We start from the raw sequence: 429,200 nt of genomic DNA, 5'->3' as shown, positions 1-429,200 counted from the left end.
ATGTGTCAAAAAGAAAGATACGAAACTGAGTGGATACATTTTTTTCTGCCAAAATTTAAAAATACTAGTTTTATGTTGAAAGCACTTTTTCACACATGTGCAGCTCTTTTTAGCAATGACTTGTAGGCATGGCTCAGAAGTACCCAAAAAACAAACTGCCAGGATCCAGAAATTCCTTGTCACGTTTCATTGCGAGCTTTGTATAAAGCTCTCTGGGATCAGTTACTGGATTAATTGTTCCAACAAACCTAAGATGTGATATCACCAAATTCAGCTTTTGACAGACAGGATAAGATGGATGTTGTGTAAAGAAGAAATGTAATTCACATATATTTGAATACACTTATGAAATAACTTCAATTTATGCCTTGAATGGCATAGATACTGAAACTCTCATCTTACCTCTTTCCCCTCCTCCCACCCATTGCAAAAAGGAAAACAAAAGCCAGGATGAGTATTAACTATGATTATTCACTATATTTAAAACCTCTACAACTTGGCAAGAACGTGTGCTAAACTGTGGTTCAGTAAAAAGTTAATGGGACGCCTGGGTGTACTTTACTAAGGAAATAAACGTCCTGAGTGCAGCAGTAAGCTATCTGAAAGATTTTGCTGAGGTTTATTATCCTGCCTTGTATTTTGAAATGAACCACAAAGTTCAGTGTGAAATCAATCCTGAGGCATGGCATAATTTATCTCGTGCACATTGCTAATCTCTGCTTGTCCACAGGCTTAGTTCCTGACTTTTCCAACATTTCTGCAGTGCCTGAAACTCTAGATGATGATGAGATGAATATGCGGCATTTTATTTATTAGAGAAAACTTGGCTGAATAGACCGGATTCCTGCAGTTGGACTGTAATACACAGCTGGATAATTGGAAAACTTTCAAAGATCCATTGGGTTGTTTTCATACAGAGTTCTGGTGTCAGATAGATGGTGTGTGTGTCTGTGTGTGTGTGCGCGCGCATGTGTGTGTGTGTTGAGCAGCCACTGCAGAAAATCAAAATAAATGAGACATATTAATTAGTACAAGAGGACACAAAATCCAAGAAGGCAGTGTCCCATCTACTTCAAAATACTTGATCAAAATGGGTCAGAATAGTTGGATAATTATCTATTAATGGCATAACCATCCTATTTTGAAAAGATGAAAATAAATCTTGGAAAGAGCAACATTACCAACTCTAATTTCCTGTTTCTGTCCCCTCTGCCCCAAGTCTGACTATTTTCACAAACAGTTAGGTAAAGCTCTAAGGCTACACTTAATTATATTTATTGCAGGTTGAATGTTATTCCTATTTTATATACTACAACTCAAAACTGTCTGGACATTACAATATTATTACCCTGCCCTCCCCCCTTTTTAAATAAAGACATTTAGGCTTTTTTTTTTTTTTTTAACCTGAGTGCTTAAAATAAGTTCACATTTGCTGTTTGAGATACATAGAGTCTCAAACCCTAGCACGTACATTTAGGACTAAGCTACAAATGTCGGAAGCCACAGATTTAGGAAAACGTAATAAGCAGCTCTCCAGGTCTTTTTGGAGGTAAATACAAACCATATACCTATAAAAGTGCACTCTCCCTTCAAGGGTAGGACCAGCACTTTGCTTTGGGAAGTAGCAAAGCCATCTGGAAATTTCACGGCCTCTCTGTGTATGCAAGGCCACCTAAGGGCATGTGTGGGGACAGTGACTTTGGTAGGTGCTGGCCATGCTGGGAACACACTTCCTAGAAAGAGAGTGTGTGGTGGTACCCCCTGGGGTCATCCAGGCTGTTTAGGAAGAAGTGCAAGCTTCAGGATCCACTCCCTGCTCCCCTCACCATTCAGGGCCACTGAGGTGTCCCCTTGTGCATGAAATCACAGCCTGGGAGTTTACAGAAATCAACACATCCCAAAAAACTGCTGAGAGGGTTTCTCTGGTGATATCAGCAGGTTTGGGACGCTGTAAGAAGGTTCTTCCCTCTAACTCATCCCAACCTCTCCCAAATAAATAAATCCCAGGACAGGGAAAACAGCTGCATCAGCAGTTGTGCACTGCTGGACAGCCAGCCCAGTCAGAAGCATGTTCTCAGTCAGCAGTTTAAGACACAATGTGCATGGCTGAGACCTGGCAGAAAGATGCCCGGGGCTCATTTCAGAAAGGAACCCTGCCCAGTTCCTAGGTCAGCAATCATGGTGCATGAAACATGGAAACAACCTGTCCCAGAATTTCCTCTCTGAGACATTTAGCCTGGAACCTTGGTTTCTCAAGATTTCACAGCAAATGTGTAAAAAAAAAAAAAATCAGGCTTTGGATCAAATGTCTTTGCTTAAGACTAAGACTAAAACTAATCAAGACCAGTATGACAGAATATTTAACATAAAAGCATCTGATGCTTTGTAAGCACCAATCCACATTATGGTAATACCCTGTCCATGTCTATCGTGTGTTTATAAAAAGCACCAGTATAGGAGTAAAACACTTTTAGACGTAAACACTCAAGGCAAAGCTAAGTTCCTAGTATTTTCCCACCACCTGGGAAGAGATTTTTAAAAATAAATTTGGAACTGTGAATTACCAGCTATTTTTCTTCTGATTCCTATAAAACAATTATATTGCGGTTCAGGTGGAAACTTGGTTTGTTTGCTTCTCTTGGTCTACTTTTAGATCCTGGTAATGATTTTCGTTTGTTTGGCTGCACCTCACGGTATGCAGAATCTTAGTTCCCCAACCAGGGATGGAACCCCCAGCCCCAGCAGTAGAAGCATGGAGTCTTAACCACTGGACTGCCAGGGAAGTCCCCTGATAATGATTTCTTGAGAGTCATGCAGAATATGGCTTATTATGTATTACTGTCTTTCTTTCTTAAGGAATCACCTTGGGGAAGTCTTAATTTTCACAACTGAAATCTACTAAAATCAGACAGGAGGGTGACTTGAGCCCTGCTGGACATCACTGTCAACTCTGGAATGCTCTTCCTGTTATGTCCAGCTGAAAGAATTCCTAACACATTGTCGCACGTATTCTACAGAATGACAGGCCTAGAGTCCCTTCAAGATTCAGAAGGGACCCATGGTTTGTCACTTCATACCTGCAATCTGCCAGCCACTGACCAGATTCCCAGAGGCGTCAACCGAGAGACAGAAAACATTCCGTGACACCATCTTTTCACCTTCCCTGTGTCCTCCTCACTCCAGGGAGAAAGCAAAGAGGAAACTGCTCAAGGAAAGATACAGAACAGAGAAGTTTATTTTACACTATCCGTCCAAGAAAACAATCTCCATAAAACCAGTGCAAAATGTGTAACAGAATCCGTAAGTGTGTCTCAGCTCCGAAAGCCCGAAGTGGTGATTCCCTCTCCCGCTCCTCCGGCAAGCGGGTGCCCCTCAGCCAAGGCCGGCCTCGGTGGGCACCAGCGACAGAAACATTCAACCCATTCGTAGCAGGTTATTTTTACAGTTCATACCAGAGTGTGTACAGGGGAAGGGGAAAACCATACCGAATGAATAGGTGATCAGTGCTTAAAGTAAATACATGGGGCAGCACGGGGCGAGAATCCACAGTTTCAATAAATACAAGTGAACAAGCATGGGTGGGTCTCAACTCGGTGGAGTTGTCTGCGGAGTAATTCAGCATCGGACAGAACCTAGCAGAGCTGCTGAGCAGCCATTGGCAACAACATCCACAGTAACACGCCCTTGAGTGAGTCTGCGTCCAACACATTCTGCGTTTCCAAGGTGTCAGTTCTGTTCCTCCTTCCTGTGTCTCCTCCCCACCCCCCGGGGAAGGGAGCGGGGCGCTGGGGCAGCTGGGCGTGGCGGCTGGGAGGAGACGCTGGCCCTCGAGCCAGCAGTCAGGGTCCAGTGTACTCAGTACGAGGGGCGGTGTCTGTGCAAAGTGCGCTTCTCCACTTCCCGAGAAACCAGTGTCTGCAACTCCTGCCTCCAGGTCACACTCCCTGCCCCCCCCAAACACCAAACCAAGAGCAGTCTCAGAGTCTCAGGCGGGAGGCACCTGCGGTGCCGGCTGCCTGGTGCTCAGGATGGAGAGGTTAACCGGGGCAGGTAGGCTTCAACTATTGCTTGAGAGGCTAGAAAGAACTGGGGAGAGAGTGATGGTCAGAATGGGCAGGCGGGCAGCTGTCTTCTTCCTAGAAAACCCAGGGCCTCAGGGCAGGCCCCCGGGTGTGCCGAGAAGGAGTTTGTCCAGGGGCCTCTCCAGCCGCTCCTCCGATGGGCGCTAGATCCACACAAGCTCCAACGCACCTGGGACTCGACCCCAGAGGACGCAGCTGGGACACCCAGTGGATCAGTGAGGATCCAGAGCCCGGTGAGAGAAGATGCGAGGAAAAAAGTCTCCATCTCTGGAAGGAAAAGAAGAAAAGGGGGGAGCCCCCAAAACCAAACAACCCCCAGACGCAGGAACCTAGAAATCAGCCCCCAAAATAAGGAAAATCCCAAACGCTCCCTGTCACGCGTGGACCCTCTCCTCTCTTTTCTCCACTGTCTCGGCTCATACATTAGGCCGGTCTTCCATCCAATAACTTAAAAAAGGAGGAGGGATATATGCTAAGTTTGCCTGGCTCAGGCCAGTTAGCAGCCAGTTTTTCTAGAATCTCAGTCATTGTTCAAAAATCGGGCTTGAAAATCCACGCGGAGGTCGGGAGTCTTCACGTGGAGGAGGGCAGAGCCGGAGTGGGGTTGGGGGTCCGGGATTGGCGGCTCCGGAGGCGGTGGAGGGTAGAGGGGGTAGGGGCAGGGCCCGGGAAGAGTCAGGGGGGTGGGAAGCGGAGGCCTGCGGGCAGCGCAGAGGCGGACTCGGGCGCCCGCTTGTATTGCACAGAAGGAGGGGCCGAGCTGGGCGCGGCCGCGGGTCAGTGGTCCCCGCACATGGGCAGGTTCACAAAGGTGAACACGTTGAACTCCGTCATGATGGAGAAGCACAGGAACACGCCGTATAGGAAAAGGCACCCGCACCCCAGCTTCCTGTCCAGCTGCCACTTGTTCAGGTGGACGCCAAACACCTGCGAGGCACAGAGCAGGGTCAGAGGGCGTGGGGACCCGCCTGGGATACGAAGCCCCTCCTCCACCGCGTCCCAGACCCCGCATGCGCACCGGGTTTCCCTCCTCTGACGACTCCCTCTGTGTTCCTCTCGTGGCTCCGTCCCCAGCATCCTGAGCTCTGACTGCCTGGGGCACCGGGGACTCACACTTCGGCCTCTCTCTTCCACCTACGCTCACTCCCTGGGGGGTCTCATCCGACTTCTTGGCTCTAAACCCCTTCTACGTCCTGGTGTCTCCAGCGTGGGCTTCCTCCTGAACCAGCTGTTCTGACATCACCCCTGGGATGTCAGTTTGGCACTGAAAACTTCAGATATTGGAACTTGCTTCTTCTCCCAGACCTACTTCGTTTCAGTCCTTCAACAGCCCTCCAGGGCAGAGGGGCAGTGGTGAGACCCTGTCCCAGGAATGCCCGGCCACAGCATCCGGAGATGCAGTGCACCTGCAAGCCAGCAGGCACTGGGAGGTCAGACACAAGGTCCCTACAGGCCTCACTTAGTCTGTATAATGGGGCTGATACCAGTGACTACCTATTGGAGTGTGGTGAGCTCCAGATGGGGAAATTCCCGCAGTAAGCACCTGTGTGACGGTTACAAGCATAATAATCCTAAGTCATACCAACCTGAAGAACCTCCTAAAAAGAATGAATAGATGGGTTTTCACTATTGTGTAAGGCAGTATTTGGTTTGGTAAAACCTTGGCGTTGGAGTTGCATGCTGGTCCTGGAAATGACCTCTCCTGCCCTTGTGAATTCCCATTCTCTACATATGTATGTTCTCATGACAGGTGTAATTCAACAAATAGTTCCTCAACAATTCAGGAAAAAACACATTGCATTTCCTACTGTGAAAATTCAGTAGCATACATGTATGTAATCAGACGCTTAGGGCAGGTGGGTCAGTCCACATGGTGGTGTGAACTTGCTCCCACCAAAGGTGTCAACTGAGTTGGAATAGTACATTATGCAAGTGGATGGATGGTCAAGGCAGTGCAGAGGCATCAAAGTGCACTCACTGTCCAGCAAGTGTGTCCTCAGCCTTTGAGTGTTGGTCACATCCATGGATTTATGGAGATGTTTAGGAACCTGGAATAGTCAATTAATTGGAATATAACCTTCTGTAGCCTCATCTTGCAGAAAAAGTGGGATTCTCCCTATTGCTTTGGATAAATGTTTGTGTTTGACTTGAGACAGGCTGTGCTTCTGAGAGGAGGCTGGCACCTTTCAGAAAGGGAGCTTTCTCATGGGTTGCCAGGATCCACTTGTGGAGGATACAGCCACAGGACGGGACAACCTTGAGGCTGACTGTCCCTATCCACTGGGAGGCCAAGCCCATCTGGTGTCCAAACAGACTCTGTAGCCAGAGAACCCAAGGGGATGGGGGGAGAGGTGGGGACTGGAGAGCAGAGAGTGCCGCAGACCCACCGTGACGAAGACGGAGGCCAGGAGCAAGCCCACGGAGTAGATCAGCCCCCTGCTGTTCAGCCGGATCTGTGAGAGAGGATGACACAGACTTAGGCTCCCGAACATCTGCCAAGTTCGAGGCGGTAAATTCTACTGAGGCCAAGACTCTCCTCCAGGATGGAGGGCAAATGGCAGCTTTGCAGTGGGAATGGCGCTTTCCTTGACACCCAGGGGGCACCCTGGCCTGGTCCACCCTCAACCCCATCCCTGCCCCCTCCAGCAGCGGCATTTGCTGACTGCCCTGTGGCCACTTGAATTCTCCATCCGCATGGCCTGATTCTTATTTACTGGGGGACTTGACTTCCAGGGAGCTTCCGATTTCCTGACACACAACTTTTAGGGTAAATTTAATAACGTGGGTCATGAGAGCAATATTTTGAAAAATATGACTAAACTTTTTAATCTCTTTTGCATCCAAATGTCTGTGACCTTCACCTGAACTTGATGGGAAGTGGTGAGTGAGGGTTGCTATTTTGAAAAGGCAAAGAAGAGTTAACATTCAATTTCTGATATTTTGTTTGTTTTCCACAGTAACACAGTGGGGTTAACAGGCAAACTTTGAAGATTAAAAAAAATACAAACAACAATTTCTGGAATTCTTAGGAGCCCTGTCCAGTGCAACTTCCCATGAGGCACACATAGTCTCAGTTCCCTGATCAGAACCTGTGCCTTCAGCAGTAGAAGCGCAGAGTCTTAACCACTGGGTCACGAGGGAAGTTCAAGGGCAGTAAGTCTTAACCCCGTAAAAAACTAGTTTCTTGGGGTCTTGCTAAGCCAGACAATCTCACCAACCATTCTCACCTCTGGATAAGGCTTGGAGCCTCAACTGTGCAGTGTGGACCTAAACCAGCATCCCCTGCTCCTGCCTCACAGATGCGAGGCCCAGGAAGTGCAAAGGCAGGCGGTCCCTATGGCAATGCCCTTCTGAGAGCAGGCAACGCACTCGGATTGTTCAGCCTTGACATTTAACGTTGTTTTTATTTCTTGCCTTCGAAACTATGAATTTTCATCCTCAAATTCCCTCTCGGCAGTTGCTGGAGAGGAAACAGGAGGCTGGCTGGTTCCTGAGTCAATAGGAATTTAGGCTCCATGGATGTGTCTTTTAGTGCAAATGCACACAGAGACTGCATCACCCCCAATTTCCTGCATCCATGTGGCTCATAAAACAGCCCCCTGAATCCCATACCATTTGTTTAAGGACCTGAACCTCCAGCCTCAAAGACTCTGACTTCCCCCACATTGCAGTTTAAAATCTCTGTATGTTTTGAGGTCAGCTCCACCCGACCAGCAAATTCTTTTAGGAAAAACAAGAAGCCCCTGGATTTTCATTAATTGGTTTATAACTCGGAACACATGTGGTTGTCACTTTGCATTCTCTAACTTGAGTGGTTTGAACACTTGCTTAGGCTTGGGTTCCAAATGGATACATCCAGCTGGGACTTTACGCTATGTAACATCACAGGGTGGGGGGCTTTCCTTGAACAGTGACATGAGGTCAGAAAAGTGAATGAGCCGACCGAAGAGAAGCACTGGAACACAGCTTTCTCCCCAGAGTGCGTGACCACACACGGGCTGCCCTGAGGTCTCCCGGCAGCTCCTCGAGGTGTCCTGAGCTGCCTGTAAAGGTGAGACAGCTGAGGCTCCAGGAAGTAGCCCTTAGCCCCAGTAAGACTCAGCTCACAGTGTGAGTGTGAGTGTGAGTGTGTGAGTGTGTGTGTGTGTTGCGGTGTGTGGTTTCCCCACCTATCCAAGCAATTCTGCGACACCAGCTGGGTGTCCTTCATCTGACACTACCTATCTGGAGGCACCGTCAGGTCCCACAGGCTAGGGCTCAGCCCTGCAAGGCTGTCTCCCCCACCCCTACTGGAGATGCAGGTGCAAGTCCAGGCTGTCGCCTGTGCTTCTGATGAGCAGGTCATAGATCTGAGGTTCACACAGAGGTTCCAGAAAGGAACCCCCTCCTCGGGGTCAGCTGGTTTGATGGGAGGGCTCACAGAGTTCAGAGAAACCCTTTCCTTACTACATCACTGGGTTGGTTATTAAAACATGATGTGACTCAGATGGATGAGACGTGCAGGGTGAGGTGAGGGGAAAGGCTCAGGGTTCTGGGCCTCTCGGGGCCCACTCTCCCTGCATCTCCACGTGTTCCCAGAAGTTCTCTAAACCCCATTGTTTGGGGGCTTTTACGCAGGCCTCGTTACAGAGGCACAACTGATTAAATCTATAGCTGCTGCTGACTGAGGGACTTCCAGCCCCTCTCTCTGCCCCAGAGTTCACAGTACTGGGAAGCAAAGTTCCAGCCCTCAAACTACAGGGTTGGCTCTCCTGCCAACCAGCTCCATCCTTAGGTGCTATCCTAAAGTCACTTCATTCACATAAAAAGATAATTCTGAGGCTTTTAGGAGCTCTGTGCTAGAAAAAAAGACCAAACATAAGTTTCTTACTACAAATCGCAGTATTACACAAGGCCATGGAGCTGGTAAGGGGTCACGTCTGCACTTAGAGTCAGGCTTCAGCCTGAAAATTCTAGACTCTCTGATGCACCCTGCAGGGCACAGGAGAAAAGCCAGGGCTTTCTTCACCTGCTAACTCTCTAGGCTTGCAAATGGGCCCCTCTTACCCTCTTGGTGGGACCACCTGACTTCCTGGAGCCCATGCTGGCATCTGTGGTCTGTGTCTGTGGCTCCTCCTCGAGCCTTGGAAGAGCCACCACCCACCTCTCTGGTCACACCTGCCCACCCCCTACTGGGTCACCCCCCCACACACCTGGAATAAAGTCCTCACCACATCCTCATCTGCAGAATAGAGTGGTTTCGGGAGGGATCTAAAACTTTGATGGTGAGACTGAATCTACTTCAGGCCTTGGTGACCCAGGAGAGACCCTGCTGCTAAGTAGCTTCGGTCGTGTCCGACTCTGCGTGACCCCATTGACAGCAGCCCACCAGGCTCCCCCATCCCTGGGATTCTCCAGGCAAGAACACTGGAGTGGGTTGCCATTTCCTTCTCCAATGCATGAAAGTGAAAAGTGAAAGTGAGTCGCTCAGTCGTGTCCAACTCAGCGACGCCATGGACTACAGCCCACCAGGCTCCTCCGTCCATGGGGTTTTCCAGGCAAGAGTACTGGAGTGGGGTGCCATTGCCTTCTCTGAGGAAAGACCCTACCTCCCCCCAAATATCACCTCATTTTTACTAAAATCTAAAGAGCAAGATTCACCTGAAGGGAATTGGGTGGTGTCATTGCAGCCCCTAGGGCCTTGTTAGAACAGCCTTGAGAAGAATCATTCATTGCGAAGCCCCCAGACGATCCCCAGTTACCCCACTGGGTCTGTGGGAACAGCCTGTGGCCAGGCCCTGGCAATGGCTTCTGCATTTTCCTGGTGTCCATGGTGTCAGTATTCCTGCCAAGGTCAAGTGCAAGCTGCCCACGTGGCCTCACTGAGAGTGGAGTGGGGAAGGGCTCTGTGCAGCCGTCCCGGGGTTGGGGCAGGGTTTGCAGAAAAAGAAAAACTGGCCTGGCAACTGGAACAGAAACTGCATACCAGAAGATCGACTCAAGAACGTTCACCCTCGAGAACATTCTTCCTCGAGAAGGAAGACGTGGTAGCATTGAGAACCAACTGGTAGGTTCTGGGTGCACTGGCTGAGTCGGACACAGCTTTGCTCTCAGAGGGTGAGGGAAGATGACACCCCACCCCCACTGCAGAGGCAGTGGACATGGCTGGGTGGCTTCTCGGAGGAGGTGACAGCTGGAGGACAGCTGGCATTAGAAGGAGGACCTTGGGAAGAGCCTTCCTCCATGTGGCCAGTCTTTCTGGAAACATTCTCCTCATCCTTGCCCTTTCTGGCTGACCACCCCCCCAGCCTCCTTCCCTGAATGGTTTTCTCACTATCTGACATCAGGGTATGGTCCTGGTTCTCTTCTCTGTTTGCCCTTACTCCCTGTAGGAGCTTTAGGCTTAACAACCCATAGCAACACTCTTGACTGTCAGAGGTCTTGCTTCTGAATTGATCTCACTGTCTGCCTGATGTCTCCACCAGGATGACCCTCAGATACATCACACCTCATCTGGTTCTAGGCACAACCCTGAATCCTGTCGCTTAAATATGCACTCCCACCCTGGCTCCCCTGGGGGCTCTCTCCCCCAGGTCACATATTCTGTTTTTCCTTCAAATGCTTCATAGCTGGTCTGGCTGCCCTCTGTCTTATCTGGCTCCACGATGGTGTAATCACTCACCTATAGCCAGACGTCCTGGAATGCGAAGTCAACTGGGCCTTAGGAAGCATCACTATGAAGAAAGCTAGTGGGGGTGATGGAATTCCAGTTGAGCTATTTCAAATCCTAAATGATGATGTTGTGAAAGTGCTACACTCAATATGCCAGCAAATTTGGAAAACTCAGCAGTAGCCACAGGACTGGAAAAGGTCAGTTTTCATTCCAATCCCAAAGAAAGGCAATGCCAAAGAATGTTCAAACTACCGCACGATTGCACTCATCTTGCATTCTAGCCAAGTAATGCCCAAAATTCTCCAAGCCAGGCTTCAACAGTACGTGAACTGTGAACTTCCAGATGTTCAAGCTGGATTTAGAAAAGGCAGAGGAACCAGAGATCAAATTGCCAACATCCTCTGGATCATCAAAAAGCAAGAGAGTTCCAGAAGAACATCTATTTTCACTTTATTGACTATGCCAAAGCTTTTGACTATGTGGATCACAACAAACTGTAGAAAATTCTGAAAGAGATGGGAATACCAGACCACCTGACCTGTTTTTTGAGAAATCCGTATGCAGGTCAAGAAGCAACAGTTAGAACTGGACATGGAACAACAGACTGGTTCCAAACTAGGAAAGTAGTACATCAAGGCTGTATATTGTCACCCTGTTTATTTAGCTTCTATGCAGAGTACATCATGAGAAATGCTGGACTGGATGAAGCACAAGCTGGAATCAAGATTACCAGGAAAAATATCAATAACCTCACATATGCAGACAACACCACCCTTATGACAGAAAGTGAAGAAGAACTAAAGAGCCTCTTGACAGAGTTCCAGGCAGAGGAACTGTCCTTGGGTCCTTCAGCACCTGGAACATTCTCATATCTTGGGTCTGTTCCTTTGCTTAGAAAAAGCCTCTCACCTTCACCTGCTTTGCTTCTGATAATCTCAGTTTCTCAGGGTAAGGGTCATTTCCTCACACGCATCCAGGTGCCCTGGCCCCTGCACACACAGCCACATGCTGCCCTGAATGCTGCATGGCCAGCTCTCGGGAGCGCAGGGTCACACTGTGCAGTCACGCCCTCCCAGAGGCGGGGGCTCCAGGAGCACAGGACAGTGTCTGTCTGGCTCACTGAGGCGGCCCCAGCGACGGTACCAGCTCAGCACAGAGAAGGCAGTCAATTCGTGTCTGAGTAGAAGAGTGACCTGGACAGAGGGGTGGGGGGAGAACGCTTCCAATCACTTCTTTTTACCTCCATGGATTCTGGGATAAGGTGGACTCTTGCTTGGAGAGAGAGAAAGACAAGACTCCCTTGCTGCCCCTGTTCGCTGCTTCTTAGGTTTCTTTTATGTCTCTAAGCCCCAGCTCAGAAATCTAGATTTTGCCGTAGCTACCTGGAGCCTGCCCAGTGACTTTCTTAGTTTGGTGGGAGCAGGTGGGAGAGACTTATCACCGAAATGGAATAAGAAGTACTCATTTTCCAAACCGACTTTTAGAAATAGCTATTACTGGGGGCACTTAGGTAGCTAGCTGGCTTCTGAGCAAGACACAAGTACTCAGAAATGTCAAAATCTGTGCAACTGCCTTCCTTCCTTGCTGTCAGATGCCTGGACCTAATACTTTGCATAAAACAGCTGTCTCAGTGGTAATTATCCAGTAATCATGACCTGGAAATCCATCTAGGCGAGATGGAAAAATGGCTTCAGAACCGTAGCAGCTCACTTGCGAGGGTGGGGAGGCCATTAAATCCACACAGGCTGCTGAGTACTGATATCAGAGAGACAGAAAGATGTCATGAGGTCACTGAAATGCTAACAGGTGGAGGCCCCTGACTGTCCTTTCAGAAGGAACACTCTCTCCTGGAAAAAGCTGGAGGCGGAGAGGAGGGAAGACTAAACATTCAAGACCAATAAGCCTCTAAATTTGCTTTTCCATGAGCCTGAAATTAGCTCCAAGCAACTTCTGCATCTTGGCCTGAAGTCACACATGCCCCTACAGTGTGGCTGGGTGTGGGGGGCTGGCCCAGAGGGCCCGATGGAAGCTGTGGAGGGACCAGGGCGTAGACAGATGGGTCACCTTCACGGAAGGATCCAGAGTGGTTCCTCTGACATGCAGATGGAAACTGCGGTACTCACCTCTTACTGCGGCCGCGGGCAGTGGCTGTTTGAGCTGCACCAATGCCTGTGGGATTTTACTCCTAACTTTTTCTGGATGTCTGAGAATCACCACCATGAATGTACATTATTTAACTGGGCTGAAATACAGCAACGCTCTCAGGAGCTACTGATGTATGAGGAATGCTCATCCCTACAATTGAGGAAATAAAATGTATTCTCTATTTAAACAAGGTAAATGTCCTGCTGCATGGACGGCAAATGCCAAGGGGACAAGCTCTCATGCTCAGGCTCCAGCAGTAGGGAAACAGTGTGGGTAAATGACTGTCAGACAAAGTCGGTCTTCACTTGTTCCAGCCACGTGTCAAGTGCTTGAATGTCTCATGGGACTAGTGGCTGACTGTATTCCACATTCCATGGCTGGAACATTTCCATCATTGCAGAAAGTTCAACTGGGCAGGCTCTGCTCCAGAGTTTTCCCTGATTAGAATTCTCTAGTTAAAGTTTCTCTAATTTTCTATGACTTGGAAGAAAAGCTATGACAAACCTAGAGAGCGTATTAAAAAGCAGAGACATCTTTGCTGACAAAGGTCCATCTAGTCAAAGCTATGGTTTCTCCAGTAGTCACGTACGGATGTGAGAGCTGGACCATAAAGAAGGCTGAGCACTTAAGAACTGATGCTTTTGAGCCATGATGTTGAAGAAGACTCTTGACAGTCCCTTGGACTGCAAGGAGATCAAACCTGTCAATCCTAAAAGAAATCAACCCTGAGTATTTATTGGAAGGACTGATGCTGAAACTCTGGCCACCTGATGTGAAGAGCCAACTCACTGGAAAAGACCCTGATGCTGGGAAAGATTGAAGACGGGAGGAGAAGGGGACGACAGAGAACGAGATGGTTGGATGGCATCACTGACTTAAAGGGCATAAGTTTGAGCTAGCTCCGGGAGATGGTGAAGGACGGGGAAGCCTAGAGTGCTCTAGTCCATGGGGTCGTGAAGAGTCAGACATGAACAACAACAACAAATTTTCTATGAAGATCATAAGTTACTTTTATAATCAGAAAAAAGGACTAAAAAAAGGAAAGTTTAATTTGTGGACTGTTGGAAAAATCCAGGAGATTATTTTGGGAATGGCAAAACAGAATCAAGGTGATTTGTATTGAAAGGAACTAGCGAGGCTTAAATGGAAAATACTGTTCTCAGTGGAAGTACAGAAAAGGATGTGTTACCCAGAAGGGAGGCGGTCCACACGTGACCCAGGAAAAGGCGCTCAGAGGCTGGATGAGAGGGAGTGGAGGGGCAGCTTGGGATGGCAGAGAGACAGACCCTACAATAGCAGGGCACTTGTGGACCGTGGCTGCTCTATAGCCCCAGTAAGAGGTTATCCAGCAGGTCCCTCCTGTCTGGACTGCACTCTCAACCTGGCACCCCGGACCGCAGGACTAATTCATGTCTCCTCCCCTTCCTGGGTAGCCAGCTCCATAAATGACTTGGAGCCCCCTTACATGTAGGTGGGAATGTGTGATTTATGGGAAAGAATATGAAAAAGAAAATGCATATAGATGTATAATTGAATCACTTTACTGTACATCAGAAACTAACACTACACTGTAAATCAACTATAGTCCAATAAAATAAATTTTTACAAAACCAATATGGGGAAAGATGAAAAAAAATCAACTCACACACAAAAAACCCACTACCTTCTAATGGGAGAATTGGGTAAAGGGCATAAAGAGATAATTATTTGAAGGAAGAATCTAAAAGGCCAATACATGTGAAAAAGAATGTTTAGTCTCTCTGGTAATTAAAGTAAGATTGACTAAAACATAGTTAAAAAAAAAAACTCATGCTGCTGAATCTCAAAAAACCCATCAAAAATGTCATTATGTAAATCTATGTATCTCATCAGTTTGAATGTCATCATTTTTGATTAACTAAGAGCACCCACAGGGTCTGCCCTGCATGACATCTAGGCCACATGCCCCCAGGCTTACTCTGCCCCACTTACATGGGGCCCCTTCCTGTTCTCCAACAGGCTGAGTGCATGTCTGCCTCAGGGCCTTTGCACAGCTGTTCCTTTTGCCTAGAATGGTTTTGCTCTGCCCTGCCCCAGTTTCTCCATGATTGCCTCTTCTCTAGTTATTCAGACTTCAACTCACAGTCACCTCTTATAAGGAGGTTTCCCAGAACCCCCTCTGTCCCATCTCCCAATTTCATAGACAGCAGAGAAGAGATCTTAGCTCCTTAGGACACATAATGCTTCCTTCCAATGTCTTGTGCTTATCTTAACTCTCCGGTGAAATCTTCCTGCCAACAGGTAGATTCACATGAACCAAACATGTATGGCCTTTCTCACCATGTGTTTAGAAATTTCAATGGACACACTCTCCCTCCTTGAAACAGGTGCAAGGGAAGCAACTTGGAAACAACCACCATCTTATAAAAGAGCCACGATCTTTCCTTTGGAAAACACACTTATCTACAACACATACAGACAGACTAAAGCATGCTCAATGATATGTTCAGAGAAGCACCAACACTGGGTTGGGTATGAATACTGCAGAGGCGTCATCCTTTTTTCCCTCCCTGATACAGACAGAAACCTCTAACTGCAGTTTCTCCCTCCATCTCTGGACAGTGGCTGGGACAGGAGTGCCCCTCAGCAGAGGGGGATCACTTTGGCAGGCTGGGAAAGAGCACTGACATCTAGCTGGAACTCCCAAGTCCCCATCTGCAAATCCACCTGGAGTCAGAGTTGGCTTGGTCTTGAGAAAGAGCGTGGGGCCGTCACTGCAGAGTGTGATGGTCACCAGATTCCTGGCAGAGACAGCGTCGTGTACTTTGTATCCTTCCCTTCAGGAATAAAATATTTTGCATGCAAAACAAATCCTCAGAGCAAGGGTTGGCGAATTAGGGCCTGTGGGCCAAACCTGGCCCCTCTGCTGTTTTTGCAGAGTCCATGAGTGAAGAAGGGTTTTTTTACATTTTTTCATTGGTTGAAAAGTTTTGAAAAGAATCATAATGTGTCACCACATGTGAAAGTCATATGAAATTCAAATTTCAGTTTCTATACATAAAGTCGGACTGAAACAGCCACGTTTATTGACCCGCCATCACCTGTTGCTGCCTTCAGGCCAACACAGCAGAGCTGATGACGACTGTGATGGAGACCACCTAGGCCACGGGGCCTAAAGTATTTACCATCTGACCCTTTCCTGAAGCTTGTAACAGCTCCGTCTGCTCTCGAGTCCTGAATGTCCCCACGTGGGCCTGACCTTGAGAAGACTTGGCCAGGAGAATTTGTTTCCTCTCAATGCAAGTGTTTCCACACCTCCTCTGCCCTGAGACATAGTCCCAGTGGCTGAGGTCACCAGGGAGAAAATTCCACTTACATAGGATCCGTAATCCACAGCCAGGGTCTGCAGTGCCCAGGGGAGACCGAGCCCGATGAGGATGTCAAAAACATTGCTCCCGATGGAGTTGGACACGGCCATGTCCCCCATGCCTGTAAGGACAAGAGGTCACTGGAGTGAGGAAGGTGGTCCCTGGGGGGTGCCCCGGCCCTTGAAGACTCTCTCCAGCCCCTGGCCTGACAGCCAGAGACCTGGTGGGCAGGTGGGCCAGCCCAGGTACTCGGGTCGGTCCCGGACCATCCATGACTGTAGGATGATTCCGATTATAAAATAGTCATTGAATGTGTATTTTCAATAAATAGAATGAAATACACATGCTATTGAACTGCTGAGCTTTATTTCAGATATGATCATTGGTTAAATGTAATGCAAAAAACTAAATCTGGTTGCAAGAATTCTGAACTATTCTGTGGAAAGGAATAAACTCAACAGCCTACAAAGGGCTCATGAGTTCACCAACCTGCACAGTTCAGTGTCATTATCCATCTGCTCCATATCCATATCTTCTTCTAAATAACTGAGCAACATTAAGGAAAATAATGTAACCAGTAGAATTTTGTGAGGACCAGTGGAGGACACTTTGCCAAGGTGGGGAGCTATACACTGTTTGCTGAAAACCAATCTCCTCCTGCACAAATCAGGTTCATAAATGAGAGTAGGTGCTGAGGGGCCATCTAGGGGGCTTCCACCCAGGGGTGGGTAGACTGTAATCTTGGTTTTGAGGGTGGAAGGGTCTGTCACACACTGAAGAGTAACGTCTGGCACTTAGGCTATGAGGTCCATCCTCTCTAAGCTCAGTTTCCTCATCCATGAAATGGGTATATGACTGTCTCTAATTCATAGAATTGTTAAATTAAGTAAGATCATGTGTCCAAATTGCTCTGTTCAGTGTGGGGCTATCATCAGCAGATGTCAGCCATCACTGTATTTCTTACTATTTTTAATAACAGAAACAATACAACCCCGGAGGGGACGACGAAAGGGTATATAGTATACCTATATAGGTATATAGTATACCTAGTATATAGAAAGGGTCTCTGCCTTGCTCGAGGGTGGATCTTCTGGCTTGTTTCCCTGTTATTCTGATGCCAGCAAGCCTTCTGACCAGCCTGGCACTGAGGCGGCCAGCGCTCCTGCACAGCTGGGACGCGGTGCCCTGGTAACTGCCAGGCAAGCTCCCCCTACCCCCTAAGTAGGGAGGCCTGGCTTCCCTTCCCAGCCCTCCCCACGTGGGCCCCACCTTGTCTGGCCACAATGAGGCTGGCCATGCAGTCGGGCACGCTGGTTCCAGCTGCCAGGAAGGTGATCCCCATGATGACGTCAGGAATCCCCAGCGTGTAGCCGATGATCGTGACCTGGGAGCGGGGTGGGGGTGTGGGGAAGGGAGGCAGGAAAAGACGGTGAGCGGAGGGCTGATGCCAGCCCCGCCGGCCCGTCGACCCTGTCACCAAAGCTGAATAATCTGCAATCTGGGCGGTCTAGGGGCAGCGTCTGCGTTCCGTGTCAAAGACAGAGGGCCAGGAATGTCTCAGGGAACAGAGAGGTGGAGTTACAGAGCCCATGCTTTCCAACCAAAGACTGGCCTTTTTTACACGTTCCTTTGGGTGAGGCAGGTGGCTTGAGAGAGGAGAAACAGAGTTGCTGGAAAAAGGCAACAGTGGGACAATTTTTGAACTCGGGATGTTCCTGGGGACCCAGAATGGATGGCTGCCATGCTGTGCTAGGAAATCCACTGTCCAAGTCTCAGGTCGGCTGCATGACGAGACTTTACGAGAGTTGGGAGGGGGCTGAATAACACCACCTAGTCCAGTAAGAAAAGCTGCCCGCTGCCGATTCCTTCCCTCCCTTCCTGGCAGCTTGGGAACATCATCTGCCTTCATCACCCTCTGCTCCACGGTGGCTTACATCTGCCTAGAAGTCAGGCACTTTTAGTGTAACTTACTTAACTCTCACTACAACCCCAGGGTATACCTACTGGTGTCATCTCCATTCTCCGAGTGGCCCTGGGGCATCCCCTGCCCAGAGAGCAGGCACGTGGGCATGGGCAGCACCTCTGTGTACACAGGGGGAGGGGTTAAGTCAGCCCAGAGGCAGTGCTTCTATTCTGTAAATGAGCTCATTCTGGCTCCCAGTTTTCAGATGGGCAAACTGGGAGGACAGCAGTGGGTGGGACGGAGTGACCAGGGGTGGGTGGCACAAGTGAGTGAGTGGAAAGAGACTCCGGGTGCCCTGGCCTCAGGAGAGGACAACATGCAGGAGCTAAACGTTAGGTCATCGTGGGATGCATCCTCCCTCACATTCTATAAAACTGCAAGAAATGCAGACAGCATGTGGCCAGTACCCACTCCTGCCAGCTCCTCCAGGATCCTTGCATGGGAGTCTGGCCTCACTTCCTCCCCTCCAAAGGTTTGGGGGACATTATTTAAATCTGCTAGGATGCCTGGCTTGGTCTCTTTCAAGCAGAGGCTGTGTGTCTCATTTCCTCCCAGTGCTGGACTGGATTTGCGGTGGCCTCGGGTTCTCCGCCTTCTGTGCTCCAGGGAGGAAAGGGAGACACAGAAACACAGCAGCTGCTTGGGGCTGCTCTGGAGCCTTTTGTGCAATGGAGCTGCAAGCATCCTGCTCACCCGTGTTCTTCTGTTCTCACTCTTCGTGGGGTCCCTGCACGAATTGTTTTGGCTCCATGGGGCTCGAGCTGGGAAGAGGACCCTGTCCCCGCTGTGCCTGAGGTTACCATGGTTACAGCTGAGGCTACCGTGCTGGGAAGCGATTCTCCAGGTGTCTGTACCAGATCTCGAGGGTTTCTCCTGGTCTCCCCTTATTTCCGGTCCTTTCCCAGGGCTTCTCCGAACCTCCCCCAGAGTGGAAGGAGGCTAACAGAAAGAGGGTGAGCCTAAGATCTGTCAGCTACTTTGCATGTTAGTGGACTTCAGAGAAAAACCACTGGACACCTGGCGGTCAGGGATACCAATGCTATCCCCCAAAGTTGGCACCCAATGAAAAGGTCAAATAAAAACAGTGATGGACACAGCGTGAGGGAGAGACCCCTGCCTATGCGATTTGGATTGAAGAATAATATGTCTGTGATGTTGAAGGCAGGGGATAATTATGAGTCAGCTGTGTCAGGTTTACGCATTTGTTATTACCTCCAAAATAATCTTTTCAGAGCGTTTTTTAGCTCTTGAGTTTAATTCTCCAGCATCTATATTTCATCTCTAGCCGATGCTCAAGCACAATGAGATGTACGTATGTCATGGTTTTTAATTTCTTCCCAGCTCCAATTATAGCGAATTAGGGCCACTCCCCAGTTAAAAACAAGCATCGTGCACGGGCAGTGAGTGCACTCTGGGTTTCCTAGGACGGCTTTAGGGCAGAAACGCTTTTGAGCGAAGGCCCCTCAATCACTGCCAACTCTTGAATCATTGTTTCAGCTTCAGAAGGGACCCTTGAGCATTCACTTGGTTCAGTGACTTCATTTTCTGGTTGAAGAAACTGAGCTGAGATGGGGAGTGACTATGATGGATGGAGGGTCACTTCTTGTGCCTCCCACCTTGCCTCCATGCTGGCTGCCTGTGACCCTGCAGGTCTTCCCACCAGAGCAGGTCGGGTGTATGTCCCCAACTCCACAGACACTTGGCAGATGGAGGCTGGGTGGAAATCTCAAGCCAAGGCCCCAGAAGGCCCCCATATTTGCCTTTGCCCTCCTGCATTCCAGTGACCCACTGTGAAAAGACATTCCCCAGGTAGCCACTGGTCCAGAAAAAATGGGCAAACACAAAGCAGACACAAGCCCACCTGCTGCCTGAGCCAAAGGCACCCACACTGGAGCTGAAGACAGGCTGCTTAGCTGGTGCCCGGTGAGACCAGTCACCCACAGTCTACCTGCCGACACATGAGCAGGAGGATAAGTTCTGATTCTAAGCCACGGAATCTAGGGCTGGTTGTTACACAGTGTATGGCAGCAACAGCTGACTGATAGAGTTACTGGGCTAAAACCTCTGCCCTGGCTCCCCTCTGGTTGAGTTTCTCTCTGAAGGGACCCAGCACCCTGGGGTCCTGGACTCACCATCCACACCATCATGTAGGAGAAGGCTGCGATCCACAGTGTGGACGAAGCGAAGGTCACCATAAACCACTTTTCCCAGCGGGGCTTGTTGCAGTTGGGGACGGTGAAGTACAAGACGAAGCTCAGGGGCCAGGTGAATGCCCACTTCACTGTTTCCAGTTTGCCAGCTGGGAAAACAACAAAGGCAAAACAAACAAACAAACAAACAAATCAGTGAGGCGCGTTTTCCCGCTCCATCCTCAGCGTGAGTGTCCCCAGACATTAAGCCTGACTGTGGTGCTCCTTACCACAAAGACTCGAGTGCCTCTCCACCAACAAGACCAAGAGGAATAGAAAGTGCCCACCTGCTGGTAGGCCTCAAAATGACAGGATGCCTTATGACCCAGCAATCCCACTTCTGGGCATACACACCGAGGAAACCAGAATTGAAAGAGACACATGTACCCCAATGTTCATCGCAGCACTGTTTATAATAGCCAGGACATGGAAACAACCTAGATGTCCATCAGCAGATGAATGGATAAGAAAGCTGTGGTACATATACACAATGGAGTATTACTCAGCTGTTAAAAAGAATTCATTTGAATCAGTTCTGATGAGATGGATGAAACTGGAGCCGATTATACAGAGTGAAGTAAGCCAGAAAGAAAAACACCAATACAGTATACTAACACATATATATGGAATTTAGGAAGATGTCAATGACGACCCTGTATGCAAGACAGGGAAAGAGACACAGATGTGTATAACGGACTTTTGGACTCAGAGGGAGAGGGAGAGGGTGGGATGATTTGGGAGAATGACATTCTAACATGTATACTATCATGTGAATTGAATCGCCAGTCTATGTCTGACGCAGGATGCAGCATGCTTGGGGCTGGTGCATGGGGATGACCCAGAAAGATGTTATGGGGAGGGAGGTGGGAGGGGGGTTCATGTTTGGGAATGCATGTAAGAATTAAAGATTTTAAAATTTAAAAACTAAAAATAAAAAAAAATAAAATTAAATTAAATTTAAAAAAAAAAATGACAGGATGCTTCGCTTCTGAGTAATACGGAGCTAGGGGGTGTGGGGGGATGGTTTGGCAAATGGAGCCAGGTGGAAAAGGATGCGGAGGATTCTCAGGATATAAGTGGGGTGTGGGGAAAAGTGTGGGGTCCGGGTGAGGCAGGGGAGGGGCAGTAAAGACCACCAGCCCCCTCTCAGTCCTCCCCATGGACAGGCAGCTACATCTTCCCGGAGTCTAAGGGGGTCAGCAGACACAGAGCTACCTAGTGGAATTTCTCAACATTGTCCTTCAACTTGCGGAAATTTTGATGGATGATCTGAAAGCTCTCAAGGTTGCCAAAGCATTGCTTGAGTGTTTATATGCCAAGCTGCTATGGATTTGCAAATTCATAATTGCTTCCTGGCTCTATCTGCCTGCTGCTATGGACAAGATGATGGATCTGTTAGTGATGACCTGTCCTACCATCTCAGCTGCTGAGTGCCAGAGACAATGGTGCCTGTTTTACCACGAGTTCTTGTAGCCTCAGATTCGAAAAACCCATTAGCTCTCCTTTGGCCATGACTACCACCCTGCTTAGTGACTGAACAACAACAACAAACCATCCTGCATTAAGCGCTAACTCAGCTCTGAAAAGAAGTATCGACCAAGAGCTGCAGAAAGGTCTCTGCATCCTTTCTGGACAACTTCCCACCCCCTACCACCCCAGAGGAGTTCTTTCTGTTCTCCAGCTTCAAATAAATAAAATCATACAGTATTTTGTTTGTTTGTTTCTACCTTCTTTTATTCAACATAATGCTTTCTGAGTTTCATCCATGGATTGGTAATTCATTCCTAATTGCTATGTAGTGTTCCAGCCTGTGAATACACTGCAGTGTGACTGCATTCTCCTGTGTCTGGGATTTGGGCTGTTGCCAGTTTTCAGGTATTACAACTAAAGAGGCTGTACGCTTTTCTGTGTGAATCTTTCTGTTGGGCATGTTTTCATTTCTCTTGGGCAAAGACCCAGGAGTAGAAATGCTGAGTCACAGGGTGGGTGTTTTTTTAACTTTATGAGAAACTGCTGAACTGTTTTCTCAAAGGACTGTTCCAATTTGTATTCCCACCAGAGTTGAGGTATTTTTAAAATTACATTGTGAAAAGTGATGACTAAAATGTTTAACACAATTTATGTTATAATTGTATACTAGCATCCAGCACTTACTTCATACATCTTTCGCCAGTCTCCGAATATTTTCTTAAAACTGCGGTTAAGTTACATGACACCACTTTTGACTCTTGGCCTCCCTAGACTGTAAGGTGGTCTCTAGAGGGGGGCGGGGCTTTCTTATCAGTCCCCATTCTTTCTGTTCTGTCTGAATCAAGTGCCTCCGTTCTTTAAACTCCCTGAGCCTCAGTTTCCTCACCTGTGGAAGGTCCACGGGGTCACAAAGAGTCAGACACAAGTGAGGCGACTTAGTACTCCCACATACAGACACACAGACACATACAGCATGCGTGTGTGCTGTGCTCAGGCACTTCAGTTGTGTCTGACTCTTTGCCACCCTAAGGACTGTAGCCCGCCAGGCTCCTCTTGTAGGTGGAATTCTCCAGGCAAGAATACTGGAGTGGGTAAGCCATTCCTTTCTCCAGGGAATCTTCCTGACCCAGGGATCGAACCTGGGTCTCCGGCATTGCAGGAGGATTCTTTACCATCTGAGCCACTGGGTAAGCCCATTATATAATATACAGCATATTAAATATATATAAACATTTGTGTATTAATATGCAACATGTCAGGCCTTCCCAGGTGGCTCAGTGGTAAAGAATCTGCCTGCTGATGCAGGCGATGTGGGTTTGATTCCTGGGTCTAGAAGATCTCCTGAGGAGGGAATGGCAACCCTCTCCAGTATTCCTGTCTGGAGAGTCCCATGGACAGAGAAGCCTGGTGGGCTATAGTTCATGGGTATATGAAAAGAGTTGAAGATGACTCAGGATGCACACACAGATGCAGCATATTAAGTATATACAGTATATAGAAAGCATGTTAGATGCGTGCATCACATCAATCATACATGTGCACATGCTATATATGTGCACACACACCTATATTCATGTACACACATATATGCATGCATGTCCTATACTCCTCTATTTGTATACCCCCACACAATTACGTACTTGTAATGATACGCACTCCAGTCAAGCCTTAGTGGCAGAAACATGCAAATACAGGTCCCTGCAAGATTCCCGTGGGAGGGAAACAGATCTTTACCCAGTGGCCAAAGTATCTTGGCCTGAGGGGACTCTCGAGTGCCCTCTGCTGGCCTGAGGGCCTCTGCTCGCTCACCGCTGCGAGGAGGCAGCCCTGCCCAGGGGAGGCCCTGGCTAGACACTCAGCCCCCAGTCCCAGCCTTGAATGGTGTTTCTCAGCAGCTGGTGGAGCAGAACAGGGGCCCACACTCCGGCAAGCCCATCCTCACTCCAGAGGCAGAGCCAGGCGCTGACCTTGCTCCCTGGCGTGGCAGAGGAACCCTGAAGATGGCTGGGGGACCCCAGGCCTCAAGCCCATGCCACCCAGCAGTGGCCCACGGACCAGCAGCATCGGCATCACCTGGAGCCCCACCTGGATCACCCAAGTCAGAGCCCACCCTTGGTCAAGGATGCCCACATGAGAGGGGCTGGTGAGGAGGACTCAGGATCCCACTGACTGTCTCAGCAGCTCAGGGCCCTGGGGTGAAGCCGAGACCCCCAGAGGTGGCAGGACCACACAGAGCATCCATTCTCCTTGTGAGCCTGTGCTTCCAAAGGATGGAGGGTGCCTGACATGGGTGCTTGAGCCCACACCTGCAGCCATGCCTCCTAACGCGTGGGGAGACCCTATGGCCTCCACATGTGCACCCTAATCCTGGGGTGAGGGTGGGGAGCAGGAGTTCAGGATAGCCCGAAACTTCACACATAGGCCTGGCATATACTGCGTCCAGGTGAGAAATAGGGAGCTCATGTCCCAAAGGGGCCCTTCTGTCCCGCTGAGTGATGTGGTCTGTGTGCTCTCACACCTGTGTCTCTGATGTCTTCCTGGAGGAGTGTGTGTGGGATCCTGGGCCCCGGGGTCAACACAGCACCCAGCCACTTACAAACTCTTTCATCAGGGACGACGTCAGCTAAGTGAGAGTTCTTGGAGCAAGGGTACAGTGCCGACGGTGAGCTCTGCAAACAAGGGCTGGGGAGGGGGTGGAATTCCAGATACAGCCCCCAAGGTCTGTGCCCTGATTTTCAGAGCCCGTGCGGAGGATGAACCACCATCCCTAACTGCGCTACACTGTGAAGCACAGCTGACCTCCAGATAGGCAGGTCATCACCAGAGCCCTTGGAAGAAGAGGAGGAGGCTAGAGCCATGAGCAGAGTGGGGAGGACCAGACAACACACACTGTTCGTTTGAAACGAGACGCCATGGGACGAAGAAGACGGGAGCCGAAGGGCAGGGTAGGGAGCAGCCCCAGCTGATAGCCACGAGGAACCACCAGGAACCACCCCACCAGGAACCCAAGTGTGCCGGGGCTGCTGGGAAGGACCACAGCCCCGGCCCCCTCATCACTGCCCCGTGAGCCTTGGAACCCCCAGCCAGGCAGTGCCAGACTTCTGACCCCTAGAACCTGAGCTAGCCAATGAGTCTAAGCTGCAAGGCTTGTGCTCATTTGTTACAAAGCAAGGGAAAATGAGCACGTGGCCTTATGAGGGAAAAGTGGGGGACCAGTCATTCCATCCTTAACATGGTTTTGTCCTGGTCGATAGGAAGGTTGCCAAGAAATGTCACCAAATGTGGCAAAATGGATACAAAGCCAGGATACATTTTTACTAACAAGCCATGATTTAACTTTGGGTGATTTGGGGTCTGGGAATCTGGGTGGTATTTTCTAGTTACTTTCAGTTGGCAGTTGACCAGGTTGAGATCTCAGGAGCCTTTTAGGGACCCTGTCGTACCCTGAGCTTTACTAGCTGGATGCAAAAAAGGGCCCCAAAGGACACTGCATCGAGAGGAACACTCGACTGTGATGCTGCACCCATGTCTCCTTGCTAAATGGCCTTTCAAGTGGAGCCAGCACTTCCTCCTCAGAGCTGACAGCCCCCACTACGTTCCAGCGTCGCAGAGAAGACACACAGGCTAATTAAGCTTCACATAGTTGACAGGGAGCACAAACTGGACAGCGAACACTTTCTTGAAACAGAAACTTCTGGAAGGTCTGGCAGACAGGCAGAACTCTGTGGGTTTGGTCCACCCGTTCCACTAGTGGTGGGGCTGCTGGCTCAGCTGAGTCTCTACTGGAGGCAGCAGTCAGTGGACAAGGACACTGCCCTTGCGGCCGGGGTCCTGAGAGCTTACCAGCCTCTGCATGCACCCTGACCCGTCAAGAAACGGGGAGGCCCCTGGCCCAGCCCTGAGGGGTGATTCGGAAGCTCTCTGCCCTGGTCTGCATCGCCTGTGGTGCCCACCCTGGAGACAGCAGGTCCTGGGACCTGGGCCCCCAAGGGCTGCCTCATCAGGACAGTGCCCCCACCAACCGCGATGGGGTGGGTAAAGGTGGGAAACCCCACCGCACAGCATCAAGCCGCCTGGCCGGCAGGGTCACAAACTTTCCTCTTTGGCACCACAGGGTCCTGAGGAACCACTGACAGGGAGCCTTCCTCCTCCAAAGGCTTGCATTTCAACCAGGCCTGAAGGTCACCATCTTGGGCATCGGATCCACTGTGAAAGAATCTTACCCACTGTAAAGTTTAACACAATATAAATATTGCTATGGCCATACAGACAGTCCTTGAATTTGGTATCAGAAAGGTCACACGGTCAAGGGCATCAAGTCAGTGGCTTCAAAACAGCCCCGGACCGCAGCCCGCCCAGCTTGCCCAGCCCCAGCAGGGGCTCTTACACGGGGGGTCAAAGGGCGTGTATGGCCCCTCCTCGTCCTCCTCGTCCTCCTCCTCCTCGTCGTTCTCATTATTCTCGTTGTCCTCATTCTCGTTCTCTGTCTCGTCACCGGCCTCCGCGACGACCTCGTCCCTCCGTGTCCCGCTCATGCCTCTGTCCGGGGCACTGCTGGGCCCCGTCCCGTTCTCCACCGTGTGCTTAATCGGGATCTTGATGGCCACCTCGGATTCTCCATTGGCATAAGCCCTGCTGTTTATCAGCCTCTGTCTCTGGAGAAGGAAAGGCGCGTTCTAACACAGGATCCGCCCCCTGCCCCGCCCCCAGAGGAGCAGATCCTCTCACCCAGGACCCCCGCTGTCAGGATCTTCCCAGGCTGCCGACAAGGAGGTGCTTCCAGAAGCTCTGCAGACAGGTTCTAAGGGACTTCTTAAAGTAACAACCAACTCTGATAAACTTTCTGGGAAGAATGATCACGCTTTCGTGACCCACTGGAACTTACAAATCCCTTTAGAGGAGAGTCCCCATGTCTCAAATGGGCTCTGCTTTTCTACCAGGGTTTGACTGTCTGCGCACTGGGTTGCTAATGCTCCTCTCCAGATGGTAGCAATTCCCTGGTCCATATGTGAGAAAGCCATAACATGTATTGGGATTAGGATCGACAAGGCTGCCATTCCAGAGAAAGGCATCCCTGGGAAAATTTGGGTCAGAGACTCTGCAGTACCCTAAACTAAGGCAACCTTAACTTAACAACTACTTTCCTGCAAGGTCACATCCGGGGGCTTTATTCAGAGGGAAGATAATGAGACGAAGGTAGGCAGAAGGGACAGAAGAGTCTATCTATACAGCTGGGAGCTGGACTACATCTCTGGACATGTGGTGGGAAGGGCAAGGACAAGGATGCATAGCTGAGAAGGAACATTGGGAAACAGCCGAGAGACATTATTGTGTGAAACACTGAGGCAGGTGCTTTTACCTGCAGACTAGGGAATGTCCTCCCTGCCCAGTTCCCCACCCCGGCCGTGGCAGATGGACTTGTTTTCCCAGATACCTCATTGATTAGCATGCGACTGGCCATGGAGAGTCGGGTTTTTGGGGGGAAGTGGCTGGTGATCATGATTCGAAGACCAGCCTCAGAGAAAGAAAGCTGATGTGGGTAGGCTGACAGCAGCTCGTCTACCATGATCACTGATGCTTTGCGGTGGAAATTGGCTAGGAAAATTAAAAACATAAAATAAAGATAGCGTTGAGGCTAGGAGTAGGAAAGAGATATTCATTCATCTTCCTTCCCTTCCTTATCTTTCTTGCTCCCTCCCTTTCTTTCTTCCCTCCTTTTCTTCTTTCTATCCATCCATCCACCAACCCACAGACCCACCCATCCACTCATCCATCCATCCACCCACCCACCCGTCTGTCCAGGAAGAGTTGTGACTAAAATTTGAAGAAGAGTCAAAATCTGCTTTCCATGGGCTTATCCCTACTTCCTTTGAAATGACTTGAAACAGTTTGAGTCCTTCTCTGACGTAGTAAGAATGAGTGATAACATAAGAGAATTTTCCTTTCTCCTCAAAGGATTCTTTTCCTGCCACTAATATCTGGGGCATAGGAAAGACCCCAATTGTCTTTAGTAAACCTTTATGCCCTTTTCAAATGTCAAGAGTGTTCATGCTGCTGCTGCTGCTGCTAAGTCGCTTCAGTCGTGTCCGACTCTGTGTGACTCCATAGACGGCAGCCCGCCAGGCTCCTCCATCCATGGGATTCTCCAGGCAAGAACACTGGAGTGGGTTGCCATGTCCTTCTCCAATGCATGAAAGTGAAAAGTGAAAGGGAAGTAGCTCAGTCGTGTCCAACTCTAAGCGACCTCATGGACTGCAGCCCATCAGGCTCCTCCATCCATGGGATTTTCCAGGCAAGAGCACTGGAGTGGGGTGCCATTGCCTTCTCCGAGAGTGTTCATAGTGCGCTGTTAAAAGCTGCAGGGTTGATGCTAGTCCAAGCAGAGGGCACGGTGGGGGATGCAGGGCTGACTGGGGTCGGGGGGCACGGGCAGCTGGCCAGCTTATAGAGGCTCAAGTCCAGAGAGTGCTTAGGGATAATCCTCTGAAATGATCTGCTAGCAGGCCTGAAGAATACTTCCTCCATGGCCCAAGCTCTTCTGTGTGGATATTGCAATGAGAGGACGCAGCTCATGGGTCACAGCCTCACTCCTGTTCTCCAGGCCACTAAACCATGAAATGATCTCTGGAAACACTGCCTAATAGTAGGTAGCTCTCTTTGGTTCTCTAAGAGTATTCCTTTTATTGTTATAAACTGCCCTGCAGAGAAGAAACAAAATGAAATCCTTATGTGGGATAGCGCTGAATACTCAAAAGTCTTTCATTAAACATGGGTATAATTAGTGAGAAATTAGTATAGTATAATTAGTGAGAAAACTACATCAAATAATTGATTTTCAAATTCTAATAATTACCCACAGATTTCAAACTGAGATATGTACTTGGAAATAACCTATAGATTTTTCTTTTTCTTTTTTTTCCTTCCCTGAAAAGGAAGGAAATGGGACTGAGAAGAAATAAACCCACACATTTCAATAGGAAAGTTAAAAAAAAAGTTAAATGAAAAATGAAACACATTCTAGGCAAAAGTAAATGATAATTTTCCATGTTCCTCTAAGAAAGAATATTATTAAGAGTATTGTATTATTTCTCTTTGAATAGCAACTGCTTACTAAGCATCTACTGAATATCAGAATTTGGGGGAATGATTGAGTGACTGACGCTTTCACACTTTTAGGGCTTCCCTGGTGCCTCAGACAGTAAAGAATCTGCCTGCAGTGCAGGAGACCCAGGTTTGATCTCTGGGTCAAGAAGATGCCCTGGAGGAGGGCATGGCAACTCACTCCAGTATCCTTGCCCAGAGAATTTCATGGACAGAGGAGGCTGGCGGGCTACAGTCCATGGGGTCACAAAGAGTCAGACACGACTGAGTGACTAACACTTTCACTTTCTTTTCTATGTTACTTTGCAGGTGGGAAACTGAGCTAATATAGCCTGAAAGTGAATTCAGATATAAATATACACGAATAACAACTATCATTAATGGAGTATTTTATATACTTTATCTCCTTAATTTGTTACACAAATTATCTTCATTTTACAGAAGAGAAAATTGAGGCTCAGAGAGGTTAAGTAACTTGCTCCAAGGTCACACAGCCAGAATGGGAGGCAGTCAGCACCTTGACGCCCCTGGCGTCTCCTTTACCATCCTCTGTTATCATACCATTCTCTGTTACCAACCTCAGCACGTTTGGTCTAAGAACTTCCACCAGCTTCCAGAGGCTGCTCATCACCGGGATCAGCCTGTTCCCAGATGCAGCCAATAGGAGGGAGTGGGGCAGTGCTCCCCAGTGTAGGCACGCCCTGTGGGGGCTGGTGGCACCTGCTGCAGCCCTGCAGTGGGGGCATGGCCCCAGGGTTACCTCTCTTGAGTAGCACCACGGTTGCGTCGCAGTTGCCGCTGTCGTCCATTTCGGCGTTGTTGGCCAAGCCGTTGACCATGTTTCCGGCCCCCTTGGTCCTCCTTTCGAAGCACTGGTGTATGCAGGCGTTGTATCTGGACACCGCCGGGAGTAGAAAGAGCCCATCAGTACAGCAGTTCCTCCCTCCTGGGCTCCTGGCTCCCCAAAGCTCCCTCAGCCAGGACACGGGTGAGGGACCTGGTGCCTCAGGTTAATATGGTTACTATTTTATCATCCTGTTTTCCCCAGAATATTCAGCCCATTTCTCCAACTTGATATATGGTAAGTGAAAATAAAACCAACTTCAGACAGATCAATAGGGACACACTGCTTTCTCTGCAGTCTTTCATGCCAGTGGGGGAGCTCCGGGATTGAGTTCCCTTACTCATGGTTTATGTATGGATGTAAGAGTTGGTCCATAAAGAAAGTTGATCACTGAAGAATTGATGCTTTTGAACTGTGGTGTTTGGGAAGACACTTGAGAGTCCCTTGGACAGAAAAGAGATCCAACCAGTCCATCCTAAAGCAAATCAGTCCTGAATATTCATTGGAAGGACTGATGCTGAAGCTGAAGCTCCTACTTTGACCACCTGATGTGAAGAGCCGACTCATTGGAAAAGACCCTGATGCTGGAAAAGATTGAAGGTGGGAAGAGAAGGGAATGACAGAGGATGAGATGGTTGGATGGTATCACCGACTCAATGGACATGAGTTTGAGCAAGCCCTGGGAGATGGAGATGGACAGGAAAGCCTGGCGTCCTGCAGTCTATGGGGTCACAGAGTCAGACATGACTGAACTACTGAACAACAACTCGTGGTCTATGCATGGAAGGGCTGTCATGAGACTCAGAGGGATGAGCAAAGACTCCCTCCTCTGGGCCATGTCCCCAGGGCCTTTGCTGTCAGGGCCATGCTGGGTGGAGGAAGGTCAAGGTGTCACGTCTGTCTGTGCCACTAGCATCACAGTCCATGTGCACAGGTGGGCTGGCTGTCAAAGTCTCTGTCTGCCTTTGGTTTCCTGAAGTCACAAGCTGGGATCCTGGGAAAGTCTGTCACTGTTGTGCTGTAATTCCAGGTCTGTGGGGCTCTTGGCTTTACGACAAAATTCTGGGCTATGTTTCTTCAGAGTGACTAAGGGAAAGAATCAAAACACTGTGAGTTTCTCCTATGTGTGTTGGAAGGAAGGCTGCTTAGCCAAGTTCCTGGGATGCTCTGGCAGGTACTGTCCTGGCCCCTTTATCATTGGTATTAGAAGACTCCCATGGAGGAATCCTAGGAAACTCAGAGGCAAAGACAGTCTCCAGGGCACTGTGGCCCCCGCTGCTTTTTCCACTAAGAGACTTAAAGGTCTTGATGGCTCACTGACCATGGGACAACCCACTGAGGGGTCCCACCAGCTTGGTCTCTGGCCTCCCACAGAATGGCACCCAAGCATTAGACTCTAAATCCAGCTCACGTGCCACTCAAGCTGTGTTCCCCCGCCTCTTCTTCATCCCTTTTGCTGCTACGGACATGAGGCCCCTTGGGGCTCCCTTCCCACTGCATCTTGTGTCTGGTTTTAGTGCAGCTCTGGGTGGTGGGCCTGCCATGGAGATACAGGTGGGGGATCCTCTACGGCTGGGCCCCTTCCTCTTCACCCTGGGAGCCTGTGGTGCTTCCTACAGGCCTGAGGGAGAAGAGAAAGCTAGTTTAGAGGGACAGAGGCAGCCATGGAAAGGGCAGTAGGCAGGCCCACTCTCAGGGTTTATAATCTCAGGGCTTGCAAGGAATAGAATGAGAACATGACTATTCTGCAATGTGATGAAATGATGGAGCCAGATATTGAGGATCAGCAGCTGCCAAGATAACAGAGAGATCCAGGCGTCTGTTGGTGTGACTCTCCACCACTCTGGACACAGTCTAACCTGAATGGGATCAATGACTGACAGGGAGGGGACACAGGGGCTGGAGGAACAGGTCACACTACCCCGCAGATGTAATCAACAACGTCCAAATTGTGGGAAACTCTGCAGAGCCATCAATCAGATTTCATTCAAGAATAAATTGCAAGGGAAAAAAAAGAGGGGGAATTTATAAACTCAAAGAGATCTAGAATATGGAGCGACCAAAAGTGATGAGTGGAATTTATTTGGATTCTGCTTTTTAAACTGTTCATGACATTTATGAGACCGAAGGAACTGTAAAAAATGATATTTATGAGGCTGTTGAGAATTTGAACATTGGATACTGAATCATATTAAAGAATTAGCATTCATTTTAGGTATGATCATGATAGTGTGGCTGGGTTAAAAATGAGTCTTTTTAGAGGCAAGTACTGACGTTTGGGTAGATGAATTGGTATGATGTCCGGGACTTTACGGGGCTTCCCAGGTGGTGCTAGTGGTAAAGAACCTGCCTACCAATGCAGGAGACATAAGAGATGTGGGTTCAATCCCTGGGTTGGGAAGGTCCCCTGGAGGAGGGCCTGGCAATCCACTCTAGCATTCCTGCCTGGAGAACCCATGCACAGAGGAGCCTGGCGGGCTACCGTGCATAAGGTCATGAAGAGTTTGACACGACTGAAGGGACTTAGCAGGCAAGCTGGGGATTCAGATCATGCGGAGGGAGTGACGCAGCTGGCAGTGTGGGTTCGAGTCAATAGTGGGGGGACTCGGGAGCACACGGGGTGCGCCATGCTATCCTGCTGACTGCGCTGCAGGCCAGCGCTCCTCGTGGCAGGGTCTCCTCACCCTCCTGGAGGAGCTCCTGGGAGAGGCACTGTTTCTGTCATCCTGACTTGGAATCCACTTTTCCCCCCAGAAATACTGACTCTCCAAGGGGCTTGCTTTAAAAGCTCACTGTGTGTTGTGTACTTACTTGGATTTGGATAACAGGACACTAATACTATGCATTGCATCATCGTGAGCACTTCCGTGGAACTGGATATCAGTTAATTAAGTTAACTATTCTATCACAGCCCATTCTTACTAACAGCCTTTCAGGTAGGAAGCATCATTCCTTCTGTTCCTAGTAGCAAAAACTGAGATTCAAAATGCCGGAACCACCTGGCTCAGTTCTGCAGGCAGGGCTGCAAGGGAGGCGCTTGATCGTAACGACAAGCCCACACTACCTCATCTGGGGACCAAATCCCAGTGAAATGACCCAGAAGGACAGAAATCAATCCTCGCCAAGGTCAGGTATGCTTCAGGCTCCCTTAAGGTTTCTACCTGTTGGGCCAAACCAGAATTGCTTTTTGACCTTCAGACAGAATGTTTAAAAGTCATTTTCAAGCCATCCATCCAGGAGGCAGCTGACAGTTCTAATACAGGATGTTTTCAACGGCTGCTGCTGTTTTATATTTTTAATTGAATGTTTTAAATTTTGTGCTTGCACCCCGAAGCTACTTTATTGTGAAGCATGCAATTTTATAAATCAGATTTTATAAAACCCAATGATTAAAGCCTCTGATTACTGAGGGGGATGGCAAAAGAGCAGAGATTTCAATTTAGAACTTGGGACCAGAATTTATGCAGAAAATTTCACGAGCTCAGTGGCTGCCTTTCCCCACTTTATTTGTATACTGCTGGTCTGAACAGCTGGGAAGTTGGTAATGCTGACACATCAGCAGAAACACACCTCATTAGCTTTCACATTGGACTTGGCTTGGGGTGGGGAAATTGTTCAGTGTGTTTTCTTCATGTCCACATGCCCTGCCTGCAACTCATAGATGTTACGATGGCTCAGTTGAGGGGTGTGGTGGTTATGGAGTGCATGCTAGCAAAATTCTTCAATCTTCCTTCTTTTTAGATAAAAAGAACTTTCTGAAGGCCTCTTTATTCTGTACAGCCCTTAGTGAATTCAGTATGGGACATGCTTTCATCTAAATTCAGATTTTAAAACCCAAGATCCATGTTCGGCTTATAGCAGACACTCAGTCAGTTCTTCTGGAATAATTGATGAATCCACCTTTTCAAAGAGGGAGATGAGAGCTCTTGACTCACTGGGATCTCAAAGCATCAAATGTTAAAAAAAAATGTGAAAGAAGACGTGTATTGTTGAGGCTTCCTGACGGTGGCATGGAGTCCCTGATAGTTTTGCTTTTTGAGAGAAAGAGAAATAAATTGGCTACTCCTGTCTTTAAAGGCATTTCTTTGGAGTCTAGAAACTATGGCAAGCCTTTGGGCCAACTCGGCTTTTTTATGGGAGCTGATGTACTGGGGTGTGTGATTTGTGGGAAAAGCACCTGGTTTTGTCACCTCACTGTGATGTCAGTTACCATCAAGGCAATTCCACATCAGGATAACTTTGGGTGAGGTTCTAGTCTCGAAATAGTCTTGTTCAGTCACAAGATCCAGATGCTGGGTCCATGCTGAACATAGACAGTTCCTGAGGTGAAAACTGGGCATCATATTGGGTGGAATGGTGGCAGATGGCTCACAGCCTACCCCGACCATTGGTCAAGCCAGCTCCAGCCTTCACTATTCCTGTGACATTGGCCAACGGCCACACTGATTTCTCCTGACAGGGTTCTCAGCCACCAGAATTAATTTTTGTTGGGCCTCAACAGCAAAGAAAACTTGACGTGTCAGAGGCAGACTGCTGCTGGATGCATCCACATCAGCGATTCCTGGCAGCAGTCAGACAAAAGGAACTTTTGCTGACAAAGGTCCGTCTAGTCAAAATTATGATTTTCCCAGTAGTCATGTATGATGTGAGAGTTGGACTATAAAGAAAGCTGAGCACCGAAGAACTGATGCTTTTGAATTGTGGTGTTGGAGGAAAGTCTTGAGAGTCCCTTGGACTGCAAGGAGATCCAACCAGTCAATCCTAAAGGAAATCAGTCCTGAATATTCATTGGAAGGACTGATGCTGAAGCTGAAACTCCATTACTCTGGCCACCTGATTCAAAGAACTGACTCATTCGAAAAGACCCTGATGCTGGGAAAGATTGAAGGCAGGAGGAGAAGGAGACGATAGAGGATGGGATGGTTGGATGGCATAACCAACTAGATGGACATGAGTTTGAGCAAGCTCTGGGAGTTGGTGATGGACAGGGAGGCCTGGTGCACTGCAGTCCCTGGGGTTGCAGAGAGTAGGACACGACTGAGCGACTGAACTGAACTGGCAGTGGTCTTCTGTCCTCCCCCTAGAGGGAGCGGTCACTCCTGCAGTCACATGCGCTGGGGGAGAGGATGGACTAATTCAAAGCAAATGCAGTTGCTTCCGTGGGGCAGGTGCCTGCAGCACAGAGTATCTCTGCAGTGTTTACAAACTCCTCATCTCAACAGTCCTTGTCAAAAAAGAAGACCCAGCAGGTTTCTGACCACAGTGCTTACATCTTACATTAGAGCATGGGAAGCATCAGCAATGTCACTCCTGATACAGGTGGTAATCTGCCCAGACTCCACAGGGAAAAAGAATGTATGATCTGGCGGTCTAAAACATGTCCACAGGTAACTGACCCTCCTCTCTTGGAAAGGCAAGGAGTGAAGACCAGACTGACTCTTTTCTAATGAATAGAACATGGCAGAAGGGACTTGTGAGGCTGGATCATAGAAGGTGTTGCTGGGTCCTTCCTGCCCTCTCTTGAATCACCTGCTCCATGGGAAGCCAGCTCCCGGGTATGGGGACACTGGAACAGTCCTAAGGAGAAGCCTATATGGGAAGTTTTGCCACCTTTCTTATTATGAAAGTGAACAAAGAAACAGCCAAAAACCAGGCTGCCAGGTCCTGAAGAGGGGCCAGGGCAATGCCCCTCTGTCCACCTCATCACATAACGTTGAGTGCAGGAAAGAGTTTGGGGAGAGAAACTGAGAAGGATCTTACTTACTTCATGATGACAATGTAGATGAGATACATCAGCACGAGGACCAAAGACTCCCACCTGTGGACGAGCCAAGAATGGGTAGTTAACGGAAGCCACCAAGACACACGTGCCACACCCCAGACTCCCTTAAACGCCCATGTGATGCGAACAACTAAACCTGCCAAGCACGGTAAGGATGAGGTAGGCATGAAAGCACACACAGTTCCTGATCTGTACACATGTCCTAGGCAGCACCCGGCTCTCGAGGACTTCTTCCTTCCTCCACTTAACAGGAGAACGCTTCCTCTTCTCTTTTATTTGCTCACTCCAAAGAGTGCTTTGAACTCAGCAAGACTTCTGTCATATTGCTGAATATAAGACTCCATGTATTAAGTCTGACCACAGCTTAATCATTCACTAAAATAATTCAGATACAAACGGCAACCTGGAGGAATTGACAGGAGCAACCAAGGGACTGTTATCTACATTGGAGTAAGGCTTGTTAGATACAGTAGATACAGTGGGAGATGGAGACAGAGAAGGAGAGACGGGAGGGAGGGAGAAGACAGACAGACAGACACACCCGGGTCAGGGAAGGTGCTGTCAGAAAAGATAAGAATGAATAAGTGGGAGAACGGTCAAGGGAAAAATAATGAAACCTCTGGGATGTACCTTGAACTTTTGGTATTTTGGACGCTTCCTCTAGTTTATTTTAGTATCTTCCAGTTAGAAAACAAGGAACCTGATTTCTAGGTTCCTCTTCAGGTATAGAATTTAACTAGTTAATTGGGAGCATCATTTTTGCTTTAAGAAAAGGTTCATGAGGGATGGTCTATGGAGAAATTTCAGGTTATGGCTTTCCTATCCTTTTCCAAGTTCCATGTCTAGAAACTGATCCAGGAGAAATACGTGGGCGAACACGAAAAGGATGCACACAGGCTCCGGCCGCAGTGCTGTTCTATAAGGATGCAGTGTTGGAAAGAAGCAGACAGTCAGCCGACGAGGAGATGGGCTGTGAGTTACGATGAGTCAGGCCTCGCCGTGGGCCACCACCCATGGGGCAAGAATGATTCTGCACATACCGTATGAGGCTATTATAGACACAGTGCTGGTGATGCTACCGAAAGAAGTCGGGGGTCCAAACCACCTAAAGTCTCCTGAAAGAGGCCAATGACTGACACAGACTTGCCAGGAACCTGCTCTCACTTCCTCCTACGCGGTTTTCACGAGCAAGGCCAGGGAGATGAGAGGGGGCTCCTTCTAAGACCAACAGATGGGAAACCACCTGTGAATCTCCTTGCTTCAGGTTTTCTGCACAAACGCAGCAGAAAGATTTCTGAGGTCAACTGCAATCATAACTCGTTGTCCTTATGGCAGCATGGTTAGCAAAGAGCAGCAACACTGAGCAACGCTTAGGCACCTGCTGTTTGCCGAGAGAGTGCTGGTTGTGTTAACCGTGCCATGAGTTCAGGTGGCAATGCTTCTGCAAGCTTTCTTGTGCTGCACTGAATCTCCAAGGACATGTGGGAACAATATCACCATTGCATATGGTAACCAGGTCCAGGTGGATCCCACGAGGAGGTTCTCCCTGGCCTCTGAGCTGAGATTCTCCCAGGTATCTTGATCCCCTTCAGCCCATTGATCACTGTTATTCAAAGACTTCCTTCCTGTTTCTTACGGGTCAGTATACAGACCATGTGTCTTAGAGCAAGCTCTCCCAGCTGTCTCCCCCTCGCCCTCTTGGGCAGAGGAGAGAGAGCGGCAGAATACCTTAATACCCTGAAGAGCGTGTAACATTTATGGTCAATGTGATATGTCCCCCGACACCTTTAATTCTGAAATCACAGTGACAACCTAGGATGCAGAGGTGTCGCTCCTGCAAAGGGCTAGCACTCATTTTGCTGAAAATGAAGACAGCTGGGCTTTGTACATCTCTATTTTTACTTAAAAATGATAAACCTATTATTATTATTCACATATTCTTTTCCATATGGTTTACTACAGGATACTGAATATACTAGTTCCCTGTGCTGTATAGTAGGAACCTATTACTTTTTTGCTACCTCATTCTTAGCTTTAAATAATACCATGCAAGTCGCCTACCTGCAGCATCACAACTGTCTGAGACGTTGTCTCAGAAAAAGTAGCTGTATTTTCACATCACTCTACTTCCACAGATCAAATATTTGAAAAAAGGAACAAGAATGTACAACGCAATTTCTGTTTCCATTATAAACACAGCTGACATGCTCAGAACTCATCTTAAAAAAGGCAATTTGGACATTGACCCAAATGCAAATGTTCCCACATATTTAATTTGGGCAATATTTTTAATCTATCAGGAAATCACTGATTTTTCAGAACTCCAAGTTTATCTTGAATGTTAGGCAGAACTTTAATAGGTTAAAGGTCGTGGAAGTGCCTCCACCTCTGGCTCCTGTGATATATATGGTATTCGGAATATGGCAATGTGGTCTGAATAATTGGAAAAGTTCATCAAATCTTGTCCATGGCCTTGCCCATGGCTGACTGCAGAAAAGGACAGTTAAATTAGACACCATCTAATCTGGATGAAAGATCTGTCTCCAAAGGAAGTGCACTAGCCCAGTCCAAGGGAAATGGCCTCTGCTCCGTTAAAGCCGGTTTGTTTGTTGAGATGGACGCAGGGTTCCCAAGAAGAGCTAGCCGTTCCAAGCTGCCCTGACATTTCCCTTTCTTTCCTAAACCCTGACTCTGGTCTTTAAGATACTATCTCTGCAACACAGCAAGGGGAACTTGGAAGGGGAAGAGAGGTACTTACCAGGAAACTTGTTCGTCATAAATGAACTGTGAAAAAGAAGATTAAAAAAAAGAGAAGATTAGACACACATTTATATGCACACACATGCCTTACCACTGCACGTTATCTGCCCTTGGGGCTGGCTGTTGGGAACCAGGGCTGGTTTGGAGTCTGAAGCGTCTGTGGGCACTCCCCTCTCTGCTGGTTGAGTCCCTGGTCAGTGTCAGCGGAGGGAGGTCTGCTGGCAGACTGGGGTGGGCCTGGTTCCGAGAACAGGGCATCAGCCCATTTTCTGTCTGAGGGTGGAGTGAGAGGGAAGCCCAACCTTGTTATTTGTAGAATTTTGGATCTGGAAGGCAAGGCAGAGCTTGGTGGGGGTGTCCAAACATTAGCCACTCGTGGGCCGCCTGGAAGCTGTCTGCATATCTCTGTGCCTTGTACAGTGCCTTCAAGCTCTTATGTAAGCACTTGGGTGTCTAGGGACTCAGTATTTTCCAATCAGTCAACCTAGTCTTTCATTTCCTCAAAAGAACGTATTTTCAAAGAAAATTTTGCATCACAACTGGAAGTGGAGAATCAACACCATGTGTAGAGAGAGGATAAAAATGCATGCAGTGAGGGCGGTGAAGACCCTGGGTGGATGGTTAGCTGCCCACGCCCTGGGCCATGGGCCTGCCGTATGTGAAGGGAGCTTATCAGGGTCAGAGGCAGTGGAGAACACACAGGGCCGCGCAGAAGACCTCCTTCATCAGTTAGGACCCAAAGGAAATACACAACAGGACTGAATTTATTCAAGCCCTGGTCCATATATTAATAACATCTAAAATCGCTTCTCATTTTGGGGGGGAAAGTGGTCTAAGCTTGGCTCATTGATTTACACAGGGAACGGGGCTACAGAGAACATGCATTGTTTCCTGAGATTGCTCACTTAGCTAGAGAGTTGGTCCTAGAACCCAGCCCTGGCTCTTAATTTCTTCCATGGCACCCTATTTGCCCAGATGGCATGGTGTTGAAACCAAATGAATACCCTCCGTTTCATTCCAGCAGGAAGCTTTCTTTGCCTACACTCAGGACATGACTGATTTGGGCTCGAGCATCTCTGAGTGGCTTTCCAGCGGGCGGGGGCCCACTGGAGTCTCTGAGGCAGAAGCATCCAGTACAGAGGGTGATCATGGCACTGAGATGGTTAACTTGGCTAACACTGGCATCATGTAGTCGCTGGCGATGATAACCACCACCAGTTGTGAGAGACACAGACAACTTCAAAGCCTAGCAGGTAGAGCTCAAAGGCTCATGAGAGGACCTCCCTCCAGTCACCCCGAAGGAGTAGAGAGAAGGATGAGGAGAAAGCGGCCACCTTTCTTGGTAACTCACTGTTCCCAACAAGACACTGAAAAAGACATTGATTCCATCAGGTTTTGTCCTTTTGTCATCTGTCATTATTGCATCCAACAGGCTGGTGTTTGGATGAAGATGTCAAACCAGGACAGGAAAAAAGAAGTCAAGGAAACTGCCCTATGACCCAGGTTGGATGGTACAGAATCCATTCCAGTCGCTTTTATGTAATCATTAGCTTTCAAAAAATCCAAGAAATCGTGGAACGGAACCTGTGATTGAAGTTGGAAAATGTTTTCTATTAATTGAAGTTAATTCAATATCAGTCTTGGGCAACAGGATAGAGCAATCAATTTGTAGCTACTTAAGAGAGCACAAGATACTGATAAAGAGTTGATTAGATGACCAATTTTAATGTGTGTCTCTGGGGAGGGCAGCCGACACTCCGTAATATGAAAGCAGCTCTAAGGAAGCCTTATTTTGTGACATATGACAGATGGGGGTAGGGCTCTATATGTTTTTTAGCTATTATCCTAATGATCATAGCAGTCAGAAAAACCAGAATGGCTTACTATCTTAATGATCATAGCAGTGAAAAAAACCAGAATGGGCTTAACTGTGCAAAGGAATCCAAAGTGAGAGCAGAATTTACAGGGAACACAATGTCAGAGAAATAGTGGGGCGCCCCACCCTTGGAGGCAAATGGTGTGGAGGGAGAGAGAAGCAGAAATTTCCAGACCACAGAGGCAATGGTGCTGCTGCCTGACCCTAAGAGCCCCAAGGACTAAGCCACCCTGTGGCCCACTTGAGAACACGGTCTGGGTTTGATCCCCCTTCCTCAAAAGGATTGGGTGGAAACACCAGGGGCCTCCAAAAAGAACAATACAATGGCTATAAGGGGCTAGCAATCAGGCCTTTGAGAGCATCTGAATGGAAAGAGGCTTGTTTGTGGAGAGGAAGACCTGCCTGTGGAGTCTGGCGGTGCCTGGAGGAGGTGGGTTGACTGATGGTCGCCCACACAGGACATCTGCCCTGTTCACAGAAAGGTCCTTCAAGGCAGCACATCTCCAGGGCATCCCAAGGGAGCATGGAGCCAGCCTGTCTCAAAACTTCCAATGCCGAGGACAGTGTTTCTCACTGGGTGCTGCTGATGGCTGGACGGAGTGGATTTCTTATTCCTTAAAGATTTTTTTCATTTAATTCTTCTAAGACAAGTGTTGCATATCCCTCTGTATTTTCATGTCCTCTGTGAGTAAAGCTGAAACTCCAGTACTTTGGCCGCCTCATGCGAAGAGTTGACTCACTGGAAAAGACTGATGCTGCGAGGGATTGGGGCCAGGAGAAGGGGACAATAGAGGATGAGATGGCTGGATGGCATCATCGACTCGATGGACGTGAGTTTGAGTGAACTCCGGGAGTTGGTGATGGACAGGGAGGCCTGGCGTGCTGCAGTTCATGGGGTCGCAAAGAGTCGGACAAGACTGAGCGACTTAAATAAACTAAACTGAACTGTGTTTAAAAGACTTCCCCAAATCTGAATTCACTCTCCTCTTCTGAAATGAGAAACGCGCCCCCAGTTCCAGCCGGCTCCCACTAGGTGGCGCTCAAGGTCCAGCCCCGCGCCTGGCCGCGCGGCCCCGGAGGGGGAGGATGTGATGAAGGAGAACCATTCCCCTTCTGGGCTCCCGGACATCTTCTGGGCAGAGGGCAAGCGCCTCTGGACAGATAGCCTTCCGCGGACGCCTGTGGCCAGCCCACCTCGGTCACGTTCGGGAGGCAGCTCCTATCCTGGGGCTCTGGAATGCTGACGGGCGGGTCCCTCATTTACACTCGCATGCGATCACTGGCCCTACCAGGGTAAGGATGGAGCTGACCTGGAGCTGACCTGCCCTTTTTTCCTGGATGTTGCAGCGGAGTCTTCAGGAAGCAGTGACAATTTATTTTCTTGGGCTCCAAAATTACTGCCAACGGTGACTTGCAGCCATGAAGTTAAAAGACTTACTCCTTGGACGAAAAGCTGTGACCAACCTAGACAGCGTATTGAAAAGCAGAGGCATCACTTTGCCAACAAAGGTCCATATGGTCAAAGCTATAATTTTGCTAGTAATCACGTAGGGATGTGAGAGCTGGACAGTAAGGAAGCCTGAGCGCTGAAGAACTGAAGCTTTCAAATTGTTGTGCTGAGGAAGACTCTCGAGAGTCCCTTGGACTGCATGGAGATCAAACCAGTCAACTCTAAAGGAAATCAACTGAATAGTCATTGGAAGGACCGAGGCTGAAGTTGAAGCTCCAATATTTAGGTCACCTGATGTGGAGAGCCAACTCACTGGGAAAGACCCTGATGCTGGAGAAGATTGAAAGCCAAAGGAAAAGGGAGTAGAAGATGAGATGGTTAGACGGCAACACTGACTCAGTGGACATGAATCTGAGCAAGTTCCAGGAGATAGTGAAAGACAGGCTGGTGTGCTGCAGTCCATGGGATCACGTAGAATCCGACATGACTTAGCAACTGAACAACCACCACTTGGGGAAGTAGCTTTCTGTTCTCTGCCGGTTGTCTGAAACCAGGCCCACAATATCCCCTGTAACACATGTGGCCCCGGATTTGCTGCACAGCTGGTCCTGCCCTTTGACCCACACGTGGTTCCTCCAGATCGACCTCAGGCTTTGCCCTAGGCTTTCCAGGTGTTCCAGGGACCAGCTAAACGGGAATCCACAGGAGTAAATCTGAAAAAAAAACCCACTTTTCCTCCAGGCCTCTGGGAAATAGATGGGCTACCATGGAAACCAGCTTTTCAGTGTTGGCGTGTGGTCTAGAATTCTTCCCAGAGACAGGCTTCCATCAGACAGGCGACTCCCTGGATGACAGAGCATCCCAGAGACTCGAGATGGAACACCAGGGAATGGACTACCAGGGGTTGCAGGCCAGTGGGCTGGAGAGAGAGGCTGGGCTAGCCCCGCACTGTGCGGCGGCCTCGGGTTGGCTGGTTATAGGCGGTAACCATGGCTGGGTGGCTGCCTTGCTGAAGCTGAGACCTTGTAGCTGGAATCGTAATCACTGGCACCATCAGAATTTTAAGCAGTGAAAGTAAAAGGAGAAAATCAACACCATCATTCTCTTTCAAGAGCCTGAAACCTTGAACATCCTCCCTGCTGGGAAGGGAAACTGCTCCCTGCAGATTCTCCCTCCTCAGCTACAGGTGCCCTCAGGAGATGTGCCATCTTGGAGGCCTGCCTTCCCAGGCTCTGGGGCCACGGGTGTGGGTGGGTGGCTTAGCTGAGGCCACGGCGATTCCCTCTAAGAGGAGTCAGATGGGAAACACTGGAAAACAGCCGTGAGGCACGAATATGGTTTCCACTTGAAGAGTAAACAGGAATTCCCACGTGAGGATCTCCAGCGGGCTGACCTGGTGGTGCGGGGGCTAAGGGAGGGTGGCGGGGACAGCTGGCGTAAAGGCAGGGCTTGAGCTGAGCCTGGGCAGGGATTAGGGGGACAGGGGGCCTCGCGGCTTGTTTGTTTGGACGTCCTCCACACCCTTCCCCGTGACAGTCTTCTGGCTGCACAGTCATCCCCGCTTTGCTGGGCCCTGAAGTGGAACCGTGAGCATGAGGGTCTCAGGGTCCCCACACTGGAGCGAGCGGAAGGGGATCGGTGGGGACAGGCCACGGAGGCCAGGGGCCAGAGGACCGTCATCCCTGTGGGTGCCTGGTGTTCCTCCTCTCATGGAAGGGAGAGAGATGATTTCTGGACCACTGAAGATGAGCCATCTTAATGAAAGACTCCCAGGAGAGGGAGGCTGACGTTCAGTCTCCGGGTAAAGAGGTGTTTCGGGCGCTTCTGTAGAGGCAGATGCATGTTAGGTGCAGTAAAATCAGACTCTATGAGGCAGGTTTTGTTGGATGAAAAGCCCGAATTCTTTGCTGGGCTGATATAGTTGTGCATCTTCTTTTCTTGCTCTGGGAGACCTGAGTGAGGGGCAGCTACCTCACCTCGGGGAAATCCTTGGATTTCCAGAGCCTCGGTGTTACCGTCTGTAAAATGGGACTCCTACCACAGCAGCTTGAGAGGTCATGAGCGTTGAACTAGGGAACTTTCATCATCAGGCCCAGTGCTGTACTCAGTCCTGTGGAGTATGGAGCCTGTGCTTGTTAAAAGGGTGAGAATGTGGGTATACTTCCCATGGAAGGGTTTGCTCTCTACATCCATGCTATCCAGATGACAGGCGCTAGCCACACGTGGCCACATGCATTGAAATTAATGAAATAAGGTTCCATGGTCTCACTAGCTGGCTCTCAAGAGCTCAATGGGAAAAGAATGTGAAAAAGACTAGATACATGTATGTGTATAACTGAATCACCTTGCTGTACACCTGAAACTGACACGGCACTGTAAATCAGCTACACCCCAGCATAAAAGGAAAATGAAAAAAAAAGACCCCAAAGGCTCACCTGCCTCGTGGCTGCCGTATGGGACAGTGCCCTCTAGGCTGTGGCTGGGTCAGCTCACCTGTCTCTCTTTGTCCCCATGGAATCTCCTTCAGAGTTGGGGCCTGCATTGAGTCGGGGGGAGCATTCCCTCAGATAAGCTCTTTCTGCTCTGCCAGCACTCAGATTGCCCCTGGGGGCCCCCAACTGCCAATGGCCCATCTGGCCCTTCTCCAGGAGGGCAGCACCCCCCAGGCTGGATTTGGGAACCTCAATAAGTTATCTGGAGCCTGTCTCATGGGGCTCACCACATTCCCCAGCTACCTCCACCATAGCCAAGCTTCCCTTCTCCTGATGCTCAAAATCCCTGATCTTGAAGCAGAGATGAAGGGTAAAAATAAAGCATTCCTTTTAGGGCAGCTGTTAGACTGATGATGAAATGAATCATTTGCATTTATGTAAATTACATGATTATGTAAATTACAGTAACATTTCAATAAAGGAAACTATCTGGCCTGCTGGGATTTGGAGAAAGCAGACAAGGAGGCCAGAACTCCCACAGTCAGTTGGGGGTGGGTCCTTGGTGTGAGAGAGAGGCAGCCAGAGGGACTGTGAGGGTCTGCGGACTATCCTTCAGGTGGACGGGCATGTCGTCAGGTATGGGACAGCAGCCAGGACTCTCTCAGGACCTCAGCGGTGACATCTCTCTTGCAGAGAGAGACCCAAGTCATGGGGCGAGCCTCCTGGGCCACATCCGGCTTCTCCAGGGCCGATGCGTCCCTGACAAGTGTCCCCAGGACTAAAGGGGGCACCTGACGGGGCAGGAGAAGGCCACTGAGTGACTCACGCTATATGCTTCAGAGGAGGCGGGCTTGAACATCAGCAGCATAGAAACAAACTAGAAAACAGCAGAGAGCAAAGGCTCGGTGCATCCCAGACACAGAACGGAGACCCTTGTCTCTAAGCTAACTGTTTGAAGCTCTGCTGGCATCAGGACTTCCCTGCTGTGTTTTTGCTTTTGGGCCCGGCCTCTGCATCAACCTCCAGGCCAGCTGTCAAGCAGTCCAGTCCACCCTATCAGCTCTCCCTGGCCCAGGGGCCCTAAGTCTGTCAGAGAAGTCGACTTTCCCAGTGCTTCAGATCCCCAGCCCTTATGGATCGTCCTCAGGGCTGCTCTGCCTGAGCAAGTGTATTTAGAAGCAGCATCTGGTCCCTCTTTGTTGGGACTTGCCCTCCAGGTGAACGAGCTCTTCGTTGTGGCACCTTGGAGGCCCATCTTCTGAACATTTCAGAACCATAAGAAGGGGAGAGAGTAAAAAGAACAAACCCAAAGAGTTTAATTATTTGGCTGGTTGCTAATTCTTTCTGGGTAGGAGGAGAGCTTCTAAGTACAGGACTTTTCAGTGCCCATTGCACGGTCCAATGGAAAAGCTTTGTGTAATGCAAGGAACCCCCACCCCTGCCAAAAAAAAAAAAAAAAAAAAGTGACCGTGTTACCATGACACTAGGGGAAACATAGAAGGAGGAGACTAGGAAACCTTGACAGAAAGATACAGAGTGTGGAGCAGAAGCCTGGGGCTGGCGCATGGAAGGGGTCTGGGGACACTGAGAAACCTCCTTTGCCAAGTGCTGCTCTTCGGGTATTAGATTGTTTTGCTCCTCACACTGTTTTAAAGTCTCACGTGAAAAGATCTCCAACAACAAACAGCTGTCAAAATCCAGACCACCAAGATGCCACGATGCCTCCCTTTTCCAGCTCTCCAAGTGTGTTTGGAGAGGACACCTGCCCCGCAGCAGGTGAACGTCTGAGGAAATAGTATCCGACTGTCTCTGAGACTGAGTTTCTGCACGTGCAGTGGGCGCTGCTGGCATCAGAATCATGATGGAAGATTCTGGTTGAACTGAACTTTCCTGGGTCCAATCCCAGGCCCTACCGGATTAAAAACCTCTGGGTTGCATGTTTCCAGGAGGCACGCGGGGCATGTCAGTGCTGCTGAATTTGGAGAGACACCATTTAAGTCAAAAGAACCAGGATCAAACCCCAGGACTCAGATGTTCTCTTTTCCATACCTCCTAACAGTGGAGAAACGTAATTTTTCTCAAGATCATAGAAATCTAGGCTCGACGTCGGCTCGGTAAATACCCAGTCCAGCCTCTCGGTCACAGCACAGAATCACTTGCTATTGACTGGCACCATAGGAGGGAACACAGAGTCGCCAGCGCCCCATGCCCAGCTGGCTCAGCTCTGATTCATCCACAGTAGGTGACTGCTTTGCTCAAAGACCCTGCTCGCGTGAGTCACCCAAAGCCCAAGGAAGCAAAATTGCCTCACTTCTTCACAAGTCGTTAGCGACGATATATTTGTTCTGTCTCAAACACGTCCAGATACACTTAACAGAAGACAAGTTATTTCACACACAGTTCCGGGAGGCGTCTATGTGAAAACAGAGTGAAGCTGAGTCCGCAAGTCTTCTGACAGGTGTGGACATCACAGAGTCCTTGCTCCGGGGGTGGGGTGGGTCTTGGGCTTCACTGCTCTGTCTCATTACCTTGTCTCTAGTGGGGGTGGGTGGGCATCTCTCTAGAATTCAACAAAGTGGAGAACTGCTTTCATTACCACCACCCCCCAATACATCTCTTGAAAAAAATGACTTTCACAAATCATCCTAAAATACCTTGACAGCAGAAGAGCTGAGCACATGCAATCTATACCAGGTGGGACACTGCAGGACAGAGCTCCTGCAAAGCACGTTTCAGCAGTCTGGGTTGGGTGAACGGAGGCCTCTAGATCCGGGGTGATTGAGCCTCTTCCACGGGTACAAGAACACAGAGCTCATGGGTGTCCTCAAGTCTGCTGACTGGGAATTATACAGATGGAGTCTGTGTTCATCCCAGTGCGGGTGTCTGAGCCCTGCTCCTCCTTGGGGCTGGTCTCCACTCTCCTGATCACCTGTCACCCTTGGAATGTGGGGGCTGTGGTTGTAAACCAAGATCTTTGTTGTAGGATTTGCTATTGACTGAAGTACCCACGTGATTCCTTGGGCAAAATCTTGGATTAAATGTCACTTTTGACTTATTTGCATGTGTGTATGTGTTGGTCACTAGTTGTGTCCAACTTTGTGACCCCATGGACTGTAGTCTGCCAGTCTCCTCTGTCCGTGGAATTATCCAGGCAAGAACACTGGAGTGGGTTGCCATTCCCTTCTCCAGGGGATCTTCCTGACACAAGGATTGAACCCCGGTCTCCTGCATTGCAGGTAGCTTCTTTACCGTCTGAGCCACCAGGGAAGCCCTTATTTGCATAGAGATTTACAATGAAATACTATACAGGTAAAGTGCTTTGTAAACAGGTAAGTAAATCCTTGAGAGGATTTATTCCTGTCCGGTAGGTGTGAAAACTAAGACCTGGAGAGACTGATTCCTCTAAGGTCAGGAGAGCGAGAGAGAGAAGGACTGGGAGTCAGATCTCCCACCCTCATCAGCGTTCTTTCTGCTTTGCCGCCCTTCTATTCCTGGATGGCTCAGCCTGGGTTTGTCCCCACAGGGGACCTGGAGCCACTGCTCATTAAACAAAGGACTGGCATTTGCAGGTGTTCTTTGCAGAGACAGCGTCTGCATGGCTCTGAGGACTGATGGCGGTGGTGAGTAGGGGTGGCTGACAGTGATGCTACTTGCTACATCACTCTGCAATGAGCTCTGTCAGTTCAGGCCAGAGATGCAAAGAGCCTCAAGCAAGAGGGGCTGCAGGGGGCACACTGCGGATATCTTCACAAAGTGAAAATCCACAGGACAATGAAGCCAATGCCTATGGTGGGAACCGGGGGAAGATCTGTTTAACATCCTTCCCAGGCTAGGTGGCTAGGATGGGAGTAGGGGGCTGGAATACAGGAGGAGGTCCAGCCTTGGGGAACTCATTCTATGTGTAGAGACACTTGGACCTGGGACAGGAAGGTGTCCAGTAGAGACACCCACCACTAAGGACACAGTGTGGGGTGTCCCCATGAAGGCGGGAATGGCCACAGGGAGTGTGGGACAGGAAGGATGAGGAAGGGAGGTCTACACTCGGGGACACTGAAGTGAGTTACAGCAGAGCCCATGAGGAAGGTGAGAGCAAAGGGTCCTGAGAATCCCAGGAAAGCATCAGGGGACGCTCATGGAGCCAGGTGAGCAGAGCCACCTCCTGTTCTGAGCACCGGAACCACTGGGCTGGGTTCTGGGTGACCAGAGCAGCTGCCTCTATGCACCTGTTCCACCTGGAGGAGTCCCAAGTTGCCCCGAGCTGAGAAGGGTGATCTGGAGAGAAGAGGTGAGGTACCCGGCACACACTTACCACGATGAGCGCGACCACGGACAGCGTGTAGTAAATGGAGTCCCTCAGCAGGCACCAGGAGGAGAGAGCCACGACCTGGGGGGAAGGGGCGGCAGGTGAGAAACAGGACATGGACCATTCGAGGGACACAGCCCGGCTCCGGCGTTACAGCCAGTGATGACCCGGACACAACTCAGCGCTTCTCTCTCTGCCCTAGGCCCAGCCCATTGCCAGTCGGCAGGAATTCACTGAAGGTCTTCAGGCGCAGTAGTCCGGTCTCCCGAAAATCAGGTGCCAGGATGGGTTTGAACCTGCCAGGACTTCGTTATAGGGAGATGCCCAGGAGAGAAGACAGGGAGGGAACTGGGGAAGGGGGAGGGCTGCCCAGCTGTTACTCCGATCTGGCCTCCAAAGGAGAGGCAAGGCTGGGTTAGACAGACTATCTGAGGAAGGTTCTGTAAAACCAGGTTGAGGTCTCCCAGGAATCTGCCAGCCTCGGTATCCTTGATCCCAAGGAGAGGGGAGGAGCCTCCTGACTTGCTGTCCCTGCCAGCACTCTGCCCAGAGCTGGGCATGCCCTTCTGAAGGCCCCCAGCCTCTTCTCTCATCTCTGTGATATGCCTGGCCTTGTTGACACTTGACCTCTGGCTTAATCAGAATTTTTAAAAGATTGATTTGCCTATTGATGTGGAGAAAATGCTATCTTAGAGGTGGTGGCTCTGCTGAGACCAGTGGACACTTTGCTGGAGGCTAAGCAGCCTTGGCCTCCTGTGTGTGGACTTCCTGCAGGTGAAGGAGACCCCTGGCGCCGAAGGAGGGGAGGGGACGGGTAGGGCATTGTGGGTGGAGGGGCCCTGTTCTGGAGGAGAGTGCTCTCCCCTGGGTAAGTTCTTCAGAATCTTTCATGGAGGGAAACCTGGTATTTTCCCTGTGTTTTGCAAAGCAGGTCCATTTTTGCAGACTCTTTGCAAAAGGAGCCCGGGAGAGTCCTAGGTCAGAGGTGCCTCCTAGGCTGTCATTCTCAATCCCTCCCACCTCCCCAGGAAAGTGTCAGCCACCCCATGGCCACAGGACTCACTTAGCTGCCTTTGCCCTTGCCTCATAAGCGGAAAAGGACGAAGCCAATGCTACTCTGAGCTATGATAACAACAGGGAGCAAAGACAATTTGAAAAGGGATTCCAGGAACACCACCTTTGGTGTCTCTTCCTTCCTGGACGACTCGGTCCAACTGTAAAGAAAAGATCAGGGCAAAGCCAAACCAGAGAAGGTATTCTGGATTCAAATAACATGAAAGATATGGCTTAAATAGAACTAAAAATGAATAACGAGGGCAGCCTCTTTCTGTTAACACACTCTTCCACCACTGTAGGGACACTGAGTATTTTCTGTGCTAATTTTGCCTTGCTTGGTTTGGTATTTGCAGATCCAAGTTACAGATGAAGGGCTTGTCAAGAAAAGGACTTGTGCCACAAGAATCACTTTAGAACAGAGAGTCCTCTCCAGCCTTTTATCATCTCTCCTTGGACTGTTTCCTCTGAGAGCTTGTGGCCACCACTCACCATCTACGGAAGAGGACAAATTGGACTAGATTGTTCACGTTCCATCAGGTCATAAAAGGTGGTGAATATTTTAAAATTTATTATAATTAAGCAAATGGACTTAGAATGCGTGGCAAGTATCAACTCTGAATTTTCTTAAAAATCCCTTGGATTTCTAGTTAAAGATAGGTGGACTGAACATCCCAGTACCACTGCTGTTTCTTATTATACTATAATAGGGTTACAGCAAAGGGATTTTTTTTTTAAACAAGACATAAACCTAGGAGAGAAAGAGACTAGAAGAATTGATCAGAGCAACAAAATTTTGGAGGCTGGAAAGCAGAACAATTGAACAATCAAAGTCTTTCAGCTGGCAGTGGGCCAAGCTCTAGAAGTGGTGGTAAAGGTAGCCTGAAAACGGGATGACTGCAAGACTGTTGCAGAAATTTAATCCCACCTAATACTATTACAACAGTGTTAATCAATTATCCTTCCATATAAAATAAAAAAAGTTTTTTAAATAATTTAACTGCAAACTTCTTCCCTCACTTCAAATAGACCAGTGACTGTATATCCCCGACCTTATCTGAGACAGGAGACCTGGCATTTACAGAAGAGAAGTTTCAGAAACAGAAGAGAGGAAATGATTGAATAAATAATTAAAGAAAAGCTCTCAGATGTTAAGGACTTCCATTTTTCTGACACAAAGGACAAAAAGATGCACACCAAGGCACGTCATTGTGAGTATTCTGAATACTGGAACCATGCAAGAGTCCTAGAAGTCACTGGAGAGAGAGAAACAGGATGATATACGAAGAATAACATTTTATTTCTCAGCCAGAGAGCTGAGAGCTAGAAGACAATGGAGGAGTGACTTTGAAATTAGAAAGGAAAATGATTTCAACCTGGAATTCTACACCTGACCAAACTGCTCATTAAGTGTGAGAGGAGAATAAAAATAAAAGTTCAGTTATCTCAAAAAATTGACTTCCCACGTATCCTTTTCCAAAAAGCTGCTAGAAGATTGCTCCACTAAAATCAGGGAGTAAAGCACTTGTTGCATAGAATGTTGGCAAAATAAATCCTCACATCAAACAAGAAAAATCTATTGTAATAAGGAAAGATCTCCAGAATGGTGGTGAAAGAAGATTCTAGAGAGATGGTAAGAGGCGATTCTAAAAGAAACTTTTGCAGCTGGTCAGAAGACACAGCAGAAATGACACCAGGAGGACAAAATCAATGGGATATCTTACGGTTCTGGACCCACAGGAAGGAGACTGGACAGCGCCGGGGACAGAGCCCTGCTGCCTAGAACAATAGCAACAGAGACAGCCATACACCACGGGGAAAGCGCAGAGTGGCTGGGGACAGAGCCCTGCGGCCTAGAACAACAGCAACAGAGACAGCCATACACCACAGGGAAAGCGCAGAGTGGTGCAGGGAAGGAAGACGAATCGTTGCCTGGTATTGGCTGAGCTATGAACAGTCGTCACACAGTCATAATAAACGCAGTGCAGACTGCTGTCTAAGTAAATTAATGGTGTACGTGTTTGGTGAGGATGGAGGGCTGGGCATTTGGAGTGAGCAGGGCTGAGCGCCGAAGAATTGATGCTTTTGAACTGTGGTGTTGGAGAAGACTCTTGAGAGTCCCTTGGACTGCAAGGAGATCCAACCAGTCCATTCTAAAGGAGATCAGCCCTGGGATTTCTTTGGAAGGAATGATGCTAAAGCTGAAACTCCAGTACTTTGGCCACCTCATGCGAAGAGTTGACTCATTGGAAAAGACTCTGATGCTGGGAGGGATTGGGGGCAGAAGGAAAAGGGGATGACAGAGGATGAGATGGCTGGATGGCATCACAGACTTGATGGACGTGAGTCTGAGTGAACTCCGGGAGTTGGTGATGGACAGGGAGGCCTGGTGTGCTGCGATTCATGGGGTCGCAAAGAGGCGGACACGACTGAGCGACTGAACTGAACTGAACTGAACTGAGGGCTGAAAAAGACCTTAACCCTCCTCCACCACACTGTAAAGCCTTGGAGAAACTGAAAGGTCGAGTCACTGCTCTAGAAGCACCTGATCTGGAGACACGGAGTGAGGATCAGGAACAACCAAACCAGCAGAAAGCAGTTGCCTCTGAAGGGTGGCAGGTTGGCACTGGTGGGATAGGAGGAAGCCACCTGGAACTGGTTGCCTCTTTAAGCTCTGTGTGTATAACTTTAATGAAAATAAAAACTAAAATAAAAGTGAGAAAGTGTAATGCAAGTTATCCATTTAGATTTACTGCTCTAAGAAACACACACCCCATTAGGTCTAAATGTCAGATTTGCCTGGATACTGATCTACTGTATCTCTTTATAAATAGAAGAGTTTTTAATGTATAGACCATCTCCACGTTTCAGCTCTAGATTCAAAGCCTACAATTACCAAAACCAATTAAAAATTTTTTATTTATTAAATTAAAAAAATGAAATATAGTTGATTTACAATGTTTCAGGTATACAGTGAAGTGATTCAGTTATATATATATACACACATATATATTTTTTTTCAGATTCTTTTTCATTACAGGTTATTACAAGATATTGAATGTAGTTCCCTGTGCTACACAGTAGGTCCTTGTTACCTGTGTCATACAAATAGTGTGTATATGTTAATCTCAAATTCCTAATTTATCCCTCCCCCATCCCCTTTCCCCTTTGGTAACCGCAAGTTTGTTTCCTATGTCTGCGAGTCTGTTTTGGCAAAACCAATTTTATTTCTATAGAAGCAATGAACTGGAGGACAAGAAAGAAGTCAAACCAGAGAAGAATGATTCCCCACAGTCTCGAGGGCATTAAAGCAGCCTTGATTCTGCAGCATCTACAGTGCAAGCTGTGATCATGACCTGGTGTCCCCTACTTTCTTCTTCTGTGACCACTACTCACCACAATAAGAAAGACTTATCTGACACCTCCTGCAAACAAGAGGGCCCGGAAGGTTTATTTCATTCAGTCCTACAGCAACCAATAAGGTGGGCACTGCCACCCTCACTGGCTGGCAGTGTGGGCATGGCCAAGTTGAAGTCTTGAACACACTGGTACAGCTAGCAGTGGGATGAGGGCTGGGATCTGAACCTTAAAGCTTGGATCTCATGGGCCTGACCCCACACACTATGCTACTGCAAGTAAACAGAGGCAGGGTGGAAGCAGACACCCATCTGTGACATCCCCCGTGGAGGCCTTCTTTTCTCCATGACCTCAAGCCATTGGGCAGGGGCATTTGGTGACAGACCAAAAAGCAGTGATCACAGCTTCCCAGGTGGCTCAGATGGTAAAGAATCTGCCCATAGTGCGGGATACCTGGCTTCAATCCCTGGTCAGGAAGATCCCCTAGAGGAAGAAATGGCTACCCACTCCAGTATTCTTGCCTGCAGAATCCCATGGACAGAGAGGAGCCTGGTTGGCTTACAGTTCATAGAGGTGCAAAGAGTTGGACACGAATGAGCAATTAAAACACTTTCACACACTCACAGCTCAATATAAAAATACCATGCTTTAAAGACAGCCCGAGCAAGAAATCAAGGCAGAAGGAGTGACCCAGGGAACTGCAGACAGGGCTATGGGCGTGCTATGGACGTATCCCAGGAGGGAAAGAGGAAACTCGAAAACTATTCCACTTAGGTAGTTTCTGTTTCCCTTCTTCTTCTTTTTGTTTTAATACCAACACAGCTCATTGTTTGGTGATGGAAGTGTTAGCTTTTCCACAGACATAGATACACTGATGTTTGGGTCCAAGCCACTCTCTCCGCTTCTCGGCGGAGGGCCTTTTGTCTCTAGACAGAAGCCAGCACCATCTGACTTAGATCCCGAATGCACCCGTGGGCACAGAGGGATCTGTCAGCACCCTTGCTTCAACATGGGAGGCTCTTTGGCAACTGCCGGCAGACAGCATCTTCCGAACACTCTGCAGAGTGAACACGGGTCCCCAGAGAAAGTCAGCAGTAAGTGACGCTGCCCTTGACCTCATTAATCAATAATACAGACAGCGAGAACTGTAAGAGGTCATCACTGGCAGACTCCTCTGTAAATTAAAGCCAGAGGCTCTGTCCTTCCCCTTTCGCTCTAGGAATCCCTCCCAGCTGGAATTGCATCTTGATATTTCTCTTCTATTTCTGGAGTGCATTTCGCACTTCTTCTATTGAATATGCAGCTTCAGTTTCCTTCTTATAATTTCATTTAATTTCAGAGTGGCATGAGGCGAAAAGAAAAACACACACACACACACTTCTAAAACAGAGGAAAACACCTCCTCCTGTATTCAAATACTGAGTGATCATTTGGAATTCTGACTCCTGCTAGGGAGTTAAAATTAATTGTTTATGATAGAACTATATATTTTCTGTGCATGGATTTGTATTGTAAATCTCTCTATATCTATTGGCATATATGGTAATACATGCACATCATACATGTGGATAGATGGCATATATAATACAATTTAATATTTTTTCCTTGATGGAAAATGGGATTTGACATTGTGGACACATTTTAAAAAGAATGAATATCCTCAACTCATGAACACTTTGCCTTTTTTAAAAACCCGTTTAAGCAGGCAGAACACCATAACAGTTATATGGCATAAACATAACACTGCTATCATTTCAGAGAAATGTTGTTATTTCACACAAATTTCATGGAAAAGGGATTTGAAAATCATAACATGAGTCTTGTTCCAAGCTTTTGAGCTGACACAGTTCCCACAGCCAATTCTTATTTCAGGCAAGACAGCCAGGAGATTTGGAGGAAGGCTGGGGTTCTAGGGTGTCCCTCACATGGTCTGAGGGCATCCGATGGTGCTGGAGGTCAGAGCAGGTGAGGGGCAGGACTTGACACTACTGTCTGTTCATTATTCAAGTACACGTTCAAAATGCTTCAGTCCTGGGAAAAGTCACCTAAATACAAATGGCTCCTGCTTTCTGGAAATTTTCTACTAAGAATGGACAGTCAGAGTCAGGCCATATAAAAAGACAATAATAAACTGCAAAATAAGACTATGAATGTCCTCTTACTACTCTTTGCAAACAGGAACAGAAAGTGAATTCATATGTAAAATTTTACATTTTCCCTAAGAAAAACCACTCTGAGTTCTAGTTTCATGTAAGGAAAACAAATGACAAGTGAAGAAGCTGCTATTGGAGACATATTTAAATAAAGATCAGGCCACGTTGGGACCATGCAGGCATACAGCAGTCTCCTGACGACTCTGCATTGACCGAACCGAACAACCACCAGGGACGCTGTAACGATCTGAACTTCCCAATCGTTTAGAACATTAGGTGCAGGAGCTCTTATGTTGGATGTAAATGCGGCCTGCTAGGCCTTCAGAACTTGGTAGCTCAGAGTGTTCTCGCATACATCAGCATTCTCAGGGAGACAGCCACCCTAAGGAAGGACTGTGCGGGTGTGTGCTCCTGGGAACAGGCGTGGGGCCTGTGCTCACTGCCAGGCATTGTTGCGCCAGCACTAGGGACTATATGAGTTTGCCTATAAAAGAAGGGCATTTAGGGTAATTTCAAGTCATCAGATGTGTTTTCTTAGATTCACCCAGAATCAGAGTCCAGGGCAAGATTTGAGTGCATATACTTTATTTGGGAAGTGATTCTACGAAACACTGTTGGGGAAAGTGAGGCAGGTAATGAAAAGATAAAGACATAGCAGCAAGTGACTGGGGCGAAATCCTGGTGGGGCGCTATCCTGGGGGCAGGTGCTATCCTGGTGGGGCATGATCCTGGTGGGGTGCTCTGAGGGGCCCTGGAGAGCAAGCCTCTTCCCTATCTCCTCCAAGGGGAGAGTGAGCTGGGGTATTTATCCATCTACTTCCACCAGTCACTGCTTGAGGGCTGCAACCAGAATGTTCATGCCCTGGCCAAGAAGAGCCCTCAGATAGAAGAATGCAGGCTCTGGCATGGGGAAGTCAGGCCAGTGGGAACTCAAAAGGTGAGGATGAGGGGTCATGGGAGGGGACACCTACAGTGTCTGCTTTAACCCTAACCATGGATTTACACAATGATCCAATAATCCGAGTTAGCATTCACACACACACACACTTGTAAGCTCAAAAACACAACCCATTGTCTATACACATCACAGCTTTTTTATCCATTCATCTGCCAGTTGACACTTAGGTTGCTTCCATGTCCTGGCTGTTGTAGATATTGTTGCAGGGAACATAGCGGTGCATGTGTCTTTTCAGATTATAGTTTTCTCTAGATACACATGCAGGAGTGAAGTATCACACGATATTGCTTATATGTGGAATCTAAAAATGCAACACAAATGAACTGACTGGCAAGGCAGACCTAGATCCACAGACATGAAAAACAGATTTAGGGTAACCAAAGGGGAAAGAGGAGGGAGGGATAAATTAGGATTTTTGGATTAACAGATATGTTAATATATATAAAACAGATAGCCAACAAGGACCCACTGTATAGCACAGGGGACTAAGGTCAATATTTTCTAACAACCTACAAGGGGAAAAAAATTCTGAAAAAGAATAAATAGGTCCATAGGAACCACCACAGTGAGAAGCTTGCGCACCACAGCCAAGAGAAAGCCCTTGCAGCAATGAAGACCCAGCACAGCCAAAAATAAATAAATAGTATAATTTTTAGAAAAGGTGCTGGGAAACCACCCTTTTGTACAGTGAAGAACCAGGCCAGAAAATTCCTGCTCTCTTCCAAGTTTTTCCTACTTGATCTATTGAAAAGACAGTATAAAGAACTCTAAAGCACAGTGAATTTATTTATTTTTAAATTTATATCATTTGTGTTCGGAGACAGGTACACATCAGAGGCAAGTATTTCCTCATTTTATCAATTATGAAGCCTAAAAGGACAATGTCTGGGCTTGAGTGATCATTTTACTCTCTTGATCTGTAACGCATCCCCATGGGACTGGGGTCTCCAAAGTGCAGTGGGGCTTCTCTGCATTTGAAGTGTTGATGGCTGCTGCTGCTGCTAAGTCACTTCAGTCGTGTCTGACTCTGTGTGACCCCATAGACGGCAGCCTTACCAGGGTCCTCCACCCATAGGATTTTCCAGGCAAGAGTACTGGAGTGGGTTGCCGTTGCCTGCTCTGGAAGTGTTGATGGAAAACGAAGTTAATATGTATCATGTGAGTTCAGAAATAAGACAGCTAAGATCATGGATGGGTTTCCCTGGTGGCTCAGCTGGTAAAGAATCCACCTGCAATGTGGGAGACCTGGGTTTGATCCCTGGGTTGGGAAGATTCCCTGAAGAGGGGGAAGCTACCCACTCCAGTATTCTGGCCTGGAGGGATTGCCAAGAGTCAGACACGACTGAGCGACTTTCACTTCACTTCAAGACCATGTATTTGCGCTGAAGCTTCTGGAAGTAAGAAGCTGGCTATAGCACACGATTGCGTTATTAGCCATTAGTGTTCCCATTACATGATGCTCTCCATGCTGACAGAAACAGTAGTGGAAGCACGGTGGGGAAGATGTCCTAGTTCCCTCTGGTCTCTCTGAAAATTAAAATGCTGAAGCCAAAGAGGATGGAAAAACAGGAGGGCCGGCTCCTTTCCAGTCCGCAGGCTTGGGTATGGACTTAGAAGGGTCTATTTCACATCTGGAAGGAGCCACACGTCTCTGCATCATCAAGTTACAGAGGAGTGGAAATGTGTACAGCGTACTTCAAAGCGAAGATGTCTACCCCCTGCTTGACACAGAATGGGACTTGCATCATCTCAGGAACTAACCTGACTTGTGACATCTCCAAAGGGAAGGTGGGTGGCCGCCCCCCGTGGGCGCGCCAGGTTGGAAAGGAAGCACTTGCCCCTCTGGGTGTGGAAACGGTCACATTCTGATCTCGGGGGTGTGCAGTGACATTTTCGTACTAACAAATACTGGCTGCTAGTCTGTGTGGCTCATGCAGCCCCCGTCGATGCATCAGGCAACGTATTTTAAGTAACTTCTGTGACTCACGGTGGAGAGAACAGGTGACGCCCATGAATCAATCCTGCAGCCACGGCAGACTGAACCTAGGAACCGTTCTTTAATGGATGCTTGGCAGATCGTTTCCCCTGTATTAAAGATCTTGAGGATGAAAACACGGTAACACCAAAATATACCCAGCCTTGATTTGCATTTAGCAGTGAAGCAGAGGCTGTGGCAGCCAGTCACACCTGCCAGCCGACAAGGCCCCTTCCCCAAAGAGCTGGCAGCTTCTAGCCAAATCGAGGGGAGAGATTATCTAAGTATCTGTGTTAATTTCACTTTGCGGATGACCACGTAAAGGGGGAATACTTAGTGCCTTAGCGGTTCAGAGGCTCAGGTGTGGAATCAAAGTGCAGCGTGGAAGGTACAACAGTAAGGATGTGGTGTTATCTGGTTTGAAGAAAGTTGAGACGTGGGGAGGGAAGGGCGTGGGGGTCTCGCCCCTCCACCTGTGCCTCCTCTCCATCTCCTACTCAGCCCACCCCCTGGTCCGCAGGCCTGAGCGCAGTCTCCCAGTCTCCCAGCCTCATCCTCCACGTGTGGTGCGGGAACAGGGGCCTGTGCTCCTCCAACGTTCAATTCTCCACCTGGAACAATCATTTTTACCTGCATCAGTCCCTCAGCAGCGTGTTAAGGATCCGCACAAAAACCTCGGAGGCACTAAGATTTTGGGGTGAGAGGAACATTGTGCGTGGAGGCATCAGGAACACAATGGCTTTACCTGGAGCACCCTGTCTCACTCTCAGGAAAGAAAACACCCCTCTGAAGATCTGGGGCCTTCAGGGACCCGATAGTAAGTGTTTCCCGGGAGGTCATGGCCTGAGATGCAGCCCCTTCCTTAATAGCCAACGTTTAAAAATTGGTTCTTATGGGCCAGACACCGCACACCGCACTTCACTTGCCTTTTCCTTTCCAATCGTTTACTCATCCCATTTTACAAATGAGTCAACTGAGGCTACATAACCTACCCAAGGTTCATAGTTTGAAAGTGACCGAGCCGTATTTTGACCAGGTCTGAATTCAAGAGCCCACATGGTCACAGCTTTGCCAAGGTTACTCAACTTAGCTGATCCTAAGAGTGACCTGAATCTGACAATGGATTCCCAAGCCCATGTCAGACTTTATCTTTTTTCTTTTTTTGCACTACACAGCTTAGGGGATGTTAGTTCTCCAACCAGGGATAGAACCCGGGTCCTAGCAATGGGGGCCCTAACCACTGAACCACCAGGAAGCTCCCTTCTTTTTTTTTGCACCCCAGACCTTTCGAATCAGAGCTGCACACTGGAATCTCTTGGAAGCTTTAGGAAACACTGATGCCTAGGTTCCACCCCCAGAGATGCTGAGTTAGTGGATTCAGGCTCTGGCTGGGCCGTTGGGATTTCTCAAAGCTTCCCAGGTGATTCCTAACATCTGGCAGGGGTTGAGACCACTGGCCCAGCCTGCAACCACCTGTTAGTCTGAGGTATGTCCAGATAATCAGAAATGAGAAACTATCAGCCATCCCCTGTCCCCTACAATGCAGAAGGAAACCCTGCCAGTATGTAAGAGATTTTGAGAAACAACAACAGATTTTATGTATTCCTTATGACCATTTCAGAGCCCCACACTAGCAGTGTTGGCATCCACAACTCTGCTTATAAAGTAGTTCTGTTTTAACAGCTCTTTTAGATTTATAATAAAAACTTGCTTTGAGAGTCACATCAGCATAAAACAAGAAGTGTGCAATTGCTGGGTCTCACTTTTGGCTAGAAAGACTCAAAGGTGAGGGCTGGAATCCTCGGAAGCTTTGTTCAGTGGTGTGGCTGGTGGCTGATGCAGGCTGTCAGCTGGGTTCCCAGCTGGGGCTACGGGCCTAACCTACAAACAGCCTCATCTGTGTCGTGTGTGTCAAGGCTTTGTTCCTTTTTATTGTTGATCATTATTCCCATTGTTTATCCGTTTATCTGCTGAGGGGTGTTTGGGATGTTTTGAGGTCTGGTGACCAAAGCTGCTCTGACCACTTTGGCATGTCTTTTGATCCAGATGAGGATCTGGGAGGGCTGATGCGGTCATCACTTCCGGCATTCTGAAAGAGCTGACATGGAAGCTGATTAAGAGGGCTGGGCCTGTGTTATCTGCATCCACACTGAAAAGCCCTTCGTTTCCTCCTTAGAGGGACAAGGGTCTCCCCAGCAGAATTCTGGTGCAGCCCAGCAGCTGGGATCTGTCAAAGCAAGACTCACTTTCTCCCTTTTCCTACAAACGACACGACTCTAGGTCTCAGGAGTCAGAGGGCACAAGCCAACCAAAGCAAAAGCGGTCTATAGAGACTTCCCTGTGGTCCAGTGACTGAGACTCAGTGCTCCCAATGCAGGGGGCCTGGATTTGATCCCTGGTCAGGGACCTAGAGCCTGCATGCTGCAACGAAGATCCCATTTGCCACAACTAAGACCAAATAAATAAATTAATAATAAACTAAACTAAATAAATAAATGTTAAATTAAAAAACAGTGGTCTATGAAAACCAAAGCCAGTCAGCACTGCTGCGCTGAAGAAGGTGAGTCAGGCATACTTGATAATGAGCATTTCAAAGAGATAAGCAGCCTCCTTGTGCAGCATATAAATTCCACCCATGGGGAGAAAACAACAGGCATTGCTTTCGACTGGCAATGTCTCAGCACTTAGGCCTGGCCACGAGTGTAAAAGATAACCACTGACTGGGGAAATCCAAAGGAAATGGAAAGCACACGGAGCATTTGTTCCTCTTCTAAACATATGAACTATTTCATGGCAGATATAGAAAGGGGTAGGAGGGAGTATTGGCTAACTTCCTCAAAAAAGAAGGGCAGCGGCAGCGGCCTTTTATCAAATATTTACATGTGCCAGGCACCAAACGAATGACTTTTCTCTACAGGCTTTAGTTCATTTCATTCCTGCACAGGGTGGATGCTAGGGGCTTGATTATGTCCCTTTCAGATTCATATTTTTGGTAGCCCTAACTCCCAGGACCTTAGGACCTGGGGCCTTTAAAGAGGTGATTCTGTTAAAAAGAGGTTCCTACGGGTGGGCTGCCATCTATGGAGTCGCACAGAGTCAGACACAACTGAAGCGACTTAGCAGCAGCAGCAGCAGCAGCAGCATGGTGGGCTCTAAGGCACATTGACTAGAGTCTTATAAGAAGAGGAAGTGAAAGTCGCTTAGTCGTGTCCGACTCTTTTCGACCCTGTGAACTTTAGCCCGCCAGATTCCTCTGTCCATGGGATTCTCCAGGCAAGAATACTGGAGTGGGTTGCCATTTCCTTCTCCGGGGGATCTTCCCAACCTGACCCAAGGATCGAACTCCTGGGTCTCCTGCATTGCAGGCAGATACTTTACTGTCTGAGCCACCTGGAAGTGGTATCATCTGGACCCAAATTATACAGAGGGAGGAGGGCCACATGAAGACACAGGAGGAAAACAGCTACCACACGAGAAGAGAGACCTCAGAATAGACAAATCCTGCCAACACCTGCATCTCAGACTTCAGATTTCTGTCGTCCAAGCCCTCTAGTGAGTGATGCTCTGTCAAGACAGCCCCGGCTGGCTCATGCAGGGCTACGTAATGTCTCCATTTTACAGATGTGAGAAACTGAGGATCACGGCCGCCTGCTAACCTTGGGGCCCAGCAGTGGAGTCAGCTGACCGTTTCCAAAGCCCAGGCTTGCAAGCATTATAGAAAAGACTGTTTTTGCCTCAAGTGAAAAAATAAGAGGAAAGGCGGGTCCCTACCTTGTGGAGCTTACAGCTCACCGTGAAGACAAACTCCTGTGTGGCAGGCAGAGAATCAGAGCGAGTCGCAGATGTGCTGACAGAAACAAGGGGCTGGGGTGGCACAAAGAAGGGGCCCTGAGCCAAGGGATGCCGGTGCCTCCAGAAGCCAAACAAGATGAATCGGATTCTCTTCTGTAGCTTCCAGAAGAAACACAGCCCTACTGATGCTCTAGCTTTAGACTTCTGACCTCCAGGACTCTCAGAAAATCAACTTGTGCTGTTTGAAGCCATAAGTTTGTGGAGTTTTTGACAGTGTTGGTAGGAAATGAGTACACCTGTCCTAGTGTGAACCTCAATGACAACCTTGACGTTCCAGGTGCCCAGAGGGGCTGAAAGTCAACCGATTCCATACCCAGCAAGGTTCAAATCAGAGTGCAGTTCAAATTCTTTTCCTGACATATAAACATTCTGCTTTCCTTAGGTCAGTGGCGCCCCACAGCCCTATATCCAAGGCAGTGCCTGCAGAGTGGGTGTCTAATGAACCTGTCTCATCTTCTGTCTCCCCCAACAATCCTGGGCAGAGGTCATGGTCAGTCCCATTTTACAGAGAGGCAAACAGAGGCTAGAACAGCAGAGGGACTTCCCGAGGTCCACAGCTGGAGGTGGCAGACTCAGGTCCATATTTGACAGAGTCTGAATCCCATATTGCTTGCATTTTTTTTACACTCTGTTTTTGGGGTAATATACATGATATAAGACTTACTATCTTCACCATTTTTAAGTGTACAGTTCAGTGACATTAGTGAATAATGTGGTCATTAGTAGGATGTTAGTATCGTCATTTGAAGGCTACAAACAATAATTTTGAAACACGGGGCACATTCTTTGGAAATGGCACTTAAAATGATTACTTAGTGTTTGGTTCCACTTGGGTACCTCAAATCTTTAACACTTTGAATCCTAGCTGTTAAACAAATGAATGGAAGTAGTGAAGTTTGTAAATGAATAGACTCTTTATCAATTTAAAGTTATTGAAATGGTAAAAAAAAAAATGTTTTTGTGCAACCCTCACCACCATCCATCTTCAGAACCTTTTTCATCTCTTCAAACTTAATCTCTGTATCCATTAAACATTAACTCCTCATTCCCTCCCCCAGCTCCTGGCAACCACCCTTCCACCTTCTCTGCGTGAATCTGACCACTCCGGATACTTGAGATAAGTGGGATCATACAAGGTCTATCCCTTTGTGTCCGGCTTATTTCACTGAGCACAAAGTCCTCCAGGCTCAGCCACGTTCACACTTTTAACTCTTGCATGAGTTCCTGTAGATGCGCAGAGAAGTCCCAACATGGCTGAGGGTGGGGGCTGTGTGGGTCATCTCAGCACCCACAGTCCAGATTTACAGAAACTCGGCACATATTTCTGGTCCTCAAGAATGCTGTACCACTGAATTCTGAGACCAAAGTGTGGTCACACAGTCCCTGCACTGCCCACAGAGAGGCTTCCTAATTATAACAGAATGAAAGATAATTGCAAAATCCTTCTTTAAGCCCATAATTCCAACCTACCCTCCCTCTTCACAAATCCCACTAACGTGAAAGTACTCAGCATGAGGTTTCTACCACATTTATTTTCTCTGCTCTCCCTGATTATCAAGACGGGGCAGAAGGACAGGCAAGAGGCCTTAGGACTCTATAAAATTGAAAATGTAATTTAGAAAGAGAACAGTTGCTGTATCTTGGCTTATCCAAAACATTCTTGCTGTGAATCTTTCCATTTGGTTACTTTATTCCTCAGCTATAGAATTTCTATTTGATTCTTTTTAATAGTTTATCTCTCTTTGTTGATATATTCCTTTTGTTCATACCGTGTTTACTGGATTTCATCTAGCTATCTGTTTTCTCTCTCAGTCCACTCAGCATCTTCGTGAGAGTTATTTGGAATCTTCCATCAGACAGTCCATAGGTCTCCCTTTCTTTAGGGTCATATTCTGGAGGTTTATTTTAGTTCTATGATGTGTCCATGTTTCCATGTTTCTTTGTATGCCTTTCAATCTTCTGTTGAGATTTGGGCATCTGAAGAAAATAGACACTTTTCTCAGGCTTTATAGATTGTTCTTATACTGGGGATCAGTTCAGTTCAGTTTAGTCGCTCAGTCGTGTCCGACTCTTTGCGATCCCATGAATCGCCAGGCCTCCCTGTCCATCACCAACTCCCAGAGTTCACACAGGTTTGCCTTCATCGAGTCAGTGATGCCATCCAGCCATCTCATCCTCTGTCATCCCCTTCTCCTCCTGCCCCCAATCCCTCCCAGCATCAAAGTCTTTTCCAATGAGTCAACTCTTCGCATGAGGTGGTCAAAGTACTGGAGTTTCAGCTTTAGCATCATTCCTTCCAAAGAAATCCCAGGGCTGATCTCCTTTAGAATGGACTGGTTTGATCTCCTTGCAGTCCAAGGGACTCTCAAGAGTCTTCTCCAACACCACAGTTCAAAAGCATCAATTCTTCGGCGCTCAGCCTTCTTCACAGTCCAACTCTCACATCCATACGTGACCACTGGAAAAACCATAGCCTTGACTAGACGGACCTTTGTTGGCAAAGTAATATCTCTGCTTTTGAATATGCTATCTAGGTTGGTCATAACTTTTCTTCCAAGGAGTCAGCGTCTTTTAATTTCATGGCTGCAGTCACCATCTGCAGTGATTTTGGAGCCCCCCCAAAATAAAGTCTGACACTGGTTCCACTGTTTCCCCATCTATTTCCCATGGAGTGATGGGACTGGATGCCATGATCTTAATTTTCTGAATGTTGAGCTTTAAGCCAACTTTTTCACTCTCCTCTTTCACTTCATCAAGAGGCTTTTTAGTTCTTCTTCACTTTCTGCCATAAGGGTGGTGTCATCGGCATATCTGAGGTTATTGATATTTCTCCCGGCAATCTTGATTCCAGCTTGTGTTTCTTCCAGTCCAGCGTTTCTCATGATGTACTCTGTGTATAAGTTAAATAAGCAGGGTGACAATATACAGCCTTGATGTACTCCTTTTCCTATTTGGAACCAGTCTGTTGTTCCATGTCCAGTTCTAACTGTTGCTTCCTGGCCTCCATACAGATTTTTCAAGAGGCAGGTCAGGTGGTCTGGTATTCCCATCTCTTTCAGAATTTTCCACAGTTTATTGTGATCCACACAGTCAAAGGCTTTGGCATAGCCAAGAAAGCAGAAATAGATGTTTTTCTGGAACTCTCTTGCTTTTTCCATGATCCAGCGGATAATCGTGTCCAATTAGCCCAGTTAGAGAGTCTATAGATTTCTCAAACCTTTCCTGGGGTCAGTTCTTTAAGGCTCCTATGTGTAATAATTTCCCGACTGAGGAAATGCACTGTTTCTACTCATGAGTGCCCCTTTGTGTCTGTTTGTGATACTGCTGGCTCAGAGCGCCAGCTCTGGCAAGTCGAGGGGAGTAGGGGTTCACTTTCCTTCTCAGTGGCCCCCAGGCACCCAAGGTTGCTACTGGTTTCCCTGCTAATGATCAGGGTCAGGCAAGACAGAAACTGATCCCCTGGGCAGCACGCTGGACATGCGTTCCACCTTTCTCTTCCCTCCAGAGGGAGAAGCAGCCAGACGGGCGAGTTTTCTCCTGATTAGGTTGCACTCTGCTGGGAGGGGACGGAGCATGGCAGGTTAAGTGCGATGGACTTTCCCACTTGCCCCAGGGCACCTCTTTTGGCACTGCAACTCACCTAGGGTGCTGTGACCTTTCAACTGGTTTTTGAAGTTCTCACACAGGCAGTGTATGGTCCATACATCTGGTCCGTATTATTGTTGTCAAATCGGTGTCTCCGTGGGGCAAGGAGTGCCTGGGGCTTCTATTGCAGCAACTTGCTACTGTTATTCTGATGGTCTCTCTCTACTCATCGGTCATATGAACATGTTTGCAGCTATTTCCTGAAGGTATCTGTTCAACTTGGCAGCTGATGAAAATTTCCTTTAAAGTTACTTCACATTTGCTTCTACCTGTGTGAATCCATGTCTCCTTATGAAATCCTGTCACTTATCATTACCCAGTGTTTACACTTGTTCAGAGAATGTGACGGTTAAATACCTCACAAATCCCTCAACTGAACATTCTTCCCACTTGAAGGTACCCTGGGGTTCCATTCACTGCTAACTTAGTGGAACAATTAATATAATATGGGCCAGGAACGATTTAGTCTTCTCATCCTTGCATCTTACAATGCGTCATTCCTTTATCTATTTTTAAGGAAATTTACTTGGCTCTGCTGGGTCTTAGTTGTGGCACGTGGGATCCTCAGTTGTGGCATGTAGGACGGACCCAGCTCCGTTACCAGCACAAACAACTTTTTGGGCAACCCAACTCATTATTTCCTTTGGAATCAGAACCCAGGAGTATAAGACCAAAAAATAATCACTTCCTCTTGATATAAGTTGCCCTGGTACCCTAAAGATAGATTTGGTTCTGTTCAATTAAACATCCATTTTTGGGTCACTTGCTATAAACCAAGTACGAAAGTGGATGGTTTTAAGAAAAATACTGCAATTTCTGACTTAATCTATGTATAACTTATGTCACAGCTTTGCCATCAGGAAAAGTGATGTAAATAATATTCTTGCTCTTCTTTACTCACTTCCTAGAACTTAGGAAAGGTGCTTCACTGTTCTGAGTTTCAGTTTCCTCAGCAGAAACTCCTTAACAACCCTCCTCTTTAAGGTCATGAGGATAAACAGGGTAACATCAAGTCTTACTGCAGTGTTTGGATGTAGTTGGTACTCAAGAAACATGAACTTACCTTTCATTCTGAATTTTGATGAATTTTTATTGCACTAAGGGGCTTCCCAGGTGGTGCTAGTGGTATAGAACCCACCTACCAATGCAGGAGACGCAAGAGCTGCAGGTTCAATCCCTGGGTGAGAAGGATCCCCTGGAGGAGGAAATGGTAACCCACACCAGTATTCTTGCCTGGAAAATTCCATGGACAGAGGAGCCTGGAGGGCTACAGTCCGTGGGGTCACAAAGAGTCAGACATGACTAAGTGATTAAGCACAAGGGACTAAGTTGAAATATTTTATAAATCCAAGCAATATTAAAAACAATAACTGTTACTGAAACAAATTCACCAACAGCCTACAAAGCTACGGTAGACCAAAGTGATGGAAAGTGGACAAACTTTCCCTACAGTAACTATCCCCACAGATAAACGAGAAGAAAAACAGAATTCAACAAATATGGAGAAAGGGCAATCCGAAAGAAATTTGAACCAGATGAAGATATTTAAAAAATGTGAAGTAGGAGAGCGTTGTATTAAAACTCTCAGTGGGATGAAATGGAAAACTGGGACTCCATGGAAAAGATATATATTTTAAGGAGTTACTATTTGTATTCACTTGTGGCCAACTGTTCTTGAACAAATACACTCCTGTGGGAAGAAAGGATACAATATATGTTTGTAGTCACTTTGCCTCCTAGAAAAAATGAAAGTGTAATAACTTGTGGTTTAGTGTTATGGTTACAGCTGCTGTTGACAGCTGTTATGAGCAGCTGCAACTCTATCCCTTAGAAAAAACCTGACAGGTGGTACTGGCTAGGGCTGGACTTTCACAGAGATGGTCTTGGATCAGACCCAGAGAACTGTTGCTGGTGAGATGTTGGCTTAATAATGACTAGCTGCTATTATAGTATATTATACAATGTCAAATGCTTTTGGATTTTTGCTTTTGTCTCACCAAGTAAGACAGGGCATGCAGTGATGCCCCCACTGGACAGGGAGAAACTGAGGAAACAGACACGTCCTCCTCTGAATTCTACTCACACTTGTACTTTTAGTTCCTCAACTTGACTATATATGGTAGATTTTAGGTGGGGACCAAGCCTTACATTTTAATTTCCCATCATGATATATATATATTTTGGGTCTATCTGGTAAACTGCAAACATGACGACCCAAGATCATAAAGTTCTTTCCATCAAGACGTGCAATCTATTCCCTCCTCCATCCCCAATCTGGGCTGACTTGTTTTGGGCCATTGGATGCAGCAGAAGTTCTGGGGCACCAGCTCCTAACCTAGGTGTCTAGAGACCTCGAGCTTAGCTCTCAGTGGGAGCCCTTCCACCAGCACGTGAGCCAGCCTGCTGAAGAATATGAGATGCAGCCTTCCCAGCCCGAGACACTAAACAAACCTAGCCAAGAACAGCCCAGACCAGAAGGATCATCTCGCTGAGCTCTAATTGCTGACCCACAGAATTATGAGCCTTGTACAGTGGTTGTTGTTTCAAGCCACTAACTTTTTGTATAGTTTGTAACACAGCCATCGAGAATAGATACTTCCAGAACTCACCCACTTGAATCAGGATTCAACCTAACAATGACCCTTACTAACCTAACTCAGGATTCAGTGAGTTATGTGCTCACTTCCTCTTTCCAAAATCTGGATGGTCTAGCACCATGTCTCAGACTGAATTATTGGCCCTGATTCTTCACTCTGGACCTACACTCTATTTCACATACCTTTGTAGTTCTTCCTATGAACTTTCTAAGTCCTTTGGACACTGGAATGAGAGCAGAAAGTGGTGGTTCACCAGTTCTGAGCTTAGAATTCTGGCATATTTTCTTACCCTATCAGTTGCACTTCTGCCATCACTGTGAGAATACCTTCCCTTGAGTAGCTGCTGCTCCTGTCTCAATCTTGGCCCCGGAATGAACAGATATATAAGAAATAAATGCCTATTATTGCATACAATTGAGGTTTATGGACTGCTTATTACACAGCAATAGCTGACTCCAACACATAGCTTCACTTTGACAGAGCAAACATATTTGAATTTCCTTCTCAGATAAGTGAGGCAGCATTCGAGGCTTGGATTCCAGGATTCCGGGCCTATGGCCTGCACAGTAATCACTGAGTGAGTTTAGAAAAATGGCTCTTCAGCAGCTAAGACAAGATCAAACTGCAGAGTCCTATCAAAGCATCAGAGAGAGAAGAGGGGTGGAAAGGCAGGTGCCAGTTAAAGAAGCCTCAAAACAAGAGGTGGCGGTGTCTAGCCAAGGAAGGTAAATTCCTTTATGGTTATTGAGGGAATGAAGGGGGAAGGGATGGTTAGGGAGTCTGGGGTGGACATGTACACATGGCTGTATTTAACATGGATAGCCAACAAGGACCTGCTTAACAGCACAGGGAACTCTGCTCATTGTTATGTGGCAGCCTGGATGGGAGGGGAGTTTGGGGGAGAATAGATACATGTCTATGTATGGCTGAGGCCCTTTGCAGTCCACCTGAAACTATCACAACATTGTTAATCGGCTACACTCCAATATAACATGAAAAGTTTAAAAAATTTTCCTTAAAAAACCAAGTAAGTTCTTAAAGAAAATTAATAGGATATGAGACCCAAAATAGATTTATTGAGGCCTTGACTCTTTTGAGGGAGGTCTCTGTCCTGCCTCCTGACAAGAGAAGGAGTTGTTGGGTTAGTTCAGAAAAAGGGCCTTTTGGGAGGTTGGGATTAGCAGATGCAAACTATTACACACAGGATGGACAAATAAAGAAGTCCTACTGTAAAGCACAGGGGACTATATTCAGTATCTTGTGATAAACCATAACGGAAAAGACTATAAAAAAATGTATATGTGTGTAAACTGAGTCACTTCGTTGTACAACAGAAATTAGCACAGCATTGTAACTCAACTATATTTCAATTAAAAAAAAACTAGAAAAGGGGGGCTTTTATAGAGAATTATGTAAACTCTTCCCTGGTGGCTCAGCTGTTAAAGAATCTGCCTGCAATGGGTGAAACCTGGATTCAATCCCTGGGTTGGGAAGATCCCCTGGAGGAGGGCATGGCAACCCCACTCCAGTATTCTTGCCTGGAGAATTCCATGGACAGAGGAGCCTAGTGCGCTACAGTCCATGGGGTCACAAAGAGTTGGACATGACTGAGCGACTGTCACTTCACATGTAAACTCTAGCTCCCTTTCTTTCTCTAGAGACACAGGAATGTGACAGGCCAACAGGGGTTAGCACCTGGTAGGTAGCACAGCCTTCTGGGCTGAATCAGGTGTGGCCTCTCTCCTTAGGCACAGACTTGCTCTTCCCCAGATGTCTGGATCACATTCAAACAGGCCCATTTTCCATCTAGCACTGGCTATGGAGACAGTGTGTGTGCTTAAGGCCTAGAGCAGCTGTGCAATAGAAACAGTCTAGAATCTTTGCTGTCTGGCATGGTAACTGCTATCCACGTGTCATTAGTGAGCACTGGAAATCTAACTGGTGTGGCTGAGGAACTGAATTTTAAATGTAAATTAAGTTAAATTTTAAATGGGAAAGTGAACAAATGCTAGAAATGTTAGTTGCTCAGTCGTGTCCAACTCTTTGCAACCCCATGTAGCCCACCAGACTACTCTGCTCATGGGATTCTTCAGGCAAGAATACTCAAGTGGGTAGCCATTCCCTTCTCCAAGGGATCTTCCCAATCCAGGGATCGAACCTGGGGCTCCTGCATTGCAGGCAGATTCTTTACTGTCTGAGCCACCAGGGGCTAGTGGCTATTTTCCTTGACAGCACAATTCTAGACGGCAGTGTGACGACCAACTCCAGGGCATCATGAACATTTAATAGATATTACTTGTTAACTATGGGAGCTTATTGAGAGGCCTCATTTCTCAGGGAAGGAGTGAATGAATTACTCATTCCATCTGCTCTGCCCAAATAAAACAGAAGATCCGGTAATATGCTGGCAGGTGGCGTCTTGTCCGCTTTCCCCCATCAATGTGCTGGGTTGGTTGGGCGGGGGGAGGTGTTCCCAGTGACATCCGACAACAGCTGGGGTAGACCTGCAGCTGCCTGCCCCTCAGGCGCACCCCAGACTGTGGTAAGGCTTTAAAGTCAGACAGCTAATGTTCTAGCGATGTCCGTTCTTATTCTTCCCGTCTCTTTCTCTCAAGAATGCCTAATCTCACCATCTACAGGGTCTCCCAATACAGAGCACTGCAGAACTTGCTGGTTTTAAAGAGCTTTGAACTTGAGATGCTGAAATACAATCGTTATCTTGTCGGGCTTTCTCCCCAAAGGGGACTGTCAGCACACAGACTGCTAAGACTCCTCAATTCATCTTTTCTTTTATCCCCAAAGGAAAGGAATCACCATTTCATCTTATTTCTAACATTCTGGAAGCTACCCTGATGATAAAAAGATCTGCTTCAGGAATCCGGGTGACTTTGCAGGATTATAGCCTAGATGAGCTGGGAGACCCTCGGGCAAGGCAGATTTTGGTGGAACTCCCAGTTACTGAGTTGAAGTTGGGGATCATGGAGTAAACCAGGGGGAAAAGGTAGGCTAGTTCCTCTGAAAATGCAAAGGAGGGTCTTTTTTTTGGCGAGGAGGGGGCATGGCTTTGTGACCTCTTAGTGGGTCCTAAGTGATTTTTTTTCTCCCTGCAGAAAAAAGTGTCCTAAACCCACAGATATTCCATGCCTTCGGTCTCTTCCTTCTTGATCAACCTTCCAATCAGAGTTAAGATTTTCCCTTGCTATCATTTAATTTGTATCCATAATTTAGTATTCACAAGTTACGACGAGAATTGGTTTTTTAAGACCATCGACTGTCATTGAACAATAAACACAAGTTCCTTCAGCCAGTTTTCAATAAACTCAACACGGTACAAACATGAACAGCTTATAGACTTCTTATGATAGATCTATACCCCAGTGCTCCAAGGGATGGGCTGCAGGCGGGAAAAACACCCCACAAAGCCCGCTCAAAATGGTTGGATTGGAGGTAAGTTGGGGCTCCAGTGTTATCAGCCGTTAACAAGTTACTCCAAAACATGGGGGCATAAACCAGCCATTCCTAGGCTCACAGACCCCAAGAGTCCATAGTGCCTGCTCATCTTCATTCTAGTCAGCATTGGTTGGGGTGACTTATGGATCGGGGACTGGAATCATATGAAATAAGATTGCTTATTCTCCTATCTGCCTCCTGGGGTGGACACATCCCAACAGCTGGGGCAGAGAGTCTAGGGGACCACGGACATCCCTCTCCATCCTTGGATCATCTTTCCTGCGTGATGTTCCAGGGTAGCTGGTTCTTCCACAGTAGCTCAGGACTCCAAAGGTCCATGTCCCGAGAAGCAGAGACAGAGCTAAGGGGTGGGGGGAGCCCTACCACCTTTGTGGACCCAGTCTGGGGGCACGCAGTGTCCTCTCCACCCCACGTGTTTGCTGGAAGGGAAGCCCTAGTGAGCCCACAGTCAAGGAGACAACCAGACTCTATTTGTTGATGGCAGGAAAGTTAAAGGATGTGTGGCCACGGGTTGAGCCGCTGCAGGTGGGCAGGAGTGGGTGGTGTGGGGAGGTATGTGGTGCCACAAAGAAGAGCTGGGCAGTGGCTGGGAGCCCTGGCCTGCCCCGGGTTTCCACCCTACCATGGCTTTACACTTTGGTTTGGGGGAACTGGAACTACTGAGCACTCTTAAATAGTAAAAGCAACTGACTACAGACCCTTTATGAATCTGAGGAAGGAGTCAGGCATGGTCCGTCCCAAAGAATCATGAAAGTGAGAAGGCTGTGCATTTAAAATTCGCTCTACTTCCCTTGGGAGTAACAATTTCCAGCACTCTTCAAATTCACACTTATTTCATGAAGTATTAACTCAGTTGATCCTCACAAAGACTCTGTGAGGCTGGCATGATTACTGTGCCCATTTTTCAGATGAAAAGCAGAAGTACAAGAAGCATAAAAGTTACTTGCTGAAGATCACTTAATTAGTATATGATTGTTATGAGCTGAATTCTGTCCCCCCAATTTATGTGTTTTTGCTTTAACCCCCAGGACCTCAGAATGTGACTGTGTTTGGAGATGGGGCCCTTAGGAGGTGATGAAGGTAAAATGAGGTCAGATAGATGGGCCCTAATCCTGATGTCTGTATAAGAAGAGATTAGCACACAGACATGCACAAAGTGGGGACTGTGTGAAGACTCAGGAGACAGCCACCTGCCAGCTGAGGAGGAGGCCTTGAAGAAACCGGCTCTGAGACACCTTGATCTTTGACTTCCAATCTCCAGAACTGTGAGAAAATCACTTTCAGTTGTCTAAGACCCCCAGCCTGTAGGACCGTGTTGTGGGGGCCCTAGCAAATGAATGCAGTGGTGACACTGGAGTCTGGGCCCAGGTAGCCCATTCCTGGGGCTGGAAAGTGGGAAAGCATCCCCAGGGGACCTCCCCCAGTGACCCTCTTCCCAGTTCCCTCCCTGCACTGCCGCCCCTCCCCCTGCCGCCCCCTGCCAGCGAGACCCCAGGACAATGCGTTTTAAGACAGGCTGGGCCTCCTCCCCTGAACACTTCCAGGAGGATGCCCGGTGCAGATGCTAGAAGAAGAAGCCAATTCCAAGTGAGGAAGTAAAAGAAAGACAAAAAAAAAAAAAAAAAAGACCAGAAAGGAGATCATTTAAACTAGGACGACAGGAGATTTAAAGCTCCCTGGGATCTGGCTTGGAAGTTGGAGATCAAAAAGAAAAATCCCATGGCCCTCAGAGCTTCCCTGCCTTCATTACCCCACGGTTATGTAACCTGCAGCCTCAGCTGAACCAGGTTCGGAGTTCTCACTAGGGCATCACCACTCTTTTCATTAAATCTCTCTTTTTACAACATTGCTATGACACAGGCAGCAAGTGTCCGGGGCCAGCAGTGGGGCTGAGAGTAGGTGGGCATGTGGGTGGTTCAGGAGCTACATGGCTTGCACACCTCCCCCAGGACAAGCCACCATGACTTGCCCACCACCCCCAGGACAGCCCCTAGCTCTGACCTCCGAGGGGACCCTCGAACTGCCCTCCACCATGAGGCTTGGTTAGACTAGCATGGTTTCCACCCCTATTTGCCCTCCCCAATCTGACTGGAACAAATGTAATGGATGGTATCCATGGTGAGAAGAACAGACCTCAGGGCTGAAGCCAGCCCCACTGGACATCTTGGAGTCCCGAGGTTTTGAGACTGGAGGCTGCTTATACTCCTCACTGGCTAGTGGTGAGGGCGGCAGGAAGAAGGACCTGAACATTTGGCTGCCACTCTCCCAGGGGCTTCTGTGGGAACTCAGAAGTGCCCAGGGCGGTGGGTAGCCCAGAGGTACAGCACAGAGCAAGCCCAGCAGGTGCACTCTGCAATCAATCTAGAGGCCCATGGCTCATCAGCACGTGGAGTCTGGACCAAGAGGCACAAAGGATCAGCTGTAGAGGAGTCTTGTGACATCAGCTTCATTTGGAGCTTTGTCCCCTTTAGACTAAACTCTGCAGGCTGGGACCACATCCGCCTGACCTGAGAGCTATCCACAGTAGTGACGGGTGGGTCACATTCCCCACAGTCAGGCCTGTGAGGACATGGGCTCCACCTGCATGGCCCGTCCAAGCAGGCACTTGATAATTGTTGGATGCATGAAAGAGCAGTGATTGGTCCATAGTTCTCCCACCGGTGGGAGGTCTGAAGCACCTGCAGAGGTGGTTTGCTCTCTCCTTCCCCTCTTTCCTTGAAGATGCCCTGGAGGGAGTTCTAAGCTACAGAAGCAGCGCCTGAGACAGAGCCAGGTTTGGGCCCTTGGCTGAAGCCATCTTCAGGAGGATGGTGATGTGGAGGGGTGCTGGCATCCTTATAGATGTAGCTCAGTGCTGAATGATCAAAACACCTCAACGGCTCCTAGGCCTTTCAATATCCTCCAAACAATCAGACACTTCCTGGAACCCATTTTCTTAGGGTGACTTGAACATAGAAGCTTCCTTCCTAGCTCAAATACCTGCTGTTCAGGTGGTCCCAGCATCAGTGGGCATATCTAGGTCAGCCATCTCAGAATGGACCCTGGGCCTGAAAACTGCAGAGACACAGAACTTGCTAGAGTGTTTCCAAGAACTCACCTCATGCTGTCCCCTGACTGGGTGCATGTGGATGCTCACAGGTCCTGGGTGGCTCTGTCCAGAGGACTGGAAGGACCTGCTGCCCAGCTCCAGGGGTGAGGTGACCTCCAGCTGGCAGTTCCCCAGGCTGATCTGCCTCAGCTGCAGACAGCAGCCTTGCCCAAGGTCATGGCCTTCTTGGGTGGCCTTATCCACTAACTGAGAGATGCAGTGTTATACAAAGTGGGCCATATTATTTTCAGAACTCTCTGCCAGGTCGGCTGAGGCTTTGGAGAGTCTGCTTTGCAGCCTGACTTTCATCTCCCTCCCCCTTCCCTTCACAGGTATTGGTCACTAAAAACATCTTGTTCCCAGAACTCTGTTTTGGTGGGTGTCTTCTTGCAAAAAACCCAGCTGGTGACAGCGTGTCATTAATTCATTTAAAATGTCTAGACTCTCCCTGATTTGATCTCTCCCTGATAGATTAAAAAAAAAAAATGAGACAAAACCCAAACATAAACCAAACTACAGCAAACAATAATAATAGCAGCTGGAAAAGGAATTAAACCCCTTGGTGGGAAAGATCCTCTATCCCATAGAGCTCTGTTCAAAGATGAAGCTAAAGACCACATAATCTGTGAGATTAAAGCTTAAAAGATTATGGTTTAAAAAGGGGATTATGGCTTGGATGAGGAGCAAACACAAATTCACTAATGAAAACATATACACACAAACACTCCCCCCGCCGCCCCTCGCCCCAGCAAATTTCAATTTGGGTTGTTGGATGCTAACTCAGGAGATCATTTGATCTTCCTTGAACACTCCTAGGGATTCAGCCTCATTCTTCATTATCGGTGTCAGGGTTCTTAGCAGAGAGATCCAAGTTAAGGATTCATCTGTGTCAACAGAAGCCAGGTCACAGGCAGCTGCAGAGTTGGAGGCAGTTTAGTCAGAATCCACACAGCAGCCCAAGGGGCCTCAGAGCCACAGACCGCACTTTCCTGATTCGACAATGTGAGCTGGTCCTTGGTTAACAAGAGCCTGCGTGCATCACACGCAGGATGGGACCCAGGGGCAGAGGACGACATTGTGCTCCCGGAGCCCACAGCCAGGCTGGGCGACCCAGAGGAGCACAAGCGAAGTGCAAAGGGGAGGGCTTCCTTGGTGACTCTGCCTGTCAATGCAGGAGACATGGGTTCAGTCCCTGGGCAGGGAGATCCCAGACGCCACTGAGCAACTGGGTCTGGGGGCCACAACCACTGAGCTGGTGCTCTGGGGCCTGGGAACTGCCACTGCTGAGCCCACGTGCCCTAGAGCCTGTGCTCCACAACAAGAGAGGCCAGTACAACGAGAAGTCTGCGTGATACAACTGGAGAGTAGCTCCTGCTTGCCATGCCTAGAGAAAAGTCTGTGCAGCAACGAAGACGCAGCACAGCCAAGAAATAAAAGGCACGTGAATAAAACTATTTAAAAAAAAGAAGTGCAAAGGGGAAGAAAAGCAGAATGGAATCCAGAGCGAGGTTCTGGGGTGAAGCCCAACGTCCGGTGAAGGAGAGTCAACGGGTCCTTGGCACGAAGGGACCGCTGCTCAGAGAGGAAGGGCTTGAGCTGGGCCCTGCAGGAAGGGAATTTAGACCAAAGATACTACTGCCTGACCAAGAGCATAGAAAGAGGTCTTGAATATTTACTGGTATCATTCTAAGTGCTTTACACATGTTCATTCCTGTAACTGTCACAGTGACCTCCCAAGTAAAAACTAGAACCCATTTCACAGACAAGGGAACTGAGGCACATATAACTTAAGTAATGTGTTCAATGTCATACAGGTAGCAAATGGTGGAGATGGGATTCATTCCCAACGGTGTGACTCTAACTTCTCTTAATTATACTTTTAATCTTACGGTTTTCAAGATGCCACTCTCACCAACCCCTACACTTCTGCAGGGACATTGAAGAATAGAAAAGGCAAACAGATGCTTGTTCAATCTGATGGCAAACACCACAGAGCTCATTACTGTTACCACTTCCACTAGTTGCCACAAATACAGAGACCCCTACACTAAATGCTTTTTGATCTCAAAGTTCTTTTTCAGAGCAAGAAGATTTTCCCATTATTTAAAAGCATATACCCAGAGAAAACCATAATTCAACAAGACCCATGCACCCCAGTGTTCACTGCACCACTATTTATAATAGCCAGGACATGGAAAGTGAAAGCGAAGTCGCTCGGTCGTCTCCGACTCTTTGCGACCCAGTGGACTATAGCCCACCATGCTCCTCTGTCCATGGGATTTTCCAGGCAAGAATACTGAAGTGGGTTGCCATTTCCTTCTCCAGAGGATCTTCCCAACCCAGGGATTGAACCCAGGTCTCCCGCATTGTAAGCAAGATGCTTTACCATCTGAGCCACCAGGGAAGCATCCCAGATGTCCTTTGACAAAGGAATGGATAAAGAAGATGTGGTAATATATACACTGGGATATTGAGAGTGAAAGTGAAAGTTGCTCAGTCATGTTCGACTCTTTGCAACCCCATGGACTATACAGTCCATGGAATTCTCCAGGCCAGAATTCTGGAATGGGTAGCCTTTCTCTTCTCCAGGGGATCTTCCCAACCCAGGGATTGAACCCAGGTCTCCCGCACTGCAGGTGGATTCTTTACCAGCTGAGCCACCAGGGAAGCCCAAGAATACTGGAGTGTGTAGCTTATCCCTTCTCCAGTGGATCTTCCTGATCCAGGAATCAAACTGGGGACTCCATCCTGCACTGCAGGTGGATTCTTTATCAACTGAGCTATCAGGAACTCAGCCATAAAATGGGGAAAAATTGTGCCATTTGCAAGAGATGTGGATGGACTTAGAGATGTAAGTCCATACAGAGGGAAGTAAGTCAGAAAGAGAAAAACAAATATCGTATATTAAGGCATGTATGTGGAATCTAGAAAACGACACAGATGAACCCATTTGCAAAGCAGAAATAGAGACACAGACATAGAGAATAAATGTACGGATACCAAGCAGGTGATGGGATGAATAGGGAGACTGACATATGCGCATTACTGTGTATAAAATACATGGCTTCCCTCAGCTCATTTGGTAAAGAATCCGCCTGCAATGCAGGAGACCCTGGTTAGACTCATGGGTTGGGAAGATCCTCTGGAGAAGGGATAGGCTACCCACTCCAGTATTCTGGCCTGGAGAATTCCATGGACTGTTCAGTCCATGGGGTCACAGAGTTGGACAAAACTGAGGGACTTTCACCTTCCACTTTCATGTATAAAATAGATAACTAATGAGAACCTACTGGTAATTACTCAGTGCTCTATGGCTACCTAAATGGGAAAGAAATCCAAAAGAGAGGGGCTATAATGTGTATGTATGGTTGACTCACTTTGCTGTATAACAGAACATAACACAACATTGCAAAGAAACTATACTCCAACAAAATTTGTTAAAATAAAATCAAGGAAAAAGAATCCCATCTTTGGAAATCTGTACTTTGGGGTTAGGAAAAATATTTAAAAAAAGAGAGAATAAACACGGGGAGAGCTGGCAGAGAAAAAAAGACGCTTACATGTAAACTAGTTCAAGTGAGTTGCAGAAGTTAAAAAAGTGGGGTTTTTTTCGGTCTTAAAAAATAAAATCTGTGGACCTAATGTTTCCCTAAAAACGGATGTTCTAAGAGCAATCCCACCCTGCTTGCTGTAATGAATGGGACTGGAATCAAGCGCTGCTTGTCCCTTAGTGTGATTCCCCCATAACGTGGAGGAAGGGCAGCAGACCACAGTGCACTCCCACCTTCATGTTCTCCTAAGTCACAGAGAGAGTCTGGGGGAACATTTGAGGGTTTCATCAAATCTTCCGAGGCTCTGTATGTGCAGAGCCTGACCAGAGCCAAGGAAGATCATTTGATCTTCCTTGAACACTCCTAGGGATTCAGCCTCATTCTTCATTATCGGTGTCAGGGTTCTTAGCAGAGAGATCCAAGTCAAGGATTCATCTGTGTCAACAGAAGCCAGGTCACAGGCAGCTGCAGAGTTGGAGGCAGTTTAGTCAGAATCCACACGGCAGTCTCCTTTACTCTCTGAATCACTCTTTCGGAAGGATTATAGAGCCCGTGTCATCATCCTTGTCTCACTTTCTCCCTCCACAGGGAGACCTTCATTTATTTTAGCGACTTTGTGAGTGAGGTGTGAGCAATCCTCCAACACGTCAGCTTCATGAATCCTGCATTTTGGGGGGATGTCAGAACACCCAACAAATCCCCATAAAGTGGACACAGAGGCTGAGGTAATGGGGTGGGAAAGGATGCTATTGTTGAGTATGGAAAGGCGCATGGGAGGGGCAGTTTTTTCCAGTGCTTGGCTCATTAGTGAATATTGTGTGTTTGGGCAACTTGCTTCCTCGTGCAAACTGCTCACAGCAGGGACTTGGTTAATGAACACCAGAGGAGACCAGTGAGGACCCCTGGCTCTGCTGTACACGGTACTCTCTCTCTGTGCCGTTAAAGAAAGCATATCCTCACTCTTCTTTCCTGAAGCCTACTTGCGACATGGTGATTCTACAGAGATAATGAAAGCACACCAGAAACATGCAGCAAGTGTTGCTGACTAGCAAAAATAAGTCACTGACTTAGTTATGCTTCTTCGTAGAACTGTGTACTGACAGGAGTCGCAGACACCAAAGAACTGACTTTAACTCATGTCAGAAAAACACATTGGGATCTTGAAAACTGTACCATTCATTTGGCAACTAATCATTGACCAACCTGTAACTTCACGTTGTTTGTTGCCTTAACTTGTATTTAGATCTCATATTGCTAATTAATACTCACTTCTTTATGTATTTTCTCGACACCCTTACCCCCACACCACCATCACCAAAGAAGCTTATACCAGAAGAATCAGCTTGGACAGACAGGCTTAGGAGTCTATTAGAGATAATCACTGGCAGACATGAATAATAAAACTGAAAAGATTGCTATGGGAGTTTGAAGAAGAGATTATCAACCTGGTGAAACCATGGAAGGCTTCCTGCAGGAGGTGACATTTAATACATACTTGTAGAATAAAAATGACTATGCTTTCAAAATTGGGAGATGGTGTGGAGTGAACAGAGATAAGGAAGGGCATTCCAGCCAGGAGGAAGAGCACATGTGTAAGCACTTGAATGAGGTAAAGCCCGGCACAATGAGTGGCTGGTTCAGTTCTGCTGTAAGTGTGGTATGAGTGAAAGCCAGCCAGAAACGGGAAATGACCACGGAAGGTGGGCCTTGCAGGCAAGAGACAAGATCAAGGGAGGTTCAGGAAGTTTAATCAGTGTGAAAATGGATTTGAGGAAAAGAGGAAAAAGTCAGAGGGGAGAGGCCTCTGGTGGTCCAGGTATCCAAGAGTGGAGGTCTGCACTAGATTGGTATCAATGGAGTTACAAAGGAAAGGACAGATACAAGTACTCCTGCGATGGAAGACTCAATCAGATTGGACAATGGGCTGGACATGGAGGGTCTCCTGTGAGGCTGAGGCTTAAACTGTGGGTGTCAGAAACCAAGGAATGCACTCAGCGTACTTTGGGCGACACTGGTCTGCCTTCAGACTAGGACTTGAACTGGAACTTAACTAACAGCTCTCAAAGGGTTCTCAGGTGTTTGAACTTGGAGTATCCTATGCCATCAGCTCTCCTGGGGCCTCCAGCTTGCTGACTTGCCCTGTAGCTTCTGGGACTTGTCAGCCTCCATAACAGTGTGAGCTAATTTCTCAAGGCAAATCTCATCTATATATACAACTATGTATATATATATATGATTATATATAATCACACATATATGACAATATGATTTTACATATATAGTATGTATGATATATATATATACACACATCTGTTCTCTAAAGAAACCAGACTAATAGTCAATAGGCAGAGTTTAGTTCAAGGTTTAGACTTTGAACTGGAGGCTGTCCCCTGGGACCTGGGTTGGAATGGTCTGGCAGCCCATTTGCAAACTAAATCTTGAGGACTCGAGAACAGCCCGGGCCAGGGATGGAGAGTGTGGTGCCTGGCAGAGGAGGCTGAAGTCGAGATCAGATGAGTCTGTCCCATATCGGGTGGGGGAGATGGGACTATGGGCAGCTCAGCTGGGGAGGGATGTCCCCACTGAGGGGATCCAAGAGGAAGAAGGCATTTTGCGAAGCAGGGCAGAAGAGGATGCCAAGTAGGAAAAGCTCAGTGCATTTGCACCCCGAAGTTTGAGGAGCTTGAAGAATCGGTCCCAGCGGGGTCGTGGGGGCAGGGAACAGGCCAAGCCTCATGATGTAGGTTCTCAGAGAGTATCTCTGCGCTGACTCAGCTTTCTGGTGGCTTCCTTGAAGATAACTATCTGGACAAGGCGACACATCCCTCTCTCCTTCAGATGTATGCATCTCTTCATTCACTTGTGAAGGGCCCTGAGGGGCGGCAGTGGGACAGGACCGACAGGTGGACTGAGTATAAAGCCCAGCTTGGCGACACACTGCCCACATGTGCCGTGGAATGGCCGAAGTGGGCTGGGCTGGAAGCACTGCAGGGAGGTTCTGTTCATGGTGGGACAGTCACTAGCATGTATGTGGACGAGTCACTCCACTCCCGCCCCAGCATCAGTCCACCCGCCCACCCTGGTCATTTTCCTGTGGCTCGTGACCTCCCTGGCTTTCTTCCTCTACACCCTCAGTCCTACATCCTTTGATCTCCCTCCCACAAGTGAGGGATCTCCCTCCCACAAGTGAGGGATGCACATATGTCTTCTATTTATATTCATGGACAGAGAGAAGGTTAGTTAGCATACTTCCTTGGGCTCTAAAGATTGATTCAGCAAAATCCAATGAATACTATTTGCCCAGCAGTCGTTCAGATTTAAATTCAATGAGAGGTCTTGAAACTTTATTGGAGCTTGAAATCCCCTACAGTAAATGTGTGTTCTGCATTTCAGCACCAAATAATTTTTAAACACTGAGCTATAGAATAAAAAATAAAATCAATACCAACTGCTATTACTTCTGTGGGCAATGCCTGAACCAATCTCCGCCAGAATCACCCTTGCTATAAGAAGCTCAGCTGAACAATATAAGCCACCCTCCCCCATGCTGGAGCCCTAAGCCCTTAGCAGGCTGTAAATAGGAGAAGTCAAGTCCACCCACATGGGTGGGCAACATGTTTATGGGGAACCCAGGTGGGCAGTCACTTTCCCCTGCCCCACTCCAGGTTAGCATGTGGTTACAGGCATGACGCCACGGGGCTGCTTTATCTCAGGAAGCTGCCTAATTTGGCCAACTTTCCTTTGCTGCATTGCTCACCAGGGCCAAATAGCATACTGGGTGGGTGGGTGGGGCATTATAAGGCCTCACCTAAGGGTGATTCCAGGGTTTAGAAAAGACTACTCCTAGTCGAGGGGTGCGAGCTGAGTGTCAGAACTGGCTTCAGAAAGTGGGCACAGCTGTTCAGAACCAAGAGGGCTGGGGAAGGGCAGCCTCTTCCTTCAAGTCCTACCAAACTTCTAGCTGCTGCTTCCAGCCTCCACTGGATGGAGGAGCTGGAAAAAAAGCAGCCCCATAGGTAGAATGTCTGTTTTCCTTTCAAAGCTATTAAATTGCATTCATTTTCCTTTGGTTTGGCAAGTTCAACAGACTGATTTGTAGGGGAAATGGAAGCTTTAAACAACTTGGTGGTTTGTCTTTTGCTGGGAAGATGCTAAAAGATCAAGTCACTAAACAGAGGCTCCGCAGGTAGATGTCAGAAAGCCCCTGCTGTAAAGAATGTCTCCTCCAAAGAAGATAGCACATGTTACACCTCTGGATGAGCAGATCTGCTGATGATGGGAATGGCAGCCTGCGGGGCTGAACCTTCATCTTTTAACGGCAGTGAATATTAATTGCTGCAAATCCCAGGAATTAGATGGCAGAGGTTTCTGAAACTCATATATTGCGATGAAATTCTATCAGCAAGGGTACATTTTATAGAAAGAGAGAGAGGGAGGGAAGCAAGGATGGATGGAAGGGGAAGAGAATAGACCTGTTTGTGGAGAAAGCTTAGTAGAAGTCCTAATTGGAAATAGAGTATTTAAGCTGTGGACTTCAGTGATTTTAAAAAATTATGAGAGAAAAGAACTAGAAATGAGCAGGGTGAAAAGTCTTTGAACATCAGCTAGCTGTGGCTGAACTGTGTGAGCACAGTTCAGGCAAATAATTCACACAAATTGTGACACTGCCCCCTTGCCTCTCTTTGCTCATTCCACACCGTCTCCAGCCTCCCCAAGCCGAGGACCACTGCAGGACTGAGATGAGGGCAGTGTGGTCTGTTGCTTTTTCCTGATACCGTTCTTCTGTCAAAAGTCAGATGCCACAGGCAGCTATGTAGAGAGGTGAGAGCCTGGACTTGTCTGTGAAATGGATGGGGCATGATTCTCTGCTGGAATTTGCTGGTAATTTTGCTGGAAATCCCTGATACTTCTGAGCCTGCTTTGTCACCTGTCAAATTTGGAGTAACTTTTACTATATTAGCAACTGTGTTTAGCAACTTAACACAGTAAACATTATCTCACAGGGTTTCTGAGGGTTTGGAATTTGGAAGTGGCTCAGCTGTGTTGCTCTGGCTCAGGGTCTTACTAAATAGGGGCCACAGTCCATGTGATGACTTACAGGAGTCGGAGGAGCTGTGCCTACAGCAGCTCGGTCACATGGCAGGTGACCATGTGGACAATGCTTGTTCAGTGTGGGAGGGAGACAGAAAGGCCTGAATACCAGGACCCTGGGGTCAACGGGATGCTATGTTCGGGGCTGGCTATCACATTTGTCAAATATCTTCATTTTCCAAATGGTTCTAAATGTTATTACAAGGAATAAATAAGAAAATGCATGGCAGTGCCTTCTTCTCAGTAAAGCCTGCCCCCTTGCACTAGGATTTGGTGCAATTCTAGTATGGCAGACACTCAGTTTAGCATCATGGACAGAGTCCCAGAAGTAGAGGAAGCATGGCTTTACTAGAAATCTGACAAATTACAACTCAGAAGAGGTGGTTACTTAACTGTGGAGGGTGGTCCGACAAAGTGGCTGCTCTACAGACAGTCTCAGCTTCAAATATTCCGATCTATCGTTCACAATAAACCATCTTACTGTTCAACTCAACTCCCATGTTTCCACACTCAAAGTGGACTTCCCAATTTAACTCTTGGACCTGGAAATACCATAAACCTTGGTCAGACCAAGTGCTCCAAAGTGGGTGAAGGCAGGAGGGACGACTATCCCGGAGTAGGGGAGGCAGATACTCAAGTGAGGACAGCTGATCCAGATGCCAACAGGGAAGAGGGGAATGCTGAGAATATGAAGGGAAAAGGCCGAGATTGGCAACGAGACAATGAGGCTAAGGTTAAAGGATCCACCCCCTCTCAGGAATGGAACAGAGGCCGAGGGGAAGGGAGGGACACTGAATGGAAGTCACAGGGAGGTGGGAGGCAGGATAACAGGGCGGAGTACAATTCCTCAGGACCAGCAACCAGGGGTTTTGAGCCAGTCCCCCACTGCACTCAGGCTGCGGTGGAGACTCATACCTAGACGATGTTACAGATGTCTGCACGAGGCATCTAACACCTGGAGAGATCGCAGGTAGCACCCGGCTTTCCGACTCCTTTCCACCCACTGTGATGTCTCCCTAGGGAAAACGCCCCCAAATATTTCCCTAGAACATGGTCCTGTTTGGAATCAAACCCCTCACCAGGCCTCAGGAGCCCATTCCAGATCTGCCTCCACCCCTGGGCTCTCTCTCCAGCAGGTCCCTTCACCGGCATTCTGCCTGGAATGTTCTGGATCTTCACATGGCTCCTCCCTCATACCGGTCAGGTTTCAGCTTCACTGCAGCCCCTTGCTCCCTGCTGGTCACTGACGATACCCCATTTTACTATCATCAAACTACTTCTGTCTGAAATTACCTTGCTGACTTACTGGGTCCTTATTTATCATTGGTCTTCCTTCCACTAGACATAGTCAACAGGAGAACTCAGGGGGCCTGTTTGTCAACATCACCTCCCTGAGCAACGGAACTATCACTTAGGATGTTTGCACTAATGGAGCAAATCTCTAGCCTACAAGGTGCCGCCGGGGCTTGTAGAAGCCTCTGCTGCCCTTTATAGGATAGTGCTTAGGCTCTTAATCATGTCTGACTCCTCACGATCCTGTGGACTGTAGCTGGCCAGGCTCCTCTGTCCATGGGGATTCTCTAGGCAAGAATACTGGAGTGGGTTGCCATGCCCTTCTCCAGGGGATCTTCCCGACCCAGGCATTGAACCCAGATCTCCCACACTGTAGCTGTCTTTACTGTCTGAGCCACCAAGGAAGCCCTTAGAGGATTCCCTGGAACCCTCTGGAAATCCACTGAAAATCCCTACACGGACCTAGCAGGATATGGCCCAGGGCAAACCCAGAAATGACAGAGGTGAAGACTGAATGTTTCTCTGCACCGGCTTTGTGAACACGGCAGGGATACAAGCTGTAGCCAGCACCCAGGAAGTCACAGCAGTTTTTTCGGACTGTACGCCTACATGGCTCCAAGGCTGGCCAGCACACTTGGTTGTGAAATGAACAAGCAACTTAATGAGTCATTAAAAAAAAGACTGTAAGGGAAAACATGTACCCAAACCCTGCAAGCTCCAGGAAACTTCTTCCTTCTGATGGTAAAAGGATTTCCTGTGTTCAAATACTGGCTAAGTGGTTTGACAAGAGCCAGCCAGCTGAGCGGACAGGTGTTCAGGCCCCTAAAGGACTTGGTCACAGATATGAAGTCATTTTGGACTATTTATGGAGTCTGTTGATCCCATCTCTGATGGAGCTTGCTTGATAATGTGAGCACTGAAACCCTGCAAACTACCTCAGAAATATCTACAAAATGGACCCCACTTCCATACTGTTCTTTTCTTTGGAAACAGGGAGACATCAGGGACACTGAAGCTGGAAAACTGCAAAATCTGCACGCACCATCATCCAGGCTCTGCAGTTGGGGACAGTCCATGGGTAGATGCTGTGCTGTGGCCAGGGGTCTGCAGACCAAAACCCACAGAGTTTCAGCCCCAGCCCTAAACCAGGGCCAGGGACGCGCTTATTCCCAAGGACCTTTTCCTTCTAAATCCCATTTGGGGTCTGTTGAGGTGGAGCTGGCAGGGTCTGGAGACTGCAGCCTGGGGCAAGCAGAGGCAAGTGGATCACTGCTGGGGTAAAAGCTGCAGTTCCTGCCCCCACTCTGGTCCCAGCTTTGCGGGAAAAACATGACTTGAGAGGTCATGCAAGCAAAACCAAGTCAGCCAAAGATTCCGGGATGGAAAGCGAACACTTCACCCAGGACACGCCTCAGCTTTGCTTCCCTTATGTGAATGAGAACTCATCTGGTGGTCCCCTCAATCTTTCCTTCTTGTCCCTGAAACAGAGTCAGCTCCTTTAAAAAAAGAGACTAGAGAACAAGAGCAGAGGGGCTGACAAAGTCCTCAGGGACAGTGCTGCCGACATGGGACAGTGGAAGGGAATCCCTCCCCTCTTGGTGTCAGGGAAGCACACGGGGCCATGCTGTGCTGATTTTAGGAACGGAGGATAGAAAGAGCCTTAGGATCCATTTAGTTCCCCACCACATCCCAGAATACTCCATAATCAGGGCACATATATACAGAGTTCAGAGAAGGGCCTCAGTTTCCAAAAGGAAACATCCTTGTGGTTCTCACTTGGAGATGACGCCCCAGGTCACCCATCTCAGCATTCTCTATAACTGGTTCTAAAACAAGAGTTTCCAAGGATGCCCTGGACCTGCCCTGTACATTTAGACCAGAGAGAAGAGCTGTCTGACAATCCAGGACAGCTTCTTCTTCCAACTGTGAGACAAGTTCTACAACCCTCCAGGGAGGGCGGGGGCCTCTGCATGGCTTTGCTCCACTGGTTTATAGAGGACGCAAATTCTACAAATCTGGCTGGTTCTGATTCCCACTCTGCTATTCCTAGATGTGTGGTCCGGGGCAAATTTCTCCACCTCCCTCTCTGGGCTCTGTTTTCTCATCTGTAAAATGAACAAAAACAACACCCACACCGTGGGTTTGATATAAGGATTAAAAACAAGTTACATATAATTTTGTATTAACTTAGTTGAGATCCCAATGTGTATTAGCTATTAATACATAAGCTGTTTTTAATTAAAAATGAAAAATAGTAAAATAAAAAGGGAGCAGAATAAAGTTGTGTACTGTTAAAAAAACAAAAAGGGGGGAAAAAAGCAAAGAGGCCATGGGGATTCTGGGACATATGTTTTTAGAAGCTGCACGTTGCAGGGGCCACAGGTAGAGCAAGATGGGGGAGAAATAAGGTTTACTGTACGCTGACCATGATGAAATCCAGGACTCTGATGTTATCTGACAGCTGAGCCAGTCAGTGCTTGAGTCTCCCAGCCTCTGGCTACCACATTGAGTAACCTGTTCTAACTTTCCACACCCCAATGGCAGCCATAGCTTGATCTTGGAAGAAGAATCACAAACAAATAAAGCCCATGAGGCTGTTTTCTTTCTCATTTCCTAGGGAATGGCACTCACATATACACACTTCAGGGTAGGATGAGCTCTCCTTGTTGCCATGGAGACAGCATCCCCTTGGTTGAGTCAAGGGCGTGAGAGCCCCAGGCCCACCGCTGTTCCATCTTACTCCCTTGTCAAAGCCAGGCCTTCAGAACATGAGCTCCCCTGTTGCCCCAGATGGTCCATGCACTATCTGGAAAGGTTAATGACAACTGCTTCTTGCTTTTAGAGATTCAGGTTCAGGAGGGAATAAATTCTAACTTCACATAAATAATTGGAGATGGGCCAGAATAAACAAGAATAGACTAGAAACGTAATTTTATTATATAAAAAAAAAGCCCCCAAACCAAAAGAGCAAAATTTACCCTGGTCACCTACCCAGCTTCTCCGAGTCCCTATTGCCTGATGAATCTGAAGGCTCATATGGCTTGTCAGGAACTCAGAGATCCTGGACATCCCCATGACCTGCAGCCTAGTATGAGCTGATAAAACAACCCGGCTTCATCTGGACCGAGGGTGAGCAGAGGGAAGGGGTGAGGGAAGCAGATGATAGAGAATGCAGTGGGTCAGGCCACACAGAGTCACATGCCATGGATTTCAGCGGTTTTGTTCTGGCTTCACCATATGCAAAATCACCACTTCTGGAGGTCTGTGCCGCTCCTCGGTGCCAGCTGTAAATTCACAGGGGCTGGCTGGCACAAGGTGGGCAGTGCTGTCCAGGACTCAGGCACATCCCTGTGTCTGGGAGCCTAGAAGGAGCTAATGAGGGTTTTCCCCACAAGTGACACCAACAGGAGTGGGAGCTCCACGTGCAAGAGCTGGGGGGCTGCTCACTGAGGCTGAGCAGGTGTTCCAAGACAGAAGCCTGCAGGCCAAGTGCCTGGTGAGTAACAGACAGCCACCCACACTTTCAATGAAAAAGCCCCTCACAATGTGTCTCAGTGACCCTACCAAGTTTCTGGATCTGACACTCCGTGGGAGACTTCAGAATGTGTTTGATAACGAGCTGACTGTTCTCTGAACACTCACTCTCCAAATTTCTCACGACCGAATTGTTCTCATTTGTAGGCAGGACTCATGCACATCACTCAGGACAAAAATCCCAGACTCTTCCCTGAGTGATCTCATTTGATGCCCACCCCCCTCCCCACCGCCATTTTCAATTTACCAGCAAATCCTCTTGATGTCACCTCCAAAAATATTCTAAATAGAACAACCACATCTTCTTATATTTAGTGCCCAGAATTCAGCTCTCGCCTCATCACTGGTTTCCCCACCACCATCTTGTCACCATCAGGTTCCTTTCTCCAAGGAGTCATCAGAGCAAACTTTGCCAGAGGATAAATCAGATGTTACTCTAGAGCTTAGAGCCCTCCCATAGCTTCCCACAGCACCCAATCCCCACCACGACCCGTCCCCACCAAGCTCTCTCCCATCTACACCCCTCCCCCCTCCACACTAGGCTTCCCAGTTGGCCTTTGCTCTGACCCTCAACAATGCCACGCTTGTTCCTGTCTGAACACCCAACTACTCCTTCCCTGGGGTTCCCTTCCCAGGTCTCCATACAGCGCTGCCTTGTCATTTGGGGTTCTTTTGTGACACTTTCCCAGACCACTTCCCTAGAGCTGCTCTCCTCCTCCCCTACAGGCCCCCCGTCCCATTGCTCACGGCATTTCCTTCAAGGGCTCATCTTTGCGCTACAGTCTGACCATTTATTGGCTTCCATGCTCCTTGCCTATGTCCCCCTGCTGGTCTGTGAGCTCTAGCAGTGCCAGGACCTTTCCCACCCTGTTCGTCTCTGTGTGTCTTGTGAATGGACATGAAAGGCAGTGAGTGGAGACCCTCAGAACACCAATAATTTTGTTTCAAGACTGTGTCTCAAGTTCTGTCCAGAGTCCCCACCATCTCAATCCAGCTTGTCATTGGGGCACCCGGTGGCAGGTGGTGACATATGTCCACTCATCGTCTAATGCCCCAGGCACTGGCCAGATAGTTCCTGGGCATGTTTGTGTCAGGCTATGGGGCCTTGTGATCGCTATCTCTGATCCATACATCAACCCTCCCCTTCTCTGTGTCAAGGCTCACTTAGTAAATGCATCAAAGATTGACTGAGCGCCAACCACATGTGGGCAGTCCTCTGGGTGCTGTGGACACAGCGGGAACCAGGCGGAAGGAGGCTGGGCTCTCAGGGACTCACAGCCTGGCACCACTATGGTTTCCCGGTGGAAAGAGCTCCCCTCATTTCTGCAGTGTCTTCACACACATCGTCACCTTCGGGATGAGGGGGGCTGGTCACCGCACACGCCTCTTCCTGCTGCCCTTGGCTCTGTTCTTTCCTTGCGCTAGCCTGTGGGATTAGCCCACCCAACTTTTACAGCATCCCAAAGGCAACAGCTGTCTATCTGCTTGGCTGGTGTGTTTCCTCTGCTCACAGAGGAACTCAAATGTCTGAAACAGTGCCTGCAACCAGAGTCTTACAAAAAAAAAATTTTTTTTTTAAAGTTTTATTTGGTGCCATTTTCTTTATAGAGTGGGATTTAGTAGTGTTTTCTCACTCCATTAAACTATCAACGCTTGCAGAGGGACCTTCCCTGGAAATGCTTTATAAATCAATATCTCTTTTTCCCACACTCTCTACAATCCTTACTTTGTTTTTCTTTTCTACAGCATTGGCCACCCCTGGACACACATGCTCTCACCTTGTTCACTGTCAGACAGTCTTGAACCCTCTCTCCTTCAGTCCGTCCATCCATCTGTCCATCTATCTGCTGATTTCATTTCTGTTGGATAATCAATACTCCAACAGATAATGGCCTGCTCCGACTCCATCCTTTCTTCACTGGTGTCTCTCTAGTGCCTACCACACTGCCTGGTACGTAGCAGATACTCAGAAATATTTGCTGAATCGATGAATGGACTTACTGCCCAAAGAGGGAATATAGTAAACATTTCCCCCAGAACCCGATCCACGGACTACTACCACAGGTTTGAATTCACAGATGACGATATGAAGAAACAAACACCTCGAGCTTACATTTTTTTGTGCAAAGACAGGCTTGTGGTTCTAGATCTCCTCAGGCAATGGGGGCTGGCTACGGCTCCCACCACGAACACTTTAACCACATTTGCTCAAACCAGAAGCATGAAGTCTGATCAGTTCAGTCATAGCCCCTGCAGCGCTCTGTGCGTGTGGGGTGACAGGAGGGCAGGCGGGGTGCTCGGGGGACACGGGGCTGCGGGAATAGACACAGCGGCCTTCCTGGCACTCTGCATGCACACGGTCACCACGGTCACGGTCACGTTCTGGACTTCTTCACCTCCCCACTCCTTCACATCTCCTATGTGCGGGCTCTGCTCACGGGCTAAGGGCTTGTGTGCTGGCAAGTGGGTCTCGGTGCCCAGACTGAGGGGGCCTGGGGCCACTCGGCAGTTTCAGGAGGCTCAGGAGTGGATGTGAGGGACTCAAGATGCCAGATCCCCCAGAAGGGCGGAAGTTTAGCAGATGCTACTTATGCTAATTTGGGGTGAGGAGGAATTCCCTGATCTTTCCCTTTTTACTGGATCACACCCTCTGCTTCCTTGCAAGGCAGGTTTTGTGGGAATGCAGAGGCACTGAGCTGTGAATGGGAGCACAGCTGTGGTGTGGAGGGAGCTTAACGCACCAGGCCTCTGAGCTAGGCTTGAGGGGGAACCTCCCATTGCTGGGCTTTCAGGAGCCCTGCAGCCCTAAACTCCTCATAACTTAAGGGCTCTGTGACTGACAGGTTACTTGGTCTCTCAGAGCCTCGGTTTCCTCTTTTGTAAAAACACTGTCCTCTTCAGAGGGTTCTTGTGAGGATCAGAGGGGTTTCAAGCATGAGAGTAGCGCCAGGCACAGGCTAACAGCTAAGGATGCTTGTTTAAAGAGAAACGATAAAGCAGGCATCTGCCAGCCAGAGGGCTTCTGTCCCTACTGCACTCACCCATCAACCCGGTTCAGCTGCTTGTGGTGGGGGGGCCTGGCTGGACAATAGGCAGCACAGGGGCCGTGGAATCCATTTGGGCGTGATCCCGACCAGAAAGACACGTGTGTCCAAAGATGGACCTTCTACTTGGGGTGGCTCTGGGATGGCTGTAAGGTTCTGGGCTCCTTGTACATCGAAAGGGAAGTGACCTTGCCTTTTTCTCCCACAGGATGAAAGGTCTCCAAGGACCTCTCCTACAAACTCAAATGCATCCAACACAAATGCCACAGTCACTTTAAAGCATTTGTAACGGCCCTAGTCTTTACTGATGTGAAGATAAAATAAACTGGACAGAATGTCTCAGAAGGATGGTCGAGCATCATGGTACACAGACCGCTGGACTTTAGAGTAAGAGGGGGAAAACCACACTTAAAATGGCAAATCTTAAAAAAGGGGATACATATGAACTTATTTACAAAACTGAAGTAGAGCCATGATGTAGAAAACAAACCAAGGGATGAGGGGTGGGGGAAGATTAAATAGGAGATTAGAAGTGACATATACATATAATAAATAACTAATAATAAGCTGCCTTACAGCACAGAGAGCTCTACCCAATATTCTATACTGGCCAAGATGGGGAAAAGAATCTAGAAAAGAGAGTGGATATATGTATGTGTATAACTGATTCACTTTGTTGTATACCTGAAACTAATATAACACTGTAAATCAACTATATTCCAATAATTTTTTTTTAATGGGCAAAGATTTGAACAGACTCTTGCCAAACAAGATGCATGCTTGGCAAGGAAGAAACACATGAAAAGATACTCAGCATCATGACTTATCAGGGAAATGCAAGTTAAAACCATAGTGAGGTGCCATGCATGCTCACTAGAATGACTTAAAGTAAAACAGAACAACAGTCTGAAAGTACCAAGTGCTAGAGAAGATGCAGAGTGGCTGGAATACACATCTTGCTGGTGGGAATACAAAAGGGTTTCAGCCACTTTGAAAGTCTGTTGGTGGTTTCTTGTAAACATACTCACCTTATGACCCAGCAATCTCACTCCTGCCTTATCTACCCCAAAGAAATGACATCAGTGTCCACACAAGGACCTGTAATGCATCTGTATACGTTTGTTTGCGTCACACCAGCCGTGGGACCCTGCACAGGCTTTGTTCTGTAGTCAATTATCTGCTTTCTATGGTGACCAGGGACCAATGGTTACGTCCTGGAGTGGAATGGATCATAGTCTTTATCTCTGGGGAGAAGGAGGAAAGCGTGGTTGGTTTCTGATTAATCTAAACCAACTGAGTAATTCTAGTTCCTGGTTCAGGGATGGTCAGGTGACCTGAGTCCAATCAGATTTTTGTTTGATGATGCCATGAGGATGAAGGGTGGGGAGATACTCTCCTTCTGTGAAATGTGTATATGAGGCCTGAAACGGCTACAGCCCCCAAGAAAAATCGTTATGTGGAAGAGAACAAAAGAGATTAGTGATAAGAGAATCACAGAAAATGGGGCTGGAGGCTTGATCAAACCATGCCTGATGTCTGTTTTCTTCTCTATTTTTTAGACATTAATAAATTCTCATCCTCTAAGAGACCAAATTAGAGCTGGGGCTTTCTGTTACCTGAAACCAAAAACCTCTTACCTAATCTAGATGTGGATTCTGATCTCCAGGGATCATTTCAAGGATGCAGAACAATCCAGGAACAAGTGCTGTGAGCCAAAGCTCAAGTGGGAACAGAGAGCTGGGATGAGGATGCAGAGGCCACTGAGGCAGAGCAGCAGAGAGCTGCGTGGGTGACCTTAAAGGAGCCTGGGCCAGGAGCAACAGGGTCTATCAGGGGAAGATCAGGTGTGGGGCTCTGTTGGGGCCTGGCCTTGTAGGGGGATGGAGAGGACAACCAAAGAAAAGATACCAGGGAACATAAGGGAGACAGCCTTGAGCAGACAGATAGTCATAGGACAGGAGCATCCAGAGGGGACCACTTATGCTCCCTGGACCAACTGCCCAAGGCGGGCTGCTTCTTGCCCAAGGTCAAGCTTGGTCCAAGGACTGAGCGGAGCTGAGCCTGCAGATGGGGCTCAAGCAGGTACAGCTGCTCCTCATCCCCTGCTCTGGATGAGGGCAGGGGATCTGCTTTCAACAAGATCTTCCTAAGGCAGGTGGCCTGCAGATGACCCTGGGAGAAACTCTCTTCTACTTGAATGTGGTGGAATATCCAGGGACCACACCAGCTGGACCTGACTCGGCCTTGGTCTACTCCTGCATCACAAATTCTCCCATTACAGCATCCTGCCTCCTGGGCAGGGCCACCACCTGCACTTGGCCCCTCCTGGTTTCTCCATGGATCACTCCTTCTATTCCTTGAGTTTCCCCCCCACCCACCCCAACTCTAACAGGGGATGGCAGGCCTACAGTCCCTAATCTTAGGTTTGGCAACTATTGGTGTGAGATCTTCAGCCTTGCCTGTCCTCAGTTCCCAGCCTCTTGGGAAGACTGGATGCTTCTCTGAACAGGAATTTGATAGGTGGTGTGTTGCTGGGTTTTGTCTGGGGAACAGTAAGCCAAAAACCAAGGTGCACAGGTAACTGAGGTGGCCTGTAGACCTCTCACTGTATTTATCAGCCTGAATTCCCTGTCTGTTTGGGGGAACTGTAAACCCAGCAGTGGACGACGTCCTTTGATTACGAGAGCAGCTTCTAGCTGAGCCCTGGTTGGGCTGAGCACTTCCATCACCCAGCTTGGGTCACCACCATGGTGCTGACACGTCCAGTCCTTGCTTTGCTTTGTTCCATTTCCTGCGTGCCTGAGTGCTAAGTCACTTTAGTTGTGTCCGACTCTTTGCCACACTATGGACCGTGGCAGGCCAGGCCCCTCTGTCTATGGGAGTCTCCAGGCAAAAATACTGGAGTGGGTTGCCACGCCTTCCCCGGGGATCTTCCCGACCCAGAGATTGAACCAGCATCTCTTTCATCTCCTGCATTGGCAGGTGGGTTCTTACCACTAGCGCCACCTAGGAAGCCCCTGTTTCATCTCCTACACTCAACATTTCTAAGGAACACCCACGAGCTAAGGGATAATTATAAGAACTCAATGATAACATCTGGAATTTTTAAGTCCTAAGTTCCCCATGTAAACAGAGAGTGGATTTGACAGTCCGCACATGTGACTCAAATCCAGGCTGAACTACTTACGGTTGCCCCCTGCCTCCAGCTACTCAGTCCTCTGTGAATGAGGATGACACTATCTTAAAAGCCAGGAGATGCATTTCTACAAATACCTATAACTATCTAGTGCGGTGCCTGCACTTTGGTGCAGCTAAGTAAGTCCCCTACATACAAACAAGTTCCATTATGAGAGTGCACTCCTGAGTCACTTTTGTTCATAAGTCCAACAAAGTTAGCCTGGGCACCCAACAAGTAATGACTGTTACTACTTGGCAGTACCAGTGACATCACCCCTGCTTTGACACTTGCTTCTGGACATGCTGAGCTTGAAATAAAGATATGGTACTACTGTGCTCTGTACAGTGCTGTCCAGTAAAGTACAACCACGTGTTGAGGGTGCACTCACATGACACTGTACACCAGACACGTGAACTAACTTATGTGATTGTACATGCAAAGGCACATTCACATCTTTAAAAGTTCACAACTTGTGTGCTTATACGTAAGGGACTTACTGTAAATGGCAACTTAAAAAACATATGTGTGTATCCATATATATACATAAAACATCTATCTGGTTTTTCTTATTCTTTCCATTTCTCTGCTGAAATTACTCACCCTCATTTATTCTTCCCACCTTTCCCTATTTAAGAGAGATGGTTTAAATGGTTTTCTTCTAATCCTTGTATCTGGATCATCTGTGGTTTACTTCTGTGGTCTTTCCTGGGTTATGAGTTCTGTTCCTACCTCTTCACGGGTCCTGTAACTTACTGCTTGCTCCTGGAAATTATGTACAGAAGAGTGAGAGCTGAGCAATAATCCTGGTTCTTTTCCCTCTGGGAATCTTCAGTTCTTCTCTCTCCTGTTGGCACAGGGAGGACGTGATCATTCAGAGGTCAGCCTGGCTTCGTCCGACCAGGGCTGAGTGGCAGCCCACTTTGGCTCAGCACGATCCCATCCAGCTTCCCAAGGAAGGACCAGTTTCCCAGTTCTTATCAGGATCTGATCTGGCATTCCAAATTCCCAGTTCCCTTCGCGTCCGTCCATTTCGGGTCTCAGGAGAGTGTGGGAGACGGGGCAGAGGGAATGATTTCCTTCTATTTATCGACCCTGCCTTCATTTCCACTTTTCTCAGCAAATCTGGGGTGAGGGCATCAAATCATTACTGTCCCGGATGGTCTTTCAGACGCCAGTGGATGATGTTAGGCTCACTTGTCCAGTGAACTTCTGGATCCTGCTGCTCCCCCACGTCCAGACCCACCAGGGCTTACAGCTCACGTGGGATGGGCTCCTCTCTCTGGAAATCTGTCCATCAAGCCCTTCTGGTCTCTACTGTCCCTTGACATCCCTGTATATGATTTTTACATTATCCAGATTTCTCCTTGCGCTTCTAGGGAGCTCAGGCCTTCTGCATCCCAAGTGGAAGTAAAGACTGCCTAGAATGGCAGCTGTTGTTATGAACACAAAGGACATTCCCTGCAAGCAGGCTGTCCTGGCCCTGAGCTCCTAGGAGGCAGCCTGGCACTGAGGCTGGTGTCTCCTCCCTGTGAGCTGGAGGGGAGACGTATGCGTTGGCTTATGTTTGAAGGCTGTTTTGAGTGTGTAGCCATGCTTTGTGGACCCCACTCATATCTACCTACCTTTTACCATTTCAGGTCCTTCCAACAGCCAGCCTCCTAAGTCTACTTGCTTAGGGGTTTTCTCTGGACCCCAAAGTCCACCCTGCCTGTGCTCAGTAAATTGGAATGTCATGGAATTAATGTCCCTCAAAGGCAATACTTAAGCAATGACGGGGAAGGCTGGTGGATAAATCCCCCGCTCCTGCCCCTTGGGTGCAAAAACCTGAAGGCTGTGTTCTATGCTATCTTCCCGGCCCCCAAAAGCAGCCATCCCAGCTGCCCACGCCAGGGACTTGCTGGGGACACACAGCCCTTGGCTGCTTTTACCTCCCTGTTTTATTCCCCCACTGCCTGGCTGGCCTGTCCTGGGATCACCTTTTATTTTTTTTTTAAGTTTAAAAAAAAAAATGTGAACAGTTCTTAAAGTTTTTATTGAATTTGTTATAATATTGTTTCTGTTTTCTGTTTTGGCTTTTTGGCCACAAGGCATGTGGGATTCTAGCTCCCTGACCAGGGATCAAACCCTCAGCTCCTGCACTGGAGCACTTAACCACTGAACCGCCAGGGAAGTCTCTGAGATCAACTTTTAGATAAACTACTTGAATTTTAAATTGCTGTTTAGATTCCCCTGGGGAAACCCAATCGCAGGCAGGCAGGTCTTGATTCAGAGATCCCTGGGTGCTGTCTGGGGCCGGCACAGGGAAAGTGTTCACAGAAGGAAGGCAAACCCAGCCACTAGGAGGTGGGCCTCACCAGAGGATATCAGGTACATTTCTAGGATGCCAGGAGAGGAATGAGGGGCTCCTCTGCCAGCCTGTAATAACCGGAATATGAGAGTTCTGCATCTGGGATGCAGTTAGACTGTTTACTGCCTGCCTATGCTTATGTCTTGAAAGCTTAGCATAACTCTGAATGGGAGATTTAAATTCATAAGTATGTTGTTTTGCAAAACTGGCAGCAGTTCTTTCAATATAATACGAAAGATACATTACCGTGTTGTCTCCAGATCTCAGTGTTCTGTCTTCGTTATTATGTTTTGCTCTTAAATAAAGAAAATCTTTAGGACCACAGTCCTGTACATGTCTTGTGAGAATTCCAAGAACCTTTCCATAAGCTACTTTCCAAGAAGCAATTTCTTTCTAGTCCCATAAAACTCCCCAAAGCACCTTAGGCGAACTCCAAGGTGCTGGGTATGTTCGCAAATTGCCAATGTAGCTAGCAGACATTCAATTACATCGAATTCATCAAAACCCTAATTGAGACAGGAACTCAAGCCTTATGGCTGAATCACTTTAATTTCAGATAGGGAGCAGACTCAGTCACTAACAGCCTTTCACGCCAGGACACCATTAGAGAGGCCCACGGGCGCTCACTGGTAATTCTCCCCGCAAATGCAAGTGTGGAGCAACGTAAATGACGCTGCCAAGTGAGCCCCATGACTGGATTGATGAATCAGCTCAATTCCCAAAGTCTGTCCTGTGCTGCCACACCCCTCGGTCCCAGCTCCACTGCCCAGGAGGGCTTCTTGGTAGATAGGGCAGCACCTGTGTCTCACCAAAGTTGGTTTTCCTCCCAGAGATCAGAAGGCGCAGGGACCAGGACCAGTCCTCTGAGGTCTTTCTACTGACACCTCCTCATCTCTTTTTTTTTTTGGCTGTGTCGGGTCTTAGATGTAGCACAAGGGATCAGCACTATGTCACGCAGGATGCTTTGCTGCGGTGCATGGACTCTCGAGTTGCAACACACTGGCGTAGTTGCTCTACAGCGTGTGGGATCTTAGCTTCCCAACTAGGGGTCGAACCCTCACTCCCTGCATCAGAAGGCAGATTCTTAACCACTGGCTCAACAGGGAATTCCCAACACCTCATCTTGCTTATCATTTTCTCCCCAACCTTCCCATTCCTCCCCACTGGCATCCCGTGGCTGTTCAACTATTTTTTTTTTTAACTTTTTTAATTGGAAGATAATTGCTTTACAAAGTTGTGGTGGTTTCTGCCATACATCAGCATGAATCAGCCATAAGTCTATATATGTCTGTCCCTCTTGAGCCTGTCTCCCACTCCCATCCCTCTAGGTTGTCACAGACTACTGTCTTGAGTTCCCTGCGTCATACAGCAACTTCCCATTAGCTATCTATTTTACATATGGTCATGCATATATTTAGGCTCAGCTGGTAAAGAATCCACCTGCAATGCAGGAGACCCCTGTTTGATTCCTGGGTCAGGAAGATCTCCTAGAGAAGGGCATGGCAACCCACTCCAGTATTCTTGCTTGGAGAATCCCTATGAATAAGAGGAGCCTGGTGGGCTACAGTCCATGGGGTCGCAAAGAGTCGGACACGACTGAGCGACTAAGCACACAGCACGTGTTTCAGTGCCACTCTCTCAATTCGTCCCACCCTTTCCTTCCCCTGCTGGGTCCACAAGTCTGTTCTTTATGTTGAGTCTCTATTGCTAGCTACCCTGCAAGTGAATTTATCAGCACCATTTTTCTAGATTCCGTATGTAAATGTTAATATACGATATTTTTTTTTCTCTTTCTGACTTACTTCACTCTGTATAACAGGCTCTAGGTTCATCCACCTCACTAGAACTGACTCAAATTCATTCCCTTTTATGGCTGAGTAATAGTCCATCATACCACATCTTTCTCCAAGCACCTGTCAATGGACATCTAGATTGCTTCCATGTCCTGGCTATTATAAATAGTGCTGCAATGAACATTGGGGTAGATGTGTCTTTTAAAATTGTGGTTTTCTCAGGGTATAAGCCCAGAAGTGGTATTGCTGGATCATATGGTAGCTCTACTTCTAGTTTTAAAAGAAATCTCCATGGGCTTCCCTACTGTTTCAGCAGTAAGGAATCCACCTGCAATGCAGCAGATGGGGGCTGGATCTCTGGGTTGAGAAGATCCCCTGGAGAAGGCAACGGCAACTCCAGGATTCCACTCCAGTATTCTTGCATGGGAAATCCCATGGATAGAGGAACCTGGTAGGCTATATATAGTCCACGGGGTCACAAATGAGTTGGACATGACTTAGCAACTAAACAACAACATACTGTTCTCCATGGTAGCTGTATCAACTTACGTTCCCACTAACTGTGCAAGGGGGTTCCCTTCTCTCCACATCCTCTCCAGCATTGTTTGTAGATTTTTGATGATGGCCATTCTGTTCCACTGTATTGTTAATAAGTTCTGGCAAGAGGTAGGTCAAATTATTGCAGTGACTGAGGGTGGAATCTGGAGACAGTGACCCCAGGGAACCTTTTTCTTCTCAGAGCTGATAATGGTGCCTGATGGTACTAGTGTGTACCACGTGGACCAAGCACTGCTGAACAAGCTCTGTTTCATCCTTACAGTGATGCTAAGAGGTAGATGTCCTTGTACCCATTCTACAGAATGAGAACACTGAAGGCTAGAGAGGTGACATAACTTCTCCAAGGCTCCATGGCCAGCAAATGGCAGAGCCAGGATTCACATCTAGGCGTATCTGATCCCCAGGCTCATGTTCTTTCCAAAACATCATTTCTTCTCCCTCTGCAAAGACTTCCGGGATTCTACGAAGGTCTGAAAAAGAGAGCTGGGTAGCCTTGGAACTCTCCAAGTGGGCACAGGACAAGGAGAGTCAGGAGGGAGGTCAGCCCCAGAATCAACACCCGGCTCCTCTAACACCATTGTGGTTGGTGCTTCTCCCCCGATCATGTGAGAGGAGTTTGGCAAGGCCCTTCCAGGGGGGCGAAGTGACTGATCCCAGCACTTGCTAAAGTTCAGGAAGCAATTTGTCTTTTCAGCAGGTGTTCTAACCAAGCCAGTGATTAACCGCATTGCTAATAAATTATGAAACACAAGTGCATTCAGCCCACCTCCTATGTAATTAGTTGTGTGGCATTTACTCGGCACTTTTCAGCCATGTGTTTCATTTCTTTACATTATTTCTCCCCCTTTGGGCTTGACTTTGCATCAAGCTTCAGGTACAAATGACTAATGAACTGGTGACAACACTAATACCGGCCGAGCTAACACTCCTACTGCTAACAGTGACGATGCTAATTAAGAGAGTGCTGACAGCCACGGGCTCTGTGACTATTCATCTCTGGGAGGCAATGAGAGGGCAGCCAGCATAGGTGGGGGCCAGGGAAGTACAAACGGCCCCAAAGGTAAAGATGGACACTCACTTTTTGGGGGTACTAACTACATTTACAAGAGATCTAAAAAATGCCATATCGTGGGTCCATAAAATCTAAGACGAGATAATGGACTGAAAGGATTAAGAAAGAAAACATTCAGTCTAGCAAGTCAGGTGTAACTTGATCACCACATATGGACCCAGCTGTCCAGCAGCCCCTTCTGGGGGTAAGCATCCAGCTGTGGGCTCTGGAGCCGACCCCTGATGGGATCAAGGTGTCCCTCTGCCTATACCTCAGAAGCAACCAACCAACCAGGTGACCCAAACAAACCACTCAGCACGAAAATGATGGGAATGAAAAGCAGGCAGTAAGGGGGGCAGTGGTGCCAGGGAGCAGCCGGCCTTTGTCACTCTGGGGTCCTCATGAGAGTCGGTGGTGCTGGGTGCCCCCGGCCGGGGTCTGGCAAAAGATGTGGGAGAAGGTTTGTAGAAACTTCCTTAGCCCTGCAAACCAACCAGCCATTTCCAGCAGAACCTGCTTCCTTCCCCCATAGTGAGGGGGCTGGTGGGGTCCCCGGGTTCCTCGGTACTGCAAGTGGGAGACACTCACAGGCTACTGGCAGTCGCTTTTCCTAGAAGATATGGAGTCCTGGCTGTTTGGGCAGAGAGCTCAGAACTGTGTTTCTGAATAATCTTTCTATGAAAGAAACTAGGGCATCAGAGCCAGCCGGGAGGGGGGTTGGCTACAAACCCCCAGCTGCCACTGCAAGGCTGTGGATGCCCAGCAGCCTCACATGGTGGTGACATCAATGTCTTCTCCAGATTTTCCAAGACAGACACCAGATGCACACGGGCCCCATGACACCTTCTGGCAGTGGAATAGTCTCTATGGATAAAATGCAGGCATGCAAAGCCTCTCATGACCCCCAAAGTGAGCTCAAATGGACACAGAAGTCAAATGTTTGATCCTTATAGAAAGAGAGAGAATGCTCCCCAAACTGTGACAAGTGAAGAAAAACAATCTGTCATCTCCTCTCCCTCCACCCCATTAACTCCATTTCCACTCCTAAGGATGGTTTACATCATTCCAGTTCAGATCAGTAACACGGCAAAATGAGGGTGACACCCTCAGATCTGCAGGCTGGTTACCTACTCAAGTGGCTCTTGAATTCCATGATCCATCGGCCCAGAGGCCAAATCACACTGCCTGGGTTTCCAGTCCTGGCTGGGCCAGCTTCTCGGGGCATGAGACCTCATGCCACCCGACCCAAGACGACTGGCCCTTGGGTGTGCTCAGGGGAGACAGGCCACTGCCTTACCTCCACAAGGCCACCATGCCACGTTTTGCGAGTCTCACCTGCCCCGCGAAGAGCCCACAGACGCCGATGATGCACAGAATGTTGAACACAGCGGAGCCCACGATGGTCCCCACGCCCACGTCGCCCTTGGTGATGAAGACTCCTGAAACACAGCCTGAGGTTAGCTGGCTGCTGCGGTGGGCTGCCTCCAAAGGGGGTGCAGGGCGGTGGGGGGGATTTTTATGTATGTATTCATTTTCTATCGGAGCACAGTTGCTTTACAATGCTGCGTTGGTTTCTGCTGTACTACCAAGTGAGTCAGCCATATGTATACATATATCCCCTCCCTCTTGAGTCTCCCGCCCTGCCCCCATCCCAGCCCGCTAGTTCATCACAGAGTATCAAACCCAGCTCCCTCTGCTATACTGCAGCTTCCCACTAGCTGTCTGTTTTACACGGTCAAATATGTAGACATGTCAATGCTACTGTCTCAATTCATCCCAGCCTCCCCTCCTCCCACCACCCCGTGGACACACCTCTGTTCTTGACATTTGCATCTCTATTTCTGCCCTGCAGATATCTTCAGCAGTGTCGTTTTTCTAGATTCCATGTATATGTGGGGGAGTTTTTTTAAGTGTTAGTCAGACTGTTCTCAGGATCTACAGGAAACAGCCGAGGGTTGGAGAGAATTTTCCAATCTCTATTGGAGCCTCTGTCCACAGGACCATTGGAACTAGGTCTGGGACCCATTCATGCAAAGCAAAAACACCACTTTAATAAGATGAAAACAGCCACTCCAGCGGGTGGGGGAGGCTGGTGCTCTGCCCCTCAGGGTCTCAGGGCTCCGGTTTCCAGAGCCCTCGTTCTTCAGGGAGGACAGAGCTGAGATGTTCCTCGGGGTGGCACCTACCTATGACCGACGTGAACAGCTCCGGGGCCGAACTGCCCGCCGCCATGAATGTGGCTCCTGCCACATCCTCGCTGAGGTGCAGGCGCTGCAGGGGAGCACAAGTGTAGGTGAGCCGGGTTTCTCCTGGAACAGCGGTGACTGTGACTCCCCAGGTCCCAGCTCAGTCCCTCCTCAGCTTCCCCTTCTCCCCAACTGGCCCACACCTCCTCTCTGGGCAGTATCAGGGAGGCAGCTACATGTTCCCTCCAAGTAAAGGCTCTGACAAGATCTAGGGATCCCAAGCCAGATGCCCCGGGGGCTGCAGAGATAATGAGGGGACGGGAGTGGTCTTGCAAGGCAGGGTGGGCCTTCACCTCCTTTTTAAAATCTCAGTTCCCTCTATGTTGCCATATATTCCTATTTATAGAGATGCCCAAATCCACATTTTTATGTAAAAGATTTTGACTTTTTTTTCATTATCTTGCTGATGTTCTTGGGCTAAATTAGGCTCATGGAAACCAGTTTTTGAGCCCTGAGTCTGGGAGTTTGGGGCTGGGGAGGATCACCCATCCTCAATGCAGCCTTGAAGCCTGGGGTAGAGGGAATGGGGGTCAGTGAGAATGAGTAGAAAGAGATGGTGAGCCCACCAAGATGATCCACACAACAAGCTCTCCAGGTTACCTTGCTTGCTGACCCAAAAGGTGATTTGCAAGAAGACATGTGAACTGAGGTTGGGTGGTATGGGGAGGTGGTGTGGGGAGCCTTTCTGTATTCACTCCTGGCCCAGAAAGGAAGCTGCCGGCTGTCAGTAAATAGGCGGCTCCCTTGGGCATCCCAGCTTAAGGGACCCTGGTCCCTCTTCCAGTAGCACCACAGCTGCACTTCCCCGCTCAGCCATTGAGGGGCAGCACGGCCTCGGTGACAGCCCCTGGCTCCACTGACCCATCTGAAGTTGCTGCGGACCCTGCTGAACATTTTGACCTGGAAACCTGGGTTTCCTGGATCTTGACTGAACAGTTAACTTTCCAGGTGGTTCTGAGAAGACCCTAAGATGGAGGTGCAGCTGTCTGAAGGTGAAAGGTGTGGCTGTGAGGGTGGCCGGGCATCATCCCGTCTCCCTGGGCAGGTACCCCAGCAGTGCTCAGGGTCCATGGCTGGTTTGCCCAGGCTCGCCAGAAGCTGTGAGCCTCACTCTGCTGTGTCCGCTCCAGCTTGGGCTCCCGCTGGGGCGTTAGCTATGGAGTCCACCCCCAGGCTCATGCAGGTCCTGTTCCTCTCTCTGCTTCATTCATCACATTGCTTCTTCCTCCTGGACCTCCCCTCCTCTTTCACCCCTCATTCATGTCAGCTCTGGTTGCATCTCACTGGGTCCTGGCATCACCAGCTGGGGGGCACGTCCTGCCTTGGGACCCTTTTCATCTATTAGAACAGTCGTCAAAAGCTTTCCAGCTTCCTCCTGAGAAACTCCTATGTCTGGGCCGGGCATCCTCAGGGCTCCCCACACGCTGAGTCTTGTCCCTGGGTCTCCCAGCTCAGTTCTCCTGCTTGGACTCTCAGCTTACATATCTGTCCTTCTAAGACACTGCCACTGAGACTGCTGCTCCTGTCCTGCCCCTGCACAAGCCCTTCCCTGATATCAAGGTGAGTCAATTCTGTTCCCCTCTGTTCTGTTCCCCTCTGTTCTTCTGCTCCCCTCTTCTCTGCACCTCCAGCTCCAGCACTTCACCTGTCCCCGGGTCTCACTCTGGAGCTGCTCTGAGCCCCAGGCCCAGGATCACACCACATTTCACCTTGATTCCTCCCCAAAGGCTGTGCTCACAGGTGCCATGTGTGTCCCCAGTGGAGGAGAACACATTCTGACAATTGCATGTACATTTCCAGCGCCAGGTCTTAACTTGGCTACTAAACAATGTGTGATTAGAGAGTGGTTGGCTTTGTATGAGGAGTAAACTGCTCCTGGTGGATTTTAGAGACCACAGATGACCCTGATTACTGGTACTTTGGTGCCTCTTCCTCTTCTCCACCAGGTGACCCTGTTCTCAGGTTAAATTGCTTTGGACAAAAGGCCTCCACACTGGCTAGCCATCCATCTCAGAAACCAGCTCTCTCACTTCCCTTCTCCCACCTCCACTGTACAGAGGAACCCACTCCCGGGGTCTCTCTAGGGTTGCTGTGGGATGATTCTCTTTCAAGTACACAAAACTGACTGACTTCGGGAGGTGGAAGAAACTGCCTAAGCTAGTAGTTCTCAAGTGTGGCTTCCAGATCAGCATATCACCTGGGAACTTATTGGAAATGTAACTTCTGTTCCCCACTGTCCCTCAAGACCCAGTGACTCAGACATGGCAGGAGGGACAGTCCAGACTGAGGGCAACATGAAGGAACAGGAGTTCTGGACAGATAGGAGGTGCACCTGGGAGAGAGACTTTCTGAAAATGGGATTCTGAATTAAAAATAAAACAGAAAGCTTCCAGATAAAATTACATTTCAAATCAGAAAAAGAAATGAAAGAAGCAAGAGAATTGAAAGAGTTCTGGATATGCTAAATATTGTCAGATGAAAGGGATGTAATCGGCCCTGGCGTCCCCAGGGCTGACTTCGAAGAGACCCTTTCCTGGTCTCTGCAACCAGTTCTTTCATTGTCTTGCTTTTTGGGGCCCTGCTGGCAGTATTTCTGCACATGCACAGAGAGGAAGGATGGTGGAGGTGTGGCTGAAGACTTCTCACTCTTCGAGGACCCCACGAATCATGAGGGAGGGTTATGGCGGCAGAATGAAAGGGAAGGGAGGAAGGTGGAGGAAGGAGGAAGGAAGAGTGAGACTTAAAAGAAAAAGAAAGTGGGAACAGAACACAAACTGCATTTTGAGTTATGCCAAATGGTGCAGGGAGAGCTGGCCGGAAGGGTTCAAGCCCAGCTATGGATCGGCATGGGCTCCTCTGGTAGCTCAGTTAATAAAGAATCCGCCTGCAATGCAGGAGATCCCAGTTTGATCCCTGGGTCGGGAAGATCCCCTGGAAAAGGGATAGGCTACCCACTCTGGTATTTTTGGGCTTCCCTGGTGGCTCAAATGGTAAAGAATCTGCCTGCAATGCGGGATATCTGGGTTTGATCCCTGGGTTGGGAAGATCCCCTGGAAAAGGGAAGGGCTACCCACTCCAGTATTCTTGCCTGGAGAATCCCCATGGACAGAGGAGCCTGGCGGGCAACAATCATGGGGTCTCAAAGAGTTGGACACTACTGAGCGACTAAGCACTACCCAGCACGGCGTGGGTGGGCACACCGAAACTCTAAGCAGACCAGCGAGTTTCTGGGCTACCACTGCCCACGGCTCTGAAGCACGCTGGTGCCTGGCCTTCCCACCCAGCAGCACGCAGGGCTCCTCAGGACCTCAGTGGAGGAAGCTGGAACAGTTCCAGTGCTCAAACATGTACCTCACAGATCTTTTCCAAGGAGGGGACGAAGAAGTCATCACACACAATGGCCAGCGCGTAGAACATGTACATGGCCTGGAAGAGAGGAGAGAAGGGGTTAAAGTCAGAGTCAGGGCAGAGCCCCTGGGGTGAGGGTCAGGCCACCCTCTGCTTCAAGAACATCCTGTCTTCATTAATTCAGCAGCTTATACTATACACCAAGTCTTTGCAATGCCTGTCACCTATCACACGCTCACCTTGTCCACCTCCTAGATCCCCAAGTGTGCCACGGATGCTGCCCCAGGGCCTTTGTACTTGCTGTTCCCACTGCCCAGAACACGTTCCCTCCAGATCACCTTGCCTCAGCCCTCCATGTACTTAGGGCCTCTGGGTTAATGTCAATCTAAGCAAAAGGCCCTCCCCGTCCCCCATATTCTGCTTTGTTTTTCTTGATCTATTTTATGTACAACAGGCTAAAAGCCCCAGTGCCTCTTACAAGTCCATAAATTCTCTCTCCAAGACCATGTTCCAATATTATGTACTGATCTTCCTCGAGGTAAGAAGCTTCATCTAATGCACAGCAGTGCCAACACTTGGATTACGACCAGAAATGAGCAGATTTGCCAGGCTCTCTGTGCTTGCAAGGGTGAAGCCTACTGAAAACCAAGTTAGTCTCATGCCAGAGGCAGCGTGAGGTAGGACACCCACCCACAGATACTCTGTGACAAGGCTCCTCTGGACACCTAGGGGCCTGCTAGGCCATGGTCTTCTTTCCAGCTCAGAGCACCTCCTGCCACTTTGCTTACAAGAAACTCTCTTCCAACTCTTTGCTATGTTACCCACTAGAAGTCAAATTCCCACTGGGAAAAATAAACAAAACAGAACTAGATATTGATGGGGTGCTGTGTGTGTTGGGGGGCAGGGGGATGAACGAACTCTGTACCTTCTGTTCAATTATGCTGTGAACCGAAAACTGCTCTCAAAGGTCTACCATTGATAATAATAAATAAAACAACAGTATAAAGGAACAAAACAAATGTACAAAGTCAAACTTGAAGATTCAAAGGACCTACTGAAAGTGGTGACATGGATGATTCTATCAATACACTGGTCCAAACACTTTAGAGAACGAGGCATTTGGGGATTAATTTGACCATTCCTATATTTCCAAAGGATAATATAATATCATTATTTACGATGATAACAATACCACCACCGTTAATAATATTTGCCCTTCTTTGTCGGGCCAGGAATTAAGGCATGTGCTGGCGGTCTCAGTTCTCCTAACTCACATGGGAGGCGGGGGGTTACTGACCCATCTCCCAGACACCACAGAGGACATCTTAACTTTTCCAAGGATCCTCTCCAAGCCTGCACACAGGGCCATTGTCACCCCACGCAGAGGTCGCTTTTGATTTCTGCCCCATCTCTGCTTCCTGTTTCAGCTCACTTACTAATGACTGCCTTCGCCAGCCACACAGAGCGGGGGACAGTTTCAGAGTCCTAGTCAGCCACTTTTGGCGGCTGCCAGTCAGAGCCACTGATGTCCTTATTTATTTATATTTGAAAAGGTTTATTTTAATTGAGTGTTCCCATAAATATACCATTTATACACAAGAATAAACATGATCAGCATGAACATGAGTAAACCCTTGCTACCTCTGTATTTGGAGTGAATCCCTCTTTTCCTCTATAAATGAATGGACCATAAACAGTGTTGGGGGAAAAAAATCTTTAAGCATATATCCTTTTGCATTTCTAGGATAAGCTTCCAGATGGGGAGTTGTTGGATAATGGTCTTTAATGTTATTATATTTACAAGGTGCACCACTAAATACAAGACAGATTAGAAGTCTCAAAAAGGGCTGAGCCAGCCCAATACCCTGGGACTGCCCACGGGGAGCCTAGGCCAGTGGAAACTGCGGCTCAGCTACAGGAACCAAGGCAGGTGAATGCGGGTCATGCTCTAAAGACGATGAGTGAAGATGTCTGGGGGAGGGGGTCGTCTATGTGAGCTGCAGCTCCAGGATCAGACCACAAGGGCTTTTCTTCCCTGGAATGCATCAGGATATCTCTACTCAGACACCGACCCACGCGCTGCCAGGGACCATGGGTCATGTTTCAGGTTTATGTATCAGGAGAAGGGAGGCAGCTATGTCCTTCACATGTTCCTCACTATCCTGTTCCAGGTTTGCCCAGAATGAGGGCCAGGTTTGCCTGGAGTGAATAGGTTCCAAGACAGGAGCGCTCAAATAGTAGCTGGTGTCGCCTTCTGAAGCCGTCCAGGGAAGTGGCCAAGGAGCATGCCTGGCACAGCGACTGCTGGAAGAGGCAGTCCGCAGCCTTGGAAGGAGCCCAGGATGGGGTCAAGGACCTCGCACCCAGTCCTGGACTTGACACTTCCAAGCTGTGTGACCTTGAGAGACTATCCTTAGCTCGCTAGCCTTCAGCACGGACCCCACCATGCTCTCTAGTTAGCTTCTGTGGCTGCTGGAGAGGAGCAAATGGAAAAGAAAAAAAGCCAAGACATATCCCAGTCATCCCTGCTGTCTCAGCTGAGACTGATCAAGCTCAACCCAGTTCTGCTAAACCCCAAACACCCACAAGCTAAATAAATGTTTATTGTTGTATGCTGTTGAGGTTTTCAGGCCATTTGTTATGCAGCACTATTGTGGCAACAGCTTAACAGCTACAGCCAAAGTGATGAAAAGAGCCATAGTGAAAACAATAATAATAAGAAGTAACTTCCAAGAAGTTTAAACTTTCCTGTTGTCCTGAATGACAATATAGTCAGCTTTTCTAGCCTCCCTGGAACTAGCCATGACCACTCACACAATTTTGGGCAATGGGATAACAGACAGATTCAAGTAAAATCACCCTTTTTTCTTGCCTTGAACTCAGATGTGATGTCTAGAATGCTAGCAGCCATTATGTGACCATGAGACAATAAATATGACAATATATACCAACATGCTAAGGGTACCAGAGCCCTAAAGAATGCTATTCACCAGCTGATCTAATGCCAGAAACCACCTGCTTCTGTACTTCTTAGTAGGTGATGAAATGAATCTCCTATTTGCCCCAATCCCCATTAGTTGGGATTTCTGTACTTGCAGCCATGTGCCTCCCTAACAGATACAAGGCATTAAAGATTCATTCTGCTGCGTGTGGGTGAAGGAGGTCAAAGAAGGCTTAACAGAGAAAGTGGCTAATGAACTAGGATTTTGAAAGATAAATTGTATTTAATCAGGCAATTAAAAAAGTTGATTGGGGCTGATAAACTAGAGCACCCTGGTAAAAATAGTTAAACTGCAAAATATCTAAGGTAACAGGAAGTCATCATGGCTGGGGCTTTATGGCTCTAGATGAAATGTTGATACACATAAGGACTTCCGAGTCGTTGAGGGCAAATGTATCCCACCAGCATGACATTAGCCCCGCTGTTTTATGTGGTGTCTACAGTCAGCGGTTTTCACAGGCCATTCCTTTTACTGCATTATCTGTACTCATGTTTCTCTGTCTTTAATTTCAGCGAAGGTGGTGCTGGAGAAGCAATTTCTAGAGAAGACTGTTGAAATCTGGCTTTGGTAGAAATCGTTCTAAATCTCCCAGGGAATATGATCAGAATAAACAACAACAAAAAGGTCTTCCTTTTTTCCGTCTCTTTTTCATGGTTTCAAGTGGTCATATACGATTAAACTTGGAAAAAAGTTTTTTCTTTAAAAACCATTCTCCCCCTTGAAAAGTTTGGTGCCTGGTGGCCCCATGATGCTATGGCAGGACCGACTCACACACCCACTCTCAGGCTCTGCTACCATTGTAGATATCATTCTGCTGAACAGCTCACTGGCCTGGTGATTAGAGAGAGACACAATCTCAGTCAGCCTTGGATTCTGACAAGAGGATCTGAGCTTGGGGAGCTCGCTGCAGGGAAGAGGAACACGGCAGATGGGTAGGGGTGCCCCCTGGTCCTACCATGTTCATCAGGCTTTAGGGAACTCTGCTGCCTTTCTGTGGGCTTCCGGGTGGCACGAGTGGTAACGACCCTGCCAGACAATGCAGGAGACAGAAGAGATGTGGGTTCAATCCCTGGGTCTGAAAGATCCCCTGGAGAAGGGCGTGGAAACCCACTCTATTATTCTTGCCTGGAGAATCCCATGGGCAGAGGAGCCTGGTGGGTTAGAGTCCATGGGATCGCAAAGAGTTAGACACGACTGAAGTGACTTTGCGTGCATGTGCGTGCACACACACACACACACACACACACACACACACACACACTGCCTTTCAGTAGTCAGAATTTGCCTCAGTCTGCTTGAAGACCCGATCAGTGGAAGTTGGGGCATCAATCCCTGCTCCCTCACTCCTTGAGAGGATCCCTCCACTTCATCCTCCTGGGTTCCCACAGCTGAATCAAGCTTCAGGAGCCTGTACTGTCATAAGCTCCATTGCTCACCTTTTAGCAGCAATCTCTCCTTCCCCCATCTCACTTCCTACACCCCTAGCAACACTTCCTTCCTTCACAAGTGACCACTGAGTTCTAAACATTGTCTTAAGGTCAGCTTTCAGGAGACTCCCAAGTTAAAGTAAAAGGGAAGTGGGTTAAGGAAGACTGTGACAGGAACTAAACGCAGTACTGAAACCAAGCTGCACCACCAAATGCAGAATGTTCGTAAGGGAAACTGTGCAAGGGGGAGAGGAGGGATGTATGTGATCTATCTGTACTTCCTGCTCATTTTTTTCTGTAAACCTAAAACTATTCTAAATAAATAAATGCATTTTTGGAGGAGTTTGGGATTAGCATATATATATACTACAAATAAACAAAAGGGCCTACTATATAGCATAAGGAACTATATTCCACATCTTTTAATAACCTATAATGGAAAAGAATCCAAAAAACGTGTGTGGATGTATACACACATAACTGAATCACTTTGCTGTATACCCCAAAGTAACATAACATTGTAAGTTAATTATACTTCAGTTTTTTAAATAGCTAAAAAAAATAAACAAAATATTGTATAGAAAAAAAAAGTAATCAAGGTAGACCACTCTCCGAAACAACTGTCTCCCTAAAGTCGAGTGGGGACAGTAGCTAAGTGTCTGGCAACGAGCTTTTCTTGTTGTAACGTAAGTGCCTGACATTAGGCTTTTGATCTCCATGCCATCCATTCCAAAGGCACCTGTCTCAATAAACACATAGCCAGCTACACAACTAGATGAGGAGACAGGCTGCCTCACCCAGGAAGTTCCCCTCTCAGAAATCCTGAGTGACCCAAATAAGTGACCAGTGGACTGACTCCGATTTTCCCTACCTGCACCCTAAATTCCTGCTCTTAGGTTTTAAATTTGCCAATAAAGAGTGAACCAGAGAAACCCTAGACAGCCTACACTTTCCCTCAACAAAGGCAGGACCCCAGCTCTATTCCCCTCTCTCTCTCCCCACCCTGGCCACCCATGACCTCACCGTGTGGCCCTGGATGTACCCCCCAGGATCTGGGAGTAAGAAACTTTTTCCTTTCAAAGTTCCCTAGTTGCTGTTTCTGGGGTGTGTCCTGCCATCGTGATAGAACCAGGAGGGCCAGTCCAGCCTCAGCACTGGCTGCTGCTCAGGAGATGCCCATGGGAGCGCGCCAGCAGCCTGACCCAGGTGAGCGCACTCCCAGCCAGAGCATTGTTCTCAAAGGCCGACAGCAACATCGCTCTGGAACGTTCTCCTCACCCCACCCCGAGTCCTTCTGTAGTCGGCATCGGAAGGTCGTTGGAACCACCGCCAACTGAAAAGGATTCTGTCACAGGGACTCAAACGCTAAAGGAGGTTGAGTATATGTTTATATTCCTGCTCACCAGCATAAACCTTGTCATTGTGTTACTTGATGCCTCTCACGACGACCAGATAAAGCCCACGGCTGACGGTGTTCTCGGAGGTCAGCATGCTGGGGGTCACTGTCTCAGAGCTGTGGGAGTGAGATCTGCCTTCTCTTCCTTTTTCTCTCGCCTCTTTCTTCCCAACCCCAACGGCTCTCGTACGGGGTCCACTCCGAGAATGGTTCCTGAGTCCCTGAGGACCTCATTTACTTCACTTGGTTGTCAGTTTCTCAAGGAAGTGGGGCTGGTAATTGCCATCTCCCCATAATATCCACTAAAGGCATGTTCTGGGGACAGGTTTCTGTAGCTGGGCTGATGTGTGCGTGGGCCTTACAGGGGCTCCCTGATGGGGGCAGGCACACACATGCTCCACTGACCCTCACAATCATGGCTGCAGGACGGGGTGCTGGTTTAATCCAGCCTCCTCGCAGTGCGGACCAAGTTCATTAACCTGGTTCAGGTCAGCCAGCTAGTGGGTGGCAGTGGCAGGATTTAAGCCCAGGGAACTATCTCCCTACTACATGCCTCTCATCACCACACCACGGCACCTCTCTCTCTTTATACATATATAGACAGAGATAGATAGATAGATAGATACACAGATTTAAAGATTGGAGAAGGAAATAGCAACCCACTCCAGGATTCTTGCCTGGAAAATTCCATGGGCAGAGAAACCTGGTGAGTGACAGTTCATGGGGTTACAAAAAGTCATACACGATTGACCACACATGCACAGATATAAAGATATAGATATACACTAGAAAGAGATATCTATATTATATAAAATGTGCGTGTATATATATATAATCCCCTGGAGAAGAGCATGGCAACCCACTCCAGGATTCTTGCCTGGAGAATCCCATGGACAGAGGAGCTGGGCAGGCTACTGTCCACAGGGTTGCAGAGTCAGACACGACTGAAGTGATTTAGCACACAAGTACATATATACATATATTATACATCTCCCCATATTTTTTGACTTTTAAAAACTTCATTTTTTTATTGTGTTAAATACACACAACACAAGATTTACCATTTTACCCATGTTTAAGTGTACAGCTTCATGGCATGAGGTATCACACAGCTGTACCACCATCACCTCCAGATCCTTTTCATCTTTCCAAACTGAAACTGTCTCCACTAAACACTAACTCCCCATTCCCTCTCTTCCCAGCCCCTGGCGATCACCTTTCTATTTTCCGTGTCTATGAATGTGACACCTCTACTAGAGACCTCATATAAGGGGAATCCTACAGTATTTGTCCCTATGTGACTGTCTTATTTCACTCAGCATACTGTCTCCACAGTTCATACATGCTGCAGCAAGGGTAAGAATGCCTCACCTTTTCAAGGCTGAGTAATATTCTACTGTAAGGATATGCCACATTCTCTTTAATCATTCATCTGTCACTGGACATTTGGGTTGCTTCCATCTTTCATCTGTAGTCAATAACTTTGCTATGAACATTGATATACAAATGTCTGAGTTCCTTCTTGCAGTTCTTTGGAGGTAGATACCCAGAAGTGGAATCACCAGATCATATGGTAATTCTGTGTTTCATTTTCTGGGGACCTGCCATACCGCTCTCCATAGGGGCTGCACCATTTTACATTCCTTCCAACAGTTTACGAGCCCCAGTTTCTCCATATCTTCACCAACACTTGTTATTTTCTGTTTTTATTTGTTTTTTTTTTTTTTTTTTTTGATAGTAGCTGTCTTAACAGGTGTGAGATAATGTGATCAAGGCACAGTTTGGGGTTTTGTTAATGAGTTCATTTCTGAAGAAGTAGTTACCAACCCCCCCTCCCCGCCCCACCCCCATCAAAACCCTGCAGTCAGGATAGGAGACAAGTGTGACAGAAATAGGAGGCAAGTGTGTTCCTGGGCCCCTGGCAATCCTCTACCGAAGTGTGTGCAAACACTCCAGGAAGCCCATTCATTCTTTCTAAAGGGAGAGTCTCCTTTGTAGAAATAAGAATGAAAACTCCCTTCCATTGTCGTGGGCTTCCTTCCCTTTGAGGGTATTGCCCTGCAGGAGTCTTCACTGGACTTACACAGAACAGAACAGAGATCAGGGCTGAGGGAAGGAGGACGGTCAAGGCAGGATGGGAACAGAGGGTGGTGGCAGCAGGTTTGGGTATGCCTGTCAGAAGCTGCTCCTTGGTGCCAGGGCCTCGACTACCCACAGGGGATGAGGCAGGCTCTGTGGCTCCCTGAACAGTGGATGCCCATCTGAAGTGGGCAGCCCTAACCAGTGTTGCATGAGAATATGTGCTTAGCAAGGCCAGAGCTTCTGGTCTCCCAAGAGAGAAGCTGCGAGTCTGGACTGTTGGGTAGCATCTCTTGATGCTGAGTACGGACTGTGGATGCCTTGCTGCCCCTACTCTCTGCCTTGCGGATTCTGCCGCCTGCACCCAGGTCTCCTGGCTGCTGTGTGAATGAGCCTCGCAAGCTCTGCCTCAGGGCTTTTGCACTGGTTATTCTCTATGCCAGTTCCACTTTCTCCCCAGCCATCTACCTGGCTTTGTGCCTCACTTCTTTCAGCTTTTGCTCAAACCTCACCTTCATGGAGCCTCCTTCTCCTGCACTTCTCCTCCTCCTGTTTCTGACCCTGTTCCATTTCCCCTTTTTTCCATTACCAGGATTACCTTCTAGCATACCAAATAATTCTTATCATGATGCTTATTTTATTGTATGTCTCCTTCCTTAGAATGTAAACTCCACACAGACAGGGGCCTTTGCCTAACTCATCCTTTGATGTATCCCTAGTATGTGCTCAATAAATAATTCCTAGATAAATGATTGAATTAAACAAGTGTAAAGCACTCAACCAGCCACACAGAACCTGCCAATTGTAAGCATTATAAATTCAGTTTGGGTCCAACTTTCCAATTCTTTGATCAGGAAAATGGTACACCATCATGTCTGCTGAACATGTAAGCAGAGCATTTGGTATTACAGGTAAACAGAGAGCTCTTCACTGGATTTTCTGTGAACTTTAAGGAAAGACACGGGACCTAGGTTTCAGGGAGTGAGGGGGAGGGTGTAGTAAGACCATCTGGAGGAGCTGATGCTTATATCATGTCTGAGAAGATGAACAGGTATTAGCCAATTAAAGAAATCAGGACAGAGTTGACTAGGCAACAGAACAGTATGAATAAAAACATGAATTCATAAATTAACATGGTTTGTGCGGAAAACTACACTATGGCTGGAGTGCAGATTATAAGTGAGCTAGTAGAGACAGACGAGGCTACAGAAACAAGTTAAGGTTAGTTGGGGGAGTTCTTATACTCTAGACTTAGAGATTTGTGCTCACAGGTGCAGACCATCTATGATGATCAGGAATCATTGTTGACTTTACTGGGAAAACCTTATCATGATGGTGATGATGAAAGTGGTTTTGATGGTGTGATGATGGTTGTAATAATGCTGGTGCTGATGGTGCTGACAGTGATTGCATGATGATGGGGACAGTGATGAAGATGAAGATGGTGATGATGGTTGGTGGTGATGGTGAAGATGGTGGTGATGGTGATGGTGAGAAAGATAATGATGGTGATGATGATGACAGGTAACATTTTTTGAATACTGACCATGAGCACCCGATCACTGAGCATACTGGCCATATGACTAAGCATAGAAATGCTTTACAACTTAATCCTTTCATTAGCCCATGAGATACTATTGTTATCCCCACTTTTCAGACAAGGAAATTGAGGCAGACAGAATATAAGTCCTAAGTCACAGCACCAGTACAAAACAGAAATTGGACTCCAATCCCATTTGAATGATTACAGCCCAGGCCGGTCATGGTTCTAACCTTACTTTCAGCAGCAAGAGAAGAGATATGGTCTGAATGCTCAGGATGCCCACTGGCTTGAGGGTTTCTCAAGACCTCTCGTCTTTCCTTGAATGATTTCTTCCCTTTCTGCCTTTCCTCTTCTTCTCCATGATACTCCCCCTCTCCCATTGCCACTAAACCCATGTGACCTACTCTGGGAACTCTGAAAACCCCATGTGAGATGGTCTGGCAGCAGGTTTGTTAGCTAGCACTGGCCTCTCCTTCAGGCTCATTGAGAAAGTGACAATGATTTCTACCTTGAGGATATATTGTAAATAATAGAGAATTTAACTTTTCTGGGGGACTTTGAAATTCCAGCATACACTCAACTATCTGGAAGAGGATGGAACTCTTCAAGGTTGGTGAGAAACCTGCCTCTTGCCTTAAAATTTTTATTAGCAACTGGAGCTGAGTCTTTCTAAGGCAAGCCAGAGTGAAGTAGGAATTTCCATGCCAGATTCAGAGCTAAGCTTATTAAACAACATGGAGCCTTTGAAAGATGCCAGTCTGGTTAAAGTTATCAAGACATTTATATTCTTGCCTTTCTGTAGGTTTCTTGTTATTCTCTGTCCAAACAGTCTTGGGAGCTGGTGGGCACCGCAGCTGCCAGTGGACGGCGGCCCAACCCTGGGCGGGTAACCCAAACTTCCAAAAACAGAGCTGGCCTGAGACGTGGGCACTTCAGGCAGGCTCATCATCTGGCGCCTCTTCAAACTCATGCTCTTTAAATATTTATTCAACATTTATATACTGGAGGATGGAGGCGAAAACTCATCCTCTATTAATTAAAAAGTGTATATAGAAATTAAGCCTCTTACTAATGCATTTCCAGCAATGCAGGCATAGTCGATATTCTGAAAAATAGACTGCAGAATCTCCCCCATTTTTCTGTAATTGTTATCCTCTTTCATGTTTCTTCTGCAAAAGGAATTACTCTTAAGTAAGCAACTTCTTGTTGGTGAATTCAAAGTTTGAATATCTAATATTTAGGTAGTGAAACACTTTATGCACTATTCATTCTAATTTTAAAATTTCAACTGGTGACATTATTCACAATAGTCAAGACACAGAAACAACCTAAATGTCCATCAACAGATGACTGGATAAAGATGTGGTATGTGTGTATATATATATATATATATATATAATTTTATATATACATGTTATATATTATATACATATAACAATGGAATTTACTAAGCCATAAAAAGAATGAAATAATGACATTTGCAACAACATAGGTATCATCTAGAAATGATCATACTAAGCAAAGTAAGTCAGAAAGAGAAAGACAGACACCATATGGTATCACGTATATGTGGAATCTAAAATACGATACAAATGAACCTATGTACAAAACAGAAACAGACTCACAGACACAGACAACAGACTTGTGGTTGCCAAGGCAGAGGTAGGAAAGGAGTGGGAGCTCGGGATTAGCAGAGACAAAGTTATTTATAGGATGGATAAACAACAAGGTCCTATTGTACATCTCAGGGAACTATATTCAATATCCTGTGATAAACCATAGTGGAAAAGAATATGAAAAATAATGTGTGTATATATATATGTATAACTGAATCACTTTGCTATACAGCAGAGGCTAACACAACATTGTAAATCAACTACACTTGACTAAAAACAAAAATTCAGCTGGTGGGATGATGTGAGCCCTTATAAAGTACGTGTGATAGAAATCAGCTGACAGTAGCAAAAAGCAGGAGGATCTGTGTTATTCCTACTGTAGGTGGCTGTTTGCTTCAGGTGAAGGGGATCAATTTGTTTGTCTTCAGTTGTGTTGTGCAGAAATGTGAGTAAAGAGGCACCATCTTTTCTTGTTTCTCTAAAAATTTTTTTTTTTAATTTTGTATTGGGGTCTAGCTGATTAACAATGTGATAGTTTTAGGTGAACAGTGAAGGGACTCAGCCATACACATGCATGTATCCTTTCTCCTTTCTCATTTCTTATGCAATGTTTTGTGCTCCTGGGTGGTCAGTGACCTGAGAAGGTGCTCAGATGGCCACACCACCATCTAGCTTTGGGTACCCAGTTAAAAGGCACGGTCTTGTGCCAGGTTGAAACTACTTCCTTGACTGCATGCCTTTACTGTGTCCTCTTATCAGAACTGACCCAGGATCATTTTCTCCTGGAGTGGAAGAAGCTTTCCCATTCATGGTGGAGGGCGACACAGGTCATCCTGCTTGTGACTGGTGTAAAGGGTCAACAGGCTGGATGGCTGTGGGGAGCAGTCCAGCCTGGGGCTGTGTGTTTAAGTTTTAAACCAACAGGCTTGTGTGGGGCTTAAACTCTCACCTTCATTTTATTGCTTAAGATCTAGTGCAGTTAATGAACCCAGACCAGAGCTTTGTATTATAGTACTTCCAACTTCACACTTCAATGACAATCCACTAAAATCACTCCCAGATGAGTACTATGGACTTTTAACTAGGAGGTTCAAAACCTCTCTTGCCAGACAATTAGCTTAGCTGGGCACAGAAGGTCCCTCCCCTGGGCTGACACTCGGGGTATTCCAAGGAATCCTTTGTACCCAGACAACAGCGTGAATGACTGCTGGTCTTAGGTGTCCATTCTATTCACATTGTGTGCCCTTAGAAAGCAACAGGGCTCAAGACAGAGATGCTCTCAGACGTTCTCCTAAACATCTTTCTGTTGCTGGAGGGACAATGCTTCTGATAACGAGAGGGGACCGACTTCTGCTGCAGTCTGTAGGTGATGACACCCACGTGAGGAACTGGGGCTTTAAGGCAGAAGCTAAAATTTAATCATGCTTACACTCACCTCCCCCAGGGCTCAGAAAAAGCAAGATGCAGAGCTGCAACTAAAAACCCACGAGATTGTCTAAAGGCATAAGGGTAAAGCACAGTGAAGCATGTTCATGCATGCTAAGTCGCATCAGTTGTGTCCGACTCTGTGACCCTACAGACTGTAGCCCATCAGGCTCCTCTATCCAGGGGATTCTCCAGGCAAGAATACTGGAGTGGGTTGCCACATCCTCCTCCAGGAGATCCTCCCGACCCAGGGATCGAATCTGTCTCTTACATCTAACCTGCATTGGTAGGTGGGTTCTTTATCACTAGCACCACCTGGGAAGCCCACAATGAAGTACAAGAGAGATGATTTCCTGGAGATTATAAAGAAACTGGAGAACAGCGGCATCTTTGAGTTACTTCAGTTCTTTCCTGGGACCAATAAAGCAGGAATGGAAGAAATCTGCCTGGCTGGTTACTCCTGTGAAAGTGTTAGTTGCTCATTTGTGTCTGACTCTTTGTGACCCCATGGACAGTGGCCTGCCAGGCTCCTCTGTTCATGGAATTCTCCAGGCAAGAGTACTGAAGTGGGTTGTGATTTCCTTCTCCAGGGGATCTTCCCAACCCAGGGACTGAACCCACATCTCCTACACTGCAGACAGATTCTTTACTAGCTAAGCCATAAGGGGAGCCCCCGTTATTCCTGCTCTCCCTGTCAATGTAAAGAAGTTGGTGGAGGCAGTGATGAACCATGGTTATGAAGCAGGAATCGATCGATTTATTGTTGCTTAGTTGCTAAGTTGTGTCTGACTCTTTGTGACCCCACAGACTGCAGCATGCCAGGCTTCCCTGTACTTCACTATCTCCTGAAGTTTGCTCAAACTCATGTCCATTGAGTTGGTGATGCCATCCAACCATCTCATCCTCCGTCGCCCTCTTCTCTTCTTGTCCTCAATCATTTCCAATATCAGGGTCTTTTCCAATGAGTTGGCTCTTCACATCAGGTAGCCAAAGTACTGGAGCTTCAACGTCAGTCCTTAAATGAATATTCAGGGTTGATTTCCTTTAGGATTGACTGATTTGATCTCCTTGCAGTCCAAGGGACTCTCAAGAGTCTTTGCCAGCACCACAATTCAAAACCATCAATTCTTCGGCACTCAGCCTTCTTTGTGGTCCAACTTTCACAACTGTACATGACTACTGGAAAAACAATCGCTTTGACTATATGGATGTCTCTGCTTTTTAATATGCTGTCTACATTCATCATAGCTTTTCTTTCAAGGAGCAAGCATCTCTTAATTTTGTGGCTGAACTCACCATTTGCAGTGATTTTTATTGGAGCCCAAGAAAATAAAATCTGTCACTGTTTCTAATTTTTCCCCATCTATTTGCCATAAAGTGATGGGACCAGATGCCATAATCTTAGTTTTCTGAACATTGAGTTTTAAGTCAGCTTTTTCACTCTCCTCTGTTACCCTCATCAAGAGGCTCTTTTAGTTTCTCTTCTTTCTCTGGCATTAAGAGTGGCATCATCTATATTTCTGAGGTTGTTGATATTTTCCCCAGCATTCTTGATTCCAGCTTGGGATTCATACCCTGTCCTTTTACATGATATACTCTGCATATAAGTTAAATAAGCAGGGCAACAATATACAGCATTGATATACTCCTTGCCCAATTTTGAACCAGTCTGTTGTTCCATGTCTGGTTCAAACTGTTGCTTCTTGACCTGCATATAGGTTTCTCAGGAGGCAGGTAAAGTGGTCTGGTATTTCCATCTCTTTAAGAATTTGCCACAGTTTGTTGTGATCCACACAGTCAAAGCCTTTAGCGTAGTCAATGAAGCAGGAGATGTTTTTTTTGAATTCCCTTGCTTTTTCTATGATCGGTTGGTCCATATCTCAGTAGTGTGACCTGAGGTGAGCATTTCAACTGCACTGAGGTTTCAGTTTTCCTTGTTTGTAAAATGGGGATAACAGTATCTACCTCAAGTGGTTGTTTTGAAACTAGATCATGTAGAATTCTTAGCACCACAGCTGGAATGCTGCAAGTGTTCAATAAATGCTGAATAATAGTACTGGGTCATTATTATTTCAATCACCTTGTTAGAAAGAACTGAACTGAAATGGACTCAAAGAATCATTCCTATTTTTCTTCTTTACACAGACATAAGGCAAGATGAGCAGGCATCTTCCTCTCTCCAACTGCATCTGGGGGCCACTCAACTGGAACCAGGCACTCAAAAATGGTTTCTTTTTCCTTCCTTGTCTCATAAGAGCTGATGGCCACCCAGGGAGACCCAACCCAAGTTTCACATTCCAACAAACACAGGATTTAGGACTCCCCAGTGGTCAACGGGGAAGGCCAACACAATGGTAAAATCCAACCAACCCCTGGATCCAATGTTAATTACAACTGAAAAGCAGATGGTATCTAAATCTAGGCCCATCTGTTCCCTGTCTGTGGGAAGTTTCCCCAGCGGAGAAGACAGAGCCACAGCCAACTTCCTCTTGCCCCAAGGAAGATGGGACTTTTGCATTTAAGAAAACATCTTCTTGTTTGTCATGATAAGATTGTCTCTGATCTACAAAACCACAGAAAATTTAGGTCAGACACCCAACCAGGCAAAGTCAGTGGGACAACCTCAGGAATGTAGACAGCTACTCAAGCTCAAGCTCTCACCACAAGTGAAGCAGTTTGGAGATAAGAAAATATTTGAATCCGACTTGTGCCTTGGTTTATAAAATGGCCCCTACACTCCATATAGAATTCCAGTTTTGAAGTAGCCTAGATGAGAGAATTATTTGATTGGATTCTATTACTCACATGCTTTTAAACTGTGGTGTTATAGAAGACTCTTGAGAGTCCTTTGGACTGCAAGGAAATCAAACCAGTCCATCCTACGGGAAATCAGTCCTAAATATTGATTGGAAGGACTGATGCTGAAGCTGAAAATCCAATAATTTGGCTACTTGATATGAAGAACTGACTCACTGAAAAAGGACCTGAAAGACTGAAGGCAGGAGGAGAAGGGGATGACAGAGGATGAGATGGTTGGGTGGCATAACCAACTTGATAAACATGAATTTGAGCAAGCTCCAGGAGTTAGTGATGGACAGGGAAGCCTGCCGTGCTTCAGTCCATGGGTCTCAAAGAGTTGGACATGACTGAGTGACTGAATTAAACTATTACTCATACTTACATCATCTGTCTTTTTTTATTGGAATATAATTGTTCTACAAGGTTAGTTTCTACTGTACAATGAAGTGAATCAGCCATATGTATACAAATATCTCTTCCTTCCTGAGCCTCCCTTCCACCCACTCCCCCATTCCAGCTCTCTAGGTCATCATGAGTACCAAGCTGAGCACCCTCTGCTATGCAGCTGCTTCCCACTAGCTATCTGTTTTATACAGGGTGGTGTGTACAGGTCAATTCTATGATCTCAATTCCTTCCCTCACTGTGTCCACAAGTCTGTTCTCTGTGTCTGTGTCTCTGTTCCTGTGCTGCAAATAAGTCATCAGTACCATCTTTCTAGATTCCATATAAATGTGTTAATATGTGATATTTGTTTTATTTGAATTATTTGGTTGGTTTTTATTGAATAATAAAAACTCAATATTCAGCACTGACTAATACTCAACATTGAGTAATACAAGTCATACTTGCATTACCTGTCATTTAAACAACCAACAAAGAGGTAAATTCCCATTTTCCATTCTTTAAAGAAAACAAAATCTACTAATTGAAGAAGAATAAACATCAAGGCTCTCTTGGGGAATGCCAGTGCCCCTGGGTCTGGTCAGGTGGGGACACTGAATCCACAGATATGAACTGATAAAGAAAGCATTACCTTACAGACATTGAAAGCACCTCTTCTCTACCGCATTTTATCAGCCAGTTTGCACCAAACAAGGTGCCTTGACTATGAAAAAAGGACTGTAATGGTTGTTTACTATTGCTAATAAAGTGTCTAAAGAAGCTCGTGGTGCATGGAGTAGATGCTGTGGATGCCCCTTGGACAGCTTAAGAAACTGGCAATTTCCTTCCCAGGATGGCTTCCCACCTCACCTGGGGCTGGTGCCTCCACGCATTTCTGCCTAAGGCCTCCTGCTGTGCTGGAAAGCTACCCTCAGCCCATGGGCAGAGCTGCCTGATGGTGCTCAGGATAACATGGGGTCAACTACCAACAAAAGGGGACGGGGTAGGAGTCAGTGCACTACACCCAACCTGCTCAGTCCCAACTGGACAATCTTGAGTCGTGTCTACATCCCCCCTTGAGAGCCACAGTGGGGTTCAATTCAGTTGCTCAGTTGTGTCTGACTCTTTGCAATCCCATGGATTGCACCACGCCAGGCCTCCCTGTCCATCACCAACTCCCAGAGTTTACTCAAGCTTATGTCCATCGAGTCGTTGATGCCATCCAACCATCTTATCCTGTCGTCCCCTTCTCCTCCTGCCTTCAATCTTTCCCAGCATCAGGCTCTTTTCAAATAAGTCAGTTCTTCGCATCAGTTGCCCAAAGTATTGGAGTTTCAGCTTCAGCATCAGTCCTTCCAATGAATATACAGGACTGATCTCCTTGAGGATAGACTGCTTGGATCTCCTTGCAGTCCAAGGGACTCTCAAGAGTCTTCTCCAACACCACAGTTCAAAAGCATCAATTCTTCGGCACTTAGCTTTCTTTATAGTCCAACTCTTACATCCATACATGACTACTGAAAAAACCATAGCCTTAACTAGATGGACCTTTGTTGGCAAAGTAATGTCTCTGCTTTTTAATGTGCTATCTAGGTTGGTCACAACTTTTCTTCCAAGGAGAAAGAGTCTCTTAATTTCACGGCTGCAGTCAGCATCTACAGTGATTTTGGAGCCCCCCCAAAATAAAGTCTGTCACTGTTTCCCTATCTATTTGCCATGAAATGATGCGACCAGATGTCACAATCTTAGTTTTTGGAATGTTGAGCTTTAAGCCAACTTTTTCACTCTCCTCTTTCACTTTCATCAAGAGACTCTTTAGTTCTTCTTTGCTTTCTGCCATGAGGGTGGTATCACCTGCATATCTGAGATTATTGATATTTTTCCCAGTGGGCAGTGGGGTTGAGCCCAGCTATTCATGGAATTAACAGCTCTTTATTACCGCCTTGGTTGGCTCCCCTCCTTCCTTGTCTTGTCTCCCTGACTACCTATCTCCTGCTTCTTGGACTTCACTTCAAATACATGTCCTGTGGCCGGTGGTATGCCGGAGTAGCCCCGAGTCAGCTCATAGGACCAGTTATTAAGCTTTGAAGAATGTTCTAAGTCCACAGATGTATTGGTAGCTTAGAATTAGTCATGGTGTAGACAGTTACAGCATGGAAATGAGCAAATGCTAAAAATCACAGCTTTTCCCCTCAGGAGAACCAGTTGTTAAATATTTACCAGCACACCACCGTCTTTAGCCTAGTCCTTGCTTCTGGGTTTGTTTTGGGAGCACCGAAACTAAGTGTGAGTAGCAGGTGTCCCACTGAACCAACCCTTGAGCATCATGGGAACAAAAGAATCAAATTTGCCATGATTATTACAATCATTCCTTCACTGGCCAAATGAATGATTCCTCATGAACTTAACTAGAGGAATAGGATTTGCTTCTAAATTAAGAGTTCAGGAAGGAGGTAGAGAAATTGAAAGGGAAAAAGCAAAACAAAACCAGGAGCTACTACCACTTGAAATTCATCCCAGAGGAAAATATAGAAGAAAATCTTCATGACTCTGGGTTACACAAAAATTTATTAGATAGAAACACTAAAATTTTAAGGAAAACCAGGAAAGAAGAATAAGGATAAAATGGACAACATCAAAATTAAAAACAAAACAAACCTTTGCTCTTTAAAGATACTGTTAAGAAAATGAAGAGGAAGGCCATAGACTGGGGGAGAAGTTGCAATATATATGCAACTATATATATATGTGAGCAATGTATGTGGGCTTCCCTTGTGGCTCAGCTGGTAAAGAATCCTCCTGCAATGCAGGAGACATGGGTTTGCTCCCTAGGTTGGGAAGATCCCCTGGAGAAGGGAAAGGCTACTCACTCCAGTATTCTGGCCTGGAGAATTCCACAGACTGTATAATCCATGGGGTCGCAAAAGTCAAACATACATATATGTATATACAAAACTTGTATTCAACAAAAATAAAGAACACTTACAACTCAAAAAGTCTGACACTGTTTCCACTGTATCCCCATCTATTTCCCATGAAGTGATAGGACCAGATGCCATGATCTTCATTTTCTGAATGTTGAGCTTTAAGCCAACTTTTTCACACTCCTCTTTCACTTTCATCAAGAGGCTTTTAGTTCCTCTTCACTTTCTGCCATAAGGGTGGTGTTAGGAAAATGCAAGTAAAAAAGCACAATGAGATACCTCTACACATGCATTAGAATGGCTGAAATTAAAAAGACCAGCAGTATTGAGTGTTGGTGAGAAGGTGGAGGTACTAGAACATTCATCACTGGTAGGAATGAACACACTTTCCAACAAGTGTGTTGGAAAAATATTACAAAGTTGAACATACACTTGCAAACCACCCCCAGGTATTTACCCAAGAGAAGTGAGACCATCTGTAGAAACTAACTCTTGTACACAGATGTTCATAGCATCATAACAACCCCAATCTGGAAACAACTAGATGTGGTTGGATAAAAAACAGTGGTACAGCTGTACAAATGGATTCTGTTATTTTAGTTGCTAAGTTGTGTCCAACTCTTTTGTAAGCCCATGGCCTGTAGCCCACCAGGCTCCTCTGTCCATGGGATTTCCCAGGCAAGAATACCGGGTGGGTTGCCATTTCCTTCTCCAGGGGATCTTCCTGACCCTGGGATTGAACCCATGTCACCTACACTGGCAGGCAGGTTCTTTACCACTGAGCCACAAGGGAAGCCCACAAATGAATTGTATTTGGTAATAAAATGGGATAAACTCCCTGCCTGTACAACCCAAACACATGACTACATGGATGGATTGTGAAAGCATTATGCTAAGTGATGAAGTTTATATTGCCAGTAGTAAGATCACTGTCCAACCTGCCCCCCATGTGACATGCTGAAAAGAGTATCAGGTCACTTCAGTATTTCAGCTGAACAGGTATGACCTAACAAAATAATAAGAAAACTGAACACAAAGCAAAGCGGCCTGGACTCTTTAAAATTAGGAGGATCATGAAAAATAAAGATTAAGGATTTGTCATGGATTGTAAGCAATTACAGAGACATACAGTTAAAAGCAATGTGGGGTCCTAGGTTGGACCAGAAAAAAAAAAAAAAACTGGTAAAATTTGAATAAGTTCTCTAGTCAGTTAATAGTACCATAGTAATCTGGTCCCATCACTTCATGGGAAATACATGGAGAAACAGTGGAACCAGTGTCAGACTTTATTTTTGGGGGGCTCCAAAATCACTGCAGATGGTGACTGCAGCCATGAAATTAAAAGACGCTTACTCCTTGGAAGAAAAGTTATGACCAACCTAGATAGCATATTGAAAAGCAGAGACATTACTTTGCCAACAAAGGTCCGTCTAGTCAAGGCTATGGTTTTTCCTGTGGTCATGTATGGATGTGAGAGTTGGACTGTGAAGAAATCTGAGCACTGAAGAACTGATGCTTTTGAACAGTGGTGCTGAAGACTCTTGAGAGTCCCTTGGACTGCAAGGAGATCCAACCAGTCCATTCTGAAGGAGATCAACCCTGGGATTTCTTTGGAGGGAATGATGCTGAAGCTGAAACTCCCGTACTTTGGCCACCTCATGCGAAGAGTTGACTCATTGGAAAAGACTGATGCTGGGAGGGACTGGGGGGCAGGAGGAGGAGGGGACAACAGAGGATGAGATGGCTGGATGGCATCACGGACTCGATGGACGTGAGTCTGAGTGAACTCCGGGAGTTGGTGACAGACAGGGAGGCCTGGCGTGCTGCGATTCATGGGGTCGCAAAGAGTCGGACACGAGTGAGTGACTGAACTGAACTGAATGTTAGTTATTTAGTTTTGATAACTCTATTACAGTTATAGGAGATGTTACCATCAGGAGAAGCTTGGGGAAATGTATGTGGAGAATTTCTGTGTTATGGTGGCAGCTCTTTCTGTAAGTCTAAAATTACTTTTGCGGAGTTCCCTGGTGGCTCAGTGGTGAAGAATCCACCTGCCAGTGCAGGGGACACGGGTTCAACCCCTGGTCAGGGAAGATCCCACATGCCTTGGGGCAACTAAACACAGCTATGGAGCCTAAGTTCCCTAGAGTCCATGCTGCCCAACAAGAGAAGCCACCACAATGAGAAGCCCGTGGACCACAACTCGCTGCAGCTAGAGAAAGCCACATACACAGCAGCGGGGACCCAGTACAACCCAAAATAAATAGACTAATTACAGATTATTTTTAAATAGGTTTTGTAAAATGGCAATTTTTAGCATGCAAATCATATCTCAATAAAGGTGATTTTAAAAATAAGCAGTTCCAAGCGAAGGGACTCAGCCATGTGTATACTTGTATCCATTCTCTCCCAAATCCCCCTCCCATCCAGACTGGCACATAACATTGAACAGAGTTCCCTAAGCTATAAAATAGGTCCTTGTTGGTTAAAGACAGTAAAATGCTAAGAATAAAATTAATCTAAGCTAAATAAAAACTGTATATGCAGCCAGATTTCAATTAAGCAACTATACAGGCATAGGAAATGATACTGCCTGAAAATTTATTTCAGAAGATTATACATCTACCTCTAAACTAAACAATATGTTATGGCAAATCCGGGCTTCCCTGATAGTTCAGTTGGTAAAGAATCCGCCTGCATTGTGGGAGACGCTGGTTCAATTCCTGGGTCGGGAAGATCTGCTGGAGAAGGGAACAGCTACCCAATCCAGAATTCTGGCCTGGAGAATTCCATGGACTGTATAGTCCATGGGGTCGCAAAAGAGTCGGACACGACTGAGTGACTTACTTCACTTCACATAGCAAATCTATAGAGAAGAGTGAGGGAAAGATTTAAAATTAAGAAGGAGAGCGGACAACTTGAGGGGCAGTGGAAGTGGCATAGAAGAATGGAGCACACCTGGGGGAAATGGCAGTGGTCATCTTCTATTTCTTAAGTTGGATGCTGGTTTTTAGATATTTGTTTATTATGTTCCATGGTTTACATAGATGCTTTATACGGCCTTCTAAATGTATCAAATTATTAAAAATAAAAAAACATAAAAGTAAAAATTTGTGCAAAAAAAAAATATATATATATATAAAGAGGTTCCAATGTAACTCAGAAAATCTGTTGTTACTTCAAGGGGCCTGAAATGAGGACACAGTGAGCACAGGAATCTGCATCCTCACGTTTTCCCCACCATCCCTGACCTTATGTCATGCTTCAATCAAGCATGACCTGTTTTCCCTTGTTTTATATACATGTCTGAATACCTACATACATGCATACCTAGAGATATACACATTTATTTTTCTTATGCCTTCATTCAAAAGGGAGCAGGTTACTATTAAAAACTGCTAAACTTTTTCAATAATAGGATTATATTTTGAAACATTCAAGTCTAGCTTTTTTAAAGAAGAAACTCATCTTTAAGAAAAATGGAAGTAGGCAGATGGTTTTAGAGATGGGTGCCAAGTGTGATGTGTGATCCCAACAGCTGGACACAGAGATGAGCTGGTAGATGTTGAGCGACTGGCACTCTGGATGCGGGGGAAGCCCTGATATGAAGCATTTGCTGATATCTGTGGTGTCAATACCGCCATCATGGCCAATGTTAGGCCACTGCCATGATGGCAAAGTTGGGAAAAGACGGGCGTGCACAGTTGGCTACTGTGAGCCAGGTAGAGCCATCGCCAGCACACCCATGGGGCAGGTGTGGCTGGGGAAGGGGGTGGGGCTCTGTGTATGGGTGCTTGGGAGGGAGGCCCTCACATGTGTTTGGAGGTGGAAGGGTCCTCTTTATCTGGCTGATAAAAGCCATAGACAAGTCATGTTGTCTCCATCACAGCAGAGCTAAGGTGTGGAGAGAAAACATTTGCCCTCATAAGCATGTGAGCTGCACAATTAGGAATCACCCAGGGACCCGAGCCCCAAGAGGATGCTGTGCTAGAGAAGAGCGTTTTGCCTGCAGACCCTAAAGGGCGGGGCTCTGGACAAGACCAGAGGCCTGCGCATCTCATTGGCAGGATGTAAGAACCAGTCAGACTGTGGAGAAGGCCCTACATCTCAGGCCACCAGGAATGAAAGGAAGATTTTTTTTTTTTAATGGATTTGGAGAAGTATGGGGAATGTCCACACTTAGTGTTTTCTAGTTGACTCTTTTTCTGTGATTTTGGGTTTTGAGGTCAGTAAGGATGTAGCACAGGCCTATCTGCGCCTTAAGAGAGAGAATGCTCCACAGAGGAAGAATGACATGAACCTGACCACTCAGGAGTCTTGCAGAAAAGCATCCCAATGGTGGTCAGCCTTTCCTTGACTTGGGATGATAAAACATCAAGGTGGTATATTTGCCATACAGAGGGGAGGGGTCCTTGAAAGCTCAGGACGATTCACAATGTCCTCTGGTCATTTATAGAATGACTTCTGGGGCCTTCTTCTCCCCTTAAAATAAGAGACTTGTCTGAGGAGGTCCTTTGGTGCATGAATGAGCTTCATTTTATAAATGAGAAACTGAGTTCTACTGAAGAGGGCATGGTTGTTTCTGGAGGGGACAGACCAAGTCACGGGTACGGCTGCACTAGAAGCAGCTTTCACGAACTCTTTCCAGACCAGAGGTTTTCGGAACATGCCTGCAGTAATCTGGTGACCATCTACTGTCCTAAGTTAGGAAGCCATCCATTTCCCTTTCCTCTCATTGAGACTAATGGAAGAAGGCATACTGACTGTTCTTGAACTGTGAATTCAACAGGCTGGACCTGGATGAGGGACTTTTCCATCAGTGTTCCTTAGCTTCAGTTTCCTTTAGTAAAGAAGTGTCCAGTCACCAGCAGCTGCCTTGAAATAATTCAGTTTTGCTGCAGACGAGTCCCTCCAGGATTGTGGGATGTTCTCTGAGAGTTGATGTCTCTTGTTTACAAGCAACCAGGACTCAGGCTTCTCTCCCTGGAAATCTTTGAGCTGAACAATAAGCATGGGTTCTGCCGTCCTTTTCAGGGATGCTAACATCTATCTGGGGGCACAGTAACACTCTAGGTTGCCAGTGCTTCTATTAATGTTCAGTCATGTCCAACTCTTTGCGACCCGATGGACTATAGCCTGCCATGCTCCTCTGTCCATGGGATTCTCCAGGCAAGAATCCTGGAGCGGGTTGCCATTTCCTTCTCCAGGGGATCTTTCCAACCCAGGGATCAAACCTGGGTCTTCTGCATTGCAGGCGGATTCTTTGCTCTCTGAGCCACCAGGGAAGCCCAAGGTTGCCAAGGTTGTGTCTAACTCAAAGCAGTTTTCCAAAGGTGCAAAGCATTAGAAAACCACACTTTACCTAACAGAAGCAAAAGTATCTGCTTCATCCAAGTATGTGAGAGATTAGCCTTTAGCAGCACTGGACAGGGCCCTTCTGAACTCTCCACTGACTCTCAGGACCCTTTCTCTGTTGCCACCCCCTGCTCCTTCCAAACCAGGTGGATGGCTTTGTCATCATCAGTTCAGTTCAGTTCAGTCGCTCAGTTGTGTCTGACTCTTTGTGACCCCATGGACTGCAGCACGCCAGGCCTCCCCGTCCATTGCCAACTCCTAGAGTTTACTCAAACTCATGTCCATTGAGTTGGTGATTCCATCCAACCATCTCATCCTCGTCCCCTTCTCTTCCTGCCCTCAGTCTTTCCCAGGATCAGGGTCTTTTCCAAGGAGTCAGTTCTTTGCATCAGGTGGCCAAAGTCTTTGTCATCATGGGCTTGCCCAAGTCTTTTCTCACCTCCATTTTGTTTCTGCACTGGACTTTGCACTCCTCTCTTCACTTGCCCAATTCACTGCAAACCAGGACATGAGGAAAACACATGCAGAATTTGCCAACCTTTATCTCAGCTCCGCCTCGCTGCTCCCGGATCCTCTGATGTGTTACTCTGGGTGAGGGAAAGGAGGGGAGGAGAGGAAGCCCTTGCTGCACATACAGTGTCCCTCAAGAAGCTCTGCAGGGTTTCCCACTCAGGTGTAACAACTCCAGGAAACAGACACCATCAGCCAGCACCTGTTACAGGTGAGGATACTGAGGCTACCCGAGATGATGTAACTTGCCCAACCACCCCCACCAGGAAGCTCACCCGAAGCCCAGTGTGACTGCTACCCCAGGATATGCTTTCCCTTCCGCCCTCCTCTGTCTCCCTAAAGGCTGCTACAAGTGCATCTGGAGTAGGGTTTGCAAAGAGACATATATGTGAGCCACATATACAATTTATAAGATTTTTCTACTTTTTGAAGTAGTGTTTTTAGTTCAAAAAAAGTAAAATATGATATTGCTTATATGTGGAATCTTAAAAAATGGTACAAATGAACCTATTTATGAAACAGTCACAGATGTAGAAAACAACCTTATGGCTGCTGGGGAGACATGGGGGAGGGGTAAATCAGGAGCTTGAGATTAACACACACACGCTGTTACACACTGGCTTGCTTGGTGGCTCAGTGGCAAATGGTCTGCTTGCCCATATTCAGTCCTTGGGTCAGGAAGATCCCCTGGAGAAGGAAATGGCAACCCACTCCAACAACAACAACAACAACAACTACTACTACTACATATATAATAGAAAACAAACAAGGACCTACTGTATATTCTGTAATGGCCTACCCAGGGATCGAACCCAGGTCTCCCACATTGCAGGCAGATGCTTTAACCTCTGAGCCACCAGGGAAGCTCTATATGGGAACAGAATCTAAAAAAGAGAGGATGTGTGTATGTGCATAACTGGTTCAGTTTGCTTCACACCTGAAACTAACACAACACTGTAAACCATCGCCACTCCAGTAAAAATAAACTTCAAAAAACAAAAAGAAACTGGTAAAATTTTTTTAAAAACACTGAATATATCCACATGACAATTACACAATTCTATCACATGCAACCAACATTAACCTATTAAGGTGATATTCATACGTTCGTTTTCCACACTAGGACTTTGTGATCTGGTGTGTGCCACACAACAGCACACCTCAGTTGGGACTCAGGACTTTTCACGGGCTCTGGAGACACCCGTGGCTGGTGGCTGCCATGATGGGCAGGCGCAGACAATGCCCCATTTTCCATCTCTGGGTTATTTTTTCTTCAGTCACAGCGTTGTCATTGGACCCATTCCTCTGCCTTTGAGAGCAACACCTTGGATTCACTTTCTGCCTTTTCTGAATCCTTTTTCTCGCTTCTCCACACTCTGCCTCCTAGAGGCACTGCCGGCTGTTCTTAGGTGGCCCACCCACCTGCACAAGCTCCCTACAATGTCACCCAAAGGTGCACCAGCCCCTCTGGCTCTCTGAATGTGCCCTCTTTTCTATACCCCAGTGTTCTATAGTTCCATGGTGTATGCTCCTGAAAGCATCCCAAAGCAGACCTGTCCCCTCAGCACACACCCTCTCCCTCCCACCACCGGTCCTGAGTGTCGTCTTCACGTTCACAGGATCACTGAAAAGGCTTGGGACGGCCATCCACAGCTGGCTGATGTGAATGGCATCACTGCTCATAAATGGCTTCAGCTGCGTTACTTTTACACACCCGTCAGTCATTCCATTATTAAATATTTACTGAGTGCCCACAATGTCAGAGACACGTTCTGAGGGTCTGAGGAAGAAGTAAGGATTATTCCCATCTGGACTCTGGCCTTTTGAAGTTTACACAGCTGTGCTTTAGAGAGGCCGTCCTGCCCTGTGTGGAGTGAGCGCTCACATTTTCTGACTGAGTGCGTCCCTCTCACCGTAAGAGTCACTTCAGTCTCTTGCGATGCAGTTAGTCACCTTATGGTATCTGTAATCTGCCTACATTTTCCCCACTGCCTCCACCCATCATACACAGGTGTGCACACACAGGTACACACACGTGCACATAGGCAGGGGATAGGCTGCCTGTTTCCTGTAAATTGCACACGATTTGGCAGAATAACTCTCTGGATATTAAGAGGAAAGGAAAGAAGGAAGGGAGGGAGAGAGAGAGAGGAAGAGACAAGCCAGACTGGGGCCTCTGCAAGCTCCAAGAATTTCACCTTTCGGCGCTTGTCCACCATGCAGACATGACAAAGCCCTGCTGAGTATGGATTCGTGGACTTTGGTAAGTATGTCCCCTTCTTTCCTTCAGTGATGCAAGATGACACAGGTGTAGGCTGTCACCCAATCTTGTCTGTTCTTGTTCACAGACAGTGACACCCATGGTAGTCAGGGAGGGAAACTCCCCAACAGTGAGACCTGTGAACCGACGAGAGTGGAAGCAGCTAAGAAAATCCAAACATGGGATTTTACGAGGAGGCAGAAGGAAGAAAACAAGCTCTTTTGAAATGTTCAACCTGCAAGTCAGAAGTGAATGGAATCAGCTGAAATCAAATGTCATTTCATAATACAATTATATTGGGCCCCTTTGCTGGTGCCCAGAGATCCAGCAGTTAAGGAATGAATCCTGTTGAGGCACAAAATAATGGAGAGAAGTGTCACAACTGGGGGGAAATAGGAAGACACAGTGTCTTCCTAAACTTCTAAGGAGACGGCCACGGAAGGGGCAGCTACACTCTAAAGACCTAGATAGAATGGTGCTGGAATGATGAAAACTTCTGTAGGCTGTATTGGATGGTCTCCCCCTAAATTGAGAGGCAGGTGTCTAGACAGCAACACGACAGGGATGAATTTTACTTTGCAGACACCAAAGCTGTCTGCAGGGACCTGGGGATGTGGCAGGAGAGCTGTTCGTATCTGCTTTCTCCTCTGCTAAAGGGAGAGACTTAAAGGAATCTTTCTATTCCTGGCTGAAGCCTGAGTCGCAATTTTGTATCTTATGGGAAGAGGACTGTACCCAGATTGTACTAACAATGAGACACCCAAAGAGAAAAAAGAAGTTTTTCTAAAGATAAATCTCTAAGGAAATGGAAATCTTTAGGTGAGAGGTAACTAAACTGAAAGTTGTTTCTGAGTCAGTAAAAGAGCAAGCAATGAGGAGGTGAGTAGCTTCTGACACAGTCAGCAAAATCGTTTTTTGAGTTTTGGTTTTATTTTTTATGTTTCGGCTTTTGAAATTTGGATATATTTTGAGCCCCAAGAGGGGATCAGGCAGCTGAGGTCAGGCTGTTTGGGCCTCTAGGGAGTGAAGGGAAGGAAGAAAAAGGTAATTAAAGGGCCTCTTGAAAGTGATTCTGGGATTCATTAGGAGAAAAGTTGAGAGTGTGTCCCAAGGGTGGGTGATCAGCAGGAGAATGGCCTTCTGTTGGACTCCTTTGGTGCCCAGAAGCCAAAGGAGCAAAGTATTCCCAGGCAAAAGTCACTTGTCCCTCCAATACAGGGCAATGTGTCTCTGGAGGTCTCCAGAGGGGGCTGGGAGGGTGCAGAGCGTGAAGAAAAACAAGAGGCTCATGGCAAGTTATGGCAACTCCACCAAGGAATTCAGCTTTCTACACCCATCCCAAGGGCAGGGGAAGATCACATGGATGTGTAATGGGGTAAAAGGGAGTGATCATTAATTAAAACTTAATACCACTTCTGTCTGAATTTTTGGAGAATTCACTATATATGTGGACAATCTTCTCAACACCTTGACTCTCTATTTCTTGAATTCTTCCTGTCCTCATATACTCACCTCTGGAGTCATACCACTGTAGACCCTGTCATTATTAATACCTACTGTCCCTTCCCCAACCTCAAATCTATCCCTTCCACCCTGATGACTTCCTCCGCCTCCCCAGAGTATTCCTCTAACATCTTGACTCCAACAAGCCTTTTCCTAAATAGAGCCTGCATCTTGAAGTCACGAGAACCAAAGAGAAGCTTTGCCAGCCAGAAAGATGGGAGGGTCTTGGCACATTAATGACACTGCAAAGGCACAGTGCTAGACATTGAACTGACTCCTCTGAAGTTCCTCCCTTGAGAAAAATAGGCACCTATGAGTTTAAGCCACTCTTCATTGAATTTCCTATTCCGTGCAACTGGACACAAACTCCAAGGATGCAGAACCCACTAGATCCCTGAATCCTGTTTTCCTCCTGTTTCTTCCTTACTCTCATCTGCTCTCAGACCTCACTGCCAACCGGTTCAAATGTACCTACCACGCTCACATTTACCCTCTGTTTGCTCTGAATTACTGCCTCTTTTAAGGTTTTCAGTCTAGTTCCTTAACTACTCATGACTTTCAAGGCACTTGCTTTCTTAACCAGACTTAGCGGTTACCATGCTCCACAGATACACGTCTATCAGACAAAGAGAGAAGGCTCGGGTGACATCTTGCGCAAAGACCCAATTTCATTTTGACATCATGCTGCTAGTCTTTAACTTAAGTTCAAAATAAAAGGTAGAAATCCATTTTCTACTTTTCTTGTCCCCACAGACATGTGTATATGTGTGCATACACACAACATACCAAGTCCCAAGCTTCTCTAATTGTGATTTTGTGGCTACACATAAATCAAAAATATAGAATTCTTTCAATTTCCAGTTGGATGAATTCAGGTAAGTCTTTGAAAATGACAGCCAGCCCCACCCTCTCACTGGGTCTCCCTTTTCCTCGTTCTTTTTTGAGATTTGTTGAACCTTACAGGATACAACAGAAATTAGCTCAATGATAACATGGGTGTTATTTTGGGTTCTCAAATGGCATATTCATAAAAGAAATGCTTTTCCTCTAAAATTCATTTTAGCTCTTGCTTTTTTAAAGAACCAGAAAGAAATATGTAAAATAGAAAAGTTAAGAGTGGGAAAAGAGGAAACTGCTGTTAATTCTTTAGTTGCATCTAGTATAGCATTGTGAAAGTAACTTTCAGAAATTTGTCTGGACCAGATTGAGTAAATGCTGTTTTGGCAATTCCAAGCCTTTATTTTTATTTCTCCCAAAGTTTTTCCTAATACAGAGGACTGATAATGATTAGGTATGAATCAAACATTAGCTTTTTTTCAAGAAAATATTGAGAAATTTTATTTTCTAATTACTGTCACAATGAAAAAAGGAATCACCTTGGGAGGTGATCTCTTTTTCTCAAGTTTTCTGTCTTTTAAAGTATATTTTGAATTTAGATGATGAGCATCAGATCCTTCAGAAAAAGTCCAGTCATTCAATTCTCTATCATTCGGGAGTATGATTTTCAAACTATCAAAGGCTTTTGAGGTGAAATCCAGTATTAATAAATCAGTGAAATTAAGTTAGGAGTAATATGCAAGTTGATGCTTTTAAAAATGGTGTCTGTATTTTGGTCAGAACTGAGATATTGGCTCTATCATGTCAACTTTATATTGTCCTTGGAGGACAATATCCTTCATTTGAATGGATTCATTCTGTAGTGTTTCCCTAAAAATCAGCTGTGGCAGAGGAATTTCTAACGATCCACCAAAAACGGGTGCTCTCCCAACAAGGCTGTAAAGATGCCACTGGGAAGTGGTACCCAGCTAAAGACAGCATGTCCCAGTGGCTCTTGTGGTTAGGTGCAATCATGTGACTGAGTTCCAGCCAATCAAATGTAAGCAGGCAGAAGTGATGGGCACCACTCAGGCCTTTCGTATCAAGCTCCTCCACGTCTGACCCATTCTGCTGGCTGCTTTCATGGTCAGGAAGACACTGGAGCCCACACGTAGAGGACAGCCTATGTGGGTCAATGCCCTTGACTGACTCTGGAAATGGGCTAGCCTCACTCCAGAAAATGTTGTGTGAGGAAGAATCCTCCCTTGTTCTGCTTGTGTCATGATGCATTTAGGGGTCTGTGGCAGACAGAATTCTAATGGCCCTATGGTGTACATATATTTTCTCAGTTATTCAAACATGATATAGTTCCTGCTAAAGACAGGATTTGCAAGTATAATTATGGTATCTAAGCAGGGCACTTTCAGATAGGGAGATTATTCTTTGTGGGTCTATCCTAGGCAGGTGAGCTCTTCCTGGTGAAAGATATTTGAGGAATGAGAGGCACCTGAGGGATATTCTCCACTGACAGCTTGTGAGATGCTGAGAAGAGAACCTAGCCAGGGTGTGCCTGGATATCTGACCTACAAATGGCGGGAAAATAAGTACGTGCTGTCTTAAGCTTCCAGGTCTGTGGCCACTTATTACACAGCAATCGGAAACAACACAGGATCTGTTTGTCACTGTAATTAACCTCCCCTAACTGCCACACTGGCCTATTTACTTTACATGTAGACTCCATGGAATATCTCATTGTTAAATGCTTAGAAAATTAGCGATAAAGAGAACTTCTAATTAATGACACAGATTTTCCAAGGCCATTGCTCATAGTGTCAGAGTATGTGTAAACAAACATCTTACATTGTAGGCCAAGCCTTCTCATTTGTGACAAGCATGCTCCTTGAAAGCAGAGGGGCCATTCTAAATATGCGACACCAGGGAAGGACAAACTCAGCACGGCAGAATAGATACAGCCCGATTCGCACTGAGAGGGGCCAGATGTCAGCCTGGCTTATAAGCCAACGACTTTCATGCTAGAGCCACATTCTTCCACATACTGGACTTGAACTTATCTGCAGGGTGACTGAGAAATCACACAAATTCAGAGGAGAACAGAATGCAGTCAGAAAAATTCTAATATGCCTAAAATTGGCTGGGCATTTTTACTGATCTAGTTGTGGGGGGGGGGAATCCTTGACTGTTCCACAGTTCCCAATACTTATTTTGCTAAGCTCTGCAACGATCACTGCAAATAAGTCCTGATTTCTGGGCTGTGCCCAAAGGAGATCTCTCTAATTAGAGAGAGGACAGAGCTACAACCAGGGTGGCAGCTTATTAGAAATCATGAATCTCCTCTTGCCCTGGCTCTGGGACACCATAAAAGGAACTGCAGTTTCAGCATCTGCCTCTGAGCTCAGGGCAAAAGGAGGGTGGGAGAGGGAGTTGACTTTGGCCTGGTCACTTACCCAGCTGTGCTGAACAAGCACATCTCTGGGCTGGAAGAAGGTGGGGAGGGAATATGACTGCAGCCATGCCACTGTAGTCACCTGTGAGATTCTAGTTCATCTCATTTTATTTTGATCATTTGCAAAATAGCTTTATTGAGGTATAATTTACATACCATAAAATTCACCTATTGTAACTGTACAGTTTGATGATTTTCAGCAAATTTTATGCAACTGTACAACCATCACCACGGTCCAGTTTTAGGATACTTCTACCATCCCCAAAGTTCCCCCATGTCCATTTGTAGCCAATCCTTACTTCTACCCCCAATCTGCAGGCAACCAGCAGTCTGCTTTCTGTATCTTCAGTTTGACTTTGCTACAAATTTCACATAACAGATCACAAAGCCTCTAGCCCTTTGTACTAGGCTTCTTTTGCTCAGCTTAATGCCTGTGGGGCATCCGTGAGGTGTCAGACTCAGAGCTAGGCTCTGGGATAGAGTGATAAGTGAAACCAACATGGTCCCTACTTTCATGGAGAACTGAGACCAGCAGGGAGAGAGCTGTTAATCAAACAATCCCACAAATAGATGTATAATTACACACTCTGACCACTGCTATCAGAGGAAAGATACAGAGTACTCTTAGCTCACACAGACAGGAGATGTGGTCTGCTCCGTGAGACTCAAAGGAGGCTACAGAGAGGAGGTGATCATTTAGCTGGGATCTTAGGGATGCACAGTAGTTAACCTTCCAGAGAGGGAGAACAGACAGGCATCTGAGGAAGGAAGGCGGTTAGAGCTGTGGGAGCACATGCTGAGGGGCAGCAGACAGTGGATAAGGAAGAGCCGGAGGGATGCTGGCCTCAGCCTGAGCCCAGGGAGGACCTGGGAGTGTGAACAGCACCAGAGAGCTGTCCCGTCCAGAGGCGAGAATCCGTGGGCAGCACTGATACAAGCGGAAAGTAGGTAGCACTGGGTACCACTTGCTCCTCACCCTAAAATGTGCATACAAGTCTCCAGAAGATCTTGCTAAACTGTAGATTCCAATCAGTAGCCTTGGAGAGGGCCCAGAGATTCTACATCCTATCCACCACCCAGGTGACCCATACTGGTGGTCCATGGACCACACTTCTAGTAGCCAGGACCAAGAAGGCCAGGTAGTGGATTTAGCAAGGGCGACGTTACCAGGTTTCCAGGCTCAGCAATTACAGGAAGTATAGCTCCAATTTCAGACCCAGGAGAGTCTGCAAAGAGGCCAGGTTTGGGAGGCAAGGCAAGGATTTATTCCTGTGTTAAGACAGCCTAAGAGTGCTCCTAACTATGCCCCAGATAATTAGAGAACCTCTGACTAGAGGAGACCTTCAAAATCACTAGCCCACGGGACTTCCCTGGGGGTCCAGTGGCTAAGACTCTGTGCTCCCAATGCTGGGGGTTGGTGTTCAATCCCTGGTCAGGGAACTAGATCCTACATGCCACAGCTGAAAAAACAAATCCCTGAATGTCACACCAAAGATCCCACATGCTGCAACTAAGACCCGGTCCCACCAAATAAATAAATGAATATTTTTTTTAAAAAAGTCACTAGTCCACTATTCCTGAAAATGAAGGGAAACCATGCCTCCAAGTCTTGGTATTTCCTGCTTTGTTGCAGGTGGGGGTGGGATCAGGATGGAGGATGAAGACTGATGGGCTAGAGGGAACAGGGCTTTGGCTCTTCCAGCCAACTTCTGGAAAGCAGCTCTGTTTTCTACACTGAGATCTGGTTTACAATCTATTTCTAAAAAAACCCCAAAAGACAGGGAAGGAATGACAGGATCTGGTATCGTGTGGCATTGAGAGACGGTGGCCTGATTTCTGGCCATCACAGAAGAGTCCTCTCAGCTCTGATCATTATTGGCTCCAGATTCTTGCACAAGCTCAGGAGTTAGGGTGGGTGTGGTTGTGGATTTCCCACCAGCCACAAAATGCTCCTCAGCAGCCACATCCTAGGGAAGGGCTTGGGAAAAAGACTCGGACCAGCACCTTGTCTGGAGGATTTAAGGAATGGGGTTTACGTCTAAGGAAATGGAGGCAACCTACAAATCAATCAATTTGTATCAGTAAAAGGGAAAATGGAACATAAACTGTTCTTTGTTTTCCCGAAACCTGAAAAGGTACAAGCCTCCAAACTTCACTTCATCCCTGTTCCCTGGACAAGCTTCAGGATGTCCCCAAGTGGGGGCAGGTGGCCTCAGGATACTTGGGGGATTGGGGGAGAGGTGGTTAAACAGAAGGACTCAGACTCTGAACATCCAGTCTCATCTCTGAGGAACCCAGTAGTAAACAGAAGGACTCAGACTCTGAACATCCAGTCTCATCTCTGAGGAACCCAGTAGTAACATCACTCCATTCCCAGGAAGGCCCAGCTGACCTAGATGTTTGATTTTTTTCAACTCCACATGGCAGCGAGAGTCAGAAAACAGAAGCCCTTTTATCTGGTCTTAATTAAACACAATATGCACAGAGGGGAGCCACTCTGAACAAGGGTGGAAGCGAGGCCAGCTGACTGCAGAGGGAGGATCCCTGATGCAGGAGCTCCCATGTGACTGTCACCCATATGGAGGCTGCGAGCTGGGAGTTCTTTCCTCCCAGGGTTTACACTTGTCCCCCTTCCTGTCTGAGCTACTCATCAGCTCAGACTTGCTCCCAGGGTTCACTAACTGTACGCAGCAGCAGGCTGTCTTTCCACCTGCATCATAAGCATACTGAATGAATAGCACTTCTCCTCTTCCCCATATTATTTCCTAGGTCCCCGTCATCACCCTGAGTCTAACAAGTGAGCTGTCTGGTTCTGGACCCTCACATGACCCCGCTCCTGCCAGGTCTTGTGTTAATGGTGACCACTCTCACACAGCCTTATTCTTCCTTAATCCTTGGACCCAGTGCCAGGAGGAAGCGGCATCCTTCCTTCCTGCTTCGATCCCTTTGCCTGTTCTTAGTCTCCTACACAGAGGTTGATCTGAGGTCAGAGCTCAAGTTACTAGAGGGCAGGTTGCTTCACTCAGAATGACCTGTGAGTGTGCCTTCTCCCTCCCTTTCTGCCCAACGTGGGTATCACATCCATCCTGGAGATTGTGCTACCTGGGCTGGCGGGTGTATTTCCGCCAAATTGCCACAGTTTGGTGCATGGTGTCAGATGCTCACTGAGTTCTTCACTTTGCTATTGTCCCGTGTGAGGTGATGCCCCTAGAAAGAGTTGGTGTGGTGACTGACCACACCAACATCACCTCCCCCTGGAGAATCTGGGATAAGAATGATGTCGCTCGGGCAGACTTTCCCTCACATATCTATGCACAAGCACTGAATTTCAGGTGTGCTTTTTTTTTTTTTTTCTTTCTTTCAATCTACCTGGTGACACTCTTGCTGCACCCTGCCTATCTGGCTGGAAAGTCAGAATAAAGACGGGAAATGAGAAACATCCATTCTCCATGTAGTTCTAGCCTCCGCTCTCTGAAGGAAGTTGGTGTGGTCTCATCTGGCTGGGTTTCTATGGGGCCAGGTGTGCACTGGCCAGCTCTCAGGGCTGCTTGGGGGAGGAGCCCTGGATGTCACCACTGTCCTCTGGAATCATTTTCTCAGCCTGTGACTGGTCCTTTCTGACAACTTCAGATGTGGTAGATGAGGTGCTTACTGGGGAGTTTTGATTTTGAAAAGTGGTCCAAACTCTTTGCAGGCAAAATACAGGAACCCAGAGGATGGCTAGGCTATGTAATAACACAAGGACTTTGACTTTCTAGAGGGACCTGTGCACCCCTAACTCTTGCCTGACAAGGAAGGGCTCTGAAAACATGTGGGATAAGGACAGTGACAGGAATGAATGTGTGGGCTCCAGGACACTGTTTCGCAGCTCAGATCAGTGAACACATTCTGGAATCTACGTAAAGGCAAACCATGCCATTCACACTGGGAACTGCACCCGAGGCAGCACCTGGATTCTGAAGCTCAGAGTGTTGTTATCCTCTTTGCAGAGATACTACCCTTAGGTGACCAGCTGTCCCTGGAAACCTAGCTTATTTCTCAGTGTAGCCAATATTTGCGAGTTGTGGCCACCTACAAAGTGTGGGGCCGAGCTCTTCTCAGAACACAGGATCCAGTGCTTCCTCTATGGCCTCTGAAGACTTCCCATCCCACCCTGGGATCCCTCCCTGGGGCCCCTGCCAGAGCCTCCTGGTCACTCCCCTGTCACTTGGCATCCCCAGCACCAGTATCTGCCTAGCATGGAACAGGACCTTGATACACACTTGCAGAATGAACACTGTGGGCAAGGTCCTCCAGAGGACAGCCCAGGATCACCAGCTGTCCCAATACTTTCTAGGACCCAGAACTTCAAAAAAGAGTCCCCTTTCTCTGCAAAAACCAACCCATATCCAGGTTTCCCTTGCCTTGCCATGCCTACCCTCTACTTCAGGGCTAGTGACAACTGCTTGAGAATTAGACACCCCTGGGACCACATCTCCCTTACCATCTCACTAGATGTATGACCTTGAAGATGTGACTTCACACAATAGAGCTTTGATTTTTAACTTATAAAACGGGGAGAGGAAGATGTACCCACATGGCTTATTTGGAGAATAAACAAAATCCTGATAATGGTTATAAATATCCCATTTACTGAGACTTAGGGTGTCTCAGGCATGTGTCTTCAGTTCAGTCGCTCAGTTGTGTCTGACTCTTTGTGACCCCATGAATCGCAGCACGCCAGGTCTCCCTGTCCATCACCAACTCCCGGAGTTCACTCAAACTCATGTCCAACGAGTTGATGGTGCTATCCAGCCATCTCATCCTTTGTCATTCCCTTCTCCTCCTGCCCTCAATCCCTCCCAGCATCAGAGTCTTTTCCAATGAGTCAACTCTTTGCCTGAGGTGGCCAAAGTATTGGAGTTTCAACTTTAGCATCAGTCCTTCCAAAGAATACCAGGACTGATCTCCTTAAGAATGGACTGGTTGGATCTCCTTGCAGTCCAAGGGGCTCTCAAGAGTCTTCTCCAACACCACAGTTCAAAAGCATCAATTCTTCGGCGCTCAGCCTTCTTCACAGTCCAACTCTCACATCCATACACGACTACTGGAAAAACTATAGCTTTGACTAGACGGACCTTTGTTGGCAAAGTAATGTCTCTGCTTTTCAATATGCTATCTAGGTTGGTCATAACTTTCCTTCCAAGGAGTAAGTGTCTTTTAATTTCATGGCCGCAGTCACCATCTGCAGTGATTTTGGAGCCCCCCAAAATAATGTCTGACACTGCTTCCACTGTTTCCCTATCTATTTCCCATGAAGTGATGGGACCGGATGCCATGATCTTAGTTTTCTGAATGTTGAGCTTTAAGCCAACTTTTTCACTCTCCACTTTCACTTTCATCAAGAGGCTTTTAGTTCCTCTTCACTTTATGCCATAAGGGTGGTGTCATCGGCATATCTGAGGTTATTGACATTTCTCCCAGCAATCTTGATTCCAGCTTGTGCTTCTTCCAGCCCAGCATTTCTCATGATGTACTCTGCACATAAGTTAAATAAGCAGGGTGACAATATACAGCCTTGACGTACTCCTTTTCCTATTTGGAATCAGTCTATTGTTCCATGTCCAGTTCTAACTGTTGCTTCCTGACCTGCATACAGATTTCTCAAGAGGCAGGTCAGGTGGTCTGGGATTCCCATCTCTTTCAGAATTTTCCACAGTTTATTGTGATCCACACAGTCAAAGGCTTTGGCATAGTCAAGAAAGCAGAAATAGATGTTTTTCTGGAACTCTCTTGCTTTTTCCATGATCCAGTGGATGTTGGCAATTTGATCTCTGGTTCCTCTGCCTTTTCTAAAACCAGCTTGAACATCTGGAAGTTCATGGTTCATGTATTGCTGAAGCCTGGCTTGGAGAATTTTGAGCATTACTTTACTAGCATGTGCGATGAGTGCAGTTGTGCATTAGTTTGAGCATTCTTTTGCATTGCCTTCCTTTGGGATTGGAATGAAAATTGACCTTTTCCAGTCCTGTGGCCACTGCTGAGTTTTCCAAATTTGCTAGCATATTGAGTGCAGCACTTTCATAGCATCATCTTTCAGGATTTGAAAGAGCTTAACTGGAATTCCATCACCTCCACTAGCTTTGTTCGTAGAGATGCTTCCTAAGGGCCACTTGACTTCACATTCCAGGATGTCTGGGTCTAGGTGAGTGATCACACCATTGTGATTATCTAGGTCGTGAAGCTCTTTTTTGTACAGTTCTTCTGTGTATTCTTGCCACCTCTTCTTAATATCTTCTGCTTCTGCTGGGTGCATACCATTTCTGTCCTTTATTGAGCCCATCTTTGCAGGAAATGTTCCCTTGGTTTCTCTAAGTTTCTTGAAGAGACCTCTAGTCTTTCCCATTCTGTTCTTTTCCTCTATGTGTCTTACATACATGCTTTGCTTCTTGTTTTTAAAACTTCTTAATTCACTTTTTTGGCTGTGCGCGGTCTTCGTTGCTCTGTGGGCTTGTCTCTAGGTGCAGCGAGTGGGGGCTGCTCTCTAGTTGCAGTGCATGGGCTTCTCGTTGCAGTGGCTTCTCTTGTTGTGGACCACGGGCTCTAGGTGCACGGGGGCTTCAGTAGCTGCACTCCTGGGCCCTGGAGCACAGGCTTAGGAGTTGTGGCGCATGGGCTGAGTTGCTCCACGGCCTGTGGGATCCTCCCAGACCAGGGATCGAACTCGTGTCTCCTGCATTGGCAGGTGGATTCTTTACCACTGAGCCACCAGGGAAGCCCTCATTTGATTCTTTAAGGCCATGTGGCAAGTGTCATTGTTTAACAGATGAGACTGCAGGACATTAGTACTCTAATGGGTCATTCTGTGACTAGGAAGCGCTCTGGCTTGGACCTTCACTCTCGCTCCACAGACCTTGGCTGAGATACCAGATCAACTGCCCAACTGCTGCCGAGGGTTCATGGCTCTTCTCCCCCACACGTCTGTGGCCTCAGGTGCCTTTCACTTCCTCCCCTCCTATCCCCCATTCCCCATTAATCAACAGCCATCCCTTGGGTGGAGTGAGAAGTGGAGAGATGGGGTCAGTGTTGAGAGGCAATGCCCTTCAACATTCTTTCCTCCTCCCTTCTCCCTCAGGCACAGCCTGAGACAGGGCTCAATTCTCTAAACACGGTAGTGCTAGAGATGTACACCACCCCACAGCTACATCCCGAGACTTTTCTATCACTCTTATTTTGGGATGCTGCCCTGTTTCTGGTGACTATCCTACCATAAATGTGGATAGAAACAGAAGTGGGCCCCCAAACTCAGACTTTCTCCCAATGCTAATGTTCATCTTGCAGTCACATGAAACAGCCACCACGAGATAGCAGAGAAAATCCCATCTTTGCAGCTTCAAAACCAAAACAGGGCAGATTTCCCCTGGAAGCACGGGTCCTGACTTCCAGTCAGTTTACCTGAAGCAGGAAAACCTGCCCTTTAGTTTGCATTCTCAGTAAGAGGAAAACAGGAAGGTTAGTCTGCAAAAACATGCGTGTGTACTAAGTTGCTTCTGTCGCGACCTGTTCTTTGAGACCTCATGGACTGTAGCCCGCCAGGTTCCTCTGTCCATGGGGATTCTCCAGGCAAGAATACTGGATTGGGTTACTGTGCCTCCTCCAGGGGATCTTCCCAACCCAGGGATCAAACCTGCATCTCTTAGGTATCTTGCACTGGCAGGCGGGTTCTTTACCACTAGCGCCACCTGGGAAGCCCTGCAAAAACATGACTAGCCCTTTATTCTGATCACCTGATTCTGAGTAATAAGTGATTACACATTTACATATATTCAGTACCTGATAAACACATAGACGCACCATCTGCCAGCTTCACATATTCCAGGGTTTCTATACAGGTGGGAGTGCAATTTCACCTGGGCCTCAGCATTCATTACCCAGCTCAGGCGTATCTGCTCTGGGTGTTGCCTCTCAGCACTGACTCTGTCTCTCCCCTTCTGACACCCCCATCCAGCCCAGCTATAGGTCCTCCAAATCGGCTGGTTGACTTGATAATGTTTTGCCAGGTGGGAACCCTTGGAATCTCATTGGGAGTTGTCATTGGTTTGGATCCCACAGGCTTGCTTGCTAAAGTCCCAACTGGTAAGCACATCCCCCACCCCTTTTATTTTAAAGATGTCAAATTTTCTTATATTTCAGGTAAGCTTTTCATATTTTAATGGGGACATTCTGGAAACAATGACTGAGTTCCTTAGAAATGACTTTGGTGACGAATGAGATCATGCATCCTAAGACTGATTCTGAGATGCCAGGGGTCTGTGATTCCAGCAAATGGGGAAGGGGGTAGATTCCTGCCTCCTTGGATTCCCCCTCCATATCCTCTTCCTTCAGGATATCCTAACCAGGGATAGCACAAAGTAAACAGTGATACTTGTGAACGAACATTTTTACATTGACTTAGGAAGGAAGCTGGAAAGAAAGGAAGGAAGGAAGGAAGGAAGGAGATGTCTGGGTGGATAAGGAGCCCCATTCCCGAGAGCACAAAACGTGTGTGGATCGAGCAGGATCAGGGTGGCCTGCGCACTGTCTAGAGACATCTCCCAGGGCACTGCCACCGTCATCATTAGTATTACAGTTAAATCTTTCACACGTCATTCTTCTCTGTCTGAAAAGTTTCCATCATGGGTTTAGCCTAAAAGGAAGGTTTAAGCAAAATATCTTCATTCTAAAGGGAGACTAAAAGTAAAAAAAGGCTTTTAAATCAGAATACATGAGCTGAATGTATGAGGTTTGTTAAACTAGCCAGCTTTCAAGTCTTCACCAGTCCACATTCTCACTGTGTGTGGTTTTTCAGGGTAATCCTATAAGAAGCGGGAGAGGGGCATGGGAGAGTACTAAATTATCTGTAATTTTTAATTACTTCAATGTTTATACATTTCAATACATGTAAAGTGACATTGCTATTGAAACAGCTTTCCTCTTTATTAACACCTGTCATTGATCTTTGTGACTGACAGGTGAGTTAGGACTACACTGAAGGAAAGGAAGATTGGAGATGTTCAGCTTTTTCCTCTCGGCTTCCTTTCCCATTTCTGAAAATAATTTTGGAAATAAAGCAAATCAAATGCAAATGCTTCCCCATTCCTATGGCACAGAATGTCAGGAAATCCGCTTCGCCAGTCTTTGTGCAATATTAACCGCCCACACATAACACATGGGATGTTTATTCCTCACTCTGGCACCGGTTTCCTCCCTTCCATACTGTTTGGAATGTACAAATGTGGAGGAGTTGGTGTTGCCGGCCTCTGAGAACCTTCTGGTTTCACACTTCTGTAAAGGAACAGCTTTTGTGTTTTCAAGGCAGATTAAAGAATCAATTTGCATTTTAAATGGGCACTGTGGAAGAGAGAATTGTGTGGAGGGATTCAGGTGGTTTCTGGGTGGTGCAGGTTGCTGGGAGCAGCAAGTCCCCCATGCCCCTCCTCCTGGCAGGAGGGCCCGCCACTTAGAAGGCAGGTTGTGGAGTCTGGTTCGAATTCTGAACGTGTTCCCTGAGTGACCTTGGATGGGCTACCTGTCCTCCCTGAGCCTTAGTTTCTTCATCTGTAAAATGGAGCAGATTATAGCAAGTAGGTACCTGGTGTTTACTTGTGTCTGTGTTATGAGTACAGATGTCTGTCAACTACCAGAATGGAAAGATCAGTTCAGGGTCCGTACCCACACTGTGACCCTAACAGCTGTGCCCTTGGCAACTTGAAGTCCCGGAGGAAAAGTGTGAGTGGCAGGCTCAGCAAGCTCTTGGGCTGTTGGTATGAAGAGCACACTACCCGCCGGAGCTCCAGTGTGGGCTTCCACCCCAGGCTGCTGCCCGGGGCTGCAGAGGGCAGCCTCTATGCTCAGGCTGCTATCTCACCAGTGACTCAGGGATTCTGATTTATGTTTTCTTTGTTATTGGAATGGACATGTTTTAACTGAACAGCTTGGTCAGTTTTGACACCAGAATGTACTTATGGCGTCAGTAGAGAACTTGACCAGTACCTCACAAGCCCCCTCAGAGTCACTGAAGCCTAAGATGAACCATTATCCTGACTTGTATCTGTTTTTGTACTTTAATAGAAGTAGAATCAACCAGTCCACACTCTGTGTGTCAGACTCAGGACCCTGTGTGTGAGGGTCAGCCACCCTGTTGCGCATAGCTGTAGAGCGCTGTAGGTCATTACCCTGGCTGCAAAGTCTTCCACTGTGTGACGTGAGTGCCATGTACTTTTTCCTTGCGCTACGGATGGGGCTTTGGCTATTACAAATGGTGCTTCCATGGACATTCTAGTACTTCTGTTTTGTACATAATATACATTTCTGTTGATACTTAGAAGTGGGATTGCTGGGTCACAGAGCAACTCCACATTGCTGTTCAGCTTCTACTACCAAAAAGTTTTACAAAGTGATTGCATTAATGTATAATTCCACCAACAGCAGATGGGAGTTCCAGTTACTCCACATCTTTGGTAACACTTGGGATTTCCAGTCTTTCATTTTAGCCAGGCTGTACCTCTCTGAGTTACATCTGGAAGGATGCCCTGGCAAGAAGCTTCTTTAGGAACTATCTGCAGGGTCTGCTCTCTTTCTGAATAAAGTCTCTATTCCTTGCCCCAACAACTCATCTTGGTATATTAGCATGTTGTGCATATGAGCTTGGTAACCACCGTTAGTCACTGTCACTCAGTTGTGTCCGACTCTTTGCAACCCCATGGACTGTAGCCTACCAGGCTCCTCTGTCCATGAGATTTACCAGTCAAGAATACTGGAATGGGTTGCCATTTTCTTCTCCAGGGGAGCTTCCTGACCCAGGGATTGAACCCAGGTGTCCTGTATAGGTAGATGCTTTACCATCTGAGCTACCAGGGAAGCCCTCTGGTAACCATAGTCCGCATGAAGATACTGTTGACTTTCCACGTTCCACTGATGGAAAGGACCATGTACCCAGACAGTCCCAAATGCATTCATGTTTGGCTCTTGAAGGGGTCTTGGTACTAGCACAGGAGTATAGGTATCTTTACCATTCAGGAAATCCAAAGTGCTTGAAAGAAAATGCTGGTGTCACCTGGTCCTCTTCTGTCCGCCCCTGCTCCCTGCCTCCTCTTGAGAATGGCTGGCATCGTCTCTCTCTTAACAGCCAACACTCACTGAAGACTTGGTGAAGCCGTGGATGGGCAGTGTTTTATATACATTTTCCATCATCCTCACGATGTAGGTAATATCATTTTCTTGTCTTCAAGGAGGAAAAACTCACCTCAGGAAGGCCATGTAACAAGTACACAGCCGTGCCACAGGCCTGGGGGGAGGTGGAATTCCAGCACAGGCCTCCTGCTGCCCACCCACCAGGTGCTGTGCAGTCCTGCCCCCCTACAACTGACACAAGATGTGTCCTGAAATCAGAGACCTCGCTGCACTGAAGTGGGGGGTCCACACTACTCTGCTGCAGTACAGGAGCGTGATGTTGATAGCCCAGCCTTCAGTGGTCATGTCCCATCAAGTCACCACCAACACCAAAGTAGTGAGAACCAACCCCTTCCTCCTGGAGGAAAAGAGGGTCAGGTTCCTGGGGGGCTCAGGGCACAACATTTTCATCAAAGGATCAACCCAGAATCTTGTTTTATGTGCGTTTCTCTTTAAAAACACCTTCCTTAACACATACCCTTGAGTTGTTAGCATTGAACTCATGGCCAACACCGGTGTCTCTTGTGCCTGAATGAAACTCATCTAACACATGTATTAATATTTTCTCCATCAGGCACATCCCAGCCTTCGTGCATAGGAACCCTAGACCGCACTTCAGCATTGTGCTCAGAGGCGAATGTAAACAGCAACCTCATCCTCATCCCCTCCCCAAAGCACAAAAATTCAGAGCGCGTCACACAATGTGGGCTGAATGGGATGCTTGTTGACAGTTGCCTCAGTCAACCTCAGCTGAGAACATGCACGTGCAAATATTGCTTTGGGGGCTGCAAATAAATTTTAGCAAGTAGGCGAATCTGCAAATGCAGCATTTGTGAATAATGAGATCAACTGTGTATTTGTTGGTTGACTGATCTAGGGTAAGAATCTTCTTTATTAAGTGCTATGTGCTTGAGCAAACAGTGGTCTCAAGTAAAGCACTGAACTAAGCAGAGTGATGGCCATGCCTTCACACTGCTGCACATCACCAAGAGAAAACTTTCTTCCAAAATCCGCAGAGATCGCTAGGAACAGCTGTGCAGAGTCTGCACTGCACAATCCTTTCAGCTGAGGGGAGGCAGCCTACTTTGGGCTGCTCCATCTAGGAAGGGGCACCATTTTGTCATTTATCCAGAAGTACCATGTGTACCAGTGGTGGCCTCTCAAAGTGCTTTCTGAATGATTTTCTACAAACTTCCCTGGAAACCTATGAGGTCAGCAGGGACAGGTAGCCACGTGCTTGCTTTCCTGTTGGCAATCAAGTGATTTGTCCTAGGATATTCTAAGAGTCACTCTTCCAATGCATGTTGTCCTTTCAAAGCTGACAAACCAAGGGGTCCTCTGGGCAGTGCCCACCAGTGTAGTGCTTCCTGTAGCCAATGGGATGGACCAGTGGAGGGCCAAGTCTGCCTGCCACCTGCCAGCTCAACTATTTGCTCCATTTGGGGATTCACTATTGATGCTGCCATGCCTTCAACATGACTGGAGAAGCATAGGGCAGTGACAGCAAATGGCTGAGGCCAGCACATGATAAAGTCTCTAGCTGATCAATTTCCATTCAGGCCTAGGATGACATAAAGATCTGCCCACAGGTGACCAAAGCCCAGTATTTCCCACAGAGCTCGGTCATTTCTACACAGGCCTACAGATTCTGAGCAACTTGTCTAATAGGACATGGACAAAGCTGAACCCCAAACCCCAAGTGGCCCCCCTATTCCGCCTGCCTGGTGATTGCTGCTCCCTCCTCCCATGACACCAGCATCCCTGCTGACATCCTACTGCTGCCTGCACAGACACCATGGAGATGCATCCACCCCAGGCCTCCTCCTCTTTCTGCCATCCCTTCTCAGAGTTGTGCAGCTCATGTTAACCACGCCCCCTTGCAGAGATGCTCCTGAAACACCTCTGGGTGTGCCCCACCCCATTTTGCTGCAGCAACATAAAGAACTGAACTTTGTCCTGGAGTGACTACGGGAGCATTTCCGGTTGTCTCTGATTGGTGTGCTCTCACGCCTGAGAATCTTATTTTATTGGTAGAGAAAAGTTGAGACTCGCCTTTTGTGGGGTCACGAAGAAGTGGATTCTAGGGTGGTTTTGGTCTTGTATAATCTCAATTAGCTGGCCCTCCATGTCCTGACACCCCAAACAAACATGCCATCTAGGTCCAAAACCCTTTTTCTTTGTTCCACACACACAGATTCAACAAGAATGCCAGCCTTGTTCTCCCAATCAAATCACCCCTCCAAAGACCCTCCTGCCTAGAAATGTGGAGCCTCCACTTTCTGGAGCTTGTTTCTCCTTGGCTGAGGATCCAAGGGAGCTGCTTGGTGAATTGTCTTTACCAACAGGATATGGCAGAGGTGATACCATGCCAATGGGGAGCTTAGGGCAGCTTCTGATTACCTCATGGGACATTTCTAGCTGCCATGTGAAGAAACCTAGGCTAGTTCCCTGGAGGATGACACAACATGTGACCCCAGCTGATAGCCAGTCGTCTGCCCAAAGACAGGCACCTGGCTGCTGACAACTGATGAGAGACACACAGGGAAGCCTAGCCAAGACTGGAAGAACCACCTGGGTAAGCCCTGCCCAAATTGTTGACCCGCAGAACCATAGCTAAATAAGTGGTTGCTTATATAAGCTACTAAAACGGAGGTTCCTCTGTTACACAGCAGAAGCTTACTGATGCAATATCTTTCCTTTAGAGCTAACATCATTAATGGGCCCTGACAGTGGTTAGTCATCATTACTCAAAGTAAGACTTTAGCAAACTGTAAAGTAGCACTGCAGACGGTGACTGCAACCATGAAATTAAAAGACGCTGACTCCTTGGAAGGAAAGTTATGACCAACCTAGATAGTATATTCAAAAGCAGAGACATTACTTTGCCGACTAAGGTCCGTCTAGTCAAGGCTATGGTTTTTCCTGTGGTCATGTATGGATGTGAGAGTTGGACTGTGAAGATGGCTGAGCGCCGAAGAATTGATGCGTTTGAACTGTGGTGTTGGAGAAGACTCTTGAGAGTCCCTTGGACTGCAAGGAGATCCAACCAGTCCATTCTGAAGGAGATCAGCCCTGGGATTTCTTTGGAAGGAATGATGCTAAAGCTGAAACTCCAGTACTTTGGCCACCTGATGCGAAGAGTTGACTCATTGGAAAAGACTCTGATGCTGGGAGGGATTGGGGGCAGGAGAAGAAGGGGACGACAGAGGATGAGATGGCTGGATGGCATCACAGACTTGATGGACGTGAGTCTGAGTGAACTCTGGGAGATGGTGATGGACAGGGAGGCCTGGTGTGCTGCGATTCATGGGGTCGCAAAGAGTCGGACACGACTGAGCGACTGAACTGAACTGACTGAAAGTACTTGTGAAAGGAGAATTCTGTGATCAGCTTTGAAAACCATGCTATATTACACTTCCCATATGGAGATTCATGGCCCAAATTTGCATATTTAAAGTTTGTGAGAAACCCTGCACTTAGCACATAGTCAGACAGTAACTTAGCATTTCTGTTCCCGATCAATAAAGGAGCCTTGATTTCCAACCTGAAGACCACAGATCCTCTGAGAAGCCCAAATGATTGTACTGGGGTCAGGTGTCAACCTGGAGATGGTGGCAGGTGGTCGCAACACCTCTCCAATGGCAACCAGGTATTCCCATGCTATCGAATAGATGGAGGTGTCTCTGCTCTTGGCTCCTGATCACCTGGAGGCTTCCTTGCACCTGCTGAGGCTGCGGGATGGGCCACCAAGAGGGCACATGAAGCAGCTTCCAGAAAGAACTGAAACAAGACAAGGGCTGCCTCCAGAAGGTGGATGAGCTGCCTGGAAGTCGTTGCCAAAATCCTCTATTTACAGAAAATGGCACTTTGTAAATACCAAGCTGTGCTATTTACGTAGTTGTTTCTCATCAATATATGTGGGAATTCTGTAATTTTCACGAGTTCTCTTCAAAGGCTTCCGGAATTGCAGACAAATGAGGGTCACAGATAGAGCCAGCTGAGCCCTGCAAACCCTATGCCCCCGGCTCCTGCTCTTTCACGTGGCTTGGCTGCTGGTGAAAGAGCAAAGGGCAGGGCAGGGCCAGGCCAGAGCCATGACCAGGGTCTGGCCAGATGGCCCCTCTCCCTGGGGCATGGACTGGGGAGTAATGTGGGCAGAACCCAGGCACTCAGGGATCTAGACATGGAGGGATGTGAAGCCAGTCCAGCAATGACCAGCCCATCCTGGTTCTGGACACAAGGCTGGTGACACTGCCCTGCAGCATGGCCACAGTCCCTGAGTCCACCCTACAACCCCTGGGTCTTCTGGCAGCTTAAGGACTGGGAGGTTTCTAGAGCTGTGCCCAGAAAAAAGGCTTTGGAAACTATCAAACACTGTGCCTACTGACCATGCCTGGAGTCACTTCCAAAGTCATCATTCACATCGTTGGAAGGAGACTTCCCTCTCCATCACCTCCCAACTCAGGAGCCCTGCACCTGGGTCCAACCCCAGCTGTCAATCCTGCACTCTGTGCCCTGAGCAAGTTGCCTGATTTCTCTGTGCCTCAGTTTCCTCACCTGCGAAAAGAGGAAGTAATCCCTGCATCCTAGGTGTTATGTCATGGAGCCCTCTCAGAGACTTAGTGACCCATCTGCAAAGTGGGAGCAAGATTGGCTCCAGCAGGAGAAACTGATGAACATGCAGCTCTGAGCGTCTCGTCCTTCATTTCTGTGCGATGTTCCCAGTGCGAGTCTTTTATTTGTCAGCCCCCTGGGAGGGGAGGACCACCTCCCATCCTGCACTGCTGCTGCTGTTGCTGCTAAGTCGCTTCAGTCGTGTCCGACTCTGTGTGACCCCACAGACGGCAGCCCACCAGGCTCCCCCATCCCTGGGATTCTCCAGTCAAGAACACTGGAGTGGGTTGCCATTTCCTTCTCCAATGCATGAAAGTGAAAAGTGAAAGTGAAGTTGCTTAGTCGTGTCGGACTCTTAGCGACCCCATGGACTGCAGCCTATCAGGCTCCTCCATCCATGGGATTTTCCAGGCAAGAGTGGGGTGCCACTGCCTTCTCTACCCATCCTGCACTGCTCACTGACAAATCTCTCCATCAACATGTCTTCATTTGACTGAAGCTGAGGTAATTATGCAACACTGGTCTAAACATGGTGTTAGCAATTTGCTTCTTTAGGCTGTTTGCTCTGCCAAACCTCAGTTTGTTCATTTATCTAAAATGGGAGGATTAAGGTGGAAGGTGAGAGGGAGACGCTGGCATGCTCCTTCCACTGTGGGAGACCCACAGCCAATGTCCGTCCCTCACTGCCAGCCTTTACCTTCATGGCCTGGAGTGGACCAGCTGGACGCCCTGTTTGTGCAGCACGTGTGCACACAAGCCCTGGTGCTCTCTGCCACTCTCCCTTGTCAGCATCTTAATGGGAGAGAAGAAATTCCTATCTACTTGGTTGGTTGCTTTTCTGAGCTTCTGGGAGATTCCTGATGTACTTGGACCAGTGCCGGGTAGACTGGTGGCTGAAAAAATGACACAAGGTATCCCCTGTTAACCTGTGACTGATCTTCAGCTGAGCAATGAACACTGGGGGACCTTTCTGCTTGGCTCCCATCATGATATCCTGGACTCGTGCATAAGTGATGGACTACAGTGCACAGACCACTGGCAAACTGAGGGTGGAGTTGTCTAGCATCTGGCCCTTTGCCATGAGTATTATTTGGGGGCAGTGGTGGCTCTTGACTCTCTGCAGGAGTCCTGTTCCACATATGGAGCAGCTGCCCACTTTTGTTCTGCCCATACTGGTCATGTGACTTGATCTAACCCCAGGGGCCATGGAAATGAGCCTGTATTCTTGTGATATGAAGGCACAGAGCCTGGGAGAGTGCCTGTCTGTACCCAAGCCCAGAGCTCAAGCTCCCAAGCCCAACCTGCTGAGTTTCACTTAGGCAATATCGATACTCCTGTGTGTTTCCAGGCAGCACAGGCTCGTCATAAGGGGCTGAGTCCCAGGAAATCAGTGTCACGGCTGACCAGAGATGGGAGTCCTTTTGTCTTTTACTGCACCAATTGTGGCTCTTGGAATTGGACTAGCCCTTGAGAATTTTTTTTCACTTATAGCTGAAGAGGCCAAAATCTGAGAAAGGCTAGTGACTTTCTCAAGGTCGTAGAGCTGGACAGTGGTAGCCCTGGGACAGACTGGCCCGCCACCACTGAGTCACCCTGCAATCAACACAGTAGTGACGTCACCAACCACACTCTCCTTTGGTGAATGGCGCCATCGCCCATTTACCCCAAAGACAAACAGAGAGAGACCCTCTGCACTCCATTGGTTTGAAGACATTCAAAGCAGCACAGCTTTCCTGCCAGTGTTCAAAGACTCTGTCTCGTTATTAGAAAGATCACAATGGGAAACATTCCAGTCTCTGCCACATCTCACAGTGCAGGACACCCCTTCCCCTCCCTTCCCATGCTGCATCTCCGTGCCAACACCATCACTAAACCACACAGAGACGAATACACTCACAGGAGAGCTTTTCCCTTCCTATCAGTTTTTATTTTTCTAAAAAAGACAAGGACCAGCTAATTTTATAAGGGATGACACAGTAAATCATCTCGTTAGTCATCCTGCGTTCTTTCCAGTTTGAACAGACTCCTCTCTGAACTGACTTGTCTATTTACTATAGCAAGGGAGACAAGAAGATTCACTTTTTGCCATTTTTGGTATAGAAAAATCTGGTTCCTCTGCCAGCAAAGAGTAGAGCAAAACGTTCAGGCGGTGGCTAGTTATGGAGTATTCACACGTGAGAACCGAGGCATGTGTAAAAACTGCACAGGGCAGCAGGCTAGACGGTTGATGTGGAATCAGAGGAAGGGGTGCACCCAGGCACCCCAGGTGGGATGAGCTTGAAATGACTGCGGAACACGAGGAAGGTCTGTGGGGTGGGAGTGTGCTGGGGGTGGGGAGAGTAGGACATGGATGTGGAAAGGTGGGCAGACCCAGAACATGCAGTCCAATCCCCACATATATCATTAAAGGACTGCCTGGACCACTGTGTGGGACGTGGACATGAAGAGGGATCCTGGTCCAGGGGAGGGTGATGGCAGCCAGACAATAGCCATGCCAGTGAGGATGGAGAGGAGATGGGGATGAAGACACAGGTTGGAGATGGAAAAGCCAGGATGAGCTGATGGCGGTGGGGTAGGAGGGAAAGAAATCAAGGCTGATTTCTAAGATTCCAGCCTGAGCAATTCAGTGGATGTGTTTCTGAGATGGCCAATCTAAGGGGCAAGAGGGTTTGTTGTCTTTTAAAAACCCATGGCTCCATTTCAGACCATATTCCAACTCCATATCAATCTACACTGCCTCTTCAATGGAGTGCTGAGTTGCCAAGGGAGAAATTAAACACACTCACTCTCTCTCTCACACACACACTCCTTTATCCAGAATCCCACTTTAAGTAATTGTGCCTAAGATGGTAAAATGTCTTTCCTATTGCCTTTTAAAAGAGGGTTACGGGATCCATAGATAAGCATCCATGTGTGCCCTCAGATGGATGTGCACATGAGCCTTGGGATAAATTGCCCTCTGGGACTCGCGCTCTGCAGAGGAGAGTAATAGGTTTTGCCTCAAGCCAACCCTGTAAAACAGAAAAGCAATGAAGTCAGGTGAAGCTGGGCCTGTGTCCAGGAGAGGATGAGAGGGCCAGCACAAGCCAAAGCTGCTGGTCCCATCACAGTTTCAGATACTGAAAACTACTCTGCTAACTGCACTCATCCCTCTAGTTCACAGCGCTGAGGAAAAGACAGCTTTAACAAGTTCAAGAGGAGAAAAAGTAGATCCTCAGGTTCCTACCTTTGTATGTAAAATGAGACCCATCAAAGCACTAATAACATAGCAGACAAGACAGACTCCATGTTTACCTTTGGAATCCACCCCTGGGCCAGGAGAGGGCCTTGTATTCTGAGAATGCATTACGAGAGTCCATGAAGAGCATCCCCAGCCACGGGCCAAGGATGAGGCCACAGGGGGACCTAACTTGCATTCTTGCTCTGTCATTTCCAGGCAAAAGAGCCTTTCATCAAGAAATCTATTTGCAAACAGCTCCTAGTATTCTTGGGAGTAAGATGAAGCAAGCCTTAGGAAACAAGACTTTCAGAGACGGTGTCACAGGTGTCCCAGGAGTGGAGGACACACCTGTTGGATTAGGAGTTGGGTGGGTGGGTGCCATCTTGGTCCCTGGGCTGACAGTGAGAGGCAAGTTCAAAGGCTGACAGTTTACTCCAAATATCCCCTAAACCAGCTCCTTGGGATCTGGTTCTAAATTCCCCAATGAAAGAGGGGCCACTTATTGAAAGGGCAAGTTATCTTTGGGGTTCCTTAAGATTCCTTAAGTGTAAGAACAAGAGAGGACTAGCAATGGGAACAGTTCTGGAAACACTTCAGGAGCCTCTGAAGAGGGTGAGAAGCTCTTGGGATCTCAGGGAAGCAGGGATGGGGGGAGACGTGGCAGAAGAATCCTGGCTCCTTCCTCACTGTGGCACCCCAGGTTGAATGGGCTTAGCCAAAGCTATACCCCACACCCACCTCTGCCCACTCCTTAACTGAGAACACATTTGGGTGGTTTTTGTACTCAGGCACCAGCTCCAGCTGCTGATATAACATCTCAGCAGGCAGAGGCCAATGCTTCAGGGAAAGAACACTGTGATTGTCACCAATGACGTGTTTGTTCAGATGCTACATGTTGGAGCACATGTTCAGGAAGGACTCTGAGTCTTTGTGAAATTGGGAAACAGACACAGCTCTGTAGGGGCTACAGACATGGCTCCCTGGGGCTCTGCAAAGCCCAAGCTACCTAGCAGCATCAGCAGCATGGAGACAAGGCATGTAACTGGAGTCAGTGGTTTCAGAGGAAAGATACTGTAAAACTGTAGTCTGTATAGAATATTGTTCACATTGGGACTGTTGGCAATGTCATCTCAGAGGAACACATAAATTAAGTTTGCCTTGTAGGTAACAAAATAAAGAAAAATAAAATAGAGTGGGGACGAGTGGACCAATAATAATAAATTACTATCAATAAGGACAAACTATTGATAGATAAATAAGATGAAGAGAAGCATACAGTAGGCTGCAGGTGTCCGGTCCTGATAGGTAAATATTTGGTATCTAAGCACTGTGCCTGCTCTCTCCCATCACCAGTTGGGGCTCCTCATTCGATCAAAGGTAACACTGTCTGCTCCAAGCTCATTCTCTAAGCTTCTCTCTATTGCACTAGGTTCAGGATGTGAACCAAAGAGACAGTAGATGAACACACGTAGCATCTGCCCAGAGGGGCTGGATTCTCATAATTCTGCATCTTCTACAGCCGCATGGGTTTTAGAGAACAGATGTGCATAATAATAATGGTTGTTGTTTACTCAGTCTGTGTGCAAACTGTTTGGTGATCCCATGGACCATAGTCTGCCAGGCTCCTCTGTCCCTGGGATTCTCCAGGCAAGAATACTGGAGTGGGTTGCCATTTCCACCTCTGAGGATTTTCCTGACTCAGGGATCAAACCTGCGGCTGCTGCATTGGCAGGCGGATTCTTCACTGCTGAGCCATGAGGGAACTCCAATAATAATGGTTCAGTTCAGTTCAGTCGCTCAGTCGTGTCCGACTTTGCGACCCCATGAATCGCAGCACGCCAGGCCTCCCTGTCCATCACCAACTCCCGGAGTTCACTCAGATTCATGTCCATCGAGTCAGTGATGCCATCCAGCCATCTCATTCTCTGCTGTTCCCTTCTCCTCCTGCCCCCAATCCCTCCCAGCATCAGAGTCTTTTCCAATGAGTCAACTCTTCGCATGAGGTGGCCAAAGTACTGGAGTTTCAGCTTTAGCATCATTCCTTCCAAAGAAATCCCAGGGCTGATCTCCTTCAGAATGGACTGGTTGGATCTCCTTGCAGTCCAAGGGGCTCTCAAGAGTCTTCTCCAAAACCACAGTTCAAACGCATCAATTCTTCGGTGCTCAGCCTTCTTCACAGTCCAACTCTCACATCCATACATGACTACTGGAAAAACCATAGCCTTGACTAGACGGACCTTAGTCGGCAAAGTAATGTCTCTGCTTTTGAATATACTATCTAGGTTGATCATAACTTTCCTTCCAAGGAGTAAGTGTCTTTTAATTTCATAGCTGCAATCACCATCTGCAGTGATTTTGGAGCCCCCCAAAATAAAGTCTGACACTGTTTCCACTGTTTCCCCTTCTATTTCCCATGAAGTGATGGGACCAGATGCCATGATCTTCGTTTTCTGAACGCCTTTGCCCTAGAAGCAGAACTAGATTCCAGGATTCTAGTGCAAGTCTTTTAGCTGGGAGGGAGGAGTCTCAGAAAGTGACCCCTCCCCACCATCCAGAAAAGAGCAGGAAGATAGATCGGGGAGGAATGAGCTGCTGATCCACGTGTGTTATCTGTAAGATGCTGGACAAGCACATGCTGGGGCACCTGGGGGAGACAGGGCTGAATGTGTTTCCATGCGCACATCTGAGACATAAGGGAACCAAGGTATTTATCCATCAACCCCTCTCTGACTGAGGGCTACTTCTGGCTGCCCTGCATTCTGGTAGAATGGGGTCTGGGGATCAGCAAAAGCCTGGAGTTATGGGAGCTGGGAACTGGGGTTCAGGCAGGCACACCAAGCTATAAATACTAAGTGGGTACAGAGGGGCCTTATCCCAGCAGCGCCAGATACTCTACCAAGAGCTCTGCCCACATGCCTTCATATGTTCCTGATAGCAGCCAGATTCACCTCCAGTGACTGACGGGGAAGCTGAAGCTGAGGCGAAGCAGATCGCCCATGGCTGTGCGCCTAATCAGTGGAAAAGCCAGGACCAACACTCAGGTGGGTTTCATTCAAAAGGTACGCTCTAAACCACCGCCAGGCTTTATATCCAGCTTGAGGTCCTGGGGAAGCAACCACTGGCCAATCTGTGTGCAGCCAGTGAGGCCTGATGGTCAGACTCTGGCTGTCTGAACTGGGTCTCACGCAAGGAGAGGAGTGAGTAACTTAAGATCTTTCAAAACATAATTTACCCTCTTTGTGCTAATCCTCTCTGGACACCAGTTTTAGCTTTGTGTTGACACTGACAAATTAAGGACATGCTCAGCACTTTTGCAAAAGTAAACAGGAAATTCCACAAGCTCTTCTAATCATTTTTCTCTTCCAGGGTGAAATCCCTTAACTAAACACGTCTGCCTGGCCAGAAAGTTGTTGCCAGGACCTTGCTGACCAGATCCTGTGGGTCCCCTTATACACTGAAACCCCTGTGGCAGCTCCTCTCTAAGGACCCTGGCCTTGGAGCTATAGAAAGGGCTCTGGGCCCCCGTGTCCTGGTGTTCATGAGGATGGGGCCGGCTCCCAGTGGGTCTGACTCTGGTCCTTTGTGGTGGGCTAAGCACAGGTGAGCCACCCTTAGAGAGATGTAGGGTGGGGAGAAGGTGAGGACCAAAACACCTAACATTTCTTGAGCATCTACTATGCACTCCCTACTTTATAGATGTGGAAAATAGAGGCCAGGAGTTCTGGGACTTGTTCCAAAGCCCCTAGCACTTTGCTGATACACAAGCTCTCCTGTTCCTTATCTGGGTATCCTTTTCTCTCATCAAACATCTCATCTTGCAACATAGGTTTATTGTCTAGCTCAGGGGACTATAGTCAATATCTTATAATAACCTATGGAAAATAATTTGAAAAATAATATATGTGTATATGCAAAACTGGATCACCTTACTGTGCACCTGAAATATTGTAAGTCAACTATACTTCAATAAAAATATATATTAACAAAGAAGAAGTCTATACATAACTGCCCCCACCCCAACCAAAAAATCCCATCTTGGACGCCTGGTGGCCTATAAGTGCCTTCTATGCATCCCATGTGTGTGAGTTGCTAAACCCAGGCCATCGCTCAGATGCCAGGGTAAAGGAGTAGCGCCTCTTTCCTGGAGACCTTTTTTTCCTGACCACATCTGCTTTGTGATTTTGAGTTGACAATGCAAGCAAAAGGAGGGATGATGGTCAATTAGAATCTCTAGGTCTTCTAGGGGAACCCCTTGCCATGCATGCATGCTCAGTTGCTCAGTTGTGTCCAACTCTTTGCAACCCTATATGGACTGTTCCTCTGCCTACGCAATTTTCTAGGCAGGAATACTAGAGTGGGTTTCCATTTCCTCCTGAGGCTACTTAATTTATATTCATGAAAATAAAATAAAATTTAAAATCAGACTAACCTCTCAGTTAGACTAACCAAGTTTCAAGGGCTCAGTAGCTCACATGGCCAGCAGCTCCCTTACTGGGCAGAGCAGAGAGGGGACAACTTCATCAGCATTAGGTTTGATGAGATAGCACAGTTCTACAGACTTAGTGTTCAGTCTCAGAGCAAAAAAGGAAAGGAATGACCTTGGAGAGACAAAAATCACCCCCAGGGCTGAGGTGGAGCTTTGATGTACAAAGCTGCCTCTCCAAGTAGGGGTGGGGGCAAGAAGGGCCCCTTCTACATCCTACTGGCACCCTGGCCCCTCCAACCACTGAGAACTGGCTTGTGCATCAATTAGTTTATCCTTTGGCTCTTAACAAAAGCACTCTGAGCCCCAGGGCGGGGAGAGGATCCAAGGACACCATTCCTTAAGATATTATAATTAAACAGATGACTGGAAGCTGCCAAGGCTCCAGGGAAAAGATATCCACCCGGTAAGGCTCTTCCAGAGCTCCTCCCCCAGGACTGAAAGGGGACTTTAGCTCGAAGGAGGCAAGGAGAAGAGGGGAGTGCTCCCCACCTGGGATGGGCTCTCCCCGTTCTTCAGGAACACGTCAAAATTAGCCTTCACCCTGCTCCACGTGGAGGGTGGTGAAGTTGGAGTTGGAATTCAGGCTGCAACTTCCTTTGAGATCTGTCCGCCCTCCTGTGCTTCAATCACCCTGACTAAGGAAGACCTGACTGAGGGTATCCTGATCAACATTAGAACATTAGAACAGACGGTGAAGCAAGTTCTCAGACAAGTGTGTTTTCCTGGGGATATTCACTGTTGATAGAAATTTGCAGATGATTGATTTCCACTCTACCAGGAGCTTCCCAGGTGGCTCAGTGGGTAAAGAACCTGCCTGCAATGCAGGAGATACAGGTTCAATTCCTGGGTTGGATAAATCTCCTGGAGGCGGGCACAGCAATCCACTCCAGTATTCTTGCGGAGACAAGAATCCCATGGACAGAGGAACCTGGTAGGCTACAGTCACAGTCATGCATGACTCAGCGCAGCACAGCACAGCACAAGGAACCCCTGGGTAAAGAAAGTAGGAAGGGATCTTTGTCTAGTGGAATCGCAGGCCTGAAGGTTTCTGACAGCCTCAAACCCCGGAAGAACCAAGGAAAATTAAAGTCACAGTGCGGGGAAAGTTTAACCAGAAATGGCTGCTTGATTTCCACAAAGCTCACAAAAAGGAGGGAAGTATATAAAAAAAAAGAGAGAGAGAGAGAGAAAGGCAAGCTTGGACAGGGAAGATTAAAGTGTAGTTTCAGGAAGTCAGAGCCTCTGTGACCCCGGGCCAAAGGCAAGGGCTGTGCGGAAAGCCTCCCATGAAAAGCAAACTCACAATGCCTGTGTGCGACGGGGTGTGTGAGCTTAGCTGTGAAGCTTAATCAGGTTTCTAGACACGTGCTAAAAGGCCTGGGTGTTCTGGTGGAGATCCCAAATCACTGCCAGCTGGTCCCTGGGGTCCTTTCTCTGGGGCGGCCTGCGTGACAGGACACAGCTCTGGGACCCTCCCGAAGAGGGCCTGCCAACCCTCACTGGAGGAGGCCAGATGACATAAACACCCATTTACGATGCCCTGAGGGGTGTCCTGAGGGGTATCCTGAGGGGTGTCCATCAGGGTACCTGGGACCCCAGCCGTATGGCCCTGAGCCGTCCTCTGCCCTTCCTGGACCTCTGTGCCCTGGCAGGGGAGAAGAGTGCTCTGAGTTGCCTCTGGCTGTGCCTGACCCTATTCCCCAGGCAAGGAGGGACCACTTTCAAGCCAGTGCCTGAGTCACCTCCTGGGGCCTCCCACCCTTCAGACCATAGTTTCTACTCTCTCTAGATCCTGAATTCCAGGGTCTACATCTTCCATCACAGGTTTCTGCTTCCTACCTGGAATTCCCTTCCCTCTTCTCCTTTGGAAAACGCCTGCCCACTCTTCAAACTCACTCCACTATGGGAGCCTTCATTTCACTCCTCCTGCCCTGGGGGGGACCATGGCCGCACTAACATGTAGCGGGAGCCATCCAGGGGGGATCTGCCTCCAATACAGCGGGCTCCTGCAGAACAATACAGTGAGCTGTGACCAGACTGCTAGAAGGGTCCAGCCCAGTGCCACCATCCTGATGGGGCTCAGAGATGCTTCCTAGAGAGCTCTGAGAGTAGGACTCTATATGTAGCTCCTACAGCTCTGACTCATGCATTTAATTGTTTCCCACTGGCGACGGGGATGGCTCAGGATAGCCCTGGCAGCCTTTCCTACACCCAACGATATGATCTGACAGTTCTTGAGCTCCAGGTGTGCTGGGTGCCAGTGATGTGCCAGACACTACACGAGGGTTTCCTGTGAGGCTCATGTGACCCTGCAGCATGGGGGTGGGGTGGGTTATATTTCTGAGGGTGGACAATATAAACTTGTTCCCTGACTCTGAGGAGGCCACCAGCAGGCCCAGCCTGACTAGAGGCAGCAGAGGGGCTCCTCCTCCCCCGAGCCTGGGACCCCTGCCCTGCATCACCTGCCTGCATGTGGATCCCCCAGGCAGCAGGTTGGGCTTCTCCACTGGGGTCTCCTCCCTCTGAGAGGCAGGTTGGGGAGGAAGCCTGAGTGGGCCTTGGCCGCAGACATGGGCTGTTTGGGTGGAGAATTCTGGAATTCCAGGTGCTGGAGCATGGTCTTCAAGGGGTGAACACTGACTTTGGCCCCTAGACTCCTTGTCCTGTGGTTTCCACAATACGCCCAGGGCAGGGCAGGCTGTGGGATAAGACACCAGTAATGACAAAGTGTGAGGCTGCAGGTTTATATCCACTCCTCTAGGCAAGGGGGTGGGGGGAGAAGGCAATGGCAACCCACTCCAGTACTCTTGCCTGGAAAATCCCATGGACGGAGGAGCCTGGCGGGCTGCAGTCCATGGGGTCACTAGGAGTCGGACACGACTGAGCGACTTCACTTTCACTTTTCACTTTCATGCATTGGAGAAGGAAATGGCAACCCACTCCAGTGTTCTTGCCTGGAGAATCCTACGGACGGGGGAGCCTGGTGGGCTGTTGTCTATGGGGTCGCACAGAGTTGAACATGACTGAAGTGACTTAGCAGCAGCAGGCAAGGGGGGAAAAGAGTACCTTTAAGCAAAGGCTGGAATTATCCTGCTTTGGCTACTTAGCTTTCATGCCTGCCTGGGAACTCACTGCCTCAGATGGCAGAGGCCTTACAGGACCCTTGGCTCACGAAGGACAAGGCAACGCACCCTCCTCTGGCTTCAGCTGGGTTCAGAGGATCCCGGGGTGGTGGTGGTGAGAGGAGTGGAGGAGGGCAGAAGGGCCCTGCCTTTGGCTGCAACAACACCCCTTGGGAGACGGAAGCTTGTGCTGTTTGGGCTGAGAGTGGAAACCTCATCTCAACTCTCAAGGCATCAGGGCGCCAAGGTGGCCGGGAGTCCCGGGTCTGATGCAATACCTGGGTCTTCTCAGCCTAGCAACAGGGAAGGCTCCCTGGTGCTGGAGTGGCAGCTGGCATCCATAGTAACTCTTCTGTGCCCGTGACTCTCCTGACAGGCAGGAGGCCTGCAGAGGCTGTTTTATCATTTGGGGCCCCTCGAGCCTTTTTTAAAGTGGATGGTTTAGAGGGGTTGGGGTAAGTGGGGAAAGACTTGTAGAGTTGACGGCTTTCATCAGGAAAGGAGTCATGCTTAGGCAGCTTATGGGGCCAGAGGGTAAATATATTGCCAGAAGTCGTTCACAAAGCAAGGACAGCTGAACTGGGCTCTACCCCACACCTGGTCTGACTCCAGAGCCCGCAGTGTGGATGGAAAAATAAGGTCTCTGTCCCCTCCCCTGAGTTACAGTGGGCTTGTGACTGCAATAGAGGCTGGCAGAAATGACTCGTGTGGCTTCAGAGGCTGTGCCATTCAGGCCATGGGCTTCCTCCTTTTCACTGCAACCCTCCCTCTGCAAGCCCTGGGCTGCCACCTGGAGCCATGCTGGAGGGGCCACACAGTTGGCAGTCCCAGCGGGGCTAGTCCTCCGGGCACTGCAGCCCAGACACCAGACACGGGAGTAGATGAGCCTTCTTCAAGGGGTCCTCCAGCAGCAGTGGCTCCAGTCCCAGCCATCAGCGTCACCACCAGCCATCCAAATCTCCCATCCTGGGCCCTGGATCCTGGGGTGCAGCACCCACCTCTGGTGCCCTTTCTGAACTATTGATCCCTGGAACTGATAAGCGACAGGATGTAGTTATCTGATATGTCACCCAATTCAGAGAATGTTTCACAGCAATAAATAACCAGAATGGAATCAAGAGCACCCAGGCGGAGCCCGTGCCATGGAGACGGGAAAGAGCACTGATGTGTCTAGTTGAGAATGTGCCCGGAGTCTTACCAGTTCTGCAGCTACTTCTTCAAGACAGCGTCACCCCTGCACCCGCTCCCCCCCGTGCCCCACCAATTCTCTGGATGGGGACAAGGAAAATCAAAAGCCTTCCTTCCATCCACTGGGCCTGTGGATGAAGTGCTAGGCTAGGGGTGGAGATTAAGAGCCAGAATACATTTTCATGGACCACTTACTATGTGTCAGACACTGCCCCACCACATGACAGGAAGAGGTCTCAGAGGAATCCACATGCAAAACTACATCCCTATTCTCATCCCAGCTGTGCAAAAAACTACATCGCTGTGGGAGAGGTGATGAGCAATAAACAAAGAACTAGATACTATTATGTCACAGGGTACTCAGCGCTGCAGAGAAAAGTAAAGCCATGTGAAGACAGGCAGTTTACAGAGGCAGGTTGGGGAAGGACGGACTCCCAAGGAAGGTGGCATTTCATCAGAGAGAATCTCCACTCTGACCCCAGAGCCCACGCCCTGTGCATGGGTATCGGGGAAAGAAAACGTCCATGTAGCCCCTAGCGTTGGAGAAGGCAATGGCAACTCACTTCAGTACTCTTGCCTGGAAAATCCCATGGATGGAGGAGCCTGGTAGGCTGCAGTCCATGGGGTCGCTAGGAGTCGGACACAACTGAGCAACTTCACTTTCACTTTTCACTTTCATCCACTGGAGAAGGAAATGGCAACCCACTCCAGTGCTATTGCCTGGAGAATCCCAGGGACAGGGGAGCCTGGTGGGCTGCCGTTCATGGGGTCACACAGAGTTGGTCACGATTGAAGCAACTTAGTAGCAGCAGCAGCAGCAGCCCCTAGCGTACACACCTGTGGCCTCTTAAAGACAGTACCTTTGGATACACACTACCATATATAAGACAAACGAGAAGAATCGGCTGTAAAGCACAAGGAACTATACTTGATATCTTGTAATAACAACCTAGAAGGGAAGAGGACCTGAAAAAGAATATATATGTACACGCACACACACACATATTATTGAATCACTTTTCTGTACACCCAAAACATTGTACATCAACTATGCTTCAATAAAACACACCTTTTAAAAAGCATGTTTGTTGATCACCTGTTTGGGGCTCACAGACCCCACAGCAGGTGTGTGAACAGGAGGGGAAACCTTTCTGCTCCCTCACCCCCCAACCCCCCACTTCCAGGCCCTCCCTCGGGCCCTGCGGCAGGGCCATCAGCAGGGTACTTACACAAAGCACGTGAAGGACCACCGCCCCCTGTCTTCGGTCCTCGTTGGTGAAGATGTCATTGGGGAACTCGTGCAGGGCTGCGGGATGGAGAGAGAAGAGCAGCTCAATACACACAGGTGACAACATTTCAGAACAGGAAGCCTTCAGAGCACTGCCTTCCTCAGTCTACTATGAACTTGGATGAGGAAAAATGACATTTGTAAGTTCAAAGTTCACAGATCTCTAAGTGGGAACTTGGTGATTCCTCCTGATAAGAATAGAGGCAACAAATCTCAGCTGTGTTAGAAACACGCAGGGCTGTGACCCCAGCGGACATGCTCAGGACGCACGGTCCTACAATCTGCCTGGCTCCCGCTCACCCCCTTCAACATGGGGGCGGCGTGGAGTTCGCCACCTGTGACCAAGGTTCATGAGGACACCTGGGAACCACTACTGTGCAGGTCTGTGTTCTAACACCCTGACAACTTCATTCCAGCGCATCAGTTTCCTTCTGCAGCATCACACGTCCTTGCAAATACTGAAACGTTTCCCAAGCAGAGGCCTGCAGGCTTCAAGGATTACCCGGGGGTCTGTGGCACATGCAGGGTTAAGTCCTTTCTCTGAACTGTCTGTCTGGCCCTCTTTTCCTTGTCGTGCTCCTGCCCTGCCTGGGGGCCCCCTAGCCTCTTATACTCCCTCCTCCTGCCTCCTACTTATATACCACATTGCCCTCTGCTTCCCAGGAAGTCCAGTGCAGGGCAGAACACATAAGAAATGTTCCTTTCTGCCCACTTTCCAAACCCAGGACACGGGGGGCTGCCGTGCGGAGCCCTGCAGGGCAGGCCTGTCCCTCAACCCTCTGGCCCAGGCTTCCCAGCACTGTCTGCTTCCCACTGGCGGCACTTGAATCTGGCCGAAGTGGCACCCCACTCGATGGTTCTGAAGACAACAGGCATCGCCCATGGCTGCCCCGCTCCTTCCTGATGGGCCCTGGGGTTGTGCTGGCCGCGGTGGGCAGCGGCAGAGGCTCTGACAGCTGGGCATGTGCACAGGTTTGGGCAGAATCCACAGCAGCATAGCAGTGGCCTCTGCTCCGGGCCAGATGGCACCCACCCTCCCCGTGCTTGACACCCACTATGCCTCCAACCCTCCCAGAAGGCTGTTGCTTCTGGACTGTAGGGGAGGAACCCAGCGGCAGCAGGACTGGACGGTGTGCTGGCGCAACCACAGTGAGGGCCATGCACCCGGAAGAGCAGCCACGACGCCCTCACGCCTGCGACCTCTCGGCTCCTGGCACTGCTTGCCCATCTTAGTTCACCTGGTGACCTCTTCCTTCCAGGCGGCTTCTTCCTAGTGGGGACTTGATCCAATCTAAATTCAGCCCCCACACACCAGAGGAGCAATCTGTGCAGCTGCCGTGGGGCTTTTCAGTGCTGGGCAGTGCAGGGGTAAATGTGACCAATCCATTGCCCACCTTCCCCCAGAGGTGGAGAGGGGCCGGTATGCAGGTTACTGTATCCATCAGGACAGCCTTGGGAAACTGAAGCCAGGGTCTGCCTTGTGATGGGCATCATGTAAAACTGCCATGCGTGGGGACCACTTACCATCAACGAGGAGGAGAAGGGATGTGAGGGGCATCCTGGCACTGATACATGGAAGTCAGCCACTGCCTTCCCTCCTACCCCTCCTGTTGAGGGCAGCAGATGGAGGGAAGGAAGGCCGTGGGGCAGGCAGCCCTACCAGTCTGCAAGATGCCCACACCGTGCCTGCTCTGTCATCCTTGCCTCTCTACCAGAGCCCCCAAGAATGGTTTGATCAAGGGCACCATGTCAGTAAGTGATACATTTTTATGTTTTGAATCGAGGCATTTTGAAGGACTGTTGCTAATGCTGAAGTTTCAATACCTTGGTCACCTGAGGCAAACAGTCCACTCATTGGAAAAGATCCTGATGCTGGGAAAGACTGAAGGCAAAAGGAGAGGGGGGTGGCAGAGGATGAGATGGTTAGATAGCATCACCAACTCAATGCACATGAATTTAAGCAAACTCCAGGAGATAGTGGAGGACAGAGGAGCCTGATGTGTTGCAGTCCATGGGATCACAAGATCGGACATGACTTAGTGACTGAACAACAACAATTTTTATTTTAAATGTCCTGGGTGCTCAACAGTGAGTTCAGGAGTGGAATGACCAGGATCAGATGGATGTTCTGGGCTTTGAGTTTGGAAGGGGAGGGTCTCAGCAGAGATCTGGATTCCCAATCAACCCTGGGACCTGGCTGGGGCTCTTGGATAGGCCTAGGCTGAGAGCTGTGCCCTTGGATGGGGAAGGACCCACAGAGCCCAGTGCTGGCTCTGGATGGGCAGAGTGAGTGCTGTCCAAAATGCTGGCCCAGGAGGTGTTGGGGGGCGGGGGGTTGGGGTAAGAGGGTAGGGCTTGGGACCAGGACACTCTCCTTCAGGCTCCTCCTTCCTCAATGCTCAGGGGAGTGGGGGAGCTTGGTGGTGTCCCCTTCTTGATCTGTCTTCCTGGCCTGGTGTCTTACTCATTACCAGCTGGAAACTCCCAGTCCTTGGTCAAGGGTGCCTCCTGCTGTCAGAACCCATGACTGGCTAGAAGAAAATCAATGAAATTTGCCATGAGATGATCCTGTAACCCAAATGCCAGTCTATGTGCCTGACACGCAGTGAGGCCAAATGATACGGAAATGCTGGAGATCAGAGCAGAGAAAAATTTTCTGCAGGGCCTAGCAAGGCTGAAGCGAGGCTCATGCCTTAAAACCCCCAAACTTCCTGAAAGCTCTCAGCAAAGCCCTTTTCTAGGAAAGGGGAGGGAGAGGCATGGTTGTTGTTGCAAACTTCCTGGTGTCAAGCCCTTTATTCCTGAGGTCAGGTCATGGTCAGGGAATGACATGCTTGTCAATTTCCACCAAACATGTGATTCTCTCTTCTGACAAGAAAGGGTAGGTCCCAAGGCACAACTTCCACCCTCCGAGGTCTAGGGCCTGGTTAAGAAGAGGCAGAGCTCAGTTGTTGGCTCCCTCAGGGCCAAGTCTCCAGACCCTGTCTAGCTGTCACAGCTGAGGGAGCCAGACCCCCAGGACCCAACTGGCCCTCAGGCTCCTCAGGCTGCCTAGACAACAGGGACTGGGTCTGGCAGGACACAGTCCTAGCCTGGCGCCTGGGCACCCCCAGCTTACCTGCTGGCCCAAACCTGGGTGAGCTGAGGACCCTGGGAGGAGGCCAGGATCTACCTCTTATCTCACTCTTCACCTGATGACCACCACTCTGCTGACTGTCAGCTGAAATGCCCATGATTGGTGGCTCATTGACAGCTGGTTGCCTGTTCGTGGGACCCAATGCAGTGCTGACCAATGGCCGAGTGGGACCACTAATGGTCACTCACTGACAATTGGTCACTTGGGGGTGGGGCCCATGGCGGCACCAACCAATGGCTGAGGACCACTAACAGTCACTCACTGACAATTGGTCACTTGGGAGCGGGGCCCACGGCGGCACCAACCACTGGCTGAGAAGGACCACTAATGGTCACTCACTGACAGTTGGTCACTTTGGGGGGGGCCCACTGCAGTGTCGACCAATAGTTGAGCAGGACCACTGCTGCTGCTGCTGCTGCTAAGTCACTTCAGTCGTGTCCGACTCTGTGCGACCCCATAGATGGCAGCTCACCAGGCTCCCCCACCCCTGGGATTCTCCAGGCAAGAACACTGGAGTGGGTTGCCATTTCCTTCTCCAATGCACGAAAGTGAAAAGTAAAAGTGAAGTTGCTCAGTCGTGTCCGACTCTTTGCGACCCCATGGACTGCAGCCCACCAGGCTCCTCCATCCATGGGATTTTCCAGACAAGAGTACTGGAGTGGGGTGCTATCGCCTTCTCCGGAGCAGGACCACTAACAGTCCTGAAAAACCATTGCCTGCTAATGCGGTGTAGAGTGTAATGGCATACAGCAAAGGCCTGGCTCTATCACTATCCCACTGCAGAAGCACAGGGCTGTGAGCAGAGTGGCTGGCTCTGCCAGACCTCCTCCCCGAGCTAGAGGTAACTGGGCAGTGGCTGAGACAAAGGGTGGGTGTGACCAGTCGTGAGGGTTGGAAGGCAGAGGACAGTCAGTTAAATGCTTTCCAATTGCTTCCAGAACGACAACATTCTTACTTGGTGGTTCCCAGTCATGTGGAAAGAATGGCTAGGTAAGAATTCCCCAGGAAGCCTCACCTGATGTGGGTCTCACTTTATGACAGCTCTTCTGAAAACATGTACTGGGCTGATGATGGAATTATTACGATGATTTCAGAGAGCTAATTAATACATGACTTGCAAAGAACATTGTAATCATTTTCAATTCCATCGTGTTGCAAGCTTGTGTGACTCACTGGCAAAGACCAGTACCTGACAACCCTAGCCACAGGGGACGTGACTCAGGAGCAGCCCCATCACTAGAGACCCGACTGGGGCAGCAGCTTCTTTGGGGGTAAGCCCCCAAAGCTCATCACTTATCTCATCAGTAACCCTTTCCACCCCATATGCACCCCACACAGTGCCTGCCAGTACAAAGTCATTTCATGAAGTGTTGCTTTGTCCTGGTTCTAAAGCAGTTTGATGTGATGGTGTTTAATCTCCTTAAGGCAAGGGTCAGCTTAGGCCGAGGAAAGGGCCCCCAGTCAGGTGTCTGGAGATGTGGGGTTCGTCCCCAGGCCTCTCGTGGTGTGGCTTTTGCCAACGTGTCACTTCATCTCTCTAGGCCTGAATCTGCCTGCTGGCCCATATGAAAAATGGCTGTGGTTTCTTGTCACTGCTCCCTCCAGTCCACGCAGAGTAGGGTCAGTGCATACGGCAGGTGCCTAATAAGTGTCAACAGGATGAAGACCTCTGAGGGCAGGAGATGGGGTCCCTGACTGCAGATAGCATGAGCTGGCCTTGCCCAGCTGGACCAGTGGTTCAAGAGCTGGTGGTGGTGGTTGAGTTAGCTTCTCTGAGGCTGAACAATCCCCGATGCGAGGCCAGCACAGACTCTGGGCCACAAACTCAGCCCCAACAGTGCTTTCGGAAGGGCCATATCTGCCTCTGAGAGAAGCGTACGGAGACAGAGTGGCCCAATGGCTCTACCCGGTGCTTCTCGGCCTCGGCTTCCTTAACATTTTCCTGTGGCCGTTGGTTAGGCTTTGATTATGAGCCCACCATGGGAAATGAGGCCTGGGTTCAGGGCCCACCTCTGTGACTCATGGGTTTTCTTTTCCCCTCTCTGAGCCCACCTCCTCCATTGGTGAAAAGGTGTGTGGATGCCATCCGTGTAGAGTTGCTGGGAAGCGTGCAGTGTGTGAAACACCTCTGCCACGCCATACTTCCTGGGTACCTATCGCTGTTCCTGTTCATTTTAACAGCGATAGGATGCTGGCCCAGCAGGAGGCTGAGGACACATTCCTCACGACGTTGGTGTTAAAACACACCGATCACCAACTCCTGCCTGCCTTGCCTAGGTGTCTATTTCTCCAGAACGGTATTTGGTCTGAAGGAGCCGGATGAGTGCCTGAGCCTCTGATAAGTGCTTCCTGTGTACAGGCTGTTGGGAGCCCGAGGTCCTTGTGTCATGAAGGCAACAGCTATACATCCAGCTGAAGTTTTCCCCAAATACCTTCAAAATCCTCAAAGTCTTTCTGCTCCTCTCCTTCTCCCCATAATTTTCTTTCCGATACATCTTGCCAGCCTGGGGCAGGCAGCCGGCAGAGGCAAGCAGTGCTGTTCCCATGGAAACCACAGAGCCTGGAGGGAGCGGATTCCCCTTACCAAGGCAACGGCAATCAGCGGCCCGCTTCTCTCTCCTGGCTGCTTTCCTGGGCCTGAGTTTGATGAGTCTAAACGGAAGTCTGAAGGGGATGGAGAGCCTTTTTTTTTTTTTTTTTGTAAATGCAACAGGGACTTTCATAGCATCTTTAGCCATACTAATTGCATACTGATCAAATGAAGCGGCTCAAGATGAAAATCAACACACCTAAAAAGGCCCAGCTCCTCTGAAAATACCTGAGTGAAAGGAATCTGGGCCTCTGTGACCAACACCACCCTGCTCTCCTCCAGGTGTTTTTTTTTTTTTTTTAATGATGAAATACTTAGAGCATCTTGATTGCTTGGCCCCTTGGGGACTGCACCAAGAACTGAGGTCCTGACACTGCCCAGCTCCTCTCTGTAGCAATGGGTGACTTCAAGCTTCTGTTTTAGACATTCTGATATATCTTGCTGCTCCCTGGGCCCCTGGCAGACACCCTGGGAAGACAAGTCTGCCAGGTGTGGTGACAGCCCCCGCAGAGCCCTCCTGATGCTCTGTTGGTGGTCTGTTATGCTGTGCTGACATGTAACTTTCCAATAAACTGCAGTCATGCCTTGGCCTAAATAACCCTATGAGCTCCTGGGTGTCAGGACCTCTCTCAGGGCAGCACCCACCAGGCCCAGGGCCACAAAAGAGAATGACACCAAGTGAATGGAATCAGACAGCCTTTCTCCTAGGACATAGCTTCCGTATGCACCCTGGACAGAATTATTAGCTGACAAAATGACACTGGGAGGCACAATTCAATTAAACACCCAACAACTGAATTGCAACCTGAGTGGTCTTTTAGGCTGTGGACAAATAACCCATTCTTTCCATTCCAAGACCTGGAAGGAGCACAGGTCTAAGCCTCCTGTGTGGTTAGGTGGAGCAACGCAGATGCTTTGGTTAATGAAATGTGAACAGAACGACAGGACGTCAGTTTCCCTGGGTCAACCTCCATAGCCAGGGTCTGACTCATTTTGTGCGCTCTTGGCTACATGTCAGGAATGAATCTTTCATCAACCAGGGTCCCTGAGTCAGATATTAGAATCCCATCCCCCTGAGGTACACATTTGGTAGCCTGAGTAATAAACAGCACTTGTAGTCTCCTTAGCCACTGAGATCTGGGGCTGTTTGTTACCCAACATATCCAAGCCCACTCTGAGCAATGTAATAGCAAATGTGTCTTTGGCATCCCTATGGCATTTTGCACACGAGGTTCTGCCTTGAGACAATCTTTCATTTCTCCTGTCTTCTCCACTAGACTGTGTGAGGTAGGAAAGGTGGGAGGAAATTTGTTCTTCTGTGCATCCCCCGTGCACAGCTAAGTGCCTGCAGAAGAGTAGTTGCTTCGTGAGTATTTGCTGATCAGATGAACACGTGTCATCACTGAAGTCCCCTGAACAAGATTATCTGTGAAAGAATCTATGAAAGTGGATGTATTCACAACTTGAGACGTTTCAGGCATTCCAGACTCAGTGAGGTTGAGCAGGACACGGGGATGCAACAGGGAGCGTGTTGACCACAGGCAGGTGCAGGCTGCTGTGAAGTCATCATTCGAACTTGCTCCTCAGTCTAAGGACTGTCAGTAACACGGGAAAACTTATTAACAAATCAAAACCATGCAATGAAATACATACTTACTTAGCTCTTACCATGCTCTCAGTACCTTACTCAGCCCCAGTCCTAGAAACATGAAGGATACACAGTCCTGACCATTGAGGAGTTAATAAAAGGTTAGGCTGGGAGCAAGGGAACCCTCAACTCTAAAGTCACACCAATAACATGTATCCCAAATTGAAGCAGAAAAGTAATCTTTATGGAGTACTGTAAAGATGTATTTACCACTTTTTCATTGCTTCTATGGAGTAGGAATCATTATCTTCAACTTACAGAGGAGGAAACTGAGACTCAAAGAAATTAAGTAACCAGCCCACAGTCACACCATGTTCTTGGAGGAGCCATCATAATTGGGGTCTGACTTTCTAGCATATTGATGTCTCTGCAATAGAAAAAGCAGAGTGAATGGAATCAGATAGACTTTCTCCTAGGATATAGCTTCTGTATGCACCCAAAACAGAATTATTAGCTGAAAAATGACACTGGGAGGCACAATTCAATTAAATACCCAACAACTGAATTTCAACCTGAGTGGCTGGAATTGTTTTTTTTTTTTTTTTTTTTGTCCCTTTCCTTGACTTTTTGGGGGCACAAGTCCCTCCTTTCAAAAACCAGAAGCAAAGTTCCAGACTCAAATGGGTTGACATGTGTGTGGAAACAAGACTGTGAAGAGCGCCTCTGTGAAGGAGAATGTAACAGGGGTCGTGGTAACCAGGAACCTCAGTCCAGGGTTCCTCCAACTATTACTACAAAGGTATCACCAATCAAATTCACTGACAAATGTCATTTCAGCCAAATGTCTATGTGGTGACGTATGCTCATCAGGCAGCCAGGGTTTTCTAAGAACCTGAATACCTAGATTTGAAGACCTTCTTCACCACTCATGAGTTCTGTGGCCTTGCACAAAATTCCTGAGACTTCTCCAGTCTTAATTTCTTCATGTGCAAAATAAGGGCATGAAAACAACACCAGTTCATGTGATTAGGAGGATTAACTGTGATGATACCTATGAAATACCAAGTACCTACAATCAGGTAAGTAATTATCAAAGGGTAACTCCTTTGATTAAAATAATGAGGAAGGAGAATACGGACAGGAGGTATTTCCCGAGGCACCCATGTCCACCTTCCTAGAGTCCCATCATGTTCATGCTGGGCAACCCCATCTCTTTTGCATCTCTTTGCGGGAGGGCTTTCTCCAAGGCTGACCATGGGTGCTCTGCCTTGATACTGCAGGCTGGAGAAGCTGGAGAATTTCTATGACTCTTGGCCCCGAGAAGGCCAGGAGAAGCCCTCCACCAAAGTCTGATGGGAGGTTGGGTGTATTAGTATCCCAACTCCCTCCCCACACAGGTGGGGTCACAGGGCACATTCTGTGCTGTTTGCTGCTATTCTCAGCGGGACTAAGCTCCAGCTTCTCAGAGTGACAGCTGGCTTCGTAACCTTCCTTTGATTGATTGCCTTTCCTTCCTTGTCTCACTTCCCAACTCCCCTGCCTAAATCATCTCCAAAATAAACTTGTACTTGAGCTTGCCTCAAGGCCTACTTCTGGCAAATCCATATTTATACAGAGGGAACTAGGAATTCTGCAGTCTTGTACCCTCCACTTCAACAAATGCTAGTCTTTCCAGGAGAGAATTCATCCATATTAAGGTGAATTTCCCTCCAATCAGGGCCTCATTCCCATGCATTTATAGAGAAGTGATGCACCCTGCCCTGTCAACAGCAGCACAGAACCGCCTCCCTCCTGAACGCAGGCTGAGAGACCGTCTTTGCCCCCTTGTTTGTGGTGCAGAGGTTCATCCAGCACCCAAGACAAGCTCCTTGATTTCCACTCCAGGGCTCTTTTTTCTCATGTCCATATTGGCAGAAGATTTTAAACAACCATCCCACAAGCTTTCCTCCTGGAAGGGAACAGACATTCTTTGCAACTGAAGAACCCCAGTCATTAGTTACATAGAATTTTGGCCTGGCAGGGCCCTGAAATGTAATTCGATGAACTAGAAACATATTTCTTTATCAATAATAAAAAGCTGAGGCACCCACGCTGCTCATGTATCTGAGCCAGCAGCTACTGTAGAAAAATACAGTGATCCCATGAACAATGCTGTGCTCTCAGGCCACAGCCATGGCCGCAGAGAGTAGGAGGCTGCTTTGCAGAGGCAATAGCCAGCCACTTGTGTTTGCTGCTCCTGCGGGATCATCATGGCTGTGTCAGTAATGAATTCTTATTAAAGGAAATGCAATATTTATGGTAAATAGGTCTGCAGTGCTCAGAACTTTATGGTCTCCTTGGACTGCTCTGTTCCTCAAAATGTCCCTTGGTGCCAAAGGCAGAGACAGGAGGTTTGGATGGATGAACAGGAGTCTGACCCAGGTAGTGCATCCCTCGTGTTCTCACTGTCTGCTTATTGATCCAGAGAAATGCAGACCGACAAGCTGACGTGTGCAGAAACCCGCTGCATAGCTCCTCAAGACAACACATGAGGGTTGGAAAGAATGCGCACTGCTTCTCAGCACCCTGGGAGAGGATGAGGCTCTTTGAAAAACTTTCTTACGAAAAATGTAATTAAATAGTTCTTTCTGAATGTCGCAATTCCCTACAGGAATCTATGTCGAACACATTCACTCTTTCAGCATTTATTCTACTGAAGATGAAGTGTGCACGCCAAATGACTGGTAGTTTCAAAATCGGCGATTTTTTAAAACGTTAACTCATCACATTTCAGAGCTAGAAGCAACCTTTAGGGTTCTGTTGATCTACAGATGGAAAGGTAGTTAGCATAAGGATTTGATGAGAAACGCTACTGAAGTTCTCCTCTGCTTCCCCTTTTAAAATCTGCTTTCTTTTTTCTCCATGATCACCAGTTTCAGGGACAGAAAGTAGAGGTCATTTCGTATGTTCATCAGTTGATTGGTACTGACTGACTGCTAGGCTGCATCATCTTGGATGGGGTTCATTGTGGTGAAGCATCGTGATCCACTAACGATGGCTCTGCCATGGCTACGGGAAAGGAAGTGGGGGCATGTGTGCTTATTTCCCTGCACTGAGCTCTGATGACAAAATCCTAAAAATAAAGCGAACTGTCCCCTCTTACTCCTGGCGATAGTGATTACTGTAATTTCTTCTGGTCTTCACCTACTTTAGAGTGTAATCCACTGAAAAGCTGGACCGAGATTAAAAGTGCTTCAGTGACCAGCTATATCTCAATTAAAAACATATTCAGAACTCAAATCGTAAAAAAAAAAAAAAAGTGTTTCAATATGATCCCCCAAAGATGCCAAATATATTCAAGCAGATGTATTGGGTAGCTACACATTTATAAATATTAGCTTGAAATCTAGTCTGTAGTAATGAAATAAATATCTAAGAAAACTCACAACTAGTTGTAGGAAGAGATGTAAATAAACAGAAAGTTTATTGTAAATAAACTTTCAATAAACTTTGTGTGTATTGTAAATAAACTTACAGAAAGTTTTCTGTAAATAAACAGAAAAGTTTGTTTTGCCAAATAAACTATTTGGCAAAACACAATTTAGTATTTGGCAATCTCTGACCACTCCTTGAGGGAAACATGGAGAAATGTTACCTGGAGGAAACCATTTTCCCTTTGTGATACCATACATTAGCTATCTTTTGAAAAAGCCCCAACGAACTTTTTGGCCAACCCAATACAAACTGATGACAAGAAAGATATCTTAAGAAAGCCACTATGCTGTCTTGTACTTAGCAAAGCAAAACTGGTCACAGTTTGGAGCAGACAGATCAAAGCAAGGGCATCTAGAAGCTACTTGAGGTATGTTTAATAATTTTTGGTTGTATATCCACTGTACTGGTGGCTCAGATGGTAGTGTCTGTCTAAAATGCAAGAGACCTGGGTTCAATCCCTGGGTTGGGAAGATTCCCTGGAGAAGGAAATGGCAACCCACTCCAGTACTCTTGCCTTGAAAATCTCATGGACGGAGGAGCTTGGTGCAGGCTACTGTCCATGGGGGTCACAAAGAGTCGGGCATGACTTCACTTTCACTTTCATGGATGGTGCACTGAAGGGACTCTGGATTCTGTGGTCTTCCTTTGATGACTGTTGTGTTTTGTTGGAGCAGGAAGTTAGATTATTGGTGCTATCTGATGCTGGTTTTAAGTTTTTTCTAATAAAGGCCATTTTTATTATATTCTTAGTATTGGGATATGGTCCTAATAGGTTTCAATGGGAAGTCTGAGCTGTTTAATAAATTTCTTTAACTTTAGAGACTGGAACTGAAAACTCGTCTCCCCAGTGCTGGTAGCTGCTGAAATGTCTACTTAGCAGTTCTAGCCTTTCAGCTGCTGTTGCCCCAGGAACTGCCTGGAATCCCACACACCCAAAGCATGCACAATTTTGGGGTCAGTCAAGAATTTGGGGGGAATTTATATGCATGTTTTGCACTCTCCCTCTGAATTTCTCCTTTCTGGGGTATCCCCCAAATTCCAGCTACTCTGGGAGCGCCTCACACTAATCTCTGATGGATTGCCCCAGTAAGATCACTGCTCTTGCTCTGCTAGAGCTCTATCCCCATGCACTGTGCATCATGGGAACTTGCTCTGGGAAAAGCCAATGGGTGTTGCCCTCACACAATATAGTTTCCTTCTTTCAAACCTCATATACTCTCTATTCTCTGCTTGCTTTATTTATTTACTTTCTGGAGCCTTTAAACAATTGTTTTTCTTTATTCTATTTAGAGTCTATAACCGTTCCTACAGGAGCATTAATCCAATTTAAGCTACTCTACCATGATGGGAAGTCTAAAGTCCAGAATATATCCTAGATCATAACCTGCCACAGAAAAATGTCCAGTAAACTAAATGCACGTGAATGTTTCCCCAAACTTGCTACTAGTTATACTAAATCCTCCATGGAACTACTGTAGTCCAAAATAACTGTGTGGTCCACTAAATAACACCCTGGGGAAAGTGAAGGTGACTAGATGGGCAGGCAAGTTATGATGGAAGGGCCAGGAGGCAACCTAGTTTCATACTAATTCATATGGATAAACTAAGGATTGGACAGAGAGAAATCAGTACAGTGTAAGATTCCAGGAAGAGACGTGGCAGCCTTGCAAAGCCCTCAACTATAAATATTTCAGGGTCAAGGCAATCCAAAGACACATCTGTGGCAGTTCTGATGTCTCTGACAGGTGATGCCCGAAGGCTCAGAGGCAGGAAAGTGTGTTAGGAGGCAGAGTGCCATCAGAAACCAGTTAAAGCCGATGAAGTGGAATCACATCCTGCTCTCCTTTGGAGCCTAGAGGTCCTCTTACATGTTCCCCAGGATGTCAGATTTTGACATTCCACATGAATTTGGCAGATTGAAATTCACAGCAATACAAGGTAGGGGTTTAGTAAAGGCTTTTCAAGTTCAGACAAATCTATGAAGCTTCAGAAACAAGAAAGAAAAGTATGCAGCAAACAAGCTTGACTAAATCTGGCCATTACCTAAAGAACATGAAGGTAATCACATCTATAATGTTTTTAAAAAGGAAGTAAGGGAAAATTCTGCTCATTTCCTGAATTAGTTGAGACCAAGCTCATAATACGACAACTGGTGTTCACAGTGAGGAGGGAACAGTTTCACTTTGCTCTGGTGTCATAACTCCCTCACATCCCTGTGATAAGTTAGTGGCCACTGGGCCCCCTTAGAATCCAGGATTTCTGCGTCATTTCTGGCTAGCTTATGTCTTTCTGTGTGCTGATATTTCATTGCAGGGTTGGTTGGAGTTGAAAACACAGTCGAAGAAATCAACATAATTATTTTGGGACAAAAAGATGCAGAGGCAGTGGCATAAACTTTGTGATGTAATAAACTTGATCATGATGTCATCAAGACCAGAGGCAAACGGATACATCTGCTGTCATAAGGAAGGAAAAATCTTGATCCCATGTGAAGCAAAGGCTAATCCAAGACAATGAGCATCCTCTTGCCACTCCCACCATCTGAGGACTGGATTAGCCCAGACTTAAGGATGTGGACCTGCAGCTCACTGGGCACGCTGGACAGACGAATGAGTTGTGATAACTTTGTTGACTTCAAAGAATGGAAAAGAAATTCATATTACTTCCTCTGATCTCTTCTCATGTAAACACTGAATGGGGGGGGGCATTTCATGCAGATCTATGGACAAAACCTATTAAAATAATTTTTTAAAGAAGTGATCCTTTTAGTGTTCAAGATATGTATTTCTTTTGGGGGGGGGGAGGTGGCTGGGAAGAGGTAAAATTATTATTCTGGGAGTGACTCCAATGTTTACATTTTCTAGCATAGCTCAAATAAATATGACCAGACTGTCAAACTTACTGCATGAAGATCTCTGATCTCCCAGGTAACAATAAGGTGAGCAGATAGGCAAAGCTACTTTTTCCTCTGAAGATGGAAATGACAAACTTCTTCCAGATCCTGGACCAAGAAAACAAGGTCCGGCCTAATCATGAGCTAATCTAAGAGGCCAGCGATCAGATCCCTACAGGGGGGAGGGCTAGTGCGAGCTGCACTATCTAGGACACAGAAGCAAACCAAGGGGCTTGTTCTCAGTGATTTTAAGCAGATGGTTCTCTCCAAGGATACAAGGTTCCTTTAAGAATGATTCAAAGACCAAGAAGACTCTGATTTCTTTACAATCACAAATGTATCCTATAATGCTAGCAGGCTTCTCAGAGACACAGACGTGCACACAAACGTTCCCTATCCACTGCATGGCGTAGTTGTCACGCCCATCGCACTGGCTTAAATCTGGCAGAGGATAACTAGGGCACAGACTACATAGCCTTGTCCTCCTGGAGTTTGCAGTCAAGTTGGGGAAGCCAGATTTAAGTGTATACGCAAATTGGAGGCCGATAGAAGGCTATATCCCCAAACATACATGTAGGTATATATGTGCACACACATGTGCATGTGTATACGTGTGTATTACACATATCAACTACTGAATAACTATGCCCAAAGGCAGTGGTTGGCCCAAGACAACCAGAACAGCTTATGCTTACAGCTCACGACTCTGGCCTCAGGAAGGTGGTCCTCACTTTACCACTCACATGACTTCAGTGACCCAGTGACTGGGGCTGGAAACAGGAAGCTCCCTCCCTCACTGCCTTTCTGGCACCTGTGCTGGGGCAGCTCAGACACCCCGGTCTGACACTTCTGGGGCTCCTGGACCCCTCTTTCTTCCTTGAGGTCTCTTCAGCCACGTGAGGACTTCTCACATGGCTTTGGAGCTACAAAGGCACATGTTTCAAGACAGACACCCAGGAGAATGCCCATAAAGTACGGCCCTTTATGATGGATCCTGGGAAGTCACGAAGAGCCTTTCTACCACTGCCTGTCAGTCAAAGGCCTGACTGCCCTCCTGGCGGGGTAGCGGGGGCGGGGGATGGGGGTACTGTGGACTCTTTGTCTAGACTTTTGGTAGGGGTGGGGGAGGGACTCTATTCTGGAAGCACATGTGATCCTGGAGTTATTACCAGGCCATTTCAGAAGATGAACACAGGCACTGTTTCCTCTGTCTGAAATGAAGTGCTTAGTCGCTCAGTTGTGTCTGACTCTTTGTGACCCCGTGGACTGTAGCCTGCCAGGCTCCTCTGTCCATGGAGATTCTCCAGGTAAGAATATTGGAGTGGGTTGCTATGCTCTCTTCCAGGGGATTTCTTCCCAACCCAGGGATCGACCCCAGGTCTCCCGCATTGCAGGAGGATTCTTTACCATCTGAGCCATCAGGGAAGCCCTGTCTGAAATGATAACTTTATAGCTATATTTACAATGTATCCATTAATATGGATCAGAGTAGGTGGTATTTAGAGTCAGGAACCGAAGCCCCCATGTAAGCCAGAGCAGCAGGTAAGGGCCACATGTGGTGAGTCAGTCCTGAGTGGAGCCTTGAAGAAGGGCAAGCTGTGGAGGAGGCCCTCCCAGGTGCGGAGGAAGTGGTAACCAAGGTGTGGAGTGGGGAGGACCATAGCTTCTAGGTTCTAATGAGGTGCGGACTCTTCCATCTGTTTCTCGTTGAACAGAAGACAAGTTCTCCAGCGGAAACAGTGAGAGCTACTCATGCACGACACAGTCGTTGCTTTCCTTCTGTGACCTTCCCTAATCCTCGCAGCTACCCAGACAGCTCTACAGAGAGGGAGACTGAGACCAAGTTCACAAAGCGCATGTGCCCTTGGGGCAGACCCTCTAAGGGGGCACCCTTTCTTCGCCACAGTAGCCTCTTCGGAACCCAGGAGTCGGGGCTCAGCTCGCATTTCCCCAAGCTCACAGAGATCAAGCACACACTCATGCGAACCCTCGCTTTGTTTTTCCCAACAGAAAATACTTCACCCAGAATCTACAAGAGCCTGTGGAATTGCATTGAATTTCATGGTACATTAGAACCCAGAATAGGACCCAAGACGAAAACTGGCCAGGTTTCCTGATTAGCTGTTTACTAAGCCTCAGGCTAGAGAAACAGAACTCTGGACTGTGTTGAGTCTGGGATTCTGCTCCACCGCGTGCCTTGTGGTGAATAGCTTTCTGCATCCAGGGCTTCCTATTCAAATGGAACAATTTTCTAGCCCCTTCTACCCCAAAAGGAGCTGGCTCGGCATTCTCACCTTATGTAAGTGCTGTGAATGTCTACCTGCATCTTAGCATTTGTCGTTGGTGGAGAACAAGCTAGGAGTCAAACCCAGATCCTCCCAGGACCTGAGCTCCATCCTGATGGGAAGCGTGTTGGCACTTTTTGCAGGATCTACATCCCAGGGTGCTGTTTTATCCTTTACACATTTCTGGGCAAGAGATGCTGGCGCCCCAATATCTCTTTTGGTGTGTTGGGACCCACAAGAGCAAGGTGCAAAGAGTTGGTATCAGGACTCCGGAAAGACGCCAACTTACAGCAAGGTTTGCCATGGGGGAAGCATTGTCCTGGTGCTACTTCTGCTCCTGAGAACTCCTCTGAAAGTCTCTGGGAGGGGCCTGAACCAGCCCTGCCTGTGCTCCGCTCACCTTACCTCAGATCCCCTTTCTTACGCCGACCCCCTAGGGTGTTCGCGCTCCCTGAGAGTCCCCTAAGCTAAAGTCTCTGTCTGGCACTGCCCTCTCACATTCCCTGGTCCCAGCAGTTTTCCAGGGAGCCCTTTCCAAATCGCTCTCACATGCACGCTCCTGCCAGGCTCTGCTTCTGGGAAGCCAGGCTAACCCAGGAACCGCACGAGCGCTGCTTCTCCCACAAACATCCCCTTGATCATCCCGAAGGAATCCTGCACTCAATCGCCACGGGAGTGGGATCCAGATCACGTGAGCACAGGCTGGGGGTGGGGGTGGGGCTGCTGACTTGTTCCCACGCCCTGGGGTGTGTGCGTGGCAGTCCTATGAAGGGACAGGATCCCAAAGGGGCCACACGCCTTGCCTGTCAGCCCATCCATTCCAAATCAGCCTGTTTATGCTCTGTGATGAGCATTTCTTCCGTCAAGACTCCAGCTTGCCCATGGGTCCTTGAAGGTGGGCTGGCTGGGGTTTAGGATGGGACTATGCTGGGGTAGAACTGCTTTGAGACGTGGTCAGGAAGGAGTGGAGCAGCCACGGAAACAGCTGCCCGTGGCTAAAGTTTCCAGGGCTAGTGCCAGCGGATGGAGCCAGGAGCATCCCAGGGGCATGTCTGACTTGTCTGAGCCATGAGGAGGCAGTGGGATCATCTTCTCACTGTGTTTTCACTGGTCTTAAACATGTTCCAGACATTTCTATGTTCTCCTATCACATTGTTTAAAATATATATATTTTCACCAGGAAGCTCAGATCTAAGTAGCCAAACAGAATAGGATTTCTGGTTATGTCTTGGTCCACTGGAAGCAAGAATAGGCTCAGGTGACAACAGAACACCCAGCCCAAATCTGGATATCAGAACCTCATGGTGTGAAAGGAAATGGCATCTTGGGTTTGGGAATGGAAATAGTTGTGATTTTGGGTGACCATTTCAAACAACAGAAAGGCAAGTGCTAGAAACAGCCCAAATACACTCACACTCTATAGTATCAATAAATAGATGTTGGTCAGGGGCAGGACCAGGCATATACAAGGGAGAAAAGTCTTGAAAACATCTTTCACACAAAAGGTATGGACCACACACATCTTGGCCAGCCTTACCTCTCCTGGGGGAAACTACGCGGTGCTATAAAATGAATGAAATCAGCTCCTTTTATGCCCTCGTGTTTAACAAGCCTGGATGAATAGCTAGCTGAGTACTTACGTCAGGGGCTGGCAGCCCTGGGTCTAAGGCTGTAATATTTGACCAGCTACATTCTCTTATGTATCCACCTGTTGCCTCATCCCTTTTCAAAACACATCTAAAACCTGTTAAGATACGAAAGAAAAGGAAACCTCTCACAGACAGATGCCCGGTGCTTTCTTTTCAAGGTGACAAGAACTTGCAGTTTTGTTATAACCAGTCCCAGGTGAAGTCAAGAAGGACAACAGGGAACATCTTTGTAGTAGACACTGTTGCTGGCAACTTAGATCCCCTTCTGTGGGCTGGGGCCCCACCTCTTGCTGCCATGAATGTTGTCTGTTGAGTGCATCCTTCTCCTTGAGAATAGCCCTTCTCCTGAGAAGTGACCGATGCACAACACTTCACCTGAAATGCCTGGAAGATTAAGTGCTTACTTCCAGAGCAGGGTGTGGTCAACCCCTGCCTCAAGGTGGGACAACTTTTCAGGGCCATGCATGCTCTCTGGTCCCTGCAGGATCAGGCTGAGGCTGGCTTGCAGCTGAGAATACAGTTTGGCTCACTCATCCTGCTGAGCCTGTTTCCCTCCCCTCTGTGTGAGAACTGTCCATCAATAAATCACTGTCTCAGGGACCCAACCCAAGATAGCCCCTTGAGATGCCTTTTGCTCTCAACTTGCCGAGGGAATGAGGCCTGTCACTGAAACATAAAATCCATATCCTGGGGAGAGGTGAGAGGGCCTGCGTGCTCAGGAATGAATCAGAGCAGGCTGCGCCTCTTTAGATCCCTTCAAATCACCACAGCTCAGAGCTGGACCAGTGGTTCTGCCCCTGTTCCGAGTGAAGCCCTGGGCCTGAGAACAGCTGCAGTCCAAGCTGAATGCCCTGGAAGTGGGCTGACAGCTGGGGAGACAGATTTGGATTTGGCACCAGAAACAATCCTCTTCCTCCCCACCTCCCCAACATCCTTGGAATAATTATAACTGGGTAGGATTTCCTTCCCCCAAATCTCCCTTTGAAGTCTGAAGAGGGATGCTGGGGGAGATTTTATATTTTAATATGGAACTTATTCCCTAAATGTTTCCATCACTTGGAAGATAACAAGTTTGGACAAACCCAGCATCCCTGCTGTGATGGCCCAAAGATCAATATGCGCAACACTTTTCTTGGTCATTTTCCAACTCTGGTCCTCCTGGAGTCTTTGTCTTGCGACCACAGGAGCACTTCTCTATCAGAGGGAGACCCTGTTCTCCTTCGTGGTAAGGATGAAAAATGTCTAGAGAGTTCTAATCGCGTGACTGACCTGGGGAGGAGGGGCTATGGATGGGTCAGTCCAGGGTCTAAACGCTCAGGTAATGCAGGCAGCATCTCTACTGCTTCCATGGAGGCCTGTAGGCTCAGGGATGTGGACTGATGCCCCTCTAGAGGCAGGGCAGCAACCACAGACCCTCCTTCCCTCCACACAGATCTACACCCTGGGGAGGCCACTGGGTCCCGCCTGGAAGAAGCATGAGCTATTTTAACTTGGAATGCAGTAAGCAAGGCCAAGAAAGCCACAGCCAAGAGATACAGTGCAAGACAAGCACGCCCAAGAGAGTATTTTTCCCAACAAATCAGGTCTTTTCTGAGGCCCCAACGAGGCAGGCAGCACTGTGGTCTGCAGGCAGCTCATCCTGGAGAATCAGCTGCATGTCAGTGTGTGGGGGTGGGGAGGTCTGGACCATCTTGGGGGATGAGCAGGGAGTGGGCAGGACAAGTGCACTCTTGACTCTGGACCCCCAACCCTATATCCTGACCCTTGATCCTGACTCCAGACCCTGACCCTGATTCCTGAATCTGACTCCTGACCCCCCATCATCCTCATATTCTAACTGGTCCTATTTTCCTAAGAAACTCCTACATCCTCCACCCCGTCACATTCCACAAGCACTTTGCATTTCCACTATTTTGCTCTGTGATCCTCAACCTGGTGCTAAGAGCACAGAAAATACTCAGTAAATACTGGTTCCAGTAGAGGCATGACTATTATATAGAATGGTTTAGTACTCGGTTTATTCATCAGATAAAAATTCTGGAGTGTCCACTCTGTCCCAGGCACTGTAAATAAACAGAAAGTGCTCACCCTATTTGCTGCAACGAAAGACCCAGTGCAGTCAAAGAAAAGAAAGAAAGAAAAGTGGAAAGGAAATAATTACTCATGAAGTATGGAGCCAAATAAGATAAATAAAGAAAAAAGGGTGAAGGAAATAATTCCCCATGAAGTATGTGGGCATGACAAACAAGTGACTAGGTGATGCAGGCAACTAAAGTGTGGTCACCTTGGCCTCAAGATTAAAAGATCAAAGGTGCACAGTGAGTGGAGTGTGATGGCAGCACTGACCTCTCAGCTTCATCAGCTCTCAGATGGGAAAGATGAGCAACCACAGACCTCTCACGTATGCATCAGGTATGGTGGGCTGGCCCCTTGTCCCAGGCCATGCACACACTCTGGCAGGTGAATGGAACTGGCACCATTGCACAGATGCGGAGGTTTGACTCAGAAAGACAATACCTTGCTCAAGGCCACACAACTGCTCACAGTCAGGGTCAGACCTAAACGCGGTATCCTTTGACCCCAGAGTCCACGCTTTTAACCACAGTGTTGTCCTGATCACCATGGAGCAAGCCTCTGGCCCCGAGGTTAAGAAAGACATGTATGAGTCTGTCAAGGTCAGAAGGTTCCAGTTTTCTCTCATCTTAGTGGACACTTTCAGACCTGGTACATGGTGGACAACAAGTGCGGACCTGCCCTAACCCCTTTGTTTATGGGTACTTAACCTCCCAGTTTAATAATAGCTCTAATTGCATTAATCACTGAGTCACTATTGTCTTTTGGCAAATGTCCAGGTCAGGCTTTTTTATTGGTTTAAATATGCTCTCCTTATCAGTGTTACATGGCAGCCTGGATGAGAGGGAAATTTGGGGGAGAATAGATACATGTGTACAGATGGGTGAGTCCCTTTGTGGTCCACCTGAAACGATCACAACATTCTTAATCAACTATACGCCAATACAAAATAAAAAGTTTAAAAAATATGCTGCCTTTGGAGCTTTTTAAAGGTTGTTAATTTTATAAAGGATAACATGGAGGCACCCAGACATCTCTCTCCCCAGAAAACTAGGTGGATTAGCTACAAAGAAAAGCTAGAGGGACCCTTGTGCTCCAACCCGCCTCTCTCTTGGGCTTAGTGGCTGGAGGAGGATGCAGTGAGAGTCAGGAGGCATCTCCATCTGCTAGCTTTCTCAGGAGTCTGAAAAGACTTTCTTCTGTGGGGAGTCAGCCAGGAGCCCCTCTCTCAATTTCCAAAGGGCCATGGTCTGTGCATTAAAGAGCTGCTACCCCGGGCCACCTCATTACTGTCCTCAGGGGCAGATGGCAGAAACATGGCCCTTGTGCTTAAGAGGACAGCTTGTGTAAACTGGCAACAGTTCATATGGCCAATGTTGAGCAGGAAGCATGGTTTCTGGGATCCCTTTAGAAGGGACCTTTGGAAGTTTACAGATTTAGAGATAGACAAGCAGTTCAGGATCGCATGCAAGCAGTTGATAAGAAATTTCTCTATTCTCAAAGCTAGCTTTTATCTCCTTCTACCCAAAACCTTCAAGATCTAGTGTTGGATTCAGAAAGAAAATAGGGCAAGACTTGATTCCGTTATTCAGTATAGTCAAGGAAATGGCGAACTGTGGAGGGAGCCACCGTCAGGATACTAGCGTGCAGGCTGTCAATTAAGAAGACCACGTGCCATAAAATACTCCCAGCACTGACATTTTTTTTGCACATAATTTGATTTTTCTTCCAAGTTCAAAAGACAGTTCAGGACTCACACTCCCTAAGGGCCACTATTAAGCTCAACGGCAGTTAAAACTTCACAGATAGGCATGTGGTGTCTCTAAATAGTGATTTCTTGGAATACCCTACTTTTTAAATCTTTTCTTCCAAAGGCCCTTGAGTTCATTTGAAAAAATTAATTAGGAAAAAAGATCCATAAAGAGCAAAATATGTAAATGTTTATAATAATATCTCCCAAACTTCAGGGCTTTAGTAAATGTTAATTATGAACTGAGAACAAAGGATGTGACCCTTGTTGAAAATATTATTCTGGTGTCTGCTTAAATTTTCTGGAGTCATGGCTGCATTATCCTGCCATCATAATTAAAATGAAATAAAATGAAACACTTGCCATTAAAACTTATGATCTTAAGGCAGGATTCTGAAATATGAAAACCCATATACACTGAGGGAAAAGAAATATAAACCTCATGGAGCCAACAGGTCTTCCCTGATGGTTCAGCAGGTAAAGAATCATCCTGCAGTGCAGGAGACACGGGAGACGCAGGTTCAATCCCAGGGTCAGGAAGATCCCCTGGAGGAGGAACATGGCAACCCACTGCGGTATTCTTGCCTGGCAAATCCCATGGACAGAGGAGCCTGACGGGCTACAGTTCAAAGGGTCACAAAGAGTCAGACACAACTGAGTGACTAAGCACAGCACACATGGAGCCAATTCAATCATATCGAGAGGGGTCCTGTGTTTGGATTGTTCCCATTAAACAGTAACTCCCCAGAATCTGGCACCCACTGTTCTACCATCTGTCTTTCTGAATTTAACAACTGTGGGTACCACATACAAATGCAACTGTACAGAATTTGCTTTTTGTATTTAGCTTATTTCACCCACGATGAAATGTCGCAGAAGATCATCCATGTTGTGGCATGTCTTAGAACTTCCTGCCTTTTAAAACACCTGGATAAGATTCCATTGTATGTACACTCCACATTCTGTTTCTTCATTCATCTGCTGGTGGACATGTTCTTGCACCTCTTGGCTACTGTGAATAATGCTGCGGTGGACAGAGGTCTCTTTGAGACCCTACTTTCAATTCCTTTGGGTGTATACCCAGAAGTGGAATTGCTGGATCATATGGTAATTCCATTTTTAATTCTTTCAGTATGTCTTGATGCCATTTTATTTTCTGTTGACCCCTAAGCCCCACCCAGGATCTCTGTTCCAAGAAGCCTCTTCTCCATCCTCAAGCCCATCCTGGAAGGTGTCTTCAGCTCCCTCCACTTCCTGTGAGGTGCTGAAACTTTGCCTCCAAGAATAAAGCCAGAACCAGCGCTGCAGACCCCAGCTGGCTCCACACTTGCAAAAAGCTGAGCCATGAGCAGAGGCAACAACTCCCAACGCCCCCGACACAAAGACCCCATCTGCTCAGGCCTCAGGGCGCCTGGCCCAGCCTCCCTGCCACGTAGACCCTCTGGTTTCTCCCCTGTGCTCACAGAGGCAATAACTCATGACCACACCAAGGAAGCAGGTCTTTGGGGGCCATTCAGAGGCAGGTCTTTGGGGGCATTTGGAACATCCTTGAACCTCAGAGGCAAGAAAAACAGCTGGTGCAGCTGATATAATTGCCGTCTATCCTTCAGATCTCACCAAATATTCCAAATCCTAAATTTAGGTTTGGTTAAAATGCACACACACACAACTGCTCCACAACCCTGCAAGCCACTGAAATGAGAGAGCTAAATTCTGTGTCTAGCATCCCAGGCTGGCTGCCTCTAGAATTTCTTTTCCATGTATTTCAATGGCAAAGAACTCTTTTTCTTTTGGTTCTTCTTCCCACTGCCTTGGAAGCCAAACTCAGACAAAAATCTGCCAAAGAGCTACTGCTTGTGAACCATCAACCTCTCCTGCCTAGGCAGGAGAATTACTGATGACAGAGGGCAGGTGTTTTCTGGAGGCTTTGGATCAATGGATCAGATCTGAGCTGCTCACTGGCTCTGAGCTGCCTGGCCTCAGCAGTCATTAATCACAAGTAAACAAGCTAATCATAAGCAGGTAATTCATTGCTGCAGAGCCTTGACGGCTGCAGTGGAGACAGGAGGAGTGCTGACACGTGAGCTCTGACAGAAGGCCATGCCTCAGAGCGGGAAAGACCAGGGCAACTCCAACCCCTTGGCCCATTCCCACAACCCAGAACACTCCCTGTCTGTTGGGCTGGTCTTCACCATGGATGTGAACCCTGCAGTTCGATTCAGTGCACACAGTGGCAAAGGCTTATTGACTGAGCCACACACTTCGGGTGTCCTCAGACTCTGCCCATAGGTCCCTTCTGAAATCTCTGTGGTCCCACCAAGTTGATGGCCAGAGGAAACATCTCAGCAGGAGGCTGCTCACTCTTCAGAACATTTCAGCAACAGATGGGTTTTGTCCTCGCAGAAGCAAGAACACTTTCCAAATGCGAAAGAAGGGAGACTGTCCCGGGCTTGCTCCCTGCATTCATTCATTCACTCACTCATTCATTCATTCACTCACTCATTCATTCCTTCACTTGCTTAGGTAATATAAGTTGAGCACCTATTACTTGCCGGCTGTTTGATAAGCACTAGAATACAAGGAGATCCCTGCCTAGTGACTGATCATTTAATTTCACCAAGGAATATAAGGTTTCAACTGGAATGAGCATGAGGAAGACGCTCCCTGGGGCTTGAGGAGCCAGGCGAGGAGGTCCATGACTCCCCCGCCTACAGAGGGAAGAAGAGGAGCAGGGGTGAGGTGGAGGGGAACAGAGGGAAACCTGTCCAGAATGAAGTGGAGCTGGGAGGCAGGGAGACCAACGTGGTGTTTATGTGACTGGAGGAGAGTAAGGCTGGAGTGGGGAGAAGTAGGGGAGCGAGAGGTGAGGCAGAGGGGGCAATGCCAGCCTGGGGGAGCCAGGCAGCCCAGGCAGCCTAGGTGGGAAGTGCTGCTTTTGGTGCATTACTTATTTATAAAAATATTCATTTTATTTATTTATTAATATTTAGCTGTGCCGGGTTTTACACAGCCAAATAAATATTTAGGTGCAGCATGTGAGATCAAACCCAGGCCCCCAGCATTGGGAGCAAGGAGTCTTAGCCTCTGAACCACCAGAGAAGTCCCATGTGCATTTTGTAGAAGGGGGAGCTTGATTAGATTTCATCTGCAGGAGGATCACACTGGCCATAAGGTAGGGGGAGTGTGGGAGGGTGGAAACCACGTGGGCCAGAGCACAGCCCAGGGGAGAAGAAGAAGGCATCCTCCAAGGAGGTGTGGCCATCAGTGTGCAGTGGGGAGCTGGTGTGGGTGTTCGGGAGAGGCCAGTCTATGAAGACATCTGGGTTTCTGCCTCCAGCAGCAGGGAGGTGGTTAATTGGGGCACGCAGGATGGGGAGGTAAGAGGGGCATTGGGTCTGGAGGGTGGCCAAGGGGTCAGTTTGGACATGTGGATTGAGGACCCCATGGCTCTCCAGAAGGAGGTGTCAGCTGGGTCTAGAGTTCAAAGGAGAACCCCAAGGGCAGAGGTCAAGTAGGGGAGCCCCTCAAACTCACTGATGAGAAGAGGTCATGTGGGAAGGTCACCCAGTGACCTGGCCTGACTTTTCTGACTCTCCAGGGAACCTCCTCTCCCCTCCGGCCACCCCCATGCAGGCTTACTCTGTCCTCCGTCTCAGAGCCATGCTGGGCTCTCATCCCGCATCCTCTTTATGGACCAGTAGGACTGCCCCTTCCCCAAGCATCCAACTGAAACATTCGAGTCCTCCTGAATTTTCCTGACACTTGACTCCAGGCTCCAGACCTGGATCCCTGAGACCCTTCCCTCCACCCCATTAGACTCTTCTCACCCTGGTCGGCTGAATTTCCAGTAAGGCCTGAAGCCAGGCCTCTCAGATTCTCACTCTGCCTCTGGCTGGACAGTTCTGGGCCTCAGTGTTCTCATGTGAAATTGTGGCCGCCTCCTCTTGGCACTCCTAGAGCTGTGGACAGCTTGGCACAGAGGCACGTCAAGTCCTAAATCTACTGTCTGACACACAGTAATTGCTCTATCAATATCCATCATTATTTTTTAAACTTTTCTTTCAACCCATTTTGTGCACACTGATGGCCAAGATGTAGCAACACAGCATCTCCTCTTGACAGCACTGCCTCCAATATCAATTCCTTCCCCTGGACTCCAGCTGCTCGTGTGCAGGGACAGCCTCTTATCTGTATTTGCCTCCCCAACTTCCCCAACAACGCCCTGAACGTGCTCGTAAGTGGCCTTCCCTCTGATGCACGTGTAGCGATGAGACATCAGACAAGTCCAGGCAGCTTGTCAGCAGGAGGCAAGACAAGCATTTATAACGCTCCTGCCAAGAACACCGAGGACTTTCAGGCTTGTTATTAAACAGGAATCAATATGCATTTATTGAATCCTACTGGGTTTTTCTTACATAACTTAACTCAGTTTTGTTGTTTCGAAGGCTTCCAAGGCTCCGTTGTCAGGAAAGATGGGTCTCCCAGGACCCAAATATTCCTGAGCCACAAACTCAGCTCTCAGACTGTGCCCTTTGTCCCAAGGAACTCACCTAAGTCTACTGTCCCCTTGGGACTCCTCCCTTCTCCAAGATCAGCACACAGAGTCTTCCCCCTGCTGAGTGTGAAGGTGAGGAATACAGGGTCTATAGAAGGGTCTGGATTCCTCTGAGAGTGGGATCTCAGGAGCTAAGTGGGCTAGTTCTCTGACAAAGGCACAGAAGCAAGCCATGAGTGAAGGACCCCACCTCCCATCCGCTAGGCCACCTCTGGGGAAAGTCCCTAGTTAGTTACTGCAAGGGCACTTAAATGTCGTGCCATTTTTTGAAAACGCAGGTGGCTGTGAGTCCAATGGTGTAAGTATGGTGCTTAGGACCAAAGTTGCTAAGGTGTGTAAGGAAAGAAAGAAAGAAAGTGAAGTCACTCAGTTGTGTCCGACTCTTTGCGACCCTGTGGACTGTAGCCCACCAGGCTCCTCTGCCCATGGGATTCTCCAGGCAAGAATACTAGAATGGGTTGCCATTTCCTTCTCCAGGAGATCTTCCCGACCCAGGGATCGAACCCAGGTCTCCCGCATTGCAGGCAGCCACTTTAACCTCTGAGCCACCAGGGAAGCCCCAAGGTGTGTAAAAGTGGGAAGCAAAAATGAACAGAATAAAACACAGCTTTTGATAAATATTCATTTCATAGAATCAACAAGGATGAGAGACCCCCAGCCTCCAGGCCCAGAGAGATGAAGCACCTTCTTAGCTCACTTGTCTGAAGGACAGACAGCCAAACCCTCGAGTCTCCTAGTTGTTATTCAGTCACTAAGTTATATCCGACTCTTTGCGACCCCATGGAATGCAGCACGCCAGGCTTTCCCTGTCCTCTATCTCCCCAAGTTTGTTCAAACTCACCTCCACTGAGTCAGTGAGGCCAACCAATTCCAAATTATACAGATCACACTGTTTTGAACAAATTTCATGTTAAAACAAGCAACAAAAGACCAGTGTAATGACACCACCATCTGTGGCTAAGACGTCTGTGTGCTTTCTTAGCCAGACCCCTGAGAAGTGCTTTCTATCTATTTCCCAGGCTTCACAACCACTTTATCAGATACGTGCATCAGATACATCAGCTGCCATCACTGTTTCACCGAGGGAAGCATTGTACCGCATAGACTTTGGGCAGCCAGCCCCAGTCCACTCAGAAACACGAATGGCACCAAAGCCCCAGGCTGAGTCTTCCTTCAAGGTCCTCAAAATCTGAGTGAGCCAGCTCTGTCACCTGAACACTCATGGTCCTCATGTGAGGGGCAGAGTCCCTCCAGCCCAGGGCTTTCTCCCATCCTACAGGTGGAACAGTGGAGGAGCTCCAAAGAGATGAGATGGATGTCTCCGGGAGCAACCCTAACCACTGAGGGATGGGAGCTGGAGATTAAGATTCCCAGCCTCCTCCTCCTCCACTGTGTCCCAGAGCTCCCCTGCAGGACATACAGACCCCCATCTGCCCACAAAAGCTACCTGCTCATTAATACGCTTGGTACTAGCTTCCTTCCCTCCTCTTTCCCTCCCCACTGGCGCCCCGATGCCTCTTGGTATCACCTCCTATGTAAACCTCTTATTTGCATCTTTGCTCAGGGTTGGCTCCTTGGGGAGCAAGGCTAAGACAGCAAGAGGGAAGGGCAGAGCCATCCTCTCTCCATGTCTGTGAGGATGGGGAGCTTCAGAGAGACGTCAGGAAGCCAGTCAGGAGGTGGTGGCTCCCCCCACAAACTCAGAAGAGGCGTGATAACAGAGCCAAGAAGAGCTGTGTGCACAGTGGATAAAGCAGGAGACTTGGGCAATAAGTAATTAACCTGTGGACCTGACCGTGGTCAGTGGTTCATGACGACAGAGCTGAAACCAATCAGAGGTTGGCCAGAAAGGAAACCACGGGTGCCTATGTTAGCTCCAGAAGACTCAAAGGACCAGGGCAGTGACCCCAGGACTCTGATCTTTGCACACAGGGGTAGTCAGTCAGCGAACCTGGCTTAGGTGTGTCAGAGGCCTTGGTGAATTCTGCAGCCTCCCAGGAACCCACACACACAGAGTGGCCACGTGGAGGAAACAAGAAGTTCTGCTGACTGTGCCTGGGCTATGCCCTCTTCTCGAAAGTGACTTGGCGCTGGCAACCAACTCCATCCAGTCCCCATTCAGCCCAGGTGCTGATGGTGCCAGGCCCTGGGCTGTGTTTTATGACAGAGATGAACTTGAGACAGCTCTTATCCTGCAAGTGCTTATGGTTTTGGTTCTTTGTCCTGTAAGATGAATTGCCTGCCAAGCCTGACCTTCATCTCACTGAGCATTAAAGCTCTTTGTGGACGGCGCACCACAGTGGCCCAGGGTCCAGACTCCTGCTGGTGGAAATACACCCCCTGCCCCCAGGGGGTGCTGAGAAACACTGCTGGTGCCCTGGAGTGCAGTCACACTTGGGGTGCACTGTAGCTTTCTGAGCTTGACTTTTCAAACCAAATGGATCAATGGTTGTGATCCTGACACTCCCCTTTTAAAAATCTTTGAGATTCAAGTTCAGGAAAGCTCTCCTCAGTGAAGAAGAGGGTGTAACTGAACCCCATGGATTTTCTCCATGGCAAATGTAAGGAAGAAAAAAAAATGACATAAAGGAAGTCAAGAAGAGCAGTAGCAGTCCATTTCATCAGCAGATTTACAGACCTGAGTCAGGTCAGAAGACCACTTCTGAAATCAAAATAGGATCCTAAAGATGCATCTGTTGTCACGGAAAATCAATAAGGCCCCAAGCGGGCACTTCATCTTTCCCTGGGGTGTCGGGGAGGGGTGTGTCATTTACCATTTGCAGCAAGGCTGGGAGGAGACCAGGGCTGCCAGGCAAGGTCACTCCCTGGCTCCTGACTCCAGGCAATCTCGATTCAGATTACTAAATGAAATGCCTGCTAATAATCTAGATGACAAATAGCAATAAATGAGTATGACTGACAACTTCTCACTGACACCATGGGTGGGATTCCTGAAGGCTGTCCAAGGGCAGGAATGGATGTCCAGAGACCTGGGCCTTCTATTCCTCTGTAGGGTTTTCTATTTCCCTCTGGAGGAGGAGGCTACTTCCCTTGTGAAAATGACAGTCACATTATTTCATCCCCTTCCAATACCTTCCCAGGCAATATTAGTCATGTAATCCCTTCTGGTCTCAAATCTAAAGGGTTTAATACAGAGAGCATACAGAGTTTCTACTGTATTCACGTGCCAGGCTGGCAAACGGGAGAAACTGTCAGAGACACTAATTGAGCCACTTGCTTTGACAGGGGAGTACTTATATTGGGTCTTTAAGCAGGTGGTACCCCCCCTGACACGGGAGGCCAGGGAGAGCTGGTGACCCCTGGCCAGAAAACTCCCCTTCCAAGAACTAGGATAACTGTGATCCTTAACTTCAGGCTAAGCACTGTTCTTTTTCCAAAGAGTTCTTTCACACACATATATACTGTGGAAGAGAAATTCTATAACTCAAAATTACCTCCAGGTAGCAAATTAATCTGCAATTAAAATCCCTCTTTTTGGTGGACTTAGCTTGCTTTCAGCTAAAATTGGCAATCTGTTCCCTGCAGGTCTCTCTAGCTACAAACACCTGCCTCTTTCTCCTGCCTTCATTATTTCTATAAATAGCAGCAGCCCCTATATAGGCTCCAAGATCTGAAATCATGTATCCTCCGGACACCAGACCCAGCTCATGTCCAGGGGCTTCCAAATCAAAACGTTTGTTTCCTCCAACCATCAGCTCTCCTCCAGTGCATAACCATCGGGGGCAGGCCCCTTGGAGGTCCACGCGATTGGGTGTTGGTGACAAGCATGTTTCTCAGCTCGAATCCTTCATTTTGCAATCTCTTCTGCTCACTTCTTCTCCCGTGGTGACCCTCTTCCCGCTCAACTGCCAACTGACTGGGGACCACAGTACTTACAGTGATGGTCTGCACACTGCAGTCCAAGCGCCTGCAGATGCCCTGTGGCTCATCCACAGGAAGGGAGTCCTTACCTTACAAGGTTATTTGTGCCTAACTCATAGCTCCTCAGAATCCCATATGTGCCCAGAGGAGTTAGGCTTCCCAGGTGGCACTAGAGGTGAAGAATCTGCCTGCCAATGCAGGAGATGCAAGAAACGTGGGCTCGAACCCTGGGTCCAGAAGATTCCCTGCACAAGGGTATGGCAACCCACTCCAGTATTCCCACCTGGAGAATCCTATGGACAGAGGAGCCTGGTGGGCTACAGTCTATGGGGTCGCATAGAGTCAGACACGACTGAAACAACTTAGTACACACACATGCCCAGAGGCGTCACGACAGGGACACAGATAGAGAAAAGGAGGATTAAGAAGCAAGCGCTGCTGTCAGCCCTCCTCCAGAGACCCCTGCAGAATTCTCTGTGTTTTGGGAGAGACCCTTCGAGGCTTCCATAATTACAGATGATGACATCCCAAGTCTGCCTCGACAAAAGCCACAAGCTCTCGGCCGCAATTCCCCCCTTCTTTGAAGCAACCACCTCTAAGCGCTCACCTAGCTCTCTCCAACAACACTATGTAATTTTACATATTCTGGATACTAGTCCTTTATCAGACCTGTGTTTGGCAAAGATTTTCTCCCAGTCTGGGGCTTATCTTTTTATTCTCTGAATAGTAGCTTTCACCAAGTTAGTAATTCACCAAGTTAAAATTTCCATTTTAAAAAAATTGTAGCTGATATACAACGCTGTGTTAGTTTCAGGTGTACAGCACAGTGAGTCAGTTATTTATTTACCTACATACGTTCCCTTTTAGACTCCTTTCCCAGAAAACCCAACTTACATTTTTATTTTCTGCACAATATGGATTGCATTTTTGGAACTGCATCTAAAAAGTTACTGTCAAACCCAAGGCCATGTAGATTTTTCTCCCACGTTACATTCTAAGAGCTCCAGATTTTATGTTCAGGCCTCTATTTTATAACTAAGTCAGTGATTCAGTGTTAGTCGCTTAGTTGTGTCCAACTCTTGTTGACCCCATGGGCTGTAGCTCACCAGGCTCCTCCGTCCATTGGATTTCCCAGGCAAAAGTACTGGAGTGGTTTGCCATTTCGTTCTCCAGAGTATCTTTCTGACACAGGGATCGAACCTGGGTCTCCTGCACTGGAGGTGGATTCTTCATTGCCTGAGCCACCAGGGAAGCCCCATTTTATAACTAAAGTCATTTGCTATGTAGCCAGGATTGCCTTTAGCTCTCCTTTAGATCAGGTCCAGGGTTTGCATCTGAGGTAAGCTCAGACGTATCATGACTTAATCAACAACGCCTTGGGTGTATAGCAAGGGCTCATCAACATGGACCTCCGAGAGCATTCATATATCCAGCTGCTAGGTTGGCGGGAAAGAAGCTGGCAGGGCATTGGCTCACACACCCTCATCAGCAAGTGGACTGCTGGGGTCTAACAGAGCAGGGAGAGAGGAAGGCGGGCCCCTGTGTGCTCAGGGGTGAAGCTAACTGCAGCAGGGCGAGAGGAGGGAGGGCGCGGAGGCATGCTCAGGGGTAAAGCTAACTGGAGTCTTTCCAAGTAATTTGCCAACATGCTCTGTTAAAAATCCTTCCCTTCTGCCGTGGTCAAGGCTGTTTCCTCTGTTAGAGATTAGGCTCACGTCCTAATGTCAGTTTCAGGCTATCTCCTGGGTACCACTCATCTGGTTCAATGCTGTGGCTTTAATAAAATGTAAACTACATTTCCATACAGAGTAGGGAAAAAATGTTCCTTCATTGCTCTTTTCCAAAATATGTTCAGGGCTTCAGGTAAATCCCAACCTAAATCTTTTGGATTTTTCAATTAAATTGGAAAGATGATTTAAAAATAAGCTTTCATCTTCTCCCAAGAACACATATTTATGAAAATAATTTAGTATCTATTTAGATACAAGTTGACATTTTCCTTATAGAGGTTGTGCACTGTTAAAGTCAATCCTAGATGTTACATTGCTACTTTTTGGTTGGTATTATCTAAATAAAAGATTTGATGCATCTTCTAACTGGTCACTATCAATATTTAAGGGAGCTGCTGATATCTGCATATCTATCTTGTATCTGACCATTTAAAGCTTTATTACTAATTTTAAGAGATTACCAATAGATTTATATTATTTTTTGGTATAAAGTTATATTATCCATAGACAACATTCATCTTTCTATTGAGAAGAGCCATCTAGCAGCGCCTTTGAAGCAAATGTGTTAAATAAACATGATCATGGTGGCCATCTTTATCACAGATATGATTCTTATGGGCCATGTGTGTTTTCTGGGCTTCCCAGGTGGCGCTAATGATAAGGAATCCGCCTGCCAAAGCAGGAGACAGGAGAGATGCAGCTTCAATCCCTGGGTCTTGAAGATCTCCTGGAGGAGGAAATAAATGGCAACCAACCCCAGTATTCTTGCCTGAGAAATCCCATGGGCAGAGGAGCCTGGTGGGCCACAGTCCAAAGGGTTGCAAAGAGTCAGACACGCCTGAATTGACTTAGTATAGCATGGTGTGTTTTCTGGTTACCTCCACTGATATATGTTGGTTGGTACACCTCCACGGATGTATGGTTGGAATCAGTCTTTTTGATAGGGGGCATATCCTTCCCTTTAATATTAATTTTTTTTTCATATAATGTGATTACCCCCCAACCCGTGGAGACCCATCTCTACAAAATAGGACACTAAGAGATATTCTAGTGTAGTAGTGTTAGTTGCCTGGTTGTATCCATCTTTGCGACCCCATTGACTGTAGCCTGCCAGGCTTCTCTGTCCATGGGATTCTCCAGGCAATAATACTGGAGTGGGTTGCCATTTCCTCCTCCAGGGGATCTTCCTGAGCCAGGGATCAAATCTGGGTCTCCTGCACTGCAAGCAGATTCTTTACCATCTGAGCTACAAGGAAGCCTAAGAGAGATATATTCTACTATTAATCAATCTTCGCATCACTAAGTTCAGATCCTACTGGCTCATGAAAGAAACTTCTTTTGATGTCCTGACAAATCTAGTTAAGTGTTTCCTTTGGCAGTTCTGGATTCTTAATTTTCTTTCAGAGTGCTCTCAGTCTAAACTCTGGGTTATTCTGAAGTTCTAAGCCACTGGGGATAAACACCGCCCTCCACTGCTCCCTCAGAGAAGGCAATGGCAACCCACTCCAATACTCCTGCCTGGAAAATCCCATAGACAGAGGAGTCTCATAGGCTCCAGTCCACGGGGTTGCCAGGAGTCAGACACAACTGAGTGACTTCACTTTCACTTTTCACTTTCACTTTTCACTTTCATGCATTGGAGAAGGAAATGGCAACCCACTTCAGTATTCTTGCCTGGAGAATCCCAGGGATGGGGGAACCTGGTGGGCTGCCGTCTATGGGGTCTCACAGAGTCAGACACGACTGAAGCGATTTAGTAGCAGCAGCAGTAGCAGCCACTGCTCCCTGGCTCTTCCGTCCAGGGGCAGTGGGAGGGTCCTGCACGGACTTGGGGGCAGGCATCGCCTCGCGGTTCTTCACTTCAGCTCGGTGCCCTGGAGCCCATGTGGGGAACTTCAGAAGCAGCTGACACCAAAACCATCCCAACTTCGGGAGAAAGGCTGGACCGTGGCTGACAGGCTTTATGAAGCAGGCTCCTGGGCCCGAGCTCAGTGAAACAAGGAGAAAATTTCCTCAGACAGTTTAATTAAGTTGAGTGACTTTCACTGTCCCGGAAAATAAACTCAACCTTTTTCTCTATTAGCAAAAATGACAACTCAGCACCCAGGCAGATTGCCGAATTAATAAAAATTCATTAAAAAAGCCCATCTTTTAATTAGAAGTCTCTGCAGACTTAAGGACTGATCTGCCTAGAGAGAACAGGGAGAAATTCTTGATGCCAAGGTCTCTGCCAGCCCATTGCCCATCCCTCCTACACTGCCCAGGGCTCCTTCCCCGGGCTCCTCACATCACCTGTATCTGCAAAGCAGCTCCCAGGCCCTTGGTGGAAGCAGGACAGCTCCCCTGGGGGAGGGTCTTGTGTGGGCTGCACAGATCCTACTATTGACAGAAGGTCGTCAGTAAGAACAGGGAGAGCTGGTTCAGATCTTGATTTCCCAGAGGCCTAGCAGCCTGGCCGAGGGTGAGTGACTCACCAGGTGACCCTGGAGACGGATTAATGCCAAAGCCTATGGATGGCACAGGTCAGTGCAGGATGAAAGGAGAAAAGCCCACATGAAGGGCTGAGGCCAGTTCCAGGTAGTGCCCACGGGAGGCCCACTGTTGCTGGTGTGATGACGAGTGCCAGTGCTGCTCAGTTATTATTATTATTATTATTCCTCCCTGGCAGATGTGGGGTGGACCATGTGCTAGGAACCTAGACCTCTGACCTTTGCCAATTGCATACATGCTCAGCTTCAGTTCTCTTTCTTTTATAAGGTAAATGAATAATATTTATCTAGCTTGTTGTACAGAGTTTTAAGGAACACATGTTTTAAAATCCTGTAGACTAAGAAAAGTAAAGAAAGAAATTATCTTATGAATTGTCAAACAAAATTCACGGAGAAAAAAACAGGGCCTCTACAACTATACTGAGACTGAAACACTCATATGCCTATGAATAGCATTCATTTATACTAACCCTGTGAAGATGCATCGTTTTGCTCATGATGTTTTTACAGAAAGCCCTGCTTCTGCGGTACCCAGAGAGGTGCAGAAATATTACCTGCAGGCGATGCAGGGACACACCTGGACAGGTGGAGATAGGCTGTCTGACCACACGGGGCATTCATGGAGTTGTGAGGTGAGAACTCATACTCTCAAACCGGCCCCACTGCGGGGAGCTTGAGAAACTTATACCCACACCAGGAGCAGCCAACGTGTTCATCACAAAGTGTTCTGTTCTCTCAGTGAGTTTCCATCAGAACAATGTTGCAGATCGACCATCAGAAATCTGTTGCAGACTGACTCTTGGCAAGTCCACATCCCACCTCTCTTCCCAAGGCAAGGACAATGCCTCCAGCAGGTAAAGGTATGTGACGCTGATTAATACTCACTTTACACATGCCTCTGGAATGCCTTGTTGGATCCACATACATGACCACACATGTGTTTATGATGTACAGGACATGGGGCCCTATAGCGGGTGACAGAGTCTATTACCTTCTAAGTAATAAACATACTGAAGAATCTCCTGAAAGCTCCATCTCCATAGAAAAAGCACATGTGGACGAGTGCGAAGCTTCTATAAGCTGCCTAAACTCTCCCCCACTATGCATCCTTCCAAGGATTCATGGACCCCAAATGAAGAACTGTTGCTGTAAACAAGAGAGTATTTTAAGAAACGGTAAGCTAAATATTTGCAAAATTGAATCTTTTTAAAACCCTGAGATTACTGGGTATTTAAAGAACTACAAGCCAAATTCCTTTGTAACTCAACAATCTCTGTTATGCAGAGATTTGAGGACTATCATATATATATACACACACATTATATATGTATATGTCTATAGAATATATATATGGGCTTCTCTAGTAGCTCAGACAGTAAAGCATCTGCTTGCATGGCAGGAGACCGAGGTTCAATCCCAGGATTGGAAAGATCCCCTGGAGTACGGAATGGCTACCCACTCCAGTATTCTCGCCTAGAGAATTCCATGGACAAAGGAGCCTGGTGGGCTATGGTCCAGGGGGTCACAAAAAGTTGGACACGACTGAGCAATTAACACTATCAATGCTATAGTATATATATAAAATATGTACATGTAATATATGTGTGGGTGTATATATATACACACACACACACACACACACACACACACACACACACACACACACACACAGATGGATGCACTGCAAGGCATGCAGGGTCTTAGCTCCCCGACCAGGGATCGAACCCTCATCCCCTGCAGTGGAAGTGCAGAGTCTTAATCACTGGACTGCCAGAGAATTTCCTATTTTTATATTTTAAATTCTCAAATATGGCTCTATTTTTAAAGGAACAGTTTGAAATTTTTGGATTAGGTTCACAAACTGTCTGCATCCATTTTTTTTTTTAATTAATAATTTGAAAAAAAGAGGCTGTTGATGGGTAGTGCTGTCAAAGGAAACTTTTTGACCTTTCCTGCTCTTACTTCTGCATCCCTTCCCTAGCCCCTTCCACCCAGTGATGGGCTGGGGCTCTTAATCCACATGTTACACACTCAGAAAATTCCCCTTGACCTTGGCCATTGTGAGAAGATCTACACCAAGGAAATCAGCAAAGGCTACCAATCATGAAGGGGGGCTTTTGCTTCCTGGAGCCAGTTTACCAGGCAACTCCTGTCTCACTCCCCAGTTATATACATACAGCCAACACCTAGAATGTTCATGGAGGTCACACCTGGCTTTCTGGCTTCCACATCAAAACCAGAAATGCATTAGTAATACAATTCAAGGAAGAAAGTGCCAAATTTGATCTTAATGGCATATTAATTAAGGATGAAGTCTGAAAGCAATTTCTGCGAATGTTTCAGGACCAGATTCATGGAGGGACTGAAAGAGTCGTTTAAAGATGGGGCAACAATCGGGATCAGCCAGCAGCGAGGGCCTCCTGACCACGCTGTGCACCCCAGCACTGTCCACCAGAACGCCACAGCATGTCAGCATGGAGGCTCCGCTCTTACTCTGCTTCTCCCACTGCTTCTTTAAAGACGCCTTGACCCAGAAACCTCACAACAGGCACAGAATCCCTGAAGCGCCCTCCAAGCCCTTGACATTTGCTGCGCTGGGTCCCCGCTCCTTCCCAGATGCTGTCCTGGGAAATCACAGCATCTCCTCGCTTCCTCCCACTGAATTCCCCTTCTTGAATCCTCCTCAAGGAGATGTTTACCCCATTCAAGTGGCAAAACTGCAGCCTGGGGTTAAAGCTAACCCTCCACCTGCTCTGACCCACACCTGAGCAACTGACATGGATGGAGAGAAATGACACACCTGGGCTTAGAAGGGCTTTTCCCAAACAGGCCACTAGAACCCAAAGAGGCACCTGGGGAGCGGGTGATCTGACTACATTTTCTATGTGATTTTCTCCCTGCTCTTTGGAGTGATGGCTTCACACTCTCTTCTTTCCTCTCAAATGCATCCTCTCCAACAGCTCATCACTCTGCCTTATGTTCAGAAAAATTAGGAGCAATCAGGCTCTCATCTTCTTCTGCCAGAGTCCAGAAGCTCCCTGTACCCACACCCATATCCTCTTTCTCTTGTTGTTAAAGGGCAGCATCCCTGCAGCTTTAGAAGGAGGTCAAGGGTGCCTGTTCTGGGTTACTTCCCCTCCTGGACTGTCCACGACTTTACCTCCTGGTCTCCCCTCTGCTCCTGAAACACAAGTCTCCCTTTCCTCTCCATCATTTCAATCAACAAACAAATAGTTTCCAGAGTCCTCCCTTCAAATATATGTCGTCTTAAAAACAAAGCCTTCCCCAGTTCAACATGCTATGGGCTGCTGCCCCATTTCTGTGGTCCTTTTTCAAAGAAAAACTTGCAAAATGGTAAATTCAACTTCTTCACCTTAATCTTCGGAGAAGGCAATGGCACCACTCCAATACTTTTGCCTGGAAAATCCCATGGACAGAGGAGCCTGGTGGGCTGCAGTCCATGGGGTTACTAGGAGTCGGACACGACTGAGCGACTTCACTTTCACTTTTCACTTTCATGCATTGGAGAAGGAAATGGCAACCCACTCCAGTGTTCTTGCCTGGAGAATCCCAGGGACGGGGAAGCCTGGTGGGCTGCCGTCTATGGGGTCTCACAGAGTCGGACACGACTGAAGCGACTTAGCAGCAGCAGCACCTTAATCTTGGACTCAGCTACTCTTTGATCATTTAACACACTCCCCACCCTCCAAACTCTCTTGAAAATGACTTGCACCCAGGTTGCTATAGACTCCATGCTGCCCGATGTTTCAGTGAGGGCTTCTCCAACCTTGTTTCCTTGGTGACCATCCTCCTGACCTCTCTTGTGTTTGAGGATGCTGTGATCTTTTCTCCTTCTTTCTTACTGGCCACTCCGTCTTGGCCTCCTTCACTGGTACCTGTCTCCTGGATCCAGATGGTGAAGGACCGGAGGGCTCCAGCTCCAACGTCCATCTGGGTCAACTCATGGCTCTAAATGCCATCTGTAAGCTATGTTTCCAAAATGCATATCTCTAGACATGCCGGAACTCCAGGCACATGTGTACTTAGGTGACATTCAGACTTAGATCAGTTAGATGAAGGCACATTCGACATTTCCCCCCAAATTTGCCCCTTCTATGCACACTTCCTTGCCTGGGGAAAGATTATAACAATCCCCCCATTTGTTGACCCACATGTTCAGCAGTTTTCTTTGCTTCTTTTCCTTCTCCTCTCCCATCCAAACCCTCAGCAAGCCCTCTCCACCATACATTCACGTACATTACAAGTCTGCCCCTTCTCTCTACCCTGACCACCTTCACCGTCATTTTCCTGAACCACTGCAATGACCTCTCTCGGTGTCTTGGCTTTCACTTGTGTCCCCCTTGTAATCCATCTCCCCCGCCACCCTCCTCTGGCAACCAGAGTGGTCTTTCAAAACACAAATCAGGTCATGTCACTTCTGGGCTTAAAACATTTCACACCACCCTGCTTATTACTTTCACAGCAATGACCACAGCCTGTAATGAGCTGATTATTCGTTTCCTTATCCGCTTTCTGTCTCCTGTCACTAGAATATAAGCTCAGGGCTCAGGGGTCCTGTCTTACCCACCACGGTACCCAGCAAGAGGCCAGACACATAGTGGATAGTCACTCTCATATATTTTGGATAAATTAATAAAACTTTTTTTGAAAGGGAGTTCTTTTTATCTAATCTCGAGTCCAGGACAGCTTCTTGTGGTCAGCAGAATCTCTGTGCATTAGGAAGGCGAGGTGTGCTTTAAATAGGCCCCAATCCTGGCAGAAGACAGGGCACTCAGAGAACTCCATCCCTGCAGGACGTTTTATCGCCCTCAGACACTGAAAGCCCCTAAATATAGGCCAGCCATGAAAGATTCATGAGCTCCTGCTGCAACGGGTCAGAGCCATGGAAATCAGAGACTTCCATCGTGGTGGACACTGTGACATTCATTCCTAATCAGCAAAGGCACATACTTTATTACCTTTTGAGGGAAGAAGGACCAGGGTGATATTCCAGAAGCACAAGAGGCTTCCCTCTGGAACAAGGATTATACTTTGCTCTTGGATGCAAACACACAGCACCCACGGGCCACTTCCACTGCATGGTGGCTGCTAAAAGGGGTGGCCCCGGCTGGACTCCCTTTCCCATGTCACTGCAGGCATCTTAGCTGCTCACTGTCCTCTTTTCTTAGGTGCATATAACTTAATCCCCATGTCAGGAGTCTGCAGCATCTTTCTTGAGGCAATGAGCCTTTCTGGTCAAAAGGACTATTGGAGGAGTAGCAGCAGGGGATAGGTCTGAAACGATGCCAGCATTTGACATTTATAATAATTCTGATTTATCATTTGGGATCCTACATTCAAGAAAAGTTAAACTTCTGTATATGGTGAAAACATGGTATACTTTCTCTAATGCATAGGATGAAGACTTTTATTTAAGGTTTACCAACCTACTTCTAAATAGACCCAGGGCAGCTTAAAGTGAAACGAAATACAAAACTAGATGGCTAGGGGAACACAGAAGAGGCCACCAAAAGCTGAGTGCCCCAGCCTGAGGACCCAGCATACGTTCCCCTGCAGCTCCAAAGGTATGCGTTCTTGGGCTGCATCTACACAGTCTGGTTTAACTGGCCCACGGTGGAGTCTGGGCCTCAGTGGGTTATTTTTAAAGTTCTCTGGTGAGTCTAATGTGCTTTCAGTGGTGGACAGGCCCACCCAATAGAAGCATGGTTAGAGCCTATGACATCCCAGAGATAAACCGCTCAACATGACAGGGCAGTGACTTCGTGTGGCTGTTTTAAGACATCAACAACAAAAGAGAAACAGGCTGTGCCACGCCAATTTCATTTTCTGCTGGAGGAGACTGCAAGTTGGCCTGCAGATATAACATTTCCCACCTTCCTGGAAGACCCCAGAATCGAGCATGAGTTAACCACTTGGATAGAATCAGTAATATCATAGGCACACAATCAGCTCTGGCTTTGATGGGATGTGTCTTAACTAAAGACACATGCCATTGCTCGCATCAAACAAACATGCATTCTAGCAAACCATGTGAGTAAGCATCTTATATTTCTGGGAAAAAGGAATATGACCAAGTCCCTTATGGGAAAATGTGTTCTAAGTGGGAAGTTTCTGTTGGACGACTGGACACTGTGGATGCTTCCAGATTGTCAGTGAGCCTGGGCGTCCACAGCCCTCACAGCTCCACCCTCCCTTTGCTCTCATAAAGGAATCCTGGAAGAAAGGCTACAAGAGCATTAACCACATTTGATTCAAGAAATATGCCTTCCAAAGTGCTCTTTCTTGTATGTGCTCCAGGCCTGTCCAGTACAGCAGCCACAGGCCAACTGTGGCTAACTAAACTTAAAAAAGTTAAATTTCAGCAACATTGAAACTCCAGGACTTCCTTGACTGCTCAGTGGGTAAAGGAGATGCAGTTTCAATCCCTAAGTCAGGAAGATCCTCTGGGAGAGGGAATGGCAACCCACTACAGTATTCTTGCCTGGGAAATTGCAAGGACAGAGGAACCTGGTGGGCTACAGTCCACAGGGTTGCAAAGAGTCGGACACAATGAAGGGATCAAACAACAACAACATTGAGACTCCAGGCCCTCAGCTACACCAGCCATGCTTCAAGTGCTCAACAGCCTGGGTGGCAGGAATCACCGAGTTGGACAGGGCTTGTGCAAGGGATTTCCATCCCACAGAAAGTTCGATGGGGTGATGCTGCTCTGGACTTAACAGGTCCCTGGCCAAAGTCCCTGCAGAAATATTGATTGGGGGCTGAAGAAGTGAAAGAAGATCAGATGTCTAAGCAGCATCGACAATCTCCTTGGGTAAAGAGGGAATCATGGTGTGTTCAGGGGCCTTGGTTTCTGAATCTGTATAATGGGCATGCTCTCGCCTTTCTTCTCTCAGCTTTAATACACATAAAGCTTGTCCAAAAGGGAGACGACTCCTGAGAAACATACTGTGTACACAGAATATGCTGTTATTGTTCAGTGAAACAATTTTAAGCACTAACAAACAACCTCCAGAAACCAGGCCCAGGAGGAAAGATGACAGGGAGCCAATGAGTGAGGAGGGGTCTTTGTCTGGTTTGGGATCAGACAGGTCTCTGCAGGGTCCTTCCTTTCCCAACTGACCTCATCCCTTCCTTTGAGCACACACTCGATGGGCCACACCCACACACACTCTGACTGTCTGTGCACGTATGTGCATGCATGTGTGGGTATGTGTGCAGATGTACGTACACGTGTGCACACATGTGCGTGAACTCAGGGCCTCAGGAGCCAGTGGTCAGAGGAGGGCAGGGAGGGCTGTCACAGTCATGTCACAGGCCCGCTCTGAGAGGACAGGACAGGAGAGTCCACTTCCACCAGCAGGGTGGTCACAAGGCCAGCAGTCCTGATGGCCTGGGGATGAAGGACCTTCCACTGCAGTGGCGGTTTTTCACAGGTTCCCCGCGGCTGTAAGAAGGTCAACAGAAGGCCATTCATGCCCCAGGGAACTAGGAGACAGTGCGCTGTTTCCTTCTCAGCAGCTCAGCGTCCAGGCCTGTGGATGTGTAGTGTGAAGGGCCCTCTTTATCGTGAGGCTGGAAAAGTGGGTGGGAAAGCACCAGGGCACCCCCCACCTCCACCTGGGGTGGCCCTCAGCAACCCTGGGAGAGCCTGGTGGGTGACAAGTGCAGCTTCCTCCCAGGACCCCCACCCAGCTAGAAGGAGCCCCCCACCTCCCTTCTCCATGCCCTGATGAGCTCTCATCCCATCTCTAGGCCACCTCTGCCAGACGGACCTTCTCCTGGACTTCTCAGTCCACACAGGTGGCAGAGGAGAGGGGTCCATCTGCTCGGTCCAGCTTCCTGGCTAGGCGCCCAGTGCTGTAAGAAAGGAGTCCTGCCCTCACGTCCCTGCTGAGCCCACCTTGGTGCCCACCATCTGTAATGACCCCTTCTGCATCCCTCTCCTGTCACCACCTCTAATTCATGCTCTGCATTTGCCAGGGAAACTGTATCAGAACAAATTATGGAAAAGATGGGAAGAAACTCTCCTGTGTCTTGACATTTGCTGATGGAAAAAGATGACGATGAAGGATAAATGCTTTCGTGGAGGGATTCTCCACACAAACAGGTACACATACGTCTGCGACGTTATTTCATCGCCACTGAAGTCTTCAATGGTGGAGGGACTTTGTGGGGCATCCTCACCCTGGCAAAGAGGGGAACCAGCCCTCCTGTATACAAACTCATGCAGGAAACAACCGGCATGATCAGACCCAGCAAATACACTTCAGGAATCTGGTGTCAGGAAAGGCAGATGTACAAGGATGCAGCGGTGTTTACAATGTAGAGAAACTGGACATCAACTAAGTGCTTCATGAAAGAAGCCCAGGAGAATAAACACAGCGCATCCCTGTAGGGCAATGGCATGCAGTTATTAAACGCCATGTAATACTTTATGTTGACCAGTTACAGTGTTCATAATGTGGCTAACTGAATGAAGACCCTTACACGGCCACCACTGGAGAGCTGGAGGGTGGTCCCCTGGGGAGGATGTCCCAATGGTCTCACCATTTAGGATATCATTAATTCCTCTGATTAACGACAGAATTCCCTAACCAGAATACTTCCTCTGTTCACTGATATTTTCTTTCTTCAAGGCGACTGCAAGAGGCAGTTGCTTAAACATCAACAAGAACCAAGCTTTTCAGGAAGATGGACACTGAGAACAGGCTTGGCCTGAAAATTTTTCCAAACATACTTCAGAGGATGCGTGGAGTGCTTAGAAGGAGTCTGGACACCGGGAGAGGAAACCCAAACTAAAGCCGTCGGGAGGCAGGTTCCTGGGTGAGAAGCTTGGGAGGAGTAATCAGCAACTTGAACCTGCATGACAGACAGTGATGGGCCCCCAGGTAACCAGGCAGCATCCCTGGGGTGGGCAAGGCCATGTTGCGGTAATACACAACCCTCTCCTTCACAGGTGCCCAGCGTGGGGCAGCAGGGGGCTGAGCCCCGGGAATCACTAAGAGAGGCTTGGTTTCCCTGGGACCCCTATGGGCACCCCCTTGGGGCAGGAGGACATGAGGAACCACCTTCAGCTCTTACAGCTTCTGCATGGGACAGCACACTTCGCTTCTGCAGTGTTTCATTGGCAGAAAACTCTTTGTGTGCCCACGCCCGGCTTCAAGGGCCTGGGATGTGACAGGTAGCAGGGCTGGGACTCTGATGAGCAGTAACAAGACGGCAGAGACATGGGCAGGAGCAGGGGCTGTGCAGCCACCTGTCATAGACACAGGCAATCAGCAGGGGTGGGGTGGGGGTACAAGGGAGAGAATCACCAACGTCAAGTACATCCTTGGGGGAGGTGCAAAGAAAGAGGAGTGTTGAGGAAGACGGCCCGGATGTCAGGGTTGGGGAGGTGAAGCCACAAGGATCCAGTTAGAATGCCTCCTTCTCCACTAGGTCACTTGAGTGAGGGAGAACAAGTCACAGAATGTGCGGGGCACTGGCGCTCAGGATGAAGGCAGCCTGAACTTGCCCCCCAGGAAGGGCACGCTACCCTGGATGCGCCTGGATAACTCTGAGGGGAGCGTGTCCCTACATCAGGCGCCCTGGATGCTCCTCAAAGACCCCAGCCCTGGCCCCACCCCTTCCACACCCCCGTTCCCAGCAGCCTGGCCCTGCACTGCTGGTCCAGGGACCAGCAGCACCCAGGAGCTTGTTACAAATGCAGACCTTCAGCTCCACTCCAGACCTACAGCGTCATCATCTGCATGTTAACAGGATGCCGGGTGATTCATATGCACAATATTTAAGTTTGAGACCTGGCAGGGCCTAGGAACAACATAGAAACTGGCATTTGCCATCTCTCAGCCTTGCTGATGCTGGGGCGGGGGTGGGGGATGGGCTGATATTAAGGAGGAAGACACTCCATGGGTGTCCAAGATCTCTCTCAGCCACCCAAAGATCACAAATCCACACTCAGCTCCAGAGAGACAGCATACTAATTCTATTAAAATATAGAGTTGTTGACCATTTATTAAATATTTCACAAAGCTCACACATTGCATTTGGATGAAAGAACCACTGCTCTCCAAGGTTCCATCTAGTACTCACAAGTCTGTTTAATTTTGCAGGATGTCAATACAGTCCGTGCCATAAAAATCAATCCATGTTTACAAAATGCCTCTAACACATCCAGAATTTAAGGTAATAACGTGTCAGGCACATGCCTGAGCATCCACTCCTGGCGGGACTGAAAGATGTGAAGAGTGGTGATGAGCAGGTTGCTAATACAAGGAGGTCTTGTAAGAAACCTAGGTTGACTCCATGGTTTTATTCAATGAGTCTTAGATGTGACAATTTTAGAGGATGTGTTGACTGGGAAGAAGATGTTGCTAAGTATAGCAAGACTGGCCGGGATGCTCATGGTTATGCTCAGTATCTTTTCAAATATATCTCGATGTATACACTTTCCATTAAAAGCAACTCAACTCAATAAGCCATGCCGATGACCCAATTCAAGTCAAGTGAGACTGATCCATCACCCACCACGCTTGCAGTCTTCTATAGGCAGGTGCTGGAGCCCAAGTCTTCCAAAGTCTATGGACACTCCAAGGACCACCTTCCCCCTGACCCCACCTGCCCAGGTCCATGCTGCAGGAGAGAAGTGAGTTCTGAGTGAGTCTGATAACACTACTATTTTACCACTCCAATGGGCCAAGGCAAGCGTGTCAACTAGTCCTAAGTTCTCAAGTACCTATAGACAACAATTCTTCAATCCATCGAGGTAAGTGACTTGACCAAGTCCATCTGGTTAAAAACTCAGCCAATTTTACCCCACTGTCTCTGAGATACAGACAGACACACGCAGAGACGTGCATGTGTATATCTATGTGTTTGTATTTGTGTCCGTGAAATGTGTGTACAAGTGTGTGCATGTGTGTGAGACAGGCTGGAAAACACTCTTTGCAGGACACAGGACACATGAACCCAGAACCCGTCCAGACCTATGACCCACTGCAGCTCCCACCCTGCCATGCCGACCCAGGTGTGCAGAAGTCACGTGGAAAAGGTGCTTATGTAACTGCGGAGCGCATACAAGCTGGACCTTCTGGAGGGCGAGTCTGGGAACAGATCCCTCGCTGCCCCCCAGATGCTCTGGGATTCCCCTGGGGGCGCCTGATCCTGAGACTCTACCACCTCTGAGCCTCATAGCTGGAGCTGCCACTTTTGATTACCACGGGCTGGAGGTAATTAATTCCTGGAGAAGCCATGTGGGCCTCTGCAGGGGCTGTTCTGTGTGCTCACCCAGCTGACTCCTTCCAGATGGGACCCAGGGCGGCTGGAGGGACAGCCCAGAGAGCGTCTGTCCTTAGAGGGAGCCTGCTTTGGAGTGTTGGTCCCGTGATGGGTGACCCATGGCTGCAGGGCCCCACGCGACTGCCTGGCCTCACCAGGTGGCCCAGGAAGCCAGGGCAGGGCGCCCGAAAGCTCCGCTTTTTATAGCACCTCTCTAAGTGCCCAGGCGTGAGCATTGCAGGGGTGAAAAGCAGGGCTGACTTTTTCCTTGGTGTTCTTCTATCCCATCGAGGAAATCATCTAATTAAATACACATTTTCTCAAATGCAATCGAATCAAGCATTTTCATTTTGAGTTAAAAAAAAAAAAGGTAGGCCATAAATAACTTTTATTTCAGTCTGAGTGTGTATTGTGAAAAACAATGCTGCTTGAAAATGCCCCAGTTTAATGCCTTCATCTGAAAGTTCAAGCGCAAGGTGGTAAACTGGTGTGCCCTCAGGTCACCCAGCAAATGAAGCCTCAGAGGCCGGTCCTCCCATGCAGCATTTCTCCACCACGACCAGAGACTCTGCTCGTAAAATGTGAGGCTCCAGGAAGATCTGGGATCCTGCCACCAGGGTTTCCCTTTACATCCCAAGCCACATGTCGGTAAGTACTGCATTATTCATTTTCTCTTGAGTTCAGACGTTTTTCTGGATGCCCTTTGCAGTGTTTCTTTTTATAGCATCAGAGAGCTCGCGGAGGAGCCATATCTGGCACATGCCTCCCCTTATATTAATCCCAAGAGAAAGCTCGGGATCTAATATTTAAGCTTCCAAGACATTAACAGGGGGCTCTGCCCAGATTTGCAGTTTCATCTCTTGTCTCTGCAGACACAGTGCCCCACCGCCCCCCCCCAACCCCGAGTGAATACTGGGAAGTGCTTTATGCCCAGGTCAAAGGCCTCCTGATGGCTGAGGTCACTACCCACAGCCCCCTCTCTCGCCCCTGCTAGCCTGCCTTGCCTGAAGACTGGGGTTTGGGATTCCTGGGGATGACAGGATTTCTGAGCCACTGTGAGCTGCAGACTGGCAGTTAGTGAGAGAAATGTCACTGAAATGCCGGCCATTCTCAAGACAAAGTGGCAGGATGTGAAAAAGGGGACGGATGCTTGCCTGGAGAAGAAATGAACATGTGCTTTCTCTTCCCATGGGCCCTCCTCCCAAGGCTTCCCAATGGTGAGGCCCCAAAGAGCAGCACTTCACCAGATCTTTTTTCATGGGTCTTTCTTTGAAGATTAACAAAAGCTTTATGAATCCAGATGGGGAAGAAGAGAAGAGCACAGGATTCATGGGAGAGATGGCACTGTCAGTGGCAGAGAGAACCTGTGATGTGGGGTGTACCTACTTAGCCTTCCCCAGGACACTATAAACCAAGAGCTCACTCATTTGTGTAAAACTGTCTAATACAGAGTGTTGGACTTTGCATATAGTAGGTGCCTGATAAATGTCACGTGGAACTGATTCTGTATTATGGAGACACTGGTCATTTCAGTCTCCCAACCAAGTAGTTTGAATTATTCAGCTTCTTCTGTCCTCATTTGGGTTCCCCCAGTAGTGGACCCCAAGATAAGTATTTTATCTGCAGGGAGCATTAAAGGAGTGGGTGAGTGAGGCCGGGCAGGAAGCCAGTCTAGGGGGCGTCATGAACTTGTTACCTCAGTGGGCAGTTGGGAGTCAGTCCCACTAAGGAGGCTCTGAGAGATGGGGCTGAATGGCCTTGGACCAGTTCCACAAAGAGTCAGGGGGCTGGTGTTACCTCCTAATCCCATACATCATTGGCTGAAGACTGCTCCTGGGACATTAGCTCCAGGCATTTTCAGCTTGCTCTGTGATCAGGCTAAGCACATGGCCGTGGTTGGGAAAAGAATCTGATAGTTAATCAGTCCACCCATGACCCAACCCTGTACCATGTTCTATGAAGAGAAAGAAAACCTAGAGAATCAGGGAGTAGCTGACATCTCTGGCTACCTGTCCCACACCCAGCTCTCCCTCCCTCCTCCTCCTCCTGTCTGGATCCCAATTTTGCTCCAGTGATGAGTTCTCTTCACAAGCAGGGATTCAGGAACCAACAGTGGTGGTTCCATTCTATTTGCAAATCCCTGGTCCAAGAATGGGTGTGAGATGTGAGGGAGGAGTCTTCAAGGGGGCACTGAGAGCCTACCTCACTGACATTGAGACACACAGCAGCGGGGGCAGGGAAGGAAGAAGAGCAAGAAGTCTGAGAGCGATGCTACCATGCACCCTCTGTTCCCAATGACACACATCCTCAGCCACATCTGATCACAGCAACATGAATAAAACCAGGGGACACAGCCCTCTACAGCAACTACTCCTAAGCCCCTGTTCCCCACCCAGCACTCATATAGCTGGTTTTAGGAACAGACTTTGCATGTTTCTGGATTAAATTTCATCTCCTCCATCTCCAGGATGGGGAGACAGTCTCAAACCTTGGTTCTCCCTAACACTTTGTGGTTATGACTACCATCCTTGGGTCTCTTGCAAATGTGATAATCAGGCCTTTGATGTCTTCAGTGAAATTCTTTATGACCTGACATTTCTCATTCACTATCATCTATAAAAATGATGAACTTCTGAGGTTAAGAGGGCCATGAAAGAGAACCCTTCTCCCACCCAAGGTCATTAATCACAGTTTTGAAGCAGTCTTGTCAACCAGCTGCTAACATACTAGCTGTACCCCATCCCTGCCCAGTTATCTGTCTAGCCTCCAATGAAATCATAACAGATTCGGCAAATCTCGTGTTGAAATCAAGACTCCATCTAACTACTTCATAGCTTCGAATTACTGGCCTGGAAAGCCTATCACAAAACAGGAAATAAACAACAAGTGCAAAAGATGTCTTCAATGAACCTTACATCCATCACCGGTCAGGGTGTTATGGGTTGGAGACACACAACACAGACCTATCTCCCCTCAATGGCCTGACAACAACTGGCTCCTTAAATTGTCGGGAAATGAGAAGGGCCAGTTGCCCAGCCTTTCCCCAAACCTTGGGTCCCATAAATACTGTATTCAGTTACATCAGATCTGTCTCAGTCCCTGGCTTTGAGCATACCTCCTAACCCTCAGCATCTCCACCTTTTGAACTATGAAATGGTCATGTCACCAAGCTGGCCAGATTTCTGCAAGGAATATTCACTAAAATGTGGAGATAGCAGCTTGTAAAATAGAAAATGGCTCTGTCCGTGGTGTTGGTGATCTTTTGCCCAAATGCTTGCAATAAATGAAGTCTTTCGGTCTGTTTTTAGTCTTTTTTTTTTTTTTGTAGGCAGCCTGAGAACACTCTCAGTCCCTGAAAGCCCTCTCCTGGGTATCTGTTTCGGGTGCCCTCATTGTTCTATCAGTGGATGCAAGTCACGGGGAGGGGGAGCAGGCTCAGGAGATGGGTGAGTGCCAACCAGCGTTCTGTATAAGGAAGGGAGGGGCCGGGCACATGGTGGAGGCAGCACAGGAGACGGGGGCGTGGGAAGCAGACGCCATGGAGATGCTCAGTCAGAACCTGGACAGTCTCCTAAGGCGAGAGAAATAAAAACAATAATAAACAAGTGGGACCTAATCAAACTTATAAGCTTCTGCACAGCAAAGGACACAATAAACAAAACGAAAAGACAACCTACAGAATGGGAAGAAGTATTTGCAAACAATGTGACCGACAGCGGCTTAATTTTCAAAATATGCAAACAGCTCATACAACTCAACAACAACAACAACAACAAAAACAACCCAATAAAAAAATGGGCAGAAGACCTAAAGAGACATTTCTCCAAACGAAAAAAAATACAAATGGCCAACAGGCACATGAAAAGATGCTCAACATAGCTAATCATTAGGGAAATACAAATCAGAAGTATAATGAGATATCACCTCACACAAGTCAGAATGGCCATCATCAAAAAGTCTACAAATAACAAATGCTGGAAAGGCAGTGGAGAGAAGGGAATCTTGTTGGTGGGAATGCAAGTTGTTGCAGCCACTATAGAGAACAGTACAGAGGTGCCTTGGAAAACTAAAAATAGAATTACCATATGATAGAGAAATCCCACTTCAGGGCATATATCTGTTCAAAACTGTAATTCAGAAAGATACACCTACCTCTATGTTCATAGCAGCACTATTCACAATAACTAAAGCATGGAGACAAGCTAAACGTCCATCGACTGATGAACAGGTAAAGATGTGGTACACACACACAATGTGTCTGGTACACACAATACAATGGAACACTGCTCAGCCATAAAAAGAATGAACTAATGCCATTTGAAGCAACGTGCGTGCAACTAGACATTATCATACTAAGTGAAGTCAGAAAGCAAATATCGTATAATAGCATTTATACACGGAATCTAAACTATGGCACAAATGAACTTATCTACAAAACAGAAACAGAGTCTCAGGCATAAAGAACAGACTTGTGGTGGCCAAAGGGGTGGGAGGCGGGGGCAGATAAATTGGGAGTTTGGGATTAGCGGATGCAAGCTACTATATTGCTTCCTAGGTGGAGCTAGTGGTAAAGAATCCAGCTGCCAACACAAGAGACGCAAGAGACAAGGGTTTGATCCCTGTGTTGGGAAGATCCCCTGGAGCAGGAAATGGCAACTCGCTCCTGTATCCTTGCCTGGAAAATTCCACGGACAGAGGAATCTGGCAGGCTACAGTCCATGGGGCCGCAGAGTCAGACATGACTAAGCTCACATAAGCTTTTATTATATATACAGGAAACCACAATGGAAAAAGAACACAGAAGAGAGTGTATCTATGCATAACTGAATCGCTTTGTTGTATAGCAGTAATTAACACAACATTGTAAATCGACTATGCTGTGCTTACTTGCTCAGTTATATCTGACTCATTGTGACCCCATGGACTGCAGCCCACCAGGCTCCTCTGTCCATGGAGATTCTCCAGGTAAGAATACTGGAGTGGGTTGCCTTGGAGTGGAAGATCCCCTCCAAGGGATCTTCCTAAACCAGGGATCAAAACCAGGTCTCCTGCATTGCAGGCAGATTCTTTACCGTCTGAGCCACCAGGGAAGCCCAAGAATACTGGAGTGGGTAGCCTATCCCTTCTTTAGGGGAACTTTCCAACCCAGGAATTGAACTGGGGCCTCCTGCATTGCAGGCAGATTCTTTACCAGGTGATCTACCAGGGAAGCCTGAAATAAACTAAAGTTCAGTGAAAAAACAAACAAACCTCAGCACTCACCACTACTGTCCCCAGGCTCCTCCCCTCCAATGTAAACCACCCCAACCACTTCTCATGTCTCCTTGGAATCTTGGCAACTTTTGGTCTGAGACCAGAAGCCAAGGCCCTCCAGAACTTGGTCAGGCTCCTGAAGGACTCTGGTGGTTGACAGTGGGCTCTTGTGTCCATCCAGGCACTCTTCTTTCCAAAGGGCGGGATCAGGGTTGAAATTAAACAGATCCCTCACTACCCCTGAAAGATGCTCTGTTGAAGGGTGGAGCCTAACGCTGCCAGCAGGAGGGGCAGCTGTGGTCCTCTGGGCATCTGTCAGCCAAGCACCTCAGGCATCCCCAGTGAGCATCCCAGATGATGCCATCAGTCTCCACATCCTTCCTCCCTAATAATCTTCTCCCACCACCCCCCTCTCCCTCGATACACACACACACACACACACACACACACACACACACACACACACACCCCTCAGGCCCCCACATTAGCCACCTGCTTTCCAGTTTTTAAAGCTTTGCCGCTGATGAGGGCTGACAACAGAAGACACAATTAGGACAGAAATTCTTCTGGGAGCCTGATGGCCCGATAGTAGGTCTTTGATAAACCGTTAACTCCGCCCTCGGAAAATTCTAACCTTGTTCTTTAAAAAGTACGCCATCTCTTCCCCTCGGTGTCTCAAATGTTGGTCTGCAGCTGAAACAGAGCAACCGTACTTGCAGGATAAGCCCCCAGGCACCTTATCTTTCACCCACAATGCCTCCCCAGCGTGGAGCTGGGCTCCTCTGAATCATGTCCTGGTGTTGGGATGAGATGTGGTCTGGGCTCCTGAAAATAGCCACCAAGACAATCCTGTCTTGTAGCGTGGGGACAAACAGAGGCACGTCAGGAAGAGCAGATAAGGCTCTGGGTAAATGTTTCCTTCTTTCCCTTTGTTGGGGCTGGAAGCCCATTCGATCATGCTGAGGAAGAAAAAGGAATTATCGGCAAAGTTTGATGTCCCTCTGCTAGCTTGAGATCTGAGGGTCCGGCGGTATGTTGTCCCCTCTGGAGATGGGGAAGAGAGACCAGCACCAGAAAGGGATGGCATAATTAAGCAAATAGTGGAAAGCTATTTATCGACAGCTGAGCACGTAACCTCCTGATGACCTTAAGAACCTCCGGGCCCCGTGTCCACTTGCAGCCATCACTCAAAATGTCTTTACTGCAGGCTAGCCTTTCATGTGCTCTTACAAAAGCAGGGGATTAGCTTGAGTGACAAAACTCTTGGGTTTGCACAAGAGACCTCTCCACTGAGCCCCACAGCTGAGTTATCAGCAATGCAGGGGACCAAGAGCCGGCTGTGCTCAGAGGGCTAAAGAGACCCAGTAAGACTAATGACTTATGCCCATTGATAAGATGACCTGCTGGGGCCGGGCACAGTTATAGGAAGCACCCCAGAGACATGACATCGAGTAAGATCAGGGTGGGCCATGCACAGCTGTGTAGGATGTGAGGTACACAAGTGGCTGAAGAGGCCGCTGGGTGCCCTTGCTAAGCTAAGCTGGAGGAAGTGGTATTTTAAAATATATTTTCTTATCCCTTTAATATTTTTTGGTAAATGTCATTGAAGTATTATATACACATAAGAAAAGTGCATAAATTGAATATTCCAGGTTTGCTGAATTTTCACAAATTGAACATACCCAGGTCATTGGCATCCAGGTCAAAAAACAGAACACTAGCAGGACCCCAGAAGTCCCTCTCCAAAGGGCACCTTTAAAAAATGTGAACCAAGGTGCCCCTGTTCCCTAAGACTGCATTTCACAAAGCTGTGACCAGCCTAAGGGGCACCTTTTCCAAGTCTGCACAAAAGTCTTCTACAGGCCAGTGGCGTTCCAAGAAAAGTGGCCGCTACCTTCAAGACATTGCCACACACTCAGGGGGCAGGCAGGTACCAAGATGACAACGTGGGATGCAGGCCAAGGCCAGTGATGCTGCACGGGGGAGGGGCTGGTGGAGGACTCTCCAGGAGCTATCTCTGTGACAGACAACTTCCGGGAGCACAGTGCCCGGTTTGAATGTCACGGAGCCTCCTCTGCTCCCTCCTGTCTCACCCTCCCAGCCCCTACTCCTACTTCCTGCCATCACTCAACCCCAACCCAGTGACTACTCAAGCCCTTGCCTCCACTCTGCTGCCCCAGGGGGTCCTGAAAGGGCAAGGTCTCTGAATACACCCACTTCAGGGCTGTGTGCACAGGGGCTGCTGAGGGACCACCCCCAGCTGCACTTCCTCTGCTCAGGGTGTGAGGTTCCCCTCTCCCTATTTAAGAGAAAGAGGAGAAATGACCTCTGCTCTCCCTCTGGTACTAATACCTCATGGAGCGTTTACTAGGTGCAGGGACCACGCTAATTTGCTTTGCAGGTTTATCTCGCTGAATCCTGGACCACGTCCTGTGAGACTGGTTCAAGTTCACCCACACAGCACTGAGGCTTCAGGATGATGTGCTGCCAAGTAGTGGGGCCCAGAGTTGACCTGAAGGTCAAGTCCAACCTTACATCCCTGCCCGTGACAAGGGGGAGCCTCATCCAATTAACCACTGGCACCATTTTGGGGATACAACATGGATGTGGAGAACCATCCAAGGCTTCTTTTAGGGAGAAAGGACAGATGGTCACTTGTCTGATGCCATGGTTTCAGGGTTCAGGGAAGCTGTGTGCAACCCACAATGCCCTGAGGTAAGGCAGGACTAGGGTCAGCTATGTAAGCATCTTCTCTGAAACCCAAGATTTTGTTTTCACATCAGAAAATGTGGATTATAAAGGCAATGTTGCATTTATTACTGAGGTTAAAAGATTGTACAAAGTAAGCATCAGTGACTTGTGCTGAACAAGCACTCATATACGGCAGACGCCAGGACCACCATGGTGACTTGGTGATGCTAAGATATGGTCAGAGCACCGCGTCTGCCATTGTGCTGAGCTGGGATCGTGGGTTTGGAGACTAGGTCCAGCCATCCTGGCCTGGGCAGGACTGGTGGAGACCCAGGATCCTGACTTTTGAAAGGATGGAGTGGCTGCCACTGTGGGCCTCCCCTTGGACTCAGAACCAGCTATGGTGGCCGAAGCTGGACACAATAGCTCCTGGGTCCTCACTGTATAAAAAGTGCCTACTGAATACTGCCTCAGACCTTGCATATGTGAGGATTAATCTTCTATGGTGTTAAGCTGCTGGAATCTGGGGTCTTATCCAGGCAGCAGCTGGAGCTACCCTACATAATTCAACAAGGTGCTTTCTGCACATCTTTCCAGTGTTACAGGATCCACGAGGTGGGTTTGAATGCTCTCAGTGCCCTCATCTGAGTCACTAGGGCCCCACTGTAAACTTCCAGGCTTGGCCTGGCAGAGCCACTTAAAGGCAACGGTGGCCTGAGCTGGTGGCAGATGCTGGCAGTAGGCCCTGAGCCCCGTGGGTGCACATACGGGTTTTTGCATACAGGATCTATGGTCCACGCATTTGCCCATCCACAGGTGCAGTAAACAGGACCCCACAGAAAACCACTAAATCCAGAGAGTTCTATGGGTGTGTCCAAAGCCCAACAGCCAGCTGGTGACAAAACTGAAGTCGGTGAGAAGTTCCCCACCAGAGGCATTCTGGTAGAATGAGTCAAGGTCACTTGAAGGGCACTCTCCCTTTCTGTCCTTCGATGCTGAAAGGGCTCATTCAAGTCACCTAGATGCAGAGAATAAAGGTAACTCCTTCCTTCCCAGAGTGATTCCCTAAAGCCACAAGCCTCAAAGAAAACACTGAAGACTCGGCCCTTGGCAACAGGCTCTGGCCAGCAACCAAGTCCAAGACCTGCCCAGAGGCAGAACTTAGACCCGAATTCCCATCTTCTTCCTCACTGCTAGGAAACAGGAACATGGTAATTATACCACCACCTAATGAGAGACCTGGGTCTCCAGAGTTTGACACTTTTTTATGTGTAAATATTAGCCTTCCCACTGAAGCAGCTGACTTTCAATCTCCTGTGCTTTCCAACGTTTAATTAAAAGGCTCCAGCACTCTCTGCAGCTGCCTCCACAAGTTGGCTCAGAATAAGTTTTCTTTGCCATCACAGCCTTTTCCTTCCAGAATTTTCTCCAGGGTCACTGAGCCACACTCTCTGAGGAAGCGGCTTGAGTCCTGGACTGGTGAGTCAGGGCTAGTGCTGAAGCCCGGCCAGCCTCACTTTCCACCTCTGGACAATGGGTTAAAGGTCACAGAGCTTCCCCCAGGGTTCTTACAAGGACACGATGAGATCCCAGGAGCTCACACACAGCATTTGCTCTCCCCCCCCTCTTTTTTACATAATTGGACAGCAGTCAGTCAGTCAGTCCTGCCTGACTCTTTGCGACCCCATGGTTTGTGGCACACCAGGCTTCCTGGTCCTTCACTATCTCCCGGGGTTTGCTCAAACTCAAATTTAGTGAGTCCATGAGGCCATCCAAGCATCTCATCCTCTGTCACTCCTGTCTCCTCATGCCCTCCATCTTCCCCAGCATCAGGGGCTTTTCCAAAATATTGGAGCTTCTTGAAATTGCACTCACTAAATGAGGACAATAAATGCCCTTTTTTAATTATTAATCAGAATACTTTTGTGGTTTTTTGGTGTAGAAACATAAAAAGGATATGAAAAACAAAATGAACTTATTTATAAAACAGAAATAGAGTCACAGATATAGAAAACAAACTTACGCTTACCAAGGGGATAGAAGCGGGGAGGGATAAATTGAGAGATTGGAATTGACATATACACACTTCCCTGGTAGCTCAGCTGGTATAGAATCCGCCTGCAATCTAGGAGATCCTGTTTCAATTCCTGGATTGGGAAGATTCCCCTGGAAAAGGGATAGGCTACCCACTCCAAGTATTCTTGCACTTCCCTGGTGGCTCAGATGGTAAAGAATCTGCCTGTAATGTGGAAGACCTGGGTTTGATCCCTGGGTTGGGAAGATCCCCTGGAGGAGGGCATGGGTTCATGGCAACCCACCCCAGTATTCTTGCCTGGAGAATCCCCATGGACAGAGGAGCCTGATGGGCTGCAGTCCATAGGGTTGCAAAGAGTTGGATGCAACTGAGCAACTAACCACAGCACACACACTTCTATAGATAACTAATCACAATCTACTGTATAGCACAGGGAACTCTACTCAGTACTCTGTAATGGCCTATATGGGAAAAGAATCTTAAAAGAGTGGACATATGTATATGTTTGGGCTTCCCTCATAGCTCAGTCAGGAAGTCATCTGCCTGCAGTGCAGGAGACCTGGGTTCAATCCCTGGGTTGGGGAGATCCCCTGGAGAAGGAAATGGCAACCCACTCCAGTATTCTTGCCTGGAGAATCCCATGGACAGAGGAGCCTGGAGGGCTGCAGTCCACGGGGCCGCAATGAGTCAGACACGACTTAGCAACCAAAACCGCCACCACCGTGTATATGTTTAACCGATTCACTCCGCTGTACAGAAGAAACTAACACAATGTTGTGAATCAACTATACTCCAATAAAAATTAGTTTTAAAAATAAAACAAAAAATGCAGTGAACAGTAAAAACAAAAAACACATAGAAGAAACAAGTCTACACCCTGGCAGGGCTTTTACAAACTGACCCTCCTGTTGCGGACAGGTGGTGTTGGTGGGCCTATGCTACAGAGGAGGAAGTTACAGTTCTGGAAAGGTGAGGAAGTGGCCCACACATGCCCAGCTGGGACGTGGCTCAGCCAGGATTTACATCTCGACTCACATGGCATGAAAGCCTGTTCTCTCTCCACAACAGACTGTCCCCAGTTCTCCAGGTGAGAATCTCTAGGGGATCTTCCTAACCCAGGAATTGAACAGGGGTCTCCTGCATTGCAGGCAGATTCTTTACCAGCTGAGCTAGCAGGGAAGTCATCCCAAATAGAGAAGGACAGCAATTCTGGGGTCGTTTTGACAGAATCCAACACCAGGGTAATTGGATCAGTTGATCAAAAAGTACCTGTTGAAAGATGTGCTGAGGACCCCAGAGAGAGTGGCAAAACAAAGCAAAGAGGACTGTTAGCTGTGGCCAAGAGGACTCTGGGTGATCATGCAGCTTCTGAAACAAAAATGAAACCCCTGGAAGCTGCCCGCCATTGGGAGGAGTTCCTCCTCTCCACGTGCGCATCACTGTTTCCGATTCCCTGCATACAGGACTCTCTAATTAGGCATGAGATGAGCGTTAGCTTTTTCTAAGAAAAGAGGGAAAAGGTGGGTTCTTAGCTGTAAGACTGTGAAATCCCTTCATTCTGTAATTAGCCAGGAACAAATAAGCACCAGGAAGCAGCTGTGTAGCCCCCCGTGAAAGGCATGCAGAAGGGGAGGGGGGGCACAGAGCCCCACGGTAGGAACCATGGACAGCCGCCTTCCCTTGCCTAAAGAAACGGCAAGTTCTCCCAAAAAAGGTCATTCATCCCAAGGCCAGCAGTATAGGCTGGAGCTCTACAACCCTCTCCATCTCATGCAGTGATTGAAATGTTATTCCTGCGGTGTAAATCTTCCTGGGCTGAATCCATCTGCAAAACGTTTCTCATTTCCCCCATGGGAAACTGGAGCTCAACGCTGTCCCCTTTCTCTCTCAAAGCTGGCGGAGCGCCTCCCTGACCCCCAAGCCTCTCGACTGCACGACCAGCAGGGGATGACGAACACCAGGTTTGCCGACATCCATGGGAGAATAAAGTTCTGTGACTTCTGGGTTTTAATGTCTGTGAACATTTCCCTTATATGGGGGGTTTCTGGGAACAGAAACGTAGCTCTAAATCCTCACTCCTCTCATTTGATAAACCACTGGAATTTCAGCTTGGAGATGGGCATGAAGCAGGTCTTTTATTTTTTAAAGTTTCATGGGCTCCATCTAGGGCTTTGCTGGCCCAGGAGGGAGGGTCTCTCTCAGGAGTCAGCCCATTCCTAGAGCAAACACATGGGCAATAAATAGTAAACATGAGCACACTTTTCAAAACAATCAATCTAGAGCCCTCACGCCAACCTTCTCCTTTGTGGAGCTCTCACCTTCCAGGCCACTCTCCACCTGCCCTTCTGGAAGCCAGGGCCAGGTACCTGTACCCCAGGTAACTGTACAACCAGGACGGTCACTGTACCCCAGAGCCTGCTGAAACTCACCAAACTAGCCAAGCCTGAGGCTGCCCACTCTGCCTCTCCTGATCCTTTCCAAGGAGATCACAATAAAGGCTTTGTCCTCAGACTGTCCCCCCGACCCCCACTCCACTCTCTTACCCCTGACCCACTGTGGTACCACTTCATGTGATATGACACACCCCCTTCTCTGGGAAGCTGTGTGGAACAAACCGTGTTTTCACATTGCTCCTCTCCTGATCGGCTGGCTTTATCATAACTCAAATTTTCTTATTTTTAAAAGATTTTTATGTGGACTATTTTTTTAAACTCTTTATTGAGTTTGTTACAATATTGCTCCTTTTTAAAATATTTTGGTTTTTTTTTTCTTTTTTTAGCCACAAGGCATATAGGATCATAGTTCCTGACCAGGGATCAAACCTGCACTCCCCTGCATTGGAAGGCAAAGTCTCAAACACTGTACCACCAGGGAAGTCCCTCAAATTTTCTATAAAACACCTTCTAGTTGAACACAAGTCTCTACTAAGTCACTCTCACCACACTCCACATCCACCTCCCACAAGACGGCAGAAAACTTGAGTGGCTTCATCTCTATCATGCTTTTCAAAGAGAAAAGCCAACAGTTATGATGGAAAAAAGTCTAGGTTCGATACAAGATACAGGACGCTTCGGGCTGGTGCACTGGGATGACCCAGAGAGATGATATGGGGAGAGAGGTGGGGGGGTGGTTCAGGATTGGGAACTCATGTACACCTGTGGTGAATTCATGCCAGTGTATGGCAAAACCAATACAGTATTGTAAAGTAAAATAAAAAATAAATAAATTTTTTAAAAAAGAAAAAAAAAGAATCCAAGACATGCAGATGCAAGTTTAATACTCTGAATATTGGAGAAAATTTACCTAAAGTGACCTACCTTTGTGACTGCCTGATTCAAAGGCAAAGCCTTAGTGCATTCCCTGTGGAAAATTCATTAAAACCACTGCAGAGGCACGATTTCTGAGGATCTCATTAGTTTGTGTAAGAATGCTCTGGGATTTGACCCAGTTTCCACTCCCAAAGTCTGAAACTAAAATATAAGCATTTTCTACATAAGGATTTGGTCATGTGTCATTAATCTCCTAATAAAATTGGGGGTGATATTGTCCCACTCAAAACTTAAACTATCTCTAGATGAGACACCACAGAGAAAGCCCACATGCCATTACAACCTGCATTGGGGGACTTCTGATTAAAATCCTGAGATTCTTGCACTGGATAAAATGTACATGTGTTCTAAGTCGCTTCACTCAGGTCTGACTCTTTGCAACCCCATGGACTGTAGCCTGCCAGGCTCCTCTGTCCATGGGATTCTCCAGGCAAGAGTACTGGAGTGGGTTGCCATCCTCCAGGGGATCTTTCTGATCCAGGGATCGAACCTGCATCTCTCATGTCTCCTTCATTGGCAGGTGGGTTCTTCACCACTAGTGCCACCTGGGAAGCCCACTAGATAAAATATCCACATCTTAACTGAAGCTACCTGAAGGACAGAGCTATAGTTCTAAGGTTAGTTAAGATACAGAAGATTACAACTGCCACCAATCAAAGAAAGTTCATTGAAAGCTTGAAACATCCTCAGGCATTTATACCTCTTGGAATTGACAGCACGAAATCCATGTGTTAAGATGCTCTTGTGAACACAGGTTCAGTAATGCATCTGGCTACTGAGAGCTGGCAAACCATTCCCTCTATTAGCGGAAGCTGCACAGCTGAGTGGGTCTCAGCAGTAACATTACACACTCTTTGGCTGGTCAGATGAGAGACCCTGCTCCTGATCAAAGACTTCCTTCCTCTTTGGTCGCTAACATTTTTCCTTCACTTATGAACACCCTGGAGCTTGATATATGCATGCAGTGGTATGCATGTTTCAGCTTGCATTCAGTTCCACTGGTATGCATTCAGACTTCAGACTTCAGCTTGAAATTCTCCATGGGTCTTCACCTCTACCTGAATAACTGTGGGCAGCAGAGAAAACTCAATGGGCAACTGAAAGATGGTCGTAGAAGAGCAACCAAGGACTAAAAAGCATTAGGCACTGTCTAGTCTTCTGTGATTGATGAGTGCTTCTTTTAACTCTGAAATTTTCCAGTGTTTATCAGGATGATCTTCAAGATGACATACAAGCCTGTCTGATTTCCTGAACATGAAGTCAGGTGACTGCAGCTCTTCTCACACTGCCTGCTTTGGGGGTTGGAGCTGGCTAAGTGCTGTTTATATGGGTGTCTCTGCGGCCTCAATGGGAAGACCTTGGTCTCTGGTCACCCATGGATGCATTTTGCTGACCCCAGCCCAATCGGGGAGCACTCAGGTCGTCAATGCGGGGAGCACTCAGGTCGTCAATGCGGGGAGCACTCAGGTCGTCCGGGAAGAGAAGGGCTCTTCCCTTGGACAGCCATTCCACTGATCTGAAACTGACGGGATTCAAACCTGACTTTTAAAGACTCTAAAACAAAATGATTCTACAACCTTGTGCCATGTTTAAAGCTCCACTCACCATCCAGAAAGTCTTCCATCCCTCCAAGCCCACCATCCCCTGACTCAGTTTATAATATTAGTGCTTCTCGGTACTGGGAATAGGGGGGTATGTTGCCTGGTTGGCCATGCAGAGAGTTCCCCCAATTCAGACAGAGAAAGTATCTTGTTAGCAAATGATTATTTGACTTACTTTATCATTTTGTCATTTTTTGAAACTCTTGAATTGTTGATTTCTGTTTGCAGTCAGTAGGAAAGAGAGCCAGGCCGGTGCTTCTGCCTTGGGGCTCAGTTTCCATCAACTTCTGTTTGCTCTTGGGCTGCACACCCATCTGGCCACTAACCACGGGGTGGCCAGATCCACGGTCATATTGGCGGGGTCACCAAGGCAGACCCATCTCTGTGAGGACTAGGATGCCCTTGAGAGGCAGCCGTGGCTCTGTGACTCCCTGACAGCCCTGAGGACCCTCTCTCATGGCCTTCCTGGAGGAGGCTCCCAAAGCCTTCCTGCCCTCCCTCCTTCTCATCACCTTCCTGCCTCCCAAGTTCTCCTTCTTATAGGCTTTGCCCTAACAAAGTCCCTGTAGGCTTCCTCCCTCCTTGGCGGCCCCCCACGATGACCCTGGTATGCCCCACGGGAGCTGAGCCAGGGCAAAAGGCTTTACCAGACTCGTGTCCACACCAGTCTTTCTGCCAGCTGACCAGCCAGTGAAACCTTCACAGGTGGATAGAGGCTATTTTGCCCTGACTGCAAAGCCCACTGGGGCTCCCCATATCCCAGCAGAGGTCCTGACCAGGTGGGGTCCTGAGGGCAGGACCTTGTGGAGATCCCACCTCTGGGTCAGGGTCAGAGACAAGGGCAGAGGCCAAGACTCAAAACAGGAAGGACGGGGCAGGGTATGACCACACGTGTGTATGCACGTGTGTGTGTCTTGCACGGGTGTGCCTGTGTAAGTTTGTGCCTGTGCACGTGTGCAAGCCTGTGTATGTGTGGTCATGGGCTGGGGCCTCTCAAGGGAGCAGGGCCGCTTACCGTGGATCAGCTGCATTTTTCTGCACTATTTTCCCCATTAACATGCTCCCCTAAGGCTGCGGAAACCCTACAGTCCAGGTTCTGCTTTTAATTTCTACACGGATCAACTGCGAGAGGGGCCTCTCCTGCCTTCCTTCCCGCCTCCTTCCCACATCCCTCCCACCCTTCTTCCAGCTCCGTCTCTTCTTCCTCCTTGTCTCCCTGTTCCCTTCCTTCTGGTTTCTCTCTATGGGCATTGGGTCCCCCTGCTTGGTTGGAGATGGCACTTTCTGGGTGGTGACCCTCTTTAAAAGTTCAGTCCCCTCTGCTCTCATCTTCTGCCCTCTCTTTGATGAGTCCAGAAATCCTCACAACACCTTTGCTGATTCCCTAGAAAACTGCCCCAGAGTTGAGAACCCCAGGATCCAGGTCCAGGAATGGGCTTCACCCCAGAAAGAGTCTAACTGAAACTTAGAGCAAAGAATACAGCAGGGGGTGGGGGGAAGGAAGAGACCAAGCAGAGCCCCTCCCTGGGCCTCAGACCCCAGGGCTTCCCCGGGGATGCCTTCCTGCAGCCGGGTTGCACTGTCTTCCTCCCTCCATCTATTTAATCATAGGACCAGGCTGCTTTCTCGAAGGGCCAGAGCTGCCACAGCTCTGGATTAAAAATGAGATGGACTGTGAGGACATTCTCACTGCTTCAGGGTGACTGGACTTCAGATCAGATGACAAGGTTGTCATCAGCACACAGGAGATGCCTTTTATGGGTCAGTGGGAAATAATAAAGACAGAGTGACCGCAGGGCTGTACTCCTGTGAGGACAGATTTATGAGCCTCTATGAGGCACCGTCTGTAGGTTGTGATGCACCGGTCCAAGGCACTATTTAGTTATCAGATCAGAAGTGCTCCGAAGACGGTGCTCACTGAAACTCACTGTCCAGTAAAGGGGGCAGCGTATTAAAATGACAAAATAAATTCAAGTTCAATTTTTGACTTCCGCCTGAATGTGTCTCCATCCCAGACTGAATCAGACTTGAGAAATAATGGTAACTCCTGGATATGGGGAAGGATTGAGTAGTAGAGATGCTGTGTGTATTACTTTTGCATTTGTTTACATGGCACTCCCTACATTTGAAAGATAGAAAGTGTTAGTTTCTTAGTCGTGTCCAACTCTTTATGACCCCATGGACTGTAGCCTACCAGGCTCTTCTGTCCATGGGATTCTCCAGGCAAGAACACTGGAGTGGGTTGCCACTCCCTTCTCCAGGGGATCTTCCTGACCTAGGGATCAAACCTGGGTCTCCTGCATTGCAGGCAGATTCTTTACTGTCTAAGCCACAAGGGAAGCGCCTACATTTATTTCCTAGATTTTTCACTGTAAAAATGAGACAGGCAGCGTTATCTTGCAATCCTGCTTGAATAGCCCTGAACCAAGAGGCTGACTCTCTTCTGTAAGTCACTACGTTAAACCACTGGAAACTGGCATTTCCGTGTATTAAAAGGAGTCACATGTCAGCAGCTTCCCAAGGGTCAGCCTTACAGCCTAGCCCCTGGATTTTTTTCTGGATGATTCTAGACATAAAGGTGAGAACAGCCAGGGACAGTAGAGCTGTCTGATTTCGTCCACGCTGCTCATACCTCTTCCTGCACTGGGTAACCTGCAGAGAAGTGAGGCACTGGCTTCTGGAAATTACAGCCCTCTGGTGGGGGGGAACCCTATTTCAGATTTTTCAAAACAGCATTATATTTCCTTTTAAAATTCTTTGGGGGTAGAAGGCAGTAAGGTTCTAGTGCTTCCCAGGGGGCACTAGTGGTAAAGAACCTGTCTGCCAATGCAGGAGACATAAGAGATGAGGGTTCAGTCCCTGGGTTGGGAAGACCCCCTGGAGGAGGACACAGCAACCCACTCCAGTATTCTTGCCTGGAGAACCCCTTGGACAGAGGAACCTGGTGGACTACAGTCCATACGGTCACAAAGAGTTGGACACGACTGCAGCGACTTAGCACACATGCACACAGAGAGGGGGTAAAAGAAGCACTGGGGGGGGGGAGGGGAAACTCGAGGATAGAAAGGAAACATCTCACACTTATGGTGGATGAGAAAAATCACAATTGGGAAACCGTACCTCGGCTATCATATGTGTAAAATAGCCCTGAAGTGCATGCGGATAAGGGTATTTTGCATTTGTAGCTGGATCACTCGGGTTATACTTTTCCATGCCATCACCCGGGAGAGGCAGGTAACTGAGCTCCATTCACAGATATGAACTCAGAAGTCATGCTCTTCCCTTCTGCCTCCCAAAGACAGACTGAGGGCTGCCCGTACCACCCCCATCCCCTCAAAGGAGAGAACCGATACCCGTGATAAACCTGAAGCTCATATTTGGTCAGTTGTACTGGAGGCTTGATCACTTCTAGGAACAGAAACGCCTGTAGGCAAGATCAGAGGCAGCACTCCACCATCCAGACATGAAATCTCCTTCCCATCCTCGCTCTTGGTGAGAATCCCTCAGCCCTCATGTTGCAGGAAGCCCAGTCAGGCACGGATTTCTGAGAAGTCTCTCAGAGCCTCAGGACTCCTCTTCAACACAGAGTATTAACACGACAGAGAATGGGCGACTGTGTCCAAGTCAACCAGCAAACACAAAGCAGAGTGCCTGGGTTGTTCAGGGGTGAAGGGAGACGTCAAGAGCTGGCAGCCAACCCTGAGGACAGGGAATGGGAACCACAACCCTCACAACCAGGCCAGGAGAGAGAATTTTCTGTCAATTCCACCGAGTTATGAAGAAATGACCGAGTCATGTGCACTAGGCAGGGTGAGGAGGCAAGAAAGACTTAACAAAGTCTGCACTGGAGTCAGCGGAAACCCAGATAAATGACCGACCAACGGGCAGTCATTGAATCGGTACTAAAGGAAGTTTTCAATTATTTGAGTCACTCAGATATGAGGAGCACAGCAGAGCGGATCTTTGACGTGTTCCTGCAGATACGCTAGCTGACGTGTGAGGAGGGCAGAGTTGTTGATCAGCTTCTAAAATGGGATTACGTCCACTGTTATTTAAGGTGCTCATCAATACACAGGGCTCCATCTTTAGTCAAACATGAACCACTCTGGATGTGAAGACGCATTTCCTGATGGAAGCCAGGGGCTCCATCCAGGGAGCACATCCCGGAAATGGTCTACATCCACCACCTTGCAGGGCTCCTAGCCTCCGGCAAACACTTTACCGCCCTCGGGTCGGCCCAGGACAGGCCAGTCAGGGGACAAGGGAGGTCTCTGGCGGACAGCAGCACCACAGGGACCACCCATGAGGGCCTCAGCCAGCAGCTCGTTTCATAACCAGAGTGGGTATTGTCCTGCCCCCAGGAGGGCGATGAACATCACGTGTGGTCTGGGAAACATCAAGTCCCTTCATTTTTTGGCAGCAGTTGGTTACATTTTTGGGTTTCCCTGGTAGCTCAGCTGATAAAGAATCTCACATGCAATGTGGGAGATCCTGGTTCGATTCCTGGGTCAGGAGGATCCCCTGGAGAAGGGATAGGCTACTTACTCCAGTATTCTTGGGCTTCCCTGGTGGCTCAAATGGTAAAGAATATGCCTGCAATCTGGGAGACCTGGGTTCAATCCCTGGGTTGGGAAGATCCCCTGGAAGAGGGCATGGCAACTCACCCTAGTATTCTTGCCTAGAGAATCCCATGGACAGAGGAGCCTGGCGGGCAATAGTCCATGGGGTCGCAGAGAGTCAGGACACGACTGAGCAAAAAGGACACGACTCAGCAGCAGTTGGCTACATTTTTGCATGACTTGCTCACTGTATTTTTCCTCAAGCTCCAGATGCCCCTTTGGATGAAGGACCTCTGCCTCTAAAGCAGTGGACCCACATGTGCATCCAAGGAAAGTAAAACAAATGTTCCGTTTTCCCTGTGCTTCCAGAGGCTGGGGACACTCGGTGATGCATGGCCAGGTCTCAACCATAGTCAAGGTCTTGAGTGCCAGAGGCTCGTTGCATTCGGCTGCCCCACATGTGCTACAGGCTCGGCATGTCTGTGTCCCAAACTCATGCACATGTGGGTGCACCCACACACACATGCACAGATGAGCACACACACAAACACATACAGACACACATGCAAGCACACAGAGACAGACCCCCCCACACATCTTCTTCCTCCTCCTGTTTCTTGTCTCAGTGTGCCCTCAGCCCAAACATCTGGGAGTCTTCATTCCTTTGCCCTTCTGTTCTTTTCATTCCATGGCCACGCGCAGTCAAGCAAAAGCTAAGCCCCTCAGTCAGCCCAACCCCTGCCTCTGCCCCACTCCTGCAGTTCAGACCCTGAGCCATCACTTGCCCAGATACCCACAGAGACCTCTTGTGTCCCATGACACTTCCTCTCAAACCAACTGTGCAATAGAACCTCCTGCCAACTCATATGGCGCAGCACAGACGGAAGGGAATGTGGCAATGTCTCACAAAATCACACATGCCTCCACCTGGAAGTGCAGCAACCCCATTTACAGGGGTTTACCTGGACAATGCATTTTCAAAAGCTGAAATAGTTCACCGTGGCTTTATTTGCAAGAGTGAAATACTGGAAACAACCAAGTACCCATCCCTCGGAGTCAGGCCACATAAACAATTTTCTAAGTATTGACTCCTGAAATGTAAGTAGTATACATTCCCCCAAAATAAAACTGAAGATGAAATAACAAACTCTAATTATATACAAATGAATTGATTTGTATACAATTATAAGTCACATGCACAAATAATAAATTCAGGTCTTCAGATTAGATACCCTTGGTGGGATATGTACTAAAGAGGAAAATAACTGCAAAGAAATCTCACCTCTCACTGAGTGTATCTGTTGGTGGTGGTGGTGCTATTGGTATAGCAATCCATGAACAACTTTGTGGATGTTGTGCTGCTGCTGCTAAGTCACTTCAGTCGTGTCCGACTCTGTGTGACCCCACAGACGGCAGCCCACCAGGCTCCCCCGTCCCTGGGATTCTCCAGGCAAGAACACTGGAGTGGGTTGCCATTTCCTTCTCCAATGCGTGAAACTGAAAGGTGAAAGTGAAGTCGCTCAGTCATGTCCGACTCTTAGCGACCCCATGGACTGCAGCCCACCAGGCTCCTCCGTCCATGGGATTTTCCAGGCAAGAGTACTGGAGTGGGGTGTTGTGGATGTTGTAGGATGCAGCAAATAAATTAATGTATTGATATATTTGTGCTGGAGAAGACTCTTGAGAGTTCCTTGGACAGCAAGGAGATCACACCAGTCAATCCTAAAGGAAACCAACCTTGAATATTCATTGGAAGGGCTGATGCTGAAGCTGAAGCTCCAATACTTTGGTCACCTGATATGAAGAGCTGACGCATCGGAAAAGACCCTGATTCTGGGAAAGAGTGAAGGCAAAAGGAGAAGAGGGTGGCAGAGGATGCTGGTTGGATAGCATCACCGACTCAATGGATATGAACTTAGGCAAACTCCGTGAGATAGTGAGGGACAGGGAGGTCTGGTGCACTGCAGTGCATGGGGTCACAAAGAGTAGGACATGATTTATCCACTGAACAACAACAACAACAACAATGGATATATTTGGGAACCAAGGGGCAGTGGGTGTGAAATGACCTCGGATCGTGTAGGATACAAATGTGAATTCCTCCCAGACACCCAAGCTCACGTATTTAGTCATGACATCTGTAACCTGCTTTCTGAAAAAATAACCCAGAGTGAAGGAGAGGAGCAGGCCAATGCACAGACGTTAACAACTTGGGAATCCTATGTTTAAGGTGCAGCGTTATTTCTTTTTTTTTTTTTTTTTTGACTTCTCGCATTGATTATTTTTTTTTTGGAATTTTTTTTTCTTTAATTCTTACATGCGTTCCCAAACATGAACCCCCCTCCCACCTCCCCTCCCCATAACATCTCTCTGGGTCATCCCCATGCACCAGCCCCAAGCATGCTGCATCCTGCGTCAGACATAGACTGGCGATTCAATTCTTACATGATAGTATACATGTTAGAATGTCATTGTATTAGTCTTTGAACTCCCCTGCTCATTTGGAAGTTTCAGAATAAAAAGTTGGAGAGAAAATCAGTCTTACTCGGCCCCAGGTACACACAGAATGAAGTCTAGGCACTGAGCAAAGGGTCTCAGGTGTCTGGTCTCCACTAGATCTCCTGATTTAGCTCTTAACACCGCCCTACCTCCCAATCCCTTGCACCTGTGGCCCCATCTACACATGTTGGGGTGCACGTCCTCTGTCATATCCTGCCTTCACCCCACCCCCGCTGCAAGAGTGGGTCCCTTTCTGCCTATTCACACCATAACTTCTCCTGTAACCTCATCTCAGACAAGACTCCTTGTGGGGTATACTCTTCCTTCATATCCCCCTGCCTTGCTCCAGGCTCGGGTGTTACCATCATCACATCCGGCATCATGGTGCATAGAGATAAACCCAGGGACCTGTGTCCTGCACTAACCAGTAGGCTCCCCAGACAGAAACGGCTTCAAATCCTGATGGCAACATGGGGACCTAGCACCCCCAACAGAACTGGCCAACTCTAGGAGCCGGACAGGGACCTCTCTGAACATGGCAGGATGCCCACTTCTGTTACTGTCCTCCTCTGTTCAAACTCTAGATGGTCCTGGCTTGTAACAGCACATGGGGTTCTGGAGGCCAAGACGGTTCAGTGTCCACAACCAGACAGAAAGTGACCTCAGGAGCAGAGGATTCTGCAAACCCTTCTGCTGCTGACACCCAGGAAACCCCTCCTGCCTCCAGGGCCTCCTGCTTTCCTTCTCTTGGGGAACAAAAGCACCCCAAAATGTGTAAACGTCTTCTATCCAGCTGACCACGGCCATCCTTCTGCTTCAGAATGACTGGAGGTCTTTTACCATGTCGTCCTCTAACTGCTGTTGGTTCCCAGTTTCTGTGGTTGGGGCTGAGCAGGTGGAACAGGAAAAGCTGGAGGAAGGGCGGTCTTCACCCCTGACTTTGGTTCCTCAAATGTCTTCTTGGCACAGGATCTGGCCGTGCAGCCCCGTGGAGAGGAACGAACATCCCTCGCTCCAGTAACACTGCTCCTCTGTTAACCACCCACGGCCCGTCCTCACACGTGGGACGCGGCTGCCTGCATCTGCCCCCATGAGTGCTTGGCACACAGTTCATGTGCATTTTGTCAAACGTCATGCACATCCCCATTTTAGAGACGTGTGAACTGAAACTTGGGAATTGGAGAGGTATAGCTGGTAAGGAAGCTTTTACGGTCAGAAGGTGACAGAGACAGGGCCTCTTGAACAGCTGTTGTTGCTGTTGTCATTCACTAAGTCAAGTCAAGCCAAGTCCGTGGACTGCAACACACCAGGCTTCCCTGCCCTTCGCTATCTCCCAGAGTATGCTTAAACTTGTGTCTATTGAGTCAGTGACGCTATCTAACCACCTCATCCTCTGCCACCCCCTTTTCCTTTTGCCTTCAATCTTTCCCAGCATCAAGGTCTTTTCCAATAAGTTGGCTCTTCGCATCAGGTGGCCAAAGTATTGGAGCTTCAGCTTCAGAATCAGTCCTTCCAATGAGTATTCAGGGTTGATTTCCTTTAGGATTGACTGGTTTGATCTCCTTGCAGTCCAAGGGACTCTCAAGAGTCTTCTCTGGCACCATAATTCGAAAGCATCAATTCTTCAGCCCTCAGCCTTCTTTATGGTCCAGCTCTCACATCCACACATGACTACTGGAAAAATCATCACTTAAAGTGATGTCTCTGCTTTTTAATACACTGTCTAGGTTTGTCACAGCTTTCCTTCCAAGGAGCAAGCATCTTTTAATTTCATTAATTTCCTGAACAGTGAACCTCTCCAAATCACTGTTCAATTGACCACTAATCAATTTACCTTAAGAACTCTCAGATTCCTGCGGACAAAAGAGACTTGCTCATACACCCTTCTGCTGGGTCTCCTTCTTTCCCCTACTCAGTAGATGAGCTTTCATAAAGAAGTGAGTAATTCCTTCCTGATTAATAAGATAATACCTGCTTGTAATAGGGACTTCCTGTTAAGCTTTTAGAACTTCTTCATTAGCGGTGACTGCTCACTAGAAACCTGGGGGGAATTTCAAACTCCCAGCGCCAGCACTCACCACAGGTCAATTACTTCTGTCACTCTAGCGACCTGACAGCTGCATCTGTCTTTTTAAAGGTCTCCAGGTGATCATAATGTGTTGTGAAGGCTGAGAACTACTCAAAGCATTTCACCAAAGTTGCCAAGCAAGGGGGTGAAATTTCCCCATCTAAGGATGGCTGCTAAAGATGCCAAACTCAGAAGGACTGCCCAGGTCAGAAGCCAGGTCCTTGTCAGCACATGGAGCACAGGAACATCCCCGATTCTTTCTGGTTCATCGTGCCAGAGGCACCCAAGCACAGCACTAGCTACCTAAGTGCCTGTGCCCTGGACCCGTGACATCTGCAGCATCACCTAGTGGATTTAGGCCAGTCCTGTCACATCAGTCTCTCCTCTCTCCCTGAGCGCCAGGTCTGCCGCTTATAAAAGACCCCAAGGCCAATTCAACGCAACACACATGGGTTATAAGCACAGCATGGGAGCCAGGAAGTCTGGCTCTGCTGACTCTGACTTGCTGCGGAGGTCACCTGCAGGCAGTTCCCCCCAGGTAGGCTGTGTCCCATGTCCTCCTGTCTGCAACAGGTCTCTGGCCAAAGTGTGGGTTCAGTGGGACCAGACAGTCAGGGAGTGAGCACCTCAATGACCCTCAGTCAATGGCGGAAATGATGGGTAGATGAAGATCCCTGCTTCCACATCCCGTAAGGGGTCATCACTGAGGTCTCTAATGGGGTGAAGCTCCAGCTGCCCGCAGTGACTGGCTCCCTCACGCATCCCTGCGTGACGCTCCCGGCTCTCTTCCTCCCTTCCTCCCCCTGTTTCCTGGGATCCCCTCTATAGCCAAGCCTCTGTGTAGGCTCAGCTGTTGGAGGAACCCAAGGTAAGACATCAGGAAAACTTGAGTTAACTTCTCTGAGCCCAGGCTTCTCTAAAAGCCCAGGAAGTGGACAGAAGCACTGTACAAGGAGCTGGCTCACTGCCTCCCAGGGGGACAGGTAGGCAAGAAAAGCAGCTTTGACCATGCTGTCCTGAGGGGACTTACACCCCTCGCCGTGGGGTTCTGAGTGTCTGCAGCACCATCCCACCTGATGGATAAACAGCTGGAAACCTCCAATACCCTTTCTAGGCAGGGGTTCAGGGACTTTTGCTTGGAGGTTACTCATTTAAATGATTAAATCAATCAAGGCTAAAGTCTTTAAGCTAGATCCCCAGTCCCTGTGCAAACTGGAATAAACTCAGCTTCAGCCTAAAGTTTTCCCTTATGTCTTAGGGAGCTGGGGAAAAAAGACACTGGACTTTTACTGCCTGGTTGGTGCCAACAGGTGGTGATGTGTACTTCTACCGGGAGGCACAACGTACCTGCTTGTCACTCTTTTTGTGTCGTCAATGACAACCACTGATCTTTCAAGGATCCTGCATCTCACTGGGGAATGCAACAGTGACGGTCTCATTCTTTTGTGTCCTTTTTTGTTTATTAGCTGAAATAATTTTACAGAAAAACATCTCATCAACTGTTTTGTTACCCAAGGTACAGTTTTACAAGGAAGACAAAAATAAATGCTTATTCATTCTTGTTATTTGCTAGTTTTCATAATAAGGAGTTGGCTCCCTAGCATCTTCCAAAAGTGACCCAATGAGTTCTCCTTTTCAGTGTCATGATGGACTCGTAGTCTGATCTGTGCAGCCCTTATCCTAAGCGAGGCTGAAGCCATCATATCTTTGACCAGTGGAAACCTCTCCAAATTGGCTACTGAGTCCTACTGACATGACCCAGATTTCAATGACTGCATTGCTGTCTGGCTTGGCCCCAGCTCAATCTTGTACATTTCCTACCCTAGATCTAGAATCAACCACCTCCTCAAGGATCTCTGGTTCTTTAAATGAGGAAGGGTATTTAGAGATGAGGGTCTTTTAAAATCCATTGTAAGGGCACTCAATTGTGCTATCATGCTAAATTGATTCAGTCATGTCCAACTGTTTGCGACCAGGCTCCTCTGTCCATGGGATTCTCCAGGTGAGAATACTGGGGTGGGTTCCTGTGCTCTCCTCCAGGGGATCTTCCTGACCTGGGGATCAAACCCATGTCTCTTGAGTCTCCTGCATTGGCAGGTGGTGTCTTCACCACTATCGCAACCTGGTCACTCAATGGGTCCTTCCAGATAGAGGTGGGCACCTCCTATCTGTCAGTCGGACATTTTCTTGTGTTTTTATTTGATCCCCTCTTCTCCTTTTCCATAGTCTCGGTTTTTCCTTTGTTTCATATTGATCTGGGTTTAGATTTCATAGCCTCATCCTCTGATATTTTTAAATTCCTCTCATTTATTCCATTCCACTTTTGTTTTATTCTGCTTTCTGGGAGATCTCTTCCACTATATATTACTCCTCCCTTGTTGAACCTTTTGATTTTGCGATTATATGTTTTATTTCCAGGATTTCTTTTATGTCCCTTTTTATAGGCGGCTGTTGTTGCTCCATGGGTGCAATAACTTTCTTACTTTCAAGGCTATCACTCACCATCTTCTGGGTGTTTCATATGTGCACCACACTCTCTATGTGTCCATCAAATTTCTTTCTGTCCTACTTTCTCTTTGGTTTCTGACTTTCCACTTCGAATGACCCCTTGGTGTTCACTCATATTTGAGTAAAGTTTCTGCAGAGTTGGGAAAGCCTTGTTTCTGGCGAGGAAGAGGCTGGTTCCTTCTGGGCTCCAGTGCAGACTGATCAGACAGGGATGAAGCAGTTTCTCAGAGGAACTCCAAAGTCCTTATTAAACTATAGGTCTTTTCTTTTAGGTGATCGATTTTCCCAAAGACTCCTCGACTCCAGCTTCCTGCCTGGTGTGAACAGGTCTGCCTCCCACTGATGGGTACAAGCAGGGGTCTAGCCATTCAGCATGCAGATTTCCACTAAATTCCTCCCCAACACCACCATAACATCACGGAGTCACTCCTTCAGCTCAGGTGATACCTGAGTCAGAACTTCTCAGGCTCAACTCAGAGAACGTGCCTTCACTTCTCGGCTGGAGCTGTGGTCAGGGCTGGTTTCCTGACCGTGTTGTGGGAGAAGAGAAGATATCTCTATAAGGCTACATCATTATTCTAATAAAGAATCAACCGATTCTTCCGTCTCCAGCCCTCCCTCAAGTCTGTGCCTTCAGGACTTCTCTGGTGGTCCAGTGGTTAAGATATCAGCTTCGAAGGCAAGGGGTATAGTTTCGATCTCTGGTTGGGGAACTAAGATCCCACATGCCTCATGGCCAAAAATCATAAAATAGAAACAATACTGTAACAAATTCAATAAGGACTTTAAAGATGGCCCACATCAAAAAAATTCTTTAAAAAGGTGCACCTTCACAAGTACCTGGCAGCTTGACGACTGAGCCTTTCCAGGGTTCTTTCTGGATGGCCCCTCCTGTTCCCATCCTGCAGGGACGGAGTTGCCAACTTCATCTGCTATGTCAGTTATCGCTCATCCTTCCACTCAACAGATGGCAGAACCGTGCTGACCAGTCTCTGCTTCCACTCTCTTAGAATTTGTGGATCCATTCCTTTCTTTTTTTTATTGAGGTATATTTGACATATAACCTTATATTATCCTCAATCAATGCCTTTTAAAATTTATGTTATTATCAACATCCAAGGATTTTGTGAAGAAATGGAGTAAAACACATATACAATGTGCCATATTTAGCCAAATGTCACCTCCACTGTAAGAGAGGTGGGGAGAAACTAGGCTAGTCAAGACTATTATTTTGGGGGGGTCAAGAATTAAATTTGATCTTAGTTTTTTGATAGGCAAGACTGAAAGGACAGTGTTATTATGTAATTTACAGGTTGTCCACAGATGGAAGATGTGCTCTAAGATACATAAAAGGGGTGACTAGTATTTTCTCTCTTTTTTATTTTTGGCCATACCATCTGCCTTGCAGGATTTTAGTTTTCTGATCAGGGATCAAACCTGGCCACGCCAGTGATAGCATATAATCCTAACCATTGTACCCAGGGAATTCCCAGCTATTTTCTATTGTAAAAGGAATAGACATCTTTTCTGGAAAATCTAGGGGAAGCACTTTAAAAGAATATAATAGTTCCCTGTCGTCATTACCCTAAGAAAACTGATGTGAGCATTTGGTATTTACTTCCAGTCTCTTTCCATTTTTAAAAATGTAGGTGAAATCATGTGTGGAGATAATTTCCTATTTTTTTCCAGTCATGTTCTATCTTAAGAGTTTACCCATGCTGGGAAAAACGTTTCACAAACATCATGTTTAAGGCTGTATTTTTCATGGAACAGATAAGCCATATTTTTTGAGCCATTCTCATAATTTGGTGCATTTCAACTCTTTCATAATTAGTGTTCTAATAAACCATGTGTCTATTATGAATGTCTTTGCACACCAAGGAGGGCTCACATATCTGAGGCCCTCTTCAAGATACATTTCTAGAAGCTGACTTTTGGGGTCAAAGGGCATCCACATATTTCAAAGCTCTTGATGTGTTGTGGGCCAACTGTTTTCCAGAGAGTCTGTGCTTTGCTTGAGTTGGACAAAACACGCTATCTGACTGTACCTCTTTCTGGACCATTGTCCTAGCATCTCTGTTACTTTGACAGGGGAGATGATGTGCCCTGGCTATTTCTATCTGCACTTTGTTGAAAACCAATGAGGTTGGTCGTCTTTGGCATAAGTTGATTTGCCACTTGGATTTTCTCTTTAGAGGTTTGTTTTGTCCTTTACTCTGGTCTATTTTGGGTCTTAATGTTTTTCTTATTGATTTGGATGAATTCCCAATATATTAGAAATATTAATCTTCTTGTTCTGTCCTATTTGTTTCCAACATTTCCCAGCTTGATGTCTGCTGGTTGATTTTGTTAATGGAATAGCATTACAGAACGAGATCTTATTTTCCTCTTATTTATTTATTTGGCTGCGTTGGGTCCTAGTTGCCTCATGCAGGCTCTTTCATCAAGGCACATGGGCTAGCTTGCTCTAAAACACGTGGGATCTTAGTTTCCTGACCAGAGATCAAACCCATGTCCCCTGCATTGCAAGGTGGATTCTTAACCCCTGAACCATGAGGAAAGTGCCCAGAAAGAAATTTTAAAATGTTATGAAGACAAACTATGGATTGTCTCCACCTTGCTTTCATTCAGTGCATTTATATTAAACAGTTTCAGCAGGGAGCTTGACTAAAATATTCCTGTTCGAGGGAGCTCCAGGAGAATGGCATAGAGACATCAGTTTTTTCTGCTGTTCATTTGCTCCAGAAAAGGAAGTTGTAAACCAAAACGTAATCATAAGTCTGTACTGCAGAGGAGGGGCTGAGGGAAGAGTAAAAGGTGATTATTGGGTGTCAGAATCCTTGATAGAAACCCAAACCAGGAACCAGAGGAGGTAGCCAGTATAACTGGAACTCCACCGTCAGGAATCTTCCTGGATAGAACTCTATTAAAAGACTAGGCACACATCCAGACAACTCCAAGGGCCCACCTGAAACCTGGCAATCGTTTCCTTAAAGAGGAGTTGGGAAACTTTTCTAAACCTTTTTTCTAATTCTGCTATACTGTTCTGTTGTCATAAGGACCCAGGAATCTCAGTGTCTGGAGCCACTTATTTATTTATACAGCAAATATTCACTACATCTTAGCTCTGCCCAAGGCACCCCATGAAGCATCACAAACCGATGTTCACATTTTTCCATTGTCTTCTTTTGTTTTTAGAAAAGGGTCTGACTTATAACTACCTTCAGGTCCAGGTCAATTCCCCCCAGCCTCAGACCTCTGGGTTTGGCTGTTCTCAGTGACTCTCAAGAGGTGGCCAAACTGCAAAAGGGTTGAATGTTCCTTCAGACTGTGGTGGGGAGGGATGTCCCAGTTGGCCACGTGTCGACCTCCCTAATTTGAGCCTCATACCAAGATGGTGCACTCCCATAGCACTGCCCTCTCCCATTTTAGCTACTCTCCCCAGTTCTGGTTATCTTTTATTTTGGTCCTGAAAACACTGCAATGTCTTCAACAGACACAAAGCGAAGAGAAGGACACCTACAAAATGACACGAACTAGTCAGTTACTGGGAGAGTTGAGTGGCTAGAAGTCGGTCAGGTAATGATTTGCAAGCTGTCCGGCTGTTAATCCACACGGGGCAAGCACCCGGGACTCAGGCTGTGAGTCAGTGGCCCATTCTTGTAAGATATTAAGCCAAATGGGCATCTCAAATGAGCGCCCTCTACTGTGCCATGAATGATCCTGAAATAATTTCCACTGGTCAGGCTGTCCAAGCTGCTGCCTTCTGGTGGTTCTTTCTGCCCCTTCCTTCCCCCACTCTCCCAGCCTTTTATTTTCTATCTTGGCATTTCACCCACAAGGGAAATGCAGCGGTCACAGTCCATTAGTTCCCATTTCTGTCCTACAGGAAGGTCTTCTCCATGAGCTTTCGGGTCTGTCTTGCCATCCCAACCAGCACATTTTTCTTTGTCTGGGTCACTCCCTTTGCCTGAATAATTTCATTAGGGTTTCATTTCATTAGGCGTGAAACAAAGAGGGCTTGGATGAGCTTGAATAAAAATAGCATGAGATGAATTCACAGTGCAAATGCTTTAAATTCCTACTTTCTGGGGTTTGAAATCTGCCTAGTGCTATACTCAACAATTCTGTCGATTAATGCCTTCAAAAGTACACCCCGCTGCTGCACATGGAGAAACTACGACCCTGCACACACCATAAGATCACCCTGCTGTAGCTCACACTGTACATTTCTTATACCCTGGTAGATCCTGAGATGAACACAAAAGAAGTTCACCAAATACATTAGAAACAAAAGGTGAGTATGCTTGAAGGGGCAGTCAACATCCCCAGGCCCAAAGCCATGGTGTGCAGCTGCTGGAGAGACTGTATCAGAGGCCACTACAGCAGAGCACATGGGTTTTGACTTCTCAAAACCATCACCCGTAACTATCCAAGCTGATGGAAAGATGGCCAGAGCTTGAGACAGAAGCAAATGAGATGCTCCCCAGGCACTCCTGCACTGCTCCCCATTTATTTTCCATAAGTCAGTTCTATCAGACCTGAGGCTTGGACTTTCAAAGCCATCATCAACCTGCTTGGTGATGGCTAAGGCTGCTAGGTCCAACGATATCTTGACATTTCCCAAATACTGACTTTATTTTCTTGCCAATGAACATAGTACCAAAGGATGCTGAAGACTCATGCTACTGCGTGCTGTCAGTGCACAGACTCACTGTTCCCCGCGAAACATTACACTCTCTGTTGAAGAGGCATTTGGAGAAGGACATTTCCAGGAGCAGGGGCGGTGGGGGTGGGGGGGGGGCGGCTACTTGGGAACACTGGGGCAGTTCACCACCTCAGGGAGAAGGATTTGGAAACATCCTGATGCAAGAATGTGCTGAAGGGAAGGGTCACACCATGAGGAGCCTGGGGCCAAGCAGCCTTCCGTATGCCAGCCAGCAGTGTGCTAAGCCGCTCCAGTCATGTCCAACTCTTTGCGAACCTATGGACTGTGGACTGCCAGGCTCCTCTGTCCGTGGGGTTCTCCAGGCAAGAATCCTGGAGTGGGTTGCCATGCCCTCGTCCTCCAGGGCATCTTCCTGACCCAGGGATCGACCCCACATTGCTTACATCTCCTGCATGAGCAGGCAGTTTCCTTAGCACTAGCGCCCCCTGGGAAGCCCACCAGTCAGCAGAGGACCCACCTTTGCTCCGCCCAGGACTCAGTCTCAAGAGATGACCAGACTGGAAGGGATTCAGGATGAAGTCAGTCAAGGCGTGGCCACTGTGAAGTACCAACGAACCAGGAAGGGACCACATGGCTTCTCCCAGACTCCACCTCAGGACAGAGATGTTTCCAGAAACAGCACCCAGCTCCGCTCCCTTTCACCATCCAATGTGGGCACTGACTTGTGTCAAATATGTTACGAGCTCATGTCTATTTTGAAGGTGGTGTCTTGCACAGGAAAATGCTCATTGCATATCTGAAGGAAGAATAAATGAATTTGCTCACAGTGTCACCTCTTGAGGTATTTTCAACTCATGATTCACTGGAGTCTTTTACCCCTTTATTTCCAGTGTGTCCTGAGCACCTAATAATGTGACAGACAAGGTCTTTGGTGCTGGGACTCCAAGTGAGCAGGGCGGGACACGGTTCTGCCTTCGTGGAAGCCACAGACCCGACGGCAGCGCTGACTTATTCTCCAGCTTTGTGAGGGAGGCAGTGGCGTGTTCTCTTCAGCTCCACCACTTTATCATTTCATGATCTGACATGTCCTCCTCATCTTTCCAGATCAAACGCTGTTCCTCTTTAATCTGCCTCCAAGTGACCATCACTCTTCCTACAGCACAACCTCCTCATCCCTGGTCCATCGGGGGAACTGCGCCAAGTCAGCACCGCAGGACCCACTACCCAGAGGGGACACTGACTACAGGCTTCAAATCAGACTCGGGCAGGCACTGCCTCTCTGCATTCAACCCACTGTTTTCTGTTGTTTAGTCGCTAAGTCATGTCCAACTCTTCTGTGACACCATGGACTGAAGCCCACTAGGCTCCTTCTGTCCATGGGATTTTCCAGGCAAGAACACTGGAGTGGGTGGCCACTTCCTTCTCCAGGGGACCTTCCTGACCCAAATCTTCGGCATTGGCAAGTGGGTTCTTTACCACTGAGCCAGCAGGGAAGCCCACATTCAGCCCACCGACCTGTTAAAAATGGCAAACACAAGCATCCTGTGGGGCAGTAACTAAATATTAAAATTTTCCCCCAGCTGCCTCCTCCCCACTCACCTGCCCGCATTTCTCCTCCTTGGACCCTCCTTCTTGCAGTAAAATGGCCCCAAGTCTCATTCAGTGTCTCTGGACACAGTAGGGCAGTTTCTGTGCTGAAATTCACAGCAAGAAAATGCCTTCCTTTTTTCCTTTCATCCTCTTATCTTTTGGGGTCACTACTGCTTAGCTGATCAGTTTCTTCAAGGACACTGTCTAATGCCTTTTGGCAAACAGGGAGTTTAATTTTTCCCCCTCTGGGGACCATATCATTTTGCTTCTTTTTAAGTATTTTTTCCCAGGCTTTAATAAGCTTTCTGATAAAGTCTCCCAGCTCCTTGTAAGGCACTTGCTTTGTTCTCTTACCCCTTTCAACATTCTTCTAAGAAGTGCCCCTATTCTCAGCACTCTGTCTTGTTTTATAATTGAATATCTGTGTCACGAGTTTCACTGCATTCAAAAAAGTGTCCACATATTTTATTTTTTCATATTAGAGACGTAATGCATGTACATACAAGAAAAATGGAAGATGCAGAAAAGTATGAAAATGAAAGATAACTATAAGCCTACTTTCTGGAGACATCCCTCGTTAACATTCAAGACCACTCTATTCTGTATATATTTTGTGCATGGATATATTTTTTTACATAATGGTGCTACTATAAAAAAGTTTTAGCTCTTTTTTAAGCTATGGTATCATTTGCATTTTCTTGTGTTATTAAAACTCTTCATAGCCATGATTTAGTGGCGCAATATTTTATACTATGAATCTAATTTATTACACCATTTCCTAACCTGACACTTGGGTTGTTTTCCCCTTGGGACTGTAGTTGCGTAAGGAATTTCTCTCCCTCAATTCCTTCTCCAACCAGACAGCCTCCTCTAACTCAGCGGCTCACCCACAAACGTGCCCTGAACCTTCTCCCGGTTACTGGTCAGAATGGGCACAGGACATTCTTCTCAGAGCACCTGTCCTGCCCAAAGTTGCTCAGCCCAGGTTGCACCTGGTGGGTGCACCTTGCCCCTAGATCCCTCAGTGTCAACCTCTGCCTTCCTGTTTCTGCTTCCTTCAGCCCACTGAGCTGGCCCCACTGCCCCGACAGGCCCACCCCTGGCCTCCGGCACTGCACACAGAGGGTCCTGGCCTGCCCGCTACACCCGCTGCATCTCTTCCTGGAAAGGTCACCTCCACGGTCTTTAAAAGAGAGATGGGAGGGGGGCCCAGGAGGGAGGGGACATATGTATACTTGTGGCTGATTCATGTTGACACGTGGCGGAGGCCAATACAACACTGTAGAGCAGCTGTCCTCCAATAACTGCATTTCATTCTATACTTCTCAAAATAAAATGGGTCCAAAAACTTAACTCACTGAAGGAAAAACAAAAAGATGTCTCCTTGTAATTCTGGTCTCAACCTCTTGGGATCTACAATCTAAAGAAGCAGGGGACATGTATATGTATGCCTGAGTCCCTTTGCTGTCCACCTGAAACTATAACAACATTGTGAATTGGCATACACCAATATAAAATAAAAAGTTTTTTTTTTTTTTAAATAAAGAAGCAGTGGGTTCTCCTCCCCACCATCCACTTTCAATGACCTGACCCAGCACCACTGGCTCCTCACCCAACTCTCCCGGAAAATGGCTAGTTCTTGAAGGTGTTTCTTGATTATCTTTCCCTTCAGGCCAACTCAGTTTCTCTTGTTCCTGACTACGACCCCTTTGTCCAGAATGGTGAAGATACACAGCAGGAGCTCAATAAATGTTCCCTTGCTGAATGAATGAAAGCATGAAGGTCAATCTCCCTTCCTTGGTGAACTACTCCACAGATGAGTTGTCACAGTATATAGATAGACTCTATACCCACAGAATTTCTTAAATCTTGAAAATATCCATAAACTTTGGGCCAGTATTTTGCTTCTAGGACTCTCTCCTGCTGACATGGGATGGAAACAACAGTTCTGGCAAAGAACGGTCATCAGAACACTATTTACAGCATTAAAAATGGAAAGCAACTCTAATGAAGAAAAACGGGAAAATTGTTAGGCATGTTAATTGCACGTGAATGATGAAATACTATGCAGCTGTCAAAAACTGTGCTTATAAAGAATTTTTAATAACATGAAAATGACAACAAATGTAATGTTAATGGTATGTCTCTGAGTGATAAAATAAGGATGATATTTCTCTTTATACTTCAGCATTTTATCAAATTTTCTTCAATGAGAATGTGTTTCTATTACAGATAAAGTAAAGCATTTAAAAGTCTCCAGTTTCTGAGTTTAAAGGCATTTGGTTTTTTTGAGGTCCCTATCTTCTTTTCTTTGCAAACAGTAGGAATTTTTTTAAGTGTGACAGAAAGAATGGTCAAAGAAGGAACCAGTTTTACAGGTTTAATCCTATGAAACCCAGAGCTTCCCTTGGAACTGTCAGTAGTCCTCACCCTTGCTATACCCCACTCCCCTTGAAAGCAGAAAGAGACACCAGGGCTTACTCCAATCTCACTGACACCTGGGCTTCCCTAGTGGTTCAGTGCTAAAGAATACACCTGCTTGCCAATGTAGGAGACACAGGAGACTCGGGTTTGATCCCTGGGTTGGGAAGATCCCTTGGAGGAGGAAATGACAATCCGCACCAGTATTCTGGCCAGGATAATCCCATAGACAGAGGAGCTTAGCTGGCTACAGTCCATGGGGTCACAAAGAGTCAGACACGGCTGACCATGCCACACACATGCACTGACATCCTCCGGTGAGTTAGTTAGGGTGTAGACACCACAACAAAAACAGAGCATTGTCAACATTTGCTTGCTAAACCATACAGGATTCATATATATATACATATACCTGATTCAACATGGTGGAGAAAGAGCAGTGCATACCATGGACCGCAAGAGGAAACTGACGCATCTAAATGATTACTCCCATTATTATCGGTGCTGTTGTTGGTTAGGTTTTTTTTTTCCTTTTTTTTACTTCCTATGCCTGAGATAAGCCCCAGTAACTAGACTCCTAAAATAGATACTTCTGTGACTCAATTCTTCTCCTTGCAGGCCTTTTTCAGGTGCATCCTTCCTGTAGCTCTCTTCTGAAGCCAGGGCGCCTCTGCTGGCTTCCCTCTCTAGTTTCCCGTCTCTGTTTCTGACATGAAGGCAGCCCCACTTTGCCAGGCAGCCGCCCTGGACAAGGGAAGCAGCTGGACAAGCACTGCCAGAGCTCATCCCGCCCCTTCTTCACTCCCAGGAAGAGGATGGAAAGTGGAACACAGAGAGACTCAAGATGACAAATGCCTGCCATCTGACGGGCTCAGCCCACTGCCCCTAAATCTCCTGGTTCCATCATTTCACAAGATGACCACAGGGACCCATCACTGCTTCCTGGCCTTGAATCTTCCCAGGCAGCCTCTTGGCACCAGTGTCCGAGGCCCTCCGAGGAACAGCCAAGCTCTTCTGCCCAAGGACTCATTTCCAGAGACGGCTCTGGTCTCTGGAAACCTCCACTGTCCTTGGATCAACAAACCAAATCAATTCCCAATTTTCTCTACCCAGTTTTCAAACAAACCCTCTGTGTAGTCAATAGGTATCTTCTGACTACAGCCATGAAGTTAAAAGATGCTTGCTCCTTGGAAGGAAGACTATGACAAACAAACAAACAAACAAACAAACAAACAAAAAAACAGTGTATTAAAAAGCAGAGACATCACTTTGCCAACAAAGGTCTGTATAGTCAAAGTTATGGTTTTTCCAGTTGTCATGTATGGATGTGAGAGTTGGGCCATAAAAATGGCTGAGTGCTGAAGAATTCATGCTTTTGAACAGTGGTATTGGAGAAGACTCTTGAGAGTCCTTGGACAGCAAGGAGATCAAACCAGTCAATCCCAAAGGAAATCAACCCTGAATATTCACTGGAAGGATGGATGCTGAAGCTGAAACTTCAATGCCTTGGCCACCTGATATGAAAAGCCAACCCACTGGAAAAGACCATGATTCTGGGAAGGACTGAGGACAGGAGGAGGAGGGAATGAGAAAAGATGAAATGGTTTGATAGCATCACTGACTATGTATTTGACATGTATTTGACATGTATTTGAGCAAACTCCAGGAGATAGTGAAGGACAGGGAAGCCTGGAGTGCTGCAGTCCATGGGGTTGCAAACAGTCAGACTCGACTTAGCGACTGAATAGCAACAACGACAATCTTCCTGGGACCAGCAACACTGATGGGCAGAAACTGCCTGGATCACCATCTTGTCAGAGATCAACGGGAAAGAGTGCCACGACTGACTAGTGATACCTGTCTCTGATGGCTGGGGGGCACTCAGGAGTACTGCATGTCCCCCAACTGCCACCTCTGCCCAGATCTGTCCCTCCACCTCCTCAAGGCTTGTGCTTGTATCTTTGCAATTTCATACCTTATGAGTGGGGTGGGAGGTTCCTCTCACATACAACAGATAAAGTGTTAATTGCTCCACCCTGTCCGCCTCTTTGTGACCCTATGGACTATAGTCCACCAGGATCTTCTGTCCATGGGATTCTCCAGGCAAGAATACTGGAGTGGGTTGCCACAACAGATAAAGCAACTGTCAATAAATAACCGCACCCATGCACCAGGAGGCCAAGGCCATGGTACTGCTCACCTAAATCAGGGGGACTGCACTGACTCCCGAGGACATGGGGAACACATGGAACCATGCTGCAGCCCCATGTTCCCCTTCACGCTGCCTTTCGCTCTCCCCACTACACTCCTGCACTTCGTCCCTCCCCTCTCACTGCATCGACCACTCCATTCTAATGAATCTGCCATGCATCTCCTTCTCCTTCATGAGACAATAGATTCCTTTTTGGCTGGAATCTCACCACATCCTCCTTGTGGGCAGAGTGGATGAGCAGAGAATAGCTTCTCAATAAAGATTTTTCTTTTTGATGTGGACCAATTTTTAAAGTTGTTATTCAATCTGTTACAACATTGCTTCAGTTATATGTTATGGTTTTTTGGCCATGAGGCATATGGGATCTTAACTCCCCAAACAGGGATCAAACCTGCAATTCCTATATCAGAAGGCCAAGCACTGGATGGTCAGGGAAGTCCCTCAATAAACATTTTTGAATGGAATTCAACTGGGTCTCTGGATGAAGATCTAAAAGTAGACTGACATATACACGCTACTATATATAAAACAGATAACTAAGAACCTGCTGTATTGCACAAGGAACTATACTCAATACTCTGTAATGGCCTAGATGGGAAAAGAGTCCAAAAAGAATGGATGTAAGTATATTCATAACTTATTCCCTTTGCTGTACACCTGAAACTAACACAACATTCTAAATCAACTATATGCCAATAAAAAATAATTTTAAAAAGTCAGTTCTTAGTCTCTGTATGGACATGAAGGAAAGAGGTAGCAAAGCTCTAAAATTGAACTCCAGGCCCTTCAGTTTCTAAATCAGCTTTGCCAGTCCTCTATCATTTCACGGTTGTTCTCACATACAAATCAACACAAGAATGTTCTTAGTCGCTTAGTCGTATCCCACTCTTTGTGACCCCATGGACAGTAGCCCGCCAGGCTCCTCTGTCCACGGGATTCTCCAGGCAAGAATACTGGAGTGGGTTGCCATGCCTTCCTCCAGGGGATCTTTGCATCCCAGGGATCGAACCCAGGTCACCTGTATTATAGGAGGATTTTTTTACCCTCTGAGACACCACAGAAGCCCAAACATAAGGATACTCAGGTGGACTCTTCCAGATGCAGTATCATTTGGTACCAACATTCAAATACTCTCTCTCTCATACACACAACACACACACACACACACCCCATATATATTTACTGATAAGCACTAAAATACTGAGTCCTTTGGGGGACATCACCCTGATATTGTGGAAGGCCATGAAGCCTCTCAGGCTGAACTGTAAGTTTTCCAAAGCAATCAAAGAAGGAAGGATAGGTACAAAATTTCAGCAAGTTCCACAAGGCAATTCAAAATCAGGCTTTCAGAGGTTCTTTTTGGAAATTGCATTTGCTGTCAGAGTATTTATTAATATGCTCCTTCAATGCAGAAAATCATTCACTAAAAAAAATGAATATATCTGCAAATCCGTGTGTTAAAAGGATTTCATCATTTCACCTGAAGTTCCCTCTACATAAAGAAAAACACCTAAATTTTATATACTGTCCAGTGTGTACACTCCTATTATCCCAGACAACTGTACCTTTTGGTAATTTTCCTTAGTAGAAAATAATATTTAAATTCTTCAAATACTTCAAGGTTTGGGATTTTGCATTAAATCAGTTAGAAATTTTGTTTTAAACCAATGCTGATGCCAAATATATTACTGGAAGTTAGGTTATTTATGTCAGGGTGATTTTTTGACAAAAATGTAGAGAAAACAACAATTGTGAAGAAATATGCAGCTGAAATTCTACTTCCATTACTGTGATCAAACCCAAGATGCTATTCTGCCTTTTATGTTTCAGTGACATTTCCATCAATGTGGCCAGGGTACCAATGTTTCACAAGTCTGTCCTACCTCAAAGTGAAAACGATTGGAGGTAGCTAGGACAGAAGGCTGATAGAAGGCCCACCAAAATTTTGTTTTCTCACAGTGAACTGGTATTCCTAGCTGTAAACTTTACAGAAGAAACAGGAAGATGGATTAGAGACTGATGTTCTGGTAGTAGTGGTGGGTCCTGGTTTCTTGAGGGTCCTGATGGAAGAAGCACTGAGCTGGGAGCCTGGTTTCAGTTACACCCACAACTAACCCCCATTCCTGCCCCCTACGCTGGACGGGATGTCAGGAGTGGGCCCTACGGGCGACACAGTGACCAAAGTGATAGAGAAATACACTGGACTTTGGAATTAAGACTCCAGACCCACTGGGGGCAGAGGTGGTTCCTGCCTCTCGGAGGGAGCCACAGCCAGCAAGAACACACCCCATGGACAGAGGATGGCCGGGACATTATCTAGTAATCCCTGGGTGAGGAGTGGGGGAGGGGGGCGTGCTTTGGGTTGTCTTTATCTTCTGTGGTCCCTGTCCTAAAGACCCTGAGAGAGAACGTGGAAGAAAAGAAGTGAGCTTTTAAAAATAAGACTGGATTTCCCTACTGGCCCAGAGATTAAGACTCCAGACTTTCACTTCAGGGTACGCTGGTTTGATCCCTGGTCAGGGAACTAAGATCCCACAAGCCACGTGGCATGGCCAAAATGTAATAATAATAACAATGATGAAGCAAAATAAATAAATAAAAATTAGACCATGTCAACTTTGATAGGCTTTGAGGAAACCAGGGGTGGGAAGCCTCCCAGGTGGGATGTCAGGGGAAAGAATCACAGCTCCATGAGAGGGACAGCCCTTTACCTCCTCAACTTGTCATTGGTCATCACTCCTGTGAGGAGTGGCAGGCACTGTAAGATGATCGCCTTGTACCTGGAACAGGCCACCCTGACCGTCCACGGTTGCCTAAGCTGACCTGAGGACCCCATCTTGCCACGCTGCAACACATCAAAGTCTGCAAAGAACTGGATTAAAACTCACGCCTGACTCTTCACCCTGGGTTGATGCACAGGGACGGGCCAACAGAAAGGCAGGAAAGAACCAGGGTAAACCTGGGACCCTGCAGGCTCCCGGTTCCTGATAACATCCGTCCAGAGTCTACTTACTCAATCCCTGTGCTCAGACCCTCTCTGTGACCACGGACTCCTTCACGTTCACCCTCACCAGGGCAAGTGGATAAGGGCATCTTTATCTGCCCACAGTGCTGGGTCACAGGAACCAGAGCATTTCCAACACTAGAATGGCCACTGGCTTATCCATCCCAGGATTTCACTGTCTGAACGCAAGCTCAGGGAAATTAACTCTACAAAGGACTGTGGCCTGTTTTGCTGACTGATCCAGGCATATACAACAGGTGCTCAAAGCTCTTGGCTGAATAGATCTGAATTTTGAAAGGAGTGCCAAGGAATCCCTGGTGACAGCTCAGCATGTTCTCCTCCTCAGTAAAGCACAAAGAATATGGGGGCAGGGGTGGTGGAGGGGGGCAGGGAGACCGTAGTGCTGGTCTCCTTTGCTGTCCTCAAACTGAGAGCCTCAAATCACATGCCTGCCTTGAACCTCTATCCTCTCATCTGTGAAAGGAGAGGAGCTGACTCCACAGTGTTTCCACTGCTGTCACCTTGAGCCCTAGAGCTCTGCAGACATGCTCCTGCATAGGAGATGCGTGGGGAACTCTGCCTTCATCTTCATCTGTTTTATTATGAGACGTCCCACAAATTTTCATTTGACTAAAGAATTCCACTGTAGACTTCCCCAGCAGTCCAGCAGTTAAGGTTCTACCTTGCAAAAAAGGGGTGTGCGGGACTAACATCCCACATGTCTTGTGGTTTGATGGAAAATTTTAAAAAAATTCCTAAATTTCCTGTATGGAAAAACCAATACAATATTGTAAAGTAATTAACCTCCAATTAAAATAAATAAATTTATATTAAAAAAAGGTAAAAATAATGCTTTTTTTTGTGTGTGTGGGTAAGACACTACCACCTGACAATGCTTATAGTCCCTTAAATCTGGCTACACTGGCATCTTATGTATTCTAGAACACCCCTAAAACCCTTCACTCCCCATGACCCTACATATTCCGTTCCCGCTGCCTGGAATGCCCTTCCCTGGCCTCCCTGTGGCTTCCTCTTTGTTGAACTAATTCCTACTGAAAGGTCACTTTCTCAGCAAAGCCCCTGCTGTTCTCAGATGAATCTGAATCCCTGTTCTTCATTCTCACAGCATCTATCCTATTTATTAAGAGTACTTTTCACAGTTAAGATGAACTAAATTGGTACCATCTTGGGTCTAATGTCTGTACTTCTGGTTAGATGATCATTTCCAAGAGGCTGAGGACAGACGGGGTCTGTTTTGTTCACCAACTTTGTTCTCATACAGAGCTGAATTCATACGTCTTACCTGAAAACTGCCTCTTAAAGCATAACAGAGGAGCCTGGAGGGCTACAGTCCATGGGGTCGCAGAGTCGGACATGACTGAGCAACTAAGCACAGCACAGCACAAGACGCTGCATAAAATGCTCAGTAAGAGTTCACTCCTGTGGAGTTACCATCCCACATACTGAAGACCCTGGACAAGCCAGGGCCTTCATCCCACTTCCCATACAAAAGGAGAGAAGCCGCGCCAGCTCCGCCCCAGTCCTCAGGCTCATCCTCTGTCTTGTATCACATCTCAAGGTCACAGATCACATCACCCTGGGGCGCACCTTCCAGACCTGGGCTATCTAATGTGGAAGCCACCGGCCACATGAAGTGAAATGAAAAATTCAATTCCTCAGTCACACTGATCACCCTTCAAGGGCTCAACAGCCACATGTGGCCAAGGGCTACTGTCCTGGGCACTATACATACAGACTGCTTACCATCATCGCAGAACTTTATTTCTATTATTAATTTTCTTTGGGGTATAGTTGATTTATACTATTGTGTTAGTTTCTGCCGTATAGCACAGTGAATCAGTTACACATAGACACACGTGCTGTGCTGTGTGCTGTGTTAAGTCGCTTCAGTCGTGTCCAGCTCTTTGTGACCCCATGGACCATAGCCCGCCAGGCTCCTCCGTCTGTGGGATTCTCCAGGCAAGAACACTGGAGTGGGTTGCCATGCCCTCCTCCAGGGGGTCTTCCCAACCCAGGGATCAAACCTGCCTCTCTTACATCTCCTGCATTAGCAGGCGGGTTCTTTACCACTAGCGCCACCATCCACCCTTTTCTAGCGTCTTTTCCCATATAGGTCATTACAGAGCATTGCGTAGAGATTCCTGTGCTATATAGCAGGTTCTTATCAGTTATCTATTTAATATACAGTAGTGTGTATATCCGTCTAGTCAAGGCTATGGTTTTTCCAGTGGTCACATACGGATGTGAGAGTTGGACTATAAAGAAAGCTGAGTGTCAAAGAATTGATGCTTTTGAACTGTGTTGGAGAAGACTCTTGAGAGTCCCTTGGACTGCAAGGAGATCCAACCAGTCCATCCTAAAGGAGATCAGTCCTGGGTGTTCATTGGAAGGACTGATGTTCAAGCTAAAACTCCAATACTTTGGCCACCTGATGCAAAGAGCTGACTCATTTGAAAAGACCCTGATGCTGGGAAAGATTGAAGGCAGGAGGAGAAGGGGATGACAGAGGATGAGATGGTCGGATGGCATCATCGACTCGATGGACATGGGTTTGGGTGGACTCTGGGAGTTGGTAATGGACAGAGAGGCCTGACGTGCTGCAGTTCATGGGGTCGCAAAGAGTCGGACACAGCTGAGCGACTGAACTGAACTGAACTGAAGTGTGTATATGTCAGTCCAACTGGTATAGCCACTGTGGAGCACAGGATGGAGGTTCCTTAAAAAACTAAAAATAGACCTACCATATGATCTAGCAATCCCACTCCTGGGCATATATCCAAAGAAAACCAAAATTCAAAAAGATAAATGGACCCCAGTGTTCACAGCAGCACTAATTACAATAGCCAGAACATGGAAGCAACCTAAGTGCCTATCAACAGAGGAACAGATACACAAAATGTGTAACACTTTCTAGCCAGCCCTGTTCTAATGGCTGCTTAGCCTGACACATGCCACACTTCTGGGTTATCCTGGACCACACCCTTTCTGGGTGTTGCCTCCCTTCCTAACACCATACTTGGAACTAGCTCACTGCTCATCTCCTCCAAAAGGACAGAGCAATATCCTACAAGCATCCATCTATCAAGAAACTAACTTCTCTGATCCTTTAGTCTACCCCACAGTTTTTAAATACTCAGTTTGATTTTTTTCATTATTTTTGCAGTTTTTGCTAACAACTTCCTTCAGACATTGGTCCTCTCATTGCTGTCCCCACCGCCACCCGTGCCTCCCCTGCCATTGCTGGACTGCTCCTGGAGGACCTGGCCTCATTCCCTGGGACTCCTAACTCTGGAGTCTGGGCAAAGCCCTGGGTTGGTTCCTAATCATTTCTGTCCTTCTGACACTATGGTTCATTTGCTTCTTTTTCTTTTTAATTTGTATTTATTTATTTTGACTGTGCTGGGTTTTCACTGCTGTGTGGGCTACCCTCTAGTTGCGATGCACACGCTTCTCACTGCCGTGGCTTCTCTTATTGAGGAGCACGGGCACAGGGCGTACAGGCTTCAGTAGCTGTAAGCATGTGGGCTCAGTATTTGTAGCTCTCATGCTCTGGAGCATAGATTCAGTAGTTGTGGTCCACAGATTTAGTTGCTCTGAGGCATGCGGGATCTTTCCTGATCAGGGATCAAACCCATGTCTCCTGCATTGGCAGGTGGATTTTTTTTTTTTTTTTTTAACCACTGAGACACCAGGGAAGTCCCTGGCTCATTTGTTTCTAAAGAAAACTTTAGACTGTTGAATCACAGCTCCAATATCTGCATTAACCTCTCACTTTTCATACAAGGCTTGAGAAAAAAAATTGCTATAGAGAAAACCTAAGCAAATCTGCTTTCCTGAAATGGACTCTCTTAACTTTGGGCTTATTGCTACTGAGTTCATCATGGATTTGATTATTTTGTGATCATTTCCTCCAAGGCTTCTGTCTAATCTTTAGATTAGAGCTTTAAGGCAGTAAATTCTTTCTCCTCTCTTTCATAACATCACATTAAAAAGGGATTTCTTCCTGAGTTGATTCTCTGATGTTTGTCAGTTGTCCTCATGCAGCTGCTGGCCTGCATCTGGGCTCCTGCAGGAGCAGACACTGAGACAAAGATTCAGGTTTCCAAGTTACATCACTGGATCCTAGAATAAGAGAAGTCACTGCAATGAGAAGCCTGAACACTGCAGCTGGAGAGTAGCCCCCGCTTGTCAAAACGAGAGGGAAGTCCTAGGGAAATAAAAAAATTCCCAGCACCAAGCCAGGTAAAACTCACAATGTCTAAACAACCAGGGAAAGGTCATCAGTGGTGCAAAAGACCAAGAAAGTAGGACCCAAGGTGAAGAGATAAAGTCGTCAGTCAATATAAGCCCCAAACTGACACAGATGTTAGGACTGGCAGACAAGGTTGTTATATGTAACAGCAATATAACGAGCCAAAAGAATTCATTTGAAATACTAACAAGGGCCAAATTGAGCTTCTCTAGATGAAAATATTTTCTAGATAAAACGTCTGAGGTGAAAATATACTGGGCAGGATTAATGGCAGATAACACTTCAGAAGTTGGAGATCTTAAAGATAACAGTAATAGAAACTATCTGAAATAAAACAGAGAATGAAGATATCGCAACACCCCTCTCTCGATAATTAACGTAACAAGTAGCCAGAAAGTAAGTCAGGAGATCGGAAACAATCCTACCCACCAGCTTGGCCTCACTGACACTTACGGATCATGCCACACAACAACAGCAGAAAGCATGTTCTCTGCAAGAGCATAGAGCACATTTATCAAAATAAGCCATATTCTGGGCCATAAAACTAGTCTTCATTAATGCAAAATGAATCAAGTCATGCAAAGTTTATTTCCCATCCACAACGGAATTAAATTAAAAATCGACCACAGAAAGATATGTAAAAAATCACCCAATACTTGGAATCAAAATGATAGGTTTCTAAATAAGCCACAGGTTAAAGAAGAATGAAAGGGGAAATCCGGGGGCATTTTGAACCCCACAAAAATGAAAACACATCAAACTTTGCGGAATGTCACACAGAAGAAACTCGAGCACTATGTATCTATGCTGAAAAATGTTTCAGATCAGTGACTCTGGGGTCCACCTTGAGAAGATTAGGAAATGAACACAACCTCCATACTATTTTCCACTGTTGTCTCATCACATAACATTCCCATCAACAGTGCACAAAGGTTCCCTTTTCTCAACATCCTTGACAGCATTTACTTGTTTGTTTATATCACAGCCACTCTAACAGGTGTGACTGATACCTCATCATGGTTTTTATTTGCATTTCCCTGATGATTAGCGATGCTCAGCACCTTTTCATATACCTGCTGGTCATCTGCCTGCCTTTGGAGAAGTGTGTATTCTGTTCCCTTGCCTCTTTTGTAGCATTTATTTATTTTTGGCGGTGCTGGGTCTTCACTGCTCCACGCAGGCTTTCTCTGGTTGTGGTGAGTGGGTTCCTCTTCTTGTGGAGCACGGACTCTAGGGCGTTCGGGCCTCAGCAGCTGAAGCTCCTGCACTCTAGAGCACAGGCTCAATAGTTGTTGCCCACGGGCTTGGGTGCTCCAGGGTATGCGGGATCCTCCCTGACCACAGATCAAACCCATGTCTCTCCTGTACTGGCAGGTGGAGTCTTAACCACTGGACCGCCAGGGAAGTCCCTGGCTATTTTTAAAATGAGGTCATTTGCGTAGTTTGTTTGTTTGTTTTGTCTTGCTCTTTGGCTGCTGTCCCATTTAGGAGTTTCCTTTATATTGTGGATATTAACTCTTTCTCAGGTGTATCGTCACCAAATATTTTCTCCCATTCCACAGACTGCCTTTCCATTTTGTTGATTTGCTGTGCAGAAGCTTTTTAGCTTGTTGTAATCCCCAAAAGAACTACATATGATCCAGCAACCCCACTTCTAAGTGCATATTCAAAGGAACTCAAGTCAGTATCTTGAAGAGATAGCTGCATTCCCATGTTTATTGCCACATTATTCACAATAACCAGAGCAAGGAAGCAACCTAAATGTCCACTGAAAGATGAATGGATAAGGAAAATGTAGACATACCATATATGTACACACACAGAAAGCAATGAAATATCATTCAACCTTGAAAAAGGAAGGAAATCCCACCATTTGTGGCAACTGAATGATAGTAAATGGAATACGCCAACCACAGGACAAGTCCCATGTGATACCACTTATATCAAACTCACGGAAGCAGAGAATAGAATCATGGTTGCCCATGGCTCAGGGAGGAGAAAGGGAGGCATTACTCAAAGGGCACAAAGCTTCCATTGTGTAAGATGAATAAGTTCTAGAGATCTACTGTACAGCACAGAGTGTAGAGTTAACAGTACTCTACACTAAGGAATTTTCTAACAGGATAAATCTTCTGTTGGGCTCCCTGGTGGCTCAGCTGTAAAGAATCCACCTGCCAATGCAGGAGACTCAGGTTCAATCCCTGGGTTGGGAAGATCCCCTGGAGAAGGAAATGGCAACCCACTTCAGTATTCTTGCCTGGGAGATCCCATGGACAGAGGCTCCTGGCAGACTACAGTCCATGGAGTCACAAAAAGAGTCAGATACGACTTAGCAACTAAACAACAACAACAAATCTTATATTAAGTGTTCTTATCACACAAATAACAACAATAAAATAAATAGGGCAAAAGGTGATGGATGTCCTCATGGCATGGATTGTAATAGCGGTTTCACAGATGTACCTTGTTTCCCGTGTCATCAAGTTGCATACATTTGATATACACAGCTTTCTGCACGTCCGGAGAAGGCAATGGCACCCCACTCCAGTACTCTTGCCTGGAAAATCCCATGGACGGAGGAGCCTGGTGGACTACAGCCCATGGGGTTGCTAAGAGTCGGACATGACTGAGCAACTTCACTTTCACTTTTCACTTTCATGCATTGGAGAAGGAAATGGCAACCCACTCTAGTGTTCTTGCCTAGAGAATCCCCAGGATGGGGGAGCCTGGTTGGCTGCCATCTATGGGGTCGCACAGAGTCGGACACGACTGAAGCAACTTAGCAGCAGCAGCTGCATGTCAGTCATACCTCAGTTAGGTGCTTAAAAAAACACAATTAAGTTCAAACTAAGTAGAAGTTAGAAATAATACAGATCAGAATGATAATGAATTAAATAGAAAATAAACACAGAAAAGAGCAATAGAGAAAGTTGTTGAAACCCATAATTATTTCTAGAGATTGGCAATAAAATTCACAGATCAGGAATGAGAGGAGTGTCATCAATATAGATTCTATAAACATATTAATAGGACACCAAGTAAAAATTATGAACAACTTGATACCAATATATTGACAACTCAGATGAAATGAACAAAATCTTTGACAAACAAGCTACTAAAGTTCATTCAAGAAGAAATAGATAACTTTAATAGTTCTCTATGAAATAAATTGAATATTTAGTTAAAAACTTTAGTATGTAAAAAACTCTAAATCCAGAAGGTTTCACTGGTAAGTTCTATCAAACACTTAGGAAAGAAATAATATGAAGCCTACACAAACTGTTCCAGCTCCCATACAGCTTAACTTATGAGGCCAGTATTCATCTGTTACCTACCAAAACCAGACACAGACATTATAAGCAAAGATAGACTAATATCCCTCATAAATGTAGATGCAAAATTATAAATAAAATTTTAGCAAATTGAACCCCAAAATATGTAAAACAGATAAAATATCATGACCAAGTTAGATGTACCTTAGACTCAAGGTTGGTTTGACATTCAAAAATCAATTAATGTTAATTCACTGTATTAACAAATTAAAACAATAAATCTTATGATCATCTCAATAGGTACATTAAAAGTACCTAATAAAGTCTAACATTATTCTTGATTTTAAAAATAACTCTCAGTTAACTAGGAATACAGGGGAACTTCTTCCATTGATAAACACTATATTGAAAAATGCTATAGTTTACATTTAGTAAATGTTGAAAGACTGGAGTGCTTTCCTCCTAATACAGAACAAGACAAGGATGGCCACTCTCTCCATTTCTGTTCAATACTACAGAAGCTCTAGCCAGTGCAATAAATCAAGAGAAAAAAAAATAAATCTGTATATATTGCAGACAATATGATCCTCTATAAGAAAAACTAAAATAATACACAAAAAGCTACTAGAATTAATATTTGCTTTAGCAGGCTGAAGGATAATACAAGATCAATATGCAAATATCTATTGAAAGTTTAAATGCTAAACATGAACAATCAAAACTTGAAATTACAATGAGATACCAAAAATTCAAAAGTTTAAAAAGAACCATCATTTACAACAGCATAAAGACATGATAAATCTGGGATTAATCTGACAAATGTGCAAAATCTGTATATTGAAAATGACAAAAGGCTGCTGAGAGAAATTAAACACCTAAATAAATATACCGTCTTCATTTGTTGGAAGACTCATGAGTCTTAAGATATCAGTTCTCTCCAACTTGACTGTAGATTCAACACAACCCCAATTAAAATCCCAAAAGGGTTTTAAAGAAGAAGAAAAAAAATTATAGCACTTATATGTTAAATTCAGTAGTGAATGCATATCAGTTAGGAGTCTTAGAAATTGTATCATAAGCCCAAAGGAAATGATGACCAGTGAGAGAAAAGGCTCTAATTCTTGAAATAAGCAGAAAGGAAAGATTTAGGAGAAAGGAGCATAAAATGCCTTAAGTATTCTGAAACATAGGTTACATTCTTCTAAAGCAATGGTATGAGAAAATGGTGTCAATTTCCTCTGTATGTGAGAAACAGCCAGGTTTCTCACGAACCATTAGCAACCACTTCCTCCTGCAATCTCACCACCTCCTGTGGACCGAGGTCCTCAGACAGCAAAGCTTCTGAGCTATAATACTCCTTCAAGCTCTCATGAAAGTGCATCAAGAATTAACAGCCTTTTCAGCATCACAAAGATAGTTTCAAATTATATTTTTTATCTGCAGCTTCCAACTTACATAATAGATGCAAACAGCCTTCTTGGTTTCTCCAACCTCCAACTTGAGAAATTTCATCGTGTTTCCCTTACCTCTTTAACTATCACTTTTAAAAACAAAGCACTATCTTTCCCTGTATAATCACCTTCATTTTGAAGAAGGCCCATATTTTCAAGGTAAAATGAAATAAGAGATGAAGACAAGGCCAGTCCTTCCTTGGAAGACAAAAAATGTTTGTTATCTAGTAAGTTTTTAGGATTCTGCTTTGTTCAAAGTTTGAAAACACTGAGAAGCTCCTGGGTTCAGGTCTCCTTTTCTTTCCAAACGCAGTAATTTCCAACTAATTTGTTATCTTCTTTGGAGGACTGAGCCTCAAGATTTGTATCTCAGATGATTATTTCATACCTTTGGCAAGAACCTAACTGGTTATGAGGAAAAACAAATCATTTGTATTTTGAGGGGAGAAAAACATATGGCCTGCGGAAGAAATTTTGCTAATGAGAAAAAAATAATGTAGGATTCAAGAGTTCCAAATCTGTATGTTAAAAAATATGCAAGAAAGGGAATAAGGGAAATTTGGAAGAGTGCGTAGAATGTGCTTACCCTAAGAGTGAAAGCCTTGAGTCTGTTGAGTTGGGCTGACACGCACACATGACATACAGTGGATATCAAAGTGTATCATGTTGCTACCTCGAACACTGACATTAATGATCACTTTCTCATTTACCCCAGCCAAGTTCTCCTCTAAATTCAATTCTATTCCTACTAACACAATCCATGTGGATGTATCCTGATGCCGAATTCAGTTCTGTTGACTGGGATGAAAACGCAAAAGAACATCCATATGCAGGGTTGCCAAGGGGAGGTGAGGACTCTGCATGCCTACCCCTGGCAAGCTTTCCCTGGCACTAATTACCATGATTTGACATGACTGCATATTTTTTAGACACCATATGATCCTGGCAAGCAAACGTGTCAGTGAAAATTATACTCCATCAGCTGAAACCTTCCTAAATGCCAGGGAAGTAACGTGATCTGTGCTGTGAGCAATCTCTAAAGAGGGTGCCAATCCTGATCACGTTTTATTCCAATCAAAGGGTTAGCAAATGCACTGCTCTTACTTATTTCTCCTAAACCACTGTGAGTTCTTGACCTGCTCTCCCCAATTGCATGTGGTTCCTGAGTGCTGCCACTGGGGCTGGTGAGTATTTTAAGTGCAGGAGATTTTGAATAAAAAAGAGATTGTAAATCCCTCATTAGTGATTATATTGATTACATGTGGAAATAATACTATTTCAACAAGCAATAAAGCGGGTTAAATACTAAAGGCGATTTCACCTATTCCTTTACTTTATTTAACGTAACTATTAGAAATGTAAAAGTACATATGTGTCTTGCGTTATATCTCTATTAGGCAGCACAATTCCAGATGATAAAGGTTATTATATCCCATAGACTCACTTCTTGGTCTACTTTAAAGCATAGAAGTGGGGATATATGTATACAGGTGGCTGATTCATTTTTCTGTACAGTAGAAACTAACAGGACATTATAAAGCAACTATATTTCAATAAAAGTTAATTTAAAAATAAAGATTGGGTTCTGTGTATCTACAATACATAACTAATAAGAATCTACTGTATAGCACAGAGAACTCTACTCAATACTCTGAAATGACATACATTAGAACAGAATCTAACAAAGCGCGTGTATATGTACAACTGATTCACTTTGTTGTACAGCAGAAACTAACACCACACTGTAAACCAACCGTATGCCAATAAAAGTCAATTTAAAAAATGTATAGATTTGAAAAGCAGCCCTAAAAGGAGACTATCCTTTCAGTGAACCTACACACATTCAACCCTCTGGGAGCACCAAGAGATGGTAATTTCCTCTTTCAGAGAAGTAGATGGTCACCTTCAAGGGCTATTGTGCAGCTTCTGTGGTGACGACTGGTTCCTGTTGTTGATCAGTCACTTAGTTGTGTCCAACTCTTTGCAATCCCATGAACTGCAGCACAGCAGTCTTCCCTGCCCTTCATTATCTCCCAGAATTTGCTCAAACTCATGTCCACTGAGTCAGTGATGCCATCCAACCATCTAATCTTCTGTTGCCCCCTTCTCCTCTTGTCCTCAATCTTTTCCCAGTATCAGGGTTTCTTCCAATGAGTCAGTTTTTCACATCAGGTGGCCAAAGTACTAGAACTTTAGCTTCAGCATCAGTCCTTCCAATGAATATTCAGGGCTGATTTCCTTTAGGATGGACTGGTTTGATCTCCTTGCTGTCCACGGGGCTCTCAAGAGTCTTCTCCAGCACCACAATTTGAAAGCATCAATTCTTCAGTGCTCAGCCTTCTTTATGGTCCAACTCTCACATCCGTATATGACTACTGGAAAAACCACAGCTTTAACTATATGGACCTCTGGTTCCTGGGGATCTTTTTTGTTGCAGACAATGTCATTTTCATTATGAAAAAAAAAAAAAAGAATACCTGTGGGGCACCTCCCTGACAGCTAGAAGACTGAAGCCCCCAAATGGGGCCCAAGTTACCTTGTTCAGGCTCAGTCCCACCACTGCCTGTCCCATCCCAATACTCCACAGCATCCACAGACCTCTTCACTGCTCCTGAACGCCACACAGCCTTCTCCTCTTCCTGGAGTGCATTGATCCTTCTTCTATGCCTGTAAAACTCCTACTCATACTTTAAAACCCAACTCAGATGCCCCCTCCTTTGCAAACTCTTCCTGCTCTGACCCCCTGCAGCTCTTCAGCATTCTCACCATCTAATCCCTAGAGCAAAGCTGGGTTTCCCCATCATGACTCAACTACCTCTCTGTCTGCTCTCCTTCCATCTGCCCCTTTCCATATGCTACAACCCATCCAGGTCAACCCAATGAATGATTTATGTGTGTTCACATGTGCACATATTTATATTCGTGCACACAGGAAAGAAAAATCTATAGACTAACATAATTATTCACCGAAATGTTGCGAGTGGTCAATACTAGACTGGAACTATGGGTGACTTTTTAAATTGTGGCAAAATGCACATTGCATAAAATGTATCTTAAACATTTTTAACTGTACAGTTCAGAAGCGTGAAGTTTATTCCCATTGCTACTCAACAGATCTCTAAGACTACTTTTTACCTTGCAACACTGAAACCCTGACCCTGTCAAAGACCTCCTCTCCGCCAGCCCCTGGCCACTACCATTCTGCTTTATTTCTATTAGTGTGACTATTCCAGAATACATCACGTAAGGGAAAGCATACTCTTAATCTCTTTATGACTGTTTATTTCTCTTAGCATCATGTGGTCAAGGTTCTTCTGTGTTGTAGCAGATGTCAGAGCTTCCTTCCTTTTTAAGGCAGAATAATATTCCACTGTACAGGTACACGCATTGCATTTCCATTCATTCATGACTAGACATTTTGCTGGCTTCTACCTTTTGGCTATTGTGAATGACATTGCTATGAACATGCATGTATAAATATCTTCTTGAGAGCATGCTTTGAATTCTTTTGAATATGTGCCCAGGAGTGGGACTGCTGGATCATACGGTAATTCTATTTTTAATCTGCAAGGAACCTCCAGACTGTTTTCCACAGTGGCTGCACCATTTTTCAAGCCCACCAACAGCACACAGGGCGCTAATTTTTACATATCCTCACTAACACTTATGCTCTGCTTTTCTTTTCTTTTTTGTTTTTAACAGCAGGCATCCTAATGGGTAAGAGGAGGTATCTCAATGTGGCTTTGATTTGCATTTCCCTAATGATCTGTGATACTGAGCACCTTTCCATATGCTTGTTGGCCATTTGTATATGGTCTCTGGAGAAATGTCTATTTAAGTCCTTTGCTCATTTTTCAATTGGGTGGTTTGTTTTTTTACTGTTGATTTCTAGGGGTTCTTTATATATTCTGGATAGTAATATCCAGATATATAATTTGCAAGTATTTTATTTTGTTCTGTAGGTTGCCTTTTTACTCAACTGTGTCCTCAGATGCATAGTTTCAATGTATCTGTTAATATTTTTACTCTTGCCTCTGCTTTTGGTGTCATATCCAAGAAATCAATGTCAAATCCAGTGTTGTGAAGATTTTGCCCCATGTTTTCTTCCTGGGGTTTCATAGTTTTAGGTCTTACCTTTAGGTTTTTGATCCATTTTGAGTTCATTTTTGTATGTAGTATAAGGTAGAGGTCCAACTTCATTCTTTTGCATGTGGATATCCACTTTTCCCATTTTTTGAAAAGATTTTCCTTTACTCATTGTATAGTCTTGGCACCCTTGTCAAAATCCTTGACAAACCAAAATCAACATATTTTTTGGCTTCAATTCTGGTACTATCCTTCACTGGTAGTGTCTAGTACTGTCCCTCACTTTTTAAAATTTCAAATGTATATATATATATATATATATATATACACATACTCTTTTTCAGATTCCTTTCCACTATAGGTTATTACAAGATATTGAGTATAGTTCCCTCTGCTCTACAGTAGGTCCTTGTTGTTTATTTTATATATAGTAGTGTACATATGTTAATCCCAAATTCCTAATTTATCCCCCACCCCAAATCTATTATCCTGTTTGGAAACTGTAAGTTTGTTTTCTATCTTTGCAAGTAGCTATTATATTTTCATTGAACAAAAATGTACTGGATATCTGCTATAGTAGACACAGTCCTCAACTGGAAATTCAGCTATAAACAAAATAAATTCCCCACTCTCCTAGAGCTTATACTGGGGACAAGAAAAAATGAACAAATAAATACCTGATATCAGAGGTTGTGATATATATCATGAGGTGATTTAAAGCAGAAGATGCCTGGGATGGTGTGGGCTGCAATCTCGGATCAGGGACAGTCCCCTCTCCCCTCGATAAGGTCAACAGAACCACTGGCCATTTGGGGAAGGACAAACCAAATTAAATCATTTGATTTATGACTGTGTATTAAGCATGCTGTGAGGAGTGGGAAAGCAGAGAGATGAATGAGAACACTGTCTCAAACTGGGTGAAACCTTGAAGTCTGACCAATCACGAAGGAAAGTGAAGACAAAGCACTGAATGGGTGAAAGTGCTGAGGTCATAGGAAATTAACAAGCAACGCCTGAAGAAAGCTTTCAGCTTAGGGGTGGAAGCAGTCGGTGGATAAAACAGGACAGGAGGCAAATGGTTCTCGAAGTTTCTACCTAGGAGTTAGCAGAGGTGATGAGGAGGTCATGCAAATACATCAAGTTTCCCCTAACCCAGCAGATTAGACAAAGCAGGTAAAATGCAACCAGAAGCTCTGTAGATTCCACGTATAAACATAGGACGTCAATACATACACGCGCACTTATCATCATGGGCATGTGATGCCCGCATGTGAATTGACTATTCCATGTACGTTAAGTACACAATTAGGTCATTTCACAGGACATTCCATCTTTGTCCAGGTGGAAGTTAAAAAAAAAAAAAGACCCTCGGCTTCCATAGGAAAATGTTACAGGAGAGTGGGCTCCTCCCACATCGTCTCTGCATCTGGCTGCATTCAAAATACCCACAGATTTCTCTTCCTGAGTACAGGGTTAAACAAAGAACTCAAGACCAGCAATGGAATAGCGGCTGTCTGAAGGGATAATATCTCTGGAAATAGACTGGATTAGCCAAGCAGCATCCAGAGAAATAAGTATCTCATCATGATTACCTCCCATTTATAGCCCAGCCTCCTGGGAGGACGCTGATCAGGGCTGCCAAAGAAGATCAATCAATTCAGCCCGATTGGACTTGGTGACTTTACCACTTGCACTCAGAGAACTGGGCTGGGATCACTTTGAAAAGACATCATCTCTCTTCCCAGTCTCTATTTAAACAGAAGCCTCTGTCAGAAATGGATGGAAAATAGGTTTTGGCAGCCGAGTCCGTGGTAATGGTAAGAGCTGAACGCTCACAATTTTGCAGGCTTTGCCGCAGAGACGTGGGGCAGCCGCCTGAGTGAGTGTATCGGAGCACTGGCTTGATCCTCTTGGGCCCAATATGCTGTGTTTGTCCACAGCTTGGTTTCTGGGTAGAAAAAGTCAGAACAGGTGATGGAAGGGAGCTGTAATTAAACCCTCTCTCTTTCCCCTCCACATTTGTGTACTTTAGTTATCTTGTCTTAGATAAGATTTCTACGTTTCTACATTGCCTGAAAAGGTGAGAGGGAGGGATGCTGCACAGAAACGCTGGTGACCCTGGGGCCCTGGGTGGCTCCTGAAAAGGAAGGACACGTGAGTCCAAGTCGCATGTCCACCAGCCGCCAGGCTCCTAGAGCAGAGGTAACAGCCTCTCCAGGTTCTCCCCTAAAGAGATGAGGAAGCTGCTTAATTTTAATCACTATGACTCTCAGGTGTGAAAAAAAAAAAAAAAAAGGACTCACTTTCTTTTCCTTCAAAACCATTTTTTGTCTTCCTCCCACTGGGGTAAATTAGACAAACTCCTACATGACTTTAATTGATCATGTTATCATCACCAACAGTAATCCAGCTTCTGGGACTTCTCAGGGACTCTGATCATTCACTGTGTAACGGACATGTGGGGGAGAAAGTTTTGGTTTCCGTGTTCCCACCCACAAATGAGAAATGGCATTTTCTCCTGCATTTGTGGGCCCCGGCATCCTGATCGATCAGCCAAACCATAGCCTTTATGCACGTGGAGTGAATCACATAAATCGCTGACGTGTTTACCAAGAGCAGACCCCGTGAAGAATGCTGCCAGGCCCCCAGCAGAGATCCGGCACTTGGCGGATGTCCGAGGAACTGTCAGATGAGATGTTTGGGACAGGGACATCATCTGTCGAAGGCAGAACAGACACCTCAAATGTCACCTGGGTGGTTTCATTGCCTCCAAAAATGTCTTTCCTTCCATTTCTACTTCGGCACATCAAGTCTCATTGCTTCTTTCTGTGTCACGTGTCCACCTGGACACTTGCCCCTGCAGGTCACTAGACAAATGGGGACTTTTGTCAATCTTGAGATTGTTGGAAAGGAGTCACAACCGTGCTTTGACTTGCTAAAACTCTCAAGAAATTTCTTCTGGGAACCTTCTCCTTGTATAGGAGGAATAGCTGCTAACCTCAGTGGTGGAAACTAGTGGGAGGGATGTGGAACCAGAGCCCCAAGGAACAAAGAAAGAAAACAAAGAGTGGCTGCCAATCGCAGCACATCTCACCTCCACCACCCAGAAGAGGGGCTCACTCCTGTGTTAAGCATTTGTGGTTCTACAGTAACAGAAGCTCACCACATAGAGAGCAGAGAGTACTCCCCAAGCCATGCAAGCCTCCTCCCTCCTTCTCACACTACGGATGAACATGGAGGACATCATTTAAGTGATGAAACCACCCCCTGCCATAGGACCTTTGCGCCTGCTGCTCCAGCTTCCTGGTCATCCACACAGTCTATGCCCTCTGCTCCCATCCTGGCTCAGCAGGGTCTCCTCAGAGAGGCCTTCCTGGACTATCTTCCCCATCCCTCTCTCCATCCCCTATTCCTGTTTTATTTTTCTAATTAGCTCTTATCCCCATTTTCCAGACAATGCATTTATTTATTCTTTTTTTTTTTTTTAACTTAATCACCTCCACCAGCCAGAATGTAAGCTTTAGGAACATGAGAAGGTAGCTTTGCTCCCTATTACATCTCTAACACCTGTAATACTGCCTGGTATAATATGTGCTCGGGCTTCCCAGGTGGCTCAGTGGGTAAAGAACTTGCCTGCAATGCAGGCGACACCAGAGATATGGATTTGATCCCTGGGTTGGGAAGATCCCCTGGAGGAGGGCACGGTGACCCACTCCAGTATTCGTGCCTGGAGAATCCCCATGGACAGAGGAGCCTGGCGGGCTACAGCCCATGGGGTCGCAAAAGAGTCAGACACGACTGAAGCGATCGAGCACAGCACAATACAAAACAGCATAACAGGCTCTCAATAAACACCTGCTGAAAGGATGGACTGAATGAAGGGACGGATGAATATAAGGCGAGAGAGAGCAAGGCAGCACACTCCTGATGGCAACAGTGGATCTAATATTAAGAACAGGCAACATCCATGCGAGACACTGAGTCAGGCACGCCTATACTTCTCCCCTCCCCTACCCCCACTGGGTCTCTTCATCACCCAGATGTCTTAACCTATTGTGATTTTAGCCTGGTTCTTAATTACAAAGAGTCAGAAATCATTTCCCAGTGCTCTGTCCTGTAAGGTTGGCTGCCAAGGAAAACCTCTTAATGCTTTTATTCTGGACACCAAAGGAAAAACCCGGTTTAAAACAGGAACTTAACCTTCACAGCCAAGATTTGGTTGAGTTCAGTCCAGTTCAGTCACTCAGTCGTGTCCGACTCTTTGAGACCCCATGGATTGAAGCATGCCAAGCCTCCCTGTCCACCACCAACTCTCGGAGTTTATGCAAACTCATGTCCATTGAGTCAGTGATGCCATCTAACCATCTCATCCTCTGTCATCCCCTTCTCTTCCCGCCTTTAATCTTTCCCAGCATCAGGGTCTTTTCCAATGAGTCAGCTCTTTGCATCAGGTGGCCAAAGTATTGGAGTTTCAGCTTCAGCATCAGTCCTTCCAATGGCGGATGGAGTCATATCAGACTTCGGTTTACCTGTCGGCACCACACTTACCTTTTTCACCCATTAATGCTGGTACCTGGTAATCCTACTCATTGCAGGTCCCAGGGAATACCATTCCAGAATATTCCAACCACCCTTCCTTTAATAAATACCCCTGGTCCATCCTTCTGCTCACGCTGAATCAGCCTAGAGGCCCACCATTCAGAGAAAAAGTGAGAGAAAAAGAACAGACATGCAGAAAATCAGTGTTACAGCTAGGTCTTCCCTTCTTATCCACAGCAGGCACTGGCAGGAGGGATCCTTCCAAATGTGACTCCAAATGTACCTTCTCCAAATGTGATTCCACCTCCAGAAGCACCACTGCAGCTCCTGCTGTTCTTGAACTCCAGTTTGCCTCCTGCACAGGACCCCGGGAGACCTGCATTGCTGGGTCACTACCAAGCCCCCAGCTTTACGTGGCACCCCTCTCCCACCTACCCACCCTGCAGTCTTCTTTCAAATCCTCCAACATGCCCTTCTCCTTTGGACCCCAGGGCCTTTGCACAACCTCCATCAACCTTCACCTGGTCAATATCCTTTCTGCAGGTTCCAACTCCAGGATCACTTTCTTTTCTATGAAACCCTCCTGACACCAAACGCACTGTGTGATCTCATGTCACTTACAATATTGTGCAATAGTAAACAGGCAAACAGATACTTGAATATTATTTGATGACCAGTTATCTGCTCTACGATGCTGTGAGTTCCCTGTGGGCAAGAACTGGGTTTGGTTTTGCTCATTAACTACTCCCTAGCCCCAAGGATGGCACCTGGCAAATGACAACCTGCCCCATTAAGATGAATTAATGCATATTCAATGCGACCTAGCCAGCGTCTGTATTACAGGGTTACTGTTAGCAATTCTATAAGAACACTAACAAAAACTAACAAAAACTATTTTATAAAAATATGAAAAATCGTATTCTCCTCAAACCCCAAATGTATATCTGAAGCTATAGGAAAAATCTATCAGATTATGGGGTGTGTGTGTGTGTGTGTGTGTGTGTGTGTGTGTTGTGGCCATTGCTGCTATTGCTGTAGTCAGGTGCAGCGGCCCCAGGGAGAAAGGAGACTTTCACAGAGACTTCATTATTTTTGATACTACCATGCAGCAGAAGCAGTGGCTGGCTGAGTTCTGTCAAGCCCCTGATACTCCATGACTATCCTCCAGTTAATAAAGGTAAGTGAGAGGTGTGAGGGTGTAAGCACATACCCCGGAGACCCTCACTTCTAATGAAGTAAAACACGGTGCCCAACACATAGGAGGCTCTACATACACACCCATAACAAAAAGAATGGGGCCCACCTGAGGGTCCAGGACACGTGATCAAGTCAGTACTGCTCCACTCTGGAGCATGAATCTACCACCCATGACTCATCAGCTTGTCTCTGAAATGCTCTCCATTAGACAGTAATTTTCCAGTTCTAACAATTATGCCCCATCTGTTCACAATAGTACTCTTGCCTGGAAAATCCCATGGACGGAGGAGCCTGGTGGGCTGCAGTCCATGGGGTCGCTTAGAGTCGGGCACAACTGAGAGACTTCACTTTCACTTTTCTCTTTCATGCATTGGAGAAGGAAATGGCAACCCACTCCAGTATTCTTGCCTGGAGAATCCTAGGGACAGGGGAGCCTGGTGGGCTGCCGTCTATGGGGTCACACAGAGTTGGACACGACTTAGCAGCAGCAGCAGCTCACAGTAACCACTGTAATCAAGGGACAGTCTAATGTACCACTAAGGCACTGATATGATTTCTTAAGTCCCCAATTAGGTGGACTCTTGGGGTCTGTAATTAGCTCCTCACACACACACACACACACACACACACACTCTTCTTTCTTAGGGAGACCAGAGATCTGTTTCTCAAGCTTAGGTGATACTGATCACATTTGGTTGTTCTCATTAAAAAAATAATAACAATTGATCCCTCTTCCCCAAAACCTAACTCTTTCTGGTAATGGCAAAAGAAGGAAACAGGTAGATGGAGGAAGCACAGAATAACTGCAAAATGAAGAAAGACTCTGCTTGGAGCCTCGTGTACCACATTACCAAGCCCCCCAGAGTTCCAGCCTGCTCATGAGCATTCCTGGAGAGAAGGTAAAGCAGAAAAGGAAGTTTCAGTTCAGTTCAGTCGCTCAGTTGTGTCCGACTGTTTGTGACCCCATGAATCGCAGCGTGCTAGGCCTCCCTGTCCATCACCAACTCCTGGAGTTCACTCAGACTCACATCCATCGAGTCCGTGATGCCATCCAGCCATCTCATCCAGCCTTCTCCTCCTGCCCCCTATCCCTCCCAGCATCAGAGTCTTTTCCAGTGAGTCAACTCTTCGCATGAGGTGTCCAAAGTACTGGAGTTTCAGCTTTAGCATCATTCCTTCCAAAGAAATCCCAGGGCTGATCTCCTTCAGAATGGACTGGTTGGATCTCCTTGCAGTCCAAGGGACTCTCAAGAGTCTTCTCCCACACCACAGTTCAAAAGCATCGATTCTTCGGCACTCAGCTTTCTTCACAGTCCAACTCTCACATCCATACATGACCACAGGAAAAACCATAGCCTTGACTAGATGGACCTTAGTCAGCAATGTCTCTGCTTTTGAATATACTATCTAGGTTGGTCATAACTTTTCTTCCAAGGAGCAATCGTCTTTTAATTTCATGGCTGCAGTCACCATCTGCAGTGATTTTGGAGCCCCCCAAAATAAAGTCTGACACTGTTTCTACTGTTTCCCATCTATTTCCCATGAAGTGATAAGACCAGAGGCCATGATCTTCGTTTTCTAAATGTTGAGCTTTAAGCCAACTTTTTCACTCTCCTCTTTCACTTTCATCAAGAGGCTTTTAGCTCCTCTTCACTTTCTGCCATAAGGGTGGTGTCATCTGCATATCTGAGGTTACTGATATTTGTCCGAGCAATCTTGATTCCAGCTTCTGTTTCTTCCAGTCCAGCGTTTCTCATGATGTACTCTGCACATAAGTTAAATAAGCAGGGTGACAATATACAGCCTTGACGTACTCCTTTTCCTATTTGGAACCAGTCTGTCGTTCCATGTCCAGTTCTAACTGTTGCTTCCTGACCTGCATACAGACTTCTCAAGAGGCAGGTCACGTGGTCTGGTATTCCCATCTCTTTCAGAATTGTCCACAGTTTATTGTGATCCACACAGTCAAAGGCTTTGGCATAGTCAATAAAGCAGAAATAGATGTTTTTCTGGAACTCTCTTGCTTTTTCCATGATCCAGCAGATGTTGGCAATTTGATCTCTGGTTCCTCTGCCTTTTCTAAAACCAGCTTGAACATCAGGGAGTTCACGGTTCACGTATTGCTGAAGCCTGGCTTGGAGAATTTTGAGCATTACTTTACTAGCATGTGAGATGAGTGTTTGAGCATTCTTTTGCATTGCCTTTCTTTGGGATTGGAATGAAAACTGACCTTTTCCAGTCCTGTGGCCACTGCTGAGTTTTCCAAACTTGCTGGCATATTGAGTGCAGCACTTTCACAGCATCATCTTTCAGGATTTGAAACAGCTCAACTGGAATTCCATCACCTCCACTAGCTTTGTTCGTAGTGATGCTTTCTAAGGCCCACTTGACTTCACATTCCAAGATGTCTGGCTCTAGATTAGTGATCACATCATCATGATTATCTGCGTCGTGAAGATCTTTTTTGTACAGTTCTTCCGTGTATTCTTGCCACCAACAACAGAAACAGCATCTTCAGCAAAGTGGCTCATAGAGCCCCAGATCCAAACATACATTTTGATACCAGCTCATTTGTTCAATTGTGTTCCTTCATTTACTGAATAAACCTTGCCAATCACATTGATCAGGTCTCGCCCAGACCATGTGTACTTTGCTCAGAATCAGTCGGTTGAGCTTTATTTTCCCTGCAGGGATAACTTACAGGCAAAGGCTGTGGTATAAACTATCGTGTCTGACTCTTAGTGACCCCATGGATTGTAGCCTACCAGGCTCCTCTGTCCATGGGATTTTTTAGGCAAGAATATTAGAGTAGGTTACCATTTCCTCCTCCAGGGGATCTTCTCAACCCAGGGATAGAGCCCAAGTCTCCTGCATTGCAGGTGGATTCTTCACCGCTGAACCATCCGGAAAGCCTACAGTCAAAGGCAGAGGGTTTGAAACAGGAGTCTTGCTCTGGCTATGGAAAGCTTCCAGGCCTTATTTATTTCTCCCTCCTTAACAACAGCAACACAGGAAACTTTTTTTAAACTTTATATAAGCCAAACTGTACTCCACTGCTCATCACTGGCACCATGCGTGCCCAGCAAACTCCAGGGGACAAGACACCACTGGTCTAAATGGCGACATCTATACCTGACTCCCCAGCGTTCTCTGTCCCAAACCTCTGCCCAAGCAGGGATCAAGTGAAGAGTTCCAGAAAGAACAGATCTTTTAGACCGAGCTGCTGCAAACCTTTTCTGGAAGAGGACAGAGAGTTGATATTCCAAGCTTGTGGACCAGGAGTCTCTGCAGCTGATGTGAATGGGTGTGTTCCCATAGGACTGTTTTTATATACATGGGGGTGGGGGTGAATGGATTTGCCCTGGGGGCTTTAGTTTGCCATCCTGTGCTGGACTCTGCTCCCATCTAACAAAAGGCTCTTCTGAGTGACTCAGTGAACAGGGGGAGGCTGTGTGGTAAGAACCAGACAAACATGGAATCTGAGAGAGACTGATCAGAGTTCCAAACCCATGACAGGGCACAGCTTTGGAAGGTCTTTTCCCATTTATTTCATTGAGGAGTAACTTACATGCAATGAAATGCAGAGATTTTAAGTGCACGTCCATTGTATTCTGAAACAGGTTTACCTCCACGTAACTCAACCCCAGTCCAAGAAAGGAACGGAACAATCCCATCACTCTGTAGTTTCCCTGGTGCAGCCCAGACCCGACATCCAGTTTAACTGAATCTAGAACTTGCACCAGAATGGAATCAAGCAGAATGGATCATGAGGTCTGGCTTCTCTTGTTCAATATGCAGGGTCTGTCTTTGCTAGTGGTAAAGAACCGCTTGCCAAGGCAGGTGATGTCAGAGACGCGGGTTCAATCCCTGGGTTGGGAAGATCCCCTGGGGGAGGGCACAGCAACCCATTCCAGTTTTCTTGCCTGGAAAATTCCACAGACAGAGGAGCCTGGTAGGCTATAGTTTATAGGGTTGCAAAGAGTAGGACATGACTGAAGCGACTTGGCGCGCATGCGCGCGCACACACACACACACACACACACACACACACACACACACACACACACACAGAGCCACTTCAGAGTCCACACCCATTGATGGCTGTGTCACAGGCCACCATGAGATGTATCACCTTGCCTATGATTGAGGACACATGGCCCCAGACTCCTATAACCAAACTCATTTCGAATCAGAGTGAATAAATACTGCCAGAAGTGCCTAAACCAGAAAAAACATACACCACCATTCTCCCCTCTACACTCACATTTCTATGCAGACCAAAGACCTCTTCCCCATCCTATATACCAAAGGACCTCCTTGGCTCAGTGTGAAATAGAAAAAAAAAAAAAAAAAAAGGCACACACTCCAACTCATACATAATCCCAGCTCCACCAGAATCCCAAGTAGGCAGCCCTTGGCAAATTCTCTAGAAACCATGAATGTCTCTCCCCCAAGCCCTTCGAGCTACCACGTGACAGACAGACCCCTGGCACTTCCTCCCCTAACGCTGGCCTGTGAAGCTGGGCTGCATAATTAACACCCATGGTTATCTTTCAATGCCTGCACCTGGCGCTCTTAATTTAATTATCTCTCCGCTTGTACAATCCACTGCACACTGGGGCCTGCCCCACCTAGCCAGCCTGGCCCTGCATCTCCACTTGCCTGAGGGACTTCTCATCCAGAAATAATTAAGAACACAGGGTCCTCTGTCTTGTGGCCAAGTCGGCCGTCAATATTACTGAACCCGGAGGCAAGTTTCATCTCAAAGAAATGGAGTCAGCGAGAAGCCCTGGTTCGAGGAACAGGGAGGGACACCGGAGCATTTCTGCTGAGATGGGAGCAACCAGCAAAAAAGTGGCCGTGACCTTTCAGAAAACCTGGAACAGTCTGCTTCTGGGCATACTCTTTCCCTTGGCTTGCTCCTGGAGGAGAGTGAAATAATGAATTGGGAACAGGCTCCCACCAAGGCTAGGACGACAGGCTGCTCACAGTTATCCACGTGAGGACACACACACAGAACAGGGTCACAAGCAAGCTGGGGAGATGCTGGCCCCTCCTGTACGACGGTGCCAGTTTATTCTCCCTCCCAGCCCTTCTGTGACTACTGGTCACCAGAAAACCAGTAAGCAGTGATCTTAAACACAGGGAGGCCTCCATGTTTCCTTTCACTTTTTGGTTTCTTGTTGGACATGCGCTTAGCAACCAAAACGTTGTTCCTACCCTGGCAGTTCATGAGCAACAAAGAAAACTACAAACAAAATAGCATTACAGGAAATATAACTTGGGGTGCACAATGGATTCCACGAGAGCACCTTATCTGTCCACTTGCCCTCACCTTCATGCATTTTCTTCCAGCGTCTGTCTTTGGGCTCACACATACCCACACACATCCTACCTCTTGTACTGGGTTAGAATGCTTTCATTCTAAAGCATGCACGCTGTCACTTTAGTCGTGTCTGACCCTTTGCGACCCTATGGACTGTAGCCTGCCAGGCTCCCCTGTCCATGGGATTCTTCAGGCAAGAACACTGGAGTGGGTTGCCATGAGCTCCACCGGGGGACCTTCCCAACCCTGGGACTGAACCTGCATCTCTTAGGTCTTCTGCCTTGTCAGGCAGGTTCTTTACCACTAATGCCACCTGGGGAGCCCCTCCATTTTAATAGCCAGTTTTAAATACGAAAGCTGGGCTGTCCTCAACATCTCTTTATTTCAGTCTGCTTCAAGACACACAAGAGAAGCTTCTAAGAGCCACAAGAATTTTGCAGACTTTGCTTTATTTATTAACAAAAAGGCCCTCTGCATATAGACGTAATATACTATATTTGTTTTGCTCTTTCTGACGTACTTCGCTCTGCATGACAGGCTCTAGGTGCATCCACATCTCTACAGATAGCCCAGTTTCATTCCTTTCTATGGCTGAGTAATATTCCTCAGCCACAAACAGCCTGAGTACTGCATATATGGACCATGTCTTCTTTATCCATTCATCTGTTGATGGGCATTTAGGCTGCTCCCACATCCTGGCTACTGTGGTTAGTGCTGCTATGAACACAACGGTATATCTATCTGTAGAATTACGGTTTTCTCAGGGTATATGCCTAGGAGTGATGACCCAGAAGAGCGGGATGGAGGGGGTGTGGGAGGGAGGTTGAAGAGGAATAGGATATATGTATACGTATGGCTGATTCACTTCATTTTACAGCTGCAACTAACGCAACTTTGTAAAGCAATTAATTATACCCTAAAGCGTCTACCTGCAATGCGGGAGACCCGGGTTCGGTTCCTGAGTCGGGAAGATCCCCTGGAGAAGGAAATGGCAGTCCACTCCAGCACTCTTGCCTGGAAAATCCCATGGATGGAGGAGCCTGATAGGCTACAGTCCATGGGGTTGCAAAGAGTCAGACACGACTGACAGACCTCACTTGCACTGTTTTAAAAAAGGTAAAAAATAAAAGTAAAAGGCTCTCCCTACTCACATGGACAATCCTAGTTCATCTTTGCCAAATTCAGAAAAACATTTTTCAGGAGATTTTGATGTGTTTTTCCCAGCTTCTCTGATTCTCAAGGGCGTCTGAAGGAAGAGCAGAACCCTCTCACTTCAGTAGCCCTCCTCTTCGCCAAGGCTCAGTGAGGGGGCCGACGGCCTGGCCTCCTGCTTGACAGACGGCCTGCATCTCCAAGCCCCGACCCAGAGGCGGCCATGCACACTCCCCGTGATTTACGATGCCTGCTGCCCTTCTTTCCGTCACAGAACATGAGGTCCTGTGCACAGTAAATGCGGTGACTTGGGGACTCTGTCACCTCTCTGGGCCCAATCTGTCTTCCAAAGGCCAGAAACTCAGACAGTGGGGTTTTCTCCTGGGTCTCTGCCTGCCCCTCGCTTCCCTTTCTGGAAAGGCAGCAGAGCCGACAAGGGAGTGGATGGTGGGGCATGTTCCAGGGAGTGTGGTCGGTTTCCCTTCTCTTCAGGATAAAAGAAGAAAATACCCCGACCTTAACTACATGTTCTCCACCCCCAGTATTATGAAGACTGCTTGACCTTAGCCTTGGAAGACAGCCTGGCTTCTCTCTAAGGAGCCTGGGGAGACTTTCCACTCAGAAGGTAAAGGGGGAAACACTGCTGCCTAGATAGGAGGAGCCAGGATTTTGTGCGCAGGTATCTGGGTCTCGGTTCAGGCTCTCAGGAGGCTGACTCTGAGACAAGGATGCTGATGCAGGTGACTAACTTGCGAGGTGGACAACGGCCAGCAGGAGAGTGGGGGTACGTGACCCTGGGAAGGGAAGGCAGCCAGTAAAGCACGATCTGGGAAGCCAGTTACCCTGTGGGCTGGTGGGGCCTGACCCCAATTCCCGGGGAATTCTAGGGAGAATGCATGAACCATGCACCTCAGGGTTAGTCTTACACAAGGGCGAGGGAAAGTGAAAGTGAAAGTTGCTCAGTCATGTCCAACTCTGCGACTCCATAGACTGTAGTCCATGGAATTCTCCAGGCCAGAATACTGGAGTGGGTAGCCTTTCCCTTCTCCAGGGGATCTTCCCAATCCAGGGATCGAACCAAGGTCTCTCCCGCATTGCAGGCGAATTCTTTACCAGCTGAGCCACAAGGGAAGCCCAAGAATACTGGAGTGGGTAGCCTTTCTCTTCTGCAGGGGATCTTCCCGACCCAGCAAATTGAACCAGGGTTTCCTGGACTGCAGGCAGATTCTTTACCAACTGAGCTATCAGGGAAGCCCAAGGGAGAGGGAGTTGGGATATTTATTAACCAACTAATGCTCCACCAGGTGCCCCAATCAGAGGGGTGAGGAGCTAGCGTACCAGTGGGTTAAGGCAGGCATGGAATCCATTGACAGGCATTACTCTTAAAGTATCATCTCTTTTTAAAATTAATTTTTATTGGAGTAAGGTGCTTTACAATGTCGTATAAACTGTACAGCAAAGTGAATCAGCCAGATGTATGCACATATCTGCTCTTTTTTGGATTTGCTTCCCATTTAGGTCACCACAGAGCACCAAGTAGAGTTACCTGAGCTATACAGTACATTCTCATTAGTGATCTATTTTATACATAGTAACATGTATATGGGGCTTCCCAGGTGGTGCTAGTGGTAAGAACCCACCTGCCAATGCAGGAGACATGAGAAATGGAGGTTCAGTCCCTGGATTGAGAAGATCCCCTGGAGGAACCCACTCCAGTATTCTTGCCTGGAGAATCCCATGGACAGAGGAGCCTGGCAGGCTACAGTCCATAGGGTCACAAAGAGTGAGACACGACTGAAGCATGGATGCACGTATGCATGCAGTGTGTATATGCCAATCCCAACCTTCCACTTCATCCCACCCTGCCTCCCAAACTCAAGCACACGTTACATGAAAAGCAGAATCTACCTATGTCTGCTTTATCCTAAGAAGCAATTATCTTCCCTCTAACCTTCCAATAAATCAGATCGTCCAGAAGGCAGTCTGAGTTTACTGGCTACACGTGCTCAATGAAGGCGAGGCAAAGAACCCCGGAGGCCAGAGGGCTGAGATGTCCTCTTGGCCTCAGTAGTGGTCTTCTGAGGGCCCCCCGAGGTGTATCCAGCACTCAGGGGAGATGCAAGGCGGCGGGGGTGGTAGGGGGTGGTGGTGGTGGTGACGGGTTCTGTGCAGTTTAGTGCCTCGCCCCAGGCTGGCAGTGCCTCCAGCCCAGGCCCTCTGCCCAGGGCCTTCCCTGGCTTCTGCCTCTGTTCCCCCTGGCTGTCCTCTTGTGGTTTAGAGGTCACACTGCGCTGTGTTCCTCTTCTTCCAGTGAGGAAACCAGGTCCCGATTTTTCCCAAGGCACGTGTAAGCTGGAGGTGAGGGTCAGAGGGTCATGAGTCCCCTCCAGGCTAGCCCCACTGTCTGAGGAACCAAAGTCCTCTCTCACTCTCTCAGGCCCAGTCCTCTCCAGTTTTCCAAACTTCTGATGCCATAAACCAATATGGCACACTGCTCCACCCAGACCCTCAGCCCCCTATTCAGGCTCAGGCCCTGCCTCTACAGAGGAGGCTGGTGGGACCCAGTGGGACCCCTTTGAGAGGCCTCTGCTTCTGGCTGGACTCCCTTTGGCCTTTGCCGAGGGAGAAATTAGCTTGTATAAGTCAGATCCTTTCTCAGGAACTAAATCCCAGCAGCAAACAAAAACCAGACCGGGAACCATCCGCTCGAAAAGACAAAGTGGGTTGAGGGCAGGGAGCCAATCCGTAGGCCCCCAACCAGAGCCCAGTGCCAGGGTCTCCCTTTCATGACAAGGGACAAAGAGTCACAAAGCTTAAGGAGTTCTCTCCTTTTCTTTCTCTTTCCTTTTTGGGAATGAAGTCAGGCATGCGCCCTCTCCATGTAATTCATTTCCCTTGTGGTCCCAACCAGCCCCGAGGCTACCACAGGAAATGGTGAAGCAGAAGAACTTTCCATAGACAAGTCCAAATATTTGCCTTCTGATGCCACCTGATTAAGTCTGTGATTCTAGCTGCCACGGAGAAAGGCGGAAATCTGGTTGTTCCCGAGTCCTCTGCTCAGTGGTGGTGGAGGAAATGTCTCACATTTGCTGTTTCTCCCCGGGGCCCGACCTCCTGGTCTAAGTGTCGCTCGTATAACCGGGGGCCCATGGGGCTCAGACTAACGCTCATTTTCTCCAGGAGATTCCACTGCCAGTAGACAGACAGGAAGCTCCTCAGAGGTGGGAGCTTAGGTCTGTCTGCTGACTTGCTGCTTTGTTCCTTTTTGTGTTTCACCATTTTCCTAATAAACACACGAATGACATAACTGGGTGGGTACTGCCAAGAGGCCAAGGTCAGGATCTTTATTCCCACATGGGCCTTTTTCTTTGTTTGTTTTTTTTGTTTTCAGTAAGCTCTGCTTCCTCGAGGAGTATCCCTCGCCCTCAGAGGGCCGCCACGGTCAGGAGCAACATGGCAGTGCCTAGGAATGCCAGGCGTCGTGTACCTGCCTCCTCCGGAGACTCCTGCAGCGAGCTTTCCTCATAAGAGTCTTCTATTCTCTCTCCTGCCTGCCCTCTGCTTCTGTCTCTTCACAGAAGCAGACGTCCAGCAAACACAGCCGGGGCACAGGAGGGATCTAGGTGGGGAGTCACAGACTTCTCAGTGCCATGTGGTTGGGGCTCCACACGTGGGGTTAGAACTGGCTCTCAGGTTCCATCCACGAAGGGAAAGAAATCCATCACCTTCAAAAGCAGGGGCAGCCCGTGGAGCGCACGTTATCAGGGAGCCTGTCCCCATCTTTGGAGGGAGGGTGCGGGTCGTCATCGCCGATGGCTGGCAGCTGGGAGGCCGAGGTTCCTTTTATGGAATTAACCAAAGAACCCAGTTCCTCTCCCTCTTCCCCCACCTATGCCTTTCTGAGCCACTGCCGGGCCACTGGCTGCCGGGCAAGAGGGATCTGATTCCAAGATCTGGCATGGAGTCCATAATGCGCTTTTCCTCTCAAAGCTCCTAGAGCCTGTTCCACGTGGTCTGGCCCTGGGCAGACACTGGGGTCCCCCTCAGTACACCTCCTCAGTCCCTGACCCCTCAACGTCCACAACCAACATAAGCTTCTCTTTGCCTAGCTGTGTGATGGATAGAATGATACCCACTCTGCTCCCCGCAGCCCTCAACCAGCAATTCAGGGGAGTGGATGAGTATGTCCCTCGGCTCCCTCGCATCCAGGGCTTCCTTCCCTTCCTTAGGTCACCTCCCAAACTAGGACTGAGTTCAAGTTCTAGCTCACGGCTGCTCCCAGGAACCCATACTAAGACGGGCTGCCTGATGTACTGGGAAGAACCTCGGAGAAGAGGGAAGAAAGTCCAGACTCCAGCGATTAGGTATCTCTGAGCCTCAGCGCCCCCACTTGCAACAAGGGTTGAAATGTTGCTCAGGGAACCCAAGCGTGTGCTAAAAGAACTGGGACCACCACGTGACCTGCCAGGTTTCAGATGGCCAAGCACTGATGGGGTGTGGGAGTCGAGTTCCTTTTCTGAGCAGCCAGAGCCTCAGTGGGGTGAGACTGCCCAGGTGAGACCAGACTCTGCTTCCTCTGCTCCTAGTTCAGCATCCTAACTTCCCATCCCCTTACTGGGAGAGGTTGGCATGATATCTTTACTCCATCTGCCTCGGAGGTGGAGAGATGACACTACCCCCGAAGCTTCCTGGCACTGGAGGGTGATTTTAAAAGCAACAGATACATTCTCCAAACTCTGCCATCAAAGCAGGGAGCTGGCTGGGGTCCCTTAAAAGGAAACTCCAATAAGCAGACTGTCAGGCTCCAAACCATAAGCCCTGCAGCTGGCCTGGTGGATGGAAGAGAATTTCCTGGGGTGGAAAGTGATTTCACCAAGGTTGTGAGCGCCTGGAAAGTTCTGACCTGGGGTCGCTTTCTGTTCCTCCCCTAGAAACACAAATGTCTTTCCTGTCTGCCAGGTCTCGAAGAGGATGAAGCATCCAAGATGGCAATCATCAAACAACTGGCTGATATTCACTGTGCACCATAGGATGTTAAATGCTAGGAGGGGAAACAGGATACAACCATGAAGTAGAGAATTAGTTTAAAAAATTAACATGCTTGGATCAGAGATGACTCTAGAATTTCAATGTAGCCATTTTGGAAGGCCTTTCACGCACCTCAATGGCTTTATACGCTAAACAATTTTAGAATTGTCTCTTTTTTTTAAAGTGTTTGATTTTTCTGATTTAATTTTCCAGCGAGGCATAACGTGCAGATGGAAAAATGCACAGAAGTTCAGTGTAGAGTTCAGTACATTTCAACAAATGCAGATGCCCTGGTGACCCACAACCCAACAAAGGCACAAGAGCATTCTATCACCCCAACAGGTCCCTTGTGCCCCTTCCAGTCAAAGGCAGGTATGGTACCCTTTACACCTTCACGGTTCAGTGTACTTCCCAAGAGCAAGGACATACTCTTACACAGGCATGGCAAAACTGTCAAAACATGGACATCAACAATGCTAATAATAGTATGATCAAATCTACAGACCTGATTCATTTCACTCATTATCTCACTACCATTTTATTGGAAAAGGACACATTTCTGCACTGGATGCAGTCAAGAATCACACACCACACATACCTGAGCTGTCACCTTAGTCTCTTCCAAACTGGGGACAGCTGCTCTCACTGGGCTTCCACATCCTTGCAGGCCAGATTGTGTAGGCTGCCCCTCAACTTGGGTTTGCCTGTCAATTCCTCAAGATATACAACCCCGGAAGTGACTGTGCCCCTCCCAGGGTATCCCGTTAGGAGGCACAATGCCAGCTTGTCCCTACACTGGGTTAGGACAGGGTCAGCCAGCTTCCTCACTGTCAAGTTCCTATTTTCTTATCCCATGGGAATATGCTTTAAGATGATGTAAATATCCTGTTTATCAAGCATTTAGTCACTAGTTGAACTGTTATTTATGGTTCTTGTTTGAAACAATTATGAAGGTTGCCATATGGTGATTTTTCTAATTTCATCATCTCTGTACTCAAAGGAAGAGTGTGTCTCATTCATTCAACCATTCATTTGTTCAAATGTGGATTCACAGATTCTTTTTTTAAAAATTAACTTATATACTTTAATTGGAGGCTAGTTACTTTACAATATTGTAGTGGTTTTCGCCATACATTGACATGAATCAGCCATGGGTGTACATGCGTTCCCCATCCTGAACCCCCCCTCTCACTTCCCTCCGACTCACAGATTCTTATCTTATTCTTTGGATCTTATTCGACTGTTACTATCACTAATAATTTTGATCTCAGATGGTCCCAGTTTTGGCCAGTGAGAAGTCCTTCCAAAGCTGGTTGCTGTGTCCTTGTGCAAAGTCAGGACTGAGAAATTTCTGGAGACTGAAAGACCATGGGCCCCATTTTTGTTTCAGAAGAGATTTAGCTTTTATTAAAAGCTCTTCTTTCAATAAAGCATCCTTTGGCTACACTGTTGGGTCCTGGGGCCAGTGGTTGCCATGGCTGCTACTTTGGAGAGAGGGGTGGAGCAGGGACCCTGGGACTGCAGAAGGGGTGGGGTGGAATCCACTCAGCACCAGGAGGAGGGCACTGCCCAGCCTCAGCTGGACACAGGAAACACACCAGCCCCACAGCCAAAGCCAAGCTTAAGAGGCTACCAGGGCAGACAGCAGCCAAAGCCGTGCACCAGAAAGGAGGGTGACAGGAGTCAATGTCAAACGGGGGGGACAGGCAGGGGGTGCCAGGTTCGCAGGCCATCCGCGGGCCCCACTGGCTACTTTTAACTCTGTCCATCCTGTTTTCTCTCTGACAGGACCTTTCCTGTCAGCAGTCATCGCCACCAGTTAGAAAACTGTTCTCAGCAGAGACGCCAAGCAAGATGGTTCTCAGTTTAAAAGGAATCCAACTTCCCTCCAATAGCTGTCTCACTGACTGCCACCAATGTGCAAGCTCAATGTGCATGGGCACACACACACACTAACACTCACTTCCATTCTCTACTGAAAAATTGACCCTTGATAGTTAACTCTTCCACCAATTATCCCAAGAGTGCGCATTTTACTTTTCCTACCCTATGGCGCCATGTGTCATGGTGATAAATACCGCTTCTCCTGAATTTCATAGCATGAAACACGGAGCCTGTTATTCAGCAGATATCCATGGATGGACCCTGGTTAATCATTACAAAACAGAACAGTTTTCTTAGGCAAACACGGGGAATGTACCAATGTCAAGTTGTCAGGCCCTAGGCTACCAAGGAAGTTTCAGCTTTGAGGATGATTCATATCCTCCCACCCAGACCCTCTCTGTAACACAGCCACCAAGGGCAAAACCAACTGATGCTGACTCCTGTCTCCTCCTCCCTCCCAGGTAGGGTCCTTTCCCAGGTATGGTAGGGATCAGCAGGTGGGAAAATGGAAGGTAGGGCGACCACAGCCAGTCCAAAAACCTGGGCATCTACTCAGACAACGGTCAGCTCTACTCTTTTCTTAGTCAAAACAAAAGCCCCTGGACACTTCTAGAGTTTTCTGCAATTCATCCCTACTGGATGAAGAAGGGTTAAAAAAGAAAGAAACAGTAGGCCTTTCTGTTTAGTTCTCTGCTTTCATTCCAAGCCTATTTGTTAATAATGAAGCAAGGCTCTGTTTCACCTCAGTGAAAATTTCAAGCCTCAATTATCTCAATTTCTTTGCAAAAGCCTGGTCTTTTCCCTTCTCAGCTTCCAGGTTTTCATAAATGGGGGAGCACCTCCTCTTCAGGGAGGTAGGCTGCCACCTGTGGCCACTTCAATGTAAATTAAATAAAATTAAATTAAAATCAAGATTTAGTTCATCAGTTGCACTGGCCACATGTCAAGTGCTCTGGGATGCATGCGGCCAGGACCTTCCATGTGATAAACAGTGTAGAGAACACACTGTCCTCCAGGGAGTCCTCCTTGGTGAGGGGGTGGCTAGCCAACGGGCTCCCCCATGTTCAAAGGAGAGGGAGCTGCGTCACAGCCATGCCGGGACCTCACAAGGTGTCCTCTACACTCACATCCATGGATGGTGTACTGGGTGCCAGAGGCGCACCTGAGGGTGGTGGGGGGGAAGCAGAGGCATTTGACCTTTATCTTTCTTCTACTGACATTTCACCTTCTAAATCCTTCCCACTCATTTCTCAGCAAGTTGTAATATTTGCCTCAAACCCAATCATTGGTCCCTATTTTTTCTCCTTAAATTTTGATAAAGTAAGTTTGATGATGCCAAAGGTCTCTCTAGGGCTTCCCTGATAGCTCTCAAGGCAGGAGAGCCCAGTTCAATTCCTGGGTTGGGAATATCCACTGGAGAAGGGATAGGCTACCCACTCCAGTATTCTTGGGCTTCCCTGGTGGCTCAGCTGGTAAAGAATCCACCTGCAATGTGGGAGACCCGCGTTCAAAAGCTGGGTTGGGAAGATCCCCTGGAGAAGGGAAAGGCTACCCACTCCAGTATTCTGGCCTGGAGAATGACATGGACTGTATAGTCCATTGGATCGCAAGGAGTCAGACACAACTGAGCGACTTTCACTTTCACTTTTCAAAAGTCTCTCTGTGACCAAAGATTCTGTCATTATTACTTAGGGTCTCATGAAGAGAGAGGCATATGTAGTTTGGGGACCCCTCCAGAGCAGGAGAGTTGATGACTATATCCTGGTTTTAGGAGGACAGATAAAAGTCTAGTCACTGGGATGAGTGAGGAGGTGGTGGGAGGAGAGACTGAATCTGCAATCACACCCCAAACCCATTAACATGAAGGGACTACAAGAAAAGAAAAATCTCTAGAGATCTCCTTTCAGTATGAAAGTAAGTCACATTGGAGATAATTATCAGCTTAAATATATGCCACAGGCCCGCGGTATTTATAAGTTGTTCTTTAAAACAGTCATAGTAACCTTCACTTCTGGAAGTACTGGGATAACTTCTGGGAACAATAAGAGGGTCCATGGGGTCACAAAGAGTCAGACACAACTGAGCAGGTGAACAACAACAAAAAGGAAGATGAGCCCACAGAAGGCATGACTGTTCACAAAGGGCCATGATGACTGCTTTGCCTTTAAAGAAGTTAACTTTCCACTCTGAATATCAGGACCTTCGGCAATGGAAGGAAAAAACAGTACTCTCCCACTGCTTCCCCACCTCACCACACACACACACACACACACACACACACACACAAATACAATGACCCTGTCAATGTGTAGTTTGAAAAAGTAAGACCAGATCACGAGGTGAGTTAAGCAGGAGGGTGGGCAGGTAGAAAGAGATGGATTTCCTGTTTGAAGAAAGCCTCTGCCAAACCTGAAAGGGGTAAGCAAAGAAAGAGTTATTTTTAAGACTTGCAAAGTTTGAATTGGCTTAAATGTAGTCCTTGCCTGCAGGCAAGGAGAAAAACTCAAATAATAAATAATACCTGGACCAGCATGTCAGGGAAAAATCAGGAAGAAAAAAACACCCAAAGAATCTTCATTTTCACAGTGTAGATCCTAAACCAGGGAACAGGCAACCTTTGCTATTGGACTGTCCAACATTTGCTCAAGGAAGGACTGGGGGTAGAAGGGTCCTAGCAAGATCCATCACAGACCAGAGTTGCTAAGACTAGTGTTGGAAATGAACCACTGATGTCTTCACATTCTTATGTAAAGTGTAAACAAAAACACCATTAGAAAGACGTGACTGCTTTATTGACTTACAACCTATCACTTGGGCTTTCCAAATACTATTTGGGTGGCCCAAATAGTAAAAATATCTCCTGGCAATGCAGGAGACCCAAGTTTGACCCCTGCATCAGGAAAATTCCCTGGAGAAGGGAATGACAACCCACTCCAGTATTCTTGTCTGGTGAATTCCATGGAGAGAGAAGCCTAGAAGGCTACATACAGTCCATGGCATTGCCAAGAGTCAGACATGACTGACGGACTAACACACACACACACACACACACACACACACACAACTTAGCATTGCCAAGAGTCAGACATGACTGACGGACTAACACACACACACACACACACACACACACACAACTTATCATTTAGAAAGTAATCTTGTTCATTTCTGGATATCAGCTCAAAAGAAATCACCCAGTACCCCATTCTAGCCATATCCTGCCCCATATCTTGCTAATGGTCCACCCATTCAGTTCCTTTCAGTTCAGTTGCTCAGTCATGTCCAAATCTTTGCAACCCCATAAATCGCAGCATGGCAGGCCTCCCTGTCCATCACCAACTCCCAGAGTTCATTCAAACTCATGTCCATCAAGTCAGTGATGCCATCCAGCCATCTTTTCTCTGTTGTCCCCTTCTCCTCCTGCCCTCAATCCCTCCCAGCATCAGAGTCTTTTCCAATGAGTCAACTCTTCACATGAGTTGGCCAAAGTATTGGAGTTTCAGCTTTAGCATCAGTCCTTCCAAAGAACACCCTGGATTGATCTCCTTTAGAATGGACTGGTTGGATCTCTTTGCAGTCCAAGGGACTCTCAAGAGTCTTCTCCAACACCACAGTTCAAAAGCATCAATTTTTCGGTGCTCAGCTTTCTTCATAGTCCAACTCTCACATTTATACACTGGAAAACCCATAGCCTTAACTAGATGGACCTTTGTTGGCAAAGTAATGTCTCTGCTTTTCAATATGCTATCTAGGTTGGTCATAACTTTCCTTCCAAGGAGGAAGTGTCTTTTAATTTCATGGCTGCAATCACCATCTGCAGTGATTTTGGAGCCCCCAAAATAAAGACTGACACTGTTTCCCCCCCCCAAAAAATAAAGTCTGACAGTTTCCACTGTTTCCCCATCTATTTCCCATGAAGTGATGGGACCAGATGCCATGATCTTTGTTTTCTGAATGTTGAGCTTTAAGCCAACTTTTTCACACTCCTCTTTCACTTTCATCAAGAGGCTTTTTAGTTCCTCTTCACTTTCTGCCATTCAGAGATCCACCCTAAAGCCCATGGGGAGAACCTACCATGGGAAAAAGACTTGAAAATGCCAACAGCGGAAGCCCCACACTCTGCAGGGGCCATCCTGGTTCCTCTCCATCCCTAGGTCCAGATGAGTAGTGTACCTGGGCTCACCCAGAGGGCATCAGTTCAGTTCAGTTCAGTTGCTCAGTCATGTCCAACTCTTTGTGACCCCATGGACTGCAGCACGCCAAGCCTTCCTGTCCATCACCAACTCCCAGAGCTTACTAAAACTCATGTCCATTGAGTCAGTGATGCCATCCAACCATCTCATCCTCTGTTGGCCCCTTCTCCTCCCGCCTTCAATCTTTCCCAGCATCAGAGTCTTTTCCAGTGGGTCAGTTATTCATATCAGGTGGCCAAAGTATTGCAGTTTCAGCTTCAGCATCAGTCCTTCCAGTGAATACAGGGCTGATCTCCTTCAGAATGGACTGGTTGGATCTCCTTGCAGTCCAAGGGACTCTCAAGAGTCTTCTCCAACACCACAGTTCAAAAGCATCCATTCTTCAGTGCTCAGCTTTCTTTATATTCCAACTCTCACATTCGTACATGACTACTGGTAAAACCATAGCTTTGACTAGATGGACCTTTGTTGGCAAAGTAATGTCTCTGCTTTTTAGTATGTTGTCTATTAAATCATACTAAAACTTGGTCATAACTTTTCTTCCAAGGAGCAACCGTCTTTTAATTTCATGGCTGCAGTCACCACCTGCTGTAATTCTGGAGCCTAAAAAAACAAAGTCTGTCACTATTTCCACTGTTTCCCCATCTATTGGCCATGAAGAGATGAGACCAGGTGCCATGATCTTAGTTTTCTGAATGTTGAGTTTTAAGCCAACTTTTTCACTCTCCTCTTTCACTTTCATCAAGAGGCTCTTTAGTTCTCCTTCACTTTCTGCCATAAGGGTGGTGTCATCTGCATATCTGAGGTTATTGATATTTCTCTCGGCAATCTTGATTTCAGCTTGTGCTTCATCCAGTCCAGCATTTCTCATGATGTACTCTGTATATAAGTAAAATAAGCAGGGTGACAATATACAGCCTTGATGTACTCTTTTCCCGATTTGGAACCAGTCTGTTGTTCCATGTCCAGTTCTAATTGTTGCTTCCTGACCTGCATACAGATTTCTCAAGAGGCAGGTCAGGTGGTCTGGTATTCCCATCTCTTTCAGGATTTTACACAGTTTGTTGTGGTCCACACAGTCAAACGCTTTTGCATAGTCAATAAAGCAGAAGTAGATGTTTTTCTGGAACTCTCTTGCTTTTCCATGATCCAGCGGATGTTGGCAATTTGATCTCTGGTTCCTCTGCCTTTTCTAAATCTAGCTTGAACATCTGGAAGTTCATGGTTCACGTACTGTTGAAGCCTGGCCTGGAGAATTTTGAGCATTACTTTGTTAGCTTGTGAGATGAGTTCAATTGTTGGTAGTTTGAACATTCTTTGGCATTGCCTTTCTTTGGGATTGGAATGAAAACTGACCTTTTCCAGTCCTGTGGCCACTGCTGAGTTTTCCAAATTTGCTAGCATATTCACAGCAACATCTTTTAGGATTTGAAATACCTCAACTGGAATTCTATCACCTCCACTAGCTTTGTTCGTAGTGATGCCTCCTAAGGCCCAGTTGACTTCTCATTCCAGGATGTCTGGCTCTAGGTGAGTGATCACACCATCGTGATTATCTGGGTCATGAAGATCTTTTTTGTATAGTTCTGTGTATTCTTGCCACCTCTTCTTAATATCTTCTGCTTCTGTTAGGTCCATACAATTTCTGTCCTTTATTGAGCTCATCTTTGCATGAAATGTTCCCTTGGTATCTCTAATTTTCTTGAAGGGATCTCTAGTCTTTCCCATTCTATTGTTTTCCTCTGTTTCTTTGCACTGATCACTGAGGAAGGCTTTCTTATCTCTCCTTGCTATTCTTTGGAACTCTGCATTCAAATGGGTATATCCTTTTCTCCTTTGCTTTTAGTTTCTCTTCTTTTCACATCTATTTGTAAGGCCTCCTCAGACAACCATTTTGCTTTCTTGCATTTCTTTTCTTGCAGATTGTCTTGATCCCTGTCTCCTGCACAATGTCATGAACCTCCGTCCACAGTTCTTCAGGCACTCTATCAGATCTAATCTCTTGAATCTATTTGTCACTTCCACTGTATAATTGTAAGGGATTTGATTTAGGTCATACCTGGATGGTCTAGTGGTTTTCCCTACTTTCTTCAATTTAAGTCTGACTTTGGCAATAAGAAGGGCATAGGGAAACTCAGATTCCAGGGCTCCACCCCAGTGCTCCAGACTCAGGAGGGCTGGGATGGGGCCAGAGAACATGCAATACTCACACACTCCAGGGACCTGCTGGTCCTCAAACTGCATTTTGAGAAACACTCACTGCTTGAGGGATTCCTGGGGTCCCCCCAGGTCTGATGGAAAGAAAGTCAGATAGACTGAAGAGGTCAGTGGGGAAGTACACTTCTCTTTGGCCCACAGGTGCCAAGTGCAGGGCCTTCCGGGAGAGCATGAGTCAGCACCAGCAGAGCCTCGAGCCCCGTAGGGGTGCTGTTTCCAGGAGACCATGAGCTCCCGCTCAAGAGCCCCTCCATGGTCTCCAGGGAGCCCTGGGCAGATGGCAGCCTGGGCTGTTCTTCCCTTTCCTTCCACTGCGCCTGCTGCTCCCTGGGCCAGCTCCTGGGTAGCCCTGGACTTGGCAGGCTCTCAACCCTGCAGACGACAGCACTACCCAGAGAACACCAGGGGTCTGGGGTCTATGGTCTGTGGTCTGGGTGGGTTGCTGAGGCAACCTGTGCTTTACAAGTTAACTGCTCCTGAGATGCAGACACCAGGCTTGCCTGGGGCCAGAAGCCCAGCGTGGCGCTTCCTGGTCCTGCTCCCCATTAGGTTTTGGACACCAGATACTCTGCGGCCCACGTCCCTCCCGGCCAGCAGTGAAGTCACCACCGCACCCACAGCTCCCACTGAAGACCTGTCACTAAACATAGGAGACCCTCCCCGGTCAGCCCATCCCCTAGCGGTTATTTGCATCCCTGCCAGACACACATCGTTTCAGAAAAAAATGGCTTCCCAGCCACTGGGCCCAAAAGCCCCTCTCAGGTTGCAAACTGACCCTCGAGGTGTTTTTTTTTTTTCTCCAGGAACTATTTTTCCTGGCATGCATGTAACATACAATGAAAAAAAAATCCTTTGCTTTTTTAAAACATCCAATACAAAATAAGCTATTGTTAAGGCTCCAAGCAGTCTGTCGTAACTCCCCAGTATGCTATAAAAACAATAAGCCCCTTGAGGGCGTGTGTTCCTTGACCATCACTCCCTCCCGGGGTTGGTCTGACTATTTTGTTCCTTCCATGGCCTCTGTGAATGGGCATCCCCACCAGACACACATGCGAGGCTCTGGACTCTCAGCACTGGTGGGGCACCCAAACAGCTGACGTTGTTCTCAAGCAGACACACTTTTTTCTCCCTTTACGCTGCAAACAAAGTCAGTAGCCAGTTCTGGATGATGAACTTAAGAAGATGGGCAAACCTCCATGGAAACTGAGATGGCTGGCATAAAGCTGTCCAAGATAGATGACCAGGTCTGAGGCAGACGCGATGCTCCAGGGGAATGGTCAGGTACCTAACACAGTTATTCTTCAGTTGCTATGTGTGGAAAACCCACAGCTTTGGCATGAAAGGAAGAAAAGAAGAGGGCATCTGGAAAAGACCCAGGGCCCTCTGGAAGGCCATGGCTGCACCATTGACCCACTGCCACTGGCTGAAACAGAAACAGTGGTGGATTCAGGGATGAGAGCTCAAGTCCTCTGCTACTCTGGGACACCCACAGGGTCGGGGTCTACAAGTCCCTGAACTTCTCCAAACACCAGTGCTCTCCACTCTGCCCCAGGGTCCTTACCACTGCCTGGTCCCAGGTGGAGACAGCGGGGATGTCAGGGACAGTGAAGGTCCAGGGTGGGGCGGGTGAGGCTCAAAGGTTTAAAGATTTTGTAAAAGTCCACGCAAGTCTGCTGTGTAATTTCAGTCTGTCTTTTAACTATCCTTCCGTGGATGTTAATAACTTTCTTTTCTTGTTAGTTTGTTTTTGTTTGGACGCACTGTGTGGCATGCAGGATCTTAGTTTCCTGACCAAGGATTGAACCTATGCCCCCTGCAGTGGAAGTATGAAGTCCTAACCACTGGATCACCAGGGAATTCCCAGATGTTAATAACTTTCAACAAAATTCTTTTTGACTCTCAACAGATGAGGCAACATCTTTTTTGCCCTGAGACCACAGGAGATGCCAGTTCAATTCATCCTTACACTCTTCTTCTGCTTCCTTGATCACTCCACTAGATTTGGGGGAAGACTGGTCGAAATAGAAAGGGCAGTGGACTCAGAGTCAAGGGTTTGAGTCCTCCCTCTATGCTGGGGCCAGCGGTGGGGAGAGGGAAGTTCCCGGGGTGGAGGGACGTCTCCAAACACCAGCTGTCTTCTCTGGGGAAACTTAAGACAGTGTTCATTCTGCATTACAGAAATGCAACGCAGACTTCGGGAATGGAACTGAGGCTGACAGTTCCACCTGGTGAAGAGCCTAGTATGCATCAGACTCTTTAACACGTGTTGCCTGCATTATTCGGAGAAGGCAATGGCACCCCACTCCAGTACTCTTGCCTGGAAAATCCCACGGACAGAGGAGCCTGGTAGGTTGCAACCCATGGGGTCGCTAAGAGTCAGACACGACTGAGCGACTTCACTTTGACTTTTCACTTCCATGCATTGGAGAAGGAAGTGGCAACCCACTCCAGTGTTCTTGCCTGGAGAATCCCAGGCACAAGGGAGCCTAGTGGGCTGCCGTCTATGGGGTCGCACAGAGTCGGACACAACTGAAGCGATTTAGCAGCAGCAGCAGCAGCAGCAGCAGCAGCAGCAGCCTGCATGATTTATGTCTTAAGAGAAACCTGTATTTTACTTGTCACATAAACGCATCACGATGAAATAGATCAAGAAATGCCTCCATGCTCACACATAGCAGAGGGACAGTTTAGACAGAATACAAGTTTGGGTGACTTTAGTTCTAAAGTCTTTTCCCTAAAACCTTGAGGTGATACATGTAAAAATGCTCTGAAAATGCTGACGCCAAGTCAAAGATAAGATGACATGATTGTCCAGGAACCAGAAATGCTAATTAAAACAGAAGCTCACTCATCCTGTATCATCAGAGAAGAAGCGATTTCACTTAAGTGAGGTGTTCCAGGTTTCTAAAGGTTAGCCCTAATTAAGAATCGACCTTGCAGAGGCTTTTAATGGAAAATTTTCAAAAGTAATTACACCTTCTTTTGCTATCTTAAATACACACGGATCTGAATTTCAAGATTTCTAAAAATAATCCAGAACGTTAATGAGTATGAGGCAAGAAAATGAGATACAATTGGAAATGTTCTTAGGGTCTGTGATAGGAGTTAAGAGGGATCGAATGGCTGGACTTGTTCATGTAACAAGCCTACTTTATCCTAGAATATTTTATTCTGAAAATTTTTCAAAAATGCTGAAAAGTTGGGAAAACGTTACCCCCGCCTCCCACATCTAGATTGTAACATCACATTATAAAAGGCTTGTTTTATCACACGGGTACCCGTCTGTTCACTCCTCTATCCAGCTACCGATATGTCTTTTAAAAACGCATTTAAAATTATACTGCAGAGAACTTTCTTGGTGGCACACTGGATAGGAATCCACCTGTCAACGCAGGGGATGCAAGTTCAATCCCTGGTCTAGGAAGATTCCACCTGTTTCAGAGCAACGGAGCCAACGAGCCACAACTACTGAATTCCACGTGCCTAGATCCTGCGCTCCACAACAAGAGAATCCACCAAAAGGAGAAGCATGCACCACAACAAAGAGTAGCCCCGACTCGTCGCAACTAGAGAAAGCCTGTACAGCAACTAAGACACAGCGCAACCAATAGATGAATAATTTAAAAAATAAAATCATACTGCAGAGACCAGCACACTTCTCCCTGAATTCTTCAGCATGCAAATCAAATTCATACTTGTTTGTGGTACTTTTCTATTGAGATGCAGTTCAGACACAATAAAATGCACAAATCTTATGTGAACATTCACTGAGCTGTGACAAGTGATACATCCTCGTAGCCCAAACTTCTCTCAAGATGCCGACCTTTACTACTGCCCAGAAGGTTCCCTGGCACCCTAGTCAACTCCACTCTCACTCCTGAGAGAGTCTAATTCTACAGGGCTTCCTTCTCCTCCCCTTGAGGCCAACTCTAAAAGTGCCAGAGGTTCTGTATCTAATCTGAGACCTCATTTTATCTGCAATTATCTGGATGGGGGTCATGAGAGTAATTCACAGCCACTTTTATAAAAGTGCATGGGTCCTTGATTGTCTTGCCATGAAGCCAAGAGGCATTCACCTCAACAAGGGCATAGGAGTATCTGATCTTGCCAGCAGGTTGGTTTCCATATAAATGGCAAGCTACTGGATTGTTGCAAAGCTTGACCAAGTATCTTTCCACCTGTAAGATCCAGTGCTGATTTGTACAAGAAGAGAATTTCCACAGGGGTTAAGATTTCCATGTGACAAGGATTCATCTGGTCAAAGTTATGTTTTTTCCAGGAGTCATGAACAGATATGAGAGTTGGACTGTAAAGAAGACTGAGCGCCGAAGAACTGATGCTTTTGAATTAGGGTGCTGGAGAAGACTCTTAAAAGTACCTCGGACAGCAAGGAAATCAAACCAGTCCATCCTAAAAGAAATCAACCCTGAATATTCATTGGAAGAAATGAAGCTGAAGGTGAAACTCCAATACTTCGGCCACCTGATGCAAAGAGCCGACTCATTGGAAAAGACCCTGATGCTGGGAAAGATTGAAGGCAAAAACAGAAGAGGGCAGAAGAGGATGAAATGGTTGGATAACATCACCAATTCAACGGACATGAATTTCAGCAACACACAGAGCAACCCAACAGCACATGAGTGTCACGGCACGTTCAGTCGACTGAACAACAGAAGTGTTTCACTAGGGTTCTGAGGGACTCTGTTTAGGGAAAAAACAATGGTTTCCTCAAGTCTTTCGAGCCGTGGTGCCCTGACACTCATGTGCTGTTAGGCTGGCATTCATATATTGAGAAGGCAAGACATTTTCATGTTGAGATGCTGAGACATCCACAGGTTCACATGCTGAGACATCACATGTTGGTCTGTTGTGACATTTGCATCTTAAGACGTTGAGACATGAGTGCATTACAACTACTGAAACATTCACAGGTTGACATCCACATGTTAAGATGTTGAGACATTCACACATTGATGTGTCAAGATGTTCAGCGTTGAGATATTCACAGATTGACACAGGGATACATTCCCAGATCCAGATGTTGAGATTTTCACATGTTGATATATAGAGACACTCACAGCACCTGGTGAGACAGTCCCATGTTGAGATGTTGAGACATCCACAGGTTGAGATGTAAAGGCCTTCTCATTCATCTCTCTGACTTCAAGCATCAGATGACTTGGGCCAGGCCTGAGATACAGACATGGGCTCCTTTTCACCACCTTCTGATGAACTCTCCTTCTGCACCCTTCCCTGCAGCAGTACTGGTCCCACCCTAGAGGCCTCCACAGGCAGTTTCCACCCATGCCTATGGCGTCCTGCATCTTCCTGCCTGAAGATGCTATCTGGGCCCAGTCGGGTGTGCGACTCCTGCATGGGCAGGCAAGAAACACTGTGGATCAACCTATGTGGATAAGATTTGAGGGATGAACACCCCAGTTTCCTCACCTGTCAGTGGCTGGACACTGTTTCCCAGAGGGTCCATGCTGGAACTGAGCCCCAGGCATCCTCAATGGTAACACCCCTTATTGGTGTTTCTTGAGATCACCTCCCAAACAATCTCTTTGTACCCAAATCCCTGTTTCTGATTCCGGTGAGAACCCTAACTGAGCCATCTCCAAAGCACCAATCCTGTCTCCAAGCAGACAGCTGGAAAGCAGGATCAGGACCTCATCCCTGCCAAAAGCGAATGCGTCCTCTTCTGCAGTCCACCAGGTTCTCAGGTCACCAGCTCCTCACAGCACCTCTGCTGAAGCACATGGGTGGGACCCGCTCCTTGAGCAACAGGGCATCAATGATGGAACTCCACAGAGGCGCCTCACATCCGTGATGTCCTTCCCAATGGGAGACAAGCTCACCTCCCATTGCATCCCAGGGAGGGGCCAGTTCTCTCTCTCCACCTGCAGGTGCCCACAGCGGGCAGTGGTAGCAGGTGCTGACACCTGTCTTTGGAGTAGGGCTGTGGGGAGGGGGCTCTCAGGATGAGTCCCTCCATGGGGAGAGGAGGTGCTGGAGCTCCACGTAAGACTGTTCACAGCTAATGTCTCCTAGAATCTCTGGGTGAGCAGACATGAAGGACACTCACAGAGACACAGGAATCTTGAATATGGGCACCTTGAATGAACAAGACTGTTTGTTTTAATTGGAGAAACAAAGGATGAAAAAAGACACAAACAGTGAAACTTCTGTGGAAAATAGTTTGGTGGTTCTTCACTAAGTCGACCATAGGGATGTTCAAACAAAAATTTGTACATTAATGTTCAGAGCAGCACTATTTACAGTAGGCTTAAAGTGGAAATACCCAAATGTCCATTGACAGATGAGAAGAAACAAATGGGATAGAACCTCACAATGGAATACTGTTCAGTTCAGCCATAAAGAGGAGTAAGGATTGGTACATTCTTATATAGATATATATATACACATATATAAAAATATATTGATACATAATAGTATATACATTCATTGATATATGATTATATTTATACATATATTGATACATGATTAGATATAGAGAGATTATAGCTTGTAAACATACTGAATGTGAGAAGATATTTGCAAATGACACATTCACAACGGGTTAATATCCAAAACATGCAAGGAACTCATACAAGTCAATGGCAAAAACAAAAACAAAAACCACCAAGTGGATTAAAAAGCGGACAGAAGAACTAAATAAGACACTTTCCCAAAAAAGACATAAAGGTGGCCAAAAGGAACAAGAAAAGATGCTCCATATCAGTCAGCATCAGGAAAACGCAAATCAAAACTATGAGATATCACCTTACACTTGCCAGGATGGCTATTATCAAAAAGACCAGGGCCACATCAGATATTAAAGTGTCTGACAATACCGAATATCTATGACAGTGGAGAACAATGGGAACTCACGCTCATGCTGGTCAGAGTGTAAATCTATCCTCTGTGCTGGACAGCAGTTTAGTGGAATCTACTAAGGAGACACATATCCTGCCATCCAGCAATTCCACTGTTTGAGAAATTGATCTTACCAGGAGACACTGACCAGAGTGTTCAATGCGGCACTGCCATGTCAAAAAGCTGGACACCATCCAAACGTCCATCCACAGGAGAACAGCTAACTAAACCGGATGTAGCTGTGCCCATGGATACCATGCAGCTTTGACAGTCAGTGAACTAGAACCTCAGACACCCACATGGACAAATATCTCCCAGAGACCATCAAGGGAGAAATGCAGGTTGAGGACACACACGGTGTGAAACATTTCTATCAAGTTCAAAACCATGCAGCTGATACTTGATACTGTTTCTGGACACATATGCTTGTGCTGAAAGCCTAGAGGTAAATATAGGGTCACAAGCACTCAGAGGCAGGGAAAGTGAAAGCCACTCAGTCATGTCCAACTCTGTGACCCCATGGACTATACAGTCCACGGAATTCTCCAGGCCAGAATACTGCAGTGGGTAACCTTTCCCTTCTCCAGGGTATCTTCCCAACCCAGGGATTGAACCCAGGTATCCCCCATTGCAAGTGAATTCTTTACCAGCTGAGCCACCAGGGAAGCCCAAGAATACTGGAGTGGGTAGCCTATCCCTTCTCCAATGGATCTTCCCAACCCAGGAATCGAACCAGGGTCTCCTGCATTGCAGGTGGATTCTTTACCAACTGAGCCCTACCAGGGAAGCCCTCAAAGGCAGGAAACAGAATTCAAATGTGAACAGTGAGTTCAAAGGGGAGTTCAAATGCATTTGCAATAGTTTACTTCTTAGGTGAGTGATGGCTATGTGGATGTTCACTGTATTATTTCCCAGACATCTTTATGTCTGAAATATTTTGTCAGATTTTTTTTTTTTCTCTAGGAGGTGATATACTCAGCTGGCAGGCGAGGTACAAACCAATGGGAAGGTCTGGTGGGGAGGAGAGTTTGGTCCCAGTATCAGTGGTTCTTAACCAAGGGGTCTAGGAGAGAATGTAGGGGACTCTGAACAGGGATGAGGAAATACATCTTTTTTAGTAACCTCTACCTGAAATGCAGCATTTCCCTCAAATATAAACGTGGGCAGCAAACTGCATGGTGTATTAGCAATTTCTTAGCCTTTATCACCAATAGCCGTCAGGTATTTTACAGCCCATGACACTTTGCAGGTATCTCAAGATAGCATTTATGCTCATCAACAATTCAAAATTACAGTAGTTATCAGACCCTCCCCCAGTTCTTGCTATTGAACATGGAATAAAGAAGCACATAGATTATTTCTCCATCCCCAGGTTGTTTATTCACTACACGGATGAATGTATTTCAACAGAGGTAAATTGTCTTCTGTTGCCCTGTTTTTTATCCTATGTCTTCAAAACAAGATCCTTCAGCAGACCGCCAATGGGTTTGAGCACCCCTGGAGGAGGAGCAGGGTTGGGGTCTCCAAGGAGTCAGGTCAGTGGCTACTAAAGTCCGTGAGGGTCCCCACAGTTTCAGGACACAGAAGGTCAGAAATAAAAATCAGATCCTGATTTAAAGAGGAAAAGAAAGTTGTATTTGTTTATCTAAGCAGAAAAAAAATGCAAAGCTGAGGGATCAGGTGAGCTCTTTGCACTGTGCCATTGTCCTGAACCTGTCTCCTCTCAGTCTCCTTTTATTGGATTTTACCCAGGGCCCGTCTTGTGAATTGTTCTGAACACAGATGGAAATGTAACATGAGAACTGAATTAGCGGGTCCAGTCTCCAAGGGAGCCTCCAAAATGACCTGAAACTCAAGTGAAGGCTGAGTCTGTAACTTGGTGAGATTAGAACCACATGTGACTTCCTCCCTTCTGGCCAGAAGGATGCCTGGGTGGGGCAGGGGCGTGGGGAGCTGGCGGATTTCCGACTCAGCCTAGCAGAGGTGTGGCCAGGCCTCAGGAAGTCTGAATCCAAGTTAAAGGATCCCAAGATGGAAGAGAACACCATTGCTTCCAGCAGGAAGCAGCTTTGTCCACCACACAGAGTGGGGTATGTGTTCATGCCCCACAGGGAAGACCATGGGGGTTTCTGTACCTCAGAACTGCCAACAGAATAGAAAGTGATGCTGGTGAGAACGTTGCAGGTGGTGGACTATAATTTTTCTCTTAAATCTACCATTTATTGAGCATTTGCTACATGCTAGGCATGCTGCTATGTGCTTTTTAAAAATCAACATTGTTGAAGTATAATTGATTTGAAATAAACTGCAGCCTTTTAAAGAGGATGAGTCCATTGCCCCCAACTGTTCTTTCATGTCCCTTTGTGGTGCATCCATCAAGGGCCCACCTGGCCCCAATGTAATCACCAATCTGCTTCCTGCCTTAGTAGATTAGTTTGCTTTTTCTAGAATTTTATGCAAGTGAAATCACACAGTATGTACTCCTTGATATCTGGCTTCTTTCATTTATCAGGATGTTTCTGAGATCCATTCAAGTTGTGGTGTATTTGGTTGTTAATTCCTTTAAGAGCTGAACAGTGGTCCTTTACATGTATGTAACCCTACTGGTTTATCCATATACTAGTTGATGTATACCTAGGTTTTCCCAGTTTGGGGCCATTATGAATAAAACTGCTATGAACGTTCACATGCATGTCATTTTGTGACCATATAGTTTCATTTCTTTGGGGGAAACACCAAGAGTACAATGGCTGGGCCATATCGTAAGTGTATGTTTAACTTAGAAGATACTCCACACTGTTCTCCAATGAGGCTGCACATTTTACATTTCTGTCAACCACAGATTAGAGAGTTGTTCCACATCTTTGCTAACACTTGGCATTGTCAGATTTTAAATGTGAGCCATCCTAGTGAGCGTGCAGTGTTATCTCACTGAAGTTTGAATTTTCAATTCCCTGATGACTAATGATGTTGTGTATCCTTTAGTGAGCTTATTAGCTGATACATGCTTATTAGTTGGGTTAATGTGATAAAGGACCTTGCTCAGGGGAGACACTTGCTCATTTCTTGTTTCCTCTTTAAGTAGTTTTTAAAGCACATATTCTTTTTGGAGAAGGACCACGTCTCAATAATCCTTGTGTCTCTAGTACAGTATATGACACATGATAGGTACTAAATAAATTAACTCAAAAAAAATGAGCAAATGAATTCCAGTTAATTCTGGGATGTAATAAAATGACATTCTTAAGGCCAAGTAGTGTTTAGCTATAGGTTTTTCTACACTGAATGGCCCAAGACTTAATTTTTTTGATTGCTGTTATTATACTATCTCTCCTTTCATATCAGACCTTCAGCCTCCCCCTGCCTCTAAATAACCCACCTCCAAAACTAGTGATCTGAATCTACCATGGGCTTGTTTGGGATGCAAACAGGTTTGTTTTGACATATAAATGTGCAACCATATAAATAAAAGTAAATAGGTCTGAAGGAGAGCCTTCAACACTTTAAAAGATTACTTTGGGGAAAAGTCCTCAGGAGATTCCTAGGTAATGATTTTCCCCACCAAAGGCTGAAAACATGTTGAAACTGAGGTCTCTGGTACAGCAGAATTCAGCAGTGAGGTCCAGAGCAGGGAACTGGGCTTGGGGAGAGAAACCCAGAAAGACAAATCTAGTTCAAACCCCAGCTCCTCCAGTCCTGATTTCTCAGACCCTAGAAAGTTCCTGGATCCCACCCAGGGGAACACAATGCAGTGCTTATGGGGCATTTTAAGAATTAAATGAGGGGATGGATGTGGAATTTCCCCACACATCACTCACAGCAGCCTTGCAATAAGCATCAGATCCTTTCCTCCAGAGCTCCTGCTGCCTTAGGCACCAGTCCAGAGCTCCCCTGGCAGCTGGTACCACAACCCCCTGCTGCCGGGGCTACAGCCTGGACTCTATCCTCAGAACTGCCCCTTGGAAGACCGGGCTCCCCATGCCCGGGCAGGGGGTGGGGGTGGTGTCCAAGGACTGAGGGATACAAGCAGCCTCAGGCTCCTCACTTGAGCAGGGACTGTCCAGGGTGTGACCAGAGCTGCAGGAGTGGCCCTCCCCACACTCCATCAGGCCCAGACTGAACCTGGCCTGAGCAAGCACCCGCTTTGGCCTCTTCCCCTGCCTTGTCTGCTTCTCTCCTCCTTTCACAGACTCCACCTGAGAGCTCCCCCTCAACAAAACACGTGCTCATGAATCCCCATCTTCCTGCCTCCAGGAACCTGAGACACCCAGGGACATGTGGGCACCGCATCCTCCTGATGCACTGATGCCAAGACTAAGACTATTTGGAGCCAAACTCGTGGGTCAGCAGACTGTGAAGGGCCTGGAGAAGTTTTCTATAATTCTTAAAACCCACTGACTCTCTGGGTATCACAGTGTTTGGCCCATCACCCTAACTAACCACTGGAGGGGAAATCAAGGCAATGGAGCAATCAAACAAGAGACAAGTGCAGGAGCCTCGGGAGGTGTGCAGAAGAAGCTGCACAAAGACAGCCTCTGGTAGGGTGCCAGCCGTGTAAAGACCCTGACAAATACCCCAGGAGAGAAATCTGGAGGAGGCTGCGAGGGACCAGCATTAATGCCCATACGAGGGCTGGCAAGCCGCTTAATCACATAACTCAGAGGACACGGCAAACACTGAAGAAGTTCTCTAAGCCGAATCCCAGGCTGGAACAGGAGGACAAACTGGGACAAGAAGCCAGAAATGATGGGCGTGGCCAGAAAGTCAGAGGTCTAGGGTCCTGCTGAGTCAGGCCTGGACTCAGAGAACAGTCCCACAGCAGGGTCCCGCAGGTCAGTCCAGATGCTGTGTGACCCACAATGCAGAGATGAGATAGACAGGGAAGAGCAGAAGTGAGCTGGACTTCCGAAAAGCAGGCCACAATCCACCCACCCAAGCATACAAGTGTGGGCCACACCTACAGTGAGGCTGAGGCTGGCAGAGCAGCTGATAGTGCCTACAAGGCCAAGGCCATTTCTGGGGAAGACCGGTGAAACACAGACTAGGAGGAAATGTCTAGAAAGAGTCTATGGAGGGTGGCCCTGGACCTGAGCCCCTGGGCACCATCACAGAGAGGCCAACATGAAAGCATCCAAGGGAGATGATGACAGTAATCAAGGGACCTGGGAGCTGGTTTTTGGGAAAAGCTAGTGGCATCAGAATGTACAAAACCATTGAGGAGAGGAACCCCCATCTGTATGTGCTGCTAAAGGTCTTCAGTAAACTGTCACTGGGGCTGGAACAGAGGTGAGTGAAAACTCAGCACATGGTTCTCGTCTTTCCTGGATTTCTCTCAAGGTGATGAACAGGTCAGCGCAGGGCTGCACCCAAGGCTGACTCACAACCACAGAACTCAAGGAGAAGTCCTAGAACCCTCCTCTCTTTGATGTTCTCCTAACAGGAGATAAGGATATGTGAAACTAACAGGCATATCAAATATCTGCCTAAACTGGTCTCCCTGTTCTAAGCACTTATGTTAAATCAGAAGAATTTCATCTCCTATGGGAATGCCCATCAACCAGCAATGGCTTCTGTGAGCTCTGGGTTGAGAAGGGTATCTTGATTGATGATTGAAGGCAGGAGAAGGCGACAACAGAGGATGAGACAGTTGGATGGCATCATCACCGACTCGATGGACATGAGTCTGAGCAGGCTCCAAGAGTTGGTGATGGACAGGGAAGCCTGGCGGGATGCAGTCCATGGGGTCGGACACGACCGAGCAACTGAACTGAACTGATGTCTGGCAAGAGCAATGGAGGGGGGATGGCTACATGTATGCCACCGATGGATGCTTGTTTTGTTTAGAAAGTTCTAACACATTTAAATGCTAAACAGTTAAATCAAGTTATCTGTATGCGTATTTTAAAAAGCAAACAGTTTAACACTGTTTAAATCCAGTAGCACAAACAACGTGGTAAAAGGAGAGACAAAGAGAAAGGAAGGAAGAGAATGAACAGAGGACAGAAGGGCACGGATTCAGGAAAGAGAAGCAGGACTAAATTCAGATAAAAATAAGCCTATCACAGAAACTCTGCAAAGTAACTTTGATGTCTTCCACCACATTCTATTAATATTTTAATTAAATGTTCTTTTTATGAACTACAGGGGGAAAAAAAAGATATTTAACATTGAAACAGTACTTCACATTTTTCATATATAAACTCCCCAGCTGGGCATTCATTCCTCAGAAGCAGTAGAGCTGGTGGCTCTCAATAATCCCTGGCTTAAGGTAGGAGCTAGGGCTGCAAAGAATGGCACCACACCCTCCTCTCCGGAACTCCTGGAGCCCTCCAACCGTGCTCACACTCTCAAGACATGTTCTTCATCCTGCTGGGTTCCCAGTTGAACATGTCACTCACCAAGGATTAGCTGTACGACATGAATGAAGCAATCATTCCAGTTAAGAGTTTAGACATATGTCTCACAGGGAGCAAACAGTGGAGACAAAATACCAACCAGAGCTCACTGCAGGATGTCAAAATCAAAGAGGCCAGAATGCCAGAAATGAAGGTAACTTGGTGCTGTGCTTAGTCGCTCAGTCGTGTCCAACTCTTTGTGACCCATGGACTGCCTGTCCACGGGGGTTCTATGGGCAAGAATACTGGGGCGGGTTTCCATGCCCTCCTCCAGGATATCTTTCCGACCCAAGGACTGAACTCAGGTCTCCAGCATTACAGGCAGATTCTTTACTGTCTGAGCCACCAGGGCAGGTGACTTAACAGTCATTCAATCTGAATTTGGGCTCCCCAGAAGCAGAATCTAGGAAAAAGATGCAAGGCAGCTCATTTACTGGGAGGGAAAGGGAACTCTGACATGGGGAAGTGGGGCAAGGGAGAAATGGAGACAATGAAGACCTAAGTGATCAAGCCACTTAGGCTGTGGGGCTGGAAGCCAGTGCTCTTGGGCAACCACATGCCACAGCAGCTCAGAGCTGTCCACACAGCTGGAGAGGGAGCAGGGGCATCTGTACCCCACCTCCCATCACTTCTTGCTTGGGGACTCTTCCCAAGGATGCTCATTTTCTGGAACTTCTGGTCTGCTTTGTAGGGCAGGTAGAGAGCGGTCTTCTCTGGCTTTGGAGGACATCTAAAACCCCTTAGGAAAAAGACTCTGGTTCAGGCAAGAGAAGATTGGGTGGTGCACAGACATAATCTGGGCATCAGCAGTGTCTGCTACACCAGCTGATCCTTTAGTGAGCAAAAGGAAACACCTGACCAGTGTGGCTAAATGTTGATCTAGAGAGACAGGGTGAGACAGGAGTCCTATGGCTCTCTCCCTATGTGGGATCTGTGGAAGTACGCTGGCTTGTTTCTATGGTGATTTAGGAAACAGCTTCTTGGAGCAGTGACTCTGGAGATGGTTTCTTGGCCAGAGGGTCTTATAAGCAATACAAATATGTATTGCTTGGCAAAGCATGAGTCTAGCCGGCACAGATGAAGGCAACAGAGCGCTTGTCCTCAAAAGGATGTATTTTCCAGGAGGAAGTGAGAACGAGTGATGCAAACAGACAAATTTCCTGAAGCAAGATGAGCTATGCATCTCAAGGGAAGGGAAGGATAAATTGTAGGGGAATTTCCCCAAGAAAGAATTATCTGGCTGGGTGGCCATGATGCCTTTTTTGAGGAGGTGAGATTTGAGAATTATGCCACAGACTGGAGAAGATATCGACAGGAGGAGGGAAGGGAGACCACACCAAGGGTGGAGGGGGACGTCAGACCTTACACAGGGGTGTGGAGGGGAAAGATGAGTGTGCAGGACATCAGGAGTCTTATGTGCACAGGCCATGCACACAGGCGTGTGCTGGGGAGTGGGAAGAGAGAGCATGGCACAAGTGAGGTGGGTCCTGGCAGGGTTTGTGTGCCCAGCAGAGACACAGCTTTGTCGTCTGAGAAGCAAGAGGTATAGCAGTTTGCCAGACTTGCCAAAGGACATCTGTAGTGATCAGTCAGCACTGAGGGCCAGAACTGAGGTGGTGACCACATGCACAGCGAGAACAGATGCATGCAGGAGATAAAGAGGCAGTTAGTGAGTGAGGCAGAATACTTCCTTTCTGTATTGTCAGGCAGAATTTTCTGAGACCAGAGAAATAACCCATATCTGCACTGTGACAGTTCAGCCCCACCACAGATGGATCACTCATCCAGATACGGCTGTGTTCGCATGTATGGCAGACTGGACCACTAGTGCTAAAATGAGAGTGGACAGAACCTTCCAACCAGCTGGGAATTCCCAGTTCTCCTTGTAGAAAGCAAATCATCCTCAAGAGGTCCATCTGAAGTGTGAACCGCCTTTGCCACCCATAAAGAATGTCTGGAGTGCTACAGCGTGAAACTGAAGGTGCACGTGGGGAGCCCATGGCTTCCAGCAGAGCCTGCACACATGGCTTTGAGGAGCAAAGTCCATCTCCACCTTGAGACCTCCAGAGTCACTGTCCATCATCAACTGGCAGCCCAGTCATGGACAAGAAGCCAAAGATGGACAAGCCTTGACTGGGTCAAAGAGAAGTGACTGGATCAAAGTCCAGCACCCTGAGAGGTCTGGAGGCAGAGCAAGAGGCCAGGGACTGCGTTCTAGGCGTTACTGTCAACACGCTTCAAAGACAGCGCCTCCCTTCCCCTTCACAGCCCCACCCTCACCTGGCGGACGAGACATCTGAAGCTGAGTTCTAACTCACCTACAGTCTCTGCTTCTAAGGCACAGGCTGCGATGGGGCTCAGCACACATCACTCCTAAGTCCACGGTCATCTTCTGTACTACGCGTGTCAGCACAGAGGTTTTCATTTTGATAATGTCACATTTTCATTTCTGTTCTGGAATCATTTTTTATGGGGAAGATCTAGACTCTAACTTATAAGTTAATCACTCACAAATATTTATATTTTTAAAACTCCAGTCTTTATAATGTTTCCCTTTTCATTTATTAATAGATTTTTATTCTAAGAGAAGCTTTAGGTTTATAGACAAACTGAGTGGAATGTACAATCGAGAGTTCCCCTGTACCCTCTCATTCCCTTCTCAGCCCAGTTCCCCTGTTATGAATATCCTGCATGAGTATGTTGTATTTATAACAACTGATGATCCAATATTGATTCATCAGTATTATTTAAATAATACACCATCACTCTTTGTGTTGTACAGTTCTATGGGTTTTGATAAATGGTGTATCCACCATTATAGTATCATACGAAAGAGGCCCACCACTACAAATATCTCATATAGGTGGTTAATGGTCCATCTACTTATTCTTCCCTTTCTCCATCCCCTGGAACCCCAGGCAATCATGGGTATTTTACTATCTCCTTAGTTTTGCCTTTTCCAGAAGAGAATACATTTGGAGTTACACAGTATGCAAGCCTGTCAGGCTGGCTTCTTTCACTTAGCAATATGCTTTTATAAGAGGGCTTCCCAAGTGGTGCTAGTGGCAAAGATCCTGCCTGCCAATGTAGGAGACATAAGAGATGCAGGTTCGATCCCTGGCTCAGGAAGAACCCCTGGAGGAGGGCATGGAAACCTAGTCCAGTATTCTCGCCTGGAGGATCCCATGGACAGAGGAACCTGGTGGGTTACAGTCCATGGGGTTGCAAAGAATCGGACACGACTAAAGAGACATACAGCATGCATGTACAATAGGTTCCTTTATGTCCTCTTGTGGCTTGACAGTTCACTTCTTCTTATTGATGAATAATAATCCATCATATGGATGTACCACAGTTTGCTTACCCATATGCACATTGAAGGACATCCTGGTTGCCTCCAGTTTAGGGGCTCTTCATTCTGTTCCGTTAATCTATTTGCCTTTACTTTCACCAACACTGCAGTGTATTTTTTAAATAAACAACAGAAATTTGCTTAAATCTTCTTTATTGAGGCCTAACTTACGTACAACATTAATCAGTTTCAGGTGTATACCACACTGCCTTGATTACTGTAGCTTCATACAAAGGGCTGAAGTCAGTGTCAGTCCCCGAACATCATTGTTCTCCTTCAATATTGAACTGGCTCTTCTGGGTCTTCTGCCTCTCTGGATAAGCTTTAGAATCATTTTGCTGATATCCACAAAATAACTTGCTGGGACTTTGTTTGGAATTGTATTATATCTAGTCGAGATCAAGTTTGGAGGCACTGACACCTTAACGCTATTGCGTCATTCTATCCATAAACATGGGATATCTCCCCATTTATCTAGTTCTTTGATTTCTTTCATCAGTCTTCTAGTTTTCCTCATATAGATCTTATACATGTTCTGCTAGATTTACACCTAATTATATCATTATTTTGCTGTTAATGTAAATAGTGTTGTATTTTTTACTTCAAATTATTGTATACAAGAGAGCAATTGACCTTTGAATCCTTGTATCCTGCAACTTTGCTACAATCACTTATTAGTTCCATGAGCTTTTTTTATTGATTCTTTGGGATTTTCTCATAAGCAATCATGACATCTGTGAACAAAGGCAGTTTTATTTCTTCCTTCTCAATTTCAAAAATAATGAAGGAGCAAAAACTTAAAACCAATAAAATGGCAAATTAGATTTTTTCAGTGATACAGCAATGCACTGTATTGTGGCCTGAACATGTTTACTGCTCTCCCCGTCACGGACCAACGTCCTGTTTACTCATTGGAGGGGGCGGTGTCCACAGATAACCAGATAGTGGTTTCCCCAACCCAGAAACCAGTGCTCAAAAGTGAAGTCCACCATGAGTCTTTCCAGGCTCAGAACCCAGGGCTTATTTCCATGGTGTGGACTGAGGTCTAAAATACTTCAGTATCGGTATTGGCTCCAGGTAAGATCCATGACCCAGTGATTTTGGAAAATGTGGCAGGGCAAGGCACCCTGTTCCCCAGCATCCTTAACAAGCATGCAACACCTAATCATGTGTCCCTTTATGGTGATAAATCTACCAGCAGCCCCATAAGACCCTCCGCCACTCCGCTTCACTGAACTTATCCAACATGCTTCTCTGTTCCAGCCAGACGTCACTGAAAACCGTAACTGGTTTACCATCTGCATGTGGCCCAGACATTTCTAGACTAGGCCACAGGTCTATTTTCATTTCTATTTTATGTCTTCACAAATGCTACTCCCATTCCTCAGGACGGCCTCCTGCCTTTTCAACTCTTATATATCCATCAAGACCCAATTCAAGTAGTCAGACAGAGAATGACAAATATGATATCACTTACACATGGAATCTAAAAACAAAAAAGGGGTACGAATGAAGTCATGTACAAAACAGAAACAGAGTCGCAAAAGTAGAAAACAAACTTCCGGTTACCAGGGGGTAAGTGGGTGGGGGGAAGTAAATCGGGAAATTGGGATGGACATATACACACTACTATATATAAAACAGGTAACTAATAAGGACCTACTGCAGAGCACAGGGAACTCGACTCAATACTCTGTAATCACCTACACGGGAAAAGGGTCTAAAACAATAAAGGGGATATATGTATATGCATAACTGAATCACTTTGCTGTATACCTGAAACTAAAACAACATTGTAAATCAACTATACCCAATAAAAAAATTTTTTTAAAGACCCAATTCAAGTGAAGCCACAACCATCTGGCAGAATTAGTATTTCCTTGAAAAATACGAACAGTTACAAAGATGAAAACAGAAATAACTTCTTCCAACCACCAGAAACCCTTTCTTAACATTTGATATCTATACTATCCAAAAAATAGTATAGTATCTATACTATTCGAATTGTAACTTGCTTTTTGCACCTAGAACATTTATCATAAATACGTTCCCATGTCACCCAATATCCAAAGACGTATTTTTTAATAATTGACCAAGATTCCAGTGTATGTTTGTCCTACAATTGGACATGATCTTATCGGATCATCTGACCTATCCAAAGATTAACGCTGCCAACTCAGCAGAAATGCATCATGGTGGGTCCACCTAGAGCAGAGAGCATAGGTGCCATGGTTCCATCCCTGCTTCCTATCACTTGGGCAAGACATAAAGGCAGATTAATTAATGAACCAGCTCTGACCAATGGCCCAGTCACCTCTGACACTGCCAATATTTTCTGCCTTAGATTTTAAGCTTCAGGAGAACAGAGCCAGTCAGCTTAACTTACTGTATAGGGCATCATATTTCCACATTATTTGAAAGTTGGCAAAAGAAAACCAAACCCACAAACAGAAATTGGTACTTAACTCTTCCTGAAGGTACAAAGTGAAGTTTGTGCCCCACCCTGAGTTTCCATATCAACCTGATGTAGGCCAACATTCCAATAATAACAATAACAACAGTAATAACTAGTGTTTTATAAAGCTTCAAAGTACTTTTCAATACTTACTATCTGTGTCCTCTTCACAGACACCCCAAAGGTAGATATTACTAGAGATGAGAAAAGGAGCTCCCAGGAAGCCCAGTGAGGTTCTCTTGCAATTAAGGGTGAAGCCGAGACTTAGACGTCGGGGGCCAAGCCCAGGAGCTGTGCTCACTTCTAGTACATGGTGCTCTCTCTCTCTCTCTAAGGTCTTTTTTCCACCCAGAATGATGACTGCCACCAGGACAGAGCATCCCTGAGGTGTGGGAGATGACACGCACAAGCCTACAGGATGTGGAATTAGGGTGATGTGGACAACCTTCTGGAGAAGGCCTTCCACAGAACGCCCTGAGTGGAAGTCGTGACTCCCTCCACCCTGCCCCATGCAGTATGAAGCACGCTCTTGCTGGGCCGGGCACACTCCCTGCGTTCCAGCCGAGGTCCTAGCCAGAAACAGCCTCGTTTGTCACCACATCACGGTGACTCTTACAGGAAGGGCCCATCTGGAGCACAGATTTCACAGGGCTGTGGTCAGCGAGCTGCAGCTGGATGGACACAGGGTCAGAAGCAGAGACGACGAGGACATCAGAGTTGGTATCTGGAGCCTCCAAACTGAGACCCACCTTTTGCAGGGATCAGACGGGTGGCCGCACCCTCCATGGCCTTCAGTTTCTTCATTTGTAGAACAAACGAACTGGCTCAATGATGTCCAAAAGGCTGCATTCTACGGGTTTATGGAATGCGAAACTGTTTCCATTGTGGACTTCCACAAAATGATGTGAAATTCCAAAACAGGGTTCCTGGATGGCTGGGAGTTATGCCCAGTCACGATGCCAAAGTCTTTACTCCATTTCCAAGTCCAGGATCCTTTCTGTGGGACACTATAATATTTACCTTTAGAATCTCTGAAGTGAAAGACAGAATACTCCCTGGGTCATCAGGTCAGGTGTTACAGCCCAGGCTTTACGGGAAGATGGACAACTCTTCACGGCCTAGAATCCCACTAGAACACACTCTGAAACCAAACCTGTATGACCCCCAAGTGATCTTCAGAACTTTTGTCAAATACAGACACCTGGACTCTACTCCTAGAAACTCTGATCCAGAGTGCCTGGTGGGAGGGAAAGGTGTGTGAAAATCTTTCTTCAAGGAAAAATTCCCCAGTGATTCTCACCAGCCTCTTCATAACCTAACTTAAACACTGCAACCTAAAATAATCAGTTGGCTTGCCTATTGGGTTTCCCTGGTGGCTCAGACAGTAAAGAATCTGCCTGCAATGAGGGAGACCCAGGTTCGATCCCTGGGTCAGGAAGATCCCCTGGAGTAGGAAATGGCAACCCACTCCAGTATTCTTGCCTGGGAGACCCCATGGACAGAGAGCCTGGAGGGCTACAGTCTATGGGTTCCCAAAAGTGTCAAACATGACTTAGGAACTAAACAACCACAGGCACCCAGGGCTTGCCGAGGCATCACCCCACTCCCTTCACATGTCATCTCCACTGGTCATTGTCCAAATGCCTCCTCTTTTGACTTGTCTCCTCTTTTGACTTTTTAATTTTCATTTATTTTTTATATTTATTTTTTATTTACCTGCTTATTTTTACTGAAGTATAGTTGATTTACAACATCGTGTTAGTTTCTGCTGTGCAGCAATGTGAATCATCTCTAAATGCTTCCTTTTCAGGACATGTGCCGTACTGGACTAGAGTCTAGCCCCATGACCTCATCTTAACCTGATCCCCTCTGCAACGACCCCACCTCCAAATAAGGTGACATTCTGAGATGCTGGGGGTTAGGACGCCAACACAGCTTTGCGGGAGGGACACAATTCTAGCGATAACAGACACCATCCTAGTCCTCATGTGCCCCATGTCCCCGGGACAGAGTGCACCCAGGACAGACGCAAAGTGCATGCAGGGGTGAGGGTCCTGGTTAGACTGTCGCTTCATCAAACAACCCTTTTTCAGTCTTCTAACTTTATTGAGGCTTTCAGTGGCTAAGTCAAAGATATCTTTTAAGAGCTTGGTAAATGTCACATTGTGCTTGAAAATATGTGGGTTATTTTCAAATATCTTTTGATATGGATTTCTAATATAATTCCACAGTGATAAGACAATAGACTCTGTATGGTTTCAATACCTTTAGACCACGAAGTTTTTGCACCTTGTTTTATGTCCCTGGGTATGTTCTGGTATCTCATACTTTATAGTCTATGGGAACATGAATAGAATTTGTATCTTACTGTTGTGTGAAAACTGTATAAATCTTAATTATGTTGAATCGGCTCATGGTGTTTTCAAGTCTACTATATCCTTCTACTTTTCTGTATATTCATTCTGTTAATTTTTGAGAGTTTGATATTGAAACCCCAACTAAAGATATTATCTACTTAAAAAATAATTGTAACATAGAGTGGAACTATACGCGACTTTGCTCTGTATCGTCCAAGTCTCCTGTAAATGTGTCATCATACTTTCCTAATTTAAAAAATAAAACAGAGAAACACATAAACATAAAAACATCCCTTGCTTCACACACTGTCACAGGGACATCCTTTGGGAATTATTAACAATTCACTTATTTCAATCTCCCTCTACTCAGCCTATCATGGGTGACACATGATGGATCAAACACTTAAGGTGTTACTAACTCAGAGCTTCCTTCAAACAACTCAGCTTGCGTTTAGGACCCGACAAAGGCTGTCTCCAGCCCAGCCCAGTCCCCACCCTGTCAGTTTCTGGCCCTCGGCCTGCAGGGCTTGGCAAACCTCGCAGCCCTGGGTTAAGAACACAACTCTACCCAGCAGGTAGGACAGGGCGGGGTCTCTCTGAAGCACCACGTGGAAGCCAAGTGCAAGCAAATGCCAATATTTATGGAGTCCTTTCTGTTTCTTCTAACTTGACCACCCCTCAGCTTCGGTGCTCCAAACCTGCTGCTTTAACTCCTTCTTAGAAAACAGGAAATAAAAGAATTTCCAAACAGCTAGATAAATGAACTGACATTATGTTCTCCTACAAATTGTTACATGGGTTCAGAGATAGTGTAGGAATACACATCTCCACGGATTCTCAGGGAATATAGTGAGTTACGAGCTCTCCCCTTCTGCAAACACCCACGTGGATGCTGAGCTGAGAGGAAAACAAATGAAACAGCTACCTGGAGACAACAAATGACTGCCCTGCATGAAGCGTGGCCCTCAAGACAAGAAGGAGGACTGCAGAGAGTTTTCCAATCCGTTTCACAGCCTGGTGAGAGGCCCCCAGGGAGACACCAGGCAGGTCTGATACAATGCTCTGGAAGCATTCAAATTAATGACAAACAGGTCCTGGTTTGTTGGGAGCTTCAGGTCCAAGGATGCCTTTCCACAATTCAGCAAGTTTATAGCTCTTTTGGAGCTTGGCAGGCGTCCCTTTGCTGAAGAGAAGCCACCCCCTTCTCAAGTGGAAAGTCCCTGTGTGATTCAAAAAATGACATCTTCATGGCAACCCCTGGATGTTCCCACTCAAACGGGGCCGCCCAGACCTGGGCTCAAACAGGCGGTGGAGACCCCTTCAAAGAGGAAAAATCCGGCATATAACTCAGATTTAAAAATTGCCCAGGGGCTCACTACACTGGAGTCAGACCCATAAAAATAATCTAGATAATAAGAGCTGTCATCGAGTGAATGCTTATCCCACACACTGAACTCAGATGAATCCCAAGCCGCTAGCTCGTGGTATCTCTGCAGCCCTGTTACTGATCCCATCTTACTAATGTAAGACCCAAAGCCTTCAAGGTCAGCATATTCCCCAAGGTCATACCTGCAGGGGATGGAGTCAGCTTTCCTTGTTCTGTTGACTCCAGAGGCTAAGCTTTTGAGCCCCTCATGCTTTTAAGAGCTGGTTCAACTCTGAACACCTGGCTAAAACAGAAAAGCAATAAGATCAAACCAGCACATCATCCAAGGACTGCCTGATCCCAGAAGCCAAGACAGTGCCCCATCTGGCCACGATGTTCATGTCTCAAGTGGCCTTGGTGGCAGTGAGCAGGCATGACACATCCCGAGGGAACCACATGAGTCTGTGAAGTGGGGCTTGAGGGCTCCTTCGCAGGTGGATCCGAGGACTGTGATGCTTGTAAAAATATCAGAGAAACTCGATATGCAACCAGCCAACAGGCCCTGAGGTTTGCCGACCCTATTACATGACAAACTGTGGGAGGCAGACCCCAAATGAATGTCCTGTCAAAGGATCTGTTGTCCCAAGTCTGGAGAGATGACAAGGCAAGGGAGAACTTGGGTTTGCCAAGTAGAACTTCATTAAAGATTTCATTTCATAGCTTTTTTTCCTTCCTATTAAAGGTAGAGATTGTATACTCAGTGTCTTAAAGCTAACAGTGGTTGCTGAAAATAGTTGGATACTTGAATTAACAATTCATATAGATGAAAGGCATGACATCTGTGATTTCTTGATTGACTTTTTACCATCCTGGTGAGGGAGCCAATGTGATTAATTATAAAGTGTCCCCAGCTCTTCATTTATCCCTGTCCATGCCCCTTGCAATTGGATTCTTCAGCTCATTCCATTTCTGGGGACAGTTCTTCTTTGAATTTGGGCTGTTCTTAGGATCTGATCTGGCCAAGAGAATGTGGTGGGAATGACATTCAAGACACATGAGACCACCCAATCCAGCCACCCCCCAGCTACCATCAGATGACTACAGGCTCAGGAACCAACTCAGCTGACATCAGGTGAGCCTGACCCAGATCAGCATCACCACCCAGCTGACCTCTGGATTCAGGAGCCACACTAAATGCTTATTATTTTAAACACTTGAATTTCAGGGTGTCCTGTTACACAGCTATAGCTAACAGACACAATAGGGTTCCCAAAGGATGAAGGAAGACTACTTTCCCAAGACACTCCCATGGCAGATATGAACTTGTTCTGAGCAAGCCATTTCTCCAAGGCCATCATCTTACTTCCTAAAATATGCTGCTTCGAGAAGAACTCCCATTTATGGACTTTTACTATGTGTGAGGCCCTGGGAGTCCATTTTTTTATTTAATCCTCCCTGCAAAGTTCTTTGGACTGCCACACACAAGGACTGTGATGTAACATTCTCCTGTTCATGAGAAACAGAGACTCGGAGGGGCCAGCTGGCCCAAGGCCACACACTAAGTGGCAGATCCAACATGCGACCCCAAGGCCAACTTCCCTCAAGCTCACATGCTTACAGAGTGTGCCTCAGAAGTTCTGTCTCTGTAATTCATTAACGGCGATGTGCTGGGGTTGAAAAGGTTGCAGTGGGACCATGTATCAAGTTCATATATATTTTGCAGATTGTAGGTTTCACCAGCTTCCCCCAGGCCAGGAAGGGGCGGTGGGGGGGACAAGCACAGGCTCCTTGAACTGCTCCCCATGCCAACAGGAAGATTTTCCTCCCGTTCAAAAAAGTCAAAAGAAGAATGTAAGTCAGGGTCCAGAAAACTCTTCCTATAAAGGGCCAGGCAGTAAATATTTTAGGCTTTGCAGGCCACATGGTCTTGAATGTGTCCTTGAACCAAAAGAGCAGCCATGGAGAACACATACACGATTGGGCGTGGCTGTGTCTGATAAAATTTTACTTACAAAACAGGGGTGTTTTGCTGAGCCCTAGCCTTAGGAGTCAGGCTATGGGATCTTCCAAAAGAAAATAACCGCTCTAACTCCATAGAACTTTTTTTTTTTTTTTTTTTTTTACAGTGTTGGTTTTTCTCAGCTTGATGACTCAATCACCAAACCTACCTTTGAATTATTTTAGCTGTTTCCAAAAATCAAACCACCTTCCAAGGACATTTGACTCCACTGAGAAACCAAACACAGTAAGTCCCGGTTCTGAAAACTGTCCCCAGAGTCCAGCTTAGGGATCTTTCAGCCAAAATCAGATCTTTACAGTAAGTGGACTGGATCACGTGGAAGAGAATCTGTGTGTGTGTGTGTGTGTGTGTTATCTCCTTGACTCTTAAAAATTTAATTTCTTCATGTCAAACACGTCTATTTTTCTTTTGCTGTCTTCCCCCCCCCACAGCTTTATTCAAATACAATTCACATCTCATACAATCCACCCATTTAAAATGTGCAAGTCAACCTTTTTAACACAGTTCTGCCACAGACTCAATATCAAAAGTCAATATCAAAAATCAATATCAAAAATATTTTTTTAAATGCCAGAAAGTTCTAAAGAGCGAAACTTGAATTTGCCTCATTCTGGCAACTATTTACATAGCACTTACACTGCATTAGACATTATAAGTAATCTAAAGATTATTTCCAGTATAGGGAGGATAGAGAACTCCCTGGCAATCTAGTGGTTAGGACTCAGCGTGCTTGGTGCTGAGGACCTGGGTTCAATCCCTGTTGGGGAACTAAGATCCCATGAGCCAAATTTTTTTTTTAATAATTAAAAACTTAAAAAATAAAGTATAGGGAGGATGTGCATAGGTTATGTGCAAACACTACACTGTTTTACACCCAGGACTTGAGCATCTGCAGATTTTGGTTCCCAAAGCAGGTCAGAGACAACCGCGCATTCACAGGGTTGTGGCAACCATTACTTCTGTTGTCTTCGTTCACCATAAAGTGGTAACAGGGAGTGAGATCCCACACATTATTCCTGCTTGACGGCCTTGTGACTATATCCAAAATCAAAGTCGTGTTCACTGGAGGGTTATTTACTACCCCTGAAGAGGTACAACAAGCAGGCAACAGTTATGCCAGCATCGCTTTCTTCCCTTCCATTTTTCTCAAATTACTACCTTTGATGATCGATTCATCTATTTACAATGCAAAAAAATTAAAAATTAGCAAGACCAGATTCAGTAGCATTTTGTTTGCTCAACAAAATGGAAATTTGCATACACAAGTTGGCTCTTTTTTAAACATTTCATTCCTTCTGAGGCCTCTGCTTCGTACGGATGCCGCAGACCACTGCGTTGGGATCATTCCTTCTTCTTCTCACTTTGTAACAGGCCAAGTCCCCCACCTCTCCACAGACACACACACAGCATCCATCTGGGGTCCATTCAAGCCCCCACTGCGCTTCCCAGGTGGTCCTAGTGGTAAAGAACCCACCTGCCAATGCAGGAGATGTAAGAGACATGGTTTCAATCCCTGAATTGGGAAGATTCCCTGGATAATCCACTCCAATAAAACTCTTGCCTGGAGAATCCCATGGATAGAGGAGCCTGGCAGGCTACAGTCCACAGGGTCACAAAGAATCAGACACGAGTGAAGCAACTGAGCACACATACACACGAGCCCCACCAGAACCCTTCACAGGCCCTGGTGTGAGCGCCCTGGTTGTGGTGGAGTGGTGCTGCAGAGCAAGAAAACCAGCCCAGAGAGAAGACAAAAGACGCCTCTCTATGACCATCAAAACACCTGGCTAGGACTGTTGACATCACAGATAAAAATATCTTTCCAGAAATATCCGGCATCCCAAGGTGCATCTGCCTACTTGCTAGACACACATACACAGAGGCACATGCTCACCATACACACACACACACACACACACACACACACACACACTGCTCTACCTGTGAAGGTCAAGAGCCACCCACCCTGAAGAATCACCACTTCTCCAGGCCCCTCATTTCCACTTTCTGGCAGTATCGTACCTCAACAAAACAGCCATCCAGTAGTCACCAGCACCCAGTCCCTGGGGCCCTCCAGCTGCTAAAGAAAAAACCTAGTTCATCTGACACGGGGAGCAAAAAAAGGGGGGAGGATATTTAGAATGTCCTCCCTAAACTCTCCTGGTTCCCAGACTTCAGGATTCCAGATTCTAGAAGAGGGTGGCTGATGGCATAGGGCAGAAGCTGAGGTGCGAACTCATTCACAAGAAAGACTACAGCCTTTATTTCTTTTAATAAAATACTCCATGAGGCCTCTGGGTGCTCGGGAGACTGATGCCCCTGGCCACTTCCTCTTCCTTTAGGGGCTCCCGTGATCCCTCAGACACTCCTCTGAGATTTTGGGTGGTTTTCTCCCTGTGGAATGGGGCCTCTTTAGCCATGATCTGCGTTTCTATTTATTCTTCCCCAACACTCAGGCCTGAAAGTAGCTCAAGAGCAAAAAAAAAAAAAAAAAAAAAAAATTGGAGCGAGATGCATTTTTGTCATTCTTGGCATGTGTCAAAGTCATGTTGGAAAAAGAATTCTGGTCAATTTTTAGAGTTGCTGAGAGGCATTGAGTGAGTGCGCTAAAGATATGTTTTGGTATAAAAGACAGAAAAGAGACAGTGTGCTTATACAGTCGCCCTCTATTGCGACAGGTGTTCACACCCATGGGGGCAGGGAGAGCCGACAAGAGTGGGGAGCCCAGGCTGCCTCTCCTGGTCCTGGTAGGGGCTCCGGAGGTGGCCCCCAGGCCTCTTCTGCTCAATGTCCCCCTACAGCTCATACCCCAGGAGGTAGCCAGAGCAATCTTTGGAAACATGAATTCATTAAAGTCATCTCCATTCTTCCAACCTTCCATCAGCTTCCTCTCCTATTGAGAATAAATTCCTCCGGTGGTTGAGTGCCCCAAAGCTCTGACCCCTCCTGTCCCACCCCCAGCCCCAGTGTCCTTCTCTGTTCCCCAAGGATCTCTGGCCTACAGAGGGTCTTTTCAGTGGCCGGTCCCTCCATCCAGAAAGTTCTTCCCTGGGTGGGGACAGCACCACCTCCTTCCCATAACCAGGTTTCCATTTCCCCCACAACCCTGACCAAATGGGATCCCTCCCATAACCCCATCACCACCTGATGACCCCACTTCCCTTCTCCTTAGCAACTCTGTTCTTTGTAGATTTCTTTATTCTGTCATGTTCCCGCAGGAACAGACACTTCACGAGAACTTGGGGCTTGTCTGCCTGGCACATTAGATGCAAAATGGGATCTGACTGATGCTCCATAAATCCTGCATAAATCAATCAAACCATCAACAAAAGGGGAAACTTTTTTTTCAGAAGTAATTTCAAACTTACAGAAAAATGGCAAGAATAGTACACTGAATGCCATAAACCCTTTATCCAGATTCACCTAGCTGCCCCATTGCTTCATCATTCTATTTATAGCTATATAATTTCTATTTATAGCCATCTATTTACATCCATCCATCTATCCACTCCATCCACCCACCCACCACCCACCCATCCATCCATCCATCCATCCATCCATCCATTCTTCATTATTTCTGAACTGTTACAGAGGAAATAGCACACATCACGGCCCTACACCCTTAAATGCTTCAATGCTTATTTTTCAGTAATAAAAACATTCTTTTACATGTAATAAAAAACATTCTTCTACATGATCCAGGCACACAATTTCAATAATTTTATCATTGATATAATTCATATATCCAATCTACTGTTCAAATTCAAACTTTAATTCAACTGACTTAATAATGTCCCTTAGAGAATTTTTCCTCCAGTACAGGCTCCAGTCAAGGTCAGCATGTAGCTGCCCCCTCTGCTATATGCCTGAAGAAAACACAACACTGAAAATCAACTATACTTCAATTTAAACACACACACACACACACACACACACACACACACATAAGTGGGATGATCAGTCATGGGGGCATGTATGTTCTGTGCAGGTAGCAAATCTTGTGATGTGTGTTCCACTCACTAGCCTCCCTACCTGGGTGGGTGGGGGGGACTTTCCCACAGGGACACGAAAATGGGTTTTTCTCTTGGTGATCCACATACCCTGACCCTGGGGACAATGCCACTGTAGACGCCTGCCTCTGCATCCCTCTCCAGCCTAGCCACAGAGTTGGAGGACTCAGGGAGGCAAGCAGGAACCCCTCAGAAGCTGGAGAAGGTTACAACCATCTCCAAGACCCACTATTCCAGCTGTCATGAATAGGCAGGGCCTCAGAAACTCTCTTCCCGTTGTGTGAATCACAAGAGAACAAAAGGATCTGATACTTGGGTATCGTGAAATATTAATAGGATGTTTTAAAAATAAAATAGAAAAAATAAAGAAACGTTAATCAAAATAAATGGAAGGAACAGTAAACCTTCACGAAATGGTCAGGCCACCTCTCTCTCCTGGTACAAAGTCCAATTCTAATGAATCTCTAAACAGAAACGTAATTATTGGCTGGATTTATTTTTCCTGGCTTTCCACAGAATCCATTTCTGTAAAACAAAGGAAACAAGCTTTGTTCTACGCTTTTTGCCTTTAATAAAGGAAAGCTGAATGTGCTGGAAAGCCTCCCTCTGTTCCTCCTGATCCACCATTCCCAGGCCCTGGCCCCTGCTCTGAGCTCCAGAGGCCAGACTTGGCTTCTGGGGGCCACTGCTGGCTCCCAGGGGGATTTGGCCACTGGCGGGAGCTTACGGAGGGGAGGAGAGAGTCCAGGGCACTTACTGCCTGTTTCTCTCCTGGCCCCGAGCTGCTGTGAAGCTGCCTCCGCACGGCTCAGCACCAGGGGCCCTGTCTTCCTCTCCTCCCCCAGCTCAGGGCGGTGACGGCCCCTTATTGTAGCAGCTCCACAGACTGCACACCCTGTCCTCTTGGTCCTCTCGCCCTGCCCACTTCTCACTAAGTAGATCTTTCCCCAAACTACCTCCATTGCTCCTTGCAAGTATCCCATCTGTTGCTTCCCAGACCCTGGCAGAAGGAAGAGCTCCTGTTCCCTGGGGGGACACCACGACCAGAGGGAAAGACCCCCTCACACACAGTCTGGTGGTCAGGCGTCCTCAGCCATAGTGTCAGTAATGGGGAGCAGGCCTTAAAGACTGGCCAAGGATGCTGAAAAGGGACTCAGACTTCTGTCCGGCCTCCTCTCTTGATGGGGTGGGACTCTACTTTGACCTCACGGCCATCTAAGTTATTTTAGGAATTGAAGAGGATGATGCCTCGGACTATGAATGAGTTGATGTCATCTCAGAAAAAAAGTCCCTCCTTCCATTCACCCCCATGAGCTGTCAGAACTGAGTAGCTGTGCTCCTTGGCTGTCAACTGCCAGGGTAAAGACTGAAAAGTGGACATACCAGGAGGATGAACTCATTCATCCAAGGTCTGAGACACTGTCCAGGACAGCATGTGTCACAATATTAATGCAAATATCAGACTGTGTTCAAGAGCTTACGAGAACAAGATCATTGACTTCCCCACATGTCCAGCTGCATAACTGGCCTTCTACAGACACAGCCTAAGGGCATCCCTTTAATGAATCCACAGCTTGATTTTCTCTGATTAAATGGATGGGTAGAGACGTCAAATCATAGTAGCATGGAATCTGGAGAGGATGACGACTAGGGCAGCTGCAGCCACAGACCCCTGCGACCATGAATCTGGGGTTTGTGGGACTGTAACACCTTTTGGTGTGAATCAGAAAGAACCCTTTTCTCAAAAGCAGAACTGCTCATGCTTCAACTGGAGCAATGAATGCATCCAACGGCTTTGCAGCTACATGGATGGACCTAGAGATGCTCATACTAAGCGAAGTGAGTCAGACCAAGAAAGACAAGTATCATGTGATATCACTTATATGTGGAATCTAAAATATGACACAAATGAACTTATCCATGGAAACAGACTCACAGACACAGAGAACAGATTTGCGGTTGCCAAGGAGGATGAGGATGGGGAAGGGATGGTGTAAGAGTTTGGGATCAGCAAATGCAAACTATCACGCATATGATGGATAAACAACAAGGTCCTGTTATATAGCACAGGGAACTGCATTTGACACCCTGCGATAAACCATAATGGAAAAGAATATATATACATATACATATTATATATGTAACTGAATCTCTTTGCTCCACGCCAGAAACCAACGCAACACTATAAATCAGCTATACTTAAATAAAATAACTTTTTTTTTAAAGTGCCCCACGGTAAATACCAAAAAGTTTTTTTAACTTGGATATGATAATATGTTTGTCACCCAATCTCACTGTGGATCTTATCAGTCCTCAAGGAAAACATTAAAACTTAAAGACAGTATCGGATGGATCTGAGGGGCGTCTTAGCACCAAGAAAAGCAGTGTTCTGGCTGGTGTCCCCTCCACTAACAAGGCAAGAGGGCAGTGAAATTAGCCCTCTGACATCAATGTGTAACTTATCAGCCGCCACAGCAGACAGCCAGCTTTCAAATGACTGAAATGAGAGGAAGCATCCAGTGACTCAGGACGAGCATTTTTTATTATTCTCAAGTGTGCTAAGGTCAGATTGTTGCAGCTACCAAATATGTTCAGTAATCATAACTGATACTTTGTGAGCTCCGATCCTGCACCAGGCACCTCATGGGGACTTGCTATGCCAGGACTTATCTGACGTTCAGAGATCTTGTGAGTAAGGCAGTCCTGCCTCTGACATACTCAAAAGCAAACAGTCCTCGTTTAGCAGACATTTTTTTAACTTTTGTGTGTTTTTTGAGGTGGACCATTTTTTAAATACTTCATTGAATTTGTTACATCACTTCTGCTTTATGTTTTGGCTACAACCATGTGGGATCTTAGCTCCCCAACCAGGGATCCAACATATATCCCCTGCACTGGAAAATGAAGTCTTAACCACTAGACTGCCAGGGAAGTCTCCAAGTAGATGTGTTTGAATGCCAATCATGGTGTTGATGATAATTAGATCAATCAAATGGTTGGCCAAGATATAAAAAATAATTCTGAGAGCAAAGGAACAATTTCCCAGCTAAAGCAAGTCTTCAACCCTCTTGGCAAATGAGGCACTGATTTTAATTCCTCTGGTGGCAAGCGTGGTTTCCAGCACCCTTTGTCAGAAGGTTCCATAAAATGGGTAAGTGGTTGCAAAAGTTCTCCTTAGGCCTCAGCATCTGGTTACTCTCCTGGTAACCCCTCGGGGTATAGAATGCAGAATGAAATCATCCACAAAGAAGCCTGAAGATGCCTCGTGGTAGGAGGTCACCTGAATATGCCCGTCTAGTCCTGCTGGCTTTACAAGGCCTGATCCCACTGCTTCTTGAAATGCTCTGACCAAAGAAAGTCTTCAATGTAAAACAAATAAACAACCTTGCACACACACACACACACACACACAAAACCCATACTAAGTGAAACCTCCAGGTCCTAGAACATTTCTGGGCTGGACCACCCAAAGGCTTCTGTGTTGTTGACCTGCTTGCCGTGCTAACCCATCAGTTAGCACAAGTATATTCAAACATGGCTCCAGGTCATTCCATTACAAAAAAGTGCATTCAAACTGACACATTTGGCTTAAAAAAAAAAAACACAAAACTGGGGCAATGTAAGCATCAGGAAACAAACAACAACAAAAAAGTGATGGCTCATATGGTAGCTCTATTTTTAGTTTCTTAAGGAACCTCCATACTGTTATCCATAAAAGTGAAAGTGTTAGTTGTTTAGTTGTGGTCCCACTCTTTGCAACCCCATGGACTGTAGCCCACCAGGCTTCTCTATCCATGGAATTCTCCAGGCAAGAATACTGAAGTGGGTTGCCATTTCCTTCTCCAAGGGATCTTCCCTGGCCCAGGGATCGAACCTGGGTCAGGGAAGCCCATTCTCCGTAACAGTTGTACCAATTTACATTTCCACCAAGAGTGTAGAAGGTTTCCCTTTTCTCCACGCTGTCACCAACACTTGTTATTTGTGGCCTTTTTGAGATGGCCATTCTGATCAATGTGAGGTGATAGTTCCTTGGACTTTTGAGTTGCATTTCTCCAATAATCAGTGATGTTGAGCACATTTTCACGTGCTTCTTGGCCATCCATATGCTTTCCTTGGAGAAATGCCCATGAAGATCTTTGGCCCATTTTTTGATTGGGTTGTTTGTATTTTTGTTATTGAGCTGCATGAGCTGTTTGTATATTTTGGAGATTAATCCCTTGTCGAATGCTTCATTTGAGAATATTTTCTCCCATTCTGTGGCTTGTCTTTGCTTTGGTTATGGTTTCCTTTGCTGTGCAAAAGCTTTTGAGTTTAATTTCGGTCCCATTTGATTATTTTTGTTTCTATTTTCATTACTCTAGGAGGTAGGTCAAAAAAGATCTTGCTGTAATCAAAACTACAGCGGGCTATCACCTCACACCAGTTAGAACAGCTATAATCAAAAAATCCACAAACAACTGTTGCAGAAGGTGTGGGGAGAAGGGAAACCCCCCCACACACACACTGTTGGTGGGAATGTAAATTGGTGCAGCCACTATGGAGAACAGAATGGAGGTTCCTTAAAAAACTAAAAACAGAGCTACCATATGACCCTGCAATCCCACTCCTGGGCATAGATCCAGAGAAAAACATGATCCGAAAGGATACATGCACCACAGTGTTCATTGCAGCACTGTTTATAAAAGCCAGGACATGGAGGCAACCTAAACGTCAACTGACAGAGGAACGGATAAAGAAGATGCAGTATGGCATCTTTTCTCCATTGTCCTCTGACACACTTTTAGTTATTTTAAACACAATCAAGTGTAACAAACATCTTAGAGATCCAAGGAGTAAGATCATTTTACTCCTTAAGATGACCTGTATTGATTCCTAGATGCTCCGACAGCCTGGAAATAAAAATGGCTTTCAATTTTCTAAGACCAAAGTCATTCAGCATGAGCTTCTTCATTTTTTCTTTCCTGACCTTCACATATTTTGAGTATCTTTACCAGTTCAGGCTTTCCTCTACCCTCTGCTTCCTTACTCCCAAGCCCAGTGACCTGTGCATGCCAGAGACTTGGTAAATGTCTGCTCAATAAATTACTAATCATCTTGCATGTTTCTGAGACTCAGGTTTTAATTTGATTCAAAATGTCATTTGTCTTGCTTTCAAAGCTTCTGACGTGGCCATTCTATTTCTTGAGTAGTGTCGCATTCATGTATGGGGAGATTAGAGACAAAGGATCATGATGTTTGTCTGCAATACTTTTACCTGACTTTCCCAAATAAATATGTTTTATATGTATGTATATGGGCTTCCCTGATAGCTCAGTTTGTAAAGAATCTGCCTGCAATACAGGAGACTCCACTTCAACTCCTGGGTAGGGAAGATCAAATCCAATCCCAAAGAAAGGCAATGCCAAAGAATGCTCAAACTACCACACACATTGCACTCATCTCACACGCTAGTAAAGTAATGCTTAAAATTCTCCAAGCCAGGCTTCAGCAATATGTGAACCATGAACTTCCAGATGTTCAAGCTGGTTTTAGAAAAGGCAGAGGAACCAGAGATCAAATTGCAAACATTCGCTGGATCATTGAAAAAGGAAGAGAGTTCCAGAAAAACATCTATTTCTGCTTTATTGACTATGCCAAAGCCTTTGACTGTGTGGATCACAATAAACTGTGGAAAATTCTGAAAGAGATGGGAATACCAGACCACCTGGCTGCCTCTTGAGAAACCTGTATGAGGTCAGGAAGCAACAGTTAGAACTGGACATGGAATGACAGAAAAGGAGTATGTCAAGGCTGTATATTGTCACCCTGCTTATTTAACTTATATGCAGAGTACATCATGAGAAACGCTGGGCTGGAAGAAGCACAAGCTGGAATCAAGATTGCCTGGGTGAAATATCAATTACCTCAGACATGCAGATGACACCACCCCTATGGCAGAAAGTGAAGAAGAACTAAAGAGCTTCTTGATGAAAGTGAAAGAGGAGAGTGAAAAAGTTGGCTTAAAGCTCAACATTCAGAAAACTAAGATCGTGGCATCCAGTCCCATCACTTCATGGCAAATAGATGGGGAAACAGTGAAAACAGTGGCTGACTTTATTTCTGGGGGCTCCAAAATCACTGCAGATGGTGACTGCAGCCATGAAATTAAAAGACACTTGCTCCTCAGAAGGAAAATTATGACCAACCTAGACAGCATATTAAAAAGCAGAGATATTACTTTGTCAACAAAGGTCCATCTAGTCAAGGCTATGGTTTTTCCAGTAGTCAAGTATGGATGTGAGAGTTGGACTGTAAAGAAAGCTGAGCACCGAAGAATTGATGCTTTTGAACTGTGGTGTTGGAGAAGACTCTTGAGAGTCCCTTGGTCTGCAAGGAGATCCAAGCAGTCCATCCTAAAGGAAATCAGTCTTGGCTATTCACTAGGACTGATGTTGAAGCCGAAACTCCAATATTTTGGCCACCTGATGAGAAGAGCTGACTCATTTGAAAAGACCCTGATGCTGGGAAAGATTGAGGGCAGGAGGAGAAGCGGATGAGAGAGGATGAAATGGTTGGATGGCATCACTGACTCAATGGACATGAATTTGGGTAAACTCTGGGAGTTGGTGATGGACAGGGAGGCCTGGCATGCTGCAATTCATGGGGTTGCAGGGAGTAGGACATGACTGAGTGACTGAACTGCGCTGACCCCACTCTAGTATTCCTGGACTTCCCTGGTGGCTCAACTGGTTAAGAATCCTCCTGTAATACAGGAGACCAGAGTTTGATCCCTGAGTTGCAAAGATCCCCTGGAGAAAGGAAAGGCTACCCGCTCCAGTATTCTGGCCTGGAGAATTCCATGGACAAAACAGCCTGGCAGGCTACAGTCTATGGGGCTGCAAAGAGTCAGACACAACTGAGTGACTAACACACACACACACACACACACACACACACACACGTGTGCAGGTAATACAGGGAGGCCTGGCGTGCTGCAATTCATGGGGTCGCAAAGAGTCGGACACGACTGAGCGACTGAACTGAACTGAACTGAATAATAATGTATGTTCAACATTTGGTCCTGGACCCTGTACTGGCAAAACGCTCCTAAAACTCCTTGGAATTTCCTGAGTGATGGGAGTGGTTTTCTTAATCTTAAGGAGCCCCTTTGGAGCTCATGAGGTGACTCAGGTGGGGTTCCTGGAGAGCCTCAGGCTGGTGTTACTCATAAGAAAGACCCAGTGATTAGAGGGCTAGAACTTTCAATTCCACCCACCAACCTCAGGGAAGGGGAGGGCGAAGTCTGCAGATTAAGCTCTATCAAAATTCTTGAGCAACTTGAGTTGATGAGCTTCCAGTTTGGTGAACACGTCCATGTGCTGGTCAGGTGGTGCATCCCAGTCCTACCCAGACAGAGCTTCTGGGCAGGGCCTCCCCCCGTGTACCTCTTCATCTGGAGGTGTCTGTATCCTTTTATAATACCCTTTCCCCACTTTTTTTTTTTCAACTGAGATATAATTCATGCATATAATAGCCTTTAAAATAAACTGGGAAACATAAGTATTTGTCTCTTGAGTTTCATAAGCCAAATTATGAAATTAACTGAACCAAGGAGGAGGTTGTGGAAAGCTCCAATTTATAGCCAGTGGGTCAGAAACACAGGTGACACCCAGGACCTGTGACCTGTGTCTGAAGGGGGGACAGCCTCATGGACTGAGCCCTTGACCTGTGGGCTCTGATGCTGTGACCAGGAGGACAGTGTGAGGATCAGATCAGATCTGCAGGACACCCAGGCAGTGTCCACTTAGAACTGGAGAACTGCTTGGCACGGCTGGAAAACACACAGAGAAAACACACACACTTGTGTTGAGACACAGAGAGAGATCACGCACATGTCAACCCCCCGAGACAGGACATGGACACAGAGCCAGAAATGCTCAGCATCCATAAGATCAGCTCACTCCAGGCGGAAGGGCCACAGTATGAGCCAAATGAGGGACAGCATGCCTCCCAGCAACACGAGCAGATGTCCCAATCCAGGAGCTTCACAGCAGTGATTCTGTCAACAGTCTCTCAAATGAGGTGGAAATAATCTTTGAAGCTCCACACAGGCACCCCTCGCGTTAATTTCATAATACGGCCCCTATGATGTTGGTAAATCACCATGTTTTGACTGGAACGCAAAACACACATATGCAACACCTCGGCAACTTGACCTGCCTGCACCGGACAGGACTCAACAAAGTCAGGAACCGGCTGCAACAGAAGCTGAGCCGTCGGCAATGCCCAGGCCAGCTTGCCTTTAGACACATTTGGCTCCAGATGCAGTTTTGACATGCCGGCAGGTTTAAGTGAATGTAATTACAGGTGAGCAAGCTGGGTGGACCCTGCTTTTCCAATCCATCCCTGATGCTGCCCAGGAGAGAGGCAGGCCAAGGAGAACGAGCCTACTTGGGAGTCTGTGGGACGAAGCTCTGGGATTCCCTACTGAAACACCCTGCCTCAAGCATGGGAGGAGCTGATGGCTTTGGTGAGCCTGGTGCACCAACCCTTAAGGTTGGAAGGACCCATAACCCACCATCAAGTGGGCACAGGTGGCTGAACACACAGTATGAATCCACATACCTACTGTGAATATATCAAAACACTCTGTACCACCCAGTACATAATTGCTCCCTGAAACCCCTCCAGCACCCCATCCCGTGCTTCCCTGAGCCCCTCAGCACCTCTAGCACCGCACCCCCACGTCTCCACGATCCAAAGGATAAGAACAGGGCTCTGGCTCCTTTCGACTCAGCGGCCAGTCCTGACCTGTCAGGGCTCCGCTTTGTCACTGCTGAGTATTTTAAATTGCACTCTGGCCTCCTAGTTCTTCCAGGGCAAGAAGCTACTTTGTTCTGCGTCACATCCCAGCACTTCCTACAGTGCATACAGGGCATCCACAGATGCAGGCGAGCACCTGCGATGGGGCAGGTTTGCTGGGGGCAGGGAGGTGGGGGGACCTGCTGAGGCCACACCTGCTTTAGAGACACACCTGTGTCTCAGGAACAGGTTCCAGAAGCAGGTCCCAGGAGGCGCTGAGCCTGAGGCCTTGACTGCCCTGCCAGGTGGTTCTGCTGGGAAATGCTGACTTGAGACATGTTAGCAATACAACACACACACACACACACACACACACACACAGAGTGAAGAATGAAGCTATTCTGTCCCTCCTAGTGTCTCCACCATGAGCTTGGAGGACAGTGGAACCCAGGGTCCTTGAGCTGTGTTGTGGTTAAAGCTGAAACCACCTGGTAGGTCTATGAAGGGAAGAGGAAAGAAGACCACCTCAACAGCAAATTGGGAGGGGGTTGCTGTGAGAGCTGTAAGGACACCCACGTTTCCAGACCAGGACTCTGTGTGGCTGCCCCCTTAGGTCTGGATACAGCTGGACACAAAGGGAAGGTCAGTGTGCCAGCACATGGCTGCCTCCAGAAGGGAAAAGAAACCACCCTGAAAGCTTCCCTGGTGACTCAGATGGTAAGGAATCTGCCTGAAATGCGGGAGACTTGGGTTTGATCCGTGGGTTGGGAAGATGCCCTGGAAAACGGAAATGGCAACCCACTCCAGTATCCTGGCCTGGAGAATTCCATGGACAGAGGAGCCTGGTGGGCTACAGTCCATGGGGTCACAAAGAGTTGGACATGACTGAGCGACTAACACTTCTGGAGACAGGGTATCCCTCTCCCCTCGTGGCGGCCTCCAACCCTGCTAGTGGCCAGGAAGGGGCCCTGCTGGTAGGACCACCCGTCACCCCATAGGCCTCACCGCTGGCCACCCCCCCAAGGGGGCCAGCAGAGCCATGTCCTCGGCAGGTGAGTTGGTGGGCAGCCCCTGAGCGAGGTGCAGCCGTGACACTGGGTGAGGGGTGATCCAAGGTCGCAGACTCTGACATTCCAGCCTGTTACTAGGGAAGCAAAGTTCGCTCTGACTCCAGGGAAAGAAGGCAGGAGCAAATGGGTGGGGTGGGGCCAGGTGCCCAGAGTGGATGAGGGACAGAGCCAGAGGCAGGACCCAGGCAACCCCTACTCCCTGAAACCCAGAGCAGCTCTGAACACCCCTACCAAGCTACCTGAAATCACAGGAATGTAGAGAGGTGTTCTATAAACACTGTGCGTGCATGCTAAGTCACTCAGTAGTGTCCACCTCTGTGCAACCCCATGGACTAAAGTCCACCAGGCTCCACTGTCCTTGGGATTCTCCAGGCAGGAATACTGGAGTGGGTCGCCATGCCCTCCTGCAGGGCATCTTCTGACCCAGGGATCAAACCTGCTTCTCATATCTCCTGTATTGGCAGGCGGGTTCTTTACCACTAGAGCCACCTGAGTAACTCCTCCTGCAAACACCACACCCCCAGAAAAGAAATCCTATGGCCCTGACAAGAAGGGGAAGGCAAAAAGACCTCCAAAAAAAGGGCATGAACCCATCATGGTGACTCAGGGAGGAGAGGCAGCCCCTTGGCTGCAGGAACAGGGTGCTGCGGGCAGGTCTCGGGTGTGGCTCAGGTAGGGCACCCAGGTCTCTCTTACCACTTGGGTCAGGGTAGTGAGGGTGGTGGCCTGGCAGGGCTGATCGGCCCTGAAGACCCATTTTCCCTTTCGCCTCTTTTCTGTAAACATGGCAGGTCATGGAGGAGTCACCGTGGGAGCAGAGGAGAAACGCAAGCATCACTGAGACAGAACAAGGCAACTCCGTTCCCCATGCAGGAGGCGTCCAACCAGCCCTGGAGGACCCAGGAAAGTTGACATTTCAAAGCGATGCTAACAGAGTCAGGAGCCCTGACAGCCTGAGGTCGTCCCCTTTGTCTCCTCTGCAAGGCCCACGTCAGGTGGGGTCACACCCCCTCCTGTGAGTCGGGGTGACTTCGCTTCTGGCTGATTTACAGCTCCTGGCTGCATGACTTAATCCCAGAGGTTCTGGATGTCCTGCTGGACATTCTAAAGACTGCATTTTTCATCTGACTGATTTATGAACCGTAGCTCAGAGAACCCCTGTCCTGTCAAATGGACCACGGTCCTCGCTCTCCAGAGACCAGATGCTCGTGTTGTATAGCCCCCCGACACCCCCATGGCAGCTCCAGCCTCCCTTCCTTGGCCCGTGTAATCCCGGGGGACCTGCTTACCGCCTCTGGTTGCTCCTGAGCCTCTGTGGCACCTCTCCCTCTCCAGCTGCATTGCTAGTGGGCAGAGGCTGCAACCCTGACACCAGTGCCTGGGAGCACAGTGAACAGGAGGACTGTGGATTCTGGTTGTGGCGTGATTACCCACTCACCCTCCAGTAGAGCCACTGGGTCCACAGAGACATAAACATTACCGGTGTCTGTGTTCTTGACACAATCGTGAGCACCGGGCCCCTCCCATGAGATCCTGTCGCGATGACAGCCAGGATGCAGGGGAGGCCTCAGCCCTGCAGGGTTAAGCATCTGGCCCCAGCCATTCAACGAGCTACATGGGGTGGGCCCGTGACCCCACCTCTTCGAACCAGCTTCCACTGACTCCCACTTGGTGCTGGGTGGAAAGTCCCTCCAACGCACCCTCCCACCATGCCCCTTAGTGGGACTGTCTGATGCTCACCCCCTTCCCAACAACTGGCCCTCAGAACATCACCCTCCAGAAAACCGGCACTGGAGTCCCTACCAGGGCTGCCAGAGCCTGCTTTCCACTTCTTGCTTAAAACATTTTCAGTCTGGTGGAAAAGGGGAGGAAACAGGCCTACTGGACACCAACCTATCACAAGTGAAAGTACAGGAAACAGATACAGGTGCGTGGTGAGCAGGTCTGAGCACAGAGACGCAAAGGACCTTATCTTTGCAAAAAGGCAAAAATCACCCCAAGTGTTCTCCTCCAGCCAGGACAGGATGTAGGTACCCCAAAAGCAGGCATCTTGACCGCCAGCCTGCTTGACCTCATAACCCATAAAATCAAAGCAAATTTCTCCTCCAGCACTTTTTCCCACATTTTTGTTGTTCAGCAGCTAAATCGTCTTTGACTCTGCGACCCCATCGACTGCAGCACACCAGGCTTCCCTGTCCATCACCATCTCTCGGAGTTTGCTCAAACTCATGTCTATTGAGTCAGTGACGCCATCCAACCATCTCGTCCTCTGTCGTCCCCCTCTCTTCCTGTCCTCAATCTTTCCCAGCATCACGGTCTTTTCTAATAAGTCAGTTGTTTGCATCAGGTGGCCAAAGTTTTGGAGCTTCAGCTTTATGCCGAAACACGTAGTTAGTGTTCTAAGAAATGAATGTCCTTCTGCGTAGGGGAAACACTTATGCGTAATGCATGTTTGACGCGGCCCCCTGCCCGTATCCAGACACACCGACCAGCCACAGCCTGGGAAATGCCGGGCTGTGTTAGGACAAGCCTTGGCTGGCACTCATCCTGGAGCCCATGGGACGGGCAGCATGCCTGGAGGCGGGAGAACTGGGTGGCCTACTCGGCCAAGAAACCCCACAGTCACTCCCTCCAACCTGCAGACAAGGGAGACCTCAGTGAGCGAGGACACTCAAGGCCTCTTTGGAAAACACTGGCCCCAGAAGGAAGACTGTCTGTCTGCAGCCCTGTGATCCTTGACCCTGCAAGAAACCAGAGTAAAACTTGGGGCAGAGAGTTTGTAGGTCAAAAACTTCTGTCATCCTTCAACAGTGCTTGGTTGTACTGGGTTGTTCAGAAATTTCGTTCAGGCTTTTTTCCATCTTATTCTTTTTTAATAATTTTATTTACATATTTATTTTTGCCTGTACTAGGTCTTGGTTGCTGCACAGGTGTTTCTCTAGTTGCAGTGTGCGGGCTTCTCACTGGGGTGGCTTCTCTGGTTACAGAACATGGGCTCTGGGGCGATTGGGCTTCAGTATTTGCGGCTTGTGGGCTCAGCAGTTGCAGCTCTCCGTCTCTGGAGCACAGGCTCAGTAGTTGTGACTCACGGGTTTATTTAGTTGCTCTGTGCTGTGTGGAATCTTCCCAGACCAGGGATCGAACAGGTGTTTCCTGCATTGGCAGGCAGATTCTTTACCAGTGAGCCACCAGGGAAGGCCCTCTGCATAACATCTTACAGAAAACACCAAGCAAACTTTTTGGCCAACCCCATAGAAAGCTGAGCTGGATGATGGATGAATGCACAGGATGATGGGTTTGTGCGCACAGGAAAGGGTTTCCTCCCCGTGCACCCAATACCCGAACTTAAATCCTCGGCCCACATGTCCAGCACCGCCCATTCTTCTGCTCACCCTCTGCAACGTAGACCCTCCCAGCGAGGGGCAGGGAGGTCATCCAGCAAGTTTGTAAAGCCCCAGGAGGATTAAACTTGTCACTGAGACACCTCCCTGCCACCAGCTGGGAAAGGGCGGAAGGAAAGGTTCTCGTTCAAGAGTCACTCGAAACCCCAGGACTGACTCTGAGAGCAGATGGTGCTGCGTGTCCAACCAGATGCGGGAGCTGGAACACCACACGCCTCAGACTCTCAGTTCAGTCTCAACCTCTGATTTGTCAGGTCGACTGAGAAAAGAAAGGCCTCGGAGAGGCAAGTCCAGGCCTCAGAGTTAAGACAGGCCCTGACCCAGAACGGAGCTGCATTCCAGACTCGCTCAGGTTCCTGGGGCCCATTCGGTGCCACGCAGGTGCAGAGCCCCAGGGCAAACCAGAGAGGGGGGCACCAGCCTCCCCCCAGCTCTTCCTGGGGAGGCTCTGACTCCCCTCCTGCTCGGAGGGTGGCCTGTGGGCCTCTGAGATGCTGAGTGATGCTACAAGCCTGCGACATCTCCCTGTTCACATTAATGGCTGAAATAAAACCACCACCTCATGGAGGCCCTTCCCTATCACGTGCGGTCTGGACAAATAGCTGAGCAGAAAACGGAAGAAAACAAAACCCATCAGGGGTAGCAGTTCAGCAAATAGCCAAATTAAGTGTAAAACGTTCCTGCCTACGCTTTAATCATCTCTCTGTGTGCACTTGTAAATGAACAGAAAGAGATCCTGAAGGACCCACCCTGTCACTGTCCTCTTGGCAATGACTGTCTCCCTGGAGCTCACAGGGAGGAGCTAACAGATGCACCAAAAGGAATTTAACTTTTACTCCACAGGGTTCCATACTGTTTGGACTTTCTAGGCTAAGTGTGTGTTCTTAAATGACTCTTCTAACTTTAAAGAGCCAAAGATAGAAATATAAAGCTATATATACTTGACCTATCTTAAGCTTCCATATAACTGGACCTTTGGATGGATTCCTGGAATGCCTTCCTCTCCACCGGCCCACCCACCAGGAGTCAGCCGACATCCCATGCACAAATCAGGAGGAGGAGGGGAGCCCTTGGCTGAACGGAAAACGAAGCCCTGAGTCTCAGCCTCCTGAGTACTCCTCCAACAGTGCAACTTAACTAAGGCCACCTCCATCACCACAAATAACCTTGCCACCTTTATAAAGTAAGCAAGTGCTCTGGTTCGCAGGGCGGCTTTCCAGCCTGACAGTACACTACCCTGAATTGACTGTTCCTAGAGTATAGGCTCACATCCATTTGCTATTCCAGTATCTGAAACGTGAATCTGACCATGAGCAAGAAGCAGGTGCAAAAGTGCTCATTAGTCATGACATATGAAAGAATCAGAGAAAAAAGTCCTCGTCCCACAGACAGGGCCTGGCAGCCATGCCCTCAGATGGGCCAAGGGCTGCCCTGGGCGAGTATAACTGCCTTTCTTCGGAATCATCCTCTTGAAAGACATGGTGCAAGATGAGTTCCGTGCTGACCAGGGCAGCGAGAAGGGAGCTATGTGCTGTCGCTAAAGCAAAAAAGGCCGCTGTAGTCCCCTTGACCACCTCCAAGGATGTGTGCCATCATCTTCCCAGGTGTGATGCTTGTCAATTCAAAGATGCCTCCTCCTGGAAGCCTTTCTTCCCCTGCCCCCGCCATCATCCTGACCCTTTGTTGAGCCTGCCAGGCAGGCACACGCCTTCAGCAGAGGAGTCATCACTTTGCAGGTAAGAGGTCAGATGCCCTGTCCCCACCTTCAGGGGGTGAGGCCTGTGGGCCCAAGCCCCCCACCCCAACCAGCCCAGCCCGCCCACCCCAGAATCAGGGAGGAGGGTCTGTGTGTGTCAGCTCCTTGTCCTCATTTCCTGTCTGTGGTCCTGGAGGGATTCACTGCCTGGCAAGAAATCACTGGTGGACCCTGCGGCCAAAAGCTTCCCAACATAAGGCTGGTTCTCCTCCGGCCATGGGCCCCTGAACATGGGTTTCAATTCACATCCAAAGTCCTCCAATTCAATTCACATCCAAAGTCCTCCAGAATCTGAACTGAAATCCACACAAGCATGTAAGCAACCAAAACCGAGGCTCCAATGGCCCTAAAATGTGCTTCTTGATGAAGGACAGAAGAAAGGAAAAACAGAAAAAAAAATTGAGAGACTCCAGGAAAGCAAATAAACACAACTTAGAATGAATTTTAAAAAGGCGTTTTCCCAGGAGACTTAAAGCCCACTGGCCATCCTGGGAGCTGGCCTTTGCCTTTCCCCTAGAGAAGCTGAACCTGGCTAAAGACACAGGTAGCGCCAGGAGCAGGGAGCAGTCATCCACACATCTGGAGAGCAGGACTCCAGGGCGGTTATGTAACATGTGGACTGCGCCATCACGCTCTGTTTACACTCCTGTGGTCCCAAGATTGCAACACAGGCGACAGCTCTGTGCACCAGCCGTGTGGGAGGAACAAGTGACCGGAGTAGCCTGGTTCCTCCCCTGGTGACCAGAGTCAGTCCTGGAGCAGCCCAGCTGGGACCCAGCAGGGAGGAGCTGGTGCACAAAATTCCTGGCCTGGAATCTTGCACTTCATTCCTCAAGCTCTCACACAGAGCCTTCTTGGTTTTTATTTGCTACACAATGGTTAACAAAGGAAGACAGAATGTCTGCCGAGCATACACTTAGCGGGTGCACGTGGAACTCTCCTGTGCTTGGGAATCATTGGGATCATGTGAGACTCACGTTCAGATTCAGCAGGTCCAGGTGGACCTAAGCTCCTCGTGGCCGATGAGCCCCCAGCTAGACCGACACCTCTGTCCTCTGACTGTCACATGTGACCCCTGGAATGATGTTAGAAGGGGCAGTGTGAAGGCAAGGGCCCATCTGTTCAAAAAACTGAAAATCATCGATTAGATGCCAAGGCTCCTGGATAAGGTGGCCAGGGGTGGAACCAGCTCCCCAGGACCAAGCAGACCAGGTTCATCCCGGGGGGCCACCTCTGGCATTGAACCTGGCTCCAATTCAGGCCCTCATGTCCTTCTGGGCTCTCCCACTGTGCAGGGTCAGGGCTCCGGGAGGATGGATGCTATAGCGGGGAGAGGGTGACACTCTGCGCCCCCACCCCAACCTGGTGGATGACCCTGATATTCCCAGAGCACAGGGTGCCCAGGACACAGGCGGGGAGTACAGCTCTCCTGGGGGGAAAGGAGTCCCTGTCCCTATACCCCCAAACAATGACCCTCCATCTGCTTGGGAGTGGCGGGTACATAAACAAGAAAGGGCCATCTCAAGTTAGCCTGCCTACATGGAGAAGAATCCAGATCCAGTTTCCACTCTCCTTTGGTGGGCCACTTCTCAGGAGGCTGAGGACCCTGCCCCCTTCCAGAAAGCCCCTTGACTCCCTAAAGTTGGCTCAGTGCTTTCTCTCCCAAGTAGGAGAGGGGAGCCCTGGGCCTGCGCTTCTCAGACTCTGATGCACACAGAATCACCTGACGACCCTTAGTCAGAGGGCCCGGCTGGGTGTGAGACTCTATTGCAAACTGACTCCCAGGAGATGCTGAAGCTGCTGCTGATCCTTGGGCTTCATTTTGAGACGAAAAAGACTAGAGAGTGTACCAGCCACCTGGTGAGCCTCTTCATTTGCATTAATACACTAGCAACACCATCACTGGCTTGGATAGGCTCAGACCCTCCACCAGACAGATGAAACAGCCAACAGTCTCTGAGATTAGGAAATCTGATTGAGTTTTGGAGCTAGAAAACGGACGTGTCTGGATTTTAAGTGACTGGAGGAGAAAAGGGCAAACAACTCCAGTATTCTTACCAGGAGAAGCCCATGAACAGTATGAATAGGCAAAAAGATACAACACTGGAATATGAGCCCCCAGGTTGGAAGGTGTTCAATATACTACCGGGGAAGAGTGGCAGGCAGTTACTAATAGCTCCAGAAGGAATGAAACAGCTAGGTCAAAGCAGAAATGATGCTCAGTTGTGGATGTGTTTGGTGGTGAAGGTAAAGTCCAGTGTCCCAAAGAACAATGCTGCATAGGACATGAATTTGAGCAAATTGCAGAAGACAGGGGATGACAGAGAGGCCTGGCATGCTGCAGTCCACAGAGTTGCAGAGTCAGACATGACTTAGCGAATGAACAACAAAATTACCAGAGTTTATGTTCTTTCCTCAACAAAAGGAGAGCCCCAGTTTATCAGGAGAAAGTTCAACCTAGGTTCAGTGCATTGGGTCTCAGAAGGCAAGAATGCATGGAATTTATTTTAGAAGGCTATCAATCAAATGTTTACCAGCTTTTCAAAAATGATCTGGGGTTTGAGGGAATGTTTCATTTAGTTCATTCACTGTATTTAACAAACATTTGTTGCGTTCCTAGATGTTAAAGGCTTGAAAAACTTAGGTCATGACATGGGTACCTTCACAATGAAATCAAGAGTGTGTTGTAGCCCGGTTTTGTATTTTTCCACTCCATATTCCAAAAGGCACAGATGATTTCAGACATTTTAATAAAAAACTAGCTCCACAAAAGTTTTTTGGGTGCATCAAAGGAAAAATCTATACTGACAAGCCCTCAGCCAATTGGGGCTTCAACATCTGCTTTTGGAAGAAACCATAGATATTACCTCCTCTTGCTGGTGGTCTAGAGACTGCAAAGCTGAACTCCAAGTGTGTCTTTAGCCTTTGGCAATTTCAAAACGAAGCCACAGCCCCTCAAACGTGGAGCTTTCTTTTTACAAGGGTGATTGCTGCTGCTGCTGCTGCAAAGTCGCTTCAGTCGTGTCCGACTCTGTGCGACCCCATAGACGGCAGCCCACCAGGCTCTGCCGTCCTTGGGATTCTCCAGGCAAGAACACTGGAGTGGGTTGCCATCTCCTTCTCCAATGCGTGAAAGTGAAAAGTGAAAGTAAAGTCGCTCAGTCGTGTCCAACGCTTAGCGACCCCATGGACTGCAGCCCACCAGGCTCCTCTGTCCATGGGATTTTTCAGGCAAGAGTACTGGAGTGGGGTGCCATTGCCTTCTCCAAAGGGTGACTGGGGCAACACTTATAGCCATGGAACAAAAAGTCAAGGACGTGGTAACATCAGGTTTGCCAACATGCCTCAAAGAGACCTTCTCCTTTCGACCTTCTTTCTTTGTCCATCAGACAATCTCACAGCGTGCAAGGAAAATATGCTTAACACACTCCATCCACAATTTAAGCCACAGCCAGTTTGAAAGGAAGAGAACTGACCAGGCACTCATCCACTTGGGAAGCCTCCATCTGTTTCCCAAGGTCCCTCTTTGATACCTCTGTGGAGGGAGGTCTACGTCACGTAGATATTAGAGATCAATAATGACAAACAAAAATGATAACATTTCACTTTCAAAATTTGTTTCCATGAAAATCAGGAACAAGAAAATGCAAATATCCTTGTGCTGAAATAAGTTAACCACATGACTCAGTAGTAGGCAGGAGCCATAGGAGACATGGGTTCAACCCTTGAGTTGGAAAGTTCCCCTGGAGGAGAACATGGCAACCTGCTCCAGCAGTCTTGCCTGGAGAATCCCAAGGACAGAGAGAAGCCTGGTGGGCTACAGTCTATGGCGGTCCCAAAGAGTTGGACATGACTGAGCATGCACGCACACACACCAAAAGCAACCCAGCATCCACTTGGTCAGAACAGATGTCTGTTTGGTTCAGAGGATCCCTGGGCACTTAAGACCTGCACCTCTGTCAATTTTAATCAGTTTCCCATAATGAGACATTTCAGAGGACCACAACCTGACTTTGAAAAGAGTTGGAACTGTAAGTCTTAAACAGAAAAGCACAATTGGCAACATAATTCACATTCATCTGGATGGGATTTCCCCAGGTGCTTTTTCCCTTGGAATCCTGGACTCCAAGGAAGTTAACCAGAATTACCAGAAAGGGGTTCTGCTGTCCAACTGTTTTGGAAATTTGTGGGCTTAAATGAACTCAAGCAGGTTATTTCCTGCAGCTCTCAGAGGTTTCGATGTGAAAGTGTCCGGTCTCGCCAAGAATGAGCCTGTTTTCTAAGTTTGGTGGCTCAGGGAAGCCCCTCCCGCAGGTTTGTTTTCCAAACTAGGCCAGATTGCTGGAAAATGGAAATCATTTTTAATATGTTCCAGGCAGTACCTATTTTTCAGGCAAGTGTTACTATTTGTTTTATTTTAATTAGCTCTATGAGTCCGGGAGCAGGAGGACACACAGCGGAAGGCCCGCCCTCATCCACAGAGCTGATCCAGCCCATCTGGGAACCATCGCTGACGTGGGCCTCTCATGTCCTCCAAAGACAGGCATGCTGTCCATCCACCCATCCCCCAAACATCCAACCCAAACCCACTCTGTGCCGAGGCCTGGGGTGGGCCCTGGAGAAGGGGCAGAACTGCCAGACCAAGGCCTGCCCTCAGGGAGCTTCCTGGGGTGACCATTCCACTGCAAGGCTCTTGGCAAACAATGTATCTTGTTCACTGTGGTTCTATGATTCCTCATCATTTCAGAATTACACAGAAAGAAAAACCATCCTTCACATTTCCTCCTGAAAGAGACACCATTCAGGAGAGGGTGCGCTGGGGAGCCTGAGTAACTAACCCTGGTGTGTGGGGCGGGGGGAGGAATATATATTTTTTCCTTCCTTCCCCAGGGATGTGACAGCTCCTGGCAGTGTTGATCCTCCGTTGAGAGCTGCTCTCATCCCACACGGGTCTTCCGTGAACAAATATCGCAAGCAGCCAAAACAGGAAGAGTTAAATTTAGAAACACAACTGTCACACTGCATTCAAGAAGGAAAGAGAAAAAATAACTCATCAGGTCTTCAAATTCAGTCCAGGCCCAAAGATCCTGGTCCAAGTTTGCCAGGCATGGATTCGCTAAGGAGCCAAGGCACCAAGGATGCCCCAGAATCAACTTCTCATCACTCCTGGACCCTCCTCCACAACCCTGTCCTCCCCAAAGAAACTTTTCCTCAGCTTTTGCTGGGTAACTGGCACTCTCGCAGAAACTTTCCTTTTTTTCCTGTAAAATGTTTTGCCATTAGCTTTTAGTTGAGAGATTTCCAGATTCGCGGTCTTTTAAGAAGAAAAAAGAAGGAACACAACACTGTAAAGCAATGAGCCTCCAAAAATCCTGTGATAAACCATAACGGAAAAGAATATTAAAAAAAAAAGAATGTATACATATGTGTAACTGAATCACTTTGCTGTATAACAAGAGTTAACAGCATGGTAAATCAACCATACTTCTATAAAAATAAGAGAGAGAGAGAGAGAAAGCACAGATGATGACATTTAGCCTCCTGGTGTCCCTGTCTAGCAGACTGCTTGTCTCCCCCTAGACCCCGCAGGTGAGCCAGGGGATGGGGAAAGAAGAGACAAAACAGGTGGAAACTTAGGAATGGAAGGATTCTCACCTGTTCTATCACAGAGAATCTGCTGCAGTGGCCTGAGAAGGAGGACAGGTACCTCTGAGCCTTCCCACATGGTCCCGGAAGATGGAGACCCTAGGAAAGTTGAACTCTGCAGAACTGAAGAATAGAGGAACCAAAGCTGCCACTAATTGAGCCCCTACCTGGGCTCCAGGCATGGGGTTACACTCAGGGCAAATGCTATTCATTAAGTAATTATCCCAACAACGGCTCACAATTTCTATGCACTAATTATGCAACAGCATCTCGACAACAACTTTATGTGCAAGAAGGCGCTTCCAGGGCTTCTGGGGCCAAAGCTTACACAATTTGGGGACCCTCTTTATAAAAACACGTATCAAATGATGAATAAGAATGAAACAGAAGATCTTGGAGGGGCCCTCGAGAGTAGATAGCCCTACTACTATCAGTGGTCCACAGTGGTCTGGCAGGGAGGTGCTTATCAACAGCATCTGCTCTGAAAGACAAGGAAATGGAAACTCCTCTGGGAAGTGATGAAACTGGCCCCAGGGCCTCTTCCAAGCCAGTAACAGAGCCAGGTGGCTTCAAGGCGGTGATGCCATCCTCCAGGAGTGAAAAGGAGGTCATCATTGCCTCAGAAACTCAACTGTCTTTTGGTAAATTTGTGAAACTTGATGAGTGTTTTCAAAGCCTTCATTTTCAAAGAGAAATGAAGAGAGAAGTAATTCGTCTCTTTCTAAGTTAACTGGTTTCAAAATCTGCTTGATGGTGACACTATGTTCCATTGAAATGGAAAAACGCGTGGGATCACCCAAGATGGAAGCAGTCCCATCCCTCAGGGACCCTCTAAGCTGAGAGATAAAGTCACCAGGGCTTCTTGCTGCTTTTGTGAAATGTGGGCCAACTTCAAGGTGGTGAAAACACTCATCTTGACTTGTCCGCCCAGCAAGCCACTCTAGAGGGCACAGACAAGACCCTGAGTTGGGAGGCGACCCTGCTACCTCATGTAGGTCTGTTCTCTGCCTTGTAACATATGGGGTGACCTCAGTGGGCATCAAACATTTACATTCTTCTCTAAAAATGGTCATTTCTTCCCTGGAGCTTTCCCTCCAATTCCTTCACCTTTATCATGTCCCTTTCTGAAGGGAGACAGCTTCAGGAAGCTGTTAGAGGTGTTAGGTGTTAGACAGCCAATGCCTGAGACAGAGGACGATGCTGGTTCATTCTCTGCTTCAAGCACCTGTTAAAACTGTGACACCTTAGATGGGTCCTCTAACTGCTGGCTCTAAGGTCCCTTACCTGAAAACTTAGGGTGGGAAGAGTAGGAATCACCCCATGGCAGGGAACAGAAAATGGGCACATATGTATTCTTGGGAATGGACAAATAACTGGCAACAAGGTCATCCGATGGAAAACAAGAGAGCTGTTCAAATGAATGATTTTGCACATACCATCACAGAACATCAGTCTAGTAGAATAACGTTTACATAAATTTGAAAGCACACCAAACTATATTACTTATCGTTCATGCATACAAATACAGGACACAAAAAATTTAAACACAGGTCAACCACCTTGAAAATAAGCCTGATAGTGCTTCCAAACGTGGAAAATCGGAGGAGGTGAATAAAGGGAATATCCATCTGCTCTGCAACTGTTATATTTCTAATAACTGAAAAGAGACTGGAAGCAAATAAAGAATGTTGTTGTTCAGTCGTTCAGTCAGGTCTGACTCTTTGCAACCCCATAGACTACAGCAGGCCAGGCTTCCCTGTCCATCACCAACTCCCAGAGCTTGCTCAAACTCATGCCCATCGAGTTGGTGATGCAATCCAACCATCTCATTCTCTTTCATCTCCTTCTCTTCCTGCCTTCAACCTTTCTCAGCATCAGGGTCTTTTCCAATGAGTTAGTTCTTCATCAGATGGCCAAAGTATTGGAGCTTCAGCTTCAGCATCAGTCCTTCCAGTGAATATTCAGGACTGATTTCCTTTAGGATGGACTGGTTTGATCTCCTTGCAGTCCAAGGGACTCTCAAGAGTCTTCTCCAGCACCACAGTTCAAAAGCATCAATTCTTCAGCAGTCAGCGTTTTTTATTGTCCAGCTCTCACATCCGTACATGACTACTGGAAAAACCATAGCTTTGACTACATGGACCTTTGTAGGCAAAGCAATGGCTCTGCTTTTTAACAACCTGTCTAGGTTTGTCACTGCTTTTCTTCCAATGTTTCTTCCAACATTTAAAGAATGTTATTAATTCCCAGAACAAATACGTTCGAATTTGCTATATTTTCCCTTAGAGTTTTGAGGGGTTTGTTCTCTCAAGATAAAATGTAAAAAACAACAACTGTCACAGAGAAGTTCCAAGGAGTCATTCATTCAATCAATCATTTGTTCAACAAAAAATGAACATCAACAGATATTTGGGGCATTCAGGGAATAATGCAAACCCTGGGGATACAACCGTGAATTGACGGCCCTGCTTCTGCCCATGCAGGGTTCACCACCCGCAGGCAGAGACCAGCACTGGTGGAAATGATACATCGACACTATGTTCCTGCCTGGAGTTCAGTACAGGGAAGAGTGAGATGCTGGAAGGGGCACCTGGGCGTGGCCAGGCTTTCACTCCAGCTCTGCCACCTCCCCCCACCCCCAGATGCCCCAGGGACGCCTGACTCACAGGCATGGTGGGAAAATTAAGGAGATACTGCAGGTCTCAGTCCAGGCACATTTAGCCCAGCCCTGACTCCAAGGAGACACCCGACAAATGCTGGTCCCCTTAACCTGTCCCTGAAAAAAATGCCTGGTCCCCTTACCATTTCTCTGGAAAGAACCTATGGATTTCAATCCTAAAACAGGAATGCTGAGTTTACATCTGAAACTGACTGTAACACCTGAGCATGACTATATCAAGTCCAACTTCTCCATGTATAGTTCAAACACCATTTTTGAGAGCTGAGGAGGAATGTTTGGTCCATAAAGTAATCAGGAGAGCGAGGGGGGACTCAGGTCATACAGGGGCCGAGGGCTGGGAGGGGGGCAGCTGAGAAACTGAAGAGAAGGAAGCACAAACAAGGAAGACCTGCAGCTGACCTTACAGGTACGCCAAGCAGAAGAGGAATAGATTTGTTTTACAGAACTCAAAATGACTAAAAGGAAGACATTCTGGTTCAGCACGAGGAAGACAACTGTAATAAACCTGGAGGCCCAGGGGGAAAAAAGGCCTCTCACAGGATATGGGGGGTGAGCTCCCATCACTGAGGATATCCTGGGACAGGACAGAGGACCACTTTCTGGTGATGTTACAAAGAGAACTCGGGACTTACATGAACTGCTAGGTCATGCAATTTCTTAAAAGTCTCTGCATGTTGAGAGTTTGTGACTCTAATTTATGGTTTTCAGAGAAGATAAAACACCCATGTAAGTATGCCACTCCTGCCCAGCCCAGCAACCACTCACTAACCCCTTAATAGAACTTTCTGTCTGTGGAAACACCTAGCAGGACATTCACAGTTCTCTCCCATGCATTTTCACATTTTCCCTGAAGACAGTGAAGACAAGGAGGAGCCATTCCTGGGCTGGACCAAGAGAGGGGCACCGGGGAGGAGGGGACGTGAGAGAGAAGCCCCCCAGCTGGGTGCCCAAGGACCTGCCCTCTGCAGGCCCAGAGCCTAGGACAGGGCCATGGAGCCAAACTGCTGTGCACCCTCCAGCCTGTGATGCCCCAGGCAAAGGCCAGACGTGGGGTCAGCACACAAAAGCCAGTTAGGTGTGCAGAGCCAGCCCAAGAGCCCAGAGCTCGGGGACAATGAGGAGACCACCACTGTGATCTCGACTGGATGGAAAGAAACAGCTTCTCCACCCTCCACCCCCTCTGTAGCCGGACTCAGAAGAGGCCCTCAACCCCCAACCTGCTGGCGTCAGAACAACTGGAAACCTCACGCCACCTCTAGCTACCACGCTGGATCCAAGAAACATGCCCGTCCTTGTCTGGCCCCACCAAACACCAGTGCTGGGGAGCACCAAGTGAGTCACTGCACCAGACAAAAGAAGGAAGGGATCCAGAGCAGAGATTCTCACCGGCCCCAGAAGCTGTTGAGCAGAATGACCAAGAGTGTATGCGTGTGCCAGTCACTACAGCTGCACACAAAGCAGCCCAAACGGGCAGCTCCGAACAGCAACAACTGTGTATTATCATGTCTGTCTCCTGGTTCTGGGGTGACTGGACTCAGGCAGCTCTCACTTGGGGCCTCACGTGGCTGCATCTGATGGTAGTTGGGGCTGGGGTCATCTAGAGGGTGTCTCTGCTCAGGTGTCTGGGTGGTGATGCTTGCTGTCCATGATCAGCAAGGCCCTTGCCAATGGCCCCTGTGACGCCTGAGCTTCCTCCCAGCAGGGTGGCCAGGTTCCCGGAGGCACCATCCCAAAAGGAAGAGCTGGGGGAACCCTACTGCCTTAGAGGACTCAGCTTTGGAGATCAGAGCTTCTGCCACAGTCCATCTGTTAGAAGTGAATCATGAAAGCCAGCCATATTCAAGAGGAGGAGAACGAGAGATATTTCATGTTGAAAGACAGATCAGAGCACCTGTAGGTATGTCTTAAGACACCATAAAGTACCAGCCTTCCTCAGGGGCTACAAACAGCATCCCTTAGCCTTCGAGGACCCAAATGTCTCAAATTCCAGGTGAGAGTTACTTCCTATTGTGTCAGGCTCTGGGCTGAAGAACATCACTCAGTAGAATGTATTTTTTTGGAAGTCTCACCTTTGAGGGCTCTAAGACCTATGAGACCACAGACCTGAATACCAGGGTCATAGGGTTCCCCACTTTAAACACACTGAGCCACCTTGAAAGATGATTTTCTATAAAATATAGATTACATTTCACACCAGACAGAGCCCGGTGAGAGATGAACTGGTTACCTGAGGATATGGATACTCTAGCTTGATCCTGAAGCTGGACAATTCAGTGAATGCCCCTGAAATAACACATATCCCAGAGAGCAAAGGACACACATTTCTCAATTCTGATTCAGGGTTCACATTCAGTCTTGACCCTGAGTTTACATACATTCTAGACCTCAGGCCCCAGCAATGTTCCTAGAAAGAATTCTTTTACTTTAGTTGACTGCAAAGGAGAAGATCTGCCTGGTGGGCAAAGGTTCTGTTTTCTTGCAGAAGGAGCTTATGCAGGGCTCCTTGGTTTCTCCTTTTCTCAACTCTGACATGTCCTGAGCTTTGCTGAGGTCCCCCGAGGCAGTCAGATGAATGAGGACAGGAGGGATGTCTCCTCTTCCTGAAAGCCCTCCGCTCTTGGCCCGGCCAGGGCTCATCTGCTGCGACCAGGCCAGAAGGCCTCCTCTGCTGGGTCTACCTAAGCTCCTGCTTGTGGCAGGAGGGCCTAGTGAGCAGTCAGCACTTGTGCAAACACACATTCTGATGCAGTAAAAACAAATGGGGGTGAGTCCAAGGGCTTCACCTAGCAAGAAAAATCCATGCACAGACACAGGAAGTGCTGAGTGATGCTATGCGCTCTTCTTGGGTCACAATGAGTTTTCCAACCTGTTCAACAACATGAAACCACATCCTTGGGAACAGAGAAGTAGGTGTTTAGCAATTGCTGTTGCTGCTCTGCTCACCTTCCCTCTCCTTAGCTCTTGGGTGCTCACTGGCCCAACATCCAACTGCCAGCACCTGCCCCCTAATTCCCTTGGGGCTGTCTCCACCCATAGGTGCTACTCCACCTGTGCAAGGGGCATCACCACCCCCAGGAGCAGCCCTCAACCAGTGAGTGACAGGAGCTGGTGCAGCAATACCCCAACTCCCTCAGCCCACTGGGGGAGAACATCCAGGTGTCTTCCATACTCCATCCCAGCTCACTAACCTAGTGAGCGCACTATAACTGGTTCAGGACATGCCCTCTCTCCCCTATCTCACGTCTCTACTCCCTACTCCCAGGGGTTTCTTGGGCTCATCTCCCAAATAAACTGCATGCATCCAAACCTTTGCCTCAGCATCTGCTTCTAAGGGAGCCAGAACTGAGTCAAGGTGCTTGATGGTCACAGCAAGCAATGGATGATCACCAAGAGTGTGCCGTCACTGGAGAGTCGTATGTGCATCTCAGAGGACTTCCTCCCAGTCAACATGTATGTCAGGAACCGACAAGGAAAGAAGGAGCACAAAGAATGAAGACTGGGCCACCAAAGGGTTCTGCTGGGACAGAGCTTACTGTGGACAATGCGGCTCTCATCCTTTCCAAAGACCCTAACACACACACACACACACACAAATTCCCACTTTGGTGGGGCTGGTGACCTTCCCCAACCGGGTATCTAGTTCCCAGTGCAGGTGCATCATCTCTCTCTGATGCTGTTTGTGAGAGGAGTGTGCCCAGCTCCAGTGAAAAGGGATGCCAGGCCAGCCCCGAGGAAGCAGCTTCCACAGCAGAAGGAGCACGGCCTCTGACTCAATGAATCAGACCATTTTCTGGACCTTCTAGGCTCTCCTCCTTCCACCTCTTGTCATCACTGAATAACTGAATGTGCAGTGTCGCATCAGAAGGAATAACCCCTTAAAGACAAGGGAGATCGCCCCTCCTCTCTGCTCCCCCTTCCCCCTTTCCCTTTTTAAAACCACAAGGTTGCTGAATCCAGTTTGTGGTTCTGCTTCAAGGGACGTAAGAGGGGTCATTAGGGGCAACTGGCCATCTATGACTAACCTCCTCTGGTCAACCAAAGTGCTTGCTAATTTGACAGATATCATAAAGGTCTCTTTGAAAGTGGACCTAAAATAAGTGTCTAAGGAAAGTGACCAAAATCTACAAGGTACTTCCTAGAGAGAAATATACCTAACATGTTAGCATTTACATGGAAAGCATGTCACATGTGTATGAGTAATCTACATGCATTTGTGTACATGTGAGTGTGCATGTAGAGTCAGGATGCATCTACACACAGAAACACAGATGAATCTCAAAAGCAGTGTGCTACAGACTAAGTCTTGCATCAGAGAGCATATAGTGTAAGATTCATGCACAGAAGGGCCTATAACAAGTACAAACTAATCCATGGTGATAGAAATCAGAAGAGTAATTGTGTGGGGGTGGGCTGGGCTTTGGGTTTACTGAAAAGGGACTTGAGGAAACTTCCTGGAATGATGGTATGTCCCATATTGTGACGGAAGCTGGCCACGGAGTCGCATAGGTAATAGGTACCACTTACGGGCTGTACACTGAAGACTTGTAAACTTCATTGTGCATAAATGTTACCCAACATTTGGATAAACATCTTGTTACCCAAGATGGATAAACAGATCATAAAGTCTAGCTAGTGACACACATGCTAAACCTATATGAGACAGAGTGTATTTACTTCTTCAAATCACTTCCAATTCCACCAAAAAAGAATAAGATAGATTAATGGATAGATACAGGGGTGGAGAGGTGAGTAAACACAATAAAGCCGGTAGTGTGAAATGCAAATTAAAGAACTCAAATGCTGAGTCTGAGGGTGTTTGCTGTAAAATTCACTCAATTTTTCCGCATGTTTGCAAATTTTCATAATAAAATGTGGGAGTAGGAGAAAAGGTACCTAAAGGCAAGAGTCTTGAGACTAAATGGGGAGAGAGAAGATACAAACTCGTAACAATGACATTGTGGTATTGAAAAGACAATTTTAGGTTCATTACTGTGCACCCTTGGGAACCACTAAGCAGATCCACTGGGCACCACATTCTTTGTCCTGGGTCCCATTAAAGGAAACATCCTTCTGTGAGCTACAAAGACACAGTGATTCCTGCAGAGAGGCCAATATTCTGCATCAAACTGGGTCAATAATGAAGATACTCACAGAGAGATGGGTACATCTGTGTTCCATCTTCCCTTCCTTTAAACTCAGTATCAAATTATAATTTAACTTAATAGGTCTCCTATGTGTGATTAAATTGTGCAGATGGTAGGGAAACTTTGTTTCTGGAATATGGAAGGACAGTTGCCCTTGGGACATGGATCACATCTTTCTGGATGAGTCGACCTATGGGGAGAGACCTGAGCAGAGAATAAGTCCAGCTTCTTTCCCACTTCTCACTGCCCCTTACCTCTCCTTCCTTCATCTGCTGACATCCACTCAGCACACCCAACCTTGGACGTGCAGTGTGAAGACCTAAATCCCGATCGTCAGTGACTTTTCATGGATTTTCCCAGGAGAGTCAATTAAGATTGCAGCGTAAGTGAAATTCCCATTTCCCAAGAAAGATCCATTGGGAAGTGGAGGCTGATGCTAATAGGATGTTCATGTGCCCAACACGTATGCTTTGAAAATTAAGAATATTTTTACTTTCCACCTAGCTATTATCATATTGATACAGTCAGACTGACTTTACTCTCCTCCTAGAGGAGATGTCCGCATGCCCAAGCCAGTGCATGAGTGAAAACCACATCCTCCTGTGTATAACGGAGGCTTTGGGTGCAGGACCCTTAAGCACACAGTGGGTGCTCCAGCAATGGGCATCAAGTCACAGCTGGATACGTGCTTTGTGCTAAACTTCTTCATTTTCATATTTATTTGTGTATTTCCTTGGCTGTGCCAGGTCACCGGTGCAGTGCACAGGATCTTTTATTGCAGCCTGCAGGATCTTAAGTTGTGGCATTCAAAGTCTTAGTTGCAGCACGTCGGGTCTTGGTCCCTGACCAGAGATTGAACCTTGGCCCCCTGCGTTAGGAGCATGAAGTCTTAGCCATGGGACCACCAGGGAAGCCTCTTGTGCCAAGTTCTTCACACACTTTATCTCCTTGACTCTCCATGGCAACCCTTTCTGTTTGTGCCATGAATTACCCCCACTTTGCAGGGGAGGAAACTGAGGCTTGGAGAGATTAAATGACTGGCCCAGGGCCCCACAGCCCATGGATGTCAAAGCAAGATGCCTCTCTAGGTCTGTGGGACCCTGGACCACATCCCTGACTCCACTCAGAAGTATTTTACAATTATAAAGCGTGGACATTCCATCTCTTCTGGTTCTCACAATGACTCTGAGGCAGGGTGGGTACTCCAAGTGCCTATTTTGTGACTCAGACCCCAGTCCCATGCTCCTGCCAGTGTGGCCTGACCTGCTGGGCTGCAGCCTGTTCTCTTCCATTCCTCGGCTCAGTGTCCTCAAACCCATCAGTGGAGTCCTGACATCCCACTGTAGACACGGCGCTAGGGAGCAAGGCCTTGGCTGGGGTGGACAAGCCACTGAGCTGGGCTCATGTCCACTTCATTCTGAGTCAGCTTCTAAAATAGGCTGCTAATCTTTAATTCAGGGATTTTATTGTTCTATGATAGACATTTCAGTCACACTAATGGTCTCACACTATATCAGGAACCACAGAAGCGCCAGTGTGATAACCCAGACATGAACTCATTTAACCTTACTGTCCAAGATGGAAATCTTGTCAGCCCAGGCCAACCCCAGGGGAGGCAAACTGGAGGGTGGCCATCAGCCTACTGGCCGTGGGGAGCGCCCAGGTGGAAAGAGTACCAGGCTTACTGCCCAGATTCTCGAGTGTGCGCTGTTTGGTGGGAGCCACAATAAGCAGGTCAACTCTGACATGCTTTCCCCCAGCCCTCAGCCACACCACTGGCTGTGTCCTGGGAGCTTGTTTAAAAAGTCTGAGGCCACGGAGACTCTGGGGAAAGAGGTCAGGCCCTCCCCAGGCTACATCCTACCAAAGCTCCCAGAGGCCGTCCCAGGCCTGAGAGCATCCCAGTCAGGGTCAGAGGGTGGAAGGGAGAGGCAGTCAGCACCCTGAGATCCTGCCCTCGGCTGCTCTGGGTCAGCCTGGCTGCTGAGGGGAAAGGGATTAGGAGGGCAAGGTCAGAGTTACTGACAGGACACTCTGGAATAAGGGGTTAGTCCAGACCAGGGGGTTTTCGAGCATTTTCATTTTTTATTTATTTTTATGATTGATTTTTTTTTTACTTTTTGGCCTCACCATATGGCACGCAGGATCTTAGTTCCCCAACCAGGGATCAAATCCACACCTCTCGTAGTGGAAGCGAGAAGTCTTAATGGTTGGACCACCAAGGAAGTCCCTCAAGCATTTTTAGAGAATCAGCATTGATTCTTCTCTTAAGATCACTAAGGATCCTTCTGGTGACAAAGATAACACAGCCACCATTTATTGTTGTTCAGTCACTAAACAACAGTCGGAGGTGTCCAACTCTGCACCTCCATGGACTGCAACATGCCAGGTTTCCCTGTCTGTCTTTATCTTCCAGAACCTGCTCAAACTCGTGTCCATTGAGTTGATGATGCCATCCAACCATCCTATACTCTTGCTGTTTTGTGAAGCTTAGCTAACTTCATGATGTGAGCATCTAAATATGCATTTTACAGATGGCAGAAAAGAGAGTCAAAGAATTCAGGAAACTCACCTGGCATCACATAGGTTGAAAGTGACAGAACAGAGACTTAGGATTTACTCTGAAACCCAAGCTCTTTCCGCATTTCACCAATGATTTAACACATTCTCAAACATACGTTATTTTTCCTACACTCCTTGCATTTACAAAGAAAAGATGCAATTTGCAAGCAGACACACCTGGGATAATTTCTACATGACTTGTGACCCTCTCAAGGTGAAAAGAGAATCGAAGTGTGTCACCTGACCAGGTGAGAACCATGAAGGTTAAACCAAGAGGTAGTGTTGTGTTAGGCACTCAGGCGGCTATTTTCGACCCCAAGACTAGCCCACCAGGTTCCTCTGTCTGTGGAATTCTCCAGGCAAGAATTGTGGAGTAGGTAGCCTCTCTTTTCTCCAGGGGATCTTCCTGACCCAGGGATCAAACCTGGGTCTTCTGCATTACAGGCAAATTCTTTACTGGCTAAGCCAGCCTCAGAAGACATAAGTTTAGGTTATGATTTTTCTCCACAGGGAGTATATTGCTTTTGAAATAAGATAAGCATAAAGGAAAACTGAGACATTTGTCTTTTTTTAATAAGAAACCAGTTTGGGGGGGAACCTGCTTTCTCTTCTTCCAGGGGAATGGGAGAAGTCTCTCTTGCAGTTAGAAGTGGTCTTGCCTGAGCCCTGACCAGCAGAATGTGAGCAGGAGGGAGGGTCTGGTCCATAAACCCCAGCTATGAACAACCCCTCTGTTCTTTCCCCTTCAAGCAGAGAAGCACAGTGACATTGGAAACCAAGCGTGAGAACAGTGAAGCCTCAAAATGGAAATTTCAGAATCCACAGACCACCTCTAGCAACAGGGCCACCCACAGACCAGAACTTCACATGAGAAAGAAACTTCTTTTGTGTTAAACCCCAAGTCTGAAGGACTTACTTGTTACAGCCGCTACTGTTGCCCTAATTCAGTAAAGAACTTGATTAAAATTGAAGAGCAGATCACAATGGGTTTCCAAGGTGTTCCACTTAAGAATGTCCACAGCTATTGTTTAAATCATTATGAAAATTACAACTGCAGAGAGAAGTTAGAGAATTGTTATACGAGCTAGTCCAATGAAGTATACATTTTAAGACTTTTAAAAATAATCTTAGTTGTTTCCTGGGTTCAAACTCAGGGATAAAACATTAAGGCGATTGACAATTGTCATTCCTCATATTATGGAAATACTTGGTTAAAGAAACTATAGTATTAAATTAACTTCATCTGTTTCCTTTTATGGTTTTAATGTAGCTACTAGGAATCTCAAAATTACACCTGTAGCTTGCATTACATTTCTACAGGACCATGTTCTTCTAAATGATGCAAGTGGCAGATTTTCTAGATAATTATCGATATGCATTGATTATCCATGTAGGACAGCTAGGGGCCCTGCTCTGCTTCTGGAAAAGCCCCGTGACCTCAGGCAAGTCATTCATTTTTTTCTTTATGTAAATGGTGAGAGATTTGGACCTTTCGTGCTTTGTAGATTGGTCATATCCAGTCTTGTGGTATTAAACCAGCTGACCCTGATGTTATGGTTTAAACTCAAAAACGAGGATCCCAACCCTCCGTGCGTACACGACCTGCAGCTGAACCAGCCTTCACTTGCTTGTGCATCTGAGCCTGGCCCCCAGGTTCTGTTCATGGTCCACACCTACCTTTGGACTTCCCACTGAACTGCTTCTCCCATCCTGACCTGACTTCCCTCCTCCAGGACAGTTCAGATTTGACTCTTGGACTCTGTGGTTTCTGGCCATTCCAGTAAACAGCCACCTGATCCAGTAACGCCTCTGGCATAGCCCCATGGGGTCAGTGCCTGCCAGCCTCTGTCCTGAAGCAAAGGCTCAAGGTGGCTTCCTTGCGCCCAGAGACCTCAGACCTAACAAGTCAGGCAGAGAGAGGGAGCTGAGCCCTTTATCAGAAGAAAATGGAAACAGAAACAGACCTTCAGATGTCAAAAGCAAACTTACAGCTATCAACAGAAAAATGCAGGGGAAGGGATAAATCAGGAGCTTGGGATGAACATATCGGCCCTTATTATAAGACAGATAACCCACAAGGTCCTACTGTACAGCACAGGGAACTACTCAATATTCTGTGACAACTACGTGAGGAAAGAATCTGAAAAGGGATGTATATACGTATATGTAACTGAACCACTTTGCTGTACACCTGAAACTAACACAACATAGCAAATCAACCATATTCCAATAAATTTTTTTTAAAAGGGGAAATGCAGTCATCTCAGAGTGATGCCCACACCAAAGGCTTTCATTTTAAATAGCTTCCTTCTTCCCAAGTTTCTTTGAAAGAGGCACTCTGAGGAAAAGCTCATTTCCTTAAAATATCAAAGAACTAAAAAACCAAAAGATGATAGATTTTTTTTTTCTGGAGGCAGACTGCAAATGTAGAATAAAATTCTGCAAAGTGTACCAACACACATTCCCAAGAATCCCTCTCTGCTACAGTTGTCTACCACCCTCAGTATTACATTTAGCTGACTTAATTTTCCATGGATCGAATTCATTCAAAGTTAAATTTCTCATAATAGTTCATCTGAGTAAACAGTTTCAAGTGTTATTTGCCAAAAGACAATGTTTCCGGGCTCGAGATGAGATTGGCAATGTCAGGCTAAGAAAACAACTTCAAAAATTCTCAGAGGGCTGGAATGATGACAGAAAAATTAGAGCTTGGACCTCAGTCTTTTTCATACAGATCTGGAGGAAAAAATTACAAATTTTCACCAAAACCAGGTCTTCGAAGGGGCAGAGAAGAATGCCATTTAAGAGGAAAAAAAAAATCTTAGATGTCTTTTTTAATGTTATTAATTTATTTATGACTGCACTGAGTCTTCATTGCCTCATGGGCTTCCTCTAGTTGCAGTGAGCAGGGGCTACTCTTTGCTGCCATGCTTGGGCTACTCATTGTGGGGGCTTCTTCTGTTGCGGAGCACAGGCTCTAGGCGGGTGGGCTCAGCAGTGGCAGCTCACAGGTTGCTCCACGGCATGCGGGATCTTCCCTGACCAGGGGTCAAACCTGGGTCCCCTGCATCAGCAGGTGGAATCTTACCCACTATGCCACCAGGGAAGTCCCTTACATGTCTTTAAAGTGGCAGCTGTCCTATGAAAAGTGAGCCATATCAAGCTCGCCACACCCACAAAGATAGCACAGCCACTGTCCAATGGGCCAGGGATCCTGGCTGTCCCCTGGACTGTGCTCTGGCCTCCTGGTTATCATAGAGAGGGAGCAGGGAAGGGAGAGGGGGAGGGAGGAACATGGATGGAAGAGGGATAAAAGGATGGGGAGTGCAGTAGGAATTTCAGGAACACAAAGCAGGGACTTACTAAGGGGAACTGGACCTGGTGTCTTAGGGGTGGAAGAGTTTGTGAGTTCCTACTCTGCACTCATGCAATGGAAGGGACAGAGGGTTAAACTAGGTCTGCTTCCCAAGTGAGGAAGCAAGCCAGCCCCATCCCCCAACTGTTTCCACAACCAGAACACAGGTCAACCCATCGCCAGCCTCCCGGTCAATTTCATTCCAATGGCATCTCCAGCCAGGGGTTCTGAGGACACAGCCTGAGAATCCTGGTGACATCAGAGGGCACCAAGCACACTTCACACCAAGAGCCAAGTTAACTCCCACCTCTGACCCTGATACTGTGCTTCCCTTGGCCACACCGGCTGCCCCCACGCTCAAGTCCCCATGTGGACACTCAGTGCTGGGCACAGAGGGAGCCCTGACACCATCCCTGGGAGCCGTGAGTGCCCTGCTCTGTGACACCATCGTGGACAGGAAGGAGGCCGGTCCAGAAGGCTGCTTCCCAGCCTGCACTGGAGCTGCAGGACGGGGAGCTCTTATTTGTTGCCATCCCCCATCATTGTTGCCCCTCGGAATCTCTCCTCTCCTCCTTCCCTGCACCCCCACTTTCTTGCCAACACCAACAGGTGCTGGCTTCAGCTCTTCTTAGCTGGACATCTTCTGTTCGGCCTGTGAGCTGAGTCATTCCTGTCTCATGATGGCATTTCACGCACCTTATTCTTTTACACCTGTCACTCTGAAAAAACACATTTTTTGAAACAGTCAGCAATGCCACTCACAGAAAGCCAGCACCATCTCCCCGGACACACAGTCCCAACTCCAGGGAACAGAAGCTTCCATCACTTGGCCCTGCACAGAGCCAGACCCCAGTCCCAGAGCAGGGCTCTGTACTTTGTCTGACGCCATTCTCTCGCATCCAAAGGTGTGCCCGTGGCAAGGCTGGGCTCCTAGAACTGAATCTCCTGTCTCCTGATGTCCCAGTCACTGCCCACATTCTCATTGCAAACAGATGCTGACATACCTTTGACTGTAAGACCCGATCGGCAAACAGGGTTACCAGCACCCGAAGCATCCCTGCCACGCCCCTTGGGCCAGGCCCCCACAGAAGCCCACCTCCCAGGAGACATGCAGCTCTGTCCACATGATAATGGCACATAAACCTTCAACCCGGCTTTCACTTGTAGCTCACGCAGCCCCCACGTGCTTCAGTGAAGGGTATTCTTTCAGAGTGCTACATAACAGCCACAGGGACCCTTGAATTCTCCAGCTTAAGGAATATAGATTATGTCAGGTTGTAGGCTGTTTTTGGCAGGGAAAGGTAATCTATTTTTAGTTCTTTTCAGCCATTGCAAAGGGAACCTCTATCCACCTTCCCAAGAAAAGTACAGACACACAATTTCACCTTCTGTAACTTGAGGGCTAAGGTTCTTTGGGCGGCAGTGAAGACTGTATATGTCCATCTAGGCTGATGCTTAAAATGAGGCCAGCGTTTGCATGTTAGATAACTGGGTGGGTGAGCTCCCAGGCCCTTAAAGGGGGCACACTTGAGGCCCAAGACTCCACCACATAAGGAAGGAAGAACCACCTTCGCCCCGCCCACAAGACATCTGAGAACTCCATGTCAGGGCTGACAACATGGCCACAAGGCCAGACCATCCCATGAGCTAAAATGTTTTTTTTTTTTTAATTTTTAAAGATTATAAAGATTATAAAAATCTTTTAAAATGTCTTATAGACAGAGCACCGGCTTTGGGTTCCCTGCAGCATACAGCAAACCCCCCTGGCTCTCCATTTTACAGACAGCAATGTACATGTTTCACTGCTGCTCTGCGGCAGTCTGGGGAGGCAGGATGGGGAGGGAGGTTCAGGAGGAAGGGGACACATGCACACCTATGGCCAATCCGTGTGGATGTGTGGCAGAAACCATCATAGTATTGTAAAGTAATTGGCCTCTAATTAAAAATAAAATTAAATAATAAACATATACTATAGACACAGTATCAGGTCTTCAAAGCCTAACGTATTTGCTCTCTGGCCCTTTTCAGACAGGGTGGCTCCGCCTGGTCTAAACAAGCAGACTTCATCTGTCCAGAGGCCACCTGCCTTGGCCAAAGTCTGGCTGAACTGAGTTCAAGTCCCTTTGATCCCCTTCTGTTAGTTTTCTCTTGAAAGTTCAAAAACATTAGAGGTAAAAAGTTCTGAGGAAAGGCACATTCTATTTATTCTATCAAATATAACTGCTGACACATGAACATCCATTTCTTCCAAGCTCAACATCAGAGGTGAGGGTCTGGTTCAACACCTGTACCTTTACTGTGACAGAAACAAGGCTCTCGCTTAAAAATCAGGCAGAGAGGACTCCAGGCATCAAAGTGAAGATGACCACAGGACATCCTCACCCACCTGCTCCTGGCTTGATGCCCCTTGGGATGGCACCAGCATCCATATTTTAGACCAGGACTTTGACTCACCTTCTCCCCCACCGCCCAAGGGAACAAACACAGAGGTGGAAACACACCTGAATTGTCCCCCTGGGATCTTGCCTTTGCATTTCTTAGACACCTGCCCCTAAATGTTCTCAGAGTCTCTCTGGATCAGAACTCAGAGGAAAACCGCAGATCCGGCCCTTCCTGCCAGTAGCCCCGTCCCCAGGATAAAGGCCCCAGGGCGCCCGTCATCTTACCTGGTTCAGTGCAGTTCTTGCTGCTCCGCGGTCCTGCATCTTCTGAAGTCAGCGAGTCATTCACCTGCATTAACTTCCTCCCCACGGTCCACTGTGTCTCTTGCCCGATGAAGTCCATGAAGTTCAGGTCTAGGGAGAAAGAGACCACAGCCACACATCACTAACAGCTGGTGTGACCCTTGCCCACACTGGGTGCCCAGCGCCCTCAGCCATCAGTGCTCAGGCCCGCCGACAGCCCTGACACCTCTGACCACCACGCTCAGCATCCCGTCTCTAATTCCAGGCGGGCTTCTCCAGTGCTGGATCCTGCCAGGCCCCCAGCGGCAGCCCTCAGCCAACGACTGCTAGGGGGCAGTGTATAAGCACCTCACTGCTCCGGGGGGGATAACTGACGTGTGTGTTCTAATCCAGATTCCAGTCTACGCCACTGGGATGACTCTCCAGATGTCTTCAGGGCGACTTTCCTGATAAGTCAGGCTTTATTAGCTGTTGTCCTTCCCTGTCTTCCTGGACAAAGAAATGACAACCCACTCCAGTGTTCCTGCCAGGAGAATCCCATGGACAGAGGAGCCTGGTAGGCTACAGTCCATGGGATTGCAAAGAGTCAGACACGACTAAAGCGACTAAGCATGCATGCATTCCCTCTTAATTCTGTGCCCCCAGTGACATGCTGAGAAATGCTGGACAACCAGTTCTCTGTAGGAAAAGTCCTGATTTGTAGCCACTGGTCAATTTCCATGGTGTAAATTAAATTCTCACCATGTCCAATTTCAAGCTACCAATGTGACCTCACTGAATGTGGACTTAGAAAAAGAAAGGGCCCAGTTGGGTCCACTAAGTCAGTTAGACTGGCTCCTGCTCACCAGCATCTGGTCCCCAACCTGTATGTCTTTGAAGGGAATTCCCTGGTGGTCTAGCAGTTAGGACTCTGCATTTTCACTGCTGGGGCCCAGGTTCAATTCCTGATGGTGGAACTAAGATTAACAAGCCATGTGGTGAGGCCAAAACAAAAACAAAGAAGATATTTATATTCAGTATTTCCTTGAATCACCTCCCAAATAAAGCACCTGCAATTGAACTCCTGCTCAGAATCTGCTTCTTGGATCACCCAGGCTAAGACACCATGTCAGCATACCTAGAGCCTAGGCTAGTGAATCCCACATAACAAGATTTCCACAAACATGAGATGAAGAGCACGAACCAGGGGAAAGCTGATCACTGAATGCATGAGTAGGGCTGAGGTCTCCAACTGAGACGCCCATGAAGATGGAAATGTCAGGACAAAGAACAGACACAGAGGGACACGTTGGGGACAATGTGGTGCCTTCTGCTCAGGTTGTGTTGAATCTGAAGTGTCCGTGGACCATCCACAGGGTGGTGTGCTGCCCAGATAATGTGGGTGCAGACACTACAGGGCAACAGTTCAGCTACCCAGAACATCAGGAAAACCATAAACAAGCAGGGAAGCATATGGCAAGTGTATGAATGGGATTTCCTAAAGAGAAGGAAATGGAAGAAGAAACCATGGGAAACTCAGCATTCCTCCAGAGAAAGTAGAGTCAAAGCCTTCAGCAAAAGATCATGAAAAGAAAGAAAAGAGCAAGGGAAGTGGTGTTACAGAAGGTAAGCAAAAAGAGAATTTCAAAAAAGACAGAGTTCCCAATGGTCTTGACCACTATGGACAAATCATGTAAAACAAAAATTTTTTTTAAATCATGTAGGACAAATGTAAAATAACAACAGAGCAGGACCTCAGAGAGTCCTTAGATTTTGGAAACAGCACACAGATGGCTCTCTCTAGTGGTTTGGAACCCAAGAAAGACATGACATGAAGCTCTGGCTACCTCTTGAGTGTCCAGAGTTGCTGTGGTTAGAAAATGGATGTAAGAAAAAGCAAAGAGCCTAATTCATGGGACCAGTGGCCTTTACAAAAGGCCAGAGGCTGGGCCCCACCCAGTCACACCAACCTAGTGTTCTGAAATGGTCAGTGAAGAGTTGAAGGGCATCATACCCTCTCCTCTATTTCCATGGTAATTCTAGTTTCTCAAATGATGTCCCTTTCATTATGTAACTGGAACCTCGTGACACTGCTCTGGAAAGAAAGACAGAGCCTGATCACTGACTCCTGGGTTCACTGCTGTCTCTCTGACACCAAATCACTGCTGGCTCAGAGTAGGTGCTCAGGAAGTTCATGTTGGAGTCACCATTCCCACTTGGTGAATGGATACAGTAAGACTCATGGAAGTTTCTGGAAATCACAGTGCATGTGGGCATCTCACCTAAGCCAATAGGACACATATAAGCCTGCAGCTCATGCACTGAGGTCTTCCTCAGTCAACTGGAACCTGCTCCCATGTGTAAATTTATCAAGCAGCTAATTACAACTTTACATGTTAGCCAGAAGAGCCCCTATGTTTATTCTCTCTCTCTCTTTCTCTCTCTCTCTCTCGACTCTGTGTTTCTAAGGCAGGGGCTGTGGGTTCAACCCCTGGTTGGAGAACTAAGATCCTACGTGCTACACAGAGAAGCAAAAAAAAAAAAAAAAAACTAGCATATGCAGCCCAACTAGAATAAACCATAACTTAAGACTAAAATACAAAATACCTACATGGTGACCAGATATATCAGTTTAACCATAATTGTGAAGACAATCCTAAAGATATTTCAAGGTCAAAGCAAGACACTTGTACAGTCTGGTTTACCTGAATAGTTAATTCTTAGGATTAAGAATAGTGACAAGCAGAGAAAAAATATTGCAAAAATTCATAAAAAAGGAAAAAGGTCAGTGGCCTCAACATTCAATAAGCAGACTTAAAATACCATATTATCCTAAACAATCTCAGAATGTGAAGTAAGACACCTCGTTCGTCTCAGGCTGGGTTTCCAGAGAAGCAGCCCCTGAGGACAGAGACTTGAGCACAGGTAGTTTACCTGGGGGCGGTGATCCCAGGAAGCACCCACGGGGGACAGGGCAATGGAGCAGGGTGGGGAGCCAGCCAGAGGAGGTGTGTTTCAAGTCTGAAGCTAAAATGCGTGAACTAGAGGTTGACCCCTCTGGAAAGCTCTAGGGGACAGTGTAGGTATGCAACTCAGACACCCAGAGGGTGAGGGAGCTGGGGTATTTACCCACCTGCTCTTGGTTTGCCATGGGTTGAATGAAGGCTATTCCCAGGGGATGCTCATTCCCTGGCACTTCCAATCAAGATGGACTCTGGTACCCAGTAAATGGCCTTAGATAATTAGACACAGGTGCTGAAAGTTGTACCAAAGATGTGAGGACAAGTGATGCAGGCAGGATGCCAGGGGCATCGTTCCGCCTACATGAGACCAACAGAGTGGGCTCTCTGCTCTCATAATCTGGGTTAAAGAAAAGTGTCCTGCAGAGCTGCAATCCTAACATTCAGGAAGACTCCAACATTCTGCAAAGAAGCAAGAGCATCCCTTCCAGTGACTTCCAAAGTTCTTTCTCAGGCCAAATTTCCATAGTTCTGTAATTCTGAGAGAAAAGCTGATACCAATTAAGAGATGTAAAAATAAAGCCAGCTATTGTAGCAGAAAATGAGAGGATTTTTTTACACGATGATTCAATAGCTTCAGGAATTAGAGACTATTAAGGCAGTGCCTCTGGATTCCAAAATCTACAAACTTTAATCTCAACAAAAATATATTTGAGCACTGACCACTGATACACGGATGCAGAGACCAGTGTCTGAGAACATAACAGTGATGAAAAGAAAGCACTGTGTTCACTCACTTCCCACTGAGGACCACATGTGACAATATGACACCCCATTTTCTCTGTCCTCACAAAATTGCTGAAGAGGTAGGAAGGGGCAGTTAGTTCTCAGGTTAACCTTCCTCTGGAGTAAACAAATTAGAGTAGAAGTGATCTGCCTAAACTCAGAGCCAACCCATGGCCACATCTACCACCAGCTAATAGTCCTCACAACAGCCATTTATTGAGTGTCTATTTTGTGCAAACAACTTTCCATTCTTCGCTATGTTTCATCTCAACAGCCTTCTTTTAGAACTGTTAACTCCGATTGCAAATAAGGAAATCTAAACACAAAGAGGTTAAAAGACTTGCCCACAGAGCAAGCAAAGAGGAACAAAACAGGGATCTGAACCCAGGTCTGGGGATCTCCAAAGGCCACCTTCTTGGTAGAACCCTGGAGAGGACGAAATCCATCTGGCCGTGTTACTCAGCTACGGCAAGACAGAAGCATGATGCAGCCTGCACCTTATAACAGGTGACACCATCTCATGGGGTCTCCTTCCCCCAGAAACTCTTAGGACCAGTGATGAGGCAGGAGCATCACTGGAAAGAAAGCATCACACACATAAAAGAAAACGGTCCTGAACCCCACTGGATGTAGGATGCTCAGCTCAATGTGGATTTCTCAGAGACTCAGCCAGTCTCTTGGTCACGACATGGAGGGTTATAGTCTCAGATTCAGGGAGCAGGGGCAGGTGGCCAGCGGGGAAGGTGGAGGGCTTTGGGGAGGTGCCCGTTTCTCTCCCCTCCGCACCCCTGGCTTCCCTGGACTTCTCCGCTCTGCAGGGGCTGCTGCTCCATGAAGCTACGCTTGAGCAACGTCAACAAAACCCCTTGGCCCCCCTCCACCGTGTTCCTGCCAGGCCCTGGAAGTTACGAGTTGACCTAATTAATCAAGGACAGGAGTGGGGGAGGGTGAAGAGGGAGGCAGCAGGCTCACATGTCCTGTGTCACCAGCTCAGAGCAGCGGGACAGGAGTGGGCCGTGGAGCTAGCTCAGCGTACCTGCCGGAGGAAAGGGGTTCCTGACTCGAGACTCAAGCACAGGCGTTAACAAAGGAGCATGGGGCTGGAAGCCAAGTTTCCATTACGAGCTGTGTACTCTCGGTCTCTCTCTCTCTTCTCCTCCCCTTCCTCCCCTCTGTGACCAGGGCCTGGAAAGCCCAAGGAGTCCTGACCCCCAAAGAATGGGTTTCCTCGGGTGCCCCAGACCCCTCAGCTTCACCCTAAGACTAAATAAATACCACACTTTTCCTCTTCCCAAATAGGGCCCTAAGCGGCAGAGAGGTAGGGCTACCGCCACCCCTGCTCCCAGGAGGGGAGGACCCCTTTCAGATGAGGGTTTGCTGAAGCAGCATGAGAACCATCCCCCAGCCTCCTGCCCATGTGCCCGACCACCATCCTGCCCTTTCTCCCTTCACACCCTCCCTGGGGCTTCACCCCTTTCACTGGTGGGATAAAGCAGCCAGCTGGGACCCCAACCCAGATTCAACTCCAAAGGCCAGGCGTGCGTGTCCCACCTCAGCCCGGGGCTCAGGAGCCCAGGGAAGTGGCCTCTGGGGGTCAGCAGGCCCCCCTGATGGAACGTATTAACTCTCCCCTGCCCCAGAACCAGGACACAGCATTTCTTCTTGAAAACAGGGATGGAGAGAAATACCCAGAAGGCTCCGGACAGCGAGTGAAGACATGGAGTCTTGCAGAGAGCCTCATGCGACCCTGAGGACAGCGTGTCCAGGAAACTCGGTGAACAGAACAAGAGACGGAGCCCATGGCCACAGGGCTGGCCCTGCTGAGCTATAAATACCCCACCCTGCGGTTTACACAGCTGTCTCCACTCTGGGCGCCCCGGGTCTTCACCCCGGGGTCAAAGGCGGGTTTGCATCAGCCTGCAGCCCCAGGACCGCCTTCTGCAGACTCCCCTGCACCCTCTCCTAGCAGCCCCCTTCCTGCTCCCCATCCACCCACTGTGGTCCTCACCCTCTGTGGTTGAATGGGGGTGGGGTGGGGGCGGGGCTGGCCTCTGCATGAGGATCTTCACACCAACTTCTGCAGCTGGAAGACAAGCATGGCTCTGCAGGGCTCTTGGTCCTCGGAAAGGAGAACTGACTGTGGAGAGCTAAGAGCCCACCATACCCACCAGGAAAGGAAGAAACCGGAGGCTTTATGGCCTGGACGTTGGCCCCTCCATGGCCTCAAAGCTTCCAGAAAGACAGAGAAGGCCACGACCTCCATTTAAACCTCTCCTCTCTCTAGTGTCCAGGTGCCCTGTCCAGCGGGCGCCCATCTCCTGTGCCCTGGTTGCACGATGGTGATCACAAGCCAGGCTGCACTTGAAACGAATTCCAGTATCAAGGCACCGCACCCCCATTTCAACAGAGAAACCCCATGGAAAGTTGAGGTTTCTTGGTCCTTCTGATAGGAAAGAAGGCTGAGCACAGAAGAATTGATGCTTTTGAACAGGCCTGTTGGAGAAGACTCTTGAGAGTCACTTGGAAAGCAAGGAGATCAAACCAGTTAATCCTAAAGGAAATAAATCCTGAATATTCATTGGAAGGAGTGATGCCAAAACTCCAATACTTTGGCCACCTGATGGAAAGAGCTGACTCATTAGAAAAGACCCTGATGCTGGGAAAGATTGAAGGCAGGAGGAAAAGGGAATGACAGAGGATGAGATGGATATGGTATCACTGACTCAATGGACATGAGTTTGAGCAAGCGTCAGGAGATGGTGAAGGACAGGGGAGCTTGGCATGCTACAGTCCATGGGGTCGCAAAAGTTGGACATGACTGAGCAACTGAACAACTGATGGGAAGAGGGGACAGCAACCCCTGGCCACCTGCCCCAGGGACGTGGGCCCTTCCACCGATGCCTATCCTCTGCAGGGCTCCCACACACAGCGCTCAGCCAGCAGTGGCGATAGCATCTCCCGGGGCTTATAAGAAACACAGCACTAGATCGAGCAGAACCGGGCTCCGCACAGGGCACAGAGGAGGCTGGGCTGCTGAGCCCAGGCCCCAGTAAACAGCTTCAAGTGTTACTAGCCAAAAGACAATGGTTCCAAACGTAAGATGCAGAGGGAGGCTGTAGGGTGTGGGCAGAGGGCCCCTGCCCAGTGCTGCTGGGGCCACGATGGAGAACAGGCACAAGATGCCAGGGCTCTGGGCTGGGCGGTCAGAAGTGTGCTGTCCAGTCAAGTCCTGCATCCAAAGAGGCTGGTCCTGTGACCACTCCCCGTGCAAATCCACCCACAGGAGGGGAATGGGCAGGTCCAGCCATCTCTCCCCACAAAGTCCTGATGGCTGTAGTGTCTCCCCTTCCCTCCTGACTCCAACCCCTCGCAGCCCAGCCCACACACCCTCCCAACAACCACACTGTCACAGAGCTTCACTCAAAGCCCGACCTGGTAGGACTGGGGAGTCATCACAGCATCCCCAGGAAAGACCCCCAGTGATTCTACATCACCCTTTGTGGGTCATGCCCATTGATACAGGGCTAAATTTAAATGACAGACCTGGGAATTTTAGTGGCAAACCTAAAAAAGAGTCCAAGTGTTTGAGGTTCCTGGACAAAACCCAATGTGTGGTCCCTGAACCAGCCACCTCAGCATCCCCTGGGAGCTTGTTAGAGATGTGGAATTAGACCTCCAGGGAGGCTCTGAGTTTAAACAGGTGATTCGTGTGTACACTCAGGTCTGGTTGGCTCTGCAGCCTGCTGCTGGGTTGAGTCTTTCTCTTCCCATTTGTTCACAGACAGGGACGGCTGAGCACCTTCCAGTTCCCAGGACAGCACTCGGCATGATCTCTCCACCTCTAAGTCCCCAGGGATCGAGAAGGACCCCCTCATTGAGCACAAGCCCCTGCAGGAGACGTGCTCTGGCATCCAAGATGCAAGCTGGCCGCCCTGAGACACTTCCTCCACGCACGCATGCATGCTAAGTCACTTCAGTCATGCCCGACTCTTTGCAAACCTACGAACCTATCATCCACCAGGCTCCTGTGTCCCTAGGATTCTCCAGGCAAGGATATTGGAGTGGGTAGCCATGCCCTCCTCCAGGGGCTCTTCCCGACCCAGGGATCCAACCCACGTCTCCCATGTCTCCTGCACTGGCAGGCAGGTTCTTTACCACTAGCACCACCTCGGAAGCCCCACTTCCTCCATACCTGCTTGAAAAAGAAGATCAGGTCTAGGCAGCTGGGTTTCAAAGCTTCCTCTTTTCAAAACAGCTCCCTTCTTCCCCACTTCCCTACTAACTAAAGCAAACAGATACATTTCAAGGACCCCAGGAGCTGGACTTCTGGTCACAGGATTCACTACCTTGGGCATCTGTGGCCAGATCTGTTCCTAGCTGTGGGCTCTTGGAAAAGTGAAATCACTTTAGCTCAGTTGCTGCATCTGAAAACTGAAAGGTTTGAATAATCCCTCCACTAAAGTCCTTGAGCTTGGATTTTACAAAATATAGGGTAGAGTCGTATACCCCAGGAGGATGGGCTGCATGACTTATTAAAGAGTGGGAAGAAAAGATGAGAACCCCCACAACTGTATTACATGCCAATTTAAAAATAAGAAAAATGCATATTTAATATTTATAAATGCTGGCTGACAGTAGCACCCCCACTGAGCCCAGGTGCCAGCATGTCCCATAATTAACATAATAGAAGGGCACTATCAGCTTCTGCAGGTGGCAGGCGACGGTCTTGCTCTCAGAGCATCAAGCAAAGTGCCCTTTAGATACACTCAGAGAAGCAGACTTACAGATATTGTTTGAGACAGTAAAACTTTTATACTATTTTGAAACGAGATGGGGGCATGATCATGAAATCTTTTTATACAATCTGGATGTTCATTATCATTTGGCAAAGAACTCTTTGAAACTGTTGAACTTAAAGATGAATTATGCATTTCTCTTATAAAAAGACAACAGCTACAAATATGCCGACCTTTTCTGAGACGACTGTAGCCAACAGCTAAATATGCATTTGCTAGATATTTTCAGAAAACACACACACACACCCTTCAAGGCGGCATTTTAACCATCAGGTGAAAAAGTACCTACTTTCCTAGAGAAATCTTTTCTAAGGATAGAACATTTTGAAAACAAATATCAAGAAACTGTGTTGCCTTCCAGAAATGATAGAAATCAGCAGCATCTAAAACAATCATATTTTCTACCTTAAAACGAAGATGCAGAATTATGTTACCTGATTAAAAACATTCCACACACAAAGCGTTTCAATGAGTTTTGAATCCATTTGTTAAAAATATGTAAATTCAACACCTTCTGAAAAGTAGCATGATTAACTGATTGAAACCAGAAAAAGTGAGAAGTTGTGAACAAGAAGTCTTTGCATAATTGGTAGATGAGATGGAAAAATTAATGTCTTGATTTAGTAGGTAAGGCTTATGATGTTTTTCCCCATTTGGATCTGTGTATCTTAGTGACTTATCTATTTAAGTTAGGACAGCCCATAAAGTCAATACTAAACTGAACCTTTAATTAAAATAAACTGACTTTCAATTGGCTGTATCTCAAACTATGAAACTAGTATCTTCAAAAATGATTTTAAAATATTCAATCACACTGTCCTCAATAAAATAGTTCTCATAGAACATAACAGTATCAATAATCATATACTTTAGTAAAATTGAAATGTTTTGCTCTATTTTATTCTTTATTATTGCCCTATTATTAAATCTTTATTATTGCTCTTATTAAATCTTTATGATTGCTCTATTACTATATCTTTACTTTCTTCCTCAAATTTATGTTTCTTGATACATAAATCCCTCGGACAGCAAGGAGATCCAACCAGTCCATCCTAAAGGAAATCAGTCCTGAATATTCACTGGAAGGACTGATGCTGAAGCTGAAACTCCAAAACTTTGGCCACCTGATGTGAAGAGCTGACTCATTTGAAAAGACCCTGATGCTGCAAAAGATCAAAGGCAGGAAGAGAAGGGGTCAACAGAGGATGAGATGGTTGGATGGCATCACCGACTCAATGGACATGAGTTTGAGTAAACTTCAGGAGTTGGCAATGGAAAGGGAGGACAGGCGTGTGGCAGTCCGGGGATTGCAAAGAGCTGTACATGACTGAGTTGACTGAACTGAACTGATTATTAAATCTTTATTATTGTTTATATTAAATCTTTATGATTGCTCTATTACTAAATCATTATTTTCTTCCTCAGATTTATGTTTCTTGATACATAAAAATCAGGGGTGGATCCAGGTTTTGTGAGAGCTGTTCAGTTCAGTTCAGTTCAGTTCAGTCGCTCAGTCGTGTCCGACTCTTTGTGACCCCATGAATCGCAGCACACCAGGCCTCCCTGTCCATCACCATCCCCCAGAGTTCACTCAGACTCACATCCATTGAGTCCGTGATGCCATCCAGCCATCTCATCCTCGGTCATAGGTGAAGTTTATGTAATGTGGAGGTTCCTCTTTTAAACAGAAAAGTTTAGAAACACAAAATTAGATATAAGGCTTACATGTAAGTATACACAAAGCATACATTACAGTATGAGCAAGAGATCTGTTCAAGAAAATTAAAGATGCCAAGGGAACATTTCATGCAAAGATAGGCTCAATGAAGGACAGAAATGGCACAGACCTAACAGAAGCAGAAGATATTACGAAGAGGTGGCAAGAATACACAGAACGATACAAAAAAGATCTTCATGAGCCAGACACGATGGTGTGATCACTCACCTAGAGCAAGACAGCCTGAAATGCGAAGTCAAGTGGGCCTTAGGAAGCATCACTATGAACAAATCTAGCGGAGGTGATGGAATTACAGTTGAGCTATTTCAAATCCTGAAAGATGATGCTGTGAAAGTGCTGCACTCAATATGCCAGCAAATTTGGAAAACTCAGCAGTGGCCACAGGACAGGAAAAGGTCAGTTTTCATTCCAATCCCAAAGAAAGGCAATACCAAAGAATGCTCAAACTAGCACACAATTGCACTCATCTCACACGCTAGTAAAGTAATGCTCAAAATTCTCCAAGCCAGGCTTCAGCAATACATGAACCGTGAACTTCCAGATGTTCAAGCTGGCTTTAGAAAAGGCAGAGGAACCAGAGATCAAATTGCCAACATCCATCAGATCATCAAAAAAGCAAGAGAGTTCCAGAAAAACATCTACTTCTGCTTCATTGATGCCAAAGCCTTTGACTGTGTGGACCACAACAAACTGTGGACAATTCTGAAAGAGATGGGAATACCAGACCACCTGACCTGCCTCTTGAGAAATCTGTATGCAGGTCAGGAAGCAACAGTTAGAACTAGACATGGAACAACACACTGGTTCCAAATAGGGAAAGGAGTACGTCAAGGCTATATATTGTCACCCTGCTTATTTAACTTATATGCAGAGTACATCATGAGAAATGCTGGACTGGATAAAGCACAAGCTGGAATCAAGATTGCCAGGAGAAATATCAATTACCTCAGATATGCAAATGACATCACCCTTATGGTAGGAAGTGAAGAAGAACTAAAGAGCCTCTTGATGAAAGAGGAGAGTGAAAAGGTTAGCTTAAAACTCAATATTCAGAAAACTAAGTTCATGGCATCTGGTCACATCACTTCATGGGAAATAGATGGGGAAACAATGGAAACAGTGACAGACTTTGTTTTTTGGGGCTCCAAAATCACTACAGACGGTGACTACAGCCATGCTCCTTGGAAGAAAAGTTATGACCAACTTAGACAGCATATTAAAAAGCAGAAACATTACTTTGCCAACAAAGGTCCATCTAGTCAAGGCTATGTTTTTTCCAGTAGCCTTATATGGATGTGAGAGTTGGACTATAAAGAAAGCTGAGTGCCAAAGAATTGATGCTTTTGAACTGTGGTATTGGAGAAGACTCTCGAGAGTCCCTTGGACTGCAAGGAGATCCAAGCAGTCCATTCTAAAGGAAATCAGTCCTGAATATTCATTGGAAGGACTGATGCTGAAGCTGAAACTCTAATACTTTGGCCACCTGATGTGAAGAACTGACTCATTTGAAAAGACCCTGATGCTGGGAAAGATTGAAGGCCGGAGGAGAAGAGGCCAACAAAGGATGAGATGGTTGGATGGCATCACCGACTCAATGGACATGAGTTTGAGTAAACTCCAGGAGTTTGCGATGGACAGGGAGGCCTGGCGTGCTGCAGTCCATGGGGTCGCAAAGAGTCAGACACAAGAGAGCGACTAAACTGAAGGTGTCCTGTTTTGCATTTCCTGAGAACGAGGTCTGAGACAAAGACTTAGTGGAAGTAGTTTATTGTGAAGGGGATCCCAGGACGACAGAGTGAAGATGCATGGAAAGCATGGAAGGGAAGCGAAACAGGAGCTTTAAGAGGGGTTATACATGGGGGATGATATGGAAGTTGCTGTCATGGCAACAAAGGCAGAGCCCACTGGAAGCTCAGAGATGCACCAGGATTCTTCCCCAAACCATCCTGCAGCAGGATAAGGGCTGTGGCTCCCATTACCCCCTGGCTGAGGGCTGCCCTAGAAGCATGAACTCCCCCAAATTCTGAGCTGCACTTTCAGGTGGGCCACGCCACCAACCAGACCCACCTCGAGCCAGAGAGACATACGGTCCAGGCTTGAGGTGGCACCATCACCACAGTGGAGTCTGAACCCACGTGGCACTGCCCTCAGCAGCTGCAGCTCCAACCCAAAGGAGGGCAAAAGAGGTATCTTGAGGGCCACTCAGGTGTGTCAGCTACCGAAGGTAACTGGGCCTCATCTTACAGTCTCTCTCAAAGCAAGTGGGAAGCTGTGATTGGTCTGGGGCCACATGCATATTTTCTAACGATGTTTTCCTTTTCTCCACCTTCTCTCACCACGGAACTTGATGCCAGAACTAAAATATCCTCTGGACGCTTCACAACGAAAGGATAGGACCAAAGAGGGGAGGGGCCGAGTGGGTTTCTTTTAGCTGGAGAGCCACTAAGTTCTCACATTTTCCTACACTTTGGCCCACTGCTCACATATTTCCAAGCCAGAAACTGATGCTTGCCAGAAGCGAACAGCAAGGTTGAACTGAAATAAAGGGAGCATCCATGCCCCCAGGGTTCCTTCCCAAGTCAGAGATCTCCCAACAGGACTGGGGAGACAAAGGAGGGAGCCCCCAAATGGCCAGGTGGGGACAGGCTGACCCACACCTCCTTCCAGCCTCCCAAGCCACCACTTGCTGCCTGGGCAGGGACACCTTCGCTTCTGTCATTTCAGCCCAGTAGCAGCTCCTCCCCACACAGTGACTTCCTCGCAGCGGATTTCTACTCATTCATGCATGCCCCTCTGGCCACTCCCTCTCCTAAAGCCTGAGAGATGCCACCAGCCAAGGCCAGTAATCCTCTGTCAGGGAGCCAGGAGGAAAACAAAAAAGTAAAAGGCCTCTTCCATTGTTTCTAAAAGTGAAGGAAGGAGGGGACAAGGGAGAGGTGGTCAATAAAAGGAAACATACACACACACAAGCAGACTGAGATGGGGTGATGAAGCAAGGGATTCTGGGAACCAAGGGCCATGCCCATCTCTTTCTGAATTATGAATTCATATAAGGAAGGGGAAAGGGCAGGGAAGGAAGCTGCACCCCGTCCCCAACACCACCCGCCCTGGTGACATAACCAGTCCATTGATCACACCAGCCTATCTGCAGACACAGCCTCCAAGAAATCCCCCAATGCCTTAGGCATCTTGAATTGTCTTCTGGGTTTTACACAGGTGACTGATGTATCAGATTAAACCTTGCGTTAAGATAAAAGAATTGTCCTGAGAAACATCACACTTTGGTTTAAATTCTGGCTCTACAACTTTCCCACCCAGGCAGCCTCATAGGCATGAACCTTTTCCTAGAAGCTGGCCTTACACACGTGTGATCTGTCCCAAATACCAGCCTGTGCTGTGCTGTGCTCAGTCACTTCAGTTGTGTCCAACTCTGTGTGACTCTATGGACTGTAGCCCTCCAGGCTCCTCTGTCCATGGGATTCTCCAGGCAGGAATACTGGAGTGGGTTGCCATGCCCTCCTCCAGGGGATCTTCCCAACCCAGGGATCGAACCCACGTCTCCTGCAGCTCCTAAATTGCAGGTGGATTCTTTCCCACTGAGCCGTCAGGGAAGCGCCTAAACAGCAGTCTACCTGGATGCACAAAGCTTTTTAATAAAGGCAGTGAGCCTATATTACACCCAGTAGTTTGTGCCTCCTGCAATACAGACCCATGGGTAGAAGACAGGCTCAAGGATGGACAGTACAACATGGGGAATATAGCCAAGATTCTATAATAACTATGAATGGAGAGTAACCTCTAAAAACAACAGCGAAAACGCCAGTGTCCCCTCCTCAGGGATCCAGGACTCATCGGACCACATCACCACCCAGCGGCATGAGTGACAGCACCTGGCATGTTCCCATGCATCCCCTCGTCCCTGGTCATGGCGGCCTGCCAGCCCGCCCGAGCATCCCTCAGCTGCAAACTGGATAGAGAAGGATGGAAAAGGATGAGGAGTTCCAGTCTAAACGCCCCTCCCTCTGAGAGGCTTCTCCTCCTCAGAAGAGCTCAGCGAAGCCACCGAAGGCACTGTGAACCATGCCAGCTGGTTTACGAGGAGCCGAAGCCCGTGATGAGTCCCGGGAGGGGGCGGAGTCTCCGAGGTGCTTGGAAAGCCTCTCCTTGCAGCCTCCCGTGCCAGGGCCACCCTGATGGGGTTTTCAAATAGAAACACTGCCTCTCCGACTCGAGGGCATCTCACCCTTTCTGATGACAGGTGTGAGCTGTCACTGCTGCCAGACAATCAGCAGTGAGGACTCACTGAGTAAGAGGAGCGTGGCCATCTGGGCCAGGGCGGTCACCTACCTCAGGCAGCCAGAGCTACGGCCCCATGTCCTCCATGGTCAGGGAACTGGGCCTGGGTGCCCTCAGCCTCTCTAAAGGGTTCCTCTCCCATCTTTTATGGGAAGCAGTAAGCCGGAACATTCTCTTCTCCAGAGGCAAAGACGTACTGGCTCTTTCCACAAATGACTACCAAGGATGCCCTAACTGAAACCTGGGACATTTTAAAATCTCTGGTTTATTCTTTGTTTCAGGTTTCCTTAACCTTAAATCACTACCGCTCTTGCTACTATTTCTAAATATCACAGAGATGTAACTTCAGCAGCATAACGAATGGACCTCCGTGAGCACTGGGCGCCGGGTGCCGGACAGAGGGGCACATGAGCTGGACTCAGGATGCTCACCTCCCTGAGAGGGCCCACCTCCTGCCAGGCGCCACTTGCAGCTCTTGCCTCGTGTCCCAGCGCTTCACTCATCTGCCGGCACCCTTGGGAGTTGTGCGTCTGCACTCCCACTTCCCCAGTGAGAAACCCATCACTTGGACCCTAGGCCGGTGACTTGCCCAAGGGCCCATCCTGAACCCGGCTGCAGGCGGCGCCTGGTACAGGTCTTCAGCACCTGGAGGGCCTGAGGACTTAACTAGCAGGACAAAGATCTGAGATGCTATCTGGCTTTTTAGCAGCAGAACTTGGCCTGGCACCTTCGCCTGATAGTTTCCATGCCAGGAATCCTTCCTTCACCTTCACCTCCTAAAGTTCAGGAGTCTTGCCTCAGTTTCACTCAGAAGCTGTTTTGTATAAGCTTCCCCTTGACGTTTCCATCGGAGACACAGGAGGGACAGGCCTGGTTTTATACAAGTAAAATATGATGTGAGAATCATGCTGAAATTTTACTGTGTTCAAAAAAAAAAAATGCTGCAAATACTGTATAGCAAAACATTAAAGGAGGGACTTACCAGGTGGTCCAGTGGTTAAGACTTCACCTTACAATGAAGGGAGCGAGGGTTCGATCCCTGATGGAGGAGCTAAGATCCCACATGCCTCCCAGCCAAAAAACCAAAAACATAAAACAAAAGCAATACTGTAACAAACGCAATAAAGACTAAAACATGGTCCACATAAGAAAAAAATCTTAAAGAAGAGTTAATGGGGAACTCTAGGAGATGGGTATCTCAGTGTTCACTGCAGTTATTTCCATGTTTCTGTATGGATGGATGTTTTCATATAAAACATTGAGGGGAAAATAATGTTGCAGAAGGTCCCAAAGGTACATGATTATTCATGGAAACCCCTTTATAACATCTTAGAGTGATAAAAAAGATTATTGCAACATGGCCAAGATCTATGTGTCCAGGGAGCCCCTCCAGAGGGGGCCAGTCTGGGGCCACATGTGGTCTAACACCTTGGCTGGGTCTTGCCGCTCAGCCGTGCTCTGCTTCCAAGACCATATCTACTGCGCCTAAAAGGCCTCAAGTGGCACGGTACTCTCACCATGGCGCCTGCCCACCATGGCTGAGTGTACCATAATCACCATCATTAAGAAGACAGCCTCTGATCAGTGTCCCTTCCAGAACCAGGACCTGCAACATCGCATGTGGGAACCAGTACGTTCAGCACCTCCCAAGTTGCACCCTTGTTTCACTTCCTCTTCCAAAACCAGCGTCTGACATCTGTTCTCATCTCAGGGGCCTGGAGGGCTTCCCCTCAGTAACAAAGCTGTATCAGCAAAGTGTGCTCTGGGGGCGGGGTGGGGATGGGGATGGGAGGGTGGGGGGTTTGGGGGGGCAGGAAATCATTTGGCTCAGAGGCCAGTTGTCTCTGAACAGCTCTATTTCCAAGGTCTCCTCTAGATATGACCAGGACAGGAGAACACACCTGACTCTAATTCAATTACGAAACAGGCCCCATCCCTGCATTGATGTTAAATCTAGAGGAACAGCTTTTCTTTGGTGAATTACTGCCGGGACAAGACAGGGCCTCCACCTGAGTGTATTGAGGGTCCCGCAGCCTATGAATACTTCCTTGCTCCCCAGCAAGGAAGGATAAATCCCCCGCCCACTCCACCCACCCCCCGGCCCTGCCCTGAACAAGCTCCGAAGGAGCTGGGGTCTGCTTATTCCTCTGCTGAGCTCTCTGGAAAGCTCAGACTTAGTGGAAAAACTACAGGAAACTGTTCTCTCTCCTATCTCCCTCATCACGATGGTTTCAATTACTGTTTTCTCTGGGAATTCAATTAATTGAAAAGAAGCACGGGAACTAAAGAAGTTTCCTTTTGCCTTATTCCCTACAGAAATGTTAAAAGGGGCTTTTACAGAAGGCCTTCACTCCCCTAGGCCCCTGCCTAGACTTTGAAAGGAGCGGAAAAGCTCAGGGCACAGGAAGCAGGCCATCAGAGGATCTGCGGCAACAGCTGGTAGAAACAGGGGACCCAGGGGTGCCAGCCTCCAGGAGCTTAAAACTGTGAACAATGGCACCTCTGGTTTAAATGCAAACAGGTGAAAAGACAGGCAAGCTGTTTCAGGCATCCCTCCCAACAAGGACCTACTCTTACGCAGAGCCTGCAGACAACGGCTTGTGGCCGCAGGGCTCAGAGACTCTGCCAGTCTTAAAGAGGTCCCTGCAGGAGCAAAAGGGGAAGACTCAGCCCACAGGGGAAATATCAGGCATGTCCAGGAGCTTTTCTGCCCTGTTACTTCCCAGTTCTGGCAGGTCTCTCCGTCAAGTGCAGTAACTGAGACACCCAGTGAAAGGCAGGAGAGAGAAGGTGCCTTCTATGAATTCATTCCTTCAAGGAATCAATCACTACTAAGAGAAAAAGACACTTCCCCAGATGGTCCTCAGCCCTCCCTGGAGGTAAGATTGGAGGCCAAGGTCCAGACTTTGTCACTGAGTCTTTTACGGGATAGAGGATGCTCTCATGGTCTTCTAGTGGGCCATAATGACTCGAGGAATCCAGGTGCACTGCCTCGGCCAGGCAACGCTTCAGCCCGTCTGCCAGCAAGGGATTTACTGCCTGTTCCCTCTGGGCAGCAGCAGTCCTGGAGTCAATTTTCCAAGGAGGATCGATTGAGGAAACCACTGTTGAAGCTCAGATTGTAAATTTTTTTAAACAGCCCTGTCCAGGGTTACAGATGGCCCTGGAAGGCACATGGGGGCAGGAGAAAGTGTCAGCCCAGCTCTCTGGCTCACCTTATGTGACTCTCTGTCTCCTTCCAGGATTTCTCTCTAAAAACCTATTTTTGCAAATCGTTTAAAAAAAGACCCAAGTTGGGTTTGAGCCATGGTACTAGATGAGTCATCAGAAGTCCAAACTGGGGAAGGTTTCGTGGAAGAATATAATTTTGGAACCAGGAAGGTCCTTGGAGAATGTGAGCGCAGTGCAGTCCAACAGAAATACACTGCGGGCCACGTATGCAATTTCACATTTTCTTGCAGACACATTAAAACAGTAAAGCACGGCAGGTGGAATTCATTTTAATCATGCTTTCCTTAACCTGATATATCCAAAATATTATCATTTCACCATGCAATAAGTATAGAAACTATTTCATCACCTTTATTGAGATAACAACTGATCTACCATAAAATTCAACCATTTAAAGTGTACAATTCAATGATTTTTTTATATGTTTACAGAGTTGTGCAATCATCATAATCTAATTTTTGAATCTTTTCATCACCCCAAAAAGACAATCATTAGCAGGCCTCTCCACCCACTCCTTGCCCACTAGGCAGCCACTCATCTTCCCTCTGTCCTCATGGATTTGCCTCTTTTGGACATTTCATATCATTGGGGTCACACGCCATGTGGTCTTTGGGGACCGGCTTCTTTGACTTAATGTTTTCAAGGTTCATCCATGTTGAATCAGTATTTGTACTTCATTCCTTTTGCATATATACATATATGCTATATATATATATACATATACATATATATACATATACATATATATATATATTTGGCTGCTCCAGGTCTCAGCTGCAGCACATGGGATCTTTAGTTATGGCATGCAAGATCTCATTCCCCGACCAAGGATGGAACCCAGGCCCCCTGCAATGGGAGCTCGTTTTAGCCACTCTGCCACCAGAGAAGTCTCAGTACTTCAATCCTTTTAATGCCTGAACAATATGAATAAAAATTATCAGTGAACTATTTTACACTCTCTTTTCATACTTAGGGCTTTCCTGGTGGCTTAGAGAGTAAAGAATTTGCCTGCAATGCAGGAGACCCAGGTTCAATCCCTAGTTCAGGAAGATCCCCTGGAGAAGGGAATGGCTACCTACGCCAGTATGCTTGCCTGGAAAATTCCATGAACAGAGGAACCTGGTGGGCAACAATCCATGGGGTCACAAAGAGTCAGACACGACTGAGCAACTAACACTTTCATTTTCACTCTTGTACTTAGCCTTCAAAACCCGTTGTGTCTTGTACATGTGGTGTACATCTTAGTTGGACAAGTCACATTTCAAGTGCTCTGGAGCCACATGAGGCTCATGGCTCCAATATTATTGCAGATCCCATCATCTTCAGAAAATTAAATAAAACCCTGGAAGAAGAATTACTTGCCCGAGGCCACAGGCTGGTTAGTGGAGACATCTCAGCATGAACCCAAGTGCTGGACCCATCTGATGGTACCAAGCTTTTCTTCCTCACCTATGCTTTGGGCCATGTGGAGAGGATACAGATGAAAAGGAACAGGCTAGACAGATATCAATGGAGGTCCACAGGTCCACTCTCCTTCCTCAACAACACTCCCCATGTGGTTGGCCATCACTTTGTTTCCACCTGGGCACAGGCCCTAGAGGACAAGGGCAGGGCACCCAGCCACTGTCACCCTAAAGAAAGCACCTCCCCACCATCCAGATGAGCTGGTTCAAACAGCAGTAGCGGCTAAAAGACAACAAAGGTTAAATTGATGGGTCACCCGGAATAACCCCCTCACCTTCCCAGATCCCTCAAGGGAGGGAAGATACAGACATCACCTACTCTATGGGGTGCTCATCAGAGGAGACACAGACACACAGGGAGGAGAGCTTGTTGGGTTAGGGAGAGTTCGTGAACTTGCACCCCTTAGAAATAATGTTACCCATGGATTCCCACCCCATGAATCAAAGGTGTTTACTACTTATGGGAAAGAGTAGATGCATTCTTTCTTCTGTAGAGGCTACAGTTTAATAATTAATACCAGATACTTCGATGGGAGTCATGCCCCAGATAGTCTTCTAGCAATTAATACACAGCAACTTTCATTCTCCCAAACCTTTGCAGGAGTATTTTTAAGTATTGTAGAGGTGACTCACAATATTAGTTTCAGATGTACAACAGTGATTCAATATTTTTTATAGATTATAAAATCCATTCAAAGTTATTGTAAAATATTGGCTATGTTCCCTGTGCAGTACAATATAACCTTGTAGCTTACTTATGTAATATATTATAGTTTGTGCCTCTTAATCCCATGCCCTATCTGCTTCCTCCCCTGCTCTCCCCACTGGTAACCACTAATTTGTTCTCTGTATCTGTGAATCTGTTTCTGCTTTGCTATAGTCATTCATTCATTTTATTTTTGTATTCCACATATAAGAGATAACATATAGCTATTTGTCTTTCTCTGTTTGACTCATTTCACTGAGCATAATACCCTCCAAATCCATCCACACTGCTACAAATGGAAGAATTTCATTCTTTTCTATGGCTGAGAACTATTCCATTGTATATATAGACCATGTCTTCTTTAACCATTTATCTGTTGATAGACACTTAGGTTGCATCCATATTTTGGCAACTGTAGATAATGCTGTTATGAACACTGGGGTATGTGTATTTTTTGAATTAGCGTTTTCTTTGGATAAATAGCCAGAAGCAGAATTTCTGGTATCACACTCCTTGACTTCATATTATACTACAAAGCTATAGTCATCAAAACAGCATGGTCCTGGCACAAAAACAAACACATAGGTCAGCAGAACAGAATAAAGAGCCCAGAAATAAATTCACGCACTTATAGTCGATTAATCTACAGCAAAGGAAGAAAGAATATACAGTAGGGAAAAGACGGTCTCTTCCATAAGTGGTGCTGGGAAAACTGGACAGCTACATTTAAAAGAATGAAATTAGAGCAGTCTCTAATACCATGTACAAAAATAAACTCAAAATGGATTAAAGACCTAAATATAAGACCAGAAACTATTAAAATCCTAAATGAAAACATGGGAAGAACACTCTTCGACATAAAATGTAGCAGTATTTTTTGGATCTGTCTTCTAAGGCAAAAGAAACACAAGCAAAATAAACAAGTGGGACCTAATTAAACTTTAAAGCTTTGGAATAGCACAGGAAACCATCCACAAAGCAAAAGACAGCCTACTGAACGGGAAAAAGTATTTGCAAATGGTATGGCTGATAAGGGGTTAATATACAGACTATCCTATAACTCAATATCAAAAATACAAACAACCTGATTTTTTTAAATGGGCAGAAGACCTGAATAGATACGCTTCCAAAGACATACAGATGGCCAACAGGCACATGAAAAGATGTTCAACATTGCTAATCATCAGAGAAATGTAAATCAAACTACAATGAGATATCACCTCACACCTGTCAGGATGGCTGTCACCAACACCTAAATGGGGGATGGGGGGATGGGGGGCTTGGGAGAGAGGTCAAAAGGGGGGGATATATGTATACATAGAGCTGATTCATTTCATTTTACAGCAGAAACTAAAACAATGTTGTAAAGCAATTATATGCCAATAAAAATTAAAGTCTACAAATAAAAATGCTGGCAAGGGTGTAGAGAAAAGGGAATCTTTATACACAGTAGGTAGGAATGTAAATGGGTATAGCCACTAAAGAAAACAATATGGAGGTTCCTCAACTTAAAAAAGAGAGAGAGATTTTTTTAAATTATTATCTGCATTTGAAGATGAAGATGGTACAGAAAAGTAAGTTGCCCAAGATCACAGAGCTAGTAAGCAGCATGGCAGGCATCTGAACCCAGGCCGTGGGCTCCAGATTCCAGTTTCCTGCCACAGAGCTGCGCTAGAGAAACCTGGGACACTCAGGGAGCCTAGGTCTCTCCCTGTGAACTCTCCTCCTCTTTGCTGGACCCCCGCCAACCTCCCCGCCCACACAGCATGGTCTCTGGAATCATGCCTTCCAGCTCCAGAGAACATTCGCTTGTGGCCACCCCTGCCTAGACTTCCCTTGCTAAAGGCATGAGTCAGGAAGACCAAAAAAAAAAAAAGTTCCTTATGAGTTATTATTACTTGTCATCACGCTTGTTGTACGAGCCACAAGGGTCCAGATTTATTACACTGGAAGGAAAGCTGTTGAGTTTGTTGCTGAGGAATGACGGACTCCATAACACTTGGATTCACTGCTTTTGTCCCCAAAAACATGCCCCCCACCCTCACCCAACTGCCTGAAATCCTAGCTCAAGACAGTAAGCAGCCCTGTGAGGGCAGGAAAGGCAGCTTCCCTGCCAGTGAACCCAGCCTTCACTCACTGAGGATGGAGTGGGGTCCCCAAGACCTAATCCCCCCGCACCCCCCAGGGCATCTGGGGTGACCATGCAAAGGCATCAGGGTGCCTGGTGTCCACTTAAGAGTAGATGGCTATCCGTCTGCCCCAGTAATGTCACTCTGTAGGAGGACACACTGGGATGGAAAAGGCCAAAGGTCACAATCCAGCTGGACACTGGCAGATGTGTTTAGTTTCGTTCATACAGTGTTGTGAAAGTTCCCCAATTTTGTACCAAAAGCCAGATTTCCAGTTTCTTTTGCAAAACCAGAAGACCTGGCAAGACAGGCCTGAGTCCCTGACACAAAGGCACTTAGGGGGCATCTACTCCCCTGTGAACAGGGAAGCCCCCTTGTCTGCACCCCAGTCCCCACCACTCCCCACTGCCTTTCAAGCTCCTCAAGCACAGATGCAGAGCACGTGCCCTGGATCTGGCTGGGAGGATGACGGCAAGGCCTGGGCTTATAAAGCAGCCCCAGCTTACCTTTCCCCTTAAGCCACACTCAAACACACGGAGTCGTGTCAGCCAGCATCGCTCCTGTTCTGTGATGACACCTGCCTCTCTGCACCCGAGTCCCTCTCCTTCTTTGTCCTTCCACTTCCTGGCTGTTCTTGTGCCCACTGAACTCTGAAACATAAATTCAGAGCTTGTATTCCCCTAACATGTGAAGGCCTTGTCTCCCCATCCATTCCAGAAGCTAGCTCTTAGAGAAAAGGAACATTTCATATACTTCTCCCAGATCCTTTTCCTGCCAAAGTGGGTTGGATCCACGGTGGGCACTCAACAAGAGTGATGTGCATGAGGAGAAGAATCTGATGGGGAATTGGAGGAGGACCGGGGCAGAGGCCAGGACTTCGGCAGCTTCTTACTGGTGGAACCTGTACCAAGACCTTGGAAGGCCATGGAGGACAGGGCCATAGGATACAGACAAGGTTCCCATCAGTAAAGATGCTGATAACTCAAAATTAACAACCACAAGACAATGAAAGGAGTGAACGCCAGCTGACATGGTTCAAGGGTCTGAGAAGCCCAGAGGATTGCAACCCAACCGCTCAGAAGAGCTCGGGCTCCACGGGCGGTGCTGGGCTGTGTCAGGTGGCGCTTGGCATGGGGCTCATCCACGTGTGTCACACACACCCGCATCAGATTCTGGAGTCTGGAGTAATTTCATGCATCTCATGTAGTAAGAACGTCTTAAAAAACGACTGACTCCTCAAGCCAACAGAGGCAGATCACTTAACACTCAACATGTGGGGTCACTGGATGAATTTCCCAGGACATGACATGGACCCTGGGATGCCCAGATGTACGTCCAGAGGATGGCAAGCTTCAGGTCTGTCCCCTTCCTGCACCCACTCCTATAGGAAAGGGCAGATGAGCCCATGGACCACAAGGGAAAACACTGGGATGCCATCCATAAATGATACCATTCTGTCCACTGCCAGGGCACAGAGCTATTGCCTAATCCCATGGGGAGACCAAGCATCCAGGAATTGCTTCAGAAGTTTCCACATGACCGTGCTTCACCCTGAGAGGCAAAGGACCCACTGCATAATTCTATAAATCCAAATGCACACACATCTTCTGAGATTGTGAAACCAGGTGCCACGTTTTCGTGTATCTCTTTAGAATGTAACACGGAGCCACCAACACAGGAGAATTCTAAATATGAATGTGGACACCCCCCCCCCATATTGGAAGGCTTACTGGAAGATTAAGAAAAGTTTATGATGGGAGCCATGAAAAGAACTGTTGAGTAAGAAATGTGGACTTGTGCTGTCTAGTTCTTGCGATCCGGCAGGACAAAACCACATAGAGGAAAATGTCCCAAGACAACCCAAGGGAAACTGCAAGGGGATTCTGGAAAATAATGCGCCCCTGTTCTAATTTTAGGCTTTTTTTAAACTAAGAGGAGAGGTAGGAAGGGAAAAGAGAGCAGTTTCTGAGTATCTTTCTGAGTATTGGAAAAGATGAATGCCAACCACACTGTCAGCTCACTGATTTCAACAGATGACGGCAATGATTAAAATCAGCCGTCTGGGTTATTTAGCGCCTATTACCGCAAATACATCGTCACCCTGTCACCACCACTGCTTTTTCTTCTTGCTCCAAGTTTCGGTGGCAAAGATTGTGCTACCCACAATTTTAGGGACTTCCCAAAGCTCAGGGTCTCTTCAACGTGAAGGTCATCTGAATGCACCCTGCCTTGGGCCTGCCCCTTCTACTGGTGAAAGACCATCTGGCTCCATTTCAAAGCTAGTTATGTTGGCCCCAAAACTCTTTAGCTTCCAATTCATGGTTGTCTGGGGGAACATTCACTGTGGCTGACACAGTGTTGAGAGGAACAATGCTCGCCCGAGATGGCTGTAAAAGATAACGAAGAATTATTAGGAGCGCTCCGTGTCGTCTTTGACGGAATCAGCCATCACCATAAGCTTCCAATCCACTCTGCTAGGCTGCAGAGTGCACTCAGAACGCAGCCTGACCACAGAGAAAGCTCACTGGGGTCTGTACCTCCCATGGCATTAGAAGTTCAAAACATAAAGAATCTGGGTGACTTTCCAAAGCAAGGGAGGTGGACCAGCAAGGGAAAGGATCAGCATACCTTGCTGCCAACTATCTGGGAAAACTGCATAAGAGAAGCCAGCTACAGCAGACTGGGGAAGCCTGCCCCAGGCCCCTGTGTCCCCGGAGCAAGTATCCCCGATGCAGGGCTTCTTGGCTTCCCCCGCCCAGCACCTGAAGCTGCCCACTTCTCCACCTGGGGGCTTCCTCCAGCACCACAGGAGGCTGATCAGCACAGAAGCAGCTGAGAAGTACAGTCAGCCCTCCGTATCGCACATCCCCACATCCCCAGATGCATCAGCTGTGGATCTGAGGCTGGCTAAGGCTGTGGGTCCCACATCCCTGGATACAGAGGGCTGACTCTGCTCCACCATTTCATATAAGAGACTTGAGCATCCATGGATTTGGTATCGGGGGTCCTGGAACAACTCGCCCTCAGATACTGTGGGATGAGTGTCAGAAGATTTAATTCTGGGGGAGGGGAGGAATGTGAGCCCCCAACCACCCCCCCACCCCAAGCCCACCAGCAGGTGAAATCTAGTGGCTAAACACCCAGCTTCCTGCCCCTGAGGCATGTTCCACAAAGCCTATGAGACATCTCAGGTTGACCAGTTGTCCATAGCAGCATTTGGTGCCTCTTATCGGTGTGTTTCTGTCAGTGTGTCTCACTTCCTTCCTTCCTTCTCTTGGAGGAAATCCTGATTTACCTCCTGTGTCAAGTCCTTGCCTGAGGGTCTGCTGTTAGGAAAACTCCAACCAAGACACAGGCTCAGTAGATAGGATTTTAATTTGTAATTGTTTTTGTTCCGGTCTGTGGCTTATTCCATAGGGAGCACTTTAGCTCTCCCTTAAGTTTCCCAAATATAGAAACAGGGGACAAAGGGAAAACACAAGAAGCAAGGAGGGACATCTTTGTCCCAACAGTAGGGAGAGGCCAAACTGGCCTGAAAGCTGCCTACCAGCAGTGGTTGCCAGTGCCTCCCTAGTCTGGAGTCCCTAAAATCTCTCTGCTCACAGGACCTGTCAGTTAGGGGCGGAGATGGGTTTTCAGTTCTGAGCACAATTCAGCATCTTCATGGGCAGCAGTATAGCAGAGTGAAAATGAAAGTGTTAGTCCCTCAGTAGTGTCCGATTCTGTGCGACCCCATGGACATGAGCCCACCAGGTTCCTGTGTCCATGGGATTCTCCAGGCAAGAATACTGGAGAGGGCAGCCATTCCCTTCTTCAGGGGATCTTTCCCACCCAGGGATGCAACCCGGGTCTCCTGCATTGCAGGCAGATTCTTTATTGTCTGAGCCACCAGGGAAGCCCTGTAGCATAAGGCAGGGGGAATAAATCAATTCTCAATTAGTGATGTCTGAAATGGGACCAGCAGGAGAGGATGGTGGCCAGTACACCAGGCATTTACAATCATTTCTATCAAGACTCTGGAATCAGACAAACTCAAAACTCAAAAATTCAACTCTAACACTGAAGATTGCGGGCATCTTAATCTTTCTATCCAGGTCTCAGGTTCCTCAACTGTGTAAGTAGCAGATAATGGGTACTATTCTAGAAAACTCTTACAGGGATTGCACGTGATGACATGTAAAATCTCCTGGCACACTTCTAGCTCAATAAGCATTTGGTTTCCTTCACCACTGGGAGCCAGAGAGCTATTTAATAAAACGTGTTTTGGATTTCTTAAGCAAATATGTTATTTGCCAAAACTACTTAATATAGTTAATGGCAAAAAATCTCGAAAGGATTAAAACACTTTTTTTAAAGCTCTAAAATCATAAACTTCTCTCCCTCTGGCCACACCTCTCCTCTGGATGAAGAAGTTTTTCCATGGAATTTAACCCTCCGGGCAAAGACATTTGATTCTGAACAAACCATCATATACCCTTTGGAGTGTGGCAGCCCTAATTCCCAGCTCCATTAAAAACACAAAAAAGAAGATGCTAAGAAATGTGCTTGGATGACACATGCTTTAAATAATTAACCATCAACTATGCAAGTTGAGACTGCATCTATTAGTCAATTGCTAGATTTAGAAGGGGGATGGTCCCATATGGCAGGCCAAGACCACACCCCCATCTCAGGAACACAATGCTCCCTCAGCATGGGTATTCCTGCGTGAAGACAGTGGGAAGCCGGGCCAGGAAGAAGTCAGTTTAAAACCTAGTGCAAATGGTATAAGTGGTGGTTTGGAAAATATGCTAGGAAGTTAGCTGCCAAAAACCAAAAATGAGAGCAATTTAAGGCACTTTCCGTTGCCAGCAAACATGCCAGCGCCTGACACGATGCCAAGCACAGGCAGACACAGAGAACATAGTTGTCAAATGACTTAATGATCTCCAACCCTTGTACATGCCCCCTGCACACCTGGCGTGTCCACAAGTTAAGGTCTGAGAACTATAAATAAGAAAGACAGCCTTTCAGATCAGACAAGGGACAAGGGGCAAGGATCAAGGGCACAGTATGTTTCTCCCCCAAGGAATAACCTTCTGAGCATGCCAGGAACAGAGAGTCCTCGCTCTGCACGGTTCTCAGGCATGAATTCTAGGTGTCACAGTTTAGCTGAATAATGCTTGTTACCAAAAACACGGTTCAGGTTTTTGTTATGAAGATATGTATTAGCCGTGCAAGACTATACCCTGGTGGCTCAGAGGTTAAAGCGTCTGCCTCTAATGCAGAAGACCCGGGTTCGATCCCTGGGTCAGGAAGATCCCCTGGAGAAGGAAATGGCAACCCACTCCAGTATTCTTGCCTGGAGAATCTCATGGATGGAAGAGCCTGGTAGGCTACAGTCCACGGGGCTGCAAAGAGTCAGACACAACTGAGTGACTTCACTTTCCCTTTCACTTTCTAAGTCGTGTCTCTTTTGTGACCCCATAGACTGTAGCTCACCAGGCTCCTCTGTTCATGGGATTTCCCAGGCAAGGATATTGGAATAGGTTGCCATTCACTTCTCCAGGGGATCTTCCCCACCCAGTGATTGATCACACTGGCATCTCCTGCATTGGTGGGCAGATTCTTAACCACTGAGCCACCAGGGAAGTCCAATACACATTAGCCGTGAAAGTGAAAAAGTCACTCAGTCATGTCCAGCTCTTTGCAACCCTGTGGACTATAGCCTGCCAGGCTCCTCTGTCCATGGAATTCTTCAGGCAAGAACACTGGAGTGGGTAGGCATTCCCTTCTCCAGGGGATCTTCCCAACCCAGGGATGGAACCCAGGACTCCTGCATTGCAGGTGGATTCTTTACCATCTGAGCCACCAGGGAAGCCCTTATTAGCCGTGAGGAGTTGCTAAAAGCAAAAACTTACTGCTCACTCTTCAGTCCACAGTCAGTAGGTAAATAACACACAGGCAGTGACTGGCAGCCAGTGCACCAGGATTCTCAGAGCTCACCACCACCAGGCATCAGTGACTCGGCCACCAGCAGACCAGCAACTGTGCAGCGGTGCAGCTTCTTGTCTTCCAATGAGAAACCCATGTGACATTCTACCAGATGAATCACCAAAAGAAGGACCTGGCCAGCAAGATGAAAGTGTAGCAAAGAAATGGCAAGCGGTAATTCTGGAAGGGAAATGTGATCCCTGGAGAAACGGAGCTGAAAGAGACACAACCTGCTGAGTGAAGAGATGCTGATACCTGTGAGGTTCGAGGGACTCGATGGATGCAACCAGAGGAACCACGCAAGGCAAACTTAGGAGCACAAATGAAGAGTGTGGTCATGCCAAAAAGGATGGGGGCGTCCTGGAGGCAGTGAGGCCAGCTCAAAGCTTCACATGGAAGGGACTCCTGGAGATGCCTTGAGACTCTGAACACACAGAAGATAAAATGTTAAGGGCCAACCAAACTTAGGAAGTGGTAGGACAGCTCACCAAGATATGTAAAAGATGCTCAGCCCGCACTGTAAACGCTATTTCAACTACTCCCCGTAAGTTTCTTTGTAAAGTACAAAAAAACCCTTTAATTCTTGGTATTTCTAATATTTTTAGTTAGGTACAGTAAATAAATACTAGTTTTACCATTCACTTCACTATCCACTTAAAACCAAGAGTAAGGTAGATTTTCATGATGTGACAATCTTCAAAGATTACAAAACCACCATCATTTTTCTCATCGAGCGTAAACATTGCTTGGCATGGTTCCAGCTTGTGTGGTCATTTTTACCAACAGGGTCTGTACAACCCTGGTGGGTTAAAAAGATGCCAGGCACACAGAATTCTCGCTAAAAGTAGCTCGTAAAGAAGAGAAATAGGGAAACTTGGCCAAGAGACTGGTCCTGATCCCTGCCTCTGATAAACAGGCAAGATGCCAGCTATGTGGTCAGTTTTCTCCAGGACTTCTTTTCTCCCCCTCATTCTCGGTCTATGCTGTGCTCCAGAGCAAAAACAAGAAACAAAACCATTTGGCGCAAGGATAAACCTTTACCATTTATCTAGTACTCATTTGGAAAATGTGTTTCCCCCACTGAATGTTCTCAACTGTCTAAGGTACAGGAGACACTCATCACCCCGTTTTAAAAAGAGAATTAAAAAAAAAAAAAAAGCCCGAGAGAAAAGAAAGCACTACCCCTAAACCACACAAGCAGGAAGACTCAGAAACCTAGAACAGTGCTCACCAAACCAACAGAAAGAAACGAATGCAAGCCACACAAGCAACAAATTTTCCAGAATCCCCATTAAGAAAGGAAAAAAGAAAAGGGAAATTAACCTTAGTAATTCGTTTTCACGAGCCCAGCATATCAGAAGTATTACCATTACAACACACTAGTCAATGCAAAATTATTAAGGAGATATTCTCACTCCTTTGAACGAGGTCTTTAAAATCTGGTGGCCATTTTCCACTGACGGACACCTCAGTCCTCATGCAAGGGCTTGACTGGCTGCCTGTGGCCCTTGGCTACTGTGCTGGACAGGACTGGGAATTGTCTTGTCTCCAGGAATGAACATTTCTGTGGCTATGGGCTTCATATTTTCATCCACAAAATTACTGCCTTGGCTCTTATAGTCTTGCCTCCTAAAGAGTGTACTGGGTAAGTCATAGATCTCTAGAAAGAGCTGAAGACACTGCGGAAATTGGACTTAAATTTTTTCTTTTTAATTTTCATTCAGTCAGAAAACTACAAAGCCAAGTGATTGAGAAAGGGACTCTGGTGAGGATGGACATCAAGCTGTACAAGGATCAATTACTGCACCTGGGCAGGAAGGTGCCTCATCACAGAAGGCCCCACAGAGACAGCCAGTACCCCAATGGGGTCATTGACTCTGCTTTCTAAGTGGTATATATTGTTCTATTTATATTAACATGTGGCTGATGAATAAATAGGAAATTGGCTTTTGTATACTGATCTTCTATCCAGCAATCTAGAAGAACTTCCTCATTAATTCTAATAATTTTTTTAATTAGAAAATCACAATGTTTATAATTCAGTTTATTTCTTTTTTAAGTGATCTGCAAGTTGACCTCATTTAATATTTTTTTTAATTGAAGTAGAGTTGGGGCTTCCCTGGTAGCTAGGCTGGTAAAGAATCTGCCTGCAATGCAGACCCCAGTTCAATTCCTGGGTCAGGAAGTTCTCCTGGAGAAGGGACAGGCTACCCACTCATGGGCTTCACTGGTGGTCAGATGGTAAAGAATCTGCCTCCAACGAGGGTCACCTGGTTCGATCTTTGGGTTGGGAAGCTCCCCTGGAGGAGGGCATAGCAACCCATCCCAGCGTTCTCGCCTGGAGAATCCCCATGGACAGAGGAGCCTGGTGGGCTACCAGTCCATGTGGTTGCAAAGAGTCAGGCATGACTGAGTCTCAACTAAGCATACACAGCACGGAGTTGATTTACAATGTTTCAAGTGTATAGCAAACTGATTCAGTTATACATACATAGATATATTTGTTGTGTTGTTGTTTCAGTCGCTAAATTGAATCCAGCTCTTTTGCAACCCCAGAGACTGTAGCCTGCCAGGCTCCTCTGTCCATGGAATTTCCCAGGCAAGAACATTGGAATGGGTTGCCATTTCCTTCTCCAGGGATCTTCCCTACTCAGGGGTTGAACCTGCGTCTCCTGCATTGACAAGTGAATCCTTTACCACTGAGCCACCTGGAAGTCTACATACATACAAACACATATATATACGTATATATACACACATACACCACATACACAGTCTTAGATTCTTTTCCCTTATACATTATCGCTAGATATTAAATATAATTCCCTCCACTGTGCAGTAGGTCCTTGTTGGTTATCTATTTTATATACAGTATTGTGTATCTGTCAATCCCGAATTTCTAATTTAGCCCTGCCCCTTTCCCCTCTGATAACCATAAGTTTTGTAACTAACTTTATTTCTTGCAAGGAGATCCAACCAGTCCAGCCTAAAGGAAATCAGTCCTATATATTCGTTGGAAGGACTGATGCTGAAGCTGAAGAAACTCCAATACTTTGGCCACCTGATATGAAGAGCTGACTCATTTGAAAAGACCCTGATGCTGGGAAAGATTGAAGGCAGGAGAAGGGGATGACAGAGGATATGATGGTTGGATGGTACCACTGACTCAATGGACACGAGTTTGAGTAGACTCCAGGAGTTGGCGATGGACAGGGAAGCCTGGCGTGCTGCAGTCCACGGGGTTGCAAAGAGTCGGACACGACTGAGCGACTGAACTGAACTGAACTTATTTCTTGCACTGGAAAGCCTTCACCTTTGACCTGTCTTCCCAATTTATTATATTGGCTGCAACTTCTGATAAAACATTGATCACAAGAGATAAAGAAAACTCTGGCCTATTCTTAATTTTGAAGAAAGAGCTTTTAATATTTCTTAATTAATGATTACATATTTATTTCCAGGTTTTGATACTCTTTACCTGGCCATTAGTCCTGGTTTGCAGAGCTGAAGACAGAAATCAAGATAGAGAAAGACAATAGGTTTGAATTCTTAAATACTTTTATGCATCTGTTGAGATGAGCACATTTCTCTTCATTTTTCTGTTCATGAGGAAAACTATATTCAGTTCAGTTCAGTTCAGTCACTCAGTCGTTTCCTACTCTTTGCGACCCCATGAATTGCAGCACACCAGGCCTCCCTGTCCATCACCAATTCCTGGAGTTCACTCAGACTCACATCCATCTAGTCGCTGATGCCATCCACTCATCTCATCCTCTGTCATCCCCTTTTCCTCCTGCCCCAAATCCCTCCTAGCATCAATCTTTTCCAATGAGTCAACTCTTCGCATGAGGTGGCCAAAGTACTGGAGTTTCAGCTTTAGCATCATTCCCTCCAAAGAAATCCCAGGGCTGATCTCCTTTAGAATGGACTGGTTAGATCTCCTTGCAGTCCAAGGGACTCTCAAGAGTCTTCTCCAACACCACAGTTCAAAAGCAACAACTCTTTGGCGCTCAGCTTTCTTCACAGTCCAACTCTCGCTTTACAATATTGTAGTGGTTTCTGCCACACATATACATTGACATGAATCAGCCATGGGTGTACATGTGTCCCCCATCCTGAACCCCCTCCCACCTCCCTTCCCTTCCCATCCCATCCCTCAGGGGTGTCCCAGTACACTGGCTCTGAGCGCCCTGTTTCATGCATTGAACTTGGACTGGTGATCTGTTTCACATATGGTAATATACATGTTTCAGTGCTATTCTCTCAAATCATCTCACCCTCACCTTCTCCCACAGAGTCCAAAAGCCTGTTCTTTATATCTGTGTCTCTTTTGCTGTCTTGCATATAGGATCATTGTTACCATCTTTCTAAATTCCATATATATGCGTTAATATACTGTATTGGTGTTTTTCTTTCTGATTTGCTTCACTCTGTAGAATAGGCTCCAGTTTCATCCACCTCATTAGAACTGATTCAAATGTATTCTTTTTAATGGCTGAGTAATACTCCATTGTGTATATGTACCACAGCTTTCTTATCCATTCATCTGCCAATGGACCTCTAGGTTGCTTCCATGTCCTGGCTATTATAAACAGGGCTGCGATGAACATTGGGGCACATGTGTCTCTTTTAATTCTGGTTTCCTCAAAATATACCCTCTTATTATATAATGTAACAAGCTGCATATAACAAGGTTATACGAGTGTCTGTGATCAAAGAATGCAATCTACATGATGCCAACTCTGGCCTTTATCACGGCCTGCTGCAAGGTAAATTTTTACGCATGTTCTCGTCTACATATTTTTTTATATGTTCTTTTTTATATATTTTTTATATCTTCTTCTCTGGTGGCTCAGAGGTTAAAGCATCTGCCTGGAATGCTGGAGACCTGGGTTTGATCCCTGGATCAGGAAGATCCCCTGGAGAAGGAAATGGCAACCCACTCCAGTACTCTTGCCTGGAGAATCCCCTGGAGGGAGGAGCCTGGTCCATGGGGTCACAAAGAGTCGGACACGACTGAGCGACTTCACTCTTTCACTCACTCTTTTTTATATATGTTGAAAATAATGTGTTATTGAGAATAGTGCTCTATATATGTCCATCAGATCAAATCTTTGTTCAAATCCTCCCTATCCTTAATTATTTTCTCAGTGATCTGATAAATGAGTTACTTTTAAAACTGTATTAATATCTCTCAATATGATTATGAATTCATTAGAGTCTTTAGTTTCTTCTTGAAAACCATCAGTTTTTGCTTTGTTATTATGAGACGATGTTATTATGAGACGATGCTATTAAGTGCTTGTGTGCGAAGTCGCTTCAGTCATGTCCGACTCTTTGAAACCCTAAGGACCATAGCCCATCAGGCTCCTCTGTCCATGGGATTCTCCAGGGGAGAATACTGGAGTGGGTTGCCATGCCCTCCTCCAGGGAATCTTCCCAACCCAGGGCTAGAACCTATGTCTCTTACGTCTACCTACATCGGCAGACAGGTTATTTACTACTAGCGCCACCTGGGAAGCTCCATTAAGAAATCAGAAATTTAGAATTATTACATTTTCCCAGTTAATTATATCACTTACCATTAAACATTGACCCTTTATCCCAAAGAATCATCTTTGCCTTAAAATCTACTTTAATGAATAATAAAATCCAATCTTATCCAATCCAATAGTGCCTTTGGGTAGTGTATACCTACATCTATTGGCTTGGAAATCCTATTTCCTCCTCTTAGAATTTTAGTAATCTCCATTTTAACATGCACATTTAACTTAATAATAAACTAATAACACTGTACTCAATCAATATAGCCACTCTTCTTGGCAAAAATACAGAGATTTAAAATGTTTTTCTGATTACTGGCTCAAATTGATCATTCTTACAGGATTGCTATATACAATCTAAAATATTTCCAAATTCTTTATATATATTCATACACATACACATATATATACTATCTTGACATTCTTCAGGGTTTAACTCCACCTAGAATTTCAGAGAAAACTGTGATGCTTCTCCTAGGAATCCCAGGGTGATCACCAGTGTGAGACAGACAATTTTGTTCATCTCTTGTGATGGGATTCCAGGTCATGTAAAGAAGGGTTCCCAAATCACCCTGGGGTATTTCCATGGCCAGACGTTCTTGGAGAAGACATGTTCCAGCCCCATCCAAGGCCCAGGTCAAAAGAGTCAAGCTTCCGAGCACTTTTTTTGGTGGGGAGGTTTAACATACAGTCCCCTTTGTACTGATCACAGGGTTTCTCTTTCATGTCAGAGTCTCAGAAAACTTCCCCAATCCACTTTCACCCCCAGCCTTGCCTTCTCCCTTGCTTACTGGGATGGGCCAATGCCAGCAGAAAAGATGAAGCTGTCAGGGACAACACGCTCCCTGGCTATTCATCAGTCTCTCTATGGACACCTCCAGTGACATCTCTTACTTCCTAGTAAGTTCAGCTGGGCTATGATATAATCCAGTTCTTCCCACTGTTTTGGACCAGGAGGATTATCAGGGGATCTCATCTTCTGCATATCACACAACAGTCACAGTGACCTTCTGAAAGGGCTCATTTGGGTATGTCACTTCCTTTCTGCTTTAAACCCTTCAAAGATTCCCCCTTGTTGGGCCTCCCATATCTTGAGGGGGGAATGTTAGGCAGTTAGAATAGAGAAAAGGAGTCCAAAATGGTGGTGGCTAAAAGACAAAGAAAGGGAAAGCCCGCAAAAACAGAACATAAGAAAATCCATGGACCAGGGTGAGAACCTCAGGTGAAACAAACACACCTCCTTCCTGGCTAGTCATAACTTGCATAGGGCAGGCTCAGGGCTATTCAAATCCTAAAAGATGATGCTGCTAAAGTGCTGCACTCAATATGCCAGTAAATTTGGAAAACTCAGCAGTGGCCACAGGACAGGAAAAGGTCAGTTTTCATTCCAATCTCAAAGAAAGGCTGTGCCAAAGAACGTTCAAACTACCGCACAATTGCATTCATCTCACACACTAGCAAAGTAATGCTCAAAACTCTTCAAGCCAGGTTTCAACAGCACATGAACCATAAACTTCCAGATGTTCAAGCTGCCTTTAGAAAAGGCAGAGGAACAGGAGATCAAATTGCCAAATCTGTCAGATCATTGAAAAAGCGAGAGAGTTCCAGAAAAACATCTACTTCCGGTTTAACTGACTACACCAAAGCCTTTGACTGTGTGGATCACAACAAACTGTGGAAAATTCTTCAAGAGATGGGAATACCAGACCACTTTACCTGTCTCCTGAGAAATCTGTATGCAAGTCAAGAGGCAACAGTTAGAAGTGGACATGGAATAACAGACTGGTTCCAACAGGGAAGGGAGTACGCCAAGGCTGTATATTGTCACCCTGCTTATTTAATTTATACGCAGAGTATATCATGAGAAATGCTGGGCTGGATGAAGCACAAGCTGTGATCAAGATTGCCGGGAGAAATATCAATAACCTCAATATGCAGATGTAACCACCTTTATGGCAGAAAGTGAAGAAGAACTAAAGAGCCTCTTGATGAAAGTGAAAGAGGAAAGTGTAGTTGGCTTAAAACTCAACATTCAGAAAACTAAGATCATGGCATCGGTCCTATCACTTCATGGCAAATAGATAGGGAAACAATGGAAACAGTGACAGATTTTATTTGGGGGAGGGGCCCTCCAAAATCACAGAAGATGGTGATTGCAGCCATGAAATTAAAAGACGCTTGCTCTTTGGAAGAAAGGCTATGACCAACCTAGACAGCATATTAAAAAGCAGAGACATTACTTTGCCAACAAAGGTCCATCCTGTCAAAGCTATGGTTTTTCCAGTGGTCATGTATGGATGTGAGAATTGGACTATAAAGAAAGCTGAGCGCAGAATTGATGCTTTTGAACTGTGGTATTGGAGAAGACTCTTGAGAGTCCCTTGGACTGCAAGGAAATCCAACCAGTCAATCCTAAAGGAAATCAGTCCTGAATATTCACTGGAAGGACTGATGCTGAAGCTGAAACTCCAATACTTTGGGCACCTGATGCGAAGAACTGACTCCTTAGAAAAGACCCTGATGCTGGGAAAGATTGAAGGCAGGAGGAGAAGGAGACGACAAAGGATGAGAGGGTTTGATGGCATCACTGACTCGATGGACATGAGTTTGAGCAAGCTCCGGGAGCTGGTGACGGACAGGGAGGCCTGGTGTGCTGCAGTCCATGGGGTCACAAAGAGCTGGACCCTACTGAGCGACTGAACTGAAGCTCAGGAGAGAGGAGACCACGCTTATAAAAAGAGAAAGCCAAGACGGATTGAGGCCTCTCCTTTGGGGTCAGCCCGCCCTCATGTCGCGAGGGTTTACTATCCTTTGTTTGCTGAATAAAACTCTGAGCTGTAACCAAAAAAAAAAGAAAAACTCCCCCTTGCTCTGAGGACAGACACCTGAATTCTCCCCCCCCCCACTGTATTGAGATATAATGGACATGTAACACTGTGTACGTTTAAGGGGCACAACAGGATGGCTGAATACACATACATGCTGTGAAATGATTATCACAATCAGGCTAGTTAACACCTCCATCACCTTACATAGATGTGTGTGTACAGTGAGAGAATTCTCTTAGCAACTTTCAAGCATGTAATATGATATCATTAATTAAAAGATCATGCTATGCATTAGATCCCCGAAATGTTTTCATCTTACAACTGGCAGTCTGAATCCTCTGATCAGCATCTTCCCATTTTCTTGAGGCTCCTCTTACCCCTGGCAAACACCATTACGTTCTCTATTTCTTTGAATTCAGCTTTTTCATTTTTATTTATTTTATTATTACCTTCCCTGGTAGCTCAGGCAGTAAAGAATCTACCTGCAATGCAGGAGACGTGGGTTTGATTCCCAGGTAGGGAAGATTCCCCTGGAGAAGGAAATGGCAACCCACTCCAGTATTCTTGCCTGGAGAATTTCATATATAGAGGAGGCTGGTGGGCTACAGTCCATGGAGTCACAGAGTCAAACACAACTCAGTGACTAACACTTTCACTTTCATTTTATTGCTATTTTTTGTGGCATGTGGCATCTTAGTTCCCCAGCCTGGGATGGAACCCATGCCCCTTGCATCAGAAGCAACAGGATCTTAACTGCTTGACTACCAGGAAAGTCCTGACTTCTTTAGATTCCACATACACGTGATCATACAGCCTGCATCTCTCTCTGTCTCATTTCACTCAGTATAGTGCCTTCAAGGTCCATCTGTGTAGACTCCCGAATTCTTACCACAACATAGCACCCACCTACCCACCTTCTCCCACACTCCTCTGCCCTGACTCCCTCCACTGCAGCACAGGGGTCTTTCACACTCAATCTCCATCCACCTCCAGGACACGGGAGACACTGGGCTTGCCGCCTTCAGGAACTCAGTGCCGACTTGTTTCTCAGATGTTCCCTAGCGCTCACATCCTCAGAGAAGTTTTGTCTGACCTCCAAGCTAATTCAGGCTGTCCCACTATATGCTCCTGCAGCACTTTCCTTTGTAAAATAAAATTAATGTCTTATGGCAAGACAAGAAAAATCTAAACATAAAAAACTCTGTCCTTTGCCTTCCCCTTCTCTGCTCTGTGCACCTGCATTATTCATGGACCAGACCTCCCCATCAGCAGGAAGACCTGCTCAACCATAAAGAGCAACATTCTCCCAGCACCCACAAGACGGCTCCCTCCTTAAAAGATAACATTCCTTCTTGATCTTGTACAGGGCTCACATGACCCACTACAATGATGCTTAGGTCTGGGTTATGTAAACTGCCAATAATATGTTTTTTGATGTACAGCCCTCTGTCTTAAAAAACTTACATAACTGTGTCTTGATTTCTAACAGGCACAACAGTTCTCAGAGCTTTCTGAGATGCTGGGTTCCTGGGTTAAAATCCTCAAATTTGGCTCAAATAAAACTTTCCATTTCTTTCTTAGATTGACTGACTAATCTTTTGTCAACACCTTCTAGATCTTATCTCAGCTCCTGATGACACACTCAGTGGTGTCTCTCTGGTGTCCGTCTTCTCAATGGACCCCAGCATTGGGCCCCTCACAGCTGTGTCAGGGCCTGGCTCAGGGTGTCCACTCACTGGACACTAAAGGAGGACTGACTGATGATCAGTGCAGAAGTCAGCATCTCGTTGTGGAAGGGAGGAAGGCCTGGATGATGGCTCAACAATGGAATGAAAGGAAGAGTCAAATGGGAGAGGCACTGGGAAGAAAGAATTGATGGTGTTTGGTAAGTGGGTGGAAGGATATTTTTTAAAAGCTACATATATTCTTAGAAGAAACTGGATTATCTGTATTTTAGATGTCTGGAGTATGAGATGTAGGAATATTCAGGTGCAGATGTCCAGTGGCAGCTGGAAATGTTGGCGTGGGGTCCCAGAGGAGGAATGAAGATTATGACCATGTGAACTGGGTGGGGGGTGGCTCACTGGAAGAAGGTGTAGCATTCGGGAGGGGCTTGGGAGACTGGAGGGCAGTCCCTTGGGCAGCATCCTGGAGCCCATGGAAAGCGGGAAGAAGGGGAGCCAGTGAAAGACGCAGAGAAGGGCCCTGAGAGGAAAAACAGGAACCAGGGAGGGCCAAGAAAAGAAGGTCTGGGTTTCCAGCAGGAGATGTCAAGGGCTGCAGTGGACGAGCAAGAAGAAACACTTTCACAGGAAGTCTGAAGAGGCTCTGCAAGTTAAATCCTGCTATGAATGCCCAGGTCCTCTCATTTTTCATAACATTACACATCTTTGCAGGATAAATTTCAGGAAGGCAGACAAATCAGGAGCATCCAGGATTCCAGGTCCTTCTGAACTGTGAAAAGTGTTAGCTTCAATTAGATTATGTTTACAGCTTTCAGAGACTAAAAATAAAAGCATGAAGAAATTCCCAACTCTTTGCAGGGGGGAACTGTGTTCTGCAACTACATAGGTTGCATCCCATCTCCCATTCCCCCACCCTACAAGAGCTATGATTCAGAACCTTCTATGTTATTTGAGCCAATTTATTTCTGGTTCACGGAAATGACATTCCAATGTTATTTATATACTCAACATCTCATACATCATAGATGTAAACTTATAAATCATACTTCCTACTCATTAATACAGGTCCTAGGAAACTACACAGGGTAAGTTTAGTAATTCTCTTCCAAAATAACACTTCAAGTTATTTGGAGAGTAAAAACCTTGCTTTAGTATCATAAAAACAAGACATTGAGCATCCCCAAATGAAAAAAAAAAATATTATTGCTACTTATACATTAAAAAGGACCAAGAAAGGCACTCTTTGAACAAGTTTAATGCTTAAAATACTGGACTTTACTAAGAAGGGTATATGGGAAAATTTGAACTTCAAGAGAAAACTAAGCATTGTCTAGAACACATCCTTCCAGTCTGTCTGATCCTACTTTTTCTTTGCCCTTGAGCTATTAATTAATTCAATTCTGTAAATGATAGTAATGCAAAATAAGTATTGTCTACAAATGTGAATGTGTTCGGTGGATTCAACTGACTTCTCCCCACAACTGAGGAAGAGTCCAACTTTGCACAGTCATTCCAGTATCCCTGATCCATCCGTATGTCTGCTCTGCGGATTCTCCTCTGAAACACCTATAACATCTTACCGGAGTCCTCATCCATAATGACGAGTTCAATAAAGTCTTTAACAGATGGTTACTTTAAATCTGTATGAGAGCTAAGATTTACCATCTCTGAAAAATTATTATAAGGATGGGTTAAAAGCCAACCTATCCTTCCTGAACACCGGACTGTGTCGAAAAAGTCAGCTGCAAACCCAACTGCTGGCATCAGAGTCCTGGGAAAGACTGGGTCCTCCCCACAGCTCAGGCCTCTGTTGGCCAAACCCCAATCTGTTGGGGGACCTCAAACCCAACACCAGCAAAACTGACCTCATCCCACACCTGTCTGTTGACTCAATGGATGAGTATATGGATGAATGAAGTGGAACACCTACAAAAACCAGGGTTTTTATTTACTCCATCAGGGCCCACGCACACTTGCTCCAGACTAAGCCGTCCCCCCCATCTCTGGGTTGTAAACTAATCTTCCTCTCGGATCTGAGACTCCAGGACACCCTTTCCCAATCCCATGCCTCACCTCCCTCCCTCCACCTTTTCCAGGAAGTCCTTTGAGTTTTAATTCTCAAATTAGAACTCCCAGTTGAGATGAAAGTCTGCGGTGGAGATCCGAGAGCATCATGACCCCCAGGGAGATGCTGGGGCCAAACACTTTTTCCAAAGCACTGGTCTCGGGACCTTGACAGTATAACGGGGTCAATCAAAGACAGGCTTTCAGACCTCGCTGCCTGGTGGGATCAAGTTCACTTATTATTCAGCATTTCTACAGCCTGTAACATTCATTTCTCGGCACGGTTTTGCCAGTGAGACAAAGGGCAGCCATTCTGCAGTAAGATGAGCCCTGTAGTTGGGGAGGCTGATTCACTGCTCATCATGATTGCCTTCAATAAGAGCTAAATGTGCCCTGAATTCACAGCCGCCAGATGAGTCTGGAAGGAGCATCTTCGCCATAAGGGATGGAACTGTTAGTCGCTCATCAGGGCTGACCTGGGGCAAACCCACCCGCCAGCATTTTTCCAAGCTTTGGATTCAGACCTGCCTTGCCCCAACCTGAGTGAGACGAGGAGGGATTTTCCTGACCACCAGTCCCACCTTAGGCCAAGAAGGACGAATGACGTGAAGGGGAGCCAGGCTATCCTAACAGAGGGTCCTCAGCCTGAGCGGGGATGGTACGGATGTTGTTGGCGGGGGGTGGGGGGAGGGGGAGAGCGGGGGCAGAACAGAACTGTTTCCTGGTGATACCTGAGGGGTCTGCACAGACCCTGGTGACTCAGAGCCCATGGACTAGGCAAGAACACATGGCTGTCAGCTTTGACAGGCCCCACACCGTTTCGCTCCTCACAGCCACACGGCTGAAGCCTGGCTTGGCCCTCGTGTATGGGCTTCTCAGATCCAGGTGGTTTGCTTTCCCAAAGCCTCTTGCAAGATTCTGGCAGGCTCACGGAGACCTGTCCACGTGGCATGATCCACACTGGCAGGTCCAGAGGGGTCCTGTTTACAGGCACAGAGCAGGGAGAGGTGGTGGCCATCACTGGTCAGGTCCACAGGTGGTGCAGTCTCACTTCTGGTACCTGCCAAGACCCGCCGCATCTCGCGGACACCACCCTGCTGCCGTGAGCCTTGGCTGTGCATGGCTCCCACCTGCCCCCTTCCCCAGAGCAGCCGCCTCACCTGGCAGGTAACCCTGCCCCCAAGCCAGTGGCCAGTGAGTGGCTGGCTAAGTGTAAAGACAGCCCCTCTGCCTGCCCCAGACAGGATGGACTCTGGGATACAGCTTGCTCAGGACCTCCCTGAGGGATGCCCTGCCCCCAGCTCAGGCTGTATCCTCCACCCACCCGGCCTCACCTGCTTCCTCCCCCCATAACACTCACCCACCCTGGCAAAGCTCTGCCAACCAGGGAGCCTGGACACCCTGTAACTCATCCGCTCACTCCCGAGGAGGACGAGCTACTGTGGGCAGCATCCAGACGAGCTTCACTGGTCACCAGGAGCCTGGGTACATGGCTGCACACACGCAGCTCAGACCACCACCATCCCTGGAGCTCCTGGCTCCCGAGAAGCAGAAGAGCCCTGGAAAGCTCTGCTGCTGCTGCCAAGTCGCTTCAGTCATGTCCGGCTCTGTGCAACCCCATAGATGGCAGCCCACCAGGCTCCCCCATCCCTGGGATTCTCCAGGCAAGAACACTGGAGTGGGTTGCCATTTCCTTCTTCAATGCATGAAAGTGAAAACTGAAAGTGAAGTCACTCAGTCATGTCTGACCCTCAGCGACCCCATGGACTGCAGCCTTCCAGGCTCCTCCGTCCACGGGATTCTCCAGGTGAGAGTACTGGAGTGGGGTGCCATCGCCTTCTCCGCTGGAAAGCTCTACATGTACACATTTCAGAGCCAGCCCTCGCCAAGCAGCAGGACAATGCTATTTCAGAATTTCAGAAGCTGCAGATCCGCTCCAATTAGGGCCGTGATGGCTGGTGGAAACGCCACCAGCCCCTGCATTCAGTGGCAATTACATAAACTCAGGGGGCAGCACCAATTGTCACATAGTGACCCAAAGCCCCAAAAGGCATCGAAGCGCCTTTGACAATTTTCAGTGGGGGAAATGAACAGATTCATGCTTTATTAACACACATTTAGGGGTCAACAGAATCTTCTAAGACATCAGACGGTGGAAAAACATAAAACAGGGTGCATTAAACTGCCTCTCACAGGTGTCGGAGGTGCAGAGAGGAGATGGAGGAGGTGCACGGATGAGGGCCCCACCCTGGGGACCAAGATGCTCCCTGGCATCCAAGGGATGGCTTCCAGTCCCGCGCTCTGCAGTGGTCAAGGACAGAGAACTGGGGGCATGCTCACCCCAGCTGGACTGCTCTCCAGGACAGCCCATATCCAGTCCTGGGCCAGGGCCACCTGGATGCACAGCACTATGGCCCAGGCCCCAGAGATCGAGCTGGCCTCTGCAGAAGTCCCCAGGCAGCAGCCCACACATGGGACAGTCACCTGCCAGAGGTACCGCCTCCACTCCCAGAGAAATGCCCCAAACAGGTGTCATCGGGGCTGGAGATGCAGTCAGCATGTCCTGATTCCTGGGCCTCCTCCCCACCCTGGGACTCGGGGATCCCGGGCAGGGACACGGGGGTCAGGGTCCACAGGGGAGGAGGTGCCTCTGTCACCTCCCGAGGGTCCCCAGACATTTCCTGTCAGATGCCGTGGTTCTGGGAAGACCTGTTCTCTCTGTTCCTCTTCTTAAATAAGGCTTTCCTCTGAAGAGCTCCAGTGATGATGGTTACAATGGCTCCTGTGTAATTAACACTCTGCTCCATGCTGTGAGGCTGCACGCTGGCCTCGGGAGCGGTCCTCGCACACGGATGGGGGTGGGAAGACAACTCCTTTCTGGAGATGCTGTGAGATGAGAGAAAGCAAAGTCCACAGAGAAAAGGAGGAGGAGGAAGGAGGGGGTGGTAGAAGAGGAGGGAGGGAGGGGTTGGGAAGAATACATGACAACAGTAGCATCTGTTGTGGTGGTCGCTTCCATCTAGAGAAGGCCAGGCGTGTGCCTTGGTGTGTCTCTCACCTGGCCAGTCCCCTGCCTCCACACCCAACAAGCGTGAGGATGCCACGGCACCGGAGACTCCTCCATCCCTCAGTTCCACCCCCTCTTGGCTCTGCTTTGCCCACGAAGCTTTCAGTCCAACAGAGGGGATCACAGAGTTCAAACTCAATCGTCCACTTTGCTTTAAAATCCAGGGTACACTTTACAAAGGCACATCCACGGTGGAAAACTACTTGTGAGGATCTACAAAATCCAAATATAGGCACGTCCCCCCGAGACCCCATGATTCCACAATGGGGGGCTCAGATGTCATCAACACACACTTCGTGACCACAGAAAGACACATACGACTCACAACAAACACTGGAAACGGCTCAAATGCCCGTCAGTTCTTACCAACGCTAACTGGCCTTGATGATGGATCCCCTCCAACCCATCGAAACAGTGTAGCTGGATCTCCCAAGAATAATACTCAGTTGAAGAATATACACACAGGCTACAGTGAAATAACACAGAAACAGGCAAAACTGTGCTGTTAGAAGTTGGCTCAGCAGTGACTCCTGGGGTGACCGGAGGGATCCACGAGGGGGTTTCGGGAGTGTAGGTGCTGTTTCCTTTCTGAAAATTCATCAAGCTCTACACTTATGGTAAATATACTTTTCTGTGTGTCTGTATTTTGAAAGTTTAATATAGGAATGTATATATATGTGCATGTATATATATGTGTGTATGTGTGTGTACATACGTGTGTATATATATACATATATATATACTTTTTTAAAAGGTTCTAAAGTAACAAAATGAATCACACTCTCTCTGTACAAAAGCCATCCTTGTCATTTCCAACTTGGGTTGAACATGGAAGGCGGCAAAAAAAATGTGAGATGGCCTTAGACTCTGGAAGTGAAGTCAAGGTAAGCAAGGTTCATCCGGGCTTCCACCAGAGACTCCTAAGAGGCGAGGCTGGGAGGGGAAGCAGGTGGGGTGGGGAAACTAGTGAAAAGGAGACGGGATCAGAGTCCCACATGAAAGCTGGGGGATTCACATCTCTCCGCTCCTCCCGGAGTCTCTCATGGAGGCAGATCTCAGTCCAGCCGATTTCAGCCACACATGGACACTCCCACCATCAGCTTCTCATGCAAAGGACCCTGCATGTGTACTGAGGTGACGCAGGACCAAAGGCGGGGTACCACACGAGGAGGATGTGTGGGGGCCAAACACGCACCCCAAATTCCATCCTGGCCCCGCCAGTTTTCAGATGCCTCAGAGACACTGAGAAGCTGAGCTCACATAGGACTTGGGCAGATGCTGACCCCAAGAGCACAGATTCCTATGGTTTTATTTATATTTCTGTAAGATGACAAGTGTTTTAAAATTAGTATTTATTGGTGTATACTTGCTTTACAATGTGGAGTTAGTTTCTGCTGTACAGCAAAGTGAATCAGCCTTACATACACATATATTCCCTCCTTTCTGGATTTCCTTCCCATTTAGGTCACCACAGAGCACTGAGTAGAGTTTCCATGTCTTTAAAGGGACCCCACGCCAGACCTCCTCCTAAGGTAATTCTCGCAGGATCCCTTTGCAGGAACACTTACAGATGGCCGAGCAGGTGAAGGCAGGCGGCCAAGCTAGGAGATGAGCAGATGGTGCCATGGGCTGACCAAACCAAAACCCCGACACCCCACCTGCCACCCAGCCCAACTCACCCCTGCCTGGCCAGTAACAGTGGACACCACAATTCCCACACACACCCCCCACTTCTACTACAGAAAGAACTCCACTTTATAAGGAAAAGGAATGAACACCTGCAGCTCTGGAGACCTGAAGGGTCTCTAAACCCAAAATTTGAAGAATGTTCCCCCAAAGGAGACCCAGTGTGATTGCTGCGGTAGGTGAGGGTTGAACCCATCCAGTGTGAGCTGTGTTGCTGTGAGTTCTCATTATCATCGTTTCCGGGCAAGCACCGCATAATATAATGACTATTTCTTGTTAAAGTTAATTGTATGGTTTGGAAGTGTCTGGGCAGTTCCTTGGGGAAAGGATGAAACTCTACTGCCTCAACTCTTCTCTAAGTACTGAGGGTGATCAACCTGCAGACACTTGAGTTACAGAACCAACCATCCCTCCCTCCCTTTCATCACCTGCCTCCCTGGAAATGGGTCTTCTGTCACATTTGTTGGCCTTTCAATTGCTCACTGTAAGCTTGTTTCTTATCTAAAAATATTGTGGGGGTGAAGAGAGAAGCTTACCGTGAAATACAGGCCAGCCTCTTCTTCCGAGTTGTTTTCTTGGTCTTAACTCACATCACTCACTATCAACACCATACACCCCACTTCAAAGTTATAACAGTCTCCCAAATCACAGTAGACACCTCATTTCCTAAGCTGACACTTGCTCCTTGGGAGGAAAGCTTTGAAAAAACTAGACAGCATATTAAAAAGTTGTAGCCCCTCTTTTTACACCACATCATGGCCCACAGAAGTGGAAGCAGTGACAGATTTTATTTTCTTGGGCTCCAAAATCACTGTGGATGTTGACTGCAGCCATGAAATTAAAAGATGCTTGCTCCTTGAAAGAAAAGCTATGACAAACCTATATAGCATATTAAAAAGCAGAGACATCACTTTGCTGACAAAGGTTCATCTAGTCAAAGCTATGATTTTACTTGCAGTCAAGTATGGATGTGGCAGTTGAACCAGAAAGAAGGCTGAGCGTCAAAGAACTGATGCTTTTGAACTGTGGTATTGGAGAAGACTCTGAGTCCCTTGGACTGCAAGGATATCAAACCAGTCCATCCTAAAGGAAATCAACCCTGAATCTTCATTAGAAGGACTAATGCTGAAGCTCCAATGCTTTGGCCACCTATCGAGAAGAGCCGACTCATTGGAAAAGACCCTGATGCTGGGAAAGATTGACATCAGGAGGAGAAGAGGGCGACAGAGGATGAGATGGTTGGACGGCATCATCAACTCAATGGACATGAATTTGAGCAAACTCCAGGACATGGTGAAGGGCAGAGAAGCCTGGCATGCTCAATACATGGGGTCGCAAAGAGCTGGACATGACTGAGTGACTGAAAAACAACAACAAAACTGTATGTAAAACTAGGTAGCCAGTGAAAATTTGCTATATGACAGGGAGCTCAAATCTAGTGCTACATGACAACTTAGAGGGTGGGATGAGGTGGGAGGTGGGAGGGAGGCTCAAGAGGGAAGGGACATCACATACCTATAGCTGATTCATGTTGACATATGGATAAACCAACACAATATTGTAAAGCAATTATCCTCCAATTAAAAATAAATTTAAATAAAAAAATAAAAGAGACCCCATGGAGCTCCCTCACCCCTTCTACCACACAGAGACATGGAGAGAAGTCAGCCATCCATGTACCAGGAAGAAGGCCTTCATCATATACAGAATCTGCCACTGCCTTGACCTTGGACTTCCCAGCCTCCAGAACCACAAGAAGTAAATGCTGTTTCAATGATGCCCACCCCTTTTTCCAAAGCATATGTGCTGCAGCAACCTGAGCTAAGACCTGCCCCCCTCCGGAAGGAGTGAGGAGTCAGAAAACACAAACAGACATTCATCAGGGGATGCATCTGTCACCAGCCCCTCAGGGCTTCAGGAAGCTTGACTCAGTGCCCTGTGCTGGAAGGGGCAATGGTGAGGGAGGGCAGAGGACAAGGGGCCAGAGAGGCGAGGGGCCAGAAGGGCAGGTACGAGGTGGCAAGAACCTGGACCTGAAAGGGGATGGAGAGCAAAGATGAGGGAGGAACTGAAGGAAGAAGATGTAGAACTCCAGCTCAGAAGGTGTAGTGAAGACACTGGAACCTGGGGTGCCCAGGTATCACACTTGGGTACCCAAGCCGGAAGGGATCCTGGTGGAGGAGGGAAGTCCATGAGTTTTATTTTTAGCAATGTTCATACTTGAGGATGAAGACAGAGATCTTAGTGAAAATGAAATATTACCCTGGGGTGGCAGGAGGCCATCCCATAAGGAAAGGAAGCCCAACTTCCCTTCCACCCCAAGGAAGTCTGCATTTCCCTCCCAACAGCCTCAGGCCCTTGACAGAGCAGCAGAGCTTCAGGAACAAGAAAGGTCTCTATCTTGACCTGTCAGAAGTACAGTCATTCAAGGCGCAAACTGTATGCTTGAGGTCTGTTCCTGTGCAGAGGGAGAAACCCCATTGTCTGTCTGCTCCATGGTTTGTGGCAGTGCTTCTCAAACTCCCTTCACACGCAGTAGGAGATCTTGTTGGAACCAAGTTTCCTGGCTCCCATCCCCAAAGATTCCAATTTGGCAGGCTGGGGTTGAGCCTCTGACCTGGCACGTCCAACAAGCTCACAGGGATGGCTAGGTGATACAGATGCTACTGATCCAAGGATCTGGCTTTGAACGTCGCCAGCTTCTAGGAGCAAAAATTTATGACATGCAGAAGAAATGTATCGAGCTGCGCAATCTCGATGGCTCTGTGAAACCAAAGGGGAAGCACATTTGTAAGAGTAATTCTCATGAAATAAAAATGACTAATGATTCGGGGCTGGCTCAGCAGCAAACCTACGTATGTGCAACTGTAAATGAGCCTTTGAAGGAAGCATATTTCCAGTATTTCCCAGGAGGGTAGTGATTGGGAGAATGGCATTCTAACATGTATACTATCATGTAAGAATTGAATCGCCAGTCTATGTCTGACGCAGGATACAGCATGCTTGGGGCTGGTGCATGGGGATGACCCAGAGAGATGTTATGGGGAGGGAGGTGGGAGGGGGTTCATGTTTGGGAACACATGTAAGAATTAAAGATTTTAAAATTTAAAAAATAAAACACTAAAAATAAATAAATAAATAAACTTCCTATTGGCTTATGTAAAAAATAAATAAATAAATAAAAATTTAAATAAAATTTATGATAGAATTGGAGAGTTTTAGTGTTACCCGTGTAAAGACAATTTACATGGACAAATTCACAGTTTGGCATACATGCTCCCATTTTACAGATGAGGAAACAGAGAACAAAGGTGAGTCATAGTTACAGGAGTGGAACCAGAGCCCATGTTTCCAGACTCACTGCTCAGCACGCCTGTTATAAACAAGAAGAGCCAACTTTCTTATCCATTGACGTTTTCACAGCAGAAACTATAAAGATGCAGGAGGATTGTGAACTTTTACTGTCCTTCATGGTGGAATGGGACAGATGAGTCCTGCACAATATCAACATAAAAGATTTCATTCCTGGTGTCTCCTAAAATAAACCTTCAATCGGCGCTGACACTCAGAACGTTTGTCTGAGGAGTGCTCCCAGGCAGGCACACCTCTCACCTCCCCTGCCTCTTCCTTTCCTTCTCACTCCACCTCTCGAAGCACTCAAAAACATTTATAGCACAAACATCAACGTGAAAGAGTCATCAAGGGACACTATGGGACCCCAGAAGCCCTCAGGAGAATCCCTTCCCAGGCTGGACAAGATGTGTCCATTTATGGCTTTCTTGGCTCAAAATTGAAAGATGATGTTGTTCTGGCCATCTTAGGCAAAACAACTGTCCAGATCTGCCTCCAAGGGGACATCCTTCTCCTCCCAGGCTTAGAGCTGTTGTTTGCAATTCTGCACACGCTGCTGGCTTGGCGGACCAGAGGGAGCCTGGGGAGATCCCCTCCCCCAACCCCAGACCATTTACCACTCTTGCGAAATTGAGTCAATGGATAAAATTTTGTTTTTCCTTCTTCTTTTGTTATCAGAGAAGCACTCAGCGTGTAGGAAAACCAAAGCAACTGTCAAGAAGGGAAGATAAGAAAAACAAAATGTCTATTTTAAAAAGTGAAGGTCATCGTGTAACATGTTTTCAGGCGATGACTTTGTCTGATACTCATGACCCTCTTGACATGTTTTCCAAGTGGGTGTTTCTTCTTTGCTATCACTGTCCCGTGAACTCTCTGCTTTTGCCTCCAGTTCCTGTAGCAGTTCTCAGGGTTTCTGATGAGGAACAATTTTCAGTAGAAGGACAATCTGAGGTGGACATAGGTGGGGACACTTGATGCCAGGCAGAGAATGCCTTATGAATAAATTAAACAAAAATTCAAGAGCTTTTCAAAACACTCTAAGACAGGGACCCTGGTGGATAGAGCTCTACACAGAAACACGTGGAAGTCCTGTAACTCCGCATGAATTGTCTGCAGGTCTACCAGTTAGCCCAGAACCCACCAGATGATTAAAACCACAGTAAAACTAGAGATTGTAACAGACTCATGCACAATGGTGTTTCATTAATAGTAATCAAATATTTTAAATAACCTAAGATATTTTCAGTAACCAACAATAATTAATTATATACATGCATATTTAATATATCCTATAGGCTTATCCTACATACTCAGTGGAATGTGAACTGGCCCGTGAAATGGTAATTATAAAACACTGATGGTTCTCTTTATTTAAAATATGTTAAGTCCCCAAAATGCAACACAAAACATATCTATAAGTCAAAACCCCAACATAAAGCACTGTATTTATTTTACGATGACCACCTATCTTTTATGGGAGGACCATTCAGTACCTGAGGAATATTTACTAAATATATAAAAATGTTTATGCATATGAGCAAATACTAGAAGGAGCACTGGAAATTAACATTTGATCTTGGATAATTTTAACTCACCCTAGAGAAGGAAATGGCAACCCACTCCAGTATTGTTGCCTGGGAAATCCCATGGACAGAGGAGACTGGCAGAAGTCGCAAGAGTCAGACGTGATTGAGCAACTAAACCACTACCAGCGCCACCACCACAGCTTTAATTCAATTTCTTTTTTCTTTTTATTTACTTTTTATTTTATTTTCATTTATGTTTATTTTTATTACTTATATGGCAGGCCTTATTTCATCTGGGATGCAAAGCAGGTTTCATTTAGTTGGTACAATGTCATTAGACCTAAAAGAAATAATCCAACAAATAACTACTGAGCTTCTCCTCCATCCCAGGCTCTTCCTGCTCCCAGGAATTGGACATTCCCAGTACAGGAGGGGGCAGCAACACAACGAGAAAACACCTACACAGCATATCCAATGAGGACCAGCACCTGCTCAGGTAAATGCCAGTGTGAGGTGTATGCAGAGTCGACCACTCTCGCACTCCCTGTTCGCTTTCCAGAAAGTCAGGCCATGGCCAATATTGATATGCTGAGTGCATTAGTTTCCTATTGCTGCAGCAATAAATTCCCACAAGCTTAGTGGCTTGAGAGAGACCAAAAGCTTGCATTTCTAGGGGTCAGAAGTCCAAGAGGAGTCTCATGGGCTAAATTCAAAGTGCCGGCGGGGACAGGCTCCATCCGGAGGCTACAGGAGAGAAGCCCTCATCTGCCTTTCCCAGATCCTAGGCAACCCACTGTCCTTGGCTCCTCGCCCCCTTCCATCCTCAAGCCAGGAACAGTATCACCTTCCCTGACCTCTGCCTCCCCCTTTCATGGGTTAGGACCCTTGTGATGATTAGTGGGCCCACCTGGATAACTCAGGATCATCTCCCAGCTCAAGGTCAGCTGATTAAAAACCCGAACACCACCTGCCACCTTAATCCCCCCACCTCCACCACCCCACCCCCACAGAATGGAATACATTCATGGGCTCCGGAGTTTGAAATACTTGACAGTTTTTAAATTTTATTCTTTATACTTTATTCTTAAATGTTCGGCTATGCAAATAATAATACAAATAATCATTTGCTACCATTGAAAATGTTTTGAAATTCATGCTATGTTTGAACAGTTTTTTGGCGTTAGCTGTTGGTCATGGACGTCTTTGAGAGGAAGGGGGAGTTTTACTGCACACCACACTGGGGCAGCTTATGGTTGAAATCCCCAACAGGAAGTCTTCAACAACATCTTTCTTCAGAGATGTTTGTTGTTGTTGTTCAGTCACTAAGTCCCACCTGACTCTTTGCGACCCCATGAACTATAGCCCACCAGGGTCCTCTGTCCATGGGATTTCCCAGGCAAGAATATTGGAGTGGGTTGCCATTTCCTTCTCCAGGGGATCTTCCTTACCCAGGGATCGAACCCCCATCTCCTGCATTGGCAAGCAGGTTCTTTACCACTGAGCCCCCAGAGAAGCCCTTCAGGGATGTTTAACACAATGGAAACGACCCCTGCCTACATGTTAGACTTTGAACATGTCACTGTAACTCAAACGAGGATATTGGTACCTAATCCATAGTTTTGTGGAAATAATTAAGGGAGGTAACATATGTGACAGAGGTGTGAACCTAGAAAACACAATGGCCAGGTGGTAAATATGAGATCAACCTACCTGATGCCAAATCCCTTTATCCATGATAACTTCATTGCAACAAACTAGAAATTTTAAGCTAAAATCTGAACAGGCATTCTGGGATATTATGGTAATTAGCACATCATGTGATTCACCCTTTCCTGAGGTCTCACTGAAAAAGAAAAAACAAAAACCCAGGACGATATAAAAGATGCTGAGTGTGGATGAGCCCCTGAAACCCCAGAATGGGATGTGAAGGCAGACCACCAGATGGGAACCCTCTCCCAGGAACAAGTTGCTGAAAGAAACCACTTGCAATGGGCCCCCCCCACCCCATGAATATGTCTTTCTATACCCAACCACTGAGACCCTAAATTTCTGGAAATACAAGTCAACCAGCGAATGGGGTACGGATGAGGGTATATTGCCTCTTGGAGAACAAGAGAAGAAAGGACAGAGAGAAAGAACCACGGGGAGGATAGGAACTAGGGTTGCAGGTTTTCCTGCACCTGGGAAGACCTATCAACTGATCGAAATTATATGAATAAAGATCCATCTAAATATTCAAACTACCAAGTAGCAGAGGGTCACATTCCAATCAAAGGTCCTACCCTCTGGACAAAATGTAAGAAAATCAGAAATATGCACATATAAGCACCCTGACAACTTAGAAATTAAACATCGCTTCCCTAAATAACTAATTGCAAAGAAAAAAATGAAACTACAAGGCTATCTGAAAATGCCGCATGACATTTTAATACTTTTAAGGTGAATTTAAAGCTGCTCTCAGAGACAAATGCGTCATTGTGCTGTGCTAAATGGCTCAGCCGTGTTTGTCTCTGGAACCCTATGGACTGTACCTACCAGGCTCCTCTGTCCATAGGGATTTCCAGACAAGAACTCTGGAGTGGGTTGCCATGCCCTCCTCCAGGGGATCTTCTTGACCCAGGGATCAAACCCACGTCTCTTACGTGTTCTACACTGGCAAGTGGGTTCTTAACCCCTAGCACCACCTGGGAAGCCCCAAATGCATTGTTAGCAACAAAGAATAAAAACATATAAATAAAGCATGTAAGTCAAGAAATTAGAAAAGAAACCAAAAGAATTAACAAGATTTTAAAGAACTATTAAAGCCATAATCAAGGACTCATAAAATAGGAGAAAAAGCAAAAGTGCAAAGATACACATGAGATGGGTCATCCAACAATGATAAAATAAACTAAATACAGTCAGATTTGACCAAGGAGAAAAGAAAGAAAAACACGTAAGTCAGAAATGAGAAAATGTTACATAATCAGCATTACAGAACAAGTTAAAATGCAATGCATAATTTTGTTCATTTATAAAACCTTAAAGAGACCAGTGCTTTTCTGGAAAAACAAATTACCTACACAAGAAAAGCAGCAACGGAAGAAATTGAAAAGTTTGTCCAAAATTACCCTCAAGAAACTCTAGGCCAGGCAGTGCTACAAAGTGTTCTTTCAAATTCTAAAGTTGCAGAGTAACATGCTTCATAAAATATTGTAGAATGTAGAAAAACATGAGAATCATCAATTTGCTTTGTAAAGCAAGTGTAGTGATAACACCAAATCCTGGCAAAGAAATTGTATGTCACTATATCATGAATACAAAAAGAAAAATTCCTGTATAAAATATGAACCAATCAAATCTAATATCATTTTAAAAGAAAAAATATAGCTACCTAAGATTTACTTCAGTTCAGTTCAGTCGCTCGGTTGTGTCTGACTCTGCGACACCATGAATTGCAGCACGCCAGGCCTCCCTGTCCATCACCAACTCCCAGAGTTTACCAAACTCATGTCCATCGAGTCGGTGATGCCATCCAGCCATCTCATCCTCTGTCATCCCCTTCTCCTGCCCCCAATCCCTCCCAGCATCAGGGTCTTTCCCAGTGAGTCATCTCTTTGCATGAGGTGGCCAAAGTATTGGAGTTTCAGCTTCAGCATCAGTCTTTCCAATGAACACCCAGGACTGATCTACATTAAACACGTCAATAAATGTTAACAAGGCATTTGATTGCAAACAACATTCACGGCTGCTTTTAAAAAAAACTCTTCAGTTCAGTTCAGTCACTCAGTCGTGTCCGACTCTTTGCGACCCCATGAATTGCAGCACGCCAGGCCTCCCTGTCCATCACCATCTCCCAGAGTTCACTCAGACTCTCGTCCATCGAGTCAGTGATGCCATCCAGCCATCTCATCCTCGGTCGTCCCCTTCTCCTCCTGCCCTCAATCCCTCCCAGCATCAGAGTCTTCCAATGAGTCAACTCTTCGCATGAGGTGGCCAAAGTACTGGAGTTTCAGCTTTAGCATCATTCCTTCCAAAGAAATCTCAGGGCTGATCTCCTTCAGAATGGACTGGTTGGATCTCCTTGCAGTCCAAGGGACTCTCAAGAGTCTTCTCCAACACCACAGTTCAAAAGCATCAATTCTTTGGTGCTCAGCTTTCTTCACAGTCCAACCCTTATATCCATACATGACTACTGGAAAAACCATAGCTTAGACTAGATGGACCTTTGTTGGCAAAGTAATATCTCTGCTTTTCAATATGCTATCTAGGTTGGTCATAACTTTCCATCCAAGGAGTAAGCGTCTTTTAATTTCATGGCTGCAGTCACCATCTGCAGTCTGAAAACTAGAAATAAAAAGAAAGTTCCATTGCATAATGAAAAATAACTAGATTAACTGACAACTGACACTAAAAAACTATTTGAATATGGAATGAATCTTTTTTAAAAAATATAAATTTATTTATTTTAATTGGAGGCTAATTATTTTACAATATTGTGTTGGTTTTGCCATACATCAACATGAATCCGCCACAGGTATACAAGTGTTCCCCATCCTGAACCCCCTCCCTCCTCCCTCCCCATACCATCCCTCTGGGTCGTCTCAGTGCACCAGCCCCAAGCACCCAGTATCATGCATTGAAACTGGACTAGCGATTCGTTTCATGTATATTATACATGTTTCAGTGCCATTCTCCCAAATCATCCCACCCTCTCCCTCTCCCACAGAGTCCAAAAGACTGTTCTATACATCTGTGTCTCTTTTGCTGTGTCACATACAGGGTTATCGTTACCATCTTTCTAAATTCCATATATATGCGTTAGTATACTGTACTGGTGTTTTTCTTTCTGTATTACTTCACTCTCTATAATAGGTTCCATGAGGTACCATTTCATGTCAGTCAGAATGGCTGTGATCCAAAAGTCTACAAGCAATAAATGCTGGAGAGGGTATGGAGAAAACGGAACCCTCTTACACTGTTGGTGGGAATGCAAACTAGTACAGCCACTCTGGAGAACAGTGTGGAGATTCCTTAAAAAACTGGAAATAGAACTGCCTTATGACCCAGCAATCCCACTGCTGGGCATACACACCGAGGAAACCAGAATTGAAAGAAACACGTGTACCCCAATGTTCATCACAGCACTGTTTATAATAGCCAGGACATGGAAGCAACCTAGATGTCCATCAGCAGATGAATGGATAAGAAAGCTGTGGTACATATACACAATGGAGTATTACTCAGCCGTTAAAAAGAATTCATTTGAATCAGTTCTAATGAGGTGGATGAAATTAGAATGAATCTTAAAAATCCTCTATAGTAGCAAATTATTGTTTTTATTATTATTTACATAGCTTAACATTTATGCATAAAATTAAGAAATTATAAAGAAAAGACATTTCAAAAATATATATATAAACAAAACAATAGCAACAATAAATAATAACAAAAGAACTTTCACAAATAAATGTAAGAAAAATATAGGAAAATAATCATGAATCTTGACAGATTTTGTAAAGCCTTGATTAAGAAGCACACTATGAGATGAATCAATGCTGTAAAATGTTGCATTTTCACAATTCTTTTTTATAAATTTGTCAAAACCTACAGGCATTTGGACAAAATTTAACAGAGATTCTAAAGTTCACCAGAAGGATAAATGAATACTAGCAAATGATTTTTCCCCCAAAACAAGAGGTGAGGAGTTTTGTCCCATCAGATAATTCACATGTGAACAAACTACAATGATTAATTAATGGGAAAATAGAACTAAGTAGATATCACAAGAACAGCTTCTGGTATATAAGGGAATAACCATGGAATACAGGTGACCCTACAAATGTGAGGATAAAGGAAATATTAGCCAATAAACAAGTTGACTGCGTGAAACCTGTTAATCTGTTTAAATGCTCATCTCCTGCTAAGACAAATTTCAAATGAAGTAAAGGGTTAATTTTTTAAAACATTAAACCATAAAAATGGGGGGGAGACCAAAGGATTACATGATATAAATATATAACTGAGATCCTGGATCTGAGAATAAACAATGAAAAAAAATAAAAGGGAAAAGAGAATTCTGACTAGATAAATATTTTTTTTTTCTGTATGCCAAAAATCCAGGCAAAACTTCCAAAACAAGATAAAAGATTTATACACAGCATATATAAAGAATTCTTACAGACCACTGAGAAAAACACTATTATCCCATTGGGGGAAAAAAAAAAGGAGAACTGACATGAACAAATTTTTCTCACAAGCAAAAAAATACAAATGATCAATAAGAATCTTTAAAAATAATTAGAGAATAAAACATTTTCATGTTGCTGCTGCTGCTAAGTCGCTTCAGTCATGTCTGACTGTGCGACCCCATAGACGGCAGCCCACCAGGCTCCGCCGTCCCTGGGATTCTCCAGGCAAGAACAGTGGAGTGGGTTGCCATTTCCTTTTCCAATGTATGAAAGTGAAAAGGGAAAGTGAAGTCACTCAGTCGTGTCTGACTCTTCGCGACCCCATGGACTGCAGCCTACCAGGCTCTTCCGCCCTTGGGATTTTCCAAGCAAGAGTACTGGAGTGGGTATAATTATAAAATACTGAAATATGCAGGAGCCACTTAATTTATTCAATGAGAAAATTATGAATATAAGCCTTAAGCATGATAAAGATATAAAACTCAGGTTATCTATGTATTAATACTGATAAATATATCAAGCAGAGAAATATAGAAGCAAACATTTTAAATTTTAAAAAGTTAGATTCAATTTGTTTAACATCTATCTGATGACAATAATTAACTGTTTGAAAATGAGTATCTCTAGCAGTTGGTATTAGTAACTGGTCACCTGAGGAATTTCTTCAAATTATTTTTGAGTCTTTCTTCTTTGCTTTTAAATGATGGCAGGTTTTAATTTTGTTTTGTTCTATTGGGTTCAAAATACATTTCACTCTTGTTAGCAACCAATTTCTTAAAATAAAAAACAATTCAGTTTTACTAGCAAAGAAGGAAGGCAAACTAAAGCCATGAGATACTGTCTGTCTGCCATCAAATTGAATTTAAAATATGTAAAATTATCACAATCCTCAATTTTGGCAGAGAACACTGAATTGAGCACTCCCAAACAGTGCTGTTAGCATTTCTAATTCATTCAGATTCCTGGAAAGTCAGACAGCGGTGTGTAGTAGCCTTTACAGCGGGCCCACACTCTGACAGTGAAACAGTATTTCCAGGGATCCAGCCTAAAGAGGCCATCAAAGACCTCGGCATAAGAACAATCATCACAGTGAAGACATGCAAAATACCTCACTATCTCAAATGGAGGCCCAAATAAACAAATTCTGGCATCATCAGAGGATACAATGCCCACAGCCTACTTGGCCACATAGAAACTTTGTGAGCTCGAGCAACTGACTTAAACTAATTGCACCTATTCCATTGGTACAGGGAAAGCTCTTAGAACAGTGCCCCAAACATGCCAAGTGTTCAATATATTTCACTTAACATGTAAGAAGTATTATATATATGTGTTTGTGTTCTTGTGCATGCTAAGTCACTCCAGTTGTGTCCGACTCTGCGACCCTATGGAAAGAAGTCCTCCAGGTTCCTCTGTCCATGGGATTCTCCAGCCAAGAATACTGGAGTGGGTTGCCATCCCTCCTTCAAGGGATCTTCCTGACCAGGGATCAAACCTGCATCTCCTGCAACTCCTGCACTGCAGGCAGATTCTTTATCACCCGCAAATGTATATGGGAAGCCCCCATATATATTTACATATTGTAAATATATAATAACGTCACATAATACTAAGAAATATTGTGATTTTAATAATATTATTATGCAGACATTAAAATTAATTTTTAGGTTTCATGCCATGGAGAAATGTTTATAACAAGTTTAAAAGCAGACTGCACCAACACTATACAATCTCTTCCAGAAAACAGAAGGAAATACCTCCTGTTTCATTCTGTGTACCCAACAAAACCAGACAAAGATAATACTAGAAAAGAAACCTAGGGCAGGTATCCTGGGTGATCATAGATATAAAAGTCCTCAAGAAAATATGATCAATTCAAATCCAGAAAAATACACCATGAAAAAAACATCCTCGTCAAGTAGGGCTTATCTGTGGTATGCAAGGCTGATTCTATATTCAAAAATCAATCCATGCAATCCACCACATTAACTGTCTAAAGAAAAACCATGGGATTAAATCATTTAATGTAGGTAAATCATGTGATGAACTTCAATATCCACTTCTGATAAAAATTCTCAACAAAGGAAGATTCTAGTGTCAAAAGATTACATACTGTAGAATTCCATCTGTATGACATTCATAAAGGACAAAAGTACGGTGGCAGAGTACAGGGGGTTGGGGTGGGTCCAGTGTGATAACAAGTGGATGGTTTAAGGGGGATTTTGAGGGGTGACAGTTCTGTTCTATATCCTGACCATCAGTCAGTTCCACTGTGCATTAGTTGCTTTTAATTTTAAAAGCAGGATTCAAGACCTTATACATAGTATTACAGCAATTTTATAATACGTATGGGAGGAAACATATCAACATCGCAACCCTGGAAAATACTGAAACCAACCTGTCCTCATGCCCAGATTTATCAAAAGTAGGTTCAGTAAGTTTTCTTTCTGTATGTATCCCAACAAACACTTGTGATGTCAAATGAGCAAACCATAAAAAAATGCAGAAGGTCATTAACTTTCAAGGCTGGGGTTATTAAGATCCTACAAAACTTCGGAAGTCATGCTCAGACTAGAATTACAACATGAGGGGTGAAAATAGTTGAAATCTTATAAACTCAAAGACCCCTAACAAGAAAAATTAATGGATAGTAATTTTCAAAATGACCAGTCATTCTCATGGCTATATGAAGTGACTACCCAGGTAAAGGGTAAGCCAAGGTAAGCCAAAATTTTACCCTTCTCCTAAAGCAAGCTAAAACTGTTCCATGGACCAAGATTTCTGAATAAACAAATCGATATGCTACAGGAAGTAACTCACTCTAAAAATCCCTAATTTTCCCCATTTAATGACCACACCACAGGACGTATAATTCCCAGCAAGATATCAGCACTTCAGAAGCATTTCAGAATTTGAAATCATTTTACCCAGCCCCTATGTATCAAATATACTTCTAATCTAAACTTTCTGCTATTTTTGTCTTCAGTATTTACTAAGCAATAAGTCAGAAAACCAGGATTCTGGCTCCAGTTTAAATTCTCTTTCACATCAGTTTCCTCAAACATAAGATCAGATGTTAAAATACTAAGGTGTCCACGATCTCCATCTCCAGTATTCTCCAGCAGTCAATAAACAGTAGTGAATAATGGTGAAAGCAATGTCTCAAAGGCATGTCTAAACTTCCTGAAAGAAGCAAGTGTTTGAGTGAATTATTTTCATGGAGCATTTATTCAGAAATCCTGTGCAAATGACAGACAAAAATTATTCATCAAAGAAAACTGTTAACTAGCCATGCATGGCCTTTATCTGGCACTTAGCTCAGGTTACTGTACCTGAAAGTGATCAACCTGCAGGGATTGAGGCCTCCTCCTCCCCCAACGTCCACCCTAACTTCACTGAGACAGACTGACCTCTTTACACTTGTCCCCCTGACCCTCAACTTACAAGCAGTCTTTGGAGTAAAGCAACATTACTGGTGGTAAAATTGCCCTTAATTCTTCAAGTTATCATTTTCTTTTCTTTTTTAAGGATAAGTCAGGTGTAATAGCACCAAGAATAGAATATTTGTATGACATATAATTTTCTCATAAGCTTAATTTTTGGAATAGGTGATAGGAGTTACTTAACGTGACTGTTCATTTTGTACAAAAAGGTACCTGGAGTATGTATGGTTACAGAGGATCAACACAAGTCATCTTTGTGATGTTGGATCAGTTCAATATTTTGACTAGGTTGGTACACATAAAATATAAATGAATAAGGTTAGTAGGCTGCATCAATGTCCCTACTCTGGTTATGAAATTATACTTTACTCAAGTTTTGCAACAGTTTACCATCAGAAGAAACAGCATGATTTCTTGCCACTGCCTGTGACTCTACAATTATCTCAATACTATTTTTCAATGAACAGAAAGGATATGTTAAAATCTATGCCTTCTCCCAACCCCGACCATCAGCCCTCCTAAAAGACAACAAACCTTACCAGTTTCACGTGCATAGGAGTTAAAAGGGGCTTCCCAGTTGGCACTAGTGGTAAAGAATCCGCCTGCCAATGCCGGAGACAGAGGTTGAATCCCTGGGTCGGGAGGATCCTCTGGAGGAGGAGATGACAACCCACTCCAGTATTCCTGCCTGGAAAATTCCATGGACAGAGGAGCCTCACGGGCTACAGTCCAGACATGAGTGAGCCACGAGCACACACACTGGAGAGAAAAGGGGGAAGGCAGGAAGGGAGGAGAAGAAGGAGGGAGGAGACTCGAGGCAGCTTCGGATGGTCCTGCAATGTATCAGAATCAATTGCCAGCTCTTTCGCACAACTGGCCTTGAGTATAGGAGTGTTTCTGCTGAACAGCCCCCCTACACACACAACCACCACCTCCTCCCCCATTGGACTGCTGGGAATAGCCAGGTTTTTGTCCTTAGGACAGGACACCAGGGGACTCTCCTCTGGGGAATCTGACCGCCCCCTGATAAAGATCTAAAACTAGGAACACTGTCCAGGGACACAGCCAGTCAGGTCACCTTACACAGGCACCATCAGCAGACCCTCCCCACCATGTGCATGGTTCCCAGCCTTCTTGTTAATGGGGCTCACTTATATATGAGCAAAGGCCACAGATCCCTTGACATAAGAAGAAAGCACCTAATAGGGAAAACAACAACAAACAGACAAGAGCAACTTGGAGAAAGAGAGTTCATTCAAAGAAAAGAAAACCACAGACTACTATTAATACATTTAGGGATATAAGAGATGATACTGTATTGATGAAGCAGAACAGGATGGTACTAAAAATAACTTGCAGAGGAAAAAAGAGCTCTTGGAAGGTAAAAATATGACAGCAGAAATAAAAAGCCTGGCATAAGAATTAGAGGGGGAAAAAAAAGGATTTAGAGGGTATGGTTAAGAAAACCTACAGAAATTAGAACAGAAGGATGAGGAAAAAATAGGAGAGAAGACATAAGAAAATCAGAAGATCAATGCAGGAAGTCAAACACCCAATAATACATAATCCAGAAAGAGTAAGCAGATAACTTAGGGTTGTTGTTCAATCGCTCAGTCACGCCAGGCTTCCCTGACCATGACCAACTCCTGGAGCTTATTTAAACTCATGTCCATACAGTCAGTGATGCCATCCAATCATCTCATTCTCTGTCGTCCCCTTCTCCTCCTGCCTTCAATCTTTCCCAGCATCAGGGTCTTTTCCAGTGAGTCAGTTCTTCGCATCAGGTGGCCTAAGTATTGGAGTTTCACCTTCAGCATCAGTCCTTCCAATGAATATTCAGGACTGATTTCCTTTAGGATTGACTTGTTTGATTTCCTTGCAGTCCAAGAGACTCTCAAGAGTCTCCTCCAGCATCACTATCTGAAGCATCAATTCTTCGGCACTCAGTCTGCTTTATGATCCAACTCTCACACCCATACGTGACTACTGGAAAAACCATAGCTTTGACTATACAGACCTTTGTCAGCAAAGTGATGTCTCTGCTTTTTAATACACTGTCTAGGTTTATCACAGCTTTCCTTCTAAGGAGCATCTTTTAATTTCATGGCTGCAGTCACCATCCTCAGCGATTTTAGAACCCAAGGAAGCTAGGGTAGAGGAAATGACCAAGACAAGTTCCCAGACCTAATGGACATAAGCTTCCAGGATAAAAGAACCAGGTGAATGTACCCAAGAAAATACATGATCTGCAACAGCCATATAACTGTGATACAACTGCACATCAGGAACAAAGCAGTGAGCACACATGCTTTTAGAGAGGGAGAAAACAATTAAAACAATTAAAAACTAAGACAGCATCAAACTTCTCAGAGGCAACACCGGAGGCTGGAAGAGCTAAGCCTACAAGATTCCAAAGAAAACATGCTCCAACCTAAACCCTGATCCAGTCTAACAATCTTCTAAGTGTGGGGGCAGAATTAACATATTGTCAAGCCCACGTCTCAAACCTTTGTTTTGATTCCCACACCCCTGTCTTAGGAGGCCCTGTGAGTGTGGGATTCCAAAAATGCATACCAAAAATGAAGAAATAAATCAAGAAAGATACCTATGTGTGTTCCAGGAAAAAGGGCTTTCAACATAAGGAAAGCTGGAGGGGAGAAAAAAAAAAAACAAAAACACATGGAGGCTGAAGCTGAAGAAAGATGTCAAGATAACAGCTGGGCAGTAGATTTAACAAGCCACCTGTCCAGATTAGAATGGGCAGAAGAATCTGGAAAAGACTTCTTCCAAAAGAGCGCTGGATAGAATATCTGCACATGAGGGCTTCCCTGGTGGCTCAGATGGTAAAGAATCTGCCTGCAATGCAGGAGACCCAGGTTCACTCCCTGGGACAGGAAGATCCCCTGGAGAAGGGAATGGCTACCTACGCCAGTACGCTTGCCTGGAGAATCCATGGACAGGGGAGCCTGACGGGCTACAGTCCATGGGGTTGTAAAGAGTCAGACATAACTGGGCAACTAACACTTTCATACTCTGGGCACATGAGGAGGAAATGAAGGCAACCAGAGGAAACTCTGGGCTTCAGTTAATGGTGAAGGCTTAGAATACCAAGCCACCAAATATTAAGTCATGTTCAGAACAGAAAAATTAAGCCCAGTGTATCTCACAGCTTAGCCACCAAGAGCACTGAGGTAGTTGCAATAAGAAACTGACCTGATTGCAGCCAGTGGTGCCCAGTGTTGCCTGCAATGTAGACCCATCTGCCTCTCTTTAGAAAAATCCCAATGCCCAAGCTACACCCTAGGGCATTATATCACAATCCCCAGCCGGTAGGACCCAGATGCAAGGTTTAAAGTTCCCTGGTGATTACAACATGCGCAGAAGACTGAGATGCACAGAACTCAGCAAAGGTGCAATTCCAACCCTCACGCAAACCCTCACAGACCTTTACCTGAAGCTGCTGCCACTGCTGCTAAGTCGCTTCAGTCGTGTCCGACACTGTGTGACCCCATAGACAGCAGCCCACCAGGCTCCTCTGTCTCTGGGATTCTCCAGGCAAGAATACTGGAGTGGGTTGCCAGTTCCTTCTCCAACGCAGGAAAGTGAAAAGCGAAAGTGAAGTTGCGCAGTCGTGCCCGACTCTTAGCGACCCCATGGCCTGGAGCCTACCAGGCTCGTCCACCCATGGGATTTTCCAGGCAAGAGTACTGGAGTGGGATGTCATTCCCTTCTCCGTTATCTGAAGCAGCTACTCATAATCTTGACTTTCAACCACCCACTATATATCCACCTAGGTGTCCTACCAGTAATCAAAGTCAAAATGTCCCAAAATGAGCATTTCATGTTCTTTCTTAAAAATGACACTGTGTGTGTGTGTTCAGTCACTCAGTCATGTCTGACTCTTTGTGACCCCATGGACTATATCCTGCTAGGCTCCTCTGTCCATGGGATTTCCTAAGCAAGAATATTGGAGTGGGTTGCCATTTCCTCCTCCAAGGGATCTTCCCAACCCAGAGATGGAACTGGCATCTCCTGCATTTCCGGCAGAGTCTTTCCCACTGAGCCACTGAGGAAACCCGATTAAAATGACACCAGTAGTAACTTAAAATAGAATTACCATATGACCCAGCAATCTCCTTCCTGGGCATGTATCTGGAGAAAACTCTGATCTGAAAAGATGCATGCACTCTAATGTTCATAGGAGCACTAGTAAATAGTAGTCAAGCATGGAAACAATCTAATGTCCATCCAGAGATGGATGGATAAAGAAGATGTGGTCCATATACACAATGGGGTAAAAAAGAATGAAAATCAGCCATAGAAAAGAATGAAATCATGCCTTTCCAGCAACATGCATGGACCTAGAGATTGTTGTAATAAGTCAGACAGATAAAGACAAAGAGCATATGATATCACTTAAATGTGGAATCTAAAAACGTGATAACAAATGAACTTACTTACAAAACAGAAACAGATTCACAGACATAAAAAACAATTTATGGTTACCAAAGGGGAGGATAAATTAGAAGTATGGGATTATCATACTTACATATAAAATAAACAACAGGGACCTACTGTTTAGCATGGGGAACTATATTCATTATCTTATAATAAACTCTAATGGAAAAGAATCTGATGAAGAATATAGAGAGACTAGTGCTAGTGACTCCCTGATGTCCAGCAGGGCACCCCATCTCCTGGTCCCCCATGCTCATCCCCATGACCTTTGTTCTAACCTCAAAATCCTACTCAAGAAACCCACTTGTTACTTCCTGTCCTTCCCAAGTTCAGATTCCAATGCATGTCACGAATGTGAAAATGACTTCTGCCAAGGCCAAACAATGCAGAAGCACACAGGGGAAAAGGAAAAGGAAAATACAAAGTTGCAACATGAAATTCCCTGGAAGTAGGTCAGTGATGAGCTTACTTTATTTGTTCACCCTCTCTCAGCAAAGAAGAGTGATTGACAAGCAAGAATGCTGGCTGGGTCTCAGGATTTAAATCCACAAGTTGTAGGGGATTCCCTGGTGACTCAGTGGTAAAGAATTCACCTGCCAATGCAAGGGACACAGGTTCCAGCCCCAGTCCAGGAAGATCCCACATGCCATGGAGCACCTAAGCCCATGCGCCACAACTACTGAGCCCCCGAGTCCCAGAGCCTGTGCACTGCACCGAGAGAGTAGCCCCCAAGCGCCGCAACTAGAGAAAAGCCTGCACCGTGACAAAGCAGCAGCACAACCACAACTAAGCAAATGAAATAAATTTAAATTAGCAACCTGGATGGGTTTGGGCATGCTCCAGAAGGGACAGGGGCCTCTCCCCTGTTCCCCTGAACTCTCACCTAATCCCTACACTCTGGAGTTCCCAGGGTCAGGGCCAACCTGTTCCGTGGTCACAGATGGGTCCAGACAAGTTGCATTTCTATCCACGTCTCAAATACTTTGCAATGCCATTCTCATCCTACCTCCCCACTTTCCACACATCGATCTCATTAAAAGACAGAGGCTTCACAGGAGGTCTGTGCCTAGCACCCTATCAGTCTGCTGCAGTCTCACCCCATTCTGGGCACCATGGCACATCCTCACTTGCCACAAACGAGAGAAGCAGTCTCCCCTGCATCTTTGGCAACACTTTGTTTTCATTTTTGCTGGTCTGATACTATAAAATGGTAACTCGTCATCTTACAATTTAGGTTTTCCAGTTACTATCAAGGCTGAAGATTTTTACTTGTGTCAACTGGCCATTTGCAAATGTTTTTGCTTGCTTGTTTGTTTTGTGAACTGCCTTCCCATTTATTTTACCCATTTTTCTGTACATTTGTGTTTTTGTCCTCTCTTGACCAACCTAACTCCTTTATTTTCCAGGTTCCAGCATCTCCCACCCTAGACCAAGACCTCTTCCACGTGATGCTGTTTCTCATTTGTCTCTCAAAATTCTTGAAAATCAGTTGTTCAATGTGTCTATTCCCACAAAAGTCATAGCATCATGAGGATACCGTGAGTATCCATCTCAGACACTGCTGTCACCGCAGCAATGAGCAAAAGCCTGCCACATGTTTCCAGAAAGAAGGAATGAACATCCCTGTGTTTTACACCAGTCGGATCCAGGTAGAATCTCACTCAAGGGATACTGTTGAAGGGAGTTTCATAAAGGACCATTTACAGAGGTGGGGGCAAGGTTGGGAAGACCAGGGAAGTGAGTGAAGTCCCTAGGACTTGCAACAATGAAAAGCATCACCCAGCTCAGGGATGAGGATGAAGAGAGAACAGGTGTAGACAGACAGAGACCTCACAGCAGGAGGGAGACTGGGAGATGCCATCCAAATCTGAAACATCACAACTCCATAGTTTGAACTGCCTGAATGGTGCCCATCACCGCTTCATGTATAGGAAATCTCCTTCCACTGAATCCTCAATACTTAATTCTCAGATCGCACAAGATGGGACCATGTGTAACACCACTGCAAATGAGAAAATAAAACCATTGCCAAATAAGCTCTACAGAAACTGAACACTGGAAGAGGCCAGAAACATTCAAATTCCCTTCCTGGCAGGACTATCCATTTGCTCTGCGACTTCAGGGACATTTTCTGAACCCTCGCAGACCCCGGTTCCTCCAGGATAAATGTCTGTGTCCTTTTATCCCCCCTCCAAAACTATTCTGCTCAAGAAAGAGAAATCTTCTGAAGGAAAAAGAGAGTTGCCAAAAGCCTATCCTATCAGCCAACTTCCACCAGGCCTTGGAATCCTCCGCAAATGGCTGGTTTTGCAATTCTTTGGGCTTTGCCAACCCTCCAGGGTTTAAAAAAAAAAAATCATCCCACAAGGATTCAAGTCTCACAAGGGGAGGAAATCTTTGAGAAAAATCTGGGTTGATGAGCAGCTAAGAAAAGCCAGGAGGAAGGAGACACATCTATATATGTTGAGGCAGAAAATAGAAAAGGTTGAAAAGGAATGTTTTTCTAAAATACTGCTTCATGAAAGCAACCTTCTGTTACTCCTTCACTCCCCAGTCGACTGGAAAAGACAGAGTGGCTCCTGCTTTCCATTCGCGTCCTCTGAGGCCGAGGCTACGCGGCTCTGATGCGGGCGGCTTCAGTTCACGTCCTGCCACTGAATGAAGTGCCTCTGATGGAGGCACCCACCTTTCTCAGGTCAGGGTGAGTCCAGGCAAAACAGTAACAACATCAAATTTGCTGGGTTGAAGGCAGAATTAGAAATCATGAAAACTAGTGTGTGCCTGTAAGCTGGGCTCTGACGTAGTCGCTGGGTTTCATCACAGGCACTGTCGCTCAGACACTGAAACAGCCTCCACACCGAACAAATGCCTTTTGAGCATCTACCCTGGGTAGGCGATGGGGTGACAAAGGTGAGAAAAGTCCCTGACCTCCTGGGAGCTTAGACTCTGGTGAAAAGGAGATGTCATAACGAATACATAATCAAGTCATAACGAAATACATAATTGCCACCTGCAAGAACTGCTACAAAGGGAAGGCAGAGTGTGTTCAGAGAGCAAACCGGGGATCCAGTCTGGCCGGGAAGGTCTTGGTGCTGGAAGTGAAGGGTGAAGGGTAAACTGTAGAGAGGTGACAACGTGACCTGCGTGTGCTATGGGTCTGGGGTCGGGTCTACGGAGCAGAAGGCAGGCCTGAGCGGTGGTGCCCGGCCAGGGGAGAGGGAAGCGCCTGATGAGAGTCCAGCCAGCCTCCACCCCTGGGGATCTACAGGAGGGACCGAAAGGTCACGATCAGGGCCCTCCAAGGGATGGGAAGCCACAAAGCTCTGCCACTGAAATGTGCAGCTCAGGTCCCACTGCGGCCACTCTTCACATGCCATCTCTGGACCCCCAACCAGGAAGACGAGCAGCGGTGTTTCCGTGACTGGGTGATCTATCAATAGAAATTGTAAACACACTCACACAGATACACACACACATTTGCACACATATATACATCCATACACACATACATACATATGCATACACATATATACTCATGCATATACGCATACACCCATATATACACAATGCATACATGTATACATGCATGTACACACAGATGTTCACACCTATACCTACATATACATGGGCTTCCCAGGTGGTGCTAGTGGTAAAGAACCCACCTGCCAATACAGGAGACATAAGAGACGTGCGTTTGATCACTGGATCGGGAAGATTCCCTGGAGGAAGGCATGGCAACCCACTCCAGTATTCTTGCCTGGAGAATCCCATGGACAGAGGAGCCTGGGGGGCTACAGGCCATTAGGTTGCAGAGTCAGACACAATTAAAGCAAATTAAGCATGCACGCACACACACATACTCATATAAACATACACACACATATACATACTCATGCACATACAGAAACACACTAATACATATACACAGACACATACACACATATACATATACATTACACACACATACCACACTACACATATATACATAATCACACACATATACACACATGTATGTGTGCATGTGTGTACATGTCACATGTATACATTATCTGCCTTTACCATCTTGGGAAATATATACAATCACTCCTAAGCCATCATCCCTTTAGATCCTGTTTTTTTCCAAAGACAACCACAACAGCACCTCCCATCACATGCCCACCTTTCTATATGTCCTGACACTCCTCCGTTGAGTAAGTGGCTCCATCTGTGTCCCCTCTCTGTGACCGCGGGTTGCCATCTGTCACTTCCCTGACCAACAGAAAACAGTGGCAGTGGTACACACAACACCTGAGGCTGACACATAAGAAGGCCAGGCACATCCACCTTGTTCTCCTGGACCCCAGCTGCCATGTTCTGGGGAAGCTCAAAGACACGTGGAGAGGCCACATGTAGACGTCCTGGGTGACAGCCCAGCTGAGGGCCCAGCCAACAGCTGGCATCAACACCTCACGCGGGAGCGATGCTGCCTCCAGATGACTTAGGCCCAGCTGTCAAGTCACCCAGTCCTTGAATGTCTCCATCTGAGACCCCGACGTAGCCGAGCAGAGGCCAGCCCTCCCCACCAGGCCCTGCCTAAGTCACTGCCACAAAGAATCCTTGAGTAAGAACATAAAGGAGTCATTTCACACCATGATTTTGGAGTGATCTCTTATGCGGCAACAGTAACCAAGCCGAAGAGTAGCTCCAAGTTTATACGTATATATAATTTTCCTTAATCACCATTCACCACCCTACGAATCTCAGAGAGCGGATGTCTTCAACCACTCCTTCCAAAGGACCTCTGGACTTTGTCCACACCACTTTTGGAAAAGGAGGACCAGGTTCCTGACTCCAAATAAAAATTAAACAGTTTCAAATCACTCAACACATACAAAGTAATCCATTCAGACTGCAAAAAAAAGGAAAAAAAAAAAGTAAAAGAAAATCCACCTTAGCAAATTGGAGCCCTTAGCAGATTGGCTGTGAAAACATCAAAATGAGATCTTCACCGGCAACAAGTAAATAGAGCACCTTGGGCTTTCCTTCTGCACCGACCACTGGAGGCTCAAGCATCTGCAAAGAGTGTGCACAACTTGAATGAGGCAATGCATAGAAAGGGTACTAGGCCCAGGACCTGGCACTGGAGAACATGCCAAATTCCAGTTAACATTATTACTGCTTTTGTTGCTGTGAGAATTAACATTTCCCTTTACTCCAGTGTTAATTCTTCCTGACTTAAGCCTAACAATGCTCCTGTCCTATCTGAGGAGAGAATCTATACTGAGTTTGGTTAGGGGTTCCTAAAAGGAGTCTCCGATTCCATACATCAGAAATGTTATTTATATGATACACCTGCCACACACCTCTATTTTGGTTGGGCAAAAGAACTGTCCTTTTTATTGGAAAAAAAAAGAAAAATCAACATGTGTTAGAAAACAGGCTTCTGAGAAGTTACACTTAATCACTGCATGGTTTTCAAGGTGAATAAACAGAAGTATCACTTTGATCATTATGAAGGTACCACTCCCCATGTGGTTATATAAATATTACAAAGCTGCACTACAGAGTGGCACAAATACGGGGGGACAGAGATGGGATCAAAGAGCCAGGTCACCTCAGGTTCATTTCTTCCTCTGTTCCTCAACTGCTGTGTGACTGTAAGTGAATCACTTGGCCTCTCCAAGTCAGAGTGTCTTCAAAACAAGGCTACATTCCAAACTTTTTATTCATACTGAAAGGACCCTCAAGCAGAGAAGCTCCTAAGTTAGTAAAAGTCACTATTCAGATGGTTAGGTATGCTGAATGGCAATCCCTTAAGCAAAATAATCACTTGCAGATTCACACATGTTAATTAGTATCTTAAAAATCATTTCAAAAAACCTGGGCCTTGAGCAATCTTGCTGTGCATCATGTAATGAAATTATCAATATCTAGTGGAAGAAAAGGTGATTTGAGACAGAATTACAACTTGCATGCCATCCAGGGGGCTCAATGGCACACGCTCCCCTCCCACTGACATGTCACTGTTGTCTTAAGTTGCTGGGGTGGGGGTCTTCTCAAGCCCCACATTTATGGGAGGGGGTGTAGAGGAGGTGAAAAGGCAGGAGAGAGACCAATCAGGGGAAGGACGGAGGATAGGGCTGTATACTGGACCCAAACCTGAGTCCCTAGCAGGGACACTTCTGTCCATCCCCAAATGACATCTAGTCACCTAGCTTCAAGTCTGCAAAGTGTCTGACACCCGCTTCCTCCGAACATCCCAGCTTTCCCCGGGCCCAGGAAGCTCCCTGCCACTGATGGACTTAACCATCTGGGTCACATTCCCCATTGAGAAAAAAATGTCTTTTGTAGCCTGGAAAGTGGTAGGAAGTCTATGGCCTGAGAGCCCTGACCTGTAGGAAGATGGGCGGTGTGTAACTGAGTTGAAATGGCCCTTTCAATAGTATGGACTGGCTTTACACTTGTCTAAGCCGCGATGATGAAAAGGGGGTTAATGAAAACCCTCTTCCTGAGACAAGGCCAGGAACTGCTTCTGGCAGGTCAGAGTCTGCCCTTGGAGAGAGGTCTGGCCTCTCTCACTGGGCACCGTCCACTTTCCGATGTCAGTCCCCATGGCCAGACAGTCTAGCATCCGGGAGAAACGCAGAGAACCAGGAGTCTCCAGGGCTCCACTGAGGACCTGGACAGGCTCTCTCCTATTACCATATATGCTGAAGTCTGCTAAGATCTGAACCAAGACCCACCATCCACTTTCCCCACCAGGCAGGAGCACAATCAGTTGGGGAAGGTCTCTTTTTTTTAACCTTTTGTACCCTTAAGTATATTTGAGCATCACTATCCAAATGCCTTCCTTCTGCACTTCATAATCCCTTGTATTGGAGCTCCGTGGATCTTAACACCAAAGCATGTATCTGTCATTGTTTTCCCTCCCGAGTATTTCTGTATCTATTTTCCCACCAAGCGTGCGACTGGGGGAGCCGGGATAGAAAACTGCTTTACACGAGCTATTCTTCCAAGCCTTTCCTCCGTTTCTCTGACAGCTGCACACCCAAGGTCCAAACTCTTTCCCGTGAACAACTGTGCTGAGCAAAATTCTTCAGCAGATCTATTTCAGCTCAAGAAAGGCCGAGGGCAAACATAAGACACAAGTTGTGTGCCGCGAGGGCGCACTGCAGGGCACCCTGAAAGTAAGGTACAGACCATCGGCGGTCCCGTCTAACGGCTTCATCCCGCGTTGCAAGTCTGCAAAAGGGATCCGTGTTCCCAGCGAGGGGCCAGTGGAGGAGAACCAGTCCCAGCGAGGGGCCAGTGGAGCAGAACCAGTCGCAAAATCTAGCCAGGGCGGGGCGGCGGCGGGGCGGGGGGGGCAACACTTTTTTCCTATCATTCGTTCCCGGGCACCTGTTCTACAACGAGGGGGATGGAGCTTCCGAGGAAACAGGCGGTCCATCCTGCCTGTTCTGTTCGGAGCACTAACTGTGTCCACGGGTCAACCAGCCCTCTCCCTGCCCTCCCTCCACAGGCCAAGGAGTTGCACGGGTGGTCACGCGCGCAGGGGCAGAAGCTCACCAGGACAACTTCATTACTGCCCACGGGGGACCTGTTTAGGGCAAGAGTCCCCACTGCTGCCTCCCTCAGTCCCTCCAGCTCGTGGCAGGAAGCGGGGCAGAGCCGGGAGGCACAGGTGACGGTTCCCAGGGCAGCCAGGCGCCCAGCGTGCCGGCCACGGTCCTACCCCCGCCCCGTGCCCGCGCACACGGTCCTCGCCTCCCGGGCCCCTCCGCCCGGGGCAGGGGGCGTCCCCGGGCCTGGACGCCCCGCGCCGCCGCCGGAGCCGCAGCGCCCACTCGGGGCGAGCGGCGAGCACTCACCGTCGTGGTCCCGCATGCTCGACAGCGACCAGAGCAGCAGCGCCACCAGGGCCAGGAAGCAGACCTGGCTCAGAAGAAGGTCCCTCCGGCAGCTCCGGCGGCGCTCACGCTCCTCCAGGTCGGGCGACTGCATCCTCTCCGCGCGGCAGGGCAGCGACCCCGGCGGGGTCCCCGGAGGGCGGCGGCCGCTCCGATCGCCGGCGGCCGCAGCGCGGCTGGTGGCGGGAGGCAGCTCCGCGTGCGGCGGCGGCGCGTCCTCGCTGCGCTCCCGCCCGGCGGCCGCCGCCGCCGCCTCTCCTTCCTCCTGGCGGCCGCCGCGGTTCTCCCGATCTCCGTCCTCGTCGTCGCTCAGTCCCTCCTCCTCCTCCTCCTCGTCGTCGTCGTCGTCGTCGTCGCCGCCGGCCCGCGCCGCCGCCTCCCGGCGCTCGGGGTCCCCGTCCTCCTCGCGCGCCATGGCTCCCACGCTCGGCGTCCGCGCTCGGCCTCGGGCGGCGGCGCGGCGGGGGCGGCGGGGGCGGCCGGGAGGCGGGGGCGGCGGCGGCCGAGGAGGAGGAGCGGGGAGGACCGGCGGGAGGAGGGCCCGCCGCGGGCCAACTCGGCCGGCGGGCGAGGCCACCCGGGGCTGCTCCGGCCTCGCCGGCGGCGGGAGCGCGTCGCGGGGCCGTCCGCCTACTCCATGGTCCTCGCGCGGGGCCGGGGCCGAGCCGGGGCCGGGGCCGGGCCGAGCGCGCCGGGAGCTCGGGGCGAGGCGGGAGGCGGCAGCCGGCGGCGGCGCGGCGGCTCGGGCGCGGGCGCGGGCTGGGGGCAGCGGCGGGGACGCGGCGGCGCTGGCCAGCCCGGCGGAGAGGGGGCGCGTGGGGAGGAGACTGAGCCGGGGAGGGAGCCCCGCGCGCGGTCCTGCGCTCGTGCCGGCGCAGGAGGGCCC

At 47.1% G+C, this 429,200-nt stretch overlaps 1 protein-coding gene across 2 annotated transcripts; it reads right to left on the bottom strand.

The window, feature by feature from the left end:
- Nucleotides 1–3,217: 3,217 nt before the first annotated feature.
- SLC24A3 (solute carrier family 24 member 3) lies at nucleotides 3,218–428,761 on the bottom strand. 2 transcript variants are annotated; one of them, XM_027976756.2, is made up of 17 exons: nucleotides 428,276–428,761; nucleotides 356,530–356,658; nucleotides 166,130–166,206; nucleotides 105,583–105,657; nucleotides 102,172–102,256; nucleotides 101,321–101,424; nucleotides 48,403–48,477; nucleotides 38,334–38,359; nucleotides 35,558–35,611; nucleotides 29,710–29,843; nucleotides 27,283–27,443; nucleotides 26,236–26,503; nucleotides 20,322–20,488; nucleotides 17,496–17,610; nucleotides 16,235–16,347; nucleotides 6,470–6,535; nucleotides 3,218–5,009 (listed from the first exon to the last, which is right to left on the bottom strand). In XM_027976756.2, the coding sequence occupies exons 1-17, from the start codon at nucleotides 428,727–428,729 to the stop codon at nucleotides 4,860–4,862; spliced, it is 2,253 nt and encodes a 750-aa protein (XP_027832557.2). In that variant the 5' UTR covers nucleotides 428,730–428,761; the 3' UTR covers nucleotides 3,218–4,859. The 2 variants fall into 2 exon arrangements, with proteins under 2 accessions (XP_027832557.2, XP_042085561.1); XM_042229627.1 differs by lacking the exon at nucleotides 428,276–428,761 and adding an exon at nucleotides 416,507–417,339.
- Between the last annotated feature and the right edge of the window lie 439 nt (nucleotides 428,762–429,200).

This window comes from Ovis aries, chromosome 13, assembly GCF_016772045.2.
Source record: "Ovis aries strain OAR_USU_Benz2616 breed Rambouillet chromosome 13, ARS-UI_Ramb_v3.0, whole genome shotgun sequence".
NCBI classification, from domain to species: domain Eukaryota; kingdom Metazoa; phylum Chordata; class Mammalia; order Artiodactyla; family Bovidae; genus Ovis; species Ovis aries.
This window is presented reverse-complemented; position numbering and strand designations above follow the sequence as displayed.

Excerpts from the sequence above, each read along its gene's own strand:
- SLC24A3 (XM_027976756.2), bottom strand. The coding sequence starts at position 428,729 with ATGGCGCGCGAGGAGGACGGGGACCCCGAGCGCCGGGAGGCGGCGGCG. Across the intron at positions 356,659-428,275 it reads GAGCATGCGGGACCACGACG|ACCTGAACTTCATGGACTTC; the intron begins GTGAGTGCTCGC and ends CTTTCTCCCTAG. Across the intron at positions 20,489-26,235 it reads CACGCCCTTTGACCCCCCGT|CTGGCAAACTGGAAACAGTG; the intron begins GTAAGAGCCCCT and ends TTGTTTTCCCAG.